This window comes from Vipera ursinii (assembly GCF_947247035.1).
Source record: "Vipera ursinii genome assembly, chromosome: 14".
Taxonomy (NCBI): Eukaryota; Metazoa; Chordata; class Lepidosauria; order Squamata; family Viperidae; genus Vipera; species Vipera ursinii.
The window spans coordinates 1,141,369-1,689,051 of record NC_139527.1 but is presented as its reverse complement, the minus strand read 5'-3'; the positions used below and the strand labels follow the sequence as shown (position 1 = coordinate 1,689,051).

General features: G+C 46.4%; 33 protein-coding genes and 1 long non-coding RNA gene across 64 annotated transcripts; 14 read left to right on the top strand and 20 right to left on the bottom strand.

Annotated features, from left to right (window-relative positions):
* Positions 1-15,218: 15,218 nt before the first annotated feature.
* ATP2A2 (ATPase sarcoplasmic/endoplasmic reticulum Ca2+ transporting 2) lies at positions 15,219-49,309 on the bottom strand. Of its 2 annotated transcripts, XM_083373202.1 has the most exons (21): positions 49,095-49,309; positions 47,905-47,922; positions 47,703-47,785; positions 39,799-39,903; positions 37,478-37,616; positions 31,994-32,074; positions 31,438-31,523; positions 29,364-29,828; positions 27,148-27,236; positions 26,574-26,676; positions 26,018-26,149; positions 25,806-25,928; positions 25,055-25,273; positions 23,990-24,325; positions 23,184-23,404; positions 22,366-22,568; positions 22,045-22,130; positions 21,540-21,673; positions 21,117-21,234; positions 20,321-20,441; positions 15,219-16,288 (listed from the first exon to the last, which is right to left on the bottom strand). In XM_083373202.1, exons 1-21 carry the CDS (start codon positions 49,210-49,212, stop codon positions 16,275-16,277), a joined length of 2,994 nt encoding a protein of 997 aa, XP_083229328.1. In that variant the 5' UTR covers positions 49,213-49,309; the 3' UTR covers positions 15,219-16,274. The 2 variants fall into 2 exon arrangements, with proteins under 2 accessions (XP_083229328.1, XP_083229327.1); XM_083373201.1 differs by lacking the exon at positions 15,219-16,288 and having other exon boundaries at positions 18,449-20,441.
* Positions 49,310-63,726: 14,417 nt separating this feature from the next.
* IFT81 (intraflagellar transport 81) lies at positions 63,727-88,746 on the bottom strand. The gene is made up of 19 exons (XM_083373900.1): positions 88,687-88,746; positions 87,453-87,616; positions 86,810-86,913; positions 85,343-85,523; positions 84,635-84,724; positions 83,699-83,764; positions 83,304-83,414; positions 82,313-82,397; positions 78,805-78,968; positions 77,238-77,333; positions 75,675-75,821; positions 71,224-71,373; positions 70,277-70,405; positions 69,811-69,900; positions 69,365-69,451; positions 68,808-68,879; positions 68,634-68,719; positions 66,103-66,148; positions 63,727-64,879 (listed from the first exon to the last, which is right to left on the bottom strand). The coding sequence occupies exons 2-19, from the start codon at positions 87,594-87,596 to the stop codon at positions 64,697-64,699; spliced, it is 2,031 nt and encodes a 676-aa protein (XP_083230026.1). The 5' UTR covers positions 87,597-87,616; positions 88,687-88,746; the 3' UTR covers positions 63,727-64,696.
* Positions 88,747-88,884: 138 nt separating this feature from the next.
* Positions 88,885-100,076, top strand: P2RX7 (purinergic receptor P2X 7). Its single transcript, XM_083373714.1, has 13 exons — positions 88,885-89,844; positions 91,464-91,596; positions 91,927-91,998; positions 92,879-92,951; positions 93,053-93,149; positions 93,607-93,687; positions 94,120-94,249; positions 94,539-94,675; positions 95,039-95,132; positions 96,177-96,242; positions 96,535-96,651; positions 97,176-97,274; positions 97,834-100,076. The coding sequence occupies exons 1-13, from the start codon at positions 89,720-89,722 to the stop codon at positions 98,308-98,310; spliced, it is 1,701 nt and encodes a 566-aa protein (XP_083229840.1). The 5' UTR covers positions 88,885-89,719; the 3' UTR covers positions 98,311-100,076.
* Positions 100,077-100,874: 798 nt separating this feature from the next.
* On the top strand, positions 100,875-108,287 carry P2RX4 (purinergic receptor P2X 4). The gene is made up of 12 exons (XM_083373485.1): positions 100,875-101,213; positions 102,494-102,641; positions 103,220-103,291; positions 104,209-104,281; positions 104,601-104,706; positions 105,159-105,239; positions 105,487-105,628; positions 105,867-106,003; positions 106,535-106,628; positions 106,874-106,939; positions 107,044-107,139; positions 107,604-108,287. Exons 1-12 carry the CDS (start codon positions 101,071-101,073, stop codon positions 107,664-107,666), a joined length of 1,221 nt encoding a protein of 406 aa, XP_083229611.1. The 5' UTR covers positions 100,875-101,070; the 3' UTR covers positions 107,667-108,287.
* A 356-nt stretch (positions 108,288-108,643) lies between these two features.
* CAMKK2 (calcium/calmodulin dependent protein kinase kinase 2) lies at positions 108,644-126,149 on the bottom strand. 4 transcript variants are annotated; one of them, XM_083373481.1, is made up of 16 exons: positions 126,002-126,149; positions 120,276-120,852; positions 117,400-117,447; positions 117,170-117,223; positions 116,796-116,847; positions 116,270-116,403; positions 115,964-116,000; positions 115,287-115,308; positions 114,605-114,693; positions 114,124-114,323; positions 113,254-113,307; positions 112,648-112,721; positions 112,323-112,410; positions 111,673-111,801; positions 111,017-111,123; positions 110,438-110,553 (listed from the first exon to the last, which is right to left on the bottom strand). In XM_083373481.1, the coding sequence occupies exons 2-16, from the start codon at positions 120,675-120,677 to the stop codon at positions 110,475-110,477; spliced, it is 1,569 nt and encodes a 522-aa protein (XP_083229607.1). In that variant the 5' UTR covers positions 120,678-120,852; positions 126,002-126,149; the 3' UTR covers positions 110,438-110,474. The 4 variants fall into 4 exon arrangements, with proteins under 4 accessions (XP_083229609.1, XP_083229607.1, XP_083229608.1 ...); XM_083373482.1 differs by having other exon boundaries at positions 110,438-110,550; XM_083373483.1 differs by lacking the exon at positions 111,017-111,123 and having other exon boundaries at positions 108,644-110,553.
* Positions 126,150-128,011: 1,862 nt separating this feature from the next.
* On the bottom strand, positions 128,012-139,974 carry ANAPC5 (anaphase promoting complex subunit 5). 2 transcript variants are annotated; one of them, XM_083373469.1, is made up of 17 exons: positions 139,754-139,974; positions 138,929-139,008; positions 138,456-138,565; positions 137,545-137,740; positions 136,504-136,570; positions 135,950-136,051; positions 135,141-135,331; positions 134,345-134,426; positions 134,008-134,097; positions 133,677-133,858; positions 133,169-133,304; positions 132,426-132,500; positions 131,176-131,297; positions 130,536-130,643; positions 129,588-129,735; positions 128,848-129,129; positions 128,012-128,415 (listed from the first exon to the last, which is right to left on the bottom strand). In XM_083373469.1, exons 1-17 carry the CDS (start codon positions 139,955-139,957, stop codon positions 128,395-128,397), a joined length of 2,196 nt encoding a protein of 731 aa, XP_083229595.1. In that variant the 5' UTR covers positions 139,958-139,974; the 3' UTR covers positions 128,012-128,394. The 2 variants fall into 2 exon arrangements, with proteins under 2 accessions (XP_083229595.1, XP_083229594.1); XM_083373468.1 differs by having other exon boundaries at positions 128,967-129,129.
* A 1,619-nt stretch (positions 139,975-141,593) lies between these two features.
* On the top strand, positions 141,594-148,511 carry RNF34 (ring finger protein 34). 2 transcript variants are annotated; one of them, XM_083373673.1, is made up of 7 exons: positions 141,594-141,712; positions 144,519-144,740; positions 144,832-144,882; positions 145,035-145,427; positions 145,559-145,618; positions 146,129-146,330; positions 146,529-148,511. In XM_083373673.1, exons 1-7 carry the CDS (start codon positions 141,707-141,709, stop codon positions 146,714-146,716), a joined length of 1,122 nt encoding a protein of 373 aa, XP_083229799.1. In that variant the 5' UTR covers positions 141,594-141,706; the 3' UTR covers positions 146,717-148,511. The 2 variants fall into 2 exon arrangements, with proteins under 2 accessions (XP_083229799.1, XP_083229800.1); XM_083373674.1 differs by lacking the exon at positions 144,832-144,882.
* Positions 148,512-148,617: 106 nt separating this feature from the next.
* Positions 148,618-180,698, bottom strand: KDM2B (lysine demethylase 2B). 2 transcript variants are annotated; one of them, XM_083373443.1, is made up of 22 exons: positions 180,510-180,698; positions 179,109-179,253; positions 177,280-177,358; positions 176,117-176,163; positions 175,444-175,622; positions 175,006-175,112; positions 168,337-168,430; positions 167,958-168,111; positions 167,261-167,376; positions 163,009-163,135; positions 162,247-162,686; positions 160,395-160,481; positions 156,346-156,570; positions 155,964-156,107; positions 155,393-155,479; positions 154,614-154,886; positions 153,779-153,817; positions 152,680-153,356; positions 152,000-152,163; positions 151,591-151,752; positions 150,796-151,014; positions 148,618-150,133 (listed from the first exon to the last, which is right to left on the bottom strand). In XM_083373443.1, exons 1-22 carry the CDS (start codon positions 180,540-180,542, stop codon positions 149,952-149,954), a joined length of 3,780 nt encoding a protein of 1,259 aa, XP_083229569.1. In that variant the 5' UTR covers positions 180,543-180,698; the 3' UTR covers positions 148,618-149,951. The 2 variants fall into 2 exon arrangements, with proteins under 2 accessions (XP_083229569.1, XP_083229570.1); XM_083373444.1 differs by lacking the exon at positions 180,510-180,698 and having other exon boundaries at positions 177,302-177,358; positions 179,109-179,244.
* LOC310646772 (calcium release-activated calcium channel protein 1) lies at positions 180,497-192,611 on the top strand. 2 transcript variants are annotated; one of them, XM_083373447.1, is made up of 2 exons: positions 180,497-180,604; positions 189,764-192,611. In XM_083373447.1, the coding sequence occupies exon 2, from the start codon at positions 189,770-189,772 to the stop codon at positions 190,328-190,330; it is 561 nt and encodes a 186-aa protein (XP_083229573.1). In that variant the 5' UTR covers positions 180,497-180,604; positions 189,764-189,769; the 3' UTR covers positions 190,331-192,611. The 2 variants fall into 2 exon arrangements, with proteins under 2 accessions (XP_083229573.1, XP_083229572.1); XM_083373446.1 differs by lacking the exon at positions 180,497-180,604 and adding an exon at positions 183,295-183,497.
* Positions 192,612-196,525: 3,914 nt separating this feature from the next.
* Positions 196,526-201,774, bottom strand: MORN3 (MORN repeat containing 3). Its single transcript, XM_083373341.1, has 6 exons — positions 201,537-201,774; positions 199,356-199,505; positions 199,090-199,247; positions 198,231-198,390; positions 196,923-197,107; positions 196,526-196,715 (listed from the first exon to the last, which is right to left on the bottom strand). Exons 1-6 carry the CDS (start codon positions 201,628-201,630, stop codon positions 196,617-196,619), a joined length of 846 nt encoding a protein of 281 aa, XP_083229467.1. The 5' UTR covers positions 201,631-201,774; the 3' UTR covers positions 196,526-196,616.
* A 1,295-nt stretch (positions 201,775-203,069) lies between these two features.
* TMEM120B (transmembrane protein 120B) lies at positions 203,070-212,759 on the top strand. The gene is made up of 12 exons (XM_083373449.1): positions 203,070-203,361; positions 206,805-206,923; positions 207,307-207,420; positions 207,864-207,923; positions 208,326-208,421; positions 208,636-208,725; positions 208,864-208,929; positions 209,424-209,485; positions 210,018-210,110; positions 210,445-210,509; positions 210,678-210,746; positions 211,528-212,759. Exons 1-12 carry the CDS (start codon positions 203,305-203,307, stop codon positions 211,633-211,635), a joined length of 999 nt encoding a protein of 332 aa, XP_083229575.1. The 5' UTR covers positions 203,070-203,304; the 3' UTR covers positions 211,636-212,759.
* Positions 212,760-212,857: 98 nt separating this feature from the next.
* On the bottom strand, positions 212,858-217,987 carry RHOF (ras homolog family member F, filopodia associated). The gene is made up of 5 exons (XM_083373448.1): positions 217,599-217,987; positions 215,837-215,924; positions 215,439-215,548; positions 214,868-215,002; positions 212,858-214,064 (listed from the first exon to the last, which is right to left on the bottom strand). Exons 1-5 carry the CDS (start codon positions 217,749-217,751, stop codon positions 213,900-213,902), a joined length of 651 nt encoding a protein of 216 aa, XP_083229574.1. The 5' UTR covers positions 217,752-217,987; the 3' UTR covers positions 212,858-213,899.
* A 1,152-nt stretch (positions 217,988-219,139) lies between these two features.
* Positions 219,140-255,749, top strand: SETD1B (SET domain containing 1B, histone lysine methyltransferase). Of its 3 annotated transcripts, XM_083373442.1 has the most exons (18): positions 228,449-228,582; positions 228,759-228,910; positions 229,410-229,508; positions 229,936-230,206; positions 232,624-232,736; positions 235,746-236,927; positions 240,749-241,504; positions 242,316-242,489; positions 242,987-243,074; positions 243,804-244,030; positions 244,613-244,754; positions 245,332-245,835; positions 247,265-248,834; positions 249,449-249,608; positions 250,176-250,307; positions 250,858-250,977; positions 251,430-251,567; positions 251,673-255,749. In XM_083373442.1, exons 1-18 carry the CDS (start codon positions 228,507-228,509, stop codon positions 251,844-251,846), a joined length of 6,078 nt encoding a protein of 2,025 aa, XP_083229568.1. In that variant the 5' UTR covers positions 228,449-228,506; the 3' UTR covers positions 251,847-255,749. The 3 variants fall into 3 exon arrangements, with proteins under 3 accessions (XP_083229567.1, XP_083229568.1, XP_083229566.1); XM_083373441.1 differs by lacking the exons at positions 228,449-228,582; positions 249,449-249,608; positions 250,176-250,307; ... (1 more) ...; positions 251,430-251,567; positions 251,673-255,749 and adding exons at positions 219,140-219,838; positions 220,473-220,517 and having other exon boundaries at positions 245,329-245,835; positions 247,265-249,326; XM_083373440.1 differs by lacking the exons at positions 249,449-249,608; positions 250,176-250,307; positions 250,858-250,977; positions 251,430-251,567; positions 251,673-255,749 and having other exon boundaries at positions 245,329-245,835; positions 247,265-249,326.
* Positions 219,346-226,015, bottom strand: LOC310646776. The gene is made up of 2 exons (XR_014493760.1): positions 224,480-226,015; positions 219,346-224,207 (listed from the first exon to the last, which is right to left on the bottom strand). It is a non-coding gene; the product is annotated as an uncharacterized lncRNA (long non-coding RNA).
* Positions 255,750-256,914: 1,165 nt separating the features above from the next.
* HPD (4-hydroxyphenylpyruvate dioxygenase) lies at positions 256,915-266,838 on the bottom strand (the record flags this gene model as incomplete). The annotated part of the gene is made up of 14 exons (XM_083373445.1): positions 266,774-266,838; positions 266,188-266,214; positions 264,207-264,269; positions 262,978-263,082; positions 262,439-262,481; positions 261,925-262,007; positions 261,059-261,148; positions 260,224-260,327; positions 259,839-259,916; positions 258,985-259,147; positions 258,468-258,539; positions 258,250-258,372; positions 257,647-257,763; positions 256,915-257,025 (listed from the first exon to the last, which is right to left on the bottom strand). The coding sequence occupies exons 1-14, from the start codon at positions 266,774-266,776 to the stop codon at positions 256,915-256,917; spliced, it is 1,182 nt and encodes a 393-aa protein (XP_083229571.1). The 5' UTR covers positions 266,777-266,838.
* A 2,230-nt stretch (positions 266,839-269,068) lies between these two features.
* Positions 269,069-272,575, top strand: PSMD9 (proteasome 26S subunit, non-ATPase 9). The gene is made up of 6 exons (XM_083373450.1): positions 269,069-269,249; positions 270,163-270,265; positions 270,709-270,896; positions 271,127-271,228; positions 271,392-271,480; positions 272,248-272,575. The coding sequence occupies exons 1-6, from the start codon at positions 269,142-269,144 to the stop codon at positions 272,273-272,275; spliced, it is 618 nt and encodes a 205-aa protein (XP_083229576.1). The 5' UTR covers positions 269,069-269,141; the 3' UTR covers positions 272,276-272,575.
* Positions 272,576-275,066: 2,491 nt separating this feature from the next.
* Positions 275,067-286,243, top strand: CFAP251 (cilia and flagella associated protein 251). Its single transcript, XM_083373480.1, has 21 exons — positions 275,067-275,256; positions 275,848-276,390; positions 276,562-276,702; positions 276,806-276,915; positions 277,290-277,398; positions 277,561-277,641; positions 278,280-278,360; positions 278,831-278,875; positions 279,459-279,670; positions 280,226-280,417; positions 280,570-280,817; positions 281,599-281,750; positions 281,949-282,122; positions 282,524-282,708; positions 282,838-282,952; positions 283,045-283,208; positions 283,451-283,541; positions 284,012-284,155; positions 284,588-284,816; positions 284,914-285,015; positions 285,934-286,243. Exons 1-21 carry the CDS (start codon positions 275,197-275,199, stop codon positions 286,098-286,100), a joined length of 3,345 nt encoding a protein of 1,114 aa, XP_083229606.1. The 5' UTR covers positions 275,067-275,196; the 3' UTR covers positions 286,101-286,243.
* Positions 286,244-287,116: 873 nt separating this feature from the next.
* On the top strand, positions 287,117-300,395 carry BCL7A (BAF chromatin remodeling complex subunit BCL7A). Its single transcript, XM_083373807.1, is given in 7 exon segments — positions 287,117-287,385; positions 292,070-292,151; positions 293,300-293,396; positions 294,201-294,368; positions 295,519-295,640; positions 296,482-296,533; positions 296,536-300,395. Coding segments are annotated over 7 exon segments (633 nt in total). The 5' UTR covers positions 287,117-287,293; the 3' UTR covers positions 296,556-300,395.
* Positions 300,396-301,141: 746 nt separating this feature from the next.
* On the top strand, positions 301,142-332,400 carry MLXIP (MLX interacting protein). 6 transcript variants are annotated; one of them, XM_083373769.1, is made up of 26 exons: positions 301,142-301,571; positions 307,785-307,891; positions 308,446-308,525; positions 308,806-308,895; positions 309,498-309,539; positions 309,954-310,098; positions 310,904-310,987; positions 311,783-311,865; positions 312,204-312,762; positions 313,358-313,473; positions 313,666-313,767; positions 313,901-314,028; positions 314,345-314,468; positions 315,130-315,259; positions 323,455-323,507; positions 325,594-325,875; positions 326,165-326,275; positions 327,174-327,313; positions 327,923-328,161; positions 328,452-328,630; positions 328,766-328,889; positions 329,470-329,609; positions 329,979-330,110; positions 330,302-330,493; positions 330,853-330,949; positions 331,416-332,400. In XM_083373769.1, exons 1-26 carry the CDS (start codon positions 301,165-301,167, stop codon positions 331,556-331,558), a joined length of 4,029 nt encoding a protein of 1,342 aa, XP_083229895.1. In that variant the 5' UTR covers positions 301,142-301,164; the 3' UTR covers positions 331,559-332,400. The 6 variants fall into 6 exon arrangements, 5 of the variants coding, with proteins under 5 accessions (XP_083229895.1, XP_083229896.1, XP_083229898.1 ...); XM_083373770.1 differs by lacking the exons at positions 330,853-330,949; positions 331,416-332,400 and adding an exon at positions 329,239-329,285; XM_083373773.1 differs by lacking the exon at positions 307,785-307,891 and having other exon boundaries at positions 301,516-301,571.
* Positions 332,204-335,824, bottom strand: DIABLO (diablo IAP-binding mitochondrial protein). 2 transcript variants are annotated; one of them, XM_083373775.1, is made up of 6 exons: positions 335,234-335,824; positions 334,717-334,837; positions 334,060-334,191; positions 333,774-333,884; positions 333,469-333,565; positions 332,204-332,904 (listed from the first exon to the last, which is right to left on the bottom strand). In XM_083373775.1, the coding sequence occupies exons 1-6, from the start codon at positions 335,281-335,283 to the stop codon at positions 332,690-332,692; spliced, it is 726 nt and encodes a 241-aa protein (XP_083229901.1). In that variant the 5' UTR covers positions 335,284-335,824; the 3' UTR covers positions 332,204-332,689. The 2 variants fall into 2 exon arrangements, with proteins under 2 accessions (XP_083229901.1, XP_083229900.1); XM_083373774.1 differs by having other exon boundaries at positions 334,717-335,824.
* A 938-nt stretch (positions 335,825-336,762) lies between these two features.
* Positions 336,763-337,208, bottom strand: LOC310646894 (uncharacterized protein; the record flags this gene model as incomplete). Its single annotated transcript, XM_083373697.1, has 1 exon — positions 336,763-337,208. The coding sequence occupies one exon, from the start codon at positions 337,206-337,208 to the stop codon at positions 337,038-337,040; it is 171 nt and encodes a 56-aa protein (XP_083229823.1). The 3' UTR covers positions 336,763-337,037.
* Positions 336,763-348,861, bottom strand: VPS33A (VPS33A core subunit of CORVET and HOPS complexes). 3 transcript variants are annotated; one of them, XM_083373695.1, is made up of 15 exons: positions 348,225-348,861; positions 347,408-347,473; positions 347,019-347,146; positions 346,359-346,548; positions 346,115-346,231; positions 345,319-345,493; positions 344,706-344,899; positions 343,696-343,822; positions 343,421-343,488; positions 342,808-342,945; positions 341,889-342,026; positions 341,613-341,781; positions 338,981-340,882; positions 338,281-338,448; positions 336,763-337,222 (listed from the first exon to the last, which is right to left on the bottom strand). In XM_083373695.1, the coding sequence occupies exons 1-13, from the start codon at positions 348,324-348,326 to the stop codon at positions 340,689-340,691; spliced, it is 1,806 nt and encodes a 601-aa protein (XP_083229821.1). In that variant the 5' UTR covers positions 348,327-348,861; the 3' UTR covers positions 336,763-337,222; positions 338,281-338,448; positions 338,981-340,688. The 3 variants fall into 3 exon arrangements, with proteins under 3 accessions (XP_083229821.1, XP_083229822.1, XP_083229820.1); XM_083373696.1 differs by having other exon boundaries at positions 340,466-340,882; XM_083373694.1 differs by having other exon boundaries at positions 338,281-340,882.
* A 1,445-nt stretch (positions 348,862-350,306) lies between these two features.
* CLIP1 (CAP-Gly domain containing linker protein 1) lies at positions 350,307-394,288 on the bottom strand. The gene is made up of 28 exons (XM_083373439.1): positions 393,815-394,288; positions 387,982-388,112; positions 386,847-387,016; positions 385,374-385,900; positions 382,964-383,088; positions 382,511-382,727; positions 379,372-379,569; positions 378,519-378,622; positions 378,033-378,093; positions 376,300-376,332; positions 373,670-373,774; positions 371,489-372,433; positions 370,352-370,468; positions 369,443-369,500; positions 369,181-369,264; positions 368,382-368,538; positions 367,657-367,822; positions 366,847-367,062; positions 363,380-365,665; positions 361,950-362,087; positions 361,081-361,187; positions 358,984-359,098; positions 357,733-357,785; positions 354,835-354,952; positions 354,396-354,537; positions 353,825-353,874; positions 352,691-352,815; positions 350,307-352,268 (listed from the first exon to the last, which is right to left on the bottom strand). The coding sequence occupies exons 3-28, from the start codon at positions 386,938-386,940 to the stop codon at positions 352,046-352,048; spliced, it is 6,564 nt and encodes a 2,187-aa protein (XP_083229565.1). The 5' UTR covers positions 386,941-387,016; positions 387,982-388,112; positions 393,815-394,288; the 3' UTR covers positions 350,307-352,045.
* A 3,193-nt stretch (positions 394,289-397,481) lies between these two features.
* Positions 397,482-406,316, bottom strand: ZCCHC8 (zinc finger CCHC-type containing 8). Of its 4 annotated transcripts, none has more exons than XM_083373746.1 (14): positions 405,934-406,316; positions 404,935-404,977; positions 404,540-404,614; positions 403,878-403,983; positions 403,610-403,687; positions 403,216-403,319; positions 402,412-402,477; positions 401,574-401,634; positions 401,337-401,479; positions 400,510-400,652; positions 399,963-400,084; positions 399,346-399,429; positions 399,101-399,215; positions 397,482-398,944 (listed from the first exon to the last, which is right to left on the bottom strand). In XM_083373746.1, exons 1-14 carry the CDS (start codon positions 406,091-406,093, stop codon positions 398,121-398,123), a joined length of 2,124 nt encoding a protein of 707 aa, XP_083229872.1. In that variant the 5' UTR covers positions 406,094-406,316; the 3' UTR covers positions 397,482-398,120. The 4 variants fall into 4 exon arrangements, with proteins under 4 accessions (XP_083229872.1, XP_083229871.1, XP_083229873.1 ...); XM_083373745.1 differs by having other exon boundaries at positions 401,574-401,637; positions 405,934-406,315; XM_083373747.1 differs by having other exon boundaries at positions 397,482-398,764; positions 401,574-401,637; positions 405,934-406,310.
* Positions 406,317-407,288: 972 nt separating this feature from the next.
* RSRC2 (arginine and serine rich coiled-coil 2) lies at positions 407,289-415,678 on the bottom strand. Of its 3 annotated transcripts, none has more exons than XM_083373710.1 (10): positions 415,544-415,678; positions 413,720-413,876; positions 413,303-413,346; positions 410,959-411,149; positions 410,003-410,146; positions 409,738-409,860; positions 409,339-409,418; positions 408,844-409,076; positions 408,362-408,451; positions 407,289-407,927 (listed from the first exon to the last, which is right to left on the bottom strand). In XM_083373710.1, the coding sequence occupies exons 1-10, from the start codon at positions 415,547-415,549 to the stop codon at positions 407,745-407,747; spliced, it is 1,251 nt and encodes a 416-aa protein (XP_083229836.1). In that variant the 5' UTR covers positions 415,550-415,678; the 3' UTR covers positions 407,289-407,744. The 3 variants fall into 3 exon arrangements, with proteins under 3 accessions (XP_083229836.1, XP_083229837.1, XP_083229838.1); XM_083373711.1 differs by lacking the exon at positions 415,544-415,678 and adding an exon at positions 412,515-412,592 and having other exon boundaries at positions 410,959-411,171; XM_083373712.1 differs by lacking the exons at positions 413,303-413,346; positions 413,720-413,876; positions 415,544-415,678 and adding an exon at positions 412,515-413,284 and having other exon boundaries at positions 410,959-411,171.
* Positions 415,679-416,517: 839 nt separating this feature from the next.
* Positions 416,518-441,905, top strand: KNTC1 (kinetochore associated 1). Its single transcript, XM_083373693.1, has 63 exons — positions 416,518-417,401; positions 417,956-418,076; positions 418,173-418,288; positions 418,800-418,872; positions 419,169-419,246; positions 419,504-419,538; positions 420,074-420,184; positions 420,468-420,561; positions 420,686-420,738; positions 420,927-421,039; positions 421,392-421,449; positions 421,591-421,689; positions 422,005-422,048; positions 422,142-422,207; positions 422,709-422,784; positions 423,514-423,633; positions 423,733-423,822; positions 423,935-424,003; positions 424,175-424,236; positions 424,337-424,448; positions 424,699-424,842; positions 425,078-425,134; positions 425,226-425,327; positions 425,492-425,608; positions 425,926-426,069; positions 426,171-426,269; positions 426,360-426,463; positions 426,961-427,066; positions 427,200-427,334; positions 427,573-427,695; positions 428,282-428,348; positions 428,471-428,538; positions 428,961-429,244; positions 429,729-429,901; positions 430,500-430,597; positions 430,750-430,891; positions 431,005-431,061; positions 431,459-431,622; positions 431,888-431,992; positions 432,089-432,217; positions 432,343-432,459; positions 432,736-432,845; positions 433,192-433,393; positions 433,664-433,753; positions 434,256-434,427; positions 434,553-434,611; positions 434,851-435,067; positions 435,685-435,758; positions 436,466-436,676; positions 436,899-437,008; positions 437,479-437,528; positions 437,884-437,962; positions 438,160-438,278; positions 438,772-438,907; positions 439,030-439,125; positions 439,368-439,424; positions 439,584-439,638; positions 439,778-439,841; positions 440,230-440,359; positions 440,491-440,580; positions 440,725-440,864; positions 441,142-441,232; positions 441,753-441,905. The coding sequence occupies exons 1-63, from the start codon at positions 417,186-417,188 to the stop codon at positions 441,786-441,788; spliced, it is 6,729 nt and encodes a 2,242-aa protein (XP_083229819.1). The 5' UTR covers positions 416,518-417,185; the 3' UTR covers positions 441,789-441,905.
* A 134-nt stretch (positions 441,906-442,039) lies between these two features.
* VPS29 (VPS29 retromer complex component) lies at positions 442,040-446,562 on the bottom strand. Its single transcript, XM_083373672.1, has 4 exons — positions 446,494-446,562; positions 443,350-443,541; positions 442,761-442,996; positions 442,040-442,494 (listed from the first exon to the last, which is right to left on the bottom strand). The coding sequence occupies exons 1-4, from the start codon at positions 446,494-446,496 to the stop codon at positions 442,377-442,379; spliced, it is 549 nt and encodes a 182-aa protein (XP_083229798.1). The 5' UTR covers positions 446,497-446,562; the 3' UTR covers positions 442,040-442,376.
* A 491-nt stretch (positions 446,563-447,053) lies between these two features.
* Positions 447,054-454,838, top strand: RAD9B (RAD9 checkpoint clamp component B; the record flags this gene model as incomplete). Its single annotated transcript, XM_083373884.1, has 11 exons — positions 447,054-447,087; positions 448,025-448,095; positions 448,553-448,702; positions 449,074-449,188; positions 450,344-450,443; positions 450,633-450,739; positions 451,348-451,454; positions 451,800-451,864; positions 452,927-453,049; positions 453,769-453,886; positions 454,220-454,838. 11 exons carry the CDS (start codon positions 447,054-447,056, stop codon positions 454,343-454,345), a joined length of 1,116 nt encoding a protein of 371 aa, XP_083230010.1. The 3' UTR covers positions 454,346-454,838.
* Positions 454,839-455,510: 672 nt separating this feature from the next.
* On the bottom strand, positions 455,511-471,281 carry PPTC7 (protein phosphatase targeting COQ7). The gene is made up of 6 exons (XM_083373352.1): positions 470,876-471,281; positions 464,434-464,613; positions 462,915-463,113; positions 460,815-460,938; positions 460,169-460,298; positions 455,511-459,231 (listed from the first exon to the last, which is right to left on the bottom strand). Exons 1-6 carry the CDS (start codon positions 471,075-471,077, stop codon positions 459,173-459,175), a joined length of 894 nt encoding a protein of 297 aa, XP_083229478.1. The 5' UTR covers positions 471,078-471,281; the 3' UTR covers positions 455,511-459,172.
* A 4,609-nt stretch (positions 471,282-475,890) lies between these two features.
* On the top strand, positions 475,891-484,565 carry TCTN1 (tectonic family member 1). Of its 2 annotated transcripts, none has more exons than XM_083373800.1 (13): positions 475,891-476,506; positions 477,402-477,522; positions 478,890-479,020; positions 479,571-479,743; positions 480,080-480,164; positions 480,765-480,874; positions 481,080-481,100; positions 481,809-481,934; positions 482,097-482,222; positions 482,881-483,005; positions 483,288-483,441; positions 483,861-483,986; positions 484,407-484,565. In XM_083373800.1, the coding sequence occupies exons 1-13, from the start codon at positions 476,218-476,220 to the stop codon at positions 484,467-484,469; spliced, it is 1,650 nt and encodes a 549-aa protein (XP_083229926.1). In that variant the 5' UTR covers positions 475,891-476,217; the 3' UTR covers positions 484,470-484,565. The 2 variants fall into 2 exon arrangements, with proteins under 2 accessions (XP_083229926.1, XP_083229925.1); XM_083373799.1 differs by having other exon boundaries at positions 484,251-484,446.
* HVCN1 (hydrogen voltage gated channel 1) lies at positions 484,499-492,819 on the bottom strand. 6 transcript variants are annotated; one of them, XM_083373805.1, is made up of 6 exons: positions 492,628-492,707; positions 488,442-488,684; positions 487,533-487,637; positions 486,532-486,763; positions 485,783-485,895; positions 484,499-485,359 (listed from the first exon to the last, which is right to left on the bottom strand). In XM_083373805.1, the coding sequence occupies exons 2-6, from the start codon at positions 488,643-488,645 to the stop codon at positions 485,285-485,287; spliced, it is 729 nt and encodes a 242-aa protein (XP_083229931.1). In that variant the 5' UTR covers positions 488,646-488,684; positions 492,628-492,707; the 3' UTR covers positions 484,499-485,284. The 6 variants fall into 6 exon arrangements, with proteins under 6 accessions (XP_083229931.1, XP_083229929.1, XP_083229932.1 ...); XM_083373803.1 differs by lacking the exon at positions 492,628-492,707 and adding an exon at positions 489,536-490,461; XM_083373806.1 differs by lacking the exon at positions 492,628-492,707 and adding an exon at positions 489,849-490,461.
* Positions 492,820-493,423: 604 nt separating this feature from the next.
* On the bottom strand, positions 493,424-506,757 carry PPP1CC (protein phosphatase 1 catalytic subunit gamma). 2 transcript variants are annotated; one of them, XM_083373725.1, is made up of 8 exons: positions 506,492-506,757; positions 498,872-499,003; positions 497,986-498,216; positions 497,080-497,184; positions 496,112-496,335; positions 495,505-495,639; positions 494,746-494,806; positions 493,424-493,970 (listed from the first exon to the last, which is right to left on the bottom strand). In XM_083373725.1, the coding sequence occupies exons 1-8, from the start codon at positions 506,544-506,546 to the stop codon at positions 493,957-493,959; spliced, it is 957 nt and encodes a 318-aa protein (XP_083229851.1). In that variant the 5' UTR covers positions 506,547-506,757; the 3' UTR covers positions 493,424-493,956. The 2 variants fall into 2 exon arrangements, with proteins under 2 accessions (XP_083229851.1, XP_083229850.1); XM_083373724.1 differs by having other exon boundaries at positions 493,502-494,806.
* A 12,522-nt stretch (positions 506,758-519,279) lies between these two features.
* Positions 519,280-526,301, top strand: CCDC63 (coiled-coil domain containing 63). Its single transcript, XM_083373878.1, has 10 exons — positions 519,280-519,368; positions 520,011-520,200; positions 520,979-521,098; positions 521,635-521,816; positions 522,576-522,757; positions 523,082-523,299; positions 524,036-524,110; positions 524,301-524,493; positions 525,174-525,371; positions 525,783-526,301. The coding sequence occupies exons 1-10, from the start codon at positions 519,310-519,312 to the stop codon at positions 525,911-525,913; spliced, it is 1,548 nt and encodes a 515-aa protein (XP_083230004.1). The 5' UTR covers positions 519,280-519,309; the 3' UTR covers positions 525,914-526,301.
* Positions 526,302-527,324: 1,023 nt separating this feature from the next.
* Positions 527,325-531,509, bottom strand: MYL2 (myosin light chain 2). The gene is made up of 7 exons (XM_083373824.1): positions 531,433-531,509; positions 530,495-530,584; positions 529,705-529,780; positions 528,837-528,941; positions 528,392-528,467; positions 528,021-528,069; positions 527,325-527,862 (listed from the first exon to the last, which is right to left on the bottom strand). Exons 1-7 carry the CDS (start codon positions 531,433-531,435, stop codon positions 527,764-527,766), a joined length of 498 nt encoding a protein of 165 aa, XP_083229950.1. The 5' UTR covers positions 531,436-531,509; the 3' UTR covers positions 527,325-527,763.
* Positions 531,510-547,683: the final 16,174 nt, after the last annotated feature.

Below are 547,683 nucleotides of genomic sequence, written 5' to 3'. Positions count from 1 at the left end.
GAAAAAGCAGTTTGCAAGGTGCGGTGGATTTCTAGGAGATACTTCAACAGGAAGTATCTAAAAACAAAGACCACCCCCCAAATGTTCATAGCATTATATACATTCCTATCACGACGCCCCCTCCCTTTCAGCCCATTTGCAAGGGCCTCAAAGGTTACATGCTAGTCCGAGGCGCCTAACCAGATCAGCGGATATAATGGTAGTAAAAGGTTATATAGATCAAAGAGCAATAAACAATAGTAAATGGAGAAAGCTATACATTCCCCCCCTTCTCCTCCAGGAAACAGGATAGGAATGGGTTTAAAGAATTATTTTAGTTTTAAACGTCTGTATAACTATCATGGTAAAAGAAGCTAACAACTAATAGCGCAACAAAGGACCTCCAAGAACATTTTCAACAACATGGACAGAAGCCACTCTAGCATAAATTGAACGCAAACCACACTCCCTTCTACTAGCACTGACGATGTTCCCTAGTTTGGTAATGAAACATCTACAAGAAAAGCACCAAGCTCAGAGAGCACCAAAGACACCTCATTTCAACTTTGAGCAAATAACTATTCTCCTTTCTTGGTATTCCCCGTATTAAAATGCACCATCACGTTCATCTTCGGTTCTAAGAATTAAACCATCTGTCTTACTGTTGATGTCTTCTTCTTCGTCTACTGGTCAGTTTGGATTCATCCCTTTGAAACACTTCAGATTCCATTGGAGTTTTACTCCTAAGAATGCACAATACACAGTGGTTACTATTACCTTGGACACAGGTGTTATTCTTACTTATCTAGATAGAAGGGACCATCAAGTAGTGGAAGACCATCCACCTCCCTCCATATCCTAAAACTTTGAAGAATACAAGACTCGGCTAAACTTACCTGACAGCGGAGGAGGCCACATCACTGCCAAAAGCTAAAAGGGCTTGAGCTGGAGAAATTTTCTTGCTCTCTGTATCTTCCTTTGCTTTTGTTTCTTCTTCTGCCATGCCCAGCAAGTCTTGTCTCTTTTGAGGAATATTTGGCAGCAGTTGTGCTGTTGTTCCTCCCCTCAATCTCAAACTCAAAAACTATAAAATATTCTATAGATCAACGGACACACCTAGCATTAAAAAGGGCCGTTGAGGTTTTCTTTCTGGTTCTAAGAACCATCGCCACGGCTTAACTTACACCAGGCAGAAAACTATAAAATCCATTACCAAGCACTGGCCACACACTGGTCATTTAAAAGGGCCAATGAGGCTTTATTTTTGGTTCTAAGAACCATCACGATGGCTAAATTTACACCAGGCAGAAAACTATAAAATCCATTACCAAGCACTGGCCATACTGGTCATTTAAAAGGGCCAATGAGGCTTTATTTTTGGTTCTAAGAACCATCGCCACAGCTAAAGAAATGCCAGGCTGAAAACTGTGAAACCTATAATCCATCAACAGCCACGTCTAGGATTAAAAAGGGCCATTGAGGTGGATTTTTTGGTTCTAATAACCATCGGCATGGCTAAATTTACAGCAGGCAACAATGCTCTAAGATCTATTATCTAAAGGTGGTTTTTTGGTTCTAAGAACCTTCGCCAGGGCTAAAGAAATGCCAGGCAAAAAACTATAAAATCTATAATCCATCAACAGCCATGCCTAGGATTAAAAATGGCCATTGAGGTGGGTTTTTTGGTTCTAAGAACCATCTCCAGGGCTAAATTTACACCAGGCTGAGAACTATAAAATCCATTATCAAGCACTGGTCACACTGGTCATTTAAAAGGGCCAATGAGGTTTTATTTTTGGTTCTAAGAACCATTGCCACGGCTTAATTTATGCCAGGCAGAAAACTATAAAATCCATTACCAAGCACTGGCCATACTGGTCATTTAAAAGGGCCAATGAGGCTTTATTTTTGGTTCTAAGAACCATCGCCACAGCTAAAGAAATGCCAGGCAGAAAACTGTGAAATCTATAATCCATCAACAGCCACGTCTAGGATTAAAAAGGGCCATTGAGGTGGGTTTTTTGGTTCTAATAACCATCGGCATGGCTAAATTTACAGCAGGCAACAATGCTCTAAAATCTATTATCTAAAGGTCAGTTGTGATTGACTTGGTGAAGTAGTGGTCTTGATGGAGATCATATTCATTCTTGCGTTCCATTCCTTCCTCTTCCATCAATGATGCAGGCTGATGACTGAGTCTTCTGTCTTCTAAGGTGGTGTAAAGATTAAAAAGAAACCTAACGTTAGATGCCATTGGGGTTTTACTTTTAAGAATGCACAGGATGCAGTGCTTACTATTACCTCACTTGCACGTGTTGCTTACCTAGGAAGGACCATCAAGTAGTGGAAGACCATCCACCTCCCTCCATATCCCAAAACTTTGAAGAATACGAGACTCGGCTAAACTTACCTCACAGCGTAGAAGGCCACATCACCGCCGAAAGCTAACAGGGCTTGAGCTGGAGCCATTTTCATGCTCTCTTCTTTCTTTTTTCTTCTTCTTCTGCTTCTTCTGTTTCTCCCTCAGTCGTGCCCAGCAAGTCTTCTCTCTTTCGAGGAACTTTTGGCAGCTGGTGTGCAATTCTTCCTCCGCTCAGTCAGCAAAGCTAGAAAAAATCTAACCTTTTTCTAGATTAACGGCTACAGCTAACATTAAAAAGGGCCATTGAGGTTTTATTTTGGGTTCTAAAAACAATCGCCATGGCAACAAAACAATACCGCAATCAAGGAACGGTCAAAGAACCTAACAACTAATAGTGCAACAAAGGACCTCCAAGACCATTTTCAACAACCCCGAAAGAAGCCACTCTAGCATAAATTGAAAGCAAACCAGACTCCCTTCTACTAGCACTGACGATGTTCCCTAGTTTGGTAATGAAACATCTACAAGAAAACCACCAAAATCAGAGAGCACCAAGGACGCCTCATTTCAACTTTGAGCCACAACTATTATCCTTTCCTGGTATTCCCCGTATTAAATTGCATCATCACGTTTACTTTCAGTTCTAGGAATTAAACCATTTGTCTTACTGTTGATGTCTTCTTCTTCATCTACAGGTCAGTTTGGATTCATCCCTTTGAAACACTTCAGCTTCCATTGGAGTTTTACTCCTAAGAATGCACAATACACAGTGGTTACTATTATCTCAGACACAGGTGTTATACTTACTTATCTAGACCTAAGGCCGTGGTGGCGAACCTATGACACGAGTGCCAGAGATAGCACTTGGAGCCCTCCCTGTGGGCACACATGCTGTCGCCCCAGCCCCGCTTTCCCCCGGGCCCCCCTCCACACCAGCAGGCTCCCCCAGAGGAGAGCTGCCCCCAGGCACGGCCCGCCTGGAGCAGTGCAGCCAAAGACATGGCAGCCAGTCAATGGGGACAAGACTCCACCCTTGTGCCCCATCGCAAACAGATGATGCTGCGGGGCACGAGTGGAGGGCATGGCCGCCATGGCACTGCCTGGCCACCTGGGCGAACTGTGGCGGGCCGTGGAGGTGGTGGGTGGCCCTGCGGGTGGGTGGGGGCAGGGCAGGGCTGGGGCAGTTTGTGGGCACTCGGTTGCTAAAAGGTTCGCCATCACTGACATAAGGGACCATCAAGTAGTGAAAGACCATCCACCTCCCTCCACATCCTAAAACTTTGAAGAATACAAGACTCACCTGACAGTGGAGGAGGCAACATCACAGCCAAAGGCTAACGGGGCATCAGCTGGAGATATTTTCATGCTCTCTTCTTTCTTCTTCTGTTTCTTCCTCAGCCGTACCCAGCAAGTCTTCTCTCTTTCAAGGAACTTTTGGCAGCAGGTGTGCAATTCTTCCTCCGCTCAGTCTGCAAAGCTAGAAAAACCCTAACCTCTTTTCTAGATCAACAGCCACAGCTAACATTAAAAAGGGCCATTGAGGTTTTATTTCTGCTCCTAAAACCCATCGCCATGGCAACAAAACAATACCGCAATCAAGGAACGGTCAAAGAACCTAACAACTAATAGCGCAACAAAGGACCTCCAAGACCATTTTCAACAACCTCGAAAGAAGCCACTCTAGCATAAATTGAAAGCAAACCACACTCCCTTCTACTAGCACTGACGATGTTCCCTAGTTTGGCAATGAAACTTCTACACAAAAACCACCAAGCTCAGAGACTCAATGAGGTAGGTAGCAGTTTGACTCCCTGGCTCATTCAGTGTGAGTGTCACAGAGTGGAAGCTCAGGGACTGAAAGACCTCCGCCATGCTTGTTGGTATGTGGAATGCTCTACCACTGCTCTTTTTACCATTAATACTTTGTAAACATTTTTGCAGGAATAAACATGTTGTAAACAGAAATTGCTAGGCTTCCATATTTTCATGATATACTAGAGTGAATTAAACCTTACTGTTGATGTCTTCTTCTTCGTCTATATGGATTCATGCCTTTGAAATAAAAAAAAATCAACATCACCCAATGACCAACTTATGTTGAGAGACTAGAAAAGGTTTTTTTAATGTTTTAACCTACGAGTGAAAGACAATATACAATGAACTGGAAACTTGTCCCCTTGAGAATTCCTCAGATCATGCAACTAATCATCTTCTACATGTTTTGCTTCTTTTAGGCACTTGAGCCTTGACTAAAATTTCCTCAGGTCTCAAGAGTTGACTTGGGAGAAAATAAGGGCAACTCCAGGCACTGAAGCAATTTCCTGAGAGTTAAGCCAAGTCCTGGGCCTGAAGTAATTTTAGTTAACTTTTACCTCTACTTACTTGAAGTACTTTTTAGCCTGCAAGGGCATGGCTAAGATTACCTCAGACTTTACCCCAAGCTAATTTTAACTCTTATTCCCTTTTAAAAAGGACATGGTTGAGATTATCTCAGGTTCCACAAATATTTTACTCTAAGACAGGGGTCTTCAAACTTGGCCCTTCTATAACTTGTGGACTTCAACTCCCAGAATTCCTCAGACAGGCTGGCTGAGAAATTCTGGGAGTTGAAGTTCACAAGTCATAAAAGGGCCAAGTTTGAAGACCCCTGCTCTAAGAACTTGAGTCTTGGCTAAAATTACATCAGACCTCAAGAATTGACTTTATTTCAAGAAACTAAGTCCAATCCCCTGACTTGAAGTAATTTCAGTTAACTTTTTTGTTTAGTTACTTTAAGTAGCTAGTCCTCAACCTATTTTTGCTTCTTTTAAGGACTTGAACCAACTAAGTTACCTCAGGTCCCAAGAAAGCACTTTATTCCTGAGAGCAAGGTCAGCTCCTGAGTAATTTTATCTTTACCTTTAAAATTACTTTTAATTCTGACAACTAACCAGTGGAACAACCTGCCTCCAGAAGTGGTGAATGCTCCAACACTGGAAGTTTTTAAGAGACTGGCCAGCCATTTGTCTGAAATGGTATAGGGTTTCCTGCCTGAGCAGGGGGTTGGACTAGATGACCTCCAAGGTCCCTTCCAACATTATTATTATTATTATTATTATTATTATTATTATTATTATTATTATTATTATTATTATTATTATTATTATTATTATTATATGGTGGTTTGGTCCTTCTAAAACAGGGGTGTCAAACTCAATTTCACTGAGGGCCACGTCAGCATTGCGGTTGCCCTCAGGGGGCTGGGTGGGTATGGCCAGGGTGGGCATGGCCTACTGGGTGGGCGTGGCCAGCTTTACATCGTTGGCATCAAGGGTGCCTATGGGGGTCTGGGCAGGAGTGGGACAGATCTGAGGGTCTCTGGCAGAAGGAGGGTCTCTGGGCCAGGGCCAAGGCAGCGGGGGCCACTCCCTCACTGTTTCCAGGATGGCTTCGCGGGCCACATGAAACCACTTTGCGGGCCACATCGCCCCCCCCCCCGCCTTGTGTTTGACATGTCTGTTCTAAAAGGACAGGGCTGAAATTAACCCAGATTCCACCAATATTTTAAAATGTGCATCTTGGCTAAAATTACATCAAGATTACTTCAAGAGCTGACTTTATTTCAAGAAAGTAAGGTCAACTCCAGGACCCGAAGTAATTTTAGTTAACTTTTGCCTTTACTTACTTGAAGCCACTAGTCCTCTACATGTTTTGCTTCTTTTAAGGATTTGAGCCTTGACTAAAACTTCCTCGGGTCCAAAGAGCTGACTTTATTCAAGAAAGGGCAACTCCAGGGACTGAAGCCATTTTGCCTTTAAGCTAATTTTAATTCTTGTTCACCTGTGATAGTTTAGCCCTTTTAACTACACCTGGCCAAAATTCCCTCATCTTACTGCAAGGACATGAATAAGATTTACTTCAAAGCTAATTTTAACTCTTATTCACCTGTGGTGGTTTGGGTCTTTTTTAAAAAGGACCTGGCTGAGATTACTTCAGGTTCCACCAAACTTTTATTCTAAGAATTTCAAGTCTTGGCTAAAATTCCCTCAGGCCCCAAGAATTTACTTTATTCCTTAGGCAATGTTATCTTTAAAGCTAATTTTAACTCTTATTCGCCTGTGGTGGTTTGGTCCTTTTTAAAAGGACAACGCTGAGATTACCTCAGGTTCCACCAAAATATTCAGAACTTGCTCTTTGAAAGACTGAGATAAGCAGTTAGAACAATTAACCAGTGGAACCACCTGCCTCCAGAGGTGGTGAATGCTCCAACACTGGAGGTTTTTAAGAAGAGACTGGACAGCCATTTGCCTGAAATGGTATAAGGTTTCCTGCCTGAGCAGGGGGTTGGACTAGATGACCTCCAAGGTCCCTTCCAACTTTTATATTATTATTATTATTATTATTATTATTATTATTATTATTATTATTATTATTATTATTATTATTATTATTATTATTATTATTATTATTAGTGACCTGTGGTATTGGCGTCCTTTGAATAAAGGACCCTTGAGATATTACCTCAGCCACCGCTGGCGTTTTACTCCTAAGAATACACGCCGGGCTTAAAAGTACCACAGGTGCTATCCCGACTCCCCGAGAACAAGCTATTAATTAGGTAAAGAACTCGCGCTCCCCTCCGCATCCCTAAAAGGTAAAGTTTCCGCTAGAATTACCTCAAAAGCTCCAAAGGCCCTGCCCGGCCTCGAGCTCGAGGACTTGGGCCGCGGGAGCACCGGCGAGAGACTTTTTTGCCCTCCGGAGCCCCGCAGCATCGTCTCTTTTAACGAAAGAGAAACGCGGTGGCAGCCTGAGCTGCTTCTCGCAGCGCGCTCGCTTCACTTTTTTGCTGTCAGCCTGAGGAGCCCGCCGACCTTTTAAAATGTCCCCGCCTCTCGGAGAGGGGACAGACCGCTCAGCCAATCCGAGGGACGCATTTTTTTTCGGAGAAGCCAATCAACGGGCGAGGTGCAGAAAAAGAGCCCGCGAGGCGGTCCGAGGGCGCTGGGCGGGAAAGGCGCGTGCTGAAACACAGGTGTGATCAGCCTGGGCTGATTCCCAGGCTCGCGGAGCGGTTGCCATGGAGACGCCCTAGGGGCGCGGGGAGGCTCATCAGGGCCAGGTGGGCCTCGGCCGCACAGGTGAAGGCGATTAGGTGGCTGCGACGTTGAGTGTGTGCTTGTGTAATGCCTTCTCCTTAAAGGCTTCGCCCCACCTAGCTTAAAATGCTGTTTTTACAAAAAAAATCTGAAAATGTAATACATACCAAAAAAATAATAAAAATAAAATTATGGTGATATGTACAGTACTATAGGAGATACTTTGGACTACAGGTCCCGTTAGCCGGCCTTGGAGCTGGGGGGTGATGGGGATTGCCTCTTTTGCAACAGGAAGGGACAACCCACCTTCTGGTTGGTGGGTTGTCCCTTCCACCTAAAATTCAAAGCTCTTTTTCTGTTTTATGTTTGCATCTTCACAGTGTCACAGTCTTGACAGGCAGCCCTTGGTTTTATTTTGAATTTGTTATTTTTTCCCCCAGTCTTTTTTTTTCTTTAAGAAAAACAAATCCAGGACTGGTTTGTTTTGCTTTGCTTTTTGCTTTGCTTTTTGCTTTGCTTTATAGGCATTCTGCTAAAATGTTATAACAAAGTTTGTGATACATAGTGTCTTGCCCAGTATTATTTAGTGTATGGCTTGTCACACACAGAATTAAAAGCACTTCATATTTACAAGTTAGAACAGTTAAAACATTTTTTTAAAAAGAAGCAATTATAAAACCTAAGAGGAAAACAGAAATAACATTTCAGAGTTTAATGTTGAGTTTGGAGATCCAGTCAGTAGCTGTTGTTGTTACGCAAAGGAAGTCCTTAAAATCTCCTGGGTATCTTTCTCAAGGATTGATTTTATTTTGTTGACTAATGATTTCTTTTTGAGAACTAAAAAAGTGAAGATATGTGCAAGAACTATTTCAGACCACAGTCCAGTTTGGTTGGAGATTGATAAGGAGAAAAGAGACAGGCGCTCGTGGCGCGTAAATGAGAACTTGTTTAGAGATCAGAGAAATGTGGAAGAATGTAAACAGCGGATGAAGGATTTTTTTGAGATTAATATGAATAAGGGTACCTCTATGGATATGGTTTGGGATGCTAGTAAGGCCTATATGAGAGGTGTGTTGATATATATGAATAATAGACGTAGACGTGTAGTGGAAACCAGAAGGAAAGAACTGGAGAATGAAATAAAGGAAAAAGAAAGGGCTTTGATTTTGAATCCAGGGGACGTGAAGATTAAAGAGGCTATTAGGCTATTAAGAGGACAATTTGATAAATTAATGGCAGACCAAGTGGCAACCAATCTGCGGTTTGCTAGGCATAATACTTTTTGCAACGCTAATAAACCAGGCAGATGGTTAGCCTATAGACTGAGGAAGAAACAAAGGGCCTCTAATATAGACAAGATTGAATATAAAGGAAGGGTCGTGTTTCAACAGAATCTTATTAAGGATGCTTTTGTGGATTTTTATTCGAAATTATATACCAAAGAGGAAATTGAGGTAAAAGACATTGATAAATATTTGGAGAATGCTAATATTCCGGCCCTTACGCAAGCACAAAGAGAGGGGATTAACCAACTGATCACAGAAGAAGAAATCCTTACAGCAATTAAGGATTTGAAGGTTGATAAGGCGCCCGGTACAGATGGCTTGTCTGCGGCTTTTTATAAAAATTTACAATTTGAGATGATAAAACCGTTAAAGGAACTGTTCCAGACAATCCAGAGGGGGGGAAAGGTGCCACCGTCTTGGAGAACAGCTTTTATCTCATTGATTCCGAAGGAAGATCAGGATGCTACTCAAGTTAAAAATTACAGACCGATTTCGCTTTTAAATACAGATTATAAGATATTTGCTAAGGTTTTGGCTAATAGACTGATGAGGGTTCTGCAACAGGTGATTCATGGGGATCAAACGGGGTTTATTAGTGGTAGGCAAATGAAAAATAATGTTAGACATATAGTTGATGTGTTAGAGTATTTGGAAAGGCACAACCAGATCTCTGCAGCGCTAATCTTTTTAGATGCTGAAAAGGCTTTTGATCAATTGAATTGGCAATTTCTGTTGAGAATGTTAGATAAAATGGATTTTGGGGAAAATTTCTTACAGCCGATTAGGGCATTATATCAAAAGCAAATTGCCCGAATCATAGTTAACAATAGTCTGACGGCAGTATGTAATATTGAGAAGGGTACAAGGCAAGGATGTCCGTTATCGCCCTTGTTATTTGTATTAACTTTAGAGATATTATTGAACAAGATTCGGAATTCGGAAAAAATTAAGGGGATACAAGTTGGAGATCAGGACTATAGATTGAGAGCATTTGCAGATGATCTGGTTGTTACAGTGACCCAGCCAGAGAACTCTGTTGTGGACCTGATAGAGATAATAACACAATATGGGAAGGTTTCTGGATTTAAAGTAAACATACAGAAAACTAAAATTTTGGCTAGAAACATGACAGTTTCACAGAAGGCCTTCTTGGAAGGATTAACTGGATTTGAGATTGTTAAAAGGGTTAAATATTTGGGGGTAATTTTGTCGCCCTCGAATACAAAGCTATATAAAAATAATTATGAAAAATTGTGGGGGAAAATTCAAAAAGAATTGGAGAGTTGGCAAAAATTGCAATTGACTTTGTTGGGACGGATTGCAGCAGTGAAAATGAATGTCCTGCCCAAATTTTTATTTTTATTCCAAATGATACCGATTCTTAAGAAAGACTCTAATTTGGAGGAATGGCAGCGTGGTATCAATAAATTTGTGTGGGCAGGGAAAAAGCCACGAGTTAAACTTAAGATTATGCAGGATATTCGTGAGAGAGGTGGCCTTAAATTGCCTAATTTTAAATTATATTATGAAGCTGCTGCATTAGTAGGAATAAGTGATTGGATCAATTTGACGCAATCGAGGTTATTAAATCTTGAGGGCCATGATTTGTTGTTTGGCTGGCATGCATATTTGTTGTATGATAAGAAGGTAGGTACTGTGTTTAGGACGCATATTTTAAGACAGGCATTGCTGAGAGTTTGGAAGAAGTATAGACATAAGCTAAGTTGTAAGATACCATTGTGGGCAATTCCAAAACACGCAATAGAAAATATACATGCTGGTTTCAAACATGATGAGACTACCTACAAGGAAATTTTAAGTTTGGAAAGGAATGTTTGGTGCTTGAAATCATATAGCTTCTTGCGAGAAGAGAAGGTTGTTCAAACATGGTTTCAATATACTCAGTTACGGGCCAGGTGGAAAGAAGACCAGAAAATTGGATTTGCAACGATTGATGAAAATCTGATAAAGCAAATTAGAAATCAGGGACCTGCACACATTAAACGGATATATCTTGCATTGATAGAGATTGATTCAGAAACAGAGCTTGTTAAGGACTGTATGATAAAATGGGCCCAAAATATCCAGGAAGTTATTACAATGGACATGTGGGAGAAGATCTGGGTGAGGAATGTGAAATTTACTCAAGCTCAAAATTTAAGAGAGAATTTTTATAAGATGTTTTATAGATGGCATTTAGATCCTAAAAAGCTTGCAAGTATGTACCCGAATTATCAGCCTAAGTGTTGGAGGTGCGGGGTTGAAGATGCAACATATTTTCACATATGGTGGACATGTAAAAAGGTTAAGGCCTTTTGGATTAAAATTTGGTGGAATATACAAAAGATCTTTAAAAGGAGGATAAAGTTTTGTCCGCAATTTTTTTTGTTGGGAATAATTGTTGATGCTACAGTGGTGGACTCCAAGTTGATGCTGAATTTAGTCACGGCAGCAAGACTTTTGATAGGACAATATTGGAAGAAAGAGGAGCTGCCGACTATAGAAGAATGGACTTTAAAGGTTTCCGACCTGGCAGAGATGGCGAAGATATCGGCTTATTTGAAAGATCACTCGCAAGAACGTTATATTATGGAATGGAGAAAGTGGATTGAGTTTATCCAGAATAAGTATAGGGTTAAGAAGTTTTATCTAGCATTCGAATAAGTCTTCTTTCGTGTTTTTTCTTTTCTTTTCCTATTTTTTTTATATATATATTTAATAATGTTAAGTTTTGTTTGTTCTTATATAAGTTAGAGAGTGATGGATTTTAGAATTTATGGTTGTTAGTATATGGTTGCTTATGATTGCTTTTATATATATATACCTTGTATTTAGCTCTGGGAAGTCCGGGGGGGGGGGGAGGGGGGTGGGGGGGAGGGAGGGGAGGGAAGAGGGAGGGGGGAAGGGGGGAGGTAAGGGGGGAGGGAAGAGGTAGGGGGGAGGTAGGGAGGGGAGGGGGGAGGGGGATGGGGGCTTTTAATGGAAAATGGTATTGTAAAACTTTTCAATAAAAAAAAAAAATCTCCTGGGTATCTTCTATTAGTGCATTCCCTCACTATATGTTGGATAGTCTGTCAGGGAGCCCCACAATCACATTGTGCTGAAGGTGTCTTTCCCCATTTATACAGAGAATCGGCACACACTCCATGAGTTGTTCTAATTCTATTGTATGTCACCCATATGTGTCGGGGTAGATTAAATCCTGGAGGTATACTATTAGGATTAATATGCTCAGAAATATCTTGGAAGGTATAGCTACTCCATGCTTCCATCCACTTTTGTATAGTGCTCTGATGTTCGGCCAGCAGCTTAAGCGCTGTGAGGAGTGGTGGATTTCTTGACTTTAATCTTGCCCAGTGAAAGAAACTGAATCAAATTTGAAACTATTTCTTCCTTTTTCTTATTATTGGAACTCTTCCCTACCCACAGTTAAACGTTTTCAAAAGAGGTCCAATAAGGATTTTAATAACTTTTAATGAGACCCCTCTCAACATTTTCCACCAAGTTGTGCCCTCCAGACAGGGTAGGACAACGACCTGCAGAATTAATCTGCTTTGTTTTTCTTTATTCAGAAAAATATTCCAGCAGTGTTCAAGAAATCACTATTAAGAGACGAGTACCTTCTTTTTTAAGCCATTTTATTTGGATGGGTAGAAGAAAAGAACATTTTGCTAGTGATTGCAGAGACAACATCATCAAAATATTCTCACAAATTCTGGGTCTTGGCATGAAGGCAACACTTTCTGAATGGTTCTGATAAGTTCTATTGCAGATGATTCTCAAAATACTTGAAATATGTCTGTTGTTCAGCCTAGGCAGGAATTAAAATGGCCAGCTATGTTTTATTCCAAAATTATATATATACACACACACACACACACCTCCCTGAATTACAGTCAAATCTTTCACTGCTTGACATACATCACTTTTCTGGATTATTTTTTTTCTTTCTTTTTTTAGCTCCAACACTGGTCTGGATACACAATAAAGGCTCTTTAAAAGCAGCTTGAAGGATACCCAAAGAATCATTTCTAACAAAGTGTAGTGCTTTAGTTCAAGATTGCTGGGAAGATCCAAGCTGCTAATTTGTAGAATTTTTTTTTTAAATGCACAGATTCAAAAACATTCCTTCATTTCTTAGGAATCACAAATGTTTCAAAAAAAACCCACAAACCCAACATCCAAAAATACTTTTTGTATTAACTGTTATCTAATTAGAACTGTGTTCAACTTCCAGATAGTTGGACGTGGTCCCTAAAGAGCTTGTGACATGGACCAAAATGCAGTCATGATTAAAACAATTTTGAAAATTTTATAATTTATTTTACACCAAACAGAGCTGGCCGAGCTTGCTGCTACAGATTCTTTGCAGAAAATAGGTGAGGATTAATATTCCTGGTTACCACCCGTGTGTCAGCCTCCAGCTCCGGTATCCTAATATCTTTGGACAAGCTGCCTCTGGTCTTGCAAATGGTGGGCTTAATCACCAACACTTAACCCCGGGAGCGTTGGATGTTTCACAGCGGTGACAGTTGTTTACACCATTAAACCCATGTTTAAAATTACCAATGGCTCTCTTCCATTCTCCGGTGTAGAGAAAAATAGACCTTAATGGGCTTGAAAAAATGACAGTTCTTGAATCACAAAAGAAGCTGGGGGGTTTTTTAATGCAAGGCTTTCTTTTTTGCAATGATTACGATTATCACTATACTTCAGGCTGTGACCTGGACGCCCACAACTGCCCTGGCTACAAATTGCTGCTCCAAAAAGCTAAGTATTGTATAGCAATCAGCCAGGAGTGACATTTATTTCTCATGCCAGAAACTGGGACAAAATGTCCCAATTTCCCTGAGCAACTGAAGTCTGCTAGAGGTTGAGTTGGTTGGTTCTTTTCTCCAAGGAAACCACAGGCTGATTTCAGGTTTTTTTTAAAAAACAAAACACTTTTGGGGCCTCATCTGGGCCCCTTCTGAAGCTGAGCCATCACACCCATTTGTAGTACAGGTAGTTCTCAACTTATAACAGAGCCCAAAATTTGTTGCTAAGTGAGACATTTTATTAAGTAGCCCTCTTCATTTGCACCCCTCTTGACTTACCAATGTGGTGGGGAGTTCTTCCGAGACCCTTGTCTCCTCCACCCATAGAGTTGTTTACCGCAGGTGCCAGAGTGTCGCTCCTCTAGAGAAAAGACTCTAAGGTTGCTGAAACTTAGTGGGCTGGTTCACCCAATGCTTTAAGCAGGTGTTTTTCAACCTGGGCAACTTTTAAGATGTGTGGACTTCCCTAAGTTGCTTTTTCAAGAGGCAGGTTTTTGAAGAGAAGCAAAAACGTCTTCTAAGGAAAAATCAAGTGCAGTTGTCTCTTGAAAAAGCACCTTTTGGGACAACCATGACCTTGGATGACTGAGAAGCTCCATAGGTGTGGGTTCCAACTTGCAGAATTCCTGAATTTGGCTTTTCTTAAGCAAAGTTTGGGAAGCAAAAATTGGAATGAGAAAAAAAATGTCCACAGAAAATAAATTAGGCAACAAGTGGGCTGCCTAATTTGACAGGGTTCCCATTTGGTAAAAATGGGCTACCAATTTATTTCTTGATTTCTCTATAATCCATAAGTTTCCTTCTAGTATAACCAACTTGAATGTCGTTCAGTAACGTAGGTCAGACGGAACCACAGCTTGCAATGAATTTTCCTGTTCTAAAATAACCCTCCAAGTTGAAGTATATTTGCAAGTATAAACAAGGCTCAACTGATTAAATGTTTATTGTTGGCCTTAGCTCAACTACAGTAACAGCAACACAGCCATCTCTAAAGCTTGGACTGCAAGCTGGAAACCGAAGCTCAAATCTTTTTATAGGAATTGCTTAAAATAACACTTCATTCCCAGCCTAGAAGCCCCTAATGCTTTCTGCCAAGGATTACCAGTAAAAATCCCAATATAATTAGTTATGCTTGCCGTAGCTTCTTCTCCTAAGAGCAGATGCCATGTAGAAAAATTTCTCCTAATTCATTAATGCCTCAACTGGAAGCAATAAAATATGAATTCCAATTGCAAGAGTATAAAAGAATGCTCAAAAAACCCCTCCCAGCATTTTCTTTTGCAGACGAATGAAGGACTTGTTTGCTATTACCATTTTTTATTTTCCTATCAGAATGACAACTGTTGCATTGCTAATTTGGTTTCTAAATGCTCTTCAAGAGCAGATGCAATTTCCTGGCAGCCAATCCCAAGTTCAAAAGATTCACTTCTTTGAGCTCCAGCCATCACCTTTTTAAAAACTAAATTGCAATGTCTGTAATGGGCTGGCTGGTGAAAAGGTCCACCATTTGAGGCTGGAAGAAAAGTGAGTTGTCCCACAAAAAGCTACTTACAGGAACGATATTAAACCACCTAAGAGCTCCGATTACTGGAAACTAAACATTCCATGTTTCTTTGGATTCTGATGCTCTCTGGCTAAGTTGCAAAGGAAGGAGCATCAACTCCAGACCTTGAAAATACATCAAAGGCAAAGGGTGTTACTGTAGAATAAGTTTTTATTTTACCCGAAACCAGGATGCTAGTGATGCCCCATCAGACGTTATTTACAACTTCTAAAAAAAAAAGTCACACATGCTATCTTAGAAATGGATCCGAAGGGCTCCCAAAGTGGGGAGCCACGCAAAACCTCAGCCACGTTTCACCTGTGGAATTCTGTCGAGGTAGGATCCAGTCGACGTGATCTCCCGAGGGCCACCATTTGTGTTTGAAATCCATCCGAGAGAAATCAAGGAAGGAAAACAGGGTCACCTGCTGCTTGCTGGCGCTGGAAAGCCCTCGAGGTTCACAATGAAATGTTCAGATAAAATACATCACGACTCGTGTATTGCACTGAACGTGGGTCTACAACTTTAGATTTAAATAAGTTACATGACTATGGTGTAAAGGAAGTGTTTGCACACTCCAGGATTTTTTTTCTTTTTCTTTAAAAAAAAAGCTGAAGTTATGGAATTTGAAGATTTAAGAGTTTTCTTAAAACATTTCAGGAAAGGTACCATCCATCAATGATCTGTATAAATAGAATTGCATATTGTACAGAGCTGTTTAACCTGTTAACTTTTTAAAGATACAATAGAGAATCATCGGCTACGTACAACTGAAAAGCATGCATTGACAGTCTAATACTGTACATTTTATAAAGGATAATAACATTTTACACAATGAAATATGGAAAAGGGAAAAAACTTGGCCGGACACCACTCTAATTCCTTGCTCAGCAGTTTAGGGAGCCTTGTCTTCATGCATTCCCAGAACATCTTTTGCAGAGGTCTGTTTTATCAGTTAAAAACTATAGTGCACATTTTGGTAGATCTGTATATAAACTTTAGTTGTAAGAGCACCACACACTTCCTTCACAGAACACAAGTTTGCAGTTCAATTTTTTTTCCTCCTTCACTTTCGGGAAGGCTTTTTAAAGGTTTTTTTTTCCCCATGTACAAGACTCATGCAGATGTTTTCAGCAGATGCGTTGCTAAAGACACATGCAAGAAAATTAATCTTACAATTCTGCAACAATTGGTTTAGGACTAAATGATTTACTCCAGCATCACTGCAAAGGAAAAAGAGAGAAAAAGAGAAAGAGAAAGAGAAAAAGAAAACATTAGTGATAAAAGACAGATCAAGAAAGTATAATCAAAGCAAAAGATTGCTTTTTCTTTTTAAGACTTAGTGGCGATAGACAATTGATCATAGCCTCCCACAATGCAACAGGGGAATACAGGTTAGTGCAAAAAGAACTAAGAATTAAAAAAAGCTAAGAGGACATTTAGAATTAGCAGGTTTCCATACACCCAAAAGCTGCAAGCTGGTTAGTGGATCAGACAGGAATACAGCCAATTGTGGAGTTGAGAAAACTCTTCACAATTGTTATCTTCTCTTTGAGACCGCAGCAGCACAAGCAGGGGGCTTGTAACCCCTCTCCTTCGGGAAGGGTTGAATCCCAAAGATCTGGAGTCAACTGAATCTAATCCATCCATCCATATTCACTACTTAAAAGTAAGCCACGTTAAGGACTTTGAAAGCGCAGACAACTTTAAAACAGCATTGCTACTATTGCCTAGCACTGTATGACTATTTTCTTCCAGAAAAACTACATCCACCCTTGGCATGTAGGTCACTCGTATTTCCAGATTCCTAGGACTCAATTTGCCCATCCTAACAAACAGCCTTTCAACGCAACTTTGTCTTAAACCATTTTGATTTTTTCATGTCAAGACTTTCCCAGCCATCATGCTACGCAGAAATGACTAGCTTGTTTAAGCTTTCTTCTGTTTTATTTTTTTTAAAAAAAATCTATTAATTTCAGAGGCATTTGTTCAAATGAAAAGCAACTTTTAAGTTACAGGAGGTTAGGAATCTGACAAGTTTTGCCTTAGCCTCCCTCTTCACTCCTTGGAACAAATTTCTTAGCAAACATAATTTCAGATATCGGATCTATTTCTTTTTTTCTGAAATCTTTTGATCAGATTTACTCTGCAGTGCCCGTTTGATTCATTCCCTCTGAATAAAACATTTCCAATCTTCCTTGTGTTGTAGGCTAAGGGGTGTGCCAGAAAGTACCCAGTTCTTGGGGGGGGGAGTTGTTTTGTCTTTTTGCCGATGGGTAAATTTGCTTCTAAGCCATGAGGAGAGATTAGGGAACCAATGGTTAAGCAGTGCAAGATGTACAACAAGACAGGTGTGAGGACACAAGACCATTTGCATTGTTTTTGCATGCTTTGTCTCTCCTGCTTTCTCCTTGCATGCAGCTAAGTCTTTTATTGGGGGTGACCTATGTTATTTTATGATCACAGAGACAGGGTCCCTGAAGAAAAAAAAGGAAAAGTTCAAAATTGAGCAGCTTGAAATTTGCACACAAAGCCATTTAGAAACGGCAACAAGCCCTGTTCTGCTGATTTAAGATGACAGCTGTATTGTGTAAATAAAAGAAAAGGGAGACCAGGGCAGTTCAGCTCTTGTTTTAAAAATAGATCATCCTTAGAATCACTCGTGGCCCAAGGCATGTGAAGAGGGAGCAAGGGCGCTGGGTTGGGTGGCATTGGCAAAATCGAGCCTAACCTGGGAATGAAGAATGACTGCCATCTAACTCACATTCTTGGATGTGCAAATGGAAAAAAAATAGCAGACTTTAAGCGAGGGGCTTGAGGATCCCAACTATGAAAAGCCTAGGAAGTAGCTATGCTTCAAGAGACAAGAGGGTTCAGGCACCACATCACCACCCTGGGGTTGCTGCAGCAGGCTCTCCTGCCATGGAGACCTGAAGCAATGCCCCCCCTCCCAACTATGCAAAGCCTAGGAAGTAGCTATGCTTCAAGAGACAAGAGGGTTCAGGCACCACATCACCACCCTGGGGTTGCTGCAGCAGGCTCTCCTGCCATGGAGACCTGAAGCAATGCCCCCCCTCCCCCCGTGCCATTGGGCAAACGGCAGAGGGTTCAACTGGCACCTCGACCTCACAGCCAAGTTAATCCTCCAGGATCAGCTCCTGCAAGGCCAGAGTCTCTAGCTGTTCGGGACTCCGAATATTTTGAGAAGCCGAGAAGGGAAAGCAGTCCCACCTGCCAGTTCTGAAAGGGGCCCAGGATTTTGGGAATAAAGGAAACTGATTTGAGTCTCTCGAGATTTAAATCAGCAGAAAGGCAGGGAACGTAAAAAGGAGTTTGGGCTACGCTAAGGCAGAAAATGTAGGCTAGAGAAATTGCAACGGGGAGAACATGAGCGTTTATTTATTGAGTTCTCTGGAAGGGCGTACAGCACAGTCGGGCCTCTCATGTTATCCGCTTTCAGTTACAGACATAGCACACACCACCATCGGAATGGCAGAGATACTCACTTCAGCCGATGAAATGTTGGAAGGCATTGGAGAAAAACACCACACAGTTAGACTGTTAATGAACTTACGTATCAATACAGGACTGAGTTTGGAGAGGCAATAAACAGACATCATGCACAGACATTGATCACAAGAGAACGATGGTGGTTAGTGCCACGGGTGGGGGAATAAAAAGAGTTCTCTACAATATGTTCATTGCGTTACATGATATTTACAGATTTTACAGCACGCACACACACACACAAAAGGTTACTTATTTGCTGCAGCCCAAGATGCGGCCAGCAGATGGTACCTCGACAAGGTGGCACGCAGAATTAGAGGCCTAACCGAAAAGAAACATCCCCAGAGAAAAATCCAGCTCTTTAAAATAAAATTTAAAAAAAAACAACCCCGAGTGGTTTATTTCCAGGCTTGGTTGTAAATGTCCCAATCAAACAGTAATGTAACAAGGGAGGGGAGGGGGAAAAAAAAGACCTGATGCAAGAATTAAAATGGAATTTAAGAGTCTCTTAGGTTAGAAATGAAATGCAAAACAACAAAATGGTCTTGATTTTAAAAAAATTTATTCTCTCTCTCTCTCTCTCTTTTTTTGGAGCTGTTTGCTTAAAGTCCATCCAGATCCCCCTTTCTTCTGTTCCTCTCCCATCCCTTCCCAAAATGGGCAATGCTGATGAAACAATGTTGTTACAGTAAAAATACATATTTAAATAAATAGTTTTGTTTCTGCTTTTTTTGATTTTTTTAAAAAAACAAAACAAAACAAAAACCTCTACATATGTCGGGGATAGAAACAAACGAACAAAAAAAAAATCAAAACCCCACCACCTAATTTTAGCGGAATGCCTCTCAAAATGGCGCTTTCTGCACCGGCAAGATCAGCAAGGTACCTCTTAAGAAGGACAGAAGCGTAAACAAGATGCGTCTGAAATCGAAAGGATAACCATGTGGCAAATGAAACGAAACAAACAAACAAAGAGGAATAAAGGAAGGAAGGGAAAAAGAATTGAGGTAGCGGTCTGGTCTGTCCAGTGCAGAAAACATCCAACTGAATGACAAATTAGGATTAGATGTTCAACCATGCAGCAGACATGAAGAATTTGCATGCTTCTGGTTTAAGGGAGAATAACATCCCCACAACACTCATTCCCTAAAATCTGCTACCCATCAAGGTTTTTCTCAAAATATTATCCCTGCCTCCCCCCAGCGCTGTTGTTTTAGAAGGATGAGTTAACAATGAAACAGAACACTGTACATGCGTCTCCTCTACAAAAAATATTTGCATAAAATAGTGTTTAATTTCTCTGTACATGTCGATGGACACCCTAGTTTGTGTATAAAAGTGGGGAGGGGGAGAAGAGGGGTCCTCTCCCCCACCCACAGGGGTGAGGGGAAAGAAAAAGGAAAAAAGAAAAAAAGAGGAAAAACCCAGAGTCTAGAATATGGAAACCTCAGTCACCGGCAAACATGTTCATGTGAAAATTCAGCAGAATAAGACAAATTGCTTGGAACAATTAAAAAAATCAATTTTTGTGTTTTGGTTTTTTTTTTTTTTAAGTTAAACATTTCTCTGACTGCCAAGCTGCCACTACAGGACTTCAGGTCAAGAAAACAACATGTCACTAAAGTTAGTGTCTGTGCTATAAAGCCAAATCACCAACGGCAAGGTCAGCAGCACAAACGGCCAGGAGATCCCCTCGGTACATGCAGACAAAGGACGTGGTTTGGTGGCAGGTGGCATACTATCTTTACCCGGCTCTAGGTAAGTACGCGCCACAAACTTAAGAGTCTCGTCTAGCAGGATCACCGGCAAGGACAACTTAAGCACCATCAGCCACTGGGTCACGTTCAGCGGGGTGATCTGGAAAATCAGCTGGGGAAAGAGAAGGCAAGGGTCAGGAGCCGGATCTTTAAGAATGTGTGGCCTTCAACTTCCAGAGTTCGTTAGGTCAACATTTGTCTCTCAATCTTGGCAACTTTAAGAAGGACGGGCTCCAAGTCCCAGAATTCACCAGGTTAACTGTCCTCAATCTTGGCAACTTTTGGGTGGATGGATTTCAACTCCCATCCTGTGATGGTTGGGGAATGCTGGGAATTGAAGTCCATCCATCTTAAAAGTTGCTGAAGTTGAGAAACATGCCCTAAGCCCAGGGGTAGGCAATCTCGGCTCTTTTATGACTCATGGACTTCAACTCCCAGAATTCCTGAGTCAGCATAGCTAGTTGAAATCATGGAGTTGAAGTCCATGAGTCATAAAAGAGCCGAGGTTGCCAACCCCTGCCCTGCCAGAATCAGAGGAAGACAGAATGGGTCCCTGCTTTTCCTTCACCCTTGAATGGGATGCAGGCCTTCAGTCTTTGGAGCAGTAGACTAAAGCTGGCTTGTACGGTGCCACATGAGCAGGTAATGTGCTCGTTAGGAGACACGGTTTGCTTTAGTTTCTGCAGAGAGCAACTGGGAAAGAAGGCTAACTCTCTCCGTGATTTAGCAAGCCGGGCTTCCCATCCTGCCCACCCCCCACCCCCAAGTGTGAGTTGCAGGGACTTACTGGCAATGGCTCTACATAAAGGATGAGGAAGTGAAGAGACATGGACAAGCAAATGGATCCTAGGAGCCAGACGTTCTCCCATGGAGGCATCCTTAGCAAGGACTGGTTCTCTGAAAGGCTGAAAAAAAGAAAAGAAAAGATGGGCTGCAGAGCTCGTGGGAATGGAGCTGCAGGGATTCCAGCTCAATCCCTCTGGAGGGCTCATTAAGGGGAAGGGGAAGAAGACAGCTTGAATTATTGCGACTTTCCAAAGGAGCTGCTTGCTGCTTTCTTCAATCCCTATCCCACCCTCTCTGGCCTCAGTGTGGGTGAATAAGTACATTCTGGCCTCAACATCAGAGGAGATGGAAGAAGGAAGAGGGGGATGGAAGGAGAAGGAAAGGGAGGAAGAAGAGATCTCTTCCTCATTTCAGACATCCTAACCTGTTGAGGGCGTTGCACATCTCGATTGTGACCAAGACAGAGAGGGCCATGGTCATAGGATAGGGAGACTCAAACACCACACAGTTGACCCCTTCAAACTCTGGATTGTCCTCTTTGCACTGCAGGAAATGACTCTGAAAAACAGCAGAAGGCAATATTAATCTCAACAAAAAACAAACAAACGCAAACAAACACTGGGCCAATTTGCTCTTTTCTCTATCTCAAATTCATCAAAGCACCCTCAATGGCACAACACCGCTAAGACCAATGCTTTCTTTGTTTTTTTTAAAAAACACACCAGAGTTTCTAATCAGATTATTATTGTGAAGCAGGGACTCCTTGGATGAATAAGAGGATTTTCTGCGATACTTGCAGATAAGTTTTTAATAAGATTTTGGAGGCCCTCTTCCTGTGACATGCCAGGTAGGCAGACTGCAACCCACCCACCCACCCCGCTAAGCTTTGTTTTGAAGACAAGTTTCCAAAAATATCAAGACAGAAATACCAGCTGGTAGTAGGTAATTCTCGGGCCCCCGTCAGCAGCTATGAACCACCAAGCTGCAGCGCCCACAGTGGCAGCTCCGACGTAACCTTGAAGAGAAGAAAAAGCACGTTAGGTCTCGTGCCACTAGGTTAACAGCCAGCCCAGCAACGGACAGCGGCTTCCCGGGTTTCCCCCTGCTTTTGTTCTGCACGCTTAGGTCCTAATTTGGAAACTGAAGTCCGCCCATCTTCAGGTGGCCAAGACTGAAAAAAATGCCGAATTAAGGGGAAAGGGAACAGCTGGGCTCTCTCTAGTTGCCTGGCACTCGAGCAAAACACTCACATCCAATCGCCAAGTAGCGGAAGAAGAGCCATCCTGAGATTAGGGGCTCTTTGGGGTTACGAGGTGGCTTGCTCATGATATCCAGATCGGGCGGGTTGAAGCCCAGGGCGGTGGCAGGAAGTCCGTCGGTCACAAGGTTCACCCATAAGAGCTGGACAGGGATTAGAGCTTCCGGGAAGCCCAGAGCAGCGGTCAGGAAGATGCTACCGGAGGAGGAGGAGGAGGAGGAGGAGGAGGAAGAAGAGAGGTTAAGCCATCTTAATGCCAACGAGTGTCTTAAGCTACGATGCTGAGAGTTCAAACCGCAAGGATCAGCAGCTTCCCGCTCTCAGAAGTGAGCAAGCGGTCAGCGGGAAGGAGTGCTTGAACTCTGCCTGAGGTGGTGAAGTGTCCCCAACAGAGAGAGATCTCTGGGTTCCCTTCTTTCATTTCTAGATAAGGCTTGTCCAACCTTGGCAACTGTGGACTTCAACCTCCAGAATTCCCCACTCAGCCCAGAGCAGCTTTGAAACAAGATGGGCTGCAAGTAAAATTTTGTAATAAAGTTGCAAGGTTACAAGCCTTAAAATGGTCAAGGTTGGGCACTCCTGTTTTAGATGCTGAAACAGCCCCCCCCGCCCCGCCCCCCCCACTTTAGGCTACCTTGGGATCTAGTTATCCATCTAGATTGGCCTGTTCTCAAGACCCGGAAACGATGCCCCAGTTTGGCCCGTGCCCACCTTCTCTCTTTCCAGAGGGTGTGACAGATACCTGCAATGGCGGCCAGGATGAACTCAGCCCTTGCTCTGCTCCTAGTTGCAAATGCCCAGGTTACTTACCAGACCACTTCTCCAACGTTGGAGGAGATGAGGTAGCGAATAAATTGCTTCATGTTGTTATAGATGGCCCGGCCTTCCTCCACAGCGGCTACGATGGTGGAGAAATTGTCGTCCGCCAGCACCATTTCAGAGGCCGTCTTCGCCACGGCCGTGCCGGACCCCATGGCAATTCCAATCTCTGCCTTCTTCAAAGCGGGGGCATCGTTTACGCCGTCTCCTGTCTGGGAAAAGTCTTGGGCTGGGTTAGGGTGCACAGCCAGAGGCTTTAGCATTGGGCCTCTGGAACTGGCTGAAGCATATCAGAGTAATTAATAAGTTCTATTTTTATTCATCCCCTCAAAAAGGAAGCCCTTGACTTACGACCCCAAAATGAGCCCAACATTTCTGTTGCTAAGTAAGATAGTTGTTAAGTGAGTTTTGCCCCAATGTATTACTTTTCTTACAATGGTTAAGCGAATCAATGCAGCTGTTCAGTTACTTAACCTGGCTTCCCCACTGACTGCTTGTCAGAAGGTCACAAAAGGGGATCATGTGACCCCGGGACGCTGCAACCGTCGTAAGTACATGTCAGTTGCCAAGCGTCCAAATGTTTACCACATGACCAAATTCTGCTGCAAAGGTCACAAGTGGGGGGAACTGCTATAAGTCACTTTTTTCAGTGCCATTGCTAACTTCAAACAGCCACTAAATGAATGGTTGTAAGCCGAGAACTGCCTGTACATTCTCTCAAAACCCAACATCCCACCCCACGTTTATCTGTGCATAAAAGGTTGCTGCTGATTTGCACTCGCCACATGCACACTTACCATCGCTGTGATGTCGTCAAAGGACTGGAGAAACTCCACAATTTTGGACTTGTGGGACGGCTCCACGCGGGCAAAGCAGCGGGCGTTCATGCAGGCTTCTCTTTGGGCAGCTGGCGAAAGCTCGTCAAACTCACGACCCGTGAAGGCTTTTGTGGTCACGTCCTCGTCTTCGCCGAAAATGCCAATGCGCCGACAGATGGCCACCGCCGTCCCCTTGTTGTCGCCGGTTATCATGATGACACGAATGCCCGCTTGCCGGCACAGCAATATGGATGAGGCCACCTCAATTCGGGGAGGGTCCAGCATTCCCACGCAGCCCACGAAGGTCAGGTTGGTCTGAAATGGGAGCCAGGCCAGATCCGGTTAAGGCAGCAGCTCCCAACGTTTTCTATACCCCGCACCCCTAAAATGCTGCTGATATATTCCCGCCCTCCCCCCTTACAAGTCTGAAATAAAGGCAACGAATTACACATATACACTATATATTTTGAAAACCCAGTTTTTTGCACCCCCTGGAATATCTTCTCACACCCTTGGGTTAAGGTGTCTTGATCCGGAGGAAGATGCCCACATTTCAACAGCTGGAGACCCCAAAGGGGAGACTGGCAAGGATGGGCAGTTATCCTTATTACTCTGTAATTTTCTGATTGCCATGTCTTTCCTTTCCTTGCGTTCCCTCTTTCCTTTTCGTTCTTCCTTCCTTCCTTCCCTCTCCTTCCTACTCTTTCCTTCGCTCCCTCCCTTTTCATTCTTCCTTCCTTCCCTTCCCTTTCCCCATCAATCCTTCCGTCTTCCTCATGCTTTAGAGAAGCTGGTCATTCCTGTTTGTCAGAAAGCAGTGGCTCTCCCAACCAAAGGCGAGAGAGAGATTTAACCCGGGTCTTTCAGGTCCAGGGCACAGCATGAACTGGGCAAGCTAGTGACAAAACACAAGAGCTTCATATGCAGGAGGCTGAAATCGCCCCCATGAGCTCCGTCCAGCCAATCTGGGACTCCCACCCAGCAGGTGAAATCAACTCTGTTTAGATTCCAATAATGAAAACATCAACCCGACATTAAGCCAACCTCGTAGGTGACGAAGCTTGCAGAATCTTCCAGTTTCATGTCTTCCTTTCTTGGAGGGTTGTCGTGGGTGGCCAGGGCCAGGCAACGCAGCGTATCCTTCCCAGTGCCCCACTCACGGATGACGGTCATGATCTTCTGCTTAATGCCCGGGGTTAAGGGCACTTTCATGTTTCCTGCTCGGAAGTGGGTGCACCTGTCAATCACCCCTTCTGGAGCCCCCTATAGGGAAGCAAAAGGGCCACCAGTTCAGCCTGCAAACTCTTTTACCATTTCATCCCAGAACCACCACGGAGCTGCTTCACGAAGAGGAAGGTGTCACTTAAACTCAGTGTCATGTTTTGGTGTACAGCTAGTCCTCAATGTGCAACCATAATGGAGCCCACAAATTCCTCTGCTAAGCGAGACAAGTGGTTAAAGTGAATTCCGCCCTGTTTTATGACTTTCCTTGCCACGGTTCTTAAGTCGATCACTGCAGTTGTTAAGTAACGGTTACACGGTTGTTAAGTGAACCTGGCTTACCCCATTGACTTTGCTCATGACCCAGGGACACAGCAACTGTCATAAATAGAGGCCGGTAGCCAAGTGCCCAAATTTTGACCCGTGACCATGGGGATGTTGCAATGGTCGTAAGAGTGAAAAAAAGTCGCAAGTCACTTTTTCCAGTGCTACTGTGACTCTGAACGGTCACGAAATGAATGGCTGCTGAGGACTCCCTGCGATCTGGCTGATCTCTTCCCCCCAGGGTACTTGCCTTGACAAACATCTTGGTCATGGCCGTCCGGCTGGGCTTGTTTGGAGTGCAGTAAACAGACATCGATTTCCTATCCCGGGAGAATTCTAGAGTGAACTCTTTCCTCATCAGCTGCTTAATCACCTGCGTGGAGGAGGCAGAACCGGGTTGTAACCAGCATGCACGAAAACACCAGCATGTCACCCCAGGCCCAGCCTTTTAGAAGTACTGACCGAATTGCAAGCGTTGGCCCGCTCGATCTTGGACAGTCCTTTCAGATCCGTGTCAAACACGTTCATCTTCTCCACCAGACAAGTCAGGGCCGTCTCTGTGGCTTCCCCAACCTTCTCATAAACTCCCTTCACCTTTAATAAAAGAGCCCTTGTTAGCACGAAGGGGCCGAGTGATTCACAACCACCTACGGGCTTGCTCGACTCAGAGACGGAATGACGGGGAACAAAGCAGGCTGACACAAAGTGGCCTCTGATGTAACTTCAGCCAATTAAAATCAGGATAAGATCTCCGCTTGCAAGGGTTTATTCGGCCGCTCAACTTTTTATATCGTTTCAGCAGTTCTCACTGGCTTACGAGCTCAATAAAAATATCACTAACGTCCATTAAAGAAGGAGATACGATCAACATGAAACACGGAGACCAAAACAGGGGCATCAAAAGCCCAAGTTATATTAATTTTGCTGGCTGTGGGTACGCAGGCTTGCTCAAACTGTCCAGTTTAGCAGACCGCAAAAAAGAGTTTTGTTTGGACAATTCTCTCAAAAGGCTACTTACTTCATTGAAATCCAGAGACGAATCATTGCAGAGGGCGCAGATTGTAGCCAATTCAATAAGGCCATCGTACATACAGCATCTGACAGGTTTATCGTCTTTGTAACTGGTTTGGGGATGTGGGAGGAATCAGGGGAAAAAATGCCATCAAAAGGACTGTTAGCTGAGAAGATTCCGCTACATAAGATTTTAGCAATAAATCAATTTAATTGAATGTTCATGTGCGGGCTTGACATTTCTAGAGCAAAAGGCTAACTCTGAGAGGCCCTTCTGGATTATATTTTCCAAAAAAATAAAAAGGGTACAGTAGAGAATTATCATATTCTCCCTACACAAGAGACAGAAAGCAAGTAATAATATGTCTCAAAGCACGCGCAGGTTTCCTGATTCCCAAAGGAAAACTATTACAAACAATTACCTTTCCATTTACAGACTGAGAGGGTTTAAATCTACATTTCAAGACCAATTCCCCTTTTATAGCATCAATTTGCCTTTCGGGCCCTATAATTCTAGCCTTAGCCGCAGCGCATACAAAGAGATCGGTAAGCTGGCAGATAGGAAGGATGAAAGTTCTCACATCTCTCCAACCGGAGCATACGTTGAGCCAGACACGGTGAATTCATTCAGACTGCAGCTATCCCCTTCCACACGGTCCACAATAAAGATCTGTCGGAGAGACAAGGGTGTGATTGACGCTCAACTAGCTGAGGCCACCTAGAACATTTTCACATTAAAGACCGCTGGGCACGCAAAGTCTGACTGGGCTGCCTGGTCTTAAGGAACTAATGGCGTTTTGCTTTAAAGTAAGAGCAAGCTGTACTTTTGAGAATATAGGTCACATATATGCTCCTCCAGTTGTTCCTTGAAATTACACCTCGCTCCGTTTCCTTCCTTCTCCATCTGACTAGAACAATACACAAAGCCTTCTTCTCAAGCGGTTGAGAATGGCTCCTACCATTCAAAATGAGGGGCCCACACCAACAATCAGAAGGTGCCAGACCTGGCCCAACTTGGTCCCTTAGGAGAGAAACACTCTCGACTCGATCTGTAGTGAAAAGGTTGCTCTTACTAAAGCCAGAACTAAGGGTCTGAGTGAGAAAATTGCCCTAGTTAACTTTCCCTCCCCTGGCCCACCCCGTTATCACCTCCCAGTCCAGTCACATTCAGAGAAGGTGTTTTGGTAACTGTCCCCGCTGTGGTTAGATGGATGGGCTAGATGGTCCATTCCCAGGACCACAGGCTTGAGATGTCTCTTGATTTCCCAAGTCTTTTGCTCAAATTCCCCGTCTGTCTCCTATCTCCCCCTAGCTTCCTCCCCCCCTAACGTATGGCAGACGGACATCTAGCGAAGTTGAGCAAAGGTTGGCAGCTCTGACAGAAGGATGCTTCAGCTCAATTTACAGAAACCAGCTAGAAAGGCAACCTCTCCCAGTGATGCAAACATCCTGGATAAAAAGCATCCAAATATGTCATTTCCCCCCCCCCCCTTCCACAAGTCTAGGGCATCCAAACTGTAGAAAAAGAAGATAATAGTGGTCTTAAATTTACGTTCCCTCCCCCCAAGTCCTCTTGCCAAGCAATGTCCAACTTGGATTCGGGCTGCTTTGCTGTTACTACCGACATTCAGCTACCGTGTAAGTCTCAAGAATTTAAATTGCATCCCCTTGGACTAGCTACAGTTTGGCATCGGACCCCCTGATGGAGAAAAATCCGTTCCCAGCATCATTAAGCTTGCTGAAGAGGTATTTTCACATACGTAAATCTAGCTTTTACACACTCGGCCATTACTCACCAGCCCCACAATCTCCAGGAAATGTTTTTTTCTGCATTGCCTGATGGATCTGACACTATAGGATAAGAGGGCTTTTTGTTTTGTTTTTTTAAAGGCAAAGCGAAGGTTTTCTGCCCTGCCAAAGAAGCTTTCCGGAAGAAGAAAGCTTCACGAGCTGCTTTGTGGTGGAGCCGTTCCGCTGTTTGGCCTCTACCCCGTGAAAGACAGACGGTTATGCAAGATCCCTGCAAAGCACCTCCTTTAGAATACAGATGAGCCGCGTCTTTGTGCGCTACGCTTCAACAGCCAAATGTGGGACAGGGAGAGGAAGCGACGCACATAGGTAAGCAGCCCATCAGAACAGAGAAGGAAAATTCACTTCAGCTACGGAAAAGACTCAGAAAAATCTATTGACGTCTTTATCGCTGTTGACTCATTGGATGTTCTCGCCTAGTCATCTCAACATCCTGCTCTGAGGACAGCTGGAGGGGATCCCTTCCAAGAGAAGAATTCCTTGCAACTAAAAAGTACAATTTCCACCCCTCCAGACAGTCTTGAAAGAAGGCAATTTAATCAGTATTTCACGGTTGCTCTGATCATCTTCCTTGGAGAATTGCCTGGGACAAGAATAAACCTCCCACCCTTAGGTTTTATAAACTAAGATCTGATTATTATTTTTTCCCCCAGCCTCCTTTTATATCTTCCCAAAGTGAGCAGAACTGGCTGAGTTCATAGGAAGAAGGGCACATATTAAAAGACTTTAGCTTCTTGGGGTGGCTCAAAAAAAATAAATTGTTAGGAGTCGATACAGTCTCTGGTTTAAATTAAGGCTTGTATCTTGGCTTATTGAAGGACCTCAAAATAAAGGCAGCTTCTCTAAAACGGTTTTGCAAGAGGAGTTGATCAAAATCAAATCCTGGAGACCAATTTTAGTACCAGAGAGACCGAGGCGCGCGCACACACAGTTTCCTCCCAATTTTACTGGTCTCCTTCCCTAACCCACAGAAACCGAATCAGCTTACCCGGCAAACCGACATCTGGTTGGTGGTTAGAGTGCCTGTCTTGTCGGAACAGATCACTGAGGTGCAGCCTAGGGTTTCCACGGAGGGAAGGCTCCGGACGATGGCATTCTTCTTGGCCATGCGACGAGTGCCCAGGGCCAGGCAGGTGGTAATGACAGCGGGCAGGCCCTCTGGAATGGCAGCCACTGCAAGGGCCACGGCAATTTTGAAGTAGTAGATGGCACCTCGGATCCAGGAGCCGCCGTGGACGGGGTCGTTGAAGTGGCCGATGTTGATGATCCAGACGGCGATGCAGATCAGCGAGATGACCTTGGACAACTGCTCCCCAAACTCGTCCAGCTTCTGCTGCAGGGGGGTCCTCTCTTGCTCGGTGGCCACCATTTCGTCACGGATTTTCCCGATTTCCGTGTTAACCCCAGTGGCCACCACGACCCCCATGGCCTTGCCCGCAGAAATGTTCGTACCCTGGATGGGAAAAACCATTGAATTCGGGCAAAAAAATACTATTAAAAAAAAACTAAAAAAAAAACCCCTCCAAAGTTCATTATTTCATGTATTATTTCAGTAGAGTCTTAGTGCAAGAATCTCATTTCAGCTGATCTGATTCAGCACTCTAACGTAAGGCTACAGTCCTCAATGTTTTTACATGTGATTTTCTTCTTCAAACCGCGAACAGACTTTTAGGTACGTAATTGTCGTCTGATGTGTTTCATTCCTCTTACCAACTAAACATGTTCTCCCAAAACAGGTAGAATGTTTCTGATATTGCATATAATCTCCTCCTCCCTCCAAAAATGGGTTGTTGGGGGTTTTTTTTGGGTCCTCATCGGTGCCTCCAGTTTAAAGGCAGGAAATTTTAGGCATACAATAATATTCACATCGACGGTTTTCTCTCTCTTTCCTAACTAGGTTTTAAGATCCAGACCCTTTCCCCATTTATTTATTTATTCTTCAGCACTCCAAAAAAGATCTGTGTTGAAGATTTACGGAAACAAAGTATTAGCACCAACAGCAGCGTCGATCAGGTATGCAAAGGAAATCAGCACACAAGCAAGGGTATCAAGGCTGGCCAAGAGGAGAGCAGCGTAGAAATGGATAGACAGACAGACAGACGAAATCAAGAAGGCAGACCAGGCGTATCCCATCTTTTAGCACGCCTGCTTGATGGGCTCTTCTTGCTTTGCAATTCCATAATAAGATCACTGTGCAAAACACAGCCTCAGTTTATAGGTGTCAGCACTACTCTTTTTAAAAAAAAACAAAACCACAGCAATGCTATTACACAACGCCCTTTCCATTCAAACCAACCTAACCGGTTTCCATAAACTGGCACGAGCCGGCCAATATTTGGCAAGACGGTGTACATATTGTAAACTTCTGAGAACTCATTCCAAGTTCTCAAGGAACAGCTTCTTCTTAGGTTCATCCGCAGCTGGATGAAGAGGACATAAATTTTAATTGGGGTGACTGCCTCAGAACAGAGGCAGGAGAAAGAAGGTGTGTGTGTGTGGGGGGGGGGGGGGGGAGTTTCTCAGTTGTTTTGCCAGACGCAGGAACGGCAGGAGGAGCAGCGGCTAACGCCAGGATAATAAATCACATCAATAGCCAGGACTCATTATGAAATTCTTGAGTAGTAATTGATGTGGACGTTCCGGCTTGAATACCAGAAGTCTTTTGTTCTCGGCAACAAACAGAACTCTTTAGAAATCTGCCCAAAAGGAACCCACCGTTAGGGAGGGAAGCCTCGGACATTTTAAGAGATCCCCTTTTTCTTTTTTTCATTTTATGGTTGATAACAACTTGGATCAGCCTGTGCTTATATGCACCTTCGGTTTTTAAGGCTATTCAAGATGACTATCAAATCAGCTTTTTTTTCAAACTTGGCAACTTTAAGATATGTAGTCCACACATCTTAAAAAGTTGCCAAGTTTTGGAAAACACTGATTTAAACTATCAAGATAGTTGTGATGTTGTCAGGGCACTCTAAACAGAGTAGCTAATTTTGTTTCTAAATGAAGCATGAAGCAAGCACCAAATCATCTACAAAAAACACACGGGCCAGGATTTTACTCACAGAAAAAAGCATGTTTTTCTTGTCTTGGTTTACTGCACGAGGATCAGGCACAGGGTCCGTATGTTTAATAACCGAGACTGATTCACCTAGAAAAAAGGTCAAATGGGTTAGCACAGAAGTGCGAATTCTCTCTGCACTTTGGACACACTGGCTGGAGTGCTTAGGCAAAACAACTTGGAAGCAAAACAACCCCCATTCATTTCTCCCACTCTCCCCATTATTCTAATATAATTTATCGGTCGTACAGGTTTCTTTTTTTACAAGCCGTTTTGGCAATTAAAGAATGGAAATAAGCCAGATACAACTATAACACTCCAGGAGGAAAGTTGACACAACCTGCTTGTTTCCAACTTTGAAAGAAACCAGATAAGAGGCACTTTCTCATTCGGAATTAACTTTTCATGGGGGCAGGGGGGGGGTGGAGGGAGGGAGAGGAAGGAACATGAACTCAGGGCAAAAGAAGACAAGTCATCTTCATCACAACCACAATGGGACTTTGCCATCAAGGACAGATGTTTCCCCGAGAACCGTTGCTTTTCTCTGAGGAACTCCCTACCTGTGAGAATCGACTGGTCAACTCGTAGAGTTGTGGATTTTATGGAAGTAATTCTGATGTCAGCAGGAACTTTGTCCCCAACTGTGGGTTAAAAAAAAAAGAGAGAGAGTGAGCTTAAGTGACCTGTAGGAAATCCAAATATTTTTCCAGATGTGCAATGCGCATCAGAGTAAGAATAATAATAATATTGGGTGTTTATTCAAAAAGCACTTCTCTCTTGCTGGTTTATTTTATTTTTTCAGAATGTTATTCCATGCCTTTCTCTACCATTATACCTGTGGTAGGAAGTCTCAGCCTGTGGAAGTTTCTTTCCTAATGTTATGTTACGTCTCCTACTTCTGCTTTTAATTCAGAGAGAAACGTCATTCTGTAAACCCAGCTGACTATAATCCCAAAGACTATATGTTCACTCTAATACTAGTAGGGAGGTGCTAATGGCTTTATTAGATTCCCGCTGGTGTTTGGCTGAGCCTATGGGAACAGCTTCCCAATCTGGATCAATCTTTGTTCCCTTCTGGCATGCTTAAAACAGAGCTGTATTCAGTGGAAAATAAAACTAAAAAAGAGCAGACAAGCACCCAAGATTTGATACAGTTCTTTGTTCTTAAGATTGGCGGTGACCAGCATCAGATAGCCAACGTTGTCATCCTTTAGGACAGGGTGTCCAACCTTGGCAACTGGAAGGTGTGGCTGGCTGGGGAATGCTGGGAGTCAACGTCCACAGGTCTGAAACATACCAGGTCTTAAAGGGGTGTCCAACAGGTCTTAAAAGTTGGACACCGCTGCTGTAGGAGTTCCCGAGACCCACGGAACACCCGTACAGAACATTTATGCAAAATTCACTTCCCGGGGCTCAAGGTGGCCCCGCCTCGTAAATGACTGATCCTGTCATAGAGAACAGCCTTGCCACACCAGGTCCCACCAGGTTTCCTGCAGGGAATTCTCAGCTACTTAATTCCTACAGGAACTGCTTATGCAACTGGCAGTAATCAGAGACACAAAGGGAAAACCACAGCGTAGTCATGGTAGATCGGCATGGTTACCATGAAAATGGGATCCTTTACTCATCAGTTGAGATGACACTACTTTGGGTTGGGTCTTAGCCTGGCCTTTGAGAAAGGCAATCGCAGGTAGTCCTTTTAACCACAATGCAGGCATATACATAGAATGAAGGCTATTGCTAAGCACATTTGATTTGTGCTTAGATTGTAAGCCGCCCTGAGTCTTCGGAGAAGGGCGGGATATAAATGGGATTAAAATAAAATAAAATAAATAATAAAATAATTGAGCCCAAAACCTATGTTGCTAAGTGATCATTGCCTCATTTTACCATCTTTCTTGCTACAGTTGTTAAGTTGGCAACGTAATCTAGCTTCCCCTTTGACTTTGCTCGCCAGGTCGCAAAAAGGGATCAGGTGACCCCGGGACACTGCGACCGTTGTAAGTACGAGTCGGTTGCCAAGCGTCTGAATTTTGACCACGTGACCGTGGGGATGCTGCCACGGCCGTGTGAAAAATGGCCATAAGTCACTTGTTTCAGTACCGCCGCAACTTTGTAACAGTCGCTAAGTGAACTGTGGCAAGTTGAGGACTTCCTGTACTAGACAATCTCTCCAGGTAAACATTATATTTTTGTAACTTTTATATTCTTTGGTGGGAAGGAAAGCTGTGGCCCGTTCTTAAAAATTCCCCTAGACAGCTTTTATTGACTCGGTCTACTTACATTGCCGGCTCACAATATCCCTTTTCTACTGCATTATAGTGAAATTGGAAAGAAAAAGCAAGCGTGTGTGGGGGGGGAAGCCTTCTGAGCTCCCTCTGCCCTTCAGCACCGAAGAGAAAATAGTACAAGACAAACAATGGCCAAAACCAAAAATGGGCAAACTATTCGAATGTGCTCCTCGCATGGATGTCGCGAGGAAGCTCGTTATCCAACAGCTGCTTTTCGGCTATCACAATTCCGCCCAAGAACAAGTGGAGACTTGGCAGCGGGTGAGAAAAAGCCCGTCCGTCCGTCAGGAAGTGCAAGGCTGCCAAGCGTGACAGCTGAACATCTCGGATGCAGCGCAGAGAGATGAGGTCTGCCGTTCCCAACTGTCGGCTGGGGAATTCTGGGAGTTGAAGTCCACAAGGCCTTAAAGGTGCCAACGAGGTGGGACACCCCCCGGCTTAGCACACCTGGGACCTGGCCCTTAGGAAAGCAAACTTAACAGACCATGACTTTGTGCCATGTGTTAACTGCACCCACAATTTGTATCCTCCTTCAAAAAAAATTCAGTACCTTGTCCTCGACTTACAATGGTCCATTTTAGTGACCGTTCAAAGTTACAACAGCACTGGGAAAAAAAAGGCGATTTATAACCGTTTTTCACACTTGTGACCATCATAGCATCCCGGTGGTCATGTGATCAAAATTCAAAAGCTTGGCAACTGGCAACTTCCAGGATCACGTGATCCCCTTTTGCGACGACCGTCAATGGGAAAGCCGGATTCCCTTCACTGTGGTCAGAAAGTGGCAAAACCCACTTAATAAATGTCTCACTTAGCAAGAGAAATGTTGGATTAAACTGTGGTCGTAACTCGAGGGCTATCTGTAATCTCTGCTAAGCCAATTTCTTTTCCTTCCCTGGATTTGCCCTGGACACAAACACCAAACAAATTTCTACGTTAACTTAGGAACAATGCCGGGGAAAACCAAAATGATCTAAGCCTGTAAATGCATTTCCTCTCCCCACAAATGCATTTACAGTTTCCACATGGAACTTGGCGGGGTGCCATCAGATTCCTGCCGGGCTTACATTGCCTCCGTGACATCACAGAGGCTCCTAATCAAATTCCCCCTGCACCAGGTTAGCAAAGGGGCCTGCTGCCGCCTCTGTGAATCAGCCACTTGAGTCTCTTGCCGGATAAACCTGGTTACTCTGAATCTCTTAATAATGATAATTGTCATTGTCCAATTAAACTGATTAGCTGAAAATAATGCGGAGGCTTTAATTATAGCAATAACTATGCACGGAGGGTTTAGCAGACACGAGAAAGAAAAAAATAATTGCCACGGCAGCACAATTCGAGGGCAAAAATACACACTTCCTTACGGAAGGAAAAACTTTCTGAATCGCTTTGGTCCAAGCGACGGCAGATCTCCAATTAGGTTGAGACAACTGCTAGATCTTGTAAGCCACGTTCTCACCGCCTCATTTTAAAAAAAAAGTTTCTGTACGCCGAATAAGTGTATTTGCCAGAGCAGAATGGAATATCGGCAGCAAATTATCTTTGATGTTCAAAAATTCTGTCCGGTACCTTTTGTTCCAATAATAAATTCCTCTTGAGTTCTATTAAGGTTAAAAGATCGCAACCATTCTGCGAATTCAAAGCATGAGAGTAACAGGCCTCGCATTCTTCTGGCTTTATACTTCAATAACTCACAAGCGGGAAATGGACCCACGTGGCAAGAGGTCAAATGCAACAACCCTTTTATAAATAATTCTGAAAATAAATGCTCTGTCCTGGTTTGAACTCTGGGCCATTTGAGAGATTTTAGCAGGTTGCAGCATGAGCCTGTGATTTATTTTGCTTTGAACTACTTCACTTAAGACTACTATCTGCATCAAAGCAGGATGTGTAAATGTATTTTTACATATTTCCTACCCACAAAAAGCTGTTTGACATTGTGACTCAGGGAGATTAGAAGAGAGTCAAGTCATGCTGAAAGTGAGCACACCCCATATAGCCCAGCTTTTCCAACTAGTTCTCTTAAATAAATATATATTGTTTCAGTACCTGGTATGGATTTAGGCTGACACTAAATAGGAATAGTAAGAAAAAAATATGAGCTCCCAATATTCTCTGCAACGTTACAAGCAGTTGCACAGAATTGATGCCTGTTTACAATGGAGTGCCCAGAGTTAAGGCTACTGTCAATTTACAATCAATAGACCTTTACTCTACTACTTTGTTCCACTGAACTGAAATACGTACAGCATTTGGCAAGCCACTAAATTAAAGCAGTCCCCATGGTCAAGCTATAAACAGTCTTCTACAATTTATTCAGGATAAAGGTTGGCTCAATGCATGAAATATGTTAGGTTTAACCATGATTTGCTAAAGAAGCCTTCGTGGCAAAACCAAAAGCAAAGGAACCACACTGTAGCTTGGAATGTCAGATTAGTCACTCAGAGCTTTCAGAATAAGCACCAACCCCGGGGGGGGGGGGTTTGTCAGCCCCTCTGCTCCTGCAGAAAGCCTCCTGAAGGATCCCTGGCCCTTAGGCCCCACTGACCGGTGGGGCCACCTGGTTCTTTTATGCTGGTCAATAGCAGACACACAAATGTCCCTGGCACACTGCCTAAAATTTCACCATCAGATACGCTTCCCCCAACCGAGGGCTTTGTTGCTTCCCTACATGGCCCGTTGTTGGCAGACACCATGTCAAAGGCCATCCAACACGCTTAGGCTTATGACAGAGGCATGCCCACCATCTTTCACACCTCAGGAGTCTTGACATGAGCTATGGAACACGGTGTCTGTTCCCTGCCTTCCACCACCATGAAATTTTAGCTCGGTTGCCGTTGCCTGCGTTCGCTTTTACGTTCGTGGCTATATGGACTGGTGGCCGGATGTCCTGCAGAGAACTGATCTGGCCACTGCAAGATGGACTGGACACGAAACATCTACGTCCACTTTTCTTAGCTAGAAGGCAGGCTTCGCTTCTTCACCAGCCTTGGAAAGAAACCCCATCCTTTTAATCTAATGCCTGCTTTTTCTAGAAGAAGTCACGGCTTTCCATTACCTCCTTTGTTTTTTTTTTTAAAGTGACATAACCAGTACTCCCCACTGGCTGTACTACATACAAGATGTGCCAAGTGACCATGGCGTTGGCAGTCGGCCACATCCAAGGCAGCCACTGGGATGGGCGGGCAGAGGGGCCTAGGAGACTGGGGAGGAGAGCGCATATCAGGCCTCCAGGGGCACCAGAGCACAGAGGAGACCAAAGGTCTTCTGCCCACACTGGTCTGCACAAAAGAGCTGAACGCCACTGTGAACCCTTCTTTTGCCAACAATTCTGCAATAGGTGAGTTCTGGACGAAAGAACTGAAGAAGCTTCTTGGATGAGAATCGAAATGTTTTCAAGGAAAAAAAAACCCGAGTCTAACTGCCTTTTGGAAAAAGCATTTTTGGGACAACCGTGACCTAAACGATTGAGAATCTCCACGGACATTTAAACCTGGAGAGAAGGAAGAGGGGGTTACCCTAAAAGAAGGGAACCCTATGCAGCAAATACACAGCTTTTGTTTTCTTCTGCTTGCTTACTGAGCTTTAACTGCACGTCAAGAATTCAGGGTCAACAGTATCTCAAAATACAGAAGCCCCCCCCCAATACACACACACACACACACACACACACACACAGACAGCATTTGGAAACCCATTATTATGTAGTAAACAGTTGAAATCCATTATTATGAGGTAAATAAAAGTTCTCACCAGCTACTTCCACAATATCACCGGGGACGAGGTCTCTCGCTTTTATCCTTTGTACACTTTTTCTGTCTTGTCGATAAACTTTTCCCATTTCAGGTTCATATTCCTTAAGAGCTTCAATGGCATTTTCAGCATTTCGCTCCTAAAACGCAGGATCAACAGCAGGGGTTCAGCAGTTCTACATTTTTTAACTACTGCGGTGAGCAGCTGGCCTCCAAGTTTGCCGTTTCATAAATAATCTAGGATCATCCGCTAGCAGAACTGCAGCTAAGCTGAGGGAGCAGCCTGCAAAGTTTCACTGTCAAATAAAGCCTAAATGCGCAATATTGGTGTGCATAAAGCAAAAAAAGGAGATAATCCAACAGCTGGGGTCCCTTTTAACTGCAGATTCTGATCTCTCTTAAAATAACTCTGGTCCAAAGTGTACTTCTTGACTAAAAAGGTAACTGATAAATTTGACAGCTCAAGAGTTACAACTTTGCAATTAAGTTCCTTTATACTTTCTCCCCCACAGCATTTGGCCCCGGGTTTGGCAGTGTGTTCATTGTTCCAACACTGCTCCCACATTTCAGACTCACAACTTGCTAACAAAGTACCTGCTATCAACACAACACGGTAGTAGGATTGGGATTTTAGGCCAGAACCTTGCAATGCGCCTCGTGAGCATTTCCTCAATTTTTTTTTTTAAGAAAGATGGGCTTTGAGTCAATACAACTGTACCTTATGGCTAAAATCTTGCTAAATTATTAGTTTGTCATGAAAAGTCCAGCAGCCAAATGAGAAACATCTGACTGTGGTTTTTGCTGTTACACATGGAGAGGCAGGAATCCAAATTAAGTGGAAAATACGTCCATGTAAAAGGAATGTATGTTTGCAGGTATTTGTCACAAATCTCTTGAAACAGGAGATGAAGACTAAGAAGAGTAATCAGGAAAAGGCTGTTTCAATCTCTTACCTTTCAGCTAAGAAATATATTTTTAAGTCACCCCTTCCATTTTCAGAAGCAAGAAACATTAAACTGTCACCAACGTTAGCAGACAGATGATTAGTGAATATTAAAGCTTTTTATAGCATTGTTCTATCATAACAACCACATTTTCATCTGAGTGCCGGAAGAATTCTTCACTCAGCTCAAAAAATTTTCTTGCTTTTAAAGGCAGTGTTCATATCAGTACTGAGGGCGGGTAGGCAATAATTTCTTTTTTAATAGTCGTAAATGTAACAGGAAAGCCTCTCAACTTTCAGCTATTCCAATATGCCAGCTGTAAATTAAATCTCTCTAAATTCTAAATTGTTAATTTAATGGGTAGTATTGGGATTTGGGTTTTTATTATTATTTATTCTTCTCATCATTTTAAAACTTCCTCTCTGTTCCAACTCCCATACCATCCTAGACGCCATCCTCCCCAGTTCCTATGGTAACACTACCCTGCTATGAAAGATGAATTAGGGGCAAATTATGGCTTTCTCATATGACCAAGATGAAAAAGGAAAAAAAATAAGGTATATTCATGCCAGAAAACGTCACTCGCATCCAGGAAGCAAGCTATTAATATACAGTGCTGTATAACTTAGTGGTAGGACCCGACCACAGTATTGAACTGTTATGTCCCACAGAGCCCAAGGTGCTGTTGGCCACAAGCCAGATCCATCTGCCCTGATGAAAAGGAAAGCAAAGATCAACCAAGGCTGCAGGCCGGGGAATTCTGGGAATTGAAGTCCACACATCTTACAGTTGCCAAGGTAGGTTGCTAATATATTATCCTCATAACTTGTTTTGATATTCTCTCATGGAAAATTTGAGTAGGAATAGAAGGAAAACAAGGGCTGTGCCCTGATAGAAGGATATATTTTGGTGGATGCAGTGGCATGGGCAAATTGCATGGGATGTCCTTTACTGGATATACGGAACATTTACCAAATAAATTTGGCAGCTCTCAGTTGCCATAGATTTAAGCTATAACCTAATCCACACAACCTTGATTTCTATCAGTGATATTCTTGAGTCCCTTTCCTCTGACACAGGGTGGAGTTCATCAGTATTTTACTAAGGAAAGATACAAGTTGATGGTTAAGCATTAAAAGTCCGAAGTCTCTTTGCTGGACTAAATTAAGTACATGGCTACTTGGGTCCTGTCTTACCTTTACAACATTCAGCAACTATCTTAAGAATAAAAAGTTTTACCTAATTTCAGAGCTAGTCTCCACTTTCAATTTCCTTAATAAATATAATGGTGACTCTAAGCGACTTAAAACAATCTGTCAAAAAAAAAAGCACACATGTTGCAACGACTTTTCAATTTTCCGAACACGTCTTTGCTTACCTGCCACACGCCCACAATTGCATTAGCAACTAATATGAGTAAGATTACAAAAGGTTCTACAAAGGCTGTGATTGTTTCTTCTCCTTCTTCAAACCAAGCCAACACCTGCAAGAGATTAGAAACTTGGTGAAGTTACAGGTATGATTCGGTGGCATTTTCTATGTGTCAACTTAAATTTTAGCCCAAAATATATTCCACAGGTAATTTTCAAGATTGACTGCATAATTTCAAAATGTCCGCTGACTCACTTAAGCACACCTGGAAAGCAAATTCTATTACAAGGAAGTAATTGCCTCACCTGTGCTTTTCAAGGAGCTTGCTGCTTTTAAACAAATTTGTGGATCAGATTAGGCCTCTCACTTTTGTTTTCAAAACAAATTAAGCTGTAAATAAATCCCATTTGGGTTAGAATAACCCAACAGGAACACTACCACTGCATTTCTTGTTAATGAATCACCCCTTCCTAAGGATAGCCTACGTGTCAATCTAAGGACTCCTCTTCAAAATCAGGAGACATTATTCGTATGGGTTACTTAAAGATAAAAGGCATCGGTTACTTTAACAGAGAGCAAATGTTCTTCTCCACTACCTTTTTTATGCTTGGTCAGCTTGCCAAGAAGTGAATGGCAGACAGATTTGATCTATCAGTTGATCTCTGTTATCATTATGGTCTGCTGCTCACTCCAGGACCATTTCCAGCAGCTAAGAGTCTTCTATTTGAAGACCTCCTTTTTTATTTGAACTTCAGGCTGGCTGGCTTCCGAGATCTTGAGTGCTCCTGACGGCGAGGGATTCTGTTCCCTTTCAAGACACATCAAGATCTATAGGGAAGTGGTTTTTGTCTGGTTCACAACATGTGCTAAGCCACCAAATCCTTTGCTTGGGATGATCTAGGAAACCATCATTTGATGGTATATTTTACAGTGATATTCCAGCTAACTGTACTTGGTTCAATCAAGCTTACTTGCAGTATCTAATGGCTTAACGCAGTATGTGATCCCATCATTTTCTAGTAACAGCAGCTTCACTGTCCCCAAACCAAGAATGAAGTACATCTAAAGCTGAAGAAAATTAATAATTAAGGTTAAACGATCCCAGAAACCATTATTGTGAGATTCTCCCGCAGCAGGGTTCAAAAGTTAGCTTGCATTCTTTTCTGATTTACTATAAAAGAACTACCCATTGTACTAAGTAAAGGTTTACTTAACCGGAATGTATTTTGTACGAAGAAAATTGGTTGAGGACACGCAGCAGTCTAAGTCCCAACCAAGCCAACTTTACCGAGGCTTTGCATATCTTGGACCTCATCCTAAAATACGTACATCTCAGAAGACAATGCTAGAAGCTCTGGAAGAAGTCCTTTCATCTGGGACACCTCTCCGAAGCTAACTCATTGTTCTGACAGCCTGTCAATATTTCCACAAGCTCCATTACAGCTTGGTAAAATGATTGCTTCAAAAATCAAAAAGAAGCTAATCATGTTCCTCTTAGAACAAAGCACTGATCAAAGGACTTTGGAAATCCTATACCTCTTTTTTTTTTTTGTACTAGGCTGAAAATTCTGGTGTATTTCCCCTCCTGCCGTCTGCGTCACTCAGCATTAAGAATTAACTGTTAAAGAAAAAGAATGTATATGCCATGTATTCTCTCCCCTACCCCCAATAAAACTTTCTAATTCCAAGGATCATGTTACTGAAAAAGGCACATGGGGTGATGACCGAAATTGACTCGCATAATGCCAATTTAGGCCTATGAGTAACCAAAAGTGGCTTGGTAGCTTGCATCAAACTCTGCAATGATTCATGAAGAAAAGGGCTAATATTATGTTGGATATATTGAGCAACAGGAAGTACAAAGCAACTGACTTGAAGAATGCTGAAATCGGTCTTTGGAAGTCCGTCAGCAGTAAGTCATTGTTCAGATCTCTTTTAAAGAAAATAGCCCACAAAAGAGAAGCAATGGACGGGGAAAAAATTCAGAGCAGTTTCTCTACAGCTTTTCCTTAAGGGCGACTCGGTGGATTTCCAGATGAAAGGAAACCGGGAAAAGGAGTAAAGCCCAGAGCCTGGATGACTTTAAAAAATGGTAAAATGGTAGGGGGGAAAAAAAGATTTTCTGGTTTTTCTGTTTGATAAAATGGAACATGATGCCCTGGCTCAACACAAAGCTGGCTGAATTTATACAACGTAACGAACCATCTCTCTGATTTACAAAGTGCACCAAGTCCAAAGTAAACATCAGGTTACAATTCAGGAAAATGTGTGAATGGAAACACCACTTTTTCTTCCTTGGGCTGTAATGCAAAACAATTTGAATTTGCTTCTTGACATTTCCAGTTTTGCAGCAAGGAGACAGATCCCTGCAGAGCAGGCAAAAGGCACGTGCTGAACTTTTTAAAATCAGCTGTCCTGTCTTGACCCAGACTGAAGCAACAGGAGAGCACTACGGAATTTACCTGCCAAATTTGACCCCAGGTTCTATAAAAATGGGTGCAGGAACTGTCATTACCCCTTTGAGGAAACTCTGTTGATGAAGCTTAGATGCAGGTAGTCAATAGCTGAATATTAGTTCTTGAATTTGCAACACAGAAAAAACTGATTTTTCTCTTACTGCATAACCGATACTGGCAATACATCCCAGAGGTAAATAATGTGCATGCTTTTCTTTTGATTTTGGGTTGAAGAAAATCCTTTTTCCCCCCCACTCCAAAGCACGGGATCAGACTTATCTAACTCTGTCACTTTGAGATGGGTAAGATCATTCAATGCCACAAGATGAAATGCAAGAGAATGGAGGCTTTGCCTTCCAGTGTGGTTACTGGTTATGCAAAAAGGTCAAAGCAATTTAGCACTCCAGTCTACCAAGCATATGGCGAAGGGGAGGGACATCAGTCAGTTTTCGAAATTACAATCATACACCAGGCTACTGTGTCATTATGTATGCCAACATATTTCAGCATCAGCAAACTCCAGGATCTATATGTACTGTAAACCGAAGCCACAAATGAATTTTGCAGGTCATCAGCAACACCAAATTCCGGTTTTAACCAGAAATGTACCAAGCCAGAGAATGACATACTGATCTGACACTGCAATGGACTTGGAGCCAGCATTTTCAAGGACAATTACCTTCTCTGAATTTTCTTTGCCTGAACCTCCATACTGAGCTACATTTTGAGTTTTTCATGTAGCTTATAAGTGTTGACTGCCCTCTCATTCTGCATCCAATATACAAATTTGCAACTACAGCTTCCCCTTCTCTTCAAAATGTAGCTACAAGGAAATGGTCTTCCCAGGTAAGCATGCAGAGTTAAAACTTTGAAAAAAACCTACTGAGCTCAATGAAGCCAACTTGAAGCACTATATATGTGTGTGTGTGTGTGTGTGTGTGTGTGTGTGTGTGTATGTATGTATGATATATATTGAGTTACCTTGCAGTACTTGACACTACAGGTAACTTTCAGGGACTAAATGCTGTTATGCAATCCACAGAGACATGATGTCTATTGGTATTTAGCAAAAGCCAAGGGGAACATCTGTTCCCACTTCATTTTATTAAAGAGGAGTCATTAAAGAGTTTTTCTCTATTACTTCTCTGCTTGTTTTGCTACGTTTGATGAATTTGGAGGAGCTTATTAAATGTTAACATTGTCCTCTTTTCATATTCCCTGCAGGACCATCTGGCTCCCTTAGGAGCTGACTGACTTTGCCATATTTCACTTAAAATTAAACAAGTGAAATATTTCCTAGCATAATCCTGACAAATTATTCCATACAAATCCTTCAGGAGGATTGCCAGCCATCAGTCTAAGTTATTCCCGTGTTCTTATGAGTCAACTCTCCCTAACAAGTGTTAGAGAAAGATAAAGCTGTTAATAGAAGGAAATGGTGGGAACACTTTGCTATAATGCCAATTAGAGGTAGAGACATCTTTGAAATAAAACAACCAAAGCTAGGCACCATTTAAAGGCTACGCAAATTCTAAGAGGTCTGCAATTTTTTCCATTGCAGCCCTGGAAAAAAAAATCCATTATAACTGAGCTTGACTAACAGCACAAGGACCTAAATTCTCACCTTTCTAATTAGCATTAGGCTAAAAGGTGGGTTTAATGGCTTATTTTCTCACTTGTCTGAACTCACTCAAGGGCACAGAAAGCTCAAACCTTTTATGAAGATTGCTCAAAGTAGGTAGGATACATTTCTCATTTAGTTCTGCTGATGGGGAATAGCAGCAGCCACACTTCAGGACACCTTTTTTGGCTTAAAAGGCAGGGAATAAATTAAGGGAGTAAAATAATCATGCTTTTTGGAGGCAAGATTGATGGGAACATGCATACCAGTTGCTAGTGAACACAACTAGAAATGATCTTTTTCAGCAAGGAGCAACTTCTACTAATATTTCCTATTGGTTTTTATAGTGAGGTTTATGTTGTTCTTTTTGGTTGAAACGTACAAGACATCAGTTCATGTTGCGCAATTGGATTTCTGCTTTGCAAATGCTCCTTTCCTTCCCTTCCCATCCCACTGCAATTTCCTTTGAAGCAATGTTGCTCAACCTTGGCCATTTTAAGATGCGTGGACTTCAATTCCCAGGATTCCCCATCCAGCCATCCTGGGAATTGAAGTCCACACATCTTAAAATGGCCAAGGCTGAGGAACAGTGTCCTCCTGAAGGATCCACCCCTGTTTTCTTCGTTAAATTCACTTTCAATAGAAAGAGAGTAAAGGTTATCTGAACTTGGCTTCAGTACTTGGTATATACATTATGTAACCAGCTAGCTGAATGTTTTATGATTAAAATCCCCCTGCACGCCTATCTGGGAACAAGTTTCACTGAATTTACTCTTGCCAGCCGGGTGTCCTGCTACTAACATGATTGTTAGCTGGAGTCACAAGTATGATCTGCTACATGGGGGTGGTTGAATATCAGCCCAGGGAAAGGAGATAATGCCAAAGGTAGAACAAGGTGTCTAGATGCTTCTCGTGAACTAACACTTATTCGACTATTTCTGTTAGACGAGTAAAATGATCTCTCGTATTCCAATAAGTGAACCTTATCTGTTGCATCTGTTACTCAGAAGAACAATTGTAGGGACTACTGGGCTGTTCTGGCCTTACCGATTTAACCGCCACACTTAGAAGCCCAGCGAGCCAATTTTTGTTCCAGTAATGACTCGCCCTTCTCTCTGCACCCACAAAACGAGGCCAGAACTCCGAAGTCTAAAGAAAGGGAAGGTCTTCCCAACACTGGAAGTCATCGGAAGATCTTAGCCTTATATACCGCTTCACAGAGCTTTACAGCCCTCTCTAGGTGGTTTACAGAGTCAGCATGTTGCTCCCAACAATCTGTGTCCTCATTTTACCTACCTCAGAAGGATGGAAGACAAGAGTCTTATGTTCCCTATACAGACAACCACAATTTTCTAATCCAGCATAGCCTTAGACAGGGATCGTTTTTCGAGCCCAAGTAGGCATGTGATTGTTGTGCTTTTTCTAAATTAATGATACTCTGTTCTAACATCTCATTAGAAATCGTCAAGAAGGCAACAATTAGGGCATTTCAGTACGTTGTTCCCACAATCTTTCAACCCTAAATGGGACACTTCAGACATCATCTCAGAATTTTGACTCATTATGATTAAGGTTACTGGTTGTCCCATTTTGCCATGAAAAAGTATTCTCAAATCAAGGAGTCTCCAACCATGATTTAATTTAGCAATGTTCCTGTATAGGAATCCCTGGCCTATTGCTCTTCTAAGATGCCATAAAATCAAGGGGAGAAAAAACCTCTGTTACAACAGCAGCAAGTCAGAAATCTCCATTAAAGCATCATGGTCAGTGAAACCGAAGGCACATCAAAGTAGGGACACTGGGCTGTGGGTACCAGCATGCCTGCTTAGAATCAAAGTTTGTTTTGTCATCAAAATCAAGGAAGCAGAAGGACATTAAGTTTGGAAGCACTGTACAACTTACAGTGGATAAACATGGAACAACCAAATACAAACAGGTCAAATTTAACCCAACATTGTAATGATAACTATTGAAAGTAAAGGAATGCAAGGACTGCAAAGAATGGAAGGTTATTTACTGCTGTCCAATTAAACTAAAATAGCACAACATTCCACAAAGAAATACTACACTATACTATATTATACTATACTATAAACTGCCCAATTTCATGGTTGTGTGTAGGATTTTAGCGCGAGGAGGCAACACTGAAACTTTGGGTACACCAACAATTTTCCTGCAGAAAGTCTACCGTAATTAATAGGTTATTTAACTGCAAAACCAGCACTCTACATCTATCTCTCCTTAATTGAGTCTTATGGAACAAAATTAGGGCTCAACTGTTTATATATCATCATTTTAAATGACAGAAAGTGAATGGGCATCCTAGCACTCTAGCACACCAACGGGCGACCTTCAAAATAAGTGGATCTCATCACACACCAGCCGCTATCTGTCAATAAAACATTCATCCGCCAAAAGTCACCAAGAAAAAGCTGAAACAGAATGACTAGATGACTTGTTGCTGCAGAGAAGAAAATCTCTGCCAAAAAACCTATTCTCCCCGCCGGGTGAGCCAAAGGCATGAAACTGGAAACTCTCACTGGTTCAAAATCAGCAACTATACATTCTGATTGTTCAAGGCGGCGATCCTTCTTTCACTTGTATATTTTAAAATCCTATTCCTGGTTCTGCACTCCAGTTAAGTCCAGGGCGCACCGTTTATCTTCATTTTTAACATCCCTTTGAAGACAGAGAAACAGAAAACTACCCTAGGTATCAATAATTGCTGAATTAAAAGTGGGGACAAGAGTTTCATGTGCAATTTCTGCATGCCAACCTGGATACCTGAACCTTCTCTTTTCACCAAAGTTCTCAGGTGCCCTGAATGTCTACTCCAGAGGACTGTCCTGAGAATTTAAAACTGCAACAATCTATGTCTAAAAGAGAGCTGTCCAACTTTAGCAACTTTAAGACCTGTGGACTGCAACACCTAGAATTCCCCACTTGGCTGGCTGGGGAATTCTGGGAGTTGCAGTCCACAGGTCTTAAAGTTGCCAATATTGGACATTGCTGGTCTAAACGAAACCTTGAAGGACAACCTAGGAATTCGGACCCAATATTGTACAAAGTTCACCCTGCTGTACCCCACTTACAATGCATTTTTCTCCCCATCTCCCACCCTTCTCCAAACAGATGCTTGGCACCTAGCAACGTGACCCTATCCTTTTACACATTATTTTAAAATTCCGACTCGATTTCACAGCCCTCATCCTGCCCCATTCTGTCCAGGGAGCAAAGAGTTTACTTTACCAGAGGCTTCCCAAAGGTCAGTGACCAAATTTGGTCAACAATGGTGCCATCATTGCTGTCATCATTCTTGTCACTGTCAAGAGCAACAACTGTCACCTTGCTATTATCAGCAAGAGAAGGCAACTGGCATATTCCCCCCCATACAAATTCTATTTAGAGTTTGCATTGCATCCAAAAAAAGACTTCCAGCCGTCTCGGTAAGTTTCATAACAATCAACCACCGCTAAAAAATCAGCCACCTTATACCAGTTCACCTTCTGGCTGGGGCCAAGGTTAAAAGGCAAGAACCTACTTCAAATACAGAGACTGTCATGACTATTCACAATATTCAAGAATGTCTGACTTAAACTGCTGTGTGTTCTCATTCAATCATTCCCTTGACATTGTATTTGTAACAAGAAACTGCTTATGAGTCTGGGTGCAAGCTGCTTAAACTCTGTTGCAAAGGCAAAGCACTTATTTCAGGCCAATGACAAGACAGAATAACGTCTCCCAAAAATCATTTTCAAACTCTCACTAGCCATCCAGGAACCCCGGGTGTCAATTAAGACGAAGTCACCAGTTCAAAACAAGGAAGATACTTACAAAAGATATACATGCTGCCAGCAACAAAATTCTAACTAATAAATCTTCAAACTGTTCGATCACCAGCTCGAGTAAAGTTTTTCCTGCCAAGAAAAAGATTCAGACTTCAGTCGTCAAGCACAAAGGGGGTTTTTTTTGGGGGGGGGGAGTGGGGGGAAATCAAGCATGGATAACAGACAAAAAGCTTCAAATGCCGGCTTACCTTCTTCAGCTGGTAGTTCTTTAAAATGCCAGAATTGCAGGAACCAGGTCAAATGGGGGAAAAAAATAAAACGACAGTCATTAGAATGATAAAGATGTCTGGGCTAGACCGAAGAGCTCTTTGGCTTTTAAACGCTCCAATGGAAGACATGTTCTAAGCAGATGAGCAATGCAATAGTTAAGCAGGCTTCCTTCAGCGAGACAGAGAGGCGGACACAGGCTTCCCTGCATTTTACGTCAAGAACATTTCGGCATCCAGCGCTCGCTCTGTCTCTCTGAAGGGTTACCAATCCAGCCAAGTCATCACTGCTCTTCCCTGTAGTTTAATGCGGCTCCACACTTCCCACCATTCCCCATTTACCTCCAACCTTTTCTCCTCTGAAAGAGAAAGAGGGCGAGGGTTTTGTCTGTTTTTCCCCCCCCCCATGCCCACTGGGGTAGGGCTGTCTCCCTTGTCCATCTTGCAAGCCCCAGAGCTGGCGTTTGACAAGCAGAAAAAGCCCAAGCCACAGAGCCAGGCAGGAAAGACGAGAAACAAAGGTCAAACCAAGCCAAAAAGGAAGAAAAAACGGGGGGGGGGGGGGAAAGGGAAAGAGGGAGAGGGGAGTGCAGAGGAGATCCCCCCCCACACTGAGACCCAGCAGATTGGGAGGCTCGCTCTCTCTCTTTCCCAGGAAGGTGCCCGGCTGGTTTCCACGTTGCACAGCCCGGGGCAGCAGCGAAGGGAACCCACGAGGTCGATGACCGAGTCAGCCATCTTCTTCTCTTTCTCCCTCTTTTCCTGTCAGATGCCAGATTTGGGGGAGGGGGGGCAGGCGGAGGGGTCGGGATAGGGGGAGGGGGGATCGATATGGGGGGGGTGGTCTCCATCCTCTTGGGCGGAAAGGTCGGGAGAGATGGCTATGGGGAGGGAGGGGGTGGATTGCTATGGGGAGGAGAGCGAGGGAATAGATACGGGGATGAATAGGGGGGGTCGGGGTAGATGGCAATGGGGAGCGGGGATTGATTCGGGGGGCCTAGATACGGAATCAGGGATGAAGACGGGGTGGGGGGGGGATCATCTCGCCCGGGGTCAGGAGAGGGGGGGCCATCGCCAAGAGGAGGAAGAGGAAGGTAAGGAGGGGGGGAGGGAGAAGACCCCCCCACTGGCCCCGCCCGAGGCGGAGAGGGGGGGGCCCGCTGCCCACCTACCGTTGGCTCCCCATCGCTCCTTCTGCTTCTTGACCTGCTCCAGGCTGAGCCCGGTGCTCTCGTTGACCCCGAAGTAGCCCAGCACTTCCTCCACCGTCTTGGTGTGCCCGTTCTCCATGGCGGGGGGGGAGGCGGAGGAGGAGCGGCGGAGGCCCCCCCGTTCCTCTAACTCCTTCGCGGCGGAGAAAAATTGGGGGGGGGGGTTTAAAGGGAGGTTTTTTTAAAAAAAACAACAACAACAACCCGGGGGCGCCTGAGGGAGGCCTGGCCGGCTGCCCCCCTTCTCCCTCGGCCCCGGGGGCTCTCCTGGCGGGGGGGCTGGTCGCGGAGGGGGGCGCGGGTGGGGGAGGGGGCGAAGGCCGCCCTGAGGGGAGCAGAGCCGCCTCAGCCGCTTCTGGAGCCGGAGCCGCCGGCCTCTGCCTCCCGCGCTGGCCTCGCTGCTGCCCTGCCCGGCGCTGGCTGACCCGGCGGCGGCCGCTCTAATAGAATTTATCCCAGGCCACTCGCCGCTGCCCCTCTCGCGGCCGCGGCATGTGGACGACGCCGATTGGCCGCCCGGCGCCCGGCCCGCCCCTCGCGTCACGCGCGGCACCCGGATGCGGACACGCCCCGCCGGGGGGCTGCGCCAATCGCCGCCGAAGGAGCCGCGCGCGCCAGCCGGCCAGCCGAGGGGAGGGGAGGAGGGAAGGAGAGGCGGTGCGGGGGGGGGCGGAAAAGAGAGAGAGAAAAAGGACAAAAGAAAACCAAACCGACCGACCGACCCGGCCGGCGTTGATTTTGCGGATCGCCGGTTTAAGGCTAGTCGCCCGCGGGCTCTGAGAGGGATGGCGGGCGGAGAGACTGGGCGAGCGGGCGGGCGCCGAAACCGAAGGAGCTTTGAAAGGCGTGGGCGGCGGAGCGTGGAGCGTTAACGGACCGGGTGGGCGGGGCTACGCTCGGGGAGGGGCAGGAGCGGCGGCTGACACGTGGGCCGGCCGGGCTCCGACACGCGTGTGAACTGGGGACAGGCGGGTCGCGCCAGGGCTTCAGTCGGCGGCTGAGAATCGCTCGCGCTGGTTTGCCAGCCCCCGTGCAAAGCGAAGCGCAGGACGGGCTGGATCGGTTTCTAAAACAAGCTCGAAACCTGCCCTTGTTTATCGTAATGTCTGAATCCAGGCAAAGCGAAGCTGGGATGATTAATCTGGATTTATGGGGGGGGGGAACTGAATGAGCGAGCATAACCCACATAAAATTTTAGTTTAGAATTACAGTTTAGCCTCAATGGGGTCAACCTGGAGAGCTCAGTTCACCGGTATACATATTCACCTTTTTATCTGCTTGCTGGGCCGGTTCTGGTTTGTCCTGGATTGCAAATCCAGGTTCTGGAACCTGGAATCGGTGCCCCACGGAGAACTAGATTCAGAATGCAAGAAGACGAAGGGGCGGCAAGCAAGTTTCTCAGACGAAAAAGGATCGTGGAAAAACAGACCGTCCTCTTGCTTTGTCGAGGTTAATGATGCCTTGATCCCAGCCTGAGCAACCTAAAGCAAAATAACGCTGATATAAATGATAGGATCCGTCAGCTATCAAACAGCGTCTGTAATGCGAAACACCTTCTGGAGATTGCATCCTTAAAAAACAATGTCTCTTCCCCCCACCACCACCCTCCAGAAGCAGAGCAGGAAAATTTGAAGAGCTTTCCTTGAATTTGGAGTAGGATTTTTATCTCCTGATAAAGGGGTGCTCTGAGAAAAGGACGCAGAATAAGGGTTGGAGAGGACCCTGGAGGACATCTAGTCCAACCACCCCTACCCAAGCAGGAGACCTTATACCATTTCGGACAAGTGGTTGTCCGATCTGGTCCTGTCCAGCACCCAAATTTATCATGTTATAGAATAACAAAGAGTTGGAAGGGACCTTAGAGGTCATCTAGTCCAACCCCCCCCCCCAGCTCAAACAGGAGCCCTTATGCCATTTAGACAAACGGCTATTCAGTCCCTTCTTGAGATGGAAGCACCCCCACAACAGGCAGGCTGATTTGGGTGCCTTTCTCAGCCAGGAGAAAGGTGTTTTAAAAAGCGGCGGGGTTGGGGATGGGGAATGAGTGCATTCCCAAGGCCCAGCACCCATCTCTGGGCTTGAATTCTTCCCCCTAAAGTCCCCCCCCCCTTTTTTATTTCTCCACATTTTAGCCAGGAGCAACTGGCTCTGCTAAAGACAAAAATGCCTTAGAAACCCCCGCTGTTTTCCTTGCTCCATTGGCCTCTTTTTCCCCAGCGATTTTTTGCTTGTCAGCAGGAAAGCTTGTAAACAGTGGCTGTGGGAAGGCTTCGGGCGGGTGAATTGTCTCTCTCGAAATGGAGCAAGAATTAGGATGGGAGACAGCGAGGCAAACAAAGCGCACCGCTCAGGAGGAGTAAGCGGAGACGGTGGCATGAATGCAGAGTGGGACCTTGGCGGGAAAGGAGGTCAGACTCGTCCTTGGAGGCGCCCTGCTTGCTTTGGCGGGGACAACAACCCAGCTTTGAAATTTTGGGGCCCTAATGCAAGCCCAGATTTTTAAAGAGAGGTTGAACTGAAGGTGGGATAGGCCAGACCCATATGATGTAGTGTGTGTGTGTGGGGTTTAACTCAGGCATCCGTGACCTGTTTACGTGTGAACCCAGCCATTCTTCCCCCCTTTTTTTTTCCTGTTGTGGAAAACAACCTCTTCTTTTCTGGAAAACGTTGCTGGACCCGTGCCGTGGTTCCATCTGTGAACAAAGACACTTACATGCAGGCAGAGAGAGAGAGAGAGAGAGAGACTCTTGGTTCTTCTCTGGCAGGTGGAGGAAACCTGGAGTAAGACTAGAAAGGGTATCGATGGGTCATTGTTTGGGTGATCGTCCTAGACTTGGTTCTCATAGCCCTGAAGACATTAGACGGCGGCCTGTCATTTGAGCATCGGAAAGCGCTTCAGTGTCCCTTATGACGACGGCTGAAATGCTAAGCAGACGTGCCACCTTGTGTGACACGGTGGGAACCTGAAGATGCTAAGCCACGAAAGCCTGCAACAACTTGTCTCCAGAAATTGTGGGTGCTCCATCACTGGAGGCTTTCAAGAAGAGACTGGACAGGCATTTGTCTGGACGTGGGTTGGCTACGAGGCCTCCAAAGCCCCTCCTACCCCTGTTGTTCTAATAATGCAATAGAAATTATTCCAGCCTTCCAAAAAAATAAATAAATGAAAACCATGATTAGTTTCCTAACAACCCTGGTCATTAACTGATGGCTGAGCCAGCCTACAAAAATTTTTCGAGGCCCCTCGGAGAACAACCTTCCAGGGCAAACTATTTCCAGGCAGGCTGTCCTGCTTTTCTCTGACTTCTCCCGGGCCCTCTTCCACGACGTCAAAGGGATTTGTGTACTTGCTCAAATTGTCCTGACCTCCAGCACACACACCCCTCTTCTATTTTAAACCTTTGGCTTCCTGGCTTCTGTGGATATTTTTCAGATTTCTGGGTTCTGTTTTTACCCAAACCTGCAGAATTGCAGATGTAATGTAGTAGGGGCAGCAGTCTAGAGGACACCCCTCGCTCTGGAAAGCTTCAGGAGATGGAGATGGGGAGGAATGCCAGTCCTGCAGTGTTGGTGCAATTTGAGCTTCAACAGCTCTCGGTGGTGGGAGATCTGCTTCCCCTCCTATTTGGCTAGCTTGCTTTTAGACAAAGTTTGCTTTTATGCTTTTTTCCCCCCCTCCCCACCCGTTCCTCTCCTCCTTTGGATTGTATCATCTGGTCTGCCAGCCAAGCTTCCACCCTGGGCCCTGTCAAAGCTGAAAAGTGAAATCATTTGATGGAAAAAGCAAGGTTTAAATTAACGATGCCATTAGTTGAGTTTTAAAGCCTGGGAGTATCCAGAAGTGACACATTTGAAGGTTTTCCCTGGGACGGAGATAAAAGGATGGGCACCTCATTTGCTAACTGTTTGCATTGGGCGAACCCATAAAAGTTAGTCACCCTTTTGGGAGCTTTCCATGGCAATAAATTAAGCTGGCAGGACGTTGAGAGTGAGGGATGGCTGGGAGAAGTCTCAAGGCACCCAAATTAAGGACAGGATCCTCTGCTGGGTTTGTCCAGCTGTTGGCCACCAGCCAAAATGCTTCTGGTGCCTCTGAACAGGTCATAGCAAATAGATACCCAGTGGAGATGTTGAGTTTTTAAATGGGCAAGTCACAGGGTCCTAGGTCTGCCACCAAAGGAGAAAACATAGTAAAGATTTTCCAGCCACGCTTTTATATATATTTATATTTATATATTTGTTTTGGTACCTAAAATGGTGCTAAGAAAGAAAATAATGAATTGGGAGAAGCAGAAAAAAAACGATGAAAGAGCTCAGGTGCGCAGGCGTGAGGGAGCGAGATCGGTTTGGGGAGTAATTAGATGCAAAGCTGTTAATATTCCATTACAGGAACTGTCAGGGCAGTCAAGAAAAATTAGTTGATTGCATTCCCCTTCCCTCCAGAGCGGTGGCCGGCTGCCTGAAAATTAATTCCATAATCTCTCTTCCATTCCATGCATCTGCATCCATTTGCATACGAAACTCACAACTGGAATGGCCGGCATTGCCTTGCAACCCCCCTCCCTTCCCTCCCCCATGCAGAGCGGGCCAGCTGTGCCTTCGGCTCTCTTCGTGGAGGAGTTGGCCAACCTTGCAAGGATGCCACCTGGGATTTTCCGCAGCAGAAGCCCGAGGAAGAGATAGGATGGGAGGGTCCGAACACAGTTAAGAAGCAGAAGGAAGAAGTGGGGGTGAGGACCATCAGCTGGCCTGCAAACCTGCAGGTTTGTAGGAAGTGGCTTGTCTGGGAGAAGACAAGGTCCCAAAGGTGCTTTTCCAAAGGCAATTGGAGTTTCTTAGCTTTTTTTCCTTTCTTTCTTGAAAACGTTTCTGAAGTACTGAAGAAGCTTCTTGGATGAGAAGCGAAGGGCTTTCCAGAAAACAAAAAGGAAGTCCAGTTGCCTTTGGGGGGAAAAAGCACCTCTGGGAACCACCAGGACCTGCATGAGAACCTGCGTGGACGAGAAGACCAGGTCTTGCTTTGCAAAGGCATCAGGAATTTGTGCTGGGCTACATGACCTCTGAACGTTCTGCGGAAATGATACCGGAGCGATATGGAGACTAATGTAAACCATAATCGCTCGACCCTCTTAAACGCTGGCAGTCAGGATTTCCTGCCTCACAATGGGAACCTGGATCTGATTTGACGTGGACGGTCAGGAAATCCCAAAACTCGCAGGTGGGGACTCTGAGGAGGCCGCTTTTGCTGTGGTTGTGACCTGGGGGGGGGGTTGTGCTTCGGAGCACTCTCCCTCTCCGATGTCATGCTTGGAATTCACGGTGTGAGAAAATTGCATCTCTAAAAGCTGGAAAGCAAATCCTTCCCCTGATGCCCTGATGTCATAAGAAGTTGCTCCTTGCGATGTTCAGCCCGACAATTGTGTGCGCTTTATAAAGAATAACCAAGTGGATGCTCTTATTATCACACACGATGGGTAGTGCCCGGAAGCCAGGCTGGTTTGTTGTAAAAAGGGGTGCAGTCTTAGTCTGCCTGCTCTCTTACAGAGGGGCTGCTTGGTTTGTTTAACGGACCTCATCCATTAAATCATGACTTCCTGAATAAATCATGATTGGCTGCATTAGTGCAGGATGTTAAGTGATAAACCCCACTACGGAAACCACAGTAGTAACAGAATAAGAGCTGGGAGGGACCTTGGAGGTCTTCTAGTCCAGCCCCCTGCTCAAGCAGGAGAGACCCTAGACCATTTCAGACAAATGGCCGTTCCGTCTCTTCTTAAAAGCCTCCAGTGTTGGAGCAGCCACAACTTCTGGAGGCAAGCTGTTCCGCTGGTTAATTGTTCTCGCTGTCAGGACATTTCGCCTTAGTTCTAGGTTGCTTCTCTCCTTGATTAATAGAATAAGAGAGTTGGGGAGGGACCTTGGAGGTCTTCTAGTCCAACCCCTGCCTCGAGCAGCAGACCTTATACCATTTCGGACAAATGGCCGTGCAATCTTTTCGTGAAAACCTCCAGTGATGAATGGCCGAGTCGGTGTTAAGATAGTTCACTGTGTGATTTGGTTGACTTTACTTCGGAAGGTTATGTGTCTACAACACGGCGTGGCCTGCTCGCCCTTTCCTCATCGTGGCGTCAGTGGCTGATTTCCCACATCCTGTTTAACAAGCCAAATTCAAATCTGCTTTGACCCCGAGCCATGCGAACGAGACTGGCGTCCCAGCGTTCACCCAGCGTATATTTCGGGTTTGCTCATTCTATTATAAGTAGTCCTCAGGTTCACCCACCCCCACCCCCGTGGCTCCCTAGGTGGGAGAAAAAAGGGCAAGGGGAAGGCCTTCTCCCGCGGTGGGCCAACCACTTGAGACTTGCAGTAATAATAGCATCTGCTTTGCTTCTCTCCTTGTTGGGTTCCTCTGGCTTCGGGGCCGTAGCAGGCAGAGGAACACAATACCTTCGGTGCATCTTCTCCAACAGCCTCCCCCCTCCCGAGGGGGAATTCAAGCTATGGAGGGCGTGGGGGGGGGGAAGTTGAAGAGAAAGGAGACACTCCAGCTGGCGCTTGCTCTCTTGGCCACCCCAGCTGGTGATATGAGCCGGCTGTCATTGTTGAAAGTCCAACCCAGTAAAGGTTTCTGGGCAAACTCTGGAGGAAAGACCTCCCTCTAATAATAATCCTTACGGCTTCTAACCGGCTCATCCTTTGACATTTTGTTCTGGGCGGGTTACTCGAGTCCACCATGAAGTAATGTAGGTGTGGGGAGGGGGTCGTCGCCTTTCTGACAACCCCTTCATTCGATGCTCACAAATGGTCCGGGCTTTTTGGCAGGGTAAATAGGCCAAAAGACCTTGCAAAGCCATCAGGCCAGACTGGGGACCCATGGACCACGCCCCAAACGGTGGTTGGTTTCTCCCCTGAATGACTGAAAGTGGGCTACAGAAGGGTGAGCTTTGCAAAGGATTGGGTCTCAATTCCTGGGGTTTCTTTAGACCAGGGCTGTCCAACCTCAGCAACTTTTAAGACCTGTGGACTTCAGTTCCCAGAATTCCTCAACCAGCTTTGCCAGGCCAGCTGGGGAATTCTGGAAGTCCACAAGTCTTAAACGACACCCCTGACCTGGAGACATTCTTAATTTTATGACCTCGTGTCTTACAGGGGTGGGAGGGGAGCAGTCCTACCCGAGGCAGGGGTACCTGGCATTTGCAGGATCCTATACTTAACCTGGTTGCAGAGTGCAGAAGTGTCCACAGCTTTGCTGGCTGGGGAATTCTGGGAGTTGAAGTCCACCCATGCCAAGATTGAAGAACACCCTCCTTTTCTTTTGAACCAAGAGGTTTTCCCTACCTTTTTTGTGTCTGTGTTTTGAATACACACTCTTAGAGCAGCAGACATGACTTTTCTAGTCCTTTCCTGTCGCCACCTGTATTTCAAAAGTAAATAATTTTGTGTTACATGCATTGGAGCCCAATAAATTGGCTGCCTGGTATACGGGGCCTTTATTAGCCCAGGAACTGTATCCTCCGCCACCAGCTAAAATAAAAATGAAGTCCTCCCAAAATAGCCTCAAAGGACTTTTTTTTTTTTTGCAAGAAGCACAGAAAAAAGAGCCGGGATCATCACTGGGAATGTTCCGCTAGCTTTACCCCCAAATCCTGTCTTAACAAAAACATTTTGCTTGTCTTCTTGTTTTAATTAGGAACTTTGATTGAAATGATTGGGACAGATGTGGCAGGCTCCCCCCACCTCCACCTCCATCTCTTTGAGGGTGGGGGGGTTGGCCATTGGGGATTGCAGAGCAGATGAGAACCAAACAGAAAAGCATCAAGAGGACCTTAAAAGGCAAGCGAGCAAACTCCGGGCAACGTGATTATCTGGGAAGAGAGAGGGATGACGATTTTAGTACCGGTGAAAGGATGTGAAATGCCTTTGCAATGGGAACAGAGAAATTCCGCCAGCCTTCTTTGCCCAAAGATTGGCCGATTTCTGCAGCGGCCCAGCGGCCCTCTGGCTTTGCAACCACAAAGGCAGGTAGTATTATTGGGGCATAAACCACAATGGTTCTGTCGAGGCATGCTTGTTAGTAAACAAGAGAAGCTATCTTCTCCTGCTTTGGATGACGACCAACTCTTCATGTCAGAGACCTTGGTGCTTAACAGCTTCCCATCCTACCGCTTTTCAATTTTCCTCACAATTCACAGATTATGTTCCCAGGCTGCTTAAAATCTCTTCGGATGGAGGTTACCATCCACCAAACCTTTGAGGAGATTCTGGCTTCATAACAATGCATTTTGGAGGGGCTATCCAACGTGGTCGGTCTAAAGCAGGGGTGTTCCCAACTTGGTAACTTTAAGACTTGTGGACTTCAACTCCCAGAATTCTCCAGGCAGAATTGCGGACTCCCAGAATTCCCTAGTCAGAACTGTAGACTTCTGGGAGTTGAAGTCCACAAGTCTTTCAAGTTGCTAAGGTTGGCCATCCCTGACCTGGAGACATTCTTAATTTTATGGGAGTCCTGCCCGAGTCAGGGGTACCTGGCATTTGCGGGATCCCCTACTTAAACCTAGTGGCAGAATGCAGAAGTGTGTAAAGTGTGCACAGAGCACAAAAGTGTGCACAGACCTGCCTTTTATCCTTGCCGGCATTTTTTTCCTCCAAGGGGGAAGACGGGGTGGGCTACCTGGTCTGACGGAGAATTTTCAGAGGAAGAAAATGCAACTAATAAATGTTCAGCTTTGCCTCTGTGGATTAAGAAGCGTGTGGGTGCCATTCAACATCCACTTAGGCAGATTGCTACAAGCGGATCTTTCCTTGGGAAAGTTGGCAGCTTTGCCTCTGGGCTTCGCCTCAGGAGTGGAAAGCCGGTTCGAGGAAGGATGCAATTAGATCACCATTTTTCTCCTCCATGCAGTTCTATTATATGAGAGGGAAAGGGGCGGGGTGGGGTTGAATCAGTCTTTGCTGGAACCTTCCCCAGCTTGAGAACGGCTCATCGTTTTAGATGCTTTTAAGGGCTAAATCCACTAGCATTTCGAGACAAGTTTTTAATTGAATTAAGAAGACCCGAGGATGCCAAGCTGTGTCTCCAGGCATATCATATTGTGACCTCCCTCCACCCTCTCTCTGTGTTAAGTTCTCTCTGTTGCAGATGTTCAGGGGAGGAGGAGGAGGAGGAAATATTTATTCTTTCTCTTGTAGCTAAAGCATCAGTGCTGGACAGCAGAATCATACAATCCAAGGGCCGGAAGGGATCTTGAAGGTCTTCTAGTCCAACCCCCTGCCCAAATCAAGAGTCCTTATACCAAGAGTCTCCAAACTTGACCACTTTTAAGACTTGTGGACTTTAATTCCCAGAATTCCCCAGCCAGCCTGGCTGGCTGGGGAATTCTGCAAGTTGAAGTCCACAAGTCTTAAAAGCGGCCAGGTTTGGACAGCCCTGCCCTATACCATCCCAGACAACCGGCTGTCCAATCTTTTCTCAACAACCTCCAGTGATAACCATCAAATTCATCTCTGCCACCACCTGAAAACTTCACTGAAGGTTTTCTTCACCAGGGTGGGTGGAAGAGCGGGATCTAGTTGATCTAATCGGTTCCCTTTTTCTTAAAAAGAAAAAGAAAAAAGTATGGCATTCTTCGGTATTACTGTGTAGAGTTTTCCTTTCTAGGTTAAAAGGAAAGGCTGGCACTTTGGAGTAGAAGCATCAACTAGGAGCGTAATAGAAGTAAGCACCAGGCTGTACGCTATTATATTTCTGCAATCCGAGAGTCCTCCGATAAAATTCAAACCCCAAGCTGAAGATAAATGTTTGGCACGTCTCCCCTTCCTTTCATTAGATATGGTACAAACCTTGCCATTATTCAAGATGGGGAATTATATCATTCATCATCCACTATGAGGAATTTAGCTCTCGCAGGAGACGAGCCAAGCCAAAAATGGAACACCAGACCAAAATTACAGGCTCTTGTCACTTGGACTTCAGATTGAGTCTGGCCCCGAAGTTAGTAGCCCCCAAGAAACGAAAGCAGTATAAACAAAACAGTATTCCATTCAAATGACATAATGGAAGTTATAAAACGCCAGCTATAAAGCAGTAAAAAAAAAAGGTCACCCAGTAGTTGTTTGTTGACGGATGGCTAAATAAATAAGTAAACGCACATCCACAAACCTCTTACACACAGAGTAGCAACGCTTCTCATACCTTGCCCACATCAATACCCGTTGCTGGTGTTTGTGCACTACTAATTCAAAAACCTTTCAAGAATATTCAGATTTCCCTTTGGGTCAGCTGCAAAATCCTAAATTGGAAAAAGCTGCTCCATTGTGCCAAGGTCACTTGTGCTGTTTCCAAAAATATCTTGAAACAACAACAAAAAAAAACCAGAAAACGCAAGAGGTCCACTTTGTCAGACGTTATCTGGACATACAGAGTTTTCAATCGAATTCTTCAAGAAGTGTTAAGAGTAAAAGCCGGCCACTTGTTTTGACATCCCTGAGTCATTGCGGGGAGGGGGGGAACACATTCATATTTCTTCTAAAGCTTAGTTGGGGGGGGGAACAGACCCTAAAGCTTGAAGACTCCACCATGGTGTCTTTCCTGTTCGGTTTTAATTTAATTGCATTTTGTTGTAATTGCAATGGGTTTCTGCCTGGCTAGTTTTAAGGGGCTGTTTTGATGTAGAAAAAAACAACCAGAAGAAACCTTGCAGGGTTCCCCCCCCCCCAAAAAAAAACACACCCAAAAAACTGAGTAGTGGATCGTTTCTCTCCCCCTGCAATTTTAATTCCAATGTTTAGTTTTTCTATCCCAGCATTTCTCATAATATATTCTGCATTTAGTTCAATAAATAAGGGGGTAGCCCGCATGATAGTTCGGCAATCTAGCATTGATTTCCCAACTTGCTTTTTTTTTTCTTCATGATCCTTACTCTTTTTTAATTTATCTGCAGTTGCCAAGAATTGTCCAAAAGTGGTCTTTTATTGCTCAGAAAAACTTGCAGCCAGGCAAAGCGAGTCTCTCGTTCGGCCAATTTACAGCTTTTAAGATGTTTCGGTTGCCAGATTTCTTCAGGGTATTCCTTACAATGGGAAAAGTGGTCACTTTTGAAAGTCCGATCTTTTGGAGATGCTTATCTTCCCTAACCGCTAAGCCATCTCAGATCAATACAATTACATGGTCGGTTTGTGAAAAGACTTTGCCTAAAGCACAGCTCTTTTTATGGCTGAATATTGCACAGATCTTTAACCGGACCCTTGCATCTAGACCCACTCTAAGAAAAATGCAGGAACCTTGCAGAGGAGAGCAAGGGCCATGATTACGGACCTGAAAGCTAAAACATGCGAAGGGGGGGTTGCAGGAACTGGGCATGGCTAGTCTAGTCAAGAGAAGGACCAGGGGTGACAGGATAGCAGTCTTCCAATATTTGAGGGGCTGCCATGGAGAGAAGGGGGTCAACCTATTTCCCAAAGGCCCTGAAGGCCAGACAAGAGACAAGGGATGGAAACTAATCAAGGAGAGAAGCGACCTGGAATAAAGGAGAAACCTCCTAACAGTGAGGACAGCTAACCAGGGGAACAACTTGTCTTCAGAAACGCTGGGTGCTCCATCACTGGAGTTGTTGTTTTTTTAGAAGAGACTGGACAGCCACTTGTCTGAAGTGGTGTAGGGTCTCCTGCTTGAGCAGGGGGTTGGACTAGAAGACCTCCAAGGTCCCTTCCAACTCTGTTGTTCATTTGGACCCCTGTTGATTCTAAGCAACAGACAGCCAAGAGGCCCCTGGAAGCTCCCAGCAAACTCGGTCAATCCCACCCAAGGATTTAAGCAGAGAGAAAATATAATTTGAGGAGGCTTGCTTGATCGGCTTTCTTGCTATCCAGCCAGAGTTTCAACGCAAAGTTCTCACATTTGCTCAAAAGCCTGCTTCCTCCCAGGGTGCCCCGACCAAATTAAGAAGCCAGGAAGGTGGAGGGCAGTGAATTAAAGTCGCATTATTGAGTGTCGTTTTTCTTAAGAGCTAAAGATAGCCACTTTATCTGTTTCTCCAGGATTCTTGGCTTCCCACTGGGGGAGGGGGGAATAATTATAATTTTCTGCTTCAGCTGAGATGAGAAAGTAATTTTGGATGCTGGTGAAGTGCGTAATGGGCTTGCTCCTGGGAAGGGCAGCAGGAATGACGCAGCACTTCAAACGGGCTTGCAAAAGGAGGGCTTTGCAGGATGGGGGTTCCAGGGCACCCAGTATGGCTGCAGCAAAAAGTGCCCATTTTACCTGCATTCCATTAAACAGAATCACAGAGTTGGAAGGGACCTTGGAGGTCTTCTAGTCCAACCCCTTGCATAAGCAGGAGACCTTATAATATTGGTGGAGCAGTGGGCTGATGCCTCCTTAAGTAACACCAGCTGCCTGCAATTAGTGCAGGTTCGAGTCCCACCAGGCTCAAGGTTGACTCAGCCTTCCATCCTTCCGAGGTAGGTAAAATGAGGAGCCAGATTGTTGGGGGCAATTAAGCTGACTTTGTAAAAATGCCGCTTGGGGAGGGGGGGGCGAAAGCCCTAATAAGCAGGCATATACATAGAATGAAGGCTATTGCTAAGCACATTAGTTTGTGCTTAAATTGTAAGCCGCCCTGAGTCTTCGGAGAAGGGCGGGATATAAATGGGATTAAAATAAAAAATATTTCAGATCAAGGATTGTCCAGTCTCTTCCTAAAAACCTCCAGTGTTGGAATGTTCTGGAGGCAAGTTGTTCCGCTGATTAATTGTTCTCACCGTCAGGAAATTTCTCCTTAGTTCCAGGTTGCTTCTCTCCTTGATGAGTTTCCATCCGTTGTTGCTTGTCCTGCCCTCAGGTGGCTTTGGAAAACAGGTTGACCCTCCTCTTCTTTGGGGCAGCCCCTCAAATATTGGACTACTGCTATGATGTCATCCCTAGTCCATTTCCCCCCCCCATTAAACTAGACACCCCCAATTCCAGCAACCCTTCCTTATGTTTTAGTCTTTAGCCCCCTAATCCTCTTGGCTGCTCTTGTCTGCATTCTTTCTAGAGTCTCAACATCTTTTTCACACCGTGGCGACCAAACCTGGATGCAGTATTTGTTTTGAATTGGGCCAAATTGGGCCTCTCAAATACATCTGTTAGGGCTGTTGGGAAGATCAAAATAAGATGATACGAAACTGGGGGGAAAAACAACTGCATCACATTATAGTGCAATTCAAATTTATTAAGTCTAAATGACATTTTTGCCCGTCAGATGGGGGTGTGTGTGTCAAGATAATTATTTCAACCATACGTTTTACACTAACGGAGAAGGAAAAAAAATATATATCTCCAATAGTCCATCCCTAACATAAAACCTAAGAAGGGAGCAATATGTTTTTAGACCTAACCCTAATCATCAAATCTGTTTCCAAAATGCAGCTGCTGCAGGCTATGTTATAGCTAAATGATTTAGTGGAGAATAAATGTGATTTAGCGTCTCCTGGGGTAAGATTTTCAGAGGTCAGTGAACCTTCCAAGCCCCATTAAACTGCCATGGAGGCTGCGACGATTATTCGGGATGCAGAACCAGAGCTACTTTCTGCTGGGGACCCCCTCCCCAATCTGTGTTTCCTGCCCCTCTGCCAACATTCCTTTTCTCACGCCTTGGCACCCTGCAAAGCCTTCCCGCTCCTCTCCCCAGTCGATCGAATTAGACCAGGTTTAAATTTATCCTCCCTGGGCGGCTATGAAGCTTTGGCAAATCTGCTGACCCGTTCTCAGAAAAAAAGAAAGGAAAAAAGAACCGGTTCCTGCAATGTTTGATGGTTGCTCCATTTGTGACAAAGCGAGGGACAAAAGACACCCGAATAGAGGCCGGGGAGTCTACGATTCGCTGGCCGTTTCCTAAATGAGGCTAACCCTCCTGTGGTGGCTTATGCTGGTTTTGCTTCTGGCCTTCTACAATGTACAGGGTTAATTACTGCCTTTAGACTTGCGTTCCCTCACTCACACCAATGTTTCCCTGAAGAGGGCATTAAGGTTTATTTTTATTTTTATTTTAATTCCATTTATATCCCGCCCTTCTCCGAAGACTCAGGGCAGCTTACAAGCTTAGCAGTAGCCTTCATTCTATGTATATGCCTGCTTGTTAGGGCTTTCACACACACCCCAAGTGGCATTATTACAAAGTCAGCTTAATTGCCCCCAACAATCTGGGTCCTCGTTTTACCTACCTCGGAAGGATGGAAGGCTGAGTCAACCTTGAGCCTGGTGGGACTCGAACCTGCACTAATGGCAGGCAGCTGGTGTTACTTAAGGAGGCATCAGCCCACTGCTCCACCAAGGTTGGAGGCTACGATGTGCCCAGTCGGGAGCACGATGCTTCTTAGCCCAGGTGAGATCTGAATCCGGTCCCTGAAGGCTGCTTTTCACGTTTATACGTTTATTTAGGCATAACCTCTTCCATTTTCCTTCCTTCAACGGGGCATCTAAAAAAATGCACACGGACGCTACACGATTCATCTGCACGGCTCAGCAAGACCAGTTTGATGAGTTCTACGCAGAAAACAAAACGTTTGGTTTCCGCGGAGATTAGATTTAATGAGCTCCCAGAGACAACTTGGAAAGAGAGTTACGCTACCAATAACTTTATTGTCTTTGGGGCTAAGGAGAAAGAGACAGGGCATGCGTGCAGAACGTCACAAGGAAGCCAGCAATCTCAGCAACCTAAGACGCCCGAGAGGGGAATCTTTAAAAAAATTCAACACAAAAAGAAAAGACTTCAAAGTAGGCTCACTAAGGGTCAAGCAAAAATGAGAAAAGGCAGAAAGAAGGAGGTCAGATTCTTTGGTGCTGAAGCTTTAGTTTGCATCCAGGAGAATTCAGGAAATTTGAGTCTTCTGTATTTGGCTCTTTCAGCAGCTCTGAGGAGAATCGAGGCCTGCAAAGATCATCGGGGTTTACATATTGGTGGGCTACAAGAAGCTTGGTCCACAACGTCCTTGTATTTTGTCTGTGCGGGTTTTTTTTTCCTTCAAAAAGTCCTTCCTCCACTTGGTTACTGGAATTGTGAAAGGGGATTTAAGGAGTGAAGTGGTCCCACTTTTTGGGGCCAAAAGGAAGCAGGTGGTGAAAATTATGCTCCCGAGTTGCTGAGGACCTGTGTGACTTGAACCCGGCTTGATATCAAATCATCTACACACCCCGATCTCAACACTATCCTAATCCCGATTTTTTTTTTGCCTGTCTGCTTCTCTAGAACGCCTCTTAAAACTTGAATGGAATTTTATCTGCGTACCTTCTCCATACTTTAACCACTCAACTGATTTTTTTAACTGAGGGAAGGAAGGGCGCTCCACCCATCAGCAAAATAAGATTTTTCTTCTCTTTCTAAGAAGGAACAAACGAAGCCCCCCCCCCGCCGAACCACGTTCTAGTTGAGTCAAGAACTTTTTAGCTAAACTCCCGAAGCATGGCAAATCAAGACATCTCATTTGCATTGAAACAATCGTAAAGCCCAGCCGACATTTGCAACAGACTTGCTGGAGGAAAAAATGACTCTTTCGGATGGCCTAGATACCAGGCAGGGCACCTTTCACAAGATCAGGCGGTCTTCTCCGCCTTCCTGGATGACTTGGCCCACCGAGGCCGGGTTCTGTTGCTTGAGAAAGCATTCTTTTTTGCATTCCATCAGAAGCTGGAGATCTTGCCACATTTTGACTTGCTTCAGGTTGGGGCCATGACTTTCCCGGACAGCTTTCTGCTTCTCTCGTAGTTTCTGATATTTTTTTTTAAAAGAGAGAGAGAGAGAGAGAGAGAGAGAGAGAGAGAGAGAGAGAGAGAGAGAGAGAGAGAGAGAGAGAGAGAGGGAGAGAGAGAGGGAGATGCTGTTTCAGGAGGAGTCCTGATCCGTTGGTTTATTTACTTACTGTCCCTGTGTGCCTCCATTGAGCCAACTATTTTGGTTCAGAATGAAATGAAATTCTACTGCACAGGGTCCTTGATGCTCTCCAAGCTTGTGTTCTTGCAGATGTTTCATTACCCAACTAGGTAACACCATCCATGCTATATCAGTGCTATATATTAGTACTTTCTCTAGGGATGGATGGATGGGCAGGCAGGCAGAGACATAAATAGAATCAATGATATAATTCAACGTAGAGTTGGAAGGCAGAAGAAGAGAAAGAGAAAGCAATCCCTCAACTAACCCTAACTCCAGAGCCAAAATAGAGTTTTAAAGTATATAAAGGCTTCCAAATACCTTCATTCCTTTTTCTTTTTTGGCTTTCCTTTCCTGTATATCATTTTTAAAATGTTTATATGATTGCATTAAACAACATCAGAAAAAGTTTAGATAATGCCTCAGCTCAAGACTGCAGAGCGGATTAAAATCACATTTTGGAAATTTGAGACTGTCTTAAAAGTTACAAGACAGATCTCCTTGGGAAGAGCAACAAGACCGGTTTGCAAGAACATCAAAGACAGTTCTTTTGAAAAATTAGTTCTTTCTACATACTGCTCCAAGGCCAACTGCCAACCGAGGGATAGAAAATGGATTGTAGGTCCTTTTCGTAAAAATAGGACAGCGCGCCACTAAATACTGGGTTTATCTGAAGCCAACTGCTGTGTGGGCCACTGATCTGGCAAAGCAATGTCTTCTGAGGCTTCTGCAGAAGATGCCTTTTGTATGTGACAGTCCAGTAGCTCAGGCCTTATCTGGAGGAAGCTGATTTCAGAACTGTTTGTATAGTTTATTTTAAGAAGGCAACTTCTCGGAGTCTAAAAGTGAATGGTTTTTAGGAGCTGTGCCCACTAGGCATCGTATAAAATAGGGGTGTCCAACCATGGGCACTGTAAGACCTGTGGACTTCAATTCCCCGCGTTGCTGGCTGGGGAATTCTGGGAGTTGAAGTCCACACATCCTGAAGTGGCCAAGGTTGGACACCCCTGGTCTAAACAGAGGAAATGAAACAGAAATCAATATTATTCATCCACCCCTACCTTTCCAAGGTTCTCTTGTTCTGTGATCATCTTGGAATACTGATCCCTACGGAAAATAAGCAATTTAAGGACAAGGGTTGTATCGCAATGTCAGGCTGTTGGCAGCACTTTGGCTGTGTCATTTGGCAAGAGATCCTTCAGGCAGGTGACACACAGGACAGCTCACAGGATAACAGCAATACGGTCTTTGGAATGACGGAGAGCCCACCCGTTTTGGAATAGAGCGCGATGCTCAGAATCGACTGCCTCTAATCTTTATTTTTTTTAGACTAAACTCCAAATCTGGACCCTCTTCCTTTCCCTTCTACTGCCAAGACCTTCACTCTATTCTCAACGTTCCAGGCCGCCCCCACTTGTGTCCCCACCCCACCCCCACGGCACTTTCCGATGGGAGACGGGATTTGCGTCAGGAACGCATTTTCTACTCAGAGGTCGGGGTCTTCGCTTCTGTTGGCAACAGGAGGGTCCTCACCTTCCAGACCCTTACCTTATGATCTCTCCAAGGAATCACAGATCTGTTTGTTTTTCTGCTTTTTAAAAAAAAAAAAGACCCGGCTCCTGAAACCAGATTATTTTCTTTTCCTGGCTATTTAAAATGATGCTTGGAAGGAATGCCACTTAATTTTAAAAGCGAAAGCTATTTTTAGAGAGTCAAATTAACTTTTTGCATTCCTGACGGCTGACTCCATGGAACAGAGATGGGGAAGGGATCAGGAGAACGAGGGAACTTCTGGTTCCCAACTGCAGGGCCGATGTTTATGGGTTGTCGGAATGCAGCTCCCATTCCAGGGCTTACCGAAGGATTTTGAGAAAGTCATTTGCTGGGCTGCACAGGTTGTTGGCCTGTCCAAACCCTCTGACAAAGAGAAGTTGGATGGTTTGGGAATTTTTGGGCTCACACGCTCAGCCCTAACAGGATAGCCTTTGTTAATGGGGTGGTAAATTTCACAGAAATGTAGGAATGCTACAGCTGGACACGGCAGGTATGTGAAACATGGAGGCTTTCCCCTTGCGATGGGTGAGAGTGCTTCTCCGGCGTTCAATGCTCTGGGTGGAACTGGGCCAAGTGAGGAGGGTGAGGAGCAACGTGGTCAGTTTGGACTTCCATAAACAAGTTCTGCCTTTTCCTCCTGACTCTCACTGGCTCCAAGAACTTAGAAGGTTATCCTTAGGTACCCCGACAAAGTTTTTTTTTAAAAAAAAATTATCTACAAAGCAATCACTCTAAAGCAGCGTTTGTCAACCTGAGCCACTTGAAGATGCGTGGACTTCGACTCCCAGAATTCTATGCTATGCCAGCCGGGGAATTCTGGGAGTTGAACTCTACACATCTCCAAGTGGCCCGGGTTGAGAAACATTGTTCTAAAGTGCCTAAGACTGCTAAGCAGATGCGTCTCAAGAATGCCACACGCCAAGCCAACTCCTAAACAAAGCAAAACACACAACCACTAAGCTCTCTCTCTCTCTCTCTCACACACACACACAGGAGCTGCTCAGAATTTGTTCGCTAACATCCACTCTGCTATCCTCTTGCCCAGCCTGTTCCTCCTCCTCCTCCATCTCAGCTTCTTTTCCTTCCTTCAGACAGAATAATAAATCCACTGCAAATATTTGGAGATGTAATCTGCTCCTTGTCCCTGGCTGCCCTTCTGTTTAAGCGCCATAAACGGAGAGCTCTAGGTAGTGACCAAGTGACACAAGCGGTGTTTTGCAGCTGATATTTGGGAGGCCACGGGCGTCCCCACGCCATGCATGCGTGGCAAAGCCTGTCCTGCGATGACATGACACCGACCCACTGCTTGCTTGCCAGCGTCAGACGCTGGGACAGAAGCGTGGAAGGGTGAACATCACCACATCTGTGGGCATCGTCATGCAATGTCCGCCCGCTGCAGACTCCTTTCCCTATGGAGTACGGAATATAGAACCCTAGGGCTAGGAAGGGACCTTAGAGGTCTTGCAGTCCAACCCCCTGCTCGGGGAAGGAAACCAACCAATGGTTGTCCAGTCTGTTTTCTGAAAATCTCCAGTGATGGCGCACCCATAACTCCGTCAGGGCAAGCTATTCCATTGATCTTGTGAGATCATGAAGAAGATTCACAAGCAACAGTGAGACTAACAAGCCAGGATCGGAGATAGCAAAAAGCAGCTTTGTAAACGGGAGGAAATTTAGCAATTGTTGTCTTGTTCGATAAAACACAGCTTAAAGAACGGCAGCACTGCACTCTGGGCAAACTCGACCAAGGGTGGTTCAGAATGCCCCTTCCATTTTTAAAAAGGCTTGGGGAAACCAGCCATCCGTTATTTTATGGTTCGCCACACGCTCGGCCAGACGTTCGCACTGGGTGTGGCATTTTGATTCACCTATCTGGCCCTTCCCAGGGAGCTGGGAGAGGCAGCTGTTTGACGGTGTCAAAAGTACCATCGCAGGGCGTAGACTGTTCCGAGTTAAGCTGCTTTTTGCAAATGACTGATCGGGATTGTGTGAATGCCGATGATGTCGTTATTACGGATTTAATAGCCGTGCCCGCTACCTGACTGCCTTCTTTCTTTCCTGCTGATCTGAAGAAACGTACATTTTCATCTCGTCTTTGACGCGCTGCAGCTGGGTTTCGAGAATCTAAAAAAAAAAAGAAACATCTGGACTTAGGCCTCAACCGGCCCACCTTCCTGCCCAGAAAAATCCCGAGTTTCTTTCACCAGCGTACCATTTTCATGCAGTTGACCTGGTGATAGTTGCTTTCTTCCCGTAAACGCTCCTCCTGAAGGCTCTTCACCTCCTGAGAGGAGAAAAGGGACATTTTGAAGAAGGGGGAGGATCAGCCGGGCAGGGGTGGAGGTGCAAGACAAGGTTCCTGGAAGCCCCCCTCCCCCTGATGCCGTTGGACGGAAGCACCCATCGTCCTTGACTGATTTGGAGACCGACAATGACTGAAGGAGGTGAGCTTCTCGCTCCTAAAATATTCTACCTCCCTTTTTGTCCAAAGAGGACAAAAGAAAACCTGAAACGGTGGCTGGGAGATTTAATTGGTCTACGCAGGGATTGGATGTCGCTATCGTATCTTACAGCCACAACTCTGAGCAGAGGCTACATTTTGGAACACAGGGTTCCATCAAATAAATCTGTTTTGCTGAACTCCAAACCTGAACATCCCTTAGTACAAATCCAGCCCGTTATGTGTGTGTGTGTGTGTGTGTGTGTGTGTGTGTATAGAACAGGAAGGGCAAGATGGAGAGGAATTCTCCCTGTCTCCTGCTGGCCTACCTGCTCCAGGGATGAACGCCTGCTTTCCAAGCCAGCGGCGCAGCTGTCGTACTGGGATTTCTTCTCTTCGCATTCTTGGGTTAGCTCCTGGAGAGGAGAAAAGGTGGGTGGACACGACAGGTGGGCCCTGGCAGGTGGCCTGGGGCTCAGTCTCGCAGTCTGACCTCAGCAACTGGTGCGCAGAGGCACCTACATAATCCCAAGAGACCCGTGAGCCTCGCCGTGTGGGAGAAGCCTAGAGATGTAGCACGCTTAAGGCAGCCATGGGGGAATTCCCCACGGCGCTCGTGGTGCAACAGGGAAGTTTCTGACTTGAGCTGCATTTGAAGCAAAATGGGGAAGGACCTTAGTTCACGTTTCTGAGCCCCCCTTTCCCGAAAGCAACCCAGTGCACTGTGGGAAAGTGGGGAAGTTCCAGCCGCATCCTGAGCATTGCCTGCACTCACCTGGCACCTCTGTCGCAGCTGCCTGAGGTCTTTGATGATCGGGGCCAAGCTCAACTTTTTATCGGCTACTAGGGTGTTCAGTTTTTTCACCTGGATGGAAAGGCGAAAGGTGACAGTGCTGGGAGCGAAGCTGCTCAACAGAAGCTAAGGTAGACCAGGAAGAACTTACCACATTTAGAAGGAAGTCAGTAAGCAAGCACCCTTAAGACTTACCAGTATATACTGAGTCAGCCTATGGCCCCAAATAATCTGGCTCCTTGTTTTACCGACCCCGGAAGGAAGGAGGCAAGGCTGAGTCAACCTTGAGCTGGTCAGGATCGAACTCCTGGCTCTGGGCAGAGTTAGCCTGCAATGCTGCATTCTAACCACTGCGCCACCGGGGCTCTTGTAAGGGTTGGAAGAGGGTGGGGAGGGTTAGGCCAGCCCATTCTCCTCCCCCTGCCCTTGTAAAGCCTCTGGACTGTACCATATCGGACATGTTGTCCAGAGTTCGGCCCTTCATTTCATCCATTTCGCTCTTGACGGCCGACACCCTCTCCAGCTCCTCCTGGGTGTAGCTGTACCCGGAGATTCCTTTCTTGTCTTCGATGGCTTGCTAGAGGAAGGAGGAGAGAGACAAGACTGTCAGGAGGGATCAGGCTCCAGAGGCTCTCCAGAAGCTCCAGGATCCGACTTGTTATTTATTTATTTAAGAAAATGTAAAGGCTTCCCAAGTCAGCATCAGGGACGCCTGGTGGATCACAAAGATAAAAATCCAATATAACAAGCAATCAAAAGCAGGACTACACACACACACACACACACACACACACACACACACACACACCGGTGACAACAATCAGACAATCAAATTAGCCATTTGAGGGGGGGGTGTCCATCCTGCTCTTGGGTCCCCAGGCCTGTTGGCAAAACCACGTCTTGGGCCGGGCCTGGCGAAGGAGTGTCAAAGTGGGGGCCAATCTTATCTCCCTGGGGACACAGGGTGGGTTCTGAGAGATGAAGCCCACAGGCCTTTAAACGCCGCCTGCTTTAAAAGATAAAAAGCTTTAAACACTGGACCAACTACAATCCTTAGCTGATTTGCAAAGAAGAAAATAATCACAGAAGTGGCCAGTGGGATGTGAAATGCCATGGTAACCTGGCTGTCCGCAATTACGTTTCAGCCTGTGACAGCACAGCTGGATTCACGCCCGCTAGACCATGGTTTAATTCCCACTTATTCACTAAGCCGCAACTGGCTGGGTTTCCACCACGCATGAATCAAACAAGCCACGTTGCATAAACCTAGCTAATGAGTTTGCCGTTCTTCCTCGTCTCCCCCGCCAGAGCTCCCCAGGATCCTCTCTGGAATTTGAGATGGCCAACAACCCCCCCCCCAGGCGGTCCGGCTTTAAGGACCGGAGGGACAATCACCAACTGCTGCTGAATGTCTTGGTGCCGCTCTTTCAGGAGCTCTTCCGTCCTCTGCAAGATGCCGTACTCGGCTGTGATCTCCGCTATTTCCAGGCGCTTCTTCTTGTAAAGGGTGTTCTTGCTTCGGAGCTTGTTAACGTACCGCTTAAACTGAAATGAGAAGGGTTACAATCCTCGGCCATTCAAAGAACTGGGGTCCAGCTCCTGCCCTGACGACAGAAGTCACCCCTCCCTTCTCTTTCAAAAGGCAGAGAAATCGAGGAATTAAGCTCTCCTGGGTGGAAATAGAAAGCTCACCCTTAAAGATGGGCGTTTAGATACATTCGTGTGTTTTATATACCTCCCCCAAACTAAAGGATTTGCATTTCTTGGTTCGGCTTTTCAATGTCAAAAAAACAAACGCAACAAAACAGATCTGGGGTGCACAAAACCCTCCCCAGCGTAAAACATTGCGTCCCTTTTGAAGAACAAATTCTTACAGTCCGAGATGAACCTGGTGTGAGAACCCCACACGCCAATAACTGTATGCGCTATAAAAAGTCTCCCGGGCAAAGAGCCCATCTTCAAATCATGCCAGTTCATCTGCCACCTTTTGCCAAGGTCTCCTCCGCTTTCCTAGGCTCCTGCAACTATTTTTAAACCAAAAGCTGTAAAACGTTACAGCGAGAGAGCAAAGCCAGACTTTGTATTTTAAACCCTCTCATATTCTAAAAAGACAAGGTCCCGACTGCTGGAAGAACAACTGTTATTTACTGCCCACACCACTCGGAACAATGCTGAGGGGAAGGCCGCAGGAATTGCACAACGTGACAACAAGGCAACGGGATGAAGGAAAATCCTGCTTGTTTGGATGTCAGTGGGGAATGCCAGGATGCAAACTCCTTGTCGGGGGTTACGGTGCACATTCACGGGAACCCAAGCAGGTTGAGTCCCCAAAAGGTATTTTTATGCAATGCCTGTTGGAGGAAAAATGCCTCTGTTTGCTTGTGGAGGTTTACAAGGATCGATGGACTTCCAAAAAAAAAAACCACACAAAAAAACAACAAACCTGCCTCCCCACAAACCCCTTTAAAAAGCAGCCCGAACCAAACCTCAGTCCCAATTTTCGGAAACTGCTATGTCTGATCGCCTGAGGGAGCTTCCAGTTCATGACAAGGTGGCTGTTTCCCAATCTGAAAAACCTGGAGAGGTACTGGGGGAAAATACCACAGTGCTGTTGCACGGAGCAGAAAAACGGAAATACTTCAAGCTTTCAACCATGAGCCTAAATTGCTCTTCCTTTGCTTGGCTGGGATGCAAATTCACTCCTGCAGAATGCCCCCCCCTCTCAAATCCTTGCCTTCCTTTAACTTCCCAAATCCTGTTGAACCGACTGCAATTCTCCCCCCAACCAGGGGGAGAGGTTAAGAGATTTTTCAGCAGGAGTCCTGTAGAACAAATGTGGAAGAAATGAAACGGAGAGCAGGAAAAATGAGAGAGTTCCCCTAGATTTGAGGTGAAACAGGGAACGTTGCCAGAAAGGGGACTCTTCCGTATCTTGACTGGGGCACGCCTGCCCAAGCTGGATTAAAAAACCCAGTTTCCATAAAGCACTCTTCCTTTCAGCCTTCTCACTTGGTGAAAGAGGTAGATAAAACCAGAGAGTTAACACTTGCTTTAGTTTCCTCTCCCACCCCAACTCGGGAAGAGAAAGGGAGAAGTAAAAACAAAAACAAAAAAAAGACAAAAATTAAGCTCCCAACCGCCACCTCAATGAGATGAAAAAAGACTCTCCTTCATTATCTCAGCGGGGAGCCCTAGAATAAAGTTTGCAGAAGCCTCACGCTAAAAAACAGTGGAGCAGTTTTATTGCCCATCCAATTAATGTACTAAGGGCTCGGCAGGCAATTAAGAGAGCAAATTGCTGGCCGTGACAAGCTCTGGACCAATCACTCACTCAACAAGTCTCACGATAGCTGCAGGGGAGCGTCACTTTAAGGGTCCCTTCCCTTCTCGGTGACCGAAAATAAGCCCCCTCAATGTCTACCAGAAAGGGGAAAGAGGAAGGCAACCGGGAAACCACACCCATGCCCATGTGCCTGACTCCATCCTACTCTGATGGAAGAAAAATGGGATGCGTTCTTTAGATGGGCCAGGCAGGCAATTCTTAAGAGTAATTGCCATTTCTGGCTCGTTCTGCCGTTTGCCGGCATGGAGTTTGCCTTATTTTAAAAGCTTCGCTCTCAATTTAGCTGGAGGCCTTCTTGGAGACCCCAGTTCTGAACAAATGGAAACATCTGGGAAACCTCTGGCTTCGGAGTGCTTGGGTTTTCAATAAAAATCTTCTGGCATCCAGCTGCTGTGACAGAACACGCTCGGGTGGCTTCCAATAAACCTGCTGATCCTTCTTCAGTTTTTAGGGTGACCCAAAAGCCTAATCTGTCCATTTTTTTTCCTTCCTAACTTTGGCTAACAAGATGCCAAAGGAAGGACAAAGGAGAGACACAAAGGCCGAAGGTCCAGTCCCGCCGGCCACGTCTAAGGCTCTTTTGACCGAGCCTGCTGCTCCATTTCTTTTATCGTTACCGCCACGATGGCCAATCGCCAAGAGACGGTGAGTTCTAGTCCTGCCTTAGGTGCGAAAGCTGGCTGGGTGATTCTGGGCTACCTCACAGGGTTTTTTGTTGTTGTAGGGAAAATAGGAGGAAGAAGAAGAAGTATTACGTATGTTCATCCCCCTCTTTGTTACTTATAAAAACGGGATAAAGACCTAATTCCTGAATGGAAAAAAACAACCCACCTACCAGGAATCCTGCCTCCCGGGAACTTTTCAACTGTGAAGAGTACAATGTACCGTGAAAGGGAGCTAAAATTATCCCCGATTTACCTAAGATCACTTGTAACTGAACCATCTCGCCTTCTCTCTCATGCAGGCATGCAATTCCCCGATTTTTACGGTTTGATAGCTGCAGGCAGAAGCTTCCCAGCCTGGCCTGGATTTCCTATTAACGCTGCCCTCCTTTCTGCTTTAGCCCTCGCACACCTTCCCCAGTTTCCCTAAAAAAAAAAAAGCCCCATTATTAAATAAACCCACCCGCTCTTTTCTGCTGCTTGCACAAAGGCGGGTCTTTGCTCCTCCCCAACGGGGGAAAACCATGAGCCTCAGCTGACCTTTCTGGCCAGGAGGTGTTAAGACCTCGGCTGAGGATACAATGGCTGGCATGTAGCAGTCCAGGCAGAAAAGGCCTTGATTCATTGGGGCACCAAACTTAGCCAGAGAGAGGCCATCAGGCAGGCCAGCAATTCAAGCCCGTGAGGCGGGAGCGGCAGGCTGGAAGCCACTGGAGTCTCATCGCAAGTCATTAACGGCTCCAACTTCATGTCTAAAGCATTAATGCAAGCTCCAGGTTTGGCACTCGTCTGCGAGCCCATAAGGATGGCCTGTCTCAAAGCAGTGGGTCTTTAGGCTGGCACTCTCCCGCTTTCTCGCAGCTGGGAAGGAATCCCGGGGAAGTCCCAAAACCAGCAAGAGGACATTCACGTCATCATGACTTAAGACCTGGGTTCAGGTCTCCTGACTCGCTGGTTCAGCATCCTTTTGATTCCTTGAAAAGAAACTGCTGCTTTGTGGCTCGGAGCCTTTCAGAGCCCTCAGAAGGTTAAAACAACAACAACGAGGAGGGCGAAATCCAATGGTGCTAAATCAAAATAACTTCCACCAAGGTCAAACTCAGCCCCGAGCTTCTTTGCTCTCAGATACCTTTGTTGGGGTCAGGAGATTTAAAACATCCCTCGTTGGGTAGAAAGAGAGAGCAGGAGGGGGGTCGAAATATACAACAGTATAGGATCAAGCCTGCAATACATGGGGTTATTCAGCATTAGTGGCTCTCATAAGGCAGCCCTGTTCTTTGATGGCACTCCAGTCAAAAAAGGCGGCGAAGACACACAGCTCAGATGGCTTCGAAAAAGGGGCCGTGACTGAGAACCAATAGCTATCGTGGGAAGCGAGCCTGTGAGTTGTGTACGTCTTCATCTTTTCTTCGTTCCATCCAGTAATCCGGCCATAAACTCAGCAGCTAATTCTCCCATTTCCATGCTCTAATTTATTTCCACATTAAGCTACTCAACTAATGGTTCTCACTAGATGTGTTGACAACGTGGAATTTTTTTGTGATGTACTTAAAACCTCACGGAGGGACAACAGATAAGATCCTTCGCCTCTGTGGTGGGACATGTTGCTGCTGTGTAGTAACCACTGCTGGCACGAGGCTCGCAAAGCACAGAGACTTCCCGAAGCTTTGCTCCTACAAACGCTTGGCTTGAAACATGTCTGCTGGAGAACTACAGATGCCAAGATCGTGGAGTAAGTCCTGCACTCATCATTCTCCCAGATAACAAGGGAAGCCATCTTGGGACACCCCCCCAAGCCACTTTTTCTAAAATGGCTGCTTCCCTCACTGAAGAGTCCTTACCTCATCGCCTTTCAAGACTTCTGTCCCGTCCAGCTCCCGAGCCTGGCTCGACTTCTGGAACATTTGCTTCTCCAGGCTGGCAAGCTCTTCCTTGGCGGTCTGAAGTTCCTCTGCCTTGGCTGTTTTCTTCCGCGAAATGATGGAGGCCTGCGGGTGTTTAGTATTAGGGAATTTAGTATTCGGTATTAGGGAATCGACGAGGAGGAGGCTGTGAAAAGAGCGGAGATGCCAATCTCAGCAGCAGGTTAGGTGGCAGGGGAATTCTGGGAGTTGAAGTCCAGCCAGGCTGGGGCTGTGAATTCTGGGAGTTGAAGTCCACACACCTTAAAAACTGCCCGGGAAGCAGTATGCTAGACACATTTGCACGTTATCATTTAAATCAGGGCTGGCAACTTTTAAGACTTGTGGATTACATTTGTTTTAGGTCTTGTTGGATTCTAGAAGCCCAAGGAGGCCAGTTTTTCTATACAGCCGACTGATATGTAACATCTAACGCAAGAACAAATAATATTCAAGGCAGAACTACGTATTACATCTAAAATATCACAGGGAAAAACACGCAGCCACTTATGTGACAAAGGCCTTCAAATGAAAGCCGAGGCTGGTGTTTTTAGCCATTCAAAAGGCAGATTTTTGCCACTGTACAGGTAATTTTGAAGGTACCTTCCAACATCTGGCTGAAACCATTCAGTCTGGGTGTTATCCAAGCCCTTTGCTTCTCCCAACTGGACCCATGGCGACAAATGGTGTTAAGAAACGCCCAGGGCACTCCAGGAAAGCCGACGAAAGGGTCCCGTGGAACTGGGCAGAGATGCCACCTGTCCTAGACTAAGTGAGGAGTCCTGAATTCCTGGAATGGCTCCTCCGAGGGAGGTCAGCACTTTATAGAAAGAGCCAACTGGCCTCTTGTGCCGGCACATTATGTAGCATTCTTAGCCTTGGAACACAAGGCTCACAAACACAAAAGGCCCTGGATCACAGGCACTAACTACCCAAAATTGTATCTTGTCCCACCCATTAAATTATGGTTGGCTAACAGCTCTGGCATCACGAGAGGCACACGAGCACAATTTCCACCATGTGGAGAAATCTGCGAGGCTTCAAGCCCCAAAGGCTGTGGGATTTTAGTGTGCAATACAGACGGTCCTCGACTTACAACAGTTCATTTAATGGACCTTTCGAAGTCACAATGGCCCTGGGGAAAAAAAGGGCCATTTTTCACACTTACGATGTTGCAGCGTCCCCACAGTCCCGCGATCAAAATTCAGACGCTTGGCAACCGACTCATATTTATGACGGTTTCTGTGTCCCAAGATCACGTGATCCCCTTTCGCAATCTTCTGACAAGCAAAGTCCAGAGGGAAGCCGGATTCGCCATGTTACTAATTGCAGCGAATTTGGCTTCTCCCGTTGTGGCAAGAAAGGTCGTAAAATGGGGGCAAAACAGGCTTAACAAACGTCTCACTTAGCAACATAAATTTTGGGCTCAATTGTGGTCATAAATCGAGGACCACCTCTATTCAATTTCTCCTCGTGCTTCTCCTGCAAAGAACTTGTTCTTACCTGTTGCCGGTACATCGAAAATTTACTGTCAATCGGTTCATACTTCATCATCCTCTTCTCAGTTAATTGATTGATCTGGGCATTGACCTCCTTTATCTGGAATGATAGGACAGGGTCATAAACACAAACCAAGTTTGCAGGCAGAAATCAGGTTCCAGAAATAGGCTAACTTCTCAATAACAGATTCGTATGAGGTGGCTTTATGGTTTCTGGAATTTTGAGTTAACTCTTCTAAAATTACGCGGCGAGTTCTAAAATAGCAAATGGCAAGCGTCTGTTTTTCATTTTGGCGTCCTTTTCAGCGGTTAAAACCATTTGTCAGCGAGCGAGTCAAGCCAAAATTCTAGAGCCGGAAGGGGGTTGTTAGGCTACGGAGTCCAACAACTTGCTCAGTTCAGGAATCCCAATTAAAAGTCCCATAACAGGTGCAGTTCAACCTCTGCTTACACAAATTCAGCGAACGGGCAGGCATTCGTGGCTTGAATTTGCCTATATTCTATCAAAAACCAGATAATGACGAGTCTTGTGAAAGCGAAGATATATCTGGAACAATGATTCGTTATTAACTATGCTCAAACTGGTGATTGAGAAAATACTGGGTGAGGAGGCTGCATTGGGACTGCAGATCTAAACTACAGCTATTATATTACCTACTTAAACGAGATTGGTTTCAAGGCCGTCTCCAGTTTTACAGCCAAATCCATACTTTTAAAGTCTCAGTTTCCCCATCCCGACTGCTGTGATTTATCTTTTGAAATAAAGATACACCACAAGAGCCTTCTGGTTCATTCCCACTGGTTAGAATGACACTGTATAAATCAAGGCGTTTTACTGGGCAGGAAGCTGCACCTGTAAATCTATTTAAGTCTATTTCTCTGTAAATCTCTTGGTTTCCCTCCACCTCGCTCCACTGCTTCTCAGCCGGTCAAACCATGAAAGAGGGACGCTCACCAATACCTGTTACTTTGCTCCTCACTCAAGGTGATATTTTACTAGAAACAAACAGCCTGATGGCACCTTAGCTACCACGGCTTCTTTGAGGCTTGTGCGGATAAGGAAATGGATATTGATTCGTGTATTTATTAACCCAGAGGGAGAAAACTGACTTTCCAATCATCTGGCACTTCATGAATGAGGACGGTTTGTCGTTCCAGCTCCTGAATGTTGAAAAGGGTCTCCTGGGATAATCCCCACGGAGGCCAAGGTTATCCTGAGATGACCCCCTCCATCTATTTCAGGGCATGTGGACAATGCCTGGGCAGTTGTAATAGAGGGCGAATGTTAAGCCAGTTTAGGCCTTCGCAAGGGAGTGGATTACAGCTCCCATGCTTCCTAGCAATTATCCTCAGCCCTGGTCTAAAGTGGCCTTCAAAACAGCAGGTTTGTTAGTTGGTTCATGTGTGTGTGTGTGTGTGTGTGTGTGTGTGTGTGTGTGTGTTACTTTCCCTATTAAGGAGAATATCTGCAGCTCAGGATTGAAATGAGGGGTCCTTGCTGCTCTCTGCTTTTTCTTTTTTTTTTTTTTTGCAGACGTTTCACTACCCATTTTATTTTCCTGCCCACCTACTTTGGATTCCAGCTCGTTGAGATCGGACTGGCCCATGGCTGGCTCAGCCACCACTTTCTGCAAGAGCAGCAAGGACTGTTTCTTCGCTTCCAGCTCTCTAGGAAACTTCTCGGAGACCAAATAAGTGTTGAACTTTGTCTCTTCTTCTAGACTCTTCATTAAGCCTGAACAAGAAAGCAGAACAAAAACCCTCACATCCGCCTGTGTCTAAACAAAGGGAGGAGAAGGGCCATTTAGCGTCAGGCTGTAATAACTGTAATTTAGACCCAGCTATTTAAGCGGCAGATTGCATTAATTTCTGTGGGAACCAATAAGGAGGGAGGTCCCCTGTGTTTCAATTTGCAGAGATAAATATACGGCATGTTAGCATAGGAAAAGTAAGCTGGAGAAACCCCAAAGCACAGAGATTTTTGTAGAAAGAGATGTCATTTCCCCCCACCCACCCACCCGTTTCCTGAACAGGGATAGAAAATGAAAGAAGAATTTTCAGCCTAGGCCAGTGTTTCTCAACCTTGGCAACTGGAGGAAGGCTGGGGAATTCTGGGAGTTGAAGTCCACACATCTTTTAAGTCACCAACATCGAGAAACATCGGTCAAGCTCTTCTCCACAGAGCAGACACAGCAGGTCTTTCCAACTTTTGTATCTTGTGGCTTTAATGGGCAGCAGGAACACAAAGCAGAGTCACTGGTGAATGACCCAACATTTCTCCTAAGCTTGGAAAGCTCACAACCTGCAAAAGGACGAGAGGCACGACGGCTCCGATTCTATGACGCCCAGAGCGTTTTTCTATTTCAAGCTTGTCCTCGGAAGCTTTGGGAGACACGGCTTATTGTTAGAACATGGCGCATCATCATGGCTTGTTAGGGATGGATAGCACCAGCCAAAATTACATGACGGGTTTTAATTCCGTTTTTCTGGGGCTGGTTTGATATTTCAGGGATGCTCGTTTCTCCTCCTGTAAGTCAATAAACCATCAGCCATCCATTTCTTGGTGTCAAAAAGCAGGTTAGACGTGCATTTTCAGAGAGGAACAAAAAAACACACACCAGCTTCCCCCCCGTCCATTGTGATAAATAATAATAATAATAATAATAATAATAATAATAATAATAATAATAATAATAATAATAATAATAATGTAATAAGTGACTGCAACCGGTCCTGAGACACCCAGAAAATCTTGCCATTCAGCGACTGTTCCCACATGCACACATGGAGGTGGGGGGGAAGGGTGGGGTCTACTTTGAAAACTGCCCACTTCAGACTGTGAGACTACCCCCCCCCCCCGGGGACCGAAAGCTCTCCTAATTTTCCCCGAGTTTGACTGAGCGTCTTCAAAGAATCTCAACTTTGGCAAGGAGGCCAGAGGAGAGAGAAAAATAAAAATAAAATAAACTCTACTTTAGGGTTGCCTTTTACCCTTCATCGTCTTTTTTTTCCAACGCTTCTTTGTGGAGCGTCTGAGGCCAGACCCTGCCCAGGGCTTCCGGACCCTCGAGAGCCATTTTGCCAGCGGCATCGTTACGTGCGAAAAGCTGTGAGTTCGTATTCATCCGGAGTCGCTTTTTCCCCCACCTCTTCTTAGAAGAAGAAGAACAAAAAAAAAGCCATCTGCCCACACTTGGGGGGGGAGGGGGGGAGAGGCAGGTTGTTTTTGTAAGGCTGTGCTAAGGAACGTGCGCTAAGGAGAGAGGAAGATGTGGCCATCTCCATCCAACTGCCTGCAGTTCAGTTCAAGAGGAATAGCGCTTCTCTCCCGAGGCTTAAGGCCCTCGAGAAGGCTGGTGCTGTGCCTGCAAAACGAGACAAAACAGTCACCAATGCATCATCCAGGGACAAACCTTCCCCGTCGCTATATGTTGCAGAGCCAGTACAGAATGGGAGCTAAGATGCTGGACCAGAACAAGGAAGTTCTTTAAGCCAGCATTTCTCTACCTTGCCTCCTTTAAGACTGTGCGGACTTCACTTCTCAGAATTCCCCAGCCGGTCAGCCGTTGTACCTGAATTTTTTTGGCTGCTACAGGTTGTCCTTGACTTACAATCGCAACGGAGCCCAACATTTCTGTTGCTAAGGGAGACATCTGTTAAGGGAGTTTTGCCTCATTTTTTTACGATCTTCCTTGCCACAGATGTGAAGTGAATTTGGCTTCCCCCACTGACTTTGCTTGTCAGAAGGACGCAAAAGGGGACCACGTGACCCCGGGACGCTGCCACTGTCGTTAAGTATGAGTCAGTTGCCAAGAGGCTGAAGTTTGATCACGTGATCATGGCCATGCTTCAAAGGCCGTAACTGTGAAAAACAGTGTTTTTTTTCCAGTGCCACTGTAACTCTGAACAGTCACTAAATGAATTGTTGTAAGTCGTGGACGGCCTGTTCCAAGTCATTAAAAAAAACAAGCGACGCTTCAAATGCAAGGGAAGATTAAATCACCAATGTAGTTCAGCATATTTCTCTAGGTCCTCTTTAAGAAGGACCCTTACACCCTTACACTCTCCTTTTTACACAGGAGAGGCCCCGGCTGTTTACGCCCGATTTCCAAAGCAGAAGTCAGAATACTTGCTGGTGATGTTTGGAAAGCTCCTGTCAACCATCTGCAAAAATAAGTGGGAGCTGTATGCTGATTTTTTTGGGTTTTGACATTCTTGAATCTAATTCTTCTAATCCTCGTGTTGATAATAACAGAGACAAGGACCAAAGATTTAAGTCGTTCTGTCGACACTATAAACACCGGTGGTTTTCATTTTTGCCAGGGGAAGAAAAAAAAATATTCTACAGCAGAATGAGGCCTATTGCAAGATTTGGGGCTTCTGATTGCATTCGTCAAAATTATTCAAGTTTATATAGTCTGGGCTTACCAAATAAATAAATAAACAAGCAGGGTGAAGACTGCAAACTCCTTCTGCTGGTATAAAGTAGCTCCTTAGCAAGCTCAGAGGCTAATTGGGATCTCAACCAGGCTTCCCGACCTTCTGCCTATCCGCAGCGATAACTCAGAGCACTCCAACTGAAAATCCCCGTGTCTTTAAAGCACTTAATCTGAGACGACCATCATTCAGTGCTATTCAGCTCTGTCAACAGCTGATGTCATCAGTTCTTAGCAGGAAAGACCTGAGGGTATCTCAGTCCAGCTTACGCAGGGGACAAACCACGCAGGCCTGCTGGAACCCAAGAGGAAAGGCCATCTTTCGGAGCTTCAGTTTTAAAAATAGGGCAGCGGGCTGTCTTTGAGCAGATCCATCTGGTTTCCCTAAAAAAAGACCCTACTAGCCCTTCACTGCGATGGTTTTCTCAGAGAGAAACAGAAATAGGAAGCTGTGAAATTGGACCAAGCCAAACCCTGAAAATGAAAACATGTAAACTCGGAGGGGTTGGCAGGGGGGGAATTATAGCTTTTGCTTTTTTAGTGCAGGGTTGTTTAAAGTGAGCGTTTTTGGCAGACCACCAGAAGGCTGTGTGTGTGTGTGTGTGTGTGTGTGTGTTGGGGAATATGGAAGACTCCCACTTACTTTCTGGCTTTGAATCCACGGCTGCGTGACGCATATCCTTGAGCTGACGTCGGACTCGGTTTAGCTGCTGCTCTGCGTGAAAAAGCTGGGGGGGGGGAGTGGGGGGTGAAATAAGCAGGGGGTTATTCAGCCACCTGATTCTTTGGAAATATAGCTTCATGCCAAACCAAAAAGGGAATCTCTGTGAAAGAGTGGCTAAAGAGATGGAGAACACACACAGAGCACTCTCTGTTCCAGGAACCAGGGGACCTTGAAATGGCAGATTTGGCAAGACAAACTGTCCACCTGTTGTGCCAACTCTGCGCAACTTTCATTTATTTACTTTTTTTAAAAAAATGGACCCGGTTAACATTGTGTTGGCGAAAATGGAGAAAGTGGAGAAAATCTTCCTAGCAAGCTCAGGGGATTCGTCTGTGAACTCAAGAGGAAGATGGCAGAGGCTGGCAAGCAAGGCCCCTTGCTCCCCGAGGTCCAGCACAGGGAAGCAGGCAGGGAGTTCATGCGAACCCCGATTTCTCCACAACTTGGGAGCTTAAGAGCCAGTTTAAAAAAGGGGGGGAGAATACAGGTCGTCCTCAACGTACGACTGAGCCCCCAAATTTCTGTTACTAAGCGAAACATTTGTTAAGTGAATTTTGCCGCATTTTACGAGCTCCCTTGCCACAGCTGTTTAATGAACCGCTGCCGTTGTGAATAGCACGGTTGTTAACCGAATCTGGTTTCCCCATCTGACTTTGCGTGTCCGAAGGTCACGAAAGGGTTCGCCAGATACCGGGAGACTGCGACCGTCGGCAGTGCGAGTCAGTTGCCAAGCGTCTGAGTTCTGATCGTGCGGCCACGGGGATGCTACCACGGGGCGTAAGTGTGAAAAGTGCCCTTGTAATTTCGAACAGTCGCTGTTGTGAGTCAAGGGCTGCCCGTGCCGAACCAACAAGAACGCTGGCATCTCTGAGGAACCCCAAGACGCCGAGGAGAAGAGTTGGGCCGGTACCTGGTTCTTCTGCTCCTGCTTCTGCTGGGTGAGATTTTCCTCCTGCTCTTTCTCCATCCGGAGCTGTCGGGCCATTTCAAGCATCCGCTGATGGTTCTGCACCGTCTCCACCTGGGGAGAAAGGGGGCAAGCCGAGCCAGTGAGCGGAGAAAGCCGTCGGAGGGATCATGTGTCTCACAGGTTCGCGCCATGCTTCTTTCCTGTCCTCAAGGCTCTGAGGAGCTGTCATCTCCTCAGGCTTCGAGATCTTTGGAAGTCCTGGAGGCCTGCCTGGAGAAGGTTGCCTTTCCCCCTGGGAGACATCGGATGCCTTCTCCAGACTCACAGCTTGTAAACCTTAATGCCTGTTTGCATTCCTGAGTGAAACCTGCCAGCCACTCCGCCCACTTACTTACTCGCTTCCTCAGGCGTTCCACTCGCTTCATCAGCTGGTCCTTCTCCTCTTCCATTGCGGTGATATCCTGGTTGCAACACAGACACAAATCAGTGGCATATTGGAAGCGTGAAGGAACATTCAGCCCTGAAAAGCAGAAATCCCTACAAAGAGAATATCAGTCAATTCAGCTCAGGGTTCCAGTTGCGTTATTTTAAGTGCGCCAATTAGAATCAAGCCAACATGTTCAAAGGAGGAATTAGGCCTTACTTAATAGCAGGAATGTCCAACCTCGGCAACTTTAAGACCTGTGGACTTCAGTTCCCAGAATTCCCCAGCCAGCTATGAATGAGTAATTCTGGGAGTTGAAGTCCCCAGAATTAACAAATCTTAAAAGTTGCCAAGTTTGGACAACCTTTTATAGAATTTGTGGAGGTGCAGAAATCAATCAAGGTTTCTATAAATTCTCAGGGACTTCAATTCTCAATTCGTCTCGACTTCAGGCAACCAAGTAGTTGTGAATTGGCAAGTGGCCTTCTAAAATATTTCTGAGCAGGATGTCAATATAAATTTAGACCGAAGTGGCTTTACCTGCTTATAGAAATGTTATGTTCATTTTCAGAGCAAGCGTTAAAATTGTGCTGGCCTAGATACATTTTTAAAAATTCAACTAACTGAAATGGAACCATTTTCTTTAACAAGGCCATTTTGTGAATAATACAATTGTTTTTGTGAATAATAAAATTATTTCCCAGGGAATTGAAAAATGTGGGCGCTTGTGGGGAGAGGCGAGGGGGCACGTGACACCGTACCTGTCATGACATAATAATGCATTGCAAAATAATGTCATGATATAGTGGATGTGAATTATAACATTTCCTGATTGAGATCATGGCAAAGTCGATGGCCCTGGGGCTTCTACGCTCAAACAGCTGTTCAGAAATCTCAGCATTGTTACCCTTCTTATTTCTGTCGTTGAGAAGCCAGATGTCTTGAGCTGTTCACATTCTTTATGCAAGCTTTTAAAAGCTTCCATGAGTTCTTCATACTGCCAAAGAGAAAAAAAAGGTGATCTCTAATGCCGAAATTATAATCCCATTAATTATGAGCACAATCGTGCCTACTTGAGTTATATCCCGAGTGATCCCTGATCTAAGCACAGGTCAACAAATTAATAGATGTAAGTTGTCTCCTGAAAGGACCCATTTTAGGGATCCAACCTTTTCAATGAAACCCCCAAACACCTTTGGCCTGCCTTGAAAGAACAAAGCACAAAAAACCAAAAGCAACTGCACACATAAAATTGTTGCAATGAGATGACATAAAACATGATCTCTAGCCCCCTCAAAATAAAAGATATACATTAATACGTAACTGTTACGTATTAATGTGTGTGTGTGTGTATATACACATACATACATACACACATACGCATGCACACACACACACACACACAGAGGGAGAGAGAGAGAGCGCAAAATCTTAGGGCTCACCTCAGCAGATGGAAACTTGTCAAGCATTTCCTTAGGACACATTTAAACAAACCCAAAGAGGTTTGTCCATGCTCTGCCTTTGGTTTGCCTGCCTCACAAGCCAGCCCTGAATAGGTTTTTTTTTGTGCCCATCTTTCTTGCATACGGCATGAGAAATATGTGGTCAAGGCTACCTGTCTGTTCGTATCAGCCACCGTGTCGTCCTGGAGGAACTCGGTTGGCACGTCGACCCTGATCAGAAAGCGGGCCAAGTAGGACCTTTTCTTGAGCTCAGAGGTCCTCTGAAGGAGCCAATGCAGGACCGGGTGAATGACAGGCTTGCTCCCCGTAACTAAGCCTTGTCGGAAGGCGCTCCTGCAATAACAGGAATGAAATGGTTCAAAGATTAAGAATAGTGGCAGCCAAGAGTTACCGTATTTTCCGGCGTATAAGACGACTGGGCGTATAAGACGACCCCCTACATTTCCTGTTAAATTATAGGGTTTGGGCTATTTTCAGCACCCGGCGTATAAGACGACCCCTGACTTTTGAGAAGATTTTTATGGGTTAAAAAGTAGTCTTATACGCCAGAAAATACAGTAGCAGTTTTCTTGCCTAGCTATCGAAAGGTTGAGGGTCAGTTGAATCAGTTTTTCAACCTCAAGGGCACCAGTTTCTTGTGTGATTCTTCATCAATCAAACCGTCTCCCAATTTTGGTCAGCTTTTTTTAAAAATATTTTCCCAACAAGCTGCTAATTTCTATGCTTTCAGTTTTCCTCCCCAGCTGCCCTCACAGACAGTGCCTCGATGAAGGCCCAACCCCCTGTATCTATTCAGACAAATGAATTAAAATCTCCCTTTCTCGGCAACTGTGTCTGAGAAGCTGTCTGTAAAAGCTGGCCACAATACACGCCCGGTTTAATTTAGCTCTGGAACCCTGCTAAATGCCATTCTCTTCAGATAAACCTGGCAAATTCCACCATACAGTCATGGCTGCCGTTCAGAGAAATTAACTAATAAGCAGCGACCAATTTGCCATTAATCAATTGAAGCTGCACTGTCCATTTTATGTTGTAAGCTCTTTGGTGGGGGGGGGAAGACTCTGGTGCTTTGTGTTAAAACGGTAGCACCCTCTAGCGTTAAGTAGAATGAATAAAGGGAGCTGAAATAAATACAGTATACGCAGCAGCAGTCCAATCCAGCCTGAACAAAATCAATCTCAAAATCAATAATGGTCATTTGGAAACGGAGTCCAACTGATTTTATTGAGACTTATTCCCACATATATTCATAAACTATTGCTGATGTGGAAAGATAAATACAAAACAAACTGTGTAAGATCGTCATGATTGTCCCCATCCTTACGTTCAACACCTCAACACAGTTAGTCCTCAGAATTCAGATTATCTAATAAACAACAATAACAGTAAAGTGTTATGTGACACGTAAATTACCAAACTGGCGGTTCTATAAGAGATAGTATTGCATTAAACAACAGCTGATTTTACAACAATCCTAAGTGTGTTTTGCGAAAAGGGTTGTTTTTTCCTCTGTTTTTTTAAACGTTTTTAGTAATTTGTAAACTATTCAGAGTCACTGAGAGTTGGGAAGTATGTACATTTAAGACATTACTTTTATTATTACTATTACTGCTACTTACAAGTCACAGGTACCTCCTGGAGGCTTGTATTTAAGAATGCCAAGCAGGGTCAGCATCCGTTTCGCGGTGTGTTCTGGCAACTCTTCTCTAATGTCAACAATGTGCTGAAAGGTTTAATCGTAGTTGAGGTACAACTGACATAATAAAATTCATTACTGCATGCAGCTTAAATGGATCAAATATAATGAATATTAACAGCCTGGGGTTGTTCTATGCAATTTCCCGTAAGTGAAAACATTAGGAATGCAGTCAGATGTGGGCACAGTCTTAGCACATCTAACTCTATTAAGGTGAAGAAAAGGGCCCCATTTCAAGGCACTAAGCCAGCCAGATCTGTTTTTGGTATATGAGCCTTCCACAGTCTGACACCCTGCAGATAAGTTGGCCAAAACATCCACAGTTCCCTAACAGCCCAGCCTTTGCCAGATCTGGGGCCAGCTTGGATAAGACTACTTTAAAGGATCAAGCTATCAGACTGAATCATCACCGCAAAGGTGAAAAAAGATTCCCCGGGGTCATCTAGTCCAACCCCTCTGTAAGATGCGGGGGGGGGGGGGAGGGAAACAGAGCAGGCACTTCCAGCTCATAAGGCACCAACAAATTTTCCAAGCAGACATTTTTGACCTGATAAAGTCTGACGTACCTTGGGGTCAATCTCGCCCAGAACATCGCTGAGCAACTGTAAGAGCTGCATTGACTCCAGAGAATCAAAAGTGATTAAGTTGAAATTCTTTTTGAACGGCTCTTTGTTGAGCTTCTCCACGATGAATTTTAATTGGTCGCTCATGATGGTGTCTAGAAAAGGATCTGCATGAGAGAAGAAAAAAAGAGAAAGAGATTGAAAGGTTGAGGAAGGAGAAGTTGCCGGTACTACGGAGGCTCTCGAAAATCCACTAAAATAGCAAAAGGCGTCAGGAAAGCAGGGTGGGTCAGGCAGGACCTTCAATGGCCACTGCCTTCCACAACCTGGTGTTTCTTCAACCACACCTGGCCCCAAGGTCTTCAGAAAGGCAGCTAAGATCTAGCTCTTTCCCCAGACTTTGGGGTTGCAGGAGAGGTGTCCCCATTTGGATGAGCTGCAGCATTTTTTAATATGCTCTCCATTTTGTCTGTCTGTCTGTCTGTCTGTCTGTCTGTCTCTCTCTCTCTCTCTCTCTCTCTCTATCTATCTATCTATATATCGTCTATATGACCCACCTCCCCTACAAGGTGACTCTGGGCAGCTGACAAATTATAGAAACAAGTGAAAAATAATTAAAATAAAAATACCTCCTTAATTAAAGCTACCCCCCTCCCCCAAAAAAAGACTCTTATATCCATTTAAACAGGCCATTATTTGCAGGAAAGCATTTCTTAGAACCAAAAAAATGGCTTTAATGCCTTGGGTTTTTCCTCTTCTGTTGCATCGGTGGTGACTTTCTTTTTCTCTCTTCCTCATACAGCATCTGGATTCCCCTTGCCCATACTGTGTGGCCATATCCACAAGGGAAGGGTGAGCAGGGGGTTGGACTAGAAGACCTCCACGGTCCCCTCCAACTACTTTATTTCTTTATTCATTTATTACATTTCTCTGCCACCCTCCTCCTTACAAGCTGACTGTGTGCCATGTTCATCCACAACCTGGCTGGGGATAACTGCACCCTTCTGGGCTGCACCTCCCCTCCGCTGGGAAAATGAAATTTCCCCCCTCCTCTCCCTCCAATTGGGGACGGGCTCCTCCCTGGGCTCCCCACTGCATCCTCCTGGGGGGCCCAGCGCAGCCCCCTCCCATTCAGGCTGGGAGGAAACGAAGCCCCTCAGTTTCCCCCCCCAAATGTTAAGCAAGCCCAAGGACCCCCGACCACCCGCTTCCCCCCCCCCCCGCGCCCCTTCCCCACCTCGGAAGCGCCCAGGCCTGTGGCGACGGTTGCTAAGCGACGGGGCCCCAGTTCCGATCACGTGACTGGCAGGGCGGCGGAGCTTGGAGGGAGGGGACGGAGAGGAGGAGGCGCGGCTTCGTCAGGCGAAGGAAGCCACGCCCCCTCCAGGCGACGACGCGGAGAGGGTCGGGGCAAGGCGCGCCGGTGGGAAGGAGGGGAAAGCTCCGACCGCGCCTGCGCGACGCGAGAAAGCGAAAGAAGAAAGGAGGAGGGGGGGGAAATCTTTCTTAAAAATGGAGGGGAAGAAGAAGAGGATGGTCTCGCGGCCTCCCTTTTTTCTGGCCCTCGGGAGGGGTAGGACTACCACGCCCAGAAGCCACGGCCCGTTGGCGGAGGCTTTGGGCAGTTGCATTGGATTGCTCCCCAAGAATGGGGATGGTCGATCGGATGCCTTGAATCCCTCGGGGTGATTGGCCCCAAACTAAAATGCTCGGATCGTCCCTGGATGGGAGACCACGAGGAAATCCTGCCCCCAAAAAAGAAGGGTGAAAATCTGCTCTGCGGCTGCCGTGAAAACCTCGTTAAGCCGTCTGGGTTTTTTACTCACAAAATTGAGATTATTACTCAGAAATTTCTAATGAGTCTAAAGGTTGATAGAAGAAGCCACCTGAAAGTCATAAACTCAAGACAAGTTAACTATTACACGAATAAGAAAAGCAGAAGTCGCTGGCTAACTGAAAACCACAAGCAGAGAAAAGATAGAAATAAATATAGGAGCCGAGCTTTGTTAACAGAAAATTAAGAGGGTGATAGATAAGATGTGCACAAAGGGGCTTCCTGGAACATGGGAGAGAGAGAGAGAGGGAGGGAGAGAGAGAGCGAGCATGTGCCTGGGAGCCAAGGTCCCTTTCATTTCCTCCCCCTGTGCCTTTAAGATTTGTGGGGTTGTGGTTTTTAATTGTTTTCTGGCTCCCGCCTGAGGAGCTGCACGGTTCTTCTGTGCCATACTGAAAGTCAGAAGAGAGATTGGTTTTTTTCCCCTCCTTCCACGATGGCAGCCTGCTGCAACTTGGAGAACATGTGTGAATACGAAACCAACAAAGTTATACGCATCTACAGCTTTTGGTACGGGAGCCTAAAGTGGACAATCCTTTTTCTGGTTTTTCTCTATGTTAGGTAAGTTGGAAAGGGAAGATTTGGTTAAATCGGTGGGGAAGGGAGGCAGAGGGGGAGATCTGGGTATCCCTCTCCAGATCAGGATCTGAAATAATAACCACAGCACGAGTTTGCTCTCAAAAACAGATCGTCAATGCTACCGTCTTGACAGGAACTTTCCATCAACCAACTTCTTGCTCAACTGATCCACCAACATCAAAGAGTTTAAGATGTCATGAATGTAGCATATAGAATGCGGAATAACTGAATTGGAAGGGACTTTGGAGGTCTTCTAGTCCAATCCCTGGGTCATTGCATAGGAAAAGAAATGGTTTCCCCCCCCCCCCAACTTTTCTGCCCCAAATACAATACAGAAATGGTGGAAAAATATTGATTGCAAGAGCCTTGTCCAACCCTTGTCACATTATATGCTTGTGTTGTTGTTATGAACTCTGATGGACGTGGGCTGAACTGAACGTACGAGAATGGATTTTCAAGTAGAGTCACCATTGAAGGAAGTTGATTCTCAGAACGGAGACACTTTTTCACTTGAGTTGAGCAAAAGAGGGCTGGAATTCTCTAGAGACCTTTTACAAAATCCCCGGTTCCAAAGCGTATTGAGGCAGGCCATAAAGAAAGATACAAAGAATACATAAAAATGCTGCATGACATAAAAGTGAGGTAGGACGTAAAAGTGAGGCATAGAGAAAATGCGTGTATTAGCTAGAAGAAGAAAAAGGAAATGGAGAATGCCAAACCACAAGTTCAACTGTAGGTCACACCTTGTAGGCCAGCACAAAGTTCAGTTACAGCTAACCAGGTATGCCTCGCTTGTAGCTAACCACAAACATGGTACCAGAGACGCTTAGCAAGACACCTGTGACCTTTGCTAGAGACAAGGTTGCAAGATATTTAGCTATAATTTAGCATCGCAAAGGGGAGCTAGGGATGAGCTAGTGAGTCCTTCTGGAGATAGGGTGGCATATAAGTCCCAAAAATAAATAAATTAATTAAATGAGCTAGAAGGGGGCTTAGAATTCATGTAACCAATCAGAGTTCATAAGTTACATTTCCGTGTTTTGCTACGTTTGGAGACTATATATGTACTTGCTTTTCCATGACAAGGTGTTCAGACATTGCCTTTGCTTCTTGTTCTGAACCTTTTGCGCGCAAAATAAAACAAACTTCTTTTGATTCCGAGGTCTGAGTCTCTTGATTCTGCAACAGTATCACTCAATGGAAGCTGTTTTCATCCAGACAAGTGCAGCTTTGTGACTTTGGCAAATGAACTTTCCACCCACACGGAATAAATAATCTGATGCAACCAGCCACTCTGAAAGACCCAGCTTCTGACTTTCAGAGCAGTTCAACTGAATAAGTAACAATCCACAAATCTTGTACGTTAATCAATGGAAAAGAATATTTGTAGCTGAGGGTTGAACCAGTTCAGGGGACACTAAAGACTGCATAATCTTGCGTGTTCTTTTCAGCCATGTTTTGCTTAAAGTATTTTGCTGAAGCAAGATCGATTACATCCTGAATGGACAATTGAGAGTTTTCTAAACCTCAGTTCTCCCCTCTGTGAAATGGGCACAAAAAAACCCCTCCAGGTCAAAACCTTTTCCGCTGTGTTTCTTCAGTATCACCCTGCTGGCTGATCGACGCTATCAGAAGAGAGATTCGGTCATCAGCTCGGTGCACGTGAAGGTGAAGGGGGTGTCCCAGACTGACAAAAGGGTTTGGGATACAGCCGAATACACCATCCCTGGGCAGGTGAGTGCTTTTTTGGGAAGCCAAAGGAGAAAACAACCAGGTTCCCAGCGAAGCCTCCAAATACAGGGATGTATTAGAAAAGACTCTTGCTACGAAAACTGTGACCCCAAATTTCTGCTAGAGTTCTTGGAGTGCCCCCCTCTTTCTCTGCCCCTAAATTGTAGTTAGAAAAAGCCCTCCACCCTCTCCATGACCTTAACCTTCTCGTTCTCCTGGGCTTCTTTTCGAAGGAATCCAGGAGAGATCTTAAAAGTCATTGCATCAGATTTATTTTTCAGGAAACCAGCTAAGGGAATCTGTTTTTTTTCTCCCTCTGTTTCTCTCGTGTAGGGTGTGAATTCCTTTTTTGTACTGACTAACATCATCAGGACTGAAAATCAGATCCAAGGACTTTGCCCCGAGGTACCAGCATCTCATACTTGCTCTGTGTTGTTGTTTTTTAAAAAAATAATTTCGTTAAGGTTACCAAGAGCTAAAAATATAAAAGACAATGAAAATAGTGGGAAAACGGGGGAGGAAAAAGGGAAGAGGAAGAAGTGTAACCTAGAGAGGGTAAAAAGAAAGAAAAAGTAACTTCTGAGTCTTTTTAGCGCAGACAGCAACCTTACAAAGGTAACAAAATGAAGGCAAACTTTTTACTTTTAAGGCAAACTTTAACTTGTTACATGCCAATAGGTACTACCCATTCCTATAGCAGCAAACTCATCCAATCAGCAAAACCCCAAGTCAAAATTTCATATTTGACCTTAACATTTAGGGAGTGGGATGAAAGATTGCGATTTATTTTGGCAAACGTATTTATATTTAATTTAAACTCTTTTCTATGGATACACTAATGTCCTGGTTTGTGTGTCCCACCCACATCCCTGCTTTTCAAACCTTGTGAAGCAGGTTATGACTAGTCCAATATTCTAGGCAAGGTTTATTTCTATTTTTTTTTCCCTTCCCATCTGCTAGAAAATTGGCGAGTACACTCCGGGCTGGATCTGTTTCTGCCTGTTTACAAGTTGGCTGTGGAAAGCGGGGGCGTTTTGTGAATTGCAGGGGAATTGGACAAAGACCAAGCTGGGAAGGGACCTCTTGTGATCAGCTATTCCCCAGGAGCCGTCCTGGAGGAAAAACCAGCGTCATGGGGGGGAAAAACGGGATAATAGGAAAATATTATCCAGGTGCAAGTTGTTAGGAGAGAGAGAGACTGATAAGCCTCAAAGGCGGAGGCTGTGCTTTTGGGAGACTGAAATGGAATTTTGTGCTAGATGTGTTTCCTCTTTTATCCTTTCAGTTTCCTCTCCCCAAGGCAGTGTGCACTACGGACAAAAGCTGTATGAAAGGCCGGGTAGACCCACAGGGTAATGGTAAGCACTTGCCGTTTGGAATTCCTTTCCCGACGAGCTGTTGGGTCTCCAGATGAGGGTCCTTGAATGAGATGGGGGGGGGGTTTCTCTTCCTTTGGTAGGCATCCAGACGGGCAAGTGTGTGAAATATAACAGCACCATCAACACGTGCGAAGTCTCCGCTTGGTGTCCCGTGGAGTCGGCCAAAACCGCCCCAACGTAAGTGTTTTTCTTAGCTGCTCCTGTATCCTGTTTTACTCTGTCCTGCATTTTGATCCCAGAGGTCCCCTTCCGTTTTGAATTAGTGCAGGGGTGTCCAGCCTTGACAATTGTAAAGACTCACGGACTTCAACTCCTTAGAATTCCCCAGTCAACGTGGCTGGCTGGGGAATTCTAGGAGTTGCAAGTCCATGAGTCTTTAGAATTGTCAAGGTTGGACACCCCTGCCTTAATGGCTTCCTGTATAAATAACTGCAGGGCATCTTTGAGGGCCATCCTTGAAGACTGTTCAGAGAAACCAATCGGTGAAAACCACAGCAACTTTCTGGCATGGAATTTACGGGCCCCGATGCTCAGCCTCTTGAACAGGCCCCCAGCTGGGATGATTAAATTGCTTAATGATGGTTGTGACTATTTAGTTAAGTGAGAACTGACTTGGATGTTTTCATCCTTCCAGGCCAGCCGTTCTGGGCAGCGCTGAGAATTTCACCGTGCTTATAAAAAACAACATCCACTTCCCACAATTTAATTATACAACGTAAGTGGGCTCTTGGCTTGGGGTGGCTGTATTTAGAGGGAGGGTCCCTCCTGGGAAATCAACCGCTGATGGGGATTGTTTGCTAAGATGTGGCAGAGCTTCTAAAATCTGTGTTTGCATGGGTGGACTTCAACAAAATAGAAATAAGTGTAAACGGTTAAATCCCTGAAAGAGCATCTACGCTTGGTCTTCCGAGAGCGTGCGCTTTGTTAAATATGCATTTGTGTGGCTAGGCTGATAAAACTGCCCCTCTTCTGAATAATAGAAGAGAATAAGAGAGTTGGGAGGGACCTTGGAGGTCTTCTAGTCCAACCCCCTGCTCTGGCAGGAGACCCTCTGCCATTCCAGACAAAGACCTCCAATGTTTGGAGCATCTACAACTTCTGGAGGGAAGCCATTCCACTCTTTAATTGTTCTCACTATTCTTTGCAGAAGAAATATTCCCCCGGAATTCAATATTTCCTGTGTATACAACAAACACAAGGCCTCACTTTGCCCAATTTTCCGTCTGGGAGATATTCTTGAAGAGGCAGGAGAGAGGTTTTCAGAGCTGGCCGTTCAGGTGGGTGCCACTTTGAAAGTGGCCTTGTCGACTTTTGGGCTGCTGTTAGTCGGAAGGACTGAGTTAATAAGGGCAAATGTTGAATTTGATTGCAAAAAGGAGAATTCAGACCATTATTTTTTTTGAGAAATTGACAAGAGAAAGTGGCGGATCTGCTGCAACAGCTCCTTGTACAAATGCAGTTTTGGGTCCTATGCAGAAAACTTATAAAATGGGGGGAACTCAGGAACGCCTCTCGGGCCTGCTCAATCCAACTTGCAAACTTACTCCTCTGATGGTCTTCTCCAAGGGAGGCATCATCGGCATTGAGATTAACTGGGATTGCAATCTAGATAAATGGATGCACCGTTGTAGACCCAACTACGGTTTCCGGCGCCTGGATGACAAACAGACCAATGAGGCCTTGTACCCGGGCTACAACTTTAGGTAATGGATATTCAAGCACTTGTGGGTTTTGAGGTTCTTTTTGGGGGATGTCACAGATCAAGAGGGAGGACCATCCAGCTTCTGTTTTACTTTTCCATGGGACGGTCGCAATAGAGTTGGAAGGGGCTTTGGAGGTCATCTAGTCCTCGCATTTTTGACCATCCTAGCATCCCTACAGTCAGCAGGTGGATGTCATAGTCCCTCCTCAGGTCTTCTTTGGAGAGCGCTTGGGGCATCGTGCTGATGATGTTACCTAACCTGGTGTTAAGACGCTTGCAGGGAAAGAGTCACGCTCAGAGAAGATCTAGGAGTTGAACCCGGGGGCCGCAGAGCTTCAGAGTTCTTCCTGTCTGCTCGTTCTAGATTTGCCAGGTATTACAAGCAGCCAGGTGGAAAGGAGGAAAGGACCCTGATCAAAGCTTACGGCATCCGTTTCGACATCCTCATCTTTGGCACGGTAAACGCGGCTCGGCTTTCTTCCCTACGTCTTAAGCGTAGATGCGAAAACACCACATAACTCAAATGAGAAATATCCCTCTACTCACGGGGCAGTTCAAGTTGGGGTTGTCGAGTCAGTTCGTTGGTGCGGAGATCCCGATTGGGGTGTGTCCCTAGCAGTCCGTGTGGAGAAGTTAAATCCTGCCCTCCTCATTGCTTTTGATCCTGAACATGTTCCCTCTCCTTGCTGTCCAGATGGGAAGGGAGACTTTCATTGGTGGGATGATGTAGTGGAATGTAGTCTAGATTCCCAAAGGGAAGGAGGGAGGGAAGGGCTGCATTCCAGAGGCCCACAAGGCAGGGAAGTTTAGATAGTTTGAATATGGTTCTAAATATGGAGGCTCCTAATTTGGGGGGGGCGGGGGGGCCTTAACTACAGATACTCCGCGACTTGCGACCATAATTGAGCCCCAGATTTCTGCTGCTAAGTGAGACGCTTATTAAGTGAGTTTTGCCCCATTTTACAACGTTGCCGTAGCTGTTAAGCGAATCAATTAGTAATACGGTTGTTAAATGAATCTGGCTTCCCCACAGACTTTGCTGGTCAGGTCGCAACAGGGGATCACGTGACCCTGAGGCGCTGGAACCGTCATAAATATGAGTCAGTTGTCCAGGGCCTGAATTTTGATCAGCTGACCATGAGGATGCTGCAGTGGTTGTAAACTGTGTGAAAAATGTGCCTAGGTCACTTTTTTCAGTGCCCTTGTAACTTTGAACGGTCGCTAAGTGAACTGTCGTAAGTTGAGGACTACCTGTATTCCCATGGAGGCAACACAAAAGCCCTAGCACAGGGGTAGGCCACCTTGGCTCTTTTATGACTCGTGGACTTCAACTCCCAGAATTCCTGAGCCAGCTGTGCTGAGGGGAAAGGGAGAGGTTTCCAAGCTGAGCCGTGCTGGCTCAGGAATTCTGGGAGTTGAAGTCCACGAGTCATAAAAGAGCCAAGGTTGCCTACCCCTGCTAACGTGACCCCCTTCCTCACTTTTCTCCACTTTTCCCAAAGGCCGGGAAGTTCAGCTTCATTGACTTGGTGGTGTACATTGGTTCAGCGCTGTCCTACTTCGGCCTGGTAAGATAATTTTCTTCCGCAGGGTCTCAGGGCGAATTCAGAGGTGAAGGTCTGCCATGGATGGAACCGTCCATCTCTTTGGTTGGGTTTTAAAAAATGTGCTGATATTTGGATGCCCAGCTCAGCCGTGCCGAAAGGTGGCTTCCGACACTTTTGTTGGAGCGCCTACCGGCGGCCAGGCTGTCGTACGGTTCTAATTCCTAGTTGCACAATTTCAAAATCACCCTGTGAATTGATTATATTCGTTAGAAGAACGGCCTGTACATTCCTGCACGCGGTGTTGTCTTTACAGGCTCAAGTAGCTGTGGATTGTCTGCTCACTTCGTATACGTCCGGCAACTCCAAGTCTGATCCAGTGAAGGAGTATTATAATAATAAAAAGTATCAGACAGTGCTGGGACCAAGATGGGTAAGCGACGTAGCTAAATGTGATACGCTGTCATTCCTTTTGGAGATTCAGTGCAGGAAAAGGATCCCGCATAGCATGAGGGGATCTAAACTCTTCCTTTACAAAATGAAGAGACCATGTTATGGTTTTAATATTCCATGGAGACCCATCCGTGGTGGCCTATAAACTTACTGGAGAGGTGGGTGATCCCTATATCTATCTCCGCTAATGGATTCAAGGCGAGGAGGAGGACTGTGGGGTCCCTGGTGCTCTCTGAGCTTGGTGACTTTCTGGCAGACATTTCCTGACCCAGCTAGGCGACATCAGTGCCAGAAGGAAGTGATGTGATATGCATGCAGATGTGATAACACGATATGATATAGGCAGAATATCCCTCCCTCCCTCCTCTGTTTTTGCCACCCTGAGAAGTAAATTTCTCGTACTGGTGCGAGATGAAATCTTGAGCCGTTCATAATTACGGAATGTCACACTGAGCCAGTAAAATACTAAGTCTTAATTTCTTTGGTTTTTCTTGGACTGGACAGTCTTTGTTTTATGTGACCTTTGTGGATGAGGGCAAGATCCTAATGATCGACAAACGTTTGGAGACCAGTTTACAGAACATCAAGGGCAGGATCATGGACGTGAGTTTGGAATCTGCTTTCATTGGGGTGTGCACAGGTATCGGCTGGGGTGCCTGCCTAGAGATTTGTGACTAGATTAAGTGCCCCCCCCCAAGGCTCGAAGATAGTTCAGTATCACACTAAAAGCTTGGATTTTCATGGCTGTTCTTCTCTTCTCCAGTGGCCACAATTCACTTTTTCAATTAGCTACTACTTGCTGTGTTGTTCCAAGCTAAATGTTGCAGGTAATCTTAATTTAAAGAAACTAACTTCAGCCATGTTTTATAAAGAGTTGGCTTGTGGCAACTGACCAGGCTTGGGATGAATCTGGGTTTAGATCTGGATGACCCACCTTTGGGGTTAAGCTACAGCGTACAAGGCTCTGTGTGGCTCATGCTGACCACGATAATCCGAGCATCAGTACTTTAGAACTGGACTCCATTCGGCCTTCCTGCAACTTCAGACCAGCCAAAGATCTTCCCAGATCTCTGAAAAGGCAGGGTTGAAACAGTCCTGGGTTACACGGAAGGGTTTCATTTTTAATGGTGCAGGATCACAATATGATGTTTTTTACCTACAGAAATGCCAAAGCGATTTCACGCAGTCTTCCCGATTTCCATATCGGGACCGCACGGTCTCTCCGCAAAACGCACAAGAGCTACAGCCTCTCCAGGCCCGAAAGGAAGGTCCTCGCTTCCGTGAATGTCCCTCTTGGTGCCGCTGTGGAAAGTGCCGGCCAGCAGACCCCTTTTGGGAACAGCTGTGCTGCCGAAAAACGGACGGGGCCTGCGTCACCACTTCCCCTTTGTTTGAGCAACTCGTCCTCTCCCACTCCGTGCTGGAGTTCGTTCTGCTCTACCGAGACCCCTTATTGGATCTGAGGGCTGGGGTTGCCAACAAGCCTTTTCGGCACTGTGCTTACGAGCGGTATGTTCACTGGCGCTTTGGCGAGGGTGACCTGGGTGCCAGGGCTGTGATCCCCAATTGTTGCAGATGGAGAATCAGGGATGCTTTTCCGAGCGAGAACGGCGAATACAGCGGTTTGGGGAAGAAGTAGTAACCCGTTGGTTCCACCTCTGCCTTAACGGCCTTAAGGGTGGATACACACGCGTGCCAATTAATCAGCTTTGCCTTCTGCTTCTCAGAAATAGCCACTTGTGGCCCTGCCATCAACTTAGCTCTTTAATGGGACGATGTTTAGACCAGGGCTTTTCAACCTTTTCAGAGATTGTACCACTTTTAGGACATGACAATATTTGAGTACCACCAGTGCTTAGCATGGTGTCAAAAACTTGATGACTAAAAAAAAAGTGGGGGGGGATTTTGGGTTTTACTGATTAGATTCATTTGTTGTTATAGAAATGGCTAGTTTATAATATTATGGAAAAGTAAAAAGTTGAGGTTCAATGTTAATGCTTCCTTCTACTGCAACAGAGGAAGTCTGTTCATTTTCCCTTCTCCCCCTCACTTTTCCCCCCTTTTTCCTCCCCACTATGTCCTACTATTTGCTTTTATATTTTTGTATTGTACTCTATAATCTAATATTACAAACTGTAAAAAAGGGGGGGAAGTACCAGTTTTAATTTCTTTGGTGGCTATTCCTTTGCTGAATCACTTTCCCTTTGCACTGACAAATGTATGATGAATTTATCCGTGTTTATTAATATGCATCACCACCAGCTAGCTCAGGGGTCTTCAAACTTGGCACTTTTAAGGCTTGTGGACTTCAACTCCCAGAATTCCTCAGCTAAACTTTAGACTATTGGATAAGGTCAGAGGAGAGCAGAGTTTCGATCCCAGCTCAGCCAGGAAAATCTCTGGAAGGCTTTGTGCCTCGTTTCCCTCGCTCAGCCTCATTTACCTCACAGGGATATCGGGAGAGAACCAGGATTGGAAAAGTCAATTTATAGGGCCCAGATTTCTCACATTTAGGCAGCCAAACTAGGAAACAAGCCTGCTTGTTTTTCCCCAGAAACATAGCAGTGGTTTACCTGTGTGAAATCAGGTCGTTTTGGTCGGCTGATCCCAACACAAAGCCACCTTTGTTTGTTTTAAAAAGACTCCTTTCTTTGTTTGGTTTTGAAGCTACTTGCACTCAGCTACCTTTTCAACTTTCTTTTCCCGTAACTCATTTCTCAGGAAATGGGGAAAGTGCCTTTCGTTCTCAACATCGATAAAACAGAGGGAATGGGAATCTTCCCGTTTTAAATGATCCTTCAAAGAAAGCCTGGATATTTTCTGTGCAAAATGACTCAGGTTCAGCTCTCCGTTTAAAAGGGAGGGAGATACAAACGGCAAAGAAGGGCAGTGCAGAACTGCTCTTAGTGCACAGAATATGGCTGGGAAATGCTTTTTTTGCTGCCTAGGAATTCTGTGAATTGCAGGGATGCCATATCTGGGGAATTTACGCCTGGAAACAACTTTTCCATTCAGTGTCGTTACTGAACTTTGGTACCTAAAAAGTCTACACAAAAAGAGACTTGGCCCCCACATATTTTTCACGAATTGCTGTGCTGTGCTTCCTTTTTTAATCATTTGGTGGCCTGTATGCAAAGGATAGCTCTCCTCTAGTCCACAAGCTGGTCTAGCAAGTTATTTCAAGTGGAGCGAGCCTTAACATTTAAGTGGCAGCTAACCTTTCCACACTCATCGACTTAATTGTTGCAAAATAGAATCTATTTCTTAGCAATGTTTTCTGCAATTTTCTTCTGATCTCATTTTGCAGTAAAGGTTATATATTGTTGCAGAATTTATGCTTCTTTTTTACAATATGCTCATGTGAATTCTCTGTGCGTCCTACAGATGGAAAATAAATTTATAAGAACAAATAAAAAGATTCTGTGTGTGCTTAATTTCAACTAACAAGATATTGTAAATAAAGCACGATGGAAATTGTCTGGGAAAAAATCCCAAGAAAGATTAACTATTTTCTGGTTGTGAACCAGCAATGCCGGTTGGCGTTTTCATAGGGATATGTAGATTTAATTATAAAAAAGCCAGCTAAAGGTTTGGCAATTAGTCCAGTTCTGTTTTGCTGTCAGAGAAGGCCCTATCTACATGGCCTTCCCGTAGATATACCTGAATCTGTCCTGATCCACATTGATTCCCGATTAAAATTAGCAGCATAGTCAGGCTGAACCACCAGGCAAATATGCACAGAAATTCAGGCTGAATAATTATTTTGCAATTAGCACATGCATGAGATTTGCAGCCTCGTTAAGCTACTGATTTATGTGGCAGCCCAATTAAATCCGGCTTAGCCCCTTGTGTGATATTATTTAACGACCTGCTGAGCTACAGCGAAGGGGTTGGTCGGGGAGTTACTCAAAGAGGATTTAAGCTCAGAAGCCCGGCCTTGTATTTGGGGTACCAGTTTTATTTTGGCAAGGATTCTGCCTGCAAGGCAAGACTTTGCGTCTCCGAGTGGTTTTCCCTCGAAGAGGATTCTGCTTTAGCCGCGAGGGGCAGAGGGATGACATCCCTGGCCACCTACAGCGTCCCCTAGGCCCCCCCTCCCCGCGGGGAAAGGGGACTCCAGTTCCCATCCTCCACCCCCGAGCCCCGACTGCAATCGCGGTCGGCAGGCATTGCGCGCGCGGGTCTTCCGAGAGGCGCTTCGGGGATCCGGCCGGCTGCCCACCGTCTCCGGCCCCTGGAGAACCTCGGGCAGCCGCTTCTCCGGCTGCGGCCAATGGGAGGCGAAGGACACGCCTCGGCTGCGAGCCCGGAGCCCGGCCCGGCGTCTCTTGCAACATGCGGCAGGAAGCGGGCGCCTCTGGCTGGCTGACCCCGCGCTTCTTCCGCGCAAACGGCAGCCATGGGCAGCTGCGGGACGGGCTGCGGGGCCCTGCGCGGCTTCCTCTTCGAGTACGACACCCCGCGGATCGTCTCCATCAAGAGCCGCAAAGTGGGGCTCATGAACCGGCTGGTCCAGCTGGCGATTTTGGCCTACATCATCGGGTAAGGACGGCGCCAGCTTGGCTTCTCGCTCTCTCTCTCTCTTTTTTTTTTTTTGGGGGGTGGGTTTGCGGGCGTTTCTTAGGGACTAGCGCCTTGGCCCTCGCTCCTGCGCAGTTTCAAACGGGGGGTGGGTGGGTGGGGAGAGGGCGGCGCCCTATCCCCGACCCTGCGCCCTCCGCCCGGACTGGGACTCCCTCACCCAGGATTCCCAGCCTGCACCTGCTGCTTTGCCTGAAGGGTCTATTAATTCAAACCCCTCCGGAAACCGAGTTTTGCACCGGCGGGGAAGCTCGAGCCCGTCGAACAGCTGCCCGGGTGCGGTTCGCTCCCGGAGGCTGGAGGAAACGACCTCCTCCCGGCACGCGACCCTCCCCTTCCTTGGCGACTCGCCTCCGGCCGTTGCCTGAGGTTGAAACGTCCGAAGAGGGCTTTCCCCCGTGTCGGAGCGCCCTTCTGGCTCCTTCGCAGGGAGCGCTCGGCTCCGCTTTCGCGGGTTTAAAAGGGCAGCTCAAGCCGAAAGTTTTGGCTGGGCTTTTAACCGCGGGAGTTTGGCTCCTCGGCGCCTCGATTCCCCAGCAGTTAGCCATGCGCCAAAGGCTGGGGGGATTCCGCTCTGGCTCCCGGGTGGAGGGAGGGTCCCCCCGGGAAAGGCAGCGGTAGCAGGGGGTCCTTAACACACCCCATCCCTTGAGAGGCCGGCCGGCTCCTTGGCTGAGCAGGTCGGCCTTCCTCCAACCCGTGGCTGGTCCTTCTGGGGGGGGGGGCTTGGCTCCAGACCCTCCTCCTCCTCCTCCTCCTCCAGCCCCGCTGGCTCTAGAGGTGCCTCTTTAAGGCGGAGGGCAGCGCTGGCCTCTTCAGCCTCCAGCCCAGATGCCTTCAGCTTCAGTTTGTTCATTTGAGTTTGTAATTTTTGACAAATAAAAAAAACTTTCTCGTCACAGAGTCAGCGAGATCACTCTCCCAAGCTAGTTGATCATCCCTTCAATGAAAAATACACAATTACTGTCATTAAAATAGAGGGCGAGATAAAAGAACACAGAGACAAGATAAGCCGTCTGTCTGTCTGTCTATCTTATCTTATCTAGCTATCTATCTAGCTATCTTATCTAGCTCTCTAGCTATTTAGCTATCTTATCTAGCTATCTTATCTAGTTGGCTAGCTATGAACTAAGCACTAAGAAATTAAAGTAAAATAAACAAGCTCAGACACACGTGGTATCTTAAATCCGTTTTTCAACCTGAGGCAGCCATTTTGAGATTTTTTTCCCTCTTCCTTGCAGTTGGGTCTTTGTGTGGAAAAAAGGTTACCAAGAAACCGACTCGGTGGTGAGCTCCGTGACCACCAAGGTGAAAGGCGTCACCATGACCAACACCTCCGACTTGGGTCCCCGGGTTTGGGATGCGGCTGATTACGTGATTCCACCTCAGGTGGGTCCGTTGGAGATCAGTGCTGTGGGTTTTGAGAGATTTGGTGGGGATTCCTTCCCTTAATCTCTGCTAACAGAGAACGATGGATCTGTTGTGGTTTGCCACCTCTGGTTCTGTTGTGAGCAATCTCGGATGGTGGTGTTTGGTTTCTATGGGAAGGCACTGATGTTTTTAGCTTCCACGGTAGCAACAATGAGTGAAACATGATATTAGCGGAGAAATGTTTGTCCATCTGTCTCCAAACTGTCTCTGCAAGCTCATAGTTGCACTTGCTCCAGAATTCTTTATCTAGTCCATATTTTTCTGCCCACAACATGTAACCCATCCTGCACTTAACCCCAGGATAAGTATATTTAAATTAATCTTTCTCTTCTCGTGGAAACTGATGGTCCTGTCTAAAGGATGGTACAGTGGCTGAACAAAATGTAAACTTGTCAGTAAGGAGTGGCGAAATTCAACAGATGCTTTGTTTCTAAAGGAAGGAAAGTCTTAATGCTGCATTTTCAGGCTTTTAATCCAGATCAAACGTCTCCTCTATTTCAGCTCATTTTCCCACCCTGCCTTTTCTCTCTCTTTAGGGTGAGAATTCGGTTTTCATCATGACAAATATGATCATCACGCTGAATCAGACCCAAGGCCTTTGTCCAGAGGTAGGCGCGACGACAGTGGCTCATTGTCAGATTTGGGGTATCTTTCGTCTTAAAAACTAAAGCAAGGATGTGAAATTGGGAGTCGAGTTCGCAAAGGGGCAGGAGATCATAACTGGTCTGGGGCCAGAAAAACCAATTTACGACCAGTCTTTAAAATTACATTACAGCATCTCCTCAGTCAAGTGATCAAAATTTGGCATTCAGCATTCACTTAACAACTTAAGTGTTCTGCTTCACAACCGTGACCCAAAAAACCCTGGCTGCAGTTCGCTTGGCAACTGCCTTGCTGAGATTTAAGGTGCTGGTACTTACCTTTAAAGCCCTACATGGCGCAGGACCGTCTGCTGCCGGGAACGACTTCCCATCGCCCAGTACGCTCACACAGAGAAGGCCTCTTCAGGGTGCCGTCGGCTAGACAATGTCGGCTGGCGACCCCCAGGGGGAGGGCCTTCTCTGTGGGAGCACCAGCCCTATGGAACCAACTCCCCCTTGAGCTTCGGATGGCCCCGGATCTCCGGTCCTTTCGCCGCGGCCTCAAAATACTGCTTTTCCATCAGGCTGACCTGGACTGACGACAGGGATTTTTAAAATGTTTTTAATTTTATTATTGGGGCTGCTAGTTTAATTCTTTTTTAACTTTTGTATTATTGTATTTTTTATTGTTAGCTGCCCTGAGTCCTTCGGGAGATAGGGTGGCATATAAGTCCCATAAATAAATAAATAAATAAATAAATAAATAAATAAATAAATAAATAAATAAATAAATAAATAAATAAATAATAAATAAATTGGAAATGCTTTGTCGTAAGTCGAGGACTATCCATATCTCCAAAGCCCTGGTAGCCAAAGTCTGCAGAAGGGATCTTTGAACTGCAGAACAGATAAGAGATTATCTCTTCACTGCTCTCCCTATGCAGCTCCCAGATAAGAGCACCACGTGCAAGTCAGAGGCAGACTGCAAAAAAGGCTTCGTCGGCACCCACAGCAACGGTAGGGGTCATGCTTTCCACCCTGAGGTTCTTCTCCCCTTCCCTTGGAAGCCTCTTTAGATAGGAGGTGACAATCTTTCCGGCAGAAAACCTACGGAGTGGCTGCTGCTTAACGAGATTGTGAAACGTGAAGCGGAACAGAAGCTGCCGTTTTGGAGTTTCAGAAGAGTTGGCCTGGAAAACCCCTGTGTGGGGAGGCCCGTTTAATGACCCACCCTGGGGTGAAGCGTGAGGCTTTCCCCTTCTCACTCCACGCTTGCTGTCTTGAGAGGGTCCCGGCTTCCATCCAACTTCACCGGGTCCCTTCTGTATCCTTTCAGGCATTCAAACCGGAAAGTGCAGAGTGTACAACCTTACAGATCCCTCCATCAAGACTTGCGAGGTCTTTGCTTGGTGTCCGGTGGAGAATGATGAGAACTTACCCAGGTGAGCGTCTGAGGGATGGAGGAAGAAGAGAGGAGGAAGAGGAGGAAAGATGTGGAAGGCAACTCTTTCTAGAAACGGCATCTTGCTGAGTTACCTTTCAAGAGTCGATGCCCGCTCCTTGTCTTTTATGTCTGAAATCACAATCCTGGCTTGTATTTGTATCTCACTCAGGTTCCGGTAGGAAAACGAAATGGAGAGCAAATGAAGAACTGTCCAAGTAGTGCATTTTGCGAGATTAATTATGGCTTGTTCAGGAAAACTGAACTAAAACAGATCTTGGTTTAGTGTTACATGCAAAGACTGCCCTCGCGTCTCACTTGGTCTTAAAAGCCCTCTTTCGAAGGGGTGATGTTGGGTTTGAAATCAGGGTGTTTAAACTTTGGCTCTAAGAAACTAAATCTTTTCAGAAAGAGCTTTTTCCTTTTGCCTGTCTCTTGCTCAATCTCCTCCAGGCCAGCTTTCCTGCGGGATGCTGAGGAGTTTACCCTTCTCGTGAAGAACAGCATCTGGTACCCAAAGTTTAACTTTACAAAGTACGTGCACCTTTTTCACCTCTTTGGGCTGGAGTGGGGCTAGGTAGGGGAAGAAATTTGGGTTAAGGTGGGGTTAGGTAGTTTACACAAAGTGGCTCCATCAAACACGGGTGCTGTTTTGATGAAAAGGGCAGATATTTGAGGCAGTCTATACAGACAACCCTCAACATAGCCACCAAAGGATGGACAGGTCTACTTGGGGGGTTACTTAAGCAGCCGAAACCCAGAAACTTCTTTTCTCTTCTAGGAGAAACATTCTTCCTACCATAAATCAAACCTACCTCAAGGACTGCAAATACAACGCCACGACTGACCCCTTTTGCCCAATTTTTCGCCTCGGGGACATAGTTGAAGCTGCCGGCCAGAACTTCCAAGAGATGGCCATTGAGGTAGGTCCAAAAATGCCTCGGGCCATAAAAGAGCAACAAAGACTTGTGTTTTCCTTGCTTCTGCCAAAGGCAGCACTTAATGGCTTGATGTATTGAAGGGAATTCAGAGCTGACCACCAAATTATTGAAATTTGGAGCAGTCGGCTCCAGCGAAAACCAGAAGTTTGCCACATTGGACATGTGTTGCTCAAGAACGGTGGTGGCAGCCTTTGCACCTGTTTGGTGTGTCCTTTTGCAGGGCGGCGTGATGGGACTGCAGATCCGATGGGACTGCAACTTAGATCACCCAGCTTCTCGTTGCGTGCCAAAGTATTCCTTTCGGCGAATTGACAACAAGGATTCTGCTCATACAGTTTCCCCAGGATACAACTTCAGGTAAGGCCGTCCGAGTAGCCAAAGCTGGAAGCTGGTGGTGGGGCATCTCAGCTGGAGCTGGTGACCTGATGGTTCCAGAGGCTGATTTCGTTTTTGCACCGGTTTTATCCCCGGAGAATTTTAGATTTTTACTGTTTTATGCCAAAAAAATATTTTGTTTTGCGATTTTTATTTTGTGATTTTTTTCCCCTGGTGATTTTTGTTGTTTCATGCCAAAGTTGGTGAAGTGCCGCTAGATAACGTGTAAAATTTATTTATGAATTTGTTACAACTGGGACAAACTACTTGAAGTGGTATATTGATTTTGTGTGAATGTAGCAGATGACTATAACTGACTAAACTTTTACTGAGAAGGATATTATTTTGTAATAATTAGGAAGCCTTGGGTGGTACATGTGAATGCCCCCCAAATCTTGGAAGGGTTGCGAGGTTTAAAATACCCAATTTTTTGGTCACATTTCTAGCATAGAAATGTTACTGTGGTGGTGTCATAATCATTGGATTGGATGTTGCTTTTTTCTTCCGGTTCAGGTTTGCAAAATACTACCGGACATCTTCCAACGAGGAGTACCGGACCCTCACCAAGGCCTACGGCATACGTTTCGACATTATGGTATTTGGCGAGGTAGGTTTTTTGGAAATTGTATGACATTTTGTCACTTGCCCGTACTCTTGGAAGCGGTTCAGTTGAAAAACATTGCTCTAAGCCATTAACCGTCACCCATAAACCACAAATCAATAGTTACACATGGAAACAAGTCAGTCTACGGCTTTCGTGTATTGTCTGAATCGGCAGCAGTTTATGGACAATCTTTGCAGTGTTCTTAAGGAGATATGTCAGAATAATTTGCTTCCGTTCATATGTCTTAGGCTGGAAAGTTTGATATCATCCCCACGATGATCAATATTGGATCTGGCTTGGCCCTGTTTGGCGTGGTAAGAGCATCCTTTTCTTTTTTTCCCCAAGCGGTTTTTGGAAATGTTCCTGGTCTTTAGAAGATTTCACTTCTCAAAATAAATCCCTTGGAATCTCATCCTAGGCCACTGTCCTCTGCGATATCATTGTCCTGTATTTTATGAAGAAAAGATACTACTACAGGGAAAAGAAATATAAGTATGTGGAAGACTATGAACTGGTAAGTTCGCCACTTCCCATCCCTTTTATACGGCTGACCGTTTGCATCCAAGCCACTAAATTAAAAATTTATTTTCTCCTACTTAAGAGGTTTTAGCTCTGAAACTTCAGAAGTGGAGAAAGTTAAGTGCAAACTTGGCGGGGGAATTGGTTGCGGTCTCTCCAGATAGCCTGAGAATTATCATCTCCATGTGTGTGTGTGAGAGAGAGAACGTTGAATGGATCTAGGTAGCTTCTTAATCAAAAGAACCTTAAAATATTTCCTCTGAATGAGTGATCTATTTACTATTAGTTGCCAATCTGTCAACTTGGGAGGAAAATGTCAGTCTTAATTCAGGGGTGTCCAACCTTGGAAACTTTTTAAGACTTGTGGACTTCAACTCCCAGAATTCCCCAGCCGGCAATGGCATGCTATACCCCTGTTCTGTTTGGTTTCTTCCATCCTGAATGTTACCTTTATTTTAGCAGGGGGACCATGCATCGTATGGATCCCAGACAGAAGTTCAAGACTGCTCCACAACACGATGATTCTTCACAAACAGATCCTGCTCATTTCACACAGCCGAGGACGGAGGTCTTTCACCGGCAAAGAGGGCCTGGCTTTCCTCCTTGGCAAAGAACAGATCTATAGTCCCTCCATCCCCCCTGAGCTTTGGATCCACCTTTGCTTCTGTCGGCGGCATCCTGGATCCACCTAGAGATTCTCCCAAGGAAAGCAACGTTCTCCTGCAAATCCTCAACGCTTTTTGGATGTAGGGTCCGCCGAGCTTTGAGTAGTCCGAGATAATTCCGAATCAGATCTTCTATCTATGTGCCTTTCCCACCGTTCAGTTCGTGGACAGGTGGGGTGTAGGGAGAGGTGGTGGGACCAAGATACTTCTTTGATTCTTTCTAGACTTGCCACTTTCTGGTCTGGTTCCCTTTTTCACTCTTTGGAAAGGGTGGAAGGATTTGCCCTCCACTCACTGGTTTGCACACTTGTCTTCCATAGTCACCCTTTTAAAAAAAGTGCCACTTGGGGCTATTTGTAACCTCTGTTGCTGAAATTAAACAGACCTTGAGAATTCCCTCTGAAGTACAATCCCACTCTGGAAATTGCCAGGATGTTAAATAAATGTGACATGCAGGCGTGTCAACCTCCAGCTTCTACTACTGAGTTCCTACCGCCCTGCTTATATTCACGGAAATTTAATATATAAATGAAAAGATAATGGTACTTTCCCTGTTTTAGGAGACGGATGTAAGGCAGTATCAATGAGAATTATCTATTTTGCAAGAGAAAATAAAGATTGGGAAATACGATTTATATCGCTTTTTTTCTTTGTGTTAATGAATGGTTGAGTTGAAAATACAGTATCAACAAAATATCCCCAGAGAGAGAGAGAGAGAGAGAGGAAGGATGAAAGGAAAGAAAGAAAGAAAGAAAGAAAGAAAGAAAGAAAGAAAGAAAGAAAGAAAGAAAGAGAAAAAGCTGGAAGCTTTGAGGGCTGTAATGTAGTACGAAACTGAGGCATTCATTGCTGACATAAAATTAGCAACTGTCAGGGATTATTCAGCAGCCAAACTCGCCAACTTTCTACAAAAAGATGCCTTGAAAGACTAATATTCCTGATATTTAAAGTAGGGTCACAAATGGCTAAACAGATACACAGCAAACACAACTCATAATTATTCCATCCAACGCTTCCTTAATCTCACTCTCAACATTTCTTTGACCACAATTCCCATCACTCTTGACCAGTATTCCCAACAATGCAGAGAGTAAGTCAGGAAAATGTACAGCCCCGTTACAATTATCCCTTTTCATTTGCTTTTTCAGCAATGAGTGTTGCCGTCTCACAATCCTGCCATGTTGGAATAAGACACGAAAGCTAGAGTCAAAATTACCTGGCCGCAGCACAGAAGGGAATCTGCCAGAAATATTGTCATGCTCATGTTTTTTCTTTTTAATGGAATGAGAGCTTTTTTTTCTATCTTTTTTTAAAACATGTTTTTCTTAAAAAAACAAAACCCATAGCAGCCTATCCATGCGTAAATTCTTGGCTGCTTTTAAAAAAAAAAGCAGATGCAAAGAGTTTAGCGAGCCGTATTACTTCCGAGCAAGGTGAAAAGGATTACAGGAGAGGTTCAAAATACGTCGGGATCCCCTAGGCTTGCAGCAACAGTTCCTTCCTTTAGGAGCGGCGACTCTACTGGAACACCTAATGCTGACTGCTTGCTATCCAGAAGTCTGGAGGAACTTAATAAGCAAGTTGGAAAAGTGCTCAACAGGAAAAATCTGGTTTTGGTTTAAACCCTTGGGAGAGTCTTGGGAAAACAGCGGAATCTCGACGCCCATCCTTGAAAGTTATTTGACTTATTTGAAACATGCCAGCAAGCAAGCACCGGATGGCTACTATTTATAAAACCCTGAATTTTGTGTACATAGCCATACAATAACACAAGATACAAAGTAGAATTATGATCGGTAAATACGAGCCTGTTGGCTTGGCCAGCCAAGCAGACTGCTGCACTGAGCAAATTTGCGTGTTGGCAATTTGTGCTTGAACGCAACCGCACAACCCATCTTCAAAGGCACGTTCTCGCCCTTTGCCGATTGCGCGTCCCTTCCGCCTTTCACTTCGGACTTAGGAAAAACTCCACAATTTTCAAAAAAAACAAACAAAAAACAACCACCCTGCTCTTAAAACTCAAATTGCCTGCTCACAAAAAGCTACGCCTTCTGCAAATACTTCCTTAGTGTGACATCGGTTTGGTTTCCATGCAATAAAAAGGGATAACAATAATAATTATTAACGGGGGGGGGGGAGGAACAAAACCACCCAAAAGCAAGCGTCTTCTCCATCCTCCTTTGGCAAGAAGCACCGTGGTTTAGCCATCCACCGATTTAAAAAAATTGGATCTTTTTTTTTTTTTGCAAAGAATTTGGCCTGAGCAGATGTAGGTTTCTTCCCAAACTTGGTTTTAGTTTTGGCGAGTTCTTTCCTTCTTCCCCCCCCCCCCCCCGTAAAGTCGGCACGATGCTTCACCTCTGGGGGATGACCACCAGCGCGCCGGAAGATAATCCTTCTCAGTTCCACATCCTGTCTTTAATCAGCAGAGATCTTTTTGGACGCTTATAGAATGGATTCTGATCTGTACAGCATGCTGTCACAAAAATCTTTACACTGGGTATTTAAAACAATGAGCTGACGTCCTGGAAGGCAAGCCGGCTCAACCGTCTTTTGGCAGACCACGCACGGTGAGCTAAGCGGGATCTCTTCTACCGGAAGGGCCCAGGTTTTTCTTTCTTCTTCTTCTTCTTCTTCTTCTTCTTCTTCTTCTTCTTCTTCTTCTTCAAGAAAGCAGTTCGTCTTCGCTCACGTTTGGCAGATCGTTCATGGTGTGGAAAGCCTCTTCGCTGCTTTGTTTTCTGCTTTGGATGGAAGACAAAAGATCATCAGAGCCAAAGGTTTTGTCCTGAACTCAGAGGAAGGCACGAGAAGGACTGCAATGCTTTTCCAGGGATGGGTAGGAGGGGCGGGGGGAGGGGGGCGATGGTGCAATGACAATTTTTATTTCATTTAGACAGCTTGCTCTCTGCAGGAAGAGGAGGAAAATTGGGAGGGGGGGAATTTTCCCCAAACCCACTTTTTCAATTTTTAAGAGATGTACAGTCTCAAGATATAAGGGAGGGAGGGGAAGGGAAGGGAAGGGAAGGGAAGGGAAGGGAAGAGGAAAGGAAAGGGAAGGGAAGGGAAGGGAAGGGAAGGGAAGGGAAGGGAAGGGAAGAAGGAGAAGGAGAAAGGGAGAGAAGGGAAGGGAAGGGAAGGGAAGGGAAGGGAAGGGAAGGGAAGGGAAGGCTTTGGTTCATCCATAGCCCCCTCCGAAGCACTTACATCAAGTATGTCTGCCGGTCTGGTGCAGAAATAACCCTTTCTTCTCTTCTACTCCCCTCAAACGGATTCCCAAAGGATCTTTTCCTGATCATGGCCTTTACCAGGATCTGAGAACAGAACGGCCACAACCAAGCCCAAAATTTACGTTGCTAAGCGAGACAGCTGTTAGATGGCTTTTTTGCCCCTCTTCAACTGTCTTGCCACAGTTGTTAAACGGACCACGGCAGTTGTTAAGTGAGCAACAGGGTTACGAAGTGAAGCTGGCTTCCCCGTGGACTTGGCTTGTCGGAAGGGCGCCAAAGGGCACCACATGACCTTGGGGCCCAGCAACGCTCGTAAGCGTGAGCCCGTTGCCAAGATCTGAATTTTGATCACATGACCGTGGGGATGCTGCAAAGACTGTAACTGTGGAAAATGGGGATAAAGTCCCTTTTTTCAGGGCTGTTATAACCTGGAACCTGGTCCCTAAGCGAACTGTGCTAAGCCCAGGATTCCCTTGTCCTCTTAAAACCTCAGTCTTGCCCAGAGCAATCTAGAATTCATTTGAAGCGCTCTGGCTCTCCGCAGAGGCCAATAGGCTTTAATGGCAAAGCCGAAACTGGCACAGATGTGAAAGGCTGGCAGCGGCTCAAGCGCAGAGTTCAAAATCCACTCACCACGGTGGCCAAGCTGGGAATGTGCTTGACTGAATTCTCCACCTCTTCTTCGGTGACCTCGATCAGCGTGCAATTTTCATCCTCAGTCGGCAGCGGCTCGGAGCCGTTCTTGGTGACCCACGGATGCAGCTGGGGGCACAGAGGTGGGTTGGGAGGGGGCAGAGAAAGAGACGAGCCTGGGCAGCCGGTTTCAGGAAAGATCCCAGAAAGGGCTGGCCGGGTAGGTAGTCCTTGACTTGACCACAACGGAGCCCAACATTTCTGTCGCTAAGGGAGGCATTTGTTAAGCGAGTACTGCTCCATGTTACGACCTTCCTGTGGATTTTCATAGGGACTTCACAAATCCATCTTTTGGGATATGACTTTATTATTATTGTTTTGATTAATATGGCCAGCCCTCCCAAGTGAGTCTTTAAAAAAATATCAAACATGAAATACAGAGTCAATATACTGTACGTTCTTCAAGCCGACCGTCAAGGTGAAAGAATATAGATAGAGAAAAATCAGATAATGAAAAAAGTAAAAAGAAAATCAGGGGGTAAAAAAAAGCATCCTGAGGAGCGTGGCACTTTCGGCACATATTACACTTTCCGTGTCGACTCCATTTAGTTGCTACTGTTTTCGGGAAACTGAGGCTGGCCATGAATTACCTTAATCTCTGGGATGGTGATCCTGGATTCGGGTTTTTTGTCCAGCATCTGGGTTATTAAATCCTTCAGTTCATCAGAAATGTCTGGTCTTGGAGGATGAAAAAGAAAAAAAGAAAAGAAGGCTGCTTTTTGACTTGATTGGTTAGAAATATGGTGGCAAGCAGTAAAAGTGTCTCTGCCTCCCCCTCAGAGGAAGAAACACGGGCCCTGCTTTCCCCCCACCCCACAGATCTGAGCCGCTAGATTCCTCCCAGCGGGGCCGAGAATTTGTAATGCCTCTAAAAAGCATCAAGGCATCTAAGGGAGCCCCAGTATCCTTACTTACTGGTCCGGAAATTCCAGCATCTGGCTCTTGATTTTGCTGTGCAGACTAAGGATCCGCTCATCCATAAAAGGACACTGGGGAGGACAAGAATATCCAGGGAGATGTTATGGCTGGCATGGGGGAGAAAATGGATGAGTCCCCCTTCGAATCACACTGCGTGGGTGACAAAACAGGTCTACGACAACCTGAGCCAGAATTGGGTCACCTACAAACGGTTTGACACCACCTAAATCCGCAAAACAGGTACCACATAAATCACTCAAAATTGTAAAAAAAAAAAGAAAGGGGGGCCCATTATTTTCACGGAGCTAACAAAAGCGGATTAAAAACCAGAACATTCCGCAGCCTTGCCTGTTTGCAGAATATACACGGAAGCGCATTTGAGTTTTAGCACTTTTTTCTTTTTTAAAGGAATCTCGGCCCTAGCAGAGGAATTGGACCACTCAAAGGAGTGGAAAAATGACAAACCACAAGGGAGAGATCCACTCATTTCTGCTCGACTTCATATCCATTATTAAGAGGCTTGCATCCTGTAAGCTGAATGCTCTCTTTGGCATCTGAGCAAGGGGGAAAAGCTGGCATAGATAGAAAAAGAGGTTTTGTTACCTGTCCGAAGACAAAACAGTACAGGGTGATTCCCATTGCCCAGACATCTAAAGCCTTGGAAAAGAAGGGAGGGAGGGAGGGAGGGAGGGGAGGGAAGGAAGGAAAAGAAGGGGAGGGAAAAGGGGAAGAGGGAAGGGTTAGGGTTAGAGAGAGAGGGGGAGGGAGGGAGAAGGTATACATTAGCTTTTCAAAAATGCTTGCTCCTTGCATTGTTATCACTAATGCTAGTATCACTGGGAGAAACAGCTAGATGATATTTTGCCTCTTCATAGGGCAGGGGTCGGCAACCTCGGCTCTTTTATGACTCGTGGACTTCAACTCCCAGAATTCCTGAGCCAGCATAGCTGGCTCAGGAATTCTGGGAGTTGAAGTCCACGAGTCATAAAAGAGCCGAGGTTGCCGACCCCTGTCATAGGGCAATGCCTCTATTCCGTTCACTTTCCAAATGCTGGCATAAATTGTTATTATACTGACACATCAGACCCGTTCTATAGGGAAATAGGGGATCTGCCATAAGATCTAGTGATCTGCCTTAAGACGTAAGGGTCACACAGCCTCACAGTTTAGGCACGGACATAAATCCCCAAGCCACAGACTAACATGAAATCACCAGCCGGTTAGGTTCACATATTGTGTTGTTTTAAGGCTTGCTTTAGCCGCACCTTAACTAAGCCACGATTGTCAGGATTCACATACAAGACCCTCGGCCCAAATCGCAGATGACATTGGTTTGCTTTAGGCCGGGCTCAGAGACTGTGTCAGCTGGAATTAGAGGAGTCGGTTCTAAAACCTTTTTCAATTCCTACCAGATGACAGGAAAACAAGATTAAGTCAGGAAGACGCGTGTTGTTTTTCCTTCGCTCCACCTACCTTTCCTGAGAATATTTTTCTGGTTTCAGACAGCGTCTCTGGGGCCATAAATGCTGGCGTGCCCACCGTGTTTGTTAACAGGGCATCCGATCCTTTGAATTCATTACTCACGCCAAAATCGGCGATTTTGATGTGGCCGTCTTCGCCCACCAAAAGGTTGGAAGGTTTAATGTCCCGGTGGATAATTTTTTGGTAGTGTACTGCGGAGAAACGTTAAATGTGAGATAAGATGTTAACTTCTTTTGTCTGGCTTGCAAAATAAGGGCAGGTGAGCAGTTCCTATTTATTATAAGAAAAGGCTATGCAGAAAGATAGTAATAATAATAATTTAATTTCTATAGATGTTACTCTGCACGTGTTCAAAAGAGACCATCTCTGTATTTTCTTACAAGGCCCAGCCTTGGGACGGGAAATTGGTTCCCATGCTCCATCCAGGCCTGTTTCTGAGCTTTGTGTGGTGTTGTTTTTTCTACACACTCACAGTATTCAATGCCTTTGATCAGGTCTTGGAAATGAAATCGTGCCTGGTCTTCAGTAAGAGGCTTCAGATTGGGAACTTCCATCACTGGCCTACAAAGGGGAAAATAAATTAATTTAAAGAGACCAGTTGGATGGAAGAGGACTTTGTTGGTAGGAGACAGTAAATACTGGCAGAGTATTAAATGATAAAGCATGGATTTGCTCATGCCTTAGAGCCAAAAATAAACAAACCACGTTGTGGGGCTCAGTGCAAAGTGTGGGCCGTTATGGTTTGTACAAATCATAGTTAACACTTTAAACGTGGTTAGTTCAGGGCTCAAACAAGCAGAGCCAACCTCTTCGCTGTTACTAAAAATTGTGAGTCATACTGTAGTCCACGTGGGGAAAACAGAATTTTTTAAACGGAAAATCTACTGCCATACTATACAGCAGTGTTTTTCAACCTCAGCAGCTTAGAAATGTGTGGCTTTTAGCTTCCAGAATTTACCAGCCATTAAGATGTATGAACTTCAACTCCCAGAATTCCCCATGGTTGGAAGTCCACACACCTTAAAGTCACAGAGATTGGGAAAAAAAATATTGCTACAGGGAGTAAAATGCTTAGGGCAACAATTTCTCCCCTTATTCTGTAGTGCAACGTGTGTGCTATTCTTTAAAAATGGTAAAAACAATAATCAACTTACCCCTTTTTCACAAGTTCAAACACTGAAATGCAAGAGACGCAGGCCATTAATTGCAAGGAGAAACATTTGCGTAACAAAAGGGTCCCAACTAGCTGACTGGGTCAATCAACCCCTTGGCAGGTTCCTATGATCTATTCAGCCCCTCCCTGATCTACTTAAAGCCGTGACAACCTGGTCAGCAAGTCAGTCGTAAGCGGGGGTAGGCAGGGTGGGCTCAAACCTTACAGGAAGGGGCTCAAATCTCTCCTAGCTCTAACAGAGGAGCGGAGCGGAGAGAATACACACCTGGCTGGCTGAGAATTGTGTTGGGCTCCAAAATCACACTTTAATTAAGCTTGGCCACTTGAAGACAGGTGGACTTCAACTCCCAGAATTCCCTAGCCAGCATGGCTTAAAGTCACAGGTCGAGAAACCCGGGTCTAGAACCCGGGTCTCCACAAAGTTGGCCGTTTTAAGACCTGTGGACTTCCAACTCCCAGGTGGCAGGGGGAATTCTGAGGTCCACAGGTCTTACAGCTGCCGAGCTTAGAAATCTTGATTTAGCACAATGGACCAAGGAAACCTTGAGATCCTTTGCCTCTGCAAGCTGGAAGGGGGGGGGGCAACGTTTTTGGCCAGGAGGAAGCCGAGTCCCTCCCTTTACTGAGTATCAAGAGAAAGGGTGCAGGATGGCTTACCCATGTATAGGTGATCTTCCGTGGGGTCATCCAGTACCTGCCAGGAACAAGGAAGACAAACGGGCTTTTATAGCCAAGCTATACGCACCATACCCAATTCTCCAAATGAATACAGATTTTAACTTGGGAAGCAGAAACCTCTCGCTAACTTCTGGCCAGCCTTTCTGGCAACTGAAGTGGGGGTCCTGTTGGAAACCCAGCTGCTCACCCCTTCTCCAGTGAATGCCACTTGAGCTGCTGGCTTGGGCTCTGGCAGACAATGCCAGAGATGCCTCCATACCTAGGCAGCGCCAAGATCCCCCTCACCTCCACCAGCTTGACAATGTTTGGGTGGTCCAGCTTCTTCAAGATGGCGATCTCTTGGTAGACCTGCTCAATGGGTCCTCTGGGTTGGCAGAACCCTTCCAGGGGCAGCTTGGCACCCCGAGGAGGAGGACGGCCTGAGGGAGAAGATAAAGATATAGATTACCTGTAATCAACCTGGTAGGCTGGGGGAGAGTGGCTTGGTCAGCCTTAGCAAGCAGGCCTGACAGGAAAGATGACCAGCAGAGCCAATTCTACTTTATGGTAACAGAATCTTGCAACCCTTCCTCACGTTTTTTGTACGATGACCGTAGGGATGGAGGGTACTCAAGCTGGGCGTGAAGACTAAACTGACCACCTCGGGCCAAACCAAGTGGGCCTTCGCTGCTTTAATTCCCTCCAGTCCGGAACTCAGAGGCCTTCTGAGGAAACAGGCTGACCTTTGATCCCTTCCATCCTTTGGGGCCCCGCCATTTTGCTTCCTCCCCACCCACCTGGCCGGGACAGGGGTCTGCGCATCCCAACTTACGTGGGAAACCGGCTTGTCTCATCAGCTTCTTTTTGGAAAGCACTTTCATTGCCTGCAGGAGACAAGGACGCTGAGTTGCCGGGGGACAAAACAACTCGCAACGCAACACAAAAATTAATTGCTGGTTGCTCCAAAACGGTTTCCTAATGAGTTCTCCGCTGCTGTTCTTTTTATGCCATTTTAGCTCTGCTCCGGGGATAAAACCGATAGATGGATTAAATAAATTAAGTCCCCACCTAATTTGGTGCTGTGCGAGAATATGAATTCTCCCTTATCAAAACTCATCACCATCTCCTTCTTTTAGCTCAAAAACTTCCTTTTCTTTTTTTGGTTAAACTGAAGCAATCCATCCCAGCTGATGAGCATTTACTCACATAGTAAGTGTTGTCGTCTTCATTATATGCCAGCTTCACAACACCATAGGAGCCCTGCGAAACACACACACACACACACACAGGAAGGAAACAACAGTTTTCCTAAATGCTGCTGAAATGATTGACAAGTTCTTTTAAGTTGTATGTTTATTTACAAAGGCAGAAGTTCAGACGGTTTCCATCCCAAATTTGCAACAACTATGCAAAGACTCTGTGCGTGTGTGATTTACCTTTCCAATTTCATCCTTCAGAGTGTATTGATTGAGCTGCACACAGTCCTAAGAGAAAAGTCAAAGACAAAATGAATTACCCAAGTCGATAGCAAAACAACCTGCCATTAAGCTGTGTTTCTTCCTCCCCTTTGGGAACATAAAACCTCCTCCATTCGCAGTTAAGTTATTGCCACTTGTTTCCATAGAAGCCACCAACATGAGGGTGGGAATACACACACACACACAAACACACATATAAACAGAGAAGCATCTGACAGGGATGGGTTGCCAGGACTTCAGCTACCATTATCCCCAGCCTTGACTTCCAAACACTTTGAAAACATTCAGTTGCCAGTTGTATTTATTTATGCATTTTGATAACCTGATTATTTATAATTTTATACCGATATTTATGCTTCTTATATTTACAAGTGGTCCTCGAATTATGACCACAATGGAGTCCAAGATTTTTGTTGCTGAGTGAGACATTGTTAAGTGAGTTTTGCACAACTGCATGACCTTTCTGGCGCAGCAAAAAGAACTGGGCTCTCTGACAGGTCTCGGGCCAACCTCTTCCACTGCCAAGTCTGAACTCCAGGCCGTTGCTGGCTCCCTCGCAAAACAGCCAAGGCTCGTTTGCTAGTTAGAAAAATCTAGAGGTTTTCGGTTTCCTGGAAACGAGCGTCAGTGAGAAGGATAAATCCAGGGAACAGCTGGCCTCCCAGAATGGTGGGAGTGCTGGAGGTTTTCAATCAAAGATTGGACGAACTTTTATCCGGGCTGGTATAAGGTGTGGGGGATGGACTAGAAGACCTCCAAGGTCCCGACCTCCAGCCCTGGGATTCGGATCCTTCCAGCTGGATCCGAAAGACAGAACTAAACCCAGGCAGGTCAGTCTTCCCTTGCCAGCAATCGGGCGCTCCCTTACATTAGGAAGCTAAAAGCTTATTCCACCCTCTCTTAATTTTTTGCTTTCCCCTCATCCTGCCAACCGGCTTCCTTCTCCATCTGCTGCAGCGAACCATCTAGAATTCCCGCTGGGTGTGGGAGAGGATTAGCATAAATGCATCTTTTTTTCCTGATGCTTAATTGGGAAAGGAGGGGATGAAAACACAGGAGCCCGCCCAATTCTCTTTCGAATCAGCCGGCTGCTGTCACCGCAACTCTTCAGCTACATATATGGCAAAAAACACACACGCCAAAATTTCCCTTCCTTCCCCTTTTCTCTGAATAAACAGGACGGGTCCCACTGTGAGCCCATACGGTCAATTTTAGAGGCTCGGCTAAGAGGCCAAAAAACCCGAAGGGAACAAATCTTCGCTGGGTCAAAGCACACCAAACGATGCGCAAAGTCCCATCCTTGTTTTAGGACAAGTCGTCCTCAGGTTACGACCACGACTAAGCCCAAAATTTATGTTGCTAAGTGAAAACATTTGTTAAGTGAGTTTTCCTGCCACGGTTGTTAAGTGAATTGTTGCATTTGTTAAGTTAGTGACACGGTTGCAAAGTGAATCTGGCTTCCCCCGGGGACTTTACCAGTCAGAAAGTCGCAAAAGGGGATCCCACCACACACACCAAAACACTGCAACGGTCGTAAACACGAGCCAATTGCCAAGTGCCCGAATTTTGATCACATGACCCCCGGGGAATGCTGCAATGGTTGTGTCAAGAACGTCCCTTGCTTCAGACAGGACAGCTGTGTAAACGGGCTAAGTAAATAAATATAGAAAGAATACATTTGCTCTATTTGTTTCCTCCTTCGATAGCTGGGGAAGAGGATTCGGGTGTGTGTGTGTGTGTCTCTTTTTCTCACTAAAAGGATGGCCGGGGAACAAGAGCGACCTCTGCAAGAAAAGGAAAAGGGGCGGAAATAGGGGTTTCCAAGCCCCCAGACCCTTCCGTCTTTGAGAATGACGCTGCGGTCCTAAGAATGCCGGGAGTAAGAAAAAAAACCAGCCCCAAGTCCAAGCAATCCATTGGAGGCTCCTCTTTGGTTTGACGTGGAACAGCTAATGCACCGCTCGATCGTCCATCCTTTGCTGAAAATGCAGTGGAGTTAATTGGAAGGTAAGAGCCATAGAAAGCAGGCAGCACTTATTCTCCCAAGCATCAAAGGTGTGGCTCCACTCACCATCACCTTGAGCATTAATGGCAGAAGATAAATTGCCTGCAAATTCTCTAAATCAATGTTTGCCAACCTCAGTAACTTTAAGAGGCATGGACCAACTTTCAGAATTCATTAGTCAGTGTTCTTTCTCTTTCTTTCTTTCTATCTTTTTCTCTTTCTCTTTCCTTCCTTCCCTCCATCTATCCATCAATCCATCCTATCCACCCATCATTCTGTCTGTCTGTCTGTCTGTCTGTCTGTCTGTCTATCTATCTATCTATCTATCTATCTATCTATCTATCTATCTATCTATCTATCTATCTATCTATCATCTATCTATCATCTATCTATCTATCTATCTATCTATCATCTATCTATCTATCTATCTATCTATCTATCTATCTATCTATCTATCTATCTATCTATCTATCCAATTTATATAGCTGCCCATCTTATAAGAAGTGACTTGAGCAGTATGCAGCACAAAAAAAGTATAAAACGGTACTAACAGTTCCAATTATTATTAATTTTTCTTTTTCTTTTCCTCTCTGGAGAAATGTGGAGATTTTGGCCTTACAGCTCATTTCTTATCAACACTATACTGGAAAAATAGCCCTACAATCTCTGGAATTCCTTCATCCGCTTATCGTATTTCTCCATCTTTTTTTTTCTTCTCCTTGTTTGCTTGTTTGTTTTTTTCTCTCCTTTTTCCCTTCTTCTTTTAACAAAGATGAGCAAACAAGCAAACTCAGCTCCAAGCTGCCGGGAGGGACGCTGCTTCTCTTACCTGCAATCCGGTGATCGAAACTCGGTGGGACTCGATGGTGGGCCGGCGGGGCAGACGTGGGGAAGAGTGGGGGGAGGTGACGGGGGAGCAAGGGAGGGAAGGGTAAATGTAGCGCCCGTTGAGCCCCGTTCTCCCGCTGGGGGACTGGACGGAGGGAGACCTCTCCTGCAGAGACAGCTTGCGACTTGACAGGTTGACTTTGATCCAAGGTTCCCTGGTCTCTCTGGAGGAAGCCCTCGGAGGGCCGGCCGAGCCCGGCGCTTCACGGCCTCCAGGAACCGGGGCCGGGAGGGCCTGCTCCTCACACGGCTCCATGGGCTCCTCATCCACCGGCCCCTCCGGCTGGCCTGCTGTGGAACCGGGGGGAGAGTCGTACTCCGCGACCACCACGAAGGACTCCATGGTGCTCCAAGAGGTCACATCTTAGATGCGTCAAGCGGGAAGGCTTCTCTTGCACACGGCCAAGGAAGTCGCGGCAGAGGAGGAGCTTCACGGCGACAGGGCTGAGGGAGGCGCATGGGAGCATTATGCGCTGACCGGCTGAATCCCCATGCTGCGGCCGCCGCTCTCCTGGACGCTGGAGCAGGACAAAGGAGAAACGAGACCAAGCAGCTGAACTTGAGAGGAGACAACAGGCTAAGACGAAAAGTAGAGTCGGCAAAAACTGCCATGCCTGGGTTCACGTAGGACAAATCCAACTGTATCGTGGCTTGGATTTATCCAGCCCAGGTGGGGCGGGAACAAGAACCCATGATCGGTGGAGTTCCTGGTGCTTTTTAAACTTAGCCGTTTGGCTCTTTGCTGGCAGATGTCTCCTTACCCAACTAGGGAACATCGTCAGAATTTGTCGTGGCAGTGAAGCTGTTCCCTAGTTAGGTCATGGAACCTCTGCAAGAGAACAAGGCAGCCCACAGTTCTCCTCCTTCTCCTCTCTGCAAACCCCATTCTCCTCTAGCACTGATGACGTGGCCTAGTCTGGGTCATGAAACGTCTGCAAGGAAACAACCCAGCTCAGAGAGCACCAAGGCCCCTCCTTCCAACCCTGGGCTACTGAGGTTCTCTTCTGTCGGAAGCCCTGATCTCAGAGCTGAACCCACAGGAAGAACCAGAGGAAAACTGCAACTCAGTCCAGGAGCCCTCTTATTTTTCTAGCGCTGCAATTCTTAGAAGCTGCAGCCAACGTGTTTTTTTTTTACTCATGCAGATTTTAAAAGTGAAATGAAATGAATTCATTTTTCTTTCTCTCTAAACTGCAAGAAACCGTAAGCAGGGATAAGAAATACACCGGAAGTAATTTTCCCTCTTTCCTTAACACTTTGGAGAAGAGGGGGGGGGGAAAGGCTCCTGAAAATTTGAGCCGATTAAACTACCCTTAAAATTCCTGTTCAAATTCCACCCTCAGGCCAAGCAATTCGGAATCTCAACAAGAGAAACACCCATTAATTCAATTCATAAGAAGGGAGGAAAGCAACGTGGGCAGGTGAGTGACAGGTGCCAATAACTCTTTTGTCGTCACTTCTTTTCTTTCTAAGCAACAGGCCCTAAACGCACCTCTTTTTCCTCCTCATTCAAAACAGACAGATTTACCACTCAACCTTTGTTCTGTTTAGCAAGAAGTCTTGGGAATTATTTAGAAATTTAGGGGGAAAAATTAGAAAAAAATGCTTGTAGGAAAATGACCTGAAATTAAAACAGAAGCTGGGTTATAGCAATAGCACACAAGCCTTGAGCAGTAAACTAACCCTATTTTTTACCCTTTGAGAGCTGAATGCAATTTATTTATTTATTTTATTTTAATTCCATTTATATCCCGCCCTTCTCCGAAGACTCAGGGCGGCTTACAAGCTTAGCAGTAGCCTTCATTCTATGTATATGCCTGCTTATTAGGGCTTTCACACACCCCCCAAGGGGCATTATTACAAAGTCAGCTTATTGCCCCCAACAATCTGGGTCCTCATTTTACCTACCTGGGAAGGATGGAAGGCTGAGTCAACCTTGAGCCTGGTGGGACTCGAACCTGCACTGATTGCAGGCAGCTGGTGAAATGAAAGTTCATTTTAATCTATGCTGATTAGTGTACATTTAAAGTGACAATAAAGTTATTCTATTCTATTCCATTCCATTCCATTCCATTCCATTCCATTCCATTCCATTCATTTTAAAAATGGCTTTGTAACAGACCCATTCTTCTAATTAATCCCGGTCTTAAATTTTTCATTTTTTTCCGTTTCCGTTTTTCATTCCCACCATTAAACGAAGCAGCCTCCTGCTATGAACCGGCAGCCTCCTGTACTGATTTTAACCAGTTGGGACGAACTCAGGTAATGCTCTCTCCATTCTTCTTAGTGTTCTAAAATTTCCCCAAAGCCATTAGGCCGATGCTTAAAAGCAATTCAGAGAGAATGAGAGCAGAGATAATGAAGCCTAATGAAAAGACTTCTCCAGGCTGAATTAAGGCTGACATTCAGCCACAGATCAGAAGCTGAAGAAGAAAGACAGGCTGGCTTGATGGAATGTGCTAAACCATAGTTTGCTTCAATTATGATCCCGTGCATTGATAGGTTAAGCCACAGCATGGCTTTGAGGTGGAAGCTAAACCAACAAGAGAATGTTTTACAATTCACCTACAGGTAGTCCTCGGCTTACAACGCTTCAATTAGTGACCGTTTGAAGTTACACCACGGCTGAAAAAAATGGGACTTACGGCCATTTTTCACACTTACGACCACTGCAGCATCCCCACACGGTCACCTGATCAAACCTCAGCCACTTGGCAACTGACCCGTAAGGCAAGTGGACTTTCTTTGCTTTTCCTTGAAGGCGTTTCGCTTCTCCTCCAAGAAGCTTCTTCAGTTCAAAGTCCAGAACTGAAGAAGCTTCTTGGACGAGAAGTGAAACGTCTTCAAGGAAAAAAAACAAAGAAAGTCTGCTCGCGCCATCGGAATGCTTGATCCAGTCCAGATCAGTCCTTCTCTGCAGACCAGGTTGAGGGATGCAGTCATCCGTTTTCTGGGGATGGTGAAAACAACACTCACAAACGTGAAAGGAGGGAAGATCCCTGGGTCTTTAATGGTTAAGCCATTCACCCTAACCCAGCGTTTCCCAACCTTAGGAACTTGAAGATGCGTGGACTTCAACTCCCAGAATTCCCCAGCCAGCTATGCTGGCTGGGGAATTCTGGGAGTTGAAGTCCACGCATCTTCAAGTTCCTAAGGTTGGGAAACGCTGCCCTAACCTGCCAGAATTTGTCCTTCTGAGCTGCGAGCAGATTGTGGCTTCCAAGTCCTCCCCTGACCACCCTCTAAGCAAGATTCCGTGGGAACGCTTCAGCCTTCAGCTCGTCTCTAATCCCACGCCTCTGAAACTTAATTCCAGGACTCTGAATCCCCTTTTCTCAGTCCTACACGCTTGGGAGAGAAAATACGTCCTTGCAACAATGAAGTCTGAAAAAGCGGGGGAAGACGGAAGGGAAAGGAAACAAAAGTCCCAGCCTTCAACTCATGGCACATTTGCCCCAGCCATGCTTTGCTTCGCTTCGCTTCCCTTCTCTCTCTCTCTCTCCCTCCCTCCCTCTTCCCCCCCCCTCTCTTGTCAGCCCACGGTATGTGGGGAATCTGTAGAGATAACACTTTGCAGCTTGCAAAAAGGGGGTGGGTGGGAGATAAAACAGAGGAGAACAAGGACAAAGAGACAGAAGCAAGTGGAAGGAAGCAAAGCACAAGGACATCTGCCAAAGTCTGTCTTTCTTTTTCTTTCTTTCTCTTTCTTTCTTTCTTTCTTTCTTTCTTTCTTTCTTTCTTTCTTTCTTTCTTTCTTTTCTTTCCTTATTTCTTTCTTTCTTTCTTTCTCTCTCTCTCTCTCTCTCTCTCTCTCTCTTTCTTTCTTTCTTTCTTCTCTTCCTCCCTCCCTCCCTCCCTCTTGTTCCTTCTTCCAAAGTTATTCATCCCAAAGTCCAGCTTCTGGGTGTACAAGGGCCCACCTGTTGTGCCTGCTGCAGACCAATCTTGTTCTGGAGAATTCAGTAAGAGCCAGGTGGCTCCATAGCCCCCACCCCCCCCCCCAACGCCCCGGCCACACTGTGCAGCTCTCAAGGACCCGGACTGGAGGCGTGGATCTACGTAGAACGGCACAGACATTTTGCCTATCAGCCGGGGAGGCAAGAAACGAGCCTCAAGGCTGTTCAAAAATAATATCAACAATAACAACAGCAGCTCTGGCTCACAAAAGAAGCCCAGAATTCAAGGAGTGAGTCTAAAAGAAGGATGTTATTTCTGAAATTGTGAAGGATATTTGAGCTGGAGGCGACAGTTGACAAAAGCCATATGCTTCCTGAACAAACACAAAATTAACTTCCACTCTATTTCTTTTAAATTATTTCTCGAGACAGGAGCTGATCTGATTTACACAGAGATCTGCACTCATGACCCCAGATAGGAGAGGAAAGAGAGTTCCCCCTCTTAATAATTTGCCTCAATGGGCACTTCTGTTTTTCCCAGGTAAATCCAGATCCGGCACGCTCCTTCCGGCTCATACGAAGAACACCCAGGTGTTCAGCTGGAACACGAGAGCTGTGCCTTACAGACTGGGTGTGGAAGACACAGGGACACACATGGCCTCCCCTTTGCTGCACAAGGCCACTCAGGTTGTTAGCTGATGGGAAGGAAAGAAGAGATGAGCTGGCTGGCCTGTTTTAATTTCTGTCCCAAATTTCTAGGCAGAAGGATCCACAGTGCAAAACCGTGCCTGGTAAAGAGCCACGTTCTAAATCAGTGTTTCTCAACCTTGGCCACTTGTGCTCCCAGAATTCCCCAGCCGGCATAGCTCTGTGCCGGCTTGTCTGCCAAGGATTAAACAAACCTTTGGTTTTATTTCCTTCTGAGATACCTGGCAAGTCCCAATCCTACCCAAGACATTCAGGACCCCGAGTTTAATTTATGAGGCCAGAAAGAACCAGCTCTTCTCCCATCGGCCGTAAATAATCCCACTTGTCTCACGGATTCCAACCGCCCTCAGGAGAGTCCAGTGTCAACTCTCCATCCCTCCTACCACCCCGGCTAGTCTTCCCCTCTGCACCGAAAGACGAGCAGAACGGCCGCTGCTCCAGATGGGGATTCCTCCGCTCTGCTCCTTCCTGCCCAGCCGTGTCCTGGACGCTCTGCACGTAACATGCAGTTCAACCCCACAACCAAACTTTGGGGGGGGGGAAAGAAACAATGAACCAACACAGTCCTTGGAGACCCAAAGAGGGAGGGATCTGGAGCATCAGCTCTCCTCCCCTCCTTCTGTAGGTTTGCTCTGTATGGCAACCAAAGAGAGTAGGGCTGGCATTTGAAGGGGCCGGGTATTATCCTCCCCAGTACGGGAGAGTCCTCCTGCCAGCGGATCCCTTCCTAGCTCTCCCGGCCCTTCCTGGTCCCTCCGAAGAGATGCTAGTGACAAGGGGGGGGGACTCCCGATGCCCCCTGCCTTTTTGCTCCGAAAGCAGCCAGATGGGCGGCGGTGCTGCTATCCTTTTTCCCCAGGGGACGTCCAGATGTTGCAGGTGGGAGGCGAGCAGGAGAAGCATCTCTCTCCCTTTCCCGAAGCCCCCTTCCCCCAAATCTAGGGGCTCCCTTTGCCCCCTCCCACCCATGAAGAAAGTATGCAGGGGAAGGGGAGATGCTACAAAGCCCAGGCTCCCCCTCCTGCCTCCTCCTCCTCCACCTTCATCAGCCCAGCCTACCTACCTGCCTGTGGCTCTAGCCGGTCGGAGGCAGCTACAGACTCCAGGCGTCCCGCAGCCCACCTGGGAAGGTCTGCATGGCTGGGCAGCGGCGGCCAGACGCCCCAGATGCTGGCAGCTGCACCCCGATTGGCTGCGCCCGGAGCTTTTCCTGTCTGGAAAGTGAGAGTCGGCTTCGAGCAGCTGGCCGCTGATTGGCTCAACTGGGCTGTCGAGACCGGCTCTGATTGGTGCGAGGGAGGGGAGGGGGTTCTTATCAGGCCACCTCCCAAACCTCTTCTCCCCCCCCCTCTTCTCTTCCTCCCTCCCCCCACTCTTTTTTTTTCTCTTTTTCTCTCTTTTCCCTGGCACTCACCCTTGGCCGAGAGGCGGAAAAAGCATCCGGGCAGTAGAACTTTCTTTCCCCTCTCCCTCTCCCCCAGGAGCGAACTGCAGAGATTGGGGTGGGGAGAAAGAAGGAAAGCCCCAACTTCTCAGGGGAGGGTGCCCCCCTCCTTGCCTTAAAAGCCCCCCCCCAGGCACCAGCTCCTCAACAAACAACCCTGCGAGGCAGGGCTGGGAAAAAGTCACCCGTCTTTTCCTTCGTATTTGCACCTTGGTGGCCAAACACACAGGTACCGTCCTCAACGTACGACCGTAACTGAGCCCCGCCTTTCTGTCACTAAGCGAGACGTTTGTTAAGTGAGTTGCACCCCGGTTTGATGACTTCTCTCGCCGCCTTTGCTAAGCGAATCGCTCCAGCTGTTACAACAGCAGCAACCCGGCGGTTCAGTCAATCTGGCTTTCCCGTCGACTTGGCTCGTCAAGACGGCCGCGAAAGGAGATCACCTGACCCCGGGATGACGACGCCGTCGTAAATGTGAGTCAGCTGCCATGCATCCGAATGTAAATCACCTGACCACGGGGAGGGCAAGTGTGAAAAACGGTCGTAAGCCACCTTTCAGTGCCGTTGTTAAGTTCGGTCACTAAATGAGCTGTTGTAAGTCGAGGACTGCCTTTACTTGGGATTACAGTCCCACCATACTTGATATCAATGAGGCGAATCTGTGTTCTTTTTTCCACCTCCTCCACCCGTGCGATCTCCAGGGTTGAGAGAAGAATTTCCTGCAACTGGCACCGTCCCCATCCAGGCCTTGCCAAGCTTTTAAAATTTCCCCCAGCCAGAGCGGTGGACTCTTAGCCGCTCGAAGGAAGCTGCTCCCAGCCCAGGAAAAACTCCGGCAGAGGCCGACGTGGCTTTTACCTAGGCTAAAAGCGTCTCCTGAGCCTCCAGACTGCAAGGGAATGGGGACATTACCTCCATCAGAGAGGCTTCAATAATGCAAGAAGGGGAGAGACGGGCGCTGAGAGCTACTCGTTTGGAAAACAGATCCGTCTCCGATGGACTTTGGGACAAAGATGGATGTGCAGGCTTGAAAACTCAGCCACGCCGGCCAACACCCGCTGCACTTTGCAAAAAAAAAAAAGAGATTGATGGGTAGATTGATACGGCCAGAACTCCACTCACCCCCACAACGGAGCCCAAAACTTTACGTTGCGAAGCGAGAAATGGGTCCAGTCAGTTTCGCCCCGTTTTATGACCTTTCTTGCCACAGCTACTGAGTGAGTCCCTGCGGTTGAGAAGTGGGTCTGGCTTCTCCGTTGGCTTTGCTCATCAGAAGGTGGCCAAAGAAGATCCTGTGACCCCGATCCCCACCCCCAGAGACTACTGTGACGGTCATAAATACGAGTCAGTTGCCAAGCGTCCGAATTTTGATTGGGTGATGACAAATGTCACTTAACAACTGTGGCAAGAAAGGTCGTAAAACGGGGCAAAACTCACTTAACAAGTGTCTGGCTTAGCAGCAGGAATTTTGGGCTCCACTCTGGTCGTAAGTGGAGGACCACATGCAGTGGGGTCCCAAATGGCAAAGGCAGTGACCGTGAGCCTGGGGCACGCAGGCACCCTTTAACCAGGATGGGCTAGTGGGCCTCGATCTGCAAGAACAGACAAGCCGAGCACGAAGGGCATCTGAACACAGGCCCACATCTGGGCACCCAGAGACCAATTTATTGGCATTTGCAGAGCGCGAACACGGCACAGGCTGAGGGACACACAGACAGGAGGGGCGGGAGAGCTGCGCAGGAAGGATCTGCAGATCTCGTTCCACTTGAGGGGCCCCGCGGGCCTTCCCAAAAGACTGGATTCCTTTGCTCGGGGGCCTCATTTAAAAGTGCTGATCAGGGGGACACCCCGGGTGGGGAATTCCAGGTGAAGCTGCCGGAAGAGCATGGCGCACTGGTTCCTCTCCTGGGTCTTACCCAGGCTGTGGAAGAGCCTGGCTTGCAGGTAGAGGATGTCCCGCAGCTGTTCTTTACAATCCACTTTTGCAAAATAGGTTTTGGCTTCGTTCAAGTTCAGGATAGCTGCTTCCAGAGCTGCACGACACAAAGAGAGAAGGGAAGAATAGGAAAGGAAAAAAAAAACAACCCAGAGGCTTTCAATTAGATCCGCCCCATTTTCAAAATGGGTATTTTAACAGATGCCCACCGACCAGCCAAATAGTTGAGGGCAGTTTGGTCTAGTGGTTAAAAGCAACCAAGCTAGAAACTGGGAGATTGAGAGTTCTAGTCCCACCCTCGGCACGAAGGCAGCTGGGTGACCGTGGGCCAGTCCCTTCCTCCTAGCCCTAAGGAAGAGGCAACGGCAGGGGTTAGTCAAGACGCAAGGCAGTCGCCAGCAGTCAACACTGACTCAAAGGCACAAAGGCACAAAGAGGGGGGAGTGGGGGTGGGAATAGGGGAACTCGGGGATTCAGAGTAGCCAATGGCTACTTGTTTGGGCTCTTTCAGAAGCCCCAGGTGAGCTGCCTCTCCGTCGGGGAGCCCAGGCTGGTGGAAATGCCCGCTTAAGCCTGCCGTTTTCTCAAAGAGCAACTCCCGACGTTTCCCCGAGGTCTTCCAAGGATCCCTGCAGTGTGGACAGCTACCTTCTGCCTTTTTAGCGGGCTCGTAAGAGGCTGCGGAAGCCACCTGGCACTTGGCCACCAAAAACATCGCGGCTCCTTTGTCCAGCACGGCCCCGTGGGCCAGGATGGGCTCGATGGCCATGTGCAGGATGCTGAGGGCTTGCTCGGGAATCCCGAGGATCAGCTGGAAAAGAAGCAATCAAAAAAAGGCGACCGTCACTTCCTCGCTCCTCTACCTTCTGTAGCCAACTCCCCGGCGGCAAAATTATTTTGAAAGAATTTGAGCCTGCAGGAGGCGGGAAGACAAACACCCCAGAATGAGTGCCCCTGTGCAGCTGACAGCGCACCCCTGCGTGAAATCAAAGTGAGGTTTATTTGTAGCTTGTAAACCATGGTTGGTGGCTAAGTAAACCCAGACCATCCTAGACCAAGGCAAATCCAAAAACGCCAGAGAATTTCTAGAAGCCTAGCGCTCTGACATATTAGCCATCAAGAGACACACAGACGTTAACAGCAACTATATGCAAAAGAGGCAATCAGCCAGCCCATGAGGGAACAAAAAGACCCCAGCTGTAGGCCTTCCAGAAGGGGTTCGGTCCCCATCCAGCAGGCGGAGAAACGCAAGAAGGAGCAAAGCGTTACCTGGGCAAAAGCCAAACTGAGGAGGGTCTCCGAAGCCAAGTACTGCAGGCGGTATTCCCTCGCCAGAGCCAGGGCCTGCAGCAGGACGGGCAAAGCGATGGTGTGGCACAGAGACTGCCAATACAGCTCAGCGAGGGCGAGCAGGACGCTGAAGCCAAGGGACAGGAGAAGAAACAGAGAGGAGGAATCAGAATTAGGTCCGTATCTTACGTTCCCAAGAGACGTTCAGATTAAGCACTGTGCATTTCTGGAGCGTTGCCGTGCTTGGTTTGGTTGTGGCTGGCCACTGTGTGCTTGCAGTCGAGCAGTCTTACCAACACAGAAGCAAGCAAGCACATCCTTTGCCTTTGATCACACCTGGAATGCAACCCGAAGCAGAGAGGGAGGACCCAAAATGCTAGAGATGTCCCCAAACCGTTAAAGGTATCAACTCTCCAGCTTGGTACAAAGATTTAGGCAAAGCTTTTACCGTTTTTAACCACTCGGGAATCAACAAAAGCAGGTTTTGCTCTCTTCTGTACAGCTAAGTCTTCGACTTGCGACGGTTCATTTAGTGACCAAAGTCAAAACGGCACTGAAGAGAGTGACTTTATTGACTGTTTTCACATTTATGACCGTTGCGGCATCCCCGTGGTCACGTGAGTGGTTCATATTTAAGACGGTTGTGGTCTCCCGAGGACATGTGATCCACTCTTGCGACCTCCTGACAAGCAACGTCCACGAGGAAGGCAGATTCACTTCACAATCGGGTCACCAACTCAACGATTGCCGTGGTTCGCTTAGCCACTGGCGCAAGAAGGGTCGTAAAATGGGGCAAAACCCCCGTAAGAAACGTCTCACTGAACAACAGAAAACCGGGGCTCCATTGTGGTCGTAAATTGAGGGCCCCCTGTATTCTCAAGTGTAGGGCCCAGAAAGACCACCTAAGGAAAAGAAACGGGGCCTCACCTGATGACCATCTCAGTGTTTTTGATCTCATGGCAGTGGATCAAGAGCTTCTCGAGAAGTTTGTGCGCCTTGGACATCTGATTCTGGGCTTTAAGCAAAGCCGCCTTCCTGGAAGACCAGAGCCAAGGGCGGGAGAGCGGAAAAAGAAATCAAGGCCTCAGTATTTGTGCCACTGTTTACCTGTGTCGTTTTATGCCTTTGCTGTTATGTTTACATTTTCTCTCTTCATTTTTTTCTGTTTTATTGTTGCAAGCCGCCCAGGGCATCCCCACGGTGAAATAGTAGGCAAATAAATTTAACAAAAAAATAAAACATTTCTTTTTTCCACAGCGGGACCCAGCATCCAGGGGTTCGATGAGCCCCAGCCCAGCCCCAGGAGAAAAACCAACGGACGGCAAGCGAGAAACTAATGTGGCTTTCCACAGATTCAGTTCTTGACTTACTACTTGTTTAATGGCCAGAGTTACGGCAGCCTCGAAAAAGGGGCTTTATGGCCTGTCCAGCGCTTCCAGCCGTCACAAAACGCCGTCCCCTGCCCGCGATCGCAGGACTGCATTTCAGGTGCTGGGGGAGCAGCTCACGCGACTCAGAAGCAACACACTTCACGTTTCTTTCTTTCTGCCGTTGGGTGATCTCTCACCTGTAAACTCCTTCACAGCTATTCAGAGCAGTCATCCCGGACACCAGCGAGTCAGCGACGTGGTACCGCTCATCGTTCATGGCTCGGTCAAACTGGATTTTCTGATCAAACAGCATCCACAGCTGCGCAAGAAGATCAGATAAGAGTCTAGATTTTAAAAGAACTGGATTTTTACCTGTCTGTGAAGTCTGCACACCCCACACATGCTGTTGTCTGTCCAGTTTATCCCAATGTGTATATGACATCCCAGATGTGTTGGGACTCCCATCAGTCTCAACTTCAGCAATGGATCATGTTGCCCCAGGATTGTGGGATTTCCAATCCCACACATCCAAAAAGAATTTTAATTTTTAATTTAATAATATTTGTATACCGCCCTTCTCCCGAAGGACTCAGGGCGGTGAACAGGGCAAGAATAAAAATACAGGATTACAAAAGTTAAAAAATAATTAAATACATGCCCATATACTAAAAATACATCTTAAAACCCCAATAAAATGACAATAACAACCCCCCCCAGTCCCCTCATCAGGCCAGGCCAGCTTGTTCAAAAAAGTATGTTTTTAGCTCACGGCGAAAGGAGCGAAGATCGGGCGCCATCCGGAGCTCGACCGGTAGCTGATTCCATAGCTCCGGGGCACCCACAGAGAAGGATCTCCCCCTGGGGGCCACCAATCGACATTCTCTGACCGGTGGCACCCTGAGGAGGCCCTCTCTGTGGGAACGCACAGGGCGGAGGGAAGTTGATGCCGGCAGCAGGTGTTCCCTAAGGTACTCCGGACCCCTGCCATGTAGCCGGTTATAAGAGTCTGGTTTGTGCATTAATACATTTTGGGTTTAGATTTAAATCTTTTCAATGCTTTTTTTTAGCTCTCTTTAACATTATTTTATGCTGGGAAAGATTGAGGGCAATAGAAGAAAGGGACGACAGAGAATGAGGTGGCTGGATGGAGTCACTGAAGCAGTAGGCGTGAGCTTAAATGGACTCCAGAAGATGGTAGAGGACAGGAAGGCCTGGAGGAACGTTGTCCATAGGGTCGCGATGGGTCAGACACGACTTCGCAGCTAACAACAACAAACATTATTTTCGTATGACAAAAAACCGGATCTGGCACTATTTAGAAGTACTTCCAAAAACAAGCAGCCAGAACAATGTTAATAATTCAACTCACAGAATTTTGTAAGCAAGCACTTCAATAAATAAAAAGTCAGAAAGTATTGTTCTCTCAGGGTTTACTGCTGAAGCTCACCTGGGCATGCTGAGTGTTGGTGGGAAACCTCTCTTTCAGATGCTTCAAAATCTCAGAGGCTGCCGTGAAATAACCCTGACGTATGTAAAAAGTGAGATTGGAAAGAAGAGAGTAGAAATGTATGTTCGAGCAAAGAGATTTTCATCCTTGGTTTCAAAAATAAAAATCATACAGTGTGAAGAAGTGCTTTTATTTATTCATTCATTCGTTCAATTTATATGGCCACCCATCTCACTTCTCTGTGACTCTAGGCAGCTTACAAAAAACACTTCCTGAAAAAAAGATTTAATATCCTGTCAAATACATTTAATAAAGCTGCACTATTTTAAAATCTTTCAAGAGTCTTGTCCTTTGTTCAGATATTACTTTGTTTTAGGGCACCATGGATCAGTTAGATGAGAGGCTGAAGTGTCATACAAACAGCTTCTCCCAAGTACAGGTTGTACGAACACCTGCAGACATGCCGGCTGGGGAATTCTGGGAGTTGAAGTCCACAAGTCTTAAAGCGGCCAGGACTGAGAAATGCTACTCTACAGCGACAAGAGCGGTGAGTATAGCGGCAGGAGAGCCGGGATCTATCTGGATGAGACAGATGGAGTGCGACTCCAGGTGACCCCCCCGCCCCCCCCCAAAAAACCCCCGACTCTCTTCTTCAACCTCAAGAAGGGCACTTGCCAGGACTATTGCAAGGATCATACAAGACGATAGCGGGAAATCTCAGCACACGGAAAGGCGCCACCCACCTGCTCTGCGTGCAGCTCCGCCAAGTGGCACAGCACCACGGCAAAGGACTCGGTGTTGTTTTGCTGAACGCCCACGTTCACGGCCTCCAGGCTGTTCATGCTCAAGAGCATCTGGGCCTGCTGGAGCGCCATTGTGCTAGGGCGAGAGGGGAAAAAAAACCCCAGGCTACTCATGGGCAGAGAATAACAGCCTTGGCATTTGGCCTATTCCTTTTGTTCCGCTCTGAACAGAGGCGCTCAGTACCTTTTTTTTTTTTTTTAAAAAAAAGGCTCTGCGCCATTCAAGAGCTTAATTCCGCACTGGCCATTGTGGAAATCAGTACAACGTATTCTGTACTTTTTTCCTTGTTTGCAGGCACACCGCAGTATTCGGCTCCTGGGATTTACTGGACTGATCCAGAGGAATCTAATAAATAAACTCGAATGCGGTTTCCTGGCCATTTCAGATTTTCTGAGCTTCCCAGGAATCCCTAACAGTGACTCAGTCCTTCCGCCGTGACCGACGTACCTGCGTCCGTACAGCCTCCAAATGGCCGTCTTCTGGGCGATGCTAATATCGATCAGTTCGGACAAGCTGTGTTTCCAGTGCAAGAGGTCGGAGTCTTTCAAAGCATCCATTAGCTTGTTGGCCGTCTTTCCTGCCAAAGCTCTTTGCTGGACCAAAGACTGGATCCCCAGAGAGGCTAAATACTAGGAAGGGAGGAGAGGAGGTGTTTTAAAAGAGGAAGCTGTTCCTAACCCAAGCAAAAGAGGGAAAGGCCAAGCAGGGGGAAGGGACTTTGAAAAAAGAAAAGAAAAGAAATGGATCAAGTGAAAAAAAGAAATGATCCAACACCTACCGGCAATCCAAAATACACAGCTTTCTTCACCGAGTGCTCTAGAAATATGCAGCTATCCGATCTTTTCTGTTCCAAGATGTGCAGCCAGCTCTGATTACAAAAAGTGACAGGAGAGTCCCTTCACGCAGAGGTCTGGTCTCCATGGACACCCCAGTATGTACCCCACTATTGGGAATTTCGGAGTCAGAAGCATCCTTGCACGCCGCCCGGCTTGCACTCATCGATTCCGTGAAAGGAAGCTCAAGCAGCCAATTTTTTTCTTTTCTTTTCAAAGCTAGCCCAAAATGGTGGTAAGGAGGATCTTAGATCTCTTCCTATGAAGCCTCCGCCAGCTTACCAAGCAGTGCTGTAAGCAGACGTGATCGTTCGATTCCTGGGCAATCCGGATGGCCTCTTGCAAGGCCAGCTCAGCCTGGTGGCTGCGGTTGGAGAGGAAAGACAGCCACTGTTAGGGCTCCGTTAATATGTGGATCCTTAACAACAGACAGGCAGTCCCCGACTTACAACCGTTTGTTTAGTGACCCTTCGAAGTTACAACATCACTGAACAATGTGACTGTTTTTCACACTTACAACCATTATAGCATCTCTGTGGTCGCATGATCAAAATTGAGATGCTTGGTAACCGAGTCACATTTAGGACGGTCGCAGTGTCCCGGGCTCATGTGGATCCCCTTTTGCGATCTTGCAAGGAACAAAGTCAATGGGGAAGCCAGATTCACTTAACAACTGTATTACTAATTTAACAAGTGCAGCGACTCACTTAGCAACTGCGGCAAGAACGGTTGTAAAATGGGGCAAAACCCACTTAACAAATGTCTGACTTAGCGACAGAAATTTGGGGGGGGGGCTCAGTTGTGGCCATTAAGCAATGTACGTTCTTATAAATATAGAACCAGCCACTAAGGAGGTTGGCCACTTGACCTAGTTTTCTTAGAGGATGATGCAGAAATTCAATTTGCTTTGGGGCACAAAAGAAAGAACATTTTACCATTGATATTATTTGATTGTTAGGAGTTATTAGATATACTCGACCCAGATCCCAACCCACATCTGAGAAGATAGGAGACTCAAGTAGGCAGGAAAGGTGGTGGATGCCTTTTGGGCTTCCGAAAATAGATAAAATCAACTCACTAGTGACCAAACCGGCAGTGCAGGGCAGCCAAATTAAGGGCAGCATATCTGAGGCTTCGCCCATAACCTTCATCCCCGTTACTTTTGCTTTCTGCCCCGGTGAGAATCAAACGGTCAAAGTAATGAAGGAGGCTGTGCGTTGAGCTGAAGACGTCTTGGACTCGAAGGCTGTTTAAGTAGCTCAGATAATGCTAGAAAGAAACAACCAAGTTTGTATAAGCTGCCAAAGCCATATAGGAGGATGCTGGCTTTGCACTCAATCATCGTGTCCTTAATCACAAGTGGACCGGATAATACAGCAATAGCAACAACACTTATATGCCGCTTCGTAGTGCTTTACAGATCTCTCTAAGCCGTTTACAGAGTCAGCCTCTTGCCCCCAACAATCTGGGTCCTCATTTTACCGACCTCGGAAGGATGGAAGGCTGAGTTGACCTTCAGCCAGTGAAAATCGAACTGCTGGCAGCCAGCAGAATTAGCCTACAATACCGCATTCTAACAACTGCACCACCCTGGTTCATAATGGTGGTTTCTCACATGACATCCAATCACAGACTACGATTTACAAACCATCGCTGGATGGACACATAAAAATTTGGCCTGACTCATATAAGGACCGCATCACTTAACAACAGATGTTCTGGTCCCAATTGTGGTTCTAATTTGAGGACTACCTGGATCAGAACACCAGAGCAAGCCACACAGCTCCTGAGTCAGCCTTGCCTCCCTGACACTCATGCTGCTTAGCCCACTGCAATGCGATACACCGAATAAGGCGGGACCTAAGAAAACAAATTAATCTAACCTACCGCCTCAGCAAAATCCGGGTTAAATTTTAACAAGTTGTTCAGCTCCTTTTGCAAAGATGCCGGAGAAAGTGCTTTGGTCTCATCGTTTTTCAACAAAGATGCCTAGAATTAAATTTCAAAAAAGAATCATTTGTTTCTGATCGCAGATGTAAATTTACTGGAACAATATAAATTAAACCTTTTGGCAGTCAACACCGCAATGGAACTTTGCACATGTCAAATGTTTTGCAACTTTAGCAACTTAAAAGATATGTGGACTTCATGCTGGCTGGGGGATTCTGGGAATTGAAGTCCCCACATCTTCAAGGTGCCAAGGTTGAGAAGCCTTCCTTATATTGTGACGTGCTTCTTGTGCATATCTTCGACTGCTGATATGGCAAATTTATTAAATAAAACATTTCGCCTTTTGGAATTGCAGATATATCCAGACTTTAGTCCTCAAGCTGCAGAACCTCTTCCACATCTGTTCATCTTCCTATTTATTAAGCATGCTGTGAAGGGAAGGAGATTGCACCAAACTACTCAGTCGGTCTTGAGCTTAACAATTAACATACCTGTTGTGAGAGGAAGTATTCCGCTTGCTTCTGTGAGAGTGGCCCATTGCAGGATATCTCTTCCTCCCTTCAAAGAGAGAACCCATCATGACATTTCACCAGAAACGTAGAAGGGACAGAAGTAGCAACCACAGCAAATTGTTTCAAAAAGGCCAAAAAAAAAAATCTGTGCAGAAGCCTTCCAGGTGCCACGTAAGAGGATGTAAGCTTTCACAATCATCGTTAACTAAAGTGCTCTGAGAACCTGTCAACTATTTCCCTAGGTACAGATAAAGCCATTGCTTTATAATGGGCCCCCTCCTGCTGAAATGTGCACAACAGGACAATTTCAGAACGTTCAGTCAAATTTATCCAAGAGTTTGAATTGGTCACACAAACCAGGGGATCTTGGGATCAGTCCTGGCTTTTTATTCAGGAACCAGAACTGAGATATTAAGTGTAGCAGGGTGCATAGTTTCCACCCCTCCCCGACTGAAACAAGCTCTAAAAACCAGGCTGTTCCCCCAGTTTTGGGATAAAGAGAATAGCACTCCTTGTGTGTGTTTTGGCTTGCTTGATGGTGGTTGGCTTCTCCAGACTTTGCGCTTTTAACATTATGTACAATGTCATCTGAGTAATAAGCTGCTCATGGATTGGGGCTGCCTAAATACAGCTAGCCCTCGACTTACAACCACAACTGAGCTCAAAATTTATGTTGTTCAGCGAGACATTTGTTAAGTGAGTTTTGCCCCATTTTACAACTTTCCTTGCCACAGTTGTTAAGTGAATCATTGGAGTTGATAAGTTAGTAACCCGGTTAAGTGACTCTGGCCTCCCCCACTGAGTCTGCTTCTCAGAAGGTCACGAAAGGGGATCACGTGATCGTCATAAATATGAACCCGAATGTAAATCACGTGGCTGTGGGGATGCTTCAAAGTTCATAACTATGGGAAACAGTCGTAAGTCACTTTTTTCAGTGCTGTTGTAATTCTGAACGGTCACTACATGAACTGTTGCAAGTTGAGGACTACCTGCGTTTCCTAGAAATGAATAAATACTAACCTGAATGGTCCGTCAAGTTCTTCTTTCTCCATTTCCTCGTCCGGTTCTCCGCAACGTGTCAGCTCCATTTCACTCTCATCACCCCTCCCTTTCTTCGCCTCAGCTTGGAAGTACTGCTGGAGAGCTGTGTAAAGCTTGTAGACTTGGCTGAATGAAAGCTTATTATAGGCCAGGATCATATGGCGCAGAAACAAGCCTGTAGAAACAAGGAATAGACTATTATTGTGGACTTGCCCCTTCTCCTTCCTCATCAGCTCTGGGGGGATCACACTGCAGTACAGGTAGTCCTCGATTTACAACAGTTTGTTAGTGACCGTTTGAAGTTACACCAGCACTGAATAAAGGGACTTATGGCCATCCATCACACGACCGTTGCAGCATCCCTGTGGTCATGAGATCAAAATTCAAACGCTTGGCAGCCGACTCACATTTATGGCGGCTGCAGTGTCCCGGGCTCATGTGACCCCCTTTTGTAACCATCTGACAAGCAAAGTCAATGGGGAAGCCGGATTCACTCAACAACCGTGTTCCTAACTTAAGAACTGCACTGTTTCACTTAAACAGCTGTGGCAAGAAAGATCATAAAACGGAGCAAAATTCACTTAACAAACAAAATGTGGGGCTCAACTGTGGTCACAAGCTGAGGACTACCTGCACATTCAAAGCTTCTCACCTTCTCCAGATCCTGTAATGCTCATTTCCAGCACGGCGGGGAGCATTTCCCCAAACAGAACAAATGGCAAAAACGCAGCAAAAAGAATCTTTGCCTCAAAGAGATTTTGCAAATCCATCAAAATTACATAAGTCAAACAAAGTTGGGTTTGTTTTACTGAAGCAAAGCAGCTCAGGCAATTAGAATTTAACCAAGGAATAAAGATTCAAGATGTGGAGTAATTTAAGATTTTTTTTACCTACGACACTTGTTTTGTGAACTTCTGGTTCTGTTCCACTGAACGAGTCTGAAAGATCATCAAAGAATTGTTCCATATCTTTCAATTCCCCTTCTGCCATCAGCTTGATTCTGTAAGTGAAGCCAACAGAGGATACTGCAATGTTGTGTATGCAAAGCATATGAACTATAGTCTCTCCCAAATGATGAACGTTAGAAAATAATTTTGAAATTAGAATTGAAATTGTAGAACCAACTCCGCCCAAAAAAGATTAACAAGCTACTTCACCTAAGGAAACCTTTTCAAACTTGTAAAACAAATTTTCTTTTCATGTAAAGTACCAAAAACCTGGAGAAATTTATTAAAGCCTTAACTGCATCCTTCAAAAGCACATTTATCTCCACTAACGAGTCTTCTTGGTAAGCAAACAATAGTGAATACAAATAAAACAAACCGGCATTTGCAAAAAAAAAAAAAAAAGGAAAAAAACACACCTTGTTTGAACAGAATTTGCTATTTCAGAGCAGCATTCATCAATGCTTTGAATCAAACGAGACAGTGTCATATCAGGACCCTAAATAAAAAAGTAACACTAACAGTTAGAATGGCCGTGTTCACACAATCCATTAATTCACAGTTCATTGAAACACGAGTTGTGGAATTAACCCAACTGATGAATTCATACAGAATATTGAACCATAAAATAAATTTCAGATGAAAGTGCTCAATTAATTCAAAAAGCCACAATTCTGTACTTATATAAAACATACACATACAGCGTATTTATATGGCTGTTGTTAAGACAGTTTCCTTTGGATTTATTGTGGTTTTTTTCTCATCAGCTACCCAGACTACACTATCCTCTAAATTACAAGTTCATAATTAAATTTACAATTTCAATTAAAGTATTTATTGAAGTAAAGAGAAATAAACGAGACTCTGCCAGGCCTCAAGATGCACCTGCCCTTAAAAGTCCCGAATGAGGTAGGAAAAGCTATTAAAGCTGTATTCTCACTGTGTTCCTTTTCACCGTTTACTGTTCAATTATTTTACTTCTGCTTTTATTCACGTTTTTAATTTTTTTTAAATTTAAATGAATAATTTCCCCCTTTCTAGTTCCTGCATTTCTGACAGAGGACACCTCTGTACATTCTTTTCATTTCTTCCTTTTTAATTGCTGAAAGTAGCCCGAAAGTAGCCCCAAGCAAAATAGGCGGCAAATAAATTTAACAAATAAATTAATGTGCCCCCTCCGCTTCCAAAAAAAAAAGCCCCAAAGGGATGCTGGCCGCCCCTTTCTCCCCTCCAGCACCCCCGACCTGCAAGAGGGGCAGCAGTAGCCGGTTGAGCAGCCGCTTTTCGAGCAGGCTGAGTTGCGGCCCAGTCCGGCCCAGCTCCCGGATCAGCACCAGCAGCGCCATCTTGTAAGGGGTGACCCAGTCCTTGATGCCGAAGACGTTGGCGTGGACCACGCCGTTGGTCATCATGGGGTTGAAATAGAGGCTCTCGTGGACGCTGGCCATGGCTCCTTCCGCGGCGCGATGGGGGACCGCATATGGAGGCGCACCCGGCAGCCGTCACCGGGGCAACCGTCGCTGAGCAGCCAATCGCTGACGCCGGAGGAAGCGCGCGAGGGCCGGGCCTGAGCCAATGAAAGCGACGCTTGAGGGGAGTCGCGGTCAGGGTAGGAGCGGAAACAAAAGGCGCGGTGCCCAGAGTTCCGCTGGGCTTTTAAAAAATAGAGGTTTTGCAAAATAGCAGAATAACAAGAGTTGGAAGGGATGGGGGAGGTTTTCTACTCCAGCCCCTTGCACAAGCAGGAGACCCTGTGCCATTCCAGACAAGTGGAATTTCGGAGGAAAAGCTTCAGTGTTCTAGATTGCAAATTTTTAAAAAAATATTTTTTTATTCTGTATCTTTTTTGTAGTTGTCCCTAGAGGAGGAGTTGTGTATGAAATTGGATGGTGACCTGATAACCTAAGACGGATAATGCTACCTAATATAATAATGAAATGCTTGCAAGCAAATTATCATGCTCAGAGGCACCAGGAATCCCACAGTTCTACTTGGAGCTTCAAATATTCTCTTCTACTGGAGAACATGAAAGTTTGCAGGGATACTCTTCATTCCCATTGCTCATATTTTGCTTTAGACTTCCAAAACAGGGACGTGTATATATAATACTATCATCTTGCATATACCGCATGTCAATAAATCTTACATTTTAGTACTAAAACTTTGTTTATTCCACAATTAAGCAAAGGTCTGTATGTTATATTACCAATTGCTATGCTAATGACCTTGGTGTAAATTTAAGAAGACTTAATGATAAAAATAGCAGATAAGAATAGCCTACTTCTGCAGCATAAGCTCTTTAGGTTTTGCAGATGCAGGATTAGGCTGGGGAAAAGACAAAACTTCTGAACAGAAAAGCTTCCTGCTCAGTTCTCTCCATAATACGTGATTTCAAAAATTGTGGGTTTTTTTGAGCAATCATGCAGTTTTGCTGACATAAGTTTCTGTTTTTCAAACAACAGCTGTGTTTCCAAAATATTTTTCCCGGGCGGGGAACTTTAAGGATTATATTACTAATCGAGTTCGTAATTTATAACTTGGGAGCATCTGAAAAAATAGTGGCCCTGAGGGAAAGAACCCCAAAATGAACACCACTTAAAGACTATTTCTTATTATTGCTACTGTATGTCTTCAAGTTCTTCTAAAAACATTTCCAACAGGCATATTTAGTATAAAGTCATCCCAATCTAAAAAATGCTAATAGTTTTCATTATAAGCATGAACTTCCAGAGAAAGAATGTAACATGTGACGTAAGATCCCCCCATTCTTTTCAGGAATGATGTGACGTCACACTCTTCCCCACCCCTTCCCATGGACGCCCTCATAAACCCACCCCTTCGGCAATTTACACCACTTCCTCCCCCTCCAATTCCCACAGAATGGAACCGCCCGATTGTGGCGCCGTCATTGGCCGTCGGGGACAGCCAATGGGAAGGCAGAGAGCTGATGGCTGGGGCGACAAGCTGCCTCTTTCCTGGTCCCCGCCCCCCGGCCGGCCCCGCCTACCTGCTCTGGACCCCGAAGGGGAAGAAAAACCCGGGCTTCGCGCATGCGCGGAATAAGGCGAGTGGCCGTAGCGCGAGAACGCGCAGGCCGGGGGCGCGAGCGGGAGACGGTTGAGCCGTTGGAGGCCCTTCCCCCCGCTTCCGGTCCTGTCCCGGTCGAGAGGAAGACAGGAGGAAGCCTCGGAGCGGCCATGAAGGTGAACCGGTGGGGGGAGGGGAAGGAGGGGGAGGAGGGGGGGCTAAAAGGGAGGGGGGCTGCGGGGGTTCCCCAAAGGGGAGAGGAATTGGGTCTGGGGGTCTCTGGGCGTCCTGAATAAAGGGGTGGGTCCCAACATCCGGGGCGGGGCTTTAATCCATCAATAATGTATTATTCTGTATTGTGATTACTATTAGTTGTTATTATTGTTTCTCCTGCTGCTCCCCAGAGAGGCTGATGGGTTTTAAATTAAAGGTCCATGAAATTTGGCTGCCCGTCCCATGCTTGGGTGGGCCAGTTCAAAGTCTAGGAGGAAAGAAAAAGGCTGGGGTAAAGGTTAGCTTTGCATTTTTACGTGGGACATATGTACCTATAAATTACATGCACAGAGACTCTTCATCTGATTAAATAGATCTTTAGCTGCAATCCTGCTATTTGCATAAGAATAAACCCTGCTGATGGGACTTCTGTAGCCAGAAAAGGTTAAAGAAAAAATGAGAAAAAAATGTTTCTGGATGTGACCTCCTCCCCATGGTCACTTCCTGCAAGGAAAAAGGGAGCAGCTTTTCACAGATCTTGACTTGTCTTCTTATTTACAAGCAGCAGGGCTTTCGCTGCAGGAGCCCCAGACCTAAAGAATCCTATTTGCATGGAAATCCACACGTATTTCTTCCTAGCGTCTCTTTATAAAGACGGATATATTTTTGAAAACAAATCTCCCGGGCGGTAGGAATTAGCTGGGGACTCTATGCTGTCGTTGGGTAGTTTTAGCTTTTCAGAAAATACGTGGTTGTGGATTGATTCTGGATTCGTATATGGAATCTTTTGGGATATGTCTTGCGGTCTCTGTCCGAAGGTATGGTTGTTAAGGATTTTTGAAAGAAACAGAATCATCTCAAGGAGAATTGAAACAGCAGAGCTGGAACTGGCTGTTTGGTGGTGATCGGCGAGGTTCAGCAGTGGCCTTGAGAGAAATTTGAGCTTTACCGAGAAAATGAAAATTGGCTAAAGACAGGAGAGAAGGACCTTGGGGACTAAGCGATAAGGGCAGAGTTCTTAAATTCCCCCCAAAAGCTTTTTCAGTCATCCTGACTACACGAAGTTCAAATTGTTCACAATGCTCAAGTGAAGAGTGCAACTAGAAACAGACCGATAAAAAAACAAAACACTAGTTGGGAAAAACTGTTCGGCCAAAGTGCCCGCTTGATTCCAGTATTTCCAGGGTAGGAAATGTTGGACCCCTTTTGGAGGGGGAGACCCAGGTTTTTTGGCCCATTTTGATAGCCTCTCAGGGCATGAATGCTGTATCGAAATTGGCACAATTGCATTTTCTTGGTGTTTCTACACTCAATGTTTTGTTGAGGCTTTGCTGTATAAAAACAGCCTGCAGGACAACAGCCACATCCCTAGATAGTTGCTTTCAAGGAATTAGAGTTAGTTTGGGGCATGAATTATGGATAGGATTGTCAGCACAACCCCGAGGCACGCCGAGAGATTCTAATCCTAGCTACCAGTACTTTGTACTCTGTTGCAACCTTACAGGGTGTGTTTAGGGCATGAGGATTTGGGAGTAATACATTTAGGATGTTCTTCAGAAGAATAGGGGAACTGTGTGGTTTTTTTTTCTTTCTCTCCATTAAAATGTTTTGGTTGCTGTGTTTTCCAAAGAAACCGCAGGATGATGTAAGTATTTGTGTACATTTTTGAAAGTCAACATCCTTGAAAGTCAACAACAACTCGAAGAATCCGAGGAAGATGACCTTATATTTTATTAATTTCTTTATTCCATTCCACTCCCGAAGAACTCTGGGTGGCTGACAATATAGCAAGCAGAAATAAAAATACGTAAGATAAACAGGAATACAAGAAGAAGGAGCAAAAATGAGCTTAAAAAAATAAAATAAGAAAACAAGGAGGCAAAGCCAAGGCATGTGAACTACAATCCTGGTTGTGGGGATTTTAGCCTCTTTTGGCGTCGTTATCTAAAGCTGGATTGATTATCAAACAGGCTGATCCTTGAAACAGATGGCACCTGCGTCCTGGGACTGTTAAATCTTCAGTTACTGTCCTGCTGCCTCATTTTCTGTTTTGTCTTCGGTGTAAATTCCAGGGCTGCTGTAGTTTTCCTACGAGGCCGGTCCCTTTCTGAAAAGTCTTCCGAGGAAGCTCTGCCAGCCTGCTTGGATGGGGAATATTGCAGCTGTAGAGCTGGCCGCTTGCTCGGAATCTCCTTGGACTCTCTCCTTTATTTCCCTACTTTGGCTCAATGATTTGTGACAGATGGGAGAAGAAAATGACAGGTGTGGCAGAGTCTGAGCGGGTTGAGGTGGGAAAGACCGAGCTCCCTTAACGAAAAGAGGTACGGACTCCTGGAACAGGACAGCCGCATCTGTTGGAGATGCCCTTCTCCGCTGTAGGAAAAGATTGGGTGTCTGTTGTCGTCATTCCGTAGCCTAGACTTGGAAACTGCTTGCACACCACTGGATGCGATCGCCGTAACTGGAGCTCCTCTTCCGAAATTCTTCGTGCAAAAGGGGGAGCGTCCTGCAATTTCAATTGTGGACGGAGAAGGGGGTGGGAATCCAGATCTCTCTGTTGGGTGGTATTGTGGGTCTTCCTTCTCCATTGCTTCAGGTGTTAAAGAGATTGACTGGTTACCAGCAAGATGTCCCTGAAGACAGACTGGGAGGCAGGTGTGTGTGTGTGTGTGTGTGTGTGTGTGTGTGTGTGTGTCTTTGTGTGGGCTTTCAGCCTGAGAAAGCGCTCAGACTCCAGAGGCTGAACTTGCTTCTGCTGCTTTCTTCCAGGCAGGGGCGACCTCCATGTGGGCTTCCTGCTGCGGGTTGCTGAATGAGGTCATGGGGACAGGAGCGGTTCGTGGCCAGCAGCCCGGATTCGGAAGCGGAGCAAACCCCTTTCGGTTTGCGCCAAGCACGGACTTCACCGTCTATTCCTCGGCAGCAGCAACGGGAGCGAGCCCCGCGGTCTGCAAATCTTGTGGCCTTTCCTTCTCCGTATTCAGAAAAAAGGTGAGGGTCTCAGGTACGGAGGGCAGGAGGCTTCCGATAAATCTCCAGGGTTAAACACCGTTCTGCTTGTGGGCTCTCGTTTGTCACGTAGGACTACAACAAAATGGAGATTGGGACATGCAAAAGCCCTCTTAGCTGGGAGGTGAGAAACGCCAACCTCTTGGCTCAATTGTAGCCATAACTCAAGGACGGCCTGTATCAAATAAGATATTCCTCGTTTCCTTTTTCTTCTGCGCGGCAAGGTGTGTGTGACTCCTTTCCCCGTCTCCCCTCCTCCTCCTCCTCCTCCTCCAGCACGTGTGCTCCGAGTGCAAGAAGGACTTCTGCTCCGTGTGCTCCGTCCTGCAAGACAGCCTCCGCCGGTGCTGCACCTGCCAGTTGCTGCAGGAGACGGCCTTCCAGCGGCCGCAGCTGATCCGTTTGAAAGTCAAGGACCTGCGCCAGTACCTGCTGCTTAGGAACATCCCCACGGACACCTGCCGCGAAAAGGAAGACCTGGTCGACCTCATCCTGTGCCACCACGGCTTGGCCTCCGAGGAGGAGACAGACACTAGCAGCTTGTACTCAACGCAATCGCAGGCTTCCAGCTTTTCGACCCAGCACATTTCTCTATCTGGATCGGTGTCCACCTCTCAGGGAGACCTCGCCAACCGGCAGGAAGATGTGGGCAATGAAATACAGCTACTGGTAGGTTTATGGAGAAAGAGGGCAGGGGGGTCAGGGAGAGATCTGTCGTGACTCTGCCTCCCCAGCTTGGTCCTTTCCAGAGGACCAAAACAGAAGGGCTGAGCATGCAGTGACGCTTCTTGTGCATTTAGGGGCCAAGCGAGAGACTCTCGGCAGATCGGGGGGCAGAGGAAGACCAGGCAGCACAAGAAGTAAGGAATGAAGCACCTCGTGACATTTGACCAAAGCGTTTACTCCCTTCTCAGTTTAAGGCACAGATGTGCAACCTCAGGAAATTTGAGGCCTGTGGACTTCAATTCCCAGGATTCCACAGCCAGCATGGAATCCTCCCCAGCCTGGAATTCTGGGAGTCCCAAAAGGTTCTGAGGTTGGACACCCCTGGTTTAAAGGCAAATCAAACGATATTTCAAAATATAATCGGGTGTCTGCCGTAGAGAGAGCAATGGATCTTTTTATTGATTGGGTTGGATCCCCACCGGCCTTGAGGAAGGGGGTTGCCAGGAAGTGCCGGCATCACAATCGTGGCCGGCCTCTTGCACTTGCTGGGCGGTGTCTCCCCAAGGTAGATGCCCTTTTGGGGGTGGGGGCAAGGGGATCCCGTGGGTGGGGGGCTGGCTTTTCATTGTCCCGGCCCAGTTCACAGGATCTGTGGGCTCGTTGCACACGGAGTGTTCTCTCCCTCCTTTGCCCATTCTTTTCAGACTCCGGGCCAGTCCAGGAAGCGTGCCAGGGCCTCGCTGTCCGATATTTCCAGCCTGGATGACGTGGAAGGGCTGACCGTCCGGCAGCTGAAAGAAATCCTGGCTTGTAACTTTGTCAATTATTCGGGATGTTGCGAAAAATGGGAACTGGTAGAAAAAGTTAGCCGCCTCTACAGGGAGAACCAAACGAATCACCGGCTGCGTAAGTCTTCTGGTTTTCTCATTTCCTGTTTGTGGGTTTGCTTGGGGGAGGGAAGGCACTCTATCTGCTTCTCTTCCAAGGCGTCTGAATGCCGAATGTCCCGCTTAGTGACGCAAGTCGAGGACCACTCTTTTAATCTTGCAAACCCGACATGTCCCATGGCGGCTTCTCTAACTGTGCCTGTTTGCTCCTTGGCAGAAGGAGAGAAGCCTCCGCTGACCGACGAGGACGACAACCTTTGCCGGATCTGCATGGACGCGGTGATCGATTGCGTGCTGCTCGAATGCGGCCACATGGTCGCCTGCACCAAATGTGGGAAGCGCATGAGCGAGTGTCCAATCTGCCGCCAGTTTGTGGTCCGGGCTGTGCACGTGTTCAAATCCTGAGCGGCTGGGCCCAGCACCAGAAGCTTCCCGCTGCACACATTTCCTCCCGAGACGGTCACGTGCGAAGGAGGCTCTGGAAAGCCTCGGTTCCAATTAATTCATAGCATCCTGACCAGGAGCTTAGGAGCTTTGACCGATTGTATTTCTGCTTTGCAAGTCAGATGCCTCTTAAAGATAGAGCTGTGTGAACTGGATTTCTTTTCCTTTTCATTTTTTTTAAAGAGAAAAAAAGGCAGACTCGAGTAGAGTCGAACTTGAAGTCGAACTTCAGATTGTTCTCTTCTGAAAAACAGCCCAAGAGCCGCGAAGGAGCACGTGTTTAACTTCCTCGATGGAGCAGTCTTCTCCGGGGCATTTCTTGCCCTGGGGGTTGGGGGGATTTTGTGGGTGGGCTGGCAGACCAGTTCTTGTGCCAATCATCCAGAGTGTCAGCCCACGCATATCTGGTGATCTACAGTAGCCTTAATGGAAAGAGTTAAAAGCTGCCTTTTAGAGTCTGCATCAGAAGACAGCGTGCCAGTGAGCCAGTTTATATTTCCCTTCCCAGATCCTAGGAATGTCCTTGGATTCAGAACAGGCAAATCAGGTAGTTCTGTTTAACATTCTCATTTGAGAAGGTTTACCAGGAATTATCACACATGTACGGCTTCCCCCGTCACCGAAAGCAATGCTGGGTGGCGTGCAACAATCGGCAAAACAACATACGCATTAAAAAATGTTTAAAAAGCACAGTAAACATTTTAAAATATACAAATCACATGGAGACAGTACAAGAACCAACTGCAATGGCGCCATCTAAGAATGTCTAGTTCCCTGGGATCCCCAGAGTTGGTGACAGCCAGGTCTTTTGGGTGGGGAGGCTTCTGGAATGATAATAGTGATAGAGTTAACATTGGGGGGGGGATTGGTCCTTAGGACAGGTGTTAGGATCGAGAAGGATTTGGATGGACTGCGTACCTAGAGGAATAACCCCAACCTCTCCTGAAACTGGGCCAGTCTAGTGGGGTCCAGCCTCCCTGCAGTGGATGGAGGCACCAAAGAGTCTCCTGGTCATCAGGGCAGGATCTGAGCCTGCTGTAGCACCCCTGCACCCAGCCAGACCCCTAACTTCCGAACCCCAAGGTCCTCAGAGGTATAAACGTTCAGGAAGGAACCAGGTAATAAAGGAGTCCGGCAGCAGCAAAAAGCAACCCACACCTTGGCTGGTGGGGGTGGGGGGAGGGAAGGGAAAGGAGCCAGGTCCAAGAGCAAACAATTGCAATCTTGGCTTATTTAGCCCTGCTGCTTTGGGGGTCCTGAAAGGTCATCCGTTCTGCCACCATCTTTCTTGTTCAGCAGCACTTAACTGCAGTAGCTGCCCAAAGGTTTCTTAAGAGATTTGCAGTCCCAGAATAGCTGGGGCAAGTGAAAGGTCACCAAAATATGCACTGGGGTCACGCAATAATCCTTGAATGTGCAGCAAGTGTCTGGAAAGCAGAGGCATTTTGGAGCTCAGGAGGGCCCCCCCCCAGTATGCATTTCAGGGTTTGTAGAAAGGCTGTGAAAATTGGGAGAGGTCCTGACTTTGGAGAAGCCTGCTATCTCTTTGGCGTCCACCTAAAGTAACTTTTTGAATCTCGAAGTTGAGCCTTTTTTTTCAGAAGGGAGCAAGACATCATGGCTTTGTTTTTGGAAAACAAAGGAGGAGGACGCTGTAGAAAAGCGTGTTTTTTGGGGTACATGCATAATCGAGAATGTAGCATATCCATAACATTCTGAGTAACGGCTGGCTTAATAAAACGTTTCATTAATTGGCTTTTGGTCCGTTTTTCTCTGCCTCCTTGCTACGAAAAAGCCCAGACGAAAGAGCGCTGCAGAGCCGAGACACTTTATTTTTCCCTGTGGCAGTATTAAATCTCTAGGCTTGACAGCTTAACCCGAAGGGTTTGTGACTTGGAGATGCTGGTGAAAAGGGAAAAACACACCACCAGGTAAGCAAAGGAGGATCTTCTATTAAATGTTTTTACTTTCCCCAAGGGACAAAGCAACTGGATTCCCCTGGATCACAAATGCCATTCACGAAGAACAACTGAATGTGGAATCTCTTTACTGTCCGGGTTTGCTCTTGGAAAACAACTTGGGGGGGGGGGGGTTGAAGCCAGGGGGCTTTTCCAGGAAATCTTACAAAGGTTCAACATGTATAATACAAACATGAGCAGTTTGCCCACCTAGCCTCTTATTTTTGTACAATCATACAAATTTCAACAGAGGTAAAAATACATGAAGGAAATCAATCGGAGAGACCACTTTACAACAATGGCACTTAAATGTACTGTATGTTGAATTCCCACCCACCCACACTTAAAAAAAAGTTAACCAAGTTAAATTATAATAATTCATTTTTTAAAAAAACCAGAACTCCTTAACTTGCAGATGGGTTTGAAAGTCCTAATATCTTAATGCTTTTCCGGGATACTAGCTGTAACTGAAAAGCTTTCAAAATGGACTTTATACGGGGAGAATTTAGTAACACTTTCATCCTTCATCTGTACACCTCTTTTCCACAACATGCTTTACTGTGTTGCTAGAGTATACAAAGCGGTATACAAAACATGCTATTCCCCCCCCAATCATAAAGTATGCCCCTATTTTCCCCCCTCTACCCCTTCAAAAGTGGGGAATATCCATCCGCTCGGTCGTGTGTCTTTTCCGAAGTCTGCTCCCCTCGCTCCAGAAACATTTGGCAACGCGAAACCCAAGTCAAAACGCCAGAAATGCATTCGAGAACTTTGCATAAATAACTTTTTAAAGGGATTTGTACAAAAATAGTTTTGCATAAGGTCAAGATATTAAGGGGGGGAGAGGAAAAAACAAACCAGTCCCGAAGGCAAGAAGATGCGATGCAGTGGGACGGCCCGCCTTCAGAAACCAGGGCAGAACGAGTGTTTCGCTTCGGAGGCCTGCAGAAAGTCTTACCAAATGGACAAGGCGCTCCGGCCGCTGTTCTGAGTCAGCGGGTCCGTTTATTCTTCTCCACACGTAAAAATCCCAGGAAAAAACATCGACGCCCCCCCCCACCCCCCAGAGCGCCAGACTGCTAACCTGGCTGCCGTACATTCCCGCGCAGTCTGGTCTGTTCGTACGACCAGGGGGTTGTGTGGGCGGGGGAAATGCCCCTGCGACTTCCTCTGGGTCCTTTTCCCCCCGCCCTCCTGCTTCTTCGCCTCCCTTGAACGACGACGTGTCCTTGTCGACACTAGCTCAGCTTCTTGAGCAGCTTCTCTTCGGCCTGGCTGAACTGGACGCTCACCGACATCTCGGCGATGAAGCGCTCGCAGCCTTCCCGGCTGACCTGCTTGCAGTAACGCAGGTCGATGTGGCAGATGCTCCCGCAGCGCTTGAAGTACGACAGGCACTGATCCGTCACCCTGTTGCAGTCTGGAAGCACAAAGAGAGGAGGAGGGACTTCAAGGAACCACGCCGGCTGCTCCTCGGCTTACGACCGTCTTCCACACTTACAACCACTGCAGCATCTCCACGGCCATGGGATCAAAATTCAGGCTCTTGGCAACTGACTCATGTTTATGACGGTCAGTGTCCCGGCGTCACATCATCCCCGTTTGCAACCTTCTGACAAGGAAAGCCAACGGGGAAGACGGGTTCGCTTATCAACCGTGTTACTAAATTAACAGCTGCAGTGATTTGCTTAGCAAATGTGGCAAGGAAGATTGTAAAGTGGTTGTAAGTCTTCTTCTTTCCACTGTCGTCCGTTGTTTAGTGAATGTCACTAAACGAATGGTTGTAAGTTGTAAACGTGAGTCAGTTGCCAAGAGCCTGAATTTTGATCCCATGGCCGTGGGGATGCTGCAGTGGTCGTAAGTGTGGAAGACGGTCGTAAGTCGGGGACTTCCTGTATTAAAAGAATTATGCCAGGTTCACGGCAGCATTAATCATAAAGCGGCTGCTTCTACAGCTCTTTCCATCCCCACCTTCACCAATCCAGCAGGATTCTCTTTGGGGACCGTTTAAGATTGCAGGTGGACCACTAATTCAAGGTTCTTTCCCAGAACTCTCTACCTGTTGAATCTCTCCCCGCCTACCTTTCAAAATAACCTCGCTTAGGGAGTCTCGCGTGGTGGTCCCCACCGCCGTTAGCAAGTTGATGGACTGGTCCGTTACGTGATTACAGTAGCTGAGGTTGAGTCTGGACAGGAGAGGCATGTGCCGGATAATCAGGCGCAGAGAAGCGTCCGTGATGTCCAAGCCGGACAGGCGCAGATCTGTGATGTTGCGTAGTTTGCTTCGGTTGTCAATCTGGCCTGCGCAAGCAACAAAAAGGCAGCAAAGTCTGTTATTTCATCGGCAGAGGCTGTGATTCAACAGGCTCGGCCACGCCTGGAGGGACATCCACCCCTCCCACACACACACCAAAATGCGAGACTTTTCAAGCTTCTAGGCTTACATTGGGCATTTTTATTTACCAGAGGTTGTCAAAGGAAATGCCTTTTCTATAAAAACATACTGGAGGAGAAGAAAAATGAAAAAGGGTTTGCTCGTAAGTTAACCATCTTACCCCATCCTTTGAAGCAGCTGGAGAATTCATCCAGTCTTTTTTCAAACTGGGCATGGCTGGCTGGGGAATTTTGGGAGTTGAAATCCACAACTCTTAAAATGGCCAACTTTGAAAAACACTAGCCCATCTAGCCTAACCTCCTGTGAACAGGATAATTTATACCCTTTTTTATTTTTTAAAGATTCTATTCTACCCATTTCCTCTGCCCCACTCGCGAAGCCATCACGAGACCCCAAACATGGGAAAATTGATTGTTATACTCCGGGATTCTCTCCCAGTCTTGCTGCAGGAGCCAAAAAAAAAAAAAAAAAGAGATAGGCACCTGGCCGGTTGTCAGTTGGCGGTGACAAAAGGTCTCGCATCTGAGCATCCTTTAGGCCTTCCACCCACTGGCTGTCCAGAGTCCGAAGAAGGGGACAGCTGGAGCTGCAGAGTGCGGAGACGGCGACCCAGGAGCATCCAGCCAAAAGCAGATCCCGGAGACCTACGGAGAGGGAAGAACGTAACCTTAATTGCACGACAATCCCGCTCCATATCCCCCTCCACTGCCTCATGGGCTAAGGCAGGAATCGCCAAGGTCAGGGATAGGCAACCTCGGGTCTTTTATGACTCGTGGACTTCAACTCCCAGAATTCCTGAGCCAGCTTGGCTGGCTCAGGAATTCTGGGAGTTGAAGTCCACGAGTCATAAAAGAGCCGAGGTTGCCTAGCCCTGGCCAAGGTGGACCCTACCTGGAAGGCGGGTGATAAGCCAGCTCAGCTGCTTTTTCGATATGTTTGTCCAGCTCAGATCTAGCGTGACCGGCTGCCTTCTGATGATCCCGCTCAGCATCAGAGGAGTGATGGATTTACAATGGTTGAGGTCTATTTTGGTCCACAGTCTTTTATCACAGCACCTGGAGGAGAGGGGACAGGCCTATCTTGGGAAAATGCCAGGCTTGAAATGCAGGTAGTCCCCCGACTTACCACCAGAATTGAGCCCAACATTTCTGTCGTTAAGTGAGACATTTGTGAAGTGAATTTGCCCCCTTTTATGATTTTTCTTGAGATTAGCTTCTAGATTGACCAGAAAACTAAAGCGGATATTTGAAGTCGTAACTGTATTTTGCATTCTATGCACCAAAAAGCATTGTTAATTGTCAGCTTCTCTTTCTTTTTTTACCTTTGGCTCTTTTCCACTTTTCCTTCTGATCTTTATTTCCATTTGAATTTTATATTACAATAAACAAAAGCCAAAAAAAAAGGGACAACACCCAGCTTTTCCAAGCCCCACTGAATTCTAGCCTCTCTTTATCCCCATCAGAGCCACAGCCATTGCAGTCCTGCCCTCCAGTTCCCAAGGGCCCCCGACACCCCAGCTCAAGCCTGCCCCCCGTTCCTAACAGGGCCCCCCATCCCCCCCCAATCCTTACCACCGATTCCAGGTCCGGCACACCCTCATGCAGACGCAAAGCTCCTTGGGGCTGAGGCAGCCAAAGACGGCCATCCACACTTCCCTCTGCATCACGTGGGCCGCTCCGTCGTCCAGCAGGAGCGAGTCCGGCGGGGGACTGATGGGGGGCGGCCGGACCACGTGCCGCTCCATCTGCATGCACTTGGGGGGCGAGAGGGAAGGAGGGGGGCGGGCGACAGCCCTAGGGCTGCCGCTGCGTAGGCTGGAAAGGAGCTGGGAGCGCAGTTCCCGCGGCGTCCCGTTGAAGCCCTTGGTGAGCGGATGTGGCCGCTCCAGGCCGAGGCCGTGCTTGGGCTCCTCGTTCTCGCTCTCCGGCTCCGACTTGATGGGCGGCTGGTGGTTCTCGTTGGCCAGGCTGTTCTCTGTCTTCTGGATCTCCTGGTTCAGCTCCTTGCTCAGTTCCTTGCTCAGCTCCTTGTTAGGCAGGCGCGCTTTCCGGCGGATCTTGAATTTCTTCTTCTCCCGCGACTCGGCGCCTTCCGAGCTGGGCCCCGCTGTGGGTGAGCTCGAACGCGACTGGTCGCTCTCCTTGGTTTTCGGAGGCTCCTCCGGAAAGGCCTCGCCCGGCTCTTGCTTGAAGCGCCGCAGGGGCTTGAGGGCGGCCACCCGGTCGTCGGGGGTCTTCCAGGAGCGCCTCTGGAAAGGGGGAGGGTACCCCAATAGCAAAGGAGAAGGAGAATCCGTCAGTGATGCTGCTAAACCAGCAGGTTGGCGGGTTGGGGACTTCTGGGAATTGGGAGTCCACCCCTCTTGAAGTTCCCACGGTCGAGGAACTCTTCCATACGGGTGGTCCTCGAGTTACGCCCACACGTGAGCCCCAAATTTCTGTCGCTAGGCGAAACACTGGTTAAGTGAGTTTCGCCCTATTTTACCACCTTCCTTGCCACAGTTGGTAAGTGAATCACAGCAGATGTTAAGTCAGTCACACTGTTCTTAATGAAACTGGCTTCCCAGTGCCTTTGTACCTTTGAATGGTCACTAAATGAACTCTTGTAAGTTGAGGACCACCTGCATAATGCCCGGGGGGTGGGGGAAACCCATGCCAATGAAGAAATTACCTTTTTCTTGAACAGCTTCTCTTCTTTGCCCAGTTTTAGCTGTGGTCAGAGAGGGAAGGAGGGGAAAGATGGGTTTTATTGATTGGAAGTCGTTCTTCCCGTGCTGGCTGGGGGAATTCTGGATATTAAAGTTTACGAGGCTTAAAGTTACAGAGGAGGTTGTGGATACGCCACCTCGGACGGCTGCCTTGTTTAGAAACTCACACGCCCGCTGGTCCCTTGCAGGTGGGCTAGAACTGGTGGGGTCAGAACAGCAACCACTGGGCACCAGCAAGCCATGAACCCCGGGGGGGGGGAGGGTGAAAGGCAGAGGGGACGCTAGGGGGTGGGGGGTGGGGAGTGAAAGTAATGGGAATAATAAGTCTGCCTCCCGGAGACGGTCTTTCGAAGTCATTTCCCTGCCAGAATGCAGCCCCAGCACAGCCTACATTCAGAGTGACCTTTGAGAAAGCATCGGACTGGACGATGGGGGGGAACCAACAACAGGAAATGCCTAAGGGCGGGGGGAAGGGATTCGGCACCCAAATTTCAGTTCTGGCTTTGCTTTGCTGTCTCCCACTTGACCTTTACTCAACTCTCTACTTTCTCAACAAGCGGGAGCCCAGGATCGTTCTTGCGTAAAGGTTCAAGTTGAGGCTTAGAAGTTTTAGATTCCTCCCTCTCTGCAAACGGGGGGCTGGAGGAAACGGTACCCGACTGCGGCTTATAGGGAAAGGCCAGTGTTACTGGGGGTCCCAGCTCCTGATCCCCCTCCTCCACCACGCCTCTTCTACAGAGGCACCTTCTCCTGCCTTCTCTCCGAAAACATCCAAGGGAGGCCCTTTCCCAGTCTTACCCGCTTCCTCATCACCGGCTCTTGAGGTTTCTCGAATTTCCGCTTGCGGCGCAAGTGGGCTTCCTCCGACTTCCTCCTCAAGAGAGGGTCCAGGGGGGGCTTCGGGGGGCGCTCGTCGGACTTCTTGCGGGGCGATTCCTCGCACTCGACTTTCCGCTTGGGGACCTCAGGGACGGATTCCTTGTTCTCCCGGTTCATCTTTTGCTCTTTGAGCAAGGAGCCCGGCAGGTTGGAGGCGTACTTGAACCCAGGACCCCGCTTTTGCTTGTACGCCAGAAAGAGACAAAACACACAAGCAAACTTTATATCTTATGCCTTTTTTTTTCTTGCCCCCCTCCCGGAAAGGGCTACAGAAATCCTGATTCACTAAATTGGGGAGCAACGTCTTGTGCTCTTACACTGCAGGAAGATCTACTGGCAAAGATCCACAAGTTAGTTCAGCTGAGCTTTGTGGCAAACGAAGCAGAATAGAAATAGGGTTGGGATCTCAAAAGAAAAGGTGTGTGTGTGTGGGGGGGGGGATTATTGGTTTTACTCTTTTTATACAGGAAGCCCTTGACCTCCCACCACAACTGAGTCCCAAATTTCCGTTGCTAAGCGAGACACTTGTTAAGTGAGTTTTGCCCCATTTTACGACCTTGTTAAAAGATCTGTGCCCCCCCCCCTCCAATCGGTAAAAAGTCACAGTTGGAGGCTGACAAAAACTCAGCGGGCAAAACGCACAAAAAAGATTTTTTGCTTCCTTTTCCAGGCAACCAAATCATTGCTGTAAAACTCACTTTCCCCGTTTTTCCAGCGTGGTTGCACTTTGGACATTCCCAGCAGTTCGGAAGCTCCTCGTTCACCACGCCATCCGATTCCCGGACCTGGGGGGTGGGGAGAGAGAGAGAGATGGGTAGAAAGAGAAAAAGACCAAGAGAAAGTTTGTGACAGGGATGCGGAGATCTGCTCCTTTTTATCTGTTCTTATTTTATTTACTCATCACATTTAAAAACTGCCCCTCCCCCCTCCCAGAAAGACCCTGGGCGGCGTAGAAATCAACTACAGGTAGTCCTCAACAGCCGTTCACTCAAGAGACCGTTCAAAGTCACGGTAGCACTAAAAAAAGTGACGTGACTTCTATTCACGCTTACGACCACTGCAGCATCCCTGTGCTGACATGATCCAAATTCGGACACCCGGCAACTGACTCATAAATTAGGACGGTTGCCGTGTCACAGGGTCATCTGATCCCCTTTCGTGACCTTCCGGCAAGCAAATGTCTTGCTTAGCAACGGGTATCTCGGGCTGAGTTGTGTCATAGGTTGAGGACAACCTGTAATTCCCAACTCCCCAAAGCCCCATCCATACCTTGAGGCACCCCGGGTGGATGATTTCGTTGCAGATTGAGCACTCCATAAGCATCAGATTAAATTTGCTCTCTTCTTCCTCCACCGTGTCTTCCTTGCCAGCTTCTCCACACACCAAGCACACAGCTGTGTGAGGCAACACCGGCTACAAAGGCAGGAATAAAGGACCGATCAGGGGATCCGAAACGGCCAGAAAAGCTATTGGAGCAGACAATGCCTCTGCCCGATCGCCCGGAGCAGGGGTCTCCAAGATTGGCAACTCTATAGAGCCGTGGACTTCAACTCCCAGAATTCCCCAGCCAGCTCACAAACCAGCATGGCTGGCCGAGGAATTCTGGGAGTTGAAGTGGGCCCCAATTTCCCACCCCAGCGACGGTGCTTACCGCGATGCACTGCCTCATAATGCAGGACTGCTTCATCCGTCCAGGCCCCCCAAACTTCTTCATGTCCTTGCAGAAGTGACATTCGCCGCACTCTGTCCTCAAGCAGGCCTCGCACTTGCGACATCGCGTCCTTCTCCGGCGCGCGCCTGCAGTCGTCCGATTCGCTGCAAGCTTCACAGCCGAGGAAGGGCCCAGCTTCCCCTTGGGGCGCCCAACGGTCCGGTTCTGGGAAAGAAAGAGAGGCGGTGGGATTTTTAAAGGGTGACCACCTGCCATCCTGGTGGCTGTAGTGAAGCTGGTCCCGAGAACTGCAAGGCTGATACCCTTGTAGGGGCAAAGCGGACGTTACGGCTTACGATGAACTTTGGTTTACAAGTTCCTCTTTCTGCAAACCAAAGTAGCAGCTTTTCTGAGTGGGGATGGTCCGGTAAACCACAAAATGCAATTAAAGAGACGCAGGCAACGGAGGCAGGTGAACGATAGAGTTTTTCGGCCTCGCCGTTGTACGAACTTAGCCAGACGGGCCCAGGTCTAACACCACGCAAGATGCAGGCCAAGTAGCCGTAAAGAATTCGTAGAGAGTCAGCTTGGAAAGTAATAACACAAAAGGAAGGGTTAAAAACACCTCGCAAGTTGATTGTAACAGAGGAGGAAGCCTGTCAGTCAGGACCGTGAGTTCTAATTCCGCCTTAGCCGTGAAAACCGGCTGGCTGGGTGACTTTGGGCCAATCACCAGGAGACAGTGAGTTCTAGTTCCGCCTTAGGGATGAAAGGGGCTTTGGGCCAGCTCCTCCTTCTCAGTCCAGCCCACCTCACAGGGTCGTTGTTGTGGTAGGAAATAGGAGGCGGCAGGAGTTATTTATATAAATAATAAAGGAGGGATAAAAATAAATAATAGTTGCAGAGCTAGAAATGATTCTTCAATTTAGCCGTGATAGGTTTCCTTAAAGTATGATGCTAAGCCGTCCACATTTGGTTATGGCTTGTAATCAATAGTTTATGCGTAGTGGTTTATTCCATGCGTGAGAATTAGGCAAACTGTTTAACGTGTGAATGCACCGCTAACCTCCAAGCCATAAATTAACAAACCAAGAAACACGAGGGGAAAAATACAGTTTGTATATTTGATTTCTTATGTTTCTTTTGGAGAAAGGGCCAAATCATGGTGATGGACGTCAGTGAGTTAACACACATCAGAAAACTTCCATTCGTGTAAAATCTTTGTGTTTTAGCAGATTGAGAATTTTTATAATCCTTTCTAAAAACTAATGTTTGGTTTTGCTTTCTCTGTTGTTTCCATTTTTCTATGCTGTTTGGTATGTTGTGAATCACCCAGAATTGTCTGGAGTTGGGTGTCATCAAATTGAACAAATAAGTAAAAAAAAAATAACTGGAAGATTAGCCTGGAAATTTCATCTATGGATCAGCTGCAGAAAACCAATAGTAAGAAATTACTGAGGGCTACCTATGACTTCTAAGATTCTTTTATTGGATCCTTTGATGGATTCCCAGTTCTAAGCCAAGACACCAAAGGGATCAATTAAAAATCTTTGATAAGGCCCAATATTAACTACAGAACTGAGATTCGGTTCATGTTCAGCTTTTAATTTAAAACAATGACCAAAACAAATAATTCTTTTCTTAAAAAATACATAACAGTAACTACAGAAATTTCCCTTCCAAGCATGCTCACCTAAGGTGGTACCCTAAATTAGATCCACCTTATTTATTTTTTTAAAATTAATTTCTACAGCCACACAACTCAACCCAGGTGATTCCAGGTGGCAAACCATTCTAAAACAATTAAAACATTTTTTAAAAGCTATGTTCATTTTTTAAAAAAATAATTAATACTGTTTGGTATTTTTAACCCAACCATAAATGTAATAAACCTACAAGACCAAGTATAAATAACCCAATTCATTGCCCTGACAAATGTTAAAGGGCAGAATAAGGAAATATAGAGAAGGAATATTACAAAAGAGTCATCACAGAGGTCCAACGGCAAATTAAAGAATTAAGAAATATATTTTCAGTTGGATACTGTAAACAAATCTGAGATAGATCAAGAGGGCCAGGTAAAAAAATTACACCTTAGTTCTGAGTGAATCAGGGTAAAGGTTTTTTTTTTTAAAAAGGTTGCTTTTAAGATGTCCCAGGCATCAATTCCGTATCTTGATAGGATTAAGTCTTCCATGGTGTGTGTGTATGAGAGAGAAGGGAGACAATTGGAAGGAAACTGTCACGCACACCACAAGCACAAGGCACACCTCCGTTCACTCCTAGCTGAAGGTATTTCACAGATCTCCAAAGCACATCCAAGAACTAACTTCCTTCCCCCTCTGATTAAAGGAAAAAAAATGAGGTTGTTTGGGTTAAAAATCTCCTGCAAAGCAAAGTCAAAGCAGCATCTTTCTTTGAAAACAAAAAACTATAGTGCAGTAGGCTTGGGAAACACCCCCCCTTTACCCTCTCCCCCTCCCTCTCTTTCTCTCCTCCCTTCATCCCTCCCCCCCTTCTCCCCTTCCTTCCCCTTTCTCTCCTCCCTCCGTCCCTTCCCCCTTTCCTTCCTTCCTTCCTTCCTTCCTTCCTTCCTTCCTTCCTTCCTTCCTTCCTTCCTTCCTTCCTTCCAGCCCATAGACTCTGCTGGGCCTGGACCTCCATCCCCAAGAAGGGAGAAGAGGGCAGTCCAGGCTGGATGGTGGCTTTGGAAGGTCTTCTCCCCCCACACCCCACTTCCTTGGCCTGTGCCCCCCCCCGGGGAGAGGTCCCCCCCTCCTGCCTTCTTGCAACCCCCAGCAAAGCAGAAGAGGCGCCTGGTGCAAACTTTGCCTGCCAGGAAAAAATAAAGGCAGACCCACCCACCGCCATGCATGCAAGCAAGCTTGCACACCCACCCAGACATGCAGCCCGTGCACACACACACAGAAACACACACGCACACAGGAGGACCCCACCTGGTCCTGCTCCGAGTCGTAGTCTTCCTCATCAGGGCTGGCGGACATGGCCATGTCTCACGGGGAGCCCAGCAGGGGCCGGGCTGGCATGGCTGGCAGTGGGGCTCTAACCCGGCTGTCCGGCCCTGGTGGCGCTCCTGGCCTCTCCTTACCCCCAGCGGGAGGAGGAGGAGGAGGAAGAGCGGAGAAGGCCCTCATCCATATGCATGAGCGCCCGAGGAGCCAGGAAGAGGCTGAGCTTCCTCGGCTGCCAATGGCAAGCTAAAGCAGAGTGGAACAAAAGACGAGCTCTCCATTGGCTGCCCAGGCGAGGAAGCCAGCCGAGGGGGGAGGAGTGAGGAGGCAGAGGGAGGGTCTTTGCTGGGGGAGGATGCCTGGAGGGTGGGGGGGGGAGGGAGGCCTGCCAGACTCATTGGCCTTTGCAAGGCCCTGAAATCCTTGCAAAGGGAGCCCGTTTTGTGTCCAGCCACAAAAGGGCAGTGGAAGCAGCCCTGAGACACGGGGGCTGCAGAAACACCGGCCCTGCCAGGCCCCCCCAGGTGCAGGAAATATATATTTTATGCCCTTAAAAATATTAAAATATTTTTGCATGCACGCCAAAAGAATATACTTTGGTTCTCCAGCTTGGGGGGAGGGGGGATGCCAGGGGCTCTTTTACCCCAGCCCCCAAATCAGCCGTGCAGTAACTCACAATCACCCACCTGGACACGGGACCCTTTGCTAGACCTTGAACCGTGGTTTGGTGGTGCCCCAACCGGGCGCCTGCCTGACCTTAAAGGCACAAGATTTAAAGCGACAGTGGCCCTGAAAGCAACCACCTTTCTCTACGTGGAACAGCAATTCGGGGCAAAACAAGGTTGGCTTCACCAGACACGCAAACGCACCAGGAACCGCAGAGGGAGCTCAACAAAACCAAGAGCTGAAATTATGCCAGAAACACACCTTGGAGGAAACTCACTTTTTCTTTATCTTTTCTTTTCTTTTTTTTAGTGGGGGGAGGGGGGAAAAATCTCTTTTCAGGGGAAAAAAACAGTAGCGACTTAAGGATTGAGGCCTGCGACTGCAAGAAACCAGGATGGGCCCAAATCCTACCTTTGCGTTTTTCTTAGGCCAGGATACCACGGGGATTCCAGAAATGGCCAGATTCTGGTCATCCTCTGCGTGTTCCTTCAGGATGTTCTGTTTCCAAAGGAAGGAAAAGGAAATATCAGGGTTTTGCAAGGGCTGATTTCACACAATCGCCTGCAGTTTCAAGCTTCGTTTCGAAATCCCTAGGCTTCACGAACCAAGGGTTGTAAGTTTGCACGTGCGTGGGCCCAACCATGTTGACTTATTCAGTAAACCATGATAAAAAGCCTGTTTTGGTTGCTCGTCCCACGCCAACCAAAGCAAAGTGGTTTAATTGGACCTGGGCTAGGCGTATTGTGTGAATCCGAGTTACAAGGATGCCGGCAAAACTATAAATTCTGGCTTTGGGTAGAGGCTCCCGCATGAAAAGGTGCCCTTGAGGCTTTTCCCCATAAAATGAAGACAATCTTGGCTTGGCTCAGCAAACAAACCACTGTTAGATATAAGGGAAAGCAGTGTGTTATTTTATTGGCCATTTTGTCAATGTCCTTCTTAGGTGGCAAAATCAGCAGAATATCCTCAGGGCAAAAATGGAAGACCATTTCGTTTAGTGGCTGTTCGAAGTTACAACAGCAATCGGAAAAGTGACCCACAATCTGGTCCTCGCACTTATGACCGTCCTACCATCCCCACAGTCGTGTGAACAAAATTCGGGACGCTTGGCAACTGCCCTGTCTTTACAGTGTCCCAAGGGGTCACCTGATGGCCATCAGAGACCTTCCCAGCCGGCTTTGGACAAGCCAAGTCAATGGGGGAAGGCCGGTTTGCTTAACGACCGAATGATTCACTTAACATTTGATTTACCACCATGGCAAAAAAAGGTTATAAAATCAGGCTCATTTAGCAACCACCTTGCTTAGCAACAGAAGAAATTCTGCTCCCAGCCAAGGTCATAATTTGAGGAAAATCAGTAGGCACCAAATTTGCAGTTCCTCACTCAGCCAACCTCTTCTCCTAGCAGTCAAGCAAGCAATTTCCAACAGAAAATTATTGCAATTGGGGCTCCTCTCTTAAATCTGGGAGCGTCAGCAGCTTTGTAGGATGGCACCCCACACCCTAAAAATTAATTAAGGGATCTCTGCATTTTCCAGAGATAAGAGAAAGCAAAGCCCGCATTTGTTCCTGAAAGAAAAGTAAAAAAGGGCCTTACAGATTTCAATTTTCCAAATACTAAATTTAAACTCTTGAGTACCATATAATCCTTTTTTTAAAAAAATTGAAATGCAAAAGGGAAGGAAAAAAACAAAACAAAAAGGATGACCACATGTAAGATTTTAAAAATGGATAATAATAAAGGATTAAAACTCTCTGTCTGCAACCCCTAGCCACAATTTTAAATATTTGTGTTGCGCAATCAAGCATTAGCAATGGTTGCTAATTCCTGCTTAAGTCCCAAACGTCACAGTTAAAATGTAAACCTGGGACAGGGCTGTACCACTTTCCTGAAAGAAATGGGAGATTTATTCTCTCCTACCACCTCTGAAGACCACCCGTTGACACCAGCTGTAAACTTTGTTCCCAAATCGCTCGACACAACACAACCCTGAAGCTGCACGAATGGGCATGGTTAAAGCTTACAACTGTCCTCACAGCACTAGTTAAGCCATGGTTTAGTGACTGTTTTTTTTAATGGGTGGGTCCGCAAACCCATGACATGTCTGTCCCTGAACTTGGTACTTCCTACATGCCACAGGACCTCAACCCAACAGCACAAGAAGACGTACTAAACCATAAGCCATAAAGACTTGCAAATGACACCGGTTGGGCTTAATCTACACGCTAAGCCACCAACCAACAAGCCAGGTCCATTACACACCTTCATATCTTCCAAGAGAGCTTGAGGGTCTTCAATGCCTTCGGGGACACATTTCTTGTTCTCCGGAAGAGATTCTAGTTTTTCCACCAGGGCCTTCAAACCTTTCAGCTCAAATTCGGTCAAGTGGGTCCACTTGGCGGGGACCTCCGTGGCGGGAGACCCTGCGGGGGTTTTGGAATAGTCCACCGTGGCTGACTTTATACTTTCCTCCGACTCGTTGGACAGAGTCCTTTTGAAGAAGCGGGGTTTTGGTTTCTTCCCCAACATCTCTTTCCCCTCCGAGTGCGTGCTGTTAGGAGAAGAGGGGACGTCAGATGAGATCTTGGGGACTTTTTCTGGGTTGTTGTCTTCTTCCTGGGGACGAAGGTCGCACAAATCCTCATCCATGTCTCCCCAGGAATCGGAGGAGAAGCTGTCCAAGCTACGTTTCCTCGTGGTATCTGGGAGCAGAGAAGAAGACAAATTAAAATCTTCCACAAGATCAAGTGCCCCGAGACCTCCACAAGAACCACCAAAGTTTTAGTTCAGCTTGAACCTCAATGATTTCTGTCTTTCAGAAAGCTGGTTTATCACCCAAATCTCTGCTCTTTTCAATAGACAATCTGAAGTGGGGCACCAACCCTTATAAACCAATAGAGAGAGACTGAATTATCCAGTCCAGTCCCTACTTGAAAAAAAAAGTTTCTGCAACCAAGGGCACCCCTTTCCATCTCTCCTCCGTGCTACTCCAAAAACACACTGAGGTTCAGGCAAATTACTTACCAATTAACATTGACTCCTGTAGATACTCCCTGCTGAAATGAGAGCGCTGGGTTAGACAGAACACGTATCTCTCCAAAACATACCAACACATCTCATAGTAAAATGGGTAGCGGAACTTGGCTTGTACCTGGGTGGGGGGAGAAAAAAAATAGGAACATGTCTGAATGCAGGTCAATTAACCCACAATTTGCTCAGATGGAGGCAGAAAAGTAGAGAAGCTATCTTCAAAAAAAGGACCTCTTTTTCTTTGTTGGCCAACCGATCAACAATTTGCACCTTCCTGCCACAGGCAATTTATCAGACAGACGTTCAACTTAACAAAGACACCTTATCTTGCCTGAGTTGACTTCACAATCACCATTTAGTCACGCTTCTCTTGAAGAAGTCACCACACTGGCTGGATCCATAGGCTGGCCAAGGCATTAACCATGATTTTCAAACCACAGTGACCGGCTCACGTACCACAAAGACAAGCCAACCAACCAACCAACGACACGATTTGTTCTGCCTGATGTTCTCATTCTTCGGACATCTACAAGAACTCCTAATCAGAACTGAGTGACCAAGAGGCCAGCTGAGGTCTAAACCTTGCCCTCAGGAACATCCATATTCAGGGTCTAAAAAGTCAAGATCTGTATTTTTTTTGACACATACACAATCATGCACCTCAGCAGACGCCTCTGCTTGCGCTTTTGATTATCTTAGAGGTTAGACCTCAGCTTTAGATCCGGGCAACCACGGAATAAATTCGATATCTGCTTCTTCGTGGCTAAAGGACAATCCCTTTTCGGTCCTGCCAAGTTTGCAAATTGGAAAAGACGCCTGCTCAAAACTCTCTTGCAACCTTGATCTCCTAGAAACCTGCAAAAGTGCCCACGTGTGCCAAGTCAAAATGCCAGGAGTGGTAGGACCTCGGACCTCTGCAGAACTCTCAGCCCTGGCAAACATCTGTTTCTTTCCCCTCTTTAGACCCACTCTTATTTCTGGGTTGGTATAATTTATTGTGTTGGTGATGGTTCAGATTCTGGAGCAGGAAGTCTATATATCACCTGGTGGTCCATAATTTGTTTCTCTGGAGATCTGAGGGACTCAGCCTTGGATGCTTTGCTGGGAAGATAGATGTTTGGCCCATTGTCAGGAGAGAAACATTCTACATTCTCCAAATGTACGTATTTGGCATTCAAATTTGGGGTATGGGAGCAAGAGTTGCAAGTCTCAGACTTCCCAGGAATTCTGTCATTCCAGCCTATTTAGAGGGGACTTCCAAAATTTGGGAAGGACCTCACCAATGCCAAAAGAGCGACGTTCATAAAAGGAACTCAAATCCTGCGTTTTTCTCCCCCCATTTAATTTCACAACAAAGAGAGCACTGCGGGAAACAAAATTTGCAAAAGAATTTGACTTACAAATAGGAAGATGCCTCTTTCCACCCCTCGGCCTTCAAAAGGTTTTCAGCCACACGCCTGGGGAATATATTAAAGACATCGTTTGCTCAATGCTTTCCTGACAGGTTCTTTTTTTCTTTTTTCTTTTTGCAATTCACCAAATTTAGTTCTGCCTCTTTTCGGGGTGGGGGTGAGGGGGGCGAATGGGGGAAACCAATGCTTTTTTAAAAAGAAAAAAGAAAATAAATAAATAAATATTGAAGACAGTGAAAAGCATGCAGTGCTCCCATGCTGGGGGTGTGTGTCAATCTCTAAGCATCAATTTGAGTTCCTAATAACTTCGCCTCTCTGGACTCTATCCCACGGCTGGCTCTCTCTACATTTCCTTTGGCACATCTGCAAAGTCGCAGATGTGAGACAGACGTTTGCACACACCCCAAAACAAGGGCTTCTTCTCCCTTGCAAGCCAACATGTTGCAGGGAGCTAAAGGGATACAAATTCAATTAACACTTTCTCTGACCAGTTTTTGAATTGTGATAGTCGGAAGCAGCTTTCTGTTCAGAGTGGTCTTCTCCTCTGATCCAGGAAGGTGGCTGTTCTCATGAGGAGGTTAGAGATGTTTAAGAGTGTGTCCCTCAGCAACTAGCCACAACTTGCAACATGCCCGGGCAGTCTTGCGCCCAGCTATATACACTTCTTGTGGGTCAAACCATGAGATATTTGGCCGTCACTCTATGCTGAAAGGAAGACAAAATCTGGGATTCTTGCAAGAATCCAACTTTGGCTTGGGGTTGGCATGCGTGCATGTGTCCAGGTGAAGAAGACAGGTTCTTAGGAAAGGAATTTAGACAGGCAGGGGATACAGGTAGCAACTATTCACCTTGAAAGACAAGGAGAGCAGAAGTAGGCTACAAAAGATCTTAAGGTTGTCCCCCTTGCACAGTCATCTGATAGGCTCCTCTTTAGTGGACAATGTTTGAGAAGAACCAGAAGAGAGAAGTCACATCCACAGTCATCAGCACAGCCTGATCCATCTTGCAGACATTTTCACACCTCTTTTGCTGTTGGTCTCTTCTGTTCCAAGTCAACCTGACTACGGTCCTGATCGAAGGCTACCAATAAAGATGAGCCTTAGGTATTGTTTTAGATGGGGACTCGTTTTCTCACACACTTTGGAGAAGACCCCAGCCTCTCAATGTCTCAAGATTTTTTTTCAGTAGTGCCCAGCTTGCCTTTTGAAAATCAACGTGGGCTGTAGATCTTCCAACTGTCCTAACTGTCCTATCTTCTTAACTGTCCTCTGCATTACAACCGAAGCCTACGCAATGTCGGGAATTAGAAGCCTGCTCCTGTCAAGTAGGGATGGGCAGATCAGAAAATCAAGGCCTTTGTTCCATCTTCTTCTAAAAGAGGTTTGGTCCCAAACGTGCCCTTTGAAGACAGGGGACAGTGGCTTGGGCATCCATCTTAACAATGGGCTGGAAAGGCCCAACACATCTGGAACAGCAAGGTACAGATGTGCTCAACAGCAGGGATAGTGATGATACATTGGGGGGGGAAACCCCAGAATTCCCTAGAAATAGTTGATCAGGGTGGGATTTGGTGATGTACCAGCTTTTAGAGAGCCAATCGGACACAGTTTCCATGACAAAACCCAACATTCTAAAACCTTTTCCACCACTGGGGAACCAATCAGAAAGAAGGGGGCGGAGCAATGTTTCCTCACTCTTAGCACCCACCTGTTGTGGCCGCTCCCTTGACCTTTTTTTGGCTCCTGTACTAAGGATGCTCCTGAATGGCAAATCCTCGTATCTGAATCACCCACAGGTTAAAACCCTTCTTTCTGTAATACAATGACTCACAGTCTACCATAGCAAATGTCTGTTACGGAAGCCCAACTCAAACCATCACTGAAGAACTCAGTGTGCGGTGAGAATTCAAACACCTGGTTGACTTAATCATGGCAAGTTTGTCATGGATATGCAAGAAGAGGCTGAAAGCAAACAGACTCGTAACTTTTATGACTGCGTTGGGGAAAAACGAGCAACTGGTCTGTAACCCTGGAAGTAGAGACCCTCCAGAATTCCAGATGAGGGAGACACATCCTCAAATCAAATCTCAATTCTACATCATCTCAAAGCAAACCATTAAAACTTCTTCAAGAGCATTCTTTAGCTCTACGGAGTGATGCCCAAACTGGCCACTTTCCTGGGGAACGAGAAAAGTGCTTGTTAAGTTGTCAAAAGCCCACCCCTACAAAGACCAGGATTCCCCTGGAAATCCGGGAAGTTGTCAGAAGAGAAACAAGGCCTTGAAAGGTTGCACTTAAAAGATAATTAGATTCCCATGTGTGATAAGCCATAATTGTGTTAAACCTAGTTGGCTAGTAAGATGGAACAAACTTGAGATTGCAGAAACCATTAAAGCAACAAAGCTCTCCACCCTGACAATGTGGTGGAGAGTACGTTCTCGGCCATCGTGGTTTGTAAATCATAATTTATGGCTTAGCATGATGCATTAAGGCCACTCGTTCCGGTTGATTCTACTAGAATGTATGGCTCGGAATGAACGAGAATGTGGTCAGTTGTGATCACTCAACAAGCCATGGGTGAACCCAACCATTACGTTTATCCAAACTGGTGACCCGTTAGGCAGGGAAGACCCGATTTTCCACCAGCTTGCTCTGCTTCTCCACCCTTTGCTCTTCTTGGTTTTGTGGTTTCTGCATAATGCTCCAAATATCTGAACACCTAAAGCGAAAAATTCACAGACCAAGCAAAGCTTCCTTTGATCCACCAAGGCGCCCTGGTACCTTCTGCAGAACAATGACTCAATGTCTCCAGTCAAAAATCTAAGGAGTCCTTACCCTTGTTCTGTCCTCAATTTCATGAATGCGAAGCTGCATGGGAACGTTAAAGCTATGCAAGATATTTCCACCAAACACCAAGGAATCAACTGGGGTGTAAACCGCATGTATCCACCCTAAAAAGACAGAGAAGAGAGGAAAGGATTCACATCACAAGAGTCAGTCAGGTTGGGGATAAAATCCTGCTCTCATCCGGCCTACAAATCTGTGTTTTTCTTCAGGATCTGCCCCAAAAGCCTTTCTATTCAGCTTCAGCCGCTGAAGCAACAGAAACCTTGGATCAGAGCATTGGGAATGGGCTATAAGACGTGAAACAAGCAAAAGAGCTAGAAACCGTTAGGATCAGGGATGTCCGAACCGTGGCAACATTAAGACTTGAGGACTTCAACTCCCGGAATTCTCCAGCCAGCCATGCCAGGGAATTCTGGGAGTTGAAGTCCACAAGTCTTAAAAGTTGCCAAGGTTGGACATCCTTAGGCTGGATCATCTCTATAGTTAGCAACAACAACAACAAAAAAGGACATTGCAAGCAGAAGTCCAGAACCCACGGAGGGAGGCATATGCAGTCCTTTTCTCCCAGTGAGTGTGTCAAGGTATGTTATCCAGTCCGTTCTGGACCTAATGATGGCTGCCCACCAATGTGTTGACAGTAAGGATTGATCTTGAAAAACCAGATCCTCTTCCAAAAGGGAATTACCTGAAGGAATGAAGAAAGTGTAGCCTTGTTTCAGTTCGATTCTTTGGCACAGCTCCACACGGTCCCCCAGAAAAATATCACTTTGCTTCCCAGAGACAACCCATTCCTCATAAAGTTCTAGGTTCTGCAATGTTGGAGGAATCAGCCAAAAGATCTAGAACAGATAGAAAACCCAAAGGTATATCTCATTTGAAAAGAAGCAAACAAGCATGTCCAATATTCCATCTTAAATTCACTGCACAGCAAGACCGCCTTTCCTAGCTTGGTGATTTCCCCTTGCTCAAGCCTATTTTGAAAAGAATAATAATAATAAAAAATTGAGCCTCCGCTCTCCACAAGGATTTTATAAAGGATTGCCTTCCGCAGAGACATCACTTACCTTTCCTCCCCGGAAAACATGATACCACACCGAAGTGCCTCCGAAATCAATGTGAAAATCGGTGAAGCATCCTTTCACGCTCATCAAACAGTACCTGCAAAAGAGAATGCCTCTTTAAAACCACCAAGAAAGATTCTAATGTGCAGATCATCGGTGAACACGTCCAATTAAGGCTTCTCTGTTCGTCCTCTGGGTGGGATTTTAAAAACAGCCTAGGGATTTCTGCTGCAGGGGAAGAAGAAGGAAAAAAAAACGCAAACCAGGCAATGCAACTCCCCCTCCTTCTTGAAGGCCGCCCAAATTAAATTGGCGATCTACGTGGGCTGTGCCTGCTTCTCTGTTCTCAGCACTCACTTTGAACCCTAGACATTGGAACCCAAAAATAAGGTGCTTTTTCTCCCCAATCCTCGCACGGGCAAAGTTTACAAACAGTTCTGCTTGAATCTCACACTGTTAATGGGTGGATGTTTTTCAAAACTCCTTGCTTGCAAGCTTCCAGCCAAACCGGAAGGCTAAAGTGCTCAATTCACTCCTTTCCATATGAGAACTCTTATTGGGAAGACTTTAAAATCAGTTTTGCACCATCCCTTTTGGGCTGGATGTTCTCATTCCTACCCAGCGCCGCCGATCCATCCTCTTGCCCACCACGGGCACCTTAAGAGACGCAGGAAATGTGCACAGCTTAACACACTAACCTCTTTTCCTGATTCCGGTTGCTGGTTGCCTCAATCTGAGCGTGTGTGTGTGTGTGTGTGTGTGTGTGTGTGTGTATCCCTGTGTGTCCTTCGCCTTCCTTAACAGACCGCGTGTGCCCTGGTTGCCGCTGGCCCGGTTCCCTTCTCCCGCCAATCAGCCGCGGTTTTCCCTCCCCTCTGACACCATCCAGGTGGACGCCCGCATCCTCCCAGCGACAGGCTGGGGAGAGAACGGTGCCCTTCGCGAGGAGGCTTCCCTTGGCGATCCGAAAGTCTCGGGTTAGGGAAAAAGGCTGCCTAGCAACCTCTTCTGACTTGACAGGGATACGCAATGCTGCTGTTATGGGGAAAATGGCAAATGTGTGGGGAGGGAGGGACTGGGAATGGGGAAGGAGAAAGGGAAGGAAAGGGAAGGGAAAATGGAAAAGGAAGCCAACTCCAATGTTTTGTTTTGCAACTCAAGCCCTGCCTTGCAAAACAGCCCTACCTTGTCTGGCTTTTGGGCACGGGATTTTCCTGGCGCTTGGCGCGCCATTAAACCTCCCCGGTTGGGGAAGCGGATTCCAAGCTGGCAAAATATCCAAGAAAGCTTCAACCTCCCCAACAGAGCAGCCTAGCCGCCCTGCAGGAGCCCCTTTTCAAAATACGAGTCCTTCTGCCCTCCTCCTCCTCCTCGGCTCCTAAGCCCTCTCCCCTTTTCCCCCCTTTCTCCCCCTTCCTCTAGGTCCAGCCAAAAGTGACACCCAGTCAGGCGCTGGTTTGGGGAGCTTCAGCCCCCCCCCCGCGAGAAACTTGGAAGCAGAAAGCAACTTGGAATGTGACCGGCCACTAGGTTTGGCAGACGTCTGAAAGATCCTTGGTGGTTTGGGATTATATGAAATTATTTTTCTTTAAAATACAATGCTAGTAGCACAACCCCTTTGATCGTGTGCAGACTGGAAGGTGGTGCGTGTGTGTGCGTGTGTGTGTGTGTGTGTGTGTGTGTGAGAGAGAGAGAGAGAGAGAGAGAGAGAGAGAGAGAGAGAGAGAATACAGTTGAATTTATCCTGAGGACAAGTCTGGAAACAAACGAACGATCTGCATATATTGTAGTCTTAAAACTGGAACTTGAGTTCTTAGCCTGAGCTGAATGTCGTTTCAATTGGATGAATTGATGCACAAAAAGGTTTTCCTCCTCCAGAAAGCAGACACTCCCCCACCCCATTCCAATCTCAAATATGAAGCATTATTATTCGGATACGAAGCATTCTGCACACTGCCAAAATCAGGTTTCTGAATATTTGGTTTTCTGGTTCCTTTTTGCTCAAGCCTTTGGTTCTCTAGCTAAGGAAGTGGGCTAAGCCTTTCTCTTTGCAAGCCCCTCTTCCAGGCATGAAACCTCATTTCCATGGTGGCAGAATGGATGGAATTATTTGCCCCTCTCCCAAATCAATCTTCCTCTTCTCTGCTCCCTCCCCCCCAGCAAGTTTTTCAACCTCAGACGGACGACTTTCTTTAAGGGCTCCATTTCTTTCACACACATTAAGCCCCCAAACTCAACCTCTGCTTCTAAGAACCCTTAGTCAGGATGAGTTGATGTTTTTCAGAAAGAGTCTTTGGAGATGATCTGTGACTAAACGGTTCCATCCTCGGGTCTAACCGAGGCCATTCCGTTCTCTCTTCCAAAAGCCCAGGGGTTGGCAAGAAGGCTTTGGAAATTGGGGAGGGGGCAAAAGCTTTTCTCCGCAAAGCAGACGCTGGAGAGATGCCTTTGTGTTGACCTCTACGTGTAAGGCTGGAGTCACGTGGGGGAGGAATTGAGCCTGGCTTCTCCTGCATGGATAATCCCGCTTCTTCAAAAGACAGCAAGTGGGTGGGCTGGTTTGTTCAGCACAGCCCAGGATGCCTAACTTTTCTAAGGGACTGGCTCCTGAAATGTACTCAAGCCTCCATCTTGGAAGGAAGAGGCCCCCTTCCCCTTTCTTTTCCAGCCCCCACCCCACCCCACTCTCCGACCCAGAGGCCCCTTCCTATGTGCCTTTGCTTGAAAAATACCGGAAAAGGGGAGAAAAAGAAGACGACAAGACAAAACTTAAAGAGATTTCAGCTCCAGCTTCCTGACCCTCCCACCCCTTGTAGACACACTTCTTGGAATAAACAGAAATTTGGGGTTCGCTCAGCGGGGCTCTGACCTTGCCAAGTGACCTCCATTTCACTCATTAAACAAGGGGGGGGAGGAACTATTTCAGCATCTCTCCCGTGTTTTGTTTTTGGATTAAGAAAAATTTGAAAGATGCCAAAAATAATAAGAGAACTGGGAGGGTGGAAGAAACCATAAAGAAATGAATGAGGAGCCGTGATGGTGGCATTTTCGAAGATGCAGCCTGGCGGAGGCAGCACTGAACTCTTTGAAGGAACCTGGCATTTTCTGCTCTTTAATTGCTCCCAAATTAGAAGGCAACGAAAAGGGAGGACTTGTCACATTGTTTGGGGGGGGGAATGTTCTTTCTCTGATGGGGGGGGAGGAAATTCCCAGCTGGAGCCTCTGCTAAAAACTGTCCTTTCCTTCTTCTATTTTTTTAAATCCCCCCAAATGTTTTCATTCGGATGTTATTGTACAGCAAACATTTGCACAGTGGTGTAAAAAAGCAGCCGGTGGCGATAATGCAAAAGACAGACCTTTGTCTGAGTCAGATTGCAGAATTTTACGCCAAAACGAGGAGATAAAGTAAGAGAGAGGCAATGGAGAGGATAACGGGCTCCCTTTTCTCTGTTCGTAACAGCAGAATTTTAGGTTTTTAGAATAGGAGAACTCCTTTCGCTTAACAGCAGCTTGTTCCGAATGGTGCAGGGAGGCATCACAGATCTTAAGCTGTTTTTACAAGACACCCCGATAGTCAGCTACAACCTCCATCGGCTGTATCCAATATTCAACTAGCACAAGTTGTCACCAACGCACAGACAACCTTGCAAAGATGTTGCTGTGCAAATGCAGACCAAATATGTCCATTGTATCCCACCAGCTACGAAGTTGTGTTCATAAATCACCAGCAGCCAAGAGCCACACCTGTTCATTCAAAACTCCTCATGTAACTTCCTATATTTGTATATACTATAGTCAGTAACTAAGCTGTTAATTTAGTTTCTTCAGATTGCTTTGAGGGTCAAACATCTGATCTTTTGCAGATGTTTCCTTCAGCTTTCACCCTCTTATCATTATTATGATTCAAGGACTCAAAGGGCTGCCCATAGATAGACTATGCTGGCAAAAGGACACCCATTATCCACGAAGCATTCCAAGCAATTAAGGCCTGAAAAGCACAAAAAGGTAGCACAGAAATTCTCCCCCATACCCCCCCTCCACCCCCCTGCTACCCCCAGGGAAAAATAATCTCTTCTCAATCTTATCTTCTGGCTTTGTTTTTTTGAGGAGGGCGGCAGGAGGGCGGTGGGTCAAGCTGAACAGAGAAAAAAGCAAGCAATCTTTTCTAGCCTGAAGCTTGGAAAGACCCCTACAGAATCCATAGCGTAAAATGGTGGGCCAGGATAGAAAGACCGCCAGAGAAAACACAGCATATCTGCCCTAGAACTGGCCCTGTGCATGAACACATGGGTGAGGTGGACTGTAGGGGGGGTTTCCGCAGAGGCAGTGCGCCCCTCTCTCTTTGCTCAAAAAATGCACAAAGGGAATTTAGTGGGAAAATTGGTTTATTATCTGAGGAGGCAGGGAGAAAGAAATCACAGTGAAGGCTGGCTGCTTCTCTCTACCGCCCATCTCTCTCTCTCTCTCTCTCTCTCTCTCTCTCTCTCTCTCTCTCTCTCTCTCTCTCTCTCTCTCTCTCGTTCTCCCTCTCCCACTCAATTTTGCTCTGAGCAAGAGATGCTTCTGCTTGGCTATGGCATCCATCGCACCTCGGAAAAAACAGCTGAACCTCTCCCAGCCTTGAATGAATGGCTGAATGCTCAGCCTATCCCCAGTTTGGTACCATCGACTCCAGCACAGAGGCCTGGAGTTGTCAAAAACTTAAAAAAAACACAAAACTTTCCAGGGATCATTTTTCACTATCTTTGTCAGGGTAACAAAATGCAGCTAAATATCTAAATCTGGAGGGGCGGGGGTGTGCGTGTGTATCAAATTAAACCATCCTATTTCCCCCCCCCCCATTTTTAATTTGTCTCCTCTCACCTGAGGTAGAAGCCTGTAAATAAATAAATAGTAAAGGTAAAGTCCCCCGCACATGCGTGCTAGTCGTTTCCAACTCTAGGGGCCGGTGCTCATCTCTGTTTCAAAGCTGAAGAGCCAGCGCTTGTCCGAGGACGACTCCGTGGTCATGTGGCCGGCATGACTAGACGCCAAAGGCGCACGGAACGCTGTTACCTTCCCACCGTAGCGGTCCCTATTTTTCTACTTGCATTTTTATGTGCTTTCGAGCTGCTAGGTTGGCAGAAGCTGGGACGAGTAACAGGCGCTCACTCTGTTACGCGGCACTCGGGATTCGACCCGCCAAACTGCCGACCTTCTGATCGACAAGCTAATAAAATCTAAAATCTGTAAGAGAGGAGGGGGCCTTTGGTGCTCTCTGAACTTGGTTGTTTTTATGCGTTACCCAAACTAGGTAAGCTCATCTGAGCTAGCCAGCTTTTTTCGTATGAACAGATAACAAACTCCCTCGGATATTTGTAAACACAAAAGCTATTCTGGGGCTGGGGGAAAGGCAACGTTTACGGAAGGAGGTTTCTCCCCTTGAGAAGTATTTGTTGGACACAGAGTTGTTGGTATGAAAATTGCAAGGGAAAAAGAGCAGAACTGAAAAACCTTAAACAATGTACCGTAGCTTCTCTTTGGAAAGCTGCTTTGCTTGAAGGATATCTGAGTACAGGGAGTCCTCAACTTACAACCACAACTGAACCCAAAATTCCTGTTGCTAAGCGAGACAGTTGTTCAATGAGTTTGTCTTGTTTTACGACCTTCCTTGCCACAGTTGTTAAATGAATCGCTGCAGTTGTTAAGTTGGTAATACAGTTGTTAAGGGAATCTGGCTTCCCCGTGGACTTTGATTGTCAGAAGGTCACAAAAGGGGATCACGGGAGCCCAGGACACTGTGCAACCGTTTTAAGTACATGCCAGTTGCCAAGCATCTGAATTTTGATCACGTGACCATGGGGATGCCGCAATGGTCCTAAGTGTGAAAAAAGCTCACAAATCACTTTTTTCCAGTGTCACTGAAACTTTAAGCAGTCACTAAACAAATGGTTGTAAGTGAAGGACGACCTATAACTCGTCCCTATCCTTTTACTCATTTTACTCCCTCTATCCAAAAAAACAGCGCCACGCATAAGCTTTTACGTACAGCACAGTCCTTTTAACACTGTTATGTACGAACCTCTAATTCACAGCTAATTCTGACAGGCCAACATTTTTGTTACAAGGTGTAAGAAAGGATCTGGGTGATCTACTTGGCAAAGTACGTTAAATACAAGCAAGCAAGCAAAAAAGAAATGTCTTTATCCCCACGGACGGCCGTTAGCAATTCAAAAAAAACCACAAAGCAGTTTGTAAGAAGGAAAAATTGTCTTGTAAGAAGGAAATCCTAAATCCACCACAAAATAGGGGCATATCCTTTGTGGCTGTCATTGTGAATCCAGCCCAACCTCCTCATAACAACAAAAACACAAAACAAGCAAGGCCGGACAATAAACACAGGTCTTTGGGCTTTCCCTGCTGACATCACAGCAATTCAGCCCAATCACAGCCAAGGTTCCTTCCTATTGGTCGGCGTCTCTCTGACATAGAAGCAGCCATGTCCTTCTCTATCACAGCACCTTCACGTGTCACCAAATCATAGCTCCAAAAAACCCCAGCCATTAATTGTCACGGCCACACAAATCTTTCAACGGAGACGCACAAAGGTCCTCTGAATTTAGGCTCCACACTCCAACACACCTAGCTTTAATCATAATTTAGCAAGGAAATTTGGAAGAAAAATCCACTTACTTTTTCACTTTGGGATATTTCATCTCCAAAATGGCATTTGTGGACTCGGTCTGCCTTTCCTTTAAATGCCGCGGCCACATGTTGTCCACCCAGTCTACTAAATCCACCTGGAAAAAACCCAAAATCAGAGTTAAGGTAGGAAATAATAGAGAAACACCTGTTCTCTTGGCTCAGGATGGCCTAGGTCACCCCAAGCTCAATTATATGCTCTAATTCATTGGAAGCTCAATTAGGATGCTCTCACGAACCCCAAACTCAAAGAAGATGCTCTCATTGACCCCAAGTTCACCCCAAATTCACTGGGATCCCCCATTGACCCTAAGCTCAACTGGGATGTTCTCGTTGTCCCCCCAAGCTCAACTGGGATGCTCCCATTTGACCCCAAGTTCAATGAGGATGCTCTCATTCACTCCAAACTCGGTCAGAATCTCCACTTACCACATTGGGACGCTTGACAATATTGGCCAGTTTGGTGTGGCTGAATTCCAGGCTGATCATGTTGTACAGTTTCTCGCGCTCCACCTCAGGGGTTTCGTAGTACCGCACAAATTGAGCCATGCTCATTTCAATGCCTTTTTGGGTGTTCACATCCACTACATCCACGATCCGTCGGCTCCCTGGAAGAGTTTGGAAAAGGAAGGTTGATGGGAAAATACAGCAAAGATTTTATTCCTAGCAAAAACTTTCAAAATAAACACAAGAAAATTCAAAATATTGTATAGTGAGAATCAGTTATTCAAACTGGCTGATATTTCTGGTATCTGGTACATCCTACAAGATACCCAGGATCAGCTTGATAATTATTATACTGGCTTCACTTTTGTATTCAAATTAACTTTTAATCATCCTTAGTATTCTCCCCTAAACAAGAAGGAAGATACTGAAATTATATCATGAATTTTCAATTCTCAGACATGGCTCTATTCTACAAAATATAGATTTGGGTACAACTGCTGCCTGCAACCTGGGTTATGTGTTCTTGGTTCAGCTTCTCACTTGCATAATTTACACATAATACCCTGTTTGTTCTTTTATTTAAAACAAAAACAAAACTCAAATCAGAACATCAACACATCATTTCTGCATTATGGAAAGATGCACAGAAACTTACCCACAAGCATTTTAGCATCTTGGACAGTGAAGTCTGGATCGGGCATTCTGAAATGACGAAAGGCGTAGGTATTAAACTCAATGCAAAACAGAGAGCTGAAATCAGAACAGCAACAGTCTGACCCTGGCTGAGCAGTAATCACAAGGACAGAATTTAAAATCCTCCCTTTCCCCCCACTCATTTGCCAACTGTAGTTCTTGGGAATATCTTCTCTGAATTTGAAGTTTTCTCTCCTGCCTCTGCAGCTGGCAGCCACCATCTTATCTATGTGCCTCTCCTTTTTTCTCTCCTTCCTTCCAAAAAAACCTCTTAGAGCAATGAAGTCACAATGTTCTCCACCATCCTGAGCATCCAAACATCCTTCTACTTCTCTGACCCCTCAGTGCAATTTTTTTTTTAAAAAAAAGAGTTAGTAGTTGGATGGTTCTTTTTGATACTGATGGTTAGACTTCCTTGTTAGGACAATTCTCCTTATCACAGCTTTGACCTGTAAGCCAATCTCAGCATTCCTTTACGACAATTTGAAGATACAAAAAAGAAGACTGGAGACCTTGAATTATCCCAAGGATCATCTTTAGAAAGTTAGGGGTTTTTGCATAACCCGTCTAGGCATTCAGCATCAGTTCTGCTCTTGAATTAAGAGGTTTTCCAAGGTCCTCAATTCCTAGCCAAATTGCAAACCTCAGGGTGGCCCCTTCTCTTCATAGAAAAAATAAAAGTCACATATGTATGACTTGGGCAGCAGAATAGAGCAGAGCAGAGCAGAGAGGAATAGGAATGGAATGGAATAGAACAGAACCTTGGAGGTCATCTAGTCCATCCCCCTGCTCAGGCAGGAAATGGCTGTCCAGTCTCTTCTTAAAAACTTCCAGTGTTGGAGAATTCACCGCTTCTGGAGGCAGGTTGTTCCACTGGCTAATTGTTCTAACTGTCAGGAAATTTCTCCTCAGTTCTCTCCTTGGTTAGTTTCCGATATAAATTTGTTTATCAAATAACGATAAATGAGTGTTTTCTTCTGCAGCGCCTTTCCTCAAGGTAAGAGAAGGGGCTTTGCCACAGCTGAAAGCCCACCAAGCACCCAGTTCCTATCATTTATCCCAGCTTGTTTATAAGACTAGATAAAGACAAAAGGATGATATATATTAAGAATAGGGTGGTCTTACTTAATTCCCAGTCCAGCCTTACTTCGGAAGATGAGAGGGACTTTCAGCGCTTCCCGCTGCACATATTCAAAAGTGAAATCTGGTGGGGGGGAAAGCAGAGAAGGTCAGAGACAGGTCAGTTGTAAGATTTCAGCCATTAAAAAAGAAGCTTGGCAAATACAAGTAGCCTCAACTTACGACCAAAATTGGGATTAGAATTTCTGTTGCTAAGCAAGGCGGTTCTTAAGGAAGTTGCACCGGGTTTTATGTGTTTTTTTTCCTTGGCTGCTAAGTGAAGCGCTGTAGTCGTTAAATAAATCATGCAATCATTAAGCAAATCCCTGCTTCCCCCCCCCCCCTCGCCCCGTGACTTTGAATGTAGGAAGCCTTCTGGGAAGGCCATAATTGTGATCACGTGACCTTGGGGTGCTGTGTCCATTGTAAATACACGTTGGTTGCCAAGCAACCTGAATGTTGATCACATGACTGCAGGGATGGTGTACCGGTTATAAGTGTGAGAATTGGTTGTTAAGTGACTTTTATCAGTGCCATGCAGCTCTAAATGGCCGCTAAACAAATGGTTGTAAGTCAAAAAAACATCTGTGGAAGAAATCAACATTCTTAAGAGTAGCTGTTTAGTCGTAGTCCTAATACACTTAGCTTCTAGCTTAGCAAGTCTGAACTCAGACACCAGGTTTAGTTTTTCAAAGCGAAATTCTTCTAACCTCCTTCCTCGTCCTACGTCCGTCGTTCAGCAGAGTTAACAAAATGATACATGCATGTATGCTTTAGACAAGGGGTGTTTTTTTTGGAGCTGGTTCTGTAATTTTACATTTCTTTCAAGCTCAGTGTTGAGAATCATTAATGTACTGGGCTGTTTCCTTCCAAAAGAGGTCAAGCGTGGGCTAGGTTTGTCCTCATCCTAATAACTCTCTGCCTCTAGTTTCTCCTCTTCAGAACAACCCTGCGAGGCAGCTTAGGATATGCCAGCAAAGGTGACAGACTCAAGGTTAATCAGCAAAGCCTCCTCTGAAGGAGACTTCATTTCAAGATGCCACTAAACTCTCGACCATCTCTCCATGAATTACATTTTAATTGGCAATCGCTCAAAAGGGAAAAGTTAACAAACTTTCAATCACGGGAAACCCAGGCTAAACATTTTAAAAAGCTGCTTTGGTTCCAAAAAAGCCCCAAATCCTAGGAACATTTAGCAGGGAGTTAGACCCAATAAACAGATTTGAGGACTACTTTCCGGGAAAATGGACTTAAAATGTCCATTGAAAGACAGTCCCTATAAGCTAAGATGTGCCAGAGAACAAATTATCCATCCTGTTCTAGCCTCTCCAGTTATTTGGCACTACAAATCCCACCATCCCCAGCCAGGCCCAAGTCAGCACATCTGGAGCCTGAGAAAAGCAACCAGAACCCAGACTACAAAGCCCATCCCTCTCCCTAGGTCCCGGCCAATCCTCAAGTCTGAGGTAAAATATTCTGGGCCTCAGCTGAGTCCTTGGAGGGGGTCTCCATTTTCTCTCTGCCCACCGGAAAAGGGACCCTCACTCTCTCTCCCCTCAACCGCCTCAGTCCAGGGCCGGGGGCAGCTGGGAAAGTCAGGCTCAAGGGGAAGGTGGGGATCCAGCAGGGCCCGAGGAGACCCCTCCGAAGGGAGGGGAGGAAGCCCAGGGCCCAACCGGGCAGGGGGCGGCGGCAGGGACAGGCCGGCCGGGAGCGCGCATCTGCCTGGGCGGCGTCACCGGCTTCCCCCGGCCCGGCGGCGGCGGCGGCTGGCGGGAAATACGAAGCCGGGCCGGGCGGCACGTGGGCGGAGGCGGCGGGGCCGCGGCGCTCACCTTGGCCGTCCATGGGCCGCACGAAGTCCCCGCGGTAGCTGCGGCTCCTCAGCTTCTCCTCCAGGTCGAAGCCGCGCACGCTGACGATCTCCTCCACGTCGGACAGGTCCTCGTTCTCGTCGTAGAGCCGCCGGCCGATGCAGCGCTGCACGGGGGCAGAGAAGGCGAGGGGCGCGTGGCTGGGGGAGCCCGGGCAGGGGCCCGCGGGCGCCGCGCTGGCCAGGGAGGGAGGGGGCAGCCCCGCATCGGCCCCTCGCTGCGCCGCTTAGGCCAGGGGTCGGCAACCTCGGCTCTTTTATGACTCGTGGACTTCAACTCCCAGAATTCCTGAGCCAGCATAGCTGGCTCAGGAATTCTGGGAGTTGAAGTCCACGAGTCATAAAAGAGCCGAGGTTGCCGACCCCTGGCTTAGGCCAAGAGGCGAGGCGGCCCCGCTTGCTCCGTCCGGGCGTCGCTCTGACCCGTGTTTCGGGGGCGCGCGCGTGTGAACCTGCCCGGGGACTCGGGTGCTTCTCGACTCGGGGCCACAAACCCCCGCTGTTGCTCCCCCCCCCCGCTGCAGGGTATTGCTCCTGCGTTCTGCCTGCGAGGGACCCTCCTCTCCCCCGCCCCAGGCCCCTTCTCTGCCCCCGTTCACACGACCACTCTCCAGATGGCGGGCTTCCCTTAGCAACGGCTCGCCCGACACGCGCCGGGCGAGTCAGCAGCAACAAGCCAGCCCGATTTACATAAGACTCGCAGGCTGCCCGAGTCATACCGGAAGCCGGCCTTTGAAAAAGCAGACGGCGTTATGTAACACGGGGGTCCCCGCCCGCAGCCCCCCCCAACCCACTAGGATCTCTCCCGCCCCCCCACCCAACGCGCGCGTCGCAGCTTCCCAAGCCGGGCTCCGCTTCCCCGGCGCCGAGCGCGGAAATCCCAAGTTTTGGGTGGGGGGTCTTTTCTGCCCAGGGACCAGACCTGGGGATGGGAAAAGGGGGGCTGGGGGGGCGAAGAGAAGGGGAGTTAGGAAAGAATTGAGCCTCCTCGCCCCCTCCCCCCAAAGCAGCAGAGGCAAGGCCCAGATCCCCCCCCAAAAGGCGGCTGCATGTGTAGGGACGCGACTTGCGCGCCCCTCCGCCTAGGATCGGGCTTGCTCCGGCGCAGGGGCGGGAGGGGAGGGGAGGGGGTCCACGCACGAGCCTCCCCTCCCCTCCCCTCTCTCTTTCCCACCCCCCACCCCCGCCGGTAGCAAATCCAGGGTTTCCCCGCGGCTCGTTTAAATGCCCAGCCGGCGCGCAGGGAGCCCGGATCGCGCCCCCCCGACCGCGGCAAACCCCTCCCGGGGGGGGTCTTTCCTCTCCTCGATCTCGCCTTCCCCTTCCCTCCCCCCCCCGCCAACCGAGCCGAGCAAGTACACACCAATCTCCTGGGCGAGCCTCTTTCTGCCTCCATGATCTGAGCACTTTCATCTCTTAAGAGAGTCAACAGTTCCTCCTTTGGGTCCTACTGCAAAGGTCGGCGGGGGTTCCTGCCGGGCTGGGCCCCAAAACTGGGGCGGGGGGGGCAACCGAGAGAGAGAGAGAGAGAGGAAACCCCCGGAAAATTCCCCCACCTCCCCCTCCCCTTCCTCCCTCCCTGCCAATTTAGAGGCTTCCCAAATAGCCCAACTCCCGACAAGAAAAGCAGCCTGGCCCCCCCCCGCCTGGGTTGCAAAAGGCCATCCGGGTCTCTCTCTCTCTCTCTAAAGTTTTGCTCCCCCCCCCGGGCGATCCGCACTTTCTTTTAGAGGCGGGAGGAGGGAGGGGGGGGCAAGCCGGAGCAGCTCCGAAAGCGAAGGATCGCTCAGCGGGGGTGGGGGGGAGGAGGGGTGGGCGATGCTTTATGTTGTTGTTGTTTTTTCTGCTTTTGTGGTTGTTTGTTTGTTCTTTTGCTTTCCCCTGCGGGGGCGGGAGGGGGGGGTTTTCTAGGTTTTCTTATGCAAAAAGTCCCGCCAACAATCCTCCGCGCAGCCTTCGGCGTGCGAGGGGAAGGAGAGGAGGGGGCGCGCAGGCGTCACGCCAGTCCCCGGAACATAAACAGTGGGGAGGGGAGCGGGCCTGCAGGGAGGGAGGGAGGGAGGGAGGGAGGGGGTTGGTGGGGGGGGGAGGAGAAAAGGGAAATCCCGGCTCTGGGCGCCCAGGACCGCTGCTGCCTTCTCGGGGGCGCCCAGGCTGGGAAAGCGCGCGCGGGGATCGGGGAGGGGGGCGACCGGGGGTTGTGGTCGGATCACGAGTCTCCGCCAGCGCGCAGGCGCCGCAACTGGCCTGGGAAGGGGGGGGGGTGAGTGGACGCGCGTGCATGCAGGCACGGCTGGGGGCGTGGCTCTTTCTTTCCCGCGCGGGGGGGGGTCGCTGCGCTCCGGAGCGCCGGAGCAGCGGCTCTTGCAGGCCGCCTTTGACTGGCCGCGCGTGGAGTTGGGGGGGGTTAATGGGGGGACGGGCTGGCAGAGAGACCCTGCAGGCCGCAGGAAGAGGAAACCGCAGGCCGGGGGCCAAGCGTCGCCGCCTCTTCCTGGGCTGGCGAGCCTCGCCTCCTCCTCCTCCTCCTCCTCCTGCTCCTGCTGCCCGGAGCCAGTGCAGACGTGGAAGGGGGCGAGCGCACGTGGGAAAGCCTTTGCCCCCCGAATTGGGGCTTGCATCTTTCGGGGGGTGGTGCGTGGGGCGGGGGGATGGAGCGCGGCGAGCTCTCGGTCCGTTACCCGGGTGGCCAGGGGCGCGGGTGGGGCGGCCTTCGCTCCCTCGCGGCGGTGGGTTTGGGTGGGCCAGGGGTCGGCCACCTCGGCTCTTTTATGACTCGTGGACTTCAACTCCCAGAATTCCTGAGCCAGCTATGCTGGCTCAGGAATTCTGGGAGTTGAAGTCCACGAGTCATAAAAGAGCCGAGGTGGCCGACCCCTGGGGTGGGCGAAGAAGGTGTCTTGGCCACGGGAGGAAGGGCCGCTCCTGCCCGCGGTGCCCGGAGATGATGGGCGTCCTCGACCGAGCCGGATGGAGCAGCCCCCCTTAGTGGATTGGGAGTGGGGAGGTTTCCCGCGTGGATCGGGTGTCCCGTGGAAGTTTCATCTCCTGCGTGGAAGGGGGAGGCACGCGGCAGAGATGACCCAACGGGATTTTTGCTTCCATTTCAATTTTCCCAGCAAATAAAAACGTCAGATGTGAGAATTGGGCTTTTTGCTCTCTGTTCCCTAAAAGTGGCAGGAGGGTAAAGTATCCAAATTCGGACTGATGTGGCTACTAAACTCTTCCTAATGGGGTGGCTGTTAAACTGGGGGAGGGGAGGGGTGTTGCCATTCAAGCTTTCCTGCAGACCCCCGCCTGGACCTCGTGACCCTCTTCCCAAACCATCGGTGCATCCATTTCTCTTATATAAGGCACCTTAACCATTGTTAAACGGCCCAGATAGCTTTGAAATGAGGTGTATAGCAAATAATAAAATTATCATCATCATTTTAAAAACAGCACCTGGTGATGAAACCCAGGGCTGGCTGACAAACCCCAAGCTGGGGGAGATGGATTCCATTGCATAAACCACGATTTCCAGCTTGGCACCGATTCCCAAGTTGCCTTGGCCGCCCCAAAGTTTACACCGAGGAAAAGTCGTAGCCCAGCCTGGTTACTCTACGGGGAGATTTCATTCTACCCATAATTTGTAGCTCAAGGTTGCCCTGCGGGGTTGCTTGCTGGTGTCCTTGCGTTCGTTTCATGACCCGACCGGGTAGCGTTAGCGGTGCTAGCGGGGAGTGGGCTTTTGCACCTCCTACAACTGATCCTCGACTTGGGTCACGAAAGGTCTGCAAGAAATCACCCAGGACCCCCACGGTCTTCCTTCTCCACGCCACCAACCCCGCTCCCTTCTGGCACTGATGACGTTCCCTAGTCGGGCCACGAAACGTCTGCATGAAAACCACCCGGGAGCCCTCGTTTCAATCTCGGCTGGGGAGGCGGGGGGGGGGTCTCTTCCAGATGCCGGACTTCAACTCCCAGATGTCCGGAGGCCCCGCTTCCGGGGAGTCGAGTCGGCACAGCCGGCGGCGGACCCCCTCCTGCCGGCCCAGGGCTCTCCCCCTCCGCAAGGGGGTCGTGCCGGGCCGGGCCTGGGCGGGCGTGCCGCGGAGGGGCGGGCGGCTGACATCCGGCGCTGGCCCGGCCCCGGGGGCGGCGCGGGTGGCAGGCGGGCCGGCGGGCGGGCTGGCGGAGCGGCAGCGGCGAGCCGAGGAGGGGGCGACGGCCCGGCGGGGCTGGCTGGGGGCGCCCGATGAGCCTCAACGAGCACTCGATGCAGGCGCTGTCCTGGCGGAAGCTCTACCTCAGCCGGGCCAAGCTCAAAGCCTCCAGCCGCACCTCGGCGCTCCTCTCCGGCTTCGCCATGGTGAGCGGGGGCGCGGGGCCCGCGGGGGAGGGGGGAAGGGCCCGCCTGGCCGCGGAGGATGGGCTAGGCCAGGGGTCGGCAAGCTCGGCTCTTTTATGACTCGTGGACTTCAACTCCCAGAATTCCTGAGCCAGCTACGCTGGCTCAGGAATTCTGGGAGTTGAAGTCCACGAGTCATAAAAGAGCCGAGGTTGCCGACCTCTGGGCTAGGCAGTCGCGGAGGGGCCAGGGCGGAAGAGCCCCCCCACACGCACGCACGCCGCTTGGGGGGCCCCCCGGAGGAGCCTTTGGGGAGGGGGCTGTGAAGGCGTGCAAAAGGCCGGGCGCAGACCTAGCCCCGCACCGGGAATTCTGTGGGTCCCGCTTGGTCCCCCCCCTTTTTTTTTTGCACCGGTCCCTCTGGTTCCGAGCGTGCCTGTTGGCCTCCCCGCGTGTTTGCCCTTTCCACGTGCGGAGTCCACGCGTCTTCCTGCCTTTGCAACGGGCTTCTCGCCAGGGGCTTGGGAGGTCCATCTCCTGTCGGGTTGAGTCGGGTTGCGAACGTCGCCCGGAATCTTTCTTGCCTGCCCACCCTGTGCCCCATCCCACTTTTATTTCTCTATTGAAATTGACTCGCTGCCCATCTCGACCGCAAGGTGACTCCGGGCTGCTTACCACGTTAACATTATTATTTTATTATTTGTAAGCGGCCACTGGCCCGCCTGCCTCCTCCTCCTCCTCTTATCCCCTCCAAACAACAATCCTGTGAGGTGGGTTGGGCTGAACAAGAGAAAGGTTGGCCCAAAGTCACTCAGCTGGCTTCCCTGGCTAAGGCGGGACTAGAATTCAGCATCTCCTAGCTTCTAGGCCAGCGTAACACCGGACAGTTTCTTGAGTGCTGTGTGAATCCTCAGTTACAAGATCAAAGGTTACCTAGCATGGCAAACTGCCAAGCTGACCCCCATCCCACTAATGGGTGTTCTGGCTGGAAATATCATTTCCCAGCACGCTCAGCGGAAGAGACACTTGACTGGGGAATTCTGGGAATTTGGAGTTTCCAGATGGAGATAGGTGAAATTGCTACCCATTGCAAAGTGTTTGGACCCACAGGTGGTTTATTGTTTCTTTTCGAGCGCTGAAAGGGGTTTCTTGCAGTGACTGAGCTGTCTTTGAAGGCCCTGTCCATACCCTCAAATTAAAAACATGGCATTCCTATCCACAAAAATCAATTCGGCAAACCTAGTTTCTGGCAAATGGCTGTAAAATACACTTGCTGAATGTGTGTTTGCCTTTTCAGATCCAGGTTTTGTTTGTTCATGTCAGAAGCATCGCATTTAAAATAAAGCATGCTCTCTGTGACATACAATTTAAAACATGAAACACAAGATTGAAATATGTACAAGTTAAACAGATCTTGCCCAGAAACTAGCAACATTAATTGCCTTCTGTCGAGGTCCCCAAGTGTAAAGGAAAGGGAGTCCTCCAGTTACAACAGCTCATTTAGTGTCCATTTGAAGTTACAGCAGCACTGAAAAAAGTGAGTTATAGGACCATTTTCCACACTTACGACCGCTGCAGCACCCCCGTGTGATGCTGCAACGTCAAAATTCAGATGCTTCATATTTATGACCTCTGCTGTGTCCCGAGATCACGTGGTCCCCTTTTGCGACCTTCCGACAAGCAAACTGGTCAACGGGGTAACCGGATTCATTTAACAGCTGTGCTGCTAGCTTAACGACTGCAGGGATTCCATTAAGAAGCGTGTCAAGCCAGGTTGTAAAATGGGGTTCTCACATGACAGAGGATAAATTCCAGCCTGCCCGGGGAAGCTCATCCATCCATCCATGAGCAGCCAGGGATTGTTTTAAAAAACGGCACCAGCCGTCTTTTTCCAAGCGTTAAAGAAGCTTTCTGGCGCGTAGCAGTATTTATTTTGCTCTTAGCCAGCTGACTCTCCTCAGAGGTTTAATTCCTCTCTTCTTTTCTTTTTTTAAAGTTGTTGTGCTTCCCGTAGGATTGCCAGGTTTCAGGCGAACGGAACAGGATCTGGTTTCTGAACGAGGCCTTTAGAGAAAGGGGAAACCACAGTTCAAAAGCTTCTCTTCCCTTTTGTATATTTAGGACTGTTTGTTCTAGCAGAGGTTTGACCTCAGGAGGTGCTAAGAATAAAACCCCTCCTTTGTGTTGTAAAAACTTAAAACAGCTTTCTTGGCTTAAAAAGATACACTCGGTACTTGCTCTAAGCTGGGTTTGTTTAACCGTGGACTGTGGAATAAAACACCATTGCTTGAGTGTGTCAGTTTCCTTACGCTGTAAAGCCCGCCCCCCCCCCAAAAAAGCATTATGAAGGCTTAACGTGAACTAAAGAGCCTCTTGTTGCGGGTGAAGAAGGAGAGTGCAAAACTTGGGTTGAAACTTAACATTAAGAAAACCAAGATCATGGCATCTGGCCCTCTCAATTCCTGGCAAATAGATGGGGAAGAAATGGAGGTAGTGACAGATTTTATTTTCCTGGGCTCCAAGATCACTGCAGATGGGGACTGTAGCCAAGAAATTAAAAGACGCTTGCTCCTGGGGAGGAAAGCCATGGCAAATCTAGACAGCACACTAAAAAGCAGAGACGTCACCCCGTCAACAAAAGTGCGTATAGTCAAGGCTATGGTCTTCCCAGTTGCAATGTATGGCAGTGAAAGCTGGACCATAAGAAAGGCTGAGCGCCAAAGAATTGAAGCCTTTGAACTATGGTGCCGGAGAAGACTCCTGCGAGTCCCTTGGACTGCAAGGCGATCAAACCGGTCAGTCCTAGAGGAGATCAACCCTGACTGCTCTTTAGAAGGCCAGATCCTGAAGCTAAAACTCAAATACTTTGGCCACCTAATGAGAAGGAAGGACTCACTGGAGAAGAGCCTAATGCTGGGAAAGATCGAGGGCAAGAGAAGAAGGGGACGACAGAGAATGAGGTGGCTGGATGGAGTCACTGAAGCAGTAGGCGTGAGCTTAAAGGGACTCCAGAAGATGGTAGAGGACAGGGAGGCCTGGAGGAATGTTGTCCATAGGGTCGCGATGGGTCGGACACGACTTCGCAGCTAACAACAAAACAACAACAACGTGAAGTGTGAAACATAGCAGATAGTCCTTGACTTACGTCCATTTGTTTAGCGACCACTCAGAGTTACGATGGTGCTGAAATAAAGTGACTGATGACCTGGTCCTCACACTTACGACCATTGCCCCAAGTGGTTGCAATTCGGGCACTTGGCAACCGGCTGCATTTATGATGGTCACAGCTATCCAGATTTTATTGAAATTTATTTGGGACTACCTAGCTTCATTGAAAGGCGGATCTAGCAAAAGGCGGAGATTTCATTTCCTTGTTTACCTTTTCAGAGATCTGACCTGATTAGGGATTTATTTATTTATTTGTGTAGCGTATGGCAACTTTCTTCGGGCAGTTTCTTTCAAATGGAAATGCAGGAAGTCCTCGACTTAGCAACAGTTTGTTTAGAGTCCGTTCAAAGGCACAACAGCACTGGAAAAGGTGACTGACATGATTGTTTTTCACACTTACGGCCTTTGAAGAATCCCCAGGGTCAGGTGATCAAAATTCGGATGCGTGGCAACTGACTCATATTAATGATGGCTGCACCATCCCGGGGGGGGGTGTCACGTGATCCACTTTTTGCAGCCTGACAACCAAAAGACAAGGGGGGAAGATGGATTCACTTAACGACAAGGTTCCTAGCCTAACAACTGCAGCGATTCGCTTAACAACTTTGGCAAGGAAAGTCGTAAAATGGGGGCAAAACTCGCTTAACAAGTGTTTCATGTAGCAGCAGAAATTTTGGGCTCCCTTGCGGTCATAAGTCAAGGACTTATGACTGTACAGGTTTTTGGAAACTCGGTCGGGATAGAGATTGGATTCAGCTGAATCGACACACGGAATGAAGGCCGGATTCCTCCTTCGCTTTCTACACCTTCCGATCACCCACCATTTCGTGGGGCCAGTTTATGCAGAAATAAAAACCAAGATTGTTTCTCTTTCTTTCTCCAAAGAAATCCTGGAAAAATAAAAACACCAGCTTTGCACGAGCGCCGAGGTCCGGCTTTAATCGGTTAAAGCTTGCAAGCTTTGTTCTTTTCCAAAACCTGAAATCACCTGATTTGGTGGCAATCTTGGCAATGAATTTTTTTCCCCCTAATTGGCCAGGTTGTATTTTAGCATACCACTAATGCTAGTGACCGAGCATTTTAACTGGGTTGTTTTTTTTTTAAAAAAAATTCCACCTGGAGGAAGAAAGCAGCTTGTATTCTTCTGAATTGTAATCTATTTGTCCTATCTCAGTTCCCTGCTAAACTGGGGGGGGAGTGTTTTTTACATTGGCAGTGGAATAAAAGCCGGAAGTGTTTTGTTTTGCTGTTTTTAATTGGCGCAGCTAACAGTTCGGTTTGAGGCAGGTTTTTAATTTCCTTTGTACCTCTTCAGGCCAGATTGCAAGGTGGTTTTTCTCCGTTCCTGGAAAAAGAAGACGGCAGTTCCATAAATGCGTCACTGCCGATTCTCTTAGCATCTCTGAGCAAACGGGCTGGCTGCCTGCCCAAAATTCAATTGATCTTTTCTCTTTTTTTCTTTTCTTAGCCTCCTTTCTCAGCTGGAAGAGCAATGGAGGCTCCCAGGATGTCAATTGGAAAACGAGGAGGTTTTTGGCAGTGATTTCTCTTTCTCCATAAAGCAAAATTTGACTTTTTCTTCCGCTGTTTGGAAGCCTTAATGGATTCACCTTTCAGAATTAAATAAAATAAAATAAAATAAAAATCCTGGGCGGTAAAAACGGGTGACAGGGATAGAGATTTTGGTGCTTTGTGGTCCCTTGATGCCGCCTACCTTTTGAGAACCTCACCTAGTTTTGGGAAGGTGGATGTTCAAAGTTTAGGGGGTGAAACTGTCAGGCACCCCTTCCCATCAGCAAAGGATGAGTTTTTAAACTTTGCTGGACATTTGGGTTCCCGAGAACGCTTTCCTTTGACAGCCCATCTGTTTCCTTCCTCTTTCTCCAAAGCCAGTTCTCGTCTGTCGATCAGAAGTTTGAAAACTTATGTTTCCTCCCTGTAGTTTTGGAGTTTTTATTTGGCACTTAACGTTTTCTGCAAATCTAGCCGTTGCTCTTTGCAAACTATGGCGGGTTTGACTAACTATGGTTAAACAAAGTTTGGACTTGGCATGAGAAGCGAACCGTTAGTTTTATTGATGGTTTGCTCTCATGCTAACCAGAGTTATATTGGATATTTTTTTGTTTGTTTTCCACACCAAGGGTTCAATCACGGTTAAGGAGTTTCCTGTATAGTAAACACATTTGGGCGACTTTCGTTTTACCTTTTATTCCCCTTGGTGTAAGAAACTAAAGCAACACCCGTGTACAATTACTGGAAAACAGCCACTCATCTGAAACTCTTCTAAAGAATTGCCCACACGGTTTCAACTCTGCGTAAGCAACCACGAGGTTCATACCTTGTTTTTCATTAAAATGGGACTTCTGAAAAGAAAGTTTCATTTCAGCACCAGCGATTCATGCTGTGACGTTTTTCCTGAAGCTCACAAAATCATAGCAATTACTCAGCCTGAGGCCTCAGTAAGGCATGTAAGCTGAGAGAACACTTTTCCTCAAGCATTTGATACGCTATGGTTCACCGCTTGGCAACTGACTCACATTTATGACGGTTGCACTGTCCCAGGTTCCCCTCTTGCGACCTTCTGACAAGCAAGCCAGATTCACTTAACAACCGCGTTACTCCCTTAACAATTGCAGGGATTCACTTTAACAACTCTGGCAAGAAAGGTAAAATGGGGCAAAACTTGCTTTACAAATGTCTCGCCTAGCGACAGAAATGTTGGGTCAGTTGTGGTTGTAAGTCAAAGACAACCTGCAGTCTTGTTTCTACCAGTTGGTCCTTCTGAGTAAGGAGGCCCCTTTAGGCCATAATGCTGAGGGCCCAGAAAAGCTGTATGGTGACATTCTCGTGAAATACCAACCCTAGATAACCAAAAAAAGATTAACCATCGAGTCCAGATAATGCCTCCTGTAGGACACCTTTCAGGAAAGAAGTCATGAGGCCCCTTGCTCTGACTTTAGGGCCAGCTTGGAAGGTTTTCAGACTGGAGCATGTCTCAGTGTCAGTTGGAGTAGAATTCCACGAATGAAGGGGACACCACCAACAGGGCCCCGTCATTCAGGTCCCTCAGCCTCAAAAGCTGTTTGAGAGCCTTTTCTTCATTGTTTCCTCCCTTCCAGGTGGCCATGGTGGAAGTCCAGCTAGATGCGGAACACGACTACCCTCCAGGACTCTTGATAGCCTTCAGCGCTTGCACGACCGTCCTGGTGGCCGTCCACCTCTTTGCCTTGATGATCAGCACCTGCATCTTGCCCAACATTGAGGCTGTCAGCAACGTCCACAACCTCAACTCGGTCAAGGAGTCGCCCCACGAGCGCATGCACCGCCACATTGAGCTGGCTTGGGCCTTCTCCACCGTCATCGGGACTCTGCTCTTCTTGGCCGAGGTGGTGCTTCTCTGTTGGGTCAAATTCCACCCGCTGAAGAAGAAGACAGGCCCCAACATGCAGGCCAGCAACGGCACCATCACTGCCGGTGAGGCTGCGGCCATCACCTCCACCACCATCATGGTCCCCTTCGGGATAGTCTTCATCATCTTTGCCGTCCACTTTTATCGTTCGCTGGTGACTCACAAGACAGATCGCCAGTTCCAGGAGCTGAACGAGCTGGCCGAGTTTGCCCGCTTGCAGGATCAGCTGGACCACAGAGGGGACTCCTTACCTTCTCCCGGTGGCCATTATGCCTAGAAAAGTGCCTTCAGGTTGGGAAGATCAAAGACGGTGGAGCCAACCAAGTTCTTCTGAACTTTCCGGGCCCGAATTTGTTTGAGCGGCAATCTCTGCATAGGGAGAGAGGTTACAGGAGTAAAATCTGGCCGCTGACTTCTTAGGGCCTTTAAGAAGTAATAGTAAACCAATAAAAGGCAAAAGAATTGTTCTTGTCAGATTGTGAAATATGAACATCTAGGATTCCTGCCCATCACCCACTGCTCTCCTGGACCTCGCTGTGAACCGGGTTTGAAGTGGTTCATCAACAGAGAAAATGCAAAAAAAAAAAAATTTGACCGTGAGTGGGTGGGAGAATTAGAGATCTGGAGGGAAGCAGTTTACCTTGGACTCTTTTATGTCAAATAACAGGCTGGCTGGAGTCGTGCATTGCCTGGAGGCAGAAGTTCTTGAGAACATCCAGGGTCTTAAGTTTGGTTTTGTTCACCGACTGAAGCAAAACAGGCAAGAGAGAGACACCCAGAGCCACCCCCCCAGCCATAGGTCAGCCCATAACCAGCTTCTAAGAAGCAGCTTTTCCTTTTTAAAAGGAAAGCAAAAGCCCTGGTTTCTAGTCCTCATTGAGGCAGAGATAGTTTTAAAGACCCGTCTACCCTGCCTGTTGAAAATTTTACAACTTTGCAGGGAGCGAGTACGCAAATCCGGCTGGGAAGATTTTTTTTCTACCCTTTAATTTTTCCTGCCACTCCCAGGTTTCGGAGAGTTCAGAAAAGTCAGCGTGTGTTTCCCGGGGCTTTTGTCAGAATCTGGTTTCCATTTTTGCAGAAAGAGGGACATTTTTTTTGTTTTTGCCAGTCTTCCATAATTTCTTTTAAGGATAGAAGGCACAATAATCTCTGAATCTACCATTACAGGCCTTTCCGCTCCAGGGACGAATTCTTAATTACCATATTTCCCCCAAATCGGTGGGGTTGCCGTGCCTGGAAATCAAGCAAATTATAAACCAACGTATCTGGAGAGAACCAGGCTGAGGAACAGACCGGCCTTAAGGAAAGGCCGACGAAACTCTGTGGGTTTGTGTGTGCATGTGTGCGTGCATATGTATCAGGAAAGCATTATCCCCCGGCATAAATCATTTATATTCCCGCCTTGCAGAATTCTGTTTAAAAGAAAGCTTCTATGCTAACCTCTTTGCCCACTGAAGCTGGACCAGGGTCAGAAAACAGAGGGAAGAGCCATTTTAACAAACAAAAGACTTTTAGGTTTTCGGTGAGATTTTTGACAGATCATCTCTTGAGATGAATGCAGGAATTCTGAATTGAGTGTCTGCAAAGCTTCTGGCTGAATGTTTTTTTTTTTTTACCCTTACTTTGAGATGATTAAGTTGAAGGACCTGACTTGACTGGCCCCTGTCTCCACGTCTCTTGACATGGAACGGAAAACCAGCAAACTGGGAATGTATGTGGTGACATACCTGGCCATTATTTCAATGGCGGATGCACTGGCTAAGTCCCAGGAAGTCAGAGGGAGGGGACCTGCCCTCCCTTTCCTATAAATTGATTACAGTTCCCATCAGCGGATATGAAAGACGAGGGATCTGGAATCCAAAATCACTTATTAAGCACCCCTTGCCTCTTTCTGTTGTGAGCTGTCGCTTGGCTGTTCTCCACAGACGTTCTGCAGATCTTTGAGGAGCTGTGGTCCCAACCCTCTGAAGGGCAGACAATTGGGGATGACCCAGGCCAACACCGGCTAGAGAGAATGAATTGCCCTCCCCACGATGGGTCCCATGCCATTTGTTTGGTGTGCTTCCTGATCATTTAGAAGCAGACGTTCCTCTTATCTAGTGCTGCCTTGACAGAGTTTGCACTTTGTTTACATGACTACTGGAGTATCTCAGAAGGGTTTAACCACTGGTTTAACCTTCCATTTTTTTTTAGCTTGGGATCCTTGAATGCCGGGCTTAAACATCACGGCTGCTCCTCTTCCGGTTTAAAGACACCGGGGTGGTTGACTGTTGGGTTTCCCGGAAAAATGTTTGGCTTTACCCTCTCTTGAAAATAAAGATGGACTCTTCCTTGTTTAAGCAGGTCTCTTTACCTACCTACTTCAAAGTTCACGAGAGAGGAGAGACCTGGAATGTGATCTGAGAAATGAAAGAAAGCAAACTTTCCTCTTTGTCGAAGTCTTTGTCGAAGACTGCAAGGACCAAAACAGCTGCTTTGAGAGTCACAATCTGCCCCCATTCCGGCAGCCGTTGGGTGTGGGTTAGAGACTTCCTTCCTGAGAAAATACAGTGAGAGGGAGGTTGGGGAGGGAGAGATGGTGCCTAGGTGGGATTTGGGGCCAGGAGTTCAAAAAAGACTGGGAAACTGACCGGAGCAAGCTGCTGTCGATCCCAAAGGGCAAAGTGTTTGGTTGTAGTTTAAAGCCAGTGGTTGCACTGAATTATTAATGCAATGGAGGAAATCACTAAATCTCTTCTTTTATCTCATCCTATCAACTGAATTCGATTTATCATGTTTTTTTTTCTTTTTTTGCTGCGTTGTGCGTAGCGAGGACCTCCGATGCTCCGCTCACGGCCCAGAGTAGGTGTCTTCTCTGGAAACGGGGTGGTTCTCTGGATGGGAAAAAATAGGGGCGTGCCAAAAGGGGGTGCACAAGGCTTAGTTTGCCCCTGGCATACTTGTGGACTTCAATTCCCAGAATACCCCAGCCAGGAATTCTGGGAGTTGAAGTTCACAAATCTTAAAAGTTGCCTAAGTTGGACACATCTGGTCTACTCCCTTAAAAGAAAACAAAATACTGCATTTATTAGATTATTTTTTTTTGGCACTTTGTACAGGACTCCCCAGAGACACATTTCTGGTTATTCATTTAACTTCCCCCCCCCCAACATTTTAGATAAGATTTCTGGGTCTCCAAGTCAGACATGGTGGGGAGCACAAGATTGCAAATTCAAATTCAGGTGTTCCTCAACCAGTCGGGGCTCCAGAAGACAATGTTTTTAACCCTTATGTTAACTGAGTGACTGGTAGACAAGGAAAAAACAGCTGATTTTTCTGCTTTGGAAACGGCTATCCTGTAAAAATAGTTGCTTTTCTTAATAAAAAAACCCAAGAGTGAATATATATATTTATCAATAAGAATAAATTAGAGACAAGTACTGTACTAAGATTGGTTTGCAATTTTTTTAAACACTTGTAAGAATGGGGCTCCGGCTTTTTAAATATAATCTCTTCTCTGTTTGCTTGAAAATATATATTTTAAGAGTATTCATTTTGGAAGGATACGTCCTGTCGTTGATGCGTGGTTGACTTCTGGAAGTGCTTATCGAAGGGAGAGTTAAAATGGCCCTTTTTATTTTGATTTCTCTCTTGCTCCATTTTCTATTTTCAGTGACTCAAAACATGGTAGGTTTCAAAATTTTCCTGCAGGAATGCGGGTGTGTTTGAACTGGAGAGCTATTTCAGGGCGTGTTCAGATAGGAAAACACATTTGTGTGTGTGTGTGTGTGTGTGTGTGTGTGTGCGCTTAATCCAGCCATTGTGTTCTTTGAAGTCATTGTTGCCTTTATAAAATACTTTGGCTCATCTTATTTTTATGGGCATCCTCAAAAAAATTTTTTTAAAAAATCTCCACACTTTCTAATTGTACAAATCAAACCCTTAATCCACATAGTACTGGCTGTAAAATAGGAAAATCTTCTGAACTTGGATGAGAATAAAGAGTGGAGAGGTGCTGGCTGGGGAATTCTGGGAGTTGGAAGTCCACGCTGCTTAAAGTGGTCAAGGTTGAGAAACAGTGCTTTTGGCAGAGATCATTTTGAGTAGCACTGATGATGTTACCTAGTTGGGTAATGAAATGTCTATAAGGAAATCACCAAGCTCAGAAAGCACCAAGGACCCCTCATTAATCATCTAATCAGAATAGAGCTGGAAGGGGCCTTGGAGGTCATCTAGTCCAACCCCCTGCTCAAGCAGGAGACCCTACACCACTTCAGACAAATGGCTGTCCAGGCTCTTCTAAAAAACCTCCAGTGATGGAGCACCCACCGTTTCTGGAGATAAGACATTCCACTGGCTAATTGTCCTCACTGTTAGGAAGTTTCTCCTTAATGCCTGGTTGTTTCTCTCCTCGATTAGTTTCCATCCGTTGTTGTCTTCTGGTGCTTTGGAAAATGGGTTGTCCCCCTCTCTGTGAAAGCCTCTTAAATATTGGAACATTGCTGTCATGTCGCCCTTAGTCCTCCTTTCCTCTGGACTATTATAGTAATAACAGTCTGTTATAATAATTTCATTATTATTTTCCCTCGGCAAAATTTGGTGGGACGGTGTTGACTGATTCTTTCAGCCCTCCTCCCCCATTTTGTGAAAACTTAACAGCAAATAAAACGGGAGATTCTGCCATGCACATTGGTTGAACTGGGGGCGAGGTGCGTGCATTTCTTTAATCACATTTCTTTGAAGACCGTAAACGTTTGCTCAGCAGTTGCCCAGATGACTAGAAATGAAAGTAGGAAAATTAAAATTATTTTTCCAGTTTACTTTCGTGATGCTTTCTTCCCGTAGCTGAGCTTTTTCCTCTGTTTTCGGGAAAGCGTGTCGGGGGGGCGGTTTTTCCTTTTCGACTGCTGCTTTTGAACCTTCAGGGGGAAAAAAAGCAAAATATTTAGCACCTCTGTAGGGGTTTCTAACAGATTTCACACTCAGGCAGAACTTCGAATTTTGGCTGGCTGGATTTTGATCTCGGCTTTTTTTTTTTTTTTTTGCACCCACACAGACTGATTTTTCTAATAGGGCTAGGTTTGAGGTCGGTTGACCTAAAAAAAAAATACAAGTCCAACATTTTTTAAAGGCTCTTGAAATTGTGGCTTGGAGTTTGTTAGATTTAAGCAACTTTTACAATTGTAGCATGCCCATAGGATGGAAATTCAGCCGCTTGAATTCAGTTGTACCATCCCAGGGTCACATGATCACGGTTTGTGACCTTCCCAGCCAGCTTCTGGAAAAGCAAGATCAATGGGGAAAGCTGGATTCACTTAACAACTGCATGATTCACTTAACAGCTTCCGTGGTTCATTTTGCATCCATGGCAAAAGAGGTCAGAAAATCGGGCACGAATCACTTAAGAATCGCTTTGCTTAGCATTGGAAATTCTGGTCCCAATTGTCATAGTCGAGGACTATCTGTACTCCTCTTCGTCTCAATCCCGCCAAGACTGAGTGGCTGTGCATATCGGCGTCTCGGGTTAACCAAGTTATTCCACCTCTAACGATGGGGGGTGAGGTGTTACCCCCCGTTGATAGGGCTCGCAACTTGGGCGTCCTCCTGGATTCACGGCTCAATTTTGAAGATCACATAGGAGCCGTGACCAGGGGGGCTTTTGCACAGGTTCGCCTGGTGCGCCAGTTGCGTCCCTATCTGGACCGAGACGCCCTACGCACAGTCACTCATGCGCTTGTGACCTCCCGTTTGGACTACTGCAACGCTCTCTACATGGGGCTGCCCTTGAAGACCACTCGGAGGCTTCAACTGGTGCAGAATGCGGCCGCGCGAGTTGTAATGGGGGTTTCCCGATACTCCCATGTAACACCTCTACTCCGCGAGCTGCATTGGCTTCCGGTTGCCCTCCGGGTGAAATTCAAGGTGCTGGTTATCACCTATAAAGCCCTACATGGCCTGGGTCCGGGTTATTTGAGGGAACACCTGCTGCCGGCATCAAACGCCCTTCGCCCAGTGCGCTCCCACAGGGAGGGTCTGCTCAGGGTTCCGCCGGTGAGAGATTGCCGGCGGGTGACACCCAGGGATAGGGCCTTCTCAGTGGGAGCGCCTGCCCTCTGGAACCAGCTGCCGGTAGAGCTGAGGACTGCTCCCGACCTCCGATCATTCCGCCGGGGCCTGAAGACCTGGCTCTTTGAGCTCTCGGGCCCAGGCTGAGGAGAAAATTTTAACTGGGGTTTTAATCTACAGGGTGAATTTAATGCTTTTTTAATTGGTTTTAACTTTTGTATGTTTCGATTTTAATTCCCTGTAAACCGCCCTGAGTCCTCAGGGAAAGGGCGGTATACAAATGCAAATATTAAATTAAATTAATTCTTCCATCATCCAGAGGCCTTTGAGAATCTCTGCTTGCTCTCCTATCCATACCTCCCTTTCAGCTGCTAAACTACCCCGCCTAAGGAGAAAAAAAAGCAAGGAAAAGCCCAAAAGACAGCCAGGATAATATATTCCAAGGAATGGCATCCATCAGAGAGACCTTTCTTTAAAAAGCAGCCTTGAGCAGAGAAATGTCTGCGGAATTATAGTCATCCTCGTTCTTTCTGGGGCGGAGAATTGAGTATTTCAGCATTCTGTAATATCAGAACAGCTTCTTCTAAGACTCCGTCTGGATCCGCCAGTTCAATCTGGAAGGAAAAAGAAAAGGACTTGGTTGATCAGCTAAAACGACTAGTTTCTGCTGACAAGCTACTATATTAATGTATCTGTGATGCAGCCCATCTCGCTGCGAGGCAACTGTAATGCAGGAAATCCTTCACTTACGACCACGGGTAGTTGATAAGTGAGTCACGCCCAATTTTATGATCACTTAACAATCACGGACTGCCCGTTACCTTGGGGATGGGATATTGGGTGGGCATGGGCACTTCATCCCGGCCAAAATCCACCATGGTGCCACACTTCGGTATGTCTGCCACCCAGTACCCTTCGTAGAGCTGGCCGGTGTCTAGGTAGATAAACTTCCCCGGACCGTGTTTCTTTCCGTCTTTCCATGAGCCTTCATAGCGGTTTTCATTTTCTGCCAAGGGATAGAGAAGCAGTCATATTTTCACTTGAAGGAGAGAGAAGGATGTTGGTATTCGTGGTTGCCAAAAAATCCCTTTCTATAGTTAGCACGGGGGTTCTGGATGGAACCCAGAAATGCCAGAAAGTATCTCTCAGGTGCCCCAAACCTACTACTGAAGGCAGAGTAGCCCTGGTTGGATTTGGCATTTTTATCTACCTTTCAAGTCTACCTTCCCAAGGATCTGAGATAGGTAGATGTTGATATTCAATAGTGTTAGAGGTCTCGCTGCAGGATTTCAGCGGCTCCGAATGGAGCTGCCTTTTGCAACTGACTGATGGGGAACTTGTCAATGCCAAATTAAAAAATAATAGTAATCCATTCCCTTTCCGCTTTCTTGCAGAGGGTCATACCATCCTGAGATAAAGTTGTTTAATTACCTAAAACAATGCCAAAGAGGATTTATAAGAACAGTAGATTAATGAGCTATCCTGGGAGGAAAGTAAAAAAGATTCACCCAGAATTTGGGTCCAGGAGAATGTTTTTTATTGGGAGAAAAATCAGATCACTGGGCTGTTGCGTCTGCCTTTCTGTAACAGTGAAATGAGCCAAACCCACATTAATGGCCGGTGTCAGGTTGCGAGCATGTAGCCAGTGTGGTCTATGGCAGCCGTCTGGTAGTCATAATCCTAAACAGGAGACATGCCAACCACATGACTCCCACAAATGGCAGCCTGGAGGACATTGGCAGATGCCGAGGCTGATAAAATTAACCTCACAGACTAATTTTAGCCTAAGGAAAAATCCAGTTGAGACACTCGGTTTAGGAATACCTTTGCAAAACTTTTCGGAAAGTTGAAACTTCAGATTTACCAAAGGGTTCCTGAAACTTGGCAAAGGATTCTTTCTTTGGAAATTAGACTCTAGTTTCTAGCCAGGTGCCAACAGCTGAGAGGTGGGTGGGATTAACCTGTTTCCCCCCCACACACAAACTATACACCTCCCTGACCTAATTAAAGTCCCCATCCGCATTATTAAAATGTGAAACCATGTTTAAGCCCTTATTTGCTCCCACCCCTGAAGTCAGTCTCACACAACATGCCATCTGGCCATCAGTGCAGCTGAGTTGGACACTTACTACAGCGAAACATCCCTTGACCGCCGGGCTTGTCTTCGGACCACTGGCCTTCGTAAATGGCCCCGTCTTTGTAGTACATCCGCCCCCAGCCGTTTCGCTTCCCCCAGGTCCATTCGCCCTCGTAATACTCTCCCTCGGAGTAGAACTTAACTCCGTAGCCCTGAAAGGGTGAAAGAATCCGGATGAGAGGAATGGCACGGCTGACTTCTTTGTGGGTGTGAAATGACACGGGAGGAGATTAATGATTGTGGCCTTGGTTAAATCTAATTCAGAAAGGGCCACACCAATGCTCTATGCAAAATATTTGTCCTGGGGTGTCCAATCTTGGCCCCTTTTAAAACTTGTGGACTTCAACTCCCAGAATTCCCCAGCCAGCATGGCTAACTGGGCAATTCTGGGAGTTGAAGCCCACAAGTCTTAAAGTTGCCAAGGATGGACAGCCTGCTTTAGAAGCAGTCATGATGGCTGGGGAATTCTGGGAGCTGAACTCCAGACTTTCTACTTAGAAGCAGCTCTTACAGAGTTTGCTTCACCTGTTATACCATCGTTTATTTAAACCATGATTTGTCAGTCTTGTAGGTGAGGAACGGCATTCCTAGTTTGTCTCCTTTTTTTTGGAACAGCTAACTTTGGTTCTGGAGACATTTCGAGCGGCCATCGAAAGAAACCAGAAATAAACCAAGCTAGAACCTCAAATAAACCTCAAATGTGGTTTCTTCCACAAAATTAACTCTAAATTGTTTATGGCTGTCCAGTGAAATAATTCCACTCTCCTGTCACATTCCCCCCCCTCCACACACACACACACACACACACACACAGCAAAACCCTGGCCCAATTAAAAAGCATATAAACTCACCCACATTTTGTCATTCTTCCACCAGCCGGAATATACTTTTTTATAATCTTTTGTCACAGGGTCCGGAATACTGTAAGTCCCAAAGCCGTCCCGTTTTCCGAATTTCCAGTCTCCGCTATAGATCGCTCCAGATTTTTTCCATATTTGTGTTCCTTTGCCTGCCAAGGTTCCAAAGGGGAAAAAAATGGTTAGTCACAGAACTGCAGGTGAGACACTGTGGATGCTAGCCAAACATCCAACAGCTGCAGCTGTCCTTCCCCTTTTACCATGTTTGATGTTGTCCAGCCATTCCCCGACGTAGCGGTCTCCGTTGACAGCATAAACTGTGTGCCTTAACCCGCACTTTTGCGCCTTCCTGTCCCATTCATGCCAAAGGGGGTCGACTCTTCGGGGGTATTTGATGATGGGCATCTCGTCTGGAGCAGAGAAAGAAGGGGAGAGAGACGGAGCCATCACCCGCAGCCCGTGGGCCCAGCCCTGGATGTATGCGTTATCCCTTCGTCCAGTGCGCTCCCACAGGGAGGGTCTTCTCAGGGTGCCACCGGTAAGAGATTGCCGGCGGACAACACCCAGGGATAGGGCCTTCTCAGTGGGTGCACCTGCCCTGTGGAACCAGCTGCCAGTGGAGCTTAGGACTGCCCCCGACCTCCGTTCATTCCGCCGGGGCCTGAAGACCTGGCTCTTCGAGCTCTCTGGCCCAGGCTGAGAATTTTAATTTTAGTTTTAGTTTTAATTTTAACTGGGGTTTTACTTATGCAGGGACGAATATAATTTTTTTAATCTGTTTTTAACTTTTGTATTTTTGTTTTTAATCACCCTGTAAACCGCCCTGAGTCCTTCGGGAAAGGGCGGTATATAAATGTAATTAAATAAATAAATAAATAAATAAATAAATATTTATTAAATTGATGTGCTGCCCATCTCACACTGTCACAGCCACTCTGGACACCTTACAGCAGAGTAAAAAAGGTCCCAACCTTTTTGGGCACCAGGGACCGTTTCCGTGGAGAAAGGTTTTTCCATGGACCAGAGTGTGTGTAGTTTTGTGTGCTGCCTGCATCCCATGGATGGGGCTTCGCTTGTTTGTGCAGACCAGTTGCTGGCATGCCGTGGCCCTGTAGCAGTCCATGGACCAGGAGTTGGGGACCTCTGCTCTAAGAGCTGAACTATTCAACCATGGGGGCAGAAACAAGCCACCTTTGGCTTGATGGCACCACGCCCTCATCAGCCTTGATTCATAAACCACAATGCCCAGAGACATGCCAGCCCGTTGAGGCCAACCTCGTCAAGCCACCCTCTCGATAACTTGGCAGCCTCTGTGAATCTGGTCGGAGATCAGCAGCTCAGCCCCCCAAACGGAGTTACCTGCCCAGGCTCGTGTTTCTGTTCTTACACCTGGGAGCGGAGGGGATTCCGAGGGGGATGTTCCTTCTGCTTCTCCTCCCTTTTCACTACCATTCCCGAAGCAGCCCTGCTGGTGTGGCCCTTCCGTGGAGCAGGGCTGAGGGATCCTGGCCCAGCTCCTGAGGTCATCACGACATCAAGAACCTGCCCTTATGACGAGGCACTGATCTCCCAGGAGATCATCGCCCAGCCTGGCCCGCATCTTCCAGTTCCAGCACACCTGGATGGATGCAGGTGAGGCAGCCCAGGCTGACCTCTCGGCCCACCCTTCCGCCCCCTTCCATGGCTTTCTTGGAAGACTCTTCCAGACTCTTGGACGGCTCTTCAGAACCTCAGAGACCCCCCGAGCTACCTCTTCTCTATTGATGTGGTGCCCTAGATGGGACACAGAAGATGGTTATGATCCTCTAGGTCAGTGTTTCTCAAGCTGGGCAACTTGAAGAGGGTGCGCTTCAATTCCCAGAATTCCCTAGCCAGGAAGTTCTGAGAGTTGAAGTCCACATGGCCACAGAATTCGGAGAGTTGAAGTCCGCACGGCTGGGGAATTCTGGGAGTTGAAGTCCATACATTTTAAAGGGGCCAAGGTTGAAGAACCCTGCTCTGGAATGTTGCAGGCGAGAGGGGATAACCCTGGTTCAGCCCTTAAAAATCTTACCCAGAATCATCTCATAGAAAAAGAACCAGTTGGCACCCTTCTTCAGACTAACAAAAGGCCTTCAAAAGACAGAAATGAAGCTTTTCTGGTCTCCAAAAGCTGCCGCTAAACTCCTCCTTACGTTTATATCCCCAGAAGCAAAATTGCAGGCATCTTTATTTCCCTCTTTCGTACTACATCATTTCCCCCCCTCCCCCCCAATTGGCTGTATTCAGAGCTGGTGTTTGAACTTTCCTCTCTTTCCTCTGCCCTCCCCATCGCTTAATCCTCGATTGCCGTGTCTTTCCATTAGAAGGGACTTAGAAGCCTCTGGGAACTTTGGGGGACAAAAAAACAAGAGGAAAAGACTGCCAAGAAATAAACATGACAAATGGAAACGGAGACCCACCTCGCACCTGCCATTGTAAGCTCAGGGGGCTGCAATGGAGGGCCCCGGGCGGCTCTGTCCCAGGGGGACGGCAGGGCCAAGGCTGTGTGGTCATCTCCGCTCAGCCCAGACACAGAAGCCTGTGCGGCGAGGGAAGTGGCCATAGCAACAGGGCAGAGCCACGATGCGGCCAATTCTGAACGTTTCCTGCCCCCCAGAGGTCTTGCTGACGAATGGCAACTTCCCAAGGGCCACGGGGGCTCCTGGGTGATCCGGATCAGAGGCTCCACCTGGGCCAGGGGTCGGCAAGCTCGGCTCTTTTATGACTCGTGGACTTCAACTCCCAGAATTCCTGAGCCAGCATAGCTGGCTCAGGAATTCTGGGAGTTAAAGTCCACGAGTCATAAAAGAGCCGAGCTTGCCGACCCCTGGCCTGGGCAAAGGAGCTGCAAGCAGAAGGGTGGCATCTCCAAGCCCTTTGCAGTTCAGTGCATCGTAGGTGCAGCGCTGGCATCTGCTAGCTGCAAGTAATTCCCTTCCCTCCTCTCCTCTCCTCTCCATTTTTCCTTTCTTTCCATCTTTCCTTTCCTCGCCTTCTTTCCGTTTCATTTCCCCTGTCTTTTCTTTTCCTCTCTTTCCCTCTCCATTTCACTTTCCCCTTCTTTCCTTTCTTTTCCTCTCCTTCTTTCCGTTTCATTTTTGTTTCCTTTCTTTTCCTCTCCTTCTTTCATTTTTCTTTCCTTTCTTTTCCTCTCCTTCTTTCCGTTTCATTTTTGTTTCCTTTCTTTTCCTCTCCTTCTTTCATTTTTCTTTCCTTTCTTTTCCTCTCCTTCTTTCCGTTTCATTTTTGTTTCCTTTCTTTTCCTCTCCTTCTTTCATTTTTCTTTCCTTTCTTTTCCTCTCCTTCTTTCCGTTTCATTTTTTCCTTTCTTTTCCTCTCCTTTCCGTTTCATTTTTCTTTCCTTTCTTTTACTCCCCTTCTTTCATTTTTCTTTCCTTTCTTTTCCTCTCCTTTCATTTTTCTTTCCTTTCTTTTCCTCTCCTTTTTTCTTTCCTTTCTTTTCCTCTCCTTCTTTCCGTTTCATTTTTCTTTCCTTTCTTTTCCTCTCCTTTTTTCTTTCCTTTCTTTTCCTCTCCTTCTTTCCGTTTCATTTTTTCCTTTCTTTTCCTCTCCTTTCCGTTTCATTTTTCTTTCCTTTCTTTTCCTCTCCTTTCATTTTTCTTTCCTTTCTTTTCCTCTCCTTTTTTCTTTCCTTTCTTTTCCTCTCCTTCTTTCCGTTTCATTTTTCTTTCCTTTCTTTTCCTCTCCTTTCCGTTTCATTTTTCTTTCCTTTCTTTTCCTCTCCTTCTTTCATTTTTCTTTCCTTTCTTTTCCTCTCCTTCTTTCCGTTTCATTTTTCCTCCCTCCCCCCCCGTTTCCTCTTTTCTCTTCTAGCCCTTTCCTTCCGGATGCCTCAACCACGCGCGACAGCCAGCCGGCGCTCGGATTCCCACGCCTCGCGACGGGACGGCGAGCTAAGGGTTAAGCGGGGCGGGAGGGGCGCGGCCGACGCGAAGCGCTTTTCCGACTTTCCGCCAATCGGGACCCAGGAGGCGGGGCCGGGGCCGAGGGGACGCGCTTGCGCCGTCGGCCGCTCCCAAGGGGGGGCGGGAGGCGCAGCCGCGGCGGCGGCGGCGGCGAATTAACCTTGCGGCGCGGCGAGGGGGCGGGGCCGTGGGCGGGGCCTGCTCATTCATCGCGCTGCGTGGAGGGGTGGGGGGGCTCCCGCGGGGGTCCGAGCCCCGCGCCATGCAGGACGCCCTGGACGCCTGGACGGAGCTGCAGGCCGACTTCCAGCAGCTGCAGGTACGGGGCCGGTGGCGGGTGGGCGGAGGTGCCGCCGCGTCTCCCCGGCTTCCCTTTGCCACGGGCGCCGCTTGAGCCTCGTTGGGGAGGGGGCTGCCCCCACCCCGCCCAGCCTCCCTCCCGCCACGCAGACACAAATCCTGCCCTGCGTCATTTCTGCCCGGGGGCTCCCGAGCTCGGGGCCAGGGCAAAGCAGCCTCGGCGGAAAAGCGGCGGGGGGGCTTGGGTGAGAGAGGGGGGGTCTCTCCTCCCCCCTCCCGATCCCCCTCCCTCCGTAATAAAAGCTGCGGGGGCCCAGCGGCTCCGGGACCGTTCGTAACTGCTGCGGAACGACTGAAAAGGCTGAGGTTGGCCCGATTCCTCTTGGGGAAACCAGCCGGAGTTAAGAGGACTTCCAGACCCATCCTCCGCAGCCGGCAGATTTAAGCCCCGCCCCGCCCCGCCTGGGTGGGCGCGGGCTTTAAGCGAAGCTCGACTTGGGGCTGGGGGAAGCCGTCGTTGAGTTGCTTGAATGGAAGCGGGGGAGGGGTTGGGGGGGGTCCTGGCAGAGATTTAGGGCAGCGTTTTCCAACCTTAGGAACTTGAAGATGCGTGGACTTCAACTCCCAGAATTCCCCAGCCAGCTATGCTGGCTGGGGAATTCTGGGAGTTGAAGTCCACGCATCTTCAAGTTCCTAAGGTTGGAAAACGCTGATTTAGGGGAGAGGGAGACTGAATTGTTTCCCCACCCCACCCCACCCCCCACCCCGGCGCGCTGGACTCGACCTTCTCTAGGCCGAGGAGGGGCCACTGGTGCAGCTGCAGCCAGAGGTGACCTCGTTGGAAGGGGGAAGGGGGGGGGAAAGTGCTTAGGGACGTTTGGCCTGGAAATGAAGCGAATGGGAACAACCAGGTTAATGGCTGATTAACCCTTGCAAAATATTGGAGGGAGCAGGAGGGGCCACGTAATGCCCAGGAAGAAAGGACACAGCCAGAAAAACGTGGGGAAGAGGTCAAATGGAGGTTCTCCGTCATCCAGGGCACGGTTGTCCCAAAAGCTGCTTTTTCAGGAGACAACCGGACTTTCTTGTTTGTCTTTGAAGACGTTTCGCTTCTCGTCCAAGGAGCTTCTTCCGCTCTGATTGCAGTTTCCCACCATCCAGTCAGAGCGGAAGAAGCTCCTTGGACGAGAAGCGAAACGTCTTCAAAGACATACAAAGTCCGGTTGCCTCCTGAAAAAGCACCTTTGGGTGCTGGTGTTGCTGGAGTGCTGCCTTCTCCTAAAAAGCTGATTTGGAGTCCCAGGAAAGAACGGGAAGTCCTTGACATACGACCACAGTGGATCCTAAAATTTCTGTTGTTAAGCAAGGCATTTGTTAGGAGACCTTTCTGGTTAAGTGAATCCCTGCAGTTGTTCAATTAGGGACACGGTTGTGACGTGAACCTGGCTTTCCCCCATTGACTCTGCTTTTCAGAAGTTCGCAAAAGCGGATCGCACGGCCCCGGGACACTGCAACCGTCATAAATGTGACCCAGTTGCCAAGCATCTAAATTTTGACCACGGGGATGCTGCCACGGTCGTAAGGGTGAAAAACGGTCATGAGTCACCTTTTTTTTCCCCAGTACTGTTTTAACTTTGAACGCCCACTAAACAAGCCGTTCTAAGTTGAGGACCAGCTATATTTGCAGTGGGCAGCACTGAACACTCTGCACTCGTTCTTTCTTTATCCGTTCCTGGAGGAATTTTTTTAGAAATGATTAATCTTCAACCTCGGGCACCTGTCCCAAGACTGGTCTCCAGCCAAACAGAGTTTGTGAGATTCCTGGAATGGGTGGGTGGCTAATAGGCCAAAGGGTGAGCTTCCCCCTCCAGATTTACAGAACGGCCGCAGGTTGCAGGAAAATCACAGGCCCCTCTCTTGTGCAAGATGCGGCCTTTAGCCCTCCTTAATTGGGGTTGATAAAGGGCAGGTGTCAAAGCAAAAAAACATCCAATGTTTGCAGCGTTGACATCTCTTTGTTTGCTTCCTTCCTTGCAGCTGGATCCCTAATCGTGATTAGCCCCAAAGAAGTCACAGATCTGGCGGGATCCGGAACTGTCCCTGCAACTGTCCCCTGTCCCCAGAATCCAGCCATCTGAGCTGCTGCCTGGCTAGGGATGGACTTCAGGGCATCCTAGCAGGGTGTCCCTGGCTCACTCTTCCTTAAGGAATTTCCCACAATGCCCTAGAACGCTTGACAGGGCCTTTGAAACTGGAAGGGATGATGGTGGCTGGCAGCTGGCCTCGGCACCTCTGCTTGCTGGGACTGGGTTCCACCTGACACTTGTCCTTCACAGTGACCTCTTTAGGAGAAATCCCTGGGTGCCCAGCAGCTGAGTCCCTTCCCTGATTGACAAAAGCTTCTGTCACCAACTCTCTAAAGAAGGACTCTTGTTTAAAGGACACGGGGATAGATTTTGAGGAGTCAGTGTCTGGGGATCTGGTTTGAATTGAGAGATCCCCCTGGTCCTTGACTTGTGGCGATAGTGGCACTAGAATTTCTCTTAGTAAACAAGGCAGTCGAGTGAATTTTGCCCGATTTTACAACTGTGTTGCTGCAGCTTTTAAGCCAATCACTGCAGTCGTTCAGTGAAACACTGGCCGTTCAGCGAATCCGGCTCCTCCCCTTTGCTTGTCAGAAGCTGGCTGGGAAAGTCACACCACATTTGTGAGGCTGGGTTTTATTTATGCTTATCAACTGCTTTGGGAAAAGGATTAGCGGTGATTTTATATTTATATTTTATATTTATATTAAAAAGAGCCTTGGTGGAGCAGTGGGCTAATGCCTCCTTAAGTAACACCAGCTGCCTGCAATTAGTGCAGGTTCGAGTCCCACCAGGCTCAAGGTTGACTCAGCCTTCCATCCTTCCCAGGTAGGTAAAATGAGGACCCAGATTGTTGGGGGCAATTAAGCTGACTTTGTAATAATGCCACTTGGGGGGAGTATGAAAGCCCTAATAAGCAGGCATATACATAGAATGAAGGCTATTGATAAGCACATTTGATTTGTGCTTAGATTGTAAGCCGCCCTGAGTCTTCGGAGAAGGGCGGGATATAAATGGGATTAAAATAAAATAAATAAAAATAAAGGTGGGAAGTCAGGACCGAAAATGTGTCCTCCAGGTATTTTCCCCATTGCCTCTTTTCTGGATGTGTTTTCGAGACCTCTTGTCATTTTGACTGGATACTGTTTTGTGATTTGCGATGCTGCTCCGCAAATGGCATAAACTTTAATAAATTTGGGAAATTGTACCCCGTGATCTTCCCGTGTACCCAGAGTCCTGAAGTCATTCTTTTTCCAGCTCATGTGGAATTTGCAGCAACCAAAGTCGCTTAAACGTAAATAAGCAAATGTAATATTGTAGGCCTCTACAAGTAATTTCCTGCTTCTCTGAATCTAATGCGCTTTTTAAATATTTATAGGAAACCCACAAAATTTACAAACAGAAATTGGAGGAACTCACAAGCTTGCAGGTGGCTTACAGCAGTTCTGTAAAGAAGCAAAAACAGAGGCTGAAGGAGTTGCAGGATAACTTTAAAAGGTAATGGCTTCTCCCGTGCCTAATACAGGCAGTCCTCGACTTACAATTGTTTGTTTAGTGACAGTGATGTTACAACGGCGCTGGAAAAAGTCATTTATGCTTGCTTTTCACACGACCGTTGCAGCATCCCCAGGGTCACATGATCGAAATTCAGATGCTTGGCAACTGTCTCATATTTATGATGATCGGGGTCACGTGATCCCCTTTTGCGACCTCCTGACAAGCAAAGTCAGTGGGGAAGCCGGATTCACTTAACAACCTGGTTGCTAACTTCACAACCACGTATAAAAATGAATCCTTGCTTAACTGTTTTCCACTGGTGTGATTGGCTGCCAGGCTCCTATGTTGACACTCCTGTGCTTGTGTTCCTCCCCGGCATCCAGATGCCACGGCCAGGGCAGCTCAGACACGGAGCTCATCCTGCAGATCAACAACCAGATCCGTGATCGCCAGAATGTTTTCTTTGACATGGAGGCCTATTTGCCGAAGAGGAACAGGTAGGCGTGGCCCTTGAGCCCATCAGGAGCTGCATGCATGGAGGTTAGGCAGAGGGGTGTTATTAAAAGGGAAACGGGTGTTTTTCAAACCCTCCCATGGGACCTGGAGTCCTTTCGGCACAAAGCAAAATCTGCCATCAGGGGAGCTGAAAGCCACATGTTCCAAAGGCTTTCCAGAACCGCCTTTAGAGCCATCTCTAAATCTTTAGCGGGTCATCACAGGACCACAACTGGTTTTATGACTTTTTTTTGTGGCGGTCATTAAGCAAATGCCACAGTCGTTAAGCATTTGCTTAATGACAAGCATTTGCTTAATGACCGCCACAGCAAACACAGCCATTGTTAAACGTCTGTTTCTCCCAGTGGATAAATTTTTGCCAGAAACCTCAGCTGATGTCTGATGCTTTGTACTGATGTGACTGTTGTTGTTTTTTTCCTTTCAGTCTGTACTTAAATCTGGTGTTGGGGAACGTTAATGTTACTCTGCTAAGCGATCAGGCCAAGTAAGTGAATTCTGTGCCATTTTAGGATCTTTCTGTATAGAGGAAAAGGAGGAGGAGAATTTGGGAGGGCTTGCGAGCAAAAGACCTGCCTCCACTGAATAGGAGACTACAGGGACTAGTTTCCTCAGCCAGAATGTGCGAGGATGATGGGTGCTCTGGACTGATGTCTGTCGAGAAGGCTGGATCACTAAGAACTTCGTTCTGAACTCTTGAATTGTTTACATCTTGTCTGTCCAAACGGGCTGCACCAGCCTATAGGTATCAATCCTAGATTGTATAAACCAGGAATCATGGTCTATCAGAACAAGGCAGCAGTGTGTGCAGGCCAAGGAATGGGTGAAAGGACAAGGCACAGAATGCCAACTCTGGCTTTGCAACGGCATGTCTCTTCTTTTGTCCTAGGTTTGCCTACAAAGACGAATATGAAAAATTCAAACTCTACTTAACCATCATCTTGCTGCTAGGAGCGGTTGCCTGCCGGTTTGTTCTCCATTATCGGTAAGTTGGCAGCTTGGTGGCTCGGCAAAGGGTTGTCATGTTTTGAACTGCAGCCATGGATTTTGAACCTGCACAGTATCTGCACTGGTCCGTTTTTTTTATTTGTAGTTTATTTCTCTAAAAAAAAGTATGTACCTATGTGTACATATATAAATATTATTCTGGGTATTCTGGTTTTTGGAGGGTGGGAAATAATCCCCAATTTTTCCCGCAGGGTCACTGATGAAGTGTTCAATTTCCTCTTGGTTTGGTATTACTGCACGCTGACGATAAGAGAAAGCATCCTCATCAGCAATGGATCAAGGTACTAGTCCTCAAGATGGTTGGGGAATTCTGGGCTCTGATGTCCACCCATCTTCCAGTTGCCGGGGTTGCAAAATACTGCTCTGTGCTGTACTACAAAGCATAAAATGGCTTAAAAATGTGTCTTCTTTTATTCCAGGATTAAAGGCTGGTGGGTGTCTCATCATTACATTTCTACGTTCTTATCTGGGGTGATGCTAACTTGGTAAGCAGTTTGTCCCCCCTTTTTTCATCCTCCGAACGGCAGACCAGCCTTAGAGATTCTTTGATCATTAAAAACAGAATTGAATCCGTTGAATTATTTTAACAGCTATTCCAGCTCGCTGTTTTCTCCTAGTTTTGGCTGAACGTCGTAATCCCCTCCATCTGGGTTGGTTCAGTTTGGGTTGGCCTAGGCCGGGGGCGTCCAACTTCGGCAACTTTAAGATTTGTGGACTTCAACTCCCAGAATTCCCCAGCCAGCCATGCATTCTGGGAGTGGAGTCCACAAGTCTTAAAAGTTGCCAAGGTTGAACAGCCCTGGTCTAAGCAGAATTCCCTCTACCCAGATACTACCTTTTTCTTCTTCAGATGTTATTTTCGCTTTTTTAAATTTCCTCTCTGCGCTGCTTGGCCTCTGATGCAATAGGATATGACAGTCACAGCTGTGCAACGTCTCTTCAATCCCTCCCGCGTCTTCTTTCTTTCCTGTTTCCACAGGCCAGACGGTCTCATGTACCAAATGTTCCGGAACCAGTTTTTATCTTTCTCCATTTTTCAGAGTAAGTAAATATACATACTGGATCCATGTGAAAAGTGGGGTTTTGAGGGAAGCCAAGTGTGTGCAGCATAGCAAAATCGGGTCAGAAAAAGCACAGTTCATGGGGAAAGTTCATTTATTTATCTTGTGGTTGAGTATAAGTGGACCTCGACTGATAACCCATAATTTGGGACTGGAACTAAGCGCTTGATTTCACGACCTTTTTTGCTGCGGTTGTTAAATGAGTCATGGTTTCCCTCATGGACTTTGCTCACCAGAAGTCCTCTGGGAAGGTTGCAAACGACAGTCCCGTGATCCCAGATGCTTGCAACCATGATAAATACAAGTTGGTTGCTGATCACATGACTGCGGTGGTCACATGTGCGAGGACCGGCTTTAAGTCACTTTTTTTCAGACTGCTGTAACTTCAAATGCTTGTAAGTCAAGGACTATTGTAGGTCTAGGTGTAAATCATGGAAGGTTAATAAATTGCAACTCCAATCCCTTTTTTTTTTAACAAAAATTTAAGCCTATTTCCTTTTTTTTTTTGCCAGGCTGCGTCCAGTTCCTTCAATATTATTATCAGAGTGGGTGCCTTTATCGACTTCGTGCATTGGGGAAAAGAAATCACTTAGATCTCACAGTGGGTAAGTATCAGTTTGAAGACTCTTACTTCTCCAGTATTTGGATCAGGGCTCGCCAATTGGAGGAAAATACCTAAAAACAGGTATTTTCAATGATTTCAACTGTTCTTTCTGTCTTGGTTGCAATTTAATTTTGCATTAAAGGGACGTTTGAACCTAAATCTCTTGCCAATAATCCGTTTCCATTGATTTTGAAATAAATTCGTAATTTTTTTTGCTCTTTGGTGGACTGCATCTATCGGGTCCATTAGAAACTGTTTCCGTTGTAACAAAATTGGATAAACGATGCTCTTTTAATTTGCTTAATTTGACTGTGATTATTTTGATCTCTTGATAGAGGGATTTCAGTCTTGGATGTGGCGAGGTCTGACATTTCTCCTCCCTTTTTTGTTCTTTGGGCAGGTAAGTTGGATACCCTGTTTGCCGATACACTTGTTAGGTATACAGGCGATCCTCAACTTAGGAATACAGTTGTCAATAATTATCTTGTGATAAATACGGTTCTTAAAGTTCTTCTCGGCTTTTTACAATCATGGCTCAGAACTCCCTTTTTTTCCCCCTCTGCTTAAGTTTTGGCAATTCTACAACGCGATCACCCTTTTCGAACTGTCCAGGCACAAGAAATGTAAAGAATGGCAAGTAAGTGTTTTTTGGTTCAAAATAATTTTTACTCTAGTGGAAAAGGGCTCCGTGGGCTGGTTGAGAAATCTAGAAATGGAACACAAAGAGAGTTGCGAAGAACATCATTTGTGGTTTAATATTTGTGAAGATCTTGAGTTGTGAACAGCTGAAAAGGCCTAATGAACATTCAGGCATCATTTTTCACCCAAACTGAAGTCAGAGAACAAAGAGAAATCATCTTTGATCCACTGTAAATGAACAACGGCCAACTCCTGTTTGCTATTAGTTATAAATGATCTCTCAAAATGCTTTCCCAATCCCAATGCAGGTCTCTTGCTAGGAGTTAATGATTCTCAATTTTTTTTAAAATCCCATTTATATCCCGCCCTTGTCCGAAGACTCAGGGCGGCTTACAATTTAAAGCACAAATCAATGTGCTTAGCAATAGCCTTCATTCTATGTATATGCCTGCTTATTAGGGCTTTCACACACCCCCAAGTGGCATTATTACAAAGTCAGCTTATTGCCCCCAACAATCTGGGTCCTCATTTTACCTACCTCGGAAGGATGGAAGGCTGAGTCAACATTGAGCCTGGTGGGATGTGAACCTGCACTATTTGCAGGCAGCTGGTGTTACTTAAGGAGGTATTAGCCCACTGCTCCATCAAGAGGACAACCAGTGGGCCAAACGTTGCTCCTCATACTTTTCCAGCATGACGTTTTTCCCCGTTGTCACGTCTGCCCCCAAAGCAGGTCTCTCTATGTGGGTATATCCCTCTTGTCTTCCTGTCTTCTTCAGGTTTCAGTTTTGGCTCTGACATTTCTGATTCTCTTCCTCGGAAACTTCCTCACCACGCTGAAAGTGGTCCATACAAAATTCCAGAAGAACAAAACCAAGAAGTTGTGAAAGGAGGATTAAACTGGCAGGCAAGACAAGTCAACGTGGGATGGAGTTGTGGTTCGTGGTGGCCTTCTCTGCATGTGTTCCAACTAGTGCTCCAGCTTCCTGACTGGCCTGCCACTAAGCAAAGCCCTGGAGGAAATGCCACTCAACGTCCTGTTGTCTCCTCCAAAACTGACTGATCGGTCAATGCTGCTGTCTTCCCACCGAGTGACCTGTTTATATATTTATACTGAATGCAGGATCCCAAATTTGGGGGAGACATAATGTTGGTCCTCTCTGGGAGGGACATGGATGAGAATCTTTTTTTTTTTTAAGGAGATAGAATTATTCTGGAATAAAGCGAGCTTTAATTACACTGCTCTTTGACTTGCCGGGGTTAGGAAAATCTTTCTGCATAATGCCATCCAATCCAGAAAGTTTCCTAGAAGCTTGCAGAGTTGCAATTGCTTTGAATAGGTGCCCCATCTCTGCCTGCCGTCACTTGGGGGACAAAAAAAAAGTTGTGAGTTTCGGTTTTGGATGCTCGGGTTGCTTTTATGATACATGCATGAGTCCCCAGTCCTCCTTTAGCCTTTATTACAGCAAACGTCTTTAGCAAGGAGGAGGGGTGAGAAATTACAAAATCATCTTACAGCTCGGGGGGGGGGGGGGGGGGGGGGAGAGGAGAAGAATCACAATTTGTTCCTGGCTTTGTTGACCCAAAGATTGTAGTGATGTTTTCCTTTTTTTTCCCCCTTGAAATTTCTTGCCTCTTCCAGGGGCAGAAGTTGGCAAAGAACAGCTCCAGAGGTTTCTTTCCCCCTCCTTGCAATTCTGTAACGTAACTTTAACCTGTAGGATGTGCTTATTGCCAGGCCTTTTAGGATTAGTTGGGAAGGAATTTGGGAGAACGTGGATCATGGAATATTCCTAGCCTTCTTGCCAAATAGGCTAAATTTCCTGCTGAAAGAGAGCCCTGGAAATGACATGTGCAAGCTGGAATCCAAGGCAAACCTCTCCTCTGCTTTGATGCATGCTCTGCGCACCCAGGTAAATTCTGCTGATTAAAATCTGAATTGTTTGGTGTATGATATCAACTGATTTCTCCCCTGGGTAGAGAATTAACTGATCCAATAACCTTAGATTTAAAAATGATAACCCGTTAACCGTCCTGTCCTCTTATTATCAGTATTGTAGCTTAATGAAATATTCACTCCCTTCTCTTATTAATACAAATATTTATCCCTTCAGTGAAGATGTTTATTTTTCTATTAAAATAAAAAAAATATTTTAAAGTACAGTTCAGAGTATTAAAAAGACAAAAACATAGAGAATTGGCATAAAGAGTCAGCTTTCAACTAGAAATAGTTTAAAGGCACAGCACCAGGTATAAAGGCATATTTGGAGGTAGCTACTCCTTATGAAATAGTAGGAAATGACCTAAAGAAATCTATATAGATATAAGCAGGGCAAATTGTGAGGGTCTTCAAGTCATTTCTTCAGGAATTGGTGATTGAATCTCCCAATTGAATTGAGGTTTACTGTACCTAAGTAACGAATCTCAGCCATACTGTAGCTTAACTACTAACCTACTGGACTCTCGTATCTATTAAAATGTAGACCAGCTTACTACAGAAGGAAGGATGACAACCTTTATATTCATATATCATATTGAATGATGGTTTATTTTAACTAAAGTTGGCCGAAAAAGCACACTCAGCTAGGTTAATGACAATCATATGTCATAAACTACAGTCTGCAAGCTATAAACGATGCATTAAATCAGTATTTTTCAACCATGGCAATATGAAGATGTGGAGATTTCAACTCCCAGAGTGCTGATGGGAATTCTGGGAGTTGAAAGTCCACAGATCTTCACATTGTCACAACTGAGAAATATTGCATTAAATCGAAATAGAACAAACTCTTAGGGTTTATGCAACTCTAGGTTGCACCTTGAAAAATTTACTGAAAAGGACCACTTCGTTTGGGTAATACTGCTATGACGTAAGAGGCTTCTAAAAAATTGTTATTTAAGAAATGGGAAGTAGCAAAGTGATCTTCTGGAAGTCAAGGCCTGGGAAAGGAAGACCTCCTTCCTAGTGAAACGTCTTGCCGTTGGATGCAAAAGTCCAGTAAAAGCAGAATTTAATACAAAACAAGTTTCTTCTCCTGTTACAATCCAAATGAAAAGTACCTTTTCAAATCCAGATGGAAAACTACACACGCTTCCTTGCATATCACAGAAAAGGAAGAAGAACACTCGTCTTCCTCTGTCAGGTTTCACGTCATAAAAGAACACAAGGCCTTGATTTCTTCTGGCGTTTGGCCTTCTTGATGGCATTCAACGCTACACTAGCCGCTTCGCTGAAAATGGGTTCGACATTCTCCCGAAACTTGGCTGAACACTCGAGGTACAGGCTGGCACCAATCTGGCAACAGGCTTCTTCACCCTGCAAGAGAGAATAACCCCAGGAGCCTTATGGGATTGGCACCAACAGCAAGCAACAAGATAAACTGGTTGATGGCTTATGAATTTTTCATGCTGCTTTGGGGAAGCTGATGGTGAGGAGGGCTACTGACGGGGAGGACATGGGGGTCCCAGGAGGCAGGGAGCTGTATGCCCTACTGTGCCCCATCTTAAAAGCTGAGCATTGTACGAGCAAACCGAAAAGCTAGCAGATGTCTGCTTTGATCTCATTGCACAAGATGGGCAATCAGAGCTGCCTACCCTCCTATGTGTCTATGGAAATTCTCAATCATCCAAGTGGTACCAAAGATACTTTTCCAAAAGGCAACTGGATTTTCTGGGGGTTTTCCGTGAAAATGTTTTCGTTTTTGGAGGAAGGAAAAAAAACCTTGAAAGAAGCAGAACTGAAGAAGCTTCTCGGATGAGAAGTGAAATGTTTTCAAGGAACAAACCAGGGAAGTCCAGCTGCCTTTTCGAAAAGCACCTTTGGGATAGCCGCCTAAATCTAAACCAAATCATTTTGTGGCTGGGTGCATTTTGTGTAACTCGATCATTAAATACGTTTCTATGCTGAGTCAGGCAGCAAATTCATCTTACACCTTCAGTCAAATTGCTCTCCTGTTGGGAAACGGTCTCCACATGAACGTAGACAGGCCTGAAGCTTTGGCTATGGGTGATGCCTCCTCAACGGAGCAGGTCTTCGACTTGCTGTCGCTCGAAAAGACAGGTGAGCTGAATTTGGTGGATTATACCTGAAGAAAGAGATCGGTTGCTTGCTCTCTTTACCTGCTTGTAAGTGATCGGCTCCTGCTGAGCAGAGCGGAGCTTTTTGAGGTGTTCTTTGTCTTTCCGGAGATCAGTTTTGCAACCCACCAACAGGATAGGGATTCCGCGGCAGAAGTGGTTGACTTCGTGGATCCACTGTTGGAGAACAAAGGGTGGACTTTGCTAGAGGAGCTCAAATGGAAATGGGGTTTATGGGTTACTAAGCTGTGGTTTGCAAAAGCTGTGGCTTGTTAGAAGCCATCTCCTAACCTTCCTGGATTCTCCTCGCTTGTCTTGAAGGCTGAGAGATAAGTGCTGATGGTGTAGCTTTGGAAAGACCAGAATTACATATGCTAAATGATAGTTTCTTCAATAAGCCGCAACTGTTTTGGCTCATAGTTTATGCAGATCACTAACTCATGGCTTACAAGCTACAATGACAGCACACTTAAGTCGTCACCAAACCAACTGGGAGAAAGCTCCAAATGATATGTGCACTAAAAAGGACTTCTAAATAGCTGCTTCACAAAAGGGTTACTGTACAGAGAAGAAAGTCATGATTCGTTCATGTTTTAGTTCTAAAACCTCTTACCTTGATTGATACATTATCAAAGCTAAAAGGGTTCATGACATCATAGCAGATCAAAACCACATGAGTATTTTGGTACGAGAGTGGTCGTAAGCGATCATAATCATCTTGTCCTAAAATGAAGAAATTACCAAATAAATTTAAGTACATTTCTGTGTGTGTGTGTGTGTGTGTGTGTGTGTATGGCTGACTTCTTGCTTGCTCTGTTTTTTACAATAATGTGGAGCAGGAAAACTCCAAACAGACAGTGCTTTCATTATGCCAAGCAAGATATGTTCTGATAATATTCCTAATTTGCACCACATGGTTTACCTAAACTTTTAGAGGAACACCTAACTCGGCTACCTTTTGATGAACTAACTTTTTTTAAATAAAAAAAATAGAATCAAGATGAACTTTACCTGCAGTATCATACAAATGTAAGACGACTTCTTTTTTCCCCACAGCGACATTGGTTGTGTATTTTTCAAAGACCGAAGGGGCATATTGCTGTCCGGAAGTGGAAAATAAGTGTGTTATTAGTATACATTGTCAAGTTTCACAGCTCCTCCCAGAGTGTTCTACAACTTTATATTTCCCTTCTGCAAAAATAGCCACCAAAATTTCCAAATGTTTAAGTGATGGCAACCACATGTTTTTAAACTCTCTTAAAAACTTTTTAAACCGTTTTTCAGCTTTTTAAAAAACTCCTAAAATTCTTGCAAACTTTTAAAAACTGTTAAAAATGTTATAAGGACTTTTAAAAGATAGCAGACTGAGCCTTGCCTGCCATCCTGAGGAAGAACAGCAGATACATAAAAACACAGAAAACTGATGGGCAGCTAAAGAATTAGTGGTCCAAAAATACTCAACAAGTCCAAATGCCTGAAGCAGCCATTGTGTTGGACTAAGACTAAGATCTGTAGACCTGCACAAAACCTAAGCCTTTTTTTTCTTGATTTGAGCTGCATCTAGGATGTGGCACACCACAGACCTCCAAATATCCTGTCTGACTTCTGCCTCTTGGTCCAGGAGTTGCTTCAGGTAGAACACATGTGCGTGGATTTCTGCAATCCTGGAAGTAAAGGCGGATTTCTGCTAGAACTGCATTCCGCTGTGGGTATCTATGCATCCCTGAACTCATTGGAACTAGACTTGCATTAATGGTTAATTCGAATTCAGATTTGCTATGGGCCCACATTGACTGCAGAAACATTTATTCATGGAGATAGCAAGTTGCCTTTAATCTAGAGCCATGTGCAGAACAATTGATTGCTTCTGAGGCCATCAGTGATATGCAATCTCCCAACTTCTAAATCTGCAATAAGTAAATTACCGTAGTAACGGGAAGTCCATCACTCATGCATCCTGTTGCCTTGTCTACGTAGATGTTGAGATGTTTCCTAAGATGAACCACCAAGCAAAACACTTTTGCCCCATTTTAGCAATTTCCACAAAGTTTGCATGTGTCGTTTGTAGAAATAAGGCGAGACTTTCTCTTCATTCCCATTCCAATCAATAAATATGAGGGAGGCATATGGTTTGTTGTTTGCCAGTTTCTAACGGGGCAAAGATGGAACCCCAAAGTGAGACTCAGATGACTCTGATGCTTTTTTAAAAATATATAAAAATAAGTCCAGAGGCTTCATTTCCTGTCATAAGTTTGTTTGTATGCCATCTTTATTGTTTGTTTTGATTCATCTTAAGACAATGTTGCCATTTTCAGTGCACTGAACTCATGGGCCAACCTGGCACTTGGGAAGGACGCAGGCGGTAACACTATCAAACCCATCATCCCCAGCTGAGTTGGTCTTGTAGATCTGGACTGATTTTATGTTAGCTACTGGGCAAGAATCTCCCGAGGGGTTTATTGCCTGCGGAAGGTGCTACAAATGGCACCTTTGCCAAGCAGGAACCCTCCAGAGGTGCCAGAATGAGGATGCCAGGGGATTCCGCGATCTGCCATGTGGGGGAATCCCTTTCTGAGCCACTCCCAACAGAAGGAAACGTCGCCCTTTTTTTGCCTCGGGATTCCAGAAGCCTCCCCTGAAGGAAGCTTCCAGACCTTCCAGAAGCTTCCCGCGCGGGGATACGGGAATGGGGAGCTTCCCGGCCTGCGCGAGCTGAGGAGGGGGCCGAGCGAGTCCTGATTGGCTGAGAGGGTCTATAAAAGCCGGCGCTCACCTCGGGAAAGGCGCCTTTGGCGTGCACCAAAAGGAGCGAAGTCTTTCCGCAGCCGCCGTCGCCCACCACCACCGCCTTGAGTTCAGTCTTCGAGCCCTTCCCCGGCTCGCTGCCTTCCCGGCTGCCGGGGCCAGAGCTGTTCCTCTCGGCCATACTAGTACGCTGCCGCCGCCGCCGCCTCCTCCTCGAAAGACCCGCTCCTCGGGCGAGAGTGGAGGAGAGGCGGCGGCGGAGGCCTCGCCTCCTCCCTCCCTCTTCGCTGCGGCTTCGGAAGGCGGCGAGTCGCCGCCACCGCCGTCTTAAGTTAAAGTGGCCGCCCTCCCCTCCTCTGCATCAACCCAGCCTGAAAGAAGCTTTTCTCCCCGCCTGGGCGCGGGGATACCCCAACGCGGGCCGTGTGTTTTGCCCCGATGCTCGGGATGGATCAGTTTAGAGCTAGTTTGCGGTTCAGGTGCTGGCTTAGAAAGCAGGAGGCTGTGAGTTCTAGTTCTGCTTCAGGCAGGAAAAACAGCTTGTGGGTGGCTTTGGGTCAAATCTAAACATATGGAGGGTTCTTCAACTGGGTGCCCTCCAAGAGGTTGCCAGGATAAATTAGGATGTATAGGTTTCTGCAATTTAGTTTTTGGGGTTTTTTTTAATCCCATTCTCCGAAGACTCAGGGCGGCTTACAAGCTTAGCAGTAGCCTTCATTCTATGTATATGCCTGCTTATTAGGGCTTTCACACACCCCCAAGCGGCATTTTTACAAAGTCAGCTTATTGCCCCCAACAATCTGGGTCCTCATTTTACCTACCTCGGAAGGATGGGAGGCTGAGTCAACCTTGAGCCTGGTGGGATGCGAACCTGCACTAATTGCAGGCAGCTGGTGTTACTTAAGGAGGCATCAGCCCACTGCTCCACCAAGGCTCTTCCCCCCCCACACACACACACATTGCACACTATCATGGACAGCTGGTTGGGGCTGATGGGAGCTGTAATCCTGGCTTGGGGAACACAGCCCTAACTAGGTTGAGGACATGACTATTATAGGTAGTCCTCAACTTATAACTACCAGAGCCCAAAATTTCTGTTACTAAGTGAGACTATTGAGTCTTGCCCCATTTTACGACTTTTGCTATACTTGTTAAGTGACTCACTGCAGTTACTTAGTAACAGTTCTTAAGTGAATCTGGCTTCCCCATTGACTGCCTGCCAAGAGAGTCACAAAAGGTGTATGTGACCCTAGGAAACTGCAACTGGCATAAATATGAGTCAGTGGCCAAGTGTCTGAATTTTGATCTGGGGACCGAGGGGGCGCTGGAACAGACATAAGTGTGAAAAACATTCATAAGACACTTCAGTGCCATTGCTTGTATTTAGCATTACCAATTTGCATGTGTGGGTTTTTGCTTTGCCCTGGTGGATCCCAAGTTTAAGGCTGTTTTAATAAATGCAGCAAACCATTTTAGAATGTATGGCAAATTTTGAAGTTGCCATATTCTTACCAGGAAGTTGTTTCTTGCTCCTTTCCTGCAAGAAAACATGCAACATAAAGGATGGTCTTCAGGTTTTAAATAGGATCTTGTGCATGTAAACAATGCTCCCTATATTTTTATTCTCCAATCAGCTTAAGATAGTGTAGTGATTTTTTGCACCCATGCAGGAGGGAGGAAGTATCTATGACTCTTTGGCCTGCCTTTTGAAGTCTCATTCTGGGATTAAGAAAACACCCACACTAAAAAGAATTGCAATACAGACGGCAAAGTCATTTTTCAGCAAATACCTTTTTATTTTGGTCTCACAGTATTTCAACACAGATTTTACATTTCTAAGTACACGTTTAAGTGAGCTGGCTCAGCAGAAAAACTGGGAGCTGTGTCCCACTATACAATTTAGCCGTTTAAAACCATTCTTTTTAAAGCTCTCGACAGATGGCACCACCTCGCCTGGCACCAGCCACGAATGTTGGCTTGGATGTCCATGAAGTCACCATTAACTGGGGGAGGCCATTTTTATTCCTGTAGGTACTTAGTGTCACCACTAGATGGCCCTCTAGGCCTAGAAAAACGCCACCCATGGAAGTTTGCCCTGACAGTAAACGGAAGGGGAAATTACTGCCAGTCCAAAAAGCAAAAGGCGGATGGCGGAGGAAGACGTCAGCTGACTCGAAAGCACAAGCAAGCAATGCCTTCTCTTCCACAGGCTTTTGGACCTGTGTCCTTTGAATGAGCCTCGCCGGGAAAACCACCTCTGAAAGCTGGGTAATTTCACAAAGCTGGGAGTATTTATTGGAAAATCCATGCAGCTCATGCACGCTAGCTGCAGTTGGGGGGTTGGGATCAAGTTCGTGGGAGACAAAAGGCAGAAGTAACTTCTGTCTGATATTTAACCATTGTTGATGCAATGCTTGTAACTGACTTCTTGAAAAAGTATTACAAGTCACTGTACTTTATTCCCATTTTTCCCCCTTTCAGGGAACAACATGTTCTCTGCCTGTTTTATCTGCATAATTACCTTGTGGGCTAAGCTAACTTCTGGTTCTGAAACGTTGCCTTTTGTTTCCTGCCCTCTTTCTAAGAAGGAAGCTAGGGAGTAGTTTTGCATGGTTTTTAAATAATTAGTACAGCATACATTTCTGGCTTTTATACTTTGACTACTAATTACAAAATCAGCCATGAGCATGCTAGTTTTTTTACTCCACGGGTGGGTGGAGTTCTACTATATGTGTAATATACAAGTTGTCCACTCGGTAGTAAATACGGAAAAGGGAACAAACCACATCTGTAAAATGAGAAACATACTTCCTCTTTCTCTAAGCCTAGCATGAGTTAGCACTGCGACTAATAGCAAAACTGCCCTCTTTTAACTATGTTTTACATTCTCCCTTTAATTTAGCATCCTCAAAAGCATGACATTGGATGGAGTCAATTTACAGAAACAGTAAGTACAATAAACCTTATTTTTGTACAAATTGGTTCATATGGTGCTGCACAGTTTCATAGCTCTATCTTCCAGGTTTCATGTTACAGTATTATCTGTTTCCTCTATTGCATACTGACATTTGTTCAAAATTTGTAATCCAATGAAGCATACCCAAAAATGACAGAGATGGCAGTACTCTTGCGCTGCAGCTTTAAAGCATTTAGAGAGCTGCTGCCTGAACATGTTGACTCTCTTTTATCTAGCTAGTGGGAAAACATTGAAATAAGCACGAGACTAATTGCTTATTTAACACTTGCTAGCAATTCACTCAAAAGACCAGATAAAAAGTTCCTTGTTTAAGCTGATAAAAAAGATTTCAACTAAAGATACATTCAAATATTAAGCAAGCTTAGGAAAAATTGCAAACATTACAAATGTATGACACTTTAACCAGGTCACTTAGACCTAACAGCAGCATTTGTACAACATTCCAAGCTTGCTTAGTGATTAACCAGGGTTAAGCAACAAAGAACAAGGTTTTGCTCATTCAGATCATTTATTTTATCGGCATGTTACGTGAATCAAGAAAATGGGTTCATTTGATAATCAAGTGTCTACAGCAAATCTAGCCTTTAGTGCAGCAGTAGGCAACCTTGGCTCTTTTATGACTCGTGGACTTCAACTTCTATGCTGGCTCAGGAATTCTGGGAGTTGAAGTCCACGAGTCATAAAAGAGCCAAGGTTGCCTACCCCTGCTTTAGTGGCTATCATGTAGGATACTTGTCATTTTCAATGGCCAAGGCCAATGTCCTTGAATATCCTACTAATAGCCAGTAATCCTACTGACAGCCCATTCACACTATTTGATAGAGATTTGCATTGCTAGCAGCTGCATTTTGAATACTTGAAAATAACCATTTTATCAGAGAAGTCAGTAGGGTGGGTTGAACTTCAGTTTGCTCCATGAACTGAGTTTATTTTCGCCTAGCAAAGATTTCTAAGTTTACACATCGCATCAACCCATGTGTGATTTAGAACTTCGCACAATGGGAAGCCAACTGATTTCCCATAAAACTCAAACCTAATTTCTACTAACAGTGATACATTAGAACACAGTCCTGAAATCACATATGCATAAAATACACTGCACCATGTCATTTTCAATACTATTCAGAGCATATGTCATCCAGCTACTCCAAGGCATAAAGAGCAATAAGAGATTATTGTTGTCCGTCACAAAGTTGGAGCAGAGTCTCACGCTCCCAGCATTTAAGCAACTTGAATTATGCTACTTCAAACATCTCTTAGTGGTGTAAGACAACACATAACCGAAGTTGGCCTTTTGAGGAAGAACATAAGTCTGCTTCGGGACTTGATGTTTTGCAGTCTTACACGTAACTTTAACCAGTAGGCACATATTTATGCAAAATGTCCTAATATTTTTCCCTTAAAGGGGCAGCATTAATCACCAAGGCAATTAACTTGGTAACATGATCCAAATGGCATTTGCTGTTCTCAGATTACCGTTGCCATTAATATACCAACTGGAAGGACTCTGGAGGATGGACATACAATTTTATTTTGTCTTTAACAATTTGCCAGAAGTATACAATTAAAGAATTGGCTGACTCTTATTGGGATAATGTCATGTCTGCGTGCTTATGCTTACCAAAGCTACCAAATTTAGCAGCATTACCAAAGCTAAAACTAATGCAGCCCTTTTGCCAAGCTCCAACAATGCCATATTCCTTGCCCAAATCCAAATTCTCAGTAGGGTATCCATACAAAAGGTTCCTGGGTTAGAATACCAAGAGTTGCCTAGTCCGGCATCGGGCTCTTGAAAGCAAGTTCCAAAAAAGAGGTGAAATACAGGCCAGTGCAACCTAGCAACTGCTCCTTAATGGGATGCGATGACAAGATCTGCACCTCAGCCCTGATTGGTTGAGCGAGCCACAGCAGCAGACCAGATGACATATAATATTTAATCAAGACCAGGCAGATCAAATTATGGCATAGCACAATATGTGAACAAGACTGGGTTCAAATCACACATTAGCCTTGGGTTGCTATGGCCTGCTGAATAGACAACTGGCTGCTTATACAAAATGATAAGACACTGAGTTGCACACCACCCAGCAGTGACTTTGTAAACACTGTAAGAGCGAAACTGAACCAATCACATGATGAGTGTGGAGACTCTGCTTTGTTCTTTATGGCCAAGAGCAGCTTAACCTTACTCCAATGGAGTATCCTCCTTTTATGTTAAGCTCCTACTATACCCCTCCATTTCTCTTCCCTACCATACGCGTTCGCTTCACACTAGGAATCCTGTTTCTTTTGCTTAATCTCTTTCTGCCCACTTGAATTTCCCCTTATAACTGCCTAAACTGCCCCTTTCTTCCTCTGCTGGAGAAAGGTTTAAAGTTTAAAGGGGGGAGGAAGGGAAATCATTCAATTAAACCTTGCTCGGGACAAAGAACCCTTCAGATCGTGTCAACATTTCATAAAACTGCTCCTCTGTACTCAGTCTTCTGGCTCACAAAAATAGGTGGAGTCTTGGCTGTCTAAATATACAACGAAACAGGAAGCGGGCCAAGAGGCTTGCTTGTAAGAACTTGCTATATCACTCAGCTTATTCCCAATGTTTGAGTGAAGCTGGTTCAGATTTCCATGCTGGCCTCAATTCAGACTTCCTCATGTTTCACAGACATTGAACCACTTGGTCTAGAAAGGCATAGAACTTCTACCTCTAATTTAACTTGAAAATCTTTAGAAACGCTGGGAAGGGTATTTCTGCACATCAAGCACTCTCCAAGGACAGTTGAAAGGGACTGAAGTGAAATAAATACCCTTGAAACTGACGAACATTGAAACATATAAAAATATCAATGCTTATTGGCTAAACCGACGAAGCAGGCAAGTCATTTCTCCACAAATTCATTGGAAATCACCCTCTCAGGACAATTTAACAAACTCGACAGGCAACACAGTCTTCGCTACTAGCAAAAATGTACTGAGCAAATTCCAAAAGTCTGTTTTGACCAACCAAGAGACTCTGTCTTAGAGCCTTCGACGCAGCCACCCTGTTGAAATTTTAAAATAAACAGTCTAGCATCCAGAAATCCCAAATTAGGACACAGCAACGTAGTACTTAATCCAGGCACTTTCGGTCGAGGAGGAGGGCCAGGCGTTCCAAGTCAACATCACAACTATTCAGACAAGCTGCAAAAATTTTAGCTTATTATCATACGCCAGCCTTGAAATCACGGGATTAAGTTCTACGTAGAATTCTCGATGTATTCCAGCCCCGCTTCACACCTATCTACAGCACGGAAATAAAACTACAGTATGCGACTGTATAGAACCGTGGTGAAAGAAATATACATGGATTGTTTGGAAAATTCTAACCTTCCATACTCTAGCCCAGTTGCAAAAGACTGGAAGCTAAAGAGTAACCACTGCACAGTGACCTACATTAGGCTCAGTGCAATGGGGAGGGGAAGAAAAACCCAAGGAAGATGCAGAAAGATCAAGCTTGTAGTGGGGCTGCTGCTTGCGCCTCGCTCCGACTCATCTGAAAGGAATTTGAGAAGCCATCAGTCGCCACTTCTCTGCCAGCAACGTAAGCCATCTTGGGGCAGACGCCTGTCCTAGCCATCATCTGGCGACTGGGCTCACTGTTCTCACTCCAAGCAAGTGGGTCACCTACTGAGGGAGAAGATGCACACCTTGAACACAACCACACACACTCTCTCTCTCAGCAGGATTGCTCACAGGGGGGAAAAAACAATGCGCCAGGATGCCTCCTCCTCCTCCTCCAGCCTGGTGGCAGAAATCAAAAGCCCCTTCTCCCAGCCCCGCTTAAAAGGCTGCCAAGTGTACAGTGTCAGACTAAGCAGGTTGACGACTCTGAAGCAGTTGGCGTAATTCACCAGGATTATGTCCGGCTTGTATGCTTTCGACTTAAGCAATTGCTTTACCTTCGCTCTCTTCCCACAAAGGCCTGAAGGATGACGTGGCTTAATGTTTAACAGGCAGGCAGAGTCCGTTCCTCGGAGCTGTTGCTTAAAAAACTGGTTTAACCGCTTGAGCAAATCCCCGGGTAGAGGTGGTAAAATGGCATCCGAGAGGCAACACCCAGGGCCTCCCTCTGAATATTTTATCAGCAGCCGCCAGCAGCAGCAGGAGGGATGTGGAAGAGAAACGCTTCAACCCTCCCCCCTCCCGAGAGATTTGATAGGGAAGAGAAAGGTCAGATGGATTTACGCTTGCCGATCCAGATCCGTGCTGCTCTGAGGCCAGCCAAACCAGAGCTGGTGGCTCCTCACTGCTGCATCGGTTAACAACAACAACCACCCAAAGATCCTGGCCGAGCCTCCGGGAAAGGCTCCGTGGAAGAGTCTGGCGTGCAGTCAAGGCCCGAGGCGTCGCCCTGCTCTTTCAAAAATGCCCCCATTTGGGAACAGCCGAGCACAGTGAAGCAACCTGGTGATCCACTGCTAGAGAGAGACAGAGAGAGAGAGCCATCTTGGCTGGAGGGAAGAGAAGGAACTGGCTCTCCTATCCTTACTCTGGATCTCGGCCCTGCCAAGCAAGGGAAGCGAGTGGCTTCAGCCAGGCTACGCCTGGCACAGGCTTCCCGCTGCCAAGTGGGCAGATGCCAGCAGGAAGAAGCCAGCTCTGGTCTGACAAGAGGGGACGGCTGCCTTTGCTGCTGCTGCTGTTCCTCCTCCTCCTCCTGCTGCTGCTCCTCCAACATGGCTGAGCTCACCCTTCCTAGGGGTCAGGGCTGGGGGAGGAGAGGCTGAGCAACTCCGCCAACACACAGCTTGAAGCTTCCAGGGCAGGAGCTCAGGGCGAGTCCTCCCCACCCCTCGCCCAGCCGCCTGCGGAAGCAGAGGAAGGCAGGCAGGCAGGGCCGCCATGACTGAGCAACCCTCTCCCTCGGCTGCAAGCAAGGGGGGGGAGAGGCTGCCTGCCCAACCCTGCCACGGAGAGCTGCTGCTGCTGCTGGAGAGACGGAGAAGGGCACAGCCTGCTGCGGAAAGAGTCCGCCTATTCTCGCCTCTCCCCCACAGGCCAAACAGCCACCATCTTTCCCCCTTCCCCACCCCGCAAGTGGGCGAGGGGAAGGCGAGGCATCTCTGCTTCCTCCCTGCTCTGTCCGAGGGGAGAGGCAGGGCCGCATCCGGGGGGGGGGCTGTCCGGGCACCCGAAAAAGCCTCTCGGAGTAGCTCCTGCAAGGCAGAAAAGGAGAGAAAGCAGACAAAGAAGCCCACTGGGAGGCAGCCAGCCTCGCCCACCGTCCCCGGCAGGGCTCCAGCCTGCCCGTCTCTGAACAGAGAACCGGCCAAACTCCATTTTGCTTCCCTTCCTCGCATCCTGCGCTGGGGGGGGGGGGGGGAGAAAGAGAGGCTGCTGAGCAACACCAAGCCGCTTCCATTACTGCGGATCACCGGATCTCTTGCTTGGAAGAGGAAAAGCATCCAGCAAAATCACAGGCACAAATCAAAACAAAAAAAAACCACCTTTCTGCAGGAAGCCAACCCGTCAGCTTGTCTTCGCTTGCAATAAGGAGAAAAGCTGCCCCCCCTGCCCTCCCCGCTGCCCCATTTTTCAAGGGCAGCCGCTTGGCAGCTCCTCTGAACGCCGCCTGGATCCGCAGAGCAGCCCCTCCAGCTCTCCAGCGCGGCGCTTTGTTTGGGCAAGATGGAAGATTCTGGTGGCCGACCGACCTCCCTCCCCCCCCCCCGCCGGCTCCAAGCCCCGGTCCGTTCGCGAACTGAAAATCGCTCCGACCTCCGTCCTGGAGGAGGAAGCCCTTTTGTCGCAGAGAGAGCGCGAGAGCGCGAGGCCTGCTGCTCTCTCCTTCCACTGCCAGGGCGAAAGCTTTACTTACCCGCACACCATTCCTGGCGCAGATCTGGAGGTGAAGTGGGGGGGCGGTTGGGGCATAGAAAAGGGCGGAAAAAAGCCCATTGTTGCTTAATATTGGTTACGCACTCCCCGATCTGCCGCAAATTTGCAAATCAAATCTCCGATCCTCTCTACGGCTAAAAACAAGAAGAACCAAACCCAAATAATTAGGGGAAAAAAGGGGGTGGGGGGGGGGGTTTAAGCCATCTTACGGATTTTGACTCCGGCCAACTTGGACTGCCTTTAAGCTGGTACATTTCGCGATTTACGCCGCAGCTCGAGACAACGGCGTGGTCTTTCCTGCCCCCCCCCATCCCACCATCTTTAAAAAAAAATAACATGATCAAATCCTGCCCGATCTGTCCGTGTTAGTGTTTGCTACGCCTGGCTAAGTTACTGTAGGTCAACATCTCAAGCATCTCTAAAGCCTTCAGAAGCAATTGGTTTAGATAACAAGACAAATATATAGATATATCATGACATGCAGATGAAGCCTGAAAGAAATAAACCAGGAGAACTGCGGTTAACGTTAACATGAATACTACACTTATTAAGAAGGACAGAACGGATTGGGTACTTACAACGTAAAAGGACAAAAAAGAAAAGAATCCTGCCTGTTTTGCAAGAATCTCACGGTGCCTACCGCTATAAGCTTTACCACGTTACCTTGTTAGCACGGAAGGATTTAAACTTTTTAAAAGATGGCCGGGTTACTTTTTTTTTTTAAAGTGTTTCGGACTGATCTCGAAATGTACACTTCAGACGAGAGAAGCCAGCGCTTTCCAAAAAAACAAAAACAAAAAAACAAGATCAAAAGACGCGTGTGATTGACTTTGTTTGGTCATGCAAAACTGGGACTTGCTGGCGTTAAGGGCGTGCCATGACCTAGTTAGACACGAGAGCAGCACGAGCTCCGAGTCGAGACGGGGGAGAAAAAAAAATCCAGCTTTTTATCACGTCTTCCTCCTTCCTCGGGGTCCTCTAAAGGCGGCCGAGCGTTGCAGGCCCGCCCGCGAACAAAGGCAAACCCGGCCGGCCAGTTTCACTCCCTTTGCAGACAAACATGGCCCAGCGCGCACGCGCACTCCCCCGCTCCACTCCGGCCGCCTCTCCTCGGCCGTCTGCGCGGCTGGCTTCGCGCGCCGCCTCTAATAACTGCGGCCCGATGCGAGCGGCGCCCCGATTGGCCGAGCCCGCCCGGGCCCCTCCGACCGGCCAATTGCCTCGCCGCGGCTCCCCGTCGCCCGGCCGAAAGCCCCCGCCGAGCCCCCGCCGCCCCGAGCCCGACCGAGCCGCCCCGGGAAGGCAGGGCGGCGGAGGGAAGGGGCGAAGGCGGCCCGGCTCGGGCCGCGGCGGAATGGAAGCGCCCTCCCGATTGGCTGCCGCGCGCCTTTCCTCCGCTCCCTCCCCTCCCGCCTGGAACGGCGAAACTGACACATTGTAACAAAACGTCGCCCCTTCTTCCTCCCCTCCCCCTCCTCCTCCCGCCCCGCCCGCCGGGGAAGGGAAGGGGCCTCCGAGCGCCGCGGACCCTGCCTAGCTCTGGGGGGGCTCCCCAGTCTCCCACGCAGCCCCCCGCCCTCAACGCCGTCTCCTCCTCCCGCCCCCCCGCCGTCCCCGGCGGGTCTGCAGCGGCGGGCCCGCTTCCCCTGCTGGAGGTAAAGGCGGGCGGCGGGGGCCACGCGGGGCGGGGGGCGGGGGGGGGAGGCGGGGCGGGGCGCGCGGGGGCGGCGGGGGGGGGGCGCGGCGCAGCTGCCGTGAACGTGCCTCCGGCGGAGGGCGGTTAGCCATTCGCCCAGCGCCCTGGCGGAGAATTGTGGGATGCCTGAGCCGCCGCCGGAGGAAGGAGGAGGAGGAGGAGGAGGAGGAGGCGGGCGGGCAGCGCGCACGCACAATATGTGCTGGCTCGCCAAGCGGAGGAGAAGCGCCCAGGCGGCAGGAGGCGCCCCGGCCCCGCGGAAGGGAGCCCGCGGCCCCCTCTGAAGGAGGAGGAGGAGGAGGAGGAGGAGGAGGAGGAGGAGCGGCGGCCCAGGCCGAGGCGGCGGCGGCGGCCTCTCCCGGCCCGCGGACGGACGATCGGCCCGGCGGACAATGTCTTTCAAAGAGAGCAAGGCGGCGGCGGAGCGAGCCAAGCCGAGCGAAGAGCCGGTCCGCAAACTGAGTTCAAGTGAGCGCCCGGTGGCTCCGATGGGGCGGCAGCGGCGCCGCTTCTGCCCGGCCGGCCGGGTCTGCGAGGCGGAGGGGGCCCCGGCTCCTTCCCTCCTCTTCCTTCGGCCCTCCTTCCTTCCTCTCCTTTCCCCCCTTTCTAACTCCGGGGCTCATCCTTCCTCTCCCCCTCCCCAGGTTGCATCAACGGCATGGAGAGCGGCCCGGCGGGTCCCTCGGCCGAGAAGAAGAATCACCACTGGAAAAGTTACAAGTTGATTATTGACCCGGCGCTGAAGAAAGGCCAGCACAAACTCTACCGCTACGATGGGCAGCACTTCAGCATTCCTGTAAGGGGGATCCCCTGGGGGACGAGGGAGGAAAAAAAGCAGAATGCTACCCGTGCATGCGATGCCTCCCCCCCTTTTCTTCCAAACGCCCCCCCAATCTGCTCGGAAACCTCAATGATCCTCTTTCTAGGGAAGAGGGAAGAGCTCTCTGGGTGTCCTGGGGGAGAGAAAGCTTGCTAGGAAACAACCTGCAAAGCCTGAAGTTACACCCCCTGACCTACTGTAGCCTGTCAGAGGAAAAAGAAAGAAAACTGCAGCTTGCTTTTGCTGGCCAGGGGATCCCCGGATTGCTTATCCCCAGTGGCGTCTAAAATCCCCCCCCTAAAGAAAATCAGCCGGTCCTTCAGCTTCCTTGCTTTGAAATTCTTCTGCAGGGTAAAGTTTTTTGCTCTGCTGGCGAGGATTGGATCGCTACCTGCTGGCTCTTCTGGAGAGGAGTGACGTCCCCCATGCTGTTTTTCTATTTTCTATTTTTATTTTTTTTTTTATTTTTTTGCAGAATCCCAGTCTGGCCCCCGTGGAGTGTGTGGAGGATCCCAGGATAGGACGCATCTGGACCAAAACGAAAGAACTGGAACTCTCCGTCCCAAAATTTAAGGTAGAGGTGCCCGGCGGGGCTGTTGCTCCTGTTGGCCGAAGTCGTGTAAACCTACTCTTTGGGCTTTCTTGTTTGTTGAGCATTTAGCGTAGCAGTGCCGTAGTCAGAGACAGCCAGGTGAAGAAGTTGAGGGCTGTTTGTCAAAAGTTGGCTGGACTGAGGCGGCCGGCTGCTTTTCAGATTGTCAGTTGTTGTGTAAACAAGGCATGGCCAAGGAGGTAGCCACGCGGGAGTTTTCATTGAGAGGAGGGGGGAAAAAAAGCTCTCCCATTCAAGAGAATTGTTTTAAACTTTCATTTTCCCCACCAAACCGTTTTGACTGACTCCCATCACTTTTTTCCTCCCTTCCTCTTCTTTCCCCTCCTCCCCATCCTCATGTTATGGGCCCTGCCTCCTCCTCCTCCCCCCTTGAAATAACCCCCCCCAGATTGATGAGTTTTATGTGGGGCCCGTGCCCCCCAAGCAAGTCACTTTTGCCAAGCTGAACGACAACATCCGTGAAAACTTCCTGACTGACATGTGCAAAAAATACGGCGAGGTGGAAGAAGTGGAGATTTTGTACAACCCCAAGAACAGGAAGCACCTGGGCATTGCCAAAGTCATCTTTGCCACCGTCAAAGGCGCCCGCGAAGCCGTTCAGCACCTGCACAACACCTCCGTCATGGGGAATATCATCCACGTGCAGCTGGATACAAAAGGTGGGATCCCCTCCGATGCAATCCTCTCCTCCATCTTGCTCTGTTTTCTTCCCTTACCTTTTGCTCCAATCCTGGAAGGGGGGGGGTTCATTTGCAGATCTCAGGGGAGGGCTGTTAATTAATTAAAAGGGGGAGACTTAAATGGCTCCTCTTTCTCTCTCTCACACACACACACACACCCGTGTCTCCTTGCTTTTCTGGGCTTTTGGTTGTCACGTGGAGTTGAATGTGTTGTTGGTTGCTAAGAGACAGGCCTGTAATTTAGCAAATGCTGCCATCCGCTCACTTTCACTCCTTCAGTCCCTCACTTTTGCTGACCCACTGCTTGCTACACTGCCCCCTCCCCACCCTTTCCTTGCACCTCTGGGCCGAAAGTATGCTTTGCCCTTAAAGGATGGTAGGGGTGGAAGAATTCCCTTTGGAAAAGTGTCTGAGAAAATAATCTGGAAGGTTTATCCCCTCCAAGGGAGATTACAGCAGAGCCCTTCCTTTTATCTTGTCGCTTTACTGTGGAAATCAATATATTCTTAAAGGGGACTGCAAAAATCTGTCTTGCTTTGTCTCTTAAAGAGACAGTATGCCCTTATTTCCTCGGAGTTGAGAGTCTGGAGTGCTGGCCCTGCTAGGCATAAGCAAAGCAACTAAGGATGAATGGAATGGTTTATATAATTCCTAAATGGAATTATTATTATTATTATTTCTTGCCGCTTTTTCCTCCTCTTCTTTGTGTCCTGCAGCAAGGAAACATACTTCAGTCATTCTGACCCATTTGTTACTTTAATATATAACATGTAACTTGTTTCCTTGAGAACTAGAAGAATCCATTTAAAAAGGGGGAAATGTTACATTTTGGAGTAAAAGGCCTATGTAAACAAAACTGGGTTTTTTGTGAATTGAGATACTTTATTTTTAAAAGTGTTTGTGCTGAAGTTTGAAACTGCGTGTTGCTTTCAGTGCTAAATGCTGGAACGCAGCTTTGATCCAGTTTGCTGAATTTCATACGAAATAGAACATTTTTTTCGCCCATGTATGCAGGTCTGAGGATTCAGACCTGCATATTAGAAAGAAAGAGAAAAAGATCAATGAAGAGGAAATATAGGTCAGATAGATGGCTTTGCTATTGAGTGTACTTTCAACATTATTTTGAGGCACCATTGCGTTAATTCTGACTAGAGGCATATAATCAATAAACAATACCACCATCTGTGATTTCAGCTTTGCCCTCAGTGCTTTGTGATACATCAGTTGAGCTTTAATATTTTCAGTCCAACCCAACTCTAACTTTATTAGTTTAATTCCAGTGAGTTAAACAGAATTTACTTAGGAGTGATTGTAGCCTGAAGTCTTTCTGGCTTTAAATGAAAACAACAGTGTGAAATCTTCATAATTCTTAGTTAATTGCTTGAAACTTTAAGCTGTTATTGTATGAAAACTCACATTAGTATTTTGCACATGTTTTGAGTGCTTACTGCTAATACAAAAAGTTTTAGGTTTCTCTACAAATACTAGCCTTTGAAATAATTGTTTCCTTTTTTGGATTCTGACATATCCAATACTTTTTAGTTACGGTAATTGTGTGATGTTCAATATTAAAGAGAGTGCATAATGTTTAAATGTTGGCCTCTGAAGTCTATAACCCCGGAGATCTTAAAGTGTTATCACTTTAACTGTGAGTCATTTAAGGCGAAATTTATATCTTAGGGTATAGTAAGAGTGTTGCTGTTGCTAATACTGAGATAATAAGGCCTGTCTAGTGATACTTTGATTTTTTTCTGTAACTGAGATAGTAACCTGCCCAGTGAAATCGCATGATCTTGTCACATAATTGAGTGTGATGATGTGGGGTAGAGGCAAAGAGTTACTGGTGGACCAAGAAGACTTCAGTTCAATGGGCCTCTCCTGCAGAATTCCAATCAGATTAACCAAAAACAGACAGGCAAAGTACATGCAGCTTCATACAGCTGCATTGGGATTGCAAGAACAGAACTTGGGAACAGAGCGAGGCTTATACAGTTGCCCCTTTGGAGAAGCTCAGAAGCAAGACATAGAAGCAGATCTGAAGCTTCTGATTATTCCCTAATTCTCTGGTCTTCTCATGAATCTTCTCCCCCTGTTGTTCTCCTGCTAGGTCTGAATATAGGGGTAGACTGCAGCCATTAAATTAGGATAACTTCTCCATGAATAGAGGAACCATTGTGTGCCACGATTTGCTGACTGTCAGTCACTATTTTTACCATTTAGACATCTGGAAGGGGGACAGTCCCCTCCCTCTTGATTTTCGCACAAACGGATCACTAATGCAGAAGCCCAAAGTCCAGATCCATTGCTTTCTCCATTTAAGGCAAAAGCGAGGGTTCTAGGTCATTCTAGACATTGCCCATCAGTTTTCGTTAACGGTGATTTTCTTACCTCTCCAGGTGAGAAGCGCATGCATTTTTATGAGCTCCTTGTGAATGGGCTCTACACTCCGCAGACTTTGCCAGTGGAGAACGAACAAGATGCATCACCCACCCTCAGTGAGACCCTGCAGGTATGTTTGGAACTTGGTCCAAGTTAAGTGATGTTCCAGGCTTGGCACCTGGGCTAAGAAGAGCTTTGTTGACAGCCAGCTATGATATGGATATACTGGTCTGTCTGCCTGACTCAAGAAGGACATGACTGAGATTTATGTCAGACTAGTTCTGGTCTTCCCTTCGGCAGTCAAACTTTGGAATAGACACCAATCGTGACTGGGGAATTCTGGACATTGAAGTCCACACATCTTCGACATTGATTTTAGAGTATATATATATAACATTCCCAAACAGAATTCATTGTATTTCGTTTATTCCATTTCTATATCTGCCCATCCCAGTCCGGTTGACTCTCAAAATATCCAGAGTAGCCTTGTACATTTCATGTGAACTTACCGTTTATGTGGCTGACTTGTCAAAACCATCTTGTAAGTTGCCGAGTTTGTTCTGAGCTCCCGTCGCGCTCAACGGATAGTAGTCAGAAGACCTTCTAACAGCGTAATGTGTTCCTGATGTCCATTTCTTTACTTGTGGTTTCGATATATGGCCAGGTTGACCACGATAAAATTGGATTTTGGCTTGTTTATCTTAGAAATCTGCTTTTGAGTGATTGAAGCAGGGACCTTTGATTTCACCATGTACCCAGGTCGAAACAAAAGATTCATCCTAGTTAGGAGGAAGAGGAGCTACGTTTCCACTGGAAATAGGTTTGTGAGAGCGGCTTAAGAAGTCACCTAGTCCGAATCTGAAATCTGGGCAGGAGAGAGAGAACTGAACTGAAGTAGTGTTAATCTTTGAAGTTTGACCCTATACATTTGGACAAGGGGTATGAAGAAAGCCAGTTGTACAAAACGCCAGCACAAGTTGCTAAGGGAAGAAAAATAGGTGTGTTTCCTGGAGGTGTCACTTGCTTTTTCTTACTTAGTCGGAATTTCTTATCCCCTTGGCTACTAGCCCTTTGTAAATCGTTTCGATTAAACCGGTGTTTAATTTAAGCGTAAAGAGCTTCCATCCATTGTGAGGGTTCAGTTTTGCCTAGCAAGAATGTAAACGAATATTTTGAAACGCTCCTTGTTCAGGATGTGTTTCCTGGGAGGCTGGCCCCCTCCTTGGCGGAAGCACCAGAATTTTAAATGCCTCTTTTCAGCTCTTCCTTCCCTTTTCTTCAGCCTTTAATCTCCAGTTGCTTAAATGGCATAATTTTACTCGATCGGGCAAAAAGTTTATGCAAAAAATCAGCAGCTGCTTTGAGACAGGGGCCTTTATCACTTTCCTGCTGCCTTTTGGAAGTTTGAATTTTTTGGAAAAAAGCTGTACTCTGAACTCTTAACTCTGTTGAGCAATTTCTACACATGGTTTTCAAGCCTCATCTCTTGTTGGGATACACAATCATTGACTTTGGCAGTTTCTGCGGATGTTTTTTTTTTAAAAAAAAATACAACAGTGTTTCTTCTTACAGGCATTATTTAGAATTGTAGAGGAAACATTGTGTTGTTTTTTAAAAAAAAAACACCTTACAGTTGCCCAATTCTGTTCCCTTTCCCTTAGCCTCCTGTTTGTAGAGTGTAATTTATCCAGAATTAAGAGTGACAGTTCATGTTCCTGATGCTCAGCTTGGAATCCTGTCTGATCGAGCATCTCCAGCTGGGTTGCCTTACAAAGCAAAGGAATTTCCGAGCGATCTTTCTCACCAGTCTTCATACCAATTTTTCTGTTGTACAGCCAAATTCAGGGGCATTTAATGGTGGGAAATAATATTAAGGCCCTTTTCCTGGACTCCACAGATACTCAGACCCTGTTTCTTTATAGGGTTTGGTTTTATTGATCGTGAGCTGGTGGCTTACCTATTTATTTCAATATATATCTCAGTGTTTTAGTTTCAAGGCTGGTTTTTCCTGCCACTGTATGAGAAATACATAGGCTATATATATATAGTAGTTTGATTGTGTGTGTGTGTGTGTGTGTGTGTGTGTGTGTGTGTGTGTGTGTGTAGAGGTAGTCCTTGACTTACAGTTGTTTAATGAGAGTTCCGAGTTACAATAGCCTTGGAAAAACTTAACAAATGACCAAAACTCGCACTTAAAACTCTTGCACTACCCCCGTTACCGCAATTTAGGCGCTTGAAAACTGGTGCACATTTACCACCATTTGTAGCATCCTGCAGTTCAGCAATCATGATTTGGGACACCCCCCTTGTTCCCCCCGCCAATTTCCGGTAAAAAAAAACCTCCCACTGAGGAAGCTGTATTCACTTAATGACCATGTGCTTCGCTTTAACGGCCACCATAGAAATCGTAAAGTCACCTCCAACTCAAACTTACAACAGAAATTCCAGGCCTGCTTGTGGTCCTAAATCCAATATGTGTGTGTGTGCATGTGCACACATACACTCCGTTACATATATTTTGTGCAAAGCTTAGCATCGGTCTGTTTTTGAAAGTTTCCATTTTATTTTGCTCTGAACTTCAGATTCACGAAACCGCTGAAGATGTCAAAGTAAATTTTAATTGACAGCAATCATTGGCTGCTCTTTCTAGTTCTTAACAATCCATATCTGGAAAGATGCCATTTGCCCTGCTGTGTCTTCTCCGTATTTTATTATTGGAAGCCCTAGCTTTTTTTTTTTCAAAGTGTGTTTAATTCTGCATGGTATTTTTTTTTAAAGACAGATAAATAGATTAGATGAAAGAGTGGCTTCAGCGTCAGGAACGTTTTGTGCTGGGGCTGCGTTTCCTTCTCAGCATCTAAGACAAATTTTGTGCGTGTCGGGTGACACGCTCAGGAAGACTTAGCATTTGTCCATTCAACCAGGGTTGGCAGCTAAGCCAGACCCACAGCTCAACCCCCACGCAAAGGTGGGGGGGAAGGAGGGGAGTTACACTATGAGGACCCGTATTTTGCACTCGCTGGCAAGGGAATTCTGGGAGTTGAAGTCCACAAGTCTTAAAGTTGCCAATGTTGGACACCCCTGTTCTAGACTGTCTCGCCTGTTATTTGCTGATCCTCCTTTCCCGTTTTTTTTGCAGTTGGCCGACACTCTGAAACGGCTGAAGGACAGCGGTCTGTCTTCGGCAGGATCCTCCACCACCCCAAATAGCAGCACCCCGTTTTCCCACGACACGGCTTTTTCTAGTTGTCGACAGGACACCCCCAACTCCTACGGCCAGTTCACCCCCCAGTCCCAAGGGACGCCTCTGACCCCACGCCTGGGGACTCCCTTTTCCCAAGACTCTGCCTACTCTAGCCGACAGACCACGCCGGCCTACCATTTCGGACAGGACTCCGGCTACAAACCCCGCAGGCACGAAACGAAGTTCACGGATGCTTATAACCGGCGCCTGGGCCATCACTACGTGCACAACTCAGCCGGGACTTTCCGAGGCTCCGAGCATCAGTTTGGCGCCTTCAAGTCCCACCAGTCGGAAACGGTGCAATATTCCCACACGTCGCCAGGGAGTCACTCAGGTGCTTCGACGTACAAATCTGCCTTCTCGCCCTACCAAGCCCCAGCGCCCTACCCACAGCCCGAAGAGCCCCCGTTTCCTCAAACATCCCGGGAGGTTGAATACCGGCGGCCTCCGCCCCCACCTCCCGCCGAGGCAACGGTCGAAAGTAGCCCAGCTCCTCCCGCTGAGTTTGTCCCTGCCAAGGAGAAACCCGAGGAGCCCCCTCCTCTTCCTCCTCCGCCCCCCCCAGAGCCCGACAGTCTTGAGCCCTCCGGTGGGGCGTCCTTCAGCCAGACTCCTGAAGGGAGCGAGACGCCCGGTACCCCGACGGTGGAATCGGAAACTCAGCCTAACAGTTTGGACTCGAGGATTGAAATGCTTTTGAAAGAGCAGAGAACAAAACTCTATTTTCTCAACGAGCACGACTCGGACAATGAGATCCGAATGGAAGGTAGCCCCATTTCCTCGTCCTCTTCTCAGCTCTCCCCGCTCCCAAACTCGCAGCCCAGCTATCAAGCACAAACCCCTTCCTCGCGCCCTTCCAGCACCGGCTTGGAAGACATCAGCCCGACCCCCTTGCCCGATTCGGATGACGACGAGCCCATTCTCGGGACGGCTTCCGCCTGCCAGAATGCGCGAGGAGCAGCCGAGGTGAGCGTCACACCCGTGGAGCAGCTGAACAGGACCTCCAAGTCGGAGCCCCTGGAGGCGAAAGACATGCAGCCCCTCAACAGCAGCCCCGTGCCAGAAACAATGGAAGAGGTAAGGGAGAAGAGAGGCAGGTAGTAAGTCACTCGGCTTACTTACTCCACAACGGAGCCCAGAATATCCGTTGCTAAGTGAGATGTGGGTTAAGTGAGTTTCGCCCCACTCTACGACCTTCCTTGCCACAGTCGTTAACTGGATCAGTTGTTAAATGAGTCAGACGGTTGTTAAGTGAATCTGCCTTCCCCATTGACTTTGCTTGTCAGAAGGTTGCAAAAGGGAATCGCGTGACCCCCGGGGACGCTGCGACCGTCATAAATTCTGGTTGCCAAGCGTCTGAATTTTGATCAGGAGACCCTGGGGATGCTGCCACGATCGTAGGTGTGAAAAATGGTCATAAGTCACTTTTTTCAGTGCGTTGCTTCAGACATTCAACCTTGTCTGAGAAATCCATTGGAATCTGCACCCAAGGGGTATACAAGGTAGCCCTTGACTTACGACTATTCTTTTAATGGCCAATCAAAGTTACAATGACACTGAAAAAGGGTATTTATGACCAGTTCTCATATTTGCAGTAGAAGACCGGGTCCGAGTTTGGTCGTAAATCGAGGATTACTGGTGTAGTAATAAACACGGATTACGTACACTTTATAACACATGAGATGTTCAATGTGAGAAATTGGGATCTCTTATTCTGCTTGAATATCATATCCTTTTGGAAATGTTTTAGACTACACCGGAGATTTGAGTGTGGGGGAGAGGGGGGAAGAATCACTCTGTTTATGCACGAAGACACTGATTTGCTAATATTGGAAATTAAAAAAAAAAATCCCAGCCAACGCTGTACAAGCTGTGTGATGGAAATTCCCCTCTATGTCAGCTGGTTGGGGTTTAGCAGAAAGACGCTTCTGTTTTCCGTCGTGCGATAAGACTTCCCGCGGGAAGCCCTACTCATCCCGGGAGCGTTTTTGTCACCTGGAAAGCAAATTTATTTCCAGGAGCAATTGATCCCTTGGACGGCAAATGCTTTTGTTTTCCCTTGCGTGGCTTTTTAAAAAGCGAGTTTACCTATTTTTATGAGCGGTTGTATTGCACTGCATTGGGATACACTGGGCATTCTTTCCCACCAAAATGTGATAGACGATAATAGCTAAATACCTGGCCGTCACCGAAAGAAGAAGGGTTTAATTTACTTGAGATATTTACAAATCTTTAGTCGGGTTCCGTCTGTCCGCTGCTCTCCAAGCTTGCTTCATTTTAGTTTCTGAACGTTCTGTTATCAGACTAGCTAACATCATCATCAGGACTTCCTTGTCAAGAAAATCCTGCTGCTGATGTTTACCTAGTCTGCTCACGAAACGTTCAGAAACTGAATTGAAACAAGCGTGGAGAGCAAAGCACTGCCAACCTCTAGAACTTGAGTGACAAGTATTTTCGGTCTGTCTGTACTTATCCCTCAGCCCCCTTGGAACGCGATGGGATGTATTCCCGCTCCTTGGATATAGGGAAGGATCAAGAAATCCTCGATGGTGCCAGGCCTTCCTGGCACGGGTTTTTCTTCGTATTTCCCGCCCCCCCCGTAATCCTCAGGCCCTCTCACGTCCATTTGCCAAGCGAGCTTGGCCCCATTTTACAACTTTTCTTCCCAGAGTTGTTAAGTGAAACCCGTAGCAAGGCTGTCCAGTTAAGCTGGCTTCCTCGTGGACTGGGCTTGTTGGAAGGTCGCAAAAGATAACCTGGCAGTGACACTTCAACCGTCATAAGTAGGAGTCAGCCTCTGAATTTTGATCATGGGGATGCTGCAATGGTTGTAAGTGTGAAAAATGATCACAAGTCCTTCTTTCAGGGCCCTTGTAATTTCGAACGGTCGCTAAACAAGCTCTTGTTAAGTCGAGGACTACCTTTATATACATAATTCTCGCCCTGGCTACCGAATTAAATTCCGTGGCTCTTCTCTGTTTTCCCTTTCGCTTCCTTCTCCTCTTTCTCCGGTCTCTCCTCCCTTCTTCTCCAGCTAAAAGCATTCGTCTGTTGGTCTCTCTGGAAAACATTTTACCACCTCTTCCTAATTAACCAGTTAAATGATACACTGGCTTCTGCTGATTTATTGGCCTCAGCTAATATAACTATAAAGACATTGAAGATTACAAAGATAGTTGCGATTGTAGACAACAGTACCTCCTTCGTGCTGGTGTGTCTGATTTAGCTTTCAGGCTTTCCGTGTTGCTGTATTTTGAAGCAGGTGATGTTGTAGCTTTTGAGAAAGCCCTGGTGTTCACGTTAGATCTTTTCTTTGGGTTTCCTTCTTCTCAAGTGTTCTCATTTGTCTCTCCCCCCCCCCCCCCGCCCGCCGCAAGTCCTCCTAGTGGGAGGCAGGCCCTCATTACAAAGCAACACCTGAGCCTGTCCGATGGTGTGGCACAAACACACGCCGCTGTGGCATTTCTCTACAACCCAGGTAGTCTGGGGAGCGAGTTGCAATTCTCTGGAGAAGATCTCGCTTCATTCTTTGGGTCTCCAAAGATCAGCTTAAATTTCCCTCCTGCGAGAATTGAATAAAGCCGTGTAAACGAAGGCCCGTGTTGTTCAATTTTCTCTCCTCCCGGCAAGGAGCCCGTTTTGTCGCTTAAGAAGCATCTGGATGGATTTGCGGCTGTTGCTGTACTTCTTAGGGACTAGTCTCAGAGCCTGGCAGGTGACAGGTGTCACACAATGGGGTTTTCCTTCCTAGCACACGCCTGGGACAAAGGGAAGACGCTGGGCTAGGATGTTTGCTGAGAAGCAACATGGAAGCGATCCAAAGTGCCCGTTCTTGGCCATCCCTTTGCCTGATGTTTCTCACATTTACATTTAAAATATATATATATATCAAAGGCGCTCCTATTTCTTGGTGAAGGCAGCACAGGCTGAAGTTCCTGAACTTAACAAAGGGTATCTTCAAACGAACAGACCTTTTGAAGTTACGTTTTTCTTTTCCAATTTTTTGATTGTCTTGATTTTTCAAGCTGACGTCCCCTTGATTGTGCTTCACACTGGAGCAACGGCTTGAGACGGCAGAACTTTGTAAAAGCAGGGTTGGGTTTTGGACTAGTTGGTGGCTTCCCATTCTGTTTTCTGTGCTCTCCTATCTTCTAAAAATATTTCATTATAATTACACTTTAGTGCAGCTTTCCCAGCGAGCAGCCATGCCACCTCCCAAGGTCTCCAAATAGCACAGCCGATGATCAGGCTGGGCACACAGCTTTAGCGTAAAGACGGGAAAATATGTCAGTCTTCTTCCCCTTTGGAGATCTATTTTGTCTTCTCCTCTGGAGACCTCCCCACAAGGTCAGTACCAGAAGAGATTCTTCGGAGGTCTCTACTTTATCGTCTCCTTTGGAGACCTTCCTACAAGGTTGACGCCACGGGAGACCCTTGCACCAGTAGGAAGACCTCTGTTGACTGCAAACCCCTCGTCTGCCGGGATCTCCAGGCTGCTGCTGCAGAACATAAATTTCACTCTTTGCAAACAGCGCCCTCCAGTGGTCACAGTTGGATCAAAGTTGTCTTGATTAAACCCAGATTGGAGGAGTGGGGAGGAGAGACCCACATCTTGTGGCAAAACACTTTTTTTTCCTATTTACTCTGTCCTGTCAGGTTACATTCAGCAACGCGGCCAGTTTGAGTAGCTTTCAGAGCAAAGCCCGGTCGAGGTGTATCTTTGGTGGAGTCATTTATTTATTTATCTATTGAGGTTGATCTGAAGAGCGCTTTTGGGGTGGATGAGCTTTGGAGGTCCTCTGTTGGCTGGAGTCCAGGCTTCTTTTTGCTTCGCTGACTATTCTCTGATCTGGCCTAAGGCGGACCTCTCTCCTCCCTTTCTCCCCCCCCCCTCCCAGTGTCATCAGTCTTCAGGGGAAGACATGGAGATCTCGGACGACGAGATGAGTGAATCGCCCAGCGCGGAATGTGCCAAGAATATTGTGGTGAACACCTCCATTGGCAGCACCGGTGTGATGACCTCCTCCATCCCGATGCCCCCACCCGGCTTTCCTCCGCTGCCTCCCCCGCCCCCTCCCCAGCCGGTCTTCCCGATGCCTCCTCCTCTTCCTCCCCCGCCTCCACCCACCCACCCAGCCGTCCCCCCTCCGCCCCTCCCAACCCCTCCAGGGGTCCCTCCCCCTCATATCTTGCCCCCTCTGCCTCCCTTCCATCCTGGGATGTTCCCTCTGATGCAGATGGATATGATCAGCGTCCTGGGCAACCAATGGGGCGGCCTGTCCATGTCTTTCCAAATGCAAACCCAGATGCTCAGCCGCCTGATGCAGGGGCAAAACACCTACCAGCATCCCCCCTTCATGAGCAACCGGATGCAGTTTGTGAACCTCCCTCCCTACCGGCATTTCTCCATGGGGGCAGCTATGAACCGGGGGCAACAGTGGCCCCCCTTGCCCAGGTTTGACCCCTCCGTCCCCCCACCGGGTTATGAGCCCAAGAAGGAAGATCCGCACAAGGCCACAGTGGACGGCGTCCTTTTGGTGATCGTGAAGGAGCTCAAAGCAATAATGAAAAGGGATTTGAACAAGAAGATGGTGGAAGTGGTGGCATTCCGGGCATTTGACGATTGGTGGGACAAGAAAGAACGTCTCGCTAAGGTAGGAAGTTGGTGAAATTAATTAGCCTTGATTTTCTAGAGCAGGGGTCTCTAAACTTGGCCATTTGAAGACTTGTGGACTTCAACTCCCAGAATTCCTCATGCTAGCTAAGGAATTCTGGGAGTTGAAGTCCACAGTTCTTAAAGTTGCCAAGTTTGTGGAGACCTGAGTTCTAGACCAGCGTTTCTCAACCTGTGACTTTAAGACAGGTGGACTTCGACTCCAAGAATGGCTGACTTGGGAATTCTGGCAGTTGAAATCCATACATCTTAAAATTGGTTGAGTTTGAAAAACACCAGTCTAGGTCATCTATCTTCTCGTCTCCAGTGGCATGATTCAATATGTTATGTATCCGAATACCCATAAAACATCGGCCTGCTTTCAGACATGAATACAATCTTGAATTGATGATATGATAGCGTTGAGTTCAGATAGCTTTCTGCTGCAGGTGACCATTACTAAAATTCCAGATTCTGGCAATGTACAGCTGTAAACTGGAGTCTGGGTAATAAAACTCATCCTGTTTGCAGCCGTGAGTGCAAGATCAGACCAAGCGAAGATCCAGCAGTTAATCTGGGAATAATTGCAGCAAACAAGGTTGAGGTCCAGATTGTGTGGGGCTGGGTTTAGCTTCCCAGGGTTTATTCATGGTGAATTTCTCCTGTGAGATTTAATCAGGAAAGCTCTGGTCATCTTCGTGGAGACAGACCAGCCGACTGCACCTGTTCAGAGAAATACAAGGCTGCAGAAAAGGAATAGAATAGAAAAGGCTCCTTTGGCCCCAAAGTGAGATCTTGCCTGTCTTTCCCAGGCATCGTTGACCCCGGTAAAATCTGGGGACCATAAAGATGAGGAGAAGCCAAAACCCAAGGACCGCATCACTTCCTGTCTTCTGGAGAACTGGAATAAAGGAGAAGGGCTGGGATACGAAGGGATCGGCTTGGGAATTGGGCTACGAGGGGCCATCCGGCTACCGTCTTTTAAGGTAAGAGCATTCAACAACAGGAAGTGGGTCTTTGCTTTGATGTCCAGTGCAGATTTTAGGCCCTGAACTTTGACTTTACGCTAGATTGTAGGAGGACCTGTTCAAGGAACGTTGGGTTGCTTAGCTCTTATTGACAGCTAGCAGGTGAATTGGAACCAACAGTGGTCTCTAGAGAGAGCGCCACAGGTTTAGAAGAGCAGTTATTTGGAAGCACCTTATATGGCTGTAGATTTCATCTCCTTGGATCGGACAACTCTTGGTCAATGATTAGGAGTCCCATAGAACAGCATGATCAGGGCTTAAGGTGTTGGTCATAGCCCCGCTTAACGGTCGTAACTTCAGGTGGTCTATAAGCGAATGTTTTGTAGGTTGAGAACTACCTATGTAGGAAATCTCTTCTGTAGCCAGCCTCTTTTTGAACTTTTGTGAGTCTTAAGGCCAGACAACTAGCAAATGGCCCCTTCCCAAAAGAGATTTCATTCTCTTGATTTCTTCAGGTGAAGAGAAAAGAGCCACCCGAAGCTGCCTCAGCTGGAGACCAGAAGCGAATTCGGCCATCCACCTCCGTAGATGATGAAGACGAAGGTTGGTAGGCTTTGCTCCCTCCTCTTGCAGATTAGAGCCGGGCTTAACCCCAGTAGGATTACGTTTGGCATGGCTAGCTTGAACCCCACTGCTCTCTAAGCTTGACCAAATAATGTGTGCAGAGAGCATCTCGATCATATCTTGAAAGCGTGCCCAGGAAGGCCAAGTGGGAACATTAAGCACGTATCGTGGTTAAAGTGCTGGCCTAGAAACCAGTTCAAGTCTCGCCTTAAGCGTGGAAAGACTGGCTGGGTGACTTTGGGCCAGTCCGTTTCTCTCAGTCCAGCCCACCTCAAGGGGGGTTGTAGTGGGGAAAGGAGGAGGAGGAAAGAGTATTGTGTGCATCCGCCTCCTTATTTCCAAACAGCAATAAAGGCTGAACGACAAACATAAATAAATGAATAAGTCTCCCCAGAGACCATATGCAGGTCTGAGCATTTTCACATAATCTAAGTCAAACCAAACCAACTGCATTTTTGACTTAGTAAATTGCATGAACCAGCACACGGTGTCCCCTGCAACAACTGGCAATGTTGCCGGCCCCATGTCCTGCGCTGCGGGCGTGATAACGCTACTTCTCTAAGCTTGTATTTGGATCCAGGAGCTTAACCTTGTCCAATCAGCTTATCTGTGTCTCTTTTTTTTGGTTTTACTATTATTATTATTTTTTTTTGCAGAAGTTGTGTCTGACTCTCTCCCCGCCCCTCAACACACCTGTTTTATACTTAGAATCTGAACGAGATCGAGACCTGCCCGATGCAGCCTTGGAGCTCTCCAGGAAAGATCCGGAAGCTGTGGGCCTCCGAAGAAGACCGGCCAGGCCACTGGAGCTGGACAGTGAAGGAGAGGAGGAAGACTCGGGCAAGGAAGAGGAAGAAGAGGAGGAGGAATCCTCTTCGGAGAAGGAGGCAGAGCGGGAGGAAGAGGAAGGGGGGATGAAATCCGTGTCCGACAAGGTATGTACCCTGAGCTCTCTTCACTTCCACAATGACATAAGTGATGAGGAATCAAAAGATCCTCAGAACCCCGAACCTCACCTTGTAGGTAGGCCATTCACAAAATGTCTTATCCACAGGAGTGTGTTACTAACACGACAAATGATCAGGTTAATGATATCGCCGAAGGCTGTCCCAGAGTCCTCGGTTACATCCAGGAAGAGGACGGTCAGGATTCAAGTGGGTTACAGCCTGAAGCCAGCTCTCTTTACTGCTGAGGTGTTTCTAGTGAAGTTGGCAGGATTTAAGGATCTCTCTGTTTATATTCTTCCTCCATGCCCTGCCTTTGAGAGTAAAGCTTTGCTACTCAGGCTACCGCATGGTCGGTCTGTGGCTGGTGCTTGTGTTTGTCTAGGTTAGTTCTTCCCAGCCGGATGCCCTGGAGATACATCTCGGACCAACCGCCGTAACTTTAGGTCTGCCTGTTAAACAGGTGACTGAGGGCTGAGGCTTCTTAGCCTAAGGCCAGCCCTTGGCCCACACCTTTTCTCTCACCCTGGGCCAAACGTATTGGCTGAACTTTCCAAATTCCTTCTTTCTAAGGAAGAGGAGGAAGAGGAAGATGTCAACGAGGAAGAGGAGGAGGTAGAGGAAGAGGCGGCGGAGGAGGAGGAGGAGGAGGAAGAAGAAGACGAGACGGAAGCACAAATCAGCGAAAAGGAAGGGGATCAAGATTCTGAAGAAGGTATGCAGCTTTATCAGAAGTTGAAAACAGCAGGTTGGTTTTTAACAGATTGATGGGGGGGGAGGGAAATTACCCAAAGCTGACGATATTCTGAAGGAAGGAGTAACCAAAGGAGGGAGTTTTGCACAGGTAGTCCTCGACTTACGGCCACAGTTGCAGAATTTCCGTGGCTAAGCAAGATGGTTGTTAAACGACTTGCTCCCGATTTTATAGTCTTCTTTGCCACGGTTGTCGACGGTGAACCATGCAACCGTTAAGCAAATCCGGCTTCCCCCATTGACTGCACGGCCGTATTCCTTACCAACTTAACAAATTTGCAGTTTTCTGATGAATATTTCATGGCAACATAAAAGGGCTTTAGGTATAAAGTTTTGTTTGGGATGCCAGAGCGGCTGCTAGTTCAGATAACTTTCGTGACATCAGAGAGGTTTTGTCTTCAGTGAGGCCGCGCAGCAAAGGGAGTAAAATCAGCTGGGAAGCCGACAGAAAGACGTCGGTTTCTCTGGTCTGGTCTGAACCCAGGAGAGAGAAATTAAAATCAGAATGAACCACGAAACCTTTTTTTGCCTTCCAGCAGAAGATCTTGGAAGCCCGGCCTGTTCCAGAGCAGAACTCGAATCGTCTGATGAGAGCGAGGAATCCTCGGAATTTGGGACAAGTTCTGATTCTGATGATGAAGACGAAGAAGAGGAGGAGGAGGAGGAAGAGGAGGAGGAAGAAGAAGAAGAAGATGAGCAGGAGGAGGGTGAAAATTACGAGGAACAGATGGAGGATGACGTGGGGGTCTCTTTATCGCAAGAGCGGGAGACCTTGCCGGCTGAACTGGCCCTCCAGCCCCTCCCTCCGGGCCCGGAAGACGAGGACGAAAAAGAGACCGTCTTGGAACTCTTTCCGGTGGAGGAGGACTACATGGCCCTTGCGGACCCTCCGGCTCCAGAAGGAGGAGAGATGAAAGAAGACACCAGGCCAGCAGAAGAGCAGAGCCAGGAGATTCCCGAGGAGTCCTCGGCTGCCGAAGTGCTGGCGGTGATGGAGAGAGGTCAAGAGGAGACGCTCCGGCTGTCTCCAATGTGTAGGACAGGTAGGGTCTTGCCCTCCTCCGGTGTCCGGCGAGGCGTCTCCCGGGGGCTGAGTTCACCCATCCCGCTAAGCCGTGGCCTGGCTTGCCGTCTCCGTCAAGCCCGCCTTCGGGCTACTTCTTGGTGTCTAACCTTTAGGGGTTGTTTTCTTTAAGCGTGACCTAAAAAGAATGGCTGGTTCTTAATGCCCCCAGGGAACTCAAGGCTCAAATATTAATTAAGGATTGGGCGATGCTCCAGCAATGTCTCTAATTTATTTATATAAGTTATATAACATGATGTGGATATAAGTTGAGGGGGTCCTTGGTGCTCTCTGAGCTTGGTTGTTTCCTCGCAGACGTTTATTACCCAAACTAGGTAACGTCAGCACTCAACGATGTTACCTAGTTTGGTAACGAAACATCTGCAAGGAAGCAACCAAGCTTGGAGAACATGCAAGGACCCCTCCTTTCAACCCTAAGCTACAAATGTTCTCCTTTATTGGTAAATATAAGTTGCTCAAAGTTCTCTTTTTTCCCCCCAGTATGTAAAATTAAGGCACACGGAGTCTTTGCTCAGGTGGAAACGCGCGTTGTGATTTACAAGGGAGGAATTTTAAGCTTAGAGGACACAGTTTCTAAGCGGTGGTAAAATACACGGGAGTCTTCCAAAACACACGATCACTTTTGCAAGAGAGTATGGTCTGGCCTAAGGGACGCGGTGGCTCAGTGGGTTAGGATGCTGAGCTTGTCGATCAGAAGGTCGGCAGTTTGGCGGGTCGAATCCCGAGTGCCGCGTAGCAGAGTGAGCGCCTGTTACTTGTCCCAGCTTCTGCCAACCTAGCAGTTCGAAAGAACATAAAAATGCAAGTAGAAAAATAGGGACCACTCTGGTGGGAAGGTAACAGCGTTCCGTGCGCCTTTGGTGTCCAGTCATGCCGGCCACATGACCACGGAGACGTCCTCGGACAAGCGCTGGCTCTTCGGCTTTGAAACGGAGATGAGCACCGGCCCCTAGAGTTGGAAACGACTAGCACGCGTGTGCGGGGGAACCTTTACCTTTACCTTTTATGGTCTGGCCTGCCATGTAGATGTATGTTATTTTTTTACATCAGAGTACTTCATCTTACAATAGAAGGGAATCTCTGTAGCTCAGGGTAGAACCGTGGCCTTCTTGAGCCTCTCCGAACTTGGTGGTTGGCCTGCCTGGTGATGTTACCTAGTTGGGTCACGAAATGTCTGCAACCAGCAGTCAAGTTCAGTGAGCACCGAGGACTCCATATTCCATGTTGCTTTTACAAAAAATGGACCTGCTGGGCTAAGTTTGGGTAGGTTGGCATGGGAAACCATTCTGTTTCTCAGGCAGAGGCTAAGTTCCTTTCATACCTGTAACAGAGAAGGTTGAAGAACGTGATGGTGGTCCTTCATGCCTCCCTTTCTTTCCCTCTCCCAGTGGAGGAGTCCGAAGCAGACGTCGAACTGGAGCCTGAGATGCTGGATGGTCCTAAACTGGTCGCCCAGGATGGTGAAGGCCTCCGCCCTCCAACCCCGGTGGAACTCTTTGGAGAAGTCTTGTCCAACAGGACCTCCTTTACTAAGCCCAACGACAGCACTTTAGAAATCCAAGCAAAAGGCAAATCGCCCTGCCTAGCTGAGGCCGAGGAGGATCAGCTTCCTCGGACACCCGGGAGGGAAGTGGTGACTCACTTGGAGTCCACCGGGCTTCCTTTCTCCGCCATGCCGCCCTGCTCCCTTCCCCTGCCCTCCATTGCACCTCATAAAGAGGAATACTTGCTCCTTCCGGACAAGTTCCATGATCACTTAGGCCCAAGCAAGACGGCACTAGAAGAGGAGCTGCCCCGGACGCCGGGGCGGGACATTCTAGCCAAGTGTTCCCACAGTCTCTCCAAGTCCCACAGCACAGACACGGTCCCCGCCACGCCAGGGAGCGAGGCGCCTCTCACCAGAAATAGCCTGACTCTGAGTTCCCCTCCGGTGCCAGGCAGCCCTTTTTCGTACCCATCCCAATCCCCTGGCATCAACAGTGGGGGCATTCCCCGGACACCTGGGCGGGATTTCACCTTCACGCCTACGTTCCCCGAGCCTGGCGCTACCACCCTCCCTTGCCTTCTGTCGAGCAAGAAGCCGTCGGAGGAGGAGCCCGACGAGAAAGTCTTCAAAGAGCCTCTCGGCGCTTCCTTGTTGGCCGGCGTGAACAGCGTGCCCTCCCCTATCCCCTTTGCCAGCCCCCCTGTGCCAGCTTTTCACACCCACTTGGACCTGGCACCTGGTCAGCCTCTCGCAGTCCAGCCTTGCTTGTTCGTGGACTCCAACATGGCCCTAGAGGAGTGCGGTCAGGATCCAAGGTCCGTCTTGCCCTTCCCAGACATCCCCATGGCTTCGCCCCCTCTCCCTCCATCCACCCCTCCGTCCATCCTCCCCATCAAGAGGAAACCGGGCCGGCCGAAACGAGCTTCTCCTTTGGGACCCTTGTTGGAGGCCTATTCGGACAAGCCCGTGGAGACTCCCCTGCTTCCCATCCCGGTGGCCTTGGCGGAAAGTCCGGTGAACAAAGAGCTGTTCGGCAGCCATCCGGAGGGCTTCTACGCTCTGAAAGATCCGGAAGCGGTCACCTTGGACTTCCGGAACGATGGTTTCCACGAGAAGCTCCCTCCCGACGTCCTGGTGGAGAAGCTGCCCTTCAAGGAGTTGGAGAACCAGTGGAACGAGGACTTCAAAGAGGAAGAAGGCTACCTGAAGGCCAAGAGGCAGCAGTGGAGGCGCCAGAAGAAGAGGCCCGACGACGTCCCGCAGATCCCTTCTCCCGAGTATTCTCCCCCTCGGTTCCAGTTCCGGCCCCGCTCCGAGTTCGAGGAGATGACCATTTTGTACGACATTTGGAACGGAGGGATCGACGAAGAGGACATCCAGTTCCTCTGCGTCACCTACGACCACTTGTTGCAGCAAGACAACGGCATGGATTGGCTCAACGACACTCTGTGGGTGTACCATCCTCATATCCTTTGCCAGAGCAGCCGCCAGACCTCCGGGCCACCAGACACACCGGGTGATGTTCAGAACCTCTGCTGGGTGCCACCAGCAGAAGCATAAAGGCGGAGCAGAACCGGATTCTGCTTTGTAACAACGCTGGCCAAAGAACGCCAGGAAAGTCAAAAAAAATTGGGGAGCTCCCCCCCCATTTTTTTATCCTAAATTCTGCCAGGAGATGGTTTCTGTTTTGAGGAAGGGAAGTTTCAGAGATATTCACAGATTTTGGACCAGGGAGATCATTTTTCAGAGAGATGGAGAAGATCCATCTGCAAGTAACCTGCAAGGACAGTCTTTCTCAACCTTGGCCACTTGAAGATGGATGGTCTTCAACTCCCAGAATCCCCCAACTTCCTTCAAGTGGTCGAGGCTGAGAAACACTTATTTAGAGATGGGCATCGCCGTTAGGTAGGTGACATCAGGTAGGTGCCCCTGCAGAGAAGCCCCATCTGCAAGTAGCCCCCAGCTGGCACTCTGCCTTGAGCTCACACTAAATTTCCCCTGCACTGTTTATTTCTTGGGGGGGGAGCATTTAACGACCCCTGCTGTTGGGTGTTGTTTTTTCCCTTAACATCCCGCTACCAACCAGCTTTTTCACCCCAAAGAAGAAGAAACGGGACGATGGGATGCGGGAACACGTCACCGGCTGTGCCCGAAGTGAAGGCTATTACAAAATCGACAAGAAGGACAAGCTGAAATACCTCAACAACAGCCGGGCGTTTGCAGAGGACCCTCCCACCGACACGCAGGTGAAGGGGCTGCCCTGGTGGGCCGTGAGCCGAAGGGAGGGGGTTTAGGGCTTTGAAGCAAACGTGCCTTGAATTTTGCGGAGTGGAGGAAAGGAGAAAAAGGGAATTCTACACCAACGCAAGTGGTCCTCAAGTTACGGCCACAACTGAGCCCAAAGTTTCTGTCACTAAGCAAGACAGTTGTTCAGTGAGTTTAGCCCCATTTTACCACCTTTCCTGCAAGAGTTGCTAAGTTAGTAACGTGGTCGTTAAATGAATCTGGCCCCCTCTGTTGACTTTGCTTGTGAGAAAGTCGCAGAAGGGGATCACGTGACCCCGTCATAAATACGAGTCCGTTGCCGAGGGTCGGAATTTTGATCACCTGACCACAGGTGGGATGCTGCTGCAGTCGTAAGCGTGGGAAACAGCCATGAGGCATTTTCTTCAGCCCCCTTGTAGCCTCGAACGGTCACTAAACAGTTGGGCTCAATTGTGGCCGTAAGTCGAGGATTACCCGAGTGAGACTCCCCCCTCCTTACTCCAGATGCCAAATCTGCCTGGCCCACGATGACCCTTTTCTCCCCGCAGGGAATGAGCATCCCTGCTCAGCTACACGTGTCCACCCGGGCCGGCTCCGAGCGGCGGTCAGAACAGCGCAGGCTCCTGTCATCCTTCACCGGAAGTTGCGACAGCGACTTGCTGAAATTCAACCAGCTCAAGGTGGGTTGGGCGCCCCCCCCAAGGGATGAAAGCCTGGGAGGAGCAGGAGGAGGACCCCCCACACACAGGCGAGGCTTAGATGGGGCAGAGGTAGAAAAGAAAAAAGCCCCAACATGCAAATCCTTCCGAGGACAGGCAATTGTGTCACGCAACCCTGCTGCGTAGCCCAGCCGTTTGCAAGGAGTCCTTCTGTAACGACTGCCTTGTTTGGCAATGTTCCCCGGCGCGACAGGGCTGAAAAGGCAACGTTGCCCCCGTCCTCGCATTGACGGCCTTCACAGGTGTGCGAAGCCAAGGGAAGCCGAAGTCCGATCGTAAGCACGGTTGCGGTTTCGCTTCGCAAATACTCCGTGTAGTGACCAAGTTGCCTGACCCCGTTGTGGTTGCTAAAGGAGGACAGCGGGTCATCGGCGTTCCCCAAAGCCCCCTCGCCTCTCCGCTTGGAGGGTTGCTTCTGCCTTAGATTGTGGCCCCTCGCAAGCAGGAAGCTTCGCGCTTCCCCAGGGCGGATTGTTTTTTAAGCAGTCTGTCTTCTGCCTCCGCTCTGCAGTTCCGGAAGAAAAAACTAAAATTCTGCAAGAGCCACATTCACGACTGGGGGCTCTTTGCCATGGAGCCCATTGCTGCTGACGAGATGGTGATCGAGTACGTGGGCCAGAACATCCGACAGGTAAGCTGCCACAGGTAACCCTGTCCCCGGAGGCTACTGCAGAAGCTCTCCCAATCCTAGTGAAGCATTAAGAAACCGAAGATCTGCAGCCGAGCGGCGGGCAGCGTCCCATTTCTTTCTGCCTTCGTCCTTTGCCCGGCAGGCCCTCTGGCCTTTGACCACAGACCTTCTCTCGGCTCTGCATTTTATAACCGCTAGGCCAGCTTCGAGGGTCAGGGGTGTCCCTGCTCTGTCTGGCTTTTATTGAAATCCTCTTCCCTTCAGCAGCTGCCCTTGGTCTGGGTCCCTTATCCCTCCCTCCCTTCTCTTCCTCCCTCCCTCCACCCCTCCGTTCCTTCCTTCTTTCTTTCCTTCCGTTCTCCCTCCCATCTCATTCTCTCCTCCCTCCCTCCCTCCCTCCCTCCCTCCCTCCCCAGCGCATAATTGGGCCTGACTGGAGGTGTCCCCCACAGGTAATTGCGGACATGCGGGAGAAGCGCTATGAAGATGAAGGCATCGGGAGCAGCTACATGTTCCGGGTGGACCACGACACCATCATCGACGCCACCAAGTGCGGAAACTTTGCCCGGTTCATCAACCACAGCTGCAACGTGAGTCTTTCCTCACTCCGGCAGGCCCTCTTTCGCCCGAGGCGCCTGTGGCGGGCTGGGCACCGCGGGCGGCTGCCAGCCCTCACCTGGCTTCTCTCCCCGCAGCCCAACTGCTACGCGAAGGTGGTCACGGTGGAGTCGCAGAAGAAGATCGTCATCTACTCCAAGCAGCACATCGGCGTCAACGAGGAAATCACCTACGACTACAAGTTCCCCATCGAGGACGTCAAGATCCCCTGCCTGTGCGGCTCCGAGAACTGCCGAGGGACCCTCAACTAGAAGCCCCCCGTGGCGGGCCGGGCGCCGGCGGCCTCCAGACTGCAGGGGTCCGAGGGTGCCTGGCCGCGCTTTTGCCAAAAAGGGAGGGAGAAGAAAGAGCGAAAGGAAGTAGGGAGAGGAGAGGAAAATGGGAGAGTGAAAAAAGAGAAAGCCGATCCACTGGCCACAGGTCCTCTCCTTCCCAAAGATGACCGGCCAGTTTCAGACACGCACACCGGGGCTTCTCGTGCTGCAGGTGCTTCTCATCAAACCCCTCGTCTGCTCCCGAGTCGTTCCGACATCAAAACACTATTTTTTAACTCCCTGCCCGCCCTCCTGCTCCGCATCGGCCCAGCTCCCGTTGGGCACAGACAGGTATTTTGTCCTTTCGTTAAAAACATGACTTTCTTCATAAGATGCTGCTACTTTTCCTCGTTCATTTGCAGGTTGGGGCGGGGCTGGGGGCTCCTGGATGGGTGGGCAAGCGAGGATCTTCCAACGGTTGAAATGCACCCAGCGGAGACAGAGAGGGGGATTAAAAAGGGGAGGATCCGTAAACTGGAGTCCATTCGATGTGGGGTTGCAGGTGGCTGAAGCTCTTAAGGAACGTCCAGCTGACCGGCGATGGGGGGTGGGGTGGGGTGTCTCATCCCGCCAAGCTTGCCTCAGTTTCCGAATGCAAAGAAATCGGAGATCCGTGCTCGCTCACGAAGTTCCAGGTCTAGCACGAGGAGCATCCTAGCCTTTCTCTTGAAAAGCCCTCCGTCCCTCAGCAGTGTAGCCGTGGCTGATGGTTTTGAAAGCAGAGAAGGTCCCTCCCTCTTTGGGCAGCGTCCACCAGGCCCTGCTGCCTGCCGGGCACCCGTCGTTCCCCTCTGTCGGGCAGGAGAAGGACAGCTGTCCCCTCCCGTGGCATACAGGAGAAGGTGGACTCGGCTCCTAGAGTGGCTCAGAAGCCCAAAGCAAAAGCTGCCACTTCCTCTCTGGCAGTGTCTTGGTGTTCCTCTCGACCTCCTGATCATGCAAGCGGGTTGGTCTTTGTAGCCCAGGAGGACCAAAGTCTTGCTTGGCAGCTAAGCCAGCTTTGGTAGAGGTCAGCCGGGCAGCTACAAGGTGGCACACTGGCTCTATCCTTCTTCTACCACCACCTGCTACTCTGGCACAGCCTTGAGAGCAAACTTTGGCTGCCCGCCACCTTTTTGTCAAAAGTGGTCTCCAAGGTGGTCCTCCTGTGGCAAACCAAGTAGGTTCAAACATCAGAGGAGGGGCTGAGGGGCTGAAGGGTTCACCTTCAAATTGAAGGGCAAATCTTGGATGGTTAGCCCACCTGTGGCACCTTCTGATCTCTGGTTGAATGTTCTGCCCTTGAAAGCCGGCCCTGCTAAAAACCCATCAACTAGATGAAAAGCAGAGGTGGCCTAAAAATTATTTTAGACCCGCCTGACCCCTTTCCTTCTCCTCCCCACAAACCTGTGGTTTAGCCTATATTGGCTTCTGTGTTCTGCCCTGTGTAAGATGGTAGAACGTCGCTAGCCAATTCTTCTGGATGTTCCTTAATCGGTTGGTGTGCCCAGCTGAGGTCTGTGGCTTGAGACCTAAAGAAGTGGATGGACAGGCTGAGTGGACAGGAAGAAGCAAGGGGAACCTCAACCTTAATCTGTAGAGGTGTCCTCGACCTTGAAGGCCGAGAAGTTGGCTTTGACCAAGAAGGAAGGAGGGCAGGTCTTGCTCTCTTCCCTGCTGTCTCGCCATTTCTCCTGAGGCTTGTCAGTGTCTGGCATGTGGTGCCTCCCATCGTGGACAAACCCACGTCCGTTTCCCATAATTCAGACCAAGTCATGGTTGTCTGTCACTTCCTTTACTCCCTTTCATGCTGTGAATGTAACCCATTGGGGAGTTCTCCACACAGGCATACTCTGACATGTATGTAGCAGCTTGTGCAGGAAAAGCTTCCTTGTGACCTCTCTCACATCTTACAAACTTTCTCTTCTCCCCCCCCCTTTTTTTTTCTTCTCTTCTTCTAAGTGCAAAATGAAATGTAGGAAAGTGTATCCTAGGTCTATTGCTGTCACTTTGATTCTGCTGGTTAATCTTAGCCACGCTTGGGCACAAGAGGAAGAGAAGGGGAGAGCTGAAGGCTTGTCAAGCGTTGAGATACGTGGAAATGGATTCCTTCTTAGATCCAAGGTTTCTCCGTGGATTTTCCTCCTCTGTTCATGGTTAGATTTCTTCTGCTGGAAAGAATTTGATCTCAGCAAATTCTCTTCCATCCTAAAGAAAGGAGGGGGAGGGGGTGTTTAGTGACAGCTCAGAGGGGCCTAGCTGTGACCACAGACTGGTCCTCCACCTCTTCTTCTTGAGGTTCCTCAGCTGGATCTCCAAGAAGAAGGCCATCGCTTGGAGAACGTGCCCACATCCCGTCTCTTCTCTCCCGAGGTGGAGTGAGAAAGAGCGGCCTCATCTTTGCTTGAGTTCTCACACCATAGTTGCTTGGGAAACACGCTTCTGACTGCCTAGCTAAGCTAGCTTTCAGACGTTCACCCCACGCCCGGGTTTCCAGCTTGAGGTTCATCCTTGGGAGTTCAAGAGGGAACCAACCCACTCCGGAAGCTGCTTATCTCGTCCAAACAGCCTCTTTCTGCCACGGGGAGGCGGGTGGGGGGCCACATTTAAAAACCCGGACAAAATACTATTATTTCAGCTTTGTCCTCTTTTTTTTTAACCTATTTTCAGGGATCATTTCAGTGCATTTCTGTATAAAGTTTTTTTAAAAAAGAAAACCAGTGGGTTCCAATGAAATTTTGAAGTTCAAAACGGACACATCACCTGTACATAGGCATCCAAGTCTTCTCTTCAAAACCCTTGTTTCTTGTAGAAACACGTTGTTTTTATTTTTATTTTATTGGGGGGAAAGGCGGGTTGTTTTTTTGTTTCGTTCATTTTTGTTTGTTGGGGGCTGTTTTGTTTGTATTTTAAAAGCATGTAAATAATTTGTTAAAGTGACAAATAGTAGTTTGAAGTTCTTTTTTTAAAGAAAAAAAATCGCCAGCAGAAGACCCCAACGAGAGAGTCAGCGTCTTGGGGGAGGGTCGTCCCAGGAGCAAGAAGCTGGCGTCGTTTACAGCTTGTGTCAAGCTATGTATAGTGTAAATTCTGTACAAAATCTCAACTTTTGGGGGGTCGAATGCGTAGATCAAACTAGAAGCATTAAGACGCTGAAGATTTAAAAAAAAAACCCGAAATGCCAAGTTGAGGCTTTTTTTTTATTTGCCTTTCTGATAACCTTAATGTGCAAAGATTTATTTATTTCAAACGAAGAAAATGTGTACAGTCTATTAATGACAACCTAAAATGTATTTAAGCCAATCTGCAAGTTTTGTTTTTGTTTTTTTTTTTTTTGCAAATTAAATTCTTCTTCTATTTTATAATGTTCCTTCACAATTACCAAACTAGTATTTGTCGAAGTGACGTGAAGAAAAAAAAAATACAGCCCAATGGGGCCGAGCTTCTGAAGTGCTTCATCGCACACACGCAACTCGGCGTGAGCTGCAGAATCACACGTGTGAGCGAAGAAGGGTGTGTATGCTCAGAGGCAGTTTGGGCGGTGTGTGTGTGTGTGTGTCTCCCTTTCTTGCTGCAGCTGCCCAAATGAGGCAAGGATTTGGGGGTGGGGGTGGGAAGAAGCACTCTAAATTGGGGAAGGGGCTTGGTCTTGCAACAGAGGGAAAGACCTCCGTTGTGCCGATTTCATGAATTCTGTAAAAAGACCAGTTTTTAATTTGCAGTGTGAAAAGAAAATAAAAGAGCAAAGGGCCTTCTTTAAAAGGAGGGGATTTAAAAAAAATGGTTTGCAGTAAATGACCTATATTTTTTATGTTCCTTTCAATAAATAAAGAAAATAAATGATTTTTTTTTTAAAAAAAAGAGAGAGAAAGGAATCTCTGCTTTGGAGACTGAGGATTTTTTTAAAGAATAAAAGTTCTGTTCCCTTTCGTTTTAAACAACTGTATAAAAAAAACAAAACTCCGTAGGACCGTTTTTCTCTGCCTCTAGGCTTCTGCCGTCCGTTCGTACTTTGTTTTGAAGAATGTGGTTTGGGTTTTCTTTTTGCTTTTTCTTTTTCTTTTTCTTTTTTTCTTTTCTTTTTTTTTGCTTTGTTGTGGGTGTGTCATTCTGTAAATATTTGTTCATATTTTTTTGTGAATTGAATACTATGTACCATTGTATTATAGTAACTTTTATAAAGCAAACCATAAATATACTGACTTTTCTTATAGAAGATCTGTGCTTGGTTTATTAGCTTGAAAGAATATACATTTTCGCTTCCGGGCTCTTGTTGCTGGAAGATGATCGGCAGGGAGGGGGAGGGCATCCGCAGGGGAGGTTAAAAAAGTCAAAATGGCGGCCGCACCATGCAGTGGCTTGTTTTTTTAGGTTTTAACAGTACAGGTAGTCCCCCAACTTACAACATCTCATTTAGTGCTCAGAGTTACAACAGCACTGGAAAAAGGGACTTGTAACCATTTTTTGCAGTCAAGACTTTTGAAGCGTCCCCAGGATCATGTGATCAAAATCCAGACGCTTGGCAGTTGACTCATATTTATGACGGTTGCAGTGTCCCAGGTTCTCCTTTTGCGACTTTCTGACAAGCAAAGTCAATGGGGAAGCCGGATTCGCTGAACAACCGTGTTACTAACTTATCAACAGCAGTGATTCACTCAACCCTTGTGGCGAGCAAGGTCGTGAAATGGGACAAAACTCACTTAACAACAGAAACGTTGCGCTCAATTGCGTTTGCAAGTCAAGGACTACCTGTACCCTGCCCAGAGGTTGAGAAACGTTAGCTAAAAAGAGAAGAGACATCACAGTTCCATTTTTCCCAATCCTTAGATATTCAAGTGTCATCATCTCTGGTTCGTTTTCCATCCGTTCTCCAAACATTATCCACAAAATGACCATGCAAGAAGCTCGATATATATATATATATTTTAATTTGACAAAAAAGATCTGGTTACAATGGAAGATCGGTGTGTCATCTTTGCCCATCACATTTCACTCTGAGAACATCTCCCTTTGGGGCTGATGGACGTTACACGAGCTTGGACTCTCCGTCGGGCATCAGGAGGTTGAGGTTTCCTCGAGCATCCTGATCGATTTCAATGGCTTCAAACAGAGACTTGAAGTTTCCTGCTCCAAATCCCTAAATTTGGAAGGAAAAAAACAACAGTCATGAGTACTATCTTTTTGCTAACCTGCACACCAATCTGTGTCTGCCAATAATGATCAGGTTCCTTTTCTCCGACGCTGGGATGTTCTGTTTAGCTCCCAAATGGCAGTTGGCGATCCAGTTCTGCGCTTCACGAATGTACAGACCCCTCCCCAAAATAGTGAGCAAGGGAATAAATTAAACACGTATCTGTTCAAATTAATTGCCTCTGGTTTAGAATAGCATCTGGCCAGATACGATGTGTTTCAGGAGAATGGGCTTCAACTGCCAGAATACTTATCCATGGCTATACTGCCACTGAAATCTTGGGAGCTGAAGTCCACAAATTCAGAAATGGCCAAAATCAGGGAACACTGGGCTAGAGCAGGAGTCTCCAAACTTGGCAACTTTAAGACTTTACGGGCTTCCCAGAATTCCTCAGCTGAGTTGGGAAGTTGAAGTCCATAAGTCTTAAAAGTTGCCAAGTTTGGAGACCCCTAGGCTAGAAGATCTCCAGATCAGACAATCAAAACAGCAACAGCAGGCTTCAGAAATCCTATCACCCAACTCTTCAGTTGAAATTTCCTGGAAGGGCGTTGCCCCTGAGGGACCCACCTCATGGTTGTAGCGCTGAATGACCTCAAGGAAGACGGTCGGCCTGTCCTGAACAGGCTTGGTGAAGATCTGAAGCAGGTAGCCCTTCTCATCAAAGTCAATTAAGATTTTGAGTTCCTTGAAAGAGAACGACCAAAGACTGAAGGAAGTTGCCAAAGAAATTGAGCGACTTTAAACATTTTGATTGCAAGTTGGAATGAAAGCCAGCTGGGAAGGTTGCCAATAGCGATCACATGACTGCAACAGTCACTAACCATATGGACACTGCAACAGTTGGGTGATGATAGGTGGCAAGTCATTTTTTTAGCACTGCCATAACTTTGCACAGTGGCTAAAGAAATGGTTATTAAGTAAGGACTATCTGTAAAGCATGCTATTTAAATGTCAGTCTAATATATAAAATGTATCCATCTTTGAGCAAAAGGACTGCCATCAAGATGAATGAACGATAAATAATAGTTTTTAATTATAGTTCTGTAGCCATTCTTCCCTCAAGAGGCCTCCTGATCTTCCTGCTCTCCTCCATTTCTTCTCATCTAAAGTGATAACATCTTAGGTTAACACTCTAACCATGATCCCTTATTATAATGGAAGGCAACTGACCTCCAGTTTATCAATGCTTTCCTTCACTTTGACCTTGGCTGTTTTCAGCCGCTCCCGGAGCTGCTGGTAGTACTTTGATGGAACGGACATGAACTCCATGCCACGGTCTTTCAAGTTTGTGATCTACATCAGGAGAAGATTCATGAGTGTAACATTGGCCCATTCCAAGAGGTTGACATTTTGGATGGGAAGAATTGCAAAGAAATGGACATTCTTACCGAAGTAATGATGTCCGAGGTGTTCAGGGCGATGTGCTGGACTCCAGGGCCTCCATAATACTCCACATATTCCTGTGGAACAAAAGCAACCAAAATGGACCATGTGCAAAGATCTCAGGTTGAAGAACATCACCATGTCCTCATTCTCCTGCATTTGTGGTGCAGAGCTCTGGTGGGTTACAAGTTGGGAGATCACAGCATCACCAGTGCTTGCTCCTGGTTCATTCTGACTTGTGACGTGACTTGGGTAAGGATGTTGGTTTGAAGCTCTGAATCCTGGTTTGCTAGGTTTCAGCACTGGCTCCGTATTCCTCATGAAGACAACAAGAGGGCTTAAGGACAGCCCACACATCTTTCTTCTTCTGACTATCCCACCTGCTGCTAGAGCAGCACCCAATCTTGGCTTAACAATCTTGCAGGAGGTTGGAGAAGAGGCCAGCTAGATGAGATAGCAAATATCCCCACCCCGAAAACTAGAAGGTCTTTTGCAAGAGAACTGGTGACTCAGCTTTGGTACCTGGATCTGAGATTTCTTCTTGCCCATTGCAGGTTCATTGATGGGCATTTTGATGGTCTCCTCATAATTGGCCATAACCACAGAACGCAGGGCGCTGAATTCGGTGTGCAGTTGTTTGTCATCCACAGACCAGAAGCGATGGAACTGAAGATTCTTCTGATACCTGTTGAGGCCATACCGGAAAAAAGAGACCTCAAGTAGATGCTAAAACCTTCTCATTCCATCCAACATCATATTGGTCAAGGGCTGGGAAAAACTAGCCAAGAATTCTGGGAGTTGAAGTCCACACCTCTTAAAAATGGCTGAGAAAGATTGCTGCAGATGTTTATTAGCATTGGTTTAGAAGGAAAATGTGACATTTAGGCCATGTTTGCCATTTGTCCTCTTATTGAAATGCTCTTATTCATTAACTTTAATCAATAATGGTCTTTGCTCAGGAAAGCACAAAGAGCAGTTAGTTGTTAAATATCCAAACAGGGCTCTGATATTTCCCTAAGGAGGCCTGGAGTTTAATATCAAAATCTATTCAAAGTGGTGAAGAAACCTTTGATCAGAGGAGAAAATGATCTTGAAGATCACATAGCAGGCCATGGTCTGTCCAGAGAGATCCCAAAGTAATCCCAAACATCTTTCTGATTATATAGAACTCAGTAATGAAACATTAGCTGGTGAGTCCGACGTTCGGTTCCTCTTCTAAGTTAGTCTTCCTCATCCTGATGAGTTGGTACTCCGTGTCTTATAATCCCTTAACGGACACTCTAGCTAAAGCTTCACCTTCATGTCCTACGTGGGTCCCACCAGCTTCAACACCTGCTTATATTCATTTTAAGGAAGGTTTCAAAGAAAAATCTCACCATTCTACCACAGAGAGCATTTCCTGGTCAGGCTGATTCCCCACAATGTGATCAATAAATTTCAGTTTTGCAGCAGGACTGGAAACGAGAGAGAAACGGGACCATGTCATGTTCACAGGTCAATCTTCTTCTCTCCCCAGATTCCCCATCTGTGACCTTCAAACTAGTCACAATTCATTTTCCATGGGATGTGGGGGGGGGGTTTCCACCTATTCCTTCTTTTCTACTGAATTGTCCTTTCTCACGCACATCTGGAATTGCTTCTGCCCAACCCATTTCTGTCCTTAGGCTTTCCACAACTGGCTGACCTTGGAGAGAGTAGCCAGCAGTTTTCTCTGCACTCGGGGGGTTTGAGGGCAACAACTAAGCAGGCTTGGATACTTACAGTTTTTTTAAGAGCGGGTCCTTAAAGAGAGGGGCTTCAAATCCAGGTAAGAAGAGTCCTTTGTAGTTCTGTTTTTCTATGAGTGTGTGGGTGGTGTCTCCATACTATATTGCCAGAGAAGAAGAAACACAAGATGATCAGATTGCACCAACGTTTGGAGAGAAGACTTTCCTAAGAAGCTGGTAGAGCATCCGCAGTTGGGCAGAAGGTCTCTGGCATCTGCAGAGAGGTCTGGAGGAAAGATTATTTCCTTCCAGATATTTTTTGGCCTAAAGCTCAGACTTTGCTCCATCTATCTTTGGGGCAACTGAAGCTCTTTAGCAACTAGATCGCCCATCATTGGAGGAGACCATCCTGTGAACCCAGACCATCTCAAAGCAGAGAGCTTCCTTCCTTACAGCATTTGCTTCTCTCTTTGGAGATGAGATTTTGGGGCCTTCCCCTCTTTTGTACAAAGCAGTGGGAGACAACCTACATCAAAACTGTCCAAACTACCAAGCTGAAGAAGAGCCAGATTTTTTCTTCTCATCAACTCCCGACCCACCTTTAATGTCTCTCAGCTTTTTTATTTTGCTTTCTTCAGTGCTTGTTCATCTTAAAACAACCCAGATTCAGTAATATTTGCTTAGTTTTCCCAGTGTGGCCTTTTCTAGGTCTGTCCAGCACAATTCCCACCATTTCCAGCTGACTAGAAGTGTTGAGAACTTCAGGCCAACTCATTTCAAGAATGCCAAGCTAGAGAAGGCCTTCCCACCCAACTAGCCACCATTTTTCCTGCTATTCTGATCTCCCTTCTTCTCCTCTCTGCTTTGAAACCTTTCTCCAAAGTCTTTACCGTTTGCACGACTGCAAATTTCACTTTCCCGTGCTTGTCTTCTTCTGTCCAAGGCTCTCGTACTATCCGAGCTCCACGTTCTCGGGCTTTCTGAATGGAGGATGGGAGAATGAAGTAGCGTCAGATAGGTCAGCCAACAGGCTGGGGTGAGAACTGGCAAACTTCAAAATGCTGGGCAAGTTTGGCATTTTGTCACGGGAACATCCCAAGAGGTCCTTGCCTGTTCACTAAAGATCTGCTGTCAAGATGTGGCCCTCACCAAAGATTGATTGATCATGTGCCATCAAGTCACTTGGGACACCTAGCAACCACATGGACTGACTTTTCTCCATGAACTCACCACCAAAGACCGAAAGCAAAACTGTAATACTGCCCTCAGCTTGCCTTAGAAAACATTTCTCAAGCTCGACCACTTTAAGAAGGGTGGACTTCAATTCCAGAATTCTGGGAATTGAAGCCCACCCTTCTTAAAGTTGTCAAATTGAGAAACATTGACTTAAAACATTGGTTCAACCAACCCACCGTGCTCCACCAACCATAGAGTTTGTTCTCTAGAGAAGCCAGATCTTGGGCAATTCCGGGAGTTGCAGCCCACAGCTCTTAAAGTGTCAAGAAAGGTCAAGAAACACTGCCTTAGACAATGTGGCCATCACATCCTTACAACTCCCTTCAATTTAGCTATCCTAGCTCTAGGCAGGTGGGACCCACAACCCATTGCAGCTGCCCCTCTGCTTAATGTTCAGGTGGTCACAGGTGGTCCAGATTTCTTCTCTGAAATAAAGGCGATGCTCGAGACTGGCATTCGGCCGAGGAACCTGCAAATTCCCATGAAAACAAAGTCTTGAATGTGCCAGTGGGCGCTTTACCTTCACAATGGAATCACAGTCCTCCACTTCGAAGGCAACATCTTTGACGCCATCTCCGTGCTGTATTAAGTGTCGTCCCATTTCTATGTGGACCGAAAAAGAGGAGTCAAAATGGATATTATTATTTTTTTGGCACAGATGTTCAGCAGCAGCTGTTCATCCCATTCAGCAGCACCCCAAAATTTCTGCCTATCCTCATATTGCTTCAAGCAATAACGGCCGATTTTATTATCCGAGAAATAACTAAACAGTATATAAATATACTAACTGGATAGACACATAAGAAAGAAGCACATCACATGTGTAAATTTGAACAGGGTTCAGAGGTCTCCTGCTATGACATTTCCTTATTTATTAAATTTGTTTATTAAATTTATACGCCGCCCATCTCACTCTAAAAGCAACAGAGACGCCTTACAAGAAATAATAATCACAATATCAACAACCAACAATAATAACATCAACAACAACAATAATAATAGGGTAATGCTGGTCCCACCGGTTCTAAATGTACCTTCATTTCCAGGGTTAAGGGCCGAGGAGAAAACAAATATAATCTGGAAATAAACATAATAAAGAGAGAATTAATGCACTGCCTCTAAGGCACAACTAACAGATGGTCAAGAGTTTCCTCTGTCACTTCAAAGGAGCAGACAGAAACTTTCATCTAGTTTCTGAGATGATGGCCAAGGTTAATGAAGACTGTTAATTAATTAACCTGCTAATTCATGTTGACTTCCTGCTTTTTCCAGAGATTATCTTTTTGCAAGATCTCTTTTGAAAGATAAGAAGAGCAGGAAAAGGGCAAGCTGGGATTGAGATGATTGAAAGAACTGTTTCCAGGCTTCAGATTCTGAATTCTCTTCCTTTTGCTACCTCGGAGCCTCGACTTGCTGACTGCTTCACAACCAAGTGGAAAATTATTGAGCGAACCAGCCTATTGGCAACTCTCAAGACCTCAAAGGGCATCCAGAGTCCAGCTCTCTTAATTGACATACAACGTGACAGTGTTCTCTTTCGTCAAGTTGTGATATTATTCCCTGTGCATTTTACCTTATCCTGCTTGATCACGTGGGAAACCACCTCTCGGCTGCCAGTCTCCAGGCCTCGGTAGGCCAGTTCTTCAAACCCCATTTTGTTGCAGTAAAAGGATGCAGCCTTGAGACAGAGAGGGAAGCTATATTAGATGACGGTCCTCTTAACTCCTTCTCCCCTCATGGGGGGGGGGAGAGAGAGAGAGAGAATTTGACTGCAACTACTGTAAAGGTTGGAAGACTTTCCTTTCCTCTCCTTTCCTTCTTTTCCTTTCCTTTTCTTCTACCTCTGTCCCTCTCCTTCCTTCCTTCCTCCCTCCCTCCCTCCCTCCCTTCCATCTGAGCCCCTTCCAAGTGTGGTATGCCCCTTGGTTCCCATCATCCCCAATCCTTGACTTTGCTTGCTGAGCCCAATAGGCACTGGAGCTCCACCACTTGCGTCCCATAGTTCCCAGCCCAGATGATGTGTCAGGTTTTGAAGATTCCAGATTCAAACACCCACTAGGCCACTTTGTGAAAAAATACTCTGCTCTGCCGAGACTTCTTTCTTTCTTTCTTTCTTTCTTTCTTTCTTTCTTTCTTTCTTTCTTTCTTTCTTTCTTTCTTTCTTTCTTTCTCTCTCTCTCTCTCTCTCTCTTTCTTTCTTTCTTTCTTTCTTTCTTTCTTTCTTTCTTTCTCTCTCTCCCCTCCACACTCCCCTTTCCCTCTTATGTCGTGCTTTTGGAATCGTGAGCCTATGAAAAAGCACAGCATGTTGATCTGGGAAAGATTTGGAGCTGAACTGCTTCAAATGATAAATTAAAGAATCCCACAGAGGCGGGCTGTGGCATCAGGGATCAATTATCAACCCTGCCAGAAGGAAAAACTGGAACGGCTTCAGCACAGCTTTCTCAGCCGTCCTGGGAAATTGACAGATTGCAACCCCCCCCCACACACACACACGATGTGGGGACTCTGCAGGGTGGAGGCCTGAGGTGTCAGCCCTGTTAGTGCCTATGTGGGTGTGCGTGGGTGTGCGTGGGTGTGCGTGCATGCCCCGGGTTGGCCAGCCTTGGGTTGCACTGGGCAGCAGATGTCTCGGTGACAGCCGGGCGTAAACCCTAAATCAAATACAGGTGGTGGTTTGGAACATCCTTCCTTCCCCGCCTTTCTGCCCTCCAATAGAAAAAGCTGCTGAGGTTCATCCCAGCCAGGCACAGGAGCTGCCTCGGAGGGCCCTGGGCGGTGTTTGCTCAAGACCCTGCTTACCTGTTTGGCATTGCCAACCCAGAAGGTCAAGGAGTGGAAGTGCAGGAATCGGCCTCGGGCTGGCTGAAGGGGAAGGAAAGACAGGGCAGGGGGTTACGGCTCAACTGATCTGGGGGTAGCCAAGGGGGATTCCCAGGGATGCAAGCTGGGTTGCAACCAGAGAGGAGGTGGAAGCTACAGAGACAGTGTCTGAACAAAGGTTCTTGTTCATATTTCTCAGGATCGCAGCTGGATGAAGACCTCAGTGGGGTCCCTGGGGGCTCTCTGAGCTGGGTGGTTTCCTTGCAGACGTTTCATGACCCAGCTAGGAAACATCATCAGTGCTAGAAGGGAGGGGGAGGAGGAGGAGGAGGAGGAGGACGGTGGGGTCCTTAGTGCGCTCTGAACTTGGTTGTTTTCTTGCAGACATTTCATCACCCAACTAGGGAACATCATCAGTGTTAGAAGGCTGTGGAGTTTGCTCTTCTATAGCAGATAAAAATAAAAGAAACACACACACCCCACTCCCTTCTAGCCCTGATGATGCTACCTTGTCAGGTAATGGTACATCTGCAAGAAAACCACCAACCTCGGAGAGCACCAAGGACCCCCAGTTCTACTCTGGGTGACAAATATTTTATTAGAAGAATTCGATCCCCAAAGGAAGCATCCTTAAGAGAGACCTCTTAGAGGGCTGGAAAGACCCGCTGAGGCTGGCTTGGCCTGGAGCTGGCTGATTCCAGCTGTGGCTTCCACCCCTGGATTTGCAATCGTTTTGCAAAGATGTCCCCAGCCTTCACCCCTGTTTGGGCTGGCAGGGCTTCTGATAACCTTGCTAGGTTAAAGATTAAATTGACTGCAAAATATTTACCCAGCTCTTACGTAGGAGGTGGGGTGTATCCAAGGGCTGGTGGTTGCCCCATGTGTAATGTTTTTGAAGAAGATTCAATTATTATTATTATTATTTTTATTTTAACCAATGACCTGCTTTAGCTCCAAAACTGAGAAAAACTTCTCACCTGCTGGATTCGGTTGCATTCCCTTCTCGGAAGCAGCTGAGCCCTTGGTCTGATACAGACATTACAAACCGGGTTTAGAGTTTAACAAAGCACGGAGCCGTGTTTGTAAACTCCAGGCAAAGTTCAACCTTTTGAAGCCTCATCCATTTCAAGAGAATTGTTAAATTTATCTGTCAGAGCCACAGAGGTGGGAGGGTCCAGTTATTTTCCGCATTCAGGACAGTTTGTTGAATAAACCACAACTGGGGGGTGGGGGTGGCCTCCGTAAGCCAAGATTTCCAAATTATAGTGGCTGATTCCACAATAGGCTAAGCCAAGCACCCAATTATTTTTTTTGCTTGGCTGTTTTGCATGCCCAGCTGCTGATTTCCAGAATTGCAAGGTAAACTTGGATGGAAAATCACACATAAAAAACCCACCCACTTCTGAGCTTCTTTTACAACCCCCAAGATTTATCTGATAAGCTTGTAGCATTATCTATTCATTGTAGTGCATAATTAAGCTATGTAGACAGAAATCTGGAATTCATTACTTGTCCCAGATCAGGCTATGTTCCATGGCTGATCCAGCTTGGAGTAATGCATGAAAAAGTCATAGTTATAATGAGAACCAGATTAAATAAAAGATAAATGTGTTTTTTCCCCCAATAGATATAGATTTGAAACCACATCATGCTATTTTTGTATCAACCCACTCTTATAGCAACATACGTCGCTTGCTAAGAACAGATTTTGACAACAAGTTTTCCTATAGCTAAGAAAAAACATTATTTTTAAATGGGCTTTTACCCAGTCTGTTTCACTGCATTTGAGATTCCAATGTGAATAATCTTTTAAAGGATAAATACTTGTTTATTTAATCAACTGATAGGCACGCTCAAAAGAAGAAACTCTTAAAGCGGTTCACCACAAAGATTTTTTTAAAATTCAAAATTTTTAATTGCCAAACAAAACATTTAAGAAGAATATAATAAGCGAGCTTACCTTTTCTCCTTTATCTGTATAGGTTGTCTGATAGAAAAAAGAATAAAACATGGATTTTTTTTAATGACTCCGGGGGAAAAAAAGACAAAGCAAAAGAAAAACTTATTAAGTGAGTGAGTTTAAACTACAGTTTAAGGATGGTCAACTGTATTAAGTGCAGATAACATTCAGATTTGAACATTTATCTAGACTGGTATGTTCAGTCATTAAAAAAAGGTGTATGAAAAACCTATAAATCCAACATTCTCCACAATGACACTTCTATGAAAAGAAAAGACTTTAGGCACTCAACTGAGACATCCATGTGATGCTGCAGGTTTGAGCAGCGTCTTAAAATACATTTGCCACTTTTATAGAAGAGACAAAGCAAGGCGCCCTTTTGCTACGAAGCAAGGATAGTACAGAGCAAGATAATAGCAACCATTTGGGAGTAGGTTAATAATTCAACACATAGTTTAAGAAAATAGAGAATGACAAGAATGGGCCAACAGAGCTTGGAATCCATCTTGCAGAGAATGGAACTAAACATGTTGTAAAAAGTTATTGAAAAAGAGGGGAAAAAGGGTCAAAGCCTTGGGACCCTCACCATTTTGGTCTTTCCTTGCAGCAGAAGAAACAGAAGGAGGGAAGGCGGAAAGAGGCAGAGAGACAGTGTGGAAATCTTTTGAATTATAAAAAGAGGAGGACCCCAGCTCCTCCCCATATCTCCTCCTCCTCCTCCTCCTCCTCCTCTTCCAGATGTACATTTTAACTTTTTAAACACAACTCTTGATATTTCTCAACCGTGTCCACCAAGGCAGAGCAGGACGTCCATCCTTCAGCTTCTCGGGTGGTAGATTCCAGCACAAAGCACAAATCCCAGGCTCTTCTTAACAAGATTTGTTGACGGGAAGGGAGATTTGAGGGAGATTTTTCTTGGCAGTCTTGCAACTCCAGGGACCAGTCAAGGTGGCTTTGGTAGTGCAATTAAACCTCCCCCCCCCTTTTTTTTTAATGGACAAGGAGTTTATTTTGGCACGTTCATGCTAGGCTCTCCCTTTAGGTTGAATGTCAACATCTGACTGATCAATCAATTCCAGACACATCAGGTCACCCCGTCAGCATAGTGCATGGAAATTAAAATTAAATAAAATTAGAAGTCTAGGAAGAAAACCAACAAACAACTCTGGACATCTGCTTCCTGGGCCCACACCTTCAGCAGTTTCATTGAGGAAGAAATGAGGTTCTGATCAAGTTGCCATCAAGAAAGAAACCACATCCCAACCCAGATCGCACTGCCAGCTCCCACCTGGCCACCACCTACCAACCCACACGAACGAGGGGATCTCGTCTTCTGTGGGAAAATTGCAAGGCCAGAAAACCATCAGCAACTCAAAGATTTCAATCCTGGGATCCACAGAGGTTCTCCTGTTGAGAGATGGCGCCGATTGTCTTGTGCAGAGAAGAATGTCCGTTTTAGGAATTGCTCTTCAAGGCTTTAGCGCTCAGAAAGATGCCTCTCGGGAGCTGCGTTTGGCAAACCGGACTTCATGCTGGTGAGGGAATTCTGGGGTTTGAAGTCCACACATCTTCAAGTTGCCAAGGTTGAGAAACGTTTGTTTAGAGGAAGGAAGTATCACCATATAAGTACGCCATAGAGAAGGCCCCTTGTTCTTCTATAAACTCCTTGTTCTTTGTAGCTCCCCACGGCAGTCTTTCTCAGTCTTGGCAACTTGAAGATATGTGGACTTCACGTCCCTGAATTCCCCAGCCAGCCATCTTTAAGAGAAAGCAAAAGAGGAGGAGGAGGAGGAGGAGGAGGAGAAGAAAGAAGAAGAAAGAGGAGGAGGACGACGACGAAGGAGAAGAAGGTGGTGATGATGCAGGGTGTTGGTAGAAAATTCCTGGTCCCCTACTTCCTTCTCCTTTTCTGGGCCTCCCAAGGAAAATAGTATGATAAGTACGGATATATTTATGGCAGAATGTTATTTACAAGCGAACCCATCACAACTGGTTTCGAAATTAAACATAAATCAAGGTTAGGTTCATTACTACAAATATTTCTCCAGGAAGTAATTATGTTGACTCTCAGGAACCGCCTTTCTCCATCTGCTATTCGGGGACCAACCCAATAATGGTGCCTTTCCCTAAAAACCTTGGCTAAAAATACGGGAAAATGTCTCGGTTCAGAAAGAAATCCGTGATTGCTGGGAACTGGACACTTAGCTTGTGGCTGCACGGACAGAGGGGCGGAGGGGGGTGGGTGAAGCCCCTGACATGTGGCTTCCTGTAGTATAAGGGGTGCACGAACCAGAGCTTAGAAAGAGGAAAATAAAATAAAAATAGTAGCAATCCTTATTTTTAAAAAACAAAAATTGCTAGAAATTGCCAAACTAAATTACATAGTAGATAGATGATTGATAGACAATTATAGCTGGAGATAGATAGATAGATAGATAGATAGATAGATAGATAGATAGATAGATAGATAGATAGATAGATAGATAGATAGATAGATAGATAGATTAGATAGATAGATAGATAGATAGATAGATAGATAGATAGATAGATAATGTGTGTGTGAGAGAGAGAGAATGCGGAGTGAGTGAGTGAGTGATATTTAAGACAGAAATTGAACAGTTGAAATTCACTTGACAATATTGAATAAATAAATAAAACAATCAGTAAAAATATCCTGGCATTTCCCTGCATTTTTATTCTATTAGCCTTTATTTCTATTCAGGAAAGGGGAAAAACAAACAACCAAGAAGCGGCCGATTCACACGCGCAAAGCCAACTCAGCCAGCTTTGCTCCCTTTAAATGACGGAGGCCCGGCCGGCCACGCCCCCTCGCTTCGCCCCTCCTCCTGGTTACGAACTTCTCAATCCGCCCTCTTTTGCCTCCCGTCGCGACCCGTAGTTTGCGCTGCTGGGCCTCCCAGCTTGGAGCGTTTGTGGCGTCTTTTGCTCGGAAAATGTCTCCGCAGGAGCCGCCGGTGACGGCCAGCGACCTGCAGCAGCTGCTGAAGAAGAAGGACGAGATTGAGGCCCAGATCAAGGCCTATTATGAAGTCCTGCAGGATGTGAGCGGCAGGACAGGCTGAGCTGGGGGGGGGGCTTAAAGGACTACAGCTCCCATCATCCTTTTTTGCAGGGGGTCCTTTCCAGCCTGGGCTGTGAGGGCTGCAAAAGCAGATATTTGCATTGCATTAAATGCACTGCTTTGCAGGCTCCTTTGCTTTGCAAGTAAGTGCTTAAAACCAGGGTGGGCTTCAACGCCCAGAATTCCCCAGGGGTGCCCTGAAGTGTTAAGCAGGAAGCCAGGCCAGGAAGCTTGGGATTCTGGGAGTTGAAGTCCACCCGTCTTCAAGCTGTCAAGGTTGAGGAAGACTGGCCTAAACATGGCAGGGATACAAAACAAGCAAGGATCCTGGCATTAAAAGGGTTGGATCTGAGCTTCTGCACCAGAAGCAAAATGGGGAGAGGGGGGCGCATACAGGAGGAGGAGGAGGAGGGTCCTCTGGGTGAGAAAAAGTGAAACATTTCGCTAAGAAACGCAGGAAGTGCATAGGACTCCTTTTCAGCGCTGAGTCATTGCAAAAGCCTTTTTAATTTTATTTATTTATATTTTTTTTGAAGCTGCTCTCTCCAGCCTTCTGTGGTTTAAAATGTTGACGGGAGTTTTTGAAATAGGTTTCTGTCCAATTTTCAGACCTTCTGAGCCTAAAGGGAGATTTCAAGCGGTAGCACCATACCCGTTATGTCTAAGTTGATCTATCTAGCCAAAATATAAGTGGTTTGTTGGTGCTCGTTGAACCTACGGGATTTGTTAACTGTAATTTGCAGCATGGCATCTTTTACCATCCCAGCCAAGTTTGGTTTGTTTGGGTAACCAGCGTGGAACAGATGAGGGCTTCCCATAAGGCAGTGAATTCATATGTAATTTGCGCAAAAAAATAAATCTGAAAAGGGACGCACTGATTTTCTTATTTGCAGCAAAAAGGGGTTGGAATGAGCGAGCCACTTGTAGACGCTGACGGCTACCCTCGGGCAGATGTGGACGTCTACCAAGTCCGGACCGCGAGACACAACATCATCTGTAAGCAGCCAAGTCCTTAATTTTCAGCAGCTTTAAAGCCCTGTCTCCTTATTTAAACACTCATTTAATGCATTCTGCATACATCGATTGGCTTCATTTGCGTGCAGGAAATCCTCGACTTAAATTCATTTCTTTAGCAACTCTGAAAAAAAAGGTGGCTTAAGATTGGTCCTCGTACTTACAACCACTGCAGCTTCACCACAGTCACGTGATCAGAATTTGGGCGTTTGACAACCAGCAAGTGTTGGCGATGATTTGCGGCATTCCAGGGTCACATTACCCTCCTCCCCCCTCCATTTGCGACCTTCCCAGCCGGCTTCACGACAAGCCAAGTCTTTCCTGACCCAAATGACTTTGGCTTATCCGGAATTCTCTCGGTAGCTGCCAGCGACCCACTTTTGCCCTTGTTTTAGGCGGTGGATGATTTTGGCTTTTGTTTTCAGGTCTACAGAACGATCACCAAGCCCTGATGAAGCAGGTGGAAGAGGGCCTGCATCAGCTGCATGCCCGGGAGAAAGAGAAGCGTGACCAGGATGAGGCCGAGGCTCGTGCCGAAGCCCAAGCCCAGGCCTTGCCCCAGCCCTTCGCCCAAGTGAACGCCGTCAGTCCCGGCTCCCCAGCCAGCTTCGCGGCAAGTACCGGCTCTCTTGCTCTGGAGCCCAGTGGGTGGCCGCTTCCTTTATTTCCTCTGTTTCTTTATTCTGAATTGTTACGTCCTGCCTTTCGGTAAGGAGTTAGACTTTTCTCTGCCGTCTCCTTTTATCAACGTAACCCAAGCCTCACAAGGTGGGCTGGTCTCAAAAAGAGCAATTGGCTCAACTCTGCAAGAGACAAAGGGATCGTTTCTGTTTCTTTCCGCAGGGTTTACAAGCGGGCGATGAGATCGCCGAGTTTGGCTCGGTTAACAGCCAGAATTTCCAATCGTTGCAGAACATCGCAACCGTGGTTCAGCACAGTGAGGATGTGAGCGGCTTGCTTTCTTTGCGGGTCTGGAAAGAGTTTGGGAGGGGCTTTTCTGGACAGTTCACATTGTAGCTCTTCTGCTCCCCCCCCCCTTAGCTACATAAACCAAACTGAATGGGAGAAATCTTTTGATTTTTTTTGTTTGTTTTTTTCTCTCCCCCAGAGACCCTTAAGGGTGACTGTGATTCGAGGAGGGGGAAAAATCCACCTGGGGCTGACCCCAAAGCGCTGGAGTGGGAAAGGACTTCTGGGGTAAGTATTCCCAAACTTTAACCCCCACACACACACAACTCTTTGCTCCTTTCCAAACAGTTCAGGAAAAGATGCTTCAGTGACCGAAGTTCCGAGAATGAAATGCTCACGAGAAACAGTAGCCAGCCTGTGGTATCCTTAGCTCTCTTCGGTCTCCAACTTTTTATTCAAAGTTTTACCAAGAGAATAAAAGTAACACAACAGTAAAGGCAGAAAAGAGAGAAAAGGAGAAAGAAAAAAGGCAAAAAGATACAAAGAATAAAAAATAAAAGAAGCTTCCGATTTTCTTTGCAGCAAATATAAGTACAATTACAAAATAATTTCTTACTTTGATGACAAAAGAAAGCCCGTTCTTTTTCTATTATCCATTTAATTAATCCATCTATTTAATGTATCCCCCAAAACTACAAATCATAAGTGCATTTTTTTTCTATTTCATCAAAAAGTCTGTAGGAGTTTCCAGCCAACCATAAATGTAGATAACTGTTTTTTTCCTTTTATCAAAGAAGTTAATTTAGCCATCTCTGCAAGTTCCATCATCTTCACCAACCATTCTTTTTTTCTAGGTATTGCCAAACTTTGAGCATATTTGATGTATTTAAAGTTCTAATGGTCGAAAAACAGACATAGAATTGTGCCTTCCTCTGTCTGTATTTGTGTAAATTCTCTTGCTTCTCTGAGGATCAAAAGTCGCGGTGCTAGTACTATCTGGTATTTGCTGAAGGTTTAATTTGCTTTTTCTCTTCCTTTTTCCTCCCGATCTCCAGCTGCAATATTGTTCCTTTGCAAAGATGACTTCGAGTGATGATTCAACTCGTGGTTTTTTGGTGACGTGTCATTTTGATCTTAGCATCTCTCCGAAGAAGCTGCAATGGCTAGAGTGAATTTGGAATCTGGGGCTTTTACTGTGTTTCCTGCAGATGCCATTTGAATTTTTTTCCCCCTGATTCCCAAAAGGTATTCAGTACGTTTTATCTTGGGTGTAAGGACAAGTTGCTCAGTTCATTGTGGATTTGAACAACTTAGTTTTGTGGCCTTCCTTTGGATTCTTCCCTGTTTGGTCCAGGAACTGGACAATAAAGATTTATGCCGCTGTCCTGGTGTTATTGTTCTTCTCTTTTTCGTCCTTGATCGTTTCTGTGAAATGCGCTAAAACCTTGCCTGATGTGTTTTTGTATTGTCACTTAGGATAAAAGTCATCCTGAGTCTTTTTTTTGAAGGCAATCAGTGCAGTTATTAGCGACACAAGCTTGAAAATAAATACTATAAAATCAAGACCTGCAACCAAGTGTTCTGGATTTGCAGCCTGATTTTTTTTTCTCCCAAACCTTGAAACAACTTAGCCGTTTCAAATGCTTTTTAATACGAGAGATGAGAATCGGCCTTTATTATTCCAATGCTCCTACAGAACATTATTCTAGCGTATGTACTAAACGGTAGCTGCCTAATACTGTAGGTCAGGCACACAAGGAAAAAGTGTTGTTGAGGGAAGAGGAAAAAAGCAATGCAATTCAGCTCTCTTTTCCTCTGGCTTGTGAAGAGACCAGCTTGATTTTTCTCCAGCCAAGATCCTGATTTGTGTGGTTGGTCTATAATTGATCTCTAGGACGTGGCCCCAGAATCAGGAAAACGGAGAGAAACTCCTCATCGCTGCAGCCTTTTCCTGACCACGGATTGAAAAATCAGCTCAACTTTTATCAACGGGACCCTTTCCTCGTTTTTTAAAAACTTTTGAAGTGCTGGAGACCCAGCAGGAATCCTGTGTCCCACAGTCAAGCTGGGAATTTTGGGAAATCAGAAGGTGTTTCCCCCCCCCTGTTCATCCGACTCATTTTATATAAAACCTTATTAAATTTCAGAAAAGTATAGCATACAGAAAGCAAAGAAAAGTGGTACGGAAAAAGCGAAATTGGGAGCGCAGGGAAAAAAAACAAGGGGAAAGACCTACAGACAAATAGCCTGTTTGGTACAAATAAAAACCTAAGAATCAATACCGTTTCGAACTAGAATAAATTATAACAAACAGTACTTCTGTCATCCCCAAAACCCAAGATCAACATTTCATTTCATTTCGTTCCATTCAAGCAAAAATAAAAAATAAGAGTGGTTTCCAAATAGAAAGAAAGCCAGCCGGAGTCTTTTTTTTTCCTTTCACCCAAAGCAGTCGGCTCCACCATCCTCCGACACAGTTTTGCAAAAACCTCAAAGCGCCCTTGCTCAGTGGCAAGATGGATTATTTTTATTTATTTCCTGAAATGCATTGGCTGCCCAACTCCGGTGGGCTCCGGGTGGTAGGTAGAGAAAAACCTTTAAAAAGTGCTAAAAACATTAAATCAAACAGCCTGGAAGAAATCTAACAGACAGCAAAAGCAACCCCGCACCTGAGAGGGGTTTTTTTTGGGGGGGCGGGGGCTGAAAAGGGGTGTCTGGTTAGACAAGAAGGGAAATCGTGCTATCCTGCCTACCCGGTTTTGAATCCTTGGAAGTTGAGGGAAGCAAAGCTTTGCACCGCTTGCCAAGCGTGCAACTCGGCCTGGAGTTGTTTGCAGGCCCTGGCGGTTGCTGTGGCAACCGGAATGGGATGCAAACAGTCGCTGCTGGAGTTGGAGCTGGCAGGTGAGTTGAGACGGCGGGCAGGTGGGGACAGGCTTTTTGGGAAAGGGGGAAAAATCAACAACGCTGAACCTTGGGAAGATTTAAATCATTGTGGAATCCAGAAAAAGAAGAAAAAATGGAAACTATAGTTGGTGTTGTCCCGGGGGGGGAGGGGGAGGATGAATGCAATGATTGAGGTGGAATATCTGGGTTAAAATTTGTGCAGAGACTTTCCTCAAAAAAAAAAAGGTTTCTGTTGGTTGGGCAATTTTGTTGGTCTTGTTTTGGCGGAGTGAAAGTAGACCTTGGCTCGTTTAATTGTGGCTAAGGAAGACCAGAGCTGGTCCAACCTTGAAAAGGAGGCCACTAGGAGATGGAAGGGGTACAGGTGGGAGTGGAAATCTGAAAATCCTGGAGGAAGGTCATGGTGACCCACTTCTGAATTGTGGTTGAAGGAAGCTGTAATGGACACATCATGGCTTAACCTCCTGGTTAATTGTTGAGGTTGGACTTAAACCCTCAGGCATGGTGGGTGCGCCTCACTGGAGGATTTTAAGAAGACAATGGTATAGGGTTTCCTGTTGTGCTGGGGGGTTGGACTAGAAGACCTCCAAGGTCCCTTCCAACTCTTTTTCTGTTGTTCTGTTATTCTACATGAGGAAGCCAGGATCTGAGGTGGTCAGCTGGTGAGGAAACCTGGTCTGGGCAATTGTGCTCCCTCTGGCAATTCCTTGAGGATGAGGAAGCTAGTAATGCCATTTGGCAGAACTTTCTAGAATGCCTGGAAACTGGCATGGACTCTGCCCAACCTCAAGATGAAACCCAGAGGTCCTTTGTGGGCACTCTGGAGACGTTTCTCAGCCCAAACGTGGCTATTTCCCCTCACTTTGGAATGATCCCAAACCTTGGGGGAAGGGAACCGTCATTATCCAACTAGCGCCATTCCAACTTTCTCTCAACTCCACAAATATTTGCAGGAGACGATGGAGGAAGACGAGGAAGAGAAGAAGAACAGCCCCCGGTGGGATTATCCAACGAAGACCTCAAAGGAGCTCCTGGAAAATGCAGAACCTGAGGAGACCGATGCATTCGGCCCAGGGGACCAAGAAGCTGGCCTCCCTATGGTGGAAAGTCACATTTCTTTGCCGAAAATCGGTCCTCTGATTGTAGTACCCTCAAGTGTAAGTCGGAAGCCAGACTAGGGAGCTGGGAATTCTGGGAGTTGAAGTCCAACCATTTTCAAGTGGCTTAACGTTGAGAAATACTGATTCGAGGAGTTCCAGTGACTATGGTCAGTGGCAAAAGATGCTGCAAGTGGACAATATTGACCCTATCATCAACCCCCCACCCCAACTTCTCTTGCCATTGACTGGCGTCTCCTTAAAACCCTGTTTCTCAGGCTTGGCCACTTGAAGATGGGCAGACTTCAACTCCCAGAATTCCCTAGCCAGCATGGCTAACCCTAACCCAGACCCATTGAAATTTTGAGAATATTAGTAAATAATACTGTTAATTTAATTATTTAAAGATCAGTTCTTATGAATTAAAATCACATTAGTAAATTAATGTTTGTAAGAATTTGTCCCTGGATGCAGTCAGCTCATCCTGTTGCATAGCAAGGCTGGGAATGTCCCAGTCATCCCCCAAAAGGCCTCTGAATTCTGTATATTTGGAAGCACAGAATGGAATAATCCGGGTAAAGACTGAAAATCAGGCAAAACAGCAAGTATGCAACTTCCAGCCTGGGCCACAAATTCTATTTTGCTATTTAGGGACATGAAATCAGGACCCCAACGCCTGAAGATGAAGAGCTCAAAGAGCAGATGCAGTCAGAAGAAACCTCCCCAACTTCAGAGTTTCTGGTAGAAGACAATCTCTTTGAAGCTGGCAGAGAGGATGGGAAGAGCCCTGGTGCCAGGGATGATGAAGGAGGTCCAACGAGCACTGAAAAACTCTCAGCGGCCAGAACAGAAGAAGGTGGTCCCGGGTTTGTGGAGCAGGAACCGGCTAAAAGCATCTCCCTAGAACTGGTGCCCTCAAAAAGAAGGTCCACCAGCAGGGCGGGTTCAACAACAACTGCCTTGGAGAGTGAGAAGTCCAAGATGTCCCTCAGAAGCCAAGAACCACCAAGCGATAGTGAAGTGGCCAGTCTAGAGACAGGAATGGGGACCTCCCAAAAAGAGAGTGAGACGTCCAGGACCCAAACCAGCGCCAGCAGTGCAACTCCGTTCCAGGAGGAAGATTCAATTGTGTTATCGGCCTTCCCAGGGATGCTGTTTGAGGAGAAGACTCAGCCGCTCTCCGATCACCCTCTGGTGAGTCCGGGTGAAGGACAGCGAACAGACGGCAGTTGATGACTTCCAACATCTAGATTCCTGTACAACCCCTCTTGCGATTCTTAGTTGGGTGGGCCTTCTGATTGGGCTAGTCTGGATGATCCTTAGGGATGTCTTGGGGAAATAATCTGACTTGGACAATTCTTCCAGAGCTTGTCGTGGGTCTTTGGCTACAACAACCAACTGCCTGTTTTCAACCTTCTGGATGAAGATCAACGGGTGCTGTTGTACGTCTCTGCTCACACTGCCGTGGTCCATGACATCTTGAAGAATCAACAGTATCTCCTGCAGGTAAGACTGAGTTCTCTCAGCCTCAGGAATCCTCTTTCTTATGGGAAACAGCAGACCTCCTCACAAGGAGGTCTGCTTCCCCTGAGACTCCCGTGTTTCTTAGGGACATTCCAGTTGCATCTCCTGCATCTGTGTCAGCGACGACCGGCGGTGGATTGCCACGGCTGATCGAGGTCCTGACAGCCTGGTGATCATCTGGGACAGCTACTCTGCGTAAGGTTCTGGCGGCGGCAGGATGAGCTTCCCCTGTGCTTGATAGCAAGTCAGGGTATCTCTTGATCTTCTGAGTTGAGTTGTCTCCTTGAAGCACCCAACAAAATGTTGGTCAAATGCAGTGACCATGAGAGCAGGAATTTGGAAAGACTTTTTTCCAATCAGTTGCCCAGCTGAGAAGGAAACCTTATTCCTTGCTGTAGAACAGGGGTCTCCAAACTTGGCAACTTTAAGACTTTCGGACTTCAGCTCCCAGAATTCCTCATGCTTGCTGGGGAATTCTGGGAGTTGCAGTCCACAAGTCTTAAGGTTGCCACCCACAAAATCCACTCAGCCACAGGTCCCCAAACAGCTGCAGACATCTTGTTCTTCAGGATTCCAGTCCACACCATCTTCGACAGTCACCCCAATGGAGGAGTCGGCGCCATCACCCTTTCTCACGACTCCAAGTTCCTGGCTACCATTGGAGCCGAAGAGGTGCAGGTAAAAGGAAGCCCTTCCTTGAGTTTCTTAAACTTGGAGGGAGAGCAGTTGCCAGGCAAGGCCTAGCTCGTGACCTGTGGGTAGGAACACCGACCTCCTTCTAGTTTAGAAGTGTTCTCCTGCCCACCCACCGGCCATCCACCCTTTTCCTCCTTATCTCAGAAAGTTTCAGTTTGGAAGTGGACCACGCTGGACACCAAGCCGGTCTGCAGTGTGGAAATCCTGCCTCAGTTTGGATTCCAGGTCAGAGAGACGCAGCGATTATTGTGGTTTGTTTTTATCCCCTGTGAAAACTTGGCAAAAGAGCTCTGCAGGGCATAAATTACAGGTTTGTGGGGCAGGGGGAGGAGGAAAAGCTATTCATGAATAGCTGGAGGTTTTGCTCTAAAATATCCTTTCACACATCAGCATTTGCTTCATGCTCAGCAAAGATGCGTAATTTTTTTTTCTCCTTCCGAAATTCCAACACAGCCACAGTTTTCTCTTCCCAAATGTTCAGGGATACATGGCATAAACTACCACCAATGGTAAAATGCTACATTTATGGACCTGACTCAGTGCATCTTCTAGATGACCCACGAGATATTGGCAGGGGAGAAGAACAGCCTCCCACTAGTTCTCTGACCTCCTCCTAAGCTTTTTCCAGCTTTATTCTGGCAGGAATTAAAAAGCAAAATAAGAATAACTGGTTGCAGCAATGAAGAGCCTAAAAGCCTTTTTTTTTTGCCCTGTTGGGTAAAGCCACGGTTTGGTGCCGCCAAGTTTTACCTTCAGCCGGAATTGTTAAAGACTCAGGAAGCAAAACCGGGCCGTGCCTGGTGTTCAGGTATGAAATGCAGCTTTGATGGGGATGCTCAGGACCCATCACGTCTTTCTTCCAGAATTACATTGAGTTCAGTCTCCAAACTCCGAAGGAGCTGGTGAGCAACAGCGAAAGCCAAGTTATCTTCTACTTGTGGGAAGTAAGTGAGACACCCCACAACCTTGTTCTCTTTGAGTGTCTGACTTTAACACGAGGGGATTTCAAGAACCTACCTACTTAAAACTTGCGTCCTCTAGGGAGGATGGGGGGGCGGGGAGGGGAGAAGGGAACGACACCTCCTAAAATTCCCAGCAAGCAGGGTCTACAGTTAGAAGTTCTTGATGGTCTGGTTCAAATGTATCAAGTAGGCTTTGAAGGATGGAGTCTTAGAAGGATGTTTCTGTGTCTTCCACATAGGAGCAGCAGGAGGTGGCTTCTCAGATGTGGAGTAAACCTTTAGAGCAGTGGTTCGCAACCTTGGCAACCTTACGACTTGTGGACTGCAACTCCCAGAACTCCCCACCCAGCATGGGGAATTCAGGGAGTTGAAGTCCACAAGTCTTAAAAGTTGCCAAGTTGGGACACCCTTGATTGAAAGACTTGACCCTCTCTTCTTTCTATTTCTCCTAGGAGGACAGCAATCTGCTCTACCACGCTCCTCTCTTGACAGACAAAGTAAGTCAGTGTCCAAAACAAAAACAAAAACTGCAGACTCTGAAATGCTTATAATGGGCAGGATCTTTGCAGGATCTCTTGGCGAGGGGAGCAAATGTGTAAAGGGAGGTTTAAAGACCCCTGGAAGCCAAGACCACCTTCTTCATTAAGATGATTCCGCAGGCTGGTTTCCAACTTAGATTTCCTGAAAGGTAGACCCCCCCCTAAATCAGAAAATGAAAATATTTGACAGGTGTCCACTGGACACCAATTGAGAATTGCTTCTGACAGTTAAGAGATTAAATACGTAGGAGGCCAGTGAGATGGAGTTGTCACAGTGGTGGACTCAAAACGGGCTCTCAGCTTCTCCACTCTCCCTAGCTCTTGGTGATTTTTGGCCAGGCAACCTTTGTGAACCTCATCTGCCTCACAGGGATGTTACTGGGGGCATGGGGTGGGGGAATATGAAGTGCTGCCTATGCCAGCATGAATAGAAGGCTAGGAATGGAATAAATCTGATAGAAGTTGCAGACGGCGGTTTTTAATGTTTTGGGCCCTGATTCCTGTTCTTCTCTTCCCAAACTGAATTGGTGGTCTCCTGAAGACTTTCAACAAGGCGGTGGGACTCTTCAGCCAATCCCGTTTCCATTTCCACTCTTCCCAAGCGTTGACCTGCACCTCGGAGGGGAAGCTGGTGATCTGGGACACCGTTTGCACACCCTTGCAAGCTACGTGTGACCGACTGTACAACATGAAAGCCATCAAGCTGGTGCACCTACAAAAGGACGCCATCACCGTCCTGGCCATCATGGACGAGTAAGTGGGTCTAGACTCATGCTGAAATTGCAGGCTTAATTATAGTCGTAAATCGGGGATACTTGTAACCAGAGAAAAAAGATCCTACAATTAAAAGCCTGTTGAGGAAGAACTTCCAGTTTTGGCCAGCAGAGGGTGATGCCGCTAAGCTGAACACCCCACTTTGGACCCATGTGTGTTTTGCTGCAGCTTTTCCAGTAAAAACCCTGCTCAATGCAATTCACAAAACTGAATTTTTATTTTATTTTCAAATTCCAGCCTCCAAACAGGCACTTCTTTAAGGGAAGCCCACCTCGAGAACCTGGTGGGCTGGAAAGGAAAAAAAAACCTGGCTTTACATAAGTTGTATATAGTACGTTATGTATGTGTACACTTTTGAGAGCAAGCAACTAAATTTCATTTTTAATGTGTGCCATTGTGCCCACAGTAAAAAAAATGACAATAAAGGTCGTCTGTCTGTCTGTCTGTCTGTCTGTCTGTCTGTCTGTCTATCTATCTATCTATCTATCTATATCTATCTATCCTTTGATCTCTACCGCTAATGCTTCTTCCCAGGCTATTCGTCACTTGTGACATCAGAGGCCACATTAAATTCTATGACGGGGACCTGCAGCTGGTGCACTGGTACAGCCAGTTTAAACTGGGACCCATCCAGTCTTTCTCCTTCTCCAAGAAACCCGCCTCCCCTGAAGACGTCACCAAGTACCCCGAGTCGTGCACTTTATCTGGCAAACCCTTCATTGTTAGGTGAGCGGATCTTGGCGGGTTTTTGTTTTTTGTTTCATTCTGTTGGCCATGATGGGGGTTGAGTGAATGGAGGGCCTTCTGCAAGCTGGGCAGATTTGGGGAGAAAGGATGGAGTTTTCTTTGAGTTTGCAACCTTTTGCTCCCCGAGGCAGGAATTTCATCCTTGCGACTGTGGATGCCGTGGTGATTCACGTCAAGACGGAGGGAACTCAAGTCACCAAGTGCCTGGAGGAACCAAAGGACGCTGTCCACGCCATCACCTGCCACCCCTGCAAACCTCTCCTGGCCAAGGGCAGCTACTGTGGCCTTCTGAAAATCTGGAGCTACCTCCTTAACAAATACCTCGTCAGCCGGATTTTTAAGGGCGGAAGCATTAGCAGCCTCTGTTATAATCACGACGGTAGTCCTCCTCATATTTTTGGATAGTTGGAAGTAGCTCCTCTCCCCCGGGCTCATTTTTCTGTATGAGGAAGAGAATCCTAAACAATCACAATACTTGTCTAAAGCATTATTTGCTGGGTCTGGTTGAGCTGGCCTCAGAAAGCTGCAGAAAGCCATTATCAGACTCTACAGCGACTTTGTGGGTCTTCCAAATCGCATCAGGGGTTGTGTTTGAATGGTTTGCTTGTCCTATCAGAAGGCTTTCTGTGGGCCACTGCGAAGACTGTGGTTGCATTGATTTTTCTTCCAACTCTTGCCTAGTTGGTTATTTCTTACAATCAAGAACGGCCATCACTGACCCAGATAATCTGTAAAAATTGCTACCCATTGCTGGTAACGTTAGCCTCCGATCATAATTGCAAGATTGATAGGTAGAATTTTTTTTAAGCTTAAAACTCGCAGCCTAAATCTGGCTACTGTTGACTGCTAAAATGCTACAGGGTCCTTCGGGGAGTTTTGGTACCTTTATGTAGAAGCTTCCCGTTTGTAGCTTTGATCTCTGATGGTTTCCTACCTCAGGACAGCGCTTTCATGGGTCTCTCCTCCATGAGTGATCAGCAATGGTGGTGTCTACTAGACCACCCTAAGGGTGGACCCCAATAATTAAAGTTGTTAGGAGACGCTTTGGAGAAATATCATAGAAGGATTTGGTTTAGGAGGACAAGCTTATGAACAAACAGTGTCTCAATAATCTCCAGAACCAGAGTTTGGACCAACTGCTTTTTTGATGTGCATCTTAGGTTCTTTGCTAGCTGTCGGTTTTCTGAACGGGGGTCTTCATATCCTTGATGCCATATCGTTGGAAAACGACCATCCAGAACCCTTCCAATTTTCAAAAGGACCCATCACCACCATGAGCTTCTCCCACAATTCTGAATATCTCGCCACTGCCGTGAGTAGTGACCCCCTTCCTCCCTGACCCATCCCGCTGCTGTATCCTACGGGCCACCCCTTGTTCTGGCTGTAAGCTCGTTGTTCCTTGCAGCTTTCCACAGAAGAGCGTTCCTCAAAATTGGCAGATTGAAAATATGTGAACGTCAGCTTCCACAATAGTGGTTTTCCTTCCTAGTTGATTTCTCTTGTCTTTTAGGATGAACATTTGTCGTTGAACCTTTACAAAAAAGTTGAAGTAGAGGAAAAGAAAGTCTGGGATCGCCTGGCTGCCCTCCACTCCCACTACAAGCCGATTCGCACCCTTCTTTTTGGGGTGCACCTAGATAGTAGCGAGCCACGGCTCTTAAGTCTCGGAGAAGACCGGCTCTTGGTAAGTCCAGTGGCTGGGCACATCTGGTGAAAATGGGCCACCCGATTAGAGACTGCCTGTGGAAAAGTTTCAGGACCAACAAACCTAGGTCATTGTTCATTCAGGACAAAGCAGGTTGGCCTGGAGTCAAAGGAGGAAGGTGGGTATCCAGAGAACAAGATTGGAATCAAGATGCTTCTGGATCTGTAGCGAGTTATGGCCGCAAAGTCCCAACCTCAACAGGAAGACTTGGTAGCCTTTTGAGTTGAATGGTACAAGTGACCAACACTTGGCTTAATGCGTGGGTCAACTCAGTTGGGTCAATGGTGGTCCACTTGCCTAACCAACAGTCAGAGCCAGCAATTCGCTCTGCTGTGTCTCGCACTAGTTGGTGTGATTGCTGACTTTCACTTGCTTTTCAGGTGGAATACGACTTGGCGAACAGCGTCAAGGATGAGTTGGTGGTAATCCGACGAGACCGTATTGAGCAGAGCGCGGTCCCCAAGTATATCGCTTGGTATCCCCCAATCACAACCGAGTACTTTTTCCTCATGGCCAACAATCACTACAAAATGAAGCTTTATAATGTGACCACCAAGTTGTGCAGGTAGCTAGGTGGGGAAAAGCCTCGTGGGGGGTGGATTTCTTCAAAGGCAACAGAGCCAATGGGAGAAGGATCTGCTCTTGGTATGAGCTGGTTGGGCTCTTAGGCTTTTTCATGACATGCTTCTTTTAGGAAGACCGCTTTGGGACCCACCTATGGCTCTCCTCTTGAGAAGTTTGCCATCCTTCCATTGGGCGAGGACCAGGATCCTCAGAAGCGGTATCTGGCCTACATCACGAAAGATAAGGTAGTGGAGCTGACGTGAAGGTACCTTTCCTTTTGAATTCCTCCAGGCAAGGCTGGGGAGAAGCTGGTTCTCCTCTCCATCTTGTTCTCTAGGTTGGCCTGCAGATCTTGCCCGTCGATGGGAACCCACACAAGTCTTCAGCTTTCATTTGCCACCCTGCAGGTGTGGCCGACCTCACCTGTTCCTACAACGGACGCTACCTCTTCACGGCGGGGGGCAGCGACTCCACGGTGATGAAGTGGGACGTGAATCTTGAGTAAGTGATGGTTCCTTTGAGGAAGGGGGCAAAGCAACATTGGGGAATTCTGGGAGTCGAAGTCCACCCGTCTTCAAGGTTGAGAAACATGAAGCCAGAGGATAGGTTTGTTCAGTTCCTCCAAGGTGGGGAATTTTTATTTCCTTCTGGTAGAGGGGAGGCAGGTGAGGAACCAAGAGCTTCTCTACAGGGTCTTCTCATCAGGGGACCACCCCCACCCCCACCCCCGTCTCCTTCTCCAGTGCTCTGGATGCCGCTGTTTTCCTGGGTGGCAAAGACCTGGTCCCATTTTACAACCTGTTGGAAGGCGGCAGAGATGGTGCGTTTTTCAAGGTAAGTCTGCTCAGTTTGGGGTTCAGGTAATGCCACGAAACACACCCCAGCCCTAAAATAGTGGGGTTCAGAAAATAAAACCCTTTCAGAGAGGGGAAAGGCTGATAGGGACAGACACCAAGCCAAGTCTTTTATGACAGGGAGTCCTTGACTTACAAACCATTTGTTTAGTGACTGTTTGTAGTTTGTAGTACTTATGACCGTTGCAGTGTTTCGGGGATCACGTGATCCCCTTTTGCGACCTTCTGACAAGCAAAGTCAAAGGGGGAAGCGAGATTCGCTTAACATCCGGGTTCCTAACTTAACTCTTGCAGGGTTTCACTTAGCAACAAAAGTTGTGAAATGAGGCAAAAGTCACTTAACTGTCTCACTTAGCAACAGAAGATTGGACTCAATTGTGGCCGTAAGTCAATGTCTAGCCTGTATTGAACGCTATTATTGCACACTCAAGATCCTTTGTACATGTTCAGGAGCTGGAAGACTATTTTTACTACATTCAGCTGGTCCATCAGGGCATCGACACCATGGAACCCAGGAAGGTGTCTACACACATCCCCTTGGAGCGGGTCCCCTTTCTGATGCGTGCAATGGGGTTTTACCCTTCGGAGGATCAGGTCAGTGGGTTTTCAGGGGCAGGGGGTGGGTGGGGAGGGTCGTTAAACACCTCATTTGACCTCCGAAACAGTTCCTCAACCATTGTTCCTCAGTCCTTGTTTTTATTGATTGATTAACTGATTAAATGTATTTGCCATCCATCTCACCAGGAGGTGAATTTGGTTGGCTTACAATGTTAAAAGCAGTCATAGAACGCTCCGAACAGAGTTCCAGCACCTTTTTTGGATGAAACCTTGTAGGGTAGGCAAGCCGGGTTGTATGACATGTGTGAGTTCCGGCACCTTTTTCTTTTACAAAAAAAGCACTGGTTAAAAGCAATAAAACAATACAAAAAGAGATACATACACTAAATATAAATAGGGTTAGGGTTAGGCCAGGTTTTGAAAGCTTTCTCAGATCTGATGGAGATGGGATCCTGTTTCTCCTTTTAGATTGAAGACATACTGAACGAAGTCAAATTTAGTGAGTTTCTGGATACTGGGAAGCAAGTCACCCATATTAATTTAGGGGACTTCATCAAACTCTACGTGAACCATCGGCCTGCCTTTGGACTGGCCTCGCGGGAAATCCAGCAGGCCTTCGATGTGTTGGGCTACAAGAATGAGGACCACGAAGCCGCCATCAACCGAGATGACCTGCTATTGTTGCTGCAACACAAAGGTGCGAACGTTGAGCGTGCAAAACCTTTGAAAGCTGGTGGTATGCGTGGTTCTGCAGGGGTTAGGTGACTGTGTGCTTTCTCTTTTTCCTCGAGCAGGAGAGCATTTCACCGAAGAAGAGTTGGCCGAATATCTCACCACGCTTCTGGGCTTCAACCCCGAGGGGGGACGTGTGGAGATCGGCAGCTATGATCCCACAGGTGCTGAACTGCAACCCCTTCTTGCAAAAAAGGGATCCTTTGCGCTTTGTGCATGCCTGAGCTGACTCCACGTCCCTGCAGACAGTCCTCAATTTACAACCATAATCTGAGCCTGTCCATTAGGGGTCCTAAATGGTAACAAAAGTAAGGCGGGTCACCCACATGACCAACTTGATTTTATGATATTTTTTTTCACGATGGTCATTAAGAGAACATGGCAGTTGTAAAGTAAACAACTCGGCCTTTAAAGAGGACCAATTTATGGGCTGGTTTTGCTGAAAATCAGAATAAATGTCGGTTTTCAGGAGAAATGTTGCAAAACGTAGTTATGCAACCATGGGATGCTGCAAAAATGGGTATAAATGCTGGTTGCCATATGTGTGTGACTGATGGGATGGCGTCAGTACTTTGGAACGGGGTTGTAAATACTCTGGAGGAGGTCCGTTGTAACTACTTGTATGAGGATAATTCAATTCCCATCAGTCTTGACTTCTGGGTTTTAAATATATTTAGGGTAAAACTAGGGACAGCAGAGATCAGATTAGAGGGAAACCCAAAGAGGTAAATCTAAATTACTGCCAAAAGCAAGAAAAACAGGCTATTTCTCCCTTACAGAGATAAACCCGGTATGAGAAGCAATATCTCTTCACTGTTAAAATAAAGATGGACTCAGTTTCTGATGAAAGTATCCCATTTTCTTGGCACTGTTAAATAATGGTTTGCTACTGCTTTCTTTGGGATTCTTTGCCTAGAGCCTCGGGATCGCTTAGTGGTCTCCCATCCTGGGGAAAAAAACAACAGGAAGGCGAAAAGAGCTGCATTGCAATTAAAGGGCAAAAATCAGTTCAGTGTAGCTTGTGGATAAAGGGATCTTGTAGATTCCTTGCACCAAGTCCTAGCATCCATTCTCTTTCCCAGGTGCAGAAGACATAATTCAGGAAGAAATCCCTGAGGAAGTGACGGCAGCTTTCTTCACGAAGGACATCCTGGGTTTACCGGTCCCAGAACCGACAGATGTGGCGACAGAGATGCAAACCTCCGACGAGGCTATGAATGGCAGTTTCTTGTCCGTGAAGACTTCGTAATTTACACTCTCGGTCTTTTTCGCCTTGGGTCGTCTTCTGTCCCTAGATTTACAACTTACTATTTTTGAAAAAGAAATGTTCAGAAACGATTAGTTTCAATGTGATGGAAAATAAAGATTTTGGGGCCTTTTGTTTTTTTTAAATCAGTTGTTGCAGACTCCGTATGTATAAAGCTGGGGAAGTCCTTGTCCCTCATCCAAAGTGAGACGTGCGGAAGCAGTTTTCCTAGATCTTTTGACAGGTGGTCCTCGACTTGCAATCATTCATTTAGTGACCGTTCAAAGTAACAGTGATGCTGAAAAAAGTGGCTTGTGACCCGTCCTCAGTTACGACCACCACGGCATCCCCACCGGTCAAAATCTGGACACTTGGCATCCAGTGTCCGATGTCCAAGGATCGTGGAATTGCCATTTACAACCTTCCCTGCAGTCTTACAACCAGCAACATCAATGGGGGAAGCCAGATGTGCATAAATCATTTAACAGCTGCAGTGTTTCACTTACCAACCTGGCAAAACAAAGTTGTAAAAGCAGGCAGGACCTCAGTTAACAACCACCTGGCTTAGCCATAGAATCCATGCTGGCTGGGGAATTCTGGGAGTTGAAGTCCACCCATTTTATTTTTTTATTTACGCAGGCAAGGACACACACAGAGAGAGCGAGCGAGCCCAGGTTTTTATTTATTTATTTATTTATTTTATTTTTATTCGTTAAACTTCCATGCCGCCATCGGCCAAGGAAGCAAAAGGCTCAGGAGGGACCAAGAAGCCCATGCTCCACTCCGCTCCTTCACTCGACGCCTCGAGCATGAGCGGCGTCGACCGCGCTGACAGAAAAGGGCGGGAACACGCAGGCCCCTCCCCTCCTCCGCCCCCACCAGCGCGAGCCGGGCGGGGATCCGCGCTTGCGCGGCGTGCTCCGCGCTTGCGCAGTGAGCTCCGCCCGCCTCTCCCGCCCACCGCCTCGGCTGGCCTCCCTGGCGGCCTCGGGCCTTTCTTCCCTCCTTCGAGGCGGGGCGGAGCCGGCCGGGAGGCTTCATTGTGCGTCCGGGCGCCGCCGCCGCCGCCGCCGCCAGCCAGGCCGGGCCTCCCTCTCCTCCTCCTCCTCCGGCTGCTGCCGCTGCCCTTCCTCGCCCCCAGCTGCCGAGCGGCGCCGGCGCCTCAGTCCGAGTCCCTCCGCCGCCACCTCAGCAGCATGTCGGGCCGGTCGGTGCGGGCCGAGACCCGCAGCCGCGCCAAGGATGATATCAAGCGGGTGATGGCGGCCATCGAGAAAGTGCGCAAATGGTGAGGAGGGGGCTCGGGGAGAGGCGGGGACCCCCACCCTCGGAGACGCCCCCCGCCCCCCCCATTCAAGACCCCGGCCCGGCTTTGCCCCCCCTCCCTAGGAGCGGCTCTCGTGGGCCTCGGGAACGGCGAGCCGAGGCTCTGGACTACAACTCCCATCGGGCCTTGGCCGGCTGCGGGGGCTGATGGGAGTTGAAGTCCGGGACCTCTTCTCCCCGCTTTGAAAGTCGGGGTTCCTCCTCCCTTTGGAGGTGGGGGTTTCTCCCCTCGGTTCCTCCCGCGTTCCTCGCCCCTTTCGTGGCCTGCGCCCCCCCCCCCACCTGGCCACGAATCCACGTGGCTTCCCTCTGGTGGGGCTCCCTGCCCCTCCCTCCCTGCCCTCCTCCGGGCCCTTTCTCCTGCCCGGCCGGGGGCTTGAGATGCAGGGAGGCCAGTCGGCTATCTCGGCTGCTTGCGTCCTTCCTGAAGGTGCTGGACAGCAGGGACGGTGCTGCTCCTCTGAGCACGGTGGGCATCGGATGGATAGTCCGTCCACAGACTCGCCAGTTGCCCTAGTGGGAGAGAAGATTTGTAGCTGAGGGTTGAATCGTGGGGGTCCTGGGTGCTCCCTGAGCTGGGTGGTTTTCTTGCAGGCGTTTCACGACCCGACTAGGGAACATCAATGCTTGAAAGGAGAGGGATTTTGCGGAGAGGAAGACGATGTGGGGTCCTTGGTGCTCTTTGCGCTTGCTGGTTTTCTTGCAGACGTTTCATGATCCAACTGCACTGATGATGTTCCCTAGTTGGGTCATGAAACGTCTGCAAGAAAGCCACCAAGTTCAGAAGAGCACTAAGGACCCCCACATACCTCTTCCTCTTCTCTGCATCCCCCCCCCTCCTGTAGTGTTGATGATATTGCCTAGTTGGGTCATGAAATGTCTGCAAAACAACAACCAGAGAGCACCAAGGTCCCCACTCTTCAGTTGTTTGGGGGGAGGTATTACTGGGATCATCTGCTGCCTATGCTGAATAATGAATATGGGGTTTTCACCACAGAAGATATACTATGTCATTAAGATGCAACTTCTCTACGTTCTCTATGAGTTGTCCTCCTAGCTGCTATTGGTCTTCAGGGCCCGTTTCTCTGATGTGTCCTGTTCCATTTTTTTTTCTATAACTGTTAGCTTAGGATGTTCCTTAAAATGTCCAAAGTATTATGAGAGAATATAAGTGTTTTGTTGTTTTAAATTTATGCCTCAAGTCAAAACTGCTTGTTTGTATTGTTCTATCGATTTTAAGTTCTGAACAGAACCAGAAAGAGGTGCATTATTGCTATTTCAACTTGTCTGACATAATGAGATTTTTGTATCTTTGGTAAATCCATCCTGGTTTATTGAATGTTTGCAGCATGTAATGATTGTGTTCTTTTTGAGAAAGGTGGTATGACTTTTATTGTGGAATTTTGTATGGCATAATTAAACATAACACAGTGAAATGGTTATTCAGACCCAATAAGCAATAATTGTGCAGTTTGGTATCTTTGGATCAGATGACATCTTAAAACGTTCTTCAAGAAAAGTTTAAACCCATTTCATTGAGTTGCATTGTGCCCTTCCACAATTGATTCCAGTTCATAAATCACAATTTTTAGCTGATTGTTAAAAGCAAGCAGATTTTAAGAGAAACACTTTTTCTTACAGAACAGTTGATTAGTTTTTTAAAAAAATATAATTTAACTGAGAGAGCAGTCTTGTGTTGTGCAAGGAATCAAGGTGCTTTCCCCCCACTCCCACACAGCAATTTCCAACTAGAAACTTAAAAGATTCTGAAAAACAGAAACTCAATGAGCTCATTTAGAAATGAGGGAATTGACAGTGCTGGATGTTTTGCTAGTTTTGCATGGTACTTGATTCCCCATGATGGAGGGGGGAAGAAAATGCCAATCTTTCTTTCTTAACTGCTTAACAAACAAAAGTGGAAAACTTTTGGCTAGTGTTTTCAGTTGCTATAGTAACTGTGAGCAGGTGATCCTACTACAGTAGCTCAATCCTTCAAAAGGAGATTGTTGATGTTCCTGACATTTGAAAAATTGTTCATGCCAGTCATTTGTCTCTCTGTGCAAGGACATTGGGCTCATTTCTTCCTAATAAGTTAACAAAACTGCTCAGCTTGTTCTCTTGGGGGACAAAAGACCAATTATCTGCTCATAAATGTATAATGGTGAATTGATGACAACATCATCAGCCTTCCGATTTCATTATTTTTTTAAGTGGAAATTTTGGCATGAAATTAAAACTTCACTGAAAGTTGAAAATTAAAGCTGGCTGTAGATAAGTGTCATTGTGTTAAATAGCACAACAGAAGCCAACTTGTACCAAGTATTCCAGGCAATACAAAATGTGATGAAGAAACCCATTCTTCAGGTAACACAGAAATTCAAGCATAAAATTGTGAACAACTTTGATACGGCATCATTTTGTTTTCTTACTGGACTGGAATTTTAAGTGTTTCCTGTGATGGGGCTTTCATCCACTTGATTTGTGTGTGCTTTGACATTTCTACAAGAGTAATACAAATCAATGTGTATAATTTGTGTGGTGGGTTCAGAACTGCTTAGTTCAAAGCTGTATTTAGATGCAATTAAAACTGTACAGTGCTTGAATCTATTTTTTGTAGGTAGTGAATTTTCCATCTGTAATAACTAGAAAAATATTTTTTTTGCAATTACAGGTGGAGTGATGAGTTTATGGGTAACTCTTGTTCCCCCTTCAGTTATTTTGATCAACTGGGTGGCAAAATAAAAGAGTTTGGGATTGTGTCTATGTTCATTTGGGGGGGGGAAATCTTTGGGACTTCCTAATTAGTATAGCTAGAGTTTGGGCTGTTGCCACTATTCCTCATTCACTTGGCAATCCAAGAAGTTTCATAGCTCCAGGGCCTGGAGTTTACAGATCCAAAATAAGATTATTGTTTCATAATTCCAGTCATTCTCAGGGGAAAAGTTAAAGGCAATGGATTTGAGACACAATACTGTATAACAGACAGCCTTCATGGGAAATATTTATAACTGGCAACAGTTCACTTATCTGAAAACTTGGGAACCAACAAACCATAAATTTTCTCATGTATTTTTTTTTTGCCAGTATCCTTCTACACGCTGATTGACAAAGCATGTGGTTTGGCTACTTATGATGGTGTATCAAGATCATTCTTTAAACTCTTATTGAACAGACCACCTAGAAATTCATTTTAGATGCTTACTTTAAAGGCTCATCTATAGTGCATTTTGAAATAAAATCTGTGATTGAATATTCCTGATAAATACAGAGAATTTAAAAATAGACAGTTTGACTTTATTTCGGATAAATAACCAAACCCCCCACCACCACCACTTTTAGCCACTAACAACCGTTTCTATCATTCCTGCAAGTTAGATAATGTACAGCAGAGAAATAAACAGTGCATTTCTACAGTGATGTATAAAACACTACAGTGTATATCATATGTAATGCAGAAATCCAGTTTAAAGAAGAAAACCCTTATGCCTGTTTTGCCCTCTTCCATTAAGATGTATGCGATTTGTGTAATACCTGACACACCGTTATACCATCAACAGGGGAAATTAATCTAAAATGAACTGTGGGCTCGTCATGACGACATGATTTTGTTTGGAATCATCTCAGACAAAGATGATGCAAGCTTTGCTTTGTGTGTATAGCCTAGAAGCATGAAATATTTAAGCTAGGACTTTACAAGTTAACGGTGGGGATTTAGGGAATATCTGAAGACCACCCCCCCCCCCCAAAGTGAAGTGATTGAATGTGTTAATGTTCTTCCATGGTGACTGGAAAACAGTGAATGCTGGCAATTTTGGATACCCGGAAGACTCAGTGGCCAATGATTCTTTGTAATTTTGAATGACTTGCTGGGTTTGCTTTATTTAGATCAGCTATTGAGAGCCGATATGTTGCTTTCTTTCTTGAGTTTCTGCTGTTGTGAGAATTAAGAAGGCTTTCAGCAAAGTGGTTTCTTTAACACTACTTGAGTCCAACCTCTGGTTGAGTTCTACAGATTTCCAGTGTCATCTCCACGGGACTTGTTGGGGTGGATTGCTTGTGGCTTGGTTAGATGAAGGTTTTGAGTTCTTTTTATCTTGGAAGGCATTCGGTACAGATTTCTGCTGGATCAGTGTGCATTTTTGGAGCCAAGTTTGGGGGGCAGGGTGGTGCTGTACGGCCTTCTGTTTACCAGATGGCTCTTTCCCCCTTTACTAGATTTATCTGCTTGAGCATATAGTGAAATGGGAACGTGAAGTTCCGTCTTGCAAATATTTATTTTAACTCAGCATAGATGCTGATGGGGTATATTTTGAAGCATGTAAGTGATAATATACCTTTATTTCACCTGTAAACCCAACTATTTACTGGGGAAACTGTATATTTAAATCCTATTAAAAGGCCATGCTTATTATCTGATTAAATAATATTGATGTGAGTGGCAGTCTGATCCAGGAAATTAGAAATTCTTAGCATTCTCTGGCTAACATGTCTGCATAGGAGATGTTTACCCCGATTCACCTTGTGCCAGTTAGTTATTCAGAGAAAATGGTTTTTATAAAGCAGATCTACTTGCATGCCTTCTCTTTGTTGCCTGGGTTTTGCACAGGGGTTTGTAACTAAACGTTTATAATTTTGCCACTTTCTAGGGAGAAGAAATGGGTGACGGTTGGTGACACATCCCTTAGGATTTACAAATGGGTGCCAATAACAGAGCCCAAAGTAGATGATGTAAGTATTTCATGGTACCCCATTAATTTGAAAGTTTAGAGACAATGACTCTTTTGGCAGCGTAAATGACATCATATTGAATATTAAATATTGAACGTTAAATGTCCTTTCCTAAAACCTTTGTTTTACGTGAAACTTTGCAGTGAACCCTTTGATAGCAAAGGTCTTATGAAAAGATTTCCTCTCCCATTGTGGGAAGCCACACTTTTCAGCTCACCCTCAGCCTCTTAGGACTTCCTGATTGCATCATATAAGAGAGTTCGGCACCACCTGTCCTTGCAGTTACCTTAGAACCTGTAGTGTGCCCCTAGGCATAGCTGTTATGTTTCCACCCATCTTGCCTGCGGCGGTGCCACTCAGAACAGACCTCGTCAGTATTAAGTCAGGGCCTTCTACGGCATGGGGCTGTCACTTTGCCATCTGCCTCTGATTTTGATCCTATTGTCCGACCCTCACGCTCTTTCTTTCTTTTTGCATGAGGCTGCCTTTTGATCGTCTGGGTTTCCTTTCGCTGAGCGGGCTCCGTATATTGAGAGTAGAGCGGTGCAGCTGGCACTTTCTCCTTGGAGACCAATTACGTCACCTTCTAATTGAAAGTGCCGCATCCTTTTTCATGTGTGTTTTTTCCCCCCACACAACGGATCCTATTGTCTTTCTCTGCTGCTTTATCTTTTGTGATGGTGCTGGGGTGGGGGGAGAGACACAGAACCTGGCCCTTATGCACCCAGCAAGGTTTGTGGTTCCTTATTGACCCAGTTACTATCACAATTAGTATGAATCAGTAGTATTAAAAATCGGTAACAGTAGACGAGATTTAAGACAAATTCAGACCAGATCCCATCTTTTGGATTGTATCGCCGTGTATAAAAACATGCTAATGTCATAAATGAACATGTAGAAAGAAGAAACCAAAACCTAAAGTAGGCTTTTTGAAGCTGTGTAATGATCCTAGGCAATATTCCTTCAAAAAAAGGTTCCACCTTTCTGTTTCCAATCAAATTTTAAAAGACAGACAAACTACCCAGCAACAAGGTGGCTTAGAACAAGAGATCACCATAAGAGTGGCATAAGATTCAGACTTCACTGGGAAAGCCTATCTTTCAAGCTAGTCGCACGCAAACTTACCATCTTCTTCTCCTTTCTCTCAGAAAGCCAAGAACAAGAAAAAAGGCAAAGATGAAAAGTGTGGTTCTGAGGTGACGACTCCAGAAAACAGTTCGTCTCCTGGGATGATGGATATGCATGGTGAGTGGGGACGGGGGGGGGAGGGACTGCTAGGGACAGCCAGCACGGGGAACGCTAAGTCTTCCCTAGGAGCAATTTTAGATTTAGCTTTGAAGAGTAACAACTGACAAGTGTGGAATAAAAAGGCACTGTTGAGGCTTACAAGTCTCCTGCTGAGAATTGTGGCACTTTATTTTTCCATAGTGCTGTAACCAAAAGGCTGTATATATATATATAGGGCTCTAGCTTCGTGCTGATTGCATTTTGTGGCCTTTTAAATAACGTTTTCCAAATTCTCATTTAAGAGGAGGTTTTGAGACACGGGATAGCTGTGTCCCTTGGAAGCCTCTAGCCTGATAAAGTTGAACCTGAAAAATTAAGATATTTTTTTTCTTTCCAGAAGCACATGCTTAACATTTAAAGTGAGTCATTACATGTTGCCATGGTTACCCTCACTTGAATCTGTAATTTTCCCATTCTGAATATCTCTCCGAGAGGATAAATGGGTGAAGTGGTAGCTTTTCTTAGCATCGTTCAGCAAGTGCCTGAGTGGGGATACTGTGATGTCAGCAGTTGTGCCCTGGACAATTTTCGTATTAGGCCAACCTGTTGGACTTCAGCTTCTGTAATGAAGCACTCTGGGCACCGAATGTCTGAACTGGCCCTGCATTTCTGTTTTAATTAAGTGAATTTGCGAAATGCAGATTCGTGTGGCGCTCAACCAGGTATTCATTTTGGCAAGGGTGGGCTTGAAATCTCATCACCTGGATTTTGTGAGTGCTGCTCTTCAGCCTGTCTCACCAAGCCAATCTCTCTTGTTTGCAGATGACAATAGCAACCAGAGTTCTATAGCTGATGCTTCCCCCATAAAGCAGGAAAACAGCAGCAACTCGAGTCCCGTGCCCGAGCAGAACTCGACAGGGCAGGTAGATGGTCCTGGCTCAAAGTCGGACGATACTCCGACGGATGCAAAAGAAGAAGCTGGGTCGGAAGGTAACCATGGGGTTGTCAGGTTGAGGAGCAAGCTGGACATTAAGGCCAGGAAATTTATTAAAAAGATTTCAACGGGGTTTCACAGCGGCTTTTCCTAAGGGATTAGAGCAGTGTTTCTCAACCTTGGCAACTTTACCAAGCAGTTGTTTTCTCCCAAAAATCTTGAAAAACATGTCAGGAACTTTGTCCAGCATACAAATTTGTCATTATTATTGGGACTTTGAATTCTGGATCACAAATTACCAGCTTGTGAAGTCTTGAAAAGGAGATACATTCATGCCTTGCATCCCTCCCTCTCCCCAGAAATTATATGTGTCGCAGAAACACTGCCCAAATATTTCCAAAGGGTTTTAAATCACATTGGTTAAACGCGGTGGCTCAGTGGGTTAAGACGCTGAGCTTGTCGATCAGAAGGTCGGCAGTTTGGCGGGTCGAATCCCGAGTGCCGTGTAACAGAGTGAGCGCCTTTAACTCATCCCAGCTTCTGCCAACCTAGCAGTTCGAAAGAACATAAAAATGCAAGTAGAAAAATAGGGACCACTCCGGTGGGAAGATAACGGCGTTCCGTGCGCCTTTGGCGTGTAGTCATGCCGGCCACATGACCACGGAGATGTCCTCGGACAAGCGCCGGCTCTTCGGCTTTGAAACGGAGATGAGCACCGGCCCCTAGAGTCGGAAACGACTAGCACGCATGTGCGGGGGAACCTTTACCTTTACCTATAACTTCTGTATTGCCTAAAATACCATGCTTCCCTCTAGTGGTGACTCAAAAGGATCCTAGTCAGCTGCTGAGTTAATGAATTCTGTAGAGTTTTGCTTTTTTTAATCCTCTGGTTAAGGAAAAAGCTCTGTGACAATTTGTATAATTAGATGAAAAGTACACTTTCAGCCTTTCAGTTTAAAGTTTTTTTAAATTAAATCCTCTTTTTAAAGTGCTCAGTGCTTGCCATTGGCAGCTTTTTGTTTCTCCCTTGCTTTCCTGTGGAAATTTTTTTTTCCTAAGTAAAAGTGCCTGCCTTCAGAACTCCAGTGGCAATAAAACTCAACCAGCTTCTCTTTAATTTCTCTTTAATATGATGATAGAAGTGAATTGAAAGCAACCTTTGGTCGGATGATTTGAGAGCTGTTTTCTTGTCATTTTTCCCCCCAGATGCATCTGATGAACAGAATTCGCAGTCTTCAATGGAGAACTCCATCAATAGTTCAGAGAAAGTTGAAACAGAGCCTTCAGCGGAAAATGACACAACCACAGAGACATCTAAAAACTCTCAGGTAATGAAAAAAAATCCCTCCTTTTATGATGCTTTTCTGCATCTCTTGGTTTAAAGCTAAACTGTAATTCTAAATTCATGGAAGCCTGAGACAACCACTTAGCTAGTCAGCTGCCTGACATAAAATCTGGCTTTCCTGACCTACTGATGGAGCTCAACTATTTGTTGCCCCTCTGACAATTCCTTAGCTATGAGGTTGAAGAACAATCTCCTGGCTGAGGAATTCTGGGAGTTGTAGTCCACCCATCTTAAAGTAGCCAAGGTTGAGAAACACTGGATCAGAGCATGCTCTATTTCCTAATATTGAGTGTTAAAAAACTGGAAAGATTAAGTCATCTGGAAGAGAACCAATTTTGATAAGCTGCCAGTTTTCTTCATTTTAAAATTCTAATAAGAAAACATGAAGATTGGATTATGGATAGGAATGAAGTATTTTTTTTTCCTTCCAAATCTTTAAATGTGGTGCCAGCATATTCTGCAGTACAAGAAATGTCTAACCCTTTGGATTGTTTATAGCCCACATGGAGTGTAAGCTTCAAGGATGTTCTTTTGATACACTTTGGAGAATTTTCAAAGATTTCTTTAAATACTCATTGTGATATAGAAAAGAGCCACGTAAATAGCTGTGCACAATGATCTTCCGGTGTAATCTTGTACAGAAATAAATTCTGCGATTTGGAAAATTATACAATTAACTGTGGTCGGACTGAAGAGTCTCCTTTAATATTGGTGTTATTTATTTCTTTATCCTCAAATATATAAAAATAACCGGTTGATTTTATTCATTGCTAACGCTAATTCTCCTCTCCCCCACCCCTTTCTCCCTCTTTCTCTGCATTAAGGACTCTGAAGGAGTGCCACCTCCTAAAAAGATGAAAGTAGAGGCTCCCTCTCAAGAAATATGGATGAAATATAAACTTTAGATTTTTCCTGGGCGGTTTTTATGTAAAGGTACATCAATGGGCTAAATTATCAAACAACCGTACATAAGCATCTTCTCTTGGACCAGGAGGGAACGCCTATAAACTTTGCAAGTTACCAGGCGAAAATCCAAGGAAAACCGAGCAAACGTTTAATCTCTTCAGACACTGAAAACTTTTTTTTCCCTGTGAAGCAAAAACTGTCGAGCATTTAAGTTACTGTCTCTGAAATGGTTAGAGTAAACACTCAGGAGAGGTCTACGCACTGTTTCTAATTTCAGAATTACAATTATGCTGCTGATGTTTTCCCTCCCCCCCCCCCCCCCCCCCGTTCTCTATTTAACATTATAAGATATTTAAGAATGGTACAGGTCAGGTATTCTCTTCACATGTGAAGTTCACTGTTCTGATGTGATGTCTCTTTCTTTCTTTCTTTCTTTTTTCGTGCCTTGTGTCCCAAAACGAAAAACAAACAAAGCAGGGATAATTCTGCAACTTCTCTTTTGCGAAGTAGCCTGTTAGTACAATGCCATATAAAATATGTTCCGTTGTTTGTTTTTTTAAAAAAAAATACTCTGGTGCTTACTGTCCTGATAAGAGATAACATGAGAGAAATTAAGAAGCCATTTTCACAATTGGAGGGCGAGCGGATCCACGCTTGATTTTCCTGTACCTCCAAGGCTCACTTCCTTTTGGGAATGCACCGTGTTGAAGTTTAAATTTTCTTAAATAAGTAAACCTCTCCTGCACTGCCTTGTGTGCCCCCCCAAACCTCCTTGCTTTACAGACTTTCATAGCGGAATAATGCATCTTTTAGGCTGCCCAACATAGCCTTGTTAAAATTGATTGATTGGTTTCACTTAAATTAGGGTTTATTTGGTTACAAAAGCAATTATGCGTTTTAAGTACTTGAAGCTGGAAATCTGTCTTTGAGCTTTCTTGTGGCTTCGTTACAAATGGATGCACGCTGAATGCCGGTGTACATTTTGAATAGATCTGTTCTCCAATCATTTTTAAAGATTCAACTGGATTTTACCGTTTTGTTCTTTCATGAGATGTTGACTCTTGTCCAACATTTGTGTACTTGAGACTCCTTTGTTTCAAGATTTGCCTGCAAATACAGCTTTGTGATTTTCGGAATCTCTCGTTCAGACAGCTGTGTCCTGTGCACGCTTGACCTGGCCACAGAAGTTGATTTAATAGAAGCTGCAAAGGGCAGAGTGACTTACGCATTTGGGGTGCTTTTATGCCAGTTTCTGGGGGGCAAAATCTAGTGAAATCAACACAGCTTCAGTCGCAACAGATTTGCACTTTGTCATTTTCTAGTGGGGCTATGTTGCGGTTGGACTTGCTAGATTACGCTCATTTTTTGTGCACCTAAGGACTGGATAAGCTCCTACAGCTCCTTTGAGTAGGTGGGAATATTCTCTGTAGGAGAAATGCTTATAAAAAGCAAAAGGCAGCAAATGAGAACAAATGCATTTTGTCACAGCAACTATTAAATAGTTACGCCTAGTTTGCTATGGAATTAGTAAGTGGCCTTTAAAAAAAAAGCTTCCAATCCAGACACTTCCCTTAATAATTGCTTGTTTAAAAGATACATATTTCTGATTTCTCCAACGGTGAAAATGGCTTTAGTTTTGACTGCTGTGTTGCATTTGCAATTAATAATGAAAAAAAGGTTGGGTGAAGTGAAGGTGTCAATTCTGACCATCCATCAAATGTTTATAGAGGCGTTAACTGCAAGAAAGAGGCCGTGCATTTAAATTTGAGAAGATCTTCTCATTTTTGTGTTGAAATAAATATTTACAACTCATCAAAATTAAATTTTCTTGCAAGTTATTCATGACAGCAGTGTGCTCCTTAGAAAGTCTCTTTGTGCTTGGATCACAGATTCATTAACTATCTGAAAGAGACGTATTTGCACAATATACAGAATTAAATGCTAAAGTGATATTTTCTCTCATTGGTGTATCTGCTTCAGACATGGCAATGACTGGTTAAATTGCAGTTAGTGTGGACATGACATCTTTAACCAGGGTTTGTGGGGTTTTTTGGGGGGGACATGTCGGCTGATCTATGAAATAGACAAATATATTTTTTGAAGTTTTAAAAAATCGTAATTATGTAGCTTTTAATTGATCACTCAAATGGTCCATGGCTCTAAAACCACCCTGTCCAATTGTCTATAGAAGGTTCGATTTTTGTGGTTGTGCTTTGATGTTTTTTTACAAAGTTTCCAAGGAAATAAATAGGCTTCTTTTTTTTAAGTTCAAAGCTGAATCCTGTACTTAAACGGATTATATATATATATATCACTAAAATACCTCAATTATTTCATTTGGTAGAAAAGATCTATTGGCATTACTGACATTTGATACGTTTAGTGATAAAGCTGGCTTCTTAATTTCTCCTGTGGCCTCTGCAGCTGATTTTCCATGAACTTTAGATGAATTCTGCAGCAGGAAAAATGCTCAGGAGTTAACTTTGAAGAATAGCGGTCATTTTGTCCTTCCATGGCTCAGAAAAACCAGCATCCCCCTAGTCCTCAACTGGCAATGCAGGCAGCTGGGCGGAGCTGAGAGAATTAGTTGTACGAATTATTCCTGTTAATGTCTGTGTGCACCATTTGAACAGGTGGGTGGGTAGGTGGAATCATGCAGACCAGATATGCAGAATTGCACAATGGTGTCTAGATTGCACTTTGTGTCTTTTTTCGAAGTGCCTAATAACATGGATAGGCCCTTCGCCCGTGCAAGCTTGTTACACTTTGAACTGTTGGAAAGTTTAGCATTGAGAGCCAGCTGTTCAGGATGTGTGTGTAGAGGGGGGGAACTCCATCTCTTCAGATCTAGTCCCAGATCCAGTTTGGGTCTGGCTTTACTGGGACTCGGGTTCAGCAACTGGTTTGATTGCAGATCCTAAGGTGGGGGGAGAGAATTAAAATTTTGCATCACAGTGACTGGAAATTCTCGTGTGAATTAATAGAGTCATCTGCCAGGCCTGCAAAGGGGGGGGGGGGGGAGGAATTGTGCAGCCCTAGAAGGGTGCTGGGCTGTATCCAACCTTAGTCAGAAATAGTGCAAGAGTTCTGAAGTGCTTCATAATCTACAGTTGGGTTATTTGGCCCTCCAAGCAGGTAGCCATAAGCTAGCAAGGTAATTAACTGACTTTGATTGAGATGGAAGCTATACGAACAGGCAGGGTTTTTTTTTTAATAGCCGAACGTTCGTTTCTGAAATTCAAATGCTTGGGGAAAGAGTTAAACATTCCAAAAAAGTGCAGGCACTTTAAGAACAACAATTAACGAGGCAGCATAACAGTTAGTGGCTTGATGGGTGGGTGGGAGATGGGAACTCTGAGGAGCTAGCTTTCTTCACCCTGAAACCATGGATATGTTTTGAAATGTTCTTTATACAGTATCTAAAGGCCTGCTAGCGAGGTGTAAAGAATTTTGTGGGTTTTTTTTCTTTTTTGTTGATGGGTTTTTTTTGTAAAGAAAACACCTAACTGTTTTTTCACCACCTTCAATGATTTTGTGTGTGTTGTACAGCAGTATAATTTTTCCACTTATTTATTCCATCAGTAGCTATGGTTTGTACAATGTACAATGGTTTCATTTAGAAAAATAAAAATTAAATTGCGAGACTGCAGCTTGTGACGCTTTTCATTACAATCATCGCTGGGTTCAGTTTCATTATCTGTTATCTTGGATCATCCTATCCGGTGGCCTGGTCGATAAATTTTTCTCCTTGAATATCGTTGTTATTTTATTTGTGACATTTAGAAACTGCCCATCACTCGCAGGTGACTGTTCAGCCAAAATAGAGTTTTATATAAAATATCTTGCTCTGCTCTTAAATTTATAGAACTTTTGACGTGGGGGGGCTGCACGAGGGCTTGTCTGGGAACTAGGCAGGACCCCCTTTTGCACAGGGGGACTTGAGGCAAAGGGGGAGGGGGCAGCTGGGGCAAACCATCCTGTGGAAAAAACTCTAGACCGGGAGTTCTCCACCTCTTTGATCCAAGGACCCCTTCGCATTCTTGAGAATGGGGGAGGACCCCCTCCCAAGGGTTTTGATCTGGGTCCTATCGGTACCTACTGCGTTAGAAATAAAAATTGAGAAACGCTTAAACGTGTTTCTTTTCTGACCTTGCGGAGCCCCCAGGAGCCCCTTTTGCAAGCCGAACGGCTTCCCCCCCACGGATGCCAGTTCAGGTTGAGGGGCTTCAGAGCTAAAGACCCCCCCCCCAGACCGAAGCTTTAGCTCCGCAACCCCCAGCTGGGCGGCAGAGGTTGAAACGGAGCTGGGGGCCCTTCATCCGCCCAAAGCGGGAGGGGGAGGCCGAGCTTGGCCCCCGGACCGGCCTTTCACCCCAAGCCTGGGCCCGGCAGGGCATTCCGGAGAGCGCCACCCCGGCTGCGGGCGCCCGCGTCTCTCGCTCTCCGCTCGGGAAGGGATCTGGGCGCGCGGGAGGGCGGGGCCGAGGGGAGCCCTGGCCCCGCCCCCCGCACGCGAGGAAGTCCGGCCGCCAGGGCGGGGCCGGCGGCGGGGGGCGTTCCCGGCCAGGCCCCGCCCACCCGCGAGGGCCGTGGCGGCGGCGATGGCCTCCGGCGTGTCTCTGCGGGCCGGGCCGGCGGCCCCTCTTCCCCGGCGGCGGCGGCGGCCCCCCGCGGCCCGCCCGTCCTCGTCGTCGTCGTCGTCGGGCGGCAGCGAGGAGGACGATGCGTCGGCGGGGGCGGCGGGGTCCGGGTCGGCGTGCGGGGGCCCGGCGGGGCCCGGCTGCTCGTCGGCGGGGCAGATCATCCACTCGGGCCACTTCATGGTGTCGTCGCCGCACAGCGAGCACCCGCCCAAGAAGGGCTACGACTTCGACACGGTCAACGAGCAGACCTGCCAGACGTACCGCTTCGGCGGCTGGGCCCGCAGGGAGGCCGCGGCCGGGGGGGGCCGCCTCAGCATCGACGCCTCGCTGACCAAGCTCTTCGAGTGCATGAGCCTGGCCTACAGGTGGGCGCGGGGGGGGGCAGGGGGTGCAAAGGGGCTAGGGCTGGGGATATGGGGGCCCGTCGTGGAGAAAAAGAGCCTTTGTGGGGCGGGGGTCTCTCCCTCCCCCTCCCCTCCCCCCCCATTAGGCCATTGCGGAGCGCTGCACCCGGCTGTGAAGGTGAGCCGATTTGCAAGCGCCCCGAATGTGGTCACGTGACCTCGGGAGGGGGTCTCTGCAGCTGTCCGAGCTCCAGAACTGGGTCATCAGTCGCTCTGGTGGGGGGGGGGGTCTGTCGTAACTCTGGATAGTCGCCACAGTCGCGAGGACTGCTTGTATTTCTGAACGAAAGAACAGGACTTGAATCTGGCACCTTGTGGATTGTTTTCCTTCCTTCCTTCCTTCCTTCCTTCCTTCCTTCCTTCCTTCCTTCCTTCCTTCCTTCCTTCCGTTGTTCGTTTTTAACATTTCTGGGTTTCGTTGCTTTTTAATTTCTGGGTTTCTGTTCCTCCGGCTTTGGGGAGTTGGAGGTTGCCTGGGCAGTTAAGGACGTGTTTATGTTTTGGTCACATTTACAAGTACACTAAATCCAAACAACACATTTGTATACACAAACAAAAACCCAACCTATTTGTTTTAACCATCCGTACCTGCAAATGCAATGTAAAGATTACAAATGAAGTGTGTTCTTTTGAGAAAAAAAAAACAAACAGGCTGAATCTGTGGCTGTAACTACCCTGAGGTTGTGTGTGGTTTCACCCAGCAACAGCTGTAAGTGTGCAGTATTCTGCTCTGCTTTGAGGCTGATCCCATATTAGGAAGTGCAATCAACATATGGTCTTCACAGAACGAACTTGAAAAGCATATTTATAATGTGGAATTTATTCCAAGAAGCATTTTGCTTGCCTCTCACTGGGTGCTGGTTGCAAGAAATGTTTATGCTTCAGCTATTTGCTTGCAGAGTGTTTACTTTTTTTGAATAATGGTGAGGAAATAGAATGAATCTGGATCGTAAGTAATGCTGGAGAGTTCCATCCGAACCCCAAACGGTCGCTAAGCCAGTGATTGTAAGTTGAGGAGTACTTGTATTCTGGATCTTGTAATGTTTTGGTAAAGAAGTGGTTTCCCTGGAATGAAACTGTCTTCCTGAAAAAGCTGCCTTATCAGCTGAAATTTACTGTTTGCTCCCGTGCGCTATATCACGTTCTCAAACTGGTCTGTTTTCCTGCTGATAGGAGAGTCTGTTTTATGACTCAAATGTAGCTGGAGTTTCCTCATTTTAAGTGCCTCGAAAAAATGGTTATTACAGGGAAGTGGAAAGTTGTCCCTCTCTGGCATATGAATCACCGCAGGTGCAGAGGTTGGGACGGCTCAGTGCACATGAAAAATGCAATACGGGATGTGATTATTATTATTTACATTAAATTTATATGTCGTCCATCTCTCCTCTCTAGATTGCTTATTCGCCTTCTGCTTGGTTATATTTTCCTATATTTAATTTTTGTCACTTCTAGAAGTTCTAGTCTTACCTGGACATCACCTATTTCTACAGATTCCTCTCCTTCTCCTCTCTTTCTTCCTCTCTCTCCCCCTCCCTGTCCTTCTCTCTCCCTCTCTTTATCTTCCTTTTTCCCTCCTCTCTCTCCCACTCCCTTTTTCTCCCACTCCCCCTCCCTCTCCTCTCCTACCTTCCCCCCTTCCTTTCTCTCCCTCTCCTTCTCTCTCCCCCTCTTTCCCTCTCCTTCCCTCCCTCTCCCTCCTCTCCATCTCACTCTTTCTCCCTCCCTCTTCCTCTCTTCATGGGAGAGCTTGTGAGATCTTTCAGTAGATAATGTGTGAACGCTTTCCTGGAGGAACAATGCTGGGACTGTGAGGTGTGACCTGTGCTGTTCCTGAGTTTTGTTTTGTGTTACTAATTTACTTCCCAGCGGAAGCTCTTAGCGGCCCACTTCATTTCCTGTTTATAGAGAGAGTTTTGGCCTGTTGTGAAATATGAGGCACCCTTGTTGCTCTGGAGCTGATTTCGCTTGTATGCGTTGTTCTTAGCTAGACAAGAAGGAGCATCCACTTAATTAGGCCAGTGGAAAAAAGAAAACTTTTCCTAAACCCAGGTGTGGAATAAGATGCTTTGGGCTATGAGGGACACCGAAACTGTCATAAGTACATGCCAGTTGCCAAGCCTCTGAATTCTGATCACGTGATTGTGGGACTGCTGCAATGGTCGTAAGCGTGAAAAAAACATTCGTACGTCACTTTTCTTAGTGCCATTGTGACTTTGGATGGTCACTAAAGGAAACGTTGCAAGTCGAGGACTTTCTGTACAGCAGATTCCCCTTGGGAAGAGCCACGTCCGTCTTTCCAATAGAGGAAAGAGAGGGATGTTGCTCTTCCTGAGCACAGCGGCCAACTTCTTTTCCGTGCCCGAATCCTGACGGTGATAGTTCAGACAGGAGCACTGCAGCAGACTTGATTTTAAATCTAGCAACTCTGCAGGGTTCAGACGGTCTTAAAACGGTGCTTGGGAAAATGCCTGCCTGCCTGCAAACTTCTTTTTGAAAGCGTAGAAGCAAAGTAGTTCTGGGTGTGCTAAAAGTAGGTTTCATGCTACACCTAAACAAACAGGCTGAGAGTTTGGGAGATTGTTTTATTCTTGGTGCAAATAAGTGAAGTGTGAAAGCGTTCAGGTGCTTTTACGGCTTCCCAGGTGGGAAAACACCTTGGCGTTTGGGCTAGAATTCAGTGTTAAATCATTTCCCTCCCCCCCCTTCCTTCCTTCTCCCTAATTTCACTTGGTCCACTTGGATTTCGAAGAGCTTCTTGTTCCTCTTGTATGGAAGGGATCTACCGCCTTCCTCTGTGGGTCGAAACAAAATCTCTGTGCTTTGTCTTCTTTGCTCTCGATGGCAGATTTTCCCCCCAAAGCACCCTCTCTTTTTCATTTCCACACCCAAACAGTCTTTTTTGGCATTGGAAAAGCCGTGCTCGGAAAATAAATACGCCGGGGGGGTATCTTTAATCCAGTTATATGCCCTTTGTTCAGAAGACGAGGGAAGAAGAAGTTGCTCATTTTGTCGAGCTTGTCAAGCGCTCGTGGTGTGTCCCTTCGCAGGCTGCTGGGGGGACCCTTTCACCAGACACTCGCTGCATTATAGGATAATAAAGTGCCACTTGATAAGACAGCCACTCCAAAGTGCTAAGTGGAGGCTGCTTGACCATCTCATCGCTTGAGGCTGTCCCCGCGGTACAAAACCGCCTCGTTTGGATAGTTCTCTGGCTCCGGTTGGGCCAGCCTGACTTCCTTGTAAACCACTCCGGCTTGTCCTCTCCTGATAAGGGCCAGCCAGAAATCTGGATTTTGTCCCAGAGCAGATGCTTGATGGGGTGGGTCAGCCACTGTCCCTTCGCCTCCAGATACAATTTGTAGCTTTCAGCAGAGATCCGTTGTTGGAGGAGAAATGAACAGATTGGACAACCATTTGTCCAGAATGGTATAGGGTCTCCTCCTTGGGCAGGGCTTGGACTAGAAGACCTCCAAGGTCCCTCCCAATTTAGATAGATAGATAGATAGATAGATAGATAGATAGATAGATAGATAGATAGATAGATAGATACATAGATACATAGATACATAGATACATAGATAGATAGATACATAGATACATAGATAGATAGATACATAGATAGATTAGAAAGAAAGGAAAGAAAAAGAGAGAGAAAGAGAAAGAAAACTTTTATTGGCCAATGTGATTAGGCACAAGGAATTTGTCTACAGTGCATAACCACTCAGTGTACATGCAACACAGCAAAATTAATAATAATAATAATAATAATAATAATAATAATAATAATAATAACAACAAAGTAATAATCATAATGACGATACCAATAATAAAAGGTAGTGGATCAGATGAGATCTATTAATTAATTTAACAGATTAAAATCGGTTAAAGCAGAGCCGGGCAACTATGGCCCTTTCACAGTCTGTCGACTTCATCTCCCAAAATTGCCATCTCATGAATTCTGGGAGTTGAAGTCCACAGGTCGCAAAGGCCCATAGTTGTCCATCCCTGTGTTAAAGATTTTTGTTTAAGGTCTGGGCAAAGATGGCGACGAAAGCAGCAAAAACCCCTCTTCATTAATTGCCACCATATTGGCCTCTTGGTCAGCCGAGAAACACTTTGCGGGGGGGGGGGGTGGCGGGCTGCGGTGTCTCTCAGTGTGTGAGAGGTGAGCCACTGCTTTTCCAGATCATTTGAACCAGATCCTCACTTGCCTTTGATGTATTTATACACCCTCGGGTTGTTTAGAGAACATGATGCAACCCTGGATGACAGAAGAGGGTTTCAGATTTCTCCACCTGTTATATGTCAGAAACCGCTCAGTCTTGAAGTTGGCCTTGTCCGGCTCCGTTTCCTCCAGTTGGAGAGGTCCCCCCATGAAAAATTGGACTTGTGATTGTTTTGAAGAACTGCAGACAAACCCTCTTGAAATGTAAAATCAACCCAGGATTGCCACCTATCCTGAATGTTGGCCCAGAGGTGGAAATTTATAAGGTCCACAAAGGGCTTGACGATTCTCGTCTCTTGCTGTTAGATCTTGTCCAGGATATGGTTCAGCTCGATCCAACTCAGTTTCCCAGGAACTCAGTTGTCATAAAGTTTGTGGGAACATTTGTGAGGCCCATCTGCAGCTCCTCCTCCATCCTGGCCCTCAGGCACCCTCCAATCTGATTTCATTTGTTCAGAACTAGAGTGGGGTTGGACTACTAGAAGACCTCCAAGATCCCTTGCACCTTTTATTGAACGAACGAACGTTTGCTTGAAGGAAGGTTGTTAGTCTTCACTTGAGGAGAGCAGGATTAACACGTCTGCTTCCCCAGAAGAGAAATTTGAATTCTCTAACCTATACCACGTATGCATCACACACATTATCCTTAGGAGGAACTGTGAAGCGGAGCCAAAAATATATTCTGGGTATGGAGACCGTACGCTACTTTCGGTTTTGGCCTTGACCCTGGGAAAGATTTCCAGCAACCGCTGTTTACGGTCCAGAGGGAAAATGAAGGAAAGAGCTGCAGCGTTTGAAGTAAAAACTGGGGCCTGCGTGCATGAGGTTTCTTTTATTATTGCTTAATGCTTTCCAAAGCCCTGGTTGGCATCAAGGCCCCTGGCTATTCCGCCCAGAAAGCTTCAAAAGAGATTTTCCTGGAGTGATGGAACAGAAGGGGAGGCAGCTGTCACGCCTGCCCTGTCTAGACTTAAGTCCGTCACGGCTGTGGGCCCTTACAGAATTATTTCAAGAATAATGTCATTAAATTGAGGAGCAGGAGGGCGAATGGCTGGCAGCAGAAACCAGAACAGAGAGGTGGGGTGGGGTTAGCTAGCATCGGTTGGGGAAGCTGGTCAACTCAGAGACAGCCAAAGAAATCAGGAGTGTCGAATTAAAAGTGGGGATTGAAGAGGTCTATTGGTAGGAGGAGGGACGTTGCAGTATTCCCCAAACATGCAAATTCCCATCTTGTGGAACTTTAGCTCGGAACTCCTTTGGCCATTTTACCTGGAGAATTTGTGTGTGGGGGTGTGCTTTTCTAGCCTACCTGTTGGAGGAAAGCTTGGAAAGAGAAGTACCTTCCTGATTTTTCAAGATCTAGAACAGCGTTTCTCGCCCTCGGCAACTTGAAGAGGGGTGGACTTCAGCTCCCAGAATTCTCTAGCCAACATGGGTAGGTTTCTAGCCAGGTTGCTGGCTGGGGAATTCTGGGAGTTGAAGTCCACCCCTCTTCAAGTTGCCGCAGGTGAGAAACACTACCAGTTTGGCTCAAATCAGTCCTTCCGAAAATAATTCCTTTCTGCTTTAAAACAACTCCGTAGCACAGGTTCTTTTCGTTTCCAAACCATATTGCTAAGCACATTGAATTGTGCTTTAGATTGTAAAGCCGCCCTGAGTCTTCGGAGAAGGGCGGGATATAATATATAATATAATATAAACATATTTTTTTCCTTCCCTCTTAGAACAGACTCAGCTTTTAGAATACCTTCCCGGCATCTCCCAATGGTTCCCATTGAGGAAAATGTGACAAATTCCCAAAGCTGTCCATTTTGGGGCGCTCCAAAACTGGGAACTGGCATGAAAAAGGGCCCTTGTGATTTCTTCCAAAGGTTTAGGAAAGGCAGGGCAGACTTCAGAGCTTGTGGTTTGTCTTTGTCTTCATGCAAATCTGCTCTGCTTTGTTACAGTGGGACCTTGGTTTCCCCCAAGTGGAAGAACTTCAAAGGGTTGAAGTTATTGTGTCGAGACAAAATCCGACTCAACAATGCCATCTGGAGGGCTTGGTACATTCAGTGTGAGTAACAGACAACGTTGTCCCAGAAGAGTTTTTTAAAAGAGAAATTCATGTCTCAGTTAGGAACAGAAAGAGTCCAGTTATTTCAAAACAGCTACAATTTGCTTCTTCACAAGATCTTTCTTGCAAGAGAAGGGAATTTTTAAATCTGTTTTTTGCAAACAGAAAAGGGGAGGTGTGGCAAAATATTGCCCCTTAATATTCCCTAAAGAAACTGGATTTTAACCTATTGTCAGGATCCTGTGAAGGATTCATAGGAAAGCAAGACAGTCTCCCGCAGTTGATCAGGAGCAAGACATGATCTGTTCTTGCCTGGATTCCAAGAGAATTTTGGCCGGCCTCTCTTTATGGCTCACCACGTTCCCTGGACATAATGTTTGGGCCTGTATTGTTTTTTGTGGAAGTTTTATTCTTGTTCTAACATCATTTAAAAAAACCACAATGATTAGGAGAGGCATGCATCATTAAATAACCTAAAAGAGAATGTCCGAAGTTGGAAACATCAAATGTGCACACCAGAAACCCGTCTGGCAAAGCCTCTTGCTCTCTTTCAGATCTAGAGAAGAGGAAGAACCCCGTGTGCAATTTTGTGACCCCCCTGGATGGTTCTGTGGATGTTCCTGAGGTAAACCAGGTGGGTGCTTTGAGGCCACCTGTCCCACCTCCCCCTTCTTGTAGATCAGCGGACTATTCAGCTTCATGGCTTTAGTTGATTCCTTCCTGAGACTGTGCTATTTGGGACTTCCTGAAGGGGTTTGTGGGGAGACATCCATGGGCAGTAATAGTGACCCTGGGTTTCCAATTTATGCTGATAAAGAGTTGGGTTGGGTTGGGTTGGGATGAGTTGAGTTGGGTTGGGTTGTCTGAAATTCCTTTGATCTCTCCTGTTCCTACCACATTTCTTTTCCTTTTAGGGTAGTCGAACGAATGAGAAATATTGGAGGCAGCGGATTGACATTGTCATCCGAGAATATCACAAGTGGCGAACTTACTTCAAGAAAAGAGTATGTCTCTTTTTTTAAATGGCTGATATTTTGGTTAAAAGTAATTCTGTTTTGCCAGGGAGTTGCCTCCTGAGCTCAGCTTGAACAGAGTTAGTAAATTTAACCGTGTGGGTCCGAGGGCAACTGGTTTATGACAATACAACTTAACCTTCTAGCATAGCGTCTTTCAACTCTCCCCTTTCTGCTGGGTTTGGGACTTCAGATTGCAGAATTCCCAGTTAGAGGCCCCAGGAACTGAGATGATTCTCTCGTCAAGCAAACAGGCCAGGCTGAAATCAGGCAGCTTAGTCAAACAGCAGATAATGAGATGATATTTTGGGAATGGGGGTGTGTTTAAGGCATAATAATGGCTGGTCTATTTTTTTGTATCTTGTCTGCATAAATTTGGGGTATCGGCTGTGTTTCTAGCCCTGTAGTAAACTGATTTGGATCCCATAAAATGGGTGACTCAAATTCTGCTCCAAGTTGGACAATTGTCTTCCTTCCTTCCTTCCTTCCTTCCTTCCTTCCTTCCTTCCTTCCTTCCTTCCTTCCTTCCTTCCTTCCTTCCTGTTTCAGCTCTGCTTTCAATTATTTCAATTTCCTTCCTCTTTGTTCCCCAGTTACAAAAGCACAAAGATGAAGACCTGTCCAGTTTGGTCCAGGTAAACATTATTTTGACTATCGTTGTTTTTTGTTTTTTCAGTTCAGGAGAGACCTCCCTAAGTTTTCCAACAAATGAATGACTGAAACAAATCCAGATTATATGTTTGTTTGATTGATTGAATAGAGGATCTGCTCCACCTGAACGCTCAGGTAGAGCACTTTGGAAGTTGGAAATTTTATAGAAGAGAAGAACCGGGGTTGGGGGGGGGGTGAAGCCTGCTGTCACGAGCACAATAATCCAACACTGGCTGGGGAATTGGAAGTCCAGAAGTCTTAACATGGCCAAGGTCGGACACCCCTGTCTGAAAGGGTTAATATCAATTCCAGAGCTGTCCTCATTCTCTCCTCTGAGGAATCCTGCAGGATGCCAAGTTTCTCCGCTTCACCTTTTCCTGTCCTTCTCCACCCCCCAGGATGATGGCTTCTTCAGGAAAGAAAGCCCCATGGAACTGGAAGAGTTCTTCACCACGGACGATTACGTGTCGGGATCTTCTGACACCCTGTTCTCTACGCTGTCCAGTCACCAGCTGGTCACCTGGCCAAATTCGAAGGAGAGAGGTAGGCCTTTGCTTTCGCCTCCATCAGGCCTCGCGGCTGCTAATTCCCAGTCTGATTGCCCCCTCCCCAACCCACAAAACTAGCCCCAAAATACCTCCCACGTTGCTCCCCCCTTATATAGGCAGTCCTCGACTCACAACAGTTCATTTAGTAACCGTTTGAAGTGACAGCTACACTTTAAAAAAAAAAAAGGACTTAACGGCCGTTTTTATACTTAGGACCGTCACAGCCTCCTCACGGTCACGTGATCACAATTCAGACACTTGTCAGCTGACTCACATTTATGACGGTTGCAGCGTCCCGGGGCTCACGCGATCCCCTTTGGCGACCTTTGGAGAAGCAAAGTCAGTGGGGAAGCCAGATCGCTTAACAACCATGTTGCTAAGTGAAGAGCTGCAGCAAAACGCGGCAAAATTTGCAACAAAATCTCTCGCTGAGCAACAGAAATTTTGGGCTGAATTGTGGTTGTAAGTCGAGGACTTCCCTGTGGCTGCCCCTGTTAGGATCAGGTGGCATCCAAAGCTCCCACAGGGCATCCTTCCTGTGAACAGACGGAGTGCTCCGATCTGCGGCCCCTTCATTCCAAAGCCTCAGCAGAGATGGGGACCGGTTCCTAATGGTTGGGATCTGTTGGGATCTGAAGTTGGAATCCTCCTCCCATTCCCTCCACAACTTGCAAACTGAATTCATTGTGGAAGGATGCCTCTTGTTTTGGCCCCCCTTACGGCTCACCGCTTTCTTCGCTGGTCGAATCTTGCTCTCTAGAAGTCTCTGACAGATGCTTTGGTTTTTCACGTGTTTCCAGCACACCTGGGCAACGCTGACATGATTCAGCCAGGACTCTACCCTCTCCAGCCCAACTGGATGGAGACTTTGGAATTTTTCCCAGGTAAGCACAACTGGTTCCAAACTGCTAATCTCAGCCAGCAGCGGCAGCCCTTAGCCAGAAAGGATCCCCGTGGAATTGGAGGGGGCCGAAATGTTGCCTCAAGCTGTGTGTGGGATGTGTGTGAAATCACATATAATTACAGGGTGGTGGGTGTTCGCTGAGCTGGGTGGTTTCCTGGCAGACGTTTCATGACCCAACTAGGTTACGTCATCAGTGCTAGAAGGGAGGGGGTTGGTAGAGTGGTGGTGGAGGAGGAGGATTGTGAGGTCCTTGGTGCTCTCTCTCCTTGGTGGTTTTCTTGCAGACCTTTACCCAACTAGGTAACCTCGTTGGTGCACTGACGGCGTTACCTAGTTAGGTCATGAAACGTCTGCAAGGAAACCATGACGCTCACAGAGCGCCACGGACCCAGAGGTCAGCCCTGAGCTACAGAATTTCTCCTCTATCAGGAAAGATGAAAGCGAGAACTCTTCTCGCTTCCCTTCTTTGCTAAAACAGGGCTCTTCCTCCAGACTTTGGGTCAGGCTGATCTGCCGAGTCTTTCTCCTGTTTTGCCTTGGGGGGAGGGGGCTGCTATTCCCTTGGGACTTTCATTTTCCCGTGTTTTACCATTTGCACACCTGTGAGGTCACCCGGTGTTGCTGGGGTAGCCTAGAAATTTGAAATATAAATAATCCACCGAGATTTGGCACCTGTAGGAGGAGGCGTTTGTGCTTTCTGAGAGAGCTGCCTTGTTCTAAAAAGAGCTGAGGAAATATAACCAGGATCTGCTTCCTTTCCTTCTGTCCTGGCCAGATATTTTTGCCTTTCCTGCCAGCACTACCTCCAGCCTGGCACCCAGTGCCACTTTGCCAGGGGCCACGGAACATTGTGCCCAGGTGAGGAAGAAGGGAAGAGGTGATACTAAAGTGGGGCGGTGCAGGGCATCCCGGTTGACTGGGCAGTCAATATTTTCCCCACAGCGCTGCATGAATTTGAAGCCCGGCTTTAAAAACGTCCATCCTTCCTTTATTTATTGCAGTGTTTTTCAACCTCGGCCATTTTAAGAGGGCTGGACTTCGATGCCCACAATTCCCCAGCCGGCACAGCTGAAGTCCACCTCTCTTGAAGTGCTCAAGCTTGAGAGACACCGATTGATTGCACTTTGATTACCAGTCAAGTAATAAAGACAGATTATTTGTATAAGGCATTGAACAGGCCTCCATTCCCTTTTCAGACCCCGAACCTCTCCTCGGCCTCTTTACGCAGCCCGCTTCCAACGGTGAACCTCGGGGAAGAGCTGGTGGCCCCTCCGGTGCCCGACTCCATCCTCTCTGCTGACCAGTGCCTGGGCCTGAGGAGCCAGGAGCCTTGCCTGCAGACCCCCAGCTTCCCCCCAGAGCTGCCCCTGACCGGCCAGCCCCACTTCCTGCCCCGCTTCCCAACTCTGGGGCTGCCTCTCCAGGGGGAGGGCCCTTCCCAACCGCCGCAGCAGACCCTCCTCTCCGTCATCACCCACACCGCCTCGGCCACCCCCACGCAGAACGTGCCGGCCACCACCTTCAGCCATGGCCCGGCGGGACTCTTGACCCCCCAGCAACCTGGGGCGGGGGTGCCCTGCGCGGTGGCCACACTCCAGACGGCGGTGGTGCATCCCCAGGGCCTCCTGCAACCACCGACGCCCTTTGTCCTCCCCCTGGCGGGCCCGGGGCTGCGGCCCAGGAAACCCCAGCAGATTGCGCCCGCCCCAGCGGAGCCCGTGCCTTTGATGCTGAGCAGTGCCTTCCTCCCCCCAGGTGAGTGAGGGGCTGCGTTGGGGAGGGGCTCTGGGCAGCGCATAAGTAGTCCTCAACTTACGGCCACAATTTCCATCACTAAGTGAGAGGTTTGTTTAATGAGTTGTGCCCCGTTTTATGACCTTCCTTTCCCACAGTTGTTAAGCGATCCGCTGCAGTTAAGTTAGTAATGCGGTCGTTAAGCGGATCTGGCTCCCCCGTGGACTTGGCTTGTCGGAAGGTCGCAAAAGGGGATCCCAGGGCACTGCAACCGTCGTAAATACAAACCGGTCGCCAAGCCTCTGAATTTTGACCTCCTGACCCTGGGGATGCTGCAGCGGTCCTAAGTCCCCTTGTTCAGTGCCATTGTAGCTTCGAGCAGTCCCTAAAGGAAACGTCGTAAGTCGAGGTCTGGTTTTATATGTCAGGGAAAAGCGAGCACTCCTCTTCCGCTGCCTTCTCCTCTGCAGGAAAAGGTTCGGACTAGATAAGCAGTGGTTAAATCAAATCTCTCTCGCTGCGGCGGCGGCTTAGCTGCATTTAGCTGACAGGCTCTGTGTGTCCGTGTGCGTGTGTGTGTGTGTGTTTCCTTCTTGTCGTTTCTTCTCTTCCCAAGTCCGAGACTGCCAGCCGTCGAGACAGGCCTCTCCCCACCCGTCCGAGCAGGGCCTCAGCCCTCAGTCCCCGCAGGGCGGCCGGCCCAGGAAAAGCGCTCTGGAACCACCTTTCAAGGTGGGTTGAAATCTGGAAACCTCACCCAAGTTCTCCAGGGTTTCAGATTCCAGAGATTTGGGATCCGGCCCAGGGAGATCACCTCGCCCTTCGCGGCCCATCTGGGTTGTGGGGGAGAATCCCTGAGCTTCAGGTAACGGGGTTAAAGTAATTGTGTGTGTGTGTGTGGTTGTTTTGTTTTGATGGGCACAGAGTCGCAGAATGAAGCACATCTCAGCAGAGCAGAAGCGCAGATGCAACATCAAGATTGGCTTTGCCACCCTCAACAGCTTGGTCTCCCCAAACACTAAATCGGTATGTGGTTTTCGGAGGGGGGGATCCCCAAAGAGTTTTCTTCCTCCTCCTCCTCCGTGCCAGATTTCAGGACCAGGGTGGCATCGCACAGCTCCCACCGCCACCCAGACCCTCTTTTTGGTCCCCCCTGCAGATCAGCCACGCTCTCACCCTGCAGAAGACCGTCGAGTACATTGGCAAGCTGCAGCAGGAGCGTTCGCAAATGCAGGAGGAAGCCAGGCGCCTTCGGGAAGAGACGGTCGAGCTGAACGCAGCCATCATGTGAGGACTCGAGAGTAGCTACACAGACGTTTTCTCTCTCCTTTGCGTGTTTGCTAAATTAATTTATGTGGCCGCCCAGCTCATAAAAAACGCTAAAAAAAATTTTTTATTATTAACCTGACCCCAGGACACCGCGACCGTCACAAATGCATGCTGGTTGCCAAGCAGATCCAGATTTTGATTGGGGGGCCGTGGGGATCCGTAAGTGGGAGGGCTGGTTGTAAATTCACTTTGAACAGTCACCAGCCAAACGTTTGTAAGTCAAGGACCACTTGTACACAACTCCCTCCCTCCTTTTCCTTCCCCCTTTCTTCAGTTCCTGCCAGCAACAGTTGCCTGCCACCGGGGTGCCCATCACGAGGCAGCGCTTTGACCAGATGAGGAGCATGTTTGAAGACTACATCCAAAACCGGAGCCAGCAAAACTTGAAATTCTGGATTGTATCCTGCTTTGGTGTGCGTGAAACTAGGGGAGGCCCAAAGGTCGAGCAGGGGAAGAAGAGAATGAGGAAGGGATTTTAGCAAGGTGGGAGGGCCCATCGTGATTACACAGGACAAGTGGGAAGGGGAGAGGACTGGTCCTTCGGAGGTACACTGCCCCTGAAGCTGGAGTCTCTGTTAGGCTGCTCTGGTGTAATTTTTAAAGTGGCGGGATCCTTGCTGCGTTTTCAAGTCGTGAATTTTACAGGTTTTATTCCAAATGTCCTGAAGATCTTTTTTTAGAATGGTTAAAAAAAGGGGGGGGGGATTCAGAAGGAAGGAGGGACGGAGGAAGGGAAGGAGGATGGATGGATGGATGGATGGATGGATGGATGGATGGATGGATGGATGGATCTGGAAAAAGCAACCGTTCCTGTAGAACCCCCTGCTTGTCTTCTTGACTGACAGCGCTCTCCAACTTTTCACACTTCTGGAGAAAGACCCAGGAACTTCCATAAACCAACAAAGCTGGTTGGACCTCTGCCTCGATGTAACCTTCTACATATTTCCCCAGAGGTGCCCTGCCTTCCAGCCCCCTCCCCTCCCCTGAGGGCCCCTTAGTGTCCAGAAATCTCCAGCTTTGTGTTTGCACCTTAACCTCCCCCCCCGACCCTCTCTGCAGTTCAGCGTCATCATCCAGCCTCTGTTTGAAACCTTCAACGAGATGGTGTCCACCAGCAGCCTGCAGGAGCTGAACCGGACAGCCTTGATGTGGCTGGACAAGCACTGTTCGCTCCCCGTCCTGAGGCCCAGTAAGTTGAGTTGCTCCTGAGAGGCTGTAGAAATCTCTTGGTTTGGGATGCCGTCTGAATTAACCGGGCTGCACCCTCCTTTCCTCCTAGTGGCCTTGAACAGTCTCCGGCACTTAAGCACCACCACCTCCATTCTCTCCGACCCATCCCTCTTGCAAGAGCAGGCCAGCCAGGCCTTGGGCAAACTCCACAAAACACCCGGGGAAACGTAACAGAAGACACGCTCAACTCACGGTGGACGTCCCGGACTCAACACAGACTTTTATCACTTTCCCCATTCTGGGGGGGAACAAGCAACGAGCTTTCCTTGCATTTCTCAGCTCGCCTGCTAGCTGAGAATACAAGGCTTGCATTTCCCCACAGTGTGGAGGGCGTCCAGCTGTAGCAGGAGGCCTTGGAAGCTTCCTTGTGTTGACTCTCCATCGGGGACAAGAGGTGTCATCAAACCGAGCGTTGTGCCGGGGAGAGCAGAGAGTGGAGACTCTCCCAACGCTGCCTCCGAGTTTGGGCCAATGCGAAAAATGCAACTCAGGGAAACTGTTTCCAGTGCAACCTCTCTTGAAATATATGCAGCAGGAATAAGCTTTTTCTCCAACCCGACCTCAGTCGCAAGTGGCGCGGTGGTTAGAATGCAGCATTGCAGGCCAAAACTCTGCCCACAGCCTGGCATTCGATCCTGACGGGGCTCGAAGTTGACTCAGCCTCCCGTCTTTCCGAGGTTGGCAAAAGGAGGGCCCAGGGGGTTGGGGTTTGCAACACGCAAATAACGCTCTGCCTTGTAAATTTCTCAAGAGAGTGCTCTTAAAGCGCCACGAGGTGGTCTATAAGCCTAAATGCTGTTGTAATTGCTATTGGAGAGAAAAGGTAGGAAGAGGCCACGAGACAGAACAGAGGTGGGAGCTGGCACCTGAAGACCTCCGCCCTCGCCTGTTCGGACAGCCCTCATCTGAGGCTGCCAGGAGCTGTGCAGAACAAGCCAAAAAGCACATTGTTATCTCCCCTAACACCCATAATAGCTATGAATTTTTTTCCCTCCATAACAGACAGTGATGGTTCATCAGGACCTTGGCAGCCCGAGAGACTTTTAGCTCTTTGACTCAACTCCTTGACTCTTGACTCTTTCTTTCAACCTCCCAGGTCACTTTCTAGTCCAACCGAGGGTTTTGGGGGGGGTGTCCCATCTGCCTTGGAAGAGCCCACTTCTCTCGAGCCCCCCTCGGCAGCCTTTCTAGGAGCCTGTTTCCACAGGTGTACTTTTGCACACAGCCGTGCAATTTCCCCCCTCCTTTGGGGAATAATAATAGTTTGAAAGTGCAGGAGAAGAACAAAAAAGCGGACAGTCAGCTTAAGAGCATAAGACGAACAAGTTGAATTCTAGTCTGGGTCTCTCACCCACGGCTTTCTTCCTGCGGTAGCCATCCCAGTGTCTCTTGGAGGCTCAGCTGCAGTGGAAGTGTCCTCTCCACATTTTCCGTCTGACTTCTTCGTGTGTGTGTCATTCTCACAAATCTCAGAAAGTGGCCTTCGAAGAAGAGGTGCCTTCTAGGGTAACTGTTTTTGAATTTTGCACCAGGATTGCCCGTCAGACGTTCTCGAGTTTCCAGTATTGGCCTCCAGCGAGGAAGACCACCTACTTCGCCACTCCATGCAGTACGTTGTACCAGCCTTGAGTGTGAACCGCGATGGCTTTCCATCCACAGAGTAGGACAAGGCTGGTAAAGAAATCTTGATAGCAGTGAGGGTTGCCGTTGACCCAGACTTCTGAACTTTATGGAGACAGAGATTATCTCATGGGTAAGATAAGCTGGCTCTTTGTACGATAGCTAGCAGGCTCTCTAGTCCTTCAGACCACAAGTGTTGGAAAGGGGCGCCTGGGTTGAGATCGTGATTTAAGCTCTAAAATGGCTCTCGGGCAAACCCCGTCTCTAGGCACCAATGGAGAGCAATGTTCTACTTTAGAACGGCTGTTATGTGGGCAGCTTTTATGCTCTAGAAGGTTCTTCCTCCAACTTGGGAGCTTTAAGATGCATGGATTTCAACTCCCAGAATCCCCAGGCCTGCCATGCTGGCTGGGGATCTCTAGGAGTTGAAGTCTGCCCGTGCTGGCTGTTGAATTCTGGGAGTTGAAGTCCATCGCTGCTGGTTGGGTACTCTCTACCCAGAATGCAGGATCTGAGTACGCGTTGTTCTTCTGCTGCAAACTCCACAATCTCGTCGATCACCTGGATGGAGCAGGGGGTGATAAGCTGGCGCGCTTTTGGAACAGTTATTGCTAATGCAGTTTCAATATTGTTCTGTGGGGGCTGGGGCTGATTTTAATCTGCAGCAGGCAGCCAAAAAAAAAAAAGATGCATGTCTTTTTAGCAATGCAATCGGGTTTTTTAGCCTCTGGGGAGATATTTTACCTCTATAATGTCTGAAATCATTGGGCAATTTGTACTCTCATTTGCAAGCAAAAAAAAGATGAACTTTGTTTAACAAATACGTGTTGTTGTTGTTTTTTTCTTCTTTATTTTCATCAATAGCCTTTTTGGGAGGCTCAGAGTTAAGCCGCTGCCTTTTGTTATCTAGATTTCTGATGTATGAAACTCCCAATTCTTGCATTTCGATCTTTCGATAACATCACTTAATTTTTTTTAATGAGTCAACAGAAATAAAATGCTATTTTTGAGGAGCTCCAAATGTGTAACTTTTTTCCGTCAGGTCACCTGCCTTAGAATTCTAGATGATCAGTTTCCACAAGTGTGCAACATCGGAACCGTGTGACAGGAGCATCTGGGACCATCACCCATTTAAGCCCCCGGGGGTGGGGTCATCAGAGAGCAAATGGGTGTCTTAGCTTTTACACCTGAGCCATTCCCCCCCCATTTTTTTTAAAGCCATTTTCCCCCCTTCCACCAGGATTCCAAACCAGAGATTTGGAGACCTGTGAACTGTGTTGCATTCGTGTGGTAGAGAAACACATCCTGTTTAGATCAGCTCAGAGTTTCAGAGGTTGCCAAGTGGCAAGAAGACAGTTCGGTGTGGTTCAGATGCTCCAAACGGGCGAGGTGTGACTTGCTGGCTGCCGAATTTCTCAGCCTTGTAAGATGCCCCCCAAATCCACCCTGCTTGACCTCATGGCAGATGGCTGTAGAGTCCACTGGTTTGATTGCTAGGCCGGTTATGAAAATGGAGCTTGTCCGGAGGCCTTGAAGCTGCCTTTCCTTCTCTTCAGACTTGTAAGTAGTCTTGGGCTGGCTGATAAAACCTCTGGATGCTTTTTGTTGAGGAGCCGAAGCACACGGAGGTGTAACCCCAAAGGTGCTTTTCTTCCAGGAGGCAACTGGACTTCCTGGTTTTTCTTTGAAGACATTTCGCTGCTCATCCGAGAAGCTTCTTCAGCTCTGTCTGGGCGGTGGGGAAATGGAAGGATTTATACCCCTTGCAGACCGCTGGTCCTTTGTATAAATGAGTATAAATCCTTCCGTTCCCCACCGTCCCGTCAGAACTGAAGAAGCTTCTGGGATGAGAAGGGAAACCTCTTCAAAGAAAAACAAGAAAAGTCCAGTTGCCTCCTGAGATAACTGTGATCCGGATGACTGAGAATCTCCGCAGACGGAGATGTAATCTATAAAAGCGGACCTGTTGACGTGATTTTTGATAGCAAGAATGGCTTCGGATACCTGTGGGCGGAACTCTGCCTCACCCTCGGTTTGCTAAAAATCAATTGTCTGGATGTTTGCAGTTACAAGACCACCAAAAATGGGATTTGTGACTGGCGTTCACCCATTGCAGCATCCACATCAGGGTCACATGATCAAAATTCAGAGGCTTGGCACCTGGCATGTACTTGTGACGGCTGCAGTGGCCCAGAGATCATTTATCCCCTTTTGCAACCTTCTGACAAACAAAGCCAGGCTTGCTTAATGACCGTGTGATTCGCTCAACAACTGCCAAGAAACGGCGTAAAATGGGGTGCAACTCGCCGAACAGCAGCCTCGCTTAGCCACAGAAATTTGGGGCTTAATTGTAAGTCGTAATTCGAGAACTACCCGCATTTTTGTTCATCAAACTCCATGTCAGAATTAGTGGATTCCAAGCTTCTAGAATGATTTTCAAGAAGGTGGAAATTAAACCCAGAATCAAATTTGAAATGGTTTGGCATCTTAATTGAGCAGAATAACTAAAAACCCTTGGAGGCAGAAATAAAATAACTGAAATGTAGTTTCCAAACCTCAAGAAGAAGCTTTCATTTTTGTATATGTTTATTTATTATATATTGCATTTTAAAACATGACTCACTTAGAATTAATCCGTATTTATTTAAAACACCAAACTTCAGTAGCACCTTAATAGCATTCCTTAAATTAAAACACTCAAGAATACATTCCTTCCTCAGCTGATGATCCAAATATTTTAAATAGATTTAAATATAATAAAATAACCAATGGAACTGTTTCTCTAAGAAATAGTAAATAAATATTAACTATAATTTAATTTTTAAATTAAGTTATATAATATACATTATATGAAGTTATATGTGTATAAAATAGCATAAATATGATAAATTACATTCCTTAATTTGGAAAAATTTAGTTGCAGTTTTTCTAATGATCCTTAACGTTACACATTTCCCTTATGGTTTTCTGTGCTAGCTTTAATTTTGAACTCAAAAATTTCTCTACGTGAGCTTTGTAGAGTTCAAAAATATAGTGAAACATGTTCTGTGTCGAGGGCCATTTGCTCTCTGTGCTGTACTTCGGGCCGTTGAGCGGTGCTACTTCGTCTGATGCTCCTTCCGAACAGGTCTGGTTGGTGTAGCGTTCATGAAGCTCAGTGAGGAACGTGAAGGAGCTCATCACGGATTTCAGGAATTTATCTTGCTGATAGGTGTTCTTCAGCCCGATAAACAGCCCTTTGAACTCCCAGAGAATTTGACATTCCTCTGCTGACTTGGTGAAATTGTAGGATTGGGAAAATTCGAATTCCACTTTTGCCCTCATTTCGGGAGACAAATATTTGTGGCCGATCTACAGAAATGGAAACAAAGATCTGCGTCAGTTAAAGTTGGTCTCCCACCCAAGACCAGCCTACATTTTATTCTCCTTCTGATAAAGGTGAAGCTCAAGAGAATTGTCTCTCCAGTTGCTGCCCTGGGCTTTCTCTCTGTCCCCTGAACCAAATTATAAAGAAGTGAGACTTTGGGAAAAGTGCAAAGAAGAGCAACTAAGATGGTGAAGGGCCTGGTGACTTAAAACCTGTGAAGGACGGTTGCAGGATTTGGGCATGGCTGGTTTAGAGAAAAGTAGGACTGGGGGGGGGGGGTCATCATAGCAGTCTTTCAGTATTTGAGGGGCTGCCACAAAGAGGAGGGGGTCGACTTATTTTCCAAAGTTTGCAGGACAAGAAGCAACGGATGGAAACTAATCAAGGAGAGAAGCAACCTGGAATTAAGGAGAAGCTTCTTAACAATGAGGACAATCAACCGGTGGAACAGAACTGCCTCGAGAAGTTGTGGGTGCTCCAACACTGGAGGCTTTTAAGAAGAGATTGGACAGCCACCTATCTAAAAGGGTACAGGGTCTCCTGGACTAGAAGACCTCCAGTGTCCCTTCCAGCTCTATTCTGATTCTGATTTTTAATGTCTTGAGTGCCACTCGTAAGAAATAAGGAGCTCTGGTCTCGCTTGAGAAAGATGGATGGGAAGACAACTATCTTGAACTGGCCTACTAAGCGGAAACAGAGATGTGCAAAATTGGAGATTTAGGGGCATTGGTTCAGCAAACTTACAGATTCATAGTTTTCAAGTAACGATTCTGCTTCACAGTAGAGTTCACACAACTTCAGATTAGCTTGGGAAGGTGGAGTTGGCATTCCCTGGATGCCCCACAGGACAATCGCCAACACGGTCATTTCTGTCGGGAAAGCAAATAAATGGATTATGAGTCCTGGGAAAAGAGGGCTGTGATTTAAAATAGTGCCTTTCTCTCAGAAAGTGGTTCTTCCCCCTCCTCGATCTCTGCAAGGCTGGGTTACCAGCGACAAAGGGATCAAGTCCAGTTAGAACTACGTCCATTCCTTCTAGCCGGTGATCAGCATTAGAAGATTGAATGGCGCATCCTGTCCTGTTTATCACCTCTACTCCCAAGTTCTGAAACTCCAGATACATTTGTCCATCTTAATTTTCACTGCAACCTTTTGCTTTTTTTTTTAAACCAAACCAAACCAAAGCAAGGCACTTGAAGGAAAGACCCTCTCGGTAGCCCAGACCTATGAGTATTTATATTTTGATGGATGATAAAAGCGTTTTCTAATTTCCCACGTTATCCCCTAGCATAGAAGTGTCCCACCTTGGCAACGTTTAAGAATTCTCCCAGCCAGCATTCCGGAGGTTGAAGTCCCCGGGTCTTAAAAAGTGGCCAAGTTTGGACCCCCGTGCCCTAGCACCTTCCCTCAAATCATCTCAGCTTCTGCACTGATATTGGAAGGGTTGGGAACCAGATTTTGCATTGATTTTGGAAGAGGTCTAACCCTGACATAAAAACAAAGAAGGCCTAGAGGGCCCAGCTCTTCCCCATTAGCAGTGGGGCAGGTGTGCGCCTCTGGGCATTTTGTATTGCCAAAACCCTACCCAAAGCCCACCCAAGAACTTGAAGTGTGCCTACCTTTAAGCATGGTGAATGAAGCGCTGAGAGTCGGAAGTCGCCTACAATGTTTGCTTGTCTCTTCTGAGTTTGCTTCTCTGCTCTGGCTGTCGGTCGCACCATATTTAAACTGCTCCTGAGGAAGATGGTTATCTTGTTTCCTACCCTGACGAAGTGCCCACAAGTGATTGCGATCAGTTTCCTAAGATAATCCGTGATTGATTTCCCACGTGGTGTGTGTGTGTGTGTGTAGTTGCCGTGATGCTGTCGCTCTGAAAAACTTCCTGGATGTCCAGTTTCCGCTCGTCCGATATTTCAAGATGGGTCCAATTGCGATGGGTCTACTGCCCAAAAGGGACTTTGATGGCCCTTGGATGGTTCTGTCCGCCATTTTGCTTGGGTTGACCCTTCCCTCAATCTTGGATTCTGCTGACCCTACCTTAGAGAAGTGCATTTATTTGTTCTGATTGATCAGATAAATAGAGGGGAAGGGTCTCTGTTAGAGCCAAATGGCCATTTTATGAAAAAGGGGTGTTGTGTAGGCTTACATTGGGAACACGTTTTGGCCATCCAAAGTTGGCTGAACTGACCTCTGGACATTGAAGGCTTATTATAGTATCAGTTTGGGCTCTAAACGGACAAGTCGTCTTTTTTATTTTTTATTTAAAAAAGGTCCTGTCTCTCTCTGCTACGGAAATTACCTAAAGATATACTGATAAGGTGAGAAATCAGTCAGCCTTGTTGTAATTGGCTCTGCGCATTTTTTTTTCTAGCAAAAAAGATTGCCTGCTTCCTTCCAATTCAACGCACCCAGGAATTACACCGTGATGCTTTCATTTTATTTCCATTTGAAAAAATCCATTTTCCTTTCTAGTGCCGGAGAAGCTGGATGTTGCAGAACCTCAAACCTTTTCCTTCTCCTATTAATTAATAGAGGGTCAAATGTTGGTTTCTTTGTCCAGGGCCGGATGTAGCCCTTACATCGACAATGCTGGAATTGGGTGTGGTGGGGGGGGAAAGATGCTCCCTATTATAAATCTTGGATCTTGCAATTAAGCAATCAGGAGGACCTTTTGATCTAATGGTGGCACATACTGAATTCCATTTTCCCTCTTTTTCCCAAAAAAAACATCTTAGGGTTTCTGAGAGAAGATAATATTTGTAGCTCAGGGCTGAATTGGAAGTCCTTGGTGCTCGGTGGTTTTCTTGCAGACGTTTCATGACCCAACAAGGTAACATCATCAGCACCTAGCAAGAAAAGTGAGATCAGAGAGAAACCAGCCTTGCCCGGTACAGGGTTAGATATGCTTTTTCTTTGGCTGGGAATTCTGGTTCTAGACCCAAAACAAGCTTGATTATCACAGAATAGAACCATGCTTCTCAACAGTCAGTGGATTTCAAAGAATCTTGCAAAGTGGAGACTGGCTGTGTTTTTAAAGGCAGGTAAAGCTTTTTTTTTTTAGTAGATTAATTTGCACCTCTGTGACTGCGTCATCTGCAAAGCTGTTTTATGAAGATTCAGTATGTGAATTTCTCCCTTTTTCTTTTCTTTTCTTTCCTCAAAACCAGAAAAACTGTTCACATCCACCCAAATACGGTGTGGAAAAGCCCAAAGAATGAAGGTAATGCTTCTGGGTTTTTTTAAAAAAAATTATTACTGTTATTAAAAGCCTTAATCATGTTATCTCATGGAAAGCATTTCTTTGACTCACTTTCTCTAGTTGTTGAACTTGGGAAATGTTAGTCACACCTATTAACCTTTCAAACGTGGATACCTGGGGAAAGCAGGGGGGAGGGGAAGTTAGTCTGCAGAAATAGGAAAAGGAAGAGATAAGATGGTTCAGATTGATGATAGTTGTTAATTTTGTCCATTACAAGGTGATGGGGAATTTTGCATTTCTGCCCCGAAAGGAAGCAGAGAAATTCAAAGGTTCTTGGAGAGCCAAAACCGAGTCTTAGAAGGAGTGAAGTTGCATTTTGAATATTCCACGATTACGTTTTTTACCCACTTTTTAAGATCAACGTTGATCGCGGTGTTTCTGCTTCTCATTGCCATCTAGGGATATTTTATAGGCAGTCCTCGACTTACAAAGTGCATTTGGTAACCGTTCGAAGTTACAACGGTGCTGAAAAAAGGGACTTGTGACCATTTTTCACACTTAATGACCGTTGTGGCATCCCTGTGGTCACGTGACCAAAATTCAGACAATTGATTCATATTTATGACAGTCACAGCACCCCGGGATCATGTGACCCCTTTTTGCGACCTTCTGACAAGCAAAGCCAGATTCGCTTAACAACAGTTGACTAACTTAACAACTGCAGTGATTCACTGAACAATTGCAGCAAGGAAGGTCATAAAATGGGGCAAGATTCAACCAATTTCTCACTTAGCAACAGAAGTTCTGGGCTCGATTTTGGTCGTCTGTAGAGGGCTACCTGTACTGTGTTTAGATCTCTAACCATGATTTGATTTGATGTCTCTTCGTTGCTTGATGGGGCTGCAGCCCCTGTCCTCTTTTGCCTCCCTCTGCTGTATGCGCTCATAAGATTTAAAAAAAAGCTCTAGAGCCCTGGAGTTTTGAGGCAGAGAAATGAAGAGAAACTTAATGAAGAGAAACTTAAATATTTAACTTTATTATTATTTAAGCTTAATTGCTCTGCCTCCAAACCCCAAAATTTTATTTTTCAAGGTATTTTTTTTTTGGTCCTCCTTGCATCTAGAGAGGGAGAGCTGATTGCCGAGAAGGACATTGTGTTATATCAGTCAGATTCCTTCCACCGCTTGGGTCGTTTCCAGAAGGGTTTGAAACAGAAAGAACACGACAAAATAATTTTATTAAAATCAAAATTAAAACAAAATCTTATCAGTTGGAGTTAACGTTGGTACCTATTGTGGGTGTTTAAAACCACCTGCAGGCTAACACGGAGGAGGCCCCGCCCCCTTTGAGAGCCAGCAGTATCTCCCTCCCCTGGCGTCGGTGGGCACCCCTAGCAACCAGATCCTGTATCCTAGCAACGGAAGTTGTGGCCTGGTCCTGCTGCAGCCGCCATGCCATGGAAGGCCTGAGTGCTTCGGCCGCTTTCTGGGATCACCTTCGCCAGCTGTGCCTGGACCAGTTTCCTTGCGGGGTGGGGAGCTGGGTAAGGGGGGGGCAGCCATCTGGGCCTCCCCCAGGGAGAAAGCTAGCTAGGGCAGGGACTGGGGGGGGCTATTAGCTACTATCCTTCTCCCTTTTCCCTATTACTTTTTCCTTAGCTTTTTATAACCCTTCACTTTGTTGTTTGTATCTTGTGATTTATGTTGATTGGTTACTTAATATCCCATGACTATCACTGAGTGTTTTATGGTGGTGGGTTTTTTTTATGATTGTGATCATGGTTTATCACTTGTTGCTTGTGTGTACACAAGAGAGTTTCTGCACCGGAGACAAATTCCTTATGTGTCCCATCACACTTGGCCAATAAAGAATTCTATAAAGAAGTCTCCGCATTGGAGGTCTCACTGCCCATCATCCACAGCCAAGCCCTCCGAGGCTTCAGGCATTGTGGCTTATTGCCCAAACCATGCTTAGCCAGGCCCACTCCAAAGAGAGACCCTCTTAGGGCTTAGCACCCTGGGGGGAGATGCCCACTATCTGCAGCAACTCTGGGCATCCTCCATGCTCTGTCCTTCAATGGTTTCCCCTCTTCTGTGCCCCCACACAGAATAAATCCCGCTTCCCCCCTCGCCAGTCCCCCCGTCTCCACGGCCTGCCTGCCCCCCGACTGGCCACTCTGCCTCGGCGCAATGGCTTCCTATCGCCCAACGAAGAAACGGTGGAGGCCCTGACAGAATTCCTACGCTGCCCAGACTCCCCCTGGACCTTGCCCCCCCACTGCAGCACCCCCGAGCAGCAGCTGCGGGAGCTGGCCGTGCAGCACCCCCAGATCGTCCGGACCAGCTTCGTCTGCTCCTACTTCAGGTCGCTGCGGATCGTGAACAAAGGGGTGAGTGTTGCTGGCCCCCGAACCTTTGGGATTAATATTCCCCCTCTGTAAAATGGGTCCAATGTGCCAGTAGGTTCAAACACTGGCTGGGTCTTCTTCCTTAGGTGTACAGGCTGCCAAATGAGAAATGCTGGTTAGATTTAGCTTAGATTCAATCTCGTCGCCCAGGATCGTTGACCTCACATAGCTCGAATTGGAAAGCTGGTCTGGAGGGTTGTCTGTATGGATACGGATTAATCCGAATGACCTCTGGGTGTCCCAAGGCACATTCTCTTGACTCCCTTTTCAGGTGACCGAAATCGATGGGGGTTTGTTAAACTTCCCCAATTTGGAAGAGCTGATCTTAACGGCAAACTATATCAGCACCATCCCGGCTGCCAATCTCCCTCCGGGCCTCAAGGTAAATCAAAGGAACAATTTCCCCCCCTCGGTGGTGTTTTTATAAAGTAGGGCACACTGGATTCCTAGTGGAGAGAGGGGCGAGACCTATATCAGATCATAAACAGATTAACAGCCCCCCCCAGATTGGCTTTGCAGAGTGAGATGGGCAGGCACGTAAGTTTAATAATAAATCAGAAATAAAATCCTACTCCTTATTTGCACTCGTTGTGCAAATCTGGCCCTTCTTACACAGGGGAAGAAAACTGCACAAAACCCATGACGTAAAAGGATCTTATCCAAAAAGTGTACTAAAGGTGAGAGACATGTGAAAAAGATAAATTTTAGAAAATCCCAACTTGGGTGGGTGAGTGGGGCAGCCCTGGACTTCAAGAGAATTGGGCCTGATTCATTCCTGGATGGCTGACGAGATCCTCACGAGGGAAAGAGGTAAAAACCCCTCGAAAGATCTTGCAAGGATAAATCAGTTTTCTCTCATGCGTGGAAAATGATAAGAAAGTGTTCACGGAGTCCAGAGGATCAAAACGCCCCTTGGGAGTCTCCCTCCTGTGGCCATCGCTCTGTCACCTCACCGTATTTGGGCATGTGGCGAAGCGGCTTTCCTGTCGGTTGAAGAAGGAAGATAAAATGGCTGTTATCGCTGGCTGGCATGAATCCCTCACCCACCGGCCTTATCTTGCGGCTGAAGTACAACTCATGGCCAGCAAATCAAGCCCAACAGTGTTTTTGTTCTCCTAACAGTGAGAACAATTAACCAGTGGAACTGCTTGCCTCCAGAAGTTGTGGTGCTTCATCGCTGGAGGCTTTCAAGAAGAGACTGGACAGGCAGGGGGCTGGACTAGAAGACCTCCAGGGTCCCTTCCAGCTCTGTTCTATGCCTCCCTCCCTCCCTCCCTCAGGTGCTGGAGCTTTGTGGCAACAAGGTGCAGAGTTTAAAGGACCTGTGCACATCCCCCCCAGCTGGACTGCAGCATCTGGGTCTCAGCCACAACTGCCAGGTCGGTTCCTCAGAGGAACAATATCTGACAGCTGCTTTCTGGTAAGGGAGCTGGTTGCAGGCAGGGTCACCTGTCCAGCCAAGAGATTCCCCCCCCTTTTTTTTAAAAGGCTGTTCCCCCCTGTGTGAAGCCCCCTCCCCTGCTCTCCTTTCTCCTAGTTGCCCTGGAGAAAGGAGAACAGGGGAGGGGGCTTCACACAGGATGGAGGGAGCAAAGGAACTTCTCAGACGCCGATGGGTAGATGAGCCGTGTCTCACCCCCAGGTCGAAATTCCCCTCCAGGTGTCCAGAGGTGAAGGGAAGCCGCGGCTGTCCTGCCTTGCTCCAGAAATGGAGGGTCAGAAAAATGGCCTCGTAGTTTTCTCCAAGCGATGAATGTTCAAAGGGTTTGAGACGAGAACAAAGGAGAATTTTAAGCCTAGCCTAGCCTCTCTTTCCAGGATGGGGAGCTTGGCGGTTTTCCTGCAGACGTCTCGTTACCCATCCAGGTAACGTCATCAGCGCAGCAGGGGTGACGTTACTTAGCTGGGTCATGAAAAGTCTGCAAAAAAGGTCGGAGAGCACACAGGAGCCTTCATTTCAACCCCCGGGCTACAAATATTCCCTTTCTTAGGGAGCTTTGTTGTGCCTGCACATGTTGCCCCCTCTTAGGCCCAACCTCGTCTCCCTGGACTTGAGCTACAACAACTTCACCGACCTGCTCAGCCTCCTCCCCGTGCTCTCCACCTTGAAAAAGCTCCGGATCCTCGTCCTGCAGGGAAACCCCTTGGCCCTCTTTCCGGGTTACCGAGGTTTTATCATCGACAGCCTGTCCCAAATCTCTGTCTTTGATGACATCATCATCACCCCAGAGGAGAGACACAGCTTCCTCAACCTGTCCTCCTTCCCAGGTGAGTCTTCCTCCTGTCCTGACCTGGAGGCAACTTCTGTCCCGCTGATTAATTGTCCTCATGTCAGGAAGTTTCTCCTTAGTTCCAGGTTGCTTCTCTCCTTGATTAGTTTCCATCCGTTGCTTCTTGTCCCACCTTCGGGTGCTTTGGAGAATAAGTTGACCCCCCCTCTTATTTGGGGCAGCCCCTCAACTGTCAGGTCAACTCCAGTCTCGCTCCCCAGTTTGCTAAACAGCTTCACAGGATGTCTCCTGTCTGGAGCTTGGAGAAATTCAGATTTTTTTCCCCAGAGGCCTTACTGTCGGATGTCAAACTGATAGTCAGCATTGGCAAAATGCGAGGTCTCCCCAACCCGCTTATCCCAGAGGAACTGGAGGGCAGTCCTGACTCCCCAATCATCACTCACAGCTACTACGTGACGTACGAATTTGCCAAGGGTGAAAAAAAAGGGGAGAAGGCAGCCAGCAAGGTAGGGGTGGAGCTTTTTAGTCATTTGTTGTTTCTAAATTATATCGGGGTGCCTGATTAAAAAAAAACAGCCCAAATTGGGGATCAAAAGCAGGATGAAGTGTTTGGGGCCATCGCAGGTGTGTTTGCGCTCCAGCACAGGGGAATATCGACCGCAGGGGACGTGGTGAGCTCACCCTTAGCGACGGTGGATGGAGAAACAATTGAGCCCCTGTCTTCTCGGCCTTCGCCCAAGCTGGACCTGCAGCCCGAGCCAGGAGGTGCGTAAGTTTCTTCCTACGATTAAACACAGCAGGTAGGGAAGAAGGATCCGCTCCTTGCCCTGCTCGGGGTGCAAGGCGCCCAGCTTTTGAGAATCCTCACTGTGGCTGCAGGGCCGAGGCTTAACCAGGCCACTGGAGACGCGCGATATATTGACTGTCACAAAATGAGCAAGGTTTAGCCAGCAAGCCAGGCTGCGAGAATGAAGCAAAGTTAGGGCCAACCGAGCTCAGCGTGGTTGTGAGAAGGACTAGTTTAAAAATAATTTAAAAAGCATGCTGCAGGAACGCAGCGCAAGCTCACATTTCCCCCGTTTTCTTTCTGTGTTTTTACTCCTATAATGTATAGCCAGTTCCTGTCCTTTGCAGAGGAAAACATCTGTTGAGGACTTCTGGGTAACTGAAAAATTTGGGCCATGATGATGAGGGTGATGAATCCCTGGTTTGTGGCTTCAGCTCCCTTTTACCAAAATGTGTCTGCAACCAAGTCCGAGCGATGGTTGACGGAATGGAAAGTTGGTAACTTTAATTTGTTAAATGGCAAAAAAAAAAATTTTGTTCCCCTTTCTCGCCCACGTAGCAAATATGCACTCGACTGCCAAGAAGGGCTGGGCAGAGACCATTGACTGCGATTACCGAAAAGAGCATCTCACCCAGGATCTGGTGGCTCTCAAGGCTTATCTTCTTGCTGGAACCACCGTCTCCGTTGTTGAGGAAAAGGTGTAGTTCTTTTTGTTAAGTTTTGGTTCATAAAAACTTCTCCTTGGACTGGTGTCAGCCTGTGTTTTCTTAAGCACATCATGCCATTCAGCAGAGCTCAATCCTTTGTCTTTCTTTAAACTTGGCTTTCCCAACTTGGACGAAGTTTTTGTCCTTGTCTGCAATAAAGACTATTTTTGCAAGGCTTCCTTCCTTCCTTCCTTCCTTCCTTCCTTCCTTCCTTCCTTCCTTCCTTCCTTCCTTCCTTCCTTCCTTCCTTCCTTCCTTCCTTCCTTCCTTCCTCCCTTCCCTTCCCTTCCCTTCCCTTCCCTTCCCCTGTCCTCTCCAACTTTCTCTTTCATCCAGAGCAATGAAACACACCTTTTCCAGGTTGTCTCCTGGCCTGTGGTCCTCACTCCTGAAGAAAAGACAAGCAAGAAAGGAAAGGGGAAAGGGGAGAAGGGAAAACCCGACTCGGGAAAGGCAGACAAAGGAAAAGAGAAGGAGAAAGACACTGGGAAGGTAAGGCTGAATTCAAGGCCCCGTCGAGAATTGTGGGAAGCCAAACATCGTGTTTTGTGCAACTTCCAGGGTTGGAGGACAGAGGGAAAAACAGATCCACGCCGTCACATCCAGGGTGTGTTTATGGGGGTCAAAAAAGTCAAGATGGTGGCCGTAGCCCTGCAGTCAGATTCCTTTCTGTGCCCAACTAGGGTGGGAACAAAAAGAGAAAGAAGCCCCCTTCGCCAGAGCTCCGAAGCGACCCCCCCACCGTGAAGACCCTGGGCTCCCTTCACGTCAGCTTAGAGAAGCTGCTAGCGGGGGCATCGTTGCTGGAGACCACCTGCGATTTTGGGGTACAGATATCCGAGCGGAACGTCTCCCCGCCATCGCCCAAGGACAAGGTACCAGCTGAGGAGCAAAGTTCCCTTTTCAATGTGCTAAGCACATTGATTTGTGCTTCTTAGATTGTAAGCCGCCCTGAGTCTTCGGAGAAGGGCGGGATATAAATGGGATTAAATAAATAAATAAATAAAATCCTGCTGCACTGAATGTCTGGAAAGATATTTATTTAATCCGTGTGTATAGTTGCTCATCTCGACAAGTGGTGGTGAACTATATTAAATAAAAATGAAAAGACCAATATTCAATAAAAATAAAAGCAAGATCCGATAACAAGTAGTAAATAAAAAAAAATGATATAATAACAAGGGACGTTTTCTGCCATTGGTTGAAATGCAGAAATCTATCTTCTACTTTGCAGGAGAGTAAGAAGGCTGCCAAAAAAGACTCCAAAGCCAAATCTGGGACTGACAGCGTTCGAAAAACACCTGCACCCCCGACCCCCTCCCCTACCAGAGGTAAGCGAGACAGCTGGCCTTCCGGAGTGTTTGCAGCTACTGCGAGTGTATTTTAACCGTCTGAATGACGACTCTCCGAGTTTCTTGGGTTGCAAACATAAGGCTCTCATCCAATACTAAAAAGTTAAGGGTATTCAAAAGTGGTTGGCTTTATTTTTGTATTTAACACCCATCCTTCCATCTTGAGCCCACAGTGGTGTACAAGATCTCAGTGGCAAGGTTTTGCTGCCATCATATGGACTAGGAACTTTTTTTAAAAAAAGGGGGAGAAACGATTGGCAAACCACAATGCCCTGAGCTCCGTTGCTTGAGGGGGCTCCTGTACTGCACTGACCGTTTCTCAACCTTGAGCACTTGAAGGTGGTTGGACTCCAACTCCAAGCATGCTGGCTGGCCGGGGAATTCTGGGAGTTGAAGCCCACTCATGGAGTGATGTATTTCTGATTTTTTTTTCCTCTCTGAGCAGGAAAGGGGCGGAAGAAGGACTCTCCAGAGGGACCCGATTCGCAACTCAGCCAGCCCGTGCCTTTGACCGTGGAGTTTCAGATGCAACACATCAAGTGGGAATCGGCTTCCCCTGTCCTAAAAATGCAGGAAGCCTCAGAATAGGTTTGCAGAGAGCAAGACCAGTTTGGCTTTTAAGAGATGACGCTGGTCCTTTCCTGAGCGATGTGGCTCTTTGCCGCTTTATGCAATGTATAGAATATGGCCAGACTTCTTTTTCTCCTCCTTTAGACCAGAATTTCTGCTGGTTGGGGGAATTCTGGGAGTTGAAATCTACCCATCTTACAGCTGGCAAGATTGGAAAATGCCGCATAAGAGCAAAGAGGAATAACCTACAAGTTAACACTTTCCTGTTGCTGCAATCAATACCCAGATTTATGTGTGACTACTACACAAGGACATGGCATAAATGATAACCCTATGCCGGAATCATCAAACTAAAAGCAGATGCAATGCATCGGTTTTAGCTACACACAAACTTAGCTAAAGTGGGTCTAAAACTTGGCACCAGGAGCAAAGTCAATAAACTGAAAATAATTAAGAGGAGTCTTATTTGCTTAACGACACTCCAGATGTTGTCTGTTTCACACAGCTCCCAGTGTGAGTTCTGAACGTGGCTGCTTCAAAGAGGGGGTTTGTCCTAGATGACTTTCTGTGGCTGCAACTAAGCTTGGTCTGCCAAACGCCTCAACCATAACAACGGATGTTTTTCCCAGCGCAGTTTCCATCTCACTGTTAACAACAAAGGAGTCGTGTTCCTCAGACTTTTATTTTAAAAATTGGTTCAGGGAAGATGATCCCAAGTACATCAGTAGAAAAACAACAACACAAAAATGATATTTAGCCTCCAAACTGGTTAAAATTTTCCACAACTAATGTTAGAAATTTCAGGCAGAGCATTTGTCCTTCACACCACCAGTGCGTTTCGCTTTTAAAAAAAAACAAAACCAACAACAGCAACACAAGACACAGCCCTTAGTGATTACAATCTGCGATTATCTCTATAGATTCTGGCAGAAAATGGATCATCTCAAATCAGCCCAGAAAAATCACTCCTTTGTAGATTACTTCGCATTTGCATAGCTGTGAATTTAAACACAGAGGCAACAGAACACCCACAGCTCAAAGCCGAGGGCTAACCAGGCTGGGGAAGCCAGAGAGATGGAGTGGCACCTATTCCTCTACTTCTGTGCCATCCCTTCCCACCAAGTAGGATCGTGTCCATGCTAGCAATCCTCAATCTTCACGGAGGTAGGCTTCCTCTGCCTCTTCCCTGACGGCCTGCTGGGAGGTCGGTAGCAAAGGTTCCTCTTCCTTTAGCTTCAGGAGCTCCTCCGTCTGTGCCTCAGCCAGCTTGGTTTCGGCTTTCTGGGACAGCTGCCGCGCTTCTTGGACTTGGGTCTTCACTAGCTGGATGTGGTTGTGGGTTGACACTGAGGCCTGGTCAGCCCCTGAAAAGAGGAGGAAGACTCAAATGTCTTTTGTTTTTTGCAGAGGAAGCCTGCAAAGAGTTTGTGCATTTTCAAGGCCACTCAGATTAAGGAAAACCCCAACTCATACTAGGACTGGGATCCAGACATGGTAGACTGAACCAAAGCCAACATGATTAACAACTCTCACTGACTCTACCTCTGGATTTAACCCACAAGGTGTAATTTTCTTGTTGGCAAAGCTAGAAAGGCCCTGGTTTCTCCATTACTTGGTCAAACATTTTATAATGAATGCACACACCCCTTTATATCATGCACGAGTTCCTCCTCAAGACCACCAGGTCAAGTGGAGTCCCTATTATGCATTTGGGAGGTACTGAAGAGTTAAAGGCATATTCTGAAGAAGGTCTGAAGAGAGTTAAGTAACTTCAGCGCTGTTCCACCCTTTCAGAGACTGTTCAGTGAAATATAACATTTCTTGCTAAAACATTTTTCCGACAGGTGGAAAAATGAAGAAGCTATTTGTTTCTGTCAACAGTATGAAAGTGCGGTGGGTCAAGATGAAGAGGCTTGCCCATCTCTCACCTGACTGATATGCTGCTTCTGCGGCCATCTCTGAAAGTCGCAGGGCCGTCATCCACCTGGATTCTAATTTGAGATATTCCTGCTGTTTTGTTGTCATCTAAGCAAAGCCAGAATTAAAACAATTAAATCTGGCACATTTTTTGCACAGCTTACAGATCACTCTCACCCAAGGTTCCTTATTTATGGTCACCCACTAGAAATTACTAAGGATCTGACCCTCTTGGGTCCACACACAACACTGTCAAGATGGTGGAGACCTCCTGAGTCCCCGAAGGACAAAAAGGCACCAAGATCAAGTTGCTCACCTCCACTCGGGCCCCGATGATCACTTGCCAAACCGCATCCTCTTCTTTGGAATTCATTTTCCCCAGGAGATGCGTGTATTTCTGGTACAGGGACACCAGTGTGTAAACTGCCTGTAAACAAACCCAGCCTTTTTAAGGTTGTGCTTGTCTGGAGTTTAACATTTACTTTTTACTTTATATTTGATAATTGAGGGTACTTCTTGGAACCAAGCTATCCTACAGCTTAACATGGAGCTGTATGTGCACCATACTGCCAGACGTGGCATCCTGAAGGCATGTGTCTTACCGTTGTATATTCTGTTAGAGCATCAATTAGTGCGTAAGTAGTTTGAGAAAGGAGAGTCCCGGTGCTGTCAGTTACTAAAGAGACTGCTCTTCGGATCAAGGCTTCATTGCTTAGAGAACCCGGATCGTGTTTCTGAAAGACAAACATTAGTTGCTGCTTCAAAAACAGAATGGCTTTTCAAAACTGGGAGAGAAGGAAATAATCTGTGTTGTCATTAAAAAGAAAAATAAAAGCTAGGAACTGTTATACAACTGGAAACTTGTGTCCCTACAAGTCAACTGGTAAACATAAACATAAGAACACAAGAAATTGAAAGGTTTTACTGGAATAATGGAGCAACCGTTGGCAAAAGAAATGGCAATAAATCTGGGGGTTCTGATTGCTTTTTCGCCTCTTGGCTAAGATTAAGTGACGGATTAACATACATTTTAAGGGCATAATTTCAGGTAAACTATTGAAAACAACTTGGCTATTGCAGAAACTGATTGCTGCTGGGCTCTGAACACCTGCAAAAGCTGTCAAAAGTTGGAGATGGGAAGGAACTAACGGAGGCTTAGCACATAGTGGCAGATTCACCTAAAGACGACAGCAAAACTAAAACTAAGGAGAAGCTCGCATCCTGGCATCAGAACAACACGGGAATTTCTGGGAAACTACCTGTGCAATGGGAATAGCAGCCAAGGTCATTCCAAACCCCAGCGTGGCCATTTTCCTCCAGGGTGCCCTCAGTGCAGGAGCGCATTGTGTCCTCACATTGGAGAAGAGCGGAAAGTTCCGTCTAGAAAACGACACCCATCCCAAGTAAAAGAGCAGCAAACCAAACAACAATAACGAACAAACCCAAGCCGCACAGCCCGAATCCAGCATGTCCAAACCAGCCAACCCGCATTTCGTGGACACCAAGCCAGGGGGCCTCGCCGACTAACCGCAGAGCAGCACAGTAGGAGACCCAGGCAAGGGACGGCTGCGGATGATGGGAAGTGAGGTTCCAGGCGCCCCGGGACCCCCAACCCGCAGAGGCCGCTCGTCCGCCGGTGTAAGCAGCGCCCTTAAGGGCCCGAGGAAGGAGAGCCCGGGGAAGCTGGAAGGTGCCGGGATCTTCCAGGGAAGACGAGCCCCGGCCAGGAGCTCCGGGAAGCGGAGGGAAAAAACAGAAGCCGCCGGTTCTGAATACCCGAAAAAGGCGCAGCAGCGCCACAGCCAACGGCTCCTCGCCGACGCCATCTTGGCTCTTCCTCTCAATGGCAACAAGGCGCGCAGGAAATGACGTATTCTTTACAACGCCCAGAGCGGATTGTTGTAGCTTTCCTGGATTGTTCCACGTGCCTGCAATTACGTCATCCCGGGTTTCTTTTCCTTCCCTGGCTCCTCCTCTCTTTCTGCCCACGCCCTCTTTATTGTGATGTCACCGTTTCTTTTCTGTTCCACTCTAGGATGGAACGAGTTTCCTTCAACTTCCAATGGAAAGCAAAGGTCTGCACCATAGAGCCAGCGAGGCCTAGATCGTCAGACCACAGTCGGTTATTCTTCTTTGCCAAAAGGCTTTCTAATGAAGAAAGGGGGGCGGATCCGCGCATGCGCCCTAAGTATAATGTAATTCATTGAAGAGGGCGCACGCGCCCCTTTACCTGTCACTTGATAAATTTTGCGCAATACTTTTAATGTTACTAATTTGCTCCTCTAATGCTAAAATAAAATTTTCCTAGATGTCTGCGAACATCTGATGAACTTTTCAAAGGAGTTAAGCAGTGAGCATCATCATAAGCCGCCCTGAGTCTTCGGAGAAGGGCGGGATATAAATGTAATAAAAATAAATAAATAAATAAATAAATAAAAGTGAATTTTCAGAATATTTTAAAATTACCCTTTCATAATTTTTATTATTTCTTCATCCCAATATAAGGTGTTCCGGGCATTTCCCTGATTACATTTTTAATTGGCTGGCAAGGTCTAATTAGTGTGTATGTTTGTAGCTGATTAAAAACTAACTTTAATCATTGCTAACTTAATATTGAGGTCAGAATTAAACGCTTCTGAATCCTATGATTGTACACATATTCACACACTTCAAGCAGGCTGCTTTGCACAAAACAGGCATTAATGTTAATCAAGTCAGCAAGCTGGGTGGGAGCCTCTGCTAAATCTTTCAGTCTGAATCCCACCAATAACTCAATTATTGGGTAATTAATTTCCCTTGAAGAGAAACTGAAGTATTCAGGAGCTTCAGACAAATTTCCCATACTTGTACAGCACACTTTTGTCACTTACATAAAGGGTTGGAGTTAAAGCATATGTTAAATTTTATTAATAGGAAATGGAGAACAATAAAAAGCAGCTTTGTTGTTACTTAACTTTTACCTAAACATTTATCAATCATTCAGAATATGTAGGACAGTGTACATGTTCAAATCTCCTGTTTCCCTTTTTTTCAAAAGTTTACACGTTATAAGATGTAGCAATGTGAATTGTTATGCTTACATTTTTGAGCACTTCACATAGACAGTCCTAGGCCTGCAAGTAATTTTATTGACCTGTTTTTTTGAAGACGAAGCTGTCTGACGCCGGAAATATAAAAAACCTCATTAAAAAAAATTCAAAAAGTGCAGATTGGGAGTTAATTTCAGAGTTCAATCAAAGGGAGGAAAAAAGCTGACACTGAAGTGTTTAACAATATCAGGAAATAAAAGGCATGTTACAACTTGCTCAGCCTCATCCAGCTTTTAATATGGATATTCCCACGAGATTATATATACATATAAAAAATGAATTGGAGAGATAAAGTGCATTAATCACTCTCTGAGATTTTGATACTTGATAAATAGATTTTAAAAAAGAAACCTTAGATTGAAACCAAGTGGTTCTTTAAAAAGCATCAGAATTAGCATGAAACAAAATTTAAGTCTGGAAAAACGCTGGAACAGAAAAGGGTATTTGGTCCAGTTGAGGTCTCCAGGCTCCAGAACCGCAACAAGCTGTCGTCACTTCAGCACAAGGAAGTAAGTCGTCCATCCAGCCAACAACAGCGCTCCAAACAAGACGGTGTAACTGAACAGCACAAAAGCCAGGAGTTCCTTCAGCACTTTCAGAAAATGAAGAGTAAAGGATTCTTGCACCATCCTGGATTTCAAAGTTGGTGGGGAAAACTGCATGGGAACAGCTGGCTCTGGAGGAGGAAGGGAAGGAGGTGAAAAGAGAACTTCAGAATTAAAGATGCCACAAAATAGAAGCTGGTTCGTGATCTACGGCAGGGATTTAAAGCAGTGCATATTAGACAGAACTAGTGAGAAAGAAGCTTTATTGGGCACTGTCTTTGGTTGGTGAGTAAATTGGCCTAGGATTAAAATATGTGTCTGTTTGGGAGTGAGGTCCCTGTCTTTGGACTGGAAGATAATTTTGCAAGATCTGACCATAATTTTTAAGAAAGCTGATCCTAGTGGCCGGCCCGAGAGGATTCCAGGGTTGTGCACCCACAGAACCTCAAGATATATAACTAATGGTCCATTAGTACCAACTAAATCCAGTCATCAAAGCAGTCAATTCTTCCAGAGGGAGTCTACTTTAATATTTAATGTTATAATTGCATCTAATGGACAGGCTGCCGGGAAAACAACGTTTCTGGTTTGGCGATTATCTACAAATAGTTTGGCCTGCATCTTTCCATCCACGTAAAATAAGGGGAGGGCAGATTTAAAATTAATCTCCCCATCAAAATGATCTGCAACACTGTAATAACTTGATAGTGCCTAAATTTTATAAAAAGTTCATTTTCAAAAACGTGTGGTTGGGGATCTAATAGATGCTGCCGTATCTTTACGATTTGAGATATTTTGCTTTGAGCGTGTTAATTATACTAAATTTTCCTTTTACTAAGAGAAATGTACTAACAGGGCAGCTAATAATTACTCTCACTTTAGTCCCAAAGGTGGAAAAAAACAAGCCGAGATCCGCATACTACTAATTGAGATTATTTTTCTTCCCATCAACATACAAATTAGACAGCCAGCAAACCAAGGACCTGCAATGTATTTTCTTTTAAAAAAACTTTCAGAGAATTTCCTTAAAATCCCCAGACGTATGATTTTCAGCAGCAATGCACGTTTGGATGAGAACATTATCTTGCATAAGATTATAGTTCTTATAATTAAACCACGACACCTCTTCTATAAATAAAAGTTAATTAATAAAAGTTAATTAATACTTCAATGCGGATCAGTTCCTCACCTTTTCTGAAGGACGAGGTTTGAGGATCCTTTTTGTGGCTGTATCTTGAGTGAGCGGCTTCTGGACGTGGCTGGACCTTCTCTTCATCTGAAGAGGCAGCACAGCGAGGCTCTCTCTATATATACGCCGGACGAGTGAAACACTAATAGGTGTGGCCAGAGGGTAATTCTGCAATGGGATACACAGATCTCCTTTGTTCTTCACTGCACAGTAAAACACATATCCCGAGGCTTTTTAAAAATGAAAATAGTAAGTAATAAGGAAAGTGGTTTTTAAAGAGATTCTTCAGTACTTGCAGTGTAATAAATTTCTTACCCTTTAAGATACCACTGGACTTTTCTACTTTTCCAAAATAGTACAGGGTAGGTTTTTATGTCTAGCCACTGGGTAATATAAATCTAAGTAAAGATCCATTATTGAGAGTAACTTTCTCCTCAGTGTTGCAATGGTAATTTTTACTATGAAATGGAGGCAGGTTTACGTGCCACGCTGCAGCCGTTAACTAGAAGAAATGTGTTATGCTTATTAAAAGATGTGTGGTTGTTCAACACAAAGTGAACGTACGACGACAGCTAAACATAGATGGATAGAGCTGAAAACAGCACGTTTTCAAATTCAACATCTGCTTTAAATCTCTCAACTGACAACAAGCAGCCATTTGGTGCTTGGATCTGTTTCGCTCAGCCAGTTGCTTATGTACCTGAGTGTATTTCTCTGCGGGCAGAGCAACAATCACTGGGCTCTAATTCCCCACAAGAGACCACAATGCAACTCTGCTGGTCCCGTCAGGGCCACGTGGCCAAGTCCTTCATTTTGCAATGTCCCTTACTTAGGGACAATTTTCTCCCTCGGCTACTTGAGTATCCTATGAAAAATTATTAAATGTTATGTTGGTTCCGTTTAAAATGTAAAAAAAAAAAAGCCAAATTCAGAGGTGCTGAAAATAACACGGGGGGAGAAATGGAAGGCAGGAAAATGGCATAAGGCACGCAGGCCGTTTGGCACTTTAGGAAAAAAAAGACGACTTCTGCTTATAACTTATTTTTTTTTACGTTTACCTGTTTTGCAGCAGAAATCTTGCATTATGCCTCTCTTTATCTCTAACTTGAAAAGCATGTTACTGCTCTATTTAAAGTTTTATTTTCCCCTTCTGTTTACCTGACTCTTCCTAGCTATTATACCCTAAAAGGTCTCAATTACCTCCTCCCCCCCTCCCCCATTTGGCTTAGACATTATGGCTTGCTTGACAAATGGACTCTAAATTTAATCAGGAGATCTTATTATCAAATTATTAGCCTTGTGATCATCCAGGCCTCCATCAAAAGTAGATCAAAATCAAACTACCCAGGAAGTTGTTAAGAGGATAATTATCTCCCCCGAGACTCGGTCAACATTGTCCAGAAATGAAGAAAGTTTCCTGATTCTAAGGTTTTGCATTCATGGGGCTGTGGCACTCTGGAGAATGGGGAGTAACACAGCTATTGCAATAACGATGTTGAATGGGAATCATATTTTTACATTGAAAAGGAAAGGGTCTACTGCCACTATTGTAGAAACTGCGCGCGTTCAGTAAAGCAGTCACACACACACACACAAGCTGGAAAATGCCTGTTTGCCTCTTTATAACATTTATCTTCTCGGTTTTCAAATGTAATATTTCAGTACTTTTTAAACATGCTTCTTTGTTTGCAACTGAATGAGGTTTGATTAGACAATAACTCTCGTGTTCTTCTCCCACTATTCGCAATAATGTTCAGTGCAAAAATGTTTGTTCAATATGGAGGACCTGTAAGCGTTTAAAGAGATATTAACGAGAGGAGGAGAGCAGGATTTTTCAAAATAGGCAGCAAAGCAATATTTCCAGGATTGCCATCGAAAACTGTGAGAAACAAGGAAACGAATTCCATCAAAATAGGAGGGTCGGGGTAGAGCTGTGTAACCTAAGTGGCAGATCTGTTACAGATTTACAGACTTTCAAGCTTTCAAGAATGGCAGCCCAAGAGGGAACATGGTTAGAGTGTAATCTACCAGCATGACTAACTGTCTGGGGAGAAAAATTAAGAATATCGGTGGACTGAAAGATGGAAACCAAGCTAAGAACAGAATGGGAAGGAGAAGGAAATATTAGGGAAAAACGTCCCGAAAGACTGTGCAACACACACTAAAAAAAGTAGGATTTAGAAACCATAAGTAGTCGTCCAGGAACGACACACGGAAGCAAAGCAAACGCAGATCGCCAGGCTGGGCTTCCCTCCTGGGTCTGTATTTGTTAGACAGCAGCTGAGAAGCCATCTTCCTCGCTGCATTTCAGTCCACTTCCTCTTCTCTCTTCCGAAGGCCTCGGTTTCCCCTGAGGTACTCTGCACGTCGACCGAGTCCTGCTTGGCCTGTTCCGCCTGCCGCTTCGCCTAGAAGGGCGGCGGCTCCAGCTTCTCCATCAGTGACTTGACCCAGCTTGTTCCGTTGATCAGCTTGGTGGTGGCGATGACGTATTCGGTGCCCCCGTCCTCCATCTGAGAGAGGAACCGGAGGGCTGCGATTTCGGCGTAGGTCACGCCTCCCAGAAAGAATATGAGAGTCACACGGTTTTCTCCCTGCTGGCCTGGAATTGAGAGAGAAAAAGCTGAAAACCGCCTTCAAAATCCTATTTTGTGCTTTGCCGCTCATTCCCATCCACTCAACAACCCTCTTGCGATGCAGTTCAGGGCAGTTCGGTCACAATGAAAAAGTATACTATGCTATCGTTTGAGTGTGAACAAACGTGTGTGTATATAGGGAGTCCTCAACTTACAACCAGAAATGGGATTAGAATGTCTGTCGCTAAGTTGCTGAGCGAGGCATGTATCATTTTACAACCTTTATTTGCCAGTTGTTAAGCGAATCACGTGGCTGTTCAGTGAACCGCATGGCTTCCCCCACTGACTTTGCTGGTCGGAAGTGGCTGGGAAGGTCATCATAAAGACAGGACAAGCGACCGAATTTGATCACACGACCCTGAGAACCACAGTCATAAGCCTGAGGACGTCGTAACTCACTTTTTCTTTCAGTGTCCTTGTAACTTTGATCAGCCGCTAAACAAATGGTTGCAAGTCAAGGATTCCTTGTAATGCCGCCACACAGGAGGTACGAAGTGCAATGCAGAATTTAAATGTGATTAAACCTAATCAAGATTCTTTGGGTATTGTAATATTTTGGAAACAGCTGGTGCCTCCCAGAGTTTACCTATCATCCCATTTGTGTGGCCACACTGGGACCCCCCAAGTCTGCAAGAGGCAACTGGGAGCACTTAAAATACATATCCCGGCTTGAACAGGATGTCCAAGGAGACTTACGCTTCTTCTGAAGCCCGGTTGGCAGCTGTTGCCTCTCCTCAAAGTGTGGGCCAGGAAGTAACTTTAGGACTTCCTCGATGCTTCGCCAACCTGGCCGGGCAAGCAGCTGTGCCAGGCGCACACTGAGAGGCGCGTAACCGCTGTAGACGTAAGAGATATCGTTCGGGTTCTGCAGGTAGCAAAGAAGGGGGCGGAAGTGAAGAGGAACAGCAGGTTAACTCAGGACCACTTTGCAAGTCGTCTCTTAAAAGCCGCAAGAGGCGGGGGTGAGCTTGCCTGTTCATTGACGTCGTCCATCCATAAACGCAGAGTTTTCCGTATAGTTGGGTAATTGTTTCGGCTGCCCACCTGAGGCTTCAACAGCCCAGCCTTTTCTAGGTTATTTAAAGTCAGGATGTGTTCGTAGCCGTAAGTCTGTAACAAGCACCATGGCCTTTTAGTGTCAGCATTTTATACATTATTTACGAAGTGGTGAGTTCACCCACTGAGATTAGAGCCTTGGTGGAGCAGTGGGCTGATGCCTCCTTAAGTAACACCAGCTGCCTGCAATTAGCGCAGGTTCGAGTCCCACCAGGCTCAAGGTTGACTCAGCCTTCCGTCCTTCCGAGGTAGGTAAAATGAGGACCCAGATTGTTGGGGGCAATTAAGCTGACTTTGTAATAATGCCGCTTGGGGGTGTGTGAAAGCCCTAATAAGCAGGCATATACATAGAATGAAGGCTACTGCTAAGCTTGTAAGCTGCCCTGAGTCTTCGGAGAAGGGCGGGATATAAATGGGATTAAAATAAATAAATAAATAAAAAATAAATAAATCTGCCTGCCAGGTTGAAAGGAAAGGGGGGAAAAAAGGATTTTCAAATCTATGAATTCATTTTTGCTTTCTTTTCAAGGATTTGAAAGTCCAGCTTTAACATTAAAAACCTCTCACCGTTTCTAGTCTGCATTTTAGTCTGCAAACGATTTTCAGGGGAAATATGGAATTATAACGACTATTCAAATAAGAAAAAAAAGGAAGCCTGACTGACTACTGCATAGTCAAGCAAAATGAATCGTAAGGCAGGATAAAATATCTTGATCTTCTGGTTGATTTTTTTTCCTTTCCTTATCTGCGACTGTTTTTTCATTCTACAAAACTCTCCAAATCGTTTAAGGTCTTCCCCAAGCTGTATCAATATTTGCCTGTAGGAAAGCCTCACCTGGAGGATTTCTCTCTTGTAATGATCCAGCACCTTCTGCTTTAAGCCACTGTTGCACACCGACTGCAGGCAAACGAGCCTCAGTATCTTAATCAAGGGATACTTTTGGGCAATACAATCTTCTATGTAACTGTTGACCTGCGCAGAAAAAAAAATCAATTAAATTTTCAGTCAAAATCACGAGCTTGCATAGAGGTTGCCTTCTTTGCAGAAATGACAACGTGCTGAACATCCTGGATTTCAAAAATCTCTTGTACCAATCTGATGAAGGCTACCTTTTATTCTGTGGTTTTTATTCACCTGTTAGGGATCACTAAGGGCAGTGTTTCTCAACCTCGGCCACTTCAAGAAAGGTGGCCTTCAACTCCCAGGATCCTCCAGCCAGCCATGTTGGCTGGGGAATTCTGGGAGTTCATTAGTAGCTAAGGTGGAGAAACATTGGCTATGGGATTAGTTTGGTCACAGCAATCTGGGTTTCAAAGATATTTAAACCCCACGTTATGGATACTATTTTCTTCAATTAATGCCTGTAGCCAGATGTACACCCACCTCAATTCCACAAGAAACCAGATTATGCAAAACACATCAGCTATTTGAGAAAACATTGGCCTACCTTATCGGTATCTATGCCGGACATAAATTCTTGTTCCACCGTTAAATTATCGAAGAAGTCTTCAGAGGCTTACAATACAAAAATGAAACGAGTTGCAAAGAAGGAACTTAACGGGATCCCGAGATATTTTAATAGCAGGGATACTGCTGAGATCTGGCCAACGGCCAAAACTGAGGGAAAAGGTTAAAACTGGTTCGGTCTTTATCTTCATTCAAGAGGGGACACTTACCCTCCCTTATGCCCGTCCCCCCAAAAGATACTCTTGAGTTACTCACTGGTGATGTCTTTGATGAGTTCAGCGATGGAGGTGTGGTTGGCCAAAGAGCTTCTCGCAGCCTGCATGTGTGGCAGCTGCGAGACAAACTGCTTGATCTCCCCCACCGTTTTGGCGTGGTGCCTTTCCTAAGAACGTAAATCAGAGTCCAGAGCCATTCATTTCATTTATATCCCCCCCTTTATCATTTTTACAATGATGTAAAAATGCCCGAGGTCACCCAGCTGGTTTTTTAAAGGCTAAGGTGGAACTAGAAGTCACTGTCTCCCACTTTCCAGCTTCATGCCTTAATCACTTTATTAAACCAGCTCTCCTTCCTCGCAGCCCCATTAATCTTGTTTGGATTATTTGCCCTTTTGCACAGAAGCTTTCTAACCCCCCCCCCAACCATCTGAGAGGTCATCATTTGTCAAATCTCAGGTGGTTTTTCCAAAGCAGGATTAGTGGAATTATCTCCATAGCAATGAAAAGCAGAGAGCATAACTCTAAGGACTGGATAACCATGAACTATAATGATCTATTAATTAATCTTTTTTCAGGGCAAAGTAAGAGTGGGGAAAAAAACCATGCAAATCCCACACGCTCACTGACAAGTGCAAAAGGGCAGGGAAGTGACAACGATACGAATGGCAAGCCCAGGCACGGAGACCATAATGAAGCTGGCCATTAACAGGCTGCTTCTGCCACTTGTAAGCTCCTGTTTCATTATCACCTATTAGATCTGACAATGCGCCATCCCCTTTTCCTTCCTTCCTGTGCAAAAATACGAATATCCATCGTATCAATTACAGGACTCAGATCTGAACACAACCCCTGGCTCTAGAGAGAAGCTTTTTTCAAGGCAGCCGTACAAAATTTGGGTACTGGGTTAGTGACAACATAGTTGGAATCTAAGAGAAGGTGGATGAAGTACGGGTAGCCCTTGACTTACGACCACAATTTATGTTGTTCAGTGAGCTCCCCCCCCCCCCCCCCGTTTTACCATCTGAGGCAGGTGTTATGCTTTATTACCTCAAAAGCAGCCGAGATGATTTTGGCTTTCTTGCTCAAGACGCTGCCCACGGCGTTGAAGTTTTTGTCGCGGATCTCTGCGTACAGCTCCTCCGCGGAGTTCAGCTGCAGCTTCTTGGCCTCGGTGGGGAGCTCCTTGGCAGCCTCGCCCTGCTTCTTGGGGGCAAACTTTTCGGGGGGAAGCTTCACGTACGCTGCAAAAAAAAACAAAAACGAGGCAGATGTTTTAAAGGAAACCCCAGGAGAGACACATTGAAGATATACAGGTACTCCTTGACTTATGACCAAAGATTTCTGTTGCTAAGTGAGACATATATTGAGTTTTACCCCATTTTAGAAAGGGGATCACAGAACCCTGGGACACTGCGACAGTCATAAATATGAACCAGTTGCTGAGCAAGGAGGCCGGAAAGGTCATACCTGTGAAAAATGGTCCTAAGTCACTTTTTTCAGTGCTGTTGTAACATTGAACAGCCGCTAAATGAACTGTTGTGAGTCGAGTTCTATCTGTGTATGACTTGATAATGAGGAACCTGCTTCCTCCAATTTCCCCCCGAACAACCCTGCGAGGAACGGACGGAGCTTCTACCTTCTCGTCCGTGATCTTACTTACTGTTCTGAATTCCGTATATTTCATCAATCAGGCCCTCGTAGGTCAGCTGGGTAGCCAGAGGAGAGATCAAATCCACGTTGCGGTCAAGCAGCAGAAGGGTGTCGAAGACGGGCAGTATGGGGTTCTGGATCCCCGAAAACTCCCTCTTCATGCGAATCATCATGTTTGCCACATGCTGCAATCCAGAGAATCCAGCAGGTTACGGCCAAGGCTAACCTCGCAAAGACCAGGAGACTTTAAAAGTACGTTTCTCACGCTCTGCTCTGCTGGCTCAGCTCTCAATTCCTAGACATCCAAGCCAAGCAGATCCTGCTCTCCACCATCTCTGCCTATTTCAGACATTGCCCAAATTACGTGGCAGACATTCTACCGTTCCTGTGCTTTGACCCTCTGCAGTTAGGACCTTCTGTTGAGCTGCTTTTCGTCAGCGACAAACCTTCCACAGCCTCTGTTTAAGCATCTAAATCGGAGGCTTCCAACCTCGAGAACTGACTTCTGGACTTCAACTACCAGGATTTCCCAGCCAGCCAAAATTTGTGCACTGGGTTGGTCACAACATGGATGGAATCTATAGAGAAGAGGGATAAAGTATTCTTTTGTCCCTCCTGAGAACAACAGCGGAGACACACATGTGGCTGGGGAATTCTGGGAGTTGAAGTCCACCAGTCTTAAAAGTTACCATGGTTGGACACTGCTAGTTTAAATGATCTAGACAAAGGGGCCCTCATTGCAAAAGAGGCTGGCAGGAAGTTCAACTGAGCTACACATTAGGAAAGACTTTCCAGCTTATTTTTACCCTGGCACACTCCCCTTTTCCAAAGATGAGTGGGATGGTTCCGTAGAGAGCCTGGAGCGTCACGAGTCCTTTTGCCGCATGGTAGAGGCTGGTTTGATCATTTTCTAAGTAACACTCCTATGAGAAAGGAAAGTCACTCTCAATTTTCCAGGAAGCCAGCATTTCCTGCAATTGGAAACGAGGCCCGGAGAGCCCCAGGTTCCCGTCTCGGGAGTGGCCTCCTTAGCCCTCTGCAGCTTCTGACCTTAAAGGCGTTTTCTGACTCCATGGACAAAAGGTCTCCATCAAAGGGAATGAGGTCCAGGCTGTATTCCTCTCGGTGAACAAAAGAGTGCAACACGTCCAGTTCTTTGAGGCGCTGCTCGCATAACAAACTGCGACGCGGCACAAACAAGATGTGGAAATCGCGCTGCGGACAGCGGATTTTATCTTCGCTGGAAAAGGAGAAGTTTATCCAATTAACCCAGCTGAATTTTAATAGTCTCTGGACCAGTTCAAATGATCATCAATCATTCATTCATTCATTCATTCAATGTATATAGAGCACTCTGTTAATTTATTAAATATTAAGTTATCACTAAATCAGGAGCGTCCAACCTTGGCAACTTTATGACTTGTGGACATCTATCTACTCCTAGAATTCATGAGTCATGGCTGGCTGGGGAATTCTGGGGCTTGAAGTCTACAAATCCTGAAGTTGCCAAGATTGGACACCCCTGATTTAGATTAATAAGGACCCCCGATTCAAAACTGGCTCTGGACAGTGTACAGACCTAAAAGCTGATTAAAAAATGAATAAGCATTAACTGGGGGAAAAAGCCATATATTCTGACCTTCCCCTGCCAACATAAACAGTAGAGTTTGTCCTCGTGAGAAAGCCCACAGCCAACCCCAGAGACATTACCTAAGCATATTGTCGGCAATGATGTCCATGAGCTCCAGTCTGGGCCTGACAAAGAAAATAATGTTCTTGACATCAGCTGGTGGAAGAAGACCTCCTTTAAGGGTGAACATTTTCTCCACCTCATGTTCCTGGAAGGAAACAATCAAAACAAAGATGAAAATATTCAGTTTTGTTTGAATGTTTGAGAAAGAGAAGGGGTTTGAGGATCGGCTTGCTGACAGAGGTAATAGCAAGTCTTTTTCGAAATAGAAGCTCACCGCTCTCTGTATCGCTCCAGATGTGCCAAATGTGTTTCCCCCCCTCCCCACAGGAAGAGAACAAGGCATGCATGCTTTTAAAATGAAAGAGCTAGTGCTTTATCACATTTCTAGCTCTTGCCAATATCTTACCTTCAGAAGAGAATACTGTGCAATCAATCCAAAGGGCCCAGTAAGATACTCATCCCACACAATAGCCTAAGGGGGAAAAAACAGATTTAAGAGAAACACTTTGGAAGACATATAAATGTATCAATGTATAATAAGTACCAATAAGTAACAACAATGAATCCAAAATATTGATAACAAGAATATCAATGTATAATAAAAACTGAACACTGATGAGTAACAATAAAAATATGCATAAAAACATAAACAAGCAGCACTATAGAATACAATAATATAGAATACTTTATTTGGCAAAGTGTGATTAGACGCACAAGTCTCTGGTGCAGCAGCTCTCAGTGTACATGCAGAGCAACAGAATAATAATATCACTGAATAACAAATGATAATTTATAATAGCGAATAGTATCAGTGTAGATTAATATCAACAAATGACAAATGATGACACTTTAAAGTATCAATGCATAATAAGTATCAGTGCACAGTATCAGTGCATAACACTGATGAACCAATGATAAATTAAAAATACCGATAGGCAATAAATATATACCGCACAATAATATCAATGAATAACAAAGGATGAGAACAATACTTGAGACTATCAATGCAGAGTACGTATCGATGGGAAAGGATATCAGTGCATAGTAAATAACGATAATTAAAAATATCAGTGCAGAAGGGCATCAATGCATAAGAAATATCCACCAATGACACCTGAGAAGGAGGAGGAGAATATTTAAAAATAGGATCAGGGTTAGGGAGGGGAGGACCCATCCGCCCCGGCCGGCGGTGGAGGATGGGCCTCCGGCGGGCCCGCGCCTACTTTGGATCCGGCGCATTTGTCGAGGAAGGCGCGCAGCTCGCGGCGCCCGGCTTCCCTGAGCGCCGTCAGCGGGACGCGGCCCGAGCTGAGGTGCGCCGCCATTGCCGCTGCGCTGGCCACGCCCACGCCGGTCACGTGAGGCGGCCGAGGAGGAGGAGGAGGAGGCGGGCCCTCGCCGCCGCCACGCCCCCTCCGGTTCAGACGCTCACCTGGACGTCCAGGTGAGGCTCGCCCCGCGATTTCTGGGCTCCTGAATTATAGTATCTATCCTGTTGCAATTCTGTGGTCCCGTGTTAAGAATATTTTATCGTGTCTAGTGTATTGACTATGTACTTCTTCTTTTTTCTTTCTTTCTCTTTCCTTCCTTCCTTCCTTCCTCTGTGTCCCCTATTCCTATGTTTTCAGGAAGCAACCGGACTTTGTTTTTCTTTGAAGACGTTTCGCTTCTCTTCCAAGAAGCTTCTTCAGCTCTGACTGCATGGTGGATCCTGCCATTCCCCACCATCCAGTCAGAGCTGAAGGAGCTTCTTGGAAGAGAAGCGAAACGTCTTCAAGGAAAAACAAAGAAAGTCCAGTTGCCTCTTGAAAAAGCACCTTTGGGACAACCATGACCTGGATGACAGAGAATCTCCATAAACATATCTATCTATCATCTATCTATCTATCTATCTATCTATCTATCTATCATCTATCTATCTATCTATCTATCTATCTATCTATCTATCTATCTATCTATCTATCTATCATCTGTCTGTCTCTGTCTGTCTGTCTGTCTGTCTATCTATCTATCTATCTATCTATCTATCTATCTATCTATCTATCTATCTATCTATCTATCATCTGTCTGTCTGTCTCTATCTATCATCTGTCTGTCTGTCTGTCTATCTATCTATCATCTGTCTGTCTCTGTCTGTCTGTCTCTATCTATCTATCATCTGTCTGTCTGTCTGTCTGTCTGTCTGTCTGTCTCTATCTATCTATCTATCTATCATCTGTCTGTCTGTCTCTGTCTATCTATCTATCTATCTATCATCTATCTATCTATCTATCTATCTATCTATCTATCTGTGTCTTTTTCTTTTTATCTATCCTTTTCATCTTTTTCTATCCATATACTGATGTTTTATTTAAATTTACATTTGTGTTTGTATGAATAATGTGTTTTATTAGTGTTGCATATCAGTGAGAAAACCAAGAAAATTAAGATCATGGCATCCGGCCCTCTCAATTCCTGGCAAATAGATGGGGAAGAAATGGAGGTAGTGACAGATTTTATTTTCCTGGGCTCCAAGATCACCGCAGACGGGGACTGCAGCCAAGAAATTAAAAGACGCTTGCTCCTGGGGAGGAAAGCCATGGCAAATCTAGACAGCACACTAAAAAGCAGAGACGTCACCCTGTCAACAAAAGTGCGTATAGACAAGGCTATGGTCTTCCCAGTTGCAATGTATGGCAGTGAAAGTTGGACCATAAGAAAGGCTGAGCGCCAAAGAATTGAGGCCTTTGAACTCTGGTGCCGGAGAAGACTCCTGCGAGTCCCTTGGACTGCAAGGCGATCAAACCGGTCAGTCCTAGAGGAGATCAACCCTGACTGCTCTTTAGAAGGCCAGATCTTGAAGCTAAAACTCAAATCCTTTGGCCACCTAATGAGAAGGAAGGACTCACTGGAGAAGAGCCTCATGCTGGGAAAGGTTGAGGGCAAGAGGAGAAGGGGACGACAGAGAATGAGGTGGCTGGATGGAGTCACTGAAGCAGTAGGCGTGAGCTTAAATGGACTCCAGAAGATGGTAGAGGACAGGAAGGCCTGGAGGAATGTTGTCCATAGGGTCGCGATGGGTCAGACACGACTTCGCAGCTAACAACATATCAGTGATTGCATGACCTCTGTAGATACCATATGCTAAATAAATAAGTAAATTTAACAGCTGAACACTTTCAAAGTTGATGTGCCTTTAAATAACTCATTCCGGCAAATCATCAGGCTGGCCAACGTAAGCCAGCACTGTTGCTTGGACAGCATCTGCTACACAGGATACTAAAGCGCCACTCGTATTGTGAAAAGGAGGAGGCCAGGCTGATGAGTAGAGAATAATCCCTTTATTAAAGATACAGTACAATTGGTTTAGTTTAATACTGATTTCCCTGCTTTTTTAATGACTATCCCTATAATACATTCTTTACTCCAAAGTTCAAACAGTTACATTGATTTTAAAAAAACACCTCATAGGCCAAATACTGATTGTAATTGGGAATAATTAGCCACTAGCACAGAGATGTGCCTGTCTATATGTGTGTGCGTGTAAAAAGAAACACATGAACCCAAACGGAGTTATAGAAGAGTTAAAGTCTTCCATCATGTGTGGAGAAAGCGAGCAAGGCTGATGGTGTATTTTTCTTTACATTTCTTTTTGTGACATTCAAAATAGAGCAAAACCAGCGTGGCGTCATCTTTGTCTCTCTTAAGAGTACATGACATTTACTCCGTGACAGATTAACTCCACAGGAACGCCACGTGCGTTAAGTTAGCATGACACAGTTTCACTCAGAAATGTTCTGTTTTATACTTCCTAAAATGTTCTTGTAAGGTATCGGCTTCTTAGAAACTTCACGTTATTTCAACATTGAGTTTTCCATTTTACATTCATCTGGAACAAAATTCCAACTCAGGGGAAAATAAATAAAATACATATTAATTGGTTTTTTAAAAAGGTATTGATTTCAGGACAGACTTTTTGATAAAAATCTGTCAAGAGCATACAAACTGTAGCTGGAATATTTTTTTTGTCCTTTTTTTGGTACATGCAAACTAGCCCCCTTATCCCCCAAAATGCCACCCCAGTCAGAAAAAAAAATCTCCCACGTTTGAGGCTATTTAAAGTCATTAAATCAAGTTACGATGCACAACAGCCCTCTGAATTCAGAATAACAAGCACTAAAGACAATCAGATTATTTTCCAAAATATAAATCTTTGTTTTTCTTAAATATATTTATATATGTACTTATGTACAACTCTACAGAAGCTGAAAAAACAGGGAGAGGTTTCCCAAATGCACAGCTGGAGAGGTTTCGTTAGGGAAAATAAAAAATTCCCCTCAGTGGCTGACCTTTTTGTGGTATTTTTGCCATGACAAAAATCTCACAGCGTTAAAGAAATCTCATGGAAAGGAAGGCACTACTTCAAGGTCTTGCACCAGTAGCACACGCACGAAGGCTTGCTCACGCGTGTTGGTTGAACGAGAGGTCACAAAGCCAAGGGGAGGGGGGGGAAGGGAACCAAACAACGTTGGGGGAAAAAATTAAGAGCTCGCCTCTTAAACCCATTCCAGTGTCAGAACATTACAAACGCTAAAAAACGTACAACCGCAGCTTGGACGAGCTTAGTGCAAATAGGAAAATTAACAGCATAATTTCAGAGAGCTTTAAATTAGCTAAAATAGAACTAGTGCTTGTTGGTTTGACACCCCACCTCCTCTTATTTCCTCCCCCACCCCTCCCCCCCAAAGTAAGCTAGGCGACCGGAGGGAAGTTTCTTGATGCAAACCTAGGAAATGAAATTTCTTAATGAAAATTGGCAGCCCCTGTTAAATTCTTTATTTTAATTTCATCTTAAGAAGGGCAGAATAAACTATCTTTCTTGTGGAAGACGAGATACACTACGTCTTTCTAAGCTGGGTGGCTGCTGCAAGGAATTCTGGGAGGAAAAAGTGCCGATCCCCTCTCTCTTCTCTCCTGCGGGCCCCACCCTTGAAGGCTGGTGGGGGGAGGACAAGGTCCAACTAGCACCTGAACCAACGTTCATCTTCTCCACCCCTGTCCTGTGTCAGAAGGTCTCGTCATCATTGCAGTTGGAGGTCCAGTGGCCAAACATCTCGCAAATGTCGCAGTACGGGCGTTCCTCTTTCCGACTGCCATGGTACGTGGAGTGGAGAGGTTCCTCGGGCGCCTGGGCCTGCGTAGGACAATCTTCGGTCTCGTGGAGGTCGAAACAATCGCAAATATCGCAGAAGAGACGAGGTTTCCTCTTGACTTGGTTGTCTTCCTCGCTGTCAAGACACAAATATTTTAGAAAAGCTGATGGCCTCCCATCTGTCATGTTGGTAGACTTCATGGGGATTCCTTGAGGAACTTTGCTGAGAAACAGGAGTCCGCAAGAAGTTGGCTGTTGGTTTTTCAATTCTCCAGGCCAATGTTCCTCAATCTTGGCTACTTTAAGAGGTCTGGACTTCAACTCCCAGAATTCCCCATGGTCTGGCCTCTCTAGAGAGGAGACTCTATGTTGCCCGGAGCTCAGTGGATTGGTTTATCCAATGCTTGAAGCCAACGTTTCTCAACCTTGACCATTTAAAGAGATGTGGACTTCAACTCCCAGGCTGAGGAACACAGCTCTGTGTCAACCAGCCGGGTCCACCATAAGCCACTCCAAGGAAAACAGCCACCCAAATCCCCCATTTTTCCAACCACCAACCTGTCATAGTTTATAACTTCTTCCTCGTCGCCGTTGAGAGCTGCCTCGGACATCTTTTTCAGTTTTGATTTCAGTTCGGCATTTTTATCTTGAAGATCCACAATGACCGAATTTAGGAAGTCAATCTGAAGGGTTCAGGATAAGAACGAGAAGTGAGTCTCAGCACATGAGGCAAACTGGATCGGCAACATGACCTCTAACCCCTGTGATGGCTGCGCTCAGTTCAACTTCACTGCTTGAAACTAAAAGCTCCTTAATGCCTTATAGACAGTCCTTGATTTACAACTGGTTGCTTAGTGACTGTTGGAAGTTACGACTGACCTCCCAAGTTTGAAACTCTGACTTCCCTCAAAGTCTCCTGATCGGTTTTTTTTTTGGGTACATGGCAACGAGTTCACATTTAGGGCTGTTTGTGGTGTCCTGCATTCTTTACGGTAGGTGTTTGCTTAATGATGGTGCAAATAAGGTCATAACATCAAGCGTGGACACCTAACAACCTGAACAAGTTACAGGCTCTGTTCCAGTTGTAAGTCAATGACTGCCTGTAGCCTTGTCTTGGAGACAGAAACACTGTACAAAAAAATAGGGAACCCATCTTATTATCTTGATTTGTACAATGTGACACCCCCAGTAGCTCAATAGCTCCATCTCCTCGGAAGGGGTCGAAGACAGCAGGGAGGAAAGAGACCAAGGGACGCTCCCAGCAGGCCCCCCAACCCCAGGGGATAATGCTGTCTCTCCTCTCCTCCATTTTGTCACCCCAAAGAACAAGGGCTCCTCTCGGAGGCTGAGAGGAGGAGAACAGCAGCTACCTGGCAGAAGGGCCCCAAGGTTATTATAACTGAGAAAACTTTATTTTTTTTAAAAAAAAAAGCAGAGAAAGCTGAAACCAACCATTTGCTGATGCCAGAAGAATATCCCCAGCCGCAGAGCAACGCAAGGGGTGAAAAGGAAAGCGAAGGGGGAGGGAAGGAAGGAAGGAAGGGGAAAAAAACGAAGAAACCACATGTTAGCATGTTAAGGACATGACAAACACAACCGCAAGCAAAATCCCTCTGGGGCAGGGGGGGATACAGTCTTTGGACAAGGTTTTTCCAACGGTGGAATGATACGGCCAAGAGGAGGGAGGCCTACCTGGCTCTCTTGGGCTTCTTCCTTTTGGAGGTCACCACCAGATGAAACATCTTGGACAAGATGGAAGAAAAAACAAGTTAGAAAGTCACATGACCTTCATCCAAGACTGGAATTCTGGTGGGGTTCTGGGCTCTTCGGGAGCGCTCAGCTGACTTGGTCTCAGGAGGCCACATCTGGATCCACTTCTCCATGTTTGGATAAAATCAGACTGCTGGGAGTAAGGCACGGTTTTCCAACCGTGGCTAGCTAAAGACTTGTGGACTTCCAGCTCCCAGAACTCCCCCCGGTCTATGGCTGCTGGAACTCAGTGGGTTGTTTTAACCAACGCTTTAAGCCAAGGGACACAGCATAGCGGGCTGGGGAATTCTGGGAGTTGAAGTCCACCCCTCTTCAAGTGGTCAGGTTGAGAAACACCGATTGGTTGGACTTTCCCCAAATGCCCCCTACTTGAATTCTGGGATTGGAAGTTCACACCTGGAGACGTTGCCTCTGTCCACTTGGGAAAATCCCCACGAAACTGGCCTACCTGAGGGGATCCTGCAGGTAACCTGCATTTCAGAGCTGGCCTTACCTGAAGAGCTTTTTTGGCTCTCTTTGAGCTTCTGCTCCAGATTCTTTACTTTGATCTCAAGTTTAACCTTATCGGACTCCAGAGATTGAACGACCGAGTGCAAATTCCTGGCCGTGGCGTTCTCTCCGCGGAGCACGGAGACCTGCAAAAGTCCAAACAGAAAAGGGACACGCAAGGTGAATTTAATAACATCGTGGAAGAAAAGAAATGAAGGGTAAACAGATAGTCCTTGACTTACAACCACAATTGACCCCAAAATTTCTGTTGCTAAGTGAACCCTAAGGAAGGAGGGGGGCGAGGAAGGAAGGGAGAGAGGAAGGAAGGGAGGAAAGAGGGAGAGAGGGAGGGAGGGACAGAAGAAGGAAGAAGGGAGAATAGTGTTTTGAGGGCTAACCAGATATGAGAGGCTGCGACAGTTCACATATTTCGATGTTTGTACCTCGTTTCTGAGTTTCTCCAGCTCTTCGTCTCTCTCTGTAATCAAGGCACTAGTAACACTGATGGATTTCTGCAATGAAGCTCTCTCTTCATCGTTCTCTTTTATTAACTTGGCTTCTCTAAAAGAGAGGTCAAACAATTTCAGAAGAGTTGTTGCATTAATCTTGTTTAAAAATCACATCTAAAAAAAAGGATTAGCAGCAATGGGGCTTTCTGGAAATTTAAATGTCCTTTTATTTAGTTGAGCCAAGTTTTACAGTTGGCATTAATGATGGGGGAATCTTACGACAGGGAGACAAAGTGAGAAGTTTTACCTAGGGAGATTCATGCCAGAATCTGCATATCACCGTATCCATTTCAGTTTTTTTCTTTTTTTTTAAAGAAAGAAGTTAATAGGGTTGGGAGATAAAGAAATTGAAAAGGGAGGAAAAGAGGGTTTAGCCTACATTGGTCATTTCTCAGAACGGTTCTGAACAAGCCACAAAAATGCATGCAAAGCTCAAACACACACACAGTTGTCATGCAAAGCAGGGATTGTGCTGGAATTATCGGCTGCTCCTCCCTAAATTCTGTTAATTTAAAACTTCCATTTTGGGGGCCATTCTGGAGCCTTAGCTGAGGTTTAAAATTATATATTTTTTAAAAAAATGTAACTCTAATAGAAGAAAATCTCTGTTGCTCAGGATTGAACTGTGGAGTCCTGGGTGCTCTGTGAGCCGGGTTGCTTTCCCGCAGACGTCTCGTGACCCAGCTGGGTAACATCATCAGTGCTGTAAGGGAGAGGGGCTTGTGGATTGGAGGAGGGAGAAGGGAAGCGGGTGAAAGAGCCACTTAAAAAGAGCTTTGTATCACTTTGGGAAAGAAGGACCCATATTAATTTTAGAGAGTTACGTCAAGTTTTGTATTAACTGAAGGACAGCCAGGGCTCAGCCCAGCAGGAGAATCTCTTGTCTCTGACAAGGAGTAAATTTCACTCCACCAAAAGGACTTGGTGTGTGCTTCATTTCTGTAGATTATTAGTTTGGTAACTCTGGGCACAATCTCAAGAGTTAATGCCAAAAATCTCCTCCTAGAAAACACCACCCAGATTTTTCCCTTGCCACAAAATGGAAATAAAAGAAATTGCAATAACGAAGCAAGTACCTTAAAGTAATACTGGGCAAGCTTTAAAAATGCAAGATAACAAGAACCACATGTTAGAAACATGGCAGAGAAATGCGAGATACAGTAAAGGAAGAACTAAATTTGCACCTAAGGTCGATTCTGCTTGTTGTTGTTAAAATAGAGATATATATATAAAAATTTAACACTGCCGAGTATTTTACAAAACCAAAACTCAAAAAATAAAAATTCAAAACCAGAAACAAAAAAAAAGAAAAAAGCAAGACACGGAGGTAACGAAAGGCAGCCAAAAAAATATGTACAACGATTTCATTGGAGGGGGAAAAAAAAGTTATTTATTGTAACGCGGATAGACTTTCTTTAGTCTTACCATGAAAGACACACAGATATAGCAAGGAAGCAGGAAGGTAGGGAGGGAAGAGAGAGATTCAGAAAAAAGCGCAGAGCCAAGTCAGACAGTCAGCAAATCCACTACGAGTCTAAGGAGCCGAAATAACGCCAAATCCCCCGTCAGCTTCTTACCTCCACCTTCCAAAGCATTGACCCAGGGGCTGAGAAAAAGCGTGCGTGTGAGTGTGCGTGTCCCCTTATGGTAGGGAGGGTGATGGGGAAGAGGGGGCAGCGTGACACCCCTCCCTCTGCTTGCAAAGGTTGCCTGTTGCCTGCCAAGCCCAGATCAAGAGCTTAGAATCATAGAATGACGGAGTTGGAAGGGACCTTGGAGGTCATCTAGTCCAACCCCCTGCACGGGCAGGAGACCCTAGAGGAGAAGAGCCCTGAGAAGGTCCTCAGAGGCCGACATTTGAGGCGCAACAACTTCAGTCAACAATTCCCTCCTAGCCTACACATAAAAACCGTGGGCGATTAAAGAAGTTTGAAAGAATAAAATACAGGTGAGTCCTCGGCTGGCCAAGCAATCACGTGACCCGTTTTTCCAGTGCCGTTGTAGCTTTGAACGGTCGCTAAATGAACCGTCATAACCCGAGGACTCCCTGTATTTGGTACCGCAAATATACATTGGGTGCTTTCAGCTGATTTTGAGCTGAGTTGACTAATCTCTGCAATTTTCCTGGCAAAGTTTTAGCAGGAGCGGGCTGCCCCTAACCCTTCCCCTTCCTACGGTTGAGGGGGAGGGACAGGCCCAAGGGCACCCGGTCGGCACCCTGTCTAAGAAAGAACTGGAACTCACAGTCTCCTGATTTCAGACAGCAATAAGGACCCCCCAATAATTGGGGGGACCTTTCCTGAGGGAAGTGGGTCTTCCTGAATGACAATGTCCTGGGGGGGGGTTATTTTCAGGCTTCTAAGTTTAGCAATGATTTTGTTTTGTTTTTTTTTCGCTGGGGGGAAAAGAGAAACTCTCCATGAAGAATTTAGAAGTGGACACAGAGAGGACTTTGAGGATTTGACACGTCTCCATGGAAATCTCCCCCCCCCCCCACACACACACACCGGGAATGCTAAAAATGGCTCAGAATTAAGTGGGGATTGAAATGCAGAGAAGTGAAGAGAACCACTAAGATGAGGGAATGAGTTTTCAGAAATTCATGTTTCCATCCAGATTTTAGGGATGGGTAGGGCTCAGCTGCTTTGATGTATTTTTAATGTAATAGTCCAGCTGCCGAAAATGTTTTGAGCAGCCAAGGTGCAATACTAAGATTACTTTAAGCGCGGAATAGTAGCGGGGATCAAAGAATCCTATTTGAGATTTATGTTCTCTTTTTTTTCTTCCCTTTCTAACTGCTTAGACGCCCCAGAGCTGTGCAAATAAACTTACCTCTTTTTCATCTCCAAGAGCTGGTTATTGAGGACTGATCTCTCTTCTTCCAGCTGGAAGACCAAAAGAGGAAGGAAGGGGGGGGGAAAAAGCAGATTTTTACTCTGCTCATTAAGGCCTCCTTTTCAGACTTCTTGGGCTCTTGAATCTATTCCATATCTTTTTTTGGGGGGGGGGAAAGGATTTTATTTAGCCACTTCTAAGGCTTTTGGCAACCTTGTTGTGCAGCCAGCATTTCCTTCTTACAATTTCATTCACTTATTAAGCCGCCCACTCCACAAGACTCCAGCAGGTTAAAATATCCAAAAATAGAGCTAAAAGCATGAAACAAAACAGGGTGGCCCTGACTAAACTCAACCGCAGCAGTAACAACACAACACACAAACAAAGGAATAGAATACTGCCTTACTCCTCAGTTGTCGTACACTTTTTTATTATGAGAAACTAGCTTTAAAAAGATCCTTTTTAAATCTTATTTCTCCCACCCTCTTCTTGCAGGGGGCATCTTCAAACCTTCAGCCCCATAAGACATCTATTGCTCATGTAAAAACACCAAAATAAAAGATAATGAAATAATTTAAAGACCTCTATCATACTAGACCAAGAATGGGCCAGAATCTAAAATAACCCTCTTGTCAGGCACAAAGAATCAGGACCACATATTAAGTTCCAGTTAAACTGCTAGCTGGGGAATTCTGGGAGTTGAAGTCCACACATCTTTGAGGCGCCAAGGTTGATAAAACACTCATTCATTGTCCCCAAAGCAAGACTCCCAGCACAGCTGCAGGGATTTTTTTCTCTCTCCACTTTTTCAACATAATCTTCCTAAAAAGCCATTTCCTTCCGGTGCAAATTAAAAGTGATTCTGGGTGCGCCCCAGAAAATGAGCTTGGTTTGCAAAGATGCGCCAGAAAAGGGAAAAAAAATAACTCCACCGAAAATCTATTTATGGTGGGAATTCATCCTCAAATATTTAAGGGGTGTAGGCAGCCCCCCCCCCCAGTTTTGGGCTGAGGTGGTATCCGAGTCTCTCAAAACAAAGGGCTTGCTTTGCACAGCCAAAATTAACTCCTAACAACGCAACTTCTCCCCTGGAAATGTCACCGCAGAAGAAGGCACCTTCTCCAAAGCCCTTTGGCAGCCCTCCTCTTCCTCTCCCCCACATCCTCGTGCCCAGCATCTCAGGGACCCCTTTAGACCCCCCCTTCCCCCGCCCAGCCAAGAAAACCCAAGGCCGAAACCTCTGCCAACCTTCTGGTGACTGGCGAGATCTCCTTTGCCCAGCTCTTTAGCAAGTTTCAGGTTCTCTTCCTGGAAGATGGCGAGCTGGTGGGACTTCTCCTCTTCTGCCAGTTTGAGCACTTCTCTGGAAGAGATGGGGGAGGCAGCAGGGTTGCCATAGGAACAAGGAGGATGGAAAGGAACGGGGGAAGAGAGACCGGCTTGCAAAGCGCGTCACGGTTTGTCACGGTTTGACGAGACGGCTGATAAGAGAAACAGCCCACCCACCCACCCACCGTCTCCTCGGTCTAGTATCGATCCCCAAAGGGTCAGGGCTTGCTCGTTCTTTGCGTCGCCCCCTTGGAAACAGACCACGAAGCAGCCATCCCAGGAAATCCTAAACGCTCGTGCAAGTCTCCGTTACCGGATGGATAGGAAGCTGCCTTTGGTGGCTTCTGGATCCGAAGACCATCTGCCGGTGCCTTGGCTGGCAGCCATCAATTCTGCCAAGCAGCCGGGGGGCTGGTTCATAAAAGCTCCATTCACTAAGCATCCCGTTCACACAGGCTCATGGACGCAACCGCAGAGCCCTGGCTGAGCCCGGTGGAAAACCCCCCCACCCCCGCTTTGGAGAGCGCGTTCCTCTTGTGGAAGACAAAAGTCCCTGACTTGTACAAAAATTGTGTGAATAGGACCTGGGGTCCCCTGAGCGTCTCCCGCCTGATATGCAAGGCGGGAAAGCTTGGATATTTTTCGAGACAAACGTCTGCCCGGATCCTTCCGGGTGCATCTCGGTGTCCTACATTCCTGTAAGTGAATTAATCCGCTGCAAAATTAGATTTGTTCCTCTCCAGATTGGCCGGCGCGAGCGTGCGGGAACAGTTTGATTTGAAAAGCCTGTGCTAAAACCTAATAAAAGAAGTCCAGGCGGGATTACCATCTGCTTTCCTGGCTGCTGTGTGCAGGAGTTGCATGCGCGCATCCGTCAAGCTATCTATTTTTAGAAGAGGCTTTAGGAGGTCAGGCTTTTCAAGCAGCGCAGCGTATGTTGGTAGAAAAAAGGGATTTTTTGTGTGTGTACAGGCTGCCCACACACAACTGAGACTAAAACTGTATTTTGTATAGTGTAAAGCATAAAGAGAGAGCCACAGCTTAGTTCATTAAGAAAAAGGCACTGCGTAGGCTGTAATTCTAGTCTTTTTCAGCACCGTGGCAGCTTTCAGTGCAACAGTACTGAAAAAGCTACTTCTGACCAAATCTCACCCTTACGACCGTTGCGGTGGGTCCAGGGTCACGTCATGAAAATTCGGGAGCCTGGCACCTGGCACGTATTGTGATCACGTGATCCCCATTTGGCGGCTTCCAATGAGTGAAGTCAGTGGGAAAAGAGGTTTGCTGAACAACGCTGTAATTCGCCTAACAGCCGGAGTGATGCACTTAACAACCACGGCAAAAAAAAGTTGTACCCTTGGGTGCAACTTGTGTAACTGTCTCGGTTAACAACAGAAGTTCTGGTCGTTAAGTCAAGGACTGCTTCTACTACTGCAGTTTTGTACATAAATCTCATAGCAATCTACAAAAATGTGACTTTTCCGCTTCTACGAGTCAAGAGATAAAACACCCATAATAATCTTAGAATAAGCCTCAAACAGCCCATTTCTCCTACCTAGGACTTGCGATGAACACTTTTGATTTGACCCGTAAAATAACAAAAACGCACCATGAACGTGGTTTATGAAACGGAATTTGGAAAGTCCCGTCCCGGTGGACTTCTTGTATAAAATCTGCCATTAACAGTAATGAAAAAAAAGCATGTTTGGCATTTCCTTGACATTTTGTTCCTGATGGAGATAATACACAAAGGAATACTGGGGGAAAAATGTGCCCTCTTCAGCCATTTGAGACCGAAATAGCAATCTCTGCTTAACATGCAGCCCCGTTTTGTCTCTTACACCCAGAAGCAGCTGCAAATTCTGGCTATTTTTGTTCTACGCAGAGCTTTAGGAATGTTGATTTTTTTCCTCCGCATTTCCTCTCCTTCCCATTCCACGAATAAACATTCCCCCCCACACACAAACGCCTCCCCCCCCCCATGAAAGTCTCCCACAAAGTAGAACAAAAACTCACAGTTCTTTTCGAAGTTCTTCCAGGTTTTGGCTCTCGGTGTTCAGACGTTCCTGAGACTTAGTCAGCTCCTCTCGATTCTTTCGCTGGCTTTCTTTAAGAGTGTCCAGCTTGAGAGGGGAAAGGGAAATTAAAAAAAAGGGGAGGGGGATGAAATTAATTCCTTGTGATCCCAGGAGTGAAGAACGCTGACCGAGTCTTGTCTTGACCCTTTTTTCATTTCTGCTAAAGCAGCTGTGTCAGATGTGGGCCAGGCCCTCCGCCTGAGGATCTAGGACAGCCTATTTAGTGTGGAACAAGCTAATTCGGGGAAAAATATATATATTATCTCTTTAGGGGGGCTGCAAAGTCCAAAGCGAGGTTTGGAGCCCCCATGTTTTCATTTTTCCCAGCGAGGTCTTGTCATCAGCCTCTCAGTCTCCTCTCTCCATAAGCAGTTGGGGGTGGGGGGAGAGAGATATTTTATTTCATAACAGATAATCTCTGGAAGAATTAGAACGGGGTGGAAGGTGGGGATGGATTTAGCCATCTGTCTGGAAGCCACGTAGTGGATTTGATAAATACAAGACCTTCTTCCACTGGGATTCTCCACCAAGGGGAGAAACAGGAGATCCTTTTTCTGACATCTACAAGGATCTCCCTGCAAATGGTAGCCACTGGCTGTGCAGTGGATCTACACCAAGTGGAAAAAGGTCTTCTCCATCCTTTGTTATTATCCGAGTCTTTCTCTTCATTGGAGATTCTGGGGATTGTACTTGGGATCTAAAGCGGGAACCTCTCGTGCATTTGGGATGTTCAATCTGGAATCACGACGTTGACTCCTCCCGAAGTGAAAGGAAGGATGAAAAAGCAGAGATTTAATTTTTATTTACCTCTTTTTTCAACTTCTGATTGACCCGCTTGGAATCTTCGAAGGAGGCCAATATTTCCATCTTCTCTTTATGAAGGATGTCTTTCTCTTTGGTCACTTGTTCCACTATCTGCAAAGCATCTTCTGCTGTTTTTGCAGTCTAAAAGATTTTTAAAAAAGAAGCCTTTTTTAAAAAACAAAACAAAACAAAAAAAGCCAGGTCAAGTCCTGGGCAAAAGATGGTGGCGGGCTTACCATCAGAGGACAACTTGGTGTCCTACAGAGCTTTCTTTTCCATAAACTGAGCCACTTTGATGGCGGCTAAGGATTATGGGAGCTGTAATCCAAGCTCTCTGCAGGTTTACACTCTGCCTGCCTCTGATTGCCTGCCTATAACACAGCGTTTTTCAACTTTGGTAACTTTGAAGAAGGGTAGACCTCAACTCCCAGAATTCATAGCTGGCTGGAGAATTCTGGGAGTTGAAGTCCATCCTTCTTAAAGTTCCCAAGGTTGGGGAAAACGCTGCTCTAGTCAATAGTATTTCTCTCGAGTAAGCAGCAAATCATGATGCTAAAATCCAGCTGCTACTGGTGTGTGAAACCAATCTCTCTGCTTCCAACGTTTCCGTGCCAGAAGCGCAATTACATCTAGTGTTCCATGCAGAAATTAAATTACAATCCCATGCTAGTATTATTCAAGTAAAATTGTGGGCCCCAATTCAATTATCTTTGTGAATTTTTTTTTAAAAAAACTTACTCTTAATAATTCAGGAGAGAGCTTCACCACCACCAATTTCTATTCTTTTTTAAAAGATTATTACTGAAAAATTTGGGGGACAAGAAGAGATAATCGAAACGATTCAATAAAGCCTTCTGAGCTTTAAGATCAGGCTAGTTAAGACTGAAATAAACCTTTAGATGTTCTACGAAATGGAGACAGGATTGGTTCAGCCTCCTGATTTGTGCTCTGTTGGTGGTGAAGCCCTATTGTGAATAAAAAGGCAACAGGCTTTGCAACTTTCATTTTGGAAACAATTCTGCTTAGAAATTGTCTCCTTGCCTTTCTGCTCCAGTTAGACAAGGGATAGAGGGAGGCGTAACCCTCAGTTCCAAGACACCAATTGAAAATAAGACCACTTACAATCACGGGTCAGTGTTCAATTCACACCTACGTGCCTTTCTATTCGCAATTTGAAAAGCCGATTTGAATATTCAGCCATGGTGAGACCCCAAAAGAACTCTCTTCCACTCCTCCATCACCTCATTGCAACGGCTGGAGAGAGGCGTTCCTCACCCCACGGTACAAATCAACTTAATTTGCTATCATCGGTAAGAGAATTAACAAGGGTGTTCCAAGGGTGCTCGATCGTGCAAAATTAAGTGCAGACACAGGAACCATTAGTGATTGGTGTTAGTAACCATGTAACTGGACTGATTTAGCAGTTTCGATACCTCGAATCTTTGCATTACCGCCTGGGCTTGCAGACTCTCAATGCCCTCCAGTTTCAAGACAAGTTCATCTCGCTCTTTCTGAAGGCCCTGGCTTTTGTTCTGAGCCGCCAAAAGGCTGGCGGACATCTCACTGTTGGCCTGGGCTAGGAGGGTGATCTCCTCATGCAGTTTGTAGTAGTCCTTGGAGAACTTCTCCTTCTCCTTCAAGATCTCTTCCTTGATGGCGATGAGATGCTTCTGCTCCAGAAGCAACGTCTCGTTCTCTTGAAGCAGCTTAGCCCGTTCCAGTTCGCTGGTTTGGTGGCTGGAGCGGAGGTCTTCCAGGATCTTGGAGACGCTGCTGTGAAGTTCCTGCAGCTCCGCTTTGGACGTGGTCAGAGCTGCAAACTCCTTCTTCAGCTTCTCAATGCTGGAGGCCAGCTGGTCCGTCTCGGCGCTGAGGACCTCTTTCTCCTTCATAATTTCTTCCAGCCTGGACTCGCTCTTCAACTTCTCCTGTTTCAGCTGGTCCCTTTCGGCCAACAACTCCTTATTCTGTAGCGCCAGCTCTTCCTTCTCTGTCTCTAAGTGACTAATGGCATTATGGAGCTGGGTGTTCTCTACCAGAAAGGACTCCTTCTCCAGCGTACGGCCTTCGTGCTCTATCCTCAGGTTATTGTAGACGGTGTTGAGCTCTTTGCTCAGCTTATGGCACTCTTCCTGCAACTGGACCTTCTCTTTGCTCAGTAGTTCCCTCTCCGAAGAGCTGCTCTTAAAGGAAGCAGCTAGTAGTTGCTTAGCGTGAAGCAAGGCGGAGTATTCGTTTTCCAACACTGTTTTGGCACTTTGGGTCTCTTTTAAGATTTTGGATAGTTCGGCTTTATACCGGACAAGATCTTGGTTTTCTTCTATCTTCTGGTCAAGCTCTCGCTTCAGGGTTTCCGCACTGCCCTGCAGCTTGGCCTTGTCTTGGACCAGCATCCTTTTGGCAGAAATGTCCAACTCATGCTTCTTCTTCAATTCACACACAGCTTTGGTGGCAGACTGCTTCTCCGCCAGGAGCTCGGCGCATTTGGCTTCCAAGGAGGCCTTCTCCTTGAGGAGGCCCTCGTTCTGCTTCTTGAGCTTCAAAGACTTCTGAGATGCCACCTCCTTCTCCGCGCTCAACTGGCTCAGCTTCTCATTCAAGATTTTCTCAACCAGGGCAGCTTCTTCAGTGGTCTGGGCCAGCTTTTCTGAAAGGTTCTTGTTTTCGTTCGAAAGTTCCTCCCTTTCCGCTGCAAGTCTTCTCTCGGAGCAAACCAGGGCTTCCTTCTCCTGCAGGAGCTGAATCAGCTCGGTGTCTGTCGATTCCCGACTGGCCTTAATCTCTTCCAGGAGTTTTGAAAGACTAGCGTGAGAGGCCTCCAGTTGGCTCTTGTCTTTGGTGACCTTTTTAAGCTCTTTATCTGATAATTCCAGTTTGGACTGAAGGCCTTCGCTTTTCAACTGAAGCTCTTGTTTTCCTTCTAGAGCCTCCTCTAAGCTCTTGCGTCTCTCCTCCTGAGTTTTCAAGAGGGTCTCCTTGTCAGACTGCAGGTCCTGGCTGGTCTGCAGGAGACTATCCCGTTCCCTCTTCAAAGCGACGTGCTTGTTTTCCAGATCCAAATGCTTGCCCAAGAGCGAGTCCCTCTCAGCAGCCAAGGTGGTCACTTCCTGAAGCAGCTCTTTCTGGTCTCTGGCCATGTCTTCGTACGAGCTCTTCAGCTTCTGAATGACGTCGTCCTTATCTTTGAGAAGAGCGGCATTCTCCTCCGAAAGCTTCCTCTGACAATCCTCCAGTTCTTCCCGTTGGCTGACGTGCTTCTGACATTCCTGGGCTAGGGCCTCCTTGTGAGCCTGGAGCTCCTCCACCTGGCCGAGGAGAGCCGCCTTCGCTGTACGTAGAGCGTCGTTTTCTCTCGCGATCTTAAGCAGGTCGTCTTGGGCAGCCTCAATCTCCAGGAGCAACCTTCCCTTTTCGGAGATCAGCTCGTCGTTCTTCTCCTTCTCTTGTTGGGTTTTGTTCTCAGCTTCTTGCTTCTCCTTGGCCGTTTTTTTGTTCTCCAGGTTGAGCTCCTCGTTCACAGTCCAGAGTTTCTCCTGATCTTGTTTCAACAGCCCAATCTTGGACTCCAAGTCTACCAGCTTGGATAACAAGGAACCTTTTTCTAACTTTAAAGCATTGCCTTCCTGTGCCAAGACCTCCTTCTCTGCTATCAAGGCCCTCATCTCCTCTGACATTAGTTCAATCTCCTTGCTGGCTGTGGCTAACATAGAGGTTAAAGACTACATGAACAAAAGGACAGGGAGACAAAACACAAAGAGAATGAAGTCGAGCAGACGAGGGTGGATTAATAAATAGCACGACTATCCCAAAACAAGACTTAAGCAAGGTTATATACTGACACACAGAGACTATACAAGTCGCTGGAAAGGTTGCAGGGAATACTGGCATAAAATACAGGTGGTCCTCGCTTTACAATGATTTAGTGACTGTTTTCAAAGTTACATAGCATCACTGGAAAAAGTGACTTTTTTCACACTTACAACCATCGTAGCACACACCCCCTTTGGTCACGTGATCAAAATTCAGCAGGTTGGCCATTATCTCACATCTATGACGATTGCAGGGTCCCCGGGATCACGTCATCCCCTTCTGTGACTTTCTGACCAGCAAAGTCAGTGGGTCAGCCAGATTCACTCAACAGCTGTGTTACTCGCTAAACAACTGCGTTGATTTGCTTAAGAACTGTGGCAAGAAAGGACGTGAAACGGGGCAGAACTCAATTAACAAATGTCTCGCTTAGCGACAGAAAGATTGGGCTCATAAGTCGAGGACTACCTGTGTACCTCATCCCAAATTAAAGGATTGCTACGGAGGCCTTGCAGATCACGCTGATTCCAAAACAGGAAACAGCATATTAGTCCCAAGTTTTAGCTCACACTCATCCTTTGAGATGTGAGGATTGGTTATTTTTTCAAGTTTTCACCTCGTTCGTGAATATGAACCTTCCTACTAATCTGCGTGTCATTATATACACCACGTATTCAGGTATAGGACTTGCGGAACACAGAGCTTAAAAGCACAGTGACGATATAACGGGAAATGGGAATGTCAGGAATAATTTTCGAGGAGAGGCAAAATAAAAAGCAATTAGAACTGAAGCTGCTCAAAGCCAGTTAAGGAACACGACCAACTGCTGCCGGAGGTTAAGCAGTGAGAAACACCGTTAAACTAACCGCATTTCTACGGTAGCACAGGCTATGTTTCTGAGCAGAATAAGGAGTTTTTTAAGCATCCCCCCCAAAAAAAAGCTATAAAATGCTAGCAAACTGAAAGAACAGCAAAATCAGGAAGGGCTTGGAAGCCTAGAGCAAGGAGGGTTTCTCAACCTGGGCAACTTTAAGAAGGGCAGAGCTCGACTCCCAGAATTCCCCTGCTAGCACGGCCAAAGACAGATGTGCACCTTTGCATGCTCAGCTTCCTTCTTCAGCTCCTTGGCCTGTTTCTCTAACTCGCTGTTGGTCCTCTGGGTCTCTGCGAGCAGCTGCTCCTTCTTCTGAAGCTCCTGCTGGGATTCCTTCAGGGCTGCTTCATGCTGGGCAGCCATTTCCGACCGCAATTTCTCACTGGCAGCTTGCAGGTGTTTATGCTGCTCTTGGTGAGCTGCAATTTTCTTCTCCTGCAAACAAAACAAAACAGGCAGAGGAACATCCGGTTGAAGACAGGAGTCTGCAGCCTGCCTGTTTTACAATCCACACAGCGTTGCAGATCCACAAAGGTGGGATGTCGCTGGAGATTCCTAACCATCCAGATTCGTGGTTGTCCCGAAAGTGGTTTTTTCCCCCCAAAAAAGGCAATGGGATTTTCTTGTTGTTGTTGTTGTTTTCCTTTAAAAAAGTTTCACTTCTCATCCAGTTCATCAGAAGCTTCTCGGATGAGAAGTGAAGTTTTCAAAGGAAAAAAAAAATGAAGAAAGTCCCGTTGCCTTTTGGAGAGGAAAAAAAACAAAAGCACGTTTGGGACATTCTCTTAGGTTGTAAAATCAGGTCAGCCAAAAAATGACCTGCTTTGCAACCATCATGGCTTACAACCGCTCTGCTACGGTCATACATGGAAGACTCTTCTACCCGGCTTTGCATCATCTGCAAGCAAGACAGTTGGGGTTGAACTTACAAGGACTTCTCAATTACATACCTAAATTTTGACTCTTCGGGGAAACCTCCCCCCACCCCCAACAGCCCACCATATTTCTGTCCCCCCCCCATGTTCTTACCAGGGTGCCCAATTTGTTCTGCATTTTTTGCTGCTCCTCCTGATGCCGTGCAAACATTTCTTCCTGCTTTTTTTCAGCCTGACGGGCCGCCTGCACCAAATTCTCCTGCAGCTGAGCCATGCCTGTGTTGGCTTGGCGAAGCTGGACCTGCAGCTCTTCCACTTGCCTAAAATTGACAAGAGCAAGACCAGGGTTCGTGATGACGGTCCCCGAGGGTGAGAATAAGCAGGCCTGGATGATGGCGAAGCTCTTCCAAGGTCTGCATTTTATGGACAAGGTTTGGGGGAAGATGTACAGAATTCCACTCCCAGATGTGTGGACTTCAACTCCCAGAATTCCAAGGTGCATGGACTTCAACTCCCAGAATTCCAAGGGGTGTGGACTTCAACTCCCCAAATTCTCCAGCCAGCACGGGGGAGATCTGTGGATTTCAACTCCCAGAATTCTAACATGTCTGGACTTCAACTTCCAGAACTGCTGGCTGGGGAATTCTGGGAGTTGAAGTCCACACATTTCAGAGTGGCCAAGGTTGAGAAACCGATGCTCAGACTATCATTCAAGAGCTAGAGACCATAAAAAAAAACAGAACTGACAAGCTTTTTTTTTCCAAACAAAAAATACATAATTTTTTAAAAATTTGGAAGGTCTCCCCAAGTTATTTATCCTAGGGGCAAGAGGGCTGAATCCTGGAGAAGCTGCTTTAGATGGGTTGTGTGTGGATTTACTTGTCTTTGAGCCGCAGGGCCTCGTTCATTTTGGTCAGCTGGCAAGAGCTGTCGCCCGAAGACTTCATGATTTCTGCCACCTCGTTTTCCAGCTTGGCTTTGGCCTCCAACAGCTGCTGCTCTCTGAGTTCTCTTTCTGCCAGCATCTTCTCCATGGCTGCAGGAGGAGACGAGAAACGCAGGCAGTCTTACAAAGACGGGGAGTCACCCTCCTTCCCACAAGAAATTGGGGGCAAAAGCGACTGTTCTAGATAAATAATATGTCTAGTTTTCTTTCTTGACTTACAGCCATTCGTTTAGTTTCTGTCTTAAGTTACAATGGTGCTGAAAAAAAGTGACTTATGACTTAGAGACAGTTGCAGCACATGATCAAAAGCTGGATGCTTGGCAACGGACTCGTACTTAGGACGGTTGCAGTGTCACGTGATCCTCTTGCGGCCTTCTGGCAAGCCGAGTCAACGGGGAAGCCATAATTCCCAATTGCAATCTTGTTACCAACTTAACAACCGATGTGGGGTGAAAAAGGTCGTAAAGTGGGGCAAAACTCACTTAACAACTGTCTCGCTTAGCGACAGAAACGTTAGGCTCAATTGTGGCCGTCAGTTGAAGACTATTTGTACTTGGAAAGTGCTTCTGGACTTTTTGCTCAAAACTGTGAAAAATACGAAACTTTTGATTTTAGGTTGGCATGTTTTTTTTTTGTAACGATGGCTGCAAATGTGGCGAGGAAGAGAAGTTGAAGCTGCGTTATTTTTGAATTCGACCGCAGTGAAAAAGAAAGTCTGCGTCGTCTTCTTACCCGTGAAGTGGGATCTGAGCTGATCGAGTTCGCCTGACATTCCTGCAAACTGCAGCTCTTTTTGGTTCAGTTTTTCAAGAGTTTCTAAAAAGGAGCAAAATGCAGGGCTACGTCAGAGTTCGGTTCAGCTTGTCAAAGAGAGATTTTCTTAAATTGAGCAAGCTGTTTATTATTTTTAAAAAAATAAGATTTCATTCCTTGTTCCTCCTGCCCCATCTTAAAAAATAAAAATAAAGGAAGGCTGCGTTCATGAGAAACTTACCTTGCATAGACTTTTGTAAGCTTTTTGCCTCATCAGCACCCTTCGTAAATTTTTCCTTCTAGAAGAGAAGAGTGAGAAGCACATTTGGCTGCACAGAGCAACATAACCAGACTGAACAGCGAGTCGCAACGCTACGCTTTAAGATGCAACAGCCCAAAGCAGCTTTAAGCCAGACCCCAAAAATGCTCCTTGAATTCTTTGCAACGTTTGGCTAGTCTTCTAGAATTAAAACAAGCCTAAGAATATTATTTGACAACTGCAAATCTCCAAGACCTGCTTCCTGTAGGCGACCGGGGAAAGAAATGTTGTTTGTACAGGTAGTCCTCAACTTATGACTGTGATAGAACCCAGAAATTCTGTCCTGTGACCCACCTGACTGAACCTGAACTTTAGTGATCTCGGTTGTAACTTTGAATGGTTGCTAAGAGACCAGTCATAAGCAGAGGACTGCCTGTATCTAGGAATTCCTTTATTATTACATATTAAGTCAATATCTTGAATTTCTGTTATCTGTAATCAGGGAATTGTTGAGTGGAAAAATGATGTCCTGCTATAGGAGAAGGACAGGCAGTGGCTGTGGGTAGAGTCAAGAGAGGAATCAGCCTGGAATCTTTACGTTCTCACATGTGTGGTCCTGATTCTTCGTACCTGACCTTGCTCACTGCAAAGGGTCCTGTTCGAACTTTGGATGGCTGCATGCTTTCCCAGACTGGGTCACACATCACACTGAGTCAATGCAACGATGCATTGACCCAGTGTGCTCTGAGCACACCCCTGCAAAAGTGGCCTTTTTTTGACCGTCTTACCTTGGAATCTCTAAATGCCTCTGGAAGAGCTGCCAACTGCCCTCTCAAAGCCCTGAAGCAAAGCTCTGGAGTGGATCGGCCCCATAGCCCGGCGGTTACTCACCAAGTCCTCCAACTCCTTCTCCAGAGAATCTTTAAGTTGGTTGACTGTGCCTAAGTGATGCTCCAGATCAATCAGCTTTTTCTCTCTCGCTTGCAGTTCTTTGACTAGACTCGCAGCCTAGCCAGGTGGACCAAGGGTGGATGTAAAAATGAAAAGTTACGCAAAGGAAACAAGAGAAGCAAACCAAGGCATCTGCAAGAAGGACAAGTTGAAATGCAGGCGAAAACAAAACACTTTCATGAACGGGAAATGAAGGGGAAAGGGGGCAGTTAATGCACTGAAATGGGATTCAGACATGACACTAATAGCATCAGGAGAACTTTAGGAAGATAGCAACTCTTACAAAAAATATATATATTATTTTTTCATTCTAGACTCCATTTCTAAGTTCTGAAACCCCTAATTTGCTTTCGAAGGAAGGACTAGGCTTCTTGAGAGACTGATCGTCTTCTCCTCAAAGTGAAGAAGACAAAGATGAAAGGTTGACGCTTACTCTGCCTTACAGGCGTTCGGTTGGAATTTCTGGTCCGGAACTACGCACAGTATCAGGAGTCTCTCCAAACTTGGCAACTTTAAGACTTGTGGACTTCAACTCCCAGAATTCATAGCTGGCTGGGGAATTCTGGGACTTGAAGTCCACAAGTCTTAAAAGTTGCGAAGGATGGAAAACCCTGCTCAATATTATCCCACAATCAAGGTATCATCCTGAACAGTCTTCTATAGAAGTTAAAATTTAAGACCTCTTTCAACCAAAATCTTTTACCTCTCCACAGATAATTAATGGCCATTTGGAAGCTGAGCAGAGAGTCTCATTTTATATTCCACAAATTTGGCTAAATTCCAATTAAAACCCTTCCAACTTGATAGACATCTCTGCAGCTTTTTGCCAATTCCATCAAGGAATTGATTATGCTGCTTTAAATAGTTCCTTCTGTTACCCTGTAAATATCACAGGAAGTCTATTAATTTGTTCAGAATTTGTGATCTATTAATTCGTTCAGAAAGCTTGATGTACGTTTTCAAATGTGTGAACAACAGACTCCTTCAAGCCAACACAAAATGAAATCAATGGAATGAAGAAGGAAAAAAATGACAAACGTTAAAGCAAAATAACGCAAAATGGATGTTGGTACAAACCTGGCTACTTTCATTATTTCTGTCATTCTCTAAACTCTGTATCTTTTTTTTGGCAGCTTCGTGTTCCTCGCTGAGTTTCTCCAACTCCAGTTTACCTTCAGAAAGGGCCATCTGAAGGCCATCAAGTTTCATGAGCTTTGCTTCAGCAGCTTTGATCTTTGTCTTAAAGCTATCAATGGCCTTGGTTTGCTCCACACACTTCTCCTGGATTCCTTCTAACTCCTTTACCTTTATTTCGGATTCGTGCAACTTGCTAAGCGCGTCCTCCATTTCCACCAGGTGCTGATCTTCTGCGCTTTCCAGTTGGGTCTTCAGCGCTTCCAAACTTCTCTCCTTCTCCTCCGTGACCTCCAGCAGCTTGGTCTTCAGGGCTTCAATCTCCTTCGTGAGGCACAACCTCTCGCCTTCTTGCTTCAGCTTCAAGTTAGACGCCTCGTTCTCATGTTGTTCTCTCATCTTCTCAATCTCCACCTTGAGCTCTGCAAACTCCGCTGCCTGAATCCCAGCTCCTTTGCTGAAAGAGGTCTTCAGCTCTTCCATGGCTTGCCGATGAGAAGCCATTGCAGATTCCAGCTTAGATTTCCACAGTTCAATCACCTCTAAATTCTCCTTCTGGGCCGTGTCCAACTTGGCTTTCAAGGAGTTGTTTTCTTTCGCCATCTTTTCATTAGAGGACAACAAGGCCTTGATCTCCTTCTGGAAGGATTCTTCACTGACCCCAAATTTTTCCCGCACTGACTTCACCTCCTCCTGATGTTCCTTGTTGATCGATGCCATCTTCTCTTGCAGAGCGCTGATCTCCTGTAGCAGCGAGAGAGACGTGTCCACATTGCTGGTGACTTTACTAGACTCCAGTCTTGACCGAAGGTCAGTGACTTCCTTCTCCCGCAATACTAGATCTCGTTCCAGTTCCATGATACGAGACTTTTCAGACACAGTGGCGACCTACGAGAAGAACAGCATTAAAAAGGAGAATATTATAAAAGGACATACTAAAAGGGGCACTGAGATATTCTAAATACTTCAGAGGACTAACATGGCGTCTTCAGTGCTTCAAAAGAACGTACTGATAATCTACATTTCTCTATTTTCTCTAAATGATGCCCTTAGTGAAATCCCACGTACGATTATAAAATAGTAACTTTCAACTCACACAAAATGTATTTGCTTTTTGGTTTTGCGTGCTTAGAAGTAAATCTCGATCCCAATCATCAGAAATTAGCGCTACATGGGCTGTTAGGATCAAAAGCTTACAGCTGCAGCTTGCACATTATCAGAAGTTTGCAGAACACCTTGAAGGGTTCCTTAAAAAGTGAAACTCTAAGGAAATGTTAGTTCCATGACTGCAGAAAATTGACAGCCATGACATTTCAGCCCATCTCCAAACCAGTTCCGTGAACAATTAGCCACCAAGGCTTTCTTCACGTGACTTTCAGAAGAGAGTATAACAGATTTGGAAGGGACCTTGGAGGTCTTCTGGTCCAACCCCCTGCTTGAGCAGGAGACCCTGTATCATGACAGACACACGATGGCCCATTCTCTTTTTGAAGAGTTCCAGACCTTCAAGCTTAATCAGGAAGCTAAGATGGTCCTCACCGTGTAGAACAGGGGTCTTCAAACTTGGCCCTTTTATGACTTGTGGACTTCAACTCCCAGAATTTCTCAGCCAGCATGTCTGGCTGAGGAATTCTGGGAGTTGAAGTCCACAAGTCATAAAAGGGCCAAGTTTGAAGACCCCTGGTGTAGATGAAGGACAGCTGAACGTTCATCAGCTCATAAAGCTTGGTTACCTTACTCTTGAGGTTCTGGCATCTCTTAGGCTTGTTTTATATGTATTATTTCTTACTCCTTTCTATGAAATTATCTTACCGGGACTTCACAGCAGCCTGAAAGCTAGTCCAGAAAAAGGGATTTTAAGCTTAGCAAGACTTTACAGGACTGAATGTTTTAGAGACATGGGAAGACAAAATCAAGTGGTAGCAATAGAGGAGAATACTTGTAGTTCAGGGCTGAACTGAGAGGCCCTCGGTGGCCTACGACAGACCACTCAAGTTTTCCAAAATACAACCAGCCGCTTAGCTCCAACGCCATAAACCTTTCCCGCTGAAAACTCTCAATCGCTTTCACGCAGACATGCACACCCCACGGCCACGTTGATTGAAACATAGCGACGTCCATTACCCTAGTGTCTTCTAACTCCCTCTGGAGTTTGTCAGCTTTGGTCTTTTCAAAGAGAAGACTCTGCTCAAGCTCCTTAAGGCGGGCATGTTCCAGTTTGGTCTGCGTCTGTTAGTAAAAAGGGAAAGGAAGAGAACACAACAGTGCCACCATCACATGCCAGCATGAGAAGAAAGAGAAGCGACATGCAGGAGGTGCCACCGGCTGTCTTCTACCAGTGGTGAGCAGCAGAAGATGGGAGGGTGGAAGGAGGAGGAAGAGGACGACAGAGAGGGCGACAAAAATGAAAAAACAAAAAGTGAATCAGGTAAAAGACGGACTCAAAAGTGCAACTCAGGGCTGACACGCTGAGCGCCAAGGGGTGGATGTATGAAGGAGCACAACGCACACACAAAAAGCGACAAAACCATGCAGCCAAAGTTACTGATCAATGTGACGTTTATCAGCACAAATTAGAAGAAGTTAATGCTGCGTCAGTTGTGATTTTTGGTCCTGGTGGGCTCTCACTGGAAGAGGACTTGTTTCCCTGGGGGCGGGAAGAGGAGGAGAACTCTGAGGAGAAGGGGAAGAGGAGCTTCTGAGTAAGGGGAGCATTTCGAGAGAAGACCCTGCCAGGATTGGAGCTCATCGTGAAGAGGGTGATCAATCCCTCTCTCAGAAGGACTTCAAGGAGAAGCTGGCAAGCCAGAGGTTGGAGGGGGTGACACACCTCTCGAGTGTTGAACCAGGCGTTAGATTAGATGACCCCAACATGAACCAGATGACTCCAGCAGGTTCCCTCAGCCCAGCCTCCTTCACACACCTCCTTGGGTGAAAAGAGCTCAACTAAATTGAACAGATCCCCCTCCAAAGTTTTACTAGAAGTTTCTTGGCAATGTTTTTACAAGTTAAGATTTCACCAGAGGGATGACTAAAAGGAAGCCCAACAAGTTGGGGCAAAGCTTCCTCAACGTCAACAGCTTAAACTTGGTCCAGATTTGCCAAAGGACGTCGGGCGATCTGAGAGGTCTACAGACAAATATCATGGAGAAGAGACTCTCCTGGGTCCATCAAGGACTTCAAAAGTGGTGCAAGACTCCTCCACTGAGTTCGTCACGTCAGTCAAGGCTACAAGTCCAAACTGCTAAGGGTCCTCAAAGTCAACTGGCACAGAGGATTCCCCCTCCTCTATACTACCGGTCATCATGATGATCTTTAAAATATATCCTTCTCCAATCAGGTCCACCGTTGAGCATAGTTTTTCTCACTAGAACATCTGGTTGTTGTTGAAGAGGCTGGGAAGACGATGGGAGCAACATTAGTAGCGTCTCAAATTTAATTGGCCTTTCATCCTCCTGCTGCAGGAACACACTAGATGGATTGAATAAGGGGAAACTAATCTATAAAATGGTCAATGTCCCATTTTTTGCTAACAAACCCTGAAGATCAAGATAGGCGATTAGGTGGCCTCCAGCCAGCATGGCCTGTGGATTTAGAAATTACAGACATTGTAATCCAGGAGAACTGGAGATATTACTTGACCAGACCTTCTCCAATTAATGGAGCTGTTGTACATGGGCTTGAGTCTTCTTCAGACCCGGCAGGGGTCTTAGATGTCACAAGACCCTTGTCTCTTCCAAAAGTTGGCAACTGGGTTAAAATGGTAGGGGGGCTCAGAGAAGTGGATCTTTTTGCAAATGCTCAATTAAATCAATATTCCAAAGTAAAGGATTTCAGTTGGGAGGGGATAGAAAAAAAAGACAGCGTACGTACCCCGCTTAGAAAAGATTTGGGTGCAGAAAGAAAGCATTCACAAAAAGGAAAAAAAAAGAATATGTCACATGCAAATTTCATTCAGCTACGCCACTAGCTTGATTTAAGAAGGGCAAAACAAAAATCACAATACCTCGCTGTGCAATCAGAACGCACAAGGCCACAAGGCAAGACAGAAGTGCCAACTTGAGGATTTGATTTTGCACGGGGGGGAGGGGGGGAAAGGCAGACGGGACCCTTCAGAGATCTTCTGGGAAACGATGCTGATTTTTGTGTGCGTAGGAAAAGGGTGGAGGTCTAATGTGTCCTTCAGTTCTTCCTAGGAGTCACACTGCACACGTGCAACGCACAGTTCAAGGAATATACTATTAAACATTCTGTAAAAGGGAAGATCTTTCACAAACCCACTGGAGAATAAAGGTGGGGGGAGGGGGGAAATGAAGAAAAATAATGGTTTCTCCGTCCTGATTTTTCACTTTCTCTTATTAAATTATGGAACGGAACCTACTCTAGGAAATCGCTCAACTCGGCCTGGATCTTAGTGAACCGATTCAAAGTTTTGAAGCAAATCTCTCCGAGGAAACTTCTCACGAGAAGCTTGCAAGGTTTAAGCCTTAAGGACACGGTGCTAAGTTTGAAGGTTTGTATAAAAGCACAACTTTTATGAATCCTGCTTCCCTCCTCATTCTCTGCTTCTGATCAAGGTCCCACATTTTTAAAACCTACAAAGCTTCTCCAATTCCAGGCAGACACAGCTGGGAGCACGTCCTGAGAGCAAACTGTGGTGTTAGTGGTTAAAGAGCACCATCGACAAACGCTTTATTGGGTGTTAAGACCGGGAGAAGGAAGGGGTGTCTCCACACATTCAGAGGTCCTCTTACATTTTCAGGGTCTTCAGAAATTTCTCTCTTTGGCTATCCGCAAAAATTAAGACAAAATGAGTTCACCAGAACATTCAGTGCGAGAGTTCAAAATACAAGTTAAAAAAAAGAGAAGCAAACCACACCGCGAGTTGTGGCTGAGGAAATGCACACCAGTGGCTGCTCTCAACCAAACATGAACTATGGGCCCTGCTTGGTAGGCTGCAGTGCTCACCTGCGTCCCACAAAAGTACAAGGATACCTCTCGTGTCCTTTTGGCTGCAGAGTGCCTGCGTGCACATAAGTGAGTGTGATGGGCTGGGCAAGCACGATGACCTCTAGACAAGTCATTGTGTGAAATGACCAGAATATGCAAATTTGGGACTACCACGGAGCCCTCGGATCTTCTCATGGACCTAATTTTTGAAAGCACTCAACGGTCTAATGGACGTGTGTTCCACAAGGATGACCTGGCGAGTTCTTTGTGGTTAAGGGGAAAGATTGAGCAATTCTGACGTTCATGAGCCAGCAGTCTTAGGAATAAAGAAGACCTGAGTACAGGTCTCCTTCTTCAGGGACTGGCAAAGCAAAGCGGTTGCTAAATGAAACCATGGTTATGCTTATGATCTGACTTCAGCATTCCTTTGCTTCACCGACCTGCGAGGGTTGGTCACAAAGTGGCTTTTTCATCACCCTCCTAACTGCAAACAGTCGCTAAACAAGGACTGTATGCACTCTCAAACTAATAATAATAATAATAATAATAATAATAATAATAATAATAATAATAATAATAATAATAGTATACATATACAGTTTTTCTGTTTATTGATCACAGGCACACACACACACAAACACGCACACACAAACACAAAGAACCACAGACTGAAAATGAGCGTTCCTTGAAAAGTCCAGATAAAATGGATGGGCGGGGAACAAAAAAAGTACAACTAAAGATGATATTAATATGAAATATTAAGTTCAAGGCTCCTGATTTCAGTCTGGATTATCTGCAGCTCAACATGTCAGTTTCCAACTTTGCATGGGAAAAGGCACTTATTGAACATCTGGAGAGGTTTCATTTCTGACATCAAGCATGCTAAAGAGGATGGGAATTTAGCGCCCAGCTGCGTGAATTTAGCCTGCAAAACCAGCAGGCCCTATGGGTTTCATTGCCGAAGCCCAACTTGCCAAGCGTTGCGTAGGCCTGCAATCTTGTTGAAGCCGGCTAGGAACACAGTTCAGACATTAGGGTAGCCGTCTGACTGCTTAAACCTTGCATTCTTTGAAAGTCTTACTAAAGAAGTACAAGATGATATTTAGCACCAATCTTAGCTCTGCTCAATCGTGCTGGGGTTCTCAGCCTTCATTTTATTGACCGTCAGGCCTCCGGTAATGAGGAAATGACCCACTGTGAGTTTTAAAGCTTTGGCTCTAATTTCCAGTGGGTTAGGTTTTTTTTTTAATGAACAGCTTTAATTAGGGATTTGGGAAGCATCCAGAACGGTTGTGGAGCAACACAGAAGTAAAACACAAGAATGAAAAAGGTTACTCACTCACAGCGGAGACAAAGAATGAGCAAGAAAATCTGGTCAAATGTGAGAACACTCAGCTAGCAAGGGTTAAGTCACATCACGGGTCCTTTCAGACGCGATAAGATGCCACCACTTTTCTTTATTCGCTTGGTGCTCTGCTAGGGCACAAGCGCTTTCTTTTTCGTGTAGCCGGTTTAACAGAATCGGAGACATTTTTACCTCTAAGTCGCCCTTGGTAATAGACTCTTCCTCTACACGGAACTGCAGATCCTCCACCTTCCTGTGAACAATTTTGAAAAGCAAGACAAGGAAGACGAGACGAGCATAAGCATCGCATAAGCGGAATAGTTCTGATTTTTTAACAAAAGATTTGAGATCTTGTAAGATTCAAACCAGCCGCCTACAGATAAGACACTGTTTCCCCTTGAGGAAAACGGCTGTAATCTGGATTATTATTAAAAGATCCAGGTAGAAGGTTAAAAAAAAAGCTGCATGATCCCTTTTGATCCAGCACGGTCTGGAGTAACCTCTTATAGGCAAGAGGATGGAATGCATGGAGCACAGTTCACTGCTAATTTTTCTCAGAATTTTCCAGCCATTCCTGGATTATAATTCCAGTGAAGAAGAGCAAGTTGGCTGCAGAGCTACCTGTACTTAATTTTTTTCAATTTATTTATTTTTTGCTCGTTTGCATCTTTGTTTTACCTCTTCTCCTCCTCCAGCTGGTTCAGCAATTCCACTTTTTCCCTATCGGCAGCTTCCACCAAGGCTCGCAGCTGATCCATCTTGGCTTCCATTTCCAGTATCCGCTGGGTTTTAACAGAGACGTAGGTGAGAAAAATGCCTTTAATTTAAATGAGGCTACGTTGAAACAGCTACATAGAAGATACATACTGATCCTCAAACCAACCCAAGCTATTCGCTTCTTCCAAGGTCGCGCCTTCGTCCCCCAAATATTAGGTCACTTTTCATCAGAAATTTAGCTAATGCTGTGTTTTATCTGGCAACTTTTTACAGCTTATGGAGTGGAAAGGACGAGCAATGAATTGAGCAAATGGACTCCCAAAACAAACAACAGTAGTTGACATTTGCTAAAATGATGAAATGTCTCAGGTTAAAAAAAAAGTCTCTTGGTAATATGGAATTTTTTTCCTTCCTTAATCTTTTGTACAGAAAAGTTTTTGCGGGGAAAAGTGGTGTCAGGAAGGGCATCCAGTAACCCTGACTCTATCCCGAATTAAGGGACTACAGGGTCATAAAAAACGGAGGAATCTTTTGCACAGAAGAGAGATTTGATCTTCCCCAACTGCCGCCTGATGTCAGGAAATTCCCAGCTAGGCAGGAAGGAAGGGGTCAAGCAGGGAACCAGTCTTGAGTCCTTACGGAGCTGCAAGGGGCATCAGCCTGACCGTCCTTAAGTTCCACTATAGTTTATCTGGTCATTCCCAGGGGAAGACAAGCAGTCTGGGGAGATTCTTGCAGCGTGGGCAGAAGGCAATAAAGTTGCGGATTTGGACTTGCCAGAGTGGCTCTCAAGAGGCTAAACCCCTCGGCTCACCTGATCGTGTCCATCCTGTGCCAAGGCAAGCTGCTGCTCTATCTCCCCAACATGGCTGGTGGCCTTGGCCACCTCCGCCCTCTCCAAATCCCGCTCGGCCAGGAGTTGCTCAATGTGCTGCTGCTTCTCCTTCAGTGCCTCTTGCAGGGCGGTGGTGCCCGAGATCTTCCGTGCGTACCGAGAGGACGTCTCTGTCAACTGCAAAAATGAGAGGGGTTTTGAGTAGCCCAGTGCCGGAGAGGTCCAAAAACACACACCGGTGTTGCAAACACCACCGGTGTCTTGAATTTGCATTGGATCAGTGCAGCTTTACAGTGGTTGGCCAGCAAATCTGCCCAGATAGGACCAGATATTCAGCAGGGGAAATGGGTCCTTGGTGCTCCCTAAGCATGGTGGTTTTCTTGTAGACGTGTCATTACCTAACTAGGTAATATCATCAGTGCTAGAAGGGAGTTGGGTTTGTGAAGAGGAGGAAGAGGAGGAGGAGGACCTGCGGGGCTCTCTGAGCTTGGTTGTTCTCTGGCAGACGTTTCATTACCTAACTAGGTCACATCATCAATGGTACAGTCCTAGCACTGATGTTACCTAGTTGCGCCATGAAACGTCTTCAAGGAATCAACCCAGCTCAGAGAGCATCAAGGATCCCTCAAATAAGGGGAAAGGAAGAGCCAGGAGGCTCTTAAACAGGAGGATCTCCATAGGTAGGTATACAATAATGCAAAGAGAGTGGTTTTACTTTCCTAGAACAGAGGTAATTCTCTTCTGTTGGAAGAGTGTTAAGGGAATATTTCTGCAGGATGCCTTCTCTCAGAATTCAGTTCTGATCTGATGAGAGCAAAACTCGGGGCAAAAATATATGGTGAGGCCGAGATGTTTTTTTAGACTCCTAGCCCCACCTCGAACAAGCGTTGCTCGAACACCAGAACAATTCAGAATGAAGGCTCTTTTAAGGAAGACTCGCTTCCTAAAGGAAACCAATCCACATAAAAAAGGCTGAAGACTCCAATTCATGGTCCATGGTGTGAACCTTGGTGGAGCAGTGGGCTGATGCCTCCTTAAGTAACACCAGCTGCCTGCAATTAGTGCAGGTTCGAGTCCCACCAGGCTCAAGGTTGACTCAGCCTTCCATCCTTCCGAGGTAGGTAAAATGAGGACCCAGATTGTTGGGGGCAATAAGCTGACTTTGTAATAATGCCGCTTGGGGTGTGTGAAAGCCCTAATAAGCAGGCATATACATAGAATGAAGGCTGCTGCTAAGTTTGTAAAGCCGCCCTGAGTCTTCGGAGAAGGGCGGGATATAAATGGAATTAAAATAAATAAAATAAAATAAATAAGCTATGGAATGATCCCATATTCTTGTCCAATGAAAAGAACTGTGTGGTTTATTCCACACTGGGCCACGTTAAGATGCACGGACCTCAACTCCCAGAATACCCCTTGGCTGGGGAATTCTGGGACTTGAAGTCCATGCCTCTTAAGGTTGTGAGCTAACTGAAAGAGCACCCCCATTTTAGGGGGGAAAAACAAAAACGAACGAAAAAGACAAATTTTGCTTTCGTATCCTGCACTTCCACCCGCCTAGTAAACAAGAAGTGAACGTACCTGCATAGCAAGACTCTTAATGCAGCATTCGGGAGAATAGGGAACAGAAGAGTTCAAAGAGAAACAAAGGGTTGATGGCCTCAACCTAAGCAGAGGGAGCCTAGAGCAGATTAGCTGGTTAAGCCGCTAAGCATTCTCCGGCAAGGGCACCCGTCCTTCAGTTTAACCCCAGAATTCGCTCCCTTATCCAAGGCATAAACCTGGCATCACATGCAGCAAAAACAAAGGGGCTGGCCAAATTTGGCGGAAAAAAACTATTGGGGAGAAAAAAGCTTGCAATTTCCCAATTTTAAGCCCTCTCTCGGTGGGGAAGACTTGCAAACTGAGATTTCCTGCAGGTGATTCAAGATTAAGCCATTTAAGTTAAGGCTAAGCATTAATACACAGCGAGTGATGAAGTTAGTAAAATATACAGTTTGCAAGGTGACCAAGTATGTTTACTGTTCACACCTGAAGAGTAAAGAAAGAGGCTTTTTTTGGTGTAAGGCATTCCTCCCATTTAGACAGTAAAGGTGGTCCTCAGCTTATAACAGTTCAGTTAGTGACCATTTGAAGTTACGGCGCTGAAAAAAATTTATGACTGTTTTTCAGAGTTAGGACCATTGCAGCATCCCCGTGATCACATGACAAAATTCGGATGCTTGGCAACTGACACGTATTTATGACGGTCGCCATGTCCCCGGGGTCCCATGATCCCCTTTTGCGACCTTCTGATAAGCAACTTCAATGGGGAAGCCAGATTCACTTAACAACTGTATTACTAATTTAACAAATACAATGATTCACTTAGGAACTGTGGCAAGGAAGGTTGAAAAATGGAGCAAAACTCATTTCCCAATTGTCTTGTTTAGCAGCAGAGATTTGGGGCTCATTTGCGGGTGTTAAATCGAGGACTAGCTATATGTTGGCCAGGCGAATTTAGCCATGATTCTGGAGCAAAACCACTAATGCTCAAAATCAACATGTGGGCAAAACTAAATTAAAACCACCTACTGCCATCCCTAACCTCTCTCACTCATATTGGTGTATTTGAGCACGCATATGTTTGCATTTTTGTCTTCAATTAAAAGGGAAATGTAAAGCCATGGTACAGTTTAGATTTTCCACTTTCTAATGCATGATGCTGAGAATACCTTTGCAGGTACATCATACATGCATTTAGGACAGATGCGTTATTGCAGGTGTACGTATGCCTGTGTGTGTTTGCATGCATTTCTTGTAGAAATATTACTCTGCATGTGTGTGTTGCAGTGTAAGCCCGACCCCCTCCCCTTAACAATCCAAAACATAACCTCTTTCTTGTTTTAAGAAACTGTGGTTAGTTTGAGTTAAAGGTTAGGGTCACATCTTAAACACGAACGCTTCTATTTGTCAGGGCTAGCCAAGTTTTTTTTCATGCATGCTTGCAGAGATCAGCACCATTACAAGGCCAACGAGCAGTGCAAAACGGCCAGGGTGTGCGCGTGTGCATGTGACCCACAAAAGTGCCCATTTCTGCTCTAGGATCATCAAGCACGCAATTCGAAAAGAAACTTACTAGTCCCGCACGGCTCGGCTTGCTGCTTACGGAAGAGGCCACCGAACTCAGAGAACTGAGGGACGAGGCGCTGGGGCTGCGTTTCAGGCTGGTGGGCGTGGGGAGGACCTTCCGGACGGTGGGTTTGGCTTTGGCCGGGGTGGTGGAGGGGAAGCCGATCTTGGTCACTTTGTGCACCGGAGCGAAGAGGCCGTATTTGGACTGGCAGTGGAAATACCTGAGATGGAGAGGAAGAGAGACCCAACCGTGAAAACAAGACTACGGAGAAAAGTCTTGCATAGATACACCTGACTTGAGATCGAGGCACTGATGCTCTGCGTCGGAAGGAGAGCTGTCTTGACGAATTCTACGTCTCTCTGAAGAAACACCCAAACAGGGACCCACAGATAGCTCCCTCTCCCGTATGAAGTTCAAATGAAAACGCAGCCAGAATCGATCTGAAAGGAATCTTACCTTGTTCCTGCCACGGCCCCATCGTTCTTGCCCAGGGGTTCGTCCAATTCAACACCGCACCACTCCCCCTTGGCGAAATCCGTCTCTCCCAAAAAACGCACCACGCCAGCTTTTGTTCCCCCCACCTGGAAAAAAAAGAAAGTTGAAAAGAAAAACAGTTGATCAGAAAGTTGGGGGGGGGGGAAAGGAAGCCGAAAAGAAAGTTAAAAAGAAAGAAAAGAAGAAGAAAAAAGTTGATAAGAAAGTTGAAAAGAAAATTAAAAAGAAGGAAAGAAAAGAAAAAAGTTGATAAGAAAGTTAAAAAGAAAGTGGATAAGAAAGAAAATTGAAAAGGAAGAGCAGAAAAGAATTTTGCACCATCTTTCGAAACAATCCTCTCCAGCTAAATTTGAACCACAGCCGACTCCGCGGCTCTTCCACTGCTGAGGGCAAAGCCATGACAAAAATAAAGACTGCCAACTTTAGCCAACTCTAATAAAACCAAACCTAAAATAATAGCTAGTTCTTCAGGATTTCCTCTTCCGCACGAATGGGGTTATTTTGGAACTGTATTTGATTTGCCAAGGACGGTTCAGATAGTTTAACCTTGATAAGAGAGCAAATGAGTAAACAATATTAATCAAAAGTATGAAGCTTTTATTATTTTTATTTGATTTTATTATTTTATTTTGTAGTTTGGATCTTTTTTTGCCTCCAGCATATAGCCACAAGCACAGCTGGATTCCCATAACCCTTATATCTATGTTTCTTCAACCTGGCCTCTTGAGGATGGGTGGACTTCAACTCCCAGAATTCCCAGCCAGCATGGGAGTTGAAGTCCACCCATCTTGAAGGCGCCAAGCTGGAGAAACGGCGCTCTATGCAGTTAACTTCAAAATCGTTTGTCCTGGTTCAGCAAAAACAAATCCTTTAATGTTTTGATAATATCTTGTGGTGCAGGACGATTTTATTTTTATTAATCTCGCCAAACGAATGATCTCACCTTGACAGTCCTTTTTTACCTACCATGCCCAAAAGGTAGCAACCTGTTGGCACATGAGATTTGCAGACACAGCAGTTTTTATCCTACGTGGAGACAAGCAAAGCCCAGCCAACAAATGAAGTCATTTCTCAAGTTGGGTGTTTTTAGAGAAACTTAATCTGTTGTTTTTTTTTAATCTGAATGGATGGATTAAAAATGCTCTTTTCACTTCCTGCAGAAGCAGGGCAAATGGAGGTGAAGGAGTCACACTCCACCGCAAAATAATTATATTCCATGCAGAGAGTAGACAAGCAAATCCTTAACTTACGACCACAATTGAGCCACAAGTGAGCCCAAAATTTCTGTCGCTAAGCGAGGCATTTGTTGAGTTTTGTCCCGTTTTACGACCTTCCTTGCCACCTCGACTGTCATAAATATGAGTTATTTGTCAAGTGCCCAAATTCATTTAACAACTGTGTTACAACTGCAGAGATTCACTTAATAGCTCTGGCAAGACAGGTCAGAGCCAAAACCAGCTTAACGACTACCTTGCTTAGCAACAGAATATTTGGGCTCCATTGCGGTCGTAAGGTGAGAGCTACCTGCATAGGGAGAAAATAAACGCTGCCAAGTGAAATTCACATTTCCTTCCATCGCCAGGTTAAACACACAGATGGAAGGGGTGTCGTCCTCTCTTTTCTGGGGGAAAAACCCCCAGTTTAGTAAATTTACCCCGCAGAGGAGGGCACCCTGACCCCATGTAGAAAATAGCCAGCCTGACGACTTTTGCTCACATCCAGGAAAAGTGTTAAAAAATGAGAGCAAGCGAGAGGTTTTGCAAAATCTTTTTTTAGTAAAGCATGACGGCACCGTGTAACTCAGAAGGGATGATGCAAAGGCGTAACGAGCCAAAGCAGCTGATTGAATCACCAGACGTTTATATATAAATATTTTTCTCCCCAGACCGCGAATAGGATGGTAAGTAGAAGAAAGGGGAAAAAAAAGGTTTACATCGTGATTATGGCTAAAAGGATGACTCGAGATCCACTGGTAAATTAAAACAAAAACAGCGTGTGCTTTCCAAAAGTGGGAGTTAAGAGAAATAGATTTTTTCCCCTTTTTTTGTTGACATTATACTTTAAAAAAAACAACAACCCTTCCTGACCAAACTGGATGGTTTAAAGGCATCTAGAGCAGTATTCTCCAACTTAGCAGCGTTAAGAACTGTGGCTGGGGAATTCTGCCCATTGGAAGTCCACAAGTCTTAAAAGATGCCAAGGTTGAGGAATCCTGTTCTACACGCAACATGTTTTATCCTTCCTTCTCTGTAAATACACAAATACTTTAAATACACAACATCCAGGACATTTTCAACCCTCTCTGGCCTTCATTGAGTTGAGAGGTCAACGTAACGTCTCTTTTCCTTTTCCAAGCCACCCGACAACTTACCAGCACTCGGTCCCCCATTTTGAGTTCCCTTTCGCCCTTCTTCAAGGACCCGGCTTCGGAGAGGTTCGAGACGGACTCGCTGGGCGTTTTGGAGAGGTTGCTTGCTTGAGACACGGGGGTCTTCTGAGGGATGCCGGTGGGAGGCAGGTGGGCTGCTGCCGAAGGAGAAGACACGAGGCTGGCCGCCGAGGTGGGCGAGGTGGCCTGAGACGCCTGGGTCCCGTTGGCTTCATCCTCAGACACGGCCTTCCGGGCGAGCTTCGAAGGCCTCGTGAAGATGCCCCGCAAGGGCTCACACTGGAAGTACCTCACGCCGGCCACGGAACCGTCGTTCTTCCCAATGGCTTCGTCCAGCACGATTCCTGCCCACTGGCCCGGAGCAAACTGGGTTTCTCCCAAGAATTGGATGAAGCCAGGTTTATTCCCATTGACCCAAATACGCTCCCCGATTCGGAAGTCATCCACAAACTCATCCGGGCCTTCTGTGGCAGGGGGCTTCTCAGCGGCCGGGCTCTTTTCTGGAGAGGCTGAAACAGAAAGAGGGGGAGAGCGTAACAGACGAGAGCTGTCTTCCACTTACCACCATTTCCTTCATAAAAATGGCCCACAGCGAACCAGAGATTCCCTTAATGATCGCTGCAAAACAGGTTGTAAAATCGCGTTGGTGATGGGCATCACCTCTTGGTGTCCCATCCTCAGCTAAGCCTCCCTCCACACTTTCCTTGAATCTGTATGTAGCAGAAACCAGGCTAAAGAGCCAGCACAACTTAAGGGTACCATTCACAGGGGGTCCCTGGCTACGAGGGGTGCCCGTCTTTGGATCAATCGAGAGGCAAAGAGGAGGAAGAGTCGTCCTCAACTTACAACAGTTCCTTTAGTGACTGTTCAAAGTTACAACGGCACTGAAAAAAAGTGACACAATTATTCCGGCATCCGTCTGGTCACATGATCAAAATTTGGCCGCTTGGCAACTGACTCACGTTTATGACGATTGTCTCATGGTTGTTCTATTTGCAACCTTCTGAAAAGTAAAATCAGCAGGGAAATCAGATTCGCTTAACCACCTGTGTTACTGAGCAACTGCAGTGATTCACTGCAAGAAAGGTCGTAAAATGGGGCACAACTCCCTTAAGAAATGTCTTGCTCAGCAACGAAAAACTGGGGATCAATTGTAGGGTTTCCTGCCTGAGCAGGGGGTTGGGCTAGATGACCTTCAAGGACCCTTCCAACTTTATTATTATTATTATTATTATTATTATTATTAGTAGTAGTAGTAGTAGTAGTAGTAGTAGTAGTAGTATCACAGGTAATCATCATCATCATCATCACCACACATTAACTTCCTTCTTTTTTGTTCTCCCAATTTTATCTGCTGCAATTCTCCTACTTAATCCGTGACAGAAACACGAGACGATGTGGAGAAGCTCTACTTTGGCTTCTGTTGTCCGAAATGGGATCACCTTACGGCCTTACCTGCAGCCACAGGTGGGGCTGTTTTTGCCAGCACGCTTCCCGGTTTGATGATCTTGCTGGGGGCTTTCAGCCCACTGGGTTTCAACATGCTCATGGTCGGTCAGTTTGAAGGCAATCACTATCTTTTTCCAAACATATGGATCTCTCTTTGGCTTGCCGGGGGGTTATACCTGTCAATTGAGGGCAGAGAGAGTAGAGACGTTAACTTCCATTGCTCCAAACCGACTTGCAAAGAAATTCTGCTTATCATCCATGCCTCCTAAGCAGGGGGAAAAAAAACGTTTTTGCAGTCAGCTTGCCAATTGCACATACCAGAAATCCTCTCCTATTTAAACATCTAAACTATTCACTTCTTTTTCTGTTTTTACGTGAAGACAATAGGAGTTTTTTCTTTGAAAAAACAACAACAACAACAGTAAGAGCCTGTTGTTTAAATGGCTGTTTTGGGTAAGTAATCTCACCCCAGAAGCTGTTCACTTCTTCGTAAAGATATTAAGTGTGCTAACATTTATTTCATTTGTACTGATTTAGAACGCCAATCTTTCAAACACCTCAGCTCCCAATCAAAAAATCCAACCCCTCCTGTATACAATCACTTAAAACTATCAAACTCAACTAATACAAACATTAAAAATGAACTGAAAACCTGGCATCATTCAGTTCAAGGCCTGGCCTGGGCCGAGAAGTCTTGAAAGCCTTAAGGGGGGGGCTAAAAGGGTGAGGGTCTGCTGGACTTCAGTGGGCAGAACGGTCCATGGTGCTCAGATTTATTTAACTATTTAACGTATGGCATGAAATACACAGAGAGCAGCAGGAGAGATGCATGAAAAGAACGAACACATGGCAAGAATACACATTTTGCAAGATGTAAGAAATTCGAGAAATTATATATTAAGTTACATTTTAAAATACGCTGGTTCAAAAAAATTAAATTAAATCCTCATGAAAGCAGGCAAGACAGCCAGGAAGCCAACAACACCCCCCCACACCCCACCCCCTTCCTTTTTCACATCATCGCTAGGGGGGAAAAAATCACATTATAGCCTCTCGGCAAGCCTTGTGCATATACAAAACCCTCAGGATGGCCGATCGGAGAGCATTACGATCCCTTGGCAACTCACAACTTTGCACCCACCTCGGTAAGGCCAGGGCTAGAATTCCCTGCTGACGATCACAAGATGGTTTAGCATATTGTAGAGTCCCCGTGCAGTGCCCCTCGTCAGATCCTCAGAGATAAAATGAGGTTTTCTTCCTTCTCTTTCGTTGCTAGGAAGGGGGGGAAAACACAGAATAATTTGGATTGATCAGAGGCCCCGTTGCAGGCTTCTCAAAGAGAAACCATAGGCCGGATAGGTTGGGTTTTATTTTATTATTTTTTCTTGCAAGAACTCTTGCTATAATCGCAGTGAGAAAGGGAGGGATTATTTTCAAGCCAAACTATACAGCAACAACAATAACATCTCTAGATCAAGGAGCTTCAAGTAACTGGATTATTTGCACCGGAGCCAAGAGGTATTTGAAAAACAGGCAGAGCCTGGGAAGGACCCATCATGGGTGGTGACGCACTGGAAAAAGAGCAATTAAATCACTTACTGACAAGCAGTGCTGGTTCCAAAAGGAAGAGAAGAAGATTTGAGTATATGGAAAGAAAAGATTTGCTCGGCCAGCCCTGTGCTTCACACTTGACCCGAGGTTTTGCGCACCCTTGCGTTAGATAGATCAAGGTCTGCAAACCTGGCAACTTTAAGACTTGTGGACTTCAACTACAAGAATTCCTCAGCCAGCCAAGCTCAGTTCAATCCAATCTCCCTGCCGTGTTCCACAATCTCTTTGTCTGTTTATCCTGCAGCTCTGTGCGGCCTTCCTTATTTAATTTGATTTATGTCCCACCATTCAAGGCCACCAGCTGCCTTAAATGATTGTCCTTGGGGTTTCTGTAATGCCCTCCTTATCTACTAAGGAGAGACACTGCACAGGGCTATCTTTCCTTCTTTATATACAGTCATCCCTGCCTTGTCCAAAATTTGGGAGAATGCCATGGGAGCAAGTTTGGAACCAAGATCTAACCAGGTTATCCAGCAGCTTGTGGGCCGAGTCCTTGAGCCAACCATCCAACATTCACAAACAAGCCAAGAATGAAGAACTGGGCGATCATGGAACATTAAAAGGTGAGTTCAGCCTCTATGGAGGGGTGAGGTTGAAGGGCCCCAACCTCTTCATCCATCTGAAAAGTGACCCATCTCCAGATTTTGAGCCCAAGATGATGTTTTGTGGAAACCACGTCATGCAACACAGGTAGTCCTCAAATTACGACCGAGCCCAAAATTTCCATCACTAAGTGGAACATTTAATTGAGTTTGCCCCATTTAATGACTTTGCTACGTGAATCACTGCAATTGTTAAATTAAGTCAGATCTGTCAATCTGCCTTCCCCCAAGGACTCTGCTTGTCAGAAGGTTGCAAAAGGGGATCGTATGGCCCTGGGACACTGCAACCATCATAAGTATGAGTCAACTGCCAAATGTCTGAATTCTGATCACATGACTGCGGGGATGCTACAACAGTTGTAAGTTGTAGCATCCCCTAAATCACCTTTTTCCAGTGCTGTTGTAATGCTGAACAGTCACTAAACAAACTGTTGTAAGTCGAGGATTTATTTATTTTTTGCAGATTTTCCAAGATTCTCCTCTCAAAGTCTAAGTAAAGATCGGATAGTGCTGAACGTTACCTATCCAAACCACGAAGAAGTTCTTGCAGCATTAATATGTTGGGCAGTGCTGAGATCTAAGCAGACATCCAGGGAACTGGATTCTTGAACGGTTCAGGAGAGCTTTGATGGCTACAACTTAGAATTGCCTTAGCTGGCGCTCTTTAATTAATAACACCAGAATGCCCAGTTCAGCCTGCTTCTCTCCCCCTTCCTCCCTTTTGTATTATGACCTCACCGGCTCTGACATCATCCACCAAGCATTCAGGAATGCCTACCACCACGTCCCTTGGAATGCCACTACAGAAAGACGGGCACTGCCACCCAACAATACTGGCTTTGTTAACTGGATCCCTCGGAAGAATGGAAGCTCCTGATGGAGGCTTGTTCTCCATACCATCAGGGAGAACAGAAGCATTCCTGTTACTACCAGGAATGGCCAAGGAAGAGGAAACAGAAAATTTCAGTTCAACTACAGGTATCGTAAGCTCAGCTTTAGTAGACAGCACCCGCTTCGTCTAAGAGTTGAGTTTGGAGAGGTGCCTTGAAGCAAAGAAGAAAGGGATGGTCTCGGGGACTCAGGTGTAAGGCAAGGAAAAAGAGGAGGGATAACCCTAAACATAACTGGATACTCAAAAGTGTTGTGGTGGGAAATTGCCTGCTAGGCTGGAAGGAGGAGACAAGCGAGGGCCTAGCTTAGCATCCTTGCGTAGCCACAAATGACAAGATCATGAAGCCTTATCAGGTCGTTTCCAGGGGAAGACAAGCAGTCTGGGGAGATTCTTGTAATTTAGGCAATAGATAATAAAGTGACTAATTTCCATTATTCATCATTAGCTCTTATTGTACCCGACATGCTGAGACCGCCATTCATAAGCCAAGTAGGAATTTTCTCTGGAAGCCCATCTCCAAGGGATTCAGAGACTTTCACACAAGAGGAGTATATATTTGAAGGAAGGCAAGAGACAAGAGAATACTACAAAGAACTAGATCAGAAGAGGTAGGTCCAGTTTGCTTGACTGCTAAACATTGATTAATCAAGAGATTTAAGAAGCTGTTTTTCTATATCAGACATGTCAAACACAAGGCCCGGGGGCCGGATCCGGCCAGCGAAGTGGTTTCATGCGGCCCGCGAAGCCATCCTGGAAACAGTGAGGGAACGGCCCCCACTGCCCTGGCCCAGAGACCCTCCTTCTGCCAGAGACCCTCAGATCTGTCCCACTCTTGCCCAGGCCCCCATAGGCACCCTTGATGCCAACGATGTAGAGCTGGCCACGCCCACCCAGTAGGCCATACACACTCTAGCCATGCCCACCCAGTAGGCCACACCCACCCAGGCCACACCCACCCGGCCCCCTGAGGGCAACCGCAATGCTGATGCGGCCCTCAATGAAATTGAGTTTGACACCCCTGTTCTATATGGTGCCATTTGTATTATTTAAAGCGGGGGTCTCCCAACTTGGCAACTTTAAGACTTCTGGACTTCAACTCCCAGAATTTCCTGGCTGGGGAATTCTGGAACTTGAAGTCCACAAGTCTTAAAATTGGCAAGTTGGGAGAACTCTGCTTTAAATCACCATTTTAATTTTTGGCTTAAACAAATCAGCCCTGAAATGGATTCTAATTGTTGCTACAGCAACAGGTTAATGGGAAGAGTCCTTTTTCTGGGAAAGCTTATGTATTTAGCTAGTCTTTTTTTTCTTTTGAAGGAAAAAAAAGCAAATTTCTATGCACCTCCAAGCATAAAAATAACAGCAACAAAAAACACACACACCAAGCATCTGGACTAACTTGACTTCTCTGAGGGTATATCTCACCAAGCTTGCTATTAATAGAAAAATACAGCTTGTTTTTACACAACTCTTGTTCTCCTGGAGCTTTTTAAAAATAGACAAGTGGAGTTTGATGGGGCCATCAGAGAAAATCTGCCAGAGCACCTAAATAAATAGGTTTCAAAGGGTCCAAAGACAACAATCGGAGTTAGAGAACAGTTTCTTCTATAACAATAAAACAATGTGCTAATTTTGCGTGTGAATGCAGACACTATTTCAAAAGAGTAACTGACAAATTGACAAAAAGTCCCACCTTTAATTAACAGAGAAATCAGAATAACAGATAGAAGTCTAAAGAACCAACTAAGGTGTGAGCTGCTAACACTTTGAATCAATTTGTCTAGATCTATTTAATGATAGCATGGTTTTCTAACGTCCTCAAATACTTACGTCACCATGAAATGGACCTGGCCAACAAACTCAGAGTGCTTGGGTATGGTTAGGAGGGCACTGACTTTTCTAGGCTGCTCTATCTGTTTCCTGGTAAAATACATGGGAAAATCCCATTGGAGGAAAATTAAACTTAGCCTAATACTTCATCATGCCCGCAAGGAAGGACAGGTAGTCCTTGACTTATGACCACGACTGACCCCAAAATTTCTGCTGCTGAGATATTTGTTAAGTGAGCTTGGCTCCATCTTAAGATTTTTCCTGCCACCGTTGTTAAATGAATCACTGCAGTTGTTCAATTAGGAACACAGTTGCTAATTGAATCTGTCTTCCCCCTTGACATTGTTTGTCAGAAGGTCGCCAAAGGGGATCGCGTGACCCCGAGACACGGTGACCGTCATAAATACGAGTCAGTTGCCAAGAGTCTGGATTTTGATCACCTGACCACGGGGAGTCCGCCACAGTGAAATGTGAAATACGGTCGCAAGTCATTTTTGTCAGTGCTGCTGTAACTTTGAACAGTCACTAAATGTCACTAAAGTCGACCATTGTTTCACTTAACAACTGCAGTGATTTGCTTAACCATGGCAAAACAGTTGTAAAGTTGGGCCCAACCCACTTAACAACCGCCTTGCTTAATTAGGAACGTTTGACCATAAGTCGAGGACTATAAAGTTCCAGGTAGCATTTAAGATTCTTCTTGTTAGTCAGTTTCTCTCCGTTCAATGCATTCCCTCAGGAGAAGAAATCTGTAAATATTAAGACAATGTTTTAGAAGCTGTTGCTTCATTCTTAAGACAATTATTCAGGCTGCTGTTCGGTGTGTAATTTATGTTGCAACCTTCCTGTGACGTTTCTGTAGAAATGTTTGGGAGTTGCTCAAAAGCACAGCAATCAGCCAGACTGAAAAGTCTAACAGAGGCCTTCTAGTCCAACCCTCTGCTCAAACAAGAGACCCTAGACCATTTCATATAAATAAATGATTGTCCAGTCTCTTCTTGAAAACCTCCAGGGATGGAGCACCCACCACTTCTGGAGGCAAGTTGTTCCACTGGTTAATTGTTCTCACTGTTAGGAAATTTCTCCTTAGTTTTAGATTGCTTCTCTGCTTGATAAAGTTTCCATCTGTTGCTTCTTGTCCCTCAAATACAGGTGCTATGGAAAATAGGTTGACCCCCCCTTCTTTGTGGCAGCCCATCAAACACTGGAAGGCTGCTATCCTGTCCCCCCCCCCCCAGTCCTTCTCTTCACTAGACTAGAAGCTGACAAAAAGTGAAGAAAAGGGTGAAAGAAACGTAAGGAGCCAGAGGCTCATCTACCTGCCTTCCAGAATCCCTTCTCTTCTGCTCTGAAACCGATGAAGATCAGGACCGAGAATAAGTCAGGCCCCCAAGATGTTTGCTGTTTAGGAGACGAGCCAAGAATGAACTTCACAGCTCTTTTCTTTGTGTTTCCCCAGCTGGTGAAAATATGCTGTAGCAAACTGAGATCATCGGCAGCTTCCTAAGAACAGGCATTTCATCCGAATACCGAATGCCGTCTCATCCAGGCGCAGCCCGTAAAAAAACCAGTTAAACCGATTCCACTCCGAAGGGCAGGAACGCCAAAGGTGTCGACCAAGCTGAGTTCCTTCCTCTGCTAATTTCCAGAACTGCAACTGACCGGAGGAGGAGATACACCTCCAAGTAGCAGCAGCTCAGAAGAGTCCGTCTCCACCGTCTCTGTGAATTCTACAATTTTTCACCCGCATTTCGAGCCGGGTTCGAAAGAAAGGCTGCACAGTTGGCGAGAAGCTTGGCAACAACCGTTCAAAGTCACGACAGCACACTCACAACCATTGCAGCATTCTGGCAATCAGAATCCGGGCATCTGGCAACCAGCATGTATTTATGACGGCTGCGGCATTCCAGGATTACGTGATTGTCGTTTCGGACAGGAAAAGTCAAAGGGGGAAACCAGATTGGCTTAAGAACCTCATGGCTCAGTTAACAACCGCGGTGTTTTGCTTAACCACCATGCCAAAATCAGGCGCAACTTACTTAAGAACTGCCTTGGGTGGCATTGGAAATTCTGGCCTCCGTCGTAAGTCGAGGACCAGCTGTATCAGGGATCACGACCACTTTGCCTGGGCTGATAATGTTCTGCTGAAAAAGAGGCCGTGCAATAAACGCAGGAATCGCGGAGCAGAAATACCTTCGCCACCTGCACGTCGTGTTTCATAATGGCAACCTCGGGAGTTACAAAACCTGTATTTTGATTTAATCGACACTAATGAAGAAGGGCGTGAAGTCACCTATGCATCGGGAGCTGAAAACTTGGCTCGCCCCACGGAATTCAGTTTTTAAAGCTACCTTTGTTGGTGCAAACCTGGACAACTCCGCCTATTTAGAAAAACTCTTCAATTTTATGACGTTTCCTAAGTGGAATAGGGGGGAAATGAGAATAAAGGTGTTTCTGGTCATTCTTCATCTTCCAAAATGGTTGGGGTTAAAGGCAAAACCTTAAACAGTTCAACTACAAGGTTAATTGCAGATTTCAAATACTAAATTTTATTTAGATTGTTTCTTACCTAACTTCCCTTAGGAAAATTAAATTTCTCATGCCTTCTCTCTTTTACGGAGCTCAAGAAATTGCCACCCAAATTCCCCCCAAAAATAACAAAGGCCAGATAAACCCTAAACATATTGTTTTTGTTTTGAATTCTGGCACAACACTGATAATGGATACCTCCATTTCAAAGTGCAACAGGAAACAAAGATATTACTTTTATTGCATCACACAAAGACACATGCACACTTAGCACTGTAAGTCTCTAGATCTATGAGGTTAAAAATGATATAACAAAGGAATTGCTTTGCCTTTTTATTTACTGCAAAATCATTTTCTCTGCTTATATTTCTTAAAATATAACTAATTTTGGATTCTAATCTGAAGGATATGTGTTGTGGAGATGACATCTCAAGAGCCTACATATTATTAATGAGGCTATCCTATTAAGCTTTTGATCATATGTACCTTCTGCACAAAACGCTTTAGAAGACATGAAATCTATTTTTGCTGAGAACGAGAAAGCACGCTATATCCTTTCCTACTTTTGACTAACATACAAAGTCCACATGAGCTATAGGGGGGAAAAATGAACAATAAACCAGCTTCTACTGAGCACAAAGAGAACAACTTCATCTGGTATTGCAAAATATCAGCGAAACCGTGTGTGTATACATCCCCCGGAGACACAGAAGAAAGTGAAGTCAGAAGAAAGACAACACAAAATGCATTTTGGCACTTAAGTAACCGGAGCCTTGCCAATCAAGGCATGCCAACTGGGATCCTCTACCTGGTCCCCCCCCCATCTCCAAATTCTCCCCGTTCTGGACAAGGACCTCCCCAAAAGCCTTTTAAACCCTCCTGGCAGGAAGGCAGGAAGGCTTGGCCAATGAGGCTTCCACCCCACCACTGAGGTCACGCAAGAACTTGCCCACCAGTTGATTGCGGCAGCAAAAAGGACCTGGGGGCTGAGGGCTCTGCTCTCTTCTCTGTGGGTTTTCCTTCCTTCTTTCCTTCGCTCCCTCTCTCTTATTTTTCTGTTTCCCCTCTTCTTTCTTTCTTCCTTCCTTCCTTCCTTCCTTCCTTCCATCCCAGCTGCCACCCAGATCAGATGACCCAGCACAATCTTCCCACAAAGCAAGGGGTCAAACGGAAGGTGGGGATGCTCCCCAATGGGACCCCTGGAGAGGAGGAAGGGCACCCCTGGACTCTTCTGCCTCTGCTGCCCTGCTTGGCACCCCTCTGGCCTCGCCACCCACCGTGCCCCCCTCCGTTTGCCCCCAACTTAGCCAGGGGGTTCCTGACAGGCCTTGCTTCCCGGAGGAGTGGACTTCAACTCCCAGAATTCCCAGTCAGCCGTGGGAATTCTGGGAGCTGAACTCCACCCGGCTCCGACTTGCCAAAGTTGAGAAACCCTGGTTTACCGCCTCAAAAAAGCCAAAGGAATCGAGTGCCCCCTTTTCATAAAAGAGGCTGATCTAGGAAGGGACCCCCCCACACACAGACGACCAGTTTTAATTTTATTTCCCCACCGGGCAGACATTTCAGACCACAACTTGGGGCAACTCGCAAGACACCCCCCCCGCCCCACAATGCCAAGCCAAGCCAAAGGGCGCCAGCAGCTGGGGAGGGGGGCCCAGAGAGGGAGGGGGGCAAATCTTCTCCAACCCCCCCCCAGACCACCCCTTCCCCTAAAGCCAGAGCCCGGCGGGGGAGGGGCGGCTCTGGCAAACGGAAGCCCGGAAGCCCCCCGCCCGCCGCCCCCAGCCCGGCTCTCCGCGGAGGGGCTCCCCCCGGCCCCCCACCCCCCTCCTGGGGCCCGGCGGCCCCTCCGGCAGGGAGGGAGGGGGCGAAAGGGGGGAGGGGAGGCGCCCCCCAGGTGGGGAGGGGGCTGCGGGCCCCGGGGATCGGGCGGGGGAGGCCGCCCCTCGCCCGCCTTGCCTGCTTCCTCCTCCTCCTCGGCGGCGGCGTCCTCCTCCTCCGCCTCCGGCCAGGCCAGGCGAGGCGCGGCGGCGCTGCTGGCGGCTCCCTCCTTCCCTCCCGGCGGGCGGGGACTGCGGAAGGGCGGGCGGCCCCCTCCCCTCTTCTTCCCGCTTCTGCCCTCTGCTTCCTCCTCCTCCTCCTTCCTTCCACCCCGTTTCCTCCTCCTCTTCCCTTTTACTACCGCTTCCTACGTCCTCTTCTCCCTCCGTCTCTTTTCCTGCCTCCCTCCCTCTCTCCTCTACCTCTCCTGTCTTCCTCCCCCACGATTTCTTCTGTCCTCCTGGAGTGCTCTGGTTTTTCCCAGGTCCCCCCCCCCCAATGCTGGCTGGGGAATTCTGGGAGCTGAAGTCCACCAGTCTGGAGAGCCCTGGACTAAGTGGGGGGGGGCGTTTCCCACTGTACAAGTTTGGTGCAAAGGAGACAAAGGGGTGCATAAATAATAAACGTAGGAAACCAAATAAACCACCAAGGGAGCCGTGGGGACTTTCCTGTCCAGGCAAGCCAGGCGCAGGCCAGGCGAGTTTCAACCCAGCTCAAAGCAATCCGCTCAGCTAAAAACCAGCCACTCACCCCCTCCGGGCCCAGGAACTTTGCTTCGACTCCACCCGTCCCGCCTTTGAACGTTTAATTAAAACCGCACGTTTGAATCCACGATCAAATATTTGGCCTCGGTTTGTGCGTCACGATATTCATCGCTGGAAAGTGAGGATGTGAACTCATATACTTTTTCTTTCAAACCGTGGGGCCTGTTTTGGATTATCAGGTCTTCAAGGACGGGAGATAATGCATAGGTGTCGGGAGCAGCTTCACCCAAGGTATCCGGGGGTGGGGGAGAGATAATTATACACACCTTTTTCTGGATCTAAACACATTTCGCAGATTGGAGAGAAGGCCATCTCAATATCCTGCAAGAAACACTGGAAACAGCTACTCTGAATAAACAGCTAATTTCTCTATCCGTGCAGGATTAAATTAGGGTTAGGGTTATTTACGGCTTTATGTCAATATTTTTGATTACAAAATTTTCTTTGCAATAACTCCCTTAAAAAAAAGGCACGGAGGGGAAAAAAACAGTAAAAAGAACACAATATTCATCCTCAATAAAGCTGTCAAGTTTGATTTCCCGAGAGTAGATTTTCTAAACCTTATCTCGAGGCTTACATGCATACATAAAACTTATGGAAAAAATTGTTTTTTTATTAAACTCCTGTACACGAGCACAAATATATGTACAGCAAGTTCAAAGATGATGATGTTACCAAAACAGAAAGCTGGTGGCATTAAAAAAAAATCAAATCCCCTAAATCACTTATAAAACTTTTCGAAAAGGATGGAAAGAATGGTTGATTCGTCCCTGATTATTCCCATTGGATCGCCACCACAACTGGGCCTCCTCAGAAAAGAGGGGAAGCATTTAAAAAAAAAACGGAGGTCCTTTCAAAAGCCACAGGCAGCAAATGTACTTAACTATCAGCTCCGTATGGAAAGCAGGGGTCTTGCAGAGACCAAAACCTCACTTGGTAGAGAGGCGAGAACGTATTTGACCCCAAGTTGAGAAAAAATTCAAAGGTATCTATCAAGCAGGATCGGAGAAGAGTCACGGACCCTTTGTGTATTTGTGGAAGTATCGGTGCTGGTTCTAAGTCGAAATGGAAGCCCGTCCGCCAGAGTTTTTTTTTTAAAAAGACAAAACAAAATTACTTGGGTTTTAGGAAGAACGCAACACCTGCTTTGTCTCTTGCTCTTGGTTTGTGCTTTAAGCGCCCAAATCCTTGCGTTTGTTTTTTTGGGGGGTCCCTGGCCCGAGTCGGGCTGTTAAAGGGAAAGCTTTTTATTCTTCAGCTGGCTCCTGGGGTTTTTTTTCAGCACGCTCCTTATTCGGAGGTAAGTCCCAGTGGACTCGGAGAGGTTGTCGTACTCAAAAGGGGTGATCCCAGCAGCAAACTTGCTCATGTCGGGCACGAGGCTGGGGGTTATGGAGGGCGGCTCGGTGGCGCTGGGAATCGCGGGAGCGTCGCTGTGATTCACGCAGCCGGCAGGATCCGAGGAACAGGTCTGGGTCTGGCCTTCAGAGTCTTCGGGAAGGGGTCCTGCCTCTGTTGTCAAATCCACCAGTTCAACGGCTGAGGCCCGCTGACGGCCAGGCCGCTCAGCTTGGGGCATCTGCTCAGGGCGATCCTCAGGTTCAGCTCTGGGGACCTCCGACTGTTTGGGGGCTGCTTCCTCCAAGGGAACGGAGGGCTCCGTCCTGGCAGGCGATGACGTCCCAGAGTTGCCGGCCACGGGAGTCCTGGCAGGGAGGTCCGAGTCGCTGTTGGTGCTCTCCGCCTGCTCGAGGGCCGCCCAAATCAGCCGATGCTGCTCCTCCAGCTCCTCCAGGGTCAGGGTGTCTTCATCCATGGCCGAATCCTCCGGCCGCAGGGCAGACGGCGTCAAAGGCGGGGTGTCGCGAGGCAGGGCTGCTGGCACACAAGACAGCGGTTGAGGAGGAGGAGGAGGAGGAGGCAGTCTGGGGGGTGTACCTGGAGGGGTGCCCTGTGGCAGAGGGGGGGGAGTGGCCTTCGGCGGAGACCCCGGAGGCAACGGAGGTTGGAAGTGGAAGCCGTCACAACCGGGAGAGCTATGGGGCATGTCTAGATCTGAAAGGAGGAAAAGAGCGCCGTCTTTAATCACTCGCCTGCCCCAAGTCGGAGCTAAAATGGCTGGTGCTTCAAAGGGAGGACGGGATGCTCATGGAATAGAAAGAAAACACGAATTTTCAAGATGCCAGGGGATTTTTAAGAGGAAAGTTATACCGGAGTCAATCTCCATGTCAGCTGGCGAGACTTCAGCGCTGGTTCCTTTCTGCCGTTTCGCATGATGGGAGCTCTGACGAGAAGGAGCCCTTTTGTGCCTGGACTTGGGACTGGCCTGAGGAGGGTCAGAAACAAAGGAGAGAAAGTAAGAGCCCCAGAGGGAAACCTGAATGAATGAATGAATGAATGAAAGAATGAAGGTTTTGTTCAGGGGAAATAAGACCAGCAGGCTTAAAAATATTCACCGAATGATAAGTGGAAAGATAATGAGCAAAAATTTCTTTCTGCTGGGATGGCTGAAGAGGTACCGAGCCGAACATTCTCCATTCCTGTCTCCAAAAAAAGGGAAAAAAGGAGAAAAAACTATTAGGAAATCAAAGAATAAACGTACAAAAGGCTTATACACACCCAACAAAGCTTTGCTGTGCATCTTTAATAAAAAGAGCAGAGGCAAGAAAGAAAGAACTATAATCCAATGTGTTGCTGCGATAAACATACAGATCCTCTCTCCGGCAATTCTTCACGAGGGCATTTAAGACAATACAGGCAGCTTGACTTACGACCATAATTATGGCTGTACAGTGTGCAAGTTGTTAAGCAAGCCACCACATGACCACGACCGATTTTACACCCTTCCTTCCAGCAGTTGTCAAAGTGAATCCACTGTCTACAAAGACCAGTTTTGGGGGGGTGTTTTTTTGCTGGAAAATGAAAGCAAAAGAACGGAAAGTTTTCCAGCCAAAAACGTTAAGAGTGACCATGAAAGTGCGGGCGCCTGCCAAAGGCGGTAAATGTGGGCTGGCACGACACCCTGTGGGTGGAGGGGCAGGAGAACAGCAGCGGAAAGGACACAGGCACTCACATCGGTGACTCCACTTGGAGTGGACATGTTAAAACCTGGGTAGTTGATCAACTTGGAGATATCGTAAGTGACACACGGATTCTGCTGGTGGAATTCCTCCTCTGTCTCACTGCTGGGCGATGCTATAAAAAAGCAACATCAGTCCTTGAAGATATTACTGGCAAAACACATCATCCAGCTGCTCTCTTGCTCCTGGCCGTTTTGACGCTAAAAGTTGGGATGCGTGAACAGCTTTAATTAATTGAACAAGGCCTAACAGGAGCTGCAAGGAACAAGCTCCCCGTCTCTGCCCTGGCCAGCTATGTTAGTCACTGGTTGAAACTGTGCTGAAAAAGCTCCAATCAACACATCACGCCAAGCAACCGTCTCCCGCAGCAGACTATTCCGCCCGAGCAGGGGGTTGGATTAGAAGACCTCCAAGGTCCCTTCTGGCTCTATTATTCTAAACAACGTATCAACATCTTTCAACCTAGGCAAGATGTTGGGCCAACTCCCCAAATGCCGGCTTGTACAAGTAAACGGAGAGTCTTCACCCCTTTTTTTTTACCTTTTCCGTCGTAGAGCATTAAGCCAGATTTCTCCATTTCTGCCTCTTTGAGCCAGCCTGGCGGATAACCCAGTTGCCGCATGCGGTAGATGAAGGGAGGAAGCGTCTTCTCGGTGACACCGAGGGCATCCTGGAGTTCCTCGCTGCAGGGGGTGGGGTTGGGGGGGGAAAGGAGGTCCGGTTAAAAACACAATGAAAGTGAGTCGCAGTTTTGGCAACTTGGTTTCAGACTGCCAACTGAGAAAACGCAAGGATCACGGAAGCTAGAGTTAGGTAAAGGAAGTGCTGGGTCTGTCATTCTGTCATCGTGTCCCTTTTGGGTGAATCTGCAATTTGCCACCCTCCAAAGCTGCCTTTCCCTGAGTGTCGATTAGTCGAGCTTTGTAAATTCTAGCTTTCTGACTGGTATAACAGAATTATAGAATTATTTGCCATTCCAGTTGCTACTTAGGAAGACAAATAACTGACGTGGGAGAAAAAGCACAGATAATCCTCGTCTTGCAACAGTTCACTTAGTCACCACTCTAAGTTACGATGGCACTGAAAAAGGGACTTATGGCCATTTTTCACACTTACGACCATCGTGGCTTTGTGATCAAACTGACTCCTACTTATGATGGTCGCAGCGTCCTGGGATCCACCTTCTGTGGTGGCCTTCTGACAAGCAAAGTCAAGGTGGGGGAGCCAGATTCACTTAATTAACTTGATAACTGCAGTGATTCACTTAACAACTGTGGCAAGGAAGGTTGTAAGATGGGGCAAAACTCGCTTAACAACCGTCTCGCTTAGCGAGGGAAATTTCGGGCTGAATTGTGGCCATTAAGTACCTGATTGTTCCTGGTTTGAAGCGCCCAAACCGTTCTTCCACCTCATCCACGTGATATCTCTGCTGGAAATTTGGGCTGCCCATTTCCCCGCAGGCTTCCATGAATTCTTTCCTTTTTTCGCTTATGCGGGCAGAGTTCCGTGGCTAAAATTAAAATTAAGAGGGGAAAACAAAGACTGTTAGAACGATACCAAACGTGACAAGGCTAAGCAAAGCACCGACTGAAACGTGTCTTTACCTGAGGGCAATCCTTTATCTGGTGATCTTCGGAACCACAGTTGAAACAGTGAGATTTGGGCCTGCTTTATTAAAAACACACACACACACACACAGTCACACGCTTAGAGCTATTGACACTCTCAGTGATCTTTTTTTAAAAAACAAAACAAAACAAAAACCTTGCTCTCATTTTCTTGGTGCATCGTTAGCTGCAGCAGCACAAAGGAGAAATCAACTAACGTGCAATTGCAACTTTAAAGGTGGAAAAAGTCACACCAGCATGGCAATGAAATGGTACTGGACATATGAACGACCAAACAAAATTTGATGTCAAATGAATAAATGACAGTAAGACAAATCCTAAGCAGACTGTAAGGCAGGCAGACAAGGAACTGGGTGGCTCTTAAGGGTTGCACCGCAACTCTTGGCAATCTCTGCCAACATGGACAATGAGAGGGGAAGAAGGCCACACCGCTTTTGCATTGCTGCCAAGAAATATACACAGCCGTGTTTTTTCAGCAAGTCTTTCCAGTAAACCAAAGAAAAACAAGCATTTTATCAGAGCTTTGAGCTGGGAGATAGAACCTATAACTGAGATTAAAAAAAAACAGATTCTTTACGCCACCCGTGTCAGGGGTTTCCAAGATTCTCATTCTCTTGAAAGAGGCAGGTGGCCATCAAAACTCCAGTTGTATACATCTCTGGAGATTTGAGGATTAAAGGCCAACTGAAAAATAACATTATGAAGTAAAGTGTGCTTTTACTTCCCTCCCTAATTATATCTACTACTAACCTATCACAAGGCATGCTTTTCAAAATAAAACTAGAAACGCTTGTAGATTTAAAGAAATACAAACCTTTTAGACTTTACTTGTATCTCTTGTCCATCTAGAGAAAGAATCTGCGAGAAAACTTGCTGGTATCTTAAGAATTCAATAAGGAATTGCCATTGTATCAAGCAAAATGCAATCGCAGTGTTTGTATTCCTGTCTAGATAATGTTAGCCACCACCCAAGAGGCACAAATTGCTTTTCAGAACAGGGCATGATCAGGATTATTATCAGCTACATTATGAGAAAACCCTGTCTCAAAGGCTGTCACTCTGAAGATTGGATGTTTTTTTTCTCGGCAAAGTTTGTCTGATTCATGGATCATCAACGGATGGAAACTAATCAAAGAGAAAAGCAACCTAGAACCAAGGAGAAATTTCCTGACAGTGAGAAGAATTAACCAGTGGAACGGCTTGCCTCCAGAAGCTGTGGCTGCTCCATCGCCGGAGGCTTTTAAGAAGAGACTGGACGATCATTTATATGAAATGGTCTAGGGTCTTTCGTTTGAGCAGGGGGTTGGGCTAGAAGACCTCCAAGTCCCTTCCAACTCTGTTATTTTGTTTATGCCAGTCACCTGGCTTTCCAGAAATGCAAGGTTAAGGTGTGACAGCCGTTTAAATCAAGAGCAGGAAATGCACCCTGTGGAAATGTTTTATTGAAACAAATGACGAAAGATTAGGGCACTAAGATGCTGAAAATACACAAGTGGAAACCAATCTGTTTTAGACTTATTGCATTAACAGGAACTGAAAATATGTAAGTGGAACCCAATTTGTTGTAGACTTATTGCGTTAACAGGAAAAGGGAACAACAGTTAACTAAATAGGATACTTGGGTATTTCCCATCCATCTGTGAGCTGAGGATTTTCATTTAATATAGGTTGCCCCAGTTTATCTAGACAAAAATTGGTAAAATAGAGAACACTTCCTACAACCTGCAGAAAGAGTCAAAAAGTGTCAGTATTTTAATCAGACTAAAAATATCATGCTAAAAATGTACTTAAATATTTCACAAATATTAAGTTTTGATATAATTAAGTACATTAAATAAATGGCTTGAGAATATGAAGATTCACAAGTGGTAGTTACACGTTCAACCAATTAATGAAAAAACAAAGTTACAGGACTAAGAACAATAAAAAATGAAATTGTTTACCAATCGTTTCCTAATGCCATAAACTGGAAAAACAAAAACCACTCATAACAAAAACAAAAAGGAACTTACATTAAAAGCCTCTTTGACTTTTTTGGACAGATTTGAGCTTGTTACTTTATGATCTTCTTCCAGGACAAAGCTAGAAGGCTAACAAAATGAAAATCAAGTTTACAAAGTTAAATCAATGTTCTTCAATCAAGTTCATCATCGTGAGGGGTTTGTGACGGACCATCACATGAACAGAAATAGGTAATCTCTAAGGCAGCCATACAAGTTATATTTCATCACACGATGAAAAGAACTTTATAAAAGAATACGCCCACCAAGAGGTAAATACCTGCGGTTTAATATTGAAGGAGGCCTTGTCCAATTCGCTCCTCCGTCGCTCCTCATATCTCTGAATTAAATTGGATACAAACTCTTCTATTTCTTGATGATATTGCCTATATAACAGATTATCGGAATACAGAATGGATCAATTGCTATCTTTAGTTTTTTAAAGCCAACAGGACAAGACTAAGGATTTCTGATAATGTATTTATAATGAACGTTGAAGTTTTTGTTCTGCAAACCTCTCTCCTACAAAAGAACGGGTGGATTGAAGTCTCATAGAGAAAGATATACAGATAACTCTTTAATTTTTTTAGCAATCTCTAGCAATCCCAAACATTTAAAATCTTGGATACACATAAGCTATTTTAATGTCTTTTCTCCTTTGTTGCAAAGACTTACTACAAAATCTTTTCCATTTTATTTCCTCAAATGAAAAATCACGAATCTATCAAACACGGGGCAGCTGCTAACGAAAAATCTTTTAGCAGGGATCCAGCACACTTGTGAATCTAGATCCACAAGTCTTCTAGTCTAAGATTTTATTTATTTTATTTTAATTCCATTTATATCCCGCCCTTCTCTGAAGACTCAGGGCGGCTTACAAGCTTAGCATGCATACAATAGCCATCCATTCTGAAAATGAACTCAGCCAACACAGATACTCACTTTGAAACAGAATTATTCATGAACAAGATCTGTAACAAAGGTCCATCAAGTTTATAGTCATCCACTGTTAGTCCACTAAAAAGGAAACCACAAAGCTAATTTTACAATATGAAAGTTATTTCCTGACCTTTAAAGAATGACTTTAATGTCAAGTCATCAGATTTACAAGTCTTTCATTTTCTATTTTAACTTCTGTTATTTTTACACTAAGAAGATAGTTTTGAGGGCTTGGAGAGACATCAGATCTGTTTTCCTCCCTGGATCTCTCATATAGATCTCTTTGCAATGTATTTCATAGCCAGGGAAACAGAAACTCTTGACAAACGATTACAAATCTACCTGAAGACCCTCTGCTTGGCCAAAACATTGCAAAAAAATGAGAGGCTGAAACCTACCTTGGTCGAGTTAGGATGTTCAGTTTTCTTCTGAGTTCCTGATGTGAAAATGATTAAGGAATTTCAAGGCATAACAGGGAGTGAAGCCAGGGAAATCCCCGCAGCCTCATCTCTCCAGGACTCCTTAATTATTACTTTACCCCATCTTTTTTTTTACATATGACTCAAGGCAGAGAATACTCTTGGCCTTTGAAAAGAATTTGAAGACCTGGCTCTGCTACTTGTCCTGGGCTTGCAGAGGAGCACACAATCATGGGTTAGTTTATCATTATCCCACTATTATGACTTTATAAATTGGCCCATTGAAGGCTCTTCCCTCCAACTATCTAGCTTTAAATTATTCCATCCTTGTTTTAACGCCTAGAGATGCTCTGGGAGTGAGATAGACAAACCAATCCACTTGCCTCCTTCCCCCACACCACCACAAACACAACAACCCTGTGAAGTAGGTTGGGCTGAGAGAGAGGAGAGGCCCAAAGTCCCTCAACCGGCTTTCGTTGGTGGTCCTTGACTTACAACCATTCAGTGGCGGTTCGAAGCTACAACCACACTGAAAAAAATAACTTATGACCCTTTTTGACCCTTATGACCGTCGCAGCATCTCCACGGTTACATGATCAAAATTTGGATGCTTGGCGACTGACTCAGACTTACGACGGTCCCGTGATCCCCTTTCGCGACCTTCTGACAAGCCAAGTCAATGGGGAAGCCAGATTCACTTAACGACCGTGGCTCTAACCACTGCGGCGATTCCCTTGACTGGCAAGAAAGTGAAACGGGGCAGAATTCGCTTCACAAACGTCTCGCTTAGCAACTTCAACGCTGGGCTCCGCTGTGGTCGTCAATCGAGGACTACCCGGACTTAATCCGGACTCGGGGAAGGAATCCCATCGCCCCCCCCAGCCCGGCTCCCCGCGCCCCGAGGACGGCCGCTCCCCGCCCGGCCTGCCAGGCGCTCCCAGCGGGGCGGAGGCGGCCTTTCCGCTCGCTGCAGGATATTCTCCGCCCGCAGTTGCCTAACGGTCTCCTCCGAGTCTCTCAGCCGCTCGCGGAGCTCCGCCGCTTCTTCCGCCGGGCCGGGCCCCGCGGGGGGCGCCTCTTCGTCGGCCTCCAGCTGCTGGAAAAGCTCGCGGTCGCCGAAGTCCACCTCGGCCGCCATCTTGGCGAGGCGAGGCTCGATGGACGCGGAAGAGGCGAAGGCCGCCGCGGGGAGGCCGCAGAAGGCGTTCAGGACCCCGGCGCCGCCGTTCAACCCAGGCTCGGGCTTCAGCAGAGGCCTTTTCCGCCTTTCAGCGCTGGAAGACTACGACGCCCGGCATGCAACGCGGCGACGGTTAAGCTGACTGCCCATTGGCTCGCTCGAAAGGGGCTCGAGGACGCAGGGAGTAGTAGTTGGCGCGGTGCATGTTGGGATCGGAGGAGCATTTCCGCTGCGAGGTTGGGAATTGCTGTGGCTGCTTGGCGTTTGCTCCAGCCCAGGATGATGAGACAAGGTGCCAGTAAATTAAGATGAATTGTTGTCTGTCAAGAAAGGCACGCAAAAATGTCCAAAAATGTATTTAAGAACAGACCATACATGTTATATTTTTAATGCTTTTAATGGAATATTATCAGTACCTGCTACTCTGATATAAAACGGCCTCTGCAGATACCATCAATCACAGCACCCACTTTGCTTTGTGCCTCAAATTCCAAATAAAACTTTAATTCTGAACACGTGTGATCCTCAAATAGGTTTGAATTTTAAACCGTGCACTGTGCCTATTCTCAACCTGCCTCTGTTGGGTGTGGGGAGATAAATATGGAGGATTAATATAATGGATTATGTGCAATACACAAATTAATGGCTGGGGCTCACAGCTACAGTCGGAGGCATCAGCGATGCCAGTACCAATTTTTGTTTTTTATAAGAAACGGTTTTCTCACATCTGAGGTCCTTTCCTCTACAACAGCAATTTGCCATCTCTCATCTTACATTTATAATTTCTATGGGAGTTAACATTTCACTTTTTACATTGTTAAATACTTCCTAATCTGCCAATGGCTATTAAAACATAGTATCTTTGAGGGGGTTGTCTCTACAGCATTCAATCAGTCCTTTCATAGAACAAAACTACTTAAAAGCAGGGACTACGGAGGAAACGATGGTTGGATAAGAAAGACGAGCATCATCTATTAAGATGTAGTATTTTGATATAGCTAACAAATACGTAACATGCTAAAACCTGCAGTATTCTTTATCCTCTAGTTACTTTAATCCTATCCTCTTCTGCATCGGGATGAGCATTTTTGTAAAAAATATATTCCTTGAAATTAAGCTTGAAATAATTTATCTACTAAACTTAAATACAGTATTACTTGAGAAAAAAAGTTTTATTAACCAGGTTGTTGCACTGCATTTATGTACCCATTGGCCCGATCTGCTAGTTTTTAACACCAATACAATGTGTTTCATGTTCCAAGAGTTGAAAATAACTGTACAAGTTTAAAGTACAAAAAGTACACAAGAGACGGTGGACACAAAATATCCATGGGGCGAGTTCACCCTCGGCTGTTGCGTTTGAAAACCACAGAAGTAGAAGCGTCCTTCTAGAGCTCTGCCATGTATAATGGAAGTGAGTATAACCTGATTACAACATGGAACACCAGTTATCACTGATCTGGTATTTACAAAAAATTTGTAATGTCAATAAATTAAAGTCAATGTTAACACCCATGCAAGCTAGGATGCCAGCTTTCGGTGAACGTGGAGCCAACATCTCAACAAGAATCTCGGCCGGAGGAGTCTCAAGCTGTCCGAAGGCGTTTCCTCAAACGGCGTCCATTCCTCGCATCGAAGACGTAAAGCCCAATCCCATTCCTCTTTGGGTGTGTGTTTGTGACCTGGCCATTTCGTACTGTGCGTCCAGATTGCGGAAGACTTCTTCTTGCTGTTTCAAAGTCTTGTAACTCTCCTCGTCCACTGAGCTGCTAGCCCCGGCTTCCTCCTCACTCTAGGAGAAACGGAAGAAAAGCCATCAGCCACGAAAGGGTCACCGAACAAAACTCTTCCGCTCTGATACACGGCAGCCACAGCAGCACACAACAAAGATTCAGAGCCAAAGCTTTGCTGTAAGTCCCCACTAAGGTTCCCATCGTTTCCACCAGTTACCGAGCAGTGGAGCATAAGCACTCTTTCCCCACCTGAGCCTCTCCAGATCTGATCTGAAAGGCTGGTGGGATTCTTGCAGCGTATACAGGAGGAAATCAGATCCCCAGGAGATCACTTTAATCATTTTAACTCATCCAGCTACCTCAAGAATCTGACTTCACTCCATGTGCTGCTCTGAAGTTTTGTTTCATAGCCTGTGGGCCTTCCGGGAGTACACAGATCTCTTCGCACTGATCATTCTGGGGTAAAGACGAAGGTAATTTTTGAAACACCTACCTTAATGCCCATCAACTTCCTAAACTTGACATTTTGGTCCTTATTTCCGAAATTCAGTTTCTCCCAGATTTCCGCAGATTGTGATTTATCCTGTAAAAAAAGGAAGTAGTGAGTTTTTAGAGGTTACATATAGAAGTGTGTTCGTACTATAAAAGAAAAATCAACGTGTAGCCACTGGCAAAAGATTTCTCATATACAAAGGCAATTTTCTCCTTTTCACCGTTCCACTAACCCAGTCACACACCCCCACGGTCCCCCCCTCAAACGTTCAGTACAAGGACTCACTTAGCATCTAGTTCCTGTATCAGCTTGGCCCTGCGAACAAGCCCTTCAAAGCTATTTCCATCTTAAGAATTTCAAAAACCTCAAAGCGTCACGAGCTGCACAGCCAGGAGTAGCCCTGAACCACCTCCGAAAACATCCCTGCCTCCGAAAACATCCCCCTATAGACTCCCTACAGGTAACCGACGGAAGAGAATTACCCCTTCTTTCTTGCCCTGCCAAAGCATTTTTCTCTTCTTTTCTTGTTCGGCAAACTTCATGGGGTTCACTGCTGCTGGGTTATAGTAGCTGGGAACGGCGATTCCCGTCTCGGCCAGAGCCTTGGCCTGCAGGGCTGCCATCTGAGCTGCCATGGCTATTTGAGGAGTGACCTGTGTCCCGGAGGCCAGGAGAGCTGCGACGTTGATGACTGACCCGCCGGTGGCAGCTGCCGCTGAAACCAACAAAACAGGATTCATCAAAAGGCACCAGCTGTCTCATACACCAGCTTTACGAGCCATAAAAACATTGTGCAAACTCTTTTGGCAGATAAATCTTTACCAGCTCTTTTCCAAATACATTAACATCCTATTTTCCTGGTCTATGTATTTTTAAAAAGGGTAGAAAAGTAGAAAGTCTCTAGAGAGACAGATCAAAACAAAATGAAGTGGTGAAATGTTATTATCTCTATTTATTTTAAAAGGAAGTTCAATTACCGGCAACCATTTCCTGTTGCTTCTGCTTTTCAACCAGTTCTTTCTCTCTCTGTTCTTGCAATTTTTTTGCTCTTTCCAACCTAAGAACAACAATGCAGAAATATGTCAAAAAGGCTTTTCCTCATTTCTCACTTCTGTTTATTTAGAAACGAAACAGCAAGGACAAGCTGAAAAAGCTGCACACAACACGTCTAGGAGGAGATTCCATAGTACTTTTCTCTGTTGCTGCTTCTTAATTCGAATTGGAGAGATAACACTGGATGACAAAGACACAAGGGGCTGAAGTACTTTCCCACTTCCACTTTCATAGGAGGGGGAATCATGAAAACCATCTAAGAAAAAAAAATCAAATAAACCTACGATCAAAATGTGTGAAAATTCGGGAGGAGAGTCTCTTACCGTCTGGCCAAGGCTTCCTGGGCATCCATCGCTGTGTTTCGCCCCCTGAAAGGTGGGGGGCTCGGAGTTCGGCTGTGACTTCGGCTGAACCTTCTTGGTTTTTCAGGTCGCTTCTTTCTCTCCCTGTTCAGAAGCAGAGTGTCTCATTTTTCCTCTTTGAAAATGCTTATCAGACCACAAAGGAACCTGAACAGTACATTCTCCCGTTTGCTTTCGCCCTCCCCACATTTGCCCTTTTAGGGTTTGATGAGAAGCGTCAACAGACCTGCTCCGACTCCTGGTTCGGCTTCTGCTGCGACTTCTGTGCCTGTGCCTGGATCTGGATCGAGATCTGGATCTCAGGCGACGCTTTTTCTCTCGACTGCGGGAGCGGGACTTTTTCCTATCGCGGCTTCGACTACGGTGTCGCCTGGAATCACACCCAAACCCCTATTAACGTGTTATCTGCATCGTGTTCTGTTTGTGTGGTTTTTGTTTTTTGTTTAAAAAAGACAATTGAAAAAGTTTTTAGGCTTACATTATTTAACAAGATAGCCCCCTGGAATGAGTGCAAAAAGACTAGTCAGCATTGCCTTTCTACTGAGAAATCAGTGGCAAAAGGGACTTGGTGTAGCTATTATAAGAAAAAAAAACAAAAAACCAAGATATCCCCAATGTAGGTAAGTATAAAAATTTGGATCTAGGTTGAAGAAAAAAATACGGCTGGTCCTCTACGAGCACAATTGAGCCCAAAACCTCTGTTGCTAAGCGAGATGTTTGTTAAGTGTGCTTTGCCCCATTTTACGAATTTTTTTGCCACGTTAAGCGAATCCCTGCAATTGTTAGGTTAGCAACACAAGTTGTTAAGTGAATCTGGCTTCCCCACTGACTTTACTTGTCAAAAGGCCGCAACCGTCATAAATGTGAGTCAGTTGTCAAGCATTCGAATGTAAACGACCATGGAGATGCTGCAGTGGTCGTAAGTGTGAGAAATGGTCCTAAGTCCCTTTTTTCAATGCCCTTGTAACTTCGGTCACTAGGCAAACTGACTGTTAAGTCGAGGACTGCTTGTAGGGACAACAAAATCAGCTACAAAGAAACGCAACGTTCTGCCACCACTGCACATTAGTTTAGAAGACGAGAAGGCGGCAAACTCGAAGACTCACAAATCTTCTGGGAGCGGGCTCAACAATCCCCCGGAGCCTCTCCAAGCTAATAACGGGGGGGCAACTATGAGCCTACCTTTCCCGGGAACGAGACCTTGAGTGGCTACGTCCTCTGGAGGACTTCCTCTCCTTGCGCTTGTGCCGCTCCTCGCCATTCTCCGAGGAGTTCAGGCTTTCCCTCCCTTTATCTGAAGGGTGCTCTTTATCGTTGTGGTCTTCAGGTCTGTGCTTCTTGGAGGACTTCTCCTTGGACCCATGTCTTCGTGCCTGTTTTAAGAAGAAGTTGGTTCTTTCAGGAAAATAGTGCAACAAAAAGAGTTAGTATGGGCATTGGAAGATCAAGAATGATACGTTGTGATGATGCAACATTAGTAACCTTAGGAGCGTGGCCCCAGTCAACTGAGATGCCTTTAACACCACCACCTAGGCAATGTTGCAGAGATGACGCTATCACTCCTCCCCACCACTACTTGACTTAAATCTCGCTCCACAAGATGTTAAAACATCTCCTGCCACAGCCGCTTTTACACCCTGAGTCGGAAGAGCTGTTCCGAGGGTTTGAGGGGACTCGTCCACAAAAGGAAACGTGCCGGTCTCTAGGGACCCCCGAGAAAACTTTAGGAAGCTCGCCCAGCAACGTGGCAGGAGATTTATAGGCCACCTTCCTGAGGTTTGTGTGGTACAATGGACCCCCAGCCTAAAACCTTGTCTGTCAGGTAACCAGCGTCCGAGCCAGATCATGTTTTCAATTTGCAACAATCTGGGCTTTTTCTGTAGTTAAGACACTTTACCATTCAGTGTTTGGTTCTCTAAAATTTGGGTAAAGATTCTCTGCAACTTTCCTTTTCAGTACTTCTACTACACAGATACATTTTTCTCTATGAATTGCACTGGAAGCGATGCTCGGAAGCAATTGCACACATTAAGCAATCTTTAACATTTTCATGTAATTCTTTATGTCTTCCAGGTCGTAGTAAGCACACTTAAAGCCAATGCTGCATATATATATAATTCAACCATTTATTTACTCATTCGTTACACCAACTTATTCTAAATGTTAAGCCACCACAATTACTAATAATTTAACTTTTATGGCTAAATTTTTAATATGAAACTATTTGGGCGCCCACTGGAGATTAAAAAAAGGAGTGCAAAGTGTATTTGTTGCATAGCAAAAATGGAAAAAGCTCACAAAGGTGAAATAAACCCAACTGCCAAGGTAGAGGTATTTTATGGACGGTGGTGGATGCTTTTCCAATACGTGTGATGTCCATATTATTTCTGTTGTCCTCCTTTTCGGATCATGTAAAATTACTAGGAGAACTAGGAATAACGCTTTACTTAATTAGCCTTTAAGCATTAGAGTTTAGGAAAATTACCTAAAAATATTGGGTCAAACATCAATAGAAAAATCAAATTCTAACAGCAGTTATTCCCCTGGAATTTAAAATAAGAAACAGTACAGTTCTCAACTAGTTTGAACGATTTCTAAATTATGAGGGAAATACTTTTTGAAAATATAACGGAATAGTTTTCTAAACATATAGCATGTACTTAAAAACACCATTATATCCAATAACTGATTTAAATTTCTTTGCAAGGGAAATATGAGTTTGAATGACTAATAGTTACCTTATCATGAAGTAGGCTTATAATTTTGCTATCTGAGTCTGGAGCGTCTTCAGTTCAGTCTCTTCGCGCATTAGCACGCTGAGTATGATTTATTATAGAAATGTTATCATGTGATCTAAACAATATAGTCAATTTCACAAATACTCTCCTACTTTTTTTAAAACAGAGCTTCCATTGCAAAAGGGGGGGGGAAAGCCTCTGGTCCCACATAAAGAAATTTCATCTAAAGCTCCGTCTAGCAGAATTTTCTAGCTACTGCTGATGCTCCTGAACTGAAACCACCTCTGCACCAGTGGCTGGGGGGTTCCCTTAGCAATACTTGCACAATGGCTTCCTCATCTCAATCCCCTCGTTTTGGCTTCAAAATCATTTTCATCTCTGTGACTCCTGTTGTATACAGACACACCCCACCATAGGAAAACTCCCAACTATGTCCTCACCCAAAGGGTGACAAAAACTTCAAGGTGGAGGTGGAATGAGATGGGCAAAGAATTTTGCAAATGCTTAGCTGAACTCTGAGGAATGGAAGCTCTGTAGGAATCAACTATATTAAATTTTTTATCATGGTATTTTCCACAGTAAATCTCCACCTGAATTTTTTTGGTCAATTATTACCTTTTTGTTATAAGGGTGGCTTCATTCATGCTTCTCACTCCAAGCACTTTCTGAATTTATTTATTTTTTGGTACTTACCATTTAGACAATTACATCTTAAGATTTATACATGCTATGACATACTTGTAAATATGTCCTGCACAAATACCCAAGCACTACAAAGTATTAATTACCTCTTTGCTTCTGCTCCGACTTCTGTATTTTTTCCCGTCATTATCTAAAGAAGAAAGCATCTATTAGTAATCCAACATAAAATAAAAACCATCCCCTTCTACATAAGCTCCAATCCCAACAATATTAACGCTTAGGCTATTTTACTGATTTGAAATAGTTGGAAAACTTAGTATTCCCAACCCGATACAAGGCTCAACATAATTCTGAGGTCTGAACTATTTAATCAGTTCACAATTCTGCCTTGTATATAGAATGCCATCACTTAAGACTTACATTTCAAAAAGTTACATTTTGAACAGAAGTATTTAAAGTTATACAGATTGTAACAAATTACTATCTTAATTAAGGCAACCATTAAACTACAAGGGTATTCACTAGGAAAATGTAGTAATGGAAACAGCTAGAGACTTTCATACCGGATTTTCGTTTTCTTTCTCTTGATCGGGAACGTGACCTTGAAGAATGGTGTTTTGAAGCTCTCGGTGAACTAGATGCATCTGATCGTTCCTTTTTCTTCTCTCTCTCGGGAGATGATTTCTCTGGGGGATTTGCCTCTCGCTCAGAATCACTAGCCTAATTTAAAATGAAATAACTTTTAGTATTTGCAGTATAGCGACTGTCTACTACTCTTCCGATATCCAGAATAGAGCACTACCTCAAGTTCTTTAAATGACTCTCCTACAGCGCATATTACGTTAACTACAATATACACTTAATATGTCTGACTAGAGTACGCATTTTAATAGCTTTCTCTAGAAACTAAATTACCCTCCTTACTTGACTATTGCAGCAAATCTGAATAACACAATTTTGTCATTAAATAATTTCTTATCAGGCTGAATGAATAACTATAGGCGTGAAAAACTAGATAGAAAAAATGCAAAGGATTTTATGATTGCAGTGCTTTACTTGGGACGAATACCTTTTTATATTTTAGGAATATTCCAAACAAATTAAACCCCAGCTAAGAGTATAGCAGAACTGGAGCTGTACAACCAGGTCACAAACAACATTTAACATTGGCAACAAAGAATAGCATTATATGCCATTACAGTGGCATTATCGACCAATCAATAAAAATATAGAAAGCCTTGATGCTAAATAAATGCTAAGGAGCTATAAGCCCCTAAATATTTAGCTTTATGCAACATTTAGTTTCACGTGTTTATTCCAAAGTCTTTGATGTCCAAGTTAAAGTATTTACTCAGAATACAAGCCCCTCTGAAGTTAATGGACCCCCCACCCACAAAGCTATGAGAACTTGATTCCATTAACTCAATTGCAAATTGGAATTGTACTCATCCCACGTTGGTTATCCTGTAAGGAAGTTACCCTTTTCACAAATTACATTCAAAATAGTCCAAGGGAAAAGACAGCATGAAGAAATACAAATAAAGGGAAGAAAGGTCGCCCCCCCCCTTTCCTCTCCCCCTTAGAAGACGGAAACCGGAGGCCACTAAAAAATACCTTAAATCAATTAAGGCAGCTCTACCCTCAGCATCTTCCTCTTCAGTTGGGAGCAGCTACGGAGGGCAGAAGCCAAACTGTCCCACTGGCACTTTTTTTTTTAGCAACCCCCATCTCTGCCACACAGGCCCTATACAGACCTATTTACACGAGTCAATGTAAATGTGAAAGATTCAGACATGCCCAGCATACCAGCTTCTTTTCTTAGGGTTATATTTGTAAAAGAGCAGCCAATGGGCCTGGTCTTCTCTCCCCATCCCATAATAAGCCCTAGACACCCCCCCCCAGCCTTTGTATCCATAGACACGCAGGTCCTGTTCCTTTATGATACAGCCTGTAATAAAATTTGCTTTTAAAAAAGGCTTCAGATCCATACATAAATTGGGGCCGTATACAGGTACATCGATATACGTATACACACACAAATACACAAGACACACACACACACACACACACACACAGGGAGGCTCTGCCCGCTTCTACTCCACAAAAAGCCCTTCCCCACCATCACCACCCACACGTGTACGAGGCGTGTCAGCCCAACGTGGGGATACAGACAGTCGCTTCTCGCCATGAAGGTGCCAGGAGAGAAGCTTCGAGAAGCCGAGCTGTTTTGGAGGGGGGTGTTAACCGCCTCCCTCCTGCCCCCTCCCTCCCGGAGGCCCATCATGGCGGCCGGGCGCCATCTTGTCTGGCGCCTTCCACCCGGGGCGGCTCCGCCCGCCGCCTGGGCCTCGCCCTCCGCCAGCCCGGGAAGCCGTCGGGAGCCTCACCGCCATGCCGGGGTGCCGGGGAGGGGAAGCGGGCGCCCAGCGGGACCTGCGGCTCCTCCGCGGCTGCGGCCCCTCAGCGAGCGACGCGCGGCGCCTCCGCAACCGCCTGGCCGAGCAGCCTTCTCCGCCCGGCCCCGCCCCCTGCCTGGGAGATGCCCGGATGGGAGCGGCGGGAGGCAGGAGAGCGGCGCCGCGCCTGCGCAGACGCCGCGGCGGGCGAGGCAGCATAGAGCTATATCTGGTAGAGTGGGCCTTTCCCTCCTTAGGCTCTTTTCGAGGCTAGAACAACGCGGCGGGCTCCGAATAAGGAGCTGTAACATTTAGGCAGACATATGGTGTGATCCCTCAATAAAGAGACGACCAGCCTCTCTGACGCGTTGGGCTAATTTTCTCGGATGCGCCCAATCCTCCTGGGTCAGGGGTAGGCAACCTCGGCTCTTTTATGAGTCATGGACTTCAACTCCCAGAATTCCTGAGTCAGCTATGCTGACTCAGGAATTCTGGGAGTTGAAGTCCATGACTCATAAAAGAGCCGAGGTTGCCTACCCCGGTCCTGGGTTTTGCCCTTGGACGCATCGGGAGCTGAAGGACCAGGAGAAAACCTGGAAAAGCCACTCAAGCGCCCCTCCCGAAAGGGGACGAGAATCAGAATGGACGGGACACCTCTACCTTTTTTCTATCTCCCCGGCTTGGGCCGCCGTTCTCTTGAGGAAGATTGGCCCCTGCGGAGCGCCGTAGCCGGCTAGGCCCCGCCCCCGAACAGCTGGGAAAACTCCCGCCAAACCAAAAGTTGCGCTCGAACTTGGGTGGTTGGGTCGCTGCGCGGTCTCCTCTCCTCCTTCCAAGCCGGGATCGGCGTAAGTCGGTAAGAGGTGGCCCGCCGGTGAGAGCTCACCCGGTGAAGCTTTATTGTGGGATGTGCGTGCATGTTTTGCTCCGTAGCTTCTCCTGGAATAGAGACTAAAATAGAATCATAACTTTGTTGTCGCTTTAAATGGACATCGCTCCATTAAAATGAGACTTCGTTGCATACAGCTCTCAAAGGGTAACCACGTAAATATAAATGTTACATACACGCGTATATGATGCAGAGACGCAATGCAGTCTAGTTACAACAGTCTAGCTGCTTTGATCTTAAAAAAAAGTCATCAAAAAGCTTCAACAGACTTTTAAGTTCAAGGAGGCGCAATCCAGAAAAATGACATTATAACCACCGGGCGGTGCTTATTTGTGGGTTACAGGGGGAAATCATTTTAGAGACGCTGAGCTCTGGAGCATGGAGTGAAAAATATTGATTCTGCTGTTAAAAGTACACACACCTTTTTTGAAGCGAGGTTTGATTTAGAAATTCAGGCAGGCTGCTTGTAAAAAAATAATAATCCTAACTTTCTTGCCTTGAGGAAAGGTCCTACCAATAAATCCGTGATGTTGCAAACTCAACCCAGGATAATGTTGAAGGATTCAATCTGGGTCAGTCACCCAGTCCTGGTGATCGACCCAGATTGGATCCTGCAACATTGCCGACTCAGATCACCATTTAAAGGCTTCCTTTGCTTTAATGCACATTATGGCTTCGTTGTTTGTCTTCTGACTTTCTCCGGACAGAACATTGTCCTCCAATGATGTGGGACAAGGTCAATGGATGAAGGACCCAGTATTAAAAATGTTTGCTAGAGAATCTTATAATCAGATAACGCAGGAAAGATATTGCATTTTAGGAGTAAAGATGTGGGACAACGTCGAGCTCCTGATGAGCGACGATACGGGCAGCGGGCAGCTGAGCATAAGTTCCAGGCAGGAATGTGGAAGTGCGCTCTACCAGATGAACACGCTGGTGAAAATAACCTCATCCCAAAAGGTAGCACAGCCTTAAGGACCCATCTCAGTGGCTCTGGGTGCAGCGGGAAACCACAAGGTCTCAAATCAGGATAAGCACCCGATGCTGCTGTGTATTCCCTGGGTTGCGTGGCCGGTCACTTCCTGACCCAGAAAAACACACCTCTTTATGTTTTTGTGAGAAGGCTGGTGTGAGATCCCTTTTGATTTTCAATCCAAAGATCTAGTAACTATAAAAAAGAAATGCGCAGGCCTACCACTCTATTATAATAGTACAGGCTGTCCTTGAGTTATGACCGGTCACTTAGCGACTTCAGGGTTACGACCAACCTGAAAAAGGGGACTTACAACCCAGATTTGAAGTTCTAGACTCCACTATGGTTGTAACTTGAAGGGTACCTACACATGGATGTCTAGCCACAACGTGCATTAGTTATTGATAGCTGCACTAATTCTTTTGCTTTAATCTGTTGACAGATATGCCAAGAATACAAAGCTGATTGGTTCTTGGTGTGCTTTTTAAAAATCAATCTGTCTATGTGGACATTTCTTATATGTATTTTTTTAATTGATCAGGTTTTATCTAACCCGGAATTAAATGCCTACTGTTTGAATGATGGCTGTGTGCTGGTGGCTGACAGGATGGTGGTGGCACTTGACAATATTTGTCAGACTCTTAAAATGTTTATTCATTTTGGTGAGTTTCCAGATGGGGCCACAAATTAAGTGTTTTCTTTTGGGGGTCCTCATCATCACTCGCAATAACACATGGCTGGCTTTGTGAACCTTTCAGAAACGAAGGTGGACATTGTTGGCTTGTGTCACGAAGGACAGTTCCTTGTCGCAGGTGAAAGAAGCGGGAACTTGCACCTGATTCACGTATCTTCGAAACAGACCTTGCTGACTAAGGCACGTTGCTTATTTCTTGCCCATTCTTGTAAAAAATGTCACTTCTTGTATTTGAGAAATAAAGGTACAGGATGCTAAGCTACAGTTTTAGCACAGGGCAAGGAAGTTCTGAGTTCACCCCTTCCTTAGTCCTGTTTCCCTTTTAGGAAAGGTCTGTGAAGAGGCTGAAAGTTTTGTGGCTTTTTTCCTTGCGAAAACTAACCATACGAAAAAGTTGGTCGCTAATTTCGCAGCAAACGTCTTTCTCCAAAATACAATTAACTTTAGCCACAGCCATAATGAAGAAGTTGAAAGCGTAATTAAGGGCTTCTACTTTTTTCACACTCGGTAGAAAATATGAACACTCATATTTGGGCCCTCTTTGAAGCTTTTTTCACTTTTTCATTCAAGCCGAACCAGATACCTTTGGAAGATTCAGTCTCCACCAGTATATGAAAATACATAACACCATTAACTCCAACTGTAATTACAATGATGCTTTTTTTTCTTTTTTGGGTGAAATCACTTCTAGGCGTTAGTTCAAAGTTCTTTCGATGAAAAGGCCTTTTTGGATCTCATTCTAGAAATGGACAGTTCCGTGGATGGTAAGATTGGTACCTTTGAAAATATATTTTGCAAGTTGTGGTGGTCAGTCTCAGAATTTGGCCCATGAAGGAAACCAGGAGCTTTTTTGTGGCCTTGTGGTTTCTTCTGCAAATCTTAACACTGGTTTTCTGTTTATATACCCAATGTAATTCTTTGGCCTTCGTTCAGAGGAAGGAGAGATGTTTTTATTCCTTGTTCATACCTAGAGATTAGGTATTCCTTGACTCAAAAATACACCGATGGAGTTATCTGGGTTGGGAATGCTGCTTGATAATGTTCTCTGCTTAATTTATAGGTATTTATCATGCATTTATTCTGACCAGCAGAGGCTTTTTCTGTATTATGAATATTCCACTTGCCAACATTCAGAAAGGTAAGCCTAGACTTTGTAAGTTCCAACCCCATAAGACATTAAGAGATGCAACTTTTTGTACTTCCTGAAGAGTTCTAAGTAAACCGATATCTGAATTTTGCAGATCTGAGCTGGTGGCAGTTTCATTCATATATCCTTAGCCGCTATGTCACTGCTGTTGTGTACTTCAGCCCAAACAGATGTATAGTGACTGGACTTTATAAAAAAAACCTTTCTAAAGTATTACTGATAAAATATGAATGTTTTTCTTTATGCAGCCATTATCGAAATGGACACCAATGCTGCCAAGAAGGTATCTGAGGCTCTTGATCAATATTACTGCAAATGTTGCTTTTTTTAAAAAAAAATGAGCGGGATTCGCAACCAGGCACGCACGCATTTTCCAAATTTAGACCTCCCTTTTCTGCTTCGCTGATGGATGTGTCTATTCACAAGGCAGAAAGCCAGTTGTATCATTTTAAAATATAATATCTCCTTCAAGGTGAGGTCTATTTCTGGCTGTTCTGGTGGCAACAATACAAAAATGATTTGTGCGAGATCTGCCAGGTGCTGCCAAGGGAGGTTTGCATAAAAATATTAGGTGCCCAGTGCCAATTTAATAGGTGTTCTTTTCACATGGTGCCGCCTGCTGAAGCTCAAACACGCTTTGTTTGGGTCCAGGTGGGTTGGCCCCTTGTGTAAAAAATAAATGATATGCATCTAAATCTAATAGCTGATTTGAGGAAGTGTGTGTTTTTTGTGCTTGAATTCTTTTAATTATCCCAGATTTTACCTAAAGTCTGGATTACTATTGCTAGACTATCTGAACGGCTGTCTTGTTCTTACAGTTAACAAGTCAGGTGGAAACCTGCTTCATTGCAGTAGATGATTACCACACGGCCGGCTGCTTCACTTCTGCGACAAAGGACACCACCAACACCTTTGCGCTGATAATAGGGGTAACACAAACATTATTTGAATGCTGCTTAAGGTACAATTTCAACTGGCGTTTTTTCAAAAGCATGGAAATGATCCTATGGCACGTTGCACTTGGCTCTGAATTCAGGAGAGGGAAAGTTGGCAAAACTTTTGATCTGTCTTGGATCTATCTGCCTTGAGGTTCCCGGGTCTAAGTAAATAGCTTTGTAGATGCTTACCTGAGAAGAAATGGGAGTTGGGTTGACTTGCAAACTTCTGCCCTGAAGCAAAAGGTTTCTGATATCAACATTTCCTCTCTTCAAGGGGGTCGGCAATTGTGTGATGTCTGTGTGGGAAGTGAACCCCAATAAAAAGCTGGTTTCTATTCAAGATGTTGCTGATTCAAGCTTGATTCGAGGTAGGGGATTCTGGCATTTTCAATACCGTCCTTAGGCCCCTCACTGTTCGCTTTTTGAATACTTGGCTTTCTAAGAAGGAAATTGTATCTTTTGCCTTTCGATGTGTTTTGTTCCCTTCTCCAGCTGCAAGGAAGCTTCAGGTGGTGGAGAACTTGCTGTTTGTCTTAGATGACGAGGCACGTATGTCTGCACTGATTTTAGAAATACCTCGGCGGAAGAGCCAGTATTTTCCGAGCTCAATTCTGGTCCTACATTGAGAACGCCCTGGAATCCACACCCAGCTACTTGCGACAAGTAGTCCTTAACGGATGGCATGAAATGTTAAAATAGGTCTTTTTCTTCTTTCCTTTTTTTTTTTTTGCAGGATGTGCTGTCCTTGTGGGACCTCCACTCGCTGATTCTGACTTGGGACTGCCCTTCCGTTCACGTTGAAGAATTTCTTTTGACCTCCGAATCGGATTTCTCGGCAGGAGGAAGGTAATGTCTCCCCTTAAGGCACAAACCCTCGAGAAGGCTAGGAAAAAACGGTTGATCTTTAGGCTTCCTTTCTCCTACAGGCCGTAAATTGCAATGGGGAGGAATAAAAAAGCACCTTTAAAGGCTGAAAATGTCAGCCTTACCTGGGTGGAGGTTTAGCTCATTCCAGTGGTCATTTCTCCCTTCCTCCCTCCCTCCCTTTTCTTTCTTTCTCTTTCTTTCTCTTTCTTTCTTTCTTTCTTTCTTTCTTTCTTTCTTTCTCTTTCTTTTCTTTTCTTTCTTTCTTTCTTTCTTTCTTTCTTTCTTTCTTTCTTTCTTTCTTTCTTTCTTTCTTTCTTTCTTTCGTCTCAAGACTGGGAACTGCCAATCTTAAGCTGGTTGCTCTGACAACACCGGACCATGTTGGACAGGTATTCACTTTTAAATTTTATTAAAGATGTTGTCTCCAGCTGAACCTGGTTGACTTTGACCTATAAAATTGGGTCTCCGACTAATAACAGAATTTATTTCAGGAAGGGCTCCCCCCCCTTTTGATCTTCCTGTCTTGTTAGATGAAGAGCATTGTGATTTTTTCACTGCCAGCCATGCACCAGCTGTATGCTTTGGAAGTCACCCCCGTTTCCTCGCTGGTGCAGAGTGTCATAAATACGGTAGGCAACTCTCTGGTCTTTTGATGCTAAAGCGAGTGAGAAAATACGAACAGGAAATGCGTTCTTTGGATTCGAAAGGAAATTCAACCTTTTTTTAACCAAGCCAAACTGGCTCGCTTTCAAATCGGCCTACCAGGAAGGAATCCCAGTTTGTGGCTTCTGAATTCTCATTTCATGCTACCCTACGCTTCGCGTGTTGGTGACTTGGGAATAAACCACAATTAAAAGATGGTGACCTCAAGTCAAACAATGAAATAAGGCTGTTGATTATTGAAGGAACCACCAAATGCTTTCTAAGTCTTCTTTATCCCACAGGATACAATTTACTTTATGGAGGGAATGTACGAAAACAATCAAAAGTAAGTTTGCCCTTGAATTATATCAAGATGGGAGGAGACTGGCTTGCCCATTGTCCTTCCAGCTCTTGTCTTGAACCACGTGTTTCTTTCTAGATCTTCGGCTGATCCGGTCTCCTTTCTGCTAGTGCGAAGCTTGACCGAAGCCTTACCTGAGAACAGGTGAGGGGGGGGGTTTGGCTGTTGGCCCCACCCAAACGCCGGAGGGGGCATAAGTAAGCAAAAGCAAGCCACTTTTTATTCCTGTTGGTTTCACTTGGGAAGACTTCCTATCCATGCCGCATTCTTCCTTTGGAAACCAACAGGATCGAAGGCCCCGGGCCGTTTTATTTGGCAGAAAAAGCAAGTAGCAACCCAGAACGTACAGTAAAGCCCTCCCTGGCCTTTAGGTTTGAGACTTCCCTTCTCAAAGACAGAATTTTATCCCAGCCAGAACAAGTCAGCGTTTGTCCTGCAACTGCACAGCAAAATAATGGCAGATGTGCGCTAGAGGAGTGTTGCTCAACCACGGCCCTTTCCAGGCAGGGGGACTTCAGTTCCCAGAGTTCTCATCGATGGTTATGCTGACTAGAACTCTGGGATTTGAAGTCCAAGGCTGAGAACCACAGAGCTAAGGCGGCCTTTTCTTGCTGGCCTCAAAGGACTGGGTGTTTTTCTCCTTAGACTAAGCCGTTTACTCCACAAGCACAAGTTTGCCGAGGCCGAGAGTTTCGCTCTTCAGTTTGGACTGGAAATTGAGGTAATGGGCCGCCAATAATTCTCCTTCGCCCCCTGCTAAGGAGGGATGACGTGCGCGTTGTGACGTTCTTGTGCAAATTGTGCAACGTACAGGCAGTCCTTGACTTATGACCACAGTTTGAGCCCAAACTTTATGTCGCCAAGTGAGAAATTTGTCGAGTGAGTTTTGCCCCGTTTTACGACCTTTCTTGCCATGTTTGTTAAGTGAATCGCTTCGGTCGTTCAGTCAGGAACTGCAACCGTCATAAATGTGAGTCATTTGTCAGTTGCCAAGCACCCGAATGTTGATCACATTTGGACCAGGGGGAAGGCTGCAACAGTCGTAAGTGTGAAAAAAGGTCAGAAGTCACTTTTTTCCGGTGGCGTCTTAACTGAATAGTCACTAAGCAAACTGTTGTAAGTTGAGGACTGTCTGTACATCATTTGCATCGATGGTGATGTCACGGCAGGTGAGGGACATCTAAACCGGCAATGTAAAAACCTAATTAGCATCCCATTAAGCTAGCTGAACAGTGGGAAAGGAAAAGCTTGAAGGGACAACTAAAGTCCTTTTTAATACCCTAACCCAGGGGTCGGCAACCTCGGCTCTTTTATGACTCGTGGACTTCAACTCCCAGAATTCCTGAGCCAGCATAGCTGGCTCAGGAATTCTGGGAGTTGAAGTCCACGAGTCATAAAAGAGCCGAGGTTGCCGACCCCTGCCCTAACCCAATTCTTTTAACAAACATAGCTTGTCTACAAAGTGAAGGCGAATGCTATTTTGGAAGGACTGGCTTCTGCTGGTGGTGAGGATCAGTCAGCCTGGCGAAACCCTGTACTTCAAGCGAAAGAAACCTTGGATAAAATAAAGGTAACTCTTTCCTACGTGCGTAGTAAGTACAAATATTTGGAAGGCGGAGAGTGACTTGCTGCCCTGCCCTTCAAAAACGTTTGCTTTCCTTCTCCCTAGGATAACTCATTTGTGGTTGAGTATTGCATAAATACTCCTTGGCTGACCTATGAAACAGCTCAGGAAATGCTGAATTATGCTCGGACGAGGGTAGGTTTCGGCTGGTGCGTTCACAGAATCGGGGATCTCGATTTTTAGGGCCTTTGAGATTTTGGGGCACCGAACAAGAAATAAAAGACAGCATTTTCCTGATCCTTCTCAGACCCAAAAGAAAGAAGATGCAACTGTTACCCATTTCAAAACCGTGGATCCTGCCTCACTCCTCACAGAGGTAAAGAGAAGCCAACAGCGTCACAAATCTGTGCTTTCCATGTGGTGGAGATCAGATATAGTGTTCTCAAGTTCTGTTCTGTTCTGTTCTTTTTTTAAAAAAAATTTCAGGAGTGTTTTGCTTTTTGCGTGTTTTAGCGTTGAAGGACTTTCTGCTTTTTTTTTTTTGCAGGTGCTGCGAATGCAAGCAAAACTGGCCACCTTTTATGAGGCTTTTGGGCCAGAGAAATACAGGTGGGGTTGGTGTGTCTGGTTGTAAGTAACGCCTCCCTTTTTGTATCGGCGTTTGCGGGTCTCCGTACAAGAGGATGTTGACTGCATTTTTCCTCCCCAGCGGCACGACGTGGTTAGAGTTTGTCAACAATCAGAACGTCTTCAGCTATATCCTTTCACAACTCAGAGGAGGAAAGCTCTCTTCTGCCCAATATCTCTGGTTAAGGCATCAGGTAAGTGGCTTCCAGGTGTGTTTCTTCCGTGTTGAGGTGAACTATTACGGCGTCTAGAATGTCTTCCATACTGGAGGCTGGTGGCTCTGTCAGATTTATAGGAAGGTGTGTTTCTGAACCTTTGTCCCAAGAGGCTCTTTGTGAGAACTGGACTCTAAGCCAGCAGCTCCTCAGTCTTCACCTTTTCCAGCCCATATTTAAGCCATTCACAAGCCCCTCGGTTGTCAGAACCTGTCTCTTTCTCCACCAGGCAGAGTTGGAAAGAAGCTTTAGCCAGGAAATGCTGGATGAGCTGCTCAACTCAATCTCTGGGACTCATTCTCTCCAAGAGCTGGGTCTGTGGCTTAAGGAGGTTCTTCTTCCTTTCGTAAGGCGAGTTCTGCCTCATGGGCAGGTAAGATCCTGTGAGGAGGAGCCGAGGGGAAAGTACACAGGTTGTTCGGAAAAAGGAGAGGATGCCTTACTTAGGGCAGAGATCTGTAACCTTGACAACTTTACGACTTCTGGACTTCAGCTCCCAGAATTCCTCAGCCAGCTATGCTTGCTTGTGGTCTAATTGGTCCAATCCAGGCTCTGGGTATAAGATGAATACGTAGCCTAGCTTGGTAACCTTTTTTTTTCCTCCCCAGAAAACAATAGCAAAGTGGTTAGAAGATCATGCTCGAAGCCTTGAATTGACCGACAAAGTAAGCACATTTTAATTGCCCCAGGTCTTCAGAGGCAGCCTTATTCTTCACCCCAAAAGTGACGAATGCTATCCTTTTTTTTTCCAAACAGGCCAACTGGCCAGAAAATGGCCTTGAGCTGGCACAGGTGTTTTTTACCAGCACAGATGTCAGTGATATTGGACTGGCATCTTTCTCCCACTGGGACTTTTTGGTAAGTCTTTTTGGCTGGCTGGGAAATTCTGGGAATTGAGGCCCACACAGCTCAGGAGCTGCAAAGCTTGAGAAACGCCGATCTAAGCAATGCAGATGGCAAACCAAGAACAAAGTGAAGTTTTGCCTCTAGAAAAACAGACCTGGCTGCGTTTGGTTTTTCAGAAGGACAGTGACAATAAGGAGATCCGGAGCCTGATGGATCTGGTCAGCGCCTTACAGAATTTGGTAGATCTGTACAGGAAATACAACTGTAGGCTGGCTCTCTGTGACTTTGAAAAGGTAGGAGGAAAAATAAACCCACATGAAGCTGACATTTGTAAGGAGAGACTCGGGGGGTGTCTGTCAAAAGCTTTTGCAGTTGGGGCGACAAGCATAAGATTTCAACCTCCGTTGGCCCTTAAAGCAGCGGTGCCCTGACGGGTGGCTCTCGGGATGTAACACGATATTTACGCCATCCCCAAATCCTCGAGAGTGGGATATTAAAAAATGGGTAATAAATCGTTGTGAAGACGACCTGTGCTCAGCTGCCAAAGTTGTGTGGATCCAGTTCTCTTCTGAAAATGATCAGCCTTGGTTTTTTCCCCCCTATCCACTAGAAAACTGCAAACTCAATTGTGTTCTCTATGCTTGACAAAATCCTGGCCGCCGAACTGCTTCCTGTGGCTTTAGAGAAGTACATTGAACCGTACATGTGTCGCCATCGCCTAGAAAAAGATGAAGTTCTCCTGCAGTACATAAAGGTAGAGGCAAGCTCCCGATTCGGGTTGACTTTGTTGGGTTAGGTTTTTTGTGTTTTTTTTGCTCCTAAACTGCTTCTTTCTGAATCCTTCACCATACCCAGGACCTGCTGCTATGGCACTGCACACAATCGTCGTCCATTTTTGACACAACGTGGGAAGCCAAAGCCATAGCACTCTTGGGCTGCATGTCCAACTTAGAGGTGAGGCAGGCCAGAAGGCGGACCTTGCCGCTTCGAACTGCAGGCGGGGAAAGGTTTTGAGTTGGGTAATGATCGGCTTCTTCTTTCCAGCTGATCTTCGACGGGGTGTTGGCCCTGATGCATAGCGCGGTGCTTCCTTGGAGCCCGGGTGTGGAAGACCTAGTGCAGCGGTACCTGGGCATGGGACATGCCAAGTAAGAGAGGGATGGGCAAAAGTCCACTTACGAGGCTGAGACAACTCAAGGGAAGAGTTCTGCAGCCTTGAGAGGTTTGCCTGCTCAAATTGGTTTGTGTTTACGACGGTCGTAGTGTCCCGGTCCCACATGATCCTCTTTTGCGACCGGACAAGCAGAGTCAACGGGGAAGCCAGAGTCACTTCAATGACCGGGTGACTAACTTCTCAGCAGACTCACTTAACCGTGGCAGGAAAGGTCGTAAAATGGGGCAAAACTCACTTAGCAAACGTCTCACTTAGCAAGAGAAATTTTGGGTTCTCAGTTGTGGTCGTAAGTCGAGGACTGCCTGTATTGGCTCAGCCGCCCACTGGAGCCCGCCGGCGGTCCCGCATCGTTTAAAAGCCCTGGAGTTGCCTTGTTTGGCGGGAGTTTTGGGCTGGACCTCCCTGCTACCCAGGACAACCAACTCCATGGTGCACAGCAGCCGCGTGAAAGGAGCCACCTTTCCCTTGCAGGGTGAAGCTGCTCGAGGAAGGATACCGGCTGATGGAGATGAAGATGATTTTGCGGAGCTACGGAATACGAGACACCAACCTTTTAAACGATAAGCAGATGATTTCGGTAAGGAAACAACACACACGCACACACCCCTCTTGATAAAAGCTCAGAAACATCCCATAGATTGGACCCAAACCCAAAAATGAAGAAGGGGCTCTGTTAACCCGATGCTTGGTTTCCCTCCCCCCCACAAAAGATGCTGGCCAGATACATCCTTAAACAGAACTCGCCTTCTGCTTTGGAAGACGCCCTGAAAATCATAAAGGCGTATGTGCTGCCCGCTGCCGAAGTCTACGTCTGGAAGGTTGCGGACCTCATCGAGAAAGGAAAGGTGTGGATCGGGTTCCAAAAGGCTCGCGTGCTTCAACGTCGAAATGGGTGTCCGTGCGGTGGGGCTGAGGGTGAGAAAGGAGCATTCTGCGGACTCCACTCCAGTCATCCCGTTTCTTAACCACCAACAGTGGAAATGTTCAAGATGGACTCGCTCAAGACTAGAAGCCTTTAATATCCGTGTTTTAATATCCCTCTGTACTGTTAGGGTTGAACATAATCCTGGGATGTGCTTACAGGGAGAAGATGTCCTCCATCTACTGAAGTCTTTGCCTCTGCCCGAAGCTGTAGAAATTGCTGAGAGAACCTTGATTTGGGGGAAAATTGAATTGGAGGAAGATGTGGACAACGTTGAAGAAAAGGTCCGTCTCTGGGGTGGGGTGGGGGTGGGGGAGCTTTTTTAATGTCCTGGGCCCTGTTTCTTCAGGGTTCATCCTTGTCCAGAGTCTGCACATTGACAAGTAAAACCAGATTCTGCTTACAAATAGGGGCTTGTATCAGAGCATGACTTGGGTGGTGAACATATTAAATTATTATCCAAAAGAGCGATCAATCTATCTTTATTATTAGATAAAGGGTGGTGAGAAGATTGAGTTGACTCAGGTGTGTCGACGATGCTCCGTCATTCAGGTCCCAAAGGTGCTTTTCCAAAAGGCAACTGGACTTTGTTTTTCCTTGAAGATGTTTTGCTTCTCATCCAAGAAGCCTCTTCAGTTCTGACCTAAGTTCTGACTTCTGAAGTCAGAACTGAAGAAGCTTCTTGGACGAGAAGCGAAATGTCTTCAAGGAAAAACAAAATCCAGTTGCCTTTTGGAAAAGCACCTTTGAGTTGACTCAGGTTTATTTGGCTGAGAACAGAACTTTGCTGTTAGGTCTTTTTCCTGTGCAGAGAATCTGGCTTCTTACGTCTTTCGTTCCTTATTTTGCTTCGATTTGTATCACCAACAGAAAATGCACCTGCAGGTGAAAAAGGCTTTGGTGGAAATTCTCAAATTCCTGCTTAGTCTCCAGAAAGGTAAATGTTGCACGATTCCTGTTTTTCTTTTAAAAATGAAAAAAAACAGGGAATATTTCAATAATGTTTCTTATTCTTCCCATCTCCTGCGTTTCCCCCCCCCCCCTTCCTTTTTTGGACAGAAAATCATTTTCAGAAAGAAGACCGTGAGAAAGATTTAGAAACCTTTAAAATTCTGGTAACTCTGCAGGTGAGATGAATGTGGCGTGGAAAACACCTTGCGAGGAGCTTTCCTTGCAGTCTGCAGGGGCAGGAATGTAATTCCTGAGAGCCAATTTAATTACGGATGGAGCTCTGGACGGGTGTGCATTAAAACACCTGTCCATTCCCTCAGGGTAGAGAACTAGAGGAGGGGGCTGATCTTCAGGAGAAGAATAAAACACTTGATTGGGAGTAACATAAAGAGACTTCGTTGCACGTAGGAAACTTCAAGCTTTGGAAAAATAACAATACTTGGGAGTTATCCATTAGCAGGAGAGAATAACTGGATTTGGGATTTAGGAGCTCCTGAGGCCCACATTTTCCTGATGGGTGCACAGCTAGTCCTCGAATTATGACTACAACTTAGCCCACAATTTCCATTCTTCCCCCATTTTCTTTTTTCTCCTTCAGGAATGTTTCGATATCTGTATTTCGCACAGAGATTATTGCGACCCCTCACGGCTGGCTCAGCTCCTTGAAGACCACCTCCAAGCCTACGGAAAAGCAAGGAGGTGCAGAAATCAGGAAGGAGGGGACACCAAGCCGGGAGATCCCAGCGTGAGGAAGGAGTTGACCCAAATGAGGCTGTACAGATTGGGGTTCCTCCTGCAAAAGTCAGAGGCCGAAATGGGGGCAGAGTTGGCTCTCCACGTGTTAGACGATGGAAAGGTTGAAGAGGCATTGCAGATATGCAGGTGAGCAAAAAATAAAATCTGGGTTGCAGTCGATGTCTTGATAATTATCAGTACATCTGGATGCTTGCCTGTTGTTAATCCTCTTGATAGCCCTGGGATTTAGAACATAGAATATCAAACAAGCGGGAAACACTCTACCATTTCAGACAAATAGTTGTCCAATCTCTTAAAAGCCTCCAGTGATGGAGCACCCACAACATCTGGAGGCAAGCCCTTCCACTGGTTAAGGCCGTGGAGGTCTTCTGCTCCAACCCTCTACTCATGCAGGAGACCCTATAAGACAATGGGTAGTCCAATTTCTTCTAGAAGACCTCCAGTGACCTCCACAACTTCTGGAAATAAGCCGTTCCACTGTTCTCACTGTTAAGAAATTTCTCTTTGGTTCTAGGTTGCTTCTCTGCTTTGATTAGCTTACATCCATTGTTTCCTTTGTTTTCTGATGCACAACTCCTTCCTTTCCCCCCCCCCCTCCAATTCCATTAAGTTACTTTTATGAATCCCATCAAAATGAAGAGACGGGACGTCTATTGTTCCTGGTGTCTCAAAAGCTTTGTCGTATGTTGGGGTCCAATATTCCTTTGGTGTTGCCAGAAGGACAAGATCTTCCAGAAACGATCTACAGGATGGCCTGCCAAGCAGCGACACTGTGCAGTCCCGGTAAGTAATTAGAAATGCCTTTGCTTGTTAACTGCTGACTTTAAAAAAAAACCCAAAACCTCTGTAAATAATTACATCATGGTTCCCGTTTTAATTACTTTTAAAAATTGGCCTGCTACAAAGTGGATGGCTTTTTCTCCTTAATTTTAATTGAAGGACCAATATAGGGATATTTCATGTTACGATATATTTGGCACAGTAAAACGTCTCAAAAAGAGAGCTATTTTAGGGTTGGATAAGGTTCCTCATTAGGGAGGATTTAAAAGATAATTCAGTAGCAAAATCTTGGTCTCTCTGGAGTCAGAAGCCCCTTGGTCCTTCGCCATTTAAATCTGCATGCAGGTTTTCTGGATCTTTTTTTTTTTTTTGCTGAGAACATTTTAATCTAGCGCATATTATATTGGCCATTTCTCTCGGCTTATTTTTGGAGTACAAAAATAAAACTTGCTGGAATCTGAGGGATGTGATTGCATACTATGTGCCGGCTCAGTGTCTCCTCTAAAATTATATTTGCCTCAGGATGAAATTTAATCTGTCGGGTGACAATAGAAAACGTTTTCCTTTTAAAAATACATTTATTTTTCTCCAACTTTCCCAGATCTTCTTCTAGATCTCTCGGAGTTTTGTAAATACGCTTCATTTGCCTGTGAAATTTATGCCAAATGCCAAATGGAAGATTTTGTCTTTATACCACAGGTAAAATAGTGAATATTTGGTTTCCCTGTATTTATTAAGAAACGGTCCCCGGTGGGTTGTGCCTGAGAGGATTTCAACTTTGTTTTTTATAATGGGGGGGGGGAGGAAAGGGCTGCCTCTTTGCTTTCACCCAAGTGACCTTCTCTGTTTAGGCAACCTCTCTTGACACCAGTAAAGACCCTTATGCAGACTGGACATTTGAGGATTTTTTTACCGAAGATGGGGCCGTTCTCGATGCCCCCGCCGTGCTTCCTTTCACGTACAAAATTGCTTCCTCCCTTGTGCCTCTGGCAGGTAGCTTCAACCTCCTCCATCTCTCCTTCGAGTTTTACTCGCTTTAAGCCCATTTAAAATTCAACACAGAAAGCTTTTGGGCTCATTCCGGATAAAATTCTCTTCTCTTGCAGAATGGAAAGCTGCTCCTCTGGAATCTTCCAGCCTGGCGTACTGTTCATTCGAACAAGGTACTCCAGGATGACTTACATAGACTGAGCTGCCTTGTACAATTCGTGAGGTTTGAGTAAGATAAGTGGGCAAGACAGCAGTGGAGGGCTAGGTCTTCCTTCCTTCTTGCTTTTCCTTTTGGAAAACGTGGAATACGCCTGCAACGGTGGGCGGAAAGACAGCCGGGAGAGCCTCTTGTGGGGTATGTCTCAATCTCGGCACCTTTAAGGCATATGGACTTCAACTCCCAGAATTCCCCAGCCAGCCATGCTTCTCTCTTCTGTCACTGTCTTGATTTCCTGGAGTCTACTGATTGCTGAAATGTCTTTCAGTCGGCTGTCAACCCCCAAAGGCCAAGGGTTCAGTATAAACCCAACCTCTAGTGTTATAGCATGTTTTTTTTTTTTTTTGCTATAGGACAAAACCGTTACCGTTTGTGCGAGAACACCATCCTCGCTCTGCTTAGCAGCCTCCAGGAAGGCAGCCAGTACGAGCTGGCTTTAGGGCTGATCTCCTACTCTTTTGGATCCCTGTTCCAGCACATGATCTCCAACAACATGGATCTCACTCTAAGTACAAAAGTAAGAAAGCCGGTTTGGTCTAGCAACCGAAGTTGGAAAGCTGGGGATTGTGAGTTCTAGTTCCCGCTTAGGCACGAAAGCCAACTGGGTGACTTTGGGTCAGTCCCTCCCTCTCAGCACACTACCTCGCAGATTTGTTGTGGCAGGGAAAATAAGAGGAAGATGCGTTGGGTATGTTTGCCCAATTTGTCAAAATATAAAGGGCGGATATAATTTTTAAAAAAAATGTCTATTTGGTTCCTCCTCCTGGCTTTGCGTCCGTCAGCTGCACGACCAGAAAATGCTAGAGGAAGCTCGCACGTTCCTCCTGGCAATGAGGCAGAATTCGACCTCAGTGACCCAGAGCATCACGATGGCTTTGTTGCACAAGGTGAGTCTGTGCCCTTCGGGTAGCAAGAACGGTGCTGGTGGTGGGGGATCATTTCAGTTAATGGGGGGCTTTGGAACCGAGCCTCTCTCTCCACAGGTGTTTAACAGCCACCAGGTGGACCACCAGCTGGCCTTTGGCTACTGCACCCTCTTGCCCAGAGCGATGATATTTGGAAAACTTTGGGACATCATCAACCAAACGGCACAGAACTACAAGAAGATCCTGGTAAGTTGTGAAGCTTGTTTTGTTCGGGGAAAGATGCGCAAGGAAGGACTTCGGAGCTGGTGGGCCTCTCCTCAGGGGCACCCCTGGAAGGCCACCCCCCAGGCTGTTTTCCTCCCCACCCCCAGGCTGTGGCTGTTGTGGGATGCCAGCTAGCCCTTCTCTACGAAGACCCCCAGGAGAAGCAAGCTTTTGAGGACTTGGTCACAGACGCCGAATGGGGCCTCACGCTCGGGAAGCTTGGGGTGAGTCCCTTTTGCTGACATATTCCAGTCTGGAATCAAAGGTCAGGCTGGAATTCTAGCTGCTTCTGTTTGCCCTAGGATTCTGCAGGGCGCACCTTTGTCTGGCGCTAAAAATAAAATAGATTGTTGTGCGGCAGAGGGGAGGCAGAGTGAATCTCAGGTCACCATTGACCACTGCACCGAGAATGGAAGACCTGAAATTAAAGGTCGGAAAACAGGACTCCGTAAAGGCCTTTTTGCTAAGCTGCATGCTGAAATGGGTGCTTTGTGTTTAAGATCTCCTTCCAGAATATATTCAGGATGCCATCTGTAAGGAAGAAGGAGCTTCTGAGGATCTTGGTGCAACACCCCAATGCAGATACCAGCCTCATCCTGAAATTCTGCCGGTAAGGAAGCTGAAGTCCACAGGGGCAAGAAAAATGCCCTGCCGTTCTGTACATTGAAGACGAGAACTGTAAGCCAGATTCAGACAACTAAGAAAACAAATCTGGAGTTACATGGTGTATTTCCTGATCTTTCTTATATAGAAATCATTGCATGTCACAAAATACTTGATACAATTAGGATACTTAGGCCTTCCTCCCTCCCTCCCTCCCTCCCTTCCTTCCTTCCTTCCTTCCTTCCTCCCTCCCTCCCTCCCTTCCTCCCTTCCTCCCTTCCTCCCTTCCTTCCTTCCTTCCTTCCTTCCCCTCCCTAACTCTTTTCTCCCTTCTGGTTTATTTTGCTTTTCAGAGCCTTCCACTTAGATACAGATGCCGCCCTGCAGGTCTACATTGAAACCCAACTCCAGCTTGCCAGCCGTGTGAAAGGGGAATTGGAACAGGGTGCCAAGGAGGAGCCTCACGTCATGGTGGTGGCCAGAGCCATAGAGACTATCCCGTTGCTTGGCAGCACCACCGGCTTGGTGACCAGCCTCAGCACAATGCTCCACAAAGTAACACAATGTTGTTTTGCCGGAAAGAACGATGCTGGTTTGATTTAAGCCGGAAATTTAAAATATCCCAATCCTAGTTATCTGTTTAATACAACAGATGATAAAGGCCCACAGAGGAAGGACTGGATTGATTTGAGCTTGAGGATGCGGGTGCTGAGGGGGTAGGACAGAGGATCCCCTAACCGCCAATTAAGGGACGAACTGCTTGAAGAAGCTCTTTTAATCACAAAGTTTTTGATCATTCCACTTTGCTTTTGACTGGGGAAACAGGTGGATCCATATAACTATGAAGCCATTGAAACTCTTTTGACCGTGATTGAAAGAAGTGGAGGACAAGCCGTAGGCCTCCCATTGAACTGGGTAAGAAAAGGCTAGATTATCATGGACTGCCTGGGGGATTCTGGGAGTTGGCGACCCAAGGGTCAGAAACAGTGCTGTAGAGGCAGGAAGACGCATTTTGAGGCAAACATGCAGGAGCCTTTCCCTAAGCAAAACGATTTTTAAATTCCACGTTGCAATAACCCTCGGCAAAGGCTGAAGCAGACCCTCGCCTAATCCACTGGTCTGTACGGAGACCATCAGCTTTCAAGAGTCTAATTGCGGCAGCCGATCTTAATACAGTCTATTTCTGTTCTTTTCTTTTCTTTCTTTTCTTGGAGTTGATTTTCTGATCTGGTTTATCAAGCAGGGCTGCCAATATCTGAAAACGGTGTTTTGTCCCAGGAATGCTGCTCTGTGTGTTCCATTAAAGCGCCACGCTGTGCAAATGTTGAGTGTAATGTTATTCAGTGGTGTGTATCTATAGTTTCTTTAAAAACAAATCAAGAGAAGTAACTCACATTGTTTTGAATGTTCCTTTCAGGCCAACATGCTCCTAAAACACCTGAAATCCTATAAGAGACTTTCTCCGCCGGGTGATCTGGAAAAACAATTCCTCTTTGATCAGGGCCTTTGCCTGTCCCCAGCTGCTCAAACCCGGCTGCCTTTCCATCTGATCTTCTTTAAAACGTCCCAGTGCTTCTGGAAGATCATTTGTGAGTGCACATTTGTTAAAAAAAAGTTATTCATAAGGTGTTTTTTTAAAATGTCTTCAGAATTAAGAGCGGCCTTTGCAGCCCTTGCTTCTTCCCCAAATCACTGGGGTTTTTTCCCCCCACAGCTGCAGAAATCAATCAGGAGTCCTTCCCAAAGCTGCTTTTGATATGCAAAGTCATGAAGGTAACAAGGTGGTACCTTTTGTTCTTCTTTTAAGTCCCTGAAGGAAACACAAAAGCTTTAAATGAAAAGGTGGAAAAACTTGGTAGGAAAACCCTGCTTTTGGCTACAACTTTCCAGCTGAGGCTGCTGCTTCAGTCCACGAAGTTTGCTGAAAAAGGACGTTGTGGACGGAGGTCATCGGTTTGGGGGCCGGTCCAGCTTACAGGTGCCAGTTTCCTGCTGTGTTTATTTTTGTCCAGGTTTCCTTGGATAACCTCTACGTGTCTGCTGTGAAACACATTTTCCAAGAACAGCTGAAGCCCAAACTGTTAGCAGCCACAAGCAGTGGTCACCTGTGGCCAGTGGACAAGAGAACGGAGGAAACCATGCAAGCTGTCCAGTCGTACTTGCTGTCGATCACGAACCCAGAATGGGCCACAGCCCTCACCCACCAGATAGCTCAAGAGCTTCCAACAGGTTGGTTCCAGAGGGATGCTGGTTTTAAGAGTAGCTAGCAGTTGAGATGCTGGGCTTGTCGACCAGAAGGATGGCAGTTCGAGACCCAAGCACCGCTTGATGGGGTGAACTCACATTCCTTGCTCCAGCTCCTAGCAGTTTGAAAGCATGCAAATGCGAGTAGATAAATGGGTACCACTTCAGTGGGAAGGTAACGGCATCTTGTGCAGCTCGGCATATAGTCATGCTGGCCACATGACCACAGAAGCGTCTTCGGACAACGCTGGTTCCCTCAGCCAGGAAATGTGGATCAGCACTGTCCCCTGGAACTGGATACAACTGGACAGGGAAACCTTATCCTTTAAAACCGGGTTAAGCCATGGTTTACTCTTTATTAAATAACCTACCGTTGGCAGATGTTCTTCAGCAGACCGAGCCAAACCAAAATCACTTTTTGGCTTCCCATGAGATCCATCCTCTCAACTATAGATCCTTATGAAGCCAGCTATTGTCCATCTCTTGGGTCCTGCAGGGAAGGTCTTTTGCCTCACCTGGTGGGTTTTGTGTCTGGAGACGCTGGACGTCGAAACCCAGAGAGGAGACCACGAAACCGATTCTTTTCTCTGCTTTACCTCCAGGGCCCGCCAAGGTCCAGACTCTGAAAGTCTGCCTCAGCTTAGCAGAAAAATGGCTGAGGACTCCAACAGTAACGGTACGGTGAAACCTTTCCATATTTTCAGAGAATAGCTTAGAGTTGCACCCAGAGTTGCATAGTATAAACTGCTAACTATCGGTGTCCTAGCCTGTTCTGAAGAACGGGGCGCTGGGAATTCTAGCAGACTTGTGGTTCCTTCCCTGGGAGTAATGGTGAATTTAGCTTCCTCTCCTATAGACTGCTTTGGCGGTTTAGCTGCTTCAAGCGCTTGTATCACGCTGCCACCGAGGCTTTGCTATACTCCCTCAGTCGTGCACACATACACACAAACACCCCTCCATCGGGGCATTACAGAGCGTTACAGAGCGAGTCTTCATCACAGGCTCTACACAGTCATTCATTTGCTGCCATTTTCTTTTGCAACAAATTTAGTAGTTCATTTTTAGGCAGATTGGTAGTTCCTTTTTGATCGTAACACGCGCCACAATCGTTAAGATTTCCACCCAAAATTTAAGGGACACCAGTGGCCTCTCCCCGCAGACCCCTGATGGTGGGGGAAGGGTAAACAAGGATTAGTCCTGGGGTTTTAGACTCTTCCAGTGTTTCATGGTTAATGAGGAAGACAATTCAGAGATTGCCGTTGGGCCCTCCTTGAAGAACTTTGGAAAGTCTGAGAAAATCAGCTGCAAAGGGGCCTATTGGCAGAGGGAGATGGAATCCCAATGGCACAGGGATGCAAAAGATGTTCTACCTTCTTCTCAAAGGACGACTCTCGCGAGAAGGCCCAGCTACATCTGAAGAAGCTGCAGGGGCAGCACAAGAAGGCAGCCACGGAAGCCGTGTTGGCAGCTCAAAATCTGAACTCGGAGGACCATCAGAAGCTCCTTGGCAAGCCCGCCAACCTGATCATCCTGCTTTATCAGCACAGCAGCGTCGCCGAGAGAATCCAAAATCCAACTGGGAGAGACTATCCAGGTGAGCTCAGACTCTGCCTCTTGGCAAGAACCACCTTTGAGGGCAGTAGTGTAGAAGCGAGCAAAGTGTCAGGCCTGTCTCACCTCAAACCCGACTTCTAGTAAGCTGTGCCTTTCTCAACACAGCGTTAAGGACCTTTCTTACATAAGAGGTTCGTCTTGAGACCGGTCCGACACAAAGGAAGATTTTGTCCTTCACAAACTTGTCCTCTTCTCTGGGTAGACATCCACGCTGCTGCTAGAGAAATAGCAGAAATTAACAACCTGGATCTGAAGAAAATCTGGGACACCCTGCTGGAGAGATGGCTGTGTCCGAACGTCCTCCCGACAGAGGTAAGTTCGGCCTCTTCTGTCTGGCTAGCCAGGTGGTCTGAGGTGATTAGCACTTTGGCCTTCAGGATTAGCACTTGCTGGGATCATCTTTCCTTTGCTAAAATTTCGGGATCCTCCTAGCACCTTTTCAGACTAACACATTTCATTAAAAGGCACCTACTTTCATTGTGTAGCTCACACCCAGGCAGAAAACGTCAGGAATACTATACTGCTCGAAAAAAATAAAGGGAACACTTAAACAACACAATGTACTTTATTTAATAGTAGGATGTCTTATCTTGTGTTCCCTTTATTTTTTCGAGCAGTATATTACAGCGGTCTTCATCTACCGAACAAGCCATAGTTGCGCAAAAGCGTTAAATCCCCAGCTCCAGGGAAACAACAAAAGCTAAGAAAAGGCATTTTAACATGGGGCAAAGCTTAAATTAAATTAGAAAACCTGGGTTTTTTTGCTTTTGCTTTTTTAAAAGGAGGCCTCGGGGGGTACCGAAAATGTTCAAGAGGACGAAGATTTGAAGCGGTAAGCGATGGCTGGCTAGCACAAGGTTGCATGTGTGTGTTTCCCTTCAACGGAAATAGCCTGGTTTTTAACCAGGTGTAGTGGGGTGGAAAAAAGAGATCTTAGCAATCTCCAGACCACAGTTTTGAAAACAAGTTGTCATTCGTGTGCTTGTATTTCTTTTTTTTAAAACTGATTTAAAATCACACAAGAGAAAAGGAAGGATTCCATTCGTCAGGTTTTGAAGACATGAGGCAACTGGGCTTACTCCAAATTTACCACCTTGAGGAAGTGGTTAGCACCTCCTATTCTACGCGAAGAAAATAATCAAGATTGATGAGAAAGAAAATGCTGGGGTTTTTTTTTGTTTCTGCAGAATTATATACCTTCTTCAATTTTACCCAGTGGATAATCAGTTAAGGATTCTTTACGAATGTGCCATGTCTAGCACCTCTGTAAGTCCCTATAATTAATTCCTATACTATAATTCACTGTTTCTCAACCTTAGCCATTTTAAGATTGGGTGGACTCCAATTCCCAGAATACCCCAGCCGGCTCGGAGGACGAACCCCCACCCTCCTCCAACAGCTGAGCTACAGGCATTTGCCACCATCGCAAACCCCCAAAGACCCATCGTCTCCCCTTGTTTCAGCCCATAGGGGTCAACCAGCTGACCTTCGCTCACCGGAGCCGAGCTTTGCGGTGTCTGCTCTTCCTGGCGGATCCTGCCGCTGTTGAGTCGCTCTTCAAAATCCCCATGAACAAAGTCAGGTGAGGGTCTTCTCCCATTTGGGGTGATCTTAGTGACATTTTCCAAAAAAAAAAAACCAAAACAACGCAACAACACGCAGATAGGCTGTGCTCAGGCACCCAGTGAGAATTCAGCCGTAAACTGGGCTTTTTTGGCAGTGGGGAAAGTTGGTTAGGTACCTAACGAACTGTCGGTACAAATGTTAGTTCTAACTCTACTTAGCCTTAGACTTCTAGTAACAGTTCATTGAATTACATTAAAGGGAATTTAATTGTTTAATTGTGGCAGAGTATCTTCCCCTGAATGTGAGCCTGTCCATAGAGTAGGAAGCAAGGGTAATCGCTTCTATACGCCACCCAGTGCAAATTCTGGTCTGTCCCTACCTCGGTCCAACTTTTACAATTGTGTAGCTGTTTTCTCTGCTCCTCTCTCCTTCCTGTCTCTCTTCCGAAATCAGAACCGTCATCCCTTTTAACTGGCCAAGAGTCTTTCTGCTTTTCTGCTTCCTAACAGGAACTTCATGAAATGCTTGATTTACCTGGCAGAGTTGGAAGTTCTGAACATTCCTTACACCTACGAATCCTTCCAGAGAGCACCGAAGGAAGGCTTGATTAAAGGGCTGTGGAAGAACCACAGTCACGAACCCAAGGTGACGCTGGCTGGGGAATTCTGGGAGTTGAAGTCCACGGAGCTTAAAGCGGCTGAGGTGGAGAAGCACCGATGTAGAATCGGTGTTCAATCTCTGCTTTCCCACAAAACTTCCACTTTCAGGCAATCAAACTGGTGGCGGAACTTTGCATGGAGTACAAAGTGCATGATCCCGTGCTTTGGAATGGTTTGCTACAGAAGCTAATGGGGTTCAAAATGGTAAGGCCCTTTTGCATTGTGTTTTACTGATTTCTTTTACTGATTGCAAGTTTAGCTGGGTTTGCCTGTAGGATTATGGCAATCAAACCTCAGTTATTTTTTTTTACTTGCTTAATGACTTGCTCTCCACTATTGCCAAGCAGCCCAAATTCTATGCAAAGGGGTGGTGGTGGGGAATAACTCAGGTTTTTGTCACTGTTTAATAAGATACTGTTCACACGTTTTACTCTATTGCTTTTCAGGTCCACTATTTGAGGAAAGTTCTAGTAGAGATCTCTGGCATTTATTCCTTATGGCCGGTGCGTAAATTTTTACCCTGTCAAGCACAAATGCTTTCTACTAACTCTTCTTATTTTAATGAAATAATCATTAACAGGAAGGGGTTGTCTTGTTTCACAATGGGCTGACTGGTCCAGTTTTGTTCCGCGGCATTTTAAAATCTTTTCGACTTTCTGCAGATCCCAAATTACAGCCGAGCCTGGCAGAGCGTCATTCTGGCACCAGTTCTTTCAGGTGAGTGTTCTCATTTGGGTTTTCTTGTTCCCTTCATGCCGTCATACGGAGAACCGGTCTTCAGAACAGATGGTGCAAATTCAGCAGCGTCTCCGAGGGGAGTGAATTCTCACCTGCAGAAATCTTTTTTTTTTTAAAGCTTTATGTCCACCGAATGTCGATCAACTAGAAGTCTGTTGCAGGAGTTTCAAGATGCTTCTGATGTAAGTAGAGGAACAAAATTATGGGCGTGCTGCAGCGGCCGTGTGAAATGGTCAGTGCTGTTGTAACCGAGTGGTCACTAAATGAAGCGTTGTTGAGGACTTCCTGTATAAAGAACGAGTACGTGTAACATAGAGGGGGGAGGAAAATCAGTTCTTTTTCCTATCAGTAATAACAACCGAGTTGTTCTCAGCCAGATAACTCTGTATCTATCACGAGCTGTTAATATATGGGAGCATTTTATTTTATTTCTATTTTTTAAAAAAAACAAATCTAATTTCTCCACCCTCTCGCCGTGTATTTCAAGAACTGAGTTTTAGGGCTTATCAATCCAGATATCTGGCTATTGGGTTTTTATGGCCAACGTAACCATTTTCCGACTTCACAAAGGTGTCCCGTCCTGGCAGACCTGGATTTAACTGGGATTGCCAAGCGATACGCCCAGTTGGACCTGGTGGGCCTGGCTTTCGGATGCCTGCTGCTGATTCCTTACCCGGAGAGAAGAGCCCAGCAGATCCAGGTGAGCGAAGGCGCCCGTCTTCCCCACCTAGAGCCTCTCCCGATGTGGATGCTCTTCGGGTGAGGAGATCCAGGAATATTCCTGCCGTTCCCGGTGCGATTTCACAAGCCGGCCCCGTTTTCCCACCACAGGCCTTCCTGTCCTCGTCCGACCTCGAGCGACTGCTGCAGCAGACGGAAGAGCACCTGAGCCTGGGCGAGGCTGCCGGTGTGGCTTCACAGGTGGGACTCCGGCCTCACAGTCAGACTAAAGGCTACCTGGCCAGAGGTTCATCTGCTCCTCTTCCAGAGCTTGCTTGAGCCGTCGGATACGAGATGGGCAGCAAGTAAATTTCCCAACAAACAAACTTCCCCACTGCTTTGCAGATTAGGAGTTTAATCCTGGACTACATTCTACACGAAGGCCAAGACTTGGTGGATGTCAAATATTTCCCCTTACTGAAGTTACAGGAAAGGCGTCCTGGCCAAGTGAAAGGCCTGGTTGAAAAACTTGTGGCTCAGAACAGGTAGGTCTGGATTTCTGATTCTGTTTGGTTTTCGTACAGAAGAGGGAGAGACGCCTCTGAATCCCCAGTTCTTATCACGCCTTTCCGTCAGGAACCTGGGGAAGCCGTCAAGTGCTAATTCGGAAACCGCCTGGGGAAATTTTCCTGGGGAGCCTGCCTTTCCCGTAACCCCTAAATTATATCTTAAGGAAAACAGAGGACTCTTCTGTGCAAATGTGTCTTTGACTGTGCCAGGTTAAGAGGTCTCTCCCTAAACATCCCTTTTCTGGCTGTGCAGGATAGAGGAGGCAGCGTCTCTAGTAACAGAATATCTTCAAAAGCCTGAAGTGTCTCTCCCGCCAAACCAGACAGCTTCCAAGATTGTGAAGGTACTCCGTTGTGTTTTAAATCGCCCCGAAAGGCCTATTCAGAAAAGAAAAAAGAAGAAGTACGCTATTCTGTTTTTCTGCCAAAAACACCCTCCACCAGCTGAAATTTCCTAGGCCGAGTCACAGCCCTGGTCATCCAATTCAGGAATTGGTGAACTATTTATCTTAGGCTATGAGAAGCCTCTAATAAAAGATTAACACTTCCATTACCTGGGAAAGCAAGGATCACGTGATGCAGCCTTTGCTTTGGCTTCAGAACTCAATTCCACTTTGCCTTTTACCCAGAACAAAATCTTAATTGTTGTACATAGTCCTCGACTTATAAGAGTTTGTTTAGTGGCCATTCAAAATTACAAACTCACTTAACAAATGTCTCACTTAGGGACAGAAATTTTGGGTCCAATTTTGGTCGTAAGCTGAGGACTACCTGCATCGTGTTTATAATGTAGTCCTAAAGGAAACTTATCTTTATCTGACCCTTGGAAGAAACCTTACCTTGGCACTTTTTATTCCCTTCCAGGTGTACTTCAGTGAGCTGGCAGAAACTCTGCAGTAAATCCCCCAAAGATGCGGTGTTCCTTTTTCCCTTCCTTTTGTACAGGGCAACATTGTAATACTGAATGTTTTTATATCAGGAGAGATGCAAAGATTCTCCATGCTTTAATAAATAAATATAAATAAATAAATCTGTGAAAACATGGCTCTCCTGCTCGTTCATCGAAGTTTAAGGCACCTGAGCATGTTAAATTAATATTCTCCAGGGCCAAGTGGCATGGAGATGAAATAAGCTGCAGACGAACGCATCTGGACAGTTGCCATAAATAATCTTAATCTTTATCAAATCGAAGTAGTATTCATTATAGGACAGTTGAATAAGTATTTATTACAAGGCAGTTCACATGAACAGGTAGAATTCTGCTGCGCACTTCGAGTAATATTTACAAGCAGGAGCTGTTTTGGGAGGCCAAAAGGGGGGGAGGGGGGACAAGCTAAACCAAGCCAGATTTTGTCAGAGGTCAGGGGCTGTAAACTTAGAGAAGTCACCTCGTCAACTCTTGAGGCTGCAAACTCTGCAGACTGTTGGGTGTGTATTGCAAAAAAATAAAAAAAAGACTGGAATGAGTTAGGTGAGGACCCCTTGCTTTTAAGATTTCTTGTATTCGATTCTTTCTACTTTCACGTCATCGCCAATCAGCTGATAAACGTAGGTAACAACCGTAGAGGCCTGGATGTCCATCAGCACAAATGAAGGGATGATGTTGCTGGGAAAGGAAAGAAAAAAAAAGCAACCCATTATTTTGCTGAGGGCATCCGGAGTCCTAACAAGGCAGCCCAGGTGAAGACGAGAATTCCTGCAGCAGTAAATCTCCATTGCCACGAACGAAGAGCTGTGAAAATGTTGTATTTATTCAAGCTGTGATGCAGCATTTCCAAACCAGAAGTCTTTACATACGAGGAATTCAAGCTCAATCTATCTGCAGGGCACCAGGGCTACCTGTCCCCAGGTAAACAGTGAGGTATTACTTACTTTTCCAAAGCGCTGTAGGCTCCTGCTGCTGAACCTGGATTAATGTAGAACTTGTTTTCATGTTCAAATGCCTCGAATTTGTGTGTGTGGCCCGAAATCAGGATGTCAACGTCAAACTGTCGCTGCAGGAGAGCGAGGCTGGCCACGTCACCCCAGGGAATGACTTGATGGCCGTGGATCAGCCCAATCTTAAACTGCCCCACGGTGACCACTTTCTGTTCAGGATAGTTCAGATTCTAGGATTGAAGGCAGAGCATGAAAAGAGAGACCAGCAAAAGTCTTTTTTGGCCTTATCCTCTTTTAACCCTTCCAGAGAAAAATGTCCTCTTTTGGGGGACAAATCTTCAAAGAACAACACAATTCTCGGAGTTGAAGTCCATCCATTTTCAAGTAGCCAAGGCTGAGAAACACTAATAAGATAATACATGATAGAGAGAACAATAACACAAATCTCCGTACAGAGCCTTGCGGGATAAACAAACCCTTTTTTAAAAAAACAAACAAACAAGCTAGCCCTCGGGAATACAGAACAGGCCGATAAAATATCCAGACAGAAATCCCGGCTCGCAGCAGCCTTATCAAACGTTACCTCATCAAAATCTCCTCTCACGACGTGAACGTCGCCAGCCAAGGTCTTGAGGTAGTCATAGCTCTCCTTCGTGCAAAGGTTCCCGGTGCAAAGAATGTGCTGGATTTTGCCTGGAACCAGCAACTTTTTGAATTTAGCCGGCAGGCTGTTACAGCGGTGAGGAATATGAAGGTCGCCCAACACTAACACCAACTTAGGACAAGAGAGAAGAGAGAGTTAAGATTCTAGCGATGCATCAACCAACTTTCCAGCAGTGGAGAGAAATAAATGCCTGCTAGTTTCTAGAAGAAGATTTCTAAATCCCGTTGCAATTGGGTATTTTTTTTTTGAAAAAGCAGAAGCTACTTGGATTCCACTGCAGATAAAATCATGAGGGTGAGGATATATTAGACTGGAGGAAAGTAAAAATAATGACTTGACCCAAATTGTTTCTTCGAATTGTAAAAAATAAACAGACGCCGTTTACACCCAAGGCCAATAAGGAAAGTAGTTCCTGCAGGCTTGAAAATTGGCTCTAGGCCCCACATCAGTCCTCGGTTGGCCTCTGGCGAAGCCTTGGCAACTTTAAGCTCTACGGACTTCAACTCCCAGAATTCCCCAGCCAGCGTGGTGCCCTCCGGTTGTGTTGAGATGGCAACTCCAGGAAGTTTTACTCAACATAAGCCGAGGTTCCAGCAGAAAAGCTGGAAGACATCAAACTGGAAAAGGATGGAGTTAAAGCAAAGTGACCGAGACAGGGCAAAGCTTTCACTCCACCGGCTACTGACCAATTACCATCCTCTAAATGGGATTCTGCTCTTTAAAGCTGCTAAAAGAATTTGTCACCTACCACCACCGTCAGCAAGAGGCCAAGATGAACCAACTTACTCTGTGCCCAGCCTTATGGGATGAAGAGGTTGATTGCAGACAAGAGCAAAGGGTGGAGGGGCAGCAGGGGTGGAGATGGGGATGGAAAAAAAATAGGGGTGAGACATGAACAGTGTTAAAAGGAAGCAACAGAAAAGGAAAACATCTCAAGCCAAATTAATAGGCAAATCATCAATGAAATCTGAATGTTAGCAAAGGAAAGGTTAAAAATAAATCTGATTTATGCAAGTGATACCACACGGATTATCCAATCAACTTTCCCAGCGGTTTTCCCCTTTTAACCTATGGTTAGTTTGTAAACCACCGAGAACTTGCCCGTGTATTTTACAATCCATTAGAGCAGAGCCGCTAGACAAGTTCCCTGGTGGGTTCTGCTTATTTTAGCAACAGATTTTGGGGGGGTTAGGAAAGCCTGGGACGGAGATGAACCAAAGTATCCTAAACAAATATAATGAAAAAAGCTTACGATTTCCATATAGTTGTCAAGTGTAAAACCAGGCCTGGGGTATTAAACTATGAATAACCGTGGACATCGGTTTAAATCATGTTTTCTAAAACTTGGATTCTTGGATTTTAGTTTGCTGTTTCACTCCTTTTGGGATTTACTAGCACTTATTCTCGCTGCTTCTCAACGTTACAGAGAATTTCCTATTAGGATGTTACACACGGTGGCTCATTTCACAGGTAGATCTCGATACTTCCCAGGGTTAGCTAAGCACCATCATGACAGATACGCCATTGCCTTACATATCACAAAAGAAGGTGAGTTACAGGTAGTCCTCAACTTACAACAGTTCATTTAGTGACCGCTCCAACTTACAACAGCACTGGGGAACAAAGTGACTTACGACTGTTTTTTACCCTTACCACCGCTGCAGCATCCCCGTGGTCACCTGATCAAACTTTGGACGCTTGGCAACTGGTTCATACTTATGACGGTCGCAGCGTCCCAGGGTCACATGATTCCCTTTTGCGACCTTTGGAGAAGCAAAATCAGTGGGGGAGCCAGATTGGCTTAACAACTGTGTAACTAACTTAACAACTGCAGTGATTCACTTAACAGCCATGGCGAGAAAGGGCGGAAAATGGGGCAAAACTCCCTTAACCAATGTTTCACTTAGCAACACAAATGTTCGGCTCAACTGTGGTCATAAGTTGAGGACTGCCTGTATGTCGTGCGGGCAGATCGTCAGAACTGCCAGGAAGGTGAAGCAGGAGAGCCAGAAGACAAAGAGAAACCCCTGGAGTTCACAATTCACTGGAGATATTAACTTGACAACAAAATAGCACAAAATGACACATTCGTTACTTTAAATTGTGAAACAATTGCAAATGACGCCCAGAAGTGGACTGCCTGCAAAATCTAAGCACAATAAGCAACACTGAACACAAAACTTCAGAATTAAAAAACTAATGTGTAATTGGTTAGAGGGCAAAGGTCTAGGGACGCGGTGGCTCAGTGGGTTAGGACGCTGAGCTTGTTGGTCAGAAGGTCGGCAGTTTGGTGGGTCAAATCCCGAGTGCCTGTTACGCGTCCCAGCTTCTGCCAACCTAGCAGTTCGAAAGCACTTAAAAATGCAAGTAGAAAAATAGGGACCACTCCGGTGGGAAGGTCACAGCGATCCGTGCGCCTTTGGCGTCTAGTCATGCCGGCCACATGACCACGGAGACGTCCTCAGACAAGCGCTGGCTCTTCGGCTTTGAAACGGAGATGAGCACCGGCCCCGAGAGTCGGAAACGACTAGCACGTATGTGCGGGGGAACCTTTGCCTTTTACAATGGTCTAACCTTTTCCCTAATTTGTTTTTCTGAAGAAGCACCAGCACACCCAAGGGGTAAAACCTCCCCCACAGGAGAAATGCAAAGTTTTCTTTTATAAATACACACACACACACACACATTTCTCTCCCTCTATCTATATATTACTTTACATTTCCTATAAAATAGTATATAACGGAAAGTAAGAAGCAGAATATTTATGTACAATGAGCAAAACTGAACGTTCTCTTCCTAGGGAGGACGGCTTCCCCCTCCCCAATTAGCGGCCTGCCTGAATTTGGGGTGCTGAATTCGTGGCAGGAGCCAGATTCAAACTGGGGCGCCCCCCCGACGAAGAAGGGGGCCGCTGCGACCCCCTTCAAGTTGGGTGGGGATGATGGGAGGTGTTGTCCCAGGCAGCTGGAGGGTCGCCGGGCTGGCAGTCCGAGACTGGGTTTCCAGGCCAACCCCCGGCCCTTGGGGGGACTCCTCATCGCCCCCCCTCCCAGAACGACTCACCATCTCGGTAGCTTCAGCGCCGCTCCTCCGCGCCCCGCTTTCCGCCGCTTCCGGTGAGCCCAGCCCCAAACTCCGGAAGTGCCGACTACGGAAGCCGAGGAGGCGGCAAAAGCGCTGACTGCAGGCTGAGGAGGCGGGGCTCCTAGAGTCCTTCGATTGCAACCCTACATTAGCGGCGCTGTTGGGTAGCTGAGTGGAAGGTGGAAGCCCAGCGAGGGTGGAAGCAATAAAGGCTGAGCGTGACAAGTGTCCAGAACGCCTTCATCGTACGCCGCTTAGCCAAGTGGGAGATGATGGGAACGGTAATCGGGGCTGGGAAAGAGTGGTTAGGCGGAGCGGGGTGGTCTACCGTCCCGCATATGGCGGCATTGCAAAAGAGCCGGAAGTGATAGCGCGACCGAAGAAAGGTCTTTCCCCCACCATTCTCACCCTCTAGGACTTCCCTGAGTTCTCGCGATATGTCCCCCAGGCGAGATTTGCCGCTTTTGTCTTGCGGCGGGGGCTTTTCTGACGTTCTCCAAACACGCGTGTTGGGGAGGGGCATCGCTCTTCTTTTCATTATGAAGTGTGTCATTGGGGGCGCCCGTGTCAGAGGTATAGCACCTCAATGCTTTAAGGAGGAAAAAGCAGTTTAATCCTACCAGATCTTCCATCTATCTATCTATCTATCTATCTATCTATCTATCTATCTATCTATCTATCTATCTATCTATCTATCATCTATCTATCTATCTCTATCTATCATCTATCTATCATCTATCTATCTCATCTATCTCTATCATCTATCATCTATCTATCATCTATCTATCATCTCTATCATCTCTATCTATCTATCTATCTATCTATCTATCTATCTATCTATCTATCTATCTATCTATCTATCTATCTATCTATCTATCTATCTATCGTATTTGTTAAGTATTTTTAGAATACCTTGCCAGGCCCACATACGGGCCAAACCTTATTGCCTGTATCAGCCTAATCTAAAGCCATCCACAAGCTGTAGTCACAACTGTGACAACTCATTATTTGTGTAAAAAAAATTTTTGATTCTTTGTTAGCAGTCCAAAAAAAAAATTACACACACACAAACACAAATTGATAATGCTGCACATTTCATTGGCCAAAGCAACTGTATGATGCAGCTTACAGTAGCATAAAATCATAAAATATCCAAGCATTAAAATTAGCAACAATTAAACAAATGTATAGGTAAGCATAACAATCAGAATAAAGTGTAGCCCAAAGGACAATCATGCTAATAAAATGGGGTGGGGGGGGGGAGAGACACATTGTATTACATGATTGTGAAATGCATTTAGTTTATGATATCTATTTTAAGGAAATCTTGGAACAAAATTTCTGCTGAGTTGATTCAGAAATTAATAGAAATCCTGGTTGGGAAGGATCCAAACCGAATATAATTAAATTCCTTGCACGATTTTCAGCTAAACGCAGCTCCCTTTACCTTCCAAAACGGTTTGCATCGTGCAACATTAACTTAACGCCTCTTCCCGAATCTTCCTTGCAGTGTTTGGAAGGGCTCTACACGCCATTTCGAGAATCAGCGATGAATTTTGGATTGACCCCAAGGAAAAAGGAGTGAGTAGATCCTGGATCCAGAAGAAAATAACTCTGGAACTCAGTAATGGGTTCCAGAGAAATGCACTCTACATTACCACGCAAGGGCGAGGCTGCCGGAGCATCCGTTGTTAATTAAGGAAAACCACTGTTTTGCCCAGAAGGGCCTCACTTGGATAGGAGCCTTTGTACCAAGCGCACAAGCTCAGTTGTGGTTAAATGTTGCCTAGAATTTGATGTGCAATGTGCAAACACGCACTTGATATTGGTGCAAAGTGTACAAGGATTTCCACATATTGCAAAATCTAGTGTTTTTCCCCACACCATCTGGAAAATCTTAGCACATTATAACGAAGTTAACAGCTGATTTTGTGTGGTTAGAGTTAGGCTTGAAGCAAACAACACACCTTCCAATGTTACCAGATTGTGCTTGCTTTTTTTTTTGTGCTTATGAGTAGTCATTTCTTCCTATCCACAGCTTTTCCTGAGGACAGTAAATAATTCTAGATCAGCCTATGCCTGTGTCTTCTTTTCATCTGCCTTCTTCCAAAATTATTCCTATGGAAATGCCACTGAACTGAGCCTGAATGGGAACACTGTTCAAGTCGCATGCAAATTAATAATAAAAGTAAGTTTCAACCAATTGGACCAAAAGCTGTTTCAGTGCTAGAAAAATACAGTTCTATTTTGTGAAATACATAGAGAAGCTACGTATGATCAAATGTATACTTTACTCAAGTATATCTTTGATCAGTGTGTACTTTTCTTTGGGGAAAAATAATTATTGCAGGTGGCAAAACTTGAGCTAAAAAGAGAACATTAGTAATCAGAAAAAATGAAATGCTAAAACTATACAAATTACTATGCCTAAGAAAATAAGACTTAAGCTGAACCATACGGATAAGATAGTTGGGTTGCGTACTTTTTGACTGCAAGATGATCCTGCAGTCATCATTTTTCCTCAGGAAATCCCTGCATTAATAGAGATTTTCATTTCAGGCCATTCTGCCTTTGTTTCGATCCTTGCACACGCTGGAAAGAAATGTGGAAAAGTGCAACATTTCTACAGACGTGAGCGATTGCCATATTGTTTTTAAGCTGTTCTGTAAACACGGTAAGTATATGATCTTGTCAGTCTTACATAACCTGAAAGGCAACATTAAAAATGTTGTCAGGATCTAAATAACTCCACCACGCCTTTGCGTTGGGTTTGAGATATTCTGACTGTGGAATTTTCCAAGGAAGTCCCTGTGCTGTCCCCAAAAATTATTGAGTGCCTGAAGGGAGCATGCGGGCTTTGTCTCAAATTAATGAATAGGAAAATGAAATTGTCTGCTGGATTTGAATCCTCTGAAAAACTTTCAAGATAAAAATGGGGTAGCTTCAGTGGTGGGGTTCAGCCAGTTCGCACCAGTTCGGCAGAACCAGTAGCTACTTTTTTGTTGCCCAGGCCCAGAAGAGACTTCCGGAAGCGGCATCCATACAGAGAACGTGTCGTTCACATATTTGAATCCCACCACTGGGTAGCTTACAAAGATGGCTCGCTTACAGCTTAGCACGCTGGGATTAAATCAGTAATTAGCATTTGCTTCAGTTACAGTTATTGAATATGCTACAGATGGGTCAGCTGGCACTATATTTTTAATTAAGTTTTGCTTGCTATGGAAGCCAGTGCTAGTAAAAAAAAATCCTAGCTCTTTCGAAAAATTTAAAGCTATTTTATATGTTGTCCACCAGAGAGCAACAGCTGACTTGTTTAATCAGCGCAGGTCTGCCATGGAGCTGGGTAGCCAATGTTATAAAAAACAATGATTGATTTTGCTATATGAAAAGGTAGTACGCAAAAAAAATTCACCATTTTATTAAGTGGGTTCCTAGGGCAGCTGCTAAATTCAGCAAGCTTCTGCATCCATCCCTTTTTTGCTTTGGAGGGAAATTCTCAAGGCCATTCCCAAATCTTGCTTTCGGAGATAGCGCAGATGGTTCCCCTTTTCTCCTCCACTTACATGGTAGATAACATATTTAGCACACTTCCGATAAAGGAGAATATTTGTAGCTCGGGGTTGAAATATGGGGGTTGGTGTTCTCTGAGCTCGGCTGTTTTCTTGCAGAGGCTTCATGACCCAAACTAGGTAACACCATCAGTGATGGTATTAGCACGCTTCCTTTTTAATCATGCTGAAATAAAAATACGCCAGTCAACTCATTTCACATTAGTTTGTGGTAGCCTGCAGAGACTCTGATTTCATACTATATCCTTTTCCATCAGGTGTTGTGAAAACCCATAGTTTAGCTTTCCAGGAGTGTGAACCTCTTCAAGCTGTGTTTGCAAAACATTTGTGTACCAATGTACTGAAAGTCCAGTCCAGGTAAAATAATAGGCATATTGGCAATTTACCTGTTTTGTTGTGGTTGATCATGTGTGTTGAATTGAATGTGAATGGTAGGTTCTCACCAAAGGGATCTCAGCCTTATTAATCCAGAGACAAAAAGAGAATTTAATAGGAGCTGCCCAATTTGTAAACTGAATTAATTATCCAGGTTTTTGTTCATTTCAGGCAGCTGTCTGACATCTTGATCCATTTTCCGATGTACCAAGAAGAAATAACTTTAGGTGTAACACCAATGAAAGTTTGCTTCAAGACTTATCTAGAGGATGAGATGGGTGAGGATTATGCTTCTGTGGTGGGATTAAAGATACAATTTTGAATTAGATGTATCTTGAATGCAAGACGTTACTGTAAGAAAAATGTCTCTATATGTCCATGACATGGTTTATCACACAATCAAAAAATGTCTTTTAAATATTCAGAGACCAGAGAACTCAAAACCATTTAAAAAAAAACAATAAAGAGTGAAATATATTTTGTTCCTATTCACTTTTTTGTAAACAATAGCCACAATGAAAGAGACGTTCAAAATTACCGATAATGGTCAAATTTCCTACAAATTGATAAGAGCTTATACGTAGGAAGCTTTATCGAATACACATCGATTTTTGTACCAGAATTCAGCATATTAATCAGATCCATGGTTTGTTGTGCTCTGTACTTTTTTTCTGATATTTGGAATAGTTCTGCATTGACTTCTCATATATTATTTTAAGGCATACGGTAGCTGAAAGCTCACCTGGGACCACACTTGGGATGGAAATGGTCACCAGCCCTGTGTTGTACGCTAATCAAACTTTTATTAAGCATTCCAGGAATTCTCAACATACCTGCTTTTTTAAAAAAAAGTCATTTTAATCTCGTACCATTTTTATTTCAACAGAACTTGCAAACGCAACGCATACAGAAATTCATCTCAGTCCTGACGAATTTGAATATTTTCAAGTCGGAGTGGATTCGGAAGTCACATTTTGCCTTAAAGAGCTGCGGGTAATGTGGTTAATTATATCGTCTTGAGTGTAGGGCCTGCTTCAAAGTGAGGAATGGTCCCTCCCCACAAATACCCGCTGGGGTGTCTCATTTGGACAGCAGCATTAGGGAAGGAGGAATAAGGGAGCAAATGTTACTCAGATATTCTTTTGATGTTCTTCTTGCATCCAAGCTCGATATCGCATAGAATCCAGCACTTAATATGCAGCCATGGCTGGCCAAATGTCTCCAGATACCCATGAAATCTGGTAATAAGTGCTACAGTGATAAGCATTAGAATTTATATCTTCTTCTTCTTCTTCCCTTGGAGAGCTGAATTAACTCCCCTCTTTCACTTGTGATTAGGGTCTTCTGGTCTTTGCAGAGGCTCTCGCTGTCCCCGTCGCCATCCATTTTGATGTTTCTGGAAAGTAAGTAGATCTTTTTCCTTTCAAGAAAGCGGTGCCATATTTTACAGCCTGGGTTTTAAAACTCTGAAAGCTTAGCGAGAATAGATTTAAAATCACCTCAAGTGTCCACAAATGCATTTGTACACATGCAGAACTTACGGAATAGAAATACACGCTTCTAAGGATTACCTAGATGCACCGCACAAGAACCACACACACACACTTACACACACGAAGAGAGAAGCATGTGTGCTAATAACATGATGGCACCCAATTAAGGTGTGGAATTTTTTCAGGAACACAGGCTGAGAACAACTGTTTCTTGCCCTGATCCGTAGGGTGTCTGGTTCCCAAGAAAGAGAGACCCCTATTAATAGAAAGATCGAGATATTTTAAGGATGAAAGGCAGGAAATCCGATTCAAAGGAAGGTGCTTTGGGGACAGGTTTCACAAAAGGAAATTTTTCTACTGCAAAGCAAAGGCTCTGCTTTTGCAGCCAAGGATTCCACTGTTGAGGAGGACTTAAGGCGGCACGTGATGGATCTTGATTAGATTGGGATTCCTGGCTTCTTCTTGAAAAACAAAAGGTAGCTCCTTAAGGCTGCTCCCTAAGCCTTGTTGTAGCCCTGATAGGATTTGAAGGCCTATTTTGGCATCATTGCTATTGGGTCATGCTGCAGCCTGAGGCCAATCCTATTTTGCATATGCAAATTGGGGAGCGGGAAAGAGAGAGAGGAGGTAAGAGGTTGCAACAGGAGAGACAGAAGGCAGAGAAAGAGAGGCAAAAGGGTGGGGGAAGATACAAATATTCTCCTTAATTGGTGGGGGGAGAATTTACAGCTTTATTTCATTATTTTGCCATCTTGAGGCTTGCAATCAATCGGTGAATGAAAAATGGAATGTTAGTAGGGAACATTGTTATATCGTGTTAAGATGGATTGGCAAGGGGTTGGGGGAGTTGAAATACGGATGCAATTTAAGAAACGGTTCCATTTCTTCATCTGTTTGGGAGGCGAACCAACCCCCGTGTATACGCAGATTCTAGCCCTCTCTCTGAGCATAGCCTTATTTTTGCATTTCAAGGCCGGTTGCCTTCAGCATTGAGGATACGGTAATAGAAGCCCTGTTTGTGCTGGCCACTTTATCCGATATCGAAAGCTGCACAACGGCTAGTAAACCAACATGCCCTGAACAAGGCCAAAACAGGTAATATAATTTTCAGGCCAAGATTTCTCGTAAAACAGTCCATTTTAGATAAGGGGTCTCTCTCAGCATGGAGAGAGGAGAGGAAAAAGTCACGTTCTCGGGAATGAAGTTACTAGAAAGTTATTTTTGTCTTCATCCAAAGAGTATCCCAAGCAGCCGTGCATATTCCAGGCTCTGCAGGCAGCCAAGTCAAGTCATGCCTTTGGCAGGCCTCCCCACATGCCAGAGCGGAGGTTCAATGAGAAAAGTCCCTGGCGGTGACCTTTGGGGCAAATGACTTGTTTCGTCTGCTCAAACACAGTTACAAATAATCATAATTTAAAGTGCTCCGCATTATTGTTCAGCCAGGCTAGATGGGACTTAAGGCCAAGGGAGACCCCCCCCAAAAAAAGAGCAAATAAGGAAACGGCCAACACTTGATCAGCAACTCACTTAGCAAGGCAACCAAGGGGCAGATGTAACCCTGCCTCCATTTCTCTGTTCCCCGAAGCTAAACAAGACTTTACAAATCTCTTCCCTGCTTAAAATTAAAGGGGGCTGTCAGATCATGCCAACTTCCTGCCCAAATATAGTGCACGCCACGTATCTGGAGAGACGGGAAGATCATCATCTTAGAACAAGGCCCCAAGGATCCCTCTGAGGTCCTCCAGGCCGAAGCTTCTAAAAACAACCACTGGGAGGGAAAAGCATAGCACAGATCCATCTTTATGGCCTTTTAGGGCCCCTGTCTTAGAGAGACGGAATCCAGATGTGGTCAGTTGCAGGAGAAGCGCATCCACAGCTCCCTCGGAGGGCTTTTCCACAGGAGAGGAAGCAACTCATCCCAGCTATAATAAGGTAAAAAAATTCCACCTTTTATGCCACACGCCTCTTAGCTTTCACAGGCAGCCTTGAAGAGGCGCCAGTGAAAGCCGGGAGAAGAATAGAATTCGACCCACCGCTTCTCTCTTCCCAATTAATTGGCTGAAATTGGTTGGAAAAGAGAGTTGCAAAGAACCGAGGTTGGCTTGGCTTTCTGGCACTTAGAAGTCATTCTGAAATTCAACGCGATTCAGCTTTTTTTATCCCACTTTGCTACTGCTACATGCAATTCGGCCTCCCGATGTGCAGAATTTCTAGGCTTGGCTCAAGGTCCCGGGGATGGTTCATTCCCCCCCCTCTTTTTTCCAGTTTCATTCCTTGTTCTTCGGAGCAGTTTCCCCTGAGCAAAGTGACGCCAATTTACTTCACAATCTGGCCGCAGTGAGCGACCCAGAAGAGGACTGCGCCCACGGGCAGCTCTCTCCCACGTTTTAACCGCAGGAAACGTCCATTGGCGAAGCAGGCAAGAAGGAGCCCCCCCCCCCGAGTTTGTCTTGCAGGAAAGCCTACTTTTTGCTTATTTTAGGTACTCAAGTTACCCAAATGGATGCTCCTGCTTCCTAAATGTTGTTTTTGTCTTCCACCTACGGATATTGTGATTTTCAGAATCCTTTAGTCAGTCCGATGTGATTAAAAGGCCTGGGTGTGTATAATATTCAGTGGGCTTCCTTCAATGTGGGAAAAATTGGGCGATCCGTTTTGTAGGTTGTTTAAAAGCCAGGGCCAGTACCGTATATTACAATCAACTTGAAAGCATTTTGGGACCTTTCCCCACAGCAACCAGATGGAGTGTTTTAGAAGGGTGTTCAGCATTCGGTTGTCAAGATGCATTTGGCAGTTTTAGCCTTTCTCGCTGGCAGTTACCCACAGCAACCTAACAAAAGGCAATTAATCACACACTCCTGCTGCCTGGGCGACTTCTTTTAAGATCTGCTCCAGCGAAGAACGAGAAAAGGGAGGCTGGTTTTGAAAGCAAAGTGAAACCAGGAGCACAAAATGGAAAACAATTTCTCTCTAGCAGCAGTAGGCTTTATTAAACTCCCCCAAAATGTTTTTTTGTGTGTGTGGGGGGGGGGGGTAAGACATATGTTCCTTTGCTCCTTCCCCTGAATTCCTCATTGCGCACAGGTTTTTTAAAATTTAATTTTAGTGGCCCACTGTTGCTGAGGACATGACCTCCCAGGAACTACTGGCTATTGTGAAACCAGCAGATATTGTAGAAAAGACCAATATATTCCTTTTATATTACCGCTCAACATGGCCTGTATGAGCAGTGAAACGCATTTTTCGGAATTTGCTTCGTGAAAGAAATTAAAAGGTAGACGTAATGTATATGCTTGGAATAGCTCTTGACCGTTAAGAGGGGCCAGTTTGAGGCTTTGATGAGCTAAATCTGTATTTCCCAACCTTGCCAACTTGAAGATGTGTGGACTTCGACTTCCAGAATTCCCCAGCCAGCATAGCTGGGAATTCTGGGAGTTGAAGTCCACGCATCTTCAAGCCGCCAAGATTGGGACGCACTAATCAATATATATATATTTTATATATATATATATATATATATATATATATATATATATATATATATATATATATATATATATATATATTTAATTGCAACAGACCATGACCTTTTCTTCAGCCACAATTCAAGGAAGCCCCCATATATTGTATAAATACTATATTTATTAAATATCTTTACAATTCTTTTAAATGTATTTACAGATACTATTCTTGCACAAATTATACTCCAGACATTCAATTCACATAATTTAAATTTCCTTTTTTAAGGTAAGTTACAGGTCACGATAGTCTCATTTAACAAGAAAACGGCATCCTCATTAGATAAGCTATCCTTGTCAGGAGAAGGAAAAATAAAATAAAATAAAGACGCAAAAAAACAAAACAAAATACCCAGGTCTGGATTGAGTCCGGTTTTCCATGGAAAAGAGCCATTCCCGTAATTTCTTCTCTTTGCTTTCACTGTGGACGGTTTTTAAATCTCGATCCTTCTGTCCCAGGTGCTGTTTCCCCCCCCCCCATTTGGGTTGGAATTAAGCAGGATCCGGAGGGGCTCCTAAGAAAGCAGAAGGCAACCTTCTGCAGAAGGGGAGGGGGGGGAACTAGGAATCTGCCAAGCCCCCCCCCTGCTTCCAGGAAGAGGCGGGCAACGATGTTCAGGCTCCCACTCCCAGCTTTGGGGGGACAGAGTCACCTCTGCAATGCAGCAGATTTTGAGGACAGAGTGCTAAAGAGAAGGGGGGGCGGCGCAGGGAAAACCTGGCCTTTGCCCACCCCACCCTCGAGAAATCACAGTTTGCTGCCTTTTGGGTAGCTTTGGATCCTGCTGGCGATGCTTTCATTCCCCCCACCCTGAGCAAAGAAAATGGAGCCCAAGAGGTGCCCCCTCCTCTCATTAAGGAGCAGCAGAGCCCCCCCCAAACGGTGGGCATTTTCAAAGGCTGGCTCTGAAGCTGCCCCAATGAATTGGGGAGGTCCCCCCCCAAAAGCAGGTCAAGGGTCTAGCTCTCCTCCGTCAAGGTGTCCCCCGTTTGAAGAGAAGATGGAATGTGGCCAAATCCTAGCCCCAGAGGGCGCCCCGAGAAGACGCACCCACGGCTTGGAGGGCCGGCGGGAAAGGTCGGCCTACCAAGGGCAGGAGACTCGCCTTTTCCTTTTTATTTTTTTTTTATTTTTGTAAAAAAATAAAATTCTTGTGCGCAGACAGCTTTTAAGTTCCTAGGAAGAAATCGGAGTCTTTAGGTTTGAAGGCTCACCTTAAAATTGGGGAGGAGGGAGGGGGAGATCTCAAGCATGCAATAGAATTTGTTTATAATACAGTATTGCCTTTAAAAAAACAGATGGCCAAAAGCTATAAACTCAATGGGAATCTTTGGTGTCCCAAGGGGGAGGAAGGGGGGAAAAAGTCGGACGATGCAAGTTTAAAAATTCAATTTGACCATGGCTAAAAAAATGGTCCTAAGGAACAAATGGCTTTACAGATACTGCTAAGAGTAGAAATTGCTTTAAATTAAACAAAACCAAGCTCCTTCTAAAGCAGCATTTCTCAACCTCGGCAGCTTTAAGACAAGTGGACAACTCCCAGAATTCCCCAGCCGGCATAGCCAGCATAGCATTCTGGGAGTTGGAAGTCCACCCATCTTAAAGCTGCCGAGGTTGACAAACAGTGTTTTAAATCACCTTCCCCTCCGTAGTTAGCTAACAATTACAGAAAGGCTGAAGAGATCAGCTTGATGATCTCTAGAGACCCAGGACAATGGAAAGAACGGTGGGAGAGTTGGTAGCTCCTCAGGGTTTGCTCGAAATAACGAGATGGCGCCCGCAAAACACCAACTCCCTATTAAGAGCCACCTACCCCTCCAGCGAAGCAAGAGAGGCTGCATAAAGACACATTAATATACAATTTCTAGCAGAAGATACTTAGGTCCAGCTGCTTCAGCATCAGAAACAGGAGGGGTTGAAATGGTTTGTACAACGTTACAATGGGCCATATTTTCATATTACACGATTTTCATCATTTCACTGTATGCCACCCTGTATCCGTACCCCCAAAACCGATCAGTTTTATCAAGCTACGTTGTTAAGGCATCTGGACAAAAAAAAAGTGATTTAAAAGAAAACTGGAAAAATTGGTTGGAACAGCTTCTAAAAATGAAATTATTATTTTTTTGCCCGTGATCGTCGCAAATGAAATGCCTGCTAGGAGGAGGATGCATTGAAACAGCCACATGTACACGGTACATGTTCATTATAAATAAAAGCCGGACGCAATTATGCAAATATACAGTACAACCACCAAAAATAATATTTAAAACAGGCTGAGGTAACCTCAAACGTACATTTTTAATAGAATAAACCTGGCAGTAAAAAAAACCCCTTTTGTGAGTTTGTTTGTTTTTTTTAAAAAAGGGAATGTTGCTTTTACTCACCAAGATTATCAACTAAACATCAACATGACCCAACTTGCTCTATAAAACATGGCTTTTCATTGCAAAGGACTTTTGTTTTTCCTACCGGCAAAAACAAAAAGAAAAAATTATGAAAAACTGACCGAGATTTTTATACATACCTCTTAGGCGTTATGTATAAATAAAAACAGCTTTTTTTAAACACAAGCTTAGAAAAATGGGGCAGGGGAAATTATAGCTACTGAGAAATTGGATTGAGTGTTTGTCACTGGGGGGAAAAAAATCTGCGATATTGCCAGTTAAGCAGTTAAGAGCCCTGTAAACATTTACTTTCTTGGGGAATCCTGTACGCAAACTCACCACCAAAATACAAGTGCTGCCCACTCAGGTTTTGCTTATGCAGCCGTGCAACGGCTGCCGGGAGCCCACTCGGCATCGCTGCTCAATCTCCCTCGTTCATCTTCAGACTTCTCTGCGGCTGAAGAGTTTTAGCCGACAACCTGGGAGAAAAACCCAGCTACAAAAGGGCCCCCGTGGGGTCATACCACAGGCCAACATTCCCACTGCTATAACAGTTTAGCACCTTCACAAACACTCTCGCACACGTGCACACAATTCACGACAAGTTGTGTGTTTCAAATTGAGTAACAAAGCTCCTGGCTAATACCATACAGACCAATATTTTTCAACCAGAGCAACTTGGAAGAGGTGCAGACTTCAACTTCCAGAACGCCCCAGCCGGCACCTCTTCAAGTTGCCCAAGTGGAAATGTATAGGAAGAGACCGAAAGGCTCACTACACTTGGAAAGCCTACAGAGAATTCAGTTACAAACACACGTTTTCCAAGGGCAGCATGTACTGACCTTCCACGGGTGAGAATTGGGCTTTCTCTAGCCATGCCTTCTCGGGACCTCATGGAGGTTCTCTTTGCTGATTTGAAACACCCCACCCCACCCCCAAATTAACCCTACGCAGAGCCAATCTGGTGTTCTTGTTTGCTCACCTTTTCTTCAGAGCCATAAGTAAGATTCCCTCTCCAACCCCCTCCCCACCCCGCTTTCTATGCAATAACTACGAGTCGATTTTGAAAGACAGGCTTCAAGTATTGAAAATTCTTCATTTCTTGCTTGGAGGTATCCCCAGGTGTCCTCCAGCTGAGGTTTGGGGCCAGGGGTCTTGACTGCATCTTAAAACAGGCAATGGACGTAATGTGTGATTAGCCACTGAGGTCAGATGCAGAGAGAGAGAATTCCTGCCCGCAGGAAAATAGTCCGTGTGAAGCTGAGTACAGTGGGAGACACACCAGTCTTTAAAAGCTGAGCATTACAGCCGGTCAGTCTGTGTATTCAGCTACTATAGAGAGAAGAACAGTAATGTCATCGGGTTTTCCACCTAAAAAGCAAGACATGGAGAAGTTTTTAGAGTATTATAAAAACGATGTCAAGACTCTGGAAACAGTGCAGAGAGAGCAACAAAGATAGTTAGAGGGCTGGAGGCTAAAACATACAAAACACAGTTGCTGGAATTGGGTATGTCTAGTCTAGTGAAAAGAAGGACCAGGGGGGGATATGATAGCAGTCTTCCAATATTTGAGGGGCTGCCACAAAGAAGAGGGGGGGGGTTTCCAATCTATTTCCCAAATCACCAGAAGGCAGGACAAGAAGCAACGGATGGAAACCAATTAAGGTGAGAACCAACCAAGAACTAAGGAGAAATCTCCTGACAGTGAGAACAAGTAACCAGTGGAAGAGTTTGCCTCCAGAAGTTGTGGCTGCTCCAACACTGGAGGCTTTTAAGAAGAGACTGGGCGGACACTTGTCTGGAATGGTAGGGGGTCTCCTGCTTGAGCAGGGGGTTGGACTAGAAGACCTCCAAGGCCCCTTCCAACTCTGTTACTCTATTCCACGTTTGTAGCTGAAGACTTGGTGCTATAAAACAGGAGGAGCAAAATTAAACAATCCTACCCCCTAAACACACAGCCGGGAAAAGGAAATTTAACCCCCAAAGCGATCAAAATGTATCCACAGCCTCCTCTAAATTCTTTGGGAAATATCTTTTAAGTGCTCCAGCAATTCAAACCTGCCAAGAAATTGAGACAAATCTCCAGGCACGCACAAAAAAAATAATTTAAAAAAATTGAACCATTTGATACGGTGGCAGGTATAAAAATATGCATGCCCAGGTCAAGGTCTCGCCCCATCTTAGCACCCGCATTAACAGGTTCTCTCGTTTCGTGCGCTTCTGCAGACTGAATTCTAGCCAACGCTGCCTTCTGGAGGAAACATGCAGGAGGGCTGACTTCCTCTTCTTCCCGCTCGGCCGCTCTTACCTCTTACGTTCAGTCCATTGTCACACGCGAACTGTGCAAAGGGAGACATGTAATTTGGATCGTAGGCCAGCTCGTGGGCTTGTTCAGCTATACTGCTTGCCGTCTGCTGGATGCTTTCGTAATTTGAGTTCTGGATGGAAGGCGGCAAAAAGAAACTGTGAACGTTTAAAGAGCTTTTGTCTGTTTCACCTACCGCAAGCACACGGTTAATGCAAAGCACTTGTATCGTCTCGAGTCAAAAAGCCAAGCACAAATCCCCATCTTTCTAAGGTTGCAAATTGGAGTGGATCCGATTCTGAAAAGCAGATTTTCAGCTCTCCGATAACCGTCTGTCTGCTTTAGGAATTACAGGGGACGGACAAGAGGAGATTAAAAGATAAACCTGCCCTCAACTTTAAACTTTTACTCGGCTCCCGATTTGAACCCTGAGAAAAGATTCAGAGGGTCACAGACTCATGGAGGAGAGGACCAGAAAATTTTTCCGGTGGAGAAAACCCACCAAGACGATTTGCCCCAAAGTTGCACCCTGTCATTTAACGCCAAAAGGCTGCCAAGGCAACAATGCAATTGTTGGACAAATGTTATCTCTCAGGGATCTGGCTGCGTTTTTAATTTCTCTGCGGTGTCGCCCACTGAAAGCTCTGACCTTGAGTTTTTTCAGCTCCTGGAGGATCATGTAGTCCGGCATGTTGTCGAAGAGTCCGTCTGTGGCCGTCAGGATGATGTCTCCCAGCTGGACATCAAAGGTGGTGCTGTCAGCAGCATCCGGGCTGAGGAAGCACCAAGAAAGCAGAGAGAGAGAGATGTGAAATGCAGGGGGTGGGTGGGTGGGTGTTAAGGCTTAACCTGTGCAAGAGGGGCAGTTCTCCCTACACCAGCAAGATTGTGCAGCCAGCGGAGGCTCCTCCAGTGTGCTGAACCCAGGGCCGCTTACTCTCAGGAAGACAGGCTTTACGTCTGCCAGGACCAAAGCCCCATTTTGCATGGCCTTTGTAGAGAAAGACAAAAGCCGGAAGGCGATGAACCAGGCTGAGCCACTGATGGGAGGCTTTAAAGCCCCCGGGGCCAAGGAGGGCGCTTTGCCCAGCTCAACACTTTGCAAAGACCCCGATGAGGGTCCCCAAAAGGAATCCAAAAGGCTCCCCCTTGAGCAACTCATCACTACAATTTTCCCCTCTCGCTCCCGTTCTCTGCCTGCTGTCTGTGCCCTTTGCAGCCGGGGCTCCTGTGGGACAAAATGTGCTTTTCCACGGCTTCCCTGTCAGAGCTTGGGGTTCTGCCAAGTGGGAGTTCGCGGGGCGTCCAGCACGGCTGGAAACTTTCAACGGGCCTGAAAGGCAAGCGGCAGTCATGTGCCTCCCTTTCCTGGCTGTCAGGAGGTGCCGTCTCACTGCTGGAGTATGTTAGCAGGGGCAGAACCCTTTGCAAAATTTGAGATGAACAGAAGGTCCCTGACAGAACCAGGCAGTGTCACATGACAGCCGTGTTCCAATATTTGAGGGGCTGCCACAAAGAAGGGGGGGGTTGTTGACCTATTCCCCAAAGCCTCTGAAAGCAGGACAAGAAACACCGGGTGGAAACTTATCAAGGAGAGATCCAACATAGAACTAAGAAAGAGAACAATTCATCAGAAGCTGTGGATGCTCCATCCCGGGAGGTTTTTAAGAAGGGGCTTAAAACGACCGTTTGTCTGAAAAGGGATAGGGGGTTGGACTAGAAGACCTCAAAGGTCCCTTCCAGCCCTAGGATTGTATGGTTCCGAGATAGATAGATAGATAGATAGATAGATAGATAGATAGATAGATAGATAGATAGATAGATAGATATAGATAGAAAGAAACATAGGACAGAGGGAGGGAGGGAGAGAAGGATGCAACAGCTTGCCTCCAGAAGTTGTGGGTGCTCCAACACTGGAGGTTTAAGACAAGATTGAATAACCGTTTGTCTCAAATGACACAGGTTCTCCTGCTTGAGCAGGGGGCTGGACTAGAAGACCTCCAAGGTCCCTTTCATCTCTATTATTCCGACAACATAGTTTGCAACCTCATCTCCATCAGCAAGTCAGCAGCCTCAACATTTTGTACTGTTTTTCTCTCACATTCCTGCACCTCCCATCCCTCTGTTATGCCCTCCACCCGGTACAATACGGCATGTACCCGGCGAAAGCCAAACACACTCCCTGCCGTCGTGTCAATATTTCCCTTCACAACACGAAACGGTGGTTTTGCTTTGCAAACAAGTCGCCCGGGGGGAAATAGGAAAGACTGGATCTGATGCCTCGGCCTTTGTGGAGAGAAAGCATCAGGCAAGGCCTGGGTGCGTAGAAAGAGCACCACGCTTTGCGTTTTGACTCCTCACCTCCACAAACTGATAAGTCAGCCGCGGAAAGGGAGGCAAGGAACGTTGACTGAGAATATAGCTCCCCCCGAACACTAACCAAAGAAATTAATGTACTTAAACCAGTTTGTCAGCCTTGGAAGCTTCCAGATGGGTGGACTTAAAACTCCCAGAATTCCCCAGCCAGCAAGGAGTTGAAGTCCACCCACCTGGGAGCTCCCACGACTGACAAGCACTGGTTTAAAGAGCCCCTTGCCACAAATAACCACCTGCCACCACTGGAAGGACGAAAACTCTCGGGAGCGTCAACTCCAGCCAGAGGGAAGCTGAGCTGGAAACGCAGCTATTCCCGAGCGTTCCCGGCAGGCCGTTGCCTCTCCCGCCTGCCGCGCCCCACAGGAAGCCTCACCTGTCGCTGAAGACCACCCCCTCGGCTTCGGGGGGAGCAATGGAGAGCTGGAAGGGACTATTGAAATAGTGCTGCTGTTCTTCCGAGCGGTGGACCACCCGGCCCCCTCGGACCACCAGGAAGCCTGAATCGCCCAGGTTTGCGGTGTGCAGGCGCCGGGTGCGCCGATCCAGGACGACGATGCAGGCCGTGCTGCTTCCTAGGAAGGAGAGGTGGACGTTCAGCTGGTGGGAGACGCTACTCCGGAGTTCCCTGCCACCGCTCCTCTCGCGACCGCTCCAAGCCACCACGGCACTGGGAAAAAGCCACCTAGGGCCGGTTTTCACACAACCGCTGCAACATGCCCGTGGTCAGGTGATCAAAATCAGGACGCTTGGCAAGTGGCTCCTGTTTACGACGGCCACAGGGTCCCGGGATCCCCTTTTGCGGCCTTCTGACAAGCCGAGTCAACGGGGAAGCTGGATTTACTTACTTAACGGCAGTGATTCACTTAAGAAGTGTGGCAAGAATGGCTGTAAAAGGGGGCAAGGCTCACTTAACAAAGGTCTCACTTGGCAAGAGAAATTTGGGGCTCCGTTGTGGTCGTAAGTCGAGGACTACCTGTAAAAGCCAGGCTCACAGTCCGGCTTCTGAAACACGGTTACCAACTACCTTGGAACATAAGCTGGAATGAGGCACGAATTAGGCAAAAAAGTGCCCTAAATTGAGAATTTGGCCGGCTGCTTCCAGCTGAGTTTTAAATCCTCTGCCACCTGCCGTTCTGAAGGAACAGACATTGGTTTCCTCCCTCCGCTCTGGTGAAAGCTGGTATCTGAAGGCCCTTGAAAGCAGGAGCAGAATTCTCCCCCGAACTGACAAACCACCAGCCGGATTCCTTGCAGTGCCGGTCCCGGCCCCCCTTTATTGAGGGTCCACACAGAGGAGGGCCCCCCCGCCCCCGTTCCAACAAGAGCAAAGGCCTTCAACCCACACAAAGCGGGATAAACCCTTGGACAACAGAAGCAGCACCGCCAGTGCAGGAACCAGGTTTTCAGAGATTTTGAGAGATTAAACGACGCTAACGCACATCTCTCGGAGGACAGCCTTGGTGGTCACCCGGGAGGAGGAGGAGACGGCGCAGACAGGAGCGGGCTTTCTCCTTGAGAGGACTATTCCTGGCCGGGGGCTGTTTCGAGGAGGAGCTGGGCCCCCAGACTGCCCCGGATGGCCTGGGCTCCAGGGTCTGAAGGGAGCCAATTCTCCGGCCAGGGCTGTTTGTGAGATGTTTCACGGGAAGGGCAAAGCCTCCTCTTGGGTTTAGCTGAGGGCACTTAAAAATAACCCACATTAAGAGAGAGGTTTCTTGGCAGAGAAGCCTGGCGTCAGGTGAGCAGCAAGCAAAGCCACTACTGGGCCAAAGGTTCCCCATTTCCCTCGCCCAGGCTGGTTCTCGGGATTCAGGACAAAACGGGAAGACGTCGATTGCTTAGGGGAATTGAAGATTTACGGGGGGTGGGTGGGTGGGTGTCCTTCTTCTTACCAAGCAGGGGGGCCTTGTGCTGCAGCAGCTCACAGTAGCTTGTGGTGAGGATCCCCACAGGGTGGCTGGGCACAAACCGTCCTTCCTTTACCAAACGTTCACAAGTGCGCATCAGAGTCCCCGAGAACTGAGACGGGTCGACGCCGTAGTCTCGCCAGCCTCCGACGCCGTCTGCGACCCCTTCGGAAGGGAGAGAGAGAGAGAGAGAGAGAGAAGTCAGCCCTCCAAATACTGGCGTGTTCTGGCTTTATCGCCACCTCTAATTCAAACTACGTTTGTGTATCAGTGATTGCACGACCTCTGTAGAGGCCATACACTAAAGGAGACTTTCTAGCTGCTTTCCCAGTTGGCACCGTACAGCGGGGGTCTCCAAACCTGGCCACTTTCAGACTTGCGGACTTCAACTCCCGGAATTCACTGCTGGCTGGGGAATTCTGGGAGCTGAAGTCCACCAGTCTTAAGGTTGCCAAATCTGAAGACCCCAGCCACCCACGAAAGAATAGCTGAAGGTGCTAGGGTGCAATTAGCTGAGTGAAGAGAGGGGTGATGCGATAGTCGTCTTCCGGTGCTTGAAGAGGTCTCGCAAGGAAAGAGCCTCGCTTTATTCTCCAAAGCATCAACAGCAGGACAAGAAGCAACGGGCAGAAGCTCAGCAGAGGGAGACCCAGCCTGGAAATTAGGAGGAACTTCCTGACAGTGAGGATAATCAGTGGATCAGCCTTGCCTCCATCTCTGGAGGTTTTCAAGAGAAGATTGGCGACCCTTTGTCTGACATGGGACGAGGACTCTTGCCTTGGGGGTTAGACTAGAAGACCTCCAAGGTCCCTTCCAGCCCTGTGATTCCATGAACGCAACAGAGCAGTGTTTCTCAACCACACAACTTTAAGGTATGTGGGCTTCAGCTTCCAGAATTCCCCAGCCAACGCTGCAGTAGAGCAGCAGTTTTTATTGCAAAAGCCCGAAGGAGGAACTGATGCAGCGATGTAAGGACTGCAGAAGTCAAAAGCAAACAGGACCAAGGACAGCCCCCCCACGAACTCTTTTTCTGCAGTTTTTCCACAAAGACGTTCCCATCTCTATATGGCCACACGTTTACAAAATGCAGAATAAAGGGGCAGACACATCCGAGCAGAGAACATCCTAGTCCCAAAGGTAATTCTGAAATAATGGCAGGAATAGACATTACACAGTTTCAGCACCAAACTGAAATAAGGATACTTTGCGTCCCAGAGAACGAAAATGCTTATAAGAAATAACCAGACAGATACGGGAAGGTGGGACGCAGCATTTTCTGGAAAAGCCAGCTGACCGATTGATTTAACACAGGACGAAAAAAATCCAATCTTTTCCTGCAGTTATGAAGATCATCATACAGCATCGTTCAGGAGACTGCATGAGTCACTAATCAGGAAATCTGCTTCCGGCACATCTCCTTTGGAACAAAAAGCCACTAATCTCTGGCCAAAAAGTTTAAACTGATTTATTACATAAAACGAAGCCTGCTAATCTGTAAAGTGCCCTTTATTTATGTTCCCGGCTGAAACAGCAATTAAAGCTGACAGTGGCATGACCCATGTCATCTGCCAATATGTTGCAGCTAACCAGCATCAATCAAACTCACTCCCAAAATAGTCGCAGCCTGGCTGTGTAAAGTTTGTTTCTTCTAGTATTCCCATCAGCACAGCAACGAAGGACCCCCTTCTCTATACCAGACAGCACGAAACCCAATTGCAATGCCTTCCTTCCTTCCCTTTTATTTCTTCCTTCCTTCCTTCTCTTTTACTTCCCTCCCTCCCTCCCTCCCTTTTGCACCAAGGAAATACAAATGTGCTGAACTCAAAAGCTAAGCTAAACCCTCAAACTACAAGCCGGTAAGAATCTCTGCCTCTTGGCTGATCCGAAGCCTCTCAGACTTACGAATGCACAGAGTGGGAAGTCACTGGTTTCCCAAGAACAGAGAAATACGCCTAGTAGATTTTTGCTGTCTGTCTTCTGTCAGTTTCCATGTTTTTGCAATCTGCAGAGAAGGCGGCCGGTGTGGTCCCCGGAGTTACTGCTTATGGCATGTTATATACATGGATTATAATGACGTGGCCAGCTGCAGCGCTGAGCAACCAAAGGCGAAGGAAAAGCGTTGGGGAATCGGCAAAAAGCTCCCAGCGCTCCCAAACTGGCTAGAGCGTTTTTATTCCCATTTGCAAAAGCCGCCGATGACTAAGAAAAAGGACACGAAGCCTTTTTTATGGAACGCTGCAGTGATGCCTAGAAATGGCAACGGGTTATTAAGATTTACTCTCTCTTCCGGCATCAGCCAGCAACCTCCCTCAACTAAATGGCCTACAATTTCTCAAGGATAAGAAAAAGCGGCACTAGAAAAGCAGAGCCGAGGTCGAATACAGAGACATTCAGCCAGGGAGCCTCGGTGCCAAGGTCAGCCGGGCTGAATAATTGACACGGTGGCAAAGTTCAAAGGCACCCCTGGGTGATTTGCCTTTGAGCCTACTGGAATAATCCCTTAATTTGTCCCCGGCTGTCCAAAGGGGACTTCCTAATTTGCAAAGTAAATTGGGCCAGGCTTGCATCAGCAGTCTTCCTTTTTTTTTCATTAAGCAAGGTCGCCCTGATGAAACCAGCAAGGAAATTGTGGAGAGAGAGAGAGAGAGAGGGGGGGGGCAGAGGGGAATAATGGGAAGGGCACGTCCTTCCCCTGTCAAGAGAGGGAGGGGGAGAGCTCCTTGAAGGTGTGTTAAGACAATGGGGCGGACTTCTCAGGCGTGTGTGCCAAAAGGAAATTGTTTTGGTTCACAACTGCCAAAGTCACCTTCTGCTATTTCTAATCGGAGCTAGGAGTTCCCAGAATCCGAAGCCAGGGACTTATTTCAGCTTCTCCTTTGCTGACTTGGGAGCACCAACAATTCAAGGGCAAACACACACTAACAGCCTCTGCCACGCTGCAACCATCGCTCTCTAGGCTTCAGCTCGGTCAACCCGAAGAGGCTTGAGAAGGCAAGGTCTCCTTAGATCAGTGGCACCTTTAAGATGGGTGAATTCCCCTAGGCTGGCTGGGGAATTCTGGGAACTGAAGTCCACCCATCTTAAAGGTGCCAAAGTTGAAAAGCATGAACCCCAGGACATCTCCCTGGCTAAAGGAAATGTTCTTTGAGTAAATATTTCTGATTATTTAACAGGGGAGATACCTCTTGGGCAACCAAGATTCTCTGAAGATGCTGATGCTCGACAACTTCCTCATTCGTTCTCATGAATCAGGCACTTCCTCCATCTTTTAAAAAATGTGTGATCTTTCCAGATGGGCCCACCCGATTAAGATTACTAACTGATCTGGCATGTAGTTTTGTTTTTGTTTTTTTTAAACAGACCTTCTGGAATTTAACTCAGGAGATAAGACTCAGGAGGAGAACCCTAACCTTTGGGGAAATTCTGTCCCCGGATGGAAGGATCACCTTGCAGCATTTTAAAAATGTGTTCCCGGTGATGACAGGAAAAAAAAACCACGCAGAAAAATCTAGTCATCAGGGTGAACAGGCTTTCTTTCCCCTCTCACCTAGAAAACTGATTTGCCCTTGACCACCAAAATTTGAGACAATACATCTCCTAAGTCCACATGTTTGCAAATATGAGTGAAGGTATTATGCATGCAAATGTGTGTTGGTTTTAATCTATCTAAAGCCAGCCTGCCACCCTTCAAAATTTTAGGACTTCATGTCTCCAGGACCTTTGGCTGTAGAAACGGAGGATCAGAGGCCACTTTGCAAGTAAAAGGATTTGGGCCTTGGTTCGGTCTCATGCATAGTGCAACTCCTTGAGGAGGGTATTTTACAGATCACACTGATTACACAACAGGCAAAAGTTGTGTGTACTTTTTTTTAAACTGCTGGTCAAACAAGGTCATGGCTTGGAAGTTGGGCCAACTCCAGGTGTCCATGCAGGTTTTCCCCCTAGGAGTAGCTCATCTGACTTTCCCACACCCTTCCCCAGCTAACAGAGGCTTTCCAAGGAGAAAGCCAAGGAATTTTTGCCTTGCTCACTCCTACCACCGAAGGGGGGGGGAGAAAGAGAGAGAAAAAATCAGAGCAACTGGGCCTAGATGGAAAAAGAAACAGGCAAAATAAGGCAAATTTTTGGCTAAAGACACTCCGAAAGGATCAAAACGTCCAGGGTGCCAAAATAAACGATGTGTCATCAGCTGCATTTGAGAAGCATAAATTAAAGACATCTCAAATAGGAAAACATGGAGCTGCGGATGGCAAGAAGGGAAGGGGTCAAGCCAGGACACCAGGAAAAGCAGAAAGGGGGGGGAGGCTGCCATGAGGTACCCTCCCCACAAAAAAAATACCCCAGAGACATCTAACCGAGAAATGACAGCTGCAACCTGAATCCTCCTTATTGTGGGCTTTGGGCTGGAATCAAGAAATTGCCACCTTTACCTCAAACCCCACCCCCCATTCCATCTGCAGCACCTCCTGGCTGAAAGAAAATCATTGGGATGTGTGTGTGTGTGTCTGTGTGTGTGTGTGTGTGTGTGTGTCACAAGGCATCAATATCACACCATTCACAGAACTCCCTGTGGATTGTAGAGGCTGGCTGAGCTAGGACTCAATCTTGGCTGAAAAGCAGGCACGAAACACACCAATGTTAACCTCAAAACCCACAAAGTTGCTACAGTGTGTGCCAAAGTTTTAAAACAGGCAATCCTTGACTTACAACAGTTTAGCGACTATTCAAGTTACAAAAGGCAACAGGGTTTAAAGCAGAATTCCCTCTCTACTGCGCTTGAGGGAGCAGACGATTTGCAAATCAGGTCCGGCAGCGCCATTAATCAGGGGAGGTGCAGCCCTCAAACGCAGTGCAGAACCAGGATGAATCACAGCAAGTTCGCTCCGGGTTCCTCCCGCCTTCCCATCACGCATGGCCCAGGCGCCTCGGCAGAAAGCAAGCGCTGCACACACAGCCTACTCCGTTTCAGCAGAATGAAGAGCATGCAGGTCACAGGTCAAGGTCTCCGTCTCCTGGGGCCTTCTAGCCCAAACCCAGAGGATAAAAAAATAATAAACTGAAGCAGCAACCTGCCCTGTAGGATCTTTGTTCTGCAGCGTTTCCCGGCTGGGAAGCCCAGCTGAGAGCAACGGGTGCCTTTCTTTAGTGTTTACTCACTGCTTAAGGCTACCAGGGCGACGTTAACCGAACACATTTCAGACACAGGAGGAATGGCCGCCATTAAACATACCTCCCGACACTGTAACCTGGAATCCGCTGTTCTCTGAAATGCCTGGAGGGGGTCCTGGAAACCCACCCAGCCACCCAGGGGAGCTGCAGTTTCCTTTTGCTGTGGCTGCCCATCTGGAGAGAGACCCGGTTTGACCTCTGGCACCCCACCCAATGTCACGGGGGCGTCTTTTCACCTTTGCCCCTGGCCAGGACCCCAGGTGCAGGGAGGGAGGGACGGGCGGCCTCTTCTGCACAGGGCCAGCCTAGGGCTCAAGGTTAAGGGTGAACCCCCCCCCCACACACACACACACTGGGCTTCAGACAGGCAAGAGAAGGCAGGACCGGGAAATGCGGGCGCTGCCCTTTTGCTTCTGCTCCTCTTCAGGCTCTGCCAGGGAGCAAAGAAAAGGGGCGCCGGGAAGCTCAGCTCAGCGGCTGCCAGCTGGGGGCTGCAGGAGGGGCTGAGCGGGCCCTGGCTGGGCACCAGGTGGAGCTTCAGCGGTGAGGCAAGTGGCAGCAGCGCAGCCTGGATAGGCAATTAACCGGCTCTTCCCAGCGCCTCTAGATATGCAATCTGGACGGCCCAGCAACTGCTACCTGGGGCTGCTCTTTCTGAAGGCGGGAAGGAAGGAGGGAAGGGGGAATGGGGGAAAGGAAGGAGGGAGGGAGGGAAGGGAGCGAGAGAAGGAAGGAAGGAAGGAAGGAAGGAAGGAAGGAAGGAAGGGAGGGAGGGAGGAAGGGAGGGAGGGATGGGGGAAAGGAAGGAGGGAGGGAGGGAAGGGAGTGAGAGAAGGAAGGAAGGAAGGAAGGAAGGAAGGAAGAAAGAGATGGAGAAGGGAAAAGAGGGAGGAAGGAAAAAGGGAAAGAAAGGAGAGAAGGGGGAATGGGGGATGGAGGGAGGGAAGGAAGGAAGAAGGAAAGGGAGGGAGAGAGGAAAGGAAGGAAGGGAGGGAGAGATGGAGAAGGGAAAAGAGGGAGGAAGAAGAGAAGGGGGAATGGGGGGACGGAGGGAGGGAAGGAAGGAAGGAGGGAGGAAAGGGAGCGAGAGAAGGAAGGAAAGAAGGAAAGGGAGCGAGAGAAGGAAGAAAGGGGGGGAGGGAGAGATGGAGAAGGGAAAAGAGGGAGGAAGGAGAGAAGGGGCAACGGGGGGACGGAGGGAGGGAGGGAGGGAGGCCCAGGCAGTCCGGGGGCCCCTTCCGGCCCTCCCCCCACTCACCCAGCACATCGGCCGTGCGGTGCCGGGCCACGAAGCAGGCGTCGTCGCCGTAGCACATGCCCTTCTTCAGGATGCCCTTGCGGAAGTCCTTGCCGAAGCCGCAGCTGGCCGTCACCAGGCTGTAGTCGCGGGAGTCGGTCTGCGAGAGGCCGCCCAGCACGGCGCGGGCCACCAGCCGCCCGTAGGAGAGCACCGAGAACATGGCCGCCCCGCCGCCCCTCCCGCCGCCCCCGCCGCGCCCCCGCCAGAGTGGGGGAGGGGCCGCGACCCCCTCCCCGAAGGCGCCGCGCTGCGAGGGGGAGCCGGGCGGGGGCTCTGCGCGGCCTAGCGCTCTCGCTCGCCCGCCCGCGCTCAGGCGCTCACGGCCGGCGCCCCGGCTCGGGGGAGCCCCGCCGCCATCGCCCGCCTCGCCGCCGCCGCCGCCGCCGCTCCTGCCGCCGGCCGCTCCGGGAGAGACGAGCGAGGTCAACTCCGCCTCCGCGCCGGCCCGGGGCCCGTCTGCGCTCCTCAGCATCCGGGCCTCCAAGGACCCCGCCCCGCGCGGCCCTCATTGGCGGCGCGTCCCACCTATTTACATACCCTACCCCGGGAAGGGCAGCGATTCGCCCGGCTCGGCTGTCGCTCTCGCGGCCTGCCACTCGCGTCTCGGACTACCGGCCCCGGCGTGCTGCGCGGCCGAGGAACGGCCGGCTTCCCCCGCGTTCGGGCGGCGCAAGTCCTGCCGGGAAGTGGTGTTTCTTCCCGAGCGGAGCACGTGCGCGGCTCGGAGCGGGTCACCTTCTCCCCTGCCGAGCGGGAGGCAGGGGAGCAAAAGGGAAAGCGGGTCGGCTGGGGAATTCTGGGAGTTGAAGTCCATATATATCTTAACGGTTGCTGAGATTGGGACACGCTGCACAAGAGGTTGTCGGCCGGGGGCGTTTTCCTCCCACAGTTGTAGAAAAAAATCAAGCTTTCAAAAGGAAAAGCAAGGAAATCCTGTCCTGCTCATTTCTGCTCCATTCATCTTATGCATATTTACTCAAAAGGAATCCCGCTAGACTCAGTTAGCTTTCCTCAGGGAACACTTGGGAGGGATGCTGCCGTACGTTGAAAGCTGCCCTCTCTACCCTGCCTGCATTTCTGTCCCTAAGGGACTCTTACTCTCCGTCTCAAAAGACGCCTCGTTAATTAAACATGGCATTTCAATCTAATTCTTCTATATATAGTTTTTTAAGGATGCTTGGAAGTCAGTGAAGGCCTCCTTTGAGTTTTCTTATGGGAAGAATTCCAGAAGTACCATTGCGTCAGATTCTTGCAACCAAGATGCTAGAGAACTAAATGATAAACTGGTTTGCTTGTTGTGGCTAGGCAGAATGTAGAAATCCCAGTTGTTACAGTCTCTTGTTCAAGAAACTCTGGTTTATTGCAAGGTATACCTCTTTGCATGATGGCAGGGCGGGGGGGGGGAGCAGGAAATGAGATAGAGAAGGGAACTTTTGACGAGGGCAGATGTGCCAATGTGTTAAACTTCTCATCAGGCATTGCTAAATTATCTTCCTTTTAAAACACAGACATAAACAAAAGCATGGCGAGATCTGCCAGGGACTAAGTACAGACGATCTGGACAGACGGAACAAACAGGCTAAGCCAATGGAAGAATGACACATGCTTTGCTTTGCCTCGATTTAGAAGGAGGGGGAATTCTCGGTGGCACCCAAAGACTGCACGATTTTGCAGATTTTGGAAGAAGGGATGATGGTTTAATTGGCTCAGGAAAGCCACCAAAACAAAAAGATAAGAGGGGCCAAATGCTTAACGGAGGCGATGGGTGCCCAGATTTCTTTTGGCAGGACGGGGCAATACAGGAGAGCATTTTTGCAGTCGCAGTGCCAACCTCCTCCTCCTCCTCATTTTGAAAAATAGCATCTGGAAGTTGATAAAGTTTTTACCCAAGAAGAGATTGGGTAAAATCAAGTATGGTGAAATCCATAGTTGATCTGTTTCCATTCAGGTGCGGCCTTCCTGCTCCTTTGCATGCCGCTTGCAAGCCAGAGGAAGACTGAAATCCCGCCTCACCCTTTTCTAACCCCCACAGATATTTAATCAGATCCATCTCAGCATTCTTCTTCAGCCTCAATAGCCGCTCCTGCCATTCTCTAATTGCAATGATCGTCTCTAATGGTTTCTGGATTCTTTCTCTTAACAATGGAACGATCGATGTCTGAAAACGCCCTTTGTTCTTCATTTGGAAACCATTAAAAAAAAGAAGCACAATCTTCACTACAGCTTTCTCAGCTCTAAGCACAGAGACCTGGGAGTCTTATTACCTTCAGCATTTCCCAACCTTAGCATCCGTAAGACGTGTGGACTTCAATTCCCAGGGTTCCCCAGCACCCACTGAGTTGAAGTCCACACGTCTTACAATTGGCAAGGTTAGGAAACCTTGTTTTAGAGGCTTGAGCCTCCTTTTCCTCTTCCTTAAGCCATGAATCAAAGGCAAGCCTGGCCTGCTTCAAGCCTGCCTGTACTATGGGCTGCAAGCCTTTTACAATCAAATTGTGACTTTTTTAAAAAAAGCCCAGTGCAGCTCCGATATGCAACATTCCTAGCAAAGCAAAATGTTGTTTTCCAGCCAGCAATGTGGACTTTGAATAGGGAGGATTCTCCTGCAGCGTCACCAAAGACGTGCCCTTTGCTCCTTGGGGGGGGGGGCAGTTGGAGAGGATCAGAGAACGTTTCAGGCCAATTGGTTTGACAAAGGAGTATTACTCTTTGCATACATGTCCTCGCATTACGACCGCAGTTGAGCCCAAATTTTTGTTTTTGCTAAGTGAAACATTTGTTAAGTGAGTTTTGCCCCATTTCACGACTTTTCTTGCCCTAGCTGTTAAGTGACTAAGAGAGTTAAGTGGACCCAGCTTCCCACTGACTTTGCTTGTCAGGAGGTCGCAAAAGGGGAGCCCGTGACCCCGAGACGCTGCAACCATCATAACTATGAACCAATTGTTGGGCATCCGAATGGAAACCACATGACCATGGGGATGCTGCAGTGGTCATAAGTCTGAAAAACGGTCCTAAGTCACTATTTCAGTACCATTGTAACTCTGAATGGTCGCTAAATGAACTGTCACTACCTGTGTTGTATACTCATTAGGCATAATATCACAATGAGCAGCAAACTTCTACTTGTTTGAGGTTATAAATGAGGTTATAAATCATCCACTCCTAAGATTCCAGGCAATTTGCAATGACACGAATTGCATAAATCAAATCTCTCCAGATGTGTGGGACTACAATGCCATCATTCCCCAGTGCACATTCCTGATAAACCCACAAGTGTTACACAAGCACAGCCGCCTTCTTTTCTGCTACTTTCTAGAGCAAAGTGTCTCAGCCTCAGCAGCTTTAAAATGTGTACTTCCCAGAATTCCCATCTCCTTGGGGAATAGGGCATTCTGGGAGTGGAAGTCCACGCATCCTAAAGCTGCTCGTATTTGCTATGAGGAAGTATACCTCTGGATGTGAAGGTTTTTATATGGCTGTGCTTGCCAACAGCCCTCCGCAGTCCTTCATCCACCTTATCTTCATTTTAATTTCGGGTCACAGTGATTTTGTCACAGCAACAACATCTGAAAATCTGGAAGGAGGGAGGTATTAGCAGTGAAGATATTTGGCTGAACTTCTTATAGTAATGAAAGATTCTTGATTAAGAACAGCCTGCTCCGTGGGGATCCTAATAATATAAGTTCTGGTTGCTTCATACTCATTTTTTGAGATTTTGGAAAGTCTAAGGCTGATTTACATAACCACATACTGAGCTTGTTAGTCATTAGACTCACAGACCAACTGTGCACATGTGTGTGTGTGTGTGTGTGTGTGTGTGTGTGTGTGTGTCTCAAACCTGACCAAACACAAGTAGTTAAGTGTACTTCTGTAAAATGTGCAAAAGTAGCTTGTTAAATAATGACAAAGATTGATGCGAGATAAAAAAGTGTTTTTTTTCAAATGAGAAGTTTGGGGTTCATTATAGATGAATTCTTGCTTGGTTAGGAATGAGTCATCAGCTCACACTTGTGCCAGATTTGGAAGCTGTGGAAAATTTGACATTTGTACATAAGCTGAAACTTTTTTAAAAAGTTTCCTCATTTTGTTCCTATGCAGTGGGTATTTGCTAGCTTTCTTATGACTGTCAAAATACCTTCTGGTACCATACTCCCTCTGCTGCTCAAACGGTGAAGTTAGAGTCAGGAAAATTAAACGCTCCCTCTTGGGACCTTGATTGACAAAGGGAATTTTTCATTTAGTAACCAGAGGAACATTTAATTTAATTTTACAGTGTAGAAGCCCCTGGCTGCACAAGATTCTGGATGGCTTACAGTTTTGAAAGCAAGAACAATCAAGAAAGTCAGAGATATTCAGCTAAAACAATCCATGACCAATGACAACTCAACACCACTGTATCCAAAGACTTGGGAGAATAGCCACGTTCTTAGCCATTTTCTGAGCATCATTGGGATGGGAGCTATTCAGAGGACACTGTTCCAGACAGCAGCTGCCCTTCAAGTCCAGCCACTCAGGTGCTAATTGAGCTTTCCAAAAACCAAAACACAACTTTAAGGGGTCCCTGAGTGCTCTGAGTTTGGTTGTTTTCTTGCAGATGTTTCATTACCAAACTGGACAACATCACATCAGTGCTAAAAGAATGGGGTTTATAAGGAGGAGGAGGAGAACCGTGGGGTTCTTGATGCTCTCTGAACTTGGTTATTTCCTTACAGACATTTAATAACCAAACTAGAGAACATCAGCGCATGGACTCATTTCATCTCTGAGCTACAAATATTTCCTTCTGTAAGGATCACAACTTTAAGTCCCATGTTGGCTGGGGAATTCTGGGAGTTGAAGTCCACAGGTCTTAAACTTGGGCTGGCCAAGATTGGACACCCCCACTTAGACTTTTGAGTGAGCAGTTACTGTTTTTTAACAATATCTCTGCCTGTAACTCCTCCATTCTTGTTGAAGCCTCTCACAGCCCCATCGTGTCCCCCAGACTTGATAACACGAAGCCTGGTGCTGTCAGTTGAATAACATAAAGCAGAATTACTGGGTTCCTTGTGGGAAGTGGACCAAAAGCTGGTGAGACTACAAGTCCCAGAATTCCTAACAAGGAAAAAAATGCTTCTGGAGGGGGGGGGCTAAACGTCAAGCCGTTCCCTGGCAACGCCTTCCCGACATGCTTCGAGCGCAGTTCACCCGCCCATGGCCTCCTAGAGCTCCGAAGGCTCCCAGCGTACCTTGTGCGTCTCCATGGTTACCAGCGCCGGGCGTCCAACTGAGGCCTAGGCCGCTGCGGCCTGGCAGGCGGGATGAGGCGTCCAGGCGGGCCGGCATCGCCGCTTCTACTCAGGCGCTCCGCTTTGTTCCTGTTGCTGCTGCCGGGGGTTTGCCCGTCCACGGACGGGCCGACGAGCGAAGCCCCTCCGTCCACCAGTCCGGGCGGAAGCACCGTGGCGGGGTCGACAACAGAGCCCCCTCCTCCTTCGCCCCTGAGCCAGGCGATCTCGACGGCGGGCGCCGTCGAGGCATCCAGTCCGCCTCTCACCTCTTCCCAAACGCCGCCTCGTGTCGGCCCGTGGCCGGCGCCCGTGACCAAGGGTGGGTCTCCTGTGGGACTGATGGAGCCTCCGTGGACAGGAGCAGTCATGCCGGACTCCTGGACGGGCGCTTCCGGCAGAGAGGCGAAAGAAGCTGGCGGGAGGAGCGGAGGGGTCTGGCTGTCCCTTCATAGGATGGCACGGCAGACTACAGTTCCCAGCATCCTAGGCCATAGGAAGCGAGCCCTAAGGATTATGGGAGTTTATTTTATTTATTTGCTAAATTTATTTGCCGCCTAGGTTGCCATGGGGCTACTCTTGGCGGCTTGCAAGAATAAAACGGAAAAATTATAAAAAGCGTAAAGATAACAATACCAAAGGAATAAAACACTAAAAATAAGCAATGGAAGCACAATAATATGACTTTTAAAAAAACAAAACCTTAGTTGTCGGTCATTGACATCTGGCGCTCTGCCAGAGCAGCCTTATCTATGGCCCTATTTCCATAGTTTTTCTCCTTGGTAAATTCCAGATTTATATGGCTATAAGAAAAGAACCCTTGATCTGAAATTATTTTCGTCCAATTGCTCTGAATTAAAATAGTTCATGCAAAATGATTTTTACTGTTTTTGGCAGTCGGGAGGTGGGGCATGTATATTTAATAAATTATGGTTCATTGCACAGTCAGCCAGATGTTCAGTCTTAATGTGACATTTTAATCCACCTATCGAGAGACCTTTCGAGGACCCGGAATAAGCAGATGTTTTTTGATGGTGTCAAAAGGTGTCATCATGGGATGTCAGCTGTTCTAAGTCAATCTGCCTTTTGCAATTGATTGATGAGATTTGTCAGTGCTGATGGCATTCAAGGGGTGCTCCAGATGTTTTGAAATTGCATTCAGGGTTATTATTATTACTTAACTATTCACTACCATTGTTGTCCCATCTTTTTTTCAGTGATTGAGCTCTGCGCCTGTGACCTGCTGGAGGATCAATGTGACATAAACTGTTGTTGCGATCCTGTTTGCACGGCTGCGGATTTCAGTGTTTTTACCGCATGTTCCGTTCCCGTTGTCACGTAAGTGCACATGCTATAGACTGACGCAAATATGCATTTAGATGTTTCCACAGAGATCTCTAATGCACTCTGTTTGAACTTGCCACATCAGAATAGCAAATTGAGGATGCCGCTCCTGCTGCAATGTCTCTCGAGATTAAAAAAAATGTATATTAATAGAATGAAAATAGGATGTGGTTCAAATAAGCAGCTTTTGAAGGGGCACAGTCTTCTCTAAAATAGTCCCAGTGCAGAATACAGAGGGCAGAGGTGTTTCATTAAAAGCTTTACTGAGTCGCAGAGCCTGTGAAGTGAAAAAGCAGGGTGCTGGGAGAAAGCTTTTCTTAACCTGTGAGACTTGCTTGCAGAGAGGTTTTTGCAGCTAGGTATATAGCGGATTCGATCATTTGAACACTGCAAATTTGCTAAAGTCTGCATTAGCACTTTACACAACAGAATTGCCACTTGCTTGCATTTCTGTGCCCAATTTAATGTCCCTGGTTTCAAAAACAACAGTGGTAGAGTATTTTTGCTACTTCTCCATATTAGAACAATACCTCCATGGCTATCAAGATATTTTTAGGGGTGCATTTTTGAATACTGTGTGCACTATTAGTAACCCATTACAATCTGCATCGTGCTTTATTGTTATTTGTTCTGTAGGCCATTTCCTTTTTGGCAGCCTAACCACTCTCCTTTCCACAGCTTCTTTCACCTCTGTTGTTCTTATGCATTGTGAACTTGACAACTAAATTAAACCTTTTGTGGATTAGCAATGTCCTATTTAAATATCAATATGCCAGCGAGTTTCCTGTTGCAGCTTCCCAAGACAGATTTTGCAGCCCTTTCTACAGACCCATCTCTACTTCACAGGCCTGTTCAAACCACTGGCTTCATTTAACCAACTGCTTTCTTTTCCCTCACAACACCTCACCATGTCTCCTTGCAGAAAATTGTCCTCAGCTCTTTGGAACAAGAATTGTGCCACCCCAGGGATTAATCCTGGCTCTTATTTGCGCCCAGTGCCAATTGCCACCTATACTCAGTATTTTGAGAACAGATATGCCAGAGACAAAGCTGACTACTAGATGAATTTTTACCTATGAAATCAAGTACCCACCTTATCAATAGAGAGGCACAGATTGGTTGCATGCATAGGTTTCTGGAAGATGCAGCTGAATATTTGACACCTTCTTTTTACATTGTGTAAAATATTTTTAAAAGCCCTTTTGTGCTACTGACCGTTTGCACATGGCAGTTGGATTTCAGAGGGTTTTTTAAATCATTTATGTGCCTTGTTTCAACAACCATTTTTTCCTCCATGTAGGAAAAAAGGCATTCCTGTATGTAAAAAAGGTTAAATGTTGACAAGCTTCTCTTTTCTCTAGAGGTGACAGGCATTTCTGCAAGCAAACAGAAGCCCGCTATTCAATAGATCAATCAGTTCAGCCTCCAGAAAGGCTATTTCAGCTAGTTGAAAAAGTCAACCCTTCTGTGTTCTGCCTTCAGACCTCCAATTGTAAGTAGAACAAAATTAAGCCTTGCTGAATAGTCACTCTAAGGATAAGCAGACTACTGGGGTAGGATTGGGGTGTGTGTGTGTGTGTGTGTGTGTGTGTGTGAAAACACAGTCACTTGTTGAGGTGGGTGCCCATCTAGATCAGGAGTCTCCAAGTTTGGCAACTTTACAACTTGTGGATTTCATCTCCCAGAATTCCTCAGCCAACCAAGTTTGGAAACCATATGAAATATTTAATTCCAATAAAATGGGTTTTTGTTCTAATCCCGTCCATGACTTGCAACATCAATATAAATTCTATATAGTCTGCCCCCATTCTGAAGCTTTGAGTTAAGCCCAAAGATGAACCTTTATTGTTGCAGTGTGATTCCTTTCATTTTTGAAGAGAGAAAGGCAGCCGTGGGTAGCAATTAAGATGTTGAACAAGTAGCGAGGTTTTTTTTCCCCCATATGACCACAATGCTCGGGATGCGCAGGGATCTAGTTCTGAAATGCCCCGATGCATTTACTCAACTTCTGAAACTTTTTTCTTTTTCTTTTCTTTTCCCAGATAAAGCTGGCTTTTCCTTCCAAGCTCCAGAAATACCCACTCTGCAGAATTTCGATAGGCTCCTTCAAGAATTTGACAGGGGCAGCTTTGCTACTGGAAAGGAACTAGCACCGGAAGCAGAGTCACAGACACCACCGCGAGAGGCTGGTGCAAACGACGCCAGCAGATACAAAGTAAAGAGACCCTCTTTGCACATCCTCTCTCTTGAAGCCACATGAGATTGTTGTCCAGGGGACAAATGCAGCGGCCTTAAACTTTGTCTAAGCCAGGAGTCTTCAAACCCAGCCCTTTTGTGACTCGTGGACTTCAACTGCCTGGCTGAGGAATTCTGGGAATTGAAGTCCATGAGTCATAAAAAGGCCGGGTTTGAAGACCCTTGGTCTAAGCAGTTTCCCACAGCCTGATCATCAGGATTGGGGAGGGCCAAGCAAAAGCTTCCCAGGGATGAACAGTGACCAAGTGTCTTCTTCCTGGTAGAAAATGAAGCTTGTTTTCTTTTCCTTTGGCAGTTTAAGGATCTCATTCAGACAACCAACGGCGTTCTGAGGCTGCCTGCTCCACTTTTTTCCCATTGTGCTCATGAGAATCCTGCAGGTCAGAGAACAGCTTCTTCTTTCTAGAGCAAATTTTTCTTTGAAGGACTAGTGTTTCTAAGAGTTCCAGGCCAGCTTTGAAGCACAGACCTGAATCTCTGCATACTTAGTGGATATCAGTAAAACACAAACGTGAGATAGGGGCTTAGTTTTCTGAGCTGTAGGCAGAAGATCCTGGGATTGATAAACTACACCTCCGTTTCATCTCTGGTTCAGGTTGACACCCAAGTTAGAGTATCCTTATTACCACAGCCATCATCCTCAGCTAGATGGGGCTGAGGCCTGATATGAGGAACGGAGGTTTGGATGAGACAATGTCAAATGAGTCGTCTTTTATCATAAGTTTCTAACCTGAATTAATCTTAACTTCCTTTGGTGCCTCTGGAGCCCAAAAGTAGAACATTTTCTAAGTAAACAAGGGGGAGCGTGTGTACATTAATACTGGCCACAAGGAGAGAGTTGTAGAAAAGGCAGCTTGTTGCAATGGAGCCCAGTCTTAAGCCAAGCTTTGCTGGGCTTTTGATTTAGTCCCTCAAATGGACGTAGTCTTCACCAAACTGAAGATTTCCCTCTGACTCCTCCTCTTTGCTCCTTTCTCCAGGCTTCTTAATGGCCCAGGTTGAAAAATGCAACACGGTGATCAACATGGAGGAGTGTGCCGCCCTTTCCGAACTCAGCATGCTGTTTTACACCAATTTTAGCATCTTGGCGGTAAGCGCTTATTTTGGGAGCCTTCAGAGCGCACTAAACAAATGGAAGGGTGGGATGTGAAGTCAGAACTGCTGGTTTATTTGTCACTCAGAGAGAAAAGAGTTTTCTGGCACGGATGCCCAGAGGTTGGGACAAGACCGAGCAGCTTGTCCTTTGCACAATATGTGGCAATGCTTCAGCTGACTTCTTTTCTTATTCCCATTAGGTACCAAATTCCAGCCGCACAGTAAGTTTGATTTTAATTCCGACTTTGAGCCATTTGCGATGCATCTGTAGGCAGATTGTACTTAATGATACTCAATGGCAACTCTCCCATTATAATTAAGAAATAACGGGGCGGCTGTCGCTAGGTGGATCTTCCAAGTGACATCTCTGTTTTTGTGGGTGAATTTGAAAACCGTTGCGAAGCAGAGTTGCTTCCTGGGAAGCAGGCAGGTGCAGGCCAAGGATGCGTCTGGATGGGGCACAGGAGACAGAGCAGCTGGTGCTTCTCTGCTGCCTTTGCTTCCTGGGGGGAAACGGAAACTAATCAGCCCTCTGTTTGATCTTATTAAGATTTTTCTTACAGTGCATAATGAGTAAAATTTTACCTTAAAACATTTCACCCATTCCAGAGCAAAAAACACTTCCCAAGATAGGGTTTTTTTTTTAAAAAGGAGTATGTCAATTTTTCCTTGAACACTGTCAGTTTGCATAAGAGGATAAGGGGGAATATATATATATATATTTTCCAGATAAATTTCCCTGCTCTTTCCTGGGGCTTTTGGGTCACCAGTGTGTATGTGGTTCAATTCGTATATTATGCTAACCTGTGGTTTAATCATAGTTTGAACAAACTACACCCTAGGCCTAAACCACCAGCCGTAGTGTCTGAATCCTGCCTGTGTTCAAATTAAACTTGTACAAAGTGGTTGTTCCTTATGAATCTTTTCAGGTTAACGTCACCATCCAGTCCATCACGGTTCAGACGCCAGAGGGACTGCGCACTCGCCTGGCTGATGCAGATCTTGTGTTGCTCCCTGTGTCAAAGGATCAGTCGTGCAGCAATCTTGTTCTTGAGGTAAGCAGCCCTCGCCGTCTCGTTTCAGGCCTTTATTCTGGTAATAGGTTTGGTTTTTACACTGAGAGCCATACAAAAGCCAGGCGTTGCGAGCCACCTAGAGTGGATTTGGAGTTTGGGCAACACATAAGTCAAATAAAGTAAATCCCCCTTGCTTTGCAGGCCAGTTACCTCATTACCTTTACTGAAGCAGGTGAAATCGTGGGGGCAGCCGTCTCGCTGGTTCTGGGGACAGTTCACATCAGCGCTGCTTTTCTGCAGCAAACCTTTGCTGTCCGTTTCGTACAGGTAACTCCTAAATTATGTGAATTTTGAATCTCCCCCAGAGCACTGGAAACTTTCTCAAAAGGAAGGGGGAAGCGTCCTTAAAGATTTATATTTAAATTCCAGCTCTCTTTCTTTACTGCAGGTCATTGGAATAATAATAGCTACTAATTTGCAACATTTATGTGTGTTTTTTTCCCCTTTTTTAATAGCAAGATACTCAGCCTGTTCCTTTCAGTGGAAGCCCAGGTTATCTTGTTGGGTTACCCATAAGAGCTGGATTTAGATCAACTGGATATCCTTTTTTCCTCCATTATTTAAGCAAAATTCACCCTGGGAAATGGGCGCTGCAAAAGTCATAAGCGTGGGAAAATGATCATCAGTCACTTTTTTCAGTGCCATTGTAACTTCGAACAGTCACTAAATGAATCGTTGTAAGTTGAGGATGATCCGTGTAGCTGGTATTGCGAAGCTGAGCTCAGCTTTTGTTTCTGGACCAGTTCTGCCACTTCTTGTGCCTGTCCTGCCACAACTCCTATATTGTGCAAATCCAACTAACTGGGGCTAATTCAGTAATCCATGATTAAAGAAACCACAGCTCTTCGCCAAAGCTAAGCCGGGCTGCTGCACCTAAACCTTGTTTTTCCTTCACTCGCTCGCATTCACCCCTGGTGTCATTCAGAGTTTGAACGAAGGAAGCCAGCTGACCATGATGAAAAGCACCACAGCCCAGGACTGTTTCCGGGCGGAAGGGAGCCGAACCCCAGTACTGTTTGGGTACAATATGATGTCTGGATGCAAAGTGCGGTAAGGCATAAGCCTACTATCTTTATGACATGTTGTCTCCCCTCCTTACTTGGATGCTGGGAAGGCGGATGTGTAGTTCACTGCCCACATTGGGGAAGACTCCTCCATCTTTCCCCTGCTTATTTCTGACTCCAGACATTGCCATGGCAGTTATTGGTAACCTCATCCCAACTTTTAAAAGAACACAAGCCTGCTGTTGCTTAGCTTTTCCACAGGCAGATTTATATAAAGTTACGCAGACACCCACCCCAGGGTTGCTGATGGCAATTTTCTTTCTTGAAGAATTACCAACAGTGTCGACTGTACGCTTCTGGCTCCAGAGCTCCTAAGGGTGTTGAAGGGCCAAACCTTTCCAGACTTTGTGGCCTCTTTTGGAGATTCCTTGCCTCAGAATGGACCAGACTGGGTTGAAATCTCTTACAATTCCACCAAACCGGTAAGAAGTCAGACTAACCCTGGCTAACATCTGGGTGGATGTTTTCTTTACCCCAAGAACCATCCTGGAAGAGAAACACTATCCCAAGACTATTTTGGGGGATGCCGATAAGACTATGGAACAGGATATATGCTATGTAGGCAAAATAAAAAATAAATAATAATCCAGAACACTGCACAAAAAGCTGCTGGGAAATTTACTGATGTCCCCACGCAGTTTGGGTGCAGCTTTCATTCTTATCCAACAATTTTATGCACTCTCATAGATGACTCAAATGCTCCAAGGCCTGTTTATGGGACAAAGTGCAGTAGGTGACATCCTGCATGCTTAGCGGGGGGGGGAAGAGGAACGGGGTGGTGGTGGTGGCTCCCCCTCATGCAAAGCGGGGCTTGTGACGGAAGAACGTCTGACTGTTTCAGGCCACCTGTGAAATCCCGGTGTCCTTTGAAATGGAAGTGAAGTGGACTAAATACGGCTCCTTGGTTAACCCCCAGGCTAAAATCGAGAGCCTCACGGTGATCGTCACAACGGCTGCCTTACCCAAGGTGGGTGGGGATCTTCTGTGAAGGGAGGGGATGGAAGAACACTGGGAGCTTATTTTTAACTTGGCGCACTCATTCCGTGATCGCAAGGTAGTGTCTGTGGGTGTTAAGACATCTGCCTAATAAAACTGCCTTTCTCTTCTGAAGGGGGTAACCTTGGCACCTTGCAGCATGGCTGGCTGGGGAATTCTGGGCACTGAAGTCTCTCTCTCTCTCTCTCTCTCTCTCTCTCTCTCTCCCTCTCTCTCTCTCTCTCTCATCTTGCAGGTCGATTCAGGAAGTGAAAGCATCGTCCAGATACTCAGCTCTGTTTCCTTTGTTGATATCTCTGCCGCTGCCCAGCCAGGATACAAGGCCTGGCCCACCATTGAGGCCCACCTGCCCTTTGATTTTTTCTTCCCTTTTGTTTAAAACCACCTGCAGAAAATCCAAAGACACCAGCTTCGTTTTTTAAAAAGTGGGAACTTTTCTTCAGATCCACGCTGAAGTTGAAAACAGTTGTTGCATCAACATGAGCGGAGGCCAAAGCCGTTTCTGCCAGCATCCACTTCCGGAGGTCTCCCAACTGGAATTAAGAGGGAGGAGTTTGGTGGAAGACTGTCTTGCTGCTGCTGCTGCTAGTTCACGAGCGAAGGTGGACCGAGGCACGAGAGAGACATGCAGATGGGAAGGCTGGGAGTTGAAATCCATGCCTTCAGCCGGCCCCAGATTGGAGAGCTTTGCTTGCTGTGCCCAGGATCGAGTATAATGGGGTCTTCAGGAACATAAGATCATGCAATAGTTAATGGAGCCCATATGTCAGACGCTCAAAAGGGCACAAGAAAAATAAAAGAATTCTGAAATGGGGGGGGGGCAAGGGAGAAGGATGTTGCCCTGTGCATTAGAAACCTCTTCCGGCTGCTACAGCTGTAGCTTTTGTGAATTATCGGAGGCCCCCTCTGAATATGGATTTGAATTTATTACATTATTTCCAGTAAGTCTTGCGAAACTGTAGAGCTGTACAGGAAAGAACGGCACAGGTCATTTTAGAGCGCTGAAGCTGTTCTACCACTCTGGGTCTCCCAAAGAGATCTAGGGCAGCTAAGTGCCCTCCACCCCCACCCCCCAAGCATGACTAGGGGGAGGGCAGCAGGCAGTGTCCACTCTATCTGAAGGGCATCAGCCTTGGAGGAAAGGAGCCGGTGCTGAGTAATGTGCCAAAGGATATTTTTACCAAGGTCACCCTGTAAACGTGAAGTAGCTTCTCGGGGCCGGAGCAGAATCCACAAAAGAGATTGCCCCCCCTCCCCCCAAGGTCCAATTCAGGCATCTTGTTTGGACCGGCTGAGTAGCCCGTGTTGCTTCAAAAGATTGTTCAGCCTTTCAATCTCTGTTTCCTGTTGAAGAAAAAAAAGAAATGGGGTGTGTGTGTGTTTCTTGTGTCCCTCAGGCCTTGGATGCATGTTTTTATCAACAGCCCTTATCCAATTTGGGGGAGAAAAACATGAACAGAAAGAAGGAAAGTGGAATTTAAAAGCTCTGAAGGAAGCCTACGAGCAATTGTCTCTTTAACTATTAAATAAAAACATGACATCTGAATTCTCAGTTTTCCGTATTGATTCTTTTCCTTTCATTTCTTCCTGGCTACATTTTATATTTGATGGGGGGGAAGGGGCGGGGGGGGGCAGGTTCTGGGCACTTCTAAGAGCAGAATCCAAGCTGTGCCCTTAACGTTGGAATAAATTTAGTGGCAAGTAGGCTAGAAATCCTGTCGTTTCAGCCGGGTCAGGGCCACCCTCTTGAAGGAATTAGAAACTTACCTTCTCCGCACAGCTGCCTTCCAGCTGCTGGACTTTGGCACTCAACTGTAAATTGGCTTGCTTCAGTTTGGAGATCTGCTGTTCTGAGCGGGTCTTCACCGATAAGATTATCCCTGCAGATAGAATTGAAGGGCAGAACAGTTCCCTAAACTATCAGCCACTTAAAAATTAGCGTTGCAAAACATTTACAGCAAACCACCTGCTTAGGAAGGCATGGCAGAAAAGGGAACGGAGGGAGGGCTGGGATCCTATAAACATTGACAAACTTGGGAGGCTAACTTAAAACTTTCTAGTTCTCTTATCGGTTCTCAGAAAGAGGGAAAGTAATCAAGGAGAGAACCAACTTAGATCTAAGGAGAAATTTACCGGCAGTGAGAACAATTAACCAGTGCAAGGGCTTTCTTCAGACACTGTGGGCGCTCCAACACTGGAGGTTTTAAAAAGAGATTAGTCAAATTTGTCTGAAATGGTAGGGAGTTTCCCGGTTGAGCAGGGCTTGGACTGGAAGACCCCCGAGGTCCCTTCCAACTTTGTTATTCGGGGGTCTCCCGTGGGATCAGGCCTCTGAGAGCCCACCCATTGAACCAACGGCCTTTGGCAAAGCAGGGGGCGTTGTGTAAAGGCAGCCTTGGTAGACGGGGGAAGTAGGGAAAAAGTTCTGGAGGAGGAGGAGGAAACTCAAAGGGTTTCTGTCATCCTCGGATAAAGAGGACACGGAGTTTAATTCCCATCCTGCTTTCGAGACGTACCGTTGATGATCCTGGCCACTCGCCACAGCCTGAGCAGGATCAGCAGGCCGAGCGCTTCAAACTGATGCTCCTGGAAGAGGACCACGATGTCCAGGATGAAGGAGACCACCACCACCAGGGCGTCCAGCACTTCGAACTTGTGGTGGAAGAACTCCAGGCGGTAGGTGAAGAGCTTGAAGCTGACTTCCACCAGGAAGAGGGACAGGATGGAGAGGCTCAGGTAGTGAAGCACCTGGGGGGGGCACAGAAGGGGCTGAAAAAGCCACCCAGGACACAGCAGGGTGGTGGTGGCGTTGGGGATGACACAAGGCAGGACCCCTCAGGAAGACACAATTGCTCTTTACCATTTTTAACATTATTACGATTAGCCTTGTGCGGGAAGATGTAATGCGTACAGGTAGCCCTTGAATTACGACAACGGAGCCCAGAATTTCTGTTGCTCAGCAAGGCAGTTAAGTCAGTCGTGCCCCATTTTAGGACCTTTTTTTGCCACAGTTAAAGGAACCACGAATCGAGATTGTTAAGCAAATCTGGCTTCCCCCACTGACTTTGCTTGTCCGGTACCCAGCTAGGAAAGTCCCAAGTGGCGATCACGTGACCCTGGGATGCTGCAACTGTCATACGCCAGTTGTCAAGCCCCAAAATTTGGGTCACATGACCACGGGGGTGCTGTTGTAAGTGTGAAAACCAGTCATCAGTCACTACATTCAGTTCAGCATTTTTTCAATCTTGGTCTACAGTTCTGGAGTTTCTCCTTACTTTACCCTGTTTGTTTTCCAATTGTACGGGACGAGAAAAATGTATGTGCTCTTATCCCAACCCGTGAAAAACCTTCAGTTCCGGCGGACTCATTCAAGCTTAGCTTTGCATGAAGGGTTCAAAATCTGCTCTCTCTTCTTTTTCAAATACAGAGAGCCTGGATGCGACTCCCACCACAACCTTCTGGCTGATCTTAAGGCCACTCCTGTCTGGAGAGTCTCCTCCATTCACCCTTCGTTCACCTTTGGTGCAATCTCCTCTTGGTCGGGATGAATGATCTTCAGGTCCAAAAGCAGCTCTCCCAGCACCAGCACCGCATCCAAGATCACCAGGCAAACCACCAGGATCTGGGAGGAAAAGGGAGAGAGCATTCAGGTCAAAACAATAACACATTCTTGGAAACCCATCACCGGATATTGAGGTCGGCTCCCGTTTATGGTAGCAGTGAATATAACCGAAGTCCAACACACAAGTGTTGGCTGGGGAATTCTGGGAGTTGAAGTCCACACATCTTGAAGTGGCCCAGACTGAGAAATACTGGTTAAAGCATTGGACTCCTGACTGGAAAACCAGGAATGGTAACCCAACTCAGATAAACAACCACCCAACCAAGGAACCACCAAGTCCACTCCCATCAACTCTCATCTGACAGGGCAAACCACTAATCTATAGAGTGCAAAGCCTACCCCCTTACTAGCACTGATGATGATACCTAGCTTGGTAATGAGACGTCTACAAGAAAACAGCCAACCTCAGAGAGCAGCAAGGACCCCACAATGATAATAAACCTGATTGAAAAACCATGGGATGCCATAATTTACTTATTTGGTTTGATACGTAAACCAAGACTGGCTAAGCTCACATGGCTAATTATAGCAGAACGTGATTTTTTTTGGTTTTGGACCAGTGCATGGCACAAACCATACCTGGGATTTGGATACCACTGTCCACGAGCTAAGAAACTCTGCAGATCCAATCCAGTGACGATTGACCAACAATCCATGATTAAGACCAAGTGGAACAACACAGCGCCAGAATCAAGTGACAAGGTGGCACTCAGGAATATCAGCATCTCTCTTTGCTCGTGTGACAACCAAACCCTGATGAGGGAGCCCATGGCGACCGTTATCTGAAGAGTCTCCCATCCATACCTGGAACTTGTGGGACTGGAACATCCTCTTCATGACATCTCTGAAGGTTGGACGCCTGGGTGCCGATTCGACTTTCACCGCAACCTCGCTGGCCTTTCCTTCTCCTTCCTCCTCTGTCTCTTCCTCCTCCCATTTCTTGTAGTCGTTGTTCCACTGGGCAGTGTCATCTCCCACCACCGTGAAGTGCTTCAGATACATCGACATGGTGGTGGCTCAAAAGTACATCACCCCCCCGGAGAACAGCTGCAGAAGCAGATCACAAGCCATCCTGGTTAGTCAAGGCTCAGTCAGTCACCTTCCTAGGAATGCATTCACGGACAGATAAAAAGAGGGAGAAAGGAAGAATCATCCAACTAAAATGATCGTTTTTTCAGGGCATACTTGGCACTTTCCGGCGTGACTTAAAAACTTACTTGTTCCAACAGGCCGGCCTGGCCTGACAGCTCTTGGGGTTCATCTGTTTTTAATATTGTTTAACTGTATACATACGTTGCTCTGTACACCGCCCCGAGTCCCTCGGGAGAAGGGCGGTATATAAAACAAATAAAATAAATAAATAAATAAATAAATAAATAAATAAATAAATAAACTTGTGGACTTCAACTCCCTGAATTCCCTAGCCAGCATGGATTTTGGGAGTTGAAGTCCACAGGTCTTAAAGTTGCTGAGTTCTGAGACCCCTGGTTTAGGTTACTGAGTCCAGATCCTTACTCAGTGCAGAAAACCAAATGTAGGGCACCTCCCCAGCAGAGAACAACAACCCAGGCTCTACTCAAAGGCATCCACCCAGAGTCATTGACAGTCAGATAACAGTTTTAACAAATCATCCTCACCATCCCCAGGAAATTTGCTACTTCCCTAATGAACTATTTCTACCCTTGAATCACTATTGAAAAAAGCCCTGGAATTATGTGCCTTTTTAAAAAGAAACCAACCTCTCCTACGGACGCCGCAAAGAGAAATAAAACAAGGGATCCTTTTAGGGGAAGCATTGTGAAAATGCTACCTTTAAGAAGAAGAGAATTAATATAACCACCACACAGGAAGCCAGTCCTGATCCTCAGAGCACCCCCAAAGAGCAGCTCCCCTCTTACCGTGTCTCTTTCTCCGCTGGCCCAGCCTGTTTCTCTTTTGCCAAGGAACCTCAAGCCAAGCCCGAGGACCCCGAAGCCCGCCCCGGAGAGTCGTTGCCTGCCGTGCTAGAGAGACCTTTGCTGGCTTGTAGGAGAGGCAAAGGAGAACAAAAAAACCCCACGTTTCCTGTTTGCTTTATTTTGCATAAGACATTTCTGTCGCAATCCTTTCTGCTGATAAAACTCCGGGAGGGTGAAGGAGAGGGGAAGCCCACCTGGGGTTAGCCAAGCACTGCCATTAGAAAAGTTCTCGGTGTTTGTTGTGGGTACAAACCATGGCTAGGACGGTTCTCCTTGTCCTTGGCTGGGATGGCATCTACGCCACGCATGAGGAACCCCAATGGAAAGCTTCTGCAGAAGGAAGACCCATTGGGAGGGGGCAGGACTTGCTCAAACTAGCCCAAAGTGCAACCGATTGGTTTTACTACGACCTGAGTCAGCTCTGATTGAGAGAAGTAGTTGGCACGGATGTCTGCTCTGTTTATGGTACCATACCGGTCAAATAAATTCCAGTCAATGCTGGTTTATGATCCTGCTGGTAAATAGATTTCAGGTGATTGGAAGGAGGGGTTTGCATGGCTATGCAGAGATCTCCGACCTAATCATAACATCAACTTATCTATTTGCTGCCCAGAAGGGGCTATCGTGAATATTGTCTAGCAACAAACAGCCTCCTTTAGGGGCTGGAGAAAGAGCACCTTGCAAAGCAGCCAGGAAGTCTTTTGAAACACTCAAGGTTATTGCAAAACGCTGGCGTTCTATTTTTAAGCATGAAGAAATATCTCGGATGTTTCTCCCAAAACAACCCGCAAATAGTTTGTTCTTTTTTCACATAGTGGGCCCTGTTCTCCTCTCCTCCCCTCCTACTGAACTTGAACGTGTTGGACCAAACCGATGGGCGGGAACATCAGCTTAGGACAAGCTTACACAACCTGCAATCCTCTCAAACGGTCGTGTAGAAGAGAAAGCGGTGTTGAGTTCAGCCCCGGAAATCAGGATTTTACCTATTTATAGCAGCCAGGTCTCAAAATAAGGCAGCTCCAAAGAAGGAAAGTAATACCTATTTCTTGACTAAACCCAAATTCAAGAACCATCCTAAGCCATTAATCATGGATTACAAACATCAATGGCAAGGTTGACAGCTGGTGCTTAACTCAGAATAAAATGTTGCGGTGTTGTCTACTCCGGGAGTCTCCAATTAGTGCTCTAAGCCCCATGGGAAAAAAAGGGGGGGAGAATAGCTGATGCAGGAGAACATTAAGGTCTCCTGGGCATTAAAAAGCTCCTATTCTGGTTTGCTTGTTTCCTTGGAAAGTTGTAAGATTGACCCCATCCAAACTCTAAAGAAGGGTTAGGGTTAGGGTTAGGGATGAAACCATGTTGCACCTGTCACCTGTCTGGAAAAGTTGGGACTTCACTTTCAAGGAAGACTCTTGGGTCATCTGGCAAACTAAACCAGTTGATTGTGGAGAAATCCTAGCTTCCCACAAACTATCACTTAGCCATCTTTCATTCACCTGGGAAGAGAGGCAGAGGTGCTCTACCCCTCAGTGCTAAAAGGGGGAGGCAAAGAGAGGCAGCCACCTGGTTGATAAGCAATGCTGCCTCCTGGTTTAACTATGGTTTGTTGAATAAGCCACAATTCTCTGCCGAACCCAAGGAAATAGCTAATCGTACAACCTTTGGTCCCTCACAGTCACTATCCTGGGCTGCCTTCCTAGCCTGGCACCTCCACGTTCCAGAATCCCCCAATTTGGGACTCTGAGCCAAAGGCCGGGAGGCATCTTCCCCTGCCTTGTGAGCCCACCTCTCAATTTTGCTGACCAAGCTTTGCTGACCGTAACTTGTTCACGCCAAAACACCTAGAAAAGTCACTGAAGCTTGCTGAAAAATCTGCCTAGTTAAACATTCTCTGTCTTCCACTGAAACCAATTCAAGGGATTTATTTACTTTTCTTGCAAATCTGTCTGCTCCTCCTTCAAGAAAGACCTGTCCCAACTTCTAGGATCTAGAAGACCCCTCCCCAACGACCTTCCTCACATTTCTGCCCTGTAATTTGGGGGCGGGGCCTCTTGCTTGCCCAGAAAACTGTCCCCCCCCCATCCTCAATTAAAATGCCTCTTTTTTTACGCTTTCAGCCATTCTTTGCTCTCCAGGCTTTTTTTGTTTGTTTTTTGCTTTGGCTCAACTCACTTTATCAAATGTTGCACATGACAAAAGATTCCGCTTTTGGGCAATACTTCCCAGGCCTTAAGCCAGCCCTTTGTCATCGACTTGCTTGATAGTTCTGCTAACATCCTGTTGGAGGTCATGTATGTTAACATCCCTAAAGAATCACCCAGCTTCCATCTATATTCTCTGCCCATTCTTTCCCCCCTTTTTTTTTAGCAAACGGCCCTTCGGCAGTTAAAAAGGCAGCCTTTTTATTCTTTATTAATGGTGAAAAAAGTTCCCCTTTCTCTCCTTTGAGAAACAAATTGGGGGCCCCTGTGCCTCTCCCGGGAGGGCTTCATCTGAAAGGCGTCGCCAGAGCAGCTGCGCCAGCGCTGCCTCCGTTGCGGGGGGGTCTCCAGACTCGGCGACTTGCTCTCCAGAGTTGCCCAGCCAGCCAGCTGCTGGAGGGAGAATTCTGGGAGTTGAAGTTCACCAAGTCGGGAGACCCCCCAGGCGGACCGGGCTTCGCCTCGGAGGAGCCGGTTTCGGACGCGGGTCGTCATCCCGCCAGCGGCTCCCTCTCCCCCCCCCGCCCGCCTCCGGGCCCGCATCGGCCGCTTCCAGGCGAGCGGAGGCGGCCTTCGCTCCGTCCGTCAGTCCGGAGTCGGCGGGGTTGTCGCGGAGCCCGCCTCGCCCGCCTCCCTTTGCTCCCCGGCTGCGGAGCGGGGGGCGGGCGGGGGAAGCTCCCCCCAAGCGCGGAGCGGGTCCCGCATCGGGGCTGCGCACCTCGGCGGCGTCCCGGGGCTGCTGGGGGGGGGGGGAAGCGGCGCAGAGGGTCCCCGCCGGGGCTGCCCCTGCCCGGGGCGGCTCCCTCCCCTCCCGGAACCCCCGTGCCGTACCGTGCGGGGCCGCGAGCCGCTCCGGGAGTCCTCGCCCGCTTGCCTGCCTGCCTGCCTGCCTGGCCGGTGGGGCCGCCGCCTCCCTCTGCCGGCCGCCGTCCCCGCCTCCCCCGCCCCATTGGTGCAGAGCGCGCCGTCCGGGTGGCGGAGGCGGCGGCGGGGATCGGGGCAGGGGCTCTGCCGGCGCATCCCGGCGGAAAGGTCGCTCCAGCTCTCGGGGCGAACCCAGGGCAGGGCTGCCTGCCCCGCGGGGCTCCCAGGGTGGGAGGGGTCTGGGGAGCTTGAGGGTCTTTCCCACCCGCTGTGACGTAACCCCCTCCTTGCCCCCCACCCCAGTCCTAGCCCCACTTCAAGCTAGGGGCCGCTAGCTAGCAGCTCTGTGGCTGTAGACCGAACTTCGCCCTCCCTCCCTCGCTCCGAGTAGGGAGGCCAGACTTAAGTAACCCTTTAGCAAATGCCTGGCAACTTAGCCCCTCCTGGTGGCACCTTCCCGCCATCCCTGCCCACGACCCAAACAAAGGGGTAGGGAGGGCGGCGCCCCATGGGCTTCACTGGCTCGGAATCAAGTTTGTGCTCCAGTATGGCTGGCAGTTTGCAAAGATCCCGTTTTAAAGAGATCTCCTCAGTGGGACACCAGCCAGCACTTCTGCCTTGAGCGGAGCTGCTTCCAAAGGCGGCGGCCTTCTCCACTGCGCTGATCAGCTCTCGCCTTCCCTCCAACACCCAAAGTCCTGAAGCCCCCAATTTATTTACCCTACAAGGGAAAGGCCTGAGCCCCTCTTGCCTCCCCCCCCCCCGCCTTGAGCGTCTACAAGAGACCCTCCCTTTATTCCCTTTACCAAATTCTCACCTCTTTAGATAGGACCTTTTTTTTTTTTTAATGGACAGAGAGGGGAGTTTCACTTGACTTTTCCTGAACTTGATGCTGAAAAGAAATCAAGGCCAAGAAGATTTAACAAGTTACTCATTTAATAGGCATTTTACCACATTTGTATTGTACACTGCCATCTGTTTAAAAAGATTACAGGTTTTTCTTTAAAAACAAAACAAAAACAAAAAAACCACAAGAAACTGTGAGTCATAGAAACAGGTGAACACTGGTTCACTGCCGTAGTTGGTTGTTTTCTAAGCTTTGTAGAGAGCAAGTCTTCAAGATGCAAATAAAAGAAAACCTAAAGTAATTCTAATTCTGAGGCAAGTCTCTTCACGTTACAACTTTCTGAACTGGCTAAAAGAGCAGAGTGGCACACGCTTCGACACTGAATATAGGGGAAGTATCAAAAGTCTTTAATCCTGTACTCCAGCTGATCACAGCTTTACTCTGCTAGTTCAAGTCGTCCGTCCTGCAGAGGAAAAAATCCAGCTTAGACACTACGGGCCGTGCTGACCGGTCTTCCCCTGCACACCTTGATTTTTACAGAGACACAAATCTTAAAATCATGGCTTTCATCGTGATTTCAAAGTATACGGGAGGGAAGGGTGCTGCAATTAAAAGAGACATCATACTAAGTGAAGCTGGCAAAATTGGAGGGTTGGTTGAAAAAGTCCACAACGGGATTCGTGTACGTGAGAAGGAAAATGCAAACCCTTCAAAACAAACAAAAGCTTTTTACAAGTGAATCATATCCACAGTATGCAATTTGACAGTCATATTAGTCTCGGGGCACGTTGGTGCCTTCTTAGCTCCTGAAACAAAAACAGGCGTTGCACATCACCTGGCCTCTGCCGGTTCAAGGAGTCAGTTGTACAATGACCCAGAATGGCAGCACAGGTGCTGCGAAGTATGTACAGCCGGAACATCGAGAACAGAAAAAGGTGTTGTGTTTTTTTTCCTCTCTTTCCAAATACCGATGATTATTATTATTTTAAAAAAGCTCTTCTTGAGAAGGGAGAACGTCTCATTTGCTGCTACATCCAGCAAATGCCATCCACCAAAATGAACCAGAAAGAAAAACCACAACACATTTAAGTCTTAGTCTTAGCAAGCTGACTTGATACACATTACCGCTTTTGGTTTTTGTTTTTTTTTTTTAAAAAATGAAGATTATATACTATAGTACAAGTCCCAACCAGGCGGGCCCGAGAGTACTTATTTCTTTGCTTGTTTTGTGATCATACCCCTGGGTGGTGTTACCGGTCGGCTAGCGTTGGGCTTCTTCTTCTCCGCAGGCTTCAAGATCTGGAATGACAATTGGCTGATTTAGTGATGCCCGGCAGGTTCTCCAGGCAGCTACTACAAGGAAACCACACAGGTAAGAGTTACAACTGGTCTGCTCAAACCTGAAAAGATAGGGCTAAATTACTCAATCCGAGACCCAGAGTGGACCAGGATCATCTCTCTCTCTCTCTCTCTCAAAAGATCCAATGCATTTCCTTCCAACTTCATAAGCCAGGTCTGAGCAACTATGCCCCCTTTACGACCTGTGGACTGCGACCCCCAGAATTCCCGAGCCACCTATGGCTCAGTTGAGAAGACAACTAAGGAGGGAGGCGGGGGTTAGGGTTGGAGGATATCCCAGGCCAGGAGCGGTTTGGGCTTTCAAGACCAGCCCAACGAACCTGAACTCAGATGCAATTGTGGTGTTCCTCCCACAGCTTGCGATGACCCTACTTCCTCTCCAAAGGCCCCTTTGGAAAGCAGCGGGGAGAGAGAGGATTCTCGGGAGAAGCCAGCTCCAGGTGAATCTATTAAGGCTGCCCTGGGTCTAGCATGGCAACGGGCAACTCAGCACAGAGTAAAGGAGACACAACGCATCTTCAAATATCTCGTGCTCAGAAGCTTGACTGGAAGAAAAGTAACTGAGCAAAGCAAAAAAGGAACGGGGGGGGCGGGGAGGGAGGGGGAGCAAAGCGCCTGGGGCTTCAAAGATACTTTACCTGGAAGGAGCACATTAGAGTCTCATCCACACTCATCATAGCACCTGCGTTGTCAAACTCCCCGCAGTAGTTGGGGGCAGAAAACAGAGTTACCAGCTGTCTTTTTGCAAAGAACTCGTATCCATCTTCAACGACCTGCAAAGGCAAAGAGGGTTCTTTTATTACTGGTGGGATGGGAAATACGGTAAGACAGGAAAGCAGAAAATTTTGTGGAAAGCTTTCTGGATAATGCAGTAAGCCCCCTTTCCGAAAGTCTGCAAAAGATTCCATTGGCCGTCATGGTTTAACCGCGAGAGCTGTGAATAGGTTTCCGACTGAGACTGCCACACGGCCAGGCACCGCAGCTGCAACTCACAATACGGGAATAATGCTAGCGGCCAACAAGTGCCAAAGGAGCCCCAGCGATTGTGTTCTACATGAATGTGGGGTGTTTTATGCAGGCCTATAAGAAACCAGCGGCTTCTCGATTTGCGCAATCTTCGCTACGGTTGTGCTTTCATACTCAGAAGCCTATTTCTTTACCAAATGCTCAGAAATCCTCTTTCAGCTCAGCCAGGAGAGAGAAGGTGGAGAAGTCCTTTTCTCCACACTTCTACTCTTCACCTACCTGATGAGCTCTGCATATAAGGTCCAAGTCGTGTTTGTGAAGGAACTTGGCCACCACTTCGGCTCCAAAGGTGAAAGAGACCCCTCGGTCGTTTTCGCCCCAGCCAAGCACATCCTTGTCGGGGTCAGACCACAGCAGGTCACAGAGGAGGCCTTGGTCTGGCACGTCTGTGGGCCGCATAATCCGTCGGATCTGCTCCATTGACTGGAGATCTGGTGATAAGCCTGGGCAGGATTCAGAGGCGGTAGGTTTGAATTTGGCTCACTTGGGGGAGTGCACAACACAAACACAACGCAAAACAGTGGGAGGTACACGGTTGCTGAGGAAGAGCAACCAGCCAACTTCATCCGAGAGGTGCTGCTCAACCAAGGGACCCAATACAGGAGCAGGGTAAGACAGAACATGAGAAATTACATATAATTCCTTAAGAGGGTCCCATTTCTTGGATAACGCGTCCAGATTATTCAGACTTAAGTCACGAGTTGTGCCAATTTGAATGGATGTAGTTAAAATGAAACTAAACCTGGATCCAATGCTAGGAAGACCACAGCGTGATTTCACAGGCATCTACACAGTCCCAGCCCCTTCCAGAGCAAGCTGTCCCCAAGACAACCCCCGCTTTGGCCAAATAAAATGTTCAAAAAATAGACACCCCTTTGGTTTAGCGCAGTTGTCTCAAATTAAAGAGCGCCCTGCCCTTGCTGGGCCAAAACATTTTTTCTCTCTCAGGCCTCTTCAGCTGCAGCCTCCCACTCACATCCTCCAACACTGCAAGCTTGCAGTTTCTGCCTCAAAACATCCTGCAGATGTTTAGATTATAAGGCAGGAATGGCAAGAGCAAACATTGAGAGGGCTCACAAGGAATGAAACGTCAAGTCTGTCTCTGAAAATATCTCAGGTGTTAAACACACCTTGAAATTCGATTCTGATCAATTATACGGCCTAAGACAGCATCCAAAATTACTTACCACCATGGCAGCAAAATATTTTCTCGTCCACAATGGCTGCAATTGGCAAGCAATTGAAGCAATCCGTAAAGGTCTTCCACAGCTTGATGTTGTATCTCCTTTTACCTGGGGAAGTGGAGCAGCCAGTGAAGTCATTTCAAAATCGAGCGTGGCAGAGAAGAGCAGTTTAGGGGGGGGGACAGAAAAAAAACCACCCCTCCTTTCTGTGTCTCGCAGTTACTCCTAGGCCTAATCTAGCTTTTCTTTGGGTAAGACTGGCTTGGCCTCTACAGAGTCCTCAATTTGCTGCAACCATTTGTTTAGCGACCCTTCAAAGTTACAATGGCACTGAAAAAAGTGACCTATGACCGGATCTTGCAGTTTTGCTTGGCAACCAACATCTATTCCCAACGGGATCCCGGGGTCACGTGATCACCATGGGCGACCTTCCTGGCCAGCTTCCAGCAAGTGTAGTCAAGGGGGAAGGCAGATTCACTTAACGGCTGGGTGATTCACTCAGGCGTGGCAGTGAGTTGCTTAACAAATGTAGCAAAAAAGGTTTTAAAATTGGGCACAGCTCCCTTGCTTAGCAGTGGGAATCCTGATCCCAAATGTGGTATTATGTCAAGGACTCCCTCCACAACTTGAAGCAAAGAGGAACATGACAAGCAGCCCTTGCTAAAAATTCAGAATACGCTGGAGCTCCTACCGGAAAGGAACATTATCCATTTTCTGCTTTTGAAACGGAAGGCCTTCAAGGCAATACCAAAGATAAAAAATGCTACATTTCACCTTCTTCCAGTAGCCTCTCAACTCTGCCACCCTATTAACGCATAATTCCCTCTAAGGGTAAAGATCATTTCATAGTTAAAAGGGCACATTCTCTCACAGCATTCTTCCCTAAAGTACGTTCCCATGCATACTTACATTCATCATAGAAGCCATAAATTCTATTAATGCTAGCACACTCGTGGTTGCCTCTAAGGAGGAAAAAGTTCTCTGGATATTTTATCTTGTAGGCCAGTAAGAGGCAAATTGTCTCTAAAGACTGCTTCCCTCGGTCAACGTAGTCCCCAAGGAAGAGATAGTTGCTCTCCGGTGGAAAACCACCGTATTCGAATAGCCGCAGTAAGTCGTAGTATTGTCCGTGGATGTCACCTTAAACAAACAAAGGAAGAGAGTTTTCAGTGCTTTGGGTTCGGCAGTTTGGCTCACTGCAAAGCAGAGTCTAACACAGCGATATATTTTAAATATGGAGATTAAAAGGAGCATTATGTAAGAGCACTAAGGAAATAATCAGAGACCTCAGTCAAGTTTTCAACTAATTTTGCCGTGATGCCAAAGCTTAGAATATTATTTAAGGCTGTGGTTTTAAAGGTAAATTACATCAAAGTAATATCTAAGAAGTATATTCTAATACTCTAATATATAGTATTAGAATAAGTATATTCTAATACTTCTGAAAAAGAGGAAATTACTGCTTCCCCCTCTCACATGGACATGGACATGGCAAGGATGGGCAAAGTAAGAGCAATTATATACCATTTAAATATACAGAACAGCTGTGAGACCTAAACAGTGTTATCAAAAATCAAATAAGTATAGTATCTTCCTGAAATTTCTTTTTTTAGTTACATCTAATAGTTCCTTTCAGCACTCTATTCAAAGACAGAGTTTTATCCTCAAGCAACCTGGCTGAAAGAGGTTATTACTGCAATTTTCTAACAGATTCGGCATCCTCAGATACATCACCTAAAGTTATTACCTAACAAATTTGTGACTCATTATTAAACCATTAAAAAATGGTGCTTACCACATATTTTAAGTGGTGCTTCAAGTTCTAACAGAATTGGTTGACTGAGAAAAATCTCCCGAGATTTCAAGCACAATCCTCTTATTTCATTCTCTTGAAGCTGGACATTTTTACCAGGTTTGGATCCTCTCACTACATAGAAAAAATATGATTATAGTACATAAATGAAAATTAAGTAATTCCATCAATTATTTTTTTAAGGAGGAAGGATTTTGACCCTAACCCAAAATCTTCTTTCAATTACATGTGCCAATTCATTTCACACTGATAGAACATTTAGGATATGCATAGTTATTTTGTGACTACCAGCTGAGGGCAACGTATTTTGTGTTGTTGGTGTATATTTTTTGCAATCAGCACCACATATCCAGTATACTTTACAGTTTATTCCAGTTGCACCTTCTAAAAAGAATGCACACTTTATTAAAATTCAAAATGGCCACTCAAAATAATTGTGAATCTAACCCACGGCTGCTAATGCATTATTAAAATAGGTGGATATATTTTAAAAGTGCTTTATCCAGGCATAGCTATATTCAAAGCCGAAGTTGTATATATAATAGAGCACTGTGTTTCAAGATGTCAACGACTTTCTCTAAATGCATGTAAAATATTCTCAAAAATATTGAATGAAATTATAGCAACTTTAGATTTGCATAATCAGCAGAACAAAGGATCAAGAAATCCTGTTGACCAATTGCCTCATTTGCATAATTTATGCCTATTTCATGCTTCCAGAGGGAACAAACTAGATTCAGTGATTATCTTCTCCAAGAGTTTGATTACAAGATTTTATGTTCTCTCTCATTTGTGTCTTATATCATAAAAGAAGCAAAAAACAAAAAACCAACCCAACAGTTTAAAGTACTTGTTTGTACTGACAGTTCTGAAGAGTTCAAAGATTAGGTTTAACAAGCTTTGCTTTGAGTCAATATCAGAATCATGCTGAACTTTCCAGCAGATTTCTCAGGAAATAAAAGTCGTGACCTGACCAATACTTGCCCCATAATTAGCTTATTCTGTCAGCCATGTTGGCATTTTACAATGACATTATCAGTACATTAGATACTGGAGGAGCAATGAACATCCCTTGCACACATAGCCTAGCATAAACTCATGGAAACAGTTCCTTCTGCATTGCAGCATGCCCGCTCTGTGGCAGAAGGGATTCGTGACTTAATTTCTTCAAATTCAGCTCCCAAGCTAAGACCAGGTAACCTGAAAAGTATTTAACAGAACTGCCAAGTATCTAACAGCAAAACAGTAACAGAAACCAATCCAAGATGACTGCATTAAAAAAGCCAACAGGACAATTAGTATTTCTTAACCTATGCTATGTAAGTAAAGTGTGTTAATGAAGAATAAGCTTTCCAGGCAGGAAATGTTGAACAAATATTCTTAAAATTAAGTTGAAGTCCAAGGACCAAACTTTAGGAGAAACTTGCAGTCAAAGACTAAAAGGAGTGTATCTTGAATCAGGGATCTAGTCTTTAATTTATAACATGACCAAATGACAACTGTCCTCACAACTGTCTACAACATAATTCACATGCTATTGCAAATTCTAACAGCTGTCATCATTCCAGGAGGCATCTATCCATCTATCCCTGTAAACTAATATGCCAGACTATTGACATCCGTCTGTTGCTTTGACTGTACCAGAGGAGCTGATCTTCACTGGAAAAAAAACACCAAGCATCTGAATTCATCAAATTCCTCTAATGCAGTATGCAAGATTTCATTCAAATTGTCTTATCTAATCCCCTTCACAATTTTCAGAAACTAAGTGCTTTAACGCTGGAGATATAAAACAAGCCTCCCGGGGCTGGGATTGCCAAGGAGACGGTCCTCGGGAAAAACCTCTTCAGTCCTAACTCTATAAATAAGCAGTCACTGAGCTTGCTACACCAAGAGGAGAGAGAGAGAGAGAGAAGCCAGACCAAGAGACTTGTGCTGGGCTCTTGTGTTGGGTCCTTTAGTGGCTGTTACGTAACCATTATATAACATTGTGCAAGAAGTGGTACCTTAACGAACTTACCTACTTCTCTCTCTCTCTTTTTTCATTTTAAACTAGTACAGCACAAGCAAACATTTTATACATAGAGCTGAAAGGTGAGATAAGTGGATAAGATAGACAAGCCCATAAAGTGGAAAGTGACCCTTACTTGTTGTGGCATTCAAACCTATAATAATCTCTCAAGCTTTGTTCTAAATATTTTTTAGAGGAAACAGCATGATGTGCCCAGAATTAGCGCCAGTTCATGTGAGTAAAAATATTGCACATCTGTTTTGCCAGGCAAATCCTATAGAAATCCGTTCTTTAAGCCTCCTTACCACTCATAACCAAAATATTCCGAATTTAGTGGAGGACATGGCTTCCTTTATGAAGAGTGACGACACAGAAGTTAATCATGGACACCACTCTTGATTTAATAATCATTTAAACAGCAGAGAAAATGACATATGGAAAACAACAGATGACCTCATATTTATCAGATGGGAGGGAAAACCTCGTCTAAATTATAATTCTCCACAGCACAATGTGGTGCGGTGAGTAACTTCACAAATGATACTGTACAGAGCCGGGGAGAAATGAACGGGTAACATTAGTTTGTTTAGGAAACTATTACATTTGCAGAAGTACAAAAAATATTTTAAAATAATTTCCAGAGCAGCCCACCCAGGACTGAACTTCATCAGTGCCACAGAATGTGGAATATCAGCTGGAAAAGAAACACAGCAAGAGGAGGGCGGAGGCAACGGAATGGCCTGCTGGGCACGGACACAGCTAGCTGGCTGGCTGAGGAAGTGAAACTCGGCTGTGAAGGGTGCAGTTGCAGAGCCGGCTCGGGGTATCAGTCGGCAGACATCTTACAACATTTTCACAAGCCAGTGCTGTGCTTCACACTGGCTTCAATTCAAATCCAAGTTCCATTTGTCCATGCCAAGAGAAAAACCTCTACAGGCTTAAATCTGACCGTTGTTTTTTTTAAAGTGAGTCCATGTAGGTAGTCCGCGACTTACAGCAGTTCATTTAGTGACCATTCAAAGTTACAACGGCACGGGAAAAAAGTGACTTAGGACCGTTTTTCGCTCTTAACGACCTTCGTGGCATCCCAGGGTCACGTGATCCAAATTCAAAGTGGCGACCGACTCATATTTATGACGGTCATGCGATCACCGTTTGCAACCTTCTGACAAGCAAAGTCAAGGGGGAAGCCAGATTCACTTCCCAACTGTGGCAAGAAAGGTCGTAAGATGGAGCAACCCTCGCTTAAGAAATGTCTCGCTTAGCAACAGAATTGTTGGGCTCAATTGTGGTCGTAAGTCGAGGACTACCTGTATTGATATTTTCACATCGCAGCTGTTCATTAGTTACAACTTCACCTGTTTATCCTGCAAAGAGAGAAGGATGGAGGCCGCGGGCAGAATATAGCCAAACCTGCTTGGGCCCTTCAAGCATCTGGCGCGTATCATAGGATGCAGTAGCCCGCATGGCTCGTTGGCGATTTGTTCCAGAGGAAAATATTTCTCAGCAGCATGCACATAGCCGGTCTTTTTACTAGTGAACAGCACTAATTACAAACCGCACAATGAAAATCAATTAGTTCTGTGGGCTTAAATTTGCTTCCATCACTCACTAACCACTGTGAACACCAATTTTATGCTTTTTGTTTCCTGTTAGGATTTTTCAGGCCATAGTTATAATTATGGCCTGAAAAATCCTAATTGGGGGGGGGGGAAGGCCTTTATCAGAGAGAAGGCATGAATGTCCAAAGCTCAAGCAGGAGACCCCCAGGAAAACCGCTCCGGTGTTTTTGAATAACCCTCTCTAGTTCAGGTTTGTGGAACTTGCAGGCTACAACGTTTAGTCCAAGTTAATTGCCCAAGAAAAAGGAAATCCAAGTCCATCTTGGCAAAGACGACCACATTAAGTAGTTTGAAGTGTGCGTTTTTATTAGTCATCTGCGGTTAAATTAGATTTTTAGAAATATAACTGTGAGAGAGCATGAAAGCCTGTTTTTCTAACAAGAAGCCCATAATTTTCCACTTCCATCTGGGTTGTTAAAGGCCCAGACAGGATTAAAATATGTTACTTTGTGACAAAAGGCTAAGCTATTCAACATCTACTAGCCTTGATAAGCAAGTAAATAACTAGATTTTCTGGCCAAACAAAATAGGGTGGCTGTACACACTGTTTCTTTCCATGTATCAATCTAATCAGGTAGACCTATAATAGTCTATAGGCTCAGCCTAAAACCAGATCATCTAAATTGGAACGGTGTTTGTCTGAGAACGTGCAGCTTTTCCAGCTATAAAATGAAAATTAAACTGGCTGCTCTGAGGACAAAACTACCACTTTTTTATTGTATTCCCCGGGGTTGAAAGTTTGAGTTCCCTGCATTAACCAAACACAGAGAACTTGAACGCACAGACGGAACAGAGAGGTTTTAGTTCTAATTATATTTTATAGCGATACCACCCTTCCAAAGTTCAGTAATTATATGAAGGTGCACTTTGTCTTTGTAGAATGAAAACCAGCACTTTCATTCATGTCTTCTTGGATCTGAAAGGAAGCAGGAGAGCCTAAAGCTTTGCGGGTCTTTTGTAGCAACAAACCATTGTTTCCCACTGCATCTCAACTAAGGCCCAAGAATACTGTATGGCTTGATCTTATTACTGCTCTTCAGAGAACAGAGTAAATACACAATTAAGAAGAGGTGCTGATAGATGCATTTTAGAATCAAATGCTGATAAATCATTTCAGAGCTCAAAGTCTTCCATATTTGGAGTTGAAATGACCGATACAGAAGAAAAAGTATATTTTTTATAGCTAATCAATTCCAAGAGGCAATATTTTTTTTAAAAAGCCCTCATTGCTGCATAATTTAAATTATAGTAGTACAGATGAAGCATTAAATAGCAATAAGAGTTCTATTAATAGAATAGAGGTGTAAATATGCCATTTATTCCTCCAAGTTATGTGTACATAGCCAATTTAAAACTCACGTTGCATTAAAGGACACAAAAAATTAATCTATATTGAACTCATGCCGTTGACATCTGAAATTTAAATTTGTTAAACGAATGGGAGAGGTGATTAAGCAACCATTTTTATTAAGCATGCAAGAACAGCTTTCATAAATGTTTCATTTTTTCAATTCTATCTAGACTAATACCAAACATCTTGAATTTACAAATCCAGTCATTTTTTGCATTGCTAATGCTCTTTCAGCAAACTTAGAGGATTAGAGAAAGGCACATCATAAAGAGGATACATAGGTGGCCCAGTTCATTTTATTTTACACAGTTGCTTTCATTTGATGGAAATTAAATTCCCAAGTTGAGTTATTAATCCAGAATAGACTTGGATAAGGCTGGATCAATGCAGTAGTTGCCTTATAAGTTTGCTGGTTGCTGGAAGGAATGTTGGTCATCGGCTCTGTTCACCCAACTCAAGTTTTACCTAAGGCCAGCCTCCTGCAACGAAAACTGGAGACAAATACTCCAAACGTGCAGAATGTTGCACCTTGGAAGTGCCCCAGAGAAGCACTTGGATCAGTCTGCCAAATGGTTTAGAGGAGAGGAGCCACCTGGAACCCAGCACCAGAGTTCAGAGTAATCAAAATGTCACGCTGATGTCATAATCCTTGGATAAGTCTATAATTTGTTTGCAAGCAAAATTTTCACTGTAGCTCAAAGAAGCAGGCCTATTTTTAAAGTTAATGGCCAAAATAGACAGGCACAGGCGGGCGAGCAACATTTTTACGCCCTCATAATTCCCTGGACCAGCAATCCTACAGTGTCAGAAGGCAAGCTAACCAACAATCTCTTTCTTCCCTCCGAGCAAGACTCCACCTATGTTTAAGAGGACAAAATAACGAGCGCCCTACCGGACACTACAAACTACTTATGCTCCTCTTCTAAGAAAGAGCAGACTAGAGATGCAGGTAAGATTTCCAGGATCTCATGTACAAAAACATTGAGCAATTTGAAAGACACTGACATGCTGGGGCTCTCAATCTCAGATGCAACTCCCCCAGGAGGTTTTGTTTCCTTCCTCTCACAACTTCACCAAAGGAGTGCAATGAAGCCCAAAACCATATGCATTTTCAGCTTCTGCCAATACTGGGGAAAGAGGGGAATTTATTCCACCACCACCCCTCAGAAATCCTCCATTCCTACTCTTCTGCTTCTCTTTCCCTGCAGAGAGACCTACTTTCGCCTCATCCTTCTTATAATCTCCCACATTATTTATATTTACTTTGTGGTATCTCACCCTAAAAGCACCAAACTATCTATAAAGCATTCCCTCCTATAATTTCTTCTCTTATAATAACTTAGTAAGGTTCTTGAGCAGAGAGAGAATGACCAAAGTTATCTATTTAGCCTAGGTTTTCACAAGTAAGTATTGTGCCATCACACAGGCTTTGAATCAAATAGATCCAGGCAGAACCCGAATAAAATTATGTTTAGCAGCTTCCCACTTTGTTGCAAAACCCAGCAATCCAACAGATCCCAAACTGCAAACTCCTGTATTCCCAGGCTGTCCCAAAGGTGCTTTTTCAATTCTGATCCAAAGCAGCTTCTTGGATGAGAAGTGAAACTTTTTCAAAGGAAACCCCCCCCCCCCCATAAAGTCCAACTGCCTTTTGGAAAAGGCACCTTTGGGACAACCATGACCTGGATGATTGAGAATCTCCAGAGACCTATTCCCACGGTTTACATCAAACTGTTTCCTTGTAAAGTGTGACCTGCAAAAACATTTCAAAATTCATGTATTTTGTCAGTAAAATTAGAGGCGAAGGTAACAATATTTGTACCTTGACCTCTTTCTTCTAATGGGTAACACACAGGAGACCTGCATCATTCTGACTTTGCACTTTTCATTAATTATATACAGTACTCATATTTATTTATACGTCTCAATGTGGGTGTGACACATGCGCACACACATACACACCCCCATCATTTTCTCCCTCTTCTTTGGGCTGACACCTCTTGAACTGTCTACCCCTCCCATCATTCGGCAAAGCCTCCCATCCTCTCAGTGGACATCCTTAAAATTCATCCCTAATGATAGAAAGGGGGGGGGGGAGAGAAAAACACACTGAAGAGAGAACCCACCCCCCCAGGTAAACAAGGCTACATTCAAACCACACACAGGTATCACCTTCCTTCCCCAACGTTTCTCCCCAACGGCTTTGAACCCCCCCCCCGAAAGCCCCTCTTTAAAGTGGGGAGGGTCGCCTTTGCGCCCTCTGCCCCCCATTTCCCAGCTTTCCTTTGTCCAAAGCGCTTCTGATCCCCCCCAACTCCAAAGACTCCCCCCCAAGATCGTGGGAGGGGAACCCCGGTTTTCGGGGGGGGCGGCCCGTGACGAGGAGGGTGCCGATGGGGTGTCTATCTGGGGGGGTACATTTTCCACCCCCCTCCTCCGCCGGAGGAGTGAAGAGCATCATTGGGGGGGGGTCTTGCCCCTCCTGGGAGCCCAGCTGAAGGGGCCCAAGTTGGGGGGTCGCCCCCGTCTCCAAAGGGGCGCGCAGATCCCTCCCCCCACCCGCCGCCCCCCAGCGCAGCGGACCCCTCCTCCCCAGAGCCGCCCCCGCCCCTCCTCACCCTCCAGCAGCCGTTGGATGATGCTGTCGATGTTGAGCTTGTCAATATCCGCCATCGCCTCTCCGCGGCTGGGGAAGGAGCCAAGCCGGAGCCCGCCGGGTCGACTTCCTCCTCCGTCGCCGCCGCCCCCGCCCCCGGCGCTTGCCTTCCTCGCCTCCGCCCACCACCGCGACCCTCCCGCGGGGCCCTCGGTTCCCTTCTCGCCCCTGCCCGCCGCGCCGGTCGCCTCAGCAGCCGAGCAGCAGCATCCCCGGCGACGGCGGCGAACAAAATGGCCGCCCCGGCCCTCCCCTCGGCCGAGTTACCTCCTTGGAGGGGGGGGTAGGCGCAGGGATACCGGAGGAAGCGGCCGCCGGGACTTCTTTCCGGGGCGAGAGCGGGAAGCTTGAGGAAGGCAGTCTCGCGCGCTCGCCCCTTTTCCACCTCCTCCCCCTCCCACCCCCGGCGGCGCGCGGCACTCTCGCTCTCTCCCCCTCCCTTCCGCGCGGGTGCCTTCACTCAGTCGCGCGCCCGCGATCCTTCCGCCTGGGGAGAGATAGAAAGAAAGGAAGCGGGAGGGGGAGAGAGGAGGGAAAAAAAGAGTCCCCCCCTCTTTTTCTCTCTCTCCCTGTTTCTGAGGGGGAAGCCCAAGAAGGGGGGGGGGGAGAATGGAAAGCTGAGGCGGGGAGAAGGGGAAGAGAGGGGAAATGGCCTTCTGGCTAAAGCAGGAGCCTCTGGAGGGTGGGGGGAATGACCCCCCCTCTTTAAAAATACATCAAGTTGGGTCAAAGGAAAGAGTTCCCTTGAGCAGATGCAAAATTCTCTGGGTGTGCTTCTAGCCTCCCATCACCTTGAAGGGGTTGAGTGTGAAGGGCAACGACTCTGAAAGCCTTAAAAATAGAGAAGCTGTCCAGCTGCTGAACTGGGCCACTGAATTAAATCAGTTGTGAGCTGGTGCAAAAGTCCTCAGGATTAGAACTCATAGCCATACCTGCCAAAGCTCCCCTCACAGTGGCAAAGGTCCGGGAGGGGGCTTTCCTTAAAGAAAAGGGGGGATCAGGAAGTCTTGGGGTCCTTAAATAAAATTAAACCCTTGCAAAAAAAAAACAGTTCTGGCTGCAACCGCAAAGGTCCCATGCAAACATGTTGCAGGATTTGTGATTTCAACCCTGTACAAGATGGGAGACGCTCAAGAGAAAAGTGTAACTGGTTTAAATGAATCAATGGACAGACAAGATTTATTAATATTAGATTCCAGAAAAAAGTGGTTTTTCCACTTGACAAGGAAAACCTCTTTCCTCCTTCCTTTCTCCTGGGATTGCAACCCATTTTCCCAAATGTGGCCTCCCCCGCAAAAAAAAATCACAATAAGGTACAGTTTTGCTCACAGGCTTGGTAAAAGGAAACAGCACACTTGAGAATGCACAGAGTTCTGTCTTCTTTCAGGGAATGGAACCACTCCAAGCAGTGCAAGCTCTTCTGTGCAGAAACATTGTTTCCTTTAGAAGAAATCATTTAGCAAAAGGTAAAGGATTTAGTTTTAAAAATGTAATTGGAATTGGCCCTATTTGCAGTATTTAGCACTGAAGCAGGAATATTTGTCTTTGCATCTTTTTACGTGAAGCTCAACACGAATCAAGAGCTCCCAAATCCAGAAAGCTGCAGCACAAAACATGCTCTTTTCCCAAAAATGTACCCGATTTCTAGGCTAAAAGCAGCTAAAAGCAGCATCGCCTGGGCTCCGAAGATTAAAATTTTAAGAGCAAATGGGAGATCAGCAACAGAAAGCAGAGCCAGCCTCCATTCAAAAACTCTAAGTCAGCACTAATACAGCACATTTTGCATTCCCTTCACACCCACCCACAGATTCTGCAGCCACCACACATCCCTAATCTTTCCTGGATTATTACAAGGTTTTCCCCTCCTTCCATGCCTTTTCTCCCATAAATCTATTTTATTTTGGTGCCTCGAGCATCCGGAAAGCTTTCCAATGCTATTTCTGATGCATGGATGAAGGATTGGCAGTTCATGAGTGACTTTGTTATTAGTAGGTACTATTATTATGACAGATGTCAAGGACAAATTATGTCCTTTCCAATTGACCCACTGCTGAATAGGTTTCATAGCCTTATGCTGGGATGCAGCAGAAATCCATCAGGGGAAAGCCTCAAAGCTATTAGAATCAACCAAGTGGGGATAATATGTTTAATTTCATTGGCAAGGAGAAAGGATGTCCAATGTTTTGATTGCTTTTGTTTTTAATGTTAGACCAAATGTGGTTTAATTGTTGCATTTAGGACTACCTGAACAGATAGGATCTTTTTATTTTTCCTTAAAAGATGTCAGCCCTAGAGTTTAAATATTAAGTAAATATTTCTATTCTGAGGACTTATTTTTGGAACAAGCACAGGCACACAGAGGCGATTATGTAATAACATTAACTGTAACTATGTCACTATCAGTGGTGAGTCTTTTACCCGAGGCAGAGAGCTTGAGAAAAGCTGCAGTGTCATCTTGAAATAGGACAGGAAGAGAGAGTCGGTACCAAGAAAATAGAGGTCATCTGGGTTAAATCATATGCCATGTGCAGAATATGACTCTACCTGAAATAACAACAACAACAAAAATTCCCTGCAAATTAACATATTTTCCCCAGCAGCATTTCAAAACTGAAAATTACAATACCATAATTTGGAACTTACTATTCAGCTGTTTAAAAACATCACAACTGCTCTCTTCTTCCCCCACAACATTGTCATAGAGCAATCATGAAGGAAAATAATTTTTCAGGTAAAATTCCTTCAGGAGATCATGTAGTTGAGGCAAAGATTTCCTTTTCAGCAATACCTTGGATTTTAACATTCTAGCAGACATGTTGCTTGTCTTAAATTTCTGCCAGCTCCTGTCCATTTTTCTGTTTTGATTAACGTCGTCTAGGGAAATCAATGATAATTCAGGTTCCTCTTCTGATGGAATCAGCATTTAGTTCATTGATTCGGAATTGCATTAAGATTCCAGGCTGTTCAAAATGACAATTTCCCAATAGATTTCAACCATTCTAACTGATGTACTTTTTATTTTTTCTCAAGAATGGGCAGATCATATAGGTTTTGTCTTATGTGGAAGTACAACCAGCAAGAGGAGATGAGAAAAATGGCCATTTAAACCCACTTTGTCTCCTGTTTGCAGCTGCAGCCAAACAGATGCCATCAATGAATTTTCAAGCAGCAAATGATTTACTTGTGATGTCGGTTCCACCAAATGGGAATTCTGGGAATTGCAGTCCTGACACATTTGAGGAACATCAGATTGGAAAAGCTTGATTTAGAAGGAGCTGAAGACTGAAATGGCAAACAAAATGTAAAGTCATAAAACAAACAAATTGTCCCCCCCCCCACTTTGGTCATATAAATCTTAACATTTAGATCATGATAAACCCATTCTTGGTTTGGGATGCAATTGTGCAGTGTCCGCTAATAACATGTTTCCTTAAAAGACAGCAAAGAAATTATAATTGTCTTTACAAATACAAAGCTTGGAAGGGCACAATTGTAATGGAGTCCATGGCTGGACCAGTATCCTATTGAGTGCACCCAGTAATGTTTGAAATAGTCTTCAGAATTACTATTGTATTTATAATAAAGAATGGAGAAAACTTTGTGAGATGTTGTTCTCTTAAAAGTGGTGGGTGTTTTTTTTTTGGTAAATAGATTTTGGTCTTTCTTTCCCAAATAGGATCTCACTTAAGTGACATTGACTGAGCAGTTTAATTTAGCTGTCTTTGACCAAGTTTCCTTGCAGATAAAAGATGGATGCTTACGTTTACCCAGTGTTAAGCATCAAGGATGACAAAGATTAAATGTTATTGGATATTTTTGTCCAAAAAGAAAAAAAAGTAGGTATCATTTTTTAAAGAAGAATTGTGGTGAAACAAAGTATTCTTGAAAATCCTTCTATATAAGTGTCAATATATATGTCAATATTCATATAAGCTCATACAGTCTCTCCCTCCTGTACACATATGCGAAGAGACAAATGATTGCATGCCGTAGGACATTCTTACAAAGTTCTCATATCACTCTCTTTCCTGGCTATTCTTATCAAAGTGCTAAGCTCCTCCTTCTCACCCTGTAATTTCCTGTAGGGAAAAAGACCTGTACAAACCTGAGGCATGATTTTCTAGCATACTCATGGATCCTATGCTTGGACCACAATGGCGCAATGTCTTTCATGTCCCTGACTAGCAAATAAAGCAGTGAGGTTTTTATTTTACTGGAATTCGTTCTCCAATTCAGGATTAACACTTTTGCTCCATCTGTGTGGTTAGAGAACAGAAACTTCCAGTCTGCACTTGCATATCTTCAGCCCTACTCTGGGATACTTGATATTGTCATATTGCCAGCTGTTCATCCCCTTTGCCTTTTCACCCTGAGCCTCTTTCATAACTGCCCTGGAAGATTTGGAATTGCCTTTCTGCTGCATAACCCATTCCGCAGAAAATACAAGCACCTCTCTCCAGAGCTATCTGCCTTCCCTCCTTTATGCCAGCCAACAGGAGAGCTTGGCCTGGCACGTGTTTTTAAGACTCATCCCACGCTTGCTCTCAGGAAGTGCTGTCACTGTCCCTTCTTGAGGGGTGTATATACTTTCCTAAGCAGCCTGGCTGAGCCTCATCTGATTTTTTAAAAAAACCTGTTAATACATTGTGCTGACTCAGATAAGGGATTATAGTTTCAAGCTTCACATGTAGCAGCAATTAAGATGTATTTTCTAAGACAGTGCCAAAGCCATTTGCATTCATCAAAACAAATGTAACCAATAAAAACATATGCATGTATTCTTGTCAGTTTAGCTGACTTCAGCAAGTCTAACAGCGGCTACAAACTTCCTGTTGTTTCACTTTAGGGGTGAGTCACCTGTGGGTTCAGTCTAAACTCATGCCGAGAAGGAAAGCAAGAACAGATAAAGCCTAAACAGATGGAGAAACAATGTGAAGGAGGAAAGGAAAGGGCAGGAAGGAAAGAAATGGGCTGTCGGAAAAGATAGTAAAAGCAAAGTCATGGCTGTACCCAATTTGAGCGCTGTTCCCTATTTATTTATTTATTTTTGCCGCCCATCTTATATGGGTGACTCTGGGCAGCTCACTGTCTTTCTCCTTCTGATGTGCAGACTCCAACGGAGTGTAGTCCTTGGCAGGAAATCAGCTCCCAGCTCCTGTCCTTTCAATGCAAAATTCATTGTGACAAATAGTTGGTATTAATAAATGCACCCAGCTAATCACAGTCGAAGCCAAGCTGCTGGTTGCTCCTAATCCTCCGGTTGACAAACAAGAGAGAACAGCATCAAAATGTTCTGTGGTGGAATGTCAGCCAGCCAGATGTACGCCAGCAAGTTCTGTTTTTTCCTGAAGGTTTGCCCTCCTCCAGAATTTACTCCAGAACATCACTTCTTAATCTTCCTCCGCCTCCTTATTCTCCCACCTCTCTCTTCCCCGGACCTTATTATGTCCAATCTTGTCATCCAGGCAGGGCAAAAGTAATGGCCCCTAAGAATGACTGTATGCGGAAGGAAATCAAGGTAGGATCTCTACCTTCTTATTAATCTTCCTCTGAAAATTAATCACCTGCCAGCCTTTCGTAACAAGGCAAATACAGGTTTGTGGACCTCCTGTGTGTCTTGCAACATATGGTTCTCCCTCTATGCTTGCTGAATTCTCAAATTCTCCCAGGAACTTATACCAATTCCGCTATCTGATTTTTGACAGCTAAGTCCCAGCATTCGAGCATATGTATTCGTGAGCTTTTAATCTAAGAGGAAATATCTAAACATCCCTCATAGATTTGTCTCTTTGTAACCTCCCTGGTGACATGGAGTGTAGAAAAGAATCAGAAAGGGAAAGGGTGACCCAGCCCCTCCCCTCCCCCAATCCTGTAGGTCTGTCCAGAAGAACACAGGATCTTGATGATGCCCTTTTTCCCCTGTTCCATCAGGAAAAAAAAAGGGGGGGGAGCTTGACTCCTATTTTACTTTATGGAGAGTGTGATTCTGCAAGTTGTCCCAATACAGCAATATCAGTCGCAATAATGTGGAACCAAGTAATAAGAACCTAAGGCTAACCAAGAATGTAGCAACACACCCAGTTGAGTAAGGCTGTCCTACTTCAAAGGTCTCTAAATAGATGTTCGTTGCAGTTGAAGCAGACTGAAAAACTGGAAACACCCAACTGATTCCGACTAGAGAAAATACTGTCTGTGGGCAAGACCCAGTTCCTTACGCAATTGTGCTCTTGGAAGACTCTCTTACCTAAACAGGTGTGCCAGTATTGATTGTCTTCATTGCTGCGATAGAGGATTTGTAAAAGGAAAGCAAACTGCAGGAGGGTAGAGGGGACACGTCTGATCTGACAAAAGAGAATTTAATTGGAGCTTTCGACCTGCCTAGATCAACTCTCCTTTTCCATTTTCCTCCTTTGTGGCTGATATCCTTAGTGGTAGATTTAGAAAAAGTAAGAAAAACTCTCACAAAACACTTTTCTTCCAAAAGGAAAGCAACACAGTTTTGCCCACAGCTGAGATCTCCTCCAAACAAATGTCTTTCAAACAGTTTTCCTTCTCTTTGTCTACTCACTGAAACCGCGCTTTGATACGCAATTTATCCAGTATGATTGTAACGATCCCGCCCAGCAACAGAAGGGATGCAGGTGTTTAAGTCCTCGGTCCACCTTGACTCACTAACAGACCTGAGACCAGCCTTCCTCTGAATCTGACGTTGACAGCTGGATATGGAGGCAGACCCACCTGGGTGGTCCGCTGGCATTGCCGCACAGGCAAGGACAGATTCTTTGAATTGGTGAAGAAGATAAAATTCGTAGCTGCTTTTTGTAGAAGCACTCCTTTCCAATTTAAGTGGAACTGGGCACTCAGAACTATCTGTTCAAGAGAGGTGCCTCTTACGGCTAATGATTTAGTCAGCCTGTTGATTGGAAAAAGCACAAGTGCAAGTCTTGGGAAGGCACTTGTCTGATGAAGATTAAACTCTGTGCGGCCAAGCATAATGAGTTGGGATGAGTAACTGGGGTTGAGGAATATTTTGATATCCGTCCTGCTGGAGTCAAAACAGCTCTCAAAATCTTCTCTGAGAGCTTTCTTGAAAAGCTTACTAACAGGATGAGACTGATTATCTCAAGGCACAGCCAACCTGGATTTTTGATGTCCAGAAATAAAGGAATAAAAAAGACAAGAGTAAGCTAATCCACACTCAGCAATCATTCCTTCTTCCTTGCAGCCTTTGGAAACTTTGTCAGGATTCCACAATATCTCTGACACTTAATGGTTCAGGTACTGCAACTTGCAGTAAATATGAGACTCAGTTATATATTGAAGATCTTTGGAAATCTAGACAGAGTAGGGTGACTTGTTAGAAGAGTCCAGACTGTGAGAGAATTCTCTCGCCATGAAACTGATCAAATCAAATCTTGAGATGAAGTATGGCTTGTGCAGCTTGTACATTTTGAAAGTATGTGTCAGAGTTGTTACATAAATCCTAGGAAGCTAAATATAACACTTTCGGGGTGCTGCTAAAACCAGAAAATAATAGTTCTATTCCCAAATCTGCTTGACAACTTTCCTCTTCATCCAGTGTGGCCTTCTCAAGGTCTGTGACAGCCCTAACTTTCCCCTTTTAAAATATGAAGGGTGCCTGTGAATCACACCTGGCATTGCCAAGGACCCAAGGGCCTGCTAGCACTGCCCACTTACAGGAAAGAAAGATGTGACCTAACCACATTTTAAATAGCCAAACTGCTGTCGGGAGACTTAAATTTTAAAAGGTTCATTTTCTTTTTTGCAATGCAACTTTCTGACATGAAAGGTACCCCAAAGGCCCGAGTGCAGAATAAGAATACAGGCCAGCTTGTTCCTGGAACGGCATCTTGTAGAACCCTACCTAGGAGAACGTGCTGGAAGGATAATAAAAGGTCAGCTCCATCTGGAAGCCCCAGATTAAGAAAAGAGTGGGAGTGGGATGGGGCGGCCACTGGCAGGGTGTGTAGGGTGTGGGGTGGAGTGGAGTGGAGTGGAGTGGAGGCGAAGCGGGGGCAGGCGGTAGGGCAGGCCCGGGGCCATTTTTGGGGCACTCAGTCTCTAAAAGGTTCGCCATCCCTGAGCCAGGAAATTGACTGGAGGGCGGATAGCCAAGTACGGCTCCAGGCTGCAGCCTGACGAGAGATTGCCATCTCGTTTCAGAAAGTCTGCTTTTTTAAAAAAAAGTTCACTTCATGAGGGTTAGTCGTACCATACCAAACCTCAGAAGATTTATTTTGGAGGATTCTTCACTCAGCGATCCCACTCACTGCTATCCTGCAACTGATGGGATAGAACATCTCTGTGCTGTGCCATTTTTAGCCCAGTCCTGTTTAAAAAACAAACAAGCAAAGCATTTCTTTTGTATGCTATGAATTCCCTGCCTTCAAGAGATTCCCCAAAGATTGCGTAGGAGTTGCCTTTTTAAAACCACCTCATTAGCTCCCCCCCACCCCCAAATCTCCCCCCCACTTTTTTTTGCTCCCATCTCCAAGTCCTTGCTGGAAAGACAAATGCTTTCTGACGGGATGGGAATTTGCATCTAGGTTGCTAGGCAACCAGTTGTGGTACTGCAGCCTCCTGAATTGAGAACTCTCTGCCTCAACCTGATTTTCCTGGCAGGATTCCACAATCTGTGGTTAGTGGCAGGCTGTAATTTAACGGGTAGTATGTGGCTTTTAATAGTCCAATCCTAAACATATTTATGCAGAAGACACTGCTGAGCTGAACCGCCAGGGAAATAAGATTGCTTACCAAAATAGAAAATCCACAGTCTTCCCAAGAACACCCGATCTTAAGAAATGCCCAGATGCTAGCTTAATGTATTATGCAAAGTCATTGGATTTCTGACCTGTGGTTTATTGAAAACCACGACCCAGTAGTTCACATTACAGTAAGTCCTCCATTGTGGGCTTCAGTGGCTGGATTCACGCAACGTAGTTACAAGTGGTTTATCTGATTTGGGGTGGATGTAGCGCATGAATGCAAAGCAGCCTGCGCATGCATGTACAGGCAAGCCTTGGGACTGTAAACAATAGTTTGCTATAATATGTGACTATTGCTATAATATATGTCACATTTCTATAGAGTTTATGTAGCAGAGTAATGGGAGCTGCCCAGAGTGCTGATCCTTGCTTGGAAAAGTCTTTCTTCATCTGAAAGGGAAAACCCTGACTCCCCGTTTTGTACTAAGCCACAATGTGGTACGCTAACAGTATAACAAAGTTGAAAGGGACCTCGGAGGAGGTCTTCAAGTTCAACCCCCTGCTCAAGCAGGAGATCCTATACCAGGGGTAGGCAACCTCGGCTCTTTTATGACTCGTGGACTTCAACTCCCAGAATTCCTGAGTCAGCTATGCTATGCTGACTCAGGAATTCTGGGAGTTGAAGTCCACGAGTCATAAAAGAGCTGAGGTTGCCTACCCCTGTCCTATACCATTCAGGACAATTGGCTGTCCAGTCTCTGCTTGAAAACCTCCAGTGCTGGAGCATTCACAGGGCCAAGGTTCATGGATTTATTCAGCACGCCCAGGATTATTATTTTTTTTAAACTCTCCACAGCCTGTCTCTTATTTTGTTGAGTAGCAATCCAAAACCCACTGAAATGGAGCCGCACCCGTTTTCAGGCAAGAGTCCTGCAGGACTCAAGAAAAAGACGAGTCGTTCTGTTGGTCAAAGCAAATATTTCTCTAGTGCTGTGACCCAGACAAAGAGGCTGGACTGCATCAATTCCTTTCCCAGCAGTTTCATTGACTGCTTATTCGCGGCTGATAAAACAATGGAGAATAGGGCTCATAGAATCTGGATACAATGAAGAATGCCACAGATGGGTGGTTGTTTTTTTTTAACCAAACAGAAGCAACTTAACTTCTGCTTCTTGGGGGAAGCAGATAGGAGAACTTACTCTTGCAAAATATAATCAGAATGGCCCAACCAAGAAATAAAGGTTTTTCCTCCAAACTATGTTCCATTTGAGCATTGGGAGAACACCTTTTGTGCAAATTCTGCTTCTCTGAAACACTTTACACTCGCTGCCTTTGGCCCATGAAGCCTCTCTGCATCCACAGGTTGTGGTCAAATGTCAAACACGACCACAGAAAACGACACGTATGTTGCACGAGTATTAGTGCTTGGCAAGCGTGAAGATGGGTCAACTTCCAGCTTTGCTGGCTGGGGAACTCTGGGAGTTGAGATCCACCCATCTTCACGCTTGCCAAGGTTGAGAAACTCTTCCTAAACCCGCAAGGTTTTCGCCTCCATTCACGCTGACTCTAGGACACCTCATTCATTTTGTGTTTATTCAAGGCTTTCCCAAGATCCTTAATGTCTAAAATCCTTGTTCGTGGAGCTATTCTTGCCGGGAATTCTTGCGCGGGAGCCAAGCCTGGCTTAAGCACACACACAAAAAAAGGAGCGGGCGGGCGCGCAGCCGCGCGGGCGGGCACGGTCTCCCTGGAACGCCCCCGGCGCAGCCAATGGGACGCGGCCGGCTCACAAAGAGCCTCTGCATTGTGCGTGGAATTTGCCTCGGTCCGCGTGTTCCACTCAGCCGAGCCGGAGGCTCCGGAGAGAATCTGCAGCTTAGCTGGGGTTTCCCCTGCTTGGATCCGACTTTCTGAAGGAAAGGGAGAAACGGGGGGTCGCAAAGACGCCGGGACAGTGGGGAAAAAAATAAAAATACTGTGGGTGGTTTTAGGATGCTTACTTGGCGCACGCGCGCTCATTAGCTCCGCTTTAGCCAAGATTTCTGTCTTATTTGGCCTCTTTCTGCTGTCTGCTTTGATGCTCCTTAATGGACTTTAGTAATGTACACCGGTTTATTTCCAAAGCGGCTTAAGGCAGGGTCTCCGTCCCAAGCAGTTTGCGTTCAAGTCTGAAAGTTGGAGGAGAAAAGGAAGGGATCGCCATGCCCGTTTGCTACACCTTACAGGGAAGCAAGGCATAATGTCCTTCCTCTGTGGACCACCTTGACCTCAGAGGGCCCCTTTTCCAGCTTTCAGGAAAAGCATCAAGATCCAACTCTGCCAACTGGCACAGGGGTGTGTGTGTGTGTGTGTGTGTGTGTGTGTCTAAGAGTGGCATGCAAACCTGGGTGTGGTTTGTGGCTTGAAGACACTTTTTAAACCTCTGTAACTTTTAACTTTTGACCTCTGTTTTTAATACTCTTTTAGCTATGTCGCTTTTTTATGGTTTTTATTTGTAAGCTGCCCAGAGTCACATAGGTGAGATGGGCAGTGTAGAAATTGGATGAATAAATAAAATAAGGTAAATAAGTAACGAAAGGGATCCATTTAGACTTCCAATCTCTTGAGTCATCTGCTTCAATTCAGTTCAGGACTAACTAGAAGTGATGGATCTGTGAACTTCTAAGTCTGGATTGAGCACTCTGCCATTCAGCCGTGGCCCTTGCTAAAAGTCTGCCATCTTTTTCTGGTGAACACATTTGTCCCGTCTGTTTCAATCTACTAATTTTCCTTTAAAGTCACGTTTCAGAAAAGGCTGCAGTTTTGGTTTTTAAGGTAAAAAATGAAGGTTTCTGGAGCCTTGTGAGTTTAAACCAAGGTCTTAAGGGAAGTGTGTGGATTGTGCCAAATCAGATGGGAAGATGGAGGCTAAAAGGAACTGCCAACTTTCCTCTTTGCGGACGGATCTTCCTTTGTCATCCTGGCTGAACTTCATCATTCCCAGATACCTCAGAATGTTCCGCCCGGTCCATTTGGTGTGTGGGTTTCCAGAGAAATGACAGCAGAGGGTGCACAGTGTCTGCCTGTGCTCTCTCGTTATCTCTATGGAAACCCCGGTCCTGAATGGGTTTGGACGGAGCGTAACCATCTGTTCCGCCCCCTAATTTTAAGCGAGCATGGCTCCGATGACATAATGTCAATGTTCTTTTAATATGCCAAGGAAACCATCTGGGCATGTTGCCTCAGACCGATGGAGAGGAGAAGAGAGAATTCGCTGATGTGGAAAAGAGATCCTGAAAGAGATCTTGCTTGCAAACGGGTGCTAGAAACTTTTGCAATAAAAGCGTTTTTGTTAACTTTTTTCAGGTTTCGGTTTGGGAAGGATTAACCTGGTTTCCTTAACAGAAGCATCAAGACTTAATCCAGGCAAATATGAAGGTGCTGGTAAACGTGCTTGTTTTCATTAAGCCTGGGGAATTGTAGAGTCTGTTCCTCGTCTGCAGTCGCTTAGCCCTGGCACAGGAGCCTGGCTGCCTATTGCCACTCTGCACTTCCTGGCTCTCATTTTAGAGGGGTGAGCCAAGAGGCCCAACTCCTTGCAGCCTTTGGCAACCTGCTGCCTTCAAGATGTGCATTTAACTCCCATCGTTCCAGGCAGTGCAGGAAAAGGCTTGATAGAGTTATCATCCCACGCATCTGAAGGGCCCCGTGTGGGAGAAAGCTGCCTGATTGTGCAGGGTTGAAATGCTATTGGTTGCTGGGTACGTTTTAGAATGCACTTTTATTTTCCATCCATGAAAGCTGGACTGGATTCGGTTTCATTTAGGAATAGCTTCCTCCCCCCCCCCCCCCTCTCTCTCTCTCTCTCTCTCTCTCTCTCTCTCTCTCGAAATTGTAATCCTGAAGGAAACGCAAGGCCAGTTAAAACACAAACACCCTTTTCTTTTAAAAAATATCTGACTTGCAGCGCCGGAGGGCATCTCATTCCAGGAGCGAAAATTCAGACTACACGGAGAAGGAGAAGGAGATGATGGCAGAAGCAGAACTGAGGAAATTGCAGCAACAGTTTCGGATCATGGTGGAGAGCCGCAAGTCCCTCGGTCTCAAAAAACAGCAGCAATTGTTCTATCAGGAGTAAGTCTGCCGGAGATTAACTAGGAGCTGCCCAATGGCGTGTGTGCGTGTGCGTGTGTGTGCACAACCAGTATTGATACGTGCCAGCCAATACATGCTCACACAAGGCCCTGAGCACGTGCGCGCACCAGCCAGCCAGTTACGCGCCCTGGTTGTGAATAAGCCACGGCCCACAGGTTGGGGACCCCTGTTCTAGTCCAGCCCCGTGCCCAAGCAGGAGATCCCGTACCACTTCAGACAAATGGGATCCAATCTCTTTTTAAAAACCTCCAGTAATGGAGCACCCACAACTTCTGGAGGCAGCTTCTGTTCTGCTGATAGTTCTCACTGCCAGGAAATTTCCCCTTGGTTCTAGGCTGGTTCTCTCATTCTCCCTCTGTTGCTTCTTGTCCTGCCCTCAGATGGCTTGGAGAAGAGGCTGGCTCCCTCTTCTCTGTGGCAGCCCCTCAGATATTGGAAGATTGCCGTCATGTCACCCCTGGTCTTTTTTTTTCATTAAACTAGACCTACCCATTTCCAGCTCCTCTAGCTTGTAATCGATGCTTTAGGATTTCACACTTTGTGTCGGCGCATTTTCAGCCATCCAGAAAATGTTTGGAATGCTTGAGCTCTTTGGCTACAGCCCTCCTTTTTCCTTCACAGAAGACAGATCCATGCCTTGAAACAAGAACACGATGAGATTAATCTCCTGCTAACTCTCACCAAATCACCCCGCAACCTTTACATAGATGACCGGAATTTCATGGAGCTGAGATTCCTTCTGCAGACCAGAGATGAGTACGACGCTCTCATCAGAGCCACCAAGAATCTGATTGCAGAACTCGATGACAAGGTGCTTGGGAGAATGTGCGACTTACAAAGCGGGGGCTGTGAAGCACGATAGACAGCCTGCCAGCGAGCACGTGAGATTTGCAGCTCTCCTCCTCCCCACACGTGTGCCTTCCGCTTTTGACTCCTGGGTACACTCTTCATGCGAATCAAAACTAATTTAGCATGCCCTAATCCTTGTGCAAACGCCGTCTCCAGTTCAAGAGCTCAGAGATCACAAACCCAAGGATTTCCAGCTGCAGGTTCTTAGGAAAAATAAAGCATTTGGGGAAATTCTGTTGCTTAGGGAATATCCTTCCTCCCCTGATGCTCTCTCAGTCTCAATTTCCTTTGCTCTGTTTTCTTCTTTGGAGCAGGAACTGCTTCTTGTATAGGTCGTCCTTGACTTAGGACCACAACCTGGCCTAAAATTTCTGTTGCTAAGCGGGACATTTGTTGCAGTTGTTAAATTAATAACACTGTTAAGTGAGAATCTGGCTTCCCTTCTGACTGGGCTTGTCAGAAAGTCGCAAAAGCTGATCACATAACTTGGGACAATGCGACCGTCATAAATAGAAGACAATTGCCAAGCATTTGTAGTTTGATCATGTGACCATGGCGAGGCGGCTACATTCGCAGTGTGAACAGTCACTAAATGAGCTGTTGTAAGTCGAGGACTCTACCTATACACAAGCATCAAATATTTAGAGATTATATTAGCAAATCCACTGCAGTTATTCAACTCAAATCGTTTTCTTTCAATGAATGTAAGAGTTTTGAGATATTTCTCCCTCTGCTTTTAGATAGAAGAGGTGGCAAAAAAGATTAAGACCCAAAAGAGTCTGATGGTCAAGCTGAGGCAGGAGCATGATGGGAAGTGGCTTCAGAAGCAAATCCACAAGCTGGATAACCAGCTCAATCACGTAAGCTGCAGTTTGCAGACTTGCATCTTCCTTGTGGTGGAGACGTTAGCATCTGTCTCCACCTTCAGGAGAACAGTTGAAACAAGAACCACAATGACAGTCCTTAAAAATAAAATTGAGGGGGTAGAAGACTCCAAATTTAGAACAATCAGGTATAATGGATGATGGTGAATATAAAGTAATATGGCTTTTTTGTAACTTTCCCTTCTGAGTCCAGAAAATACATTTAGAACTGGAATCTATTAACCACATCTCTGGCCTAATTTTGTGTAACTGCAGCATCAATTTTGTGCTTCAGATGTTGAGGCCTCCTCAAACCTATAATTCACTTCTACTTCATGAGTTTGGGTGTATCAGTAAGGAATAAAGACGTGGAGGGCTGCAGAAAGAAAAAGTGAACGATGCATTCTGCAAATTCCACCCTCTTTTTGGCTTTCCCCATTATTAGTCGCTCTTCTCCATGACTTTGAGAAACATTTTTAAATCTTGCTTTAGAACGTCCTGGATCCTTTCCTAATTTTACCTCTGACCTCCAGGCCACGGTACATTTTGACACCATCTTGACCAGAAATGCCGTACTCCGGGAAGAAATAGAAACCCTGCAGTGCCAGAAGGCAATATTTGAAGGCATCTACTCACGGCTTCACAAGAAGCTTGAGCAGCAAAAGAGGACCATGAATACATCCATTGAGCAGTCTACACAAGCCTACGAGCAGAGGTGAGGAGGAGGAGGAGGAGGAGGAGGAGGAGTACCACCAAGTGTGCGACCTTCTGCTCACTTTCAGGACTGCAACTTCAACTGTTTGGGCAAATTTGAGATTGCCCTGCTAATGGAGGGTTTCTGGGTAAACAGTTTTTTTAAAGGGGGGATGCATGCTTCTCTGCAACAAAATGAAAAATGCTACTGTCGGATGACAGAAGGCAGGCAGGGCAACCTCTAATACCAATGTTTTCCTTGCCCAACCCAAATGCTCCCTGCAGATACAAAACCGATTCTATTTCCAGGACTAAGCAAAGAGAGCTAGGTTTCCTTGCATCCTTAATTTTTCAAAACAGAGCAGATTTTAAAGTGGACATTTATCAACTAAAGCAATAGAATGCTCCTCTCTAGAACTCCACCATCTGTTGTGGGCTTAGTTTGTTCCTTAATTGGTCACCAAAGAGCATCATTCAGAAAAAAGGTATCCTTCACAAGTTGCTTTAGATCAGGGGTAGGCAAACTCAGCTCTTTTATGACTCATGGACTTCAGCTCTCAGAATTCCTCAGTCAGCTGATTGAGGAATTTTGGGAATTGAAGTCCATGAGTCATAAAAGAGCCGAGGTTAGATGAATGAGTCCCAGGACTAGGAGTGGAATATCTCAGGGATACGATGTTCATCTGGTTCAAAATAAGGCGACAAAATCTTGGCCTGGACTGCTTCATCTTGTCATCTCTTTCTCTTTCTCTCTCCTATCTGCTTTTCGGTTTCTTATTAGGGTTGAAGCCCTGGCAAGGATCTCTGCCATGAATGAACGGCGGTCCAAGGATATTGCCCAGTTCAACATTGAGTTTCGGGAGTTGGAGCGAATCTATAACCACGAGACCAAGCTGAAAGCATTTATGCTCATCAAACTGGTGGACCGCTCTGAAATTGAGGAACAGGCCAAAAAGGAAGACGGTACCGTTTTGTCACTCGATTCATGCCAATGTACACAAACTCAAAAGGCTAACATGTCCTGCCTGGTGCTGCAAGTGAACGAACTTTTGAGCAATCATGTATGACGATGCTCTAAGTGATGTCCACACATAGGAAGAGGGCTCTGGATGCAAAACCTATACAGTCGACACAGTACAACTTTGCTACCATATTTAATTGGATGTGGGTGTGGATGTCTAGTAACCATAGCAACCACAATAGGCACTATTTTGTCTGGGCGGTCACTTTTTTGTAGGAAAACAAATCTGACTGGCTCTGTATCCTCAACGCCCAACTTTCTTTCAGCGCTCAAGGCAAAGAAGCGGGCCAAGTCCAAAGGGGAGAGCTTTGAGAGCTACGAGGTGGCCTACATGCGGCTGCTGAAACTGACGGAAAACGGGGACATTGGGCAGCTGGTGGAAGACTTCCTGGAGAAGGAAGAGAAGAACTTCGCCTACTTCAGCTACGTCACTGAACTGAACAATGACATGGAAAGGCTGCAGAAGAGGATTGAGGTCATCCAGGTGGGGTCCTTCTCCTGGACACTTTCATTTTTGATTTTGCTGTCCAGTCCTTCTGCACGTCAGCCGTTCTTCCCGTAACTATGAACGGCCACTTTTAAAAAGCAAACACTTCTTTATAGGCAACCCTGGGTGACTATTGCCACCAAGCAGCTTGGGGAGAGACTGCAGCAAAATCCATCTGGGCTAATTCTCTGAAAATAGCTTGGAAGCGATCCCTCTCGTCTCCACCACTGATGGCTTCCCCTGGGGTGCAGAACTGGGGTCAAGGCTATGCTTTTCTTTTCGTGGGCATGCAGAGACATTCTTGGGCATATCCAGCAAAGGGAGACCCGAGTCGGAAGTCTTCCCAACTGAAATCTGCGTTCAACACAATTCAGAAAGCTTTTCTATAAATCGGAATTCCACTCTGATTACAAGCGTTTCAGGGCTAGGAGGCAGGAACTGTTTTTCTTGTCTTTCTCTTTCTTTCTTTCTTTCTTTCTCTCTCTCTCTCTCTCTCTCTCTCTCTCTCTCTCTCTCTCTCTCATGTTTACCCTTTTCTCCTTTCACTGTTTTTTTTTATCCTCTCTAATTACATAAAACTGGCAGAGTTCATCTGAGAGTCAGACAGCCTTCCAAGTTAAATAAATAAATACAGGCATCCTCTGAACCTGGCGCTTTTTAGAAATACACCTAGCAAAGTCGTAAGTGGCCTGAAGGCTAAAATGATGGATTTCTGCATTTCTGAACTTTGTAGAATGAAATCAGCCAGCTGAAATCCCAGCAGAAGGCAGCTGACGTTGCAATTCATGGCAGTCTGAAAAACCTGGAGGTATCGCAGTGGAGCTGGTGTGTTTGTGTGTTTGTGTAAGAGGAGGAGAGGGGGAGAGAGACCAGGGCAGTGTCCCTTGTCCCTTATGTATAAAAGAAAATGATTCGCCGGGCTGAGAACCAGTTGGGCTAAGCTTTGGGGGGCCTGGTAATACTTTTACTTTCCCGTCAGCCTCTTTTTTTGCCCACAGGAAAAACTGCAGAAGACCACCGAAAGTGCCAATCTCTATGCTTACAGTCTGAAAGAGAGCAGCAAAATCTTGGACCAGCTGAAATCCGCCGTGGATTTTCTGTTCAAGCAGATCGGCTGCGATGCCACCAAGATTACGCAGCATCTGGGGGAGACTGGAGAGATCACGGATCAGAATTTCATGCAGTATTTCAGTGAGTGAAACGACCACGCACCAAGCTGAGTTGATTGCCTTGGGGTTTTTTTTCCTAAAGAGTCCCAGAGGCTTCCTGTGTTTGTGTGACAAGCTAGGAGAGGAAATACTGTGGTATAGGGTTTCCTGCCTGAGCAGGGGGTTGGACTAGATGACCTCCAAGGTCCCTTTCAAATTATTATTATTATTATTATTATTATTATTATTATTATTATTATTATTATTATTATTATTATTATTATTATTATTGACTAATGGAGAGCTTCCATAAGTGGCTGTCTTCGGTCATTTGTCCTCCAGGGGCATCTTAGCGGGAATTCTCTCAAATTATCAGAGTGTTTCCCAACCTTGGGAACTTTTTGAAAAGTGTGGACCTCAACTCCCAGAATTCCCCAGCCCGCTATGATCCACAATTCTTAAATTTTCCAGGGTTGGGAAACAATGTCTTATAGCTTATGTCGTCTTCCTACGTAAAGTTTTAATGAGAAATTCCCTTTCTAATCCAACAAATTTATCGGTATCGAACGGAGCGTATTGGGAAAACCCGATCTAAGAAGAAACCCTTTGGAGCCAAGAGTCACACCTACCAAATCAGGGCCAGGAGGCCCCCTTGCCTTCCACCTTCTTTGTGCATTGCGTGAGATGCTCACAGGTTGCCTTTGCTTCTCTCTCTCTCTGCAGGCATACTAGAAAAGAAAAGCAACGACCTTTTGCTGGTTGAATCCTTCTTGCGCTACAAGCAAGTGGAAGGGGAGCTGGACACCGTCCCAATGCTGAATCCGTTTTTGGGTGGGACTGCTTTGCTAAAGAAAATGGATGCCATCAAAGTGACCCCACCTTCTCTCAGTGTGGATCCCTTTGCAGACACCTCAGAGCCTAGTAAGTAATTGCAGGAAGGGTAGATGGCTGCGCAAAATTGGGAGCCGGCAAGGATGAGGGTCTGGTTTGTCAAGACTGGCTTGGAAGTTTTTTAAAGGGGCAGAGAGAATTCCTTTATGCTGTCCGTTTGTGTCTCAGTAAGTTGTTTTTTTCCCTGCCAAGCGTTTTCTTGGTTTCCCTGAGTTTTCCCAAAGACACTTCAAGAAAAATAAGAAAAATCAAGTTAATCAGTAAAAGAGCCGAAGAGCGGGGAGAGTTTGTTGCTGATCCAACCCCTGATTCAAGCTGATGAATACATAGGTGTTGTGTTCGTACTGTGTTAATGTTCACCTGAATCTGTGATTTTAAAAAGAAAGAAAACGCCTGTTCTCCAGAGTAACCCTGTTGAACGTCCCGCTCCTTTCCCAACAGTGGAGCCGCTAGACCACAGAAACCTGCGTGCCATGGTCTTGGAAAACCAGGAGAAGGAAAAAGCCACAAGGAATTCCATCGCAGAAAGATTGGAGAGCGGCAAAGAAAAAAAGAAAGTGTCACCGGTGTAGGGGCTAAGAAAGAAATGGGTGTTTTCATTGGCTTCTTTCATATACTTAGATTCATGTATCTACTTTTATATATACATATATACGGACAGTACAAAATGCGATACCGAGATGGATTTTCTTTGCGTGATAAAAAAAATTATGAACAAAGAAAGCTTTGTCTCTTGAATTTCTACCGCTTGCCGTCTTGCTTGCAGTCCTCTTTTTGGTTACCCTGAATTTCTCTGCTTTTTATTATATATATGCCCTCAAATATCTAATTGGACTATATCACCCATCATCCTCCAGCTGATGTAAGATTTATCTTATGTCCTTCATGGGGCTGATATTATATGAACATGGCTCCATTATAAACCTGTTACGTAGCAGATCTTAAGTCCTTGGGAGAACTCTAATTTTCTTATATATTTTTTATCTTAAAAAACTGAAGACCATCCCAATAAGACATTTCAAGAGGTGGAAAGGTGAAAGGTGGTAAAATGTCCTTTCAGTGCTAACAGGCAGAGTGGATGAAAAGTAGGGTGCGCTACTGCAATGAAGTAGGATCACGACTCACATTTATCCACGGACGATGCCTGCTTTTCTAGGTACCAGACAGCTTTACTATTTATAGCCCACTGTGATCGAGCTGTGTTATCTCACAGCATGTTGACACAAAGCAAATGCCATACCATACAGATTGCACCTGTGTGTGGTTCTTGAAACCCCTGGGAGTTGTAATACCCATATATCTGGGATTTCAGGGTGGCAGGCTAAGGAAGGTAGACCCACCATCAAGGTAGAAGACATTGGAAATTTGGTTTTGCAATCCTGGAGCCTCAACACAGGCTGCCTAGTCACTGGCTTTGGATGGGTCTCAATCTATGTCGGCTGAGCGTGTCTGTTACAGCTGACTTCATGACCTGGAAAGAGCAGGTGATGGACAACTCTAGAGGCACCCAGAAAGACAATTGTGTGGTTCCAGCTGTGTGCCTCCATTGGGTAAGAGGTCTGCTCTAATGTAGCAGCTGATGTATTGGGGGACTGAGAGGGGGAGAAATCCACAATCAGCAGAAGATTAGATATGCCTATTGACCTTTTCACGGGATCCTTCTGGGGACAGAAGGGAAAGAAACTGTATGGAGGGAAATTAAGAGTAGGTGAATTAAAAACAGCAGAGTTGTGGTGGCGCAGTGATCAGAATGCAGTATGGGGGGCTAACTCTGCATTCCCAGAGCCAGCAGTTCGATCCTGAGCAGCTCATGGTTGACTCAGCCTTCCATCTTTCCGAAGTCAGTAAAACGAGGACCCAGATTGTTGGAGGCAACGTGCTGACCCTGTAAATTGCTTAGAGAGGGCGGTAAAGCCCTGTGGAGCGGTATATAAGTCCAAGTACTATTGCCATAATAGGTAGGAAGCCTCCATAGATGTGTTGGGTTCCTAGCAAATTTCCATACCCAGCAGTGGCAACTTTGTGGTCCTTACTTGATGTTAGCTGTGGGTGGAGCCGCCTCCCGGTCAGTTCTACATACTGTTGTTGGACAACCTCTTTGCCTTGTGTGTTAAGTGAGAAACGCACCCTGCTGTGGCATCAGAAAAGAAACAGGTGGCTTGCTGTGAGTACAGCTTATTCCATTCCCTCATCCATAATCATTCATCAAGGGCTGCTCAGGTTTTCTGAATAATTCAATAGAAAGGCAATTTTAGAAATAGGTTTCTCCAGACATGGCTGCATTCTGTCTACAGATAGGACAGACAAAGGGCTGGAACTGCCAAGAGGATGACAACAGACAGGAAAGACACAACAGCCCAGCTTAGCTGGCCAGAGAAGGTATCACTTTTGTCATCACACCGAGTGGCCTCCCCACCATTTCTTAATCTTTTTCTTCTCCATGTGTGATGATGTGCACCAAATTCTTATAGTCAAGGTTGCCGGTCACATCTGGAGGGAAGGCTGCAAACATTTGGTCTACCTGGAAGAACAAAGAAGCCAGGAAATTTCCTTTTGAGGCTTTATACCTCAGTGGCTCTTGGTAAAACTGAAAATCCTCATTTTGAAGACAGACCAATGGGCTGCACTCCCAAACTGCATTCCCTAGAAAGGCCATGGAGTGATTCAGGAATTTCTTACCTCTTCCTTTGAAAACCGTTCTCCTTGTGTCATGAGCATCTCTTTAATGCTGAAAAATAAAAACCAAGATTAGATGCAAAGGGATATCAGTCTCAATTCCACCCCTTGCTCCATGTGAAGAATAGAGGCGACAGCTTTCCCATTTTTGAAATCCAGGCTGGAGCACATGGGGATGGACCCACAAGTTCTTAATTGCTTTTAGGATAAGCAGCCAGGCCGATTGTACATTTGCATCACAGCAGATTGTCCCAAGAGAGCGGATGCTAAACCAATGTTTATTAAGGGAGTGAGAAGAAAGAAACGAAGAGAAGCAGGAAGGGCTCTGAGGATCTTCTGACCACTTTAAGTGGACAAGATCCAAAGATACTTACTAGCTTGCCTTTAAGCCTTTGCTGTCTGGATCAAAGACTTTAAATGCATTTAGAATGGTTTCCTCTGGATCTGCTCCTGGAAAATTGAAAGGAGATAAAAGGGGATGGGAGAGGAGATGCAGGGAAAGTCTAAGAAAGCTGAATGCTTTGTAACAGTGGCCCTTCTTACAATGTTTGTGGGCAGGTATGTCACCATTGAGGCCACACAGAAAATAAATGGGCAGGTGAGGCAGAATAAAACCCTCCTTCAGACACACAAGGAAGCTTTCCAGGAGAATTGGGAATCCAGCACCACATCACCTTAAACATATGTTTGTTTGCTTGCTTGTCCTGCTGCAAGGTAACTCACGGATAGCGACCGTTTCCGTTACTTTTCCATGGTCCTAACCGAGTCTGTGTGGATGGGTGCCTAAGCAGCTTACCAAAGAGGCTCCTCCAATCTTACCTTTCAGCTTTTCTCCAAACATTGTCAAGAACACGGTGAAGTTAATTGGTCCAGGAGCTTCTTTGATCATGTCATCAAGCTCTTCATTTTTCACATTCAGGCGCCCTAAAGCCGGCAAAACCAAACCAGACACAAATCCCTCAGCAGGCAACTGGAGGAATCTCTCTCGCGGAATCCCTTAAAATATGGAAAGGCCTGTTGTGAAAGGCCTGTTGCCAAGTGCAGCTAATTTGAGGCAATGCATTGGAATGTGTGGATGACCTTGCAGGATGAGGGGGAGAGAGGAAAAGAGCCCCCAGAGGCTTAGTGCTCGGAGGAACAAACGTAGGAAGGACCTGCCCTAAGAAATCGAGCAATTAAAAGGCATGGAAGGAGGTTTTGTACTTTCAGACTTGCAAAGTTCTCTTAATGTAGCCTTATACTAAAGTACAGTAGAATTAGCTCATCCAGTGGCATTTCCCCGTCTGGTTTACCCCAGAGAGCTGACAAGCAAGCAGCAGAACAATAGCATCTCTGCCACCCCTGCCTAAGGTTGAAGAATGGAGAAATTTCTTACATTTATTGCCAAAATTGCAAAAATTAAGAAAAATCCAACAGTCCATACTAGCCGCATTTGGCTAGGAAAGAGATAAATCGCCTTGACCTAAAATGGAACTCTCAGTTCTATTTCAAGCCAGAGTTCTGGATTTCCCTACTTATTTCTTTCTCTCTCTCATGGTTTACATCTTAATTTAATTCTGAGTTGAGATAACATTGTGGGCAGGGGCAAAGGAAGCATAATTGAAATATTTTTTCTCAATGAGATCCTGTATAAATTACTAATAGGACATGGGTCGATATCCTAACGTAAAGGCGTTTCTTTGCTTACCTAGTGCTGCAAATGTATCTCTCAGATCTGATTTGTCAATGAAACCATCGCGGTTCTGATCCATGATGGTGAAAGCCTGAAAGGGGAGAAACCACACGTCTCGTACAGAGTAGCAGGTAAGAAGCACCTGATCTCAGACTGTTAGATCTACCACAGTTGCTTTTGAAGCCGCCCCCAGCTGTCTTCACACAGAAGTGTGTGCCCAGCCTTTCAAATTCCTCTTTTGAAATCTTCTTCCAGCCCTATCCTGTAATTATGCAGGATACATTAGTGAACTCTGGGTCTTTCTGCGATCCGCAAGATGGTTGGGGAATGTATACGGTTTAGGAAAAGATAAAAATCAATCCAGCATGCCATTGACACAGGAGATAATATTTCAGTATGAACTTTCCATGGCTGGAATCCGGAAGACCTTATGCTGCAATATTCAGCTAGGGCATTTCAGCTAGGTTCCAGAACTAAGACCAGGCTTCAGATTAAGCTCCAATAAAGTCTTTTTAAATTGGCTATTACAGCCTTTGATCTACAAGAATGTAGAATCATCTAGGACTTAAGCACATACTTCCATGCTTAAAAAAAAGATTGGCTGAGAGTTTGATTCCTCAGGCCTTAGATTGTGTAGCATGACTGAAATCCAAATACGGACTCTTAATTATGCAGGTAGAACAGAAGCCAAGAGGATGTTAGCGTGTTACCCACATTTTCCATGTTCTTGGGTAAGGATATTCTGCTCACCTGGATTTGTAATAAAAACTGTTTGCAAAAGATTGTACCGCCTCTGTTGACATACCTCCTTAAACTCCTGGATCTGTGCCTGTTCAAACATGGAGAAGACGTTCGAATTGGCACCTTCTGCCCTCTTCTTAGCTTTCTTGGGTGACTTTGGGGAGATTAAACACAACACGATTAGCGGCATCTGCTTAACATCTAGAGGTACCGTCTGCTGGGTCAAATAATGGTCCCAGGCCGCCTACCCAAAGCCATAAGCAGAAAGCAACACCGTCTTTACTGTTTTATTGGTCAAGAGAGTTATCGGACCACGATCGGTTGTATTTAGTGGCTATTGATTTAGGGCCATCCATGGAAAATGCCCCGTGAAAAAGTCCATGCAGGGTTTTCCCTGACTGGAGAAGTTTACAATTTCACATTTTGATGGTGGAGGTAGAGATGCTCAAAAGAAAGAGATGGACTGATATATGGATTTTGACATTTTGGAAAACCAAAAGAATTGTGCTTAAAGTAGAAGGACAAATTGGAAATTTTAAGAAAGGATTTGAATACAGAAAGAGATAGAATGTATGAAGGGGACATGCCAATATCAAACCAAGGGTATGAGAACGATGTCAACCCAATAAGGAAAAATGGATGGAGTCAATTTTTGGCGCCATTAAATCATTGCTTCTAAATTATAAAATCATCTGGTTGATAAACATGTGGTACTATGCCGGAACCCTAGGTCTCAAAGAATAAATGTGATTAAAACCAAGTCCTATCAGTTAATTCCAACTTAACTGGCCTACCATGCACCACTTACTCTCCACGCTTCTTCTGAAGGGAGGTCAGCGTGTAACCTAGTTCCACCTGATACTAGAATTCTCGTTCTTTGAAACATCCTCACTCACTGAAGGGCACCCCCTTATTTTTTATCCGGAATGCTTGAATTCCTGGTTCTTTCCCTCCCGTTCCAACTCACGACCCCTCCCTCTCTCCCACCCTCCTTTTACTCACCATTTCTAAGACCAAATTGTGCAGCTCAGGGTGCTGTTCGGAGACGGTTCCTTCGGTGGGTGCCCCCGTTGCTCTGCCCGAGGAGACAATAAATAAGGCCCAACCCAGATTATAAATAAACCCATCTCCTCTTTTGGCTGTAATAGGTGAGTTAATCCTCTTCTCCCTCCATTCTCTCTTCGGCCTTCTTAAATATCAGCCTGCATTGTCATGTGGTGACATGCCAGAACAACAGAGGCCCCCAAGGTTAGGGACACGCCAGCCGCCCAGACAGCCTTTCCATTTAAAATGTCGACGCAACGTTCTTCCAGCAGCCAGATAATAGCCGGACACCTGTGGGTGTCAGTTGGTCTCCAATGTGTGCGTTGGGGAGCCCACAATGTATTCTCTGCCTCCATATATATATAACAGACGTCCCTTTTGATTATTCCTTCAAACAATAATGGTATCAAGACATCAAACCTAGGATTGGGGCACTGCAGATGGGGGAAACCCTGAATCTTCGCTATTAGGAGTCCAGGATGCCCACTTGGCTGCAAGCGCTGATTCCCCCTGCCCCGTTCTCAATCCTTTCTTTGACTGTCAAATCAAACAATGAATTCAATGTCATCAATGGATGGGGAGCTAAGTCATCTTGGGGAAGCCGAGTCAGTCCTGGGGAGTACTTGGATGGATGGGAGACCCCGAGGAGATCCTGAGGTTCTAGGCTAGATTGGAAAGTAAAAACATCATCAAGAACGAAATCCTGAGAGGCAGCAATAGCAAACCACTTCTGCTCAAGGGGACATTTATCTACCTCGCAGGGTTGTTTTGCCAAGCAGAGAAGAGAGTTCAAACCTTTCTCATATTCCGAAGCTCTAAGCTTCTAAAAACTAACCTTAGGCCTCTGGGAAAAGGCCACTGTGAGTGTCCCAAGGCCAAAGTGGCCTCTCTGGATTCAGTCATAGCTGACCAGCGGGGCGAGGCATCTTCCTCTCCTTTGCACTTATATTTTTAGCTGGTGTTCTCTGCTCCTGAGCATTTTCCCCCCCCCCCCCCGGACTGGAATACACTTAGACAAAGGGGTGGGGAGGCAGGGAAGGTGACAGAGTCCAAACAATGCCCTCCATATAATTCACAGTTGCCTGCAGCTGTCTTAACCAAACACGATGGAAATGGATGCAAGGGTGAACAGCTGCTGCTGTTGATCTGAGGTCCTTTCCCCCCTCCCTCCCCCCTCTTTCTTTCTTTCTTTCTTTCTCTCTCTCTCTCTCTCCTCTCTCTGTCTCTGTCTCTCTCTCTCTCTCTTTCTCTTTCTCTTTCAATCTCCCTGTGAAACAGGCAAAGACAGATTCTCTTATTCAACCATCCAGAGCCTGGAATCTATATATAGGCCTGTTCCATCCTTTACATTGTTATCCTGGTTTTCCCCAAGGGGTCTTGGCCCTGCAAGCTTCAGAATTCCCAGAACTTTTGAAAAATTGGGATTTGCAGGCTGCTTTGCATGAATATCGTATTTACGATAATCATTTGCACAGGTTGCATATATCTCTAGATTTTGAAATAAGTGACCTTACTAGCAGGTAAAAATCAAAGGATTTTTCCTCCCTGTTCGTCCCCCTGAATTTGTTTGCTTGGTTAATTAGTTAGTGAAAAAGAAGGTGGGAAACCGTTCTTGGATAAAGTTCTCAAAGCTTCTGCATTTTGGGGACATACATTGCTACGCCCAGCCTGAAGACTCAGACTGTTGAGGGATTTTATTGAAAACTTGTTATAATTGTTTTATAGAAAGGACAGTGCCGCCCACCCTGACCTACAGAGGGATGAAAAGGAAGGTTTAAGTTTATTTTGGTGGTAGAAAGAGAATTTAATCTAACATTTTTAAGGCAGCCTTTAATATCCCAGCAAGCATTCCTGTTCAGTGGCCATTCCTTTTTGTCTGGATTCTTCTGAAGCCCGATGCTCATCCGTAAGAGCTTTAGAGGCCTAAAATGCTATTTCAGCTCTCCTCATCTGAAGCTTTAAGCCAGAACAGGAAGAACAATTTGGAAGGGATCGAAAATAATAATAATAATAATAACAATAGCAATAGCAATCAAAAAGCTGATTCCTACCCATCAAGTGTAGTGCTTTGCCTGCCTCCAGCAAGCAGAAAGAGAAGTCAGAGAAAGAAAATGCATCCCAGCTCTTCTGGAGCAAAAAGGCTCAGAGGCAGGGGAAGCGGCCAGGCATTTTAAAAAGGATTTAAATAGAAAGGGAGGCCCAGCATGCCAGACAGAGGAGGGAGAAGAATACATTTCTGGATGGCTTATTCAGGCCAAGCCATTTGACGGACTGCAGCAGTGGCTTTTCATCCCCTCGGTCAACTTCACTGTCCTGCTTTGGTTCTAATTCCCATCGCCAACCTGTACTGTCTTAATTTTGAAATGTGCAACAAGACTGGAACTGATTTATGAGCTGGGGAATTCTGAGATGGCCACTTGAATTTCATTCCAGAGTACTATTATTTTCTTGCCGTTCCCTCTCCTGCAACTACCTCTAAACCCCTGAGATGCTTCAGCCAATATTTGAAAGCAGAAACGACGTCAGATTAAACAGCATGGCAAGTTTACAATAAATGCATTTCACTGCAGACTAGGCTGCAGAAATCTGCTACCATCCACCTGTCCACGGGCAAGGAGGTTGCTAATAAGGCAGTGCTGCAAGCCTGCTTTGTTTTCTATTTACAGTGTGGTGATTTAAGGAAGGAAACAGGAGCCTTGAGCTTTGCCTGCCCTCTTCCGGTGAAACCTGATAATAATACTGAAACTCATTAAAAAAACAAGAACATAAAGATAATTCTTTCTCATCTCACCATAGGGCCATACCCAGGAGTATATTCAACTGCACTGGCTTTAGAAAGAATGTTTTTAGATTTTTTAAAATGCATTTAATCTGATCTGCATGGCTTACCTTGTCAAAAAGGCAGCTATTTTAATTTGTATCTAAGACTCACACGGTGTACCAAACTTGACGGCGTCACGCATTTATGAAAACGTTGCAGCTGCTTATGAGTCTTTAGGTGATTCCCAAGTACCTTTGATGTACAAAAGTTTGATGATTTGTAACTTAGTTTGGGTGGAGTTTTCTACAACAAGGAGTATTTTAATTAGAGAGAGAGACTTCTTAATTTGGTGAAGAGACTTTTCCAACAGTGGGGCAATATGGTATTTCTATCAGAATTAAGTTTAGGTATAGCTTTATATCAATTTTTAGTCCTTATGAACTGATAGCTCTGCTTTGAAGTTTCCCACAAAAACTGGGAACTAGTAACCAGTTTTGGCAAAGCAAATTCTTCCAAGTCTCAAATTTCTAACACAAAACTGTGTGAAATCAATCCCACAATAGTAGTTGCGCTCTGGATCAAGGGTCTCAAAACTTGGCAACTTTTAAGATGTGTGGACTTCATCTCCCAGAATTCCTTAGCCAGCCATGCTTGGAGAACCTGTGACAGGCATCAGTCGACTCTGAAAACTAACAGTAGATTAGCAAGGAGAGCTGTCCTTGGTGCTGAGCTGTGATTCCATAGAGCAGTTTCTCAACCTTGGTCGCTGAAAGATGCCCGGACTTCAACTCCCATGGTTGGGGAATTCTGGGAGTTAAATCCAGGCATCTTCAAGTGCCCAAGGTTGAGATACACTGCCCTAGAGTGCTAGTCTGGGCTTAGCTTTTGACTTCTCATTGGTAGACTGGAACTTTAAAAGGAGCCGGAGATGACACCTGTCATTTGCCTGCCAATGCTGACTGTGAAAAACAATAGCAGCTCTCAGCTTTACTTTGTGTAAAATGAAGCGGAGTTAACGGAGTTAACTTTCAGCGACTGGTGCTAAGCTTTGAAGTTAAAACCTTTTCAGTGATCTGCTTCCGGGTCTTTGGCAATCGGTAATAATCAGAGATGCAGGATACATGAAAAAGAAAAATTGCAGGATAAATTGTAATAGTTAAAACACAGCCTTCCTTGCCTTTCCTGGAGCCAGGAGATTGGGTGGCAAGGCTCCGCGGCCCCCTTCCTTGATCATCAAAGGGAGGGAAAAGTTAGCCCAATGCACGGATCGAGACAGCCCCAGAGCCTTCACTTTTAATCAAGCTTTGGGGACTGCCTCTCTTTCTCTCTTCCAGAGTTCAGCAAGATTAATTGGCCCTGGGTGCAATTATCTTAATTTCCAGCATTAGGAAAAATCTATAAATGTTAGGAAGTAACATGCAATGGCTTAATGTGAGTTGTCATAAAAAAAAAAAGCTCAGCTGGGGATCTTGAACCTGCGCGGTACTTAAATGTCCAGAAAGCAGTGCAGGGGAACCAGATAAGTTACAAGCACCCGGAACAACTGAAATAGGGACACTTGTTGAAGGAACGAAGAATTCCATCATGGAAATGTGTATAATTTTTTTTATTTCAACTTCCTACATCACCGGCCTTTTGCCCCTGTTGAGCTACGAATGCTTCAGTTCTAAACTCGGCTAAACTCCCCTGTTAGCCTGAAGAAAGCCACGACAGCTTCCGAAGGGCAGCAGACGTTCTGTATTTGTACATTTAGAGGAACCACAAACAACGAGAAGGGTTGAAGTGGCAGCTGAATGAGGTCCACACCTTGCTGATCAGGAGGCCCGAGTCAAAGGATCCTAATCCCAGCGGGTTGGCGATCTAAACTGGAGGAATTCCTCTTGGAAAGAAAAGAAAAAAAAGATTCTCAGGAATCCAAATTGTCCTTGACTTATAACTGCAACTGGGACCAGAACTTCCATTTCTAAGCAAGGCTGCTGTTAAATGAGTCACAGCCAGTTCTACCACCTTTTGGGCTTTGGGCTTTGTGGTGGGGTGTATGTTCTGCACGGCTCTGGGTAACCCTGGGCTTAATTCTCTTCCCCTTTGAAAGGGTCTTGTGTTCAAAGGTGTTTTTCTCCAAAGCTGAGGAGCAAAGGTTGCTCAGAGCAGGTGGATTTCTTTTGGTTGCAACACTTCCATAGATCTTATGCCCCGACAGGCACTCTGTGTGTGTGTGTGTGTGTGTGTGTTATGTGTGTTTAGTGATATACAAGCCGTGTTTGGGTGACGCTGGAGTCCTCCAAGAATTCTCCACTGCCCTTGCTAGATCCGCTGTTCTGTTTGCCTGCTCCTGGTTCTCGGGTTTTCTGTCATGCAGTGGGAAACCGGGCCCCTTTTGCGCTTGCCGTCAGCCCTTTCATGTGGGCAAATTAACACGAAATCAAGCAAACTAATTAACCTTGCTAGCTTTCTGCCGGCTGACTCCACAACAGAATTCCCTCTCCTGTGGCAGAGGGGGATAAATCATGCTTTTCCTGCAAAGGAGAAGAATGTTATCGGGCCTGCCAGAAAGAAAGAGGGAAGGAGCAAAATGGAGGGGGAGGATGGGGGGGGGGGAAGTAGGTTAATCAAGCCCTTTTCTTCTGCTCCTTTTTTTTATCGCAGGCAAGAGGGCTGGCCCATTAATTAGAAAGCCTTTTTTCATGTAAAACACAGCATCCTCTGCAGATAAAGCAGGGAGGTGTTTGACTCTCTTGCTGTTACTTACGTGTTTCTGGTTGTTCGGGTGACCTGCCTCTTCTGCTGGACTGGGGGTGGGTCCTGCTCAGCTTTGAAATTTGGGGGGGGGTGTTTCCTCCTCACTTTGGGGTGAATTTATCCACCGGACCTAGCTGCTATTTTTCTTTCCTCTTGTCAGGTCGAGCATTCATTCACCTATGCAGGTGGGAAAAATCAAATAAGGATGAGGTTAATTAACAGAATAATTGTGCCTTTGGGAAAAAGAGGGAGAGATCCCTGCCTCAAGCAGCTTACCATTTAAATCATGATGGTGGAAAGAATTGACCTAAATTGGGAATCTCTTCACAATGCTACAGATTTGGCCTGATTTAATCTCCAGGTTTCACTTGAATCTTGGGAAACCTATTCCTGGGAGCTGGCTCGTGGAACAGGCTCCCCTTGCAAGCAGCCATCTGTGGCTTCTCCAGAGAGAGGTAATAATAGCCACGTTCAGCTTGTCCCCCATTCCTGACCCTCATTTCCTGGAAGAATCTACTGCCTCTCGGAATTTATTTTGGTCTTGAAAAAGGAACGGCACAACATGGATCCCAGATGGGTCTGCAGCTGCCAATTCCTGGACCATGGGATGCTGCTGCTAAAAATCCAGCTGTTGCTATGCTCTGTGAACACATCTGGGTATGTGAGGGAAGTCTCTGATTCCATCTGGATCTTCAGCTGGAATCAGAGTTCAAGGGATCCTGAAGCAAGGAAGAGACTCCAGAGGAGAATGCAGTCTCCACTTTGGGCAGGTTGATTCTCCAAATATTAACTTTATTGCTGTTGTTGCTGTTAAAGACAATTTAAATGCACACACACACGCGCACACACACACACACATGTGCAATTTTTTTTCTGGCAGGAATTACATACAAAGTAGATCCCAGTTGGTCATGTAATTCACAAGGATGAGATCAGGTCTCTATGCAGATGACCAGAATTGGTTAATTGTGCATCTCATTGAGGGCAAATACAGTGATCATAATCTGCAATTACTACCTTGAAACCCCACCATAGAGTGGCATAGCTTATGCATAATTATTGCATTTCCCCCCCTATCTTGCTTAATTCTGTCTTCTTAAACTATATAACATATTGCTGTGTATGAGCTTTATAGGTGAATGCTTTTGACTAACCTAGCACATATGCAAATTTTGTGTGTACCTAGAAGCACGTGTGTGTGTGTGTGTGTGTGTGTGTGTGCACATGCAAATGGATACATTCCCATTCCAATGAAATATAAATTCCCTTTGACCAATCCAATTTCCCAGGAAATCAATGCATCTTAACATGAGCTAATATTTATGAAATTGAATTTTGCCAGGCAACTAATGCAGTCCTATTTTGCTTTATGCATTTTTATTAAACTAATGCATTTTAAATCTAACTGTCATATTAATGACAGCAGGCTCCTGATACTTACAGTGTAAAATAATATATATTTGCAGAAATCAATACCAGGCCAAGCTGACGGCTTTGTGCTTCGTGGGACAGATACGACAAATTCATGGAGCTACTTAATTTGCTGCTTATGTACATTAGCTGGTAGGTTTGTTTACTGATAATGATTTTTTTTCATTTTAAAGAAAACATACATTAAAATGTAAAAGATGACAGCCGAATCTCCAGGTAAGGAAAGCCTGAGATGGTGTGAACATTCCCCCGTTCTTCAGTGGGCCTGGAATGGACCTCCTCCTGTTAAAATACTTCCTGGACCCTGTGCTGCAGAAAAATCTGTGTCTAGAAGGGAAATATTAAAAGGCCCTAGAAATGCCAGCAGCCCAAACCTTTCGTGTGGTAAAGAGCTGCTGCCAAATTTTGTTTAGATGACAAGAGGGAGACAGGATGAATCCTGAGAGCATTTATCTGATTCCTTTTGGTGCCTTGCAGCGAGACTCCTGAGAATTCCTTGGCAAATGGTTCGTCCTTGCCTTCTTCCTAGGGCCAAGAGAGAGCGGCTGGCTTCTGTTCCTAAAACAGAATTTACCACGTCCCGATTTCTCAACAGGGCCCATCAGCCGCTATACCAAAGTGTTTGGAGAGGGGTCTACCCTGCAGGAAACTCTTGGCCTTCGGGAAGGGTCCGGAAACCTGGCTCTGCCAACTGGCTGGGGCCCCCCAATGCAGGCCTCCCATTCTGGAGGTAGCTGGTAGCTTAAGAAGAGACCCCATCTATGCACCAGTCCTTTTTATCCACTCTGTCTCCTATTTTAATGCTTTAACTTGAGCCTGTTAATGGTTTTATATTGCTACGTATGGCACTGCGAGCCTCCTGGAATTGCTTGATAGTGAGATGAGCAGCATATAAATTTAACAAAACAAATATCCAAAAGACTTCTGGGAGACAGAGACAGGTGGTGTGGGGCTCATGCAAGTCTGGGGTGGGATGGGGTTCAGCCGGAGTCGTCGGCTTACTCGGAGCAGTTGCTTATGCAAGGCATGTTTTACATTGGAGGAAGAACGCCAAAGGGACGTTGGGCTGGAGCTGTGGTATAAATATTCATAAGACAGAGCTCAGGTATTTGGGGGCAGAAGGAGCAGATGCACTGAGCTGGGGGTGTGCCTGCTTCTTAGCAATCTTCCACAAGTCTCGGTTGTTCTCCCGAAATAGCGAGCCCCAGGAAACGGCGTCTTTGGCGAGGAGAGCCAGTTGTAAACGTCCTGCCAATCAAACCCAAAGTACAGAACAGACAGCTCTCTGCTTTTTGATTACCCTGTTGGGCTCCTGGCTGCCACCTGCTGTTCCGCTGTGGGAGTGCCTGGGGGTGGGGTTTCTAGGTCTCTGTGTGGGCACCGGTGTGTGTGTGTGTGTGTGTGTGTGTGTGTGTGTGTGTGTGTGTGTGCGCGTGCAGTTGGGGGGTGGGTGGAGGTAGACCTGATTTAACGGCTATGCCTGATGAGATTCCATTTTCGTGCAAAAACAGATATCGTCTCCTGCAAGAGTGACAGACAGGGAAGAAACTTTTGTTTTGTCCTTTCTGACCTGCAAAGGAATCCTCGCTGGCCCCCATGCGTTCTCGGGAATGAGGGAAGGATACGAGGGGGGAAGAGATCTCTAGGCCTAAGAAGGGAACGGCTGTTGCAATTCTCAGCAGTTTGAACAGGTGGGGCTGGCTGGAGAGTTCTGGGAGTTGAGCTTCACCATCTTGAAGTGGCCATCTTCATTACTAAGCTAGGCAATATCATTAATACAGCTGCCGATTGCACTAGCGCCTAGCAGCATTGATGATGTTATCTAGTAGGGTCACGAAATGTCTGCAAGGAAACAACCGAGCTCGGAGACCACCAGGGACCCCCACAGTCGCCTGGCTTCTTTCGGCCCTCCTAGGCTAAGCAGTGGCCCCCTCAAATCTGACCTCGCTTTGCCCGGCACGCCTGTGCCCCCAGCCCATCCCCAGGCAGGACCCCTCCTCCTTTGTCCCTCGGCTACTTCCTCTTACCGTGGATTCCTGGATTCCCGTAGTACTGCTCGTTGCTCCTCTGCTGCCACCAGAGGGCGCTTTCTGCCAAGGCGACCCCCACCCTCTCTGCCCCCCCCCCCGGGCGATCCGTTAAAATCTCAGCGCCGGTTCTGAATGGGGGGCGGGGGGGCGGGGGAAGAGGAGAGCCGAGCCCAAAGTAAATCACCTGCCCTAATAGGTCGGGACGTTAACAAGCGGCCGCATCAACTATTCATGAGCAGGCGAAAAGCCTGAAATCATTTAAGAATCCTCGGAGGAAGGAATCGCGAAGCTCCTCGAGATAACGCGTCTCCCGGAGCCCGGGGGAATCCTTTGATCCGAGTCCGGCGGGGCTCTCTTTCGGCAGCGGCAGCAGGAGGGGAAGGCCAGCCGGGCCCCTTCCCCAAGCCGCCGCTTTAGGTTAGGCCAACCCAGGCTCCCCTTTGGGCTCCCCTTTGGGCTCCTCGCCCCAAGCCGCTTGGCTTCACCGTGGTTTCCCCGCACCCCGCGGTCGATTAGAGCGGGTTGAGTTCGGGGAGCCGACGGCGGTGCTTGCGCGTCCGGCAAAGGTCTAGCGAGTCAGGGGCTTTGAGCCTTTCCCCACCTTGACGGCTTTAAGGGGGGGGGGGACTTCGGCCGGCAGAATCGCCCGGCCAGCCCCGCTCCGGGCTTTCGGCTCGGGGCAGCGAAGGCCCCCTCCGCACCCCTGGAGGGGGCAGGGGGTCTCCGGGCGACCGGGCGCTTCTTGGCAACGCTCTGCAGCCCTGGAAGGTGGGAAGCCCAGAGGAGGCCTGGGGTTTGGCTTTCTACGCCCCCCCCGCGCCCCAAATCGGAGCCAGCCTGGCTAACTTCTTCCGCGGGACCCCCGAGGCCGGGGGAAGGGGCTTCTCCAGCGGCGCCCCCTCCCGCCCGCCCTCCCTCCAACTTCCCCGCCTCCGCCGGGCCTGCTGGGCGGGGGTCCGGGGGGGCCGGGGGGGCGCGTCTCTGGCCGGGCAGCGGCGCTTCGCCCGGCCTCCGGGAGGAGGAGGCAGCAGCGGCCCAGGCGGAGGGGCGGGCGGGCGGGCAGGGCTGGAGGCGGGCGGCGCTCCCCGCGGCTCCCGCGCCCCCCCGCCGCCGCTGCCGCCGCCGCCCGGGCGCTGAGAGGGCCGTCGCAGCAGGGCGGCCGGGTCCGGGGCCGCCTCTCCGCGCCTCCCGCAAGATGGCCGCCGACGCGGGCTCCACGCTCCAGCCTTGGCGGCAGCCCGAGCCCGGCCGGCTGCAGGTGAGCGCCCGGCGGGGGGGGCGTCCCTCGGGGGCTCCGCGCTCCCTCCTCCCCCTCCCCCTCCCCCTCCCCCCGGGAGGCAGCGGGGAGCGATGCCCGCCGCCGCTCTTTGTTCGCTTCGGCCGCGGATGGCGGCGGGCGGCGGAGAGGATGGAGGCGCCGATCGCGCCCGGCTCAGCCGCCTCCGGCCCGCGGCGCCCCCGCTGCCCGCCCGCCGGCGCGCAACTTCTCCGGGCGGCGCAGGTGAGGGGCGCGGAGTTGGCGGGGGAGCCGGGCTTGCCCTTCGCGGCGCCCGGTGGGTGGGTGGGTGGGCGGGAAGGGTCGCGACAGACGCCGCCGCCGCCTCGGCAGCCGCCCCTTCCCCGCTTCCCTGCCGGCACCGGCGGCCCCTCTCCGGAGCGCTGCCCGGCGCCGGCGGCGGGGAACCCAGGCGGCGGCTGCAACTTTCGCGTCTCTCCGGGGTCCGCGGCTTCCCGGGGGGGGGAGAAGTGGGGGCGTGCGGGAAGGGTCTCTTTGGGAAGTGCCTGCGGGGCCTCCGCGCCTAGGGACGCCTGACGGGGACGGGGAACGACCGGCGCTGCCCCTGAGCTTCGGCTGCCGGCTGGGAGGGGGAAGCGAAGCACCCCGAGACCTTCCCTCTGTCCCCCCCCCGACTCCTCTCCCTCCTGGCTTTCGGGAGGGTCAGCCGGACAGCCCCCCCCCCGCCCCTCGAGGTGCCAAGCCAGCGGCTTGGAGGCTCCGCACCCCGCTTGCGCCCTTCTGCTCTCCGTCCCCCCCCCCAAACTCCAGGCGGTTCTGAAGAGGCGGCAAGTTCCCTCTTCGGTGGGTTTGCATGTTTTCACCAGGCTGAGACTCTCCCCCAAAGTAGCCGTCGCATCTGCTTCAATCGCCCCCCACCCCGCGCCTGCACGTACGGAGGACGCCCCCCCTCCCGCGCCAAAGAGCGGAGCCTTCAGATTCCCGAGGACTTTGAACCCGGCGGGACCTCCGTCGGCTTGCCTGGGCTGGCTGGACTGGCAGGCTTGCGTAGGATGTGCGAGGTCGGGTGCTGGTGTTCGGCTTTTGCGGAGGTTGCTCGGGGCCGAGGGAGGCTTGGTTTGGTTCGGCTGGCAGCCTTTGGATGGCCTCAGGGTTTGTGCTTGATGAAGCCTCTGAGCCACCTGGATTTCGTGGCAGGCATTTCCCTCCAATCCAGACAGGCTCCTTGAAAACTAAAACTAGAGTATTGGTGGGGGAAATGCAACATTTCTGCATTCTTCTAAGAGGCAAAACGATTTGTAGAAATTCCTGTGTAAGATACAGAAACCCTTCGGAATGTGCCAAAACTCCTCAATCGTTGATGCTTGTGTTTGTATGTGTCTTTTCCACATGCGGATCAAGACACTAACTGCCATTTGTCTGTCCGTTTCTACTTGGTGCCATGATACTGTGGCTCAGTGCTGTGGCCGCGTTTCTTCTGTTAGGAAGATCTAAAATAGAAACAGTATAAGAATAAAGTTTTTCTTTTAAAGAAAGCATAGGATTTTGGCCAAGGGTGGACAATCTGGACAAATTGCAGGTCCGTGTAATAACAAGCTGATAATCTGGCCGCTTTGATCACGCTGCATTTGTACAGCACATGTTCTCGGAAATGAGGACAGATAACATTCCTCTCTGGGATGACACTGGGCATATTTCATTTAAGAAACAATCTAAATAAGGTAACATTGCTAATGGAGCTTTTCCTGTTCTGTTTCCTGATCGTCACATAGCCAGATTTATGACTTCACATTTTTCTTCCTCTTAGCTTTTTAAAAATATGTCTTTTTAGAGGTTGGCAATGGGTATCCAGCATTTTGAACATTCGTGAGTAGTTTATTTTGCTTTTGCTAAGAAGGAAGGGGCAAAGGATTATTTTTTAAAAAAAACAAAAACAAAACCTGATTTATATAGTGATGCAGGCTTTTGTAGTTCCAAGTCGAAAGCAGACTGTTTGGGGAAAAACAGTTGTGTTTTCAATGCAAGGAGAACGGCATCCATTAAAAAAATTACAGTGTAGAAACACAGGTTTGTGGCACCCTGGTTGCAAAGCCTGTATTGTGCTGGGGGTCAGCGAAAGGTGAGCAAGAGGCAGCTGGGGACCGTAGTTTCAACCCAAGCTGGCCCAACCAGCTTGTAGGAAGCAGAGCGCGGAATTTAGGAAGCCGTTCTTTCCCAGGTGCCCTGCAGGTATGTCCGACTACTACTTTCCTGCTAGAGTCACATTCCCTTCTGATAATCTCTTGAAGCAACTGGGTGGGGGGAGGCAGGCTGCGTGCAGGACAACTGCTCAATATGGTTAGTTCCTGGCATATTTACTTCTCCATTCTCTTATTCCTCTTTCCTTTTCCATTCTTCCCCCAAACTTTTACATTGCTGTTTTACCCTTTGGATTTTGGAATAGTTGGAACTGAACCCTGGATTCTGAGAGCTTTTGGAGAGCGTTTGATCCCATCTTTTTCGCAGCTTGGGAGTGGAGTGCTGATTAAAATATTATCTCTGCGTGGTATTCCAGAGTGCATGAATTTTACATACGTCTGGGCTAGGTGAGACATCTATTACATATCATGACAGGTTGACTTATTATAATGTGCAAGCGTTTAACCAAGTGTCAACATTCTTGATTCCCAATAGTAGCAGTGATTAAATGATCGTATTCCATTAGCTTGGAGAAACTGGTGGGGAACATAACTTAAAATGAAGAGCGAGGGTGTGAGTTTTGGTGTTCCTTATGCCGGAGTTAATCTATTACAGATTATTTTTTTTTAGAAACCCCATTGAGAGACTGAAGGACTTGGATTTATTTTCTGAGTCTGTTCTATGGGTCCTTGGGCAATTCAGTACTTTGGTGTTCCACTGTCACTTGGGAATAAATGCACTTTACCGTCTAAGCTTATTCTGAGCGCAGGGCTAACAAAAGTTTAATGAGATCTTTGCTGGTCTTCTACTGTTATGAAAGTAACAGTACTGTGACAAAATGTGGCAGCATGTAGAGGCTAATCTTCCAGATCCTAATAGGTTAATTCCATTCTGTCCCCTGCTCGCAGTGGGTTTCAAGCTGTTCCTGTCCAGAAGCCTCTTTTTCCAGCCAAAGGCACTTGCAGGAAAACATCAGAAATATCTTTCGCTTCATCTCCGTGCCCAAACACAAGAATGGGAGCAAGAAGATACAGTCTCTCTGAGATCTTTAAGAACAGCCTGATCCGGAGTTGTGGCGATGCCTGGTTGAACTTGTTGGGGTCCTCTTTGGTTGCGGCAGGGCTTGGTTGACCTTGGCTGATCCTGAAGCTAAACAAGGTCAGACATGCTTGGTTCTTAGAAGAGCTGATGGCTAGACAGAGAAGTTGGGGGGGGGGGGGGAGAAAACCTCCCAGAAAAAGCCAAGAAAACTGTTTGAACAGCTCCCTAAGTCCCAAGGGTGGAGCAGAACTTGAGGGAGATGTTACCTGGGACAACCAGTTGGTTGTCCTTCCGCCGGGATGGCCCACAATATCCCTTGAATGTGCTGACTTGGCTGGTAACATCTTTGCATTGACATAGAGCAATACCGTGAGTGCCAGCTATTTAGGCCCTACGGGAAGACAGGAAAAGGTATTCTGGAACAATGCATTGTGGGAAAGGGGTGCTGCCGAAGGGTTGCCCTCTTGTTGTTGTTGTTAGCTGCGAAGCCGTGTCCGACCCATCGCGACCCCATGGACAACGTTCCTCCAGGCCTTCCTGTCCTCTACCATCTTCTGGAGCCCATTTAGGCTCACGCCTCCTGCTTCGGTGACTCGTTGCCCTCTTACCTTCTCCCCAAACTTCTTTCCTCCATTAGGGGTTGGGAGCGATCGACATTTTGCCGAGGAAGGTTTTTCCCGACGTCTTTTTCTCGCCGTCCCTTTCCCTAGATGCTCCCTCTTTGCGGTCTGCGTAATTGAGGTTCTGTCAGAAAAGATTGCTAGCGCGAGTTTTATCTTTAGCGCAGGGTGTTCTTTCTTTGGAAACAGATGACCCCAATCGCAGCCTGGAGAAGGGGTGATTCTGCTAATTAATAAAGCTATTAATTAATTGTGTGCACGCCACAGAGGTGGGATTGGGGCAGGGTGGCCTGGAGAGGAGAGGGGGTGAATTTGTCTAGCTGAAGAGATCAAAGGAGGTTGAGAGAAGCTGGGCCCAACATCATCAGCTAGACTCGGCCTCTCTGAAAATCAGGAGCAGAACTTCTATCCTCCTTAGTCAGACCTGACATTCTCCAATTTTAATCAGAATACAGCTGGAAGGGACCTTGGAGGTCTTCCAGTCCAACCCCCTGCTCAAGCAGGAGATCCTATACAAGGTGTCCCCAAACCACAATGTGGACTGACCTCAGTCTGCAGCATTGCGGAAACTGGACCACGCAAACAAACGAAGGTTCATCCGTGGGATACAGGCAGCACACGAAACCACGTCCCCTCCGATCCGTGGAAAAACCTCTCTCCACAGAACCGGTCTCTGGTGCCCAAAAGGTTGGGGGCCACTGGCCTATACCATTTCAGACAAGTGGCTGTCCAGTCTTTTCTTTAAAACCTCCAGTGATGGAGCACCCACAACTTCTGGAGGCAACTTCTGTTCCATTGATTAGTTGTCCTAACTGCCAGAAAATTTCTCCTTAGTCCTAGGTTGACTAAAACAGCAACTTTAAAGCAAATTTGATCCAAAGAGACCATAAGATCCTTGAAGCTGTGCACTTCTGGGGGCGTCCTGTCCTTAGACACACCCCTACTTCACCGCCCACGGCCTCTGCAAGGGGGTGTTTTGGGGACAGGCCCTGCTGTCATGCAAATCTGAAAGTCCCCTATTTATTCCTTCCTCACCCAGCTGAATCTCTGCCTACTGCATGGACAACTGTGGGGGTTTTGTACTGAAATAATTACACTCGAATGTCAAAATAACACGCTTTTTCAAAAATAATAATTTGCATGGTGTCAGGGAAGTTATATAAATTTCAGCTCTTCTATTATTTTGTTTTCCTTTCGTTTTTGCTGTTCTTACTAAATATATTGTTAGCTGCCAGGAATCCCTTGGGTGGGTGGAGGCTGTGAGCTGAAAATAAGTATTAACTGATTAAACTGCATGACTGATCTCTGTTTTTCATCTATAATCATAACATTGGCAGAGAAAGGGGGGTGGGTGGAGAGCTCGGGAGCCTCCTCTGAGGGGGAAGGCTTGCTAATCATAGTAAATTATTTTTAAAACAGACCTGATGATTGAGGTCTTTGAGATATGTAAATAAGCTCCCCGGCTTTTGGAGGGCTTACTTTGTGTGGAGAATGATGAAACTTTTAGTCAGAGCAATGCTTTTCCGTAACATTTAGCTTTTAATCTCCCAGGAAATTCTCCTGGTGGGTTACTTTCATCCTTATTTTGTTTTTTTAAAATGTTTTTTCCCCTTCTTGTTGGTTGCAAACATGATATTTGTTTTATCCATGGCTCCTCTGATGGTTACTTGGTGCAAAATGAATCTAAGGGAAGAGAATGCTTGTCTTCTTCAGCAGAGATTTATGACTATATGCCAATCAAATTTACTTCTCTTTTCTCTCACCAACACTCATATTCTATTTTTTTTCTCCTTTCCTGGATATTACAAAACATTCTGTAGTCTTCAGACTATATCATTTCAGAATTTTGTTTCATGCTGAACATTTCAACCTGCTCATTTTTCTTAACGTTGAAACAGTCAAGCTGCTAGCCCTCAAGGCTGATAAAGAGCAGGCTTGTGAAAACTTCCAGAAATATGATCCTGCAACCCAAAGTTTGCCTAAATCATATCAATGGAATTATTATATGTATATATGTGTATGATTCTGAGTGAAGAATTTCATTCTGAGCCTTTCTGTTGAGGCTGAAATCTTCAAGTTGCTAGCCCTCAAGGCTGATAAAAGGTAGGCTGCGAAAAGATGGTACGCCAACCCAAAGTTTGGCTTAAGTCTTTTCAGTGCTATGGTACGAAG

Bases quoted from the DNA above. Each gene is read 5' to 3' on its own strand.
- CAMKK2 (XM_083373481.1), bottom strand. From the start codon at position 120,677: ATGGAGTCCTTCGTGGTGGTCGCGGAGTACGACTCTCCCCCCGGTTCC. The intron at 114,694-115,286 runs GTAAGTTGATTA...TCCCCTTTGTAG, and splicing joins TTTGAACTTGTGAAAAAGGG to GCCAGTGATGGAAGTTCCCA. The intron at 113,308-114,123 runs GTAGGTGGAGCG...TTCTTTTCCAAG, and splicing joins GAAAAATATTCTCAGGAAAG to GCTTTAGATGTCTGGGCAAT.
- LOC310646772 (XM_083373446.1), top strand. From the start codon at position 183,384: ATGAGCCTCAACGAGCACTCGATGCAGGCGCTGTCCTGGCGGAAGCTC. The intron at 183,498-189,763 runs GTGAGCGGGGGC...CCTCCCTTCCAG, and splicing joins TCCTCTCCGGCTTCGCCATG to GTGGCCATGGTGGAAGTCCA.
- PPTC7 (XM_083373352.1), bottom strand. From the start codon at position 471,077: ATGTTCTCGGTGCTCTCCTACGGGCGGCTGGTGGCCCGCGCCGTGCTG. The intron at 464,614-470,875 runs GTGAGTGGGGGG...TCCCTTCCGAAG, and splicing joins CCGCACGGCCGATGTGCTGG to GGGTCGCAGACGGCGTCGGA. The intron at 460,939-462,914 runs GTGAGGCTTCCT...GTGCTTCCTCAG, and splicing joins GGGGTGGTCTTCAGCGACAG to CCCGGATGCTGCTGACAGCA.
- ZCCHC8 (XM_083373745.1), bottom strand. From the start codon at position 406,093: ATGGCGGCCGAGGTGGACTTCGGCGACCGCGAGCTTTTCCAGCAGCTG. The intron at 404,615-404,934 runs GTAGGTTTCAGC...TTTCCTTTTTAG, and splicing joins AACATCCTAACTCGACCAAG to TGGACTAACAGTGGATGACT. The intron at 402,478-403,215 runs GTATCCTATTTA...TGAATTCTTAAG, and splicing joins GATGGATGGGAAATACCCAA to ATACCAGCAAGTTTTCTCGC.
- CCDC63 (XM_083373878.1), top strand. From the start codon at position 519,310: ATGGTGGAGAGCCGCAAGTCCCTCGGTCTCAAAAAACAGCAGCAATTG. The intron at 519,369-520,010 runs GTAAGTCTGCCG...TTTCCTTCACAG, and splicing joins CAGCAATTGTTCTATCAGGA to AAGACAGATCCATGCCTTGA. The intron at 521,817-522,575 runs GTGAGGAGGAGG...GTTTCTTATTAG, and splicing joins ACACAAGCCTACGAGCAGAG to GGTTGAAGCCCTGGCAAGGA.
- MLXIP (XM_083373769.1), top strand. From the start codon at position 301,165: ATGGCCTCCGGCGTGTCTCTGCGGGCCGGGCCGGCGGCCCCTCTTCCC. The intron at 310,988-311,782 runs GTAAGCACAACT...TGTCCTGGCCAG, and splicing joins GACTTTGGAATTTTTCCCAG to ATATTTTTGCCTTTCCTGCC. The intron at 313,768-313,900 runs GTATGTGGTTTT...TCCCCCCTGCAG, and splicing joins TCTCCCCAAACACTAAATCG to ATCAGCCACGCTCTCACCCT.
- RSRC2 (XM_083373710.1), bottom strand. The intron at 411,150-413,302 runs GTAATTAATACT...TTCTTAAAACAG, and splicing joins GTCGGAGCAGAAGCAAAGAG to GCACGAAGACATGGGTCCAA. The intron at 408,452-408,843 runs GTAATTCTCTTC...CTTTTTTTACAG, and splicing joins GGCAGGGCAAGAAAGAAGGG to GATAAATCACAATCTGCGGA.
- P2RX7 (XM_083373714.1), top strand. From the start codon at position 89,720: ATGGCAGCCTGCTGCAACTTGGAGAACATGTGTGAATACGAAACCAAC. The intron at 94,250-94,538 runs GTGGGTGCCACT...GTCTTCTCCAAG, and splicing joins TTTCAGAGCTGGCCGTTCAG to GGAGGCATCATCGGCATTGA. The intron at 96,243-96,534 runs GTAAGATAATTT...TTGTCTTTACAG, and splicing joins CGCTGTCCTACTTCGGCCTG to GCTCAAGTAGCTGTGGATTG.
- MORN3 (XM_083373341.1), bottom strand. From the start codon at position 201,630: ATGACCACACAGCCTTGGCCCTGCCGTCCCCCTGGGACAGAGCCGCCC. The intron at 197,108-198,230 runs GTAAGTGTCCAA...ATCCCTTGGCAG, and splicing joins TCAAGGGATGTTTCGCTGTA to AAAATGAAAACCGCTATGAA. The intron at 196,716-196,922 runs GTAACGGGCAGT...TTTTCCTTCCAG, and splicing joins CCCAATATCCCATCCCCAAG to ATTGAACTGGCGGATCCAGA.
- P2RX4 (XM_083373485.1), top strand. From the start codon at position 101,071: ATGGGCAGCTGCGGGACGGGCTGCGGGGCCCTGCGCGGCTTCCTCTTC. The intron at 105,629-105,866 runs GTAGGTCCAAAA...GTCCTTTTGCAG, and splicing joins TCCAAGAGATGGCCATTGAG to GGCGGCGTGATGGGACTGCA. The intron at 106,940-107,043 runs GTAAGAGCATCC...ATCTCATCCTAG, and splicing joins GCTTGGCCCTGTTTGGCGTG to GCCACTGTCCTCTGCGATAT.
- TMEM120B (XM_083373449.1), top strand. From the start codon at position 203,305: ATGCAGGACGCCCTGGACGCCTGGACGGAGCTGCAGGCCGACTTCCAG. The intron at 207,924-208,325 runs GTAAGTGAATTC...CTTTTGTCCTAG, and splicing joins CTGCTAAGCGATCAGGCCAA to GTTTGCCTACAAAGACGAAT. The intron at 208,726-208,863 runs GTACTAGTCCTC...CTTTTATTCCAG, and splicing joins CTCATCAGCAATGGATCAAG to GATTAAAGGCTGGTGGGTGT.
- TCTN1 (XM_083373799.1), top strand. From the start codon at position 476,218: ATGAGGCGTCCAGGCGGGCCGGCATCGCCGCTTCTACTCAGGCGCTCC. The intron at 479,021-479,570 runs GTAAGTAGAACA...TTCTTTTCCCAG, and splicing joins CTGCCTTCAGACCTCCAATT to ATAAAGCTGGCTTTTCCTTC. The intron at 479,744-480,079 runs GTAAAGAGACCC...TTCCTTTGGCAG, and splicing joins ACGACGCCAGCAGATACAAA to TTTAAGGATCTCATTCAGAC.
- MYL2 (XM_083373824.1), bottom strand. The intron at 528,468-528,836 runs GTAAGATTGGAG...TCAATTTTCCAG, and splicing joins GTTTGGAGAAAAGCTGAAAG to GAGCAGATCCAGAGGAAACC. The intron at 527,863-528,020 runs GTAAGAAATTCC...TTGTTCTTCCAG, and splicing joins AACGGTTTTCAAAGGAAGAG to GTAGACCAAATGTTTGCAGC.
- KDM2B (XM_083373443.1), bottom strand. From the start codon at position 180,542: ATGGAGGCAGAAAGAGGCTCGCCCAGGAGATTG. The intron at 160,482-162,246 runs GTGTGTAATGGA...CTTTGGAAACAG, and splicing joins CTCTCTTGGAAGATATGAAG to AACATCCTGAAGGAACACGC. The intron at 151,015-151,590 runs GTGCCTATCTCT...TTGCTTGCGCAG, and splicing joins GCCAACTGACAACCGGCCAG to GCCAGATTGACAACCGAAGC.
- PSMD9 (XM_083373450.1), top strand. From the start codon at position 269,142: ATGTCTCCGCAGGAGCCGCCGGTGACGGCCAGCGACCTGCAGCAGCTG. The intron at 270,897-271,126 runs GCAAGTACCGGC...TTCTTTCCGCAG, and splicing joins GCTCCCCAGCCAGCTTCGCG to GGTTTACAAGCGGGCGATGA. The intron at 271,481-272,247 runs GTAAGTATTCCC...CCCGATCTCCAG, and splicing joins AGTGGGAAAGGACTTCTGGG to CTGCAATATTGTTCCTTTGC.
- CFAP251 (XM_083373480.1), top strand. From the start codon at position 275,197: ATGGTGGAAAGTCACATTTCTTTGCCGAAAATCGGTCCTCTGATTGTA. The intron at 277,399-277,560 runs GTAAAAGGAAGC...TCCTTATCTCAG, and splicing joins TTGGAGCCGAAGAGGTGCAG to AAAGTTTCAGTTTGGAAGTG. The intron at 283,209-283,450 runs GTAAGTGATGGT...CTCCTTCTCCAG, and splicing joins AAGTGGGACGTGAATCTTGA to TGCTCTGGATGCCGCTGTTT.
- ATP2A2 (XM_083373201.1), bottom strand. From the start codon at position 49,212: ATGGAGAACGGGCACACCAAGACGGTGGAGGAAGTGCTGGGCTACTTC. The intron at 32,075-37,477 runs GTGAGAACTTTT...TTTAACCCACAG, and splicing joins TGATATTGTGGAAGTAGCTG to TTGGGGACAAAGTTCCTGCT. The intron at 20,442-21,116 runs GTAAGTCCCTGC...CTCTTTCCCCAG, and splicing joins TTTATGTAGAGCCATTGCCA to CTGATTTTCCAGATCACCCC.
- VPS33A (XM_083373694.1), bottom strand. From the start codon at position 348,326: ATGGCGGCGCACCTCAGCTCGGGCCGCGTCCCGCTGACGGCGCTCAGG. The intron at 347,474-348,224 runs GTAGGCGCGGGC...TTTCCCCCTTAG, and splicing joins ACAAATGCGCCGGATCCAAA to GCTATTGTGTGGGATGAGTA. The intron at 342,946-343,420 runs GTAGGCCAATGT...TTTTCTGCGCAG, and splicing joins CCGGCATAGATACCGATAAG to GTCAACAGTTACATAGAAGA.
- VPS29 (XM_083373672.1), bottom strand. The intron at 442,997-443,349 runs GTAACGTTTGAT...CTTCAATCCTAG, and splicing joins TGAGAGGAGATTTTGATGAG to AATCTGAACTATCCTGAACA. The intron at 442,495-442,760 runs GTAAGTAATACC...TTCCTTTCCCAG, and splicing joins GCCTACAGCGCTTTGGAAAA to CAACATCATCCCTTCATTTG.
- RNF34 (XM_083373673.1), top strand. The intron at 144,883-145,034 runs GTGAGAAACGCC...CTCCTCCTCCAG, and splicing joins AAAGCCCTCTTAGCTGGGAG to CACGTGTGCTCCGAGTGCAA. The intron at 145,428-145,558 runs GTAGGTTTATGG...TTGTGCATTTAG, and splicing joins GCAATGAAATACAGCTACTG to GGGCCAAGCGAGAGACTCTC.
- HVCN1 (XM_083373802.1), bottom strand. From the start codon at position 488,645: ATGTCGATGTATCTGAAGCACTTCACGGTGGTGGGAGATGACACTGCC. The intron at 487,638-488,441 runs GTATGGATGGGA...TTTTCCTCCCAG, and splicing joins TCCAGTCCCACAAGTTCCAG to ATCCTGGTGGTTTGCCTGGT. The intron at 485,360-485,782 runs GTAAGTTTCTAA...TTTCTTCAACAG, and splicing joins AAGGCAGCTGTGCGGAGAAG to GAAACAGAGATTGAAAGGCT.
- IFT81 (XM_083373900.1), bottom strand. From the start codon at position 87,596: ATGAGCGACCAATTAAAATTCATCGTGGAGAAGCTCAACAAAGAGCCG. The intron at 85,524-86,809 runs GTAAGTAGCAGT...CTGTTATTGCAG, and splicing joins CCAGGAGGTACCTGTGACTT to GAGCGCCTTCCGACAAGGCT. The intron at 64,880-66,102 runs GTAGGGGTGGAT...AAAAAATATCAG, and splicing joins AACAAGAGAACCTTGGAAAG to AAACTACGAGAGAAGCAGAA.
- ANAPC5 (XM_083373468.1), bottom strand. From the start codon at position 139,957: ATGGCCAGCGTCCACGAGAGCCTCTATTTCAACCCCATGATGACCAAC. The intron at 136,571-137,544 runs GTTAGTATTTAT...CTCTCTTTGAAG, and splicing joins GAACTTGACGGACCATTCAG to GGAGGAAGAGATATCCTGCA. The intron at 134,098-134,344 runs GTAAGCTGGCGG...TTTTGTAATCAG, and splicing joins TCTGCTTACAGCACTGCTTG to AGCTGGCTGCACATCTTGGA.
- PPP1CC (XM_083373724.1), bottom strand. From the start codon at position 506,546: ATGGCGGATATTGACAAGCTCAACATCGACAGCATCATCCAACGGCTG. The intron at 499,004-506,491 runs GTGAGGAGGGGC...TTTTCTATGTAG, and splicing joins CATCCAACGGCTGCTGGAGG to TGAGAGGATCCAAACCTGGT. The intron at 497,185-497,985 runs GTAAGTATGCAT...CCACTTCCCCAG, and splicing joins TTATGGCTTCTATGATGAAT to GTAAAAGGAGATACAACATC.
- SETD1B (XM_083373442.1), top strand. From the start codon at position 228,507: ATGTCTTTCAAAGAGAGCAAGGCGGCGGCGGAGCGAGCCAAGCCGAGC. The intron at 232,737-235,745 runs GTATGTTTGGAA...TTTTTTTTGCAG, and splicing joins CCCTCAGTGAGACCCTGCAG to TTGGCCGACACTCTGAAACG. The intron at 250,308-250,857 runs GTGGGTTGGGCG...TCCGCTCTGCAG, and splicing joins TGAAATTCAACCAGCTCAAG to TTCCGGAAGAAAAAACTAAA.
- RHOF (XM_083373448.1), bottom strand. From the start codon at position 217,751: ATGGCCGAGAGGAACAGCTCTGGCCCCGGCAGCCGGGAAGGCAGCGAG. The intron at 215,925-217,598 runs GTGAGCGCCGGC...ACTTCCGGACAG, and splicing joins CCAAAGGCGCCTTTCCCGAG to CAATATGCCCCTTCGGTCTT. The intron at 214,065-214,867 runs GTAAAGAGAGCA...TCTCTCTTGCAG, and splicing joins AGCCGATCACTTACAAGCAG to GGTGAAGAAGCCTGTTGCCA.
- KNTC1 (XM_083373693.1), top strand. From the start codon at position 417,186: ATGAAGGACCCAGTATTAAAAATGTTTGCTAGAGAATCTTATAATCAG. The intron at 426,270-426,359 runs GTGAGGCAGGCC...TCTTCTTTCCAG, and splicing joins GCTGCATGTCCAACTTAGAG to CTGATCTTCGACGGGGTGTT. The intron at 433,754-434,255 runs GTAAGAAAAGGC...TGTTCCTTTCAG, and splicing joins TAGGCCTCCCATTGAACTGG to GCCAACATGCTCCTAAAACA.
- DIABLO (XM_083373774.1), bottom strand. From the start codon at position 334,926: ATGCTGGATTCGGGCTGTGCGGCTTGGGTTTGTTCGTTATTGTTGTTT. The intron at 333,885-334,059 runs GTAAGACACATG...GTTTGTTTACAG, and splicing joins CTCTAACAGAATATACAACG to GCAGTTTACACACTGGTGTC. The intron at 333,566-333,773 runs GTGAGCAACTTG...GGCTTTGCTTAG, and splicing joins TCATCGGGGCCCGAGTGGAG to ATGACAACAAAACAGCAGGA.
- CLIP1 (XM_083373439.1), bottom strand. From the start codon at position 386,940: ATGAGCATGTTGAAACCCAGTGGGCTGAAAGCCCCCAGCAAGATCATC. The intron at 383,089-385,373 runs GTAAGTTGTCGG...TTTTTTTTCCAG, and splicing joins AAATGGGGGACCGAGTGCTG to GTGGGGGGAACAAAAGCTGG. The intron at 357,786-358,983 runs GTTGGCAGAGGT...TTGGTCTTCCAG, and splicing joins ATCTCGCCAGTCACCAGAAG to CTGGAAGAAGAGAGATCAGT.